The 501,562-nt window shown below is 44.0% G+C and overlaps 9 protein-coding genes and 1 pseudogene across 53 annotated transcripts; 5 read left to right on the top strand and 5 right to left on the bottom strand.

Moving 5' to 3' along the window:
* The first annotated feature begins 23,393 nt into the window (after window positions 1-23,393).
* On the top strand, window positions 23,394-82,689 carry LOC102905682 (solute carrier family 5 member 4-like). The gene is made up of 14 exons (XM_076558029.1): window positions 23,394-23,444; window positions 24,953-25,057; window positions 27,785-27,844; window positions 30,930-31,034; window positions 46,453-46,558; window positions 47,609-47,689; window positions 49,268-49,488; window positions 52,775-52,910; window positions 66,533-66,640; window positions 67,781-67,931; window positions 75,417-75,585; window positions 76,475-76,690; window positions 80,405-80,507; window positions 82,461-82,689. Exons 1-14 carry the CDS (start codon window positions 23,430-23,432, stop codon window positions 82,673-82,675), a joined length of 1,791 nt encoding a protein of 596 aa, XP_076414144.1. The 5' UTR covers window positions 23,394-23,429; the 3' UTR covers window positions 82,676-82,689.
* A 21,654-nt stretch (window positions 82,690-104,343) lies between these two features.
* LOC102910089 (solute carrier family 5 member 4) lies at window positions 104,344-152,443 on the top strand. The gene is made up of 15 exons (XM_076558620.1): window positions 104,344-104,567; window positions 105,296-105,367; window positions 106,882-106,986; window positions 109,509-109,568; window positions 111,599-111,703; window positions 118,845-118,950; window positions 120,022-120,102; window positions 121,754-121,974; window positions 126,734-126,869; window positions 131,897-132,004; window positions 133,108-133,258; window positions 139,254-139,422; window positions 140,299-140,514; window positions 147,671-147,773; window positions 150,276-152,443. Exons 1-15 carry the CDS (start codon window positions 104,400-104,402, stop codon window positions 150,488-150,490), a joined length of 2,016 nt encoding a protein of 671 aa, XP_076414735.1. The 5' UTR covers window positions 104,344-104,399; the 3' UTR covers window positions 150,491-152,443.
* A 10,530-nt stretch (window positions 152,444-162,973) lies between these two features.
* Prmt2 (protein arginine methyltransferase 2) lies at window positions 162,974-189,849 on the bottom strand. 3 transcript variants are annotated; one of them, XM_042265634.2, is made up of 11 exons: window positions 189,710-189,849; window positions 188,506-188,618; window positions 179,970-180,095; window positions 178,728-178,910; window positions 175,458-175,619; window positions 174,423-174,587; window positions 171,970-172,145; window positions 166,006-166,135; window positions 165,322-165,458; window positions 164,154-164,325; window positions 162,974-163,543 (listed from the first exon to the last, which is right to left on the bottom strand). In XM_042265634.2, the coding sequence occupies exons 2-11, from the start codon at window positions 188,557-188,559 to the stop codon at window positions 163,511-163,513; spliced, it is 1,338 nt and encodes a 445-aa protein (XP_042121568.2). In that variant the 5' UTR covers window positions 188,560-188,618; window positions 189,710-189,849; the 3' UTR covers window positions 162,974-163,510. The 3 variants fall into 3 exon arrangements, with proteins under 3 accessions (XP_042121568.2, XP_042121567.2, XP_076414734.1); XM_042265633.2 differs by having other exon boundaries at window positions 188,506-188,621; window positions 189,710-189,846; XM_076558619.1 differs by lacking the exon at window positions 178,728-178,910.
* Window positions 189,850-203,243: 13,394 nt separating this feature from the next.
* Window positions 203,244-212,231, top strand: S100b (S100 calcium binding protein B). Its single transcript, XM_006992553.4, has 3 exons — window positions 203,244-204,649; window positions 207,898-208,043; window positions 211,102-212,231. Exons 2-3 carry the CDS (start codon window positions 207,906-207,908, stop codon window positions 211,240-211,242), a joined length of 279 nt encoding a protein of 92 aa, XP_006992615.1. The 5' UTR covers window positions 203,244-204,649; window positions 207,898-207,905; the 3' UTR covers window positions 211,243-212,231.
* A 2,163-nt stretch (window positions 212,232-214,394) lies between these two features.
* Dip2a (disco interacting protein 2 homolog A) lies at window positions 214,395-303,108 on the bottom strand. 7 transcript variants are annotated; one of them, XM_042266267.2, is made up of 39 exons: window positions 302,884-303,095; window positions 281,812-281,883; window positions 275,538-275,654; window positions 273,038-273,157; window positions 270,922-271,149; window positions 265,888-266,016; window positions 263,267-263,386; window positions 261,113-261,310; window positions 257,867-257,958; window positions 254,601-254,711; window positions 252,465-252,588; window positions 252,032-252,141; window positions 251,527-251,629; window positions 250,089-250,153; window positions 249,846-249,939; window positions 247,687-247,806; window positions 245,762-245,876; window positions 244,390-244,529; window positions 241,057-241,193; window positions 240,079-240,159; window positions 239,292-239,419; window positions 235,615-235,729; window positions 233,775-233,976; window positions 233,047-233,156; window positions 232,882-232,962; window positions 231,219-231,342; window positions 229,006-229,127; window positions 228,755-228,866; window positions 227,249-227,358; window positions 226,409-226,539; window positions 225,251-225,419; window positions 224,739-224,909; window positions 223,526-223,555; window positions 222,499-222,560; window positions 222,217-222,274; window positions 220,567-220,641; window positions 217,647-217,821; window positions 216,854-216,977; window positions 214,395-216,222 (listed from the first exon to the last, which is right to left on the bottom strand). In XM_042266267.2, the coding sequence occupies exons 1-39, from the start codon at window positions 302,972-302,974 to the stop codon at window positions 215,970-215,972; spliced, it is 4,719 nt and encodes a 1,572-aa protein (XP_042122201.2). In that variant the 5' UTR covers window positions 302,975-303,095; the 3' UTR covers window positions 214,395-215,969. The 7 variants fall into 7 exon arrangements, 6 of the variants coding, with proteins under 6 accessions (XP_042122201.2, XP_042122203.2, XP_006992614.3 ...); XR_013046913.1 differs by lacking the exon at window positions 223,526-223,555 and having other exon boundaries at window positions 226,409-226,570; window positions 302,884-303,087; XM_042266269.2 differs by lacking the exon at window positions 270,922-271,149 and having other exon boundaries at window positions 302,884-303,088.
* An 8,247-nt stretch (window positions 303,109-311,355) lies between these two features.
* Pcnt (pericentrin) lies at window positions 311,356-415,276 on the bottom strand. 31 transcript variants are annotated; one of them, XM_015986204.3, is made up of 47 exons: window positions 415,046-415,245; window positions 412,791-413,003; window positions 408,927-409,022; window positions 408,200-408,458; window positions 406,168-406,223; window positions 405,613-405,787; window positions 404,899-405,035; window positions 400,687-400,798; window positions 397,952-398,192; window positions 396,880-396,967; window positions 393,065-393,242; window positions 391,190-391,407; window positions 387,679-388,136; window positions 384,792-385,356; window positions 383,154-383,360; window positions 370,430-370,581; window positions 369,804-369,955; window positions 369,313-369,545; window positions 366,978-367,140; window positions 366,177-366,389; window positions 363,764-363,796; window positions 362,051-362,280; window positions 361,433-361,549; window positions 361,302-361,325; window positions 358,530-358,733; window positions 357,021-357,191; window positions 353,408-354,271; window positions 351,310-351,489; window positions 349,138-349,821; window positions 347,857-347,953; window positions 347,398-347,558; window positions 345,844-346,008; window positions 343,197-343,364; window positions 341,396-341,588; window positions 340,290-340,512; window positions 339,975-340,125; window positions 335,064-335,513; window positions 334,833-334,961; window positions 329,770-330,014; window positions 328,526-328,628; window positions 328,070-328,243; window positions 317,057-317,176; window positions 316,111-316,343; window positions 315,124-315,200; window positions 314,227-314,368; window positions 313,162-313,289; window positions 311,356-311,769 (listed from the first exon to the last, which is right to left on the bottom strand). In XM_015986204.3, the coding sequence occupies exons 1-47, from the start codon at window positions 415,100-415,102 to the stop codon at window positions 311,729-311,731; spliced, it is 9,480 nt and encodes a 3,159-aa protein (XP_015841690.3). In that variant the 5' UTR covers window positions 415,103-415,245; the 3' UTR covers window positions 311,356-311,728. The 31 variants fall into 31 exon arrangements, with proteins under 31 accessions (XP_015841690.3, XP_042121947.2, XP_042121952.2 ...); XM_042266013.2 differs by having other exon boundaries at window positions 334,833-335,513; XM_042266018.2 differs by lacking the exon at window positions 334,833-334,961.
* A 214-nt stretch (window positions 415,277-415,490) lies between these two features.
* C21H21orf58 (chromosome 21 C21orf58 homolog) lies at window positions 415,491-435,834 on the top strand. Of its 2 annotated transcripts, none has more exons than XM_042266022.2 (9): window positions 415,491-415,611; window positions 424,391-424,555; window positions 425,397-425,433; window positions 426,523-426,596; window positions 427,448-427,615; window positions 429,932-430,043; window positions 432,419-432,534; window positions 432,796-433,075; window positions 435,702-435,834. In XM_042266022.2, exons 2-8 carry the CDS (start codon window positions 424,496-424,498, stop codon window positions 433,033-433,035), a joined length of 807 nt encoding a protein of 268 aa, XP_042121956.2. In that variant the 5' UTR covers window positions 415,491-415,611; window positions 424,391-424,495; the 3' UTR covers window positions 433,036-433,075; window positions 435,702-435,834. The 2 variants fall into 2 exon arrangements, with proteins under 2 accessions (XP_042121956.2, XP_076414730.1); XM_076558615.1 differs by lacking the exon at window positions 415,491-415,611 and adding an exon at window positions 423,811-423,851.
* A 2,380-nt stretch (window positions 435,835-438,214) lies between these two features.
* On the bottom strand, window positions 438,215-444,029 carry Ybey (ybeY metalloendoribonuclease). 4 transcript variants are annotated; one of them, XR_006066842.2, is made up of 6 exons: window positions 443,956-444,029; window positions 443,150-443,426; window positions 441,127-441,255; window positions 440,158-440,226; window positions 438,579-438,779; window positions 438,215-438,348 (listed from the first exon to the last, which is right to left on the bottom strand). XR_006066842.2 is itself a non-coding variant. In XM_006992547.4 (5 exons), the coding sequence occupies exons 2-5, from the start codon at window positions 443,357-443,359 to the stop codon at window positions 438,693-438,695; spliced, it is 495 nt and encodes a 164-aa protein (XP_006992609.2). In that variant the 5' UTR covers window positions 443,360-443,426; window positions 443,956-444,029; the 3' UTR covers window positions 438,543-438,692. The 4 variants fall into 4 exon arrangements, 2 of the variants coding, with proteins under 2 accessions (XP_006992609.2, XP_076414731.1); XR_013046912.1 differs by lacking the exon at window positions 438,215-438,348 and adding an exon at window positions 439,158-439,268 and having other exon boundaries at window positions 438,640-438,779; XM_006992547.4 differs by lacking the exon at window positions 438,215-438,348 and having other exon boundaries at window positions 438,543-438,779.
* An 11-nt stretch (window positions 444,030-444,040) lies between these two features.
* On the top strand, window positions 444,041-495,358 carry Mcm3ap (minichromosome maintenance complex component 3 associated protein). 3 transcript variants are annotated; one of them, XM_076558612.1, is made up of 29 exons: window positions 444,041-444,475; window positions 445,029-446,347; window positions 446,574-446,797; window positions 449,511-449,589; window positions 449,741-449,885; window positions 452,868-453,061; window positions 454,319-454,458; window positions 455,123-455,320; window positions 455,621-455,889; window positions 457,530-457,692; window positions 462,731-462,891; window positions 463,826-464,067; window positions 464,388-464,587; window positions 465,240-465,340; window positions 465,713-465,844; window positions 466,327-466,440; window positions 469,169-469,321; window positions 472,736-472,933; window positions 476,645-476,713; window positions 476,793-476,927; window positions 479,666-479,819; window positions 482,737-482,995; window positions 483,208-483,305; window positions 484,318-484,708; window positions 485,320-485,577; window positions 486,494-486,623; window positions 489,405-489,608; window positions 491,383-491,539; window positions 495,072-495,358. In XM_076558612.1, exons 2-29 carry the CDS (start codon window positions 445,135-445,137, stop codon window positions 495,228-495,230), a joined length of 5,940 nt encoding a protein of 1,979 aa, XP_076414727.1. In that variant the 5' UTR covers window positions 444,041-444,475; window positions 445,029-445,134; the 3' UTR covers window positions 495,231-495,358. The 3 variants fall into 3 exon arrangements, with proteins under 3 accessions (XP_076414727.1, XP_076414728.1, XP_076414726.1); XM_076558613.1 differs by having other exon boundaries at window positions 444,107-444,284; XM_076558611.1 differs by having other exon boundaries at window positions 444,121-444,475; window positions 452,982-453,061.
* On the bottom strand, window positions 461,598-462,008 carry LOC102909289 (small ribosomal subunit protein eS24 pseudogene; annotated as a pseudogene).
* Window positions 495,359-501,562: the final 6,204 nt, after the last annotated feature.

Raw genomic sequence — 501,562 nt, 5'->3', positions numbered from 1 at the left:
TCTCTCTCTCTCTCTCTCTCTCTCTCTCTCTCTCTCTCTCTCTCTCTCTCTCTCTCCCTCTCTCTCTCTCTCCCTCTCTTTCCCTCTCCCTCTCCCTCTCTCCCCCTCCCAATAAAGCTCTAAAAAGATAACCATGACTCGTGATTCTCCTCCAGCACTCTCCTCTGTTGGTGTGGCCAGCCATGAGCAGCGCGCCATTTAACCAACAAGGATACCTTTCCCTTCAGAGGTATAGGTAATCCTCGGCTTCTGATGGCCAGGATACCTTCCCCTAAGAGCTATAACACTTGCAGGTATTCCTTGACTTCCAACTACCAGGATACCTTTCCCTTCACAGGGTGCACCCCAAAACAGCTGCTGAACTTGGCCATGTCATTCATGTGCTGCTGGCTTTAGCATCATGAAGGTGTACAAATGAAGAGGTTGTGCAGTCATCTACTGAATTTTCTGAGAGCCTCTAAGAGCAGACACCATGGAGCAGGGGAATTCCCACGTGAAGGCTGTGAGAGAGCAAGAGGCTGTGAAAAGCTGCTGCAAGCCACAGGAAAATGCAATGGAATCCAGCTATTATCACAAAAGCGACTACTTGGAAAGGTCAAGGACTTTTCTGAAGGTCAAGCCATGGCTTAAGAAGTCTTGGTGATATTTTAGCTTTTATATATATATATATTAGCTGGTTCCTACAATGATTTTCTTGTATGCTATGTGTGCTTCCAAGAACTCCTAACAGTGTATTTATCTAAAATACCTATCAAGCATCTAAGGCCAAATGATCTCCTGAACTAAGGTAATACCGATGTATAAAATGGCACTGATTGGTGGTGCTGGTTACCAGTGGAAAAATCATGGGTCATGGAAGAACCCAGTGATACCTTTTAGAGCTTTATTGGGGGAGAAAGGGGTGGGGGGAGAGAGAGAGGGGAGAGGAGAGGAGCCAGGCCTGGCGGGGGAGGGAGCAGAGAGAAAACACAAAAAGAGTGTGTGTGTGTGTGTGTGTGTTGGGGGGGGGGGTCCACGTCCAGCTTTTTAAAGTGGGAATTGCATAACCACACAGTGCCCACTGATGATGTAAGACACAAGATGCCAGGGCCCAAGCTGCGCATGTACAGAATTCAAACAAATACCCTTATGGAAACAACACCTGTCTCCTAGGTCAGGCTTTATTTCTTGTGCAATTTAAACTGAAACCTGATATGCCCAGATTTTGACCTCAAAGAGACCACTGAAGACCTTGGATGACCAGAATGCAATAGCAAGGTTTATTCTGTAGATACAAGTCTAGACAGGGAACTCATTCCTACACCCAATACAGTCAGGCAGGGAGGAGTTGCTCTTTCTTTGTGTGGCTAGCTTTTTTTTTTTTTTATAGTTCAGAGCTGTTCTATTCCATTTACTATGCAAAGCCATTCTTGGCATTTGCAACTCTCAGCCCTTTTGAGTATTCTTGCAGTGTTCACCTTTTCCTCCACCACTTGTTTTTTCTTCTTTTTTCTGGTTTATTTCTATCTATTACAAATGTATAAAAAATCCTCCATCAATGCTGCTGATAGCAGCAGAACCTTGAGAAATATACCTTTGGTTTGCCTCAGAAAAGGAACATATATTGCACTGTAAAGTTTATAAAATTGGAGCAAAACATTGTGATAATGTTACAATACCAGTTTTAAGAGTTCAGTGACTAATGGGGAGCCGATGGGATACATGCAGAACTGTGAAAGCGATCTCACTTAGCCAGCTGTACACGTAGACTGTAAATCTACATTCAGATCATTTCTGAACTAAGACTATCATCTCAGTTTATCTGTTGAGGTCAACCAGGAAACCCTAGAATATACCTTGATTTTTGCAAAAAAACAAAATAGGGGGAGGGGTTTCTTCAGCATTTCAGTCCACGAGTAACAGTATCCTAACAGGCAAAGTGTTTTCTCACTGTCAACATAGAATGAACTGCAGCTGGAGGTCAACTTGGGCTTTAATTTGCATTAGCACTTACATGCATAGTAGTCCAAGTTGTTGACCTCATGACTTTTAAAAGTAACTCTAAAAAAGTAAAATGGCCCTTCTTGGAAGACTAAAGAAAGACATCCAGCCACAGTTGTAAAAAGTCTCATCAAAACAATATACCCTTTTATGAATTACGCCTCAATTAAAAAAAAAAAGTAGCCCCAAATAAGAAGCAGCTCTGAAAAAGAAAATATAACGTAAGATATTTGAAAAAATCAAGGTGAATACAGGTTCAAAAGTAATTAAGATACATTTTCTTAAGGCTATCTAGAATTAGGCTTTAAAGAATTCTACCATTTCAAGTTTACCACTAGTTACTAAATACCTATTTACAAACAAGATGTTCACCTTTTTTGTTCCTTTATCAAGAGAAAAATCTACCTTCAGACTATGAGGGTGGTGATGGGGAGGGACTAGAAAACAAGATTCAAACAATCCCATGCAAATATCACATTTTTCAAATGGAAGAACTCCAAACTGCACTAGAAGTTCCAATCACTAAGACACTTTCCATTGAAATGATTTAAGTACAACTACATGGCACCAAGGTTTAGGCCTAATATAGGCCTGACAACCAAGTCCTTGTTTTCTGGAAGAAAGGCCTCAAAAGTCCCACTCAATTCCACATAACAATACTTCAAAGATCAATTAGGTTTTCCTTTCCTTAATATTTTTGTTTTTGACTTCTAATCTTAAAGACTAGATTAAAACTTAGCTCATTTCCCAGAAGGCATTGCTTCCCTTTGCTCTATGAAAGAGTCCACCAAGACCTCTTCCTCAAAACCATCTAGCCCGCAGCCTCCAGCCTGTGCTTATGATGCATCTTTCTCAACATCCTGAAAAGGTAATGTAGGTAAAATATGCTCATAAACATTAAAACTAGTTGTTAGAAAGATGTAACTAGCTTTATAAGTTTTAAAGCATAAATACTTGCAGCTTAATCTGCACTGACAATGATTGTCGAAGTCTAGAATTTAACATTTACAAATTCTCATTCACACACACAAAACACACTATTATCACACAACTTGTGTCTTGAGAGAATCTTCTGCTTTTTAAATCTTTGGCCTCCCAGTCAATCCCAAGTTCAACCAATTTTTCCGAGTTCTGAGTTCTGGTAGTTACCTGGACCACTGAGGCATTGCCACAAGACTTCTTCTCTTTTGAAACATCCTTTTTCTCTAGATAGTAGGATAGCTACACCAGCTTGTTTCTTCTGTGGTGTATGTTGGTGTGGGATTATCTATTGCTTGATTTTTCATGGATGTGTTTAGCTTCTTTGGGTTGAATTTTCCCTTCTAGTGCTTTCTGTAGGGCTGGGTTTGTAGACAGGTATTGATTAAATCTGGTTTTATCCTGGAATACTTTGTTTACTCCGTCTATGGTGATTAAGAGTTTTGCTGGGTATAATAGTCTGGGTTGGCATCCGTGGTCTCTTAGTGTCTGCATGAGATTTGTCCATGATCTTCTAGCTTTCATAGTCTCTATTGAGTAGTCTGGTGTTTTTCTGATGGGTTTACCTTTATTTGGTCTTTTTCCTTTGTGGCTCTTAATATTTTTTCTTTGTTCTGTGTGTTTAGTGTTTTGGTTATTATGTGGCGAGGGGACTTTTTTTTTGGATCCAGCCTATTCGGTGTTCTGTAAGCTTCTTGTATCTTCATATGTATTTCTTTCTTTAGGTTAGGAAAGTTTTCTTCTATGATTTTGTTGAATATATTTTCTGTGCCTTTGAGTTGGTATTCTTCTCCTTCTTCTATCCCTATTATTCTTAGGTTTGGTCTTTTCATGGTGTCCCAAATTTCCTGGACATTTTGTGTTAGGACTTTTTTGTCTTTAGTGTTTTCTTTGACTGACGAATCTATTTTCTCTATCGTGTCTTCAGTGTCAGAGATTCTCTGTTTCATCTCTTGCAATTGGTTGGTTATGCTTGTTTCTGTAGTTCCTGTTCGTTTAGTCAGGATTTCTATTTCCAGCATTCCCTCAGCATGTGTTTTCTTTATTGTCTCAAATTCATTTTTCAGATCTTGGAATGTTTCTTTCATCTGTTTAATTGCTTTTTCTTGGCTTGATTTGATTTCTTCCCATTTTTTGTTCGTTTTTTCTTCCATTTCTTTAATGGAGTTTTTCATTTCCTCTTTAAGGGAAGTTTTTATTTCCTCTTTAAGAGAGTTTTTCATTTCCTCTTTAAGGAAAGTTTTTATTTCCTCTTTAAGGAAGTTTTTCATTTCCTCTTTAAGGAAAGTTTTTATTTCCTCATTGAGGGAATGTTTTATTTCTTCTTTAAGGGCCTCTATCATCTTCTTAAAGTCATTTTTAGGGTTGATCTCTTCTGTTTCTTCTGTCATGGTATGTTTAGGTCTTGCAGGTGTAGAATCACTAGGTTCTGATGTTGCCATATAAGTCTTTATGTTGTTGCCTGTATTTTTGCACTGGCATCTACTCATCTTTTCCTCTGTGCGGTGCAGGTGGTGTCTGTGTCTGAGAGTGCCTCTCTTGTTCTAATTTTTAGTCTTGGTTTAGTAGGGGTTCTTGGTTAAATTGGTGCTATTGGGCTGTTTCTTCAGGGACAGCTGATTTCAGTCGGTGAATTATATACTTATGATTCTGGTGATCTGGTTTGGTGACTGGGTAGCGCCTTCTTCTGTGTTCCCAGGTCACGTTTTGTTCATTTGTCAACTCCTCAGCTGATCTTGTTTCTTCAGACTTCAAACTGTAGGCATCTGAATCCTCTCCCGAATGGGTTTCAGCTGAGCAGGGTAGTCTCACCAACACCTCCAAGTTGTTGGGTTTCACAGGATCAGCAGTTGGGCCCTGGGTTGTCCCCAGATGGAGTGTCCAGACTCGCCCTGGTTCCGACTCACGGAGATAGCCTCTTCCCCAGGTGTTGGGGCTAGGGGCATCCCCGTTCCAAGCTGCGTTCGCCCCTCTCCGTCCCCAGGCCTGTCCACCCCTGTGGCCCGCCGCCACAGGCCCACCTGCGTCCACTTGTCTCTGCCGCTGGGCCTGTATGTCCCTGTCAGCTGCCGCTGGGTCTGTCTGCCTCTGCGGGTGGCCAACGGGCCTGTATGTCTCTGCCGGCTGCCGCTGCGGGCCTACCCACCTCTGCCCATCACTGCTGCCGGGCCCATCCACCTCTGCGGGCCGCCACCGGGCTGTATGTCCCTGCCTGTTGCCGCTGGGCCTGTATGTCCCTGTCGGCCGCTGCCACCGGGCCCTTCCACCTCCGCAAGTCGCCGACCTGCGTCCGCCTTTCTCCGACGCGTGGCCTGTCTATTTCTGTGGACCGCCACCGGGCCTGAATGTCTCTGTCGGCCTCCACGGGTCCTGTCCACCTCTGTCTGCTTATCTCTGCCGCAGGGCCTGTCCACCTCTGTGGACCGCCGCTGGGCCTGAATGTCTCCACCAGCTGCCACCAGGCCTAAATGTCCCTGTCGGCCACTGCCGCCGGACCCGTCTACCTCCGCGGGCCGCCGTGTGGCTAGCTTTTTAAAGGCAAAAACCACAAGCCCTTCAGGGGAGTTAGGGGGGTTTGCACGGGTACAATTCGGATTGGTTTATTTTTTATCTCTGTTTTCTTTTAATTGGGTGAGGGTATGTAACCTTTGAATTTACTGGTTGGTGGTTACAATTATCGCTTTGGGGGCAGTCCAGCACAAGTCCCAGGCTTTGTCCTTGAGCTGCCATGGGGGCTGCCTGGCCAAGAATGTACTGACTGTGGGGGCTGGCTCAGTGGTCCATTCTCTGTCCTTGAGCTACCATGGGGGCTGGCTGGCCTAGCACATCATGCACATAACTCTAAGTTGGTGAGGGGGCCCAGACAGTAAACATCTGGCTGAACTTCGAGCAGTCAGAGTACGTGCAGAAAGGGAGCTACTGCAAGGACTATGCTATGTCTTTTGTTCACAGCCCTCCCAGAGACTGCTTGCTCAATCTCAGGAAACTGAATTTGAGGCCTGATCTCTGAGAGAAGACTGAGCAGCCTGTTATGGCATCTGCTTGGTCCTTTCAAGACCCTCTTTCTTATACAGCCTTACTAACATTATAGACTCCTAACTTTTTACCTAACCACTTCTAGGAATGTAGATTGAGCACATAAATTCCCTTTTTGATATACTAACTGATATTAGCTCTCAGTTGACCTCCTCCTTTAACCACTCCCTTTGTGGGTTGTAAAAGAAAGCCTGACAGTCATTGAGGAAAATTCTTACCTGCCTTTTTGACCCTGTAGGAATTCAAGCCTGGTGACCTGGCTGGAGGGGGAGGATTGCTATTGCTTGGGTTTATAATGAATTCCTGAGAGACTTTGGGAGAACTTAGAGGAGGATTTTGACTAGAGAACTTGAGGATGAGATAGAAGATGAAGAAGAGCCAGATGGGGAGGTACTAGATAGGTAAGAATGAGATGAGAAGAACCTAGATGAAGCAGAATTAAGATGAGGGAATTAAGATAGAACTTAAAGGGGACAGCAGATACAGGTAGGGAGAAATTGGGCAAGAAAGGAGCTAGACATGAGAACAGAACTGAAGCTGTGCAGATAGGATTTTATCCCAGAGGAATAAAGTAGACGGACAAAGAGCTCGGTGTACTTAGATCCATTTCCCAAAAATAATTCTTGCTGTTCGTAGCTTCTCTTCTGGGCCCCTGGGAAGAATAAGGCTGGTACTTAGTAATATTCAAGAAAAAGCCATTGTGTGAAGCTGTGAAAGTGAAGCCAGGTTGCAATGGAGACCACAGGATGCTGGAGATGCCAGAGCCATGGGACATCTGGCAAGGAGAGCTGAGAGTGGAACCCACCCCACATTGAGATCTATGCTGCAGGCAACTGTGAACAAAAATTCCTGAAAGAAGATGTGCCTGGCTGTGAACATGAAACTTCTGCAAGGAGCTTCTGTGTCAGCAGAGATTGATGGACAGATAAGAATCTCAGTACTGTGGAGAGATTGGAAATTTGTAGGTTCAGAAGCTAATTACTTTATTTTTTTAAAAGATTTATTTATTTATTATGTATACAGTGTTCTGTCTGCACATATGCCTGCAGGCCAGGAGAGGGCACCAGATCTCACTACAGATGGTTGTGAGCCACCATGTCGTTTCTGGGAATTGAACTCAGGACCTTCGGAAGAGCAAGCAGTGCTCTTAACCTCTGAGCCATCTCTCCAGCCCCACTAATTACTTTATTTTGAGCTAGTGTTAGCCTTCTGAAACAGCCAGTCCTTGCCCCACTCTGTATCAGAACCAACACCTTGTGATAATAAATAAAAATCTCATAGAAGATACCAAACTAACACTAACACCTCGTGTTAATAAAGAAAAACCTCTTAGAAGCTATCAACTTAGCAGAACACTAGCTTCTATCAATCCAAGACCTAAGAATGTCATGAGATAGCATCTCGGGTCTATAAAATAGCTCCCCCATCTCCATGTGTATAGTGAGCCTGTCAGGTTCAAAGGAAACTCCACCCACCCACACACAAATGGTTTCCTCTACCAAAGGAGCCATTCCTCATCATGGTCAGATGGCTGTCTGTGGTGCCTATTACCATAGCAAAGCTTATTCTGGCCTCTGTAATCACTCAGTACATGTGACTCTTCTCAGCTCTTCTCACCTTGCCTACCCTAGACTTCTCCAGCTCATGGTCTTCCCTTCCCCCAGCTTCCCATTCCCACATAGCCCTGCCATTTTGGCCATGCACTCTCATTTCGTCTTCCCCTCTTGGCCTCCTCTCTTTTGCCCCTCTCTTGGTTTGATCTTCTCTTCTGCTCTTCTCCCCATCTCTCAAGGCCAAGTCCAGTCTGCTGGCCATGGTCAATCTACTACTTCCTCTCCATTCTGGACACTTCCAGATGCCTCTGGCTGTTCTCTCCTTCCTATCTACAATAAAAACCTTTTCCTCAACCACAGCTTGGATCAATCACATCACCACTTTATACATCCAGTTGCCGAATCCTTTATGTGGGGCATCCTCCTCTTCTAACCAAACCAAGCTGCTGGTTTGGGTCTCCTAAGGTATGTATGGATCAGTTGGTTCGGCTGGTTTCTGCCACCCACCATATTTGACTCCAAATTCTGGAGTCTGCCTCTTCAGCAGCTTCTCCCCTCTACCTCCTACACTTCCCTAGGCCTCTCTGGCTGCTGGAGCCTGCTAGACCTCCTGGGCACCCATCACACAGAAAAGCTCTGACCTGCCCTCGGCCTGCTCTCTCCTCTTCTGCTAGGTAAGTGCCACTCTGAAGCTGCCTGCTTTCTCTTTATTGGCTCTCTGGAGCCTACCAGTACTATAAAAGCCACAGCAGTGTGCCAGGACACTCCTGAGCCCTCCTGAGCCCCGCCCCACGGAAAGGGAAGCCTGTCCTCTATGATTTGGGACGTTTCTCTCTGATAAGTGTCTCAGTCCACTTGAGGACACCCAGGATTGAATTCTTGTCACCAGGATGCTATCCTTCTCTCCCCCACCCCTATCCCTCCAGTCTGTTCTCTCCAGGAGTTTATTGGAACCCTCCCTCTGGCAGAGTTTGTTTGGCAACACTTTCTCTCCCTCTCTGAGCTCCTTTCCCCGTGGACTCAGAGATTTCATTAAAACCTTACTGTCTTACTGAAAACGGCTTGACCTCATACAACTCAATCAATGGTCAAAAATGGCATGCTTGATTTTCAAATCCTCACAGCCTGTAACAACTTCTGCCCATTAGCCAAGCAAATGATCCCCAAAAGGTCTTATCTCTAAGTCTTTTTTACTTTCCACTTTTGAAAATCTTTTATCTCTATGCTCTCTTTGCTATCAAAAAAAAAAAAAAAAAAAAAAAAAAAAAAAAAAAAAAAACTCTTACAACTGTTGTATAAACTGGGTAGTGGTGGCACATGCTTTTGATCCCAGCACCCAGGAGGCAGAGGCAGATGGATCTCTGATTTCAAGGCCAGCCTGGTGTACAGAGCGAGTTCTAGGACAGCCAGGGCTACACAAGAAACTCTGTCTTGAAAAACAAACAAACAAACAAAGTAAGACTAAGTTTACCTAGGCATGTTGATGCACACCTTTTATACCAACTCTTGGGAGGCAGAGGCAGATGGATCTCTGTGAGTTCAAAGCCAGCCTGCTCTACAAAGTGGGTTCCACGATAGCCAGGGCTGTTACACATAGAAACCCTGTCTCAAAACTAAGTAACTAACTAAATAATTAAATATATATATAAATAAATAAATAAATCTATTGTGTAAATTTTTTTATTTAAAAAATTATTTTATTCATTTGATATACCAACCACAGATCCTTTTCTCATTCCTCCTCCCGCTCCCCTACAGCTTCCCCTCCAGACCTACCTTCTGTCCCCTCCTCCAAAAGAGTAAGGCCTCCCATGAGGAGTCAACAAAGCCTGATACATTCAGTTGAGGCAGGACCAAGCCCCTCCCCCCTGCATCAAGGCTGAGCAAGGTAATGGGAACTGTTGTGTAAATTCTTTATCCCGGGGTTTGTAAATTTATTGTGTCTGGTTAAAAATCTGTAAAAATCTGTTGCAAAATGTTAGCTTAAAGCTTGTAATAAAGGATTGATAGTTAAAAAAGAAATCCATGCATAGGCAACCAATTTGCTTCAGCATGTTATATATGCAATTTAACTCTTATTTAGAAAAATAGATCTGCTGTATCATGCTGTATATATGACACAGATTCAACTCTCACTGAGGAAACCATGTGGCTTGCCTCCAACTTGGCTGATGACCTCATCAGGATAGACGAACCCATGGAACTGGCAGCCATCTTTACTAAGGTTAAAAGAAGAGTACATGCCATGTAACTTCAAAACCACCTTGATAGAATGACTGAGTGGTATAAAGCAACCAAGACAGCATTCATAAAACTTCTCACTCCTACTAAGCCCTCTGCTTACCTTTGTATCCCCTTGTTAGACTAAGGAGACAACAACAGATCTCCAAGATATTTTGGATTAGGATGGATTTTTGTGTAATGATTTTTGTCCTGAGAGTAAAAATTTTAGGTAAGGAACAACATATGTTTGAATAAAGTATTTTTGATAAATAAGGTTGATAAATTCCTCAGGTTATAAAGGTCTGCTTAGATTCACAAAAGCTGACTTAGAGATGCATATCTAAGCATTTATGTCTTAACTAACTGTGTTCAACACCAGGCTTCTAGGAAATCTAAGATAAGGAACAACATATGTTTGACTAATGAGATATGTTTGATAACTAAGTACTATAAATCCCTCAGGTTATAAAGATCTATTCAGATTAACAAAAGCTGACTTAGAGATGTATGCTGGCACAGCCATATCCGATGGGAATGGCAAAAGTCATAAAGCCAGCACAGCTGCTTGACAAAGATCTAGCAAAGTTGAGCTGCATGATGGCTCCTGCCATGCCACCTTCGGTTTTCATCTCTTTTTGTTACATACTTGGGGGACTTTTAATATTTGTACAATTTGGGGATATTGGATTGATAGAAAATTTGTTATGAATCATTTATACCTTCTCCTAGGAGTATTGCTTCTAAGCGTCCCCAGGAAAGTCCTGAACATACTACCCCTCCTGCTTTTAGGGAAGATATCCTTATCTACTTGAAGGTCTTTTTGCCTTGGAGGTTTTGATACATAAAGAAGCCAGAGGTCTCTTTCTGAGGCTATGAGACATTCTTGAAACCTCTGTTTCTGTACTTACTCAGGAATAAGATATTCAAAACAAAGTAAACTTAAAAAGGTCGACAAGATTTAGTGAGCTAGAGAAGTTGCCCACAGATCAGATGGCAAGCCCATCTGTACACTCAGGCACTCACATGACATATACAGCAATAAAGTTAGATTAGCTGAAGTTACCTCTGTCCTACACAGAGACTTATATTGAGCAAAAAATGGAGCAGAAAGATGATAAAAGCATGATCTGTCAGAACCTCCCTTTCTTAGAAAAGTTAGTACATGCAGAGCCACTGTAGTGTCATATGGTCAAGGAACAACAGAATGTCAGGATTAGATATGTAAATAAATTCTATAAAGATATAAAATGTAAAACATTGTATTATTTCAGAATTCGAATAATAACTACAGCAGCTTTGGCCTAAGGACTTTTCTTGGGCACTCTGACCATTAAGAATTAATAATACACTGTTTGGAATATGGCAATCTGCCCAGGCTGGCTTGGAAACTCTGTTTTGGTGTAGCATCCTTGAAGCAACCAGCTCTACCAGCCTGAGAACAGACTGTCATATGCCCCTAGATCCTTAAAAATTGGGTTATGGGGTTAATGAGTAAAAAATGATAACTCTGTTTTTCAATGATGTCAAATCTTGAGGGTAAATGATTGGAAAAGATAACTGTTCTATCATAATTTACCAATGAGGACTAAACCAAGAGCAAGAGGAAGTGAAACACATGTCCAAAAACAAAAATGATATGATCTGTTTTGGAACATCATGAATGTATCCCTGCTAACTAAATTCTGTATAAATAAACACTCTGGCTGCTAGTCAGTCAGGTTGCAAGATTCTCCTGATCATCATGCCTGGCTCATCTTTCCCTTGCTGATTCTTTACCTCCTCTTTGGGACCTGGCCACCACCGGGGATGGCTCCTGGAAGTATGTCTAAACACCTATATGTCTTTATTAACTGTGTTCAACACCAGGCTTCTAGATAATCTTAGATAAGGAACAATTTATGTTTGAATAAGGGATTTTTGATAAATAAGGTTGATAAATTCCTAAAGATTATAAAGGTCTATTCAGATGAACAAAAGCTGACTTAGAGATGTATGTCTAACCACTTATATTTTTTTCTAACTGTGTTAAACACCAGGCTTCTAGGAAATCTTAGATAAGGAACAACATACGTTTGATTAGTGAAGTGTGTTTTATAACTAAGGACTATAAATTCCTAAGGTTTTAAAGGTCTACTCAGATTAACAAAAGCTGACTTAGAGATGTATGTCTAAGCACTTATGGCTTTATTAACTGTGTTCAACACCAGGCTTCTAGGAAATCTTAGATAAGGAACAACATATGTTTGATTAATGAGGTGTGTTTGATAACTAAGGACTATAAATTCCTAAGGTTATAAAAGTCTATTCAGATGAACAAAACCTTACTTAGAGATGTATGTCTAACCACTTACGTTTTTTCTAACTGTGTTAAATACCAGGCTTCTAGAAAATCTTAGATAAGGAACAACAAATGTTTGATGAATAAAATGTGTTTGATAAAAATTCCTAAGGTCTGCTCAGGTTAACAATAATTGACTTGAAGATGTATGTCTAGCCTTTTTGCCCTTGCTAACTTTGATAAGCTTTAGCTATTTGGATAAACTGAGTCATACAAGAAACTGATATTCTGTAAAGGTTCACTATGGAAGGACCAGTGAAGTTTCCAGTCTCTCTGTGGGCTATATTATGGCTTAAAGATTTATTTTGATGCTAAAGGATCTTAAATTGAATCTTCAATTTTTACTGCTCAAACTTAACAGGGATGAAACTGTAAAATCTTAATCTTATAAAAAGCTACTAACTTCTTATAAACTGTTCAAGATAATTTAGACATGCAAATTAATGGTAAGTTACCTTATAAATGATCAAATTCTTTACTGTGTTCAGAACTATGATTATATTCATGCTAGTTACAACTATAATTCATTTTACAGGGACAAGCTTTATTTAGCCTTCTGTATATATCTTCAAGGCTAAGCCTGAAACAAGTAACTAAACAGAAGAAAACTTTATTTAAAATCAAATATACTTAATAGATGATGGCCCTCAAACTCCTTGAAGATCTGCTGAATATGGCATTCAAAATGTTTAATTAAAAAACTTCCCGTGGTAGACAGAAATTCCAGCTCCTAGCAGCAACCCTAAGGTCGCCTCCAAACCAGACAGTGAGGCACAAACAACTCCATGTGGACTGTGGTAACGTTAACCACTAGGCAAAGAACCACTCAGTGCCTTAGAACCACTCAGAGCCTTGCCCACTGCCGGGATGCTGCCCAAACTGTGGACACTGTGGGGTTGACTGCCCTACTCATCCCCACCACAGCAGGACAGTGTCTAAGTCAGTGAAGAGACACCATGACCATGACAACTCTTATTTTAAAAGTATTTAATTGGGGTTTACTTATAGTTCAGAGGTTTAGTCCATTGTCATCATGGAGGACAGCATGACAGCATGCAGGCACAAATGTTGCTGGAGAAGTAGATGAAAGTTCTACATCCAGATCAGCAGGAAGAGAGAGAGAGAGAGACTGGGCCTGGCATGGGCTTTTGAAATCTCAAAGCTCACCCCCAGTGACACATTTCTACCAACAAGGCCACACCTCCTAATCCTTTCAAACAGTACCACTCCCCAGTGACTAACATTCAAATCATTGAGTTTATGGGGGTCATTCTTGTTCAAACAACTGCAGTCAATGTTCCCAAGTTCCTCCTGTATAAATTGAGAACATGACCGCTCCGAGGTATGGTTGAAGAAGGTTTGTATTCAAGATATGAGCCAGAGTACAGCTAGAGACATCTAGAAGAATCCAGAGAAGAGAAAGTAGTAGACTAATCATGGTGTGGTGGTTTGAATAGGTACGGCCCCCATAGACTCATAGGTTAGAATGCTTGGCACATAGGAAGTGGCACTATTAGGAGGTGTGGCCTTGTTGGAGCAGGTATGGCCTTGTTGAAGGAAATGTGTCACTGTAGAGGTGGGTTCTGAGATCTCAGAAGCTCAGATCTCTTTCTGCTGCCTGCAGGTCAAGGTGTAGAACTCTCAGCTCCTTCTCCAGCACCATGTCTGCCCACATGCTGCCTTGCTCCCTGCCACGATGATAATAGACTAAACCTCTGAAACTGTAAGCTAGCCACAGCATTAAATATTTGCCTTTATAAGAGTTGCTGTGGTCACGGTGTCTCTTCACAGCAATAGAAACCCCAAGACAGATATGAAAACAGAATTCATCAAAGAAACTGAAATACTGAAGAAACATTATAAACTAAAACAATACCAGAAATGAAAAATTCATCCAGAAGGGAAAAAAAAGCCTCAGTGGACCCACTAATAGATGGAAGTGTGTCAGAATGTCACAGCTTGACCATAAGGAATAGGAACTGGGTCATTTGGATCATTCAGGTAAATCAGTGAGAATTTTCCTTAAAAACATATGAATGGGTCACCCACAGGGTCCTTTGAACTGCATCCAGCCTCTTCACCGGCCATATCTCACATGTCCTTTGCCAGACTCTAGCCTAGTGACTGTCCTTGACCTCCACACGCACAACTTCTCCCAACCCACTGTATCTGTCCCAGATTCCACATCCAGTGAGTGAGATGGCATACTCTGGACATCCTCCACCTTCATTGCAACCATGTTCTAGGTTTCTGCAAGGACCTACCATACCTGTTACAGGTCCCTTCTGTGCTGCATCCAACCTCCTTGCCCAGCCAGAGCTCTCACTTCCTTCTCCAGGGTCTAGCCTAGTGAGTCTCTCTGACCTCCCCATCCATACCTTCTCCCTAACTGCCAGATCTAGACTAGATTTCAGATCCAGTGCCCCAGCCTATTCTGGACTCCCCCACCTGTACCAAAACCTATTTCTAGTATCTCTAGGCTTCTGCCAGGTAACTCACTACCTAGCCCCCAACCAACAGACCCTTCCCCTCTAAACATCCAACTTTTTCATCAAGCCAGATTTACCCCCATCATTCCAGGCTTAGACCAAGAGGCACCTCCTGTGCACCAGCCCAGTCTCCTCAGTCCATGTTAGAATTCCTGGCTATCCCCCACCCCCATGACTGCACAGGCACAGTTCAGTAGTAGCCCAGCTTTACGTGTCTTGTGTCATCCGTGGTCACCCAATCTGCGCATGTGTGGTGTACGCAAGCCCACATGCGCATGTGCAGGGAAATTTTTAAAAAGTGGGTCACAGACTCCTCCCCTCTCTTCTGGTCCCCCCCCTCACATGTCTCTACAACAGGCCTGGCCATGCTCTCTTCTGTCCCCCGGCCCCAATAAAGATCTCAGAACCCACCTCTACAGTGACACATTTCCTTCAACAAGGCCATACCTGCTCTGATACTAGGTTTTGTTGTGCCTTGAGGCTTTTCTCACAAGGTGCCGTGATGAAACAGGCTCTCCTAGCGCTCTGCATCCCGGACCCTGTACCAAGGTTTCTTAGATCTATGACTGCCCATCTTTTTCATTTGCCCAGCCACTGGACTGCTACGAACAGCATCTGGTATTCCCAAGCGGTCTCCCATCCAAGTACTAATTAGTCCTGACCCTGCTTAGCTTCTGAGATCAGATGAGCTTGGATGCGTTCAGGATGTGTTCAGGGTGGTATGGCCGTAGCAGTCCAGACAAAATCCCAGCACTGAAAAGGGGAAATAGACACAAAGTCCCATCATCCCTAACTGTGGAGCTATTTGCAATTGTGATACCTGCTGGGAAGGAAAAGGAGTTTCTCCAGTGGACTGTCATTGAGTATGTCAACCACATTGCAGGGCCGGCTCCATGAGTAGGTCAAGAGAAAATGGGTTCTTTTTTATTTTGTTTTTCATCTGTTCTAATTTTGGGTTTTTTCCCTGATTTTTCTTTTCTTTTCTTTCTTTCTTTTTTTTTTTTTTAAGAGAGAAAGACAGAGAGGGGGAGAAAGCATGAAGTTGGATGGGTCGAGAAGTGGGAATGAGTAATGAGGAGATGGGGGAGGGGAAAGAATATGATCATAATATATTGTATGAGAAAAAGTTACTAAATTTTTTAAATGGCACTGAAGAAACTGAATATCCACATTTAGAAGAATGGAATTAGATCCATATCTCCCGTACCCTGCACAAAATCAACTCCAAATGAATCAAAGACCTTAACCTAAGACATGGAAGTCTGAAACTGCTGGAGCAAAATAGAAGAGAGACACTTTAAGATACAAGCCCAGGTGTTGGGGGGATTCCCGCAGAGCTGCAGCTGGTTTGATTCTGGAGTGTTAGCACCCAGCTTTAATCTGCCTTTTGTGATTGGTACCTTTTGTGTCCAGTACCTTCTGTGTGGATCTTGTCTGAGAGTTTTCTGAAGGAGCAAAGCCTATGCAAAACTTAGACCGGGACCGACCCAGAAAACTGTGGTTTTCCTTAGGTGAGAATTTGCATTTGGCATTGTCCCTCTGGGGAGCTTAGATAAGAGGTTTGGGGATATGGAAATTAACTTGCTACAGTGTAAATTGGATAACAATAAAAAAAGCCCTTTGCTAAGGGACAGAGTCAGTCCAGAGAGGCGGATCCCCCTGCAGCTGGAAAGGCAAATTTCATCCTTAAAGTGCCCCTGTGCTTCTTTCCAAGGACCCATGGGAACCCACACCCAACATACAACATTTGCCTCACTAACGACAGGCTTGAAAAAAAAACAGAGGATCTGGACATTTTAAGGACTGGAGGACAACTCGCTCTCAGGGTAAGAGAACTCCAGGATTGGCAGGGTTATGGGAAATTTCCCATCTCAGGAGCAATGGTATGTGCAGTTATTAAAATGCCTGTTAAAAGAAAATGGAATGAAAGTGAAGGAAACATGGCTTACAGAGCTTTTGGTATTAATTAAATGGCATCGTCATTGGTTTCAGGCAACTCCTCATGTCTAGTCAAGAATTAAGTAACTGTTTCAAAGTTTACAAGGTGACTCAGATTTAAACAGTCCAAGACAATTAACAGCTGATGCTGAAAGGTAGAAAGCCAAAGTAGAACAAAAATTACAAAATGTCTATGTGGATAGATTAGATCTCACAACCAAATATATTTTCATAATTTTACCTTCCAATCATTCCCCTACTGGACTCATTATACAGGGGGAGAATAACATTTTAGAATGGATTTTCCTAGTTCACAGAGTAAAAAGTTAAAGGCCTATGTAGAAAAGGTTTCTGAATTAACCATAAGGGAAGAATAAGACTTCGTCAATTGTCAGGAATGGATCCAGCTGAGATTGTAGTACCCTATACCAGTGCTGAAATTGTGCAATTATGGGTGATGAATGATGATTGGCAGAGAGCTTGTAATAATTTCTTAGAAGAAATTAACAACAAATATCCAAAATGTAAGTGATTTCAATTTATAAAAAGAGCTGAATAGATTCTTCCCTACATAGTGAAAAAAGCACCTATTTCTGGGGCTCTTACATTTTACACTGATGCAAATACATTAGGAATAGCTGGTTATAAAACAGGAAACATCAGTAAAGTAATTCAAAGTCCATATAATTCTGTTAAAAAAATCAAGAGCTGTATGCCATTCTGATGGTGTTATTAGACTTTAATAATTCTTTTAATATAATTAATGATTCCCAATATGCAGAAAGTGTTATTACATATAGAAATTGATGAACTTATTCCTGATAATTCAGAATTAACTTTATTATTTGTACGACTACAACAGGCAATCCGAGAAATGAATTGCCTACTTTATATTACCCATAATCGATCTCATACTAGGTTGCCTGGACCACTAGCAAAAGGAAATGAAGAAATTGATCAATTACAGATAGGAGAAGTATTGGAAGCTTCAGAATTTCATAAGAAACAACATATTAATAGTAATAAAAATTTTCCATTACTTGGCAATAAGCTAAGGAAATTAAAAACTGTGCTGCTTGTTCTTTGTATAATCAAGTTCCTTTACCCACAGGAACTAATCTTAAAGGTACACAAGGAAATGGAATTTGGCAAATGGATGTATTTCATTTATCAGAATTTGGAAAATTAAAATATATTCATCATACCATTGAAACATACTCTCGATTTCAATGGGCATCTGCCTTAAGCTCTGAAAAGGCTGATTCTATAATTATACATTTATTAGAAACAATGGCTGTAATGGGCATACCAGTACAAATTAAAACTGACAATGCCCGAGCTTATGTTTCCAGTAAGATAAAACAATTTTTTTTGCATGTTACAACATAAAACACATTATAGGGATACTGTTGGACCCCAAATCTGGGGGTCTCGAGTGGGCGCCCCAAGAACCCAGACTCCAGTCCAATTGATGCAATAGCAAGAGGTTTTTATTAAAGCTTCTATATAGAAGGGCAAACTCTGCTCCTAAGAGCAAGAGCCGCATCTTACTGCAGCCCCATAAGGCCTTATAAAGGAAAAACCCACAAAACCCACAAGATTACAATTCCCATACAGTTTTGTGTCACAAGATCATGGTCTGGTTACAGAGTGATCACAGAGGGGGTACAGTTACGTCAACAGGTACATTCTTCCTGAAACCTCAAGGGGGGTTATCAAGGCAGGAGTGGAGTTTACACACAGGTCACAGTGGTCCTTTCTGGAACACCTGCAACTATCCCAGTCACAGTTGAGTACATCTCTTAACAGAAATCTCTTTACATTGTTATATGGTTGCAGGGGAGATTGAACAATGGCTAAGTCAGGTTGTCCTTGGAACTAGATTTTTAGTTTCTCATTTCCTGGTGCTTGAAGTTTCTCTTTTCCTGAGGCTTGGGGGTGTAAGCCTGAAGGGCTAGGGTCTTTCAATACCATATAGTCCTACAGGACAAGCAATTATTGAAAGACCTAATCATACTCTAAAGGAGATGCTTGCTAAACAGAAGGGGAATATGAGGACCCCCAGGGACAGACTGCATAATGCATTACTAACCTTAAAATTTTAAATGCTAATGAAACAGGGACAACAGCTGCTGAAATACATTGAATTATGGAGAAAACTGCTGAATTGAGCCATCCAATATATTATAAAGATGTTTTAACATCTCTATGAAGTCCAGGAAAAATGTTGAGCTGGAGTCAAGGGTATGCTTATGTTTCTACAGGAGATAAAAATTGTGGATCCCCTTAAAAACTGATAAAAAAAAGTCTGTGTAGCATAAATCTTAAAGGTACTTATTAATAAAATCAAACCTGAGGCCAGTTATTGGGGTGAATGATGGAAGATCAGAGAAACAGAACAAGCCACAGCTACCTCACCTCGCCAGTTCCTCAGCTGCTCCTGTTTCTTCAGACTGGAAGCCTCTGAGTCCTCATCCAGATGAATCTCAGCTGAACTGTAGCTCAAAAGCCTGAATGCTTAACCAGCCAAAATGCTTCTAGCTCCTGGTTTTCATGCTTTATATACCTTTCTGCTTTCTGCCCTCACTTCCTGGGATTAAAGGCATGTATGTGTCACCATGCCTGGCTGTTTCCAATGTGGCCTTGAACTCACAGAGATCCAGATGGATTTCTGCCTCTGGAATGCTAGGATTAGAGGCATGAGTGCCACCATTTTCTAGCCTCTGTATCTAGTGGCTGTTCTGTTCTCTGACCCCAGATAAGTTTATTAGGGTGCACAACATTTTGGGAAACACAATACCACCACAAATCTGGCATGAGCAAGAGGAGTCTCTTGAATGAATGCTTCAGCTGCTGAGATGCCTCTGATAAAAAAATATACAGAAGGCCTTTGGAGCAGACAGCTAATTGTCCCACCTGGGGACAGCTTAGGAATTTGTGTGACAAAGGGGAGGCCATAATTCAAATGACTCAGAAACCTTTGAATGCTACAAATCAGTTCCTTGCTATGCTGTCTATGGTAACTGTACAGGTAACGGGGACTGATCATACTTACTGGACCTTTATTCCTAATCCTCTAATTAATTTAGCAGTAAGTTGGGGATATATGGCTATTCCTGTGTTGGTTAATGAATCTTGACTACCTCGTCCTTATGGCAACCAAGGTCCTGCTCAGCCAATGGACAAGGGTAAAGAGATTAAAAATTATACTGTGTGAGTACAAGGAATTCCTATTTGTATGGGAAGTGGGATTCAACATCTAAATATAACCTTTGAAGTATGGCTATCCACAGTCAATACTATCCAATATTATCATAATAAGTTTTAAATGCTTCATATATCTGGTTTTAAGGGGCAGGAGATTAATGCTATTAGTTTCCTAAGTCTACTGAGATGAGTGTTGCCAATAAGGAATCTGACTGGGTGCATTGGCAACAATATAAGAGTGAGAAACATTGAGTGCTAATTAATATCTCCCATGGAGACATCATTGATTGGAGCCCTTATGGCTCCCCTCAAGAAAAATATTCTCATTTAGAGTTAAGATGGTGGGTGTATAGTTTGAATGGAACTGTAGAAATTAGTTCTTCTGTTAATGAACCTATCCAATGGCATGGAGTTAGAATGTCAAGTTCTCTCCTGCAATTTGGCAATTCAATTCAGACTAACTTGTGGAAATTAGCAAGTGCTTTCCACCCTCTTAAAGTGTGGGAAGGAAAGTTAAACATTAAGGATGATAAGTATACTTTGTCTTTTAGACTAAATCAAAGCCATCCTTTTATGGCATGTGTACCATGATTTACTTGCTACTAAAGAGGCCTGTAGAATGGCACCCTAATGATTACAGCATCACTTGTGAATGCTGTCCCCTCATACCTCTGTTAAGTCTAGTATGTCTTTAAACTTAACCTCTGAAAGTTTATACATTCTTAGAGCAAGGCCAGCAACCTGCATACCGGTGAACTTGTCAAGGCCATGGCAAGATTCACCTACAGTGATCCTGGTACAGAAGCTCGCTGAAAGAATATCAAGAAGAACACATTGAAGGGTTGGACTGATTATTGCAGTTATTATGGGAATTATTGCACTGACTGATACCGCTGGAACAGCCCAAGTGGCCCTTCATGAAGAAATTCCAACTGCCGAGTTTGTTAGAGACTGGCATAAACATTCTACAGAACTTTGGACTGAACAAAATAAAACAGATAATGAGATAGTTAATAATGAATTACCTGATTTGAGGCAAGCTGTCATATTGAAGGAGCAGATAAAATTAAAATGTGACTGGAATGTTACATCTTATTGCATTACACTTTTAAAGTTTAGTGAAAGCAAGGATTATTGGGAAAGGGTTAAGATGCATTTGATGGGTCACCCCAATTCTTCTCAAATGGTTTATGATTTACAGCAAGAAATTAAGGAAACATGCAAAAAAGTTACCTGATATAACAGGAATGGATGTTATTGAAGGCCTTGCAGATCCTATAGCCTCATTCAATCCTGTGAATCACTTTAACAGAGTTCTTGTTTTAGCAAGTGTGAACTCTTGTGCTAGCAATAACAACCATATTGGCTTTAAAATGTGTTTTGGCTTACTGGCATAAGATTGTAAAACAGAAGGGAGAGGAAAAAACTGTATATGCATTAATTAATTGTTGCATATAAAAAAGGGGGGGTATGTTGGGGGAAATCTTGCAGAGCTGCAGCTGGTTTGACTCCGGAGTGTTAGCACCCAGCTTTGATCTGCCTTTTGTGATTGATACCTATTGTCTCCGGTACCTTCTATGTGGATCTTGTCGGAGAGTTTTCTGAAGGTGCAAAGCCTATGCAAAACTTGATTGGGGAACGACCCAGAAAACTGTGGTCTTCCTTAAGTGAGAATTTGCATTTGGCATTGTCCCTCTGGGGAGCTTAGATAAGAGGTTTAGGGATATGGAAATTAACTTGCTACAGTGTAAATTGGATAACAATAAAAAAGCCCTTCGCTAAGGGACAGAGTCAGTCCAGGGAGTCTGATCCCCCTGCAGCTGGAGAGGTAAAATTTCATCCTTAAAGTTCCTTTGTCCTTCTTTCCAAGGACCCATGTGAACCCACACCCCATACAACACCCAGGTAAAGACTTTCTGAACAGGACTCCCCTCAGTCAGCAAATAGTGAGGCAACAGGCAATTGGAAGTTCAAGAAATTAAAGAACACCTGCATGAGAAGACAAAGTGAATTGAAGAGGCAGCCTATAGAACAGGGGAGAAATCTTTGCCAGCTTCTACACTGGACAGAGGGAAGTTTTATGTCATGCATTTTAAATGTACAACCATGGAGAAGAGTGCTCCGAGACGGTACTTCTAATGCCAAGCAGGTGTCTTCAGAGTATCCAGGATGCTGGGCCATGAGGATCACCAGCACATGGCTGTAGGTTCATTCCCTTTTCAACACCTCTGACTCACCCACCTTGCCCACACACTTCTGCATAGGTAAGGGTGGAGCAACTTTCCCTTTCCACACAGGCTGCTGGGGTCTTGATATAGCCTATGGCGTCCACTTAGACCACCTGTTATGGGTAATTTCCATTTCAAAGGACAATTTTTGCCAGGAATTTCGTGTCTGCTAAGGATACCATGTATCCCATCTAACATTATCCTGTTCTCCTTATGTCTTTTTTCCTTTGTCTTCCTTTAATCTCTCCTTTGTATTCCTTGTCCTAGTCAATTGTCTTAAATATCCTCTTCTTTCTCAAATACTTCTCACATCATTTTCCATCTCCAATTCCCATTCTCATCTCTGGCTTCTCTCCTTGATTTCCAAATTCCACTGAAGCCAGAACTAGTCACTGTAAGGTGAGAGCCTGAACATACAGGAGAGGTTTAAAGGTCTCCTGTGGACAGAAGCTGCCTCTGATATCCTTCCCCACCTACCCGAGGCTGATCATTAACATAGTACTTCTATATAAAGAAGTGCCAATGCTTGCAATGGGGAGAGCATTGCCTACAGCCATGGCCAGCACAGTAAGCTCCAATACCAGCACTGCCAGCTCAGAACTGTCTTCACTGTCAAAGAACATCAATAATGCTGCTGACATCTCTGTCATTGTCATCTATTTCGTGGTGGTGATAGCTATTGGAGTGTGGGTATGTGGAAGTCCAGTGAGATTTCTGGGAGGGCACAAAAATTGCATAGGAAAACGTGTCATGGTAGACATGTAGAATGATGAGTTGAGGCAATGATTTTCCAAGTATCATTGTCTTTCTGTCTGAATAATTTGCTTGTGTGTGGCATGAATAATGGTAGCACTGAATGAATTCATTCCTCCAGCAAGTCCATTATTTGAACAGAACTAGGGTCAGGTGCTTGCTCTGCTTGGCATGCCCAGCACCTGGCATCAAAAACACAAATGTCATTTCTCTTGTCTCATTTTAACGACTTCCCTTTGCTGTTTATTCACTTTCTCACTTATTGAGTAAGAAGTTTAGATCATTTGTATTCTGTTCATTCCTTCTTTTCAGTATCCAGTTTGAAGCTCAAAATCTTCTTCCAAAGACAGCTTTAGAGATGCTTAACACTGTTTTCATAAATAAATAAATAAATAAATAAATATCAGATTTCATAAATAAATAAAATAAATATCAGATTTTCAAATATAGTTTCTTGAAGTCCTCTAAGTCATTACTAAATCATGACTTTCATGTCCATTAAAAACCGATGCTGTGTTACTCTATCTAGAAAAGCATGTCTCTCTGTGATATCAATGTCAGCATGCTGTGTGGAGCAGCTGGGTAGTCTCTTTGATCTTGGGGGTGTACCTATTGTTTCTAACCCTCTAATGATTTCCTTTCTGCTCAGGCAATGTTGAAGACAAACAGAAGCACTATTGGAGGCTTCTTCTTGGCAGGTCGAGCTATGACCTGGTGGCCGGTAAGTGGGTCAGAAGTTTCTGGAGATATACGTTGTTTAAAAAGTTGGGGTGGCAGCAGGGGTACTTTTTTCCCCTATAATAAATCCTCCACTTCAAGACTGTGACCTAGGATTGCAGAAAGATTATAACATATAATCAATTGAGAGCTGCTTTAGTCTAGCTGCAGGAGACCTACCTCAGTTCTGTTTCATGTGCCTCTTTTTGGTTCTCATGAAAAAGCTTCTTAGCTTCTATTAGCTCCCTGAATTCCTTTTCTGCTTCCAATCCTGAGCTAACCCTGCTCATCTCTGGGAAATTATCTTCTCTTTCCAGTGTCAGCTTGCTCCCTGATCACTCCAGTCCTACCTAGAACATCATGTTCTTCTTTTCTACACACTTAATGATTGCAGGCCATGTTCATTGTGGTGATGATGACAGTGATTCTCTTGGACAGTTGCCCACCAGATATTGTTTCTGAATTTTGGTATAAGGCTCCTTCAGACAGATTTTTCATTGTAGTAGAGGCAACATGTTCCTCTGTGAGTCTACAGTGGCAGCATTGGGTTGGGCATAGAGTGAGTGCTCAGAACATGTTCCCTTCAGTAGATCATCTGCCTTGTCTGAATACCATAAAAGGAAGTCAAATTAACCAATCTGGTGGGGATAGTAGGAACAGATTTACTCAGGGCACACAATCAACCAGACATAGCCTTTCTGCTGCCCTTTTTGTGAATCATGCAATTCTCAACTAATCCTAGAGCCGCAATCCAGCTCCATCCCTCCCTAACCCCAGACACCTTCATACAAGAAGTGATTGCAAAGAGAGATATAGAACAAAGGCCCTGCAGGATCTCACATTCTCATTCTGTTCTTAAGACTGGCACTAGTCTCTGCCCATTGAAGAGCCCTTTTCATCTTTGATTTTATTGACAGAAATCAGTGTGGTGGAAAATGTAACTAATGGGAACATGGTGCTATGGCTGGGAACAGAGAATTCTCTATGGTGCAACTTTGGAGTCTGTCACTCCTTAAGAGTCAAGCACTGGTAGGAGACCTGGAAGTTTGAGCCTCCACTCAGAATGCATAGAGGGATACACTGATGGTTCCATAAGGCGGGGTTCATTGGGGTTTTCTGTAAAAGGCCTAATTGTAAGTATCTTGTGCTTTAAAGGCCAGCGTCTGTTGTGACCTCAGGGAAATGTCACTGTAACACAAAGCATGTGAGAGTCATGGCTGTGTTCCAGCACAAGTATGCGGGACACTGAAGTTTAAATTTCACCTAATTGCAAATTTGTACATCTCACTCTTCAGATGTTTAAAAACCATTTTAAACTATTCACAGTGTGAGAGGTGTTCCTGGCTCATGGGTCACAGAATAACTGGTAACAGAAAGTTTTTGTCCATGCACAGTCAGTTTGCTGCATTTGCTCTAAGAAGTAGTGACTGACCCATCTCAACACCCACCTGTTTCCAAGGGGAAGAATTCAATCCTTTGACTCTAACCTTAGTCTAATTGCTTGCCTTGCAGATGGCTGCCTCTCTGTTTGCAAGCAACATTGGCAGTGGCCATTTTGTGGGCCTGGCTGGGACAGGTGCAGCTTCAGGAATTGCTGTTACCGCATTTGAATCACATGTAAGTGAAAGCAAATTTATATAATGTATATATATTAAAAGAACACACACACACACACACACACACACACACACACACACACACACACACACACACACACGAAGTCCTGTAGGTTTGGTATGTCATCTTTCAAAGCTTTCATTCCTTACCTCCGTGCCACTTCCTCCCAAGGCCTCACTTGGGTTTCTTCATCCTTCTGGCACAATCATCCGTAAACCCTCATGATATATATCCTTTTAATATATATATTCTTTTAAGTCAAATCCATGTCTGGGTATTTCAATTGGGTATATACCTCCGGTTTTCCTGGAAGTCTGTATCAAATGTACTCTCTTTGTTCTAGTTTTTATTTTCCCCTCAACTAGTCTACTCTTTGTTTGTCCTTGAGCACTTCTGTAGCTTCATTCTTTTCCTAAGTAGTTATTGCTACCAAGGATTTCATTTTTGTACAGTTTAAGCCACACTTTCACTTGGTCCCTGTGACTATTAGAGCTCTTACGTCTCTTTGCTGATGCCACACTCTATGTTCATTCCTGAAGCAGAAGTGAAGATTAAGTCAAAGAAAACTCGCTGTGGAGAGGCTCCAGGCTGAATACACTTGCCACACAAGCAAGGGGACGGAAGTTCAGATTCCTAGAACACTGAGGAGACACGGCAGCCCACCTGCATTTCCAGCCTCAGTGGTGGAGACAAGGGATTTGACAATTTGGGTAGCGGGAAGAGCTGTATCTGGAGCTTTTGGTTTGATTAAGAGCCTCTGCCTCAAAGAACAAGGTGTAAGAGCAGTTGAAGAGGATTTCCAATGTCAGTCTTGGGCCTCTGCACCTATGTGTGCACCATAGACACACTGAAAGGTTAATAAGTAGCTCAGGCATTTGGGCTGTAATTCCAGCACTGGATGGCAGGGGCAGGGGCAGAGGCAGGGGCCGGGACAGGGGCAGCAGCAGGCAGATTTCTGTGAGTTGGAGACCAATCTGGTGTACCTAGTCAGTTCCAGGCCAGCCAGGCTATATAATGAGACCCTGTCTCAAAATAAGTAAACAGGTAAATAACAGGCAGAGAGCAATGCCCCCTTCTTGACACAGCTTGTCATCAAGTGGAGCAGACAAGATCTAACTACGGTGTGGAAAGCACAGAGACAGAAGCATTTGCCACATTGAGAGGTCACACCATGTAAATGTTTCCCTGTGCCTTTTTTCCTGGTAGGTTGAACAGTCCCAAGTGGTCAGCATTAAACACATATACATTCCAGCAATTCTAAATGGACTGAGCAGATACACACACACACACACACACACACACACACACACACACACCAATAATAAAATAGATCATGAGTGGGAGTGAGGAGCACAGGAAAAGACAGAGAGGGAAGAGGAACTGACTGGGCTGCATAGGCAATTCTTGAAAATCATTTTACCACAGAGATCACACAGGAGGTATATATCCACTGTAGACAATAAGGGTTGTTGGCACATACCATAAGGGTTTGCAGATGCTTGTGCCAGAAGGATGAGTAGAAACCCAAGTTAGGCCTGAGAGGACATTGGCACTATAGTAAGGAATGAATGTTTTGAAAGATGACATACCAAACCTACAGGACTTCATGACCGACCTGTTACCATTCTACAGACGCTGCATCCCTTAACTAGAGCCTAAGTTCTTCAGAACAGAGAACATGGCTTTCCTCCACCCACATCACTCTATCACACAGCCGGGCAGGTGGTGAGAGCATCACACACAGCTCATGAAGAGCCTGTGTTTTCTCTGTTCTCCACAGTGCACGTCAGAGCACGCATTTCAGGAGTCTGTTCTTTTTCCCCCAACATGGGCTCCGGAGATTAAACTCTGGTTGTGAGGCTTGATCAGCTGGTTCTTTGTCCAACGAAGCATCCCACAGGCCTCATCTTACCCTTTCCAGTGTTCTTGTATATGTTCATATTGGTAGAATAGACAAAGTTGGACTCCAGTGCAATTTTAAACAAACTGCCCTAGATGAACACTGAAAGTGACCTTGCGTTACTCATAAATGTTTCTGCCTTTCCAATGCTGTAGGTCGTCTTGTTTTGTTTTTGCCTATTTTTACTTCCGAAATATCAGGCACATACCCAGGCTTTGGCCTGATATGCCTTGTGGCCTGGGATTTGATCGGATAGTGCCATGCCTCCATAGGCATGAAGAAAACAACCTATAACCCAATGTATATCACTATCGTGTTGCAGACATCTATTTTTTATAGTTTTGAACTTGAATTTCTTTAATTTTAATAAAGCTCACATCCTTTCTATATAGGACCTTGATAACTCTGCTCATGAGACCTGCTTCACTAGTTGTGGCAAGAACAGCGGTGTTGTGTGTGGAGATGTCATAAAATCTGCATTTTAATACCAGATTATATCAATAGCTATATTTGGTAAGACTTAAAGGGACCTGAGGATGTTCTTTTCTTTCCTCAGTTTTTTCTCAATGCTTTGACACTCATGGATAATTCTCCCATCTAAGATCATTGATTTTGACAAAGGTTGTATAATCTTATCTTAGGTGAATTAAAAACAATTTATCTTTTGCTTGTTTTGACATATAGTAGATATTAAATTGTATAATACTACATTACACAGGAGCTAAGGAAAGTGATGGGGTTGGTTTGTCTCGAGCTTCAGAGGTCATGACATTATAAAGTCACAAACCAAACTCCTTTAACTTGATGCTGCCCTTGGTTTGTTACAGTCGTTTCTCTTGTTGCTGGTTCTGGGGTGGTTTTTTGTCCCCATCTACATCAAGGCAGGGGTAAGTATCTAATGTATTTATTTATTTATTTACCCATTTAGTCTTTCTGTTAAATCATGAAACCTGGGTACTTGTTCTTCATTGGTCCCATTGCTAATAATATACAGAAAAAAATATCAAATTGTTTGGCCATAGGGTCCCCCAATACACAATGTGTCGGTCACCAGGTGAAAAGTCAGTGGTGCCTCTACCCAGTGATCACTGTGGTAGAGGTGGGAGGAAAGTTGGAGTCACAGGCATGTCTTGGGAGAAGTGCTTCAGTGGTGATCCAGTCTTGGGGGGATAAGGCTGAATTCTTCAGGTAGAAAAATTGGATGATGGAATCAATATATGGAAGCTGAAAATCTTTCTTTCCTGGAATATTTGGAGCTCAGTTAAAATTAAGGCTAATTAGAGAGTTGTGTGGGAGAAGAGTGATGAGAGGCAGAGGAGGCAGTAGGCACCGTGGGGGTGGGGTTCGGTGGTGAAAGTTCCATGTGTTTCCCTACGTGGTGGGGAGGGATGCGAGCAGTGGAAGAGGGGATTGTGCAGGAGGAAGTAATAGAGGGGAGACAAAGTCTGCTTGCACGCGTGTGAAAATATTACAGTGAAGCCCATTGTTTTATATAATTAAAGTGTGCTAAAAATACAAGGATATAGGAGCTGGAGAGATGGCTCAATGGTTAAGAGCACTGGCTGCTCTGGCAGAGGCTCCAGATTCAATTCCCAGCATCCATCTGTAACTCTGTAACATCTGTCTGTAACTCCAATCCTAGTGACGCCAACACGGTTTTCTGACCTCCTCAGGCACTGCACACATATAGTACACAGACATGTATGTAGGCAAGCACTCATACCCATAAAATAAAAATTACAATGATATAAAGTTATTATATACTTAGTATAATGGCTAAAATTTTAAAACTATGATACCATTTAAAAAAGAGTGTCTTAGGACAAGAGAGCTGTCTCAGTAGGTAAAGGCACTTGCTGTCATGCTTGATCACCTGAGTTCAGTACCAAGGATTCACATGTCAAAAAGAGAAAATCAGTTCTTGCAAGTGTTCCTCTGATCCCCACATGCACACCTTGCTGTGTGTGTGTCTCTGTGTGTATGCATGTACACACAAAAATGAATAAACAAATTTAATAAAACCTTGAAGTATTCTATATCCTCTTGGAAATGGGAGGTGCAGGGCTTTCAAGGATTCAAGAGTCATGAGTAGATTTCCATTTTATGAAGTTTCACTTGGGCGTCTGAGTGCAAAATGGACTTGAACAAAAGTTCATGTGATCTGGGGCTGGGACAATAGCTCAGCCAGTGAAGTGCTTGCCCTGCAAACATGAGGTGATGAGTTTGACCCACAGCACCTCTGTAAAAATGCTGGGCAAGACAGCAGGTGCTTGTAATCCAGCACCGAGGAAGCAGAGATGAGCAGGTCCCTAGGGCTTCCTAGACAGGCAGTCTAGCCCAATCACCAAGTTCTACCTGTCTCAAAAAGACAAGGTGGATGGTACCATTGAGACAATACCAATGGGTGTGCTCCAGTCTCCACATACATACATACATACATACATACATACATACATACATACGAACACAAATATTCATGAAATCTTGTGACTGAGTGGTAGGACTTGCCTGTAAAACCAGAATTTAGGAGGCACAGGCAGAAAGACCAGGAGTTTAACATCATGTTTGGCTATACATCAAGTTGGAGGCTAGCCTGGGCTACATGAGACCATATCTCAAAAATAATAATTTAAAAGTTCATACCAGCCAAAGTGAGGCTCAAGGAAGGAAATAGCAAGGAAGAGAAACCACTTCTTGGTTCCTTGTGACATGTTTGTTAACAGATTCGGGATAAAGGCAGTATGAGTAATTTGGAGGCTTGACGTTTGGGGATCAGGATCCATAAGTGCTCCATAGATGGAGCAAGAATTACAGAGAAAGGCCAGAGATGGAGAATAGGACAGTAATGAATTAACAATGTAACTGTGTGTGTGTGTTGGTGCCTATAGGACACACATGCAGAGATGTGCAGTTTGATCAGGAGGGAGAGCTGTGTGGGAACCAATATGGGCATCCTGCTCTTTGGAAACATTGCTTCAGACCCTCGTATAGCTTTGAGGATGCCTCCGTGAGCAAACACCAGGTCTTCAAATGGCCTTTCTTCAGGATGATTGTCTGAAAACCTACCCTGGATGAGGAGCTCCTCCTTTGCACTCCTGCAGAAGGTGCAAAGTTATCATTCCTGATTTTCCTGTTGAAAGATGCTATCCTTGGTTCTAGAGTGCATGCCCCAGTAGACACATGCCCCAGAAGACACATGCCCCAGAAGATGCATGCTCCAGAAGACACATGTCTGTAGCTGGCCATTTCTCCAGGGCTGTTCTCCATTGGTGGTCTGTTAGGAACCTTTCTTCTTGATTTTTGACAAAAAGGATGTATGTGTTTATTAACATATTTTTGTATCTGAAGAGATTAAATAATGAGCCCAATCACTCTGAAAGACACAGAAAGCTACATTACTTATTCTAGATGTCCCGTGAGCAATCTCTTACTTCAGTAATGAAAATTAAGATTTTTCTCTAAGTTCATACTTGTAAATCTTATTTTCAGTAAAGGGAATCATATAAATACATAATCTAATGTATCTTACAATGTACTCAATAATCAATTTGTTACGATTATATTACAATTTATTATTTACAAGTATTGTTTTTGCTGTACTTCAGCATTACTAGTAATAATAATAAAAATATTTGTTGAGTGTCATACAGATATTTGGTAATGTTGTAGGTACTTTATTTATACTTTTGCACTAAACTCCTACTTTAAGAAAAAGGAAGTTCAGAGACTGTAATTCGACAAAAGTGTCATAATATGTAGTAAACATCAGAGCCAGGAAGTGATTGTTATTCTGCCTCTGGTGCTTGAGTTTATTCCATAATCATCACTCTACTGAGGAATTGTGTCTTTCTTGCCTCTGTATCCCCAAGATGTCTTGCATAGTGCTTAGCTATCTGAAGTCATTAAGCAAATGTAAAATCATCTGAATGCACTAGGCTCGAGGTGAATTCCTATTGATGTCTGTCTTTGCAGGTGATGACCATGCCAGAATACCTCAGGAAGCGGTTTGGTGGGAAGAGGCTTCAGATCTACCTATCAGTCCTCTACCTCTTCATCTGTGTGGCTTTGAGGATCTCAGTGAGTTCTCTGCCTCCTGGCATTGGAGATTCCACAGTTGGCCTGTTGGGGCCAGCTGCTGAAATCAGACACTGGTGTGAATAGACTGTGAATAGCACTCACAGGGTCAAAAGGAGATGCCTCAAACTTCCTGGGATTTCTCTCTTAGGTCTTCCTGGGTGGGAAAATGCTTAGCATATGCATATGCCTAGAGCAGCAGACTTTCAGATCATGAGAACCACAAGAGTTTAGATCGACTCTCTGAAAGCATTCCATGTGTTAAAAAGCAGGTGTGGCCAGAGCAAATGTCAGTCACACAAGGAATATCAGCTGCTTTCTACAGGTGCCTCTTGGCTTCTGCCTTGCCCGATACACAGTAACTTTCTCTGATCCAGCTCTGACTTACATTATTCTTTTCAGTGTAATGATAAAATAAGAAGGGAAGTACTTTGTATCATTAAACCTACTTAACTTTGCCTTATGGAAGATGGCCCTTGTAAAACCTGTATCATAAAAGAGTGGCTAAAATGATTATTCCTTGGAAATTATCTCTGATGGAAGATGACAGGCCTTTGAACTTTGAGCAGCACATGAAAACAGAAAGGGTAGCTTACTTATCCATGTGTATCAATGCCTAATAAGATATCTGAGCTCATAGCCAGGGCATGTGTATCAGTGGTTAGGACAGAAAAGTTGCCTTTGCTGTTGCTCTTCTGTTGGGCTGAGTTACTGTTACAAGTAAACCAGCTGCTGGGCCCAGATGCTATGGGCTGTCCTAAAGCCATGTGAGCATTTTTACCTTGTATTGAGCTGTGCTTAATGTTAGCAAAGATTCCCAAGCAACAGGTGTTACCAGAGACCAAGAAGATGAGGATTTACACGTTAATACTTGGCTACTTGTGAGTACATTAGCAGAAGGTGTACCCTGCACAATCAGGAGATGTGTTAGTTCCTGCCAGGTGCAGTTGGTAATGGCATTTTGATTAAACAGTCCTTGTGGTGGGAAGGTTAGGAGAAGCAGAAGACCCCCTGGGTGCCAGAGACTTTATGTCCTTATGTTCTAAAAGTGGGTAGGACTTGCTAACCTCTGAGGTCCTCTCAGACATCTACAGCTTTATTCCAAAGATCATGAGTGTGTGCTGAAACTGAAGGGCATCAGTTAAAGGAACCCTTGAGGGATGTGGCCTTTTGGAGTACATGGTTCTGGGTGGTAAATAAGGAATGGAATATAGGTAAGCTGGGTGGGGTGCAAGAAATTCATGTGCACATGAGTGTTTTCCACGTGTGTCTGTAATCAGCTGATAGTGTCTCAGCAGTCCTTTTGTGCCTACAAGGTTATGTCTGAGTAATATTAATGATAATAATTAACCTTAGACATGTTCATTTATACATGCATACCCATTGATAGACAATTCTATCCTGGCTACTTATTAAACTAATCATTATAAGACCTTAAGATTTCTATCTTAAGTTTTCAGAATCTCCCCTGCCAGGATTGAGAAAAGATCCATCCCAGGTTTTAACCTCCAGGAGCATAGATATTGAGACTCATTAGTGGCCATGATGTCCCATAATCCCCAAATATTTCAGTTCACACTTCCAAGAAGTACTGCTGCTCTTCTGGAAAACAGTAACACTGGGAAATGAACACAGCTACAAACTACTAATTTACTGAGCTATTAGCAATTGTTCCAAAATGGTCTCTTTTAGTAAAAGAACATCCCATATCATTAAAATTCCTCTTTATTAGAAAGTTTCTTTTTCATTGTTTTCCCTTTCTCTCAAGACTTTTCATGACTTTATTTTTAACTAGTTAGTTAATTTTCCCACACGTAATTTTATTATTTCTAATGAAAATAGATTTTTTTTTCACACACAATGTATTCTTATAGTTTCCACTCCCCCAGCTCTTCCCCAAAGGTCCCACTTTCCCACTCATACCCTTTATTTTCTCTCTCACTGGAATAAAACAGGCATCTAAAATAATAAGAATAATAATAATAAGAAAATAAGAAAAAATAAAATAAAAACAAACAAATCAGAATAGGACAAAATAGAAAATAGAAAAAAGGAAACACACAAGAAACACATACAGATGCTGATGCACACACATTTGCACACACAGAAAACCCATTAAAACAAAATTGGGAATCATAATATATAAAGAAAAGATCTGTAAGGGAAAAAGGAAATAAATAATGCTCTGATGAAGCATTGTAAGACAAAACAGAAAAAAGAAAAAAGCCCTCCAACAATACCATTGAGTTTGTATCCTTTCGGCCATCTGCCACTGGGCATGGGACCTGCCCGTAAGTGTGGTTTGTATACCCTGTGAGACTCCGTTGGTGAAGACTAATTTTTCCTTCGTTAGTGGTTACCAATTGGAGGTAGCTTATGGGTTAGGGGTGGGTTCATGTGTCTAGTTCCCCCATCAGGACTGGGACCCTCTCTGTGTAGGTCCTGTGCATGTAGCCTCTGTCTCTGTGAGTTCATATATGTGTCAGTCCTGCTGTGTCTAGAAGACCTGTTTCCTCAGTGTCCTCCAACCCATCTGACTCTACAATCTTTCCTCCTCCTCTTCTTCAGAGTTCTCTGAGGCCTGAGGGGAAGAATTTGATGGACACCTCCCATTTAGGATGGAGTGTTCCAAAGTCTCCAGTTCTCTTTTTTCTTTTCAAGTTCTCTCAACATTGTCCAGTTTTGGGTCTCTGTATTATTCCCATCTACTACAGGAGAAAGCTTCTCTGAGGATGCCTGAGCAGGGCACTGATCTATGAGTATAGCATAATGTTGTTATGAGTCATTTTATTGGTATGTTTCATTAGGAGAATTTAGTATTTGGTTTCCCCCTATGACCTGGAAATATGTAGTCTCGGGTTCTTGACCAACCGAGCAGTATCAGGTATGGGTTCCATCTTACAGAGTGGCCCTTAATTACAATCAGACAGTGGTTGGTTACTCACACAACTGCTGGGGACCACCAGTTCTGTGGTGGCCAGGTCCCAGAGAGAGGTAGGCAGTTGGTGAGGGAGGATTAAGTCAGGCTATGGGTTGTCAAATTATTTCACAGTCTGACTGATTAGCAGACAGAGTGCTTCTTTATTTGTACAGACCTCAGAGAGCAGGGATAAGTTCATATTGTTCCAAAACATAGATCATGTCATTTTTGGTTTTGAACATATATTTAACTTATTTCATTTGTACATCTGGGGTCACAAGTTTAGTCATCATTGATAAACTATGACAGAACTGAGTTATCTTTTACATTTTCCCTTAAGTTTAGTCATCATTGATAAACAGAGTAATGTTTTACAATCATTTTCACTCATAAACCCATAACGTAATTTTTAAGAATCTAGAGGCATATGACAGCCCATTCTCAGGCTGCCAGCTTTTGTGGCTTCAAGGACACTATACAGAAAGGATATCTCCAAGCCAGCCCTGGGAGATTGCCATGTTCTGAGCAGTGTATTAACTCTTAATGGTCAGAGCACCCAAGAAAAAACTCAGGCCAAAGCTGCTGCAGTTATTATTCCATTTCTTGAATAATACAATGTTTATATTTTATATCTTTATAGAATTCACTTATAAGTCTTATCCTAGCATTCTTTTGCTCCTGGTTCATAAGACACCACAGTGGCTCTGCATGAGTTAACTTTTCAAACCTCATTCTTTTATTATCCTTCCACATCATTCTTTGCCCATCAAGATAAGTCCCTATGTAGGGCAGATGTAACTTCAGCTAATCTAACATTGTTGCTGTATATGCCACATAATCACTTGAGTGTCTAGTAGGAAGAGGCTTGTAATCTGATCCTCCAACTCCTATAGCCACTGAATCTTGTTGACCTTTTACATTTGCTTTGTTCTGTTATCTTGTTCCTGAGGAAGTATGGAGCAGATATTTCAAGAATATCTCAGAACTTCATAAAGAGCCTTCTGGTTTCTTTATGTGTCTCACAACCTCCAAGGTATAAGGAAAACCTTCAAGTAGATGAGGATATCTGTTGTTGTTTATTTTACTCTTTTGCTCTTTAGGGGGCCCACCACCCAGCTCCCAAATAAATACACATGGAGGCTTATTCTTTTTTTTTTCATTTTTCTTTATTAAGACATTTTCTATTCACTCCACACACCACCCACAGATACCACCTCCTCCCTCCTCCCACCCCCAGCCCTCTCTCCTTAGCCACCCCCATATCCCTCAAATCAAGGTTTCCCATGGGGAGTCAGCAGAGCCTGGCACACTGAGCCTAGGCAAGTCCAAGTCCCTTCCCACTGCACCAACGCTGTGCAAGGCATCACACCACAGGCACTAGATTCCCAGAAACCTGCCCATGCACCAGGTATGGATCCTGATCCCCCTTCCTGGGTGCCCCCCAAACAGTCTGAGCCAAACAATCACCTTCCATATCCAGAGGACCTAGTCCAGTCCCATGGGGGCTCCACAGCCACCAGTCCACAGTTCATAGTGTGGCCTGTCATCTCTGCATGTTCTCCCATCATGATCTCGATGTCCCCCGCCTGCAGAATCCCTCCCCTCTCTCATCAGTTGGATTCCCAGAGCTCAGCCTGGTGCCTGGCCGTGGATCTCTGCATCTGCTTCCATCAGTCACTGGACAAAGGCTCTATGATGACAGTTAGGTTATTCCCTAGACTGGTCACCAGAGTAGACCAGTCCAGGCACCCTCTGGACCAACCACTGCCAGCAGTTCAAGGTGGGGTCATCCTTGTGGATTGGAGGCTTATTCTTAATTATGAATTCCCAGCCTTAGCTTAGCTTAGTTTCTAGCCAGATTTTCTTAACTTATCCCATCTATCTTTTATCTCTGAGCATTTTCCCATTCTCTTGCTTCTGTAAATCTTACTCTTACTCTGTGGCTCACTGTGTAGCTGGGTGGCTGGTTCCTGGAGTCCTTCTCCTTCTTTGGCTCCTAGCTTGCTCTTCTCACTCCAGTTTTCTCATTCTATATCTACTCTGTGCCTGCCAGCCCTACCTATCTTTTCTCCTGCCTCACTATTGGCTGTTCAGCTCTTTATTAGACTATCAAGTGTTTTAGACAGGCATGGTAACACAGCTTCACAGAGTTAAACAAATGCAACATAAAGTAATACACATTAAAATAATATTCTGCTACAGATATCTCCCTGTAAGTGGGAGGGGTAGTATGTTAAGGACTTTCCTGGGGAAGCTTAGAAGCAGTATTCCTGGGAGAAGGCATAAATGATTTGATCTTCTCATCCCATTCTCCCTTAATCATACATAGAAATCTGTTCTATTTCCCCTTCCTAGGGATATCCATCCTTCCTTCCTGGTCTCCTAACTCTATACCTAACCTCTGTGATTATAGTGATTATAGTCTGCTTATCAAAGACTTAATGGCTAATATCTACATATAAGTGAATACATACCATTTTTGGGTTTTTTTTTTGGGGGGGGGGGCGTCTGGGTTACCTCATTCAGGATGATTTTTTTTTCTAGCTCCATCCACTTACCTACAAATTTCATGATTTTATTTTTTAAATGGCTGAGTAATATTCCATTGCTTAAATATCTCATATTTTATTTATCTAGCCATCTGTTGATGGTCATCTAGTTTGTTTCCAATCTCCAGCTACTATGAATAGAGCATCAACAAGCATGGTTTGTCTCTGTAGTAGAATAGAGTCTTTTGGGGGTATGCCCATGAGTGGTGTAGCTGGGTCTTGAAGTAGATCTATCTATTCCTAGTTTCCCAGGGGCCCCACACACTGATTCCCATCATGGTTGTACGAGTTTACAGTCCCACCAGCAATGGATGAGTATTACCCTTATACCACATTCCTGCCAGCATTAGCTATCCTTGTTTTATTGATCTTGGTCATTCTGACTGGTGTGAGATGAAATCTCAGAGTAGTTTTGATTTGCATTTCCCTGATGACTAAGGATGTTAAACATTTCTTCAAGTGTTTCTCAGCCATTTGTGCTTCATCTGCTGATTACTCTCTGTTATGATCTGCACCCTATTTTTAATTAGGTTATTTATTTTTTTAATGTTCAATATTTTGAGTTCCATATATATTTTAGAGATTAGCCCTCTATCAGGTGTGTAGAATCTTTTCCCATTGTGTAGGCTGATGCTTTGTCTGAAAGACAGTGTCCTTTGTCATACAGAAGCTTTTCAGTTGTCTGAGGTCTCATTTATTAGTTGTTGTTCTTAGTGCCTGGTGCTATCAGTGTTCTGTTCAGAAAGTCTGTTCCTGTGCCACTGAGTTCAAGGGTGTTCTCCACTTTCTGTTCTATAAAATTCAGTGTATCTGGTCTTATCTAGAGGTTCTGGATCCAGTTGGAGTTGAATTTTGTGCAGGCTGATAATTTAGGGCAGGACCTATTTTCATTCTTCTACATTCAGACATCCAAATTGATTGCATTGTAGTCAGAGAGGCCACAAGGAGTTATTTCAACCTCTTTGAATTTGTAAAGATTTGTTAAGTGTTCCAGGATGTGGTCTATTTTAGAAAACTTTCTGTGTGCTGCTGAGTGGAGTGTGATTTTTTTGGTGTTTGTGTGGAGCATTCTGTAGATACCTTTCAAGTCCATTTGATGTATGATGTTGACTTATTCTTTTTTTTTTTTTTAATTTTATTTTTTGCCGAATGCCATTTATTGAGGGAGGGAGGAGGCCTTAAATACAGGCTTACAGCACAATGGGAGAACCTCAGAGGGCAGAAGCTTACTACCGATGTTTTACAATCTTGTATCTAAGCTGTTAATGCCCATTATGCAGGATACACAGACAAGGAACTTCCCTTGAGCATTCAGGAGGGTGGAAACCGGCAGGGAATTAGCATAGGGAGGATATCAAGGTCAAGGTCAGCAGGCAAGGCAACAGTTACCCAAAATGGGAGGCCAGGGACCTACAGGTCCCCCTTTTACTAGAAAATGAGCTTTTGACTTAGGTTGCATGGGATGTCAGCAGGTCACCTTACCCATCATGGAGACTCCTGCCCAGGCCACACAGGCGCTCTGTCTTAGGTTGGTGAGCGCCCCCCAGGCATTACCCTTCTCATTATCATACAGGCTCAATCATGTGTGAGCTGCATGGTTAATTGCTGCCAAAGATCTCAAAGTGGCGCTGGGCTTGCAATCTGTGTGTTCGACACAGAAAAGACCAACAGAAGTCCTAAACCACCCATAGCCAGTAGGCTAAAGGCAACTGAGCCATTCCCTTCCTTAACGAGCCTTACTGCAAATTGGAGTCCTTGTAAGATGGTATCCCAAAAGCAAATGGAACTTGAGTTTATAAATTTATAATTTTCAAAGCCAATCGAGATGTATATAACTACTGAATTAAATTTATCATGCCCAATAGAATGAAAGATTAACTAACTGTGGTAGATACTTTTGCTGCTAGGGTCTCCACTGTGCTAGCTGTAGTAAGCAATTATGAAATGATAATCCCAGAAACAGTAGCAGCAGTGGCCACCACTGCTATAACAGCAACAATGGCAGCAGCGATGTCAAATTCTCTTCTGGAGCGTATGGGCATCCACTGGCATGGATACAACTCCAGGAACACGAACCACCAAGGCCCATTTTTCTTGATCCCAGCACGACTTAAGCTGGTAGCTCTGCAAAAGAACAACTAAGAACCATAAAGAAGAAATAGGTAGCTCACAAGGAACATAGCTAATGGTCTCATAATGGCTACATTCAGGCTCATAAATTTTAAGGTATCTTCAAATGGAGCTAAATGAATTTTAGGAGGCCAATAAATGTTGCACAGAGTGTGCCCAGTCTTTAAAAACGTAGTTTTTGGTAATGGTTGTCCACAGTAGGAATGTATTGTAATGGTTAACACAGTTAGAATAAGAGACATGTAGAAGATCAGTGAAGCACCTATAAGCATGGATGTGATGGTACCACGCCCAGCTAAAACTTTTTATGTGTATGGGTATTTTTTTTTTGTGATATATATTTTTTATTTTACGATACCATTCAGTTCTACATATCAGCCATGGGTTCCCCTATTCTCCCCCCTCCCACGCCCTCCCCTTACCCCCAACCCACCCTCCATTCCCACCTCCTCCAGGACAAGTCCTCCCCCGAGGACTGTGATCAACTTGGTAGACTCAGTCCAGGGAGGTCCAGTCCCTTCCTCCCAGACTAAGCCAAGTGTCCCTGCATAAGTTCCTGGTTTCAAACAGCCAACTCATGCAATGAGCACAGGACTTGGTCCCACTGCCTAGATGCCTCCCAAACTGATCAAGCCAATCAACTGTCCCACCTATTCAGAGGGCCTGATCCAGCTGGGAGCCCCTCAGCCTTTGGTTCATAGTTCATGTGTTTCCATTCATTTGGCTATTTTTTTTCAATAATTGAGTAAAACTGAAATTTATTATATGCCACAGTCGTCCTGGTGTTTGTGTGGAGCATTCTGTAGATACCTTTCAAGTCCATTTGATGTATGATGTTGACTTATTCTTTTTTGATCTTTTTTTTCATATAAATTGCGTATTGGAGAAAAATGTGTTAGTGAAATTATATACTATTAATGAGTTGGTGTTAATCTGTATCTTTAAATCAAGTAGTGCATTTTTATGGAATTGGGGGCACTAGAATATGTTTATAGTGGTATGTCTTCTTGGTTAACTCTTCACTTGATTAGAATGAGGTGTCCCTCTTTACCTCTTGATTAGTTTAGGTTAGAGTCTATTTTGTCAGATATTAGGATATTGATGCCTGCTTGCTTTCTGGCTCCATTTGATTGGAATAATTTTATCCAACCTTTCATTATAGGGTAGGGCAATCACTATCTTTAAAGCTATGTTTCTTGTATACAACAGATAGGTGGATTTTGCTTCTTGATCCATTCGGTCAGCCTGTGTCTTTTGATTGGAGAATTGAAACCATTGATACTTAAAATTATTACTGAAAAGTGTGTTAACAGTAGTCATTGTAGTGTTGGGTTTTTGTGTTGTTTGTTTCCTCAATGGTCCTGTGTATTTTAGTAATTATGGCTTCATATTTTCTGCACAGCCTCTCTGCTATGCTCGTTTCTTTCTTCAGTCCAAATGATTGCTTCCCACATCTCCCTTAGTTTTTATTTTATTTTTTTTGGATACAAATTGTTTTAGACTGTTTTTATCATGGAAAGCTTTTCTTTATCCTTCAACCATGGCATATAGTTTTACTGGAAATGTTATCTTAGGTTGCTGCTGTAGTCCCTTAGGACTTGGAATGCATTGCTCCAGGCTCTTCCAGCTTTCAAAGTTTTTCATTGAGAAATCAACTTATTCTGACGGGTTTTCCTTTATTTGCTACTTTCTGTAGTTGAACTTTACTTTGGGCTGCCGGCTCACAAATAACAACATGGAGACTTATTAATTATGAAAGCCTGGTCTTATCGTAGGCTTGTCCCACTAGCTCTTATAACTTAAATTAACCCATTTATTTTAATCTATATTCTGTCATATGGCTTGTCACCTCATCTCTCTGTACTGCCTATGGTGTTTCTTCCACATCTGGTTAGTGATTATGCCTTCTTCCCAGAGATCTCTTTCTGCCCGGAAGTCCCACCTACACCTCCTTCCTAGCTAATGGCCATTCAGCTTTTTATTACACCGATCACAGCAATACATTTCCAGGCATTTTCAAATATTCCATAACAACTTTCTTTCTGTCTTTTCCATTTGCAGCTTTCACATACTTCTTCAACAAATAAACCTCCCCCAAATTAGGATTTATTCACAATTCTTCTCCTCTACCACAACCCTATCACAGACAACCAAATGTGGTAATCCCTCATTTTACTAAATTTGGAGTTTACTTCTAGAAGTTTATCCTCTGTATGGGAACCTTTTCTGAAAGTTAATTTTGTCAATCAACTCTAGAAATCATTCAGTTTCTATTCTATCTCCTTTCAGAACCTACCAAGAGGGACAAGAGTGAGGCTCAGTGAGCAAACTGCTTGTTGCCAAGACTGGCCACATGATGGAAGGAGAGAATGAACTCTTACAAGTTATTTATACACATGCCATGGCAAACACAAGTGTGCACATCCCACATGCACACGCACACACATGGGCACACACACACATATATATGTGCATAAATAAATGTAATATTGAAGAGGCCCCAGTGATGGTGCATACCTATATTTCTGGCTTCCATTTGTGGGGATAAGGAAAGAGGATGATGTCATCCCAGGAGTTTAAGGCTAGCCTGGGCAAGACAGATTGTCCAAGGAAAGAGAGGAGGTAGAAGAACCCAGAAATGCTTACTTTCACCCAGTATCTATTAGCTCAAAACTTCCACCAGTTTCAGCTGCAGATCTAAAACTGACCCAAGTCCTCATAAATGAATGCCTGCTGGGTTTTGGTGCTATATAATTCAAAGGGCCTCAGCTAAGTTTTCATTTTTCTTTGCTTCCTCTCTGATCTTCATGCCATACAGATCTTCTAGCTGAGGTTGATTCCCACCTCCCCCGCCCCATGTCTTCTATTAAAGACCACATACACTAACATTATATCTTGTCTGGTACATACTTGCTCTGTTTAACATAAAGATTCATAGAGATTCACAAACTATCCTGCCAACCCTCCCATCTTCCAGAAGGATTTCTCTACATTCCCATGTAATCCAGATCTATAACAAAGTAAAGTCCTATGACAGCTGTGCAACAAAGTATCTAATAATATGACCTTCAGACACACTGAACAAATGAGTCAAAAGACTACCACTTGGTACCTGTATGATGTCAAACCAATCTCCTAAGCCTCTTCCTCTCTCAACATTTGACATGATTATAGTAACACTACCTAAAAAGTCATACATTCCTCAAAAGTTTGAAAATACAGTTAACTCTTTGGCAGTTAAAGGATTTTCAGAATGAAGGAAAAATACTACTTGTAGCTAGAGTTTTCCTGCCTTGCCCACAGTCAGGACAAATCCTTGTCACCCGCCAGTCCCCCAGCCGCTCAGATCCAACCAAGTAAACACAGAGACTTATATTGCTTACAAATTGTATGGCCATGGCAGGCTTCTTGCTAACTGTTCTTATAGCTTAAATTAATCCATTTCCATAAATCTATACTTTGCCACGTGGCTCATGACTTACCGGTGTCTTCACATGCTGCTTGTCCTGGCAGCAGCTGGCAGTGACTCCTTCTGCCTTCTTTTCTTTCTTTTCTCCTCTCTGTTAGTCCCGCCTATACTTCCTGCCTAGCCACTGGCCAATCAGTGTTTTATTTATTGACCAATCAGAGCAACACATTTGCCATACAGACCATCCCACAGCAACTACTTCATTCATCTCTTGAAAAGAGACCAATCACATATAAAACTATAAGAAAGGTGTGTGTGTGTGTGTGTGTGTGTGTGTGTGTGTGTGTGTGTGTGTAAAAGTTCTCATTGGTAAACAAGAATACTAATACTAATTTTAAGCCAGGATACGGAGGCGCGTGCCTTTAATTCCATCACTTAGGAGGCAGAAGCAGGTGGATCTCTGAGTTGGAGGTCAGCCAGGGCTATACATAGTGAGGAAAGCATTCTAATTTTAAAAATACATATTGAGATCTGGGAAAATGGTTCCATGGATAATAATGGTTCTTGTGCCAAAATAAGGACCTGAGTCTCAATGGCTAACACCCAAGTGACAATCCAGACATGGTCATGTGTGTAGGTAGACTTTCTCTGTCTCTCCAGTCAGTTCTGTCCTGCCAGCCCACTCCCAAATAACCACACAGAGACTTATTATTAGTTATAAATGCTTGGCCAATAGCTTAGGCTTGTTCCTAACTAGCTCTTACATCTTTAATTGACCCATATTTAATATCTATAATTCACCATGTTTCAGCATGGTAAGTTCATCTCCTGCTTCCTCTGTGTCTCCTCATAATTCCTGTGACCCCTCCCTTCTTCTTCCCATTGTCCTCTCAGTTTGGCTCTCCACCTAACTTCTTCCTGCCTAGCTATTGACCAGTTAGCCCTTTACTAAACCAGTGAGAACGATAAATATTCACAGTGTACAAAAATATTGTTTACAGCATTTCCCCCTTTTTGTCTAATTAAAAATGAAGGTTTTACTTTAACAGTGAAATTATATATAACAAAAACAGTTATCAAATAAGAATTAGAGTTATAATATTCAATCCATTTGTATTTGGCAAATTTAGAGAAAATACTCTATCATGAGTCTAAAGTTTTATACCAAATTCACCTTTTATCATAACTAAGAAAAACATTAAGTCTAATTATTTAGTCTTTAACTCCATCAAAGACCCAGAAGGGTGTAATCTTACCTAATGACAGGGACATCTGGCTGCCTGGACAGTCACCCAAAGTTCTTCTGTAACACTGGGGCATCCATCTTTGGCCTATAGGCCTAGTATATCTGACAGACATTTATGAGAAACAGGGGATTTTAAAGGACTGTCCTACCTTGTCTTGGCAAAGTTTGGCAGTCTCTCTCTTTTTTTTTTTTTTTTTTTTTGTATGTCCTACTGGTCCAGTTTGGACAGTATACTGTCAGCAATTGAGGCAAGGGAAGTTTTTTTGCCCAAAGGGCTAGCTTGTGCTATAAAGAAAGCAAACTCCATACAGAGTTTCTTTGATGCCCCTCATCTTCTCTGAAGTAAATTGGTGCTGCCAGAAACAGACATGTTTCACTGTCATAAAAAGCTTTTTGTTATTAAAACATTTAAAATGCCATATTCTATAGATTTTTGAAGTGTTTGAAGATCATCTATCTATCTAAATATATCTGTTTAATCTTGAAAACATACCTAATATGACTACAAGTTTGATTATTATAGATGAATACCTACAAACCTGTATTTTTATATTATACATTACACTTTCAAATGAGCTGCATAAACATACCCCAAACAAAAGTAGAAACATGCATAGAGTATAACACAAATAACTTTAAACATGTATCAATAAATCAAAATCCATACCAATGTAAAATATTTTGAGATTAATAGTTGCTTTTTGGATTAAAGTAGATTCAATAATCTCAGCTTTTATCACATCATTTCTATATTATATCCCCATTTTTTCCTTTAAAAGAGATCTTTGAATGTAAGTCCTTTGTGTAGCTTTTTTTCTGACTATGACAAAAAAACAGCTTGGAACAAACCCCCTAAACAATGACAAACATTCATAATCCATTGAATAACCAAAACCCACACACATCCCATCTCTTGGGAATGTGGTCACTGGTATCTTTGGAGGACCATCAGAAAATTCAGGATAATTGTTAAGCCTGGATTGGAGTAGTATGTGAGGCTGGATCATTTCAGCCAGCAGCCTTGAAACCATTCTGGATGTAGAACTCTGAGGAAACTGTAACAGAGGTACTCTGAGATGTTGGATCACCTGGTGCATCCATTTTCATTGGTGTCTGGTTCCCTTGTTCTGAAAATACATAAACTTTTAAATGTAACATGTAAACCTGTATTAATACAAGTATAGACTGTGCATTGTACACAAGTTAGTAAAAGATAATAGTTTGGTTTTATGTTTGACAGGTAAAATATACCTTATGTGTCTTGTAGTTTTTCTAGGTTTATTTCTTTATGTTTATAGCCAGAATTTTCAGGGGGTCTTCCTTGATAAAATTTGGTCTCTATTAATTTAGAAGGAATCCACAGCCTTTCATTTTCTATGGAAATAAAAACATAACCTCTTCTCCAAAGCATTTTTTACTTCCATTTTGAAGTTAAGACGTTTTCAAAATATGCAGGTTGGCTTAATCCAACAGCTTCCATAATGCAATGTGTCTTAGCAGTTATCACTCATTCATCTAATCTAAATTTAGAGACAACACAATAACATACAGGATTCAGACTCCCCATGTATTTTCCATCTTTACATGACTTTTTTATTTTATATCACTTTATGACTTTTTAAAGGACTTTGCTTTATTATTATTATTATTTAAAAATTTATTTATTTATTATTATACAGTATTCTGCCTGAATGTCATAAGAGGGTGACAGACCTCATTATAGATTGTTGTGAGCCACCATGTGGTTGCTGGGAATTGAACTCAGGACCTTTGGAAGAACAACCAGTGCTCTTAACCTCTGAGCCATCTCTCCAGCCCCAATTTTGTTTTATTTTATTTTAAACCATTTTTTATTCAACGACTGTATATATCCTTTCTCTTTTCCTTCTCAAGCCTATGTATATTTTTAAACACACTGCTACCTGTTTAGGGGTTTCTTTCATCTGGATTTGTCTTTATTGATCATTGTAGTGTTCTTTGATTGCATGACACTATTCTTAAACTGGTATGTCAGTCACCTGTCCTGCCCAGCTTAATGCATGATGCTAGCACATGGAGGCTGGTGGCTGACTCCATCCCACAGGCAGCTTCTGGGAGATGAGTCTCTTTATTGAGACTGGCATGAGATTGTGAGACTAGGAAGACTGTTTGGCTCTGTTTTTTGTGTGTTTGGAACCTTTTCTTAAGCTTTCTCAGGTCCTATGTGGATGCAGGTGCCAGACGCTGGGCAACAATTGTAAGCAGACATTCTCTGTTCCACCGATCAATTCTGTCCTGCCAGCTGGCTCCCAAATAACCACACAGAGACTTATTATTAGTTATAAATGCTCAGCCAATAGCTTAGGCTTGTTAGTAACTAGCTCTTACATCTTAAATTAACCCATATTTAATATCTATGTTCTACCATGTGGTGGTAGCTTTTTTTTTAGCACAGCAAGTTCATCTCCTACTTCCTTTGCATCTTCTTGCAACTCCCATGATCCATCCTTCTTCTTCCCGTCACTCTCTGTTTGCCTCTCCCATTTAACCTCTTCCTGTCTAGCCATTAGCCAGTTAGCCCTTTATTAAGCCAATGAGAACAATGAATATTCATGGTGTACAAAATGATTGTTCCAAAGCACATATTCTCACCTACAACTCCAGGGCTGAGGGACAAGGCAGGAGAAAACAGGAATCAGTGGACTTATGCATCACCTGCCTACCTGTAACTTTCTGAAAGACTCTGTCTCAAGGAAATAAGGTGAAGAATGATAGAGCAGGATATCTGATATCTCCTCTGCCCTCTACATACATGCAGATACCCATACTCACACACAGCACCAAAACACCCTAAACATATTTTTTAAAAAGAATATTTATTTTGCTTCATGAGAACTCAGAGATTCCCATTGGTAACTAATGAGCATCCCTAATCCTCATGGTAAAGAGAATTCTCAAGCCATGGCACCTCACTTAATAAATGCCTCAAGGGAGCAATGAACTAATTACTTAGAAGCTAAGTAGTGAGTGAAACTGCTGTTTGAACATCTTCTGTTAGGAATATGTATGTAGTATCTTCAGGGGTGAATAGGAATTCACCAGGGAAAGAATGGGGCATTGAGCCTTGAAAAAAGAAGCCAGAGGCCTGAAGTACATGATTTTCCCCATCTTTGCTGTTCCCTTTCTAGTCAAACATATTTTCTGGAGCCATATTCATAAAGCTGGCATTTGGACTGGACCTTTACCTGTCGATCTTCATCCTTTTGGCTATCACTGCTGTTTTCACAATCACTGGTGAGTCCTCTGTGTCCTTGGTTGAGATGTGCTACCTGCTGCTGATCCCACTCATGTGTGTGCACATGTGTTTGTGCCTGTATCATAGTGAGAAAACAGAGCCACTAAATAAGACACTCCGTTAAGGAACCAATGATATAATCCCACAGTAGAGCAAACATGATTTTGATGGATGGCTTTGCACAAGGACAGCTAAATAGAAAAACCAAAGTGATATTAAACTTCTGCCCTTTCTCCTACTTTGTATTTACAATTAAGCATAACAGTGAAACTACACTGTAAGAGAAACTTTGAGCAGATACAAGATACAAGACAAGGGCTCTTCATGGTATCATATCCCATTATTCTAGAGCTAAGGAAGCTGAGGCAGGAGAATTGAGAGTCAAGGCCAACCTAGGCTACAGAACAAGACCCTGTCAGGAAAAAGAGAAAGTTAGAGGGAGAAGGGCCAGGGAAGTGAGGGGAAGAGAGGGAATGGGAGGAGAAGGGAAGAGAAAACAGAACAAAAGAAAGAATAAGGCTAGAGAGAGAGTAGAACTAGTGAAAGACACACTGGGGAGATAATGCTGTGGAAACAGGCTGATTTAGGTATGGTAGCTCACACTTGTAATCCCAGGAACTAGAAACTAAAGCAGAAGGACTGCCAGGAGTTCAAGACCAGCCCGGCCAACACAGAGACTCAAGGCCAGCCTTAGCTACAGAACAAGACTCTATCTCAAATACAGATGAACTAAGAATCAAGCTTGTGACTCAGCCAGGTGCTTCTCTATTTTCTTGCTTTGGTTTTTGGTTTCAAAGTCTAAGTTACCCAGTCTGTCCTTGGACTGAGTCTGGACCTCAGAGGACCTTGAGGCTTACACTCTTTTGACCTCAACCTCCCAGGTAGCTGGACTAACAGGCTCACTCCTGGCAGCCAGGGGCTTTGGATGTTTCTTCCTGCCATTTTTAATGTTTTTTTAAATGCATCTGGGGTAGAGGAGAAGCCAGTTCTGAGGGCAAACACATAACTGCATGTGGATAAAAGACTGGTTCCTCTCTTTATCTCCACAGGGGGCTTGGCATCCGTGATTTACACAGATACTATCCAGGCCATTATCATGTTGATTGGATCTTTCATCCTCATGGTGTTTGGTAAGCCAGGACTACATCTATAAATCCCTAGATTCTGTTTTCTCTCTCCATGATTGCTTCCTTCACTTCTCCTGAGTCATATTTTCCTGTCATTATTATAATTCCCATCATGGAAATGTTTGCCTAGCATCTTTCTTGTTTTATATTATTGAAAAGAAGAAATGAATGAGTTTTATTTCCTTTAAAAATATTGCTTTGGTCATTTATGTTATTTAACCTCCATTTCTTTGTCTTCAGAATGGATGACACCCCTTGGTTGATAACTTCAGAGGCGTATTGGTGCATTGGAGTGAAAGTATAAAACCTTTTGATTTCTGTTGTAGTTGTATCAGTAGGGCAACAATAACTATTAAAGTAAAGGAGGCCATTGTGAGTGAGGCAAAACCCCTAACTGGACCACACCATGGGTAGAAAAACAGATTATTGGGGAGCAAACTGCCAGGTTATCTCACAGGAAGAGAGAGCAGCTGCTCAGCAGGAAAGCAAGTGGATTTCATGGTAATCAGCAAGATGTTTGGTCCTTTGGCTGATGTGGACTGCTCTGGCTAATCAGGAATAGATGCTCTTTGCTCCTCAGTTGACCATTAGGTCAGAGAAGAGAAGTAGTGGCTTTCCTGACAAACAGACGCCTGACATAAAGTCTTCTGGGGAATGCTGAGTTTAGGTTTCTGCTTACCTGGGACAAATCCTTATGTTTGCCCAGGAAAAACCAGACTGGGTTGGGCTTGGGCCCTCATCTTATGACACTGTCAGCATGGCCATTTGGGGCCTGCTTCGTTATCGAGAGAGAGAGAGAGAGAGAGAGAGAGAGAGAGAGAGAGAGAGAGAGAGAGAGAGAATAATGATGAGTACAGGGGAGGGACTGGAGTAGAAAAAAGAGAAGAACGAAAATGAAGTTTCAATTTAAAAAAAAAAATAGCTGTGCAATGGTGGCGCACGCCTTGAATCCCAGCACTGTACTCTGGCGGCAGAGGCAACAGATCTCTGAGTTCAAGGCTAGCCTGGTCTACAGAGTGAGTTCTAGAATAGCCAGGACTACACAGAGAAACCCTGTCCCCAAAAAACAAAAATAGACCAAAATAATCAATTCAAAAAACAAAAACTTACTAAAACAAAACCCTTTTTGATTTATCTAGAACTTTCACTAAATAGAGAATTAAGTATTAGAAAATTTCAGGTAACTATTAACCAGTTGTACTATTTTATATAACAATCTATTAAAAGGGGGTACTCTCTGAATCTCTTGCCTGTTCATAGAACCCTTTTCCTCCTACTGAGTTGCCCTCATCTAGTCTTGATATGAGGATTTGTGCCTGGTCTTATTGTATCTTGTCATGCCATGTTTGGTTGATATCCCTGGGAGGCCTACTCTTTTCTTAAGGGAAATGGAGGAGCAGTGGATCTAGGGGAGAGGAGAGGTATGGGGGTGAAGAGTGGAGGGAGGGGAAGCTGTGGTTGGGATGTATATCAGGAGAGAAGGTCACTGAGGTTAGCATGGACTCCACATCAGGAGATAATCATAAGCAGCAGCCCTCTGCAATGTGCGGGAGACGTTTTATTTCTCTAATGCTTTTGCAGCATTTATTGAAGTCGGAGGCTATGAAAATTTTACAGAGAAGTACATGAATGCCATCCCATCTGTAATTGAGGGGGACAACCTGACAATCAGCCCCAAGTGCTACACTCCTCAGCCGGACTCCTTCCACATCTTCCGAGATGCTGTCACTGGAGACATTCCATGGCCAGGAACTGCATTTGGAATGATTATTACAGCTTTGTGGTACTGGTGCACAGACCAGGTAAGTGATAAGAATGTGTGTTTTTGTGTGTTGCTTCTTCTCATCTCATACAAAAGCATCTAGATTCTGGTTTCTACACACGAACATCATTTTTAAAATCCAAACATTTCCACAAGACCAGTGAAAAAAAGCTTCCTGGTGCCACATGTCCCTCCAAAGCAAACAGAGCAGGCTCCTTCGACTAAGTGTTTTTCTATTTATCATCATTCTTCTTGTATAGAAAGAGTGGTCTGTAAACCATAAGCACAGACAGGACTCTATCACAGCCATTCAATATTTTGAGTTTAGCCTAATTAATTTGAAACCTTTGCTTTACTGGGACAATGGATGCTGGTCAGCTGGGGCTTTGAAATCAGCCATGATTAAGAAGCATCCAGTATCATTGATGTGAAGTATTTCCTTAGGGCTGACACACAGAAACTGTGGCCCAGAAGCAAGGCTGTACCTAGCGCTGGCAGCCAAACTTAGTAATGTGTAATAGTTTTCCAGGTGGTACTGGTTTTGAAGTCATGAAGGGGCTGTGGGGAGCCACTGAGGCTTGACACTGTGAGAGTTCGGGAGAAGGTATTAATAAAGGTACAGGCTTCGTTGCAGTAGAAGCCTCAGGATTGACTGGGCCATGGAAAGAAGTGGAGGCTTGGTATGATGTGGCAAAGTCAGAGTCACCCAAGAGAGGCCAGAGCACGATACTGGTGAAGGTGCAGTTCAGTTGCAGTAGAAACTCCAGCATTTTGAAGATGCAAGGATCACAAGATGACCACCAAGGGTAGAAGCAGGAGTCGGGTGGAACCTGCCTGAGCCTAGGAGACAAGCTGCATGTGCTTCTGTCTTAGGATTTCTATTTGCTGGGATGAAACACCATGACCAAACAGCAAGTTGAAGAGGAAAGGGTTTATTTGGCTTACACTTCCACATCACTGTTCATTATCAAGGGAAATTAGGGTAGGAACTTAAGCAGGGCAGAACCTGGAGGCAGGAGGTGATGCAGAGACCATGGAGGGATACTCCTTACTGGCTTGCTTCCCATGCCTAGCTCAGCCTGATTTCTTATAGAACTCAGGACCACCAGCCCAGGGATGGAACCACCCCCATCAATCACTAATTAAGAATATGCCTTACAGATGGATCTCATGGAGGCAATTCCTAAACTGAGTCTGCTTCCCTCTGATGACTCTAGCTTGTGTCAAGTTGGCATAAAGATCAGCTAATACAGATCCAGATGGCAGGTCCAGTGAAGAGCTGCTGCCCAAGCCACTTGGAACTCAGAGGATGATGAATGGGTTCCAGGCATCAAGCACTGAGCTTATAACACTCTTGAGTCTTAGTTTTGCTTTGATCTGATTGTGACTGTGATTCTTCCTGCTTTGGATAAGAACTACATACTTCTGATTTTTGGAGATCCCACAGTCAAGAGACTTTGGAATTTTAGTGAGACTTTGGCTATTTTAGAGAAACTTTATACTTTAAAAGAAACTTTGGGGATGATTTGGGAGGAATTGTGGGAAGAAAAAGACATAATTAGAATATATTATATGGAAAAATCTGTTTTCAATTAAAAATTATGAGAAAAAAGAATACTTTGAATTTTTTAAGAAACCAAACTGTTAAAATGTCTGAAATTTTAAAGACTGTGGGACTTTCAAAACTTAAAACATTTTATAGTATGATATTAATATTAATATAAAATGTCTAAGATAAACAAGAAAGAAAATATTGTAGTCTGTCAGTGATGTGTTAAAGTTGAAAAAAGGTCAATTTTGCTACATAGTTTTGTGTCAACTTAACACAAGCTAGAGTCATTTTAGAAGTGTGAATCTCAGTTGAGAAAATGCCCCACCAGACTGGCCTGTGGAAAGGCCTGTGGTGCATTTTCTTAACTGATGATTGATGTGGGAAGTTCTACTGCACTGTGGGCAGTGCTGCCTCTGGGCTGAGGGTCCTGGATGCTCTAAGAAAGCAGGGTGAGCAAGCCATGAGGAGCAAGTCATGAGCAGCACTCCTTCATGGCCTCTGCTCTACTTCTTGTCTCCAGGATCCTGGCTTCCTTCCCTGGCTTCCTTCAGTGATGGACTTATAAACTGTAAGGTGTAATAAATAATTTTCTCTCCAAATTGCCTTTGGTTGTGGTGTTTTATCACAACAGTAGAAACCCCAACTAAAGGCAATAGTCAGAAGAAAAGATCCCTATTTTTGACAATGTTTTAGAAGAAAATACCAAGAAGTTGTAGTTTTATGAGGAGCTTGGGATACACAGCAGTCGAGCACCTGCCTGGTGTATTCAAGACCCTGGGTTTGAACCCCCAGCACTGCAAGAGGTGGGAGGAGAAAAGAGAAGTACACAAGACATTATGGAATTGTTTTTATCCATCATGCTTTTCTACAGAACTCAAGAGATTTGCATAAGTTCAGTAGAATATAATTTATTTATATTCATTCTTCTCTGAGGATCATCATAACTAAATATGATTCATAGCTAGGTGTTCTCAGAACATTCTAAAAATAATCTACATGGATGTCTCAGTGATCTACTTACTGCCTGATTATTGTGTTCCCATAGCAACAGGTATGACTAGTCAAAGAAGCAATTACCTCATAACAGTAGGGAGATCCTGATGATGCCTACAATATTTATTCACAGCTTAAAACACAACATAGGGCAGCATTACTGCTAATAGGGACTATCTAATGCAGCCTGGACACCCTATGCATTCTCATGAACGTAGGCTCACACTTGTCACAGTACACCCAACAGAGGTCAGAGGACAAGCACAGATGTCAGTCTTCACATTCCACCTGGGTCTCTAGGTCACTGCTTCATATACCAGGCTAGCTGACCAGCAAGTTCCTGAGGGTTTTCCCATCTCTGTCCCCCATTATTCATAAAAGCACTAGGATTACAGATAGATGCCACTCTGTCCAGGTTTGCGTGGGTTCTATGGACCCAAACATGAATCCTTGTGCTTTCATAGCAAATGCTTTACCCACTGCGACATCACCCAATGAGTGTCTAAACACACGTTAACTATAGCTAACATGTATTGACTTCCATATACCGAGAGTCTTACACACATTGCTCATATTCAGAATGATATGAGAGGGGTACGACTGCTTGAGGAATGAAGCCACATAGTATATTAATTAAATAGTACTTCAAATCATAATATCCCATCAGAGCTCATTAGTTTCCACCAACACCATCACTTCTTATTGCCATTTTAAACTCTGAAAGACAGCTTGGACATCATTTTCTGGTTGTCTCACTCACTGTATTGTGTTTTCCTGGCAGGTCATTGTACAGCGCTGCTTATGTGGCAAGAACATGTCCCATGTGAAGGCTGCCTGCATAGTGTGTGGGTACCTGAAGCTGCTGCCCATATTTTTCATGGTAATGCCAGGGATGATCAGCCGCATTCTATACACAGGCAAGCCACAGACACACTTAATCTCAATTTTATGTTTAAATTCTTATAAGTGTTTTAAATTTTTTTTAGATTTATTTTCTGTGTATGAGTGTTTTGTCTACATGTATGCCCATGTATTACATGCATGCCTGGTACCCACAGGGGTCAGAATATGGCATCAAATCCTTTGGAACTTGAGTTATGGGTGCTTATGAGCTGCCATGTGGATATTGGGAACCAAACCCAAGTCCTCTGCAAGAACAGCAAGTGCTCTTCACTGCTGAGCATCTCTCCAACTCCAAGTATTTTTAAGATACAGCAAAACCTTAATAGAACAGGAAACCTGTAGAAATTAAAGGAGAACTCAAGGATGAGAAAATAGCTTGTACCAGTGTGTCAGAGACAGGAAAATCAGTTTAGTATATTTGACACTTTTTTCTTTATACTCTGCTTGTTTGCTTTGAGATATTTGAAACAGTAAGTCCTGTTTTCAGAAGTTTAGGGAATGCAGTAGGAGGGACTGTAGGATTTGTCAGGTAGGGTTTGTCAAGGATGAATTGGTGAGCTGCTGGTGTTGAGTGTGGGAAGGTACACAAGATGGACCTATTTCTTGGATCCCTGAAACAGGTGGATTTGAATAGCTTTCCTCTGCTATGGAATTGAGTGTTGGTAAATAGATTTATTTCTGAAAAACTGAGGGTAACTACACATTTGAATTTTTCTTATTTATTTAATTTAATTTAATTCCTTTTATTTGAAATAGATTTTTTTCATCAGTATATTGTAATTATGTTTTCTCCTCCCCACAACTCCTCCCAGTCACTCCCCACCTTCTATCTGAATCCACACCATTTTATGTCTCCTGTTAGAAAACAGGCATCTAAGGAAACAAATGGAAATAGGATAAAACAAAGGAAACAGGGAAGAGCAAGATAAAAAGCACAAGAAACACATATAGACAAAGAGACACAGAAGACTGCACCCATGGAATCCCATAAACACACACACACACACACACACACACACACACACACACACACACACACACACACACACAATGGAAGCCATAATACCCAAAGGACCTCTAAAGTATAAATTATCCTTTCAAGTTCAGTGAAAAACTGTGCTGGTATTTTAATGGGGATTGTATTGAATCTGTAGATTGCTTTTGGTAGGATGAACATTTTTACTATATTAATCCTACTGAGCCAAGAGCATGGGAGATCTTTCCATCTTCTCATAGCTTCTTCATTTTTTTTTTTTCTTCAGTGTCTTCAAGTTTCTATCATTCACTGGGTGGTGGCAGTGCATGCCTTTAATTCCAGCACTCCGGAGGCAGAGCCAGGTGGATCTCTGTGAGTTCAAGGCCAGCCTGATCTACAGAGCAAGATCCAGAACGGGCACCAAAAACTACAGAGAAAAACCCTGTCTTGGAAAAAAAAAAAGTTTCCATCATTCAAGTCTTTCACTTGCTTGGTTAGAATTACTCCAAGATATTTTATATATTTCAAGTCTATCATGAAAGGTTTTGTTTCTTTGCTTTCTTTCTCAGTCTATTTGTCTGTTGTGTCTAGGAAGGCTCAAAGTTTGTGAGCTAATTTTGTATCCAGCAATAGTTTGCTGAAAGTGTTTAGCTGATGTAGGAGTTTCCTGGTGGAATTTTTAGGGTTACTTATGTATCATACCATTTGCAAATAAAGATCCTTTGACTTCTTCCCTTCTGATTTGTAGCCCTTGATCTCCTTCACTTGCCTTATTGCTCTAGCTAAAACTTCAAGAACTATCTTGAGTAGATATGGAGAAAGAATAACCTTGTCTTGTTCATAATTTTAGTGGAAATGCTTTGAGTTTCCCTCCATTTAAGTTGATGTCTACTATGGGCTTGCTGTAAATTGTCATTGTTATGTTGAGGTATATCATTTGTACTCTAATCTTTCTAAGGCAGTGGTTCTCTACCTGTGAGTATTGACCTCTCTTGGTGCCAAATGACCCTTTCACAAGGGTTGCCTAAGACTATTAGAGAACACAGAGATTTATATTACAATTCATAACAGGAGCAAAATGAAAGCTATAAAGTAGCAACAAAAATAGTTTTATGGTTGGGGGTCACCACAACATGAAGAACTGTATTAAAGGGTCACAGCATTAGGAAGGTTGAGGACCACTGCTTTAGGGTTATTAGATTTTGTCAAACACCTTTAGAGATGCTCATGTTTCAGAATGTTTATATGTGGATTGATTTTTTTAATTTATATATGTTGAACCATCTCTGCAACTCAGGGATAAAGTCTACTTGATTATGGTGGGTGATAATTTTGTGTGTTCTTTGGTTTGCAAATATTTCATTGAGAATTTTTGTATCTACATTCATAATGGAAATTGGTCTGTAGTTCTCTTTCTTTGTTGGATCTTTATGTGGTTGGGGTATCAGTGTAACTCTGGCCTCATAAAAAGAATTGGGTAATGGCCTTCTCTTTTCTATTTTGTAGAATATTTTGAAGAGTATTTGTATTAATTCTTCTTTGTAGTTAGGGTAGAATTCTGCACTGAAACCATCTGGTCCTGGAACACACACACACACACACAAACACACACACACACACACACACACCACAGAGGCTTAATGACTGCTTCTATTGTACTAGGAGTTATAAATCTATTTAAATTGCTTATCTGATTTTCATTTAACTTTAATAGTTGTTATATATTGAGAAATAGTTTTTAAAGTATCTCCTATGATTCTGATTTCCTCCATGTCTGTTGTTACGTTCCCCCTTTCATCTCTAAATTTGTTAATTTGCATCTTCTCTCTCTGCCTTTATGTTATTTTTGTATCTTCAGCACAGTGGCTACACCTAATCTTATGGAACCTCAGCTGCTGACTGCACCTCCAGAGCTGTCACCTGGTCATCTCCAAGTAGGGAGACAAATGTGGCTTTGAACAAAATCTCTATCCTTTTATCAATAAGGATTCAGGAGCCTAATGCTGGGGTGAAAACCTGCTAGCTCAGAGGGGCAGAGAAAGCAGAAAGCTGACCTTCCTCCTGTCCCAAAAAAGAGAGCTTCTTTTCCACTGTCCTAAACTAAAAAAGACCACCAAATTCAAAGTACCCTCCTACTATTCCCTGTGCGCCTATCTGTCTTCCTGATGCCTCTTACTCTCTATAGCTACTTCCTATTAGCTAGCTGCTTGCTCTGCCTCTTGACCTAAATTGTTGATTTTATTTAATCCTGTTTATAATAAACAGAAAGCTCTTAGATTAAGACTGTATACTAGGGCTGGGCCACACCACAGCCAGAGGCAGATTTTTCCAGTAAATAATGCAATCTCTGGGTTCACAGTGTGACAAATATCCTGCAACATTTCTCCCTTTTTGTCTAAATAAATAGGAAAGGTTTTAACTCTAACACAGTAAAACCATTTACAACAATGAAGCTATTTCTGCCAAGCTTTCTACAATGTCCAGCTTTGTTGTGGTTGGCAGTTTTAGGATTAAGTATTTCTGAGTTCAAAGTTCTGTAAAATGACCATGTTGGTCTCATATGAACTTAGAGGTTTGAATATCCTGAGCAGCTTGTAGTCTGAAACTGATCTTTGGGTGGTGTTTGTCAGCTTAGTGGCAGTACCACAATATGAGTGGATTCCTCATTGCAGGGCTCCATCATCGTCTTGGACACCTCACAGGTCACTGCTAGAAATGGTCATGGTTCACTGCAGAAAACTTAAATATTTCAAATGCCATATTCAGTAGATCTCTGAAAGGTTAGAGGGACATAATCTATTAAATACATTCGGGCTACACAAACTTAGTTCCTAGTTACCTGCTTCAGACTCAAGCCCTAGAACATGTACAGGAAGCTAGATAAAGTTTATTTCTATAATTAGTACTCTGTATGACCACCAACATCATGTCAGAAAGTTTATATATATACATAATAATCTTACAGATTTTGAGATAATATTTATACCTTAAGAAGTTTGAAAGAGTCAAATGAAAACCAGAGATTAGTGGCAATAGAATAGTACTTTATTTTTTTCTTTCTTCCCAAACCATATAGCTCTTCTGATGTGAGACAGAGATTTTTGATTTTCCTTTAACAAGCATATGTGGTTTTAGAGAAGGAGAGAGCCATGCTCCAACCCCAAAGCCAGCAATTAATTCTTAATTAAATTGGGATCACATAAAGGCCATTTCTCATTTATGTCTGTAGAGGGCAGCAGAGACAAGCAAAAGTCTACCCTGTTGGAGGTGGGCAATAAATACCATTTGGCCAATTACTCTTTTTCTTGGGAAATTTTCTCTTGATGATCAATCCTTTTTTTTTCTTCAGATCTTTCACTTGTACAGTTGTCTTTAGATTCCTTAGTTAAATGCTTTTATTCTCCTGGAAAGATAAAAGCAAAACCCTGCCCCAACCCTAACTTGGTTGTGGGGGTTGAGGGGGAGATCCTTTCTTTGGCAGGCTATATCTTTCTTAGGGAAAAATGTTTTTGGGTGACAGAAAAAGTATTATTCTTCAATTAAAAATTCTTTTGAAATTTTGAAACTAAATATTCCTTAGTATGTGTGGATAAATATATTCCCCTTTCTCTTTATATATAAATTCAAATTTAAAGTGTTTGTTTTTGGATCACAAGGGACATTCACTATGAATTTTTGTCTGCCTTTTGCAAGCAGCTATAATTTAAATCACTTTATATTTAATTCTTATGAGCCTGCCTCTGCCTCCCAGGTGTTAGGATTAAAGCCCCGCCCCACTCTAGTGCTGGGATTAAAGGTGTGAGCCACTGCCTGGCTATAGATTCCTTATAAAGTTATTCTCATAACATTGTCCTGGTTTGATTTGGTTCTCCATTTCCCCTTACTTTTTAATGTTAGGGGTAAACTTTCAAGTTTTTTCGGTGTGTAATCTATCATTCTTTCTGATTTATTCTGAATTTGTCCCCTGGCAAATTTTAATATTCTAGTCTTAATTAAACATGATGCCAATTTGTACCCACTGTTTTATTGACTTCAGACTTTCGTCTGTCTTGCCTGTATGAGCTATATAAAATTTTATGTTTTTGCTGAGTTTTACCAGGTTTTGCCATTTCTTTCCATTCATGCCTCCCATGACCAGACATCTTCGCCATTTGTCTGCCAGTGAGTGGTTTTCCATTTAGATGACCATATAGCTAGCTGTACCATTGCACACGCACCATGAATTGGAGAAGATAGAGATCCTCTTTTGGCCTTCCTTATGTTTGTCTTAGAGCTAACAGTGCTGCTATTACTTCAGTGTGTTGTGCTGATTTGATAGCTGCTTCCTTAGTAATAGCCATTCTATCACCCAGTCCACAGGCTGCCACTTTCCATATAGCTTTGGTTCTTTGGTGGCTGATGAACCGTCAGTAAAGCACGCATTAGCCAAATGTGACTAGTCTTTTGGTCCCCACTGTGCAATGGTGCCTCTTGTAGGGGAGGGGTGAGTGGTTTAGGGATGGAGTTTATAGACAACTGAGCTATTTTCTCAGTGCAAGAAGGCGCAGATCCCCTTTGCTACCACATCCTGGTCATGAAGGAATTCCGATACATACCAGTTCTCACTGTATTACCTTTCCTTCCAGGCTAAGCCTGCAAATGACTCTGCCTTCAAATGGATCCAATCCATCACTGAAAGGGGCGTTCTTATGACCATTGGGCAGTTGGCAATAACTGAGTATAAGTTCCCCATGTCTTGTAAAATGTCCAGATTTTTTTCTCAGAGAGAGACTGTGTATTCTCCATATATGGAAAGTATTCAAAATAGAAGCCAACAGCCAAATGTTGGTAGACTCCTTTTTGTTTTATAAAGAGTCCCCAGTTGCCAATTCACCAATAAATATGATATCTATAATTAGGATATCATCTGGTTCAATATTGGTTAGTGTGGCATGCTTGGAAAAGAGCTTAGCAGCAGTTGCAAAAGGTGCTCTTTGTTCTTGTCTCCATGGGAAATTAGTTGCCTTTCTAGTCAACATACAGAGAATATTTTATAATAATCTGTAAATATGGTATGTGATTTCTCTAGTGTGTAAACATATCAATTAGGAGCTGTATCTGAGTTTTGTCCTTGGGTGGTGGGATTAAAGGTGTGGACACCGCCACCTTGTTTACTATAACTGTTTTTTAGTAAATAACTAATTTAGAGAGATCCTCCTGTCTCTGTTGGGATTAATGGTGTGGGCTACCATCACGCTGTTCAAATATTTTATCTTAGCTTCAAATCACTCCAACTCTTAGAGATTTAATAAACAAGTTTGAGCTGTAGTAATCCCTTGAACTAACTTAAAACATTTTAAATCTCTTACTGTGTTTTCAATACCAAACAATAAAAATATCCTCTTTATTTAGGAAGAAAATCAAAAGCTGATGTCCAAGATGGTGTGGGCTACATGGCAATCTATAGTCAAACATTCTAACATGGAATTAAGATGAGTGGTTTAAGAAAACCCATTTTTCCTTTCATGCCAGTAAGGCAAGTGTACCTTTGGTGAATTATCATTTGAAAATACCATTGTTTTTATTTTTATTTTTTCAGGCCTGATCAAATGAAAGGCATTCGTTAGTCTTTATAAATTCAGGAGGTCTCTCCTGTTTGATTCTAATCTTGATCAATCTTGATAGCATCCACAGATTTTCTTCTCCTGAGGAAACAAAAGCAAAACCTGTTCCCCAACATAACAGATATCCTAGTTTCCATTCTGAGGTCAACACATCTTTAAAATATACAGGCTGATTTAATTCAGTAGGGTTATTTTTGTTTTTGTTTTTGTTTTCCTATTAGCCAATGTCTCTCAGAAGCTGTTGTTCCTTTCTCATTAACATTTAAAAATTTTAAAGTTAATAAAGCACTGTGTAATCTATCTCTGGGGGGTCTTTATTACCCCTTTCTGTTTATTAAGCATATCTTTTAAAATGCAATTTAGATCTTTCTATAACTGCTTTACTATAGGATTGTGTGATATACCTGTATATGCTTTATGTTATAATAGGCAAAAACCTGTTTCATTTTACTAGAGACATATACTGGAACATTGTCAGTCTTAATTGGTACAGGTGTCCCCATAATAGACATAACTTCTAATAAATGTATAATTACAAAACCAGCCTTCTCAGAGTTTAAAGCAGTTGCCCATTGAAATCCTGAATATGTATCTATGATATGGTATGCATACTTTAATTTTCCAAACTCTGCAAAATGAAACATATCCATTTTACCAAATTTTATTTATTTGAGTACTTTTTGGGTTACTTCCTGCAGGTAATGGAGTTTGGTTATACAAAGAACAAGTAGGACACTTTCTTATAATTTCCTTGGCTTGTTACCAAGGAAAATTTTTCTTCAAACATTTCTTCAAACATTTGCTGTTAGTATGGTGTTTCTTATGAAATTCTGAGGCTTTTATAGCATATTTCCTATTAATAGCTGATCAATTTCATCATTACCTTGTGCTAGAGGGCCTGGTATGCCCATATGAGGTCTGATAAGTGCTATATACAGTGGATGATTTCTATTTCTGATTACTTATTGTAGTTGAATAAATATCAAAGTTAATTCTGAAAAATCCAGAATAAGTTCAGTGATCTCAATATGTAAAACAACTCTTTCTGCATATTGGCAGTCAGGAACTATATTAAGAGCTTCTGAAAAATCTAGTAATACCATGAGAATAGCATATAATTCTGATTTTTGAACTGAATAATAAGGGCTTTGAGCCACTTTACTTATATTTCCTGACTTATAACCTGTCTTTCCTGATTTATTTGCATTAGTATAGAATGTAGGGGCTCCAGAAATTAAGCCCCTTTCACTATATGAGGGAGAATCCAATTAGGTCTTGTTATAAAGTGAAGTCTCTTGCTTTGGGATATTTGTTTCTAATCTCTCCAAAAAAATTACTGCAAGCTCTTTGCCAACATTCATTTTCTAACCAGGATGAGGCAACTTCAGAATTAGTAAAAGGCACTACAATTTCTGCTGGGTCTGTTACTGCTAACTGATGAAGTCTCATTTTTCCTTTCAGAGTCAATTCAGAAACTTTTCTACATAGGTCTTTAATTTTTTTGCTCTGTTTTGGTGCTAAAATTATCCATTCTAAGATATTATTTTCTCTCTGCCTAAGAATTCCTGTGGGAGAATGAGTAGAAGGTAAAATAACCAGAATACAATCAGGCTCTGGATCTAAGTGATCCACATGTACATCCTGCAATTTCTTTTCTCCCAGATACAATACTCTCTTACCTTCAGCTGATAATTTTCTTGGACTATATAAGTCCTTATCACCTTGTAAGGTTTGAAGTAAATTACTTAGCTCTTGAGTAGTTTAGTCCAATTGTGGGCCATATCCAGTTAATATCTAGTAGCAATTTTTGAAAATCACTAAGAGTTTATAATTGATCTCTCCTGCTTTGTATTTTCTGTGGTTGAATTTTCTGTAAGTCTATCTTATATCCTAGATAATTAATAGACTCTCCTCTTTGTATATTTTCAGGAGTAATTTGTAATCCCCAACAAAGCAAAATTCTCTTTACATCATCAAATACTGCAGATTGAAAGATTAGCTCCCATGTCTGCACCCAGGGTTGAAAAGAAAATGCCTTCATAGTAGCGGGAGTTAGGGATAATTCTTATTTATCTGAGGGAATAAGACTCACACATGTAGTGTCCAGATCATTTGCTTTATTTTCTCTCAAGTTATCCTTCTTCTTCCCCTTTTCTTTGTTCTGCCACACCTCATATATCATCACAATGAAAAGCAATAAAAAGCTATGTTTGAGGGTCATAGTCCATTCCTTGAGCAAATGATAAGGAGCGGAGCCATTTACCATGGCAATGCATAGGCAGGGACATGGTGTTTGGCACTTTCCTGGGCAGTGGCATTGAAAGCCTCCCAAACCTAAAAAACTATATTTTTTTATCCTGCTTGCAAGGAAAGGAATTTGTAACTCTTACTTCAAGGCTGTGAGGTCAGACTATCCTCTGTAGCCCTGGCTAATTGTAAAACTTTTAGCCAGGACATAAAACTATTTCTCTCTGGACTTTGTTAATTGATTAATTATTATTTGGGACCTAAACAATAAACAGTTTGTTAGTTGACACTTGAATCTTGTATTAAAAATCTGAAGTTAGAAGTGCGTGCAGAGAGTTAACTGCTTGAGGAATTTGTGTAGGGCATTAGGTCTTTATCAGCCAGACCTTGCAATGGAGAACTAGCACCAAAGTTGCTTTTTGTCTGACCTTGGTTCTACAATTAGACATTTGGGAATTTGTCCTTGTGCATTATTTGTGAAGGTTTAACTTGTAAGGCATTTAGTCTTGTTTGAATTTGTTTTGAGGCCTAAAATCAACTAATTGTTTGTAGCTTGTCTAAAACTAAAAAGAAATTGCTGTTTTCTTTATGTCAGTCTGAGCTAGTTATAAAAAACAGGGCCCGTCTTACAGTCTTTGTGGAATAATAGATCTAATTAAGAAGCATATCCTAGTATATTTCTAGTCATCAAAATTATACAGTTTAAGAAGAAATCATCTTCCTGACTATCCACAAATATATGTGCCCCAAACCACACCACCAATGGGCTATGGAAAGAACCCAACAGCTGTTTTTAGGGAAGAAATAGTAGTGGCCAAAGAGAAAAATTAGATGGAAGAAACTGGTTTTCAGAGTCTGTGGTCCTGTAAGCCTTGCTTGCATGGGGTTCCTCTATCAGAGAATTATTCATCTGTTGGGTTGACACCTGAATTATCAATTGCCATCTGCTGTATATTCTTGTGGCCTCTGGTAAAGACATTGCTACCTGCAGCTTTCAGCAATCAAACACTTTTTTCCTAAGATATCTGCATCTGAATCAGTAAATATCTGATATTTACTAATATTTAATAAAAATATTGCATCTGCCAGTAAATATCATCCATAAAATGGTAATTTGTAGATTGAGTAAATTGTTTACAAACTATTTCTAATGGCTGTTGTACAAAATATTGGCACAAGATGGGTTGTTTAGTATTCCTTATGGAAGAATTTTCCACTTATTTTTTTAAGTAGGTTGAGTATTATTATAAGTAAGCACTATGAAGGCAAAATTTTCTTTTTTCTGTTCTTATAAAGGTATAGTAAAAAGCAGTCTTTTAAATCAGTCACTATAATACATCATTCCTTAGGTAGTAAAGAAGGAAAGGGAATTCCAGGCTGTAACGAACCCATTGCCTGAATCACCTGATTTACAGCTCTCAAATCTGTTACTGATCTCCATTTTCCAGATTTATTTTTAATGACAAATACAATAGAATTCCAAGGACTGGTCAGCTCTTCAATATGTTGAGCATTAAGCTTCTCCTGTACCAGCTGTACTAGCACCTGTAAATTTTCTGATTTCAATGGCCATTGTTCTACCCACCCAGGTCTGTCAGTTAACCATTTTAAAGGTAGGGAGACTGGTAACTTTGAAAGACCAACAACTGTTGTACTCTGCTTAAGTCTTAATAATACTTTTTAATATTTTTCTTAGAAGAATTCTTTATTTTTTATATTGGAGGAATGTTAATCTGTGTTTTCCATTGTTGCAACAAATCACATCCCCATAAATTCTTGACTATATTAGCCACATATGGCTTTAATTTTTCTATCTGTCCTTCTGGCCCTATACACTCAACCCATCTTATACTTTGTTTTGTCTGAGACAAAGTTCCAGTCCCTAGAAGCTGAATACTTACCTCCTGGAGAAGCAAGTCTGGATGCCAAGATTTTGGTGATAGTATTGTCACATCTGCCCCTGTGTCTAGTAATTCTTCAATTTCAGTTCCATTTATTTGTATTTTTAGCTTTGCTCTCTTATCATTTATTTGGCAGGTTGCCAAAATACTTGTTTTATAGCTTTTCCTGAATTTTTGTTTTATCTACTGAAACTGTTCTGTCCTTGATTACATGCAGAGCACTGTTGTTTTTAACAACAGGCATTACGTCTTTTCGTTGTCTGTGGATGAGTTTCTCTGGTGCTGACAAGGAATAGTTGATATAGGGGCCTGTAGGAGACCCCCTAGAGTGTTGCCCAATGGCAAAGGGCTACCTTGCCTGTCCCTTGTTGATTTCTATTCATTAGCTCAATGCTGGCCCTTGCTGCACCTTCTGCATACTCCTGGAGCCTTCTATTTTCATTATCTGTAGAAAAAACAATGTTGTTCCTAGGAACACCTTCCCTATAATCCCTTTTCAAATCATCCTGATTTCCAAAATTAAAACATCAGACATTTTGATTTCTCTTAAAACTTTTAGAAACTATTTCTCCTTATCATAGTAGTATCATAAGCCTGAGATCTAATATCAGCCATATCCATTCATCTATTGGTGCTGATCTTGCCTTTAAAGGCATAATCACCCCTTTTTTTGCATTCTGAATTAGCGTTTTCAAAAGCCAAAGATTCAATTAGTAGTTGTCTGACTTCTGGATCTGGTACTATCATATTTACACCTAAAGTCAATTTTTGTAATAATAATAATAATAATAATAATAATAATAATAATAATGTAAGTTTCTTTCCTTATATAATTTTAGTAAATGATTCAGACCTCTTCCCTAACTCTTAAACCTTATCCCAAGCATTTAAAGCTGCTAAGTGACATAGTGCTAAGGTATGGTCATTCAATTCAATCTGCCTTTGCAATTCAGGAGATTGGTCTTCACCTAGAACTGACCTTGGGAAGTATTAATGCCTCTAGCCCTATTTCATTGCTCTATAGCCCTAGCTTCCTCTTTCCACCATTTTTGCCATTGTAACTAAGAACCCGCTTCCAGTATTGCTGTAGCTAAATCTTTCCAGTCTTGGGGGGTAATTCTGTCCTGAGTTTACCAGGAATTTAACATCTGCTTCACATGGGCTGAATGTATACCATATAGGAACTGCTTTCTAAAATCTCCCCAAATCTAGTATATCTGTCAGATGCCATTTAACTTCCTGATAACCTTGTGGGTGTCTATCATCTCCTAGTAGTTCCTGTATAGTTACTGGATAAACTGAGGTTGGCTTTCTAATAACCTTGGGTCACCCACCCTTCTTCAGTTTCATCATGCAGTGGTTCTGTAGGTTCTTGTCTCAATTCCCCTGTCTGTGTCTGAGTATTTTTCTTATTTTCATTTATACATCTTTCTAAGGCTTGTATCATCTCAATCCACTTTTCATATTTGGCACAATAATTCACTATGGCTATTAAGGATAGATTATCCTACCTGTTTTGAGTTCCTGTCCCGACTTCCTTCAGTGATGAACAGCAATGCTGAGGTACAAGCCAAATAAACCCTTTCTTCCTTAGCTTGCTCTTTGGTCATTCTTTGTTTTAGCAATAGAAACCATAACTAAGACAACTGGTGAGGCTTGCCTCTGAGGTTCCTGTTAAAGTTCCTAAATTTTTTATTTCCAGATTTCCCTCAGTTTGTGTTTTCTCATTGGTTCTATTTCCACTACAATATTTTGAACTGTTTCCTTTGTTTCATGCCAATGCTTTGTGTGTGTGGCTTCATAGATTTCATTAATAGATTTATTCATATCTTCTTTAAGAACTTCTAACATATTCACAAAGGCTATTTTGAAGTCTTTTTCTTGTGCTTTGGCTCTATTGCACACTTTAGTAGAATTTCTGGTCTCTAGTGGAGACATATTGCCCTGGCTGTTATTGGTTGTGTTTTTATGCTGGTATCTAGGCATCTGGGTTTGAGAAGACTGTAATTCTTGATGTTAATATCTGTTCTTGTCTTTGGTGAGTGTTTTGTCCCTTAGTTTCTGTGCTTTCTCTGGTTCTTGGGGGAGTGTGGTGGCTGTTGGTTGCCTGGGAAGAAGTGTTTCCAAGATCCTGCCTAGTGTGGACACTGGGGTCCTGGGTGGAATGTCTTTCTAGGTTTTGGGAGATGACAGAATGGTAATGAGATAGAAAGGTAAGTGAGGAGGTCTACCGGAGGGAAGAAAGAAGCATGTGCCACCAGGATCTTTGTAGTCCCCTGAGAATGAAGGTAGAGAAGGAGAGGCTAGAACAGTCAGTCTGCTTCAGAGATGGGGATGGGGAAATTAGATTTGGAGCAGAGGAGGGAGAGTGAAAATTGTCTCCCTGATTCACTGGTCTTTGTGACGGGCAGGATTCTAGAGAATGCCTCCAGATATTGTGGCTGAGACAAAGGGATGGGGTAGTGAGGAAGGCTGCAAGATCCACTAAAGATGGGAGCAGAGAGAAAAGGGAGGTGATATGCTACAGAGCTGGCGGTGAGACTAGGGGATTGGATTTGGAGGCGAGGAAGGAGAGTAAAGAGCATCAGCTGCTTCCCTAGCAGTGGGTTTCCATGGAATTCTGGAGGGTGATCAGCTCCTCCCACATGCTTTCAAGTTTTAGCTGGGCCACACCTAAGGGACAGACCTGCCTGTTGGGTCCATTGAGATCTATGAAAATGAGAAAATGACAACATTGTGGTCTAGGGAAAGAGGTACCAGGCCTTTGACATAAAATTTTAACAAAATGAATCTCCATTTCCAGGCAAGGGTCTTTTCTCCCACCTATGAGTTTACCTCTTTGTCTAATGGTTACAAACTATGCCTTCTGGAGTCTAGCTCACTGACCTCACCTCTGAATATCTCCTCAGATATGGTGGCCTGTGTTGTGCCTTCTGAGTGTGTAAAGCAGTGTGGTGTTGACATTGGTTGCACTAACTATGCCTACCCAATGATGGTGCTGAAACTGATGCCCATGGGTAAGTAAAAGCCTGAACTCACATAGCCTTAGATGCTTGGTCTGTAGATGAGCATAGAAAGGGTTGTAGTGTAATCCTCAGCAATTATTAATTGAATTCCATTAGTTCAGCTCTATTCATGGACATTTCTTGGGCACCTTTTACATGTTACCAACTTTATGTTGAGCGTAGACATCCCAGAGATACTCCAGGTTTCTTCTGTTAGAAGAATCTTGACTCTTTAGTCTCAAGACTCTTTGAAGAAAATTAAGAATATTTTAATTTTCTTTTTGCTAGTAAAAAGCATTTTTTAACCACAGCCCTATATTTCCAGAGAAATCAGGGTTAATTATGGACCACTGACACTCAGGTATTAGATCGTAATCTATTCAATTTATAATTGCTTATTGAATGTATTCTGTCCCAGGCAATAGCTTGGGTTTCCAGAAACATTGGTGAAGTTTCAAAAATAAGTTCCCCTACCATTTAAAATCCATATTTCAGTTTCCTGGGATATAAAATAAGCTGTATATAGAAGTAAATAAGCTATTAGGATGCTGGAGAGTGACTGTGGTGAATTGAAGCAGAACAAGATAGAGAACTCAGGTGTGACCAGTTGAAAACTTGGGTTAACACTTCCATGGCCCTTTCTCCATCCTGATACACATGAACATTTTCAGAATGAAGGGAACATAGCCCACAGATCTGACACCACATTCCCGAATCCTCTGTTCTAGAAGATGTGGGGCCAGAGGGAGCAAGAGCATAAGTTTCCTATAATGATTCCAAATTCTTGGATTTTCCTCTCCAAAGACAGCAGAACTATTAACTACATTTTTCCACTAACTCTTTGTGTGGTCAAGAGATCACTGAAAAGAAAGATGGCATCACAGAGCTTATTCTGTTCTAAGAGTAGGTTTCAGTAGATGGTATCTGAGTTTGTATTGGGGACTAAATTCCCCACTGTGATATTGAGATCACCAGGAATTATGCAAGAAGTGCCACATGCATTTCTATTATATGCATATTTTGATATCTGCTCAAATAGTCAATGTTCCAGACAAATCCATTGTCTTGAAGCAATGCCCTATTTTTAGCCTGGCATTCACAGAAAAGGATATGCAGCCACTAACCAGAGCTTGCACCTTCTCTTGACCCCAGGACTTCGAGGCCTGATGCTGTCAGTCATGTTGGCCTCTCTCATGAGTAGCCTGACCTCCATCTTCAACAGCGCCAGCGCCCTCTTCACCATGGATCTCTACACCAAGATGAGGAAGAAGGCATCAGAGAGAGAGCTCCTGATCGCTGGACGGTGAGGAAACCTGGTCTCTGCCTAGAACCCCTCTCAGGAAGGGACAATGGAGTAATGAACTAGAGGTTGCATATCCTTGGCCTTAGTGAAAATAATCATCATTCTACAGGGGAAGAAGGAACACTGTGAACAATTAAATTCTACCTATCTCTTTACACATATAAAAATTGAGGCCATTTGAATGAGATGGTTGCCTTTTCACATTTTAAGTGCTTAAGGTGTTTTTGTTTGTTTGTTTGCTTTGACTTTTCACAAATTACCACCTACTCTTAGTCCTTCATCCAAGTGTATCACATGTAAGGGATAATGAATTAAGTTACTGCCACAAATGAGATTATCAACTTGATATCCTTTAAGGATTTGATATTAGAAAGGGACCGACTTGGGTAAGGGACTAGTTCAAGAAGTTGCTTAGAGGGTTATGTCAACCAAACAATCCCTAAGTAGTCTGGGGTTCCAGAAGACAAATGGAGTAGAAACAAACTACCAGGGGGAATAGTTAAGAAAGACCCCATTTTACTCTTCATTACTATCAAGTAGACACAACACTTCATAGCATTTTGTAAAATGAGTTGAAGATTAAAGTATGACATACATACAGGGGACATGGAGAACATAATTATACAGTTCTGTGATGTATCTCAAAAAGATCACACATGTAGTTACTGTACACATTAGTATTAATTACTAATATTAATACATAATATAATAATACTCAATAATAATTATGATCACCCTGAAATCCCTCAGTTCCTGTCTTTCCAAAGTTAAACTAGAACTTCTAATGCTATTAATTGAGTCTTCCTGTTTTAGGTGATCATAAATACAGAACATTGGCACACATCGTAACACAAATTCTAGGTCTTTTAATAAAAAACCCTGAGCCAGATATTGGGGTGAATGCTGAAAGATCAGAGAGACAAAGGAACAAGTCACAGTCACCACCTCTTAACTCACCAACTCTTCATCCTGAATAGGCTTTCTAGCCAAAAGGCCTCTAGCTAAAAGGGAGTCCTCAGCTGAAAAGCCTTTAGTTTCTGTCTCCTCATGCCTTATATACCTTTCTCCACCCAGCCATCATTTCTTGGAATTAAAGGTGTGTGCCACCACTGTCTGGCTCTGTTTTCTCTCTTAGACTGAGACATTCTCATATAATTCATGGTGGCTTTGAACTCACAGAGGTCCAGACATATCTCTGCCTCCCAAGTGCTAGGATTAAAGGTGTGTGCCACCACTGCGTGGCCTCTATGTTTAATCTAGTGGTTTGTTCTGTTCTTGAATATTCAGGCAAATTTTATTAGAGTACACAATATATCACCACATTTCCCCTTTTCTGTCTAAAATAATAAAAGGTTATAACCTTTTGGTGAATCCAAAGTGTTGTACCTAATTTACTTTCTATCCTAACTTGTATTACCAACTGAATATTATCTTTTGATGTCTTTCAAACTTATACACTTTAAACCTCTTTAGGGAGTTTCCTTTCTGAATTTGTTAACAAGGAAAACTATAACTAAAGCTATCTAGTATACATTTCATGCTATATGGCTTTTTTTGCTCATCTTATTATTGTGGCATTCAGCCATATTTCCATGTACAATTTGTTTCAGTTCCTTGCTGTATGGTACTCCATTATCTTAATGCCTCAGCATTATCTGCTCTATTGTTCATGCCATGTTACTTTGGTTTTACTCCCTCAGTGATTATGACTTAGATAAAAATAGATTGGTAAAATTGGTGGTAAGATAATAGATCAATCATTTTTCTTTTATACTTACCAATATTGAATAATATACTTAGAGTATGTCTTTCAATATGAAAACAAGTTAACATTCACCTGTGGAGTACCACTTCAAGTTCATTTCTGGACTTCTCAGCTATTTAGAAGAGAAACTGGAGTCCTAGTCTCTTCCCTTATGTGGATTCTGCCTGTTCCCCATGGTTTTCTCATTGTGGTTTGGGGCTAGTAGCACAGAGTACTGAGAAGTGCAGTCTATAAAGACGAGTCTTGGAAGGACACCGCCTCCTTTCTTGTCAAATTGGTATCAATGGAAACTCACCACCCATTTACATATTCTTCTTTGCTTTTGACAGTAACAATAGCTTTACCAAATTAAACACTGGGAGATGAAAATCTGAAGGACCTCACTAGGCCCAGATCTTGACAGATAAAGATTATAGGAGCAGAGAATGGAGTGGCATAATTTTGTTTGTTTGTTTGTTCGTTCATTTTTCTGAGCTGATAGTCAAGATATAGTAATCCCACTAGTCAATATATCATCTTGGACACAAATTCTCTTCAATTCTCAATGACAAAGTAATATTTGTTTCATCTTTATTTTTTTTCTTTTTTTTAATTATTGAGAACTTTTCTATTCATTTACATAACAACCACAGATCTCTGCTCCTCCCTCTCCCCACACGCCCCGGGCATTCTGCCCCACCAAGCCACCCCCCATGCCCACATCCTCCAAGTCAAGATCTCCCATGGGGAGTCAACAGAGCCTGGTACATTCAGTTGAGGCAGGTCCAACTCCCCCCACCCCACCCCACCTCCCTTACCAAGGCTGTGTAAGGTGTCACACATTAGGTACTAGGCTCCAAAATGCCTTCTCATGCACCAGGGATGGAACTTGATACCCCTGCTTGTGGGCTCCCCAAACAGTTCAAGCTAAACAACTCTCTCGAGTATCCAGAGGGCCTAGTCCAGTCCCATGGGGGCTCCATAGCTATTGGTCCACAGTTCATGAGTTTCCACTAGTTTGGCTGGCCATCTCTGTACGTTTTCCCATTATGATCTCAACATCCTTGCTTATAGACTCCCTCCTCTCTCTCATTGATTGGACTCCTGGAGCTTGGCCTGGCTCCTGGCTGTGGATCTCTGCATCTGCTTCCATCAGTAACTGGATGTAGGCTCTGTGATGACAATTTGGGTATTCACTAATCTGGTTACCAGAGTAGACCAGTGCAGGCACCCTCTCGAGTATTGCTAGTAGTCTAAGGTGGGGTCATTCTTGTGGATTCCTAGGAACCTAGCACCCTGTTTCTCCCTATTACCATGATGTCTTCATTTATCATGATATCTCTCTCCTTGCTCTCCCACTCTGTCCCTGTTCCAGCTCAAACCTCCAGTTTCCTTATGTTCTCATCCCCCATTCCTTGCCCTCTATTACCCACCCCCACTCCCAGTTTGCTCATGTAGATCTCATTTCTCCTTCACTGGGCTTTCTATGCGTCCCCTTAGGATCATCCTTGTTAGTTAGCTTCTCTGGAGCTATGGGTTGCAGTCTGGTTATCTTTTGCTTTACATCTAGTATCCACTTATGAGTGAATACATACCATATTTGTCCTTTTGGGTTTGGGTTACCTCACTCAGGATGATATTTTCTAGTTCCATCCATTTGACTGCAAATTTTATGATGTCATTGTTTTTTGCTGCTGAGTAGTACTCCATTGTGTATATGTACCACATTTTCTTTATCCACGGAATAAGGTTGTCCACAGGGAGCAAGTAAGAAAATGAAGAGAACACAGCTTAACAAGGCATCCAGAAGCCAGGTCACACTGGTCCACTTGAGTGTGGGACAGAGAGCAATCCAAGTGGGCTGGGAAACATGTGGTTTTCTTTTCAATGAGGACAATGACAATGGTAATTGTGTACTTTATTGAAACTTTACTGTGTTCTGGGCTTTATAATTGTGACATTTAAGTTTTATTGCAAGGTGACAGATATTTTGTAAAGTTTAAGTGGACGTTGGTATCTTGGTCTTCTGTCCAAAGACTTGTTCATCCAATCACCCACCACCATGTCCATATATAAGGTAAATATGGAGATGATAAGCTTTCATGAAGAAGAATCTTGTTAATTATGTTTGCTCATTTATTCATGAGCAAAGCATAGAAGTCCCCATGTTTAGAAAACCATATAGTTCTGTAGATGTAACCAACCGTCTTATTAAATAAGAAACACAGAAACAATGTAAAAGAGAAAGCCGAGAGGTCAGAGCTCAGAGCTAAAAGCTCACCCTTCCGCCTGCTGTCCCAGCTTCCCGAAAAAGAGAGCTATATCCTGTCTGTACGTCTTTTTTATAGTATTATTGTTCTGCCTTCTCATTGGTTGTAAACCCAAACACGTGACTGCCTCGTCACTGTCTGAATGTACAGCCCCCTAGGTCTTAAAGGCATATGTCTCCAATGCTGGCTGTATCCCTGAACACACAGAGATCTATGGGATTAAAGGCGTGTGCCACCACCGCCACACTCTGTCTATGGCTCTAATAGCTCTGACCCCCGGGCAACTTTTTATTAACATACAATCAAAATCACATTTCAGTACAATTAGAATACCACCACATTTCCCCTTTTCTATTTTAATAAAAAGAAAAAGAAAGCAAAAGGTTATAACTAACAAAAGAAAAACTATATACAAAAGTACAATAACTATATACAATATATACAAGTAATAAATACCTAAACAGGTATTTGACAAATCAGAGAAAATAATTCCATTATCTATCCTATTTTGGTAAATCCAAGATGTATCTAATGCACTTTCTATCCTAATTAATTTTCAACTATAACTAACTAATTTTCATCCATAACTAACTAATCTTCAACTCCCTCAGAGACCCAAGAAGGAAATAATATTAGCTAACAAAAATAAAAAACAGGAAGTGCAGTCAAGCAACTTCCAAAAAATTTGTGAGTTGACAGAAACAGCCAGCTGCCTGGGCAGTCACCTGAGATTTCTCCGCAGTGTTGGGGCATCATCTTCAGCCTATAGGCTTAGTGTATCTGACAGACTCATTTGTGAAGTAGGATGTACACAAGGTCAACAGTTCAACCTCCCATTGGGTGAGAGCAGTCCATGTACCAGAAACACCTGAATTCCACTAGTGTCCTGTCATGATTCAGGATTTTAAATTCTGGAAATTGTTGACAGTTTTTTAATTCAGCTGTCCATTCTTCTTGGCTGTGTATATATGGCTTCATCTCAGCATCCCCTTCTTCTCCACATCCCTCTATTAAATGCCAGTCTACTTTCGAGAGGCATGAGCTTTCAGCTGCTGTTCCATTGTACAACAGAAGCCATCGGCCCTCTGCCTGTTAAGCTGCCTTCGAAGAAAAGGGCACCGTACCTTTTCCGGATGCGAAAGCCACTTCAGGGATGGGGCCATATTGTCCTGGCCTCAGAAGATGCCTTTTAATAAAGCCATAACCACACTTGTTTTGGCAAGAATCAGTAGTCCTTTGTTTCGTGTTCTGTCTGTCCATTTTGTCCTGTTGATTCGAGGATACTTTGTTGTCCAGTGGCTAACTTTTGCCACAATGAAAGTTGACTCCATATGCAGTTTCTTCAATGCCCATATTTTCTCTGAAGTAGATTGGTACTGCCAGGAGCTGACATGTCTCAAAAAAGAAAAATTTTCTAAGTTGTTAAAACATTTTAAATGCCATATTCTGTAGATCTCTGAAGGGTTTGAAGATGCCCTGTCTAAAACGTCTCTGCTCAATTTTTAAAACATATCTAATATGACTACACGTTCTATTGTAATGTCTAAATACTAACTTTCATTTCTTTATATCCTAATAGTTGGTAATAATAACATTCAAGGATCAGAAAATTGCATTACATTGTTAAATGAATGGTATAAATACAATTAGAAATATACATATAGCATTTTCTAACAATATCAGTTTCAAATTGGTATACAATATAAAACAATCCAATCCAATGTAAAGTATTTAAAACTAGTAATTGTCTTTTTCTTTTCTTTCTTTCTTTTCTTTTCTTTTTTTTAAAACAAGAACCTTAAATCTAATCTCCTTTGCTTAGCCTTTTTCCTAACCCTTGACAATAACTTGTAACCAACCCCCCTAAATACTGAAAATTATCCCAGACCCAAAACCCATTAAAAAGACCAAAAAAACACCCGCCCCACACCACCTCTTTGGGAATGTGGGCGTCGTATTCTTAAAATTGCTTCCTGCTGGGTATGGGCGAAGTTTTCTTTATCCTGAAAGAAAAATTTTAGGTTAATTGTCAAATTCTAGGAAAGGTAACTATATTCTTCATTATCCAGTCTGTGTATAATGCCAAAGTTCAGGGTTTATCTCAAGTCCTTATTCAAGTAGTCTTTGAGACTGAATCATCTCAGCTAGTCATCTCAAAATTGCTCTGAGCACCTTGTAGTTCAAAGCTGATCTGTGGATGATGTTTGTCAGCTTAATGATATTATTATTGTCCACGTGGAATTGTTGTTGTTGTGGGGCCCCATCTTCTTCCTGGAGACATCAGTTGATGTTAGGCCTGGCCGTGATTTCCTGCAGAAAACTGATAAGAGACTCGAACACAAAGACATATATATGTAGGTAATTGAAGCCTTTTTTTTTCTTTCTAGAATTAGTTAGTACTCTATATGACCATTCATATCTTAACAAAGTTTAAAATGTATATATATCTATATATATTAATCTTGTAAATTTTGATATAAAATTCATACTTTAAGAAAAGTTTAAAGAATCAGAATAGGATCAAAGAGTTGAGATTAGTAATAGAATAGTCCCTTAATTAATTTTGCTTTTGTCCTGTACCATAGCAGAAGATGGCTCTTTTATTCTGGCATGATACAGTGAGTTTGCATTTTCCTTTTAACAACATGCTTGAGTTTAAAGAAGGAGAGAGCCATTCTCCAACTCTAAAGTCAGCTTTAAATTTTAATTGAACTGGGACTATTAGAAGACCAATAGTGTTAAATCTTTAGAGAAAAGCAGAAACAAACATTTAGGAAGACATAAAATTTTTTAGATAACATATACCCATACACCGTTTCACTCTGTTTCTTGGGATAGATGATCTGTCCCTTTTCTTCAGTTGTCTCATTTGTCCAGTGTTCTTCAGATTCCTTAACCTTCATTCTCCTAAAAGACAAAAACAAAAACCTTTCCCCAAGTAGTTCTTCTTTGTGGATCCCAGGATCTTCCAGTCAACATTTTAACCAACACTTTGACAGGAGAACACATGAACTACTATTTTTTGTCAATTCATCTAGCATTCTGAGAAAGATAGAGGCTGTTTTAATCCTTACTAATGAAAACTCATTTAGTTTTCTCTAGCTAAGAAAAAGATAAAAATTGGATTCTACTTTATTATACAAGTAACTACCAATTAATAAAACTAAATAGTATTATTTTAATACACACACACATACACACACACACACACACACACACATTGAATTAAAGAATGAATAAACAACATCTGACATTTGACGTATTAGGAAGTGTTAATCTTAAGTAAAGCCTTTATGACAGGTTTAGATAAGTATTGTTGACATTGAATTAACAGATGATTACAGTATGGGTTCATATCAAGTCAAGAAACTTAGTTGTGTTTTGAAAATGAGTGAATGAATGGCACAAGGATACATTTTTAAAAATCAACAAATACGGTGCTCTTGTTTAATGTCTGGATTATTTTTATAGGCTGTTTGTCACTGTATTAATTGTCACCAGCATCTTGTGGGTCCCAATAGTAGAAGTATCTCAAGGTGGACAACTGATCCACTATACAGAATCAATTTCTAGCTACCTTGGGCCTCCTATTGCAGCTGTCTTCCTGCTTGGCATCTTCTGTAAAAGGGTCAATGAACAAGTAAGTGAAAAATGGGATTTTCCCTGTGAGTATAAGAAAAATTTGTTTGTCTCCCTGGTGTCACAAGATGCATTCTTGCTCTTCCATGTGTACACCCAAGGCCTGTTTCAATTTCTACTGTGGTCACTGCAATGTCTGGTTGTTCCTAAAGTGTGATTTGACACTTGTTCTGCCCATTCATAGTACATACAGTCTTTACATCATTTATAAAACATCAATTGCATGGTACAGTGCTGGGGAGCATGAGCTGAGGAGATGAACTGTCAGTGTCCCATCAGGACACTAATATACTGATGTGAAGCAAATAACTCCACTCTGTCCAATGAAGATGATAATAGTGACTACTTTATAGGAGTTGTTAAGAGGATCAAATGAGATAGTATAGCAAATACTTTTTAAAAGCTAGTAAAAAATTAAAATATGTTCATTGTTATTGTGGTGGAAATAGTTCATCTTTTTACTTTATATGTCTAATCCTTTATGTGTCTCTAGTTGTTTACTATATTATGTGATTTTCAGGCAAGTGACAGATTCATAGCACTTAGTGTCTAGTGATTTCTTAGCTTTTCAAATTGTGTAGCATGAATATCATAATTCTACTTATTCTCCAAAATAAAGCACAAGCTTTTATTCTATATATAAAAGACATATCAGGAAATTTTTCATTTTGGGTCAGTGTGGGCAGTAGAGTCCTATGGTTGGACAGTCGACAGTGTGATGGTATTTCAAGACCACAGAGGACAACTTTCACTGATAGTTTGTATTTGCAATTATCCCAGTTTGTTGGTCCTTACCTAATAAAATTGTAGTAATTAATAATGACTTACCTGAATGAGTGTCTCATTTTTCCTAAGCACTCTTGGTTGTGTTCCTGTTTTGTTTTTAACAGGGTGCATTCTGGGGTCTGATGGTTGGACTTGTGATGGGCCTTATCCGTATGATTGCAGAGTTTTCTTATGGGACAGGGAGTTGCCTGGTCACCACTAACTGTCCCAAGATCATCTGTGGAGTGCACTATCTATATTATGCCATCATTCTCTTTTCCGTGTCTGTGTTGGCTACTCTGGGAGTTTCTTTGTTAACAAAACCCATTCCTGATGTACATGTGAGTAATGCACAAACTAGTAGTTCTTTGCTTTCATAATTTGCATAATGGCAACTTCAGTTAATGCCAGGCTAATGGGATTGTTGATTTAGGAGGAACCTGAAATAACCAATCAGTTATTCAACTGAAGAATTTGATCGAGTATGTATGAAGCAATAGTAGGTTGCTAAGAGGCTAGGAAATGGATGTACCATTTTTAGTGACAGTGTGATGTCTCCACAGTTAAAAGGGCTTTCTGAGCAAGCCCAGGAACAACCTGAGTTGTCCCTGGAACCCACAAAAAGCCTGAAGGAGGGCACTGACTCCACAAAATCATCCTCTAACTGCCATGCATGTCTATGAGTATACTCACAAACACATCACACACAAATAATAAAAAACAGTGAGCATACTATTTCAAACACTTCCTGATGCAGGGGGAGAGCATATCTGTGCCATTGTGACAGACACTGGGAAGGGAATAATCACTATTGTTTAATAGATGGAGAATGATCTTACGAGAGACCTGGCTATCTGGACTGGGCCTCTCTAGTGTGTAGTTGGTTTTTTTTTTATTATTTGCTCTTTGGGGGCCTGACACTCAGCCCCCAAATAAATACATGGAGGCTTATTCTTAATTATGAATATGCAGCCTTAGCTTGGCTTGTTTCTTGCTAGTTTTTCTTAACTTAAATTATCCCATCTACCCTTTCCTCTGGGCTTTTGCCTTTCTCTATTCTTATACGCCTTCCTTTCCTTCTTACTCATGACTGGCTCTGTTGCTGATTGGCCCATGGCATCCTCCTCTCCTCCTTTTCTTGCTCCCATCTTCTCTAGATTTCTCCTATTATTTATTCTTTCTGCCCACCAGCCCCACCTATTTCTTTTTTCTTGCCTAGCTATGGGCTATTCAGCTCTTTAGTAGACCAATCACATGTTTATGCAGGCAAAGTAACATACCTCTACATAGTTAAGCAAATGCAACATAAAAGAATGCAATATATCTTTGCATCGTTAAACAAATATTCCATAGCATGAATGAATGTAATACATCTTAAATTAATATTCCACAACAATTCACCCTTTTGTCTAAATAAAAATGAAAGGTTTAACTCTAACATAGGAAAACTATACACAACAAAGAGAGTTATCAAATAAGAATTATATTTAGAATATCCAGTACATTAATTAGCATTTAGCAAATTCAGAGGAAATACTCCATTGTCCATCTTATCTTAGTGATTCCAAAGTTTTATACCTAATTTACTTTCTATTATAAATAAGGAAACTATAACTCCTATCTAGTCTTTTACTCCATCAAAGACCTCAGAAGGATGTAATATTATATTACCTCATAACAAAGACATCTGGCTGCCTGAACAGTCACCCAAAGTTCCTTTGCAGTGTTGGGATATCCATCTTCAGCCTACAAGCCTAGAATATCTGGTAGGCTTGTTTCAGTGAAGCAGGAAATTTGAAGGGCTGTCTTACCTTGTATTATCAAAGTTCTTCAGATGCTTTCCTCGGTGCCTTGCAGAATATCTGGCAGATTCTTCTGTAAAGCAGGAATCTTGAAGGACTGTCTGCCTTGTTTTGACGAAGTTCAACAGTCTTTTCCTGTGTCCTTGTTACATTGAAAGCAAACTCTACATGGAGTTTCTTCGATGCCCATTATCCTTCTATGAAGTTCATTGGTTCTGCCAGGAGCAGATGTGTCTTATTGTCATGAAAAAGCTTAGGTTAAACATTTTAAATGCCATGTCCTGTATGTCTTTGATGTGTTTGAAAATCATCTATCTATCTAAAATATACCTGTTTAACCTTGAAAACATACTTAATGTGACTACAAGTTTGATTATTATAGGTTAACTACTAACCTCATTTTTAAAAAAATTATACATTGCATTTTTAATGAGCTGCATAACAATACCCCAAATATGAGTAGGATCATATATACAGTATAACAAAAATAACTTTAAATTTGTATCAATATATTAAAATCCATGCTAATCAAAATATATGAGATTAATAGTTGTTTTTTAATCTTTATCTTCTTACATATATGGTAAAAAATACACGATAACACATGTTCCATATATTTTCAAAAATTTTAATATACAAAGCAAGAGAAACTTGACCATATAATGGACAAATGATAGTCAAAATTCCATAAAACTTAGAAGTTTAAAATAAAAACAGTGGACAAAGTTCAAAGGTGGGATGGGAGAGGGATGTGTGATTACATTTGAAATTCAGGAATTGAACACAGATAGCTGTCTAAATAGAATGGATGTAGAAACAGAACTTACAATATGTCGAGTGACAATGACAACCCCCAGTCATCACAGAATAGGAAGTGGAACAGGAGGGAGGAAGGTCAGATAACAGTTTCCAACATAGACTGTGCTGGAGAAATAACTCCTGGCATTCTACAGAACAGAGAGGTGATGATACTTCACAGAAATCTGTTCTGTAGCTTATAAGGAAATGGAGGAAAGAGGATTGAAGGCTTTCAACACACTCACAAAAGGAATGTTGAAAGAAATGGAAATGATAATTTCCTTGATTTGATCAATACATGTTGCATATATGTGTCAAATTAGTGCTCTCTGCCACATAAATATGTATAATTATTATGTGCTAAGTGAAACCTTTAAGCTAGGAATGATGGTGCACCAGCACCTGGGAGGTGGAGGCAGGAAGATCAGAAGTTCAAGGACATCCTCAGCTATATGGCAAGTAGAAGGTCCATGGGAGCCCACAGAAGTTTCCTATTGAGATCTGAGCTTGCTTTGCCCAGCAGGGCTGCATAGGGGATGAAATGACCACGTGGTTACCAGGTGTTTGGGAGGGTCTGCACTTGGCTGTGCTAGGAGGAAATTTTTGCTCCACTCCTTGGCATTTCTATAAATAGCTCTTTAGAAGAGATAGAAGGGGCTGATGGCTTTTGACCCAGGTCCTCCCGAGGCTATCCTATGTTTCTATCTGTCTCTCTCCTCTCTATATTTCTATCTAAATATTTCTTACTTCTCCCTACTCAAGAGTACCCTGGGGGGAAAAGTGGGAGCAGGTCTCCCACAAAGGTCAACCTAGGCTACACGAGAACCTGTGTAACAAACAAACAGACAAACAAGCAACAACAACAAATAAATTAAATGCAAAAAGTAATCTCTAGCCAGGCTGAAGATAACAATGAAGTTACTATTAACAATTAGACAATAAGGACAATGAAATAACAATGAAGTTACTATTGACAGTTAAACAATAAGGACAATGAAGTTATTATTGAAAAACAGAAGGACAATAACAATGAGTTATTCTTCACAGTTAAACAGTAAGGACAATGGAATAACCATGAAATTACTATTGACAGACAATAAGGACAATGAAATAACAATGAAGTTACTACTAACCGTAGACAATAAGGACAATGAGTGAAGCCAAGGTGTAATAGTCTAGGTCAATGTCCTACTTTTCTGAACATATAAAAGCCCAAAGTAAGAGTTTTAGAAATTTTGAATTTTTAAATGTTTCCTTCCCAAATAATTAAAAACAGAAATGACTTTAAATGGTTCATGTGTTTTGGAGAGTGTGATATGGCAGGAGCACCTTTCATTAGAATCCATTATTCTTTTTCATGCAGTCTGATTTTTTTTAATTGTACAAAACTGAGACTGTTGTTCAGTGTTTGCAAACATGCACCTTTTGCTAATGCTCTCTGTGGTCTCCTCTCAGCTGTATCGCCTGTGCTGGACTCTTCGGAACAGTGAGGAGGAAAGAATCGATTTAGATGCAGAAGATAAAAGGGAGGAAGGAGCTGATAATGAGACTGAAGAGGGTAACGTCTCACTTATATTGGTTTTCACAGTGTGGCTTATTGGGGATTTTTATATACACTTTTAATTAAAATGTAATTACATCCCTTACTCTTTCCCTTTCCTCCTCCTTGCCCCTCCCAATTCCTCTCTCCCTCCAACTCCTCCCATAAATTAGAGCTTCTTTTTCTTTAACAAATATTGTTACATACATACATATGTGTAATCACAAATACAGCCTGCTGAGTCTGTTTCTGTTGTGTGTATATGGCTTTAGGGCTGACAGCTTTGTGCTGCATAACCAGTTACAGGGATAATCCCCAGGAGAGGTTAATTCTCCCATTCTTGGCAGTCATTAGTTGCCTGTAGTTTTTTGCCTAGGAGTGGAACCATGGTGAGATACCCCTCCCCTTCTATGTTAGCAATCTATTAATATTGTCACCATTCTTGTCTTGTTTACACATCCTGTGCTGGCTAGTTTAATGTCAACTTGATGCAAGTTGGAGTTATCTGAAAGAAGGGAACCTCAATTGAGAAAATGTGTCCATAAGATTCAGCTCTAAGGCATTTTCTTAATTAGTGATCAGTTATGGAAGGTCCAGCACACGGTGAGTGGTGCCATTCCTGGGCTGGTGGTCCTGGGTTCTCTAAGAAAGCAAGCTGAGCAAGCCATATGGAGCAAGCCAGTAAGCAGCACCCCTCCATGGCCTCTGCATCAGCTCCTGCCTCCAGGGCCCTCCCTGCTTGAGTTCCTGTCCTGACTTCCTTCAATCATGGACTGTTACCTGGAAGTATAATGAAATGTAAACCTTTTCCTCCCCAACTTGCTTTTTGGTCATGCTGTTTTATCATAGCCATAGAAACTCTCACTAAGACACAGCTATTTCTGTGAAAGAATGTTTCACAGCAGGTTTCCTGGTGTTCTGGCTCTTACAATCTTTGTGACTCTTCTTCACATATATATCACTCTTCTTCTCATATATATCACAGCTACTGCATCTATGGCTCAGCAAACATTTATATATATATATTTATATTATATATGTCATATATATATATATATATATATCATATATATCCACTGGAACTTGGCTTGACCTCTGCATTGTGTCAGGTTGTGCTTTTCTGTAATGACTTCATTACTGTGGAGATAAGTTTCTTTGATAAGGGATAACATCTACACTTAATCTGGCTTCTGCAGTTATCCAATTCTCAAGAAGTTGTTGTTTTTATAACAAACTAAAACATTCAAATCTCGCTGGCCCAATAATAAAGATAACTTGCTAGATATGACATCTATGCATCCCCTCACCTACATGTGCATCTTTCTGTCCATCCATGGTACTTACTACTTGTCAGGTGCTGAGATGACATACAGTTACTTGCTAAGTTCTCTATTTTGTATCTTGTGATTAAGTACCTCATTTCAACCTCATTTCTTAGTATTCTCTCGAGTACACCCATAGCAGAAGGGATGCCTTAGCTTTCTTTACATCCACCAGCTCCTAGGATATTATCACCAAGACTCCCTAGGATATTTTCATGAAGTGCACTATTGGAATTTTTGCTAATTGTGACAACTGGTATTGTTATATAATTTTAATTTTTAAAGTGAGCTTAAGATAATTTTTTCTTCTCTTAAGTTGTTTATCAACTCTATAGTATGTTTAAATGGATCTGTAAATGGCCTTGCCTTTCTTTTTTTTTTTTTTAATTTCAAAAACCCATTGTATATCGAGGCAAAAAAAGCCTCTATGGTATTGTATGCAAATCCCTCACCATGTTACCGCCATTTTGCCACTCAAATTTACTTTTAAGGTTATTTTTCAGCTTTTATATAGTCAAATTTATAATACTTTCTCAGAATTCTATTGGTTCTTATAAAAACTGTGATCACTGTTTACAGACATCTCTATAGCATTGGCGAGATGTTCTACTCATCTTTGGTGATGCTTTATTTTTCTTTCTTCTTCCAGACCAAACTGAGAAACCTCGGGGATGTCTCAAGAAGACTTATGACTTATTCTGTGGTTTGCAAAAAACAGGACCCAAGGTGACTAAAGAAGAGGAAGAAGTCCTGAAGAAGAAACTCACAGACACATCAGAGGAGCCCTTCTGGAGGACTGTTGTCAATGTCAATGCCATTGTCCTCCTGACTGTGGCAGTTTTTTTCTATGGCTATTTTGCCTGAATTCTATCTCAGTCACAACACTGGCTAAGCAAAGGACCATTTTATGCATTTTCCTTTTAAAGTTTGCTATCCTGCAAAGGAACATGAGCAATTTGGTAATTTTATCTATTAAGGCTACATCAGAGTTGAATTTTTGTTGTCCCTTCATGTAAATAGTTTATAACTTATAAAACTACTAAAGTGACTTCATGAAAGTATGTGAAGTAGGCAGAGAGCCCAAAATCCTTTTTTGTACTTTTATGAAGTATTATCATCCACTGAAATTTTATAGATTTAAGACATATAGTGTGATGATTTCATACATAAGTTATGAAAGTATTAGCAGAACCAAGTCAACTGGCACATCCATATCCTAACATAGTTGCTCTTTTGTATTATACACAGAGAAAACACTTATCTGCTCTCTCAGCACATTTGAAATGTACAGTACATTATTACCCATAGGCACATGCTGTCCTTTTATTAAATTGTTGCTGCCTTTTAAGCCACAGCTGCCTAAATGAGCAACTGCAACTCCACCACTACCAGCAGCAGTTAGGCTGCAAGGGCCGTAGCTACAGGGAATTCTGTTTCCTTCGGCTCCAACTCTTCCAAAGCTACAAAGGGAGCTTCACTAAATCTCTGTCCCTCTAAAGAACTCAAAATTCAAAGGTTGAGGTGGAATTTGCTCCCCAGAGAGGCTGACTAGCAAGTAGCTCACCCCCTCTCCTTCCTAGCATCCTCCCCAAAAGCCCTTGTGTGCCTCCTTGCTTTTCCTTAAAGACCCTTCTCCATCTGGCTCCTCCCTACCACTTCCTGTCAGCTAGTTGCGGACGCAGCCTCCTGACCACAGGTGAATTGTGTTTAAACAAACACATCTTTGCATCATTAAACAAATGTTCCAAAGCATAAACAAAAGTAACACACCTTAAAATAATATTCTACAATAGGCACAATGCTGTGTATTATTAGACCTCTGTAACTTAGTCATCTTACAGCCAAACCTTTGTACTCTTAACCATCATCTCTCCTCTTCATCCCGTCCCTGAGCCCCTGGAAACACCACTGCTGCAGAGCATCTTGTGCTGCTGTAACAAATAAGAACATTAGAAATTATGAAGTGTGGGGATTTGTTGGTTTTCTGGTTTTGTTTTGTTGTTTGTTGTTTGTTTTTTTTAGTTCTCCAGATATGGAAGGACACTACTTACGAGCCAGAATCTGGAGAGGACATTTTTGCTACATCATTCCTTGGTACAAAGTGAGTGGTCAAGAAAATCTGTGATGAAAAGGGAAAAGAACCAAATTTGTCTTTTTATCAGAAACCTACTCCTGTAGTAATACTGATTTGTTCCTGAGAGAAGAGCCCTCATGTGCTGGTCACTCCCCAGAGGTCCCTCCCCTCTGAACCGATGTTAGGAATTGGGTTTTTAACATATGACCTCTGGTAGGTCTTTTAAATTATAGAATTCTCTAAAACCTCTTATATTCATATTATATCCATTTCATTCTGGTAACACCAGAGGTATTAATTTGTTTGCAGAACAGCCCAGAAGTAAAAAAAACTCATGTAAATCAGATATGAATGAGGCTCAAGGCATAATTAATTTTAGAACACCTCCCTCCTGTCTTCTTGGGAAAACAAACTTGTTACTTCCAGAGCACACTGGTGGGGTAGTCTTGGGATAGAAATTCTCATTCCAAAAGGGAGACAAAGACAAGAAAAAATGAGTCACTGGTCCCCAGTTGGCCTTAAGCCCATGAGGTGATTGCCTTTGACTTTATGCCCTGCTTCTCTGGCACATGGGGGCAGAGGCTAGGCCCCCAGTGTCTCTAGCAATGTTGACCCAATGACTCAACTATGTCTGTCTTCTTTAGAAAAACAATCATCCATGTGGAATCTATGTATAAAGATGGTTGTTGCAGTGTTATTCATGGTGTCATAAGATACTTCCCATTGTCTTCCCTTTGGAAACAAATTCCTTAGTCTAACCCCCATTAAGCGAAGGGATTATATTTGTCCATATAGAAAAAGGAGAGCAGACTATTGGGACCTTTCTTAGAGATGTGAGTCACAGCAGCAATACTCTAAATATCCCACCATGAAAACAGAAAAGAACTAAACAGTTCTCAGCAACCGGTTGAATAAACAGAGTATGACATACCTGGAAGGTAATAAAACAAACAAGTATGGATGGGTTACAAGCCTTATGTAAAAGAAAAAATATGTATCTATTTCTACTAGGTTATAGGTGGGTCAAAACTAACCTATAATGACAGTGATTGAAGACCTGTCCTTGGGGACATTGACAAAAAGGCAGTATGAAGATTTTCTGGGGTTGGAGACAGGGAGTGCTATAAATATTGATTGGGCTGCAGGCCATGGGAGAACATGCCTTTGAAAAAATTAATTGTACTGTAAGGTTAAGGTATGTTAATTCTACTGCTTATATTGTTTCAATAAAATTCCACTGTTTATATTGTTTAAATAAAATGAAAAAGGAGAACACAAAATTGATGTTGTTCCTACAAACAGCAGCAGCAACAACAAAAAACTCAGATTTATCTACCAGGGTCCTGGTATAACAGCAACAGTAAAGACTGGTCTTTGAGAAGGTTAAAAAAATGTCTATCAGTAAGCCATCTGCAAGAAATACATAGTGAAGAAAGTAGAAAATTGTAGGTATATATATAAATTAATAGATAAAATAAGAATGACAACAATGTCTGCTGATGTTTAAATAATGCACTATGAGCTCTGGAGATAGCTCAGTAGTTTAAACTCTTTCTGCCATGCAGACAATCTGAGTTTGATACCTAGCACCCACCAAAGGTTGCTCATCCATGTCCAGGGAATGTGACACACATTTGCATATACTCATACTCACAAGTCAGTTTTATACACATAAAAATGAACCTTTAAATCATGCATATATACATATGGTGATATTTGTGTGTATACATGCGAACATGTATGGAACATGCAAGCAAATCATTTTGAGCAAATAGTTACAGTTGAAGATAAAAGTACAAAAACTTTTGAATGGGTTCACTAGTTCCTTGAGCAGAAGAAAATGTGTAGGAGAGATATTATGTAGCAAGTGAGAAACCAGGCATGATTCCACATGGCTGGCAGGAAATATGTTGAACAGGCAGGAGGGATGTTGCACAGGTAGGAAGGATGTCACACAGGCATGAAGTATGTTGCCCAGGTAGGAAGCATCTTGCTCTGTCAGGAAGAATGTTGCACAGGCAGACAGGCAGAATGCTAGAGAACATAACTGGAGAAATAAACAAGAATGTGACCTACAAATCTCCATGAGCCAAGCCAGCCTAAGAGCAATGAAAGTTCTTTGAGAAGCTGAGGCAGAAAAAGACCCACCACACAACTGGATGTAATTTTCTTCTGTGCATTCTATTGAGACTTTGTTTTTTATATAACATTGCTTCTGAAACTTTTTTCAAACATTACCACTTTTCACAGAGGAAACTTTTTATATAAACATAGAATTTTATATAGATAAGAGCATATGTTCATGTCTTTAACTGATATTTTATGGACTTTTTTTACTTTAATAGGATCATTAACTATTTTAATAACTATCACATATTATGCATTATAATTTATTTAATAAGCATCATATTATCAGTTTTTCCAAGTTTTCTTTTATAAAGAACACTATGGTCATTGACTATACATGTATTTATTTATTTAATTTATTTATTCTTCTCTGGTGTAGTACATCCCGACTACAATTTTCCCTCCCTAAACTCCACCCAATTTCCCCACTCCTCTTTCCCCCACATCCACTCTTCCTTGATTCCCTTCAGAAAAGAGCAGGCCTCCAAGGGATATCAACCAAATTGGCATAACAAGATACAGTAAGACAAGAAACAAACACTCATATCAAGGCTGGGTTAGGCAACCCAATAGGAGGAAGAGGGTCCCAAGAGTGGGCAAAAGAGTCACAGACACCCCTATTCCCACTGTTGGAGCCCAATAAAAACATCAAGCTAATAACCATAACATATATGAAGACATAGTGCAGAAGACATAGTGCAGACCCTGGCAGGCTCCATGATTGCTGCTTCAGTCTCTGTGTGACCCTATGAGCCTTGCTTAGTTGATGTTTATGGACCATGTTCTTATGGTGTCCTCAATACTTTTGGCTCCTACAATTCTTGATCTTATTAATAAGAACTTTTTAAGATTCCTGCTACACTCCCTCTCTTTCTCAGGGTTTCCTGAGCTCCCAGTTAAATTGCCTCATTTTTTCTTCAGAATGTTTTTTCAGACACTATAGTTTGATTATATTCCTTCCTTTCCTCAATTCCCTCCATATCTTCCACACATCCCTACCCACCCAACTTCATTCTCTCTCTCTCTCTCTCTCTCTCTCTCTCTCTCTCTCTCTCTCTCTCTCTCTCAACCAAACAAATGAAAATCAAAAGCAACAAGCAAACACAAAATGAACAGGACAAAACAGAAAAACACACACAAAATACTATACTTTGAATTTGCTTTGTGTTGGCCAACTATTCCTGGCCTCCCCTAGAGTGTGGTTAATATACATGGAGATGCTCCACTGGAGAACACTCATATTCCCATTTCTAGCCAGTAACAATTGAAAATAGCTTCTTGATTAGGACTAACTTTGTGTCCACTTCCCCTTCTCAGTGTTGAGATCATGTCTAGTTTGAACCTGTACAGATCTTGTGCATGCTGTCACAGTCTGTGAATTCACATGTGCATCAGTTCTGTTAGGTCTGGAGGTGCTGTTTTCTAGGACTCATCATCACCTCTGGCACTTACAATCTTTCCACCTCCTCTTCCACATAGATCCCTGAGCTCTGAGGAAAAGGGGTTCATAAAGACATCCCCCATTCAGGGATGAATGCTTCAAAATCTCTCAATCTCTGCCCATTGACCAGTTGTGGGTCTCTGTGTTAATTATAATCTACTGCAAGAAGAAGGTTCTCTGATGGAGGTTGAGTGATACTCTGATATATGAGTATGACAATATGTCATTAGCAATCATTTTATTGCTACATTCCTTTGGCAGAATATTAGTAATATGTTTTCCCCTAGGCCCATGATGTATCTAGTCTCAAGTTCTTGGCCACTTTAGCAGTGTTAGGTATGGGTTCAGACTCATGGACCTGGCCTTAAATCCAACCAAAAAGGGGCTGGTTACCTTCAAAATATTTGTATCACTTTTGCACCACTATTTCTTGCAGGCAGGTCCTTGGTGTGGGTCATATGACTTGTAGCTTAATAATAATAATAATAATAATTACTTTTCTCAACCAACAGTGTACAAAGAACCTTCACACCATGAATACTAATCAGTAGGAGTGATGCTTCTAGTTGGGTACCAGATCATTTTCTCCATGTTCAGTGACATAAATAAGTTGTGTTTTCAACATTAGGGCTTGACCATCAGCCTACAGAAAGTAACCAATAGCATTAGCAATCGTCTGAGATATCTGGGGAGGTCTATGACACTCCTGTGGCTGACTCCTCAACAAGATTGTAACCTATGTCTGGCACTGAAGATTTACTTGTTGGCATAACAGGTCTAGGTGGTGCATTGTCTCCTCTATTATTGGATGACTCTATGTGAATTCCTTTCATATGTGTACTTATTTTAGGAAATTTCTACAGTAATGTTTCCATGCAGCTTTTCAAACAGCCTTTAATGTTAATTATCCTTCCCCACATTCCCTCTTTACCCTTCCCTTTCATACTCCTCCTTAGTTAACCCCCTATTCCAGTTTCTCCTTTGTCTGTCCATACCATTACATTCTATTTCCTCTTCCTGTAGAGACTCGATTTCCCCTGGTCCCTTACTAGCTACCTAACTTTTGTGGTTACTTGGATCGCAAGACACATATCTAAAGCTTGAAAGAGAAAAACATACAATACATGTCTTCTGGAGTTTGGTGTACCTCCCTCAGGATGCTTTTTCTAGCTCCATCCATTTACCGGCAAACTTCATAGTTTCATTTTTAACAGCTGACTAATATTCCATTGTGTGAATTTATTACATTTTCATTATCCACTCACTCATCAGCTGATGGACATCTAGACTCTTTCCAAAGCCTGAGGTAATGCTCTTTTCTAACAATCACTTCCCTCCTCTGCAGCACCTGTACGGGAGTCAACTAACAAGAGCATGTTTGAGTGAAAATTTAAGATGTCAGCAAAGTCATGCATCTCCCTTGAAGCTATTTGACTAGTCAAGAGATCTTTGCTCCAGATATCCATGTGTAATATCATCTATAATTCAAGGGTCTGAGTGGAAATCAGTGCATTTCTCTTAAGTTACAGAAGTTTTCACATTTGGATCTGGATGTCCCTCAGAGTCATTGTGATAAAAGCTGCCTCTTCAGGGTGCTAATTTGGATGGCAGTAAGACTTTCAAAATTGAGGTTAAGTCTTTAGGTCATTAACAGTGTGTCCACGAGGAGCGATATGGGACCCTGATCCCTTTCTTTTTCTATTTTGTATCCTGGCCCTGAGATAAACATCAGTCTTGTTCTACCATACATTGGTCACCACAGACTGAAACCAACAAGGCCAGCCTATCATGAAATGGAATCTCCAAAACTATGAGCCAAAGCAGTTGATCACATCATGGACATTTTGTTATGATGACTAATACACGAGACCTTCCTCCTTCCAATGCAACCAAGGAAAGAGCTATTTGTAAAATTGAATAAACACACATGTCCTTTGATGCTAATGGTAGAAAAGAGACAAGTTTACTCAAAATCTATTGCTTCATGTAGATTACAAAAGAAAACAGATGCCAAATATCACATGTAGTGATCACTGCCACTAAGATCTAGAGAGAGAGTAGGGCTTGGTGAGTTGGGAACTGACAGATCAAATGATTTCCATCCCATCAATCAATATTCATTAATCCCCTTATTAAGTAACAAACTTCCTCAAAAGGGATGACAGACCTGAGATTCTGTCCTTCACCCAAAGCACATGATGAATATTCAAAGTATTTCTGACTGTCTTAAGCATGTCTGGATGACAAGCAATAACATTTAACCACTCAAAAGGGTTTTCATTCGTCACAATCCATAAATAAAGCCTCACCTTAATTCAAAGAAGAGAGTGAAAACTGATAGTCTGAAATATTGAAATGCTTAGGAATAACAGCACTGGATTATTCTATAAGCATTCAAGCCACTTTGCACACTTAATGGGAAGAGATCTGTGTAGTAAAATTTGTGTTAGTGGCTCCCATTCTTGGAAATTAAGTCAAAAGAAAAAAATTGTTCAGTCAAAACACTCACTTTGGTCAATAAAAGATAAGCTTGAAGGGCTGCCAGGGATGAAGAATGTCATCACTGTCAAAAGCCCAGAGCAAAGGCAAAGCCCTTGAAATGAGTGGTGAGAGTGCCCCCTTGTGGTGATGACTAATTAGGGAGGCAATTAGAGCATTTGATTATTCTTGCAACATCTACATTAGTCTGTTCAATTCTGCAGAAGTTGCTGAGAAAGACAAAGTGTATTTCAGTCCAGATTTATGTCTCAGCCTATCTAAGATATCAGTTTTCAAAAGCACATGATTTCTTATTGTGCATGCTAATAAACTTATCTGGGGTCAGAGACAGAACAGCCACAATATTAAACATAAAGGATAGGCAGTGGTAGCACACGCCTTTAATCCTAGCATTCCAGAGGCAGAAATCCATGTGTTCAAGGATACAGACAGGCATGGTAACTCATCACGCCTTTAATCCCAGAAAGCAAGCCTTTAATCCCAGGGAGTGGTGGTAGAAAGCAGAAAGGTATATAAGGCGTGAGGACCAGAAACTAGAAGCATTTGGCCTGGTTAAGCATTTGGCTGGTTAAGCTTTCAGGCTTCTAGCAGCACAGTTCAGCTGAGAGCCACTGGGATGGGGACACAGAAGCTTCAGTCTGAGGAAACAGGACCAGCTGAGGAATTGGCAAGGTGAGATAGCTGTGGCTTGTTCTGTCTCTCTGATCTACCAGCTAATTTTGAGTATATATATGCATATATGCAAACATACATGTTTTGAAATGTTGCAGTTACACCCGCACTACCACCACCTGTTTACCATGTCCGAGCAAGGGGCTGTGGATCAAGAAACAGAGACAAGAGACAGCAGGTCATTTGCCTCAGCAGAATGCCGAATGTCGTTTATTGAAAGAGGGAGAAAATCTTAAATACAGGTTTATAGCACAATGAGAGAACCCCGGAGGGCAGAAGTTCACTACTGATGTTCTACATTCTTGCATCTAAGCTGTTAATGCCCGATATGCAGGATACACAAACAAGGAACTTCCCTTAAGCATTCAGAAGGGTGGAAACTGGCAGGGAATCAGCATAGGGAAGACATCAAGGTCAAGGTCAGCAAGCAAGGCAACAGCTACCCAAAACGGGGGCCAGGACCCTACATTGAAACATCACACAGTGTACCCTCGTAAATTTGTACAATTTGGTTTGTTTGTTTTTTTAAATTGGAAAAACAGAATGGGAGCAATTCATGATGTACTCCTTCACAGAACTTGCACTGGCATTAGGACTACAGTGGATGGTGTCAACTGTCAATTTGACAGAATCTAGAATCCTCCAGGAGATAAACCTGTGGGCATACTTGCATATCTAGATTAAGGTTAGCCTCTGAGAAGGTCTGTGAGGGATTATCTTGATTAGGTGATCTATGTGGGAAAACTTTTCAACTGTAGGCAAGGCCATTCATTATGTGATCTTGACCTGCATAAAATGGAAACAGGGAGCCAAGTGCTCACACTTTACACTCCCTGCTCCTCCACTGTGGATGTGATGGAGGCAGCTGCTTCAGGCTCCCGCCACTTTTCCTCCCCACTATGATAGGCTGTATGACTGAACTGTGTTCCCAGACGATCTATGTTCCCAAGCAAAGAACAAAGGTTCCTTAATTTGCCTGTCAGGTGTTTTATCCCAGCAACAAAGATAGACAAAGGATCATCCAGCTCCCGGGATCAAGCTGGCCAGCATCCATGTAAGCAGGTCTAGGTCCCAGGGACTTTGCCATGTGAAGCAGGCATGTAGCACATAGCGAGCACCTAGGGCTGGGGAACAACTGTCCCCTGTGGAACCCGGGCATTGAGGCATGGGTTGCAGGGGCAGTGTGTGTAGCTATAGGAGCAGATTGGTAAGACTGGAAATTTCCAGGACTGGAGAACAAAGGAGACTTTCCTTGCAGAGAAAAAGACTGTTAACAACAATATAGAGGGTGCCACCTACTGGCAGAATCCAGAAGAGGAAAAAAAAAAAAAAAAACAGTGGAATTTCAGCTTCCCTTTGTAGGAGGAGAAGACAAATAGAAATATCTGCAACAAAATCAAGACATCAAATAACTCCCTGGGCCAAACTTGCCTGCCATACATCCAATCATTCACACAGTTGGCCAGCCATTCATTCATTCAAGTGAAACCAACACCATGTCTCTCATGAGAGGCAGAACCAGGATACAGGGTCCCCCACTATTGGCACCCCAACTTAGTGTGAGAGGACTAGGAAAAGAGTTTCTCTCAGAATTTTTTTCCCAAACCAGGAAGCGGGCTTCCCCAAAATGGACCTCTCTAATCTCAAAAATGATTCTCTCCATCCTACACTCCTCTCCTACCCTCCCCTCATTCAGATTTTTTAAATGGGCCATAAACTGAATATTAAAAGTATATCTGCCTGTGGTCATCAAACTATATATTTCCTACCCTCTTGGGAAGATTGGGAGTTAGAAATTTGGAGAGATGGCTCAGAGGTTAAGAGCACTGACTGGTCTTCCAGAGGTCCTGAGTTCAATTCCCAGCAACCACATGGTGGCTCACAACCATCTGTAACGAGATCTGGTGCCCTCTTCTGGTCTGCAGTCATACATGCTGCATACACAATAAATAAATAAATCTTTAAAAAAAAAAAAAAAAACAAGTGTGTGGTTATTCTCCTGAATAGATGTATAATTCCCCCACTTTCTCCTGTATAGCACCCATTTAGTATATAGTATTTTACAAATCCTAGCACTGTGAGGCTTACAAAGCTGAACGTGGCATGGGACCCCGCCCTGTGGGAGCTTTTTTTTGAGCTGGTGGCAAAGTGTCAGCTAACACCAAGGATCAAGGACTGGTGAGTGTCACCACGGCTAACTTCCAGAGTCTGCATGGAACCGCTGGTACTAGCCTTAGAGTTCTTCTGGAAGTGGGAACAGTAATGATTTAAGGTTGCTTTGTAAGAGTTGGTACGAAATGGTGTGTGTGTGTGTGTGTGTGTGTGTGTGTGTGTGTGTGTGTGTGTAATAAACATGTATATGTAGTAAAGGTATTGGGGAAATAGAATTCCCATGCTGCTTGTCCTTACTCCTGGGTATGTGATTGTTTAAATATTGAAATAATATTTTGTCTGGCCATGTGTGGTGGCTCAGACTCTCAGCAATAGGGAGACCGAGGTAGAATCCTTGTGGGGATGACAAGGGTGACACCTCTGATAAAAGCATACCCCTCTTTTGTCTGCAGGACTCAGGGCCATGCATCTGAACACCCCATCTAACTGAGGGGTGAAGAGGCACTCCTGGGTGCAGAGAGAGAGAGAGAGAGAGAGAGAGAGAGAGAGAGAGAGAGAGAGAGAGAGAGAGCAATGCATCTGAACACTCCATCTAACCACGGGGTGAAGAGGTACCCCTGGGAACGTGCAAGCACACACACACACACACACACACACACACACACGACAGTGCATCCATCCTAATACCCCATATAACTGCAGGGTGAAGAAGCACTTCTGGATACACACACACACACACACACACACACACGACAGTGCATCCATCCTAACTAATACCCCATATAACTGCAGGGTGAAGAAGCACTTCTGGATACACATACACACACACACACACACACACACACACACACACACACACACACACACACACAGAGCAATGCATCCGAACACTCCATCTAACTACGAGGTGAAGAGGTACCCCTGGGCACGCACACACACCAGACCCTGTTTTGCATTTATTCTGCTTCTGGATAATTCCAGCTCTAGATGTAAGAGATGCTTCCTGAGTTGTTTTACCTTTTATGACCCAACTTTTGGGTAATGACCTTTTTTTTAACATTTTATTTTATTTAAATTTTTTCATTTTACATACCAACCACAGTTCCCCCTCGATCCCCTTCTCTCACTCTCCTCCACCTCATCCTCACCTCACCACCACATCCATTCCTCATAAGGGGTAAGGCTTCCCTTGAGTAGTCAACACAGGCTGGAATACCAGTTTGAGGCAGGACCAAGGCCCTCCTCCCAGATCAAGGCTGAGCAAGGCATCCCACCATAGGGAATGGGCTCTAAAAAGCCAGTTCATGTACCCAGGATAAATCCTGGTCCCTCTGCCAGGGGCCTTCTGAGTGAGGTAACCCAGACCCAGAAAGACAAACATGGTATATACTCACTCATAAGTGGATATTAGATGCAAAGCAAAGGATAACCAGGCTACAATCCACAACCCCAGAGAAGTTAGGTAAAGAGGAGGACCCTAAGAGGGACACACATGGATTGCCCCAGGAAAGGGAAATGGCTAAGTCCTCCTGGGTAAACTGGGAAGGGTGGTAGAGGGGAGGGGAGGGGGGCTGGGAATATGAGGGATGGAGATGGCCGAGTTGGAGGAGGGACAGAAAGGGATAGCAATGAAAGAAATATCTTGACAGAGGGAGCTGTGGGAGCCTACAACTGACTCCGTTTCCCAGTTTGAATCTGAAGCCTATTCTGAGGCAATAGAGTTCAGGCTTGCATGCTCCAGGGCTGTGAGAAAGTCCTGATTAGCCCATAGAGTCTCCTTGAAGGGCTGTAAGAAAGTCCTGATTAGTCCACAGGAAGGAACACACTATCTAGCTAGATGCAGGCTGCTGACGCCAGCTAGAGGTACATTGAGATAGAAAACGAAACTGCCTGCTCCTTGATGAAAAGCAGGATAGATAGTGGCCGAATGCCTGTGCTGTGCATTGTTTTACTTCTGTCCTTCAAGACTTTTTATAAGCTGGCTGTGAAATAAACTCAGGACTGTCCAGCACTGACTGGCAGACCTCTCAACTCTGTTCTGCCTTCTTCATTGTCTCTACAATCCACGTGCCTCCACCCAGCTACCCAGTTGACTGGTGGGCAGGCTCTGATAGGGAGCTATTATGAGGTTTAGGAAGAACCTCATGCTAGGGAAATCCCCAGGAACCCACAAGGATGACCCCAGAGGGCACCTGAACTAGCTTTCCTCCGTAGTCAGATTGGTGACTACCCTAATTATCATTATAGAACCTACATTCAGTGATTGACATAAGCAAATGCAGAGACCCACAGCTGAGCACTTGGCTGAGCTCCTGGAGTTCAACTGAAGAGAAGGAGGAGAGATTATAGGAGCAAGGGGTGGAGTCAAGATCATCATGGGTAATGACCTTTAATGCCTGCAGTTCTAATTGCCACATGCAGGTTCTCTGTCAGCTAGCAGGATACATTTTTCTGAAGGCTTCCTCCACAAAGATACCAAAATGATTCAGGAAAAGGGATGATAGGTATGAACTTGGAAAGACCACTTCAATGTTCTTCAATGAAACAAGAACAGCTGGTCTATGAAAGTAAGAGGTCTCTACCAGAAACACTCACTGAGAAACTTCCTAAGTAGACCAGAAAAATCCAAGGCTGTTGTCCTCCAATAGAAAATTGGGTGTCTACTACCAGTCTCCGATACACCTTTAAGAATCAGGAACATTCAGGACCCTTGGAAGGAAATCCTCATAAGGAGAAAGCTAATTTTCTTTTCTAAAATTGCTTGGCAACACAATGAGCTAGCAAATGGAGAAAAATGACCAAAAGATGTCACCCTCCTCCACGACATGTGATTCCACTGATATGCCTAAGGGGTGTTGGCGGACACAAAGCCTCTGCAGGTGGTTGTGTCTCAACCTGGGTGAATGTCCTGTGGGCACTTGTGTGCTTTTTGTTTTATTTTGAGGCAGGGTCTCACTCTGCAGCCCTGGCTGGCCTGAAACTCAGGAAGCTGTGCCACATGAGCATTTGACACTTACCTTCTTAAACCCCCCACCTCCTACTACATGAAAGGAGAAACGTGATTTAGATTTTATAGACATCTAAAAATAGCACGTTTGTCCTGTGTGAAGATTATAATGATACAAGACAGGCTGGGCTAACCATGGCAGAGGACACACATTTGTCACAGTTCTTAATAACAACCCAGAGTGGTCTCCCTGAGATCCAGCACCTATAACACATGATTTTACAAAAAAAAAAAAAAATCTTATTCTTTAAGATATTGAGTCAAGTATAGAAGTGGCATCCCAGCTCAGAGAGATAGACAAGTACCTTTTGTGTTGGTGGCCAAGTCATAGGAGCAGGAGGTGGTGACTGAGGTTCAGGGTATCAGCCCACCAGGAGGCAACCCCCTGATGGGTAATTCTCCGTTAGGCAAGGCCCCCAAGACCACAGACCCTGCAATGTCTTTTGCTTCTGCTGTGCCTTTACATGTTTGCTGTTGCTATCTTTCTCTGATATCTGACATGGCTGAATTATGTGTGTGGTGATTCCCCACTGCCTATAATATGATGTGTTTAATCTCATGGAAACATCACATTCTACTGGGCATTTTTACCTGTGGATTTCTATGAAGATGATTTCTTCTTAAGCTATACTGTCTAATTGATGATAATAATGTTAGCTTATATAGAGCTTTGATGAATAAAAGTAAATATAAGGAAATGTTACATGGTTAGAGCCCATGAGTTTCACTTAAGGAGCTGCCTAGCTTGTAGCTCAAGTTAGTGATTAAGAAAAACAGTTGAGTCCCAGGAGCCTACTGGCTCAAATGCCTTTAATCTTAATGCTGAAATATGCTAACGCTGAAAGATGCAGTCACAGGTTTCAATGTGCATCATTCCTGAAACAAAGCATTTTTACTGTAGGAATTTAGCAGAATCAGTGTATGGGATAGATATGAACAGATGTTTTTTGAGAAGTGCCTTGACCCTGAAGAATTCTTGTGGAAAACAGTGATTGTTTTGCTGAAGGGGCCTTGTGGTCATCCCATGACTTTGGTCACAAGATACCTCAGACACTCCTGGGGCTCTTGTATTACTGTGTATTGCACACAATGCATAATAAAGGACTAGAGTAATGGAGGCATGTGATGCTTCCATTCAGTAAAACATCTAAATTAAGGTTAAGGAACTTTGGTATGAGGAAATACTTTGTGTAACAATCAATAAATATTCCTTTGAGTGGCTGTCAAAAAAAAAGAAGGAAGTCCAATCCAAGTCAAATCAAATCCAGTCAGTCCATCATAAGAGACTGGACCTTTCTGCTGTTACATAGGCCTTAAAGAATACATAAGTATGGAGAATAAAGAAGGTAACCATCAAGAGAGCATGTGAGTATCTTTTTCCCTAACCCCTCAGATAAAAAAAAGTCAAGTTTGCATCAAAACTGTGGATTTTCCCTTTGAGCCCTGTGCTGTCTGGAGGCTGCCCCCCCCCCCCGACCCGGTTGCAATAGCAGAGTACAGCTAGAAACATCTGGAAGAATCCAGAGTGGAGTGACAAAGTAGAAGACTAATCACGGTGTGGTGGTTTGAATAGGTACGGCCCCCATAGACTCATAGGTTGGAATGGTTGGTACATAGGGAGTAGCACTATTAGGAGGTGTGGCCTTGTTGGGGCAGGTATGGCCTTCATGAAGGAAGTGTGTCACTGTTGGGGTGAGTTTTGAGGTCTCAGAAGCTCACCAGTTCTCCTCCTGCTGCCTGCAGGTCAAGATGTAGAACTCTCAGCTCCTTCTCCAGCACCATGTCTGCCTGCATGCAGTCTTGGTCCCCAGCATGACAATAATGGACTAAACCTCTGAAACTGTAAGCAAGCCACACCATTAAATATTTGCCTTCATAAAAGTTGCTTTGGTCATAGTATCACTTCACAGCAACAGAAAGCTTAAGACAGATACAAAAACAAAATTCAACAAAGAAACTGAAATACTGAAGAAAAATCAAACTGAAACAATAAGAGAAATGAAAAATTCATTCATTCAGAAGAAAAAAGCCTCAGTGGACCCACTAATAGATGAAGTGTGTCAGAATGTCACAGCTTGACCATAAGGAGTAGGAACTGAATCATTTAGATTATTCAGGTAAATCAATGAGAATTTTCCCTAAAAACATATGAATGGGTCATGCACAGGGCCCTTTGAACTGCATCAAGCCTCTTCACCGGCCATATCTCACATGTCCTTTGCCAGACTCTAGCCTAGTAACTCTCCTTGACCTCCCCATCGCCAACTTCTCCCCGACACAGATCTCACATCCAGTGAGTAACATGGCATACTCTGGACATCCTCCACCTTCATTGCAACCAAATTCTAGGCTTCTGCAAGGACCTACCCTACCTGTTACAGGTCCCTTCTGCACTGCATTCAACATCTTTGCCCAGCCAGAGAGCTCTCACTTCCTTCTCAGGGTCTAGTCTAGTGAGTCACTGTGACCTCCCCATCCACATCTACTCCCTAACTGCCAAATCTAGACTAGATCTTATATCCAGTGTCCCAGCCCACTCTGGACTCCCCTACCTGCACCAAAACCTATCTCTAGTATCTCTAAACTTCTCCCAGGAAACTCACTATCTAGCCCTCATCCAACAGACCCTTCCCCTCTTACATCCAGCCTTTCCATCAAGCAAGATTTATCCCCATCATTCCAAGCTTAGATCAAGAGGCACATCCTGTACACCAGCCCAATCTCCTCTGTCCACCTGACTTCACTTCACCCATGCCATTTCCAATCTCTAGGCAAGACTATCTTACACAATCTTTATTCCCAAACTGTTGTGCCCATATCAGATCTGGAACTAACAAAAGAAGTCCATATGATCAGATCTCATTACAAAAATACCAACAATGTGAAAGATCACACCTGCATCTTCTCTCAAAAACCTATCAGTTAGCTGGATGATGGTGGCACACGACTTTAATCCCAGCATTTGGGAGGCAGAGCCAGGTGGATCTCTGTGAGTTCAATGCCAGCCTGGTCTTCAGAGCGAGATCCAGGACAGGCACCAAAACTACACAGAGATCTGGAAAAACCAAAACAACAAACAAACAAACAAACAAACAAAAAAACCCTATCAGTTCTGTAAAAGTATTTGCCAATGAGAATGATCTAGATAAACCCCAGGGCAAAAATTTAAAAGAACAATCATAAACTCCATCAAAGAATTCAAGGAGTTTAATGAAGACACAAAGAAACAGATAAATGAAATTAAGCAGAAAGCACTTAAGAAGAATATATGCCCAAGTGATGCCCAGGAAAACACAAACATGAGGTTGATGGAAATGATGAAGACATTAAGACACTCCAGCTCTTGAGAACAAAACTCAATAAGAAGACAGAAACACTGAATGGGACTCAAACTGAAATGAAGATGGAATTGAAAACCCAAACAACTTAACTGTAAAACTAAAATGAAAGCCCTGGAAGTAAGTGACTGAAGCAAAAGATAGACTTTATCAGAAAAGATAAAGTAGGCAAGATCTAGACCCAATAGGCAGGAAATACGAAAAATTAATTTAAAAACACACAGGAAAGAAACATACAGCAAATGTGGGAAAACACGGAAAAAAAAAAAACACCTTTGATTTGTAGGTGTAGATGAGGGAGAAGAATGCCAAATCGATGGCACTCTTCAGAGACTGACAGATCTTCAGAGACTGACGACATGCACAAGACCTGCATGGGTCAAAGCAAACCAAATCCCAGCACTGAAAAGGGGAAAGAGACACAAGTCCCCTTCCTAACTGTGAAGCTATTTGCAATTGATACCTGCTGGGAAGGAAAAGGAGTTTCTCCAATGGACTGCACTGAGTGTGTCAACCACATTGCAGGGCCGGCTCATGCCCATGAGTAGAGTTGGTCAAGGAAAAATGGGTTCTGTTTGATTTTGTTTTTTATCTGTTTTGATTTTTGGTTTTTAGTGGTTTTCCTGATTTTTTTTTTTTTTTTTAGAGAGAGATGGAGAGACAGAGAGAGGGAGAAAAAATGAAGTTGGATGGGTAGAGAGGTGGGAATGAGCAGTGAGGGAGAATATGACCATAAACATATTGTATTGAAAGAAAGTTACTAATTTTCTAAAAGGTTGCTGGGTAGGTGTAGGGAGCCGCTATTCAAAGATGGTGCTGGCTTCCTGGTAGCCTAGCTGTAAACAACTCCATATTTGGCTATGATGCACGAGTATGGTAATTGGCCTTATGTCCTCAGCCTATCCCGTGGCTCCCCGTGCTAGCATTCTGGCGGGACCCAATCACAGTACGGCACGTTTGCCTGATTCCCTATATAAGCAGCTGCAGTTTAGTCCTTGGGGCCCCTCACCTCCCGCTCTCCCTTAACCAAGAGGTGCTCCAATAAAGTGTGTTCTGAGAAGGATCCTCGCATGGTGGTCGTTCTTCCTCGCTGGCCGAGGAGCGCGCCGCAACTGGTGCCGAAACCCGGGACGGAAACTTCGGACACCAACTGGTGCCGAAACCCGGGACGGGACGGGACGGAAACTTTGGACACCAGGTGAGGGGTCGAGGAGGATTCAGAACTCAGAACACGGAGCGGTGACGTCGGTGAGTTCGCCAGGAACGGCGATGACGTCGGTAAGTTCTCCAGGTATGTTGATTGTTGGGATAAATCCGTTTGTGCTTGCTTTTGTGTTCATTCCTATGACAATTGTTGTTCTTCTTTGCTGTTTTGTATATGCATGTCTCAAGGAAGAACGCAATGTGGAAATCATTAGAAAGGGACGCAAGGCATTAATTAAGCACCAGGATAGTCTATCAGAATTAGACTTTAAAGGGGAGAACTTAAGTAGGCCTAAAAAGGCTGACAATGAATTAGATCCAGATGAGGAGGAAAATTTAGAGGAAGCTGCCGCTGAATATAAAAAAGAGAGATATGGGCGGCAGCGACCTCCTCCTTATAATGTTTCTGCTGGGGTGAATGTGGAACCAACGGCGCCTTCGGGACCACATCCACCCTCAGCAACACCTTCGTGCCTGCAAACAGGTGGAGGTTGTCATTTTATCAGGAGAGACACCTGGACACAGCTAGCGTCCGCGTTCCCAGTTTTTGAAGATCCACAATCAAACAACAGATATCATGAACCTGTGCCTTATAAACAATTAAAAGACCTGGTAGAGGCTGCTTGAGCCTACGGAGTAACGGCCAGTTATACCTTAACATTATTGACTAGGCTCACTACTCAGGCTATGACTCCAACAGATTGGTTTGAAATAGCTAGAGCATGTTTAACTACAGGACAGTATTTGGATTTTAAATCTATAGTTACAGATAGAGCCCAGGCACAAGCTAGAATTAACCTCCAGAATAATCGACCACAGTGGACGGCTGACATGCTACTGGGTCAAGGACAATGGACTGTGAATCAGACGGCATATCCTATTGAGGTTTATCAACAAATAAATGAGATTTATTCTAAGGCTTGGAAATCATTACCAAATAAAGGAGAAGTTTCAGGAAATTTGACTAAGATCATTCAGGGCCCGAATGAACCTTTTTCAGATTTTGTAGCTAGAATGATGGAGGCAGCAGGAAAGATATTTGGTGATGTAGAAACAGCTATGCCTCTGGTTCAACAACTAGTGTATGAGCAAAGCACTAAAGAATGTCGTAGAGCTATTACCCCGTGGAAAGGAAAGGGATTAGAAGCTTGGCCATTTCAGCCTCTTCAGGTGGAAGGAGTTGATGGCTCCAAACCATCCTTCATACCTCTACTTCCCTAAATGCACAGTTGCAAGGTGGCCTTATGGTGCTTAACCAGTGCATTGACTTGGTACAAGAACAAGTTGACATCCTTTGGCAGCTGGCCCAATTGGGCTGTGAGTGGAGAATGCCTGGTTTGTGTCACTAGTGTGCAATTCCAAAATGGTTCCCGAGCAGCGAATTTGTCTAAACAACTGTCCAGTTATCTTATAGGAAATTGGTCCGGAGAATTTTAAGAGACCTTGGAGAAACAGAGTGGCGGTGGTGACCATCAACTCCACACGAATGGACCTCAGCATGGCAGAGGGACTGTCCTCCTGGATTGCTTCTACCTTTTCCCTGTTTAGAATGGGTGGGGGTAGGGTATATTTTTGGCATGCTGCCTTGGAGGATGCGTGTTTTGTCTGTGGTTGGTCTGCCGTTTGCGAGCACGTACAAAAAAGGACAAGGTCATTATCACTCAAGCATTAGCCGCTTTGGAGTGTGGCTCCTCCCCCCAGATCTGGCTTTACTTAATATCCACACAGCCTTTGCACCCCAGGACTCGTTAGTCCATTGCACTCGGGAAGGTGTGTGGACAATTGTTGCACACATAGCCTTTGCACCCCCAGGACTGGTTAGTCCATTGCACTCGGGAAGGTGTGTGGACAATTGTTGCACGCATAGCCTTTGCACCCCCAGGACTGGTTAGTCCATTGCACTCGGGGAGGTATGTGGACAGCTTTCACATAATACTTGTATTGAGCACAGGATGCCAGGCTCGTGCACTGCACTTGAAGTGTAGGACATTTTCCTTCCTTCAAGGAGAGCAAGTCTGACTGCATATGGGTTCACATAGCCTTTGCACCCTTAGGACTGGTTAGTCCATTGCACTTGGGAAGGTATGTGGATAATTGTTACATGCATAGCCTTTGCACCCCAGGGACTGGTTGGTCCATTGCACTCGGGAAGGTATGCAGGCAATTATGCACAGTTAACTCATCCTCGATCGGTCAACACATCATGAGGTGGGGACCTGATTGGATGAAATACTTGTGTTGCAGAAATCAGACCTATACTCTCTCCTGCTGCTTAATTAATAAAGAGGGGGGAGATGTAGGGAGCCGCTATTCAAAGATGGTGCTGGCTTCCTGGTAGCCTAGCTGTAAACAACTCCATATTTGGCTATGATGCATGAGTATGGTAATTGGCCTTATGTCCTCAGCCTATCCCGTGGCTCCCCATGCTTGCATTCTGGCGGGACCCAATCACAGTACGGCACGTTTGCCTGAGTCCCTATATAAGCAGCTGCAGTTTAGTCCTTGGGGCCCCTCACCTCCCGCTCTCCCTTAACCAAGAGGTGCTCCAATAAAGTGTGTTCTGAGAAGGATCCTCGCATGGTGGTCGTTCTTCCTCGCTGGCCGAGGAGCGCGCCGCAGGTAGGCTAATATCTACGTGTAGAAGAAGAGAACTAGATCCATATCTCACTTACCCTTTTTGCAAAAATCCTAAATGGTCTTATAATAAAAACCCTACACAAAGTCAACTCCAAATGGATCAAAAACCTTAACCTAAGACATAGAAGTCTGAAACTGCTGGAGGAAAACGGAGGAGAGGCACATTAAGATACAAGCCCAGGTAAAGACTTTCTGAACAGGACTCCCCTCAGACAGCAAATAGTGTGGCAACAGGCAAATGGGAATTCAAGAAATTAAAGAACACCTGCATGAGAAGAGAAAATGAATTGAAGAGATGGCCTATAGAACAGGGGAGAAATCTTTGCCAGCTTCTACATTGGACAGAGGGAAGTTTTATGCCATGCATTTTAAATGTACAACCATGGAGAAGAGTGCTCCGAGACGGTACTTCTAATGCCAAGCAGGTGTCTTCAGAGTATCCAGGATGCTGGGCATGAGGATCACCAGCACATGGCTGTAGGTTCATTCCCTCTTCAACACCTCTGACTCACCCACCTCCCAGCCTTGTCCACACCCTTCTGCTTATGGTAAGGGTGGGGTCTTGATATGACCTATGATGTCCACTTAGACCACCTGTTCTGGGTAATTTCAGTATCAAGGGACAAATTTAGCCAGGAATTTCATGTCTGATAAAGAAACTGTGCCATGTGTCCCACCTGACTTTATCCTGTTTTCTTTATGTCTCTATTCCCTTATCTTCCTTTTTATCTCCACTTTGTGTTCCCTTGTACTGGTCAACTGTCTTAAATACTTAAGATGAATTGCTAAATGGTCTTATTAATAAAAAAAAAACAGAGCCAGATGTTGGGTGAAAAACTGAGAGATCAGAGGAATAGAACAAGCCACAGCCAACCTCACCTCACCAACTCCTCAGCTTCCAAAGAGACCTACTTCCAGTATACCCATGCCTATATGCCTTTCTGTTCTGCATCTCGCTTCCTCTCTCTGGCCTGCTACATCACTTTCTGTCTGTCTGTACAAATTTCCAGACATCTAGGATTAGTGCTGGGATTAAAGGCATGTGCCACCATGCCTGGCTCTGTTCCCAGTGTGGCCTTGAACTCACAGAGATGCAGATCTCTGTCTCTCGAATGCTAGTGTGCTACCATTGCCTGACTTCTATGATTAATATAGTGGCTGGTTTGCTCCTCTGATCCTCAGATAAGCTTTATTAGGGTGCACAATATATTGGGGGACACAATATATTACCACAAAATACACTTTTCTTTCTTAAATACTTCTCACATCATTTTCCATCTCCAGTCCTCATTCTCATCTCTGGATTCTCACCTTAATTTCCAAATTACACTGAAGCCAGAACTAGTCACTGTAAGGTGAGAGCCTGAACATACAGGAGAGGTTTAAAGGTCTCCTGTGGACAGAAGCTGGCTCTGATATCCTTCCCCACCTACCCGAGGCTGATCATTAACATAGTACTTCTATATAAACAAGTGCCAATGCTTGCAATGGGGAGAGCATTGCCTACAGCCATGGCCAGCACAGTAAGCTCCAGTACCAGCACTGCCAGTTCAGAACTGTCTTCACTGTCAGAGAACATCAATAATGCTGCTGACATCTCTGTCATTGTCATCTATTTCGTGGTGGTGATAGCTGTTGGAGTGTGGGTATGTGGAAGTCCAGTGAGATTTCTGGGAGGGCACGAAAATTGCAAGGAAAGACATCTTGTACTGGGAGTATGTGGGAGCCAGCAGGATTTCTGGGTGGGCACTAAGATTGCAGGGGAAAACGTGACATGGTGGACATGTAGAATAATGAGTTGAGGCAATGTATCATTGTCTTTCAGTCTGAATAATTTGCTTGTGTGTGGCATGAATAATGGTAGCACTGAATGAATTTATTCTCCCAGCAAGTCCATTATTTGGACAGAACCAGAGTCAGGTGCTTGCTCTGCTTGGCATGCCCAGCACCTGGCATCAAAAACACAAATGCCATTTCTCTTTCTCATTTTAACGACTTCCCTTTGCTGTTTATTTTCTCACTTATTGAGTGAGAAGTTTAGATCATTTGTATTCTGTTCATTCCTTCTTTTCAGTATCCAGTTTGAAGCTCAAAATCTTCTTCCAAAGACAGCTTTAGAGATGCCTAACATTGTTTTCATAAACTAAAATAAGTATCAGGTTTTCAAATATAGTTTCTTGAAGTCATTACTAAATCATAACTTTTATGTCCATTAAAACTAATGCTGAGTTACTCTATCTAGAAAAGCATGTCTCTCTGTGGGAAACATTGAAATATCAACGTTAGCATGCTGTGTGGAGCAGCTGGGGAGTCTCTTCGATCTTGGGGGTACACCTATTGTTTCTAACCTTCCAGTGATTTCCTTTCTGCTCAGGCAATGTTGAAGACAAACAGAAGCACTGTTGGAGGCTTCTTCCTGGCAGGTCGAGCTATGACCTGGTGGCCGGTAAGTGGGTCAGAAATTTCTGGAGATATACGTTGATTGAAAAGTCGGGGTGGCAGCAGGGGTACCTGCCAACTTGCTTTTTTTTCTATAATAATCCTCCACGTCAGGACTGTGACTTGGGATTGCAGAAAGATTATAACATATAATCAATTGAGAGCTGCTTTAGTCTAGCTGCAGGAGACCTACCTCAGTTCTGTTTCATGTGCCTCTCCTTGGTTCTCATGAAAAAGCTTCTTAGCTTCTATTAGCTCCCTGAATTCCTTTTCTGCTCCCAATCCTGAGCTAACCCTGCTCATCTCTGGGAAATTATCTTCTCTTTCCAGTGTCAGCTTGCTCCCTGATCACTCCAGTTCTGCCTAGAACATCGTGTTCTTTTCTACACATTTACTGATTGCAGGCCATGTTCCCTGTGGTGATGTTGACAGTGATTCTCTTGGACAGTTGCCCACCAGATATTGTTTCTGAATTTTGGTATATGGCTCCCTCAGACAGATTTTTCATTGTAGTAGAGGCAACTTGTTCCTCTGTGAATCTACAGCGGCAGTGTTGGGTTAGACACACAGTGAGTGCTCAGAAAATGTTCCCTTCAACAGATTGTCTACCTTGTCTAAATACTGTAAACGGAAATGGAATTAACCAATCTGGTGGGGATAGTAGGAACAGATTTACTCCGGGCACACAATCAACCAGACATAACATTCCTTCTGCTCTTTCTGTGAAACATGCAATTCTCAACTAATCCTAGAGCCACAATCCAGCTCCATCCCTCCCTGACTCCAGACACCTTCATGCAAGGAGTGATTGCAAAGAGAGATATAGAACAAAGGCCCTGCAGGATCTCACATTCTCATTCTGTCCTTCAGACTGGCACTGGTCTCTGCCCATTGAAGAGCTCTTTTCATCTTTGACTTTATTGACAGAAATCAGTGTGGTGGAAAATGTAACTAATGGGAACATGGTGCTATGGCTGGGAACAGAGAATTCTCTATGGTGCAACTTTGGAGTCTGTCACTACTTAAGAGTCAAGCACTGGTAGGAGACCTGGAAGTTTGAGCCTCCAAACAGAATGCATAGAGGGATACACTGATGGTTCCACAAGGCGGGGTTCATTGGGGTTTTCTGTAAAAGGCCTAATTGTAAGTATCTTGTGCTTTAAAGGCAAGAGTCTGTTGTGACCTCACGGAAATGTCACTGTAACACAAAGCATGTGAGAGTCACGGCTGTGTTCCAGCACAAGTATGCAGGACACTGAAGTTTAAATTTCACCTAATTGCAAATTTGCACATCTCTCTCTTCAGATGTTTAAAAACCATTTTAAACTATTCTCAGTGTGAGAGGTGTTCCTGGCTCATAGGTCACAGAATAACTGGTAACAGAAAGTTTTTGTCCATGCACAATCGTTTGCTGCTTTTGCTCCAAGAAGTAGCGACTGACCCATCTCAACACCCACCTGTTTCCATGGGGAGGAATTCAATCCTTTGACTCTAACCTTAGTCTAATTGCTTGTCTTGCAGATGGGCGCCTCTCTGTTTGCAAGCAACATTGGCAGTGGCCACTTTGTGGGCCTGGCTGGGACAGGTGCAGCTTCAGGAATTGCCGTTACCGCATTTGAATCACATGTAAGTGATAGCAAATACATTTTTTTTTCTTTTAAGTCAAATCCATGTCTGGATATTTTCATCCCCAGTTTTCCTGGAAGTCTGTATCAGATTGTACTCTTTTTCTTCTGTTTTTTATTTCAGCTAGTCCACTCTTTGTCCTTGAACTCTTCTGTAACTTCATTCTTTTCCTAAGTAGTTATTCCTACCAGGGACTTCATTTTTGTCCAGTTTAAGCCACACTTTCACTTGGTCCCTGTGACTATTAGAGCTCTTACGTCTCTTTGCTGATGCCACACTCTATGTTCATTCCTGAAGCAGAAGTAAAGATTAAGTCAAAGAAAACATGCTGTGGAGAGGCTCCAGGGTGAATACACTTGCCACACAAGCAAGGGGACAGAAGTTCAGATTCCTAGAACACTGAGGAGACACGGCAGCCCACCTGCATTTCCAGTCTCGGTGGTGGAGACAAGGAATTTGACAATTTGGGTAGCGGGAAGAGCTGTATCTGGAGCTTAGGTTTAATTAAGAGCCTCTGCCTCAAAGAACAAGGTGTAGGAGCAGTTGAAGAGGATTCCCAACGTCAGTCTTGGGCCTCTGCACCTATGTGTGCACCATAGACACACTGAAAGGTTAATAAGTAGCTCAGGCATTTGGGCTGTAATCCCAGCACTGGATGGCAGGGGTAGGGGCAGGGGCAGGGCAAAATAAGGCAGATTTCTGTGAGTTGGAGACCAATCTGGTGTACCTAGTGAGTTCCAGGCCAGCCAGGCTATATAATGAGACCCTGTCTCAAAATAAGTAAACAGGTAAATAACAGGCAGATGAATGCCCTCTTCTTGACACAGCTTGTCATCAAGTGGAGCAGACAAGCATGCTCCAATTACAGTGTGGAAAGCACAGAGACAGAAGCATTTGCCGCATTGAGAGGTCACACCATGTAAATGTTTCCCTGTGCCTTTTTTCCTGGTAGGTTGAACAGTCTCAAGTGGTCAGCATTAAACACATGGACTGAGCAGATCTCTCTCTCTCTCTCTCTCTCTCTCTCTCTCTCTCTCTCTCTCTCTCTCTCTCTCTCTCTCACACACACACACACACACACACACCAATAATTAAAGAAAATAGGTCATGAGAGGGAGTGAGGGGCACAGGAAAAGATGGAGAGGGAAGAGGAATTGACTGGGCTACAGTATACATAAACTATTCTCAAAAATCATTTTAAAATAGATATCACAAGGAAGTATATCCATTGTAGACAATAAGGGTTGTTGGCACATACCATGAGGGTTTATGGATGCTTGTGCCAGAAGGATGAGTAGAAACCCGTTAGGCCTGAGGGGACATTGGCACTATAGTAAGGAATGAATGTTTTGAAAGATGACATACCAAGATGACTTCGTGACCGACCTATTACCATTCTACAGACGCTGCATCCCTTAACTAGAGCCTAAGTTCTTCAGAACAGAGAACATGGCTTCCCTCCACCCACATCACTCTATCACACAGCCGGGCAGCTGGTGAGAGCATCACACTCAGCTCATGAGGAACCTGTGTTTTCACTGTTCTCCACAGCGCACGTCAGAGCACGCATTTCAGGAGTCTGTTCTTTTTTCTCCAACACGGGCTCCGGAGATTAAACTCTGGTTGTGAGGCTTGATCAGCTGGTACTTTGTCCAACTAAGCATCCCACGGGCCCCATCTTACCCTTTCCAATGTTCTTGTATATGTTCATATTGGTAGAATAGACAAAGTTGGACTCCAGTGCAATTTTAAACAAACTGTCCTAGATGGACTCAGGAAGTGACCCTGGGGTCCCTCACAAATGGCTCTGCCCTTCCAATGCTGGAGTTTGACTTGTTTTTGTTTTTGCCTATTTTTACTTCAGAAATATCAGGAACATACCCAGACTTTGGCCTGATATGCCTTGTGGTCTGGGATTTAATCTGATAGTGCCATGAACTGTACAATGAAGCTGCCTCCATAGGCATGAAGAAAAGACCTATAAACCAATGTATATCACTATCATGTTGCAGACATCTATATTTTTGTAGCTTTTAACCTTGAATTTCTTTAATCTTAACGAAGCTCACATCCTTCCTATATATGACCCTGATAACTCTGCTCTTTAGACCTGTTTCACTAGTTGTGGCAAGAACAGCAGTATTATGTAAGGATATGTCATAAAAATCTGCATTTTAATACCAAATTATATTGATATCTGTATTTGGCAAGACTTAAAGGGGCCTAAGGATATTTTTTTTCTTTCCTAAGTTTTTTTCTCAATGCTTTGACACTCATGTATAATTCTCCCATCTAAGACCATTATTTTGACAAAGGTTGTATAATCTTATCTTAGGTGAATTAAAAAACAATTTATCTTTTGCTTGTTTTGCCACATAGTAGGTATTATATGATATAATACTACATTAGACAGGAGCTAAGGAAAGTGATGGGGTTGGTTTGTCTCGAGCTTCAGAGGTCATGACATCATAAAGTCACAAGCCAAACTCCTTTAACTTCACGCTGCCCTTGGTTTGTTACAGTCGTTTCTCTTGTTGCTGGTTCTGGGGTGGTTCTTTGTCCCCATCTACATCAAGGCAGGGGTAAGTATCTAATGTATTTATTTATTTACTTATTTGTTCTTTGTGTTAAATCATGAAACCTGGGTACTTGGCCACAATAATATACAGAAAAAAAATCAAACTGTTTGGCCATAGTTTCTCCCAGTAGAGAATGTGTCTGTTGCCAGGTTAATGGTGGTCTTGTCTAATGATCACCATGGTAGATGTAAGCAGAGTCTATCACTGAATTGGGAACAAAGCTGGAGTCACAGGCGTGTCTTGGGAGAAGTGCTTCAGTGGTGATCTGGGGCTGGGACAATAGCTCAGCCAGTGAAGTGCTTGCCCTGCAAACATGAGGTCATGAGTTTGACCCACAGCACCTCTGCAAAAATGCTGGGCATGACAGCAGGTGCTTGTAATCCAGCACTGAGGAAGCAGAGATGGGCATGTCCCTAGGGCTTCCTAGACAGGCAGTCTAGCCCAATCACCAAATTCCACCTGTCTCAAAAAGACAAGGTGGACTTAGGGACAACACCCATGGATGTTCTCTGGCCTCCACATGCATACATACAGACACAAATGTTCATGAAATCTTGGCTATGAAGTATAGAATGTGCTTGTAATACCAGAATTTAGGAGGCAAGAACAAAAAGATTAGGAGTTCAATATCATGTTTGGCAATATAATAAATTTGAGGCTAGCCTGGGCTACCTGAGACTGTCTCTCAAAAATAGTAAAAGTTCATACAATTCAAAGTGAGGCTCAAGGAAGGGAAACAGAGAGGAAGGGAAGCCACTTCTTGGTTAATTATGACACGTTTGTTAGCAGATTTGGGGTAAAGGCAGATATGAGTAATTTGGAGCTTGAAGTTCTGAGGATCAGGATCCATGAGTCCCCATAAATGGAGCAAGAACTACAGGGAAAAGGCAGAGATGGAGAATAGGACAGTAATGAATTAACAGAGTAACTGTGTGTGTGTGTGTTTGTGTGTGTGTGTGTGTGTGTGTGTGTAGGACACACATGCAGAGATGTGCAGGTTTATCAGGAGGGAGAGCTGTGTGGGAACCAATATGGGCATCCTGCTCTTTGGAAACATTGCTTCAGACCCTCGTATAGCTTTGAGGATGCCTCCGTGAGCAAACACCAGGTCTTCAAATGGCCTTTCTTCAGGATGATTGTCTGAAAACCTACCCTGGATGAGGAGCTCCTCCTTTGCACTCCTGCAGAAGGTGCAAAGTTATTCATTCCTGATTTTCCTGTTGAAAGATGCTATCCTTGGTTCTAGAGTGCATGCCCCAGTAGACACATGCCCCAGAAGACGCATGTCTGTAGCTGGCCATTTCTCCAGGGCTGCTCTCCATTGGTGGTCTGTTAGGAACCTTTCTTCTTGATTTTTGACAAAAAGGATGTATGTGTGTATGTGTGTTTGTATGTGTGTGTGTTCATTAACATACTTTATGTCAGAAGAGATTAAATAATGAGCCCAATCACTCTGAAAAACAGAAAACTACATTATTTATTCTAGACGTCCAAAGAGCAATCTCTTACTTCAGAAATAAAAGTTAAGATTTTTTTTCTAAGTTCATACTTGTAAATCTTATTTTCAGTAAAGGGATTCATATAAATACATGCTCTAATATATTCTTACAATATACTCAATAATCAATTTGTTATATGACTATATTACAATTTATTATTTACAAATATTATTTTTGCTGTACTGTGTCATTACTAGTAAAAATCACAAAAATATTAGTTGAGTGTCATCCAGGTACTTTATTTACACTTTGCACTAACCCCCTACTTTAAGGAAGGGAAATTCAGAAAATGTCATTTGCCAAAAGTGTCATAATATGTAGTAAACATCAGAGCCAGGAAGAGATTGTTATTCTGCCTCTGGTGCTTGAGTTTATTCCATAATCATCACTCTACTGAGGAATTGTGTCTTTCTTGCCTCTGTATTCCCAAGATGTCTTGCATAATGCTTAGCTACCTGTAGTCATTGAGCAAATGTAAAATCATCTGAATGCACTAGGCTCGAGGTGAATTCCTGTTGATGTCTGTCTTTGCAGGTGATGACCATGCCAGAATACCTCAGGAAGCGGTTTGGTGGGAAAAGGCTTCAGATCTACCTATCAGTCCTCTCCCTCTTCATCTGCGTGGCTTTGACAATCTCAGTGAGTTTCCTGCCTCCTGGCATTGGAGATTTCATAGTTGGCCTGTTGGGGCCAGCTGCTGAAATCAGACACTAGTGTGAACAGCACTCACAGGGTCAAAAGGAGATGCCTCAAACTTCCTGGGATTTCTCTCTTATGTCTTCCTGGGTGGGAAAATGCTTAGGATATGCACATGCCTAGAGCAGCAAATTTTAACATCATGGAAACTACAAGACTATAGATCGACTCTCTGAAAGCATTCCATGTGTTATAAAACAGATGTGGCCGGAGCAAATGTGAGTCACACAAGGAATATTGACTGCTTCCTACAGGTGCCTCTTGGCTTCTGCCTTGCCTGCTGAACAGTAACTTTCTCTGAACCAGCTGACTTACATTTTTCTTTTCAGTTTAATGATCAAATAAAAAGGAAAGTACTTTGTATCATTAAGCCTACTTAACTTTGCCTTATCGAAGACTGCCCTTGTAAAACCTGTATCACAAATGAGTGGCTAAAATAATTTATTCCTTGGAAATTATCTCTGATGAAAGATAACAGGCTTTTGAACTTTGAGCAGCACGTGAAGACAGAAAGAATAGTTTATTTATCCATGTGTATCAATGCCTAATAAGACATCTGAGTTCATAGCCAGGGCATGTGTATCAGTGGTTAGGACAGAAAAGTTACCTTTGCTGTTGCTCTTCTGTTGGGCTGAGTTACTGTTACAAGTAAACCAGCTGCTGGCCCCAGATGCTATGGGCTGTCCTAAAGCCATGTGAGCATTTTTACCCTGTATTGAGCTGTGCTTAATGTTAGCAAAGATTCCCAAGTAACAGGTGATGAGGACTTACATATTAATACTTGGCTACTTGTGAATATATGAGCAAAAGGTATGCCCTGCACAATCAGGAAATGTGTTAGTTCCTGCCAGGGGGAGTTGGAAATGGTGTTTTGATTAAACAGTCCTTGAGGTGGGAAGGTTAGAAGAAACAGAAGACCTCCTTGGTGCCAGAGACTTTGTATTCACGTGTTCTAAAAGTGGGTAGGACTTGCTAATCTTTGAGGTCCTCTCAGACATCTACAGCTTTATGGTTCCAAAGATCATGAGTGTGTGCTGAAACTGAAGGGCAACAGTTAAAGGAACCCTTGAGGGATGTGGCCTTTTGGAGTACATGGGTTTGGGTGGTAAATAAGGAATGGAATATAGGTAAGCTGGGTGGAGTGCACGAAATCCATGTGCACGTGAGTGTTTTCCACATGTGTCTGTAATCAGCTAATGGTGCCCCAGCAGTCCTTTTGTGCCTACAAGGTTATGTCTTGAATAATATTAATGATAATAATTAACCTTAGACATGTTTGCTTATATATACATATGCAATGATAGCCAATTCTATCCTGGCTACATATTAAACTAATCATTACCAGACCTCAAGATAGAAGAGTTTTCAGAATCTCCCCTGCCAGGATTGAGAAAAGATCCATCCCAGGTTTCAACCTCCAGGAACATAGACATTGAGATTCATTAGTGGCCATGATGTCCCAAATTTCCAAGTATTTCAGTTCATACTTCTAAGAAGTACTGCTGCTCTTCTGGAAAACAGTAACACTGGGAAATGAACATAGCTACAAACTACTAATTTACTGAGTTATTAGCAATTGTTCCAAAATAGTCTCTTTAGGCAAAAGAAAATCCCATGTCATTATAATTCCTTCTTATTAGAAATGTTTCTTTTTCATTGTTTTCCCTTTCTCTCAAGACTTTTCATGACTTTTTTAACTAGTTAGATAATTTTTCCACTCATAAATTTATTATTTTTATGAAAATAGATTTTTATATACAGTGTATTCTTATGGTTTCCACTCCCCCAGCTCTTCCCCAATGCTCCCACTTTCCCACCCACACCTTTCATTTTCTCTCTCATTGGAATAAAACAGGCATCTAAAATAATAATAATAGGAAGAAGAAGAAAAAATAAGAAAAAATAAAATAAAAATAAACAAATCAGAATAGGACAAAACAGAAAATAAAGAAAAGAAACTACACAAGAAACACATACAGATGCTAACGCACACACATTTGCACACACAGAACACCCATTAAAACAAAATTGGGGGCTGGAGAGATGGCTCAGAAGTTAAGAGCACTGACTGCTCTTCCAGAGGTCCTGAGTTCGATTCCCAGCAACCACGTGGTGGCTCACAACCATCTGTAATGAGATCGGGTGCCCTCTTCTGGCCTGCAGTCATACATGCTGTAGACAAATAAATACATTTAAAAAAAATAATAGCCAGGCGGTGGTGGCGCACGCCTTTAATCCCAGCACTCGGGAGGCAGAGCCAGGCGGATCTCTGTGAGTTCGAGGCCAGCCTGGGCTACCAAGTGAGTCCCAGGAAAGGCGCAAAGCTACACAGAGAAACCCTGTCTCGAAAAACCAAAAAAAAAAAAAAAAAAAAAAAAAAAAAAAAAAAAAAACAAAATTGGGAATCATAATATATAAAGAAAAGATCTGTAATGGAAAAAGGAAATAAATAATGCTCTGATGAAGCATTGTAAGACAAAACAGAAAAAAGAAAAAAGCCCTCCAACAATACATTGAGTTTGTATTCTTTCAGCCATCTACCACTGGGCATGGGACCTGCCCTTAAGTGTTTTTTGTATACCCTGTGAGACTCCGTTGGTGAAGACTAATTTTCCTTCGTTAGTGGTTACCAATTGGTGGTGGTTTATGGGTTAGGGGTGGGGTCGAGTGTCCAGTTCCCCCATCAGCACTGGCACCCTCTCTGGTCAAGGCCTGTGTATGTCCTGTGCATGTAGCCTCTGTCTCTGTGAGTTCATATATGTGTCAGTCCTGCTGTGTCTAGAAGACCTGTTTCCTCTGTGTCCTCCATCCCCTCTGACTCTACAATCTTTCCTTCTCCTCTTCTTCAGAGTTCTCTGAGGCCTGAGGGGAAGAATTTGATGGACACCACCCATTTAGGATGGAGTGTTCCAAAGTCTCCAGTTCTCTTTTTTCTTTTCAAGTTCAGTTTTGGGTCTCTGTATTATTCCCATCTACTACAGGAGAAAGTTTCTCTGATGATGCCTGAGCAGGGCACTGATCTATGAGTATAGCATAATGTTGTTAGGAGTCATTTTATTGGTATGTTTCATTTGGAGAATTTAGTATTTGGTTTTCCTCTATGACATAGAAATATGTAGTCTCAGGTTCTTGACCAACCGAGCAGTATCAGGTATGGGTTCTATCTTACAGAACAATCAGACAGTGGTTGGTTACTCACACAACTGCTGGGGGGCCACCCCCTGTGGTGGTCAGGTCCTAGAGTGAGGTAAGGAGTTAGTGAGGGAGGATTAAGTCAGGCTATGGGTTGTCAAATTATCTCACAGTCTGACTGGGTGTAGGTGGACTTTCTCTGTCTCTCCAGTCAGTTCTGTTCTGCCAGCCCACTCCCAAATAACCACACAGAGACTTACAATTCATTATAAATGCTTGGCCAACAGCGTAGGCTTATTTGTAACTACCTCTTACATCTTTAATTGACCGATACTTAATATCTATAATCTATCATGTGGCAGTACCTTTTGTCAGCATGGTAAATTCGTCCCCTGCTTTCTCTGTGTCTCCTCACAATTCCTGTGGCCCTGCCTTTCTTCTTCCCATTGTCCTCTCAGTTTGGCTCTCCCACCTAACCTCTTTCTGCATATCTATTTGACCAGTTAGCCCTTTAGAAAACCAATAAGAACAACAAATATTCACAGTGTACAAAAATATTGTTTACAGCATTTTCCCCTTTTGGTTTAATTAAAAATGAAGGTTTTACTTTAACAGTGAAATTATATATAACAAAACAGTTCTCAAGTAAGAATTAAAGATATAATATTCAGTCCATTTGTATTTGGCCAATTTAGAGAAAATACTCTATTATCTACCTTATCTTTGTGAGTATAAACTTTTATACCTAATTTACCTTTTAAGTAAGAAAAACTTTATCTAATTATTTAGTCCTTAACTCCATCAAAGATCCCAGAAGCGTGTAATGTTACCTAATAACAGAGACATCTGGCTGCCTGGACAGTCACCCAAAGTTCTTCTGTAATATTGGTGCATCCATCTTTGGCCTATAGGCCTAGTACATTTGACAGACATTTATGAGAAGCAGAGGATTTTTAAAGGACTGTCCTACCTTGTCTTGGCAAAGTTTGGCAGTCTCTTTTTTATGGGTGTCCTGATGGTCCATTTTGGACAGTATACTGTCTGCAATTGAGACAAGAGCAGTATTTTGCCCAAATGGCTAGCTTTTGCTATAAAGATGGCAAACTCCATACAGAGTTTCCGTGATGCCCATCATCTTCTCTGAAGTAAATTGGTGCTACCAGGAACAAACGTGTCTCACTGTTATGAAAAGCTTTATGTTATTAAAACATTTAAAATGCCATATTCTGTAGGTCTTTGAAGTGTTTGAAGATTACCTATCTATCTAAATATATCTGTTTAAACTTGAAAATATACCTAATATGACTATAAGTTTGATTATTATAGATGACTAACTACTAGCCTGTATTTTTATATTATATATTATATTTTTAAATGAGCTGCATAAGTATAATACTCCAAACAAAAGTAGAGACATACATACAGTATAACACAAATAACTTTAAATGTATATCAATAAACCAAAAACCATACCAATGTAAAATATTTTGAGATTAATAGTTGCTTTTTTGAATAAAGTAGATTCAATAACCTCTGCATTTATCTCATCATTTCTATATCATATCCCCCTTTTTTCCTTTAGAAAGAAATCTTTGAATTTAACTCCTTTGTTAGCTCTTTTCTGACTAGGACCAATAACAGCTTGGAAGCAACCACCCTAAATAATGACAAACATCCGTAATCCATTTTATAACCAAAACTCACCCACACCCCATCTTTTGGGATTGTGGGCATTGTTCTCTAGACTACTCCTTGTTGTCTGGGGTCACTGGTACCTTTTTGGACCCTCAGAAAATTTGGGGTAATTGTTAAGTCTTGATTGGAATAGTATATGAGACTGGATCATTTCAGCCAGTAGCCTTGAAGCTGTTCTAGGTGTAGAACTCTGAGAAAACTGCAACAGAGGTGCTCTGAGATGTTGGATCACCTGGCTCATCCATTTTCATTGGTGTCTGGTTCCCTTGTTCTGAAAATACATAAACTTTTAAATGTAACATGTATATCTGTATTAATACAAGTGTAGACTGTGCATTGTACACAAGTTGGTCAAAGATGATGTTTTTTGTTTTGTTTGAGCAGGTAAAATGTACCTTATGTATCTTGTAGTTTTTCTAGGTTTATTTCTTTATGTTTGTAGCCAGGATTTTCAGAGGGTCTTCTCCAGCCAAATCTGATCACTATTAAATTGGGAGGAATCCACAGCCTTTCATTTTCTATGGAAATAAAAATATAACCTTTTCTCCAAAGCATTTTTTACTTCCATTTTGAAGTCAAGACATTTTCAAAATATATAGGTTGGCTTAATCCAACAGCTTCCCTAGTCCAATGTGTCTTATGCATCTAATCAAAAAAATTAGAGACAACACAATAACATACAGGATTGAGACTCCCTGTGTATTTTCCATCTTTATATTGATTTTTTTCTTTTATATTACTTTACTACTTCTTTAAGGACTTTACTTTATAATTATTTTTTAAGATTTATTTATTATGTATACAATGTTCTGCCTGAATGTCATAAGAGGGCAACAGGTTTCATTATAGATTGTTGTGAGCCACCATGTGGTTGCTGGGAATTGAACTCACGACCTCTGGAAGAACAGCCAGTGCTCTTAACCTCTGAGCCATCTCTGTAGCCCTGCTTAATTATTTTTAAATTATTTTTTATTCCTTGACTGTATATATCCTTTCTCCTTTCCTTCTCAAGCCCATGTATATTTTTAAACACACTGCTACCTATTTAGGGGTTTCTTTCATCTGTATCTGTCTTTATTGATCATTGTAGCGTTCTTTGATTGAATGAGACTTTTCTTAAACTGCTACATCCGTCACCTGTGCTGCTCAGCTTATGCATGGTGCTAGCAAATGCAGGCTGGTGGCCTACTCCATCCTTCAGGCAGCTGCTGGGAGATGTGTCTCTTTATTGAGACTGGCATGAGATTGTGAGACTAGGAAGCCATGTTTGGCTCTGTTTTTGTGTGTTTGGAACATTATCTTAAGCTTACTCAGGTCCTATGTGGATGCAGGTACTGGATGTCAGGCAAGAATTGTAAGCAGACATTCTCTGTTCCACCAGTCGGTTCTGTCCTGCCAGCTAACCACACAGAGACTTATTATTTATAAATGCTTTGCCAATAACTTAGACTAGCTCTTACATCTTAAATTGACCCATATTTAATATCTATGTTCTACCATGTTGTGGTAGCTTTTTTCAGCACAGCAAGTTCATCTCCTGCTTCCTCTGCATCTCCTTGCAACTCCCATGACCCATCTTTCATCTTCCCATCATCCTCTCAGTTTGGCTCTGCCACTTAACCTCTTCCTGTCTAGCCATTGGCCAGTTAGTCCTTTGTTAAACCAATGAGAGCAATGAATATTCATGGTGTACAAAATGATTGTTCCACAGCACACGTACTCACCTACAACTCCAGAGCTGGCCGACAAGGCAGGAGAAAACAGGAATCAGTGGGCTTGTGCACCACCTACCTACCTGTAACTCTCTGAAAGACCCTGTCTCAAGGAAATAAGGTGGAGAATGATAGATCAGGATATCTGATATCTCCTCTGCCCTCTACACACATGCAGATGCACACACCCACACACACCACTCATACACAAAACACATTAAAAAAAAGAATATATACTATGGTCCATCAGAAGTCAGAGATTCCCATCAGTAACTAATGAGCATCTGTAATCCTCAAGGCAAAGAGAATTCTCAGGCAATGGCACCTCATTTGGTAAGTTCCTCAAGGGAGCAATGAACTAATTGCTTAGAAGCTAAGTAGTGAGTGAAACTGCTGTTTGAACATCTTCTGTTAGGAATATGTATGTAGTGTCTTCAGGGGTGAATAGGAATTCACCAGGGAAAGAATGGGGCATTGAGCCTTGAAAAAAGAAACCAGAGGCCTGAAGTACATGATTTTCTCCATCTTCGCTGTTCCCTTTCTAGTCAAACATATTTTCTGGAGCCATATTCATAAAGCTGGCATTTGGACTGGACCTTTACCTGTCGATCTTCATCCTTTTGGCTATCACTGCTGTTTTCACAATCACTGGTGAGTCCTCTGTGTCCTTGGTTGAGATGTGCCACCTGCTGCTGATCCCACCCATGTGTGTGCACATGTGTTTGTGCCTGTATCATAGTGCAGAAGACAGAGCCACTAAATAAGACACTAAATAAGTGTGGGAATATATCATTAAGGAACCAATGATATATTCCTACACTAGAGCAAAAATGGTTTTGATGGATGGCTTTGCATAAGGACAGCTAAAAAAGAAAACTAAAGTGATATTAAACTTCTGCCCTTTCTCCTACTTTGTATTTATAATTAAGCCTAACAGTGAAACTACACTGTAAGAGAAACTTTGAGCAGATACAAGATACAAGACAAGGGCTCTTCATGGTATCATATCCCATTATTCTAGAGCTAAGGAAGCTGAGACAGGAGAACTGAGAGTCAAGGCCAACCTGGGCTTCACAACAAGACCCTGTCAGGAAAAAGACAAAGTTAGAAGGAGAAGGGCCAGGGAAGTGGGGGGAAGAGAGGGGATGGGAGGAGAGGGGAGAAGAGAAGAGAAAACAAAAGAAAGAATAGGCTAGAGAGAGAGTAGAACTAATGAAAGACACACTGGGGAGATAATGCTGTGGAAACAGGCTTATTTAGGTATGGTAGCTCACACTTGTAATCCCAGGAACTAGAAACTAAAGCAGAAGGATTGCCAGGAGTTCAAGACCAGCCTGGCCAACACAGAGACTCAAGAGCAGCCTTGACTACAGAATAAGACTCTATCTCAAATACAGATGAACTAAGAATCAAGGTTGTGACTCAGCCTGTAGCTTCTCTATTTTCTTGCTTTGGTTTTTGGTTACTAAGTCTAAGCTACCCAGTCCATTCTTGGACTGAGTCTGGACCTCTGAGGACCTTGAGGCTTACACTCTTTTGGCCTCAACCCCAGGTAGCTGGACTAACAGGCTCACTCCTGGCAGCCAGGGGCTTTGGATGTTTCTTCCTGCCATTTTTAATGTTTATTTTTAAATGCATCTGGGGTGGAGGAGAAGCCATTTCTGAAGGCAAATACATAACTGCATGTGGATAAAAGGCTGGTTCCTCTCTTTATCTCCACAGGGGGCTTGGCATCTGTGATTTACACAGATACCCTCCAGGCCATTATCATGCTGATTGGATCTTTCATCCTCATGGTGTTTGGTAAGCCAGGACTACTATAGATCCCTAGATTCTTGTTTCTGTCTATCTGTTATTGCTTCCTTCACTTCTCCTGAGTCATATTTTCCTGTCATTATTATAATTCCCATCATGGAAATGTTTGCCTAGCATCTTTCTTGCTTTATTTTATCAAAAAGAAGAAAATGAGGGGTTTTTTTTCCTTTAAAAATATTGCTTTGGTTAATTTTGTTATTTAACCTCCATTTCTTTGTGCTCAGAATAGATGAAAGCCCTTGGCTGATAACTTCAGAGGAGTGTCGGTTGAAAGTATAAAAGCCACTGGTTTCTGTTGTAGTTGTGTCAGTAAGGTAATAACTGTTAAAGTAGGAGGGGCCATTCCACGGTGAATGGAACAAATCCCCTAACTAGACCACTCCACGGAGGGAAAACCAGTTTATAGTGGAGGGACCTGCCTGGTTATCTCACAGGCACAGAGAGCAGCAGTTCAGCAGGAAAGCTAGTGGACTTTATGTGGCAGTCAGCAGGCTGCCGGCCCTTGAACTGATGGGGACTGTTCTGGTTAATCAGGAACCAGGTGCACTTTGCACATCAGTTGCCCATTAGGGGAAAAGAAGGGAAGTAGTGGCTTTCTTGACAAACAGAAACCTGAATTGTGAAGTTTCTTGAGGAATGCTGAGTTTAGGTTTCCTTACACCTGGTATGAATTCTTATGTTTATCTAGTCAGAACCAGGCTGGGTTGGGCTTGGGCCCTAATCTTAGAACGTTGTCAGCACTGCCCTTTGGGGGCCTGCTTTGTGACCTGAAAGCTTTGAATTTGAGAGAGAGAGAGAGAGAGAGAGAGAGAGAGAGAGAGAGAGAGAGAGAGAGAGAGAGAGAGAGAGAATGATGATGATGATGGTGGTGGTGGTGATGGTGATGGTGGTGGTGGTGGTGGGTGCAGTAGAGGGATTGGAGAGAAAAGAAGAAGAGTGAAAATGATGTTTCAATTTCAAAAAGCAACCAAGCAATGGTGACTCACGCCTTTAATCCCAGCACTCTGGAGGCAAAGGCAGACAGATTTCTAAGTTTGAGGCAAGCCTGGTCTACAGAGTGAGTTCCAGAATAGCCAGGACTACACAGAGAAACCCATCTCAAAAAAATCAAACAACAACAACAACAATAATAATAATAAATTTCCCAAACCAAACACTTACTAAAATAAAAAACCTTTTGATTTAACTAGAACTTTCACTAAATACAGAATTAAGTATTAGAAAATTTCAGGTAACTATTAACCAGTTGTACTATTTTATATAACAATCTATTAAAAGGGGGTGTTCTCTGAATCTCTTGCCTGTTCATAGAACCCTTTTCCTCCTACTGAATTGCCCTTATCCAGTCTTGATATGAGGATTTGTGCCTGGTCTTATTGTATCTTGTCATGCCATGTTTGGTTGATATCCCTGGGAGACCTACTCTTTTCTTAAGGGAAATGGAGGAGCAGTGGATCTAGGGGAGAGGAGAGGTATGGGGGTGAACTGAGAAGAATGGAGAGAGAGGAAGCTGTGGTTGGGATGTATATCAGGAGAGAAGGTCACTGAGGTTAGCATGGACTCCACATCAGGAGATAATCATAAGCAGCAGCCCTCTGCAGTGTGCAGGAGACATTTTATTTCTCTAATGCTTTTGCAGCATTTATTGAAGTCGGAGGCTATGAAAATTTTACAGAGAAGTACATGAACGCCATCCCATCTGTAATTGAGGGGGACAACCTGACAATCAGCCCCAAGTGCTACACTCCTCAGCCGGACTCCTTCCACATCTTCCGAGATGCTGTCACTGGAGACATTCCATGGCCAGGAACTGCATTTGGAATGGTTATTACAGCTATGTGGTACTGGTGCACAGACCAAGTAAGTGAATAAGTGTGTGGGGGGGGAAGCATCTAGGTTCTGGTTTCTACACACAAACATAATTTTTAAATCCAAACATTTCCACAAGACCAGTGAAAAAAAGCTTCCTGGTGCCACCCCCTTGTTGTATCATGTCCCTCTGAAGCAAACAGAGCAGGCCCCTTCAACTAAATGTTTTCCTATTTATCATCATTCTTCTTGTACTGAGAGTGTGTCTGTGAACCATAAGCATAGACATGACCTTAGACCTCATTAGAAGTAAATGCTCTCAGACACTACCCTATCCTTTATTCAGTCCAATTTTAGAAAGAAAGCAGGCTGAGCAACCCAGTCAGCAAAATTCTTCCATAGCTTCTGCTTCAGTTCCTGCTTCCATGTTCCTGCCTTGAGTTTCTTCTCTGGTTTCCCTCAATGATGGATCTATATGCTATAAGGTAAAATAAACCCTTTCTTTCCCAAGTCGTTTTTGGTCATTGTGTTTTGTCTCGGCAATACAGACCCTAACTAAGAAACCCTAACAGAAATTTGTACCAGGTCATGGAATAGTGCTCTGATGGACCTGACTGTGTATTTTGGGAAGGACTGTGGTAGCATTTGAACTTTGGGCTAGTAAATACATTGAGTGCTCAGAGCAGTGGGCTGTTCCGTGGGAGTTTGGAAAATAAGGCTATGGAGAGAAGGGCAGACAATGAGGGCTACCTTATAAAGTTCCAGAGGGAAGCTTGAGAGTCCTTTAAGAATTCCATCAGAGCCATTTGATATTTTGAATTTAGCATCATTGAAATGAGACCTTTGCTTTACTAGGACAGTGGATGCTGGTCAGCCGGGGCTTTGAAATGAGCCATGATTAAGAAGTATCCAGCATCACTGATGTGAAGTGTTCTGGGAAGTGTTTCCTTAGGGCTGACACACAGAAGCTGTGGCCCAGAAGCAAGGCTGTACCTAGCGCTGGCAGCCAAACTTAGTAATGTGTAATAGTTTTCCAGGTGGTACTGGTTTTGAAGTCATGAAGGGGCTGTGGGGAGCCACTGAGGCTTGGCACTGGGAGAGTTCAGGAGAAGGTATTAATAAAGGTGCAGGCTTCGTTGCAGTAGAAGCCTCGGGATTGAGCGGGCCATGGAAAGAAGTTGGAGGCTTGGTATGATGTGACAAAGTCAGAGTCACCCAAGAGAGGCCAGAGCATGATACTGGTGAAGATGCAGTTCAGTTGCAGTAGAAACTCCAGCATTTTGAAGATGCAAAGATCACAAGATGACTACCAAGGGTAGAAGCAGGAGTCGGGTGGAACCTGCCCGAGCCTAGGAGACAAGCTGCATGTGCTTCTGTCTTAGGATTCATATTTGCTGAGATGAAACACCATGACCAAACAGCAAGTTGAAGAGGAAAGGGTTTATTTGGCTTACACTTCCACATCACTGTTCATCATCAAGGAAAATCATGGTAGGAACTTAAGCAGGGCAGAACCTGGAGGCAGGAGGTGATGCAGAGACCATGGAGGGCTACTGCTTACTGGTTTGCTTCCCATGCCTAGCTCAGCCTGATTTCTTATAGAACTCAGGACCACCAGCCCAGGGATGGAACCACCCACAGTGGGCTGGGCCCTCCCCCATCAATCACTAATTAAGAAAATGCCTTACAGATGGATCTCATGAGACAGTTCTTCAAATGAGTCTCCTTCCCCTCTGATGACTCTAGCTTGTGTCAAATTGACGTAAAAATCAGCTAATACAGATCCAGATGGCAGGTCCAGTGAAGAGCTGCTGCCCAAGCCACTTGGAACTCAGAGGCTGATGAATGGGTTCCAGGCATCAAGCACTGAGCTTATAATACTCTTGAGTCTTAGTTTTGCTTTGATCTGATTGTGACTGTGATTCTTCCTGCTTTGGATAAGAACTACATACTTCTGATTTTTTGGGATCCCATAGTCAAAAGAGACTTTGGAATTTTAGAGAGACTTTGGCTATTTTAGAGAAACTTTATACTTTTTTTTTTTTTTTGGTTTTTCGAGACAGGGTTTCTCTGTGTAGCTTTGCGCCTTTCCTGGAAGAAACTTTGGGGATGATCTTGGAGGAAATGGAGAGGGGGAACCATAATCACAATATACAATATGGAAAAATCCATTTTTAATAAAAAAAAATAAGAAAAAGGAATACTTTGAATTTTTTAAGAAACCAAACTGTTAAAATGTTTGAAATTTTAAACACGGTGGGACTTTTAAAAATTAGAATGTTTTATATTGTGATATTAATATAAATATGAGATCTTGGGGATAAACAAGGAAGAAAAGGTTATAGTTTCACAGTGATGTGCTTGTGTGTCAAGTTGAAAAGGGGTCAATTTTGCTACATAGTTTTGTGTCAACTTAACACAAGCTAGAGTCATTTTGGAAGTGTGAACCTCAGTTGAGAAAATGCCCCACCGGACTGGCCTGTGGAAAGGCCTGTGGTGCATTTTCTTAACTGATGATTGATGTGGGAAGTTCTACTTCACTGTGGGCAGTGCTGCCTCTGGGCTGAGGGTCCTGGATGCTCCAAGAAAGCAGGGTGAGCAAGCCATGAGGAGCAAGCCAGTGAGCAGCACTCCTTCATGGCCTCTGCTCTACTTCTTGTCTCCAGGTTCCCGGATTCCTTCCCTGGCTTCCTTCAGTGATGGACTTATAAACTGTAAGGTGTAATAAATAATTTTCTCTCCAAATTGCTTTTGGTTGTGGTGTTTTATCACAATAGTAGAAACCCTAACTAAAGGCAATTATCAAGTGAAAGAATCCCTATTTTTGACAATGTTTTAGAAGAAAATACCAAGAAGTTGTAGTTTTATGAGAAGCTTGGGATATACAACAGTAGAACATCTGCCTGGCAAATACAAGACCCTGGGTTTGAACACTCAGCACTGCAAGAGGTGGGAGGAGAAAAGAGAAGTATCCAAGACATTATGGAATCGTTTTATAAACCATGCTTTTCTACAGAACTCTTGAGAGATTTGCATAAGTTCAGTAGGAATTTAAAATTATATGTATTCTTCTTTGAGGATCATCATAACTAAATATGATTCATAGCTAGGTGTTCTCAGAACATTCTGAAATAATCTACATGGATGTCTCATTGGTCTACTTACTGCCTGATTATTGTGTTCCCATAGAAACAGGCAGGTAGTTCAAATCTTAAATGGTCTTATAATTAAAACCCAGTACCAGATATTGGGGTGAAAGCTGAAAGATCAGAAAATCAGATCAAGCCATAGGCCAACCTCCCCTCACCAACTCCTCAGCCAATCCTGTTTCCATGAATCCTCAGACTGAAAGCCTCTGGGTCTTCACAAAAAAGGTTCAGCCAAAAAGAGCCTTTAGTTCCTGTCTCCTCAAGCCTTATATAACTTTCTCCACCCTGCCATATTACTTCCTGGGATTAAAGGCATGTGTGCTTCCCAAGCAAAGGCATGAGATCTCAAGTGCTGGTATTAAAGATGTGTGCCACCACTACCTGGCTCTGTTTTCTCTCCTAGACTGAGTCAATCTCATGTATTCCAGGGTTGCCTTGAACTTACAGAGATCCAGACAGATCTTTGCCTAGTCAAAGAGGCAATTAACTCATAACCGCACAAAGATCCTGGTGATGCCAACAATATTTATTCACTGCTTAAAACACAACATAAGGCAGTATTACTACTATAGGGTGCTGTTGATTTTTTTCTGCTGTTTTGAGGGGCTTACCACCCAGCTCCCAAATAAATCACACATGGAGGCTTATCCTTAATTATAAATGCCTGGCCTTAGCTTGGCTTGTTGATATCCAGCTTTACTTAACTTAAATTATCCTTTCTAGCTTTTGCCTTCAGGTTTTTACCTCTCTCTATTTCTGTATACATTTCATTGTTTCTTACTCCATGACTTGCTGTGTAGCTAGGTGGCTGGCCTTTGATGTCCTCCTCCTTCTCTAGCTCCTTCCTTCTTTCTCCCAGATTTCTACTTCTATATATTCTCTCTGCCTGCTAGTCTTGCCTATCTTTACCTTCTGCCTTGCTATTAGCTGTTCAGTTCTTTATTAGATCATTAGGTGTTTTAGATGGTCACTGTAACACAGCTTCACAGAGTCAAACATATGCAACATAAAAAAAAAAAGCAACAAATCTTAAAATAGTACTCCACAACAATAGGCATTATCCAATGCAGCCTGGACACCCTATGCATTCTCATGAACATAGGCACATACTTGTCACAGTACACCCATAGAGATCAGAGGACAAGTACAGATGTCAGTCTTTACATTCCACCTGGATCTTTTGGCCACTGATTCATATGCCAGGCTAGCTGGCCAGAAAGTTTCCAAGGATTTTCCAATCTCTGTACTCCATTAGCCATAAGAGCACTGGAATTAGAGACACATGCCACCCTGTCCAGGTTTGCATGGGCTCTATGGACCCAAATCTGGGTTCTTGTGCTTTTATAGAAAGTGAATCCATCTGAGACATCTCCCTGGGAGCTTCTAAACATATTTTAACTATAGCTAATATGTATTGACTTACCTATGCCAAGGGTCTTACATATATTGCTCATATTCAGAATGTTATGAGAGGGGTAAGTTTGCTTGAGGAACGAAGCCACATAATATACAAATTAAATGGTATTTCAAGTCATAGTTTCCTGCAAAGCCCATTAGTTTCCACCAACACCATCACTTCTCATTGCCATTTTAAACTCTGAAAGACAGCTTGGACACCATTTTCTGGTTGTTTCACTCACTGTATTGTGTTTTCCTGGCAGGTCATTGTACAGCGCTGTTTATGTGGCAAGAACATGTCCCATGTGAAGGCTGCCTGCATAGTGTGTGGGTACCTGAAGCTGCTGCCCATATTTTTCATGGTAATGCCAGGGATGATCAGCCGAATTCTGTATACAGGCAAGCCACAGACACAATCTTGATTTTATACTTAAATTCTTATAAGTGTTTTTAAGTTCTTTTAGATTTATTTTCTGTATATGTGTATTTTGCCTACATGTATGCCTGTGTGTTATGTGCATGCCTGGTACCAACAGAGGCCAGAAAATGTCATCAAATTCTCTGGAATTTGAGTTATGGATGGTTGTAAGCTGCCGTGTGGATATTGAGAACCAAACCCAAATTCTCTGCAAGAGCAGCAAGTGCTCTTGACTGTTGAACCATCTCTCCAACGCCAAGTATTTTTAAGATATAGCAAAAACCTTAATAAATAGAAGACCTGTTCTAGGTAGAAATAAAAGGTGAACTCAAGGATGAGAAAATAGCTTGTACCAGTGTGTCAGAGGCAGGAAAATCAGTTTGGTGTATTTGACACTGTTTCTCTCTGTACTTCGCTTATGTCCTTTGAGACATTTGAAACAGTGAGTGTAGATGAGAGTTTTCCTGTCACTTGGGAAAGAGGGAAGGGGGTGGGAAGAGGGAGGAGGGGGGTCTGTGGATAGCATGAGGAGTGAGTAGAAAATTTATTAATAAAGAAAAATAAAATAAAATAAAAGCTTTTTTAGGGTATATGTGGGTGTATATGCATCACATTGGTGCCAAATGTAGATGGAAGTTTTCCTGTGTCCTACAGCCATTCAGTCCCAAATAAACACACAGTGGCTTATACTAATTGCAAGCTATTTGGTCTACAGCCCAGGCTTATTACTAACTAGCTCATTCATCTTAAATTAACCCATTTCAATTAATCTATATATTACCATGTGGCTCTGATGTTACAGGTATGCTGGAATATTGTTTCTTGGGCAGATGGATGGCATCTCCCCTGACCCTGCCTTTCTTCTTCCTGTATCTCTCTTGAATTTCCTGACTGGCTGTCTCCTTTCTTACCATAGGTCAAAGCAGCTTCTTTATTAACCAATGGTAGCAACATACATTCACAGTATAAAGAAATTCCATAGCAAGTGAGTCCTTTTTTAGAAGTTTAAGGAATATGGTAAAAGGGCACTGTAGGATGTGGTAGGGTTTGTCAAGGATGAATTGGTGAGCTTCTGGTGTTGAGTGTGGGAAGGTACACAAGATGGACCTATTTCTTGGATCCCTGAAACAGATGAGTTTGAATAGGTTTCCTCTGCTATGAAATCAAATATTGGTGAATAGATTAATTTCTAAAAAGCTGAGGATAACTACACATTTTAATTTTTCTTTTAATTCCTTTTATTTGAAATAGATTTTTTCATTTAGTATATTGTAATTATGCTTTCTCCTCCCCACAACTCCTCCCAGTCACATCCCATCTCTCCTCCTATCTGAATCCACACCATTTTATGTCTCCTGTTAGAAAACAGGCATCTAAGGAATAAAATAAAATAAGATAAAACAAAAACAAACAAATTGAAATAGGATAAAACAAAGGAACAGAGAAGAGCAAAATTAAAAAAAAATAAGAAACACATATAGACAGAGAGACACATAAGATTGCAACCATTGAACCCCATAAACACACACACACACACACACACACACACACACACACACACACACACACACACACACACAAATGGAAGGCTAATCTGTGTTTTCCATTGCTATAACAAATCACCTCCCCATAAATTCTTGGCTATGTTAGCCACAATGACTTTAATTTTTCTATCGGTCCTTCTGGCCCTATACACTCAACCCATCTTGTACTTTGTTTTACCTGAGATAAAGTTCCAATTACAAAAACCTGAATATTTACTTCGTGAAGAAGCCAATCTGGATGCCAAGATTTTGGTGATATTATTGTCACATCTGCCCCTGCATCTACTAATCCCTTGATTTCAATTCCATTTATTTGCATTTTTAGCATTGGTCTCTGGCCATTTATAACAGGTTGCCAAAATACTTGTTTCTAGTTTCTCATGCATTTTTTTGTTTTATCTACTGAAGCTATTTTGTCCTTGAGTATATCCAGAGCAGTATTGTTTCTAACAACAGTCATTTTATCTTTTAATTGCTCTGTGGATGAGTTTCTCTGATTCTGACAGGGAATAGTTGAATTTAATTTCATATAGGGGCCTGTGGGAGGCCCCCGAAGTGCTTCTCAATAGCAAAGGGTTACCTTGCCTTTCCCTTGTGGATCTGCATTAATTAATCCAATGCTGGCCTTTGCAGCAACCTCTGCATACTCCAGAAGGCTGGAAACTTCTGTTCAGATTTTCTCTAGAAAAAAAACAACATTGTTCTTAGGAACATATTGCCTATAATTCCTTTTCAAATGACCTTGATTACTACAATTAAAACATTAGACATTTTGGGTTCTCTTCTAGTATTCTCTGTAGGGCTGAATTTCTAGATAGATACTGCTTAAATTTCATTTCATAATGGAATGTTATTCTTTATCTACTGTGGTTGAAGGTTTTACTGGGTATAGTAGTGTGAGCTGGAATCTACATTCTCCTACAGCTTGTAGAAGATTCATGTAAGCCCTTCTGGCTTTTAGATTCTCCATTGAACATTTAGGTATTGTTCTAATAGGTCTGCCTTTATACATTATTTGGTCTTCTCCTCTTGCAGCTTTTAATATTCTTTCTTTGTTCTTTACATGTCATTATTATATGCCATGGGGAATCACTTTTCTGCTTGCCATGGGGAATCACTTTTCTGCTCCAATCGATTTGTTGTTCTGTATTCTTCTTGTACTTTGATACATGCCACCTCTTTGGGTTTGGGAAATTTTCTTCTACAATTTTGTTGAAAATATTTTATGTGCCTTTGACCTGTGTTTCTTCTCCTTTCTCTATTCATATTATTAGTAGATTTGATCTTTTCATAGTGTCCTAATTAGGGTTATTATTACTATGATGAAACAAGATTACCAAAGCAACTTGGGTAGGAAAGGGTTTATTCAGATTAGACTTACTGGCTTGCTTCTCCTGACTTTCTCATCTTTCTTTCTTATATAACCAGGATCACCAGCCCAGGAGTGGCACTACTAAAATGAGCTAGGCCCGCCTCCATCAATCATTAATTAAGGAAATACCTTTACAGGCTTGCCTACAGCTTAATCTTATGGAAGCATTTTCTTAATTGAGGCTCCCTCCTCTGTAATGACTCTAGCTTTTGTCAAGTTGCATAGAAGTAGCCAGTACACATAGTGTTCCAGATTTCCTGTATGTTTTGTGCCTGAATTTTTTTAGGAGTTAACATTATCCCTTACCAAAATATCATTTCTTCTATCTTGTCTTCAATGCCTGAAATTCTCTCTTCCATCTCTTGTATTCTAGTGGTGTACGGGCTGGTTGTGTGTCAGCTTGACACAGGCTAGAGTTATCAGAGAGGAAGGAGTCTCAGCTGAGAAAATTCCTCCTTGAGATCCAGCTCTAAGGCATTTGCTCATTTAGGGATCAATGGGGGAGGACCTGGCACAAGGTGGGTTGTGCCATCTCTGGACTGCTGTTCTTGGGTGCTATAAGAAGGAATTGGAGAGCAAGCCAGTACGCAGTTCCCCTACATGGCCTCTGCATCAGCTCCTGACACCAGGATCCTGCCTGTGAGTTCCTATCCTGACTTCCTTCAGTGATGAACAGCAATGCTGAAGTACAAGCCAAATAAGCCCTTTCTTCCTTAACTTGCTCTTTGGTCATGGTGTTTTGTTTTAGTAATAGAAACCCTAACTAAGACAGTTGGGGAGGCTTGCCTCTGAGGTTCCTGTTAAAGTTCCTAAATTTTTTATTTCCAGATTTCCCTCAGTTTGTGTTTTCTCATTGGTTCTATTTCCACTACAGTGTTTTGAATTGTTTCCTTTGTTTCATGCCAATGCTCTGTGTGTGTGTGTGTGTGTGTGTGTGTGTGTGTGTGTGTGTGTGTGAGAGAGAGAGAGAGAGAGAGAGAGAGAGTATATTTATTCATATCCTCTTTAAGAACCTCTAACATATTCATAAAGGCTATTTTGAAGTCCTTTTCTTGTGCATCAACTATATTGCATACTTTAGTAGAATTTCTGGTCTCTAGTGGAGACATATTGCCTTGGCTGTTACTGGTTGTCTTTTTATGCCGGTATCTAGGCATCTGGGTTTGAGAAGATTGTAAATCTTGATGTGAATATCTGTTGTTGTCTCTGGTGAGTGTTTTGTCTCTTCGTTTCTGTGCTCTCTCTGGTTCTTGGGGGAGTGTGGTGGCTGTGGGTTGCCTAGTAAAGAGTGCTTCTGAGAGCCTGCCAGGTGTGGACACTGGGGTCCTGGTTAGAATGTTTTTCTAGGTTTTGGGAGATGAGAGGATGGTAATGAGGTAGAAGGGAAGGCAAAGAAGATCCACAGGTGGGAAAAAGCAGCATGTGCCACCAGGATCTTTGTAGTCCCCTGAGAATGAAGGTAGAGAAGGAGAGGCTAGAACAGTTGGTTTGCTACAGAGGTGGGGATGGGGGAATTAGATTTGGAGCAGAGGAGGGAGAGTGAAAATTGTCTCCCTGATTCACTGGTCTTTGTGACTGGCAGGATTCTAGAGAATGACTCCAGATATTGTGACTGAGACAAAGGGATGGGGTAGTGAGGAAGGCTGCAAGATCCACTAAAGATGGGAGCAGAGAGAAAAGGGAGGCCATGACAGGTGATATGCTACAGAGTTGGGAGTGGGACTAGGGGATTGGATTTGGAGGAGAGGAAGGGGAGTGAAGAGCATCAGCTGCTTCCCTGGCAGTGGGTTTCCATGGAATTCTGGAGAGTGATCAGCTCCTCCCACATGCTTTCAAGTTCTAGCTGGGTCATATCTAAGGGACAGTCCTGCCTGTTGGGTCAGTTCATTGAGATCTATGAAAACGAGACAATGACAATGTCATGGTGGAGGTAAACAGGTACCAAATCTTTGACATAAAATTAAAAAATTGAATCTCTTTTTCCAAGCAAGGGTCTTTTCTCCCACTCATGTCCTTACCTCTTTGTCCAATGGTTACAAAATATGCCTGCTTGAGTTCAGCATACTAAACTCACCTCTGAATATCTCCTCAGATATGGTGGCCTGTGTTGTGCCTTCTGAGTGTGTAAAGCAGTGTGGTGTTGACATTGGTTGCACTAATTATGCCTACCCAACAATGGTGCTGAAACTGATGCCCATGGGTAAGTAAAAGCCTGAACTCACATAGCCTCAGATGCTTGGTCTGTAGATGAGCATAGGATGGATTGTGGTATAATCCTCAGCAATTACTGCTTTGCTTTCATTATTCAGCTCTGTTCATAGACATTTCTTGGGCACCTTTTACATGTTGCCAACCATATGTTGAGCCTAGACATTCCAGAGATGCTCCATATTTCTTGTTAGGAGAATCTTGACTCTGTAGACTCAAGACTCTTTGAAGAAAAATAAGCATTTTTAACCACAAGCCTCTATTTCCAGAGGAGTCAAGGTTAATTATGGGCCAATGACACTAAGACTTTAGATCTCAATCTATTCAATTTATAATCACTTATTGAATGTATTCTGTCCCAGCCACTAGCTTGGGTGTATAGAAACATTGGTGAAGTTTCAAAAATAAGTTCCCCTACCATTTAGAATTCACATTTCAGTTTCCTGGGATATAAAATAAGCTGTATATAGAAGTAAATAAAATATTAAGATGCTGGAGAGTGACTGTGGTGAATTGAAGCAGATCAAGGTAGAGAACTCGGGTGTGACCAGTTGAAAACTTGGGTTAACACTTCCATGGCCCTTTCTCCATCCTGATACACACGAATATTTTCAGAATGAAGGGAACATAGCCCACAGATCTGACACCACATTCCCCCATCCTCTGTCTTAGAAGATGTGGGGCCAGAGGAAGCAAGAGCATAAGTTTCCTATAATGATTCCAAATTCTTAGCTTTTCTTCTCCAAAGACAGCAGAACCATTAACTATATTTTTCCACTAACTCTTTGTGTGGTCAAGAGATCACTGAAAAGAAAGATGGCATCACAGAGCTTATTCTGTTCTAAGAGTAGGTTTCAATAGATGGTATCTGAGTTTGTATTGGGGACTAAATTCCCATTGTGATATTGAGATCACCAGGAATTATGCATGAAGTGCCACATGCATTTCTATTATATGCATATTTTGATATCTGCTCAAATAGTCAATGTTCCAGACAAATCCATTGTCTTGAAGCAATGCCCTATTCTTAGCCTGGCATTCACAGAAAAGGATATGCAGCCACTAACCAGAGCTTGCACCTTCTCTTGACCCCAGGACTTCGAGGCCTGATGCTGTCAGTCATGGTGGCCTCTCTCATGAGTTCCCTGACCTCCATCTTCAACAGCGCCAGCACCCTCTTCACCATCGACCTCTACACCAAGATTCGGAAGAAGGCATCTGAGAGAGAGCTCCTGATCGCTGGACGGTGAGGAAACCTGGTCTCTGCCTAGAATTTCTCTCAGGAAGGGAAGATGGAGTGATGAATTAAAGTTTGTGTATTCTTAGCTTTAGTGAAAATAGTGATCATTCTATAGTGGAAGAAGAAACAGTAGAAACAATTTAATTCAACTTAAATTTTTACACATACAAAAATTGAGGCCATTTAAATGAAATGTTTGTTCTTCATATTTTAAGTGCTTCAGGTAAGTTTTTTGTTGTTGTTTTAACTTTTCCTCTGACAACCTCCTCCAATCACATCTTCACAAATTATCACCTACTCTTGGTGCTTCATCTTTAGATTCATCCAAGTATATCAAATGCTTGTGATAATGAATTTACTACCACAAATGTGATTATCAACTTCACATTCATTATGAACTAGATATTAGAAAGGCACAGACTTGGGTAAAGAACTAGTTCAAGAAGTTGCTTAGAGGGTTATGTCAACCAAACAGTCCCTAAGTAATCTGGAAGTCCAGAAGACAAATGGAGTAAAAACAATCAGGGAGCATAGATAAGACCGACCCAATTTTCCTCTTCATTGCTAACAAGTAGACCCAACACCATCATAGCATTTTGTAAAATGAGTTGAAGATTAAAGTATGACATACATTCCCTCAATGAGGAAATAAAAACTTTCCTTAAAGAGGAAATGAAAAACTACCTTAAAGAGGAAATAAAAACTTTCCTTAAAGAGGAAATGAAACACTCTCTTAAAGAGGAAATAAGAACTTCCCTTAAAGAGGAAATGAAAAACTCCATTAAAGAGGAAATAAAAAACTCCCTTAAAGAAATGGAAGAAAAAACGAACAAAAAATGGGAAGAAATCAAATCAAGCCAAGAAAAAGCAATTAAACAGATGAAAGAAACATTCCAAGATCTGAAAAATGAATTTGAGACAATAAAGAAAACACATGCTGAGGGAATGCTGGAAATAGAAATCCTGACAAAACGAACAGGAACTATAGAAACAAACATAACCAACCGATTGCAAGAGATGGAACAGAGAATCTCTGACACTGAAGACATGATAGAGAAAATAGATTCGTCAGTCAAAGAAAATAATAAAGACAAAAAAGTTGTAACACAAAACGTCCAGGAAATTTGGGACACCATGAAAAGACCAAACCTAAGAATAATAGGGATAGAAGAAGGAGAAGAATACCAACTCAAAGGCACAGAAAATATATTCAACAAAATCATAGAAGAAAACTTTCCTAACCTAAAGAAAGAAATACCAGCCGGGCGTTGGTGGCGCACGCCTTTAATCCCAGCACTCGGGAGGCAGAGCCAGGCGGATCTCTGTGAGTTCGAGGCCAGCCTGGACTACCAAGTGAGCTCCAGGAAAGGCGCAAAGCTACACAGAGAAACCCTGTCTCGAAAAACCAAAAAAAAAAAAAAAAAGAAAGAAAGAAATACCTATGAAGATACAAGAAGCTTACAGAACACCGAATAGGCTGGATCCAAAAAAAAAAGTCCCCTCGCCACATAATAATCAAAACACTAAACACACAGAACAAAGAAAAACTATTAAGAGCCGCAAAGGAAAAAGACCAAGTAACATATAAAGGTAAACCCATCAGAATAACACCAGACTACTCAATAGAGACTATGAAAGCGAGAAGATCATGGACAAATCTCATGCAGACACTAAGAGACCACGGATGCCAACCCAGACTATTATACCCAGCAAAACTCTTAATCACCATAGGCGGAATAAACAAAATATTCCAGGATAAAACCAGATTTAATCAATACCTGTCTACAAACCCAGCCCTACAGAAAGCACTAGAAGGGAAAATTCAACCCAAAGAAGCTAAACACATCCATGAAAAATCAAGCAATAGATAATCCCACACCAACACACACCACAGAAGAAACAAGCTGGCGTAGCTATCCTAATATCTAGAGAAAAAGGATGTTTCAAAAGAGAAGAAGTCTTGTGGCAATGCCTCAGTGGTCCAGGTAACTACCAGAACTTGGAAAAGTTGGTTGAACTTGGGATTGACTGGGAGGCCAAAGATTTAAAAAGCAAAAGATTTTCTCAAGACATAAGTTGTGTGATAATAGTGTGGTTTGTGTGTGTGAATGAGAATTTGTAAATGTTGAATTCTAGGCTTCGACAATCATTGTCAGTGCAGATTAAGCTGCAAGTATTTATGTTCTAAAACTTAAATTATAAAGCTAGTTACGTCTTTCTAACAACTAGTTTTAACGTTCATGAGCATATTGTACCTACATTACTTTTTCAGGATGTTGAGAAAGCACAAGCTGGAGGCTGGGGGCTAGATGGTTTTGAGGAAGAGGTCTTGGTGGACTCTTTCATAGAGCAAAGGGAAGCAATGCCTTCTGGGAAATGAGCTAAGTTTTAATCTAGTCTTTAAGATTAGAAGTCAAAAACAAAAATATTAAGGAAAGGAAAACTTAATTGATCTTTGAAGTATTGTTATGTGGAATTGAGTGGGACTTTTGAGGCCTTTCTTCCAGAAAACAAGGACTTGGTTGTCAGGCCTGTATTAGGCCTAAACCTTGGTGCCATGTAGTTGTACTTAAATCATTTCAATGGAAAGTGTCTTAGTGATTGGATCTTCTAGTGCAGTTTGGAGTTCTTCCATTTGAAAAATGTGATATTTACATGGGATTGTTTGAATCTTGTTTTCTAGTCCCTCCCCACCCTCATAATCTGAAGGTGGATTTTTCTCTTGATAAAGGAACAAAAAAGGTGAACATCTTGTTTGTAAATAGGTATCTAGTAACTAGTGGTAAACTTGAAATGGTAGAATTCTTTAAAGCCTAATTCTAGGTAACCTTAAGAAAATGTATCTTAATTATTTTTGAACCTGTATTCACCTTGTTTTTTTTCAAATATCTTAAGTTATATTTTCTTTTTCAGAGCTGCTTCTTATTTGGGGCTACTTTTTTTTTTTTTTTAATTGGGGCGTAATTCATAAAAGGGTATATTGTTTTGATGAGACTTTTTACAACTATGGCTGGATGTCTTTCTTTAGTCTTCCAAGAAGGGCCATTTTACTTTTTTAGAGTTACTTTTTAAAGTCATGAGGTCAACAACTTGGACTACTATGCATGTAAGCGCTAATGCAAATTAAAGCCCAAGTTGACCTCCAGCAGCAGTTCATTCTATGTTGACAGTGAGAGAACACTTTGCCTGTTAGGATACTGTTACTTGTGGACTGAAATGCTGAAAAAACCCCTCCCCCTATTTTGTTTTTTGCAAAAATCAAGGTATATTCTAGGGTTTCCTGGTTGACCTCAACAGATAAACTGAGATGATAGTCTTAGATCAGAAATGATCTGAATGTAGATTTACAGTCTACGTGTACAGCTGGCTAAGTGAGATCACTTTCACAGTTCTGCATGTATCCCATCGGCTCCCCATTAGTCACTGAACTCTTAAAACTGGTATTGTAACATTATCACAATGTTTTGCGCCAATTTTATAAACTTTACAGTACAATATGTGTTCCTTTTCTGAGGCAAACCAAAGGTATATTTCTCAAGGTTCTGCTGCTATCAGCAGCGTTGATGGAGGATTTTTTATACATTTGTAATAGATAGGAATAAACCAGAAAAAAAGAAGAAAAAAAAGTGGTGGAGGAAAAGGTGAACACTGCAAGAATACTCAAAAGGGCTGAGAGTTGCAAACGCCAAGAATGGCTTTGCATAGTAAATGGAATAGAACAGCTCTGAACTATAGCTTACTTTTCCTGGTTTGGTCTGACAGAATGATTGAATGCTTTTGTACAAAAATCAGAGCCTTAAAAACAAGGATTTGGTGAGATTGTAAAATGGTGTGCCACTTTGGCAAAATAGTTTGGTGGTTGGTCAAAATGCAAAACATTGTTACTCTGTTACTCAACAATTCTACCCTTAGGAATATAACCTCAAACTACTGAAAATGTGCACCTATGAAACATGTACATGAAGGTTTACAGCAGTGTGTTGCTAATAGTAAAAAAGTTAAAACAACTCAAATAGCTATCAAATACTGGAGAGAAATAAAATGTGGCTTATTCATACAATAGAATATTATTAAGACATAAAAATGAATGAGAAACTGACAGATTAAATGACTGGTGAACCTTCATAATTTCATTTGTAGATCTTTCCATTTCTAATTTATAAATACATTTGGGGTTATAAATTATAAATGTACTGCCTCCTGTCAACATTGTATACTTCTACTTGATGATTTCTGTGTCAAACATTATATGGAAATGTTTCCAAGTATTTTCTGTATTAACTGTGAATGAATAGAACAAAATAAATTGCCTGTGATGGAAAAAAAAAAAAAGAAAAAAAAAATGAGTCGCCTAAGTGAGAAAAGGTAAAAACTTCGAATGTATATACCATATACATTTCTTTACAAATCACACAATCCAATCATATATGTAATAAAGGTGAGCAAAAAGTTTTTGAAAATAAAATAAAAAAAAAAAAGTATGACATACATACAGGGGACATGGAGAACATAACTATACATTTCAATGGTATATCTCAAAAGAAGCATACGTGCAGCTACTGTACATATTAGTATTTAATTACTAATGTTAATACACACAGTATAATAACATTCAATAATAATTGTGATAATCCATGTTTCCATATACAATTTGTTTCAGTTCCTTGCTGTATAGTACTCCATTATCTTAATGCCTCAGCATTATCTGCTCTATTGTGCATGGCCATGTTGATTTGGTTTAACTCTCTTACTGATTATGACTTATTATGGCTTAGAAAAAAGATTGGTAAAATAAGTGTCAAGAATAGAGATCATTTACCTTTTATACTTACTAATATTGAATAATATACTTAATTCTTTGCTTTTGGCAGTAATAATAGCTTTACTAGGTTAAACACTTGGAGATGGAAACCTGGAGGAGCTCACTTGGCCCAGATCTTGACTGGATAAAGGCTGTAAGAGAAGAGAATGGAGTGGCATAATTTTGCTTCTTTGTTTGCTTTTCTGGACTGATATTCAAGATACAGTGATTGCACTAGCCAATACATCTTCTTGGACATAAATCCTTTTTAAGTCTCAATGACAAAGTAATATTTGTTTCATCTTTCTTACCAAATATCAATCTCCCAAAATACAAATATGGAAAAAACACACATTACAAAAATTCTTGCTCTGTGTAAGCGAGCTATGCCAGATCATGCTGGCCCACTTGAGTGTGTGAGGAAGCAATCGAAGTGGACTGGGAAGCATCTGGTTTTCTTTCCAAGGGAACAATGACAATAGTAATGGTGTAATTTATTGAATCTTTACTGTCTTCTGGGGTTCATGATTGTCACATTAAAGTTTTGTTTCAAGGTAGCAGAGACTTCATAAAGTTTAAGTGGACATTGGTATCTCAGTCTTCTGCCCAAGGATTTGTTCATCCATTTACCCACCATGTCCATATTTCAGATGAATATGAAGATAATGAGCTTTCATGCAGAATCTTGTTAATTATATTTGCTCATTTACTCATATACAAAGCATAGAAGTCCCTAGGTTTAGAAAATACATAACAGGAAAATGCATGAACTAGTATTTCTTGTCAATTAATCTAGCTTTCTGGGAAAGATAGAGGCTGTTTTAATCCTTACTTATAAAAACTCATTTACTTTTCTCTAGCTAAGAAAAACATAAAAATTGGATTCTACTTTATTACAAAAATAACTACCAATTAACAATACTAACATGTTATTAATTTCTGAGATATATACATTGAATTAAAGAATGATTAAACAACATCTGACATTTGACTTATTAGGAAGCATTAATCTTAGAAGAAGCCTTTATGACAGGTATAGATAAATATTGTTGACATTGAATTAACAGATAATTAGCACAGCATGAGTTCATATCAGGTCAAGAAACTTAGTTGTGTTTTGAAAATGAATGAATGAATGGTACATTTTTAAAAATTAACAAATACGGTGCTCTTGTTTAATGTCTGGATTATTTTTTATAGGCTGTTTGTCACTGTATTAATTGTCACCAGCATCTTGTGGGTCCCAATAGTAGAAGTATCTCAAGGTGGACAACTGATCCACTATACAGAATCAATTTCTAGCTACCTTGGGCCTCCTATTGCAGCTGTCTTCCTGCTTGGCATCTTCTGTAAAAGGGTCAATGAACAAGTAAGTGAAAAATGGGATTTTCCCTGTGAGTGTAAGAAAAATTTGTTTCTCTCCCTGGTGTTACAAGATGCATTCTTGCTCTTCCATGTGTACACCCAAGGCCTGTTTCAATTTCTACTGTGGTCACTGCAATGTCTGGTTGTTCCTAAAGTGCGATTTGACACTTGTTCTGCCCATTCATAGTACATACAGTCTTTACATCATTTATAAAATACCAAGTGCATGGTACAGTGCTAGGGAGCATGAGCTGAGGAGATGAACTGTCAGTGTCCCATCAGGGATGTGAAGCAAATAACTCCACTCTGTCCAATGAAGATGATAATAGTGACTACTTTATAGGAGGTGCTATGAGGAGCAAATGAGATAGTATAGCAAATATTTTTTAAAAGCTAGTAAAAATTAAAACATGTTCATTGTTATTGTGATAGGAATAGTTGATCTTTTTACTTGTATGTCTAATCCCTTCTGTGTTTCTAGCTGTTTACTACATTATGTGATTTTCAGGCAAGTGACAGATTCATATAGCACTTAGTGTCTAGTGATTCCTTAGCTTTTCAAATTGTGTAGCACAAATATTATAATCCCATTTGTTCTCCAAAATAAAGCACAAGCTTTTATTCTATATATAAAAGACATATCAGGAAATTTTTCATTTTGGGTCAGTGTGGGCAGTAGAGTCCTATGGTTGGACAGTAGACAGTGTGATAGTATTTCAAGACCACACACGACAACTTTCATTGATAGCTTGTATTTGCAATTATCCCAGTTTGTTGGTCTTTACCTAATAAAATTGTAGTAATTAATTATGACTTACCTGAATGAGTGTCTCATATTTCTTAAGCACTCTTGGTTGTGTTCTTGTTTTGTTTTTAACAGGGTGCATTCTGGGGTCTGATGGTTGGACTTGTGATGGGCCTTATCCGTATGATTCCCGAGTTTTCTTATGGGACAGGGAGTTGCCTGGTCACCACTAACTGTCCCAAGATCATCTGTGGAGTGCACTATCTATATTATGCCATCATTCTCTTTTTCGTGTCTGTGTTGGTTATCCTGGGAGTTTCTTTGTTAACAAAACCCATTCCTGATGTACATGTGAGTAATGCACAAACTAGTAGTTCTTTGCTTTCATAATTTGCATAATGACAACTTCAGTTAATGCCAGGCTAATGGGATTGTTGAACTGTTAGATTTAGGAGGAACCTAAATGATAACCAATCAGTTATTCAACTGAACAATTTGATTGAGTATGTATGAAGCAACAGTATATTGCTAAGAGGCTAAGAAATGGGCAGAAAGTTTTTTAGTGCCATTAAAATGCCTCCACAGTTAAAACGGCTTTCTGAGCAAGCCCAGGAATAACCTGAGTTCAATCCCTGAAACCCACCCACATAATGGCTGAAGGAGGGCACTGACTCCACAAAATCATCCTCTAACTGCCATACATGCCTGTGAATGCACCCACAAACACATATCACAAACAAACAATAAAAAAACAGTGAGCATACCATTTCAAAAGCTTCATGATGCAGCTAGAGAGTAATTCTATGCCATTGTTATAGACACTGGGAAGGGAAGAATCTCTATTGTCCAATACATAGAGGATGATCTTACAAGATATCTTACACCTCTCTAGGTTACAGCTGGTTTTTTATTCTTTGCTCTTTGGGGTTCTGCCACCCAGCCCCTAAATAAGTACACAGAGACTTATTCTTACTTATGAATATGCAGCCTTATCTAGCTTGTTTCTAGCTTTTCTTAATTTAAATTATCCCATCTACCCATTGCCTCTGGGCTTTTATCTTTCTCTATTTCTTATATACCTTTCTTTCCTTTTTACTCCATGGCTGGCTGTGTTGCTGGGTAGCTGGCCTCAGGCATCCTTCTCCTTTTTCGATCCTCTCTTCTCTAGATTTCTATTATTTATTCTTTCTGACTGCCAGCACTGCCTAATTTTTTCTCTTGCCTAGATATTGGCTATTGAGTTCTTTATTAGACCAATCCCATTTTAGGCAGGCAAATAACACAGCTCCACAGAGTTAAACAAATGCAGCATAAAAGAATGCAATACATCTTTACATCATTAAGCAAAGATTCCACATCATAAATGATGTAATATATCTTAAGCTAATATTCCACTTTTCCCCTTTTGTCTAAATAAAAATGAAAGGTTTTAACTTTAACACAGTAAAACTATATACAACAGACAGTTATCAAGTAATAGTTACATTTACAATATTCACTCCATTTGTATTTAGCAAGTTCAGAGGAAATACTTCATTATCTATCTTATCTTAGTGATTCCAAAGTTTTATAGCTAATTTACTTTCTATAATAAATTAGAAAAACTATAACTACTACTTAGTCTTCAACTCCATCAAAGACCCCAGAAGGATGTATTATTACCTCATAACAGAGACATCTGGCTTCCTGAACAGTCACCCAAAGTTCCTCTGCAATGTTGGGGTACCCATGTTCAGCCTACAGGCCTAGAATATCTAGTAGACTTTTCAGTGAAGCAGGAAATTTGAAGGACTGTCCTGCCATGTATTATCAAAGTTCTTCAGATGCTTTCCTCTGTGTCCTGCAGAATATCTGGCAGACTCTTCGGTGAAACAGGAATCTTGAAGGAAGGAATCTGTCTGCCTTGTTTTGGCAAAGTTTTCCTGTGTCCTTGCCACACTGAAAGCAAACTCCATATGTAGTTTCTTTGATGCCTATCATCCTTCTAATAAGTAAATTGGTTCTGTCAGGAACAGATGTGCCTCATTGTCATGAAAAAGCTTAGGTTAAACATCTTAAATGCCATGTTCTATATGTCTTTGAAGTGTTAAAAATCATCTATCCAAAATAGAGATAACCTGTTTAACCTTGAAAACATACCTAATATGACTACAAGTTTATTATATGTTAACTACTAACCTCATTTTTTAATTATACATTTCATTTTTAATGAGCTACATAAGCACAATACACCAAACATGAGTAGAATCTCATATATATATAGTATAACAAAAATAACTTTTAATTTGTGTCAACATACCAAAATCCATGCCAATGCAAAATATCTGAGATTAATAGTTGTTTTCTTATCCTATATTGCTATATTCCCCTGAAAGATAACAAACATCCATAACCCACCAAATAAACAACAACCACCATCCCACCTCTTGTTAATGTGGGTGTCATCTTCTCTAGACAGCTTATTGTTGTCTGTGGGTGAAGGAATCTTTAGTGGTCCCTGAGAAAATTGAGATAATGGCCAAGTCCCGGGAAGACCAGCTATAACCTTCATTGATAGGTATTACCTGTTGAGATTCAGAAGGTATTTCCCCATCAAACCTGATTCATATCAACCCTGAAGGAATCCACAACCTCTCTTTTCTCATGAACATAAAAGCAAAACCTCTTCTCAAAAGCAATGTATTTTTTGAGTTCCATTTTAAAGTTAAGGCATTCTTAAAATATCTAGGCTGATTTATTTCAGCAGTTTCTCTTTCAGTCTCATGTCTGTCAGCAGCTGTCATTTGCTTACCAGCAATCAAAAACTTCAGAATCCAGACTCACTGTGTATTTCCCATCTCTATGTGGTTTATTCTTTTTTATTACTCTACTTTCTCTTTAAAGACTTTACTTTATTATTTTTCTATGATGGTCTATATTCTTTCTCTTTTTTCTTAAGCCTACATACATTGTTAAACACACTGTAACCTGTTTAGATTTTTTTCCCCCAATATGGATTTGTCTTTACTGTGTATCTCTATGGTTTTGGTTTTGTTTGTTTGTTTGTTTGTGTTTTTATGTTTTGTTTTTTGGTTTTGGGCTGCATGAGAAAAAAAACTGCTAACTGGTGCTGCTAGGACCTCTGCTGCAGCTTTGGTGGCTGACTCTGTCCACTTTTTGGAATGTGAAAGCCAAGCCTAAAACTTGAAGCCAGGTCAGAGGGAGGTAACCAGGAACCACATTCTCTTAACTCCCCAGATCTGGAATGCCCAGCCTTAATTTGATTTATTTCTAGCCAGCTTTTCTTAACTTAAATTATCCCATCTACCTTTTGCCTTTGGGTTTTTATTTTTCTCTATTTGATATAACTTTCTTTCCTTCTTACCATGTTGCTGGTTATATGGCTGGGTGGCTAGCCCCTGGCATCCTCCTCTCCTCTTTTTTTCTCTTGTTCTTTTTCTATTTCTTTTCTTCCCTAGATTTCTCCTCCCATTTATTCTCTCTGCATGGCAGCCCTACCTAATCCTCTCTCCTGCCTAGCTATTGGCCATTCAGCTTTTTATTGCACCTATCAGATGTTTTAGGCATGCCAAGTAACAGAGCTTCACCGAGTTAAACAAATGCAACATAAAAGAATGCAGCACATCGTTGCACCATTAAACAAATATTGCACAGCATAAATGAGTGTAATCTATCTTAAATTAATATTTCACAACACTGGGGTTGAGCAGAAACTAAGATCCATGATGAAGTTTGATATTGATATGTTTTCTAAAAGCAGAGTAACAGTGATTTTAAAGAAGGCAAAACAGAACAATGGGGTACATCTTTGTCTTTAAAGCTGATAAAAATACTTATCACTACTAATATAAAATGTTGGTGAAGGTTTAGGAAGTTTTCAGCATCCAGACTTATTGGTAAATGTGGGAATTTGATGCTTGTCAGTATGAATGTGACTGGGTACTATTTATTAACCTTTAATTCTCACAATTTATGATCATTAATCTTGGTTTCAAGAGCATGTGTAGAGATACTTGTACAAGTAGGAAAAATATATGTATTATGGTTTCCCCTGTAAATGTTATTGAATAGAAAACTAGAAAATTTGAAGTACAACTCCAATTGCCATCACTAAGAAAATAACTATAATAATAGTGTGCTAAATGATATGTAGGTGTTTGAAGGCAACTCTATTACTTGCTTTGAGAATATCCATAAAGTTGTTCAGTGGGAAAAATACATACAGAATAATATGGGACCTAATATCACTTCTGTAACATAATTTAAATAGTGTGTGTGTGTGTGTGTGTGTGTGTGTGTGTGTGTGTGTGTGTTTGTCTACATGTAGACAAAAACATACAGATAGGCAACTGAAAATTTCAGCACCATTAACTCTGGGACAGTATCAGACACTGTGAGGGCAATCCAATATTTATCATTTTGCAGTTTATGTAATAAACAATATTAGTATGTAGATATATGTTACATAGTATATTTTTACATTATAAATATATTGTATGTTATATAGTTGTAATTATATTTTATTTTTATAAATATTATAAATATTTTAACCAATATTTATTGATTATTGTAAATTTCTTATAATACTCCCTGATCACATTCACTTCCCAGTCTTTCCATGTCCACCCCACACCTTTGTGACCTCACTCAAAACAAAAGAAGAAGAAAAAACTAATAAATCCAGTTTGTATTGTTCATATACCCACTAGAGCATGGTCAAACTCCCATTGGCCAGCCCCTTAAAGAAAACTGAGTCTTTCCCTACCCCTACCCCCACCCCCTCCAGAAATCATTTACTGTGAAGAGCTACCTTTAGCATATTTATCACAATTTTTAAGAGTTCCCTTCAATTGCTTCTAGTCTAGACTGTTTCTTTTTTGGGGGAGTGGAGGTAGTGGAAAGAGGTTGTCATATATTACATATTATATTTTCATACTAATATACTATAATATCATATATTATATTTATTATATATAATATACTTAGTATATTATATATTTCTATTTTATATTTATATATTGTATGTTACATTTGTATACTAGTACTATTTATTACATATACCACATTATATAATATATTTACATACTAATATTGTTTATTACTACCATATTTATGCATTATATAACCTTTTATGTATTTTTTTATTTTTTTAAATTTAATTTTATTTTATTTTACAATACCATTCAGTTCATCACTCAATCTTGAAGCAACACTTGTTTGTATTTTTAAAGAGGGGACAGCAGATGATGTATGAAGGGGAAATTCGATGCCTTAGATGTGAAATTACTTAACAATGACATGTCACCAGAATTCATAATGAAATATTAATGAAATATTTACACTGAATATTGGCTATTGACTGAATGAGCACCAGGAAACATGTCATAGTTTCCAAACAAATATACAACATTGAATTCCTTTCTGCTAACATAAATAATCATAATTTATTATTGATTTTTTAAATGAAATTTTTGTCTAGAGTTCCAGTGAGACTATTTAATTTATGTTTTGTTTTATGTATATACCACAAGAGTTGACCTTTGAAAGTAGGTTCGTAAGTGGCAACAGATATTTCATAGTCAGTCATGTAAAATGTTGTGGGCCTCACCTAGCAACGCAATAATGATATATCCTGTGACAGAAGATGAGGCAAGTCTGTGGTAGCCCAAATTAGGGCAGGATTCAAAAAGTCTCAAGAAGATAGCTTTAATGAAAGGAGGGCATGATGATGTCTTAATCCTAGCATTTGGGAGGCAGAGACAGATGGGTCTCTGTGAGTTCAAGTCCAGCCTGATCTAAATAGTGAGTTTCTGACAAACTAGAGACACAGAGAAACTCTGTCTCAGAAAAGAACAATGAAAAGGGTGGATTTAATAACAAAAGATGGCTTAAGCTTCTGGGGGTTTAGTAAGGCATCCCAGTACTGAGGTGAAAGCATGTAAGTAAGTAACTAAGTAACTAAGTAAGTAAGTATTGGCTATAAGTAAGAAGCCAATAGCAAAATTCAGCAGAGCTGTGTCAAATTCCTGGAAAAACTAAAGCAAAGTGTGACTTTGAGAATATGATGGGTTATAAATCCATCAACATTTGGACCAGTTTCCTCAATATAACTTTGGTGTGTGTCTTATTTATCCATTGTCTCCAATAACACTTCTTACATATATGGTAAAAAAAATTACATGACAACACATAGTCCATATATTTTCAAAAGTTTTAATCAATACACAAAGCAGAGAACCTTGATCATATAATGGACAAATGATGGTCAAAATTTCATAAAACTTAGAAGTTTAAAGTAACAGCAGACAATGTTCAGAGGTGGATTGGGAAAGGGATGTGTGATTACATTTGAAATTCAAGAACTGAACACAGATAGCTGTCTAAATAGAATGGATGTAGAAACAGAACTTACAATATGTCGAGTGACAATGGCAACCCCCAGTCATCACAGAATAGGAAGCGTAACAGGAGGGAGGAAGGTCAGATAACAGTTTCCAACATAGACTGTGCTGGAGAAATAACTCCTGGCATTCTACAGAACAGAGAGGTGATGATACTTCACAGAAATCTGTTCTGTAGCTTATAAAGAAATGGAGGAAAGGGGGTTGATGGCTTTCAACACATTCACAAAAGGAATGTGAAGGAAATGGAAATGATGATTTCCTTGATTTGATAAACACATATTGCATATATATATGTCAAATTAGTGCTCTCTGCCACATAAATATGTATAATTATTATGTGTTGAGCTACATCATTCCTGTAAGCTAGAAATGATGGTGCACCAGCACCTGGGAGGTGGAGGCAGAAAGATCAGAAGTTCAAGGACAGCCTCAGCTGCATAGCAAGTACAAGTTCAACCTGGGCTACAATGAGAACATATATAACAACAACAAGAACAAATACCAACAACAACAAAAAATTAAATGCAAAGAGCAATCTCTAGCTAGACTGAAAAACGACAATGAAGTTATTATTAATAATTAGACAATAAGGACAATGAAATAACAATGAAGTTACTGTTCACAGTTAAACAATAAGGACAATGAAGTTATTATTGAAAAACAGAAGGACAATAACAATGAAGTTATTCTTCACAGTTAAACAGTAAGGACAATGGAATAACCATGAAGTTACTATTGACAGACAATAAGGACAATGAAATAACAATGAAGTTACTACTAACAGTAGACAATAAGGACAATGAGTGAAGCCAAGGTGTAATAGTCCAGGTCAATGTCCTACTTTTCTGAAAGTATAAAAGCCCAAAGTAAGAGTTTTAGAAATTTTGAATTTTTAAATGTTTCCTTCCCAAATAATTAAAAACAGAAATGACTTTAAATGGTTCATGTGTTTTGGAGAGTGTGATAGGGCAGGAGCACCTTTCATTAGAATCCATTATTCTTTTTCATGCAGTCTGATTTTTTTAATTGTACAAAACTGAGACTGTTGTTCAGTGTTTGCAAACATGCGCCTTTTGCTAACGCTCTCTGTGGTCTCCTCTCAGCTGTATCGCCTGTGCTGGACTCTTCGGAACAGTGAGGAGGAAAGAATCGATTTAGATGCAGAAGATAAAGGGGAGGAAGGAGCTGATGATGTGACTGAAGAGGGTAACGTCTCACTTATGCATTGGTTTTCATGGTGTGGCTTACTGGGGATTTTATTTATTTATTTATTTATTTATTTATTTATTTATTTATTTATTTATTTGGTTTTACGAGACAGGGTTTATCTGTGTAGCTTTGTGCCTTTCCTGGAACTCATGTTGGAGACCAGGCTGGCCTCGAACTCACAGAGATCCGCCTGCCTCTGCCTCCCGAGTGCTGGGATTAAAGGCGTGCACCACCACCGCCCGGCGGGGATTTTTATGTATATTTTTAATCAAAATATAATTACATCACTTCCCTCATACTCTTGCTCATCCTTACCCCTCCAAACCCCCCTCCCTCTAACTTCTCCCAAGAATTATAGCTTCTTATTCTTTAATTAATATTGTTACATATATGTATGTGTATTCACAACTATATAAATACAGCCTGCTGATTCTGTGTCTCTTGTATGTATATGGTTTCAGGGCTGACAGCTTTGTGTTGCATAACCAGTTACAGGGCTCTCATGCCTAGGAGAAGTTAATTCTCCCATTCTTGGCAGTCATTAGTTGCCTGTAGGTTTTTGTTTGTTTGTTTTTGTTTTGTTTTGTTTTGTTTTGTTTTGCCTAGGAGAAAATTTCCCCCTTTCTATGTTAACAAGTCTATTAATATTGTCATTGTTCTTGTCTTGTTTATAAAGCCTGTGCTGGCTAGTTTTATGTCAACTTGATACATGCTGAAGTTATCTGAAAGGATGGAACCTTGATTGAGAAAATGCTTCCATAAGATTCAGCTCTAAGGCATTTTCTTAATTAGTGATTGACTGGGGAGGACCCAGCCTATGGTGGGTGGGGCCATCCCTGAGCTGGTGGTCCTGGATTTTATAAGAAAGCAGGCTGAGCAAGCCAGAGAGAGCAAGCCAGTAAGTAGCACCCCTCCAGGACCTCTGCATCAGCTCCTGCCTCCAGGTCCCTTCTCTGCTTGAGTTCCTGTCTTGACTTCCTTCAATGGTGGGCTATTACCTGGAAGTATAATGAAATATAAACCCTTTCCTCCCCAACTTCCTTTTTGGTCATAGTGTTTCATCACAGCAATAGAAACCCTAACTAAGACAGATCCATTTCTGTGAAAGTATGTTTCATAGCAGGTTTTCTGGTGTTCTGGCTCTTACAATCTTTGTGACTCCTCTTCCAAGATGTTCCCTGAGTCATAGATGCAGTAGCTGTGATGTAGATATATCCACTGGAACTTGGCTTTACCTCTGCATTGTGTCAGGTTGTACTTTTCTGTTATGACTTCACATACTGTGGAGACATGCTTCTTTGATGAGGGATGATATCTACACTTAATCTGGCTTCTGCAGTTATCCAATTCTCAAGAAGTTGTTGTTTTTATAACAAACTAAAACATTCAAATCTCACTGGCACAATAAGGAAGGTAACATGCTAGATATGACATCTATGCATCCCCACACCTACATGTGCATCTTTCTGTCCATCCATGGTACTTACTACCTGCCAAGTGCTGAGATGACATTAAGTTACTTGCTAACTTCTCCATCTTCATATCTTGTGATTAAGTATCTAGCCTCAACCTCATTTCTTAGTATTCACGCCAGTACACCTGTAGCTAGAGTTTTCCTGCCTTGCCCACAGTCAGGACAAATCTCTCTCACCCACCAGTCCCACAGCCGCTCAGACCCAACCAAGTAAACACAGAGACTTATATTGCTTACAAACTGTATGGCTGTGGCAGGCTTCTTGCTAACTGTTCTTATAGCTTACATTAATCCATTTCCATAAATCTATACCTTGCCACGTGGCTTGTGGCTTACCAGCATCTTCATATGCTGCTTGTCCTGGCAGGGGCTGGCAGTGACTCCTTCTGCCTTCCTGTTCTTTCTTTTCTCCTATACTTTCTGCCTAGCCACTGGCCAATCAGTGTTTTATTTATTGACCAATCAGAGCAACACATTTGCCATACAGAACATCCCACAGCATACACCCATAGCAGAAGAGATGCCTCAGCTTTCTTTACATCCACCAGCTCCTAGGATATTGTCACAAAGACTCCCTAGGATATTTTCATGAAGCATGTTATTGGAATGTTTGCCAATTGTGACAACTGGTATTGTAATATAATTTTAATTTTTACAGTGAGCTTAAGATAATTTTTCTTCTTCTAAGTTGTTTATCAACTCTATAGTATGTTTAAATGGATCTCTAAATGGCTTTGCCTTTCTCTTTTTTTTTAATTTCAGAAACCCATTGTATATTGAGGCAAAAAAAAAAGCCTCTATGGTATTGTATGCAAATCCCTCCCTATATTACCCCCATTTTGCCACATTTTACATTTAATTTTGGGGATATTTTTCAGTTTTTATATAGTCAAATTTATAAATATTTTCTCAGGATTCTTCTGGCTCTTATAAAAACTGTAATCACTGTTTACAGACCTCTCTACACATTGATGAGATGTTCTACCCACCTGTGGTGATAGTATATTTTTCTTTCTTTGTTCCAGACCAAACTGAGAAACCTCGTGGATGTCTCAAGAAGACTTATGACTTATTCTGTGGTTTGCAAAAAACAGGACCCAAGCTGACTAAAGAAGAGGAAGAAGTCCTGAAGAAGAAACTCACAGACACATCAGAGGAGCCCTTCTGGAGGACTGTTGTCAATGTCAATGCCATTGTCCTCCTGACTGTGGCAGTTTTTTTCTATGGCTATTTTGCCTGAATTCTATCTCAGTCACAACAACACTGGCTAAGCAAAGGATCATTTTATGCATTTTCCTTTTAAAGTTTGCTATCCTGCAAAGGAACATGAGCAATTTGGTAATTTTATCTACTAAGGCTACATCAGAGTTGAATTTTTGTTGTCCCTTCATGTAAATAGTTTATAATTTATAAAACTACTAAAGTGACTTCATGAAAGTATGTGAAGTAGGCAAAGAGACCAAAATCCTTTTTTTACTTTTATGAAGTATCATTATCAAGTGAAATTTTATAGATTTAAGAAATAAAATGTGATGATTTCATATGTAAGTTATGAAGTATTACCAGAACCAAGTCAACTGGCACATCCACATCATAACATAGTTGCCCTTTTGTATTATACACTTATCTGCTCTCAGCAAATTTGAAATACACAGTACATTATCATTCATAGGCACAGTGCTGTGCATTATTAGACCTCCATAACATATTCACCTTATAGCCAAACATTATCACCCTTTGACCATCAACTTTCCCATCCCCAAGCCCCTAGAAAAACACTCCTGCTACAGAGTATCTTTGTGCTGCTGTAACAAATATGAAATATTAGGAATTATGAATAGTGGGGATTGTTGGTTTCCTGGTTTTATTTTGGTTTTTTATTGTTTGATTTTTTTAGTTCTCCAGATATGGAAGGACACTATTTAAGAGGCGGAATCTGGAGAGGACATTTTTGCTACATCATTCTGTGGTAGAAGTTGGTTGGTCAAGAGAATATGTGATAGAAAGAGAAGGGGACCACATTTGTCTTTTTATGGGTAATCTACTCCTGTAATAACACTAATTAATTCCTGAGGGAAGAACCCTCATGAATTGGTCACTCCCTAGAGGTCCCTCCTCTCTGCATTGATGTTAGGAATTAGATTTCAACATATGAACTCTGGAGGATCTATTCAACTATAGAATTCTCTTCAACACCTTATCTTCAAATTATATCCATTTCATTATTGTGACACCAAAGGTATTAATATGTTTGCAGAAAAACTCAGGAGTCAAAAAACTCTTGTAAATCAGATATGAATGAGACTCAAGGCATAATTCATTCTAGAACATCTCCTGCTGTCATCCTGGGAAACCAAACATGCTACTTCCAGAGCACACTGGTGGGGTAGGCATGGGATAGACACTCATTCCTAAAGGGAGACAAAGACAAGAAGAAGGGAGGCACTGGTCACTAAACCCATGAGGTAATTGCCTTTGACTTCATGCCCTGCTTCTCAGACACACTGGAGCAGAGGCTGGGCCCCCAGGCAACCTTGCCCCAGTGATTCAAACATGTCTGTCTCCTCTATGAAAACAACCATCCATGGGGATCTATATATAAAGACTATTGTTGCAGTGTTATTTGTGGTATCTTAAGATACTTCCCTTTGGAAAAAATCCCTTAGTCTGACCCACATTAAGAGAAGGGATTACACTTGGCCATAAAGAAAAAGGAGAGCAGACTATTAGGACCTTTCTTAGAGATGTGAGTCACAGCAGCAACACTCTAAATAGCCCACCAAGAAAGCAGAACAGAACTAAACAGTTCTCAGCAAGTGGCTGAGTCAACAGAGTGTGACATACCTGGAAGGTAATAAAAATAACCAGTATGGTTGGATTACAACCCTTATCTTAAAGAAAAAATGCATCTATTTCTATTATGTTATATGGGGGTTAAAACTAACCTAAAATGACAGCAGTTGAAGGTCTGTCCTCAGGAACATTGACAAAAAGCAGTATGAAGATTTTCTGGGGTTGGGGGCAGGGAGTGCTATAAGTGTTGATTGGGCTGCACACCATGGGAGAACATGCCTTTGTAAAAATTAACGTAACTGTATGATTAAGGTATGTTAATACTACTGTTTGTATTGTTTCAATAAAATTACACTATTAATATTGTTTAAATAAAATTTTTTAAAAAGCCAGAACACAAGATTGATGTTGTTCCTACAAACAATGCCAAAAAATAACCCAGATTTTTCTACCAGTGTCCTGGTATAACAGGAATAGTAAAGACTGGTTTTGAGAAGGTAAAATATTGTCTATCAGTAAGCCATCAGCAAAAAATACATAGTGAAGAAAATAGGGAATTGTGGGTACATATGTAAATTAATAGATAAAATAAGATGACAACAAAGATACACAAAGAAATAAACCTCTAAATAATGCATGTATACATATGGTAATGCTTGTACATACATGTGAACACATGTAATGTGTAAGCAAATCAATTGAGCAAATAGTTACTGTTGAAATTAAAAGTACAAAAGCTTTTAATGGCTTCACTAATTCTTTGAGCAGAAGAAAATGTGAAGAAAAGATATGGCATGTAGCATGTGAGGAACTAGGCATGATTCAACATGGCTGGCAGGAAGGATGTTGCATGGGCAGGAAGGATGCTGCACTGGCAGAAAGGAGGCTACACAGGCAGGAAGAATACTGCACAGACAGGAAGAATGTTGCATGGATAGAAAGGATGCCGCACAGGCAGGAAAGAGATTGGACATACAGGAAAGATGCTTAATGTGCAGGAAGGATGTTACATGGGCAGAAAGGATATTTCACAGGCAGGAAGGATGCTGCAGTGGCAGGAATGATGTTGTACAGGCAGGAAGGATGCTGTACTGGCAGGAAGGATGTTACACAGGCAGGAAGGATGCTGCAGTGGCAGGAAGGATGCTGTACTGGCAGGAAGGATGTTACACAGGCAGGAAGGATGTTCAACAGGTCAGAAGCCTGTTGCCTGGGCAGGAAGGATGTTGCACATCTAAGAAAGATGTTGCACAGGCAGGAAGGATGTTGCATAGGCAAGAAGGGTTATGAAGGAGTCTCCACAGGCACGAAGGATGCTGCACAGGTTGGAAGGATGTTGCAGAGGTAGAAAGGATGTTGCATAGGCAAAAAAGGATGTTGCACAGGTAGGAAAGATGTTGTATCGGCAGGTATGATGTTGACCAGGAAGGACAGATGTTGCACAGACAGGAAGGATGTTGTACAGGTATAGATGGAAGTTTCTCCAGTCCTGTCTTGCCCAGCAATCTGGATGAATCTCTCCCACCCACAATCCTACAGCCATTTATAAAGTAATCTCTCAGAGGCTTATATTAATTGCAAACTATATGGCCTATGGCTTCAGCTTTTAGCTAGCTAGCTCATCTTAAACTAACCATTCCTATTAATCTATATGTTGCCATGTGACTGTGGCATTACCAGTCTAATAGCATCTTGTTGCTCCTTTGGCAGCAGCTGGCATCTCTGCCAACTCCACCCTTCTCTATTTCTTCTTGGATTTCCCGCCTGGCTGTAAGCTTTTTTGCCATAAGCCAAAACAGCTTTATTTATTATCCAGTGGAAGCCATATATTCATAGCATACAGAAAGATATCCCACAGCATACAGAAAGATATCCCACAGCACACAGTCAGGAAGGATGCCACACAGGCAGGAAGGATATTGCACTGGCAGGAAGATTGATGCTTGGGAAGGAAGGACATCACACAGGCAGGAAGGATGCTGCCCGGGCAGGAATGATGTTGCTTAGGCAGTAAGGAAGTTGTACAGGTGAAGGATGTTGCACAGGTATTAAGGATGTTGCACAGGTAGAGATGATGTTGTTTCAAGGGCAGGATGTTGCACAAGCAAAAAGAATGTTGCATAGATATGAAGGATGTTGAACAGGTAGAAAGGATGTTGCATGGGCAGGAAGGATGTTTCACAGTCAGGAAGGATGTTGAAAAGGCAGGAAAGATGTTGCTTGGGGAGAAAGGACGTCACACAGGCAAGTAGGATGTTGCATGGGTAGACAGGATTCTACACAGGCAGGTAGGATGTTGCACAAGTTGGAAGGATATTGCACAGGTATGAAAGATGTTGCACAAGTAGGGACGATGTTGCAATGGCAGGAAGGATTTTACAAAGGTGGGAAGGATGTTGCATAGGTAGGAAGAATGCTTCACAGGCAGGGAAGATGTTGCACAGGCAGGAAGGATGTTGCAAAGGCCAGAGGGATGTTGCTCAAGAAGGAAGGATGTTGCTCAAGAAGGAAGGAATTGCACAGGCAGGAAGGATGCTGCATGGGCAGGAAGGATATTGCATAGGCAGGAAGGATGTTGCACAAGTAGGAAGGATGTTGCATATGTATGAAGGATGTTTCACAGGTAGGGACAATGTTGTTTAGGCAGGAAGGTTGTTGTAGGGGCAGGAAGGATGGTGCATAGGCAGGAAAGATGTTGCACAGGCAGGATAAATGTTGCACAGGCTGGAGGGATGTTGCACAGGCTGAAGGGATGTTGCACAGGTAGGAAGGATGTTGCACAGGCTGGAGGGATGTTCAACAGGCAGGAAAGATGGTGCACAGGCAGGATGGATGTTGCACAGGCTGGAGGGATGTTGCACAGGCTGGAGGGATGTTCAATAGGCAGGAAAGATGGTGCACAGGCAGGAAGAATGTTGCACAGGTATGAAGGATTTTGCACAGCTAGGGACGATGTTGTATAGGCAGAAGGATGTTGCACAGCTAGAAAGGATGTTGTATAGGTAGGAAATATCTTGCACAGACAGGAAGGATGTCACACTGGCAGAAAGGATGCTGCACATTCAGGAAGAATGTTACAATTAGGAAGGATGTTGCATAGGTGTAGTGGTATTTGCTCTGCCCATGACCTTTGGCTAGATTGTCCAAAGAAAGTGGTGCTTCTTGCTATTGTATATTACTCTTAAAAAGAATGGGAGATGGGTCACGAGGCCCCTGCTTTCTGCTTCCTGGTGTGATCAGACTGCCAGGTGGATTCACTGCCAGATGGATTCACTCCCAGTCAGAACAGAGGACGACTTCAGCTGCTTACTCGGTTCTGTATTCATGAGTGCATTTCCTCAATTTACATCCTAATAAATTCCCTAATACTTCTTAAACAGACTCTCATGGATTTCTCACATTATCGGGTACTCAACCACCTGAATCTGAGCCCCATGAGCCCCTACATGCTCCTTGCATGACCAAACACTATACCAGTGGGGTGGGCGGCTGCTGGTGAGTTTCTCTGCCCTGCAGAGGCTGCAGCACAGCTCAAAACCCTCCCCCAGGAGCTGCCTGACCCCTGCTCAGGTGACCATCTGCATACAGCAGCCATGCAGAGACCCTTAGGCCAGGCAGCTCATGCGGCCAGGCGGCACATGTGGCAGTGGTTCTTGTAACCACTGCCAGAAGCACGCATGTTCAGCAGCAGGTAGAGCACTGTGTCAGAGAGAAAGATGTCCATGCTAAGAGACTTTCTAGTTCTGTGGCTGTAGCAGCCAGATCAGATCACAGCCTTCTACCTGATACGAGCTGCGCTGATCCCTCAGCAAAGCACACCTGCTCTGCAGTCTGAGCACATCAGCAGCATTCCTCCTGCTGGCCCTTGCCTGCTCTGAGCGGGCTCCAGTGGCTGCTGTGAGACTGCTGTGGGAGTCGCTGGTACATTCCGCTTGCCCGCCAAGGACCATGCTGCATGTGGGAGGAGCTGCTAACAGGCTGCTCCTTTTTTTCAAATCTCTCGGGTGTGGTTGCTTAAGCTCACAGGTCAAACAACTTTAGAACTTGAGCCAGAAAGAAGTATAGTGCTTCAGGACCTGTCTTGGCACTACACCTGTGACACCTGCTGGCCAAATATTGTTACTACATCCAAAAATTATGGCACAAACCAGACCTGCTTTGGTGCCACACTTGCAACCTACTGGCCAAATACCACTACTACATCCAAAAATCATCACACAAACCAGCCATTCTCCCTACCTGTTCAATAAGAACTTAGGACACTTGGAACACCTAGGACATTTAGCACCATCTCTCAAGGATATTATCTGAGGTTAATTACTTGATAATTTTACACTTAAACTGATTAATAAATTTCTTTTCTTTCCTTTGCAAATTTTAAGTATTTCTTAGATCATGGCAGATAATATAACCATTCAGAAATTTTAAAACTCCTTTGTTTATACTATGAATGAAATTTTACAAGACATATACAACCTTCCTGGGATGTATACAATTTTTGCCATAATGGCGATTAGCATAGTAATTCATATCATATCATTAAAAAAACTGGTTTAATAACAGCACCAAATATGAGACATTAATAGGACTCATACAGACTTTGCAAAATGGTAAAGAGAACTTAAATCAAAGGATTTATTCTTTGGAATCTGCTAATTTACCACATGAACTTCAAACCATTAATACTATATGGATAACCAGATTTAATTCTATTGAAAATAAATGTGAAAAATTATTGGATAAAATGTTAAGTCTGCAAGGCATTCTTAATACCATATAGATAATTTCAAAGGAGGAATGGTCATCATTAATCAATAGAATAAAATCTTTGGAATCATATATTTGTGATAAACATAAAAATTTTTTTTGATTCCATGAAGTCACTGCAATCATTTTTAGTACAGGAGGTACAGAATTTAGAAAAAGCTGTGGTTAATCGATTTCAAGCTCTACAGTACTCGGTTAGAACTGATAATAAAAGTGTTAACACTCAGAAGGAAGAGGTTAGAGGGTTTATAACATTCCCAGTGCCTTACAGAGTTAGAGATGGCTTACCAAAAGTCACAAGTCTTGCCACATATCCTGTTACTGTTTATGAAAAGCCAGCAACTGATAAATATCCTGAAGAATATGTAGAATAAAATGGGAGCCTATATTTATGAGAGATTTAAAGAATATCGAGGAAGCTGTAGTTGTCTATGGTATACATTCAACATATGTGAAACAGATGTTAAATACGTGGTCTTCTAGAAATAGGATCACACCAAATGACTGGAATCAGTTAATATCAGTGGTATTAGATTATAGCCTGCAATTACAATGAAAAAGCTGATAGAAAGAAGCTAAGGCCCTTGAGCAGCAAGGTAAGATTAGAGGTTTTCAGATCTCCCAAGATCAAATTCTTGGTAAGGGCTGCTTTGCTGATACAGATGCACAATCAATTGGGAAACCAACTGAGCTATATACCACGGTCATACAGAGGTCAAAAGAACTGATTTTTTACAAAGATTGACCAAAGTTGCAAACAAGGCAATATCAGATCAAGAAGTTAGATGAATACTAATTCAATCTTTGACTTTTGAAAATGCTAATATAGAATGCAAATAGATACATCTTTAAAGATCAGATCAGTACCCATAGAAAAATGAATCCAACACACAATCAATGTTGAGTCTCTTAACTATGGTGATAAGGCTTGGATAGGAGAGGTGATTTCCAAAGGTATAAAGAGGCATCAAAGTGCCAAATGTTTTAACTGTGGTAAACCAGGCCATATTAGAAAAAATTGTACACAGGGCACTCCTAAAAGCAATGTTTCTTCTAAAAATGACCCAAAGAGGAAACCCCAACCTTCTTGATTATGCAGAAGATGTGGCAAAGCTGACATTGGACCAATGAATGCAGATCAACAAGAGACATACAAGGCAACCATTTACCATTGGGAAAGTGCCTTGTGGGGCCTTGCACAAGCCCCAAAACTGAACATGGTCCAGTAATTTTCAGTCACCGTGAAGGAAACTCCTCCCAGGACAATTGAATAATCTAGTGCCTAATGTAAAAAAAAAAAACATACTGCACTGCATAACAGAACAGCTTTGATAGATGGATCAAAAATTTTAAAAAACAACATAAAATGAATATTTTAGCAGACTTCCATAAATGAAGGCTTAGTGGACACAGATGCAGATGCGACTATAATCATGCCAAAATCATGCATGGTGGATTTAACTTTTGCTAGTACAGTTTAAATAAATAAAATGAAATAAAGTTTCTGGGCTACACCCTGCTTGATGGAAGCATAGACCCACTGCATGGCTCCCAGAGCTGGCAGTAAATGTACCTCAGCTATGTTGGGAAACTGAACAGGGCAGAGCCAGCAGCCATAGCCACAGATATGGTCCTAGACTCTCAGCTTCACAGTTGAAAAACTCTCCTGGTCAGAAAAGGATTACAGATACACAATAGAACAGATTCAGATGGAAGAAGCCTCTAAACAACAGTTTACAGTATGCATAAAAATATATGTAGGCTTGAAAGAGAGAGGGGAAAAAGGATAAGCAGTTATATAAAATAAAGACTTTAAAGAGACAGTAAAAGTAATATAAAAGAAATAAGCCATGTAAAGTTGGAAAATACACAGAGACTCTCAATTATGTATATTATTGCTTTCTTTGAATTTTTTGACTGCTAATGAGCTAACTGCAGAAAGACTTTTGATTGTAAAAGCTGCTAAAGTAAACCAACATATATATTTTAAAGGTATCGTGACTTCAAAATTTGGGTCTAAGGATATGTTGCTTTGGAAAAGAGGTTCTGCTTTTATTTCTTCAGGAAATAAGAGGCTGTGGATTCATTCTGTATTAAGAAAAATCAGATTTGATTGAGGAAGAACCCCTGAACAATTCTCCAATGGGAATAAATGGCCCATTTGATCCAACATTTCAGAGCACCTCTGTTGTAATTTCCTCTGAGTTCTGCATCCAGAAAGATTTCAGGGCTGCTGGCTGAGATGATCCTACCTTATAGACTACTCCAGTCAGGACTTGATCATAATCCTAAATTTTCTCAGAGTCCCCATAAGATTAACAGTGCTCCCAATCAGCAGGAAGTAGTCTAGAGAACTAAGCCCACATTTCCAAAAATAAATTATGGATATTTGTCATTTGTTTAAGGGAGTTGGTTACAAGTTGCTGTGGATTATGGTCAGAAAAAAAGCTGAACAAAGGAAATTAGATTCAGGGATCTCATTCTAAAAAGAAAGGAAGATACAGAAATGATATAGATAGATATAGAAATGATTGAATCATACCACAAGAGCACTTGCTCAGCTATGTTCATATCAGCATTGTTTGTAATAGCCAAAACCTGGAAACAACCTAGATGCCCTTCAGATGAAGAATGGATAAATAAATTGTGGCACATATACACAATGGAATTCTACTCAGCAGAGAAAAACAATGACATCATGAGGTTTGCAGGCAAATGGATGGATCTAGAAAAAATCATCCTGAGTGAGGTAACCCAGACTCAGAAAGACAAATATGGTATGTACTCACTCATAGGAAGATGCTAGATGTGGAATAAGGATGACTGGACTGCTACTCACATCACCAGTGAGGCTACCTGGAAAACGGGACCCCAAAAAAGACACGGAGAAATGGACGAGATCTACATGAACAGCCTGGACATGAGTGGGAGCAATGAAGGGCGAGGGTCGAGGGAAAGAGAGCGGGAAATCCTAGCTGGATTCAAGAAAAGAGAGGGAGAACAAGGAATAGGAGACCATGGTAAATGAAGACCACATGAGAAAAGGAAGAAACAAAGAGCTAAAGAGGCCCACAGAAATCCACAAAGATACCCCCACAAAAGACTGCTGGCAATGGTCGAGAGACAGCCGAAACTGACCTACTCTGGTGATGGGATGGCCAAACACCCTAATAGTTGTGCCATAAACCCCATCCAAGGACTGAGGAATCTGGATGCAGACATCCACGGCTAGGCCCCTGGTGGAGCACTGGGAGTCTAATTAGTGAGAAAGAGGAGGGTTTATATGAGTGAGAATTGTTGAAACCAAGGTTGGATAAAGCACAGGGACAAATAACCAAATGAATGGAAACACATGAACTATAAACCAAAGGCTGAGGGGCCCCCAACTGGATCAGGCCCTCTGAATAGGTGAGACAGTCGATTGGCTTGATCTGTTTGGGAGGCATCTAGGCAGTGGTACCAGCTCCCGGGCTCGTTGCATGAGTTAGCTGTCTGAAACCTGGGACTTATGCAGGGACGCTTGGCTCAATCTGGGAGGAGGGGACTGGACTTGCCTGGACTGAGTCTATCAGGTCGATCCCAGTCCTCGGGGGAGACCTTGATCTGGAGGAGGTGGGAATGGGGGGTGTGCTGGGGGGAAGGGGAGGGGGCAGGAAGGGAGAGAACAAGGGAATCTGTGGCTATTATGTAGAACTGAATAGTATTGTAAAATAAAAAAAAAAGAAATGATTGAATCTACTTTAATCCAAAAAACAACTATTAATCTTACCTATTTTTACATTAGTATGGATTTTGGTTTATTGATTTAAAGTTAATTTTGTTATACTGTATGTATATTTCTACTCTTGTTTAAGGTACTATGTTTATGCAACTCATTTTAAATTGTACTGTATCATTAAGAAATCCGGGTGGTGGTGGTGCACGCCTTTAATCCCAGCACTCGGGAGGCAGAGTCAGGCGGATCTCTATGAGTTTGAGGCCAGCCTGGTCTACAGAGTGAGATCCAGGAAAGTTGCAAAGCTACACAGAGAAACCCTGTCTCGAAAAAAAAAAAAAATTAATTAGTCATCTATGATAATCAAATTTATAGTCATGCTAGTTAAGTTTTCTAGGTATACATAGATATATTTCACTTAGGTAAGTAATCTTCGAACACTTCAAAGATCTACAGAATATGGCATTTAAAATGTTTTAAGAACCTGAACTTTTCTGGACATTGAGACATGTCTGCTCCTGGCAGCACCAATCTACTTCAGAGAAGATGAGGGGCATCAAAGAACCTCCATATGGAGTTTGCTTTGTGGCAAAAGTTAGTCATTTGGGCAAGAAACCACTTTTGCCTGGACTGCTTGACAGTATATTATATAAACTGGACATACAGAACCCATAGGAAAGTGACCACTGAACTTTGCCAGAACAAGGCAAGATGGTTCTTCAGGCTCTTGCTTCACAGAAGATACTGTCAGACATTCTGCAGGGCACAGAAGAAAATAAATGATGAACTTTGTCAATAGGCAAGACAGTCCTTCAAATTTCCTGCTTCACTGAAAAGTATGCCAGAGATTGTAGGCCTGTAGGCTGAAGATGGATGCCCCAATGTTGCGGAGGAACTTTGGGTGACTGTCCAGGCAGCCAGATGTCTCTGTCATTTCTAGAACTTTGGAAGTTGCTTATAATGCACTTCCTATTTACTTAGGTAATATTATACCCTTCCGGGGTCTTTGATGGAGCTGAAGACTAGGTAGTTATAATTATAGTTTCCTTAATCATGATAAAAGGTAAATTAGATATAAAACTTTAGATTCACAAAGATAAATGATAGAATATTTTAATTTTGACAATTACAAATAGACTAAATATTGTAATCATAATTCTTGCTTGAAAACTGTTTTGTTATATGTAATTTTACTACATTAAAATGAAAACCTTCCTTTTTGATTAGACAAAAAGTAAGAAGTGCTGTGAAATGGTCCTCCTTTACACTGTGAATATATGTTGCTACCATGGTTAATAAAGAAGTTGCTATGGCCTATGGCAATGCAGAATAGAGCCAGGCAAGGAATTCAAGCAGAGAGACAAGGAGAAGAAGGCAGAGTCAGGGGAGACACTGAGTGCTGCTGGGGGAGCAAGATGTAATAGAACACCATGAAGCCACATGGCAAAACATAGATTAATAGAAATAGGTTGAATTAAGTTGTAAGAGCTAGTTAATGATAAGTCTGAGTTACAGGCCAAACAGTTTGTAATTGATATAAGCCTCTGTGAGTTTATCTGGGACTGAATGGCTGTGGGATTGGAAAAACTTCCAGCTACAGATGGCATCCTCCTCCATGACATGTGGTTCCACTGATATTCCTGAGGGGTGCTGGAGGACATTAAGTCTTTGCAGATGGTTGTGTCTCAACCTGAGTGCATGTCCTATGTGCATTTGAGTGCTTTTTGTTTTTGTTTTATTTTTGAGACAGGGTCTCACTATGCAGCTCTGGCTGGCCTGAAACTCGGAAAGTAGACCAGGCTTGCCTCAAACTCAGTGAGAGCCACTTGCCTCTGCCTCCTGAGTGTTGAGAGTAAAGGTGTGCACCCCATGCCTGGCATGAGGTGCCACCTGTATACACAGATTCACTGTACTTTCAGTAGTATACTTTATAACAAAATTTTACTCAACATCAAAACAATAAAAAATGTAAATTTATAGGTAATTTTGAGAAAGGTTATGAGGCAATAGGTAGTGTGTAATCCTATGTGTCTTAGTAAGGATTTTATTGTTGGGATGAGACACCATGACCACGGGAACTCTTATAAAGGAAACATTTACTTGAGGCTGGCTTACAGTTCTGAGGTTTAGTCCATTGTCAGCATGACAGGAAGCATGGTGGCAGGCAGGCAGACATGGTGCTGGACAGGTATCTGAGAGGTCTATATCTGGATCAGCCGGCAGCAGAAGAGAGAGTGACCCTAGGCCTCACTTGAGCATCTGAAACCTCAAAGTCCACCCCCAGTGACACACTTCCTCCAACAAGGCCACACCTGCTCCAACAAGGCCACACTTCCCAATAGGACCACTACGTATGGGCCTATGGGGGTCTATGGGAGTTTTTCACTCAAACCACCACACCGTACTTATGAGAAACAGTGTATCTGCATAGAGACAGGACATGGAACATCTGTTCATTAAAAAATATTTATTGAGCATGTACTGTGTCTCACATATAATTTACCCATACGATGTTACACGCTGCACTACCCGTGCGGAGCCCGTGGCACCCACTGCCACCACTGGTCCTTACACTGGGACACAGGGGTTCAGCTATCAAGAGCACAGCTCTGCAAGCCGCAGTCCACAGGTGGAGCAGCTGGGCGAGGACCTTGGGGACCACTGACACAACATGTGGACATCACAGTCGCAGACACACAGGCTAAAATGTGTGTCTGAGGAATCTACGACTACTCCCAGCTGGGAACACTGTCACGACTGGCAGGTGATGGGCACCATAGGATGAACACCTACATACACAGCCTACAAGAGAAACGCTAGGAGTGAGCCCATAGGCTTATCTGTGAAGGGCCCTGGTGTCACCTGCTAGGTGGGAAGGGGTTCAGCATGGGACAGGTGCGGATGGATGTCACAGCTGGTGGCCAGGTGCATCTGCTTCCACCAAGATGCATACCATGACCATGGCTCCCAAGCAGGGCTTAACTGTCACCTCCAGATTGGAAAGACTTTTTCCCCAACCTGTAAATTCAGAAGAAAAAAAAGAAGTCAATCGAATAATTCACCATAATTTAACACTGGATGGAATGACATTCTGAGCACACCCTTAAATGACAAACACTTTTAACACTGAATACAAAATCACCACAAAAGAAAACCATTTGATTGTTTTTCTTTTCTCTCCCACATTAACCCTGTATCCAAAAACAGAGCTCCAATTTCCAGTGGCCCTTGATACTTGAGGCCTGACACCCCACCCAACTCTGTACACCCCATGTCATTCCACGTGTGAAAACTTAGTCCTCCACACCTCACACATGTCTCTTCCAGGAAAAGTACAAGCAGCGGCCCCAGGCAGGTGCAGGACTCTGACCAGCTGTGCCATGCGAGCATTTGACACTTACCTTCTTAAACCTCCCACCTCCTATTACATGAGAGGAGAAACGTGATTTAGATTTTATAGACATCTAAAAATAGCACATTTGTCCTGTGTGAAGATTATAATGATACAAGACAGGCAGCGCCAACCATGGCAGGGGACGCCGATTTGTCACGGTTCTTAGTAACCACCAGAGTGGTCTCCCTGAGATCCAGCGCCTACAACGCATGATTTTACAAATAAATATCTTACTCTTTGAGATGTGGGGTCAAGTGTAGACGTGACAGCCCAGCTCAGAGAGACGGACATGTGCCTTCTCCACACCGGATTTCTTTGTAACACGACAGAACCCGTGACCACATCTCCTGTGTGGACTGGGACAGGGTCGTCCATCATAAACAAGGTCTGCTTCCAGTGTGTGGTGCTGTAAGAAAGGGACGGTCACCTATAAGCCTCACCTGGCAGCCCCAATGAGGTCCCCTGCGCTGACAGACTGTCCTGCCCAGGAACCCAGGAATATGGAGCTTAACCCCATGTTCAACAAGGCACAGTGCCGCCCTCCCACAGCTGACCCAAGTCTTTACGGGGTCTAAACCACCACACAAAGGGGCTGACACCCGGCTCCAGGTGCAGCAGAGAAGACAGTAGAGAGATAGCTCAGGATGCAGAAGGCGAGCAAGGTTCACCCTGGGTGGCCTGCTGGATGGAAGCACAGGGTCAAACGTCTGTATTGGCCCAGAGGACAGGAGTCCACTCTGTCACTGTGCCCTTTTCTAGGCTGCTGATGCCGGGCTGGGTCACCAGAGTTAATCAGCAGCACATACAACCAAGCCAGGCCAAACAATCATTTCTGGAAGAGATGCGTTTCATGGGAGCCAGTCAACTGTAACAGTACAGGCAGGCAGTCACGGGCTCCAGGGCGCTCACTTCTTTGCTTTGGTGCTCTATCTAGCTCTTGTGGTCTCGCGTCAGCCCATGAGCCAATAACATATAGCGCCCCAGCCAGTGCTGCTCTTCGGTTCTACTCGCTCCTCCAGTGTTCCTGTTCGTTCTCCCCACTCCCTGATCGGGGCCACGGGGGTGAGGGCAGGGCACACCCAACTGGTCCAACCTACCACCATTACAGAAGAGTAAGAGGCTGGACGGCATCAGGCCAGGCACAGCACTGATCCATGCTTGGGAGAAGAGGAGCTAGGAGAGGTCAGGGCAAAGCCCCAAGTCTACGACGCACTTGTACACTAGGGACACTTTTCAGTAAGTCTAATATTCTGACAGAGGATAACCAGAGCAGAGGCAAGAGTCACCCCACATGGCAGGCCAAGGGCACCTGGAACACAGTGAACTAACCTGTTTCCATCCACTCCTTATCCCCCTGCCCTACCCCACCTCCTCCCCCAGTCCCTCCAGGAGGGTCACTTACGGGTGCAGGGGACCTGTGCTGAGCACTTGCTGAGGCTGGCCCTCCTCTAGGCTCTGGAAGTGCACGCTGAACCAAGCTGTGAAGCCATGCAGGGTACCAGCTTTTTGAATGTCAAATCGCAGCTCACCACGCATGGTCTGCACCCAAACATAGGATAATATGTTGGTGCCATAGGCCAATGCCAGTCCCAACCCCAACCCTAACCTCAACCCAGCAAGCCACTCTGGATTGCGCAGATAATGTTACATAGCTTGGGTTCCACTGACCACATCCATCCCAAACTCCTACGCCCACACACTGGACCTAACTCTAACCATGGGAAATATGTCAAGAATCTTGTCATTGATAGTGGCTGTAAACAGCTGATAGAATTTGTTACTCAATTACTGTACTACAATAAATGGAATATAATTTGTATGGTTTTTAGGATGCCAAGAACACTAAATATAATGTAAAAATAACTAAAGACAATAAAGAGATTAAATACAAATATAAAACACTGAAAGACAAAGGCAAAACAGAACATATGAAGGAAAAATAGTATCAAATGAAGTATAATGGTTCATTTATTAATGTACCAGTCATCACTCAGACACCACCCCAAACACACACACACACACACACACACACACACACACACACACACACTCACACACACACACTTGCTGCATGTCAGTTGCTCACCTCCAGGTCGGAGATCTGCACAGTTCTCATGTCCAACTGCAATATAGTGCATGGTTCAGAGAGACAGTCTTCTGGCTTCAAGATATGATTAGACTTAGGCTTCGAAAAAAACTCTTTGATTGCCAAAGACCTGGGGGACGTTAAAGGAAAGGCTCAAGGCATTGGCAAGGACTCAGCCTAAATATACTGGGGGTAATAAATGCTCACTGAAGGCCCGGCCTGGAAGGTCACCCCCTGCTGGCAAAGCTCATGGCTGTCCAGCCTTTCTGAGCCTCACTAGTTGGCCCTCAGAGCCTGCCAGTCAATGCCTCTTCCTTATCACATCAAATATAGGGACCTGAACAGTCGGAAGCCAATCATGACTAGTCAGAGGACTCGCGTGCAGTGTGGCTACCTGTACCTCAGAATACTTTCTGTGGACCTCCTACTATGCAGAGAACTCAGCAGATATTCCAATCTCTAGCTATTCTCCCTGCACACTGGCGGGACTGGAGCAGGTGCTCATGCCTCAATCTCAGGACGAAAAAACAAAAAACAAAACAAATAAGAAACCCTGTGTGTTGTAGCTAAGGAAGTGCAGCAAGAGGCAAAGAGCAGGATCCACAGGTGCATGCACTTCTCCACATCAACACTCCTCTCACCCATGCTCGCCACCCACCACACCCGCACTGGCCCGCCACCCCCACCACACCCGCACTGGCCCGCCACCCCCACCACACCTGCACTGGCCCGCCACCCACCACACCTGCATTGGCCCGCCACCCCACACACACACCCGCACTGGCCCGCCACCCCCACCACACCCACACTGGCCCACTGTAATATCAGAATAGCACCTGTGGTGTTTTTAAATTATGCACAGCCGTAACTCCCTAAAACAGCAAACAAGCAAATCTTTTTAATAAAGATTACAGTTTTAATGGCTGGCGCCAAGGAGAAAGGAAAGATACTCCTCCAAAGGGCTAATCAATGAGGAATGTGAAGACTTGGTCCTCACCCCTTCTAACTCAGATCCTCCTTCATCATCCTAAGCTGTCTGCACTCTGCTTGCTTGGAGTCCTACTCATCTACCTGAGTCCTACTCATCGGCTTTTCTTCTTCTGGGGCAGCACTGTTTAGTTATTACAGTTCCACCATGGCTGTTTGCTTGTTTGTTTTTCTGAGACAGGGTCTAGACTTTGCTATGTAGACCAGGCTAGCCCCTAACTAACAGAGATCAGAGATCTGCCTGCCTCTGCCTCCAGGGTGCTAGGTGTGTGCCACCATGCCCAGCTCTCCACCATGGCTTTTAAAAGTCTTTACCTTCCGAAGATAGGTAAGGGGAATGCACTTCTCTCTGGGGCACTGGGTAGGTTAACATTGTTAAAATCTGTCAATTTACTTCTGTTATTCACTTTCCTAGACAGACACTGGGGACAGGGCTATTGGACCCCCTAACCAGTATCTACTGGACTCTGTCTTTCTCTTCTGGCTTCCTTGAGCAAAAGCACTATCAATTTTAACAACCAAAAGACTACACTTCTGCCAGCATCAGCCATCTGGACCTGTGGAGAAAACAACAGGAAGCTGAGAGCTGACTGGGCCAGCTAGAGCTACGGGTTCCATCCTGCAGCAGACTTGAAGCTAATACAAGCACAGATGAACGCTAAATGATCTGCGAACGTTTCTACCAGAGCTGGAGCAGGAACACTTCCCCTGGTTGGCTCACAGAGAGACAACCTGTGTTTAAAAGAAAATGGAGTAGTCTAAAACAGTGGTTCTCAACCTGTGGGTGGCAACCCCTTGGGGGTCCATTGACTCTTTCACAGGGGTTGCATTTCAGATCTCCTGCCTATCAGATATTTACATTACAATTCATAACAGTAGCAAAAGTACAGTTATGAAGTAGCAACAAAATAATTTTATGGTTGGGGGTCGCCACACATGAGGAACTGTATTAAAGGGTCACAGCGTTAGGAAGGTTGAGAACCACTGTTCTAAACAAACCTCAATGACTACATTGATTGGTGATAAGGGGTAGCATTGTGATTGGTTCAAACAAATGGTTGATTGGCCTAAACACTCTCCTGCACTTGACTTTGCTGGTGTGGATGCAGCATTAAAAGGCTGCATTTGAGTGGGTTTTTTTTTTTTTCTCTCTCTCTCTCTCTCTAGCTTTCAGTAACACAAACAAGCAACAGAGACAGCAGAGAGTGGCCAAGACAGTAGGGGGGTGGAGACAGCTGAGCGGCCAGCAGGCCAAACTGTGTGGGAAGCAAGGCAGCCAACCGCTCAAGAGCTGAGGAGACAGCCGTGGAAGAAGACACCAGACCCACAGAGGTGCTGGCAGGTGTCCCACCTCCCAAACATCCTCAACAGGCCTCCCCCCAGGGTATACAGCAGCCAGGCCCTCCAGGTGGTCCCGGCATCAGCCATGCTACACAAGGGGCCAGGGAGCAGAAGCAGCAGAGGGACAGTTGAAGTGCAGCCAGGACAGGAAGAGGCAGGGGGAGAAGGGAATCGGGAAAGAGAGTGGAAGGCTGAGAATAAAGAACGCTGTAAGGATCCACAGGAGAGAGGTTTCGGGCCCTGACCACCGGGAAAACGCCACTGACTATCAAGTCTTCCAAGGCTCCGGCTGAGAGCTGCAGCAATGGCTGCCGCCGCCGCCGAGCTCTAAGGGTCCCTATGCAGGAGGCCTGCGTGAGGACTACAAATAGGGGCACCACTTTCTGCTGCTTCCATCTGTCTCCTGTCACCATTCGCCGCTCCGAAACACCGAGGGAAAGGAAGCTGCCAGAGGCCGGCACCGGAAGAGCTCTCCCTCGCCTATCTACCCATGACTCCTGCCTGGGTGCAGCAAAAGAACTCTCAACCAGGTGGTTAATAGAATTTTACCATGTTTTTCCAGATGAACTGTAGAACCACAATATACAGGACCCTCTCTATTCCCTTTGGGATGTTGGATGAGGGAATAGTGACTCCATATATTAGTTAGGGAAGACATCATACTTTTATATTGCTTTTTCTATTATTTTGACCTTTTTTTTTTTTTTTTAAGTGCCTGCAGCACCGTGCTTTACCACCAGTACCCCACCCTCCAAAAGTGTGAGCAGAGGCCTGGGCTGATCTGGCCCTCCCTGAAGAAACAGGTAGTTTCTTGTACTTGGTAAAGGGGTTTTTCCCTGACCTTCTTCTTGTTCTCGAAGGGAAGGAACTAGACCCTTCTATCAGAGGCAGCTATAATAGGCCAAAGGCCTCATCAGGCAATCATCTGGATCAGCATCCAAGGCTCAAGTGCACTGGTGTCCACCTGGCAGGGAATTATCAACCATGTTGAGGCACTTCCATGAACAGCATGGGAAATCTGCTAAGGCTCATTACAAATTCAGAGCGCTCACTGGGAATTAGCATGTGTTTCAACATCCCACGCACCATTAAAGACTTCACCATTACAAATGAACTTCCTCTATTATATCTAGAAACTTAAGATTGTGAGACATGTCAATCCCATCTTTAAAGACACCTACGGTTATGAGGCAGGCACTGTATTACTTTTCTGTTGCTATGACAATACACCATGACCAAGCATGACTTGGAGCCAATTTGAGCTTATGGTTCCAGAGGAGTGGAGAGTCTGCCATGGTGGGGAAGCATGTGGCGTGCGTGGCAGACAGAGCAGGAAACTGGGAGCCCACATTTTCAAACGTAAGTGGAGGTGGAGCAAGGCTATAATCTTCCAAAGCCCATTCCCAATGAGACATATTCCTCTGATGAGACCACACCTCCTAAACCTCCCCAACTCCAGTGCTGCCAACTGGAGAGCAAGTGTGCAAATACCAGAGCCTGTGAGGGACATTTCTCATTCAAACAACCACATTCCACTCCTGGCCTCCATAGGCTCATGGCCATATCATAACACAAAACGCATGTAGTCCAACTTCGGAAGTCCTGGCAGTCTTTCAGTGTACCAATACTATTTGTAGGCCAAGTCCCTTCCGAGCCTCAACATAACCTCTCAATTGCAAACCCCTGCAAAATCAAAAAGCAACTACATGCTTCCAAAATAATGGCAAGGAATATCCATTACTGTTCCAAATGGGAAGAAAAGGAGCATGGTGAAGAAATACTGGACCAAAGCAACACCAGAACTCAGCAGGGCAAATGCCAAAACCCTGTCACTCCATGTCCATGTATGGGTAGTCCCCATGTCTGAGACTTGAACTTAAAAGGGATTAAATGGCTCCATCCCTCTAGTTTGCTGCCTGCAATATATATAAATATCTCAGGCTGGTTCCACTCCCTAAACGCAGCTCTCTCAGGCAGACATCTCACTGTTCTGGCACTTCCAACATCTTGGGGTCTCCCCTGCAATCCAAGCTTCACATTCACAGCTTCACGCAATGGCCTTCAAGGCCTTCATGTAGGGACTCCCCTGCCACCCACTGCCTGGCTTCAGTGGCTCTCTCAAACTGTGGAGGAAGAATCCACAACCTCTTCATTCTTGCATCCTTCATGCCTGTAAAGCCGGTAGATCTCATGGATGATGCTTTAGTTACTCTTCTATTGCCATGAAGAAACGCCATGACCAAGGCAATCATATAATTGGGGACTCGCCTACAGTTCCAGAAGGTTAGTCCATGATCATCACCGCAGGGAGCCTGGCAGCTGGTAGGCATGGCAATGGAGTGGTAGCTAACAGTTGACATCCTGGTCAGCAGGCAGCAGACAAAGAGAGGGTGAGACAATCTAGTGTGGGCTTCTGAGACCTCAAAACTTACCCCAATGACACACCTCCTTCAACAAGGCCACAGCCACTCCAACAAGGTCACAGCTCCTAGTCCTCTCCAAACAGTTCCACTAACTGGGGACCAAACATTCAAATATATGAGCCCATGGGGGCCGTTCTCATTTAAACCACCGAGGCAGCGATGCCAAGTTTAGCTGCCAGCTTGGGACTGGTCCTGGCTCCTGTGAATCACATTAGCAGCATGTTGTTCCCTCTAGGCAGAGGACCCTTGCAGCTGAGTATGATAGCCAAGCTGACCAGGAAAGAAGAACAGGATTATGGGGGAAACAGAGTCATTGCCAGCATGCTGTGACGAGCACATGCAATGGCGCCATTGCCCTTTCCTCTAGTAAACTGCTCAACTTTATGGGAAGTTACACCCTCCTACATACTCTGTGGGGGACGAGGGGGGTGCAGTCTCATTGTGTTGCTTTGGCGAGTAGCCTGGAACTTGCTATGTAGAGCAGGCTGGCCTCATACTCCTAAAGATCCACCTGTTTCCTGAGTGCTGAGACTAAAGGCATGCGCCACCACACCCGGCCTCTTTTCTCCTGTTCTTGCATTTAATGCATCTAATTATAACAGATAACACTGTGGGTAAGAAATCCCACATCTCCTAAGAAATCCTCCATCTATTCTAGGAAAAAGACCACCTCAGTCCACCCCACGGGTGGGCAATCCAGATACTAGAGGAGCCTGTTACTCTTGCCAGTTGGCTAAATCCATCCTCTACCCAGGAGGGTATACTTACTGCCCACTTTTATTTATGCATAGGCTAAAATAACCCTTGACTGCTCGCTTGCTCTGTGTCCTGATGTGAATCCCCCTCCAGGAATACAAGAACTGAGGTTGCGGCCAGAGCTGAGACCGGAGGGAAGGCAAGAGGCATAACTCCCCACCTATAACAGGTTCCCACACACACAACCATCTCAGGGGTCAGGAGGGTGCGCAAGGGAAGGCAAAGGAGACGGAAACAGGACAAATCTCAATGTTTCCGGGTCCATTCTGGGTCACTGGAGGATGCATAAGGTGCAACGTTCATGAAGGAGGAAAGACTGTCTCCCACAGATTAGCGAGACTGTCTCTCAGAAGCAGAGGTGGCACCCTCATCAACTGGCTGCCCACCCGGCTCCTCTCCTCTTGCCAGGAGCCTAGCTACACGGTGGTCAGCCCTGCACGCGGTCACGCACACCTACTTGAGCGCACTGAGGTTGAACTCGTAGGCGTTGTCCCAGAAGAGAACCTTGCTGTGGTAGTCTTTGTCCGCACTGCAGGGCACCAAGTGCAATGCGGCTGTGGTCGGCCAGATGACGCCATCTTCCTTTAACCAGGCATCCCGGGCGTAGAGGATGGACTCGATCATGAACTCAAACTGCACGGGAGGAAAGGACGTGGGCACATCACTGAGGGCTCACACCCCACAGCCAGGATGCTACACTGTGGAATTTCAGTTTTACCCCCAAAGTCTCTCAGTCAGGTCAGTGAACCACACTTGAGAAGTTGGGGTTTATTCCACACTCTCATGAATATGTTACATATGTATCACAGCCTGGGTTGGAATCATGTCACTTCCCACTGACCTGGGATTCAAGGGGAGCTAACAGTCAATAGAAATCCTTGTACTTGCCCCAGACCAGCACTGGGAGCCACGCCACTAGATTTTGAAGTGCCCCTCAGGGCTGCACGGCTCGACCTAACAAACAAAATGAGTTCGTCTGGAGTATTCCCAGCATTTTCACAACCCTCTGGTCAAGCACATAACCATGGTCACCTTAGGAAAACAGGTGTTTCAGCTTCTCCCACCCTACCTCACCCCCAGCCCTCAGGAAGTTCATCAAGGAAGCCTGTCATCTTTATGAATCTGTAGGACCAACACACACACACACACACACACACACACACACACACACACACACACACACGGCTTCCATTTGTACCTACACTCAATTCAAAGTCATGAATGAGAGTCAGGGCAGGGGCTGAACACTACAGCCAGAGGTCCCTCCACCTTCTGAAGTCACGGATGGGAAACAACAGAAGGCCTGGCTTTTCTTAGAAATTTCCTCAAGTTTTACAACAAAATAAAGACACACACACACACACACACACACACACACACACACACACACACATTTTACAACTTGACATATCCTGGCTTATTCACTTTAAAGAATTATACCAGTCTACATTACACCACTGAGCGGCACACAGTCTGACTCCTTAGAGATCCCCCCAATACTCCCTGAGGCGTGGCTGCTGCCCACAGCTGACAAACCCACTGGCCCCCTCCAGCCGCAACCTGGCTGCCCTGAGAAAAGCATTCTCCGTTCTCCACCCAAACTGTAAAAATGCCCCACCTCCTGCACAAGCTGACCCCAGCATGCCCTCCTCTCTCCAGTCAGCTGCAAGGCATGGCCTCCTCATCACATCCCATTGAAATCCCTGACTCCGCATACCCCTCATCAAGAAATCAACATTTCCTGGACCCTGACTGTACAGCAGGTTCCCAACATAGCCTCCATGCAGGTACATGAGACATAGTTTCCAGGTCTTTGGATCACGCATTGGTAGGGAACTGGGCTCCACGTCTCTGGACCTCTGAGATGCCTCCTCTCCCACCCCTGCCTCCCAAACCCAATGAAAGCTAGACTGCAGCAGGAACCTTCCTGCCACAGGCCTACTTTACCTTCTTCCTGCCCCCACACCTGAGGCAAGTGGTAAACAAGCATTTACTGGATTAACACGGATCTTAGGGTGAAGGCTGATGCCCATTTCATGGGTTAACAGCACCATCCATCTTTTTCTCCACCATCCTATGAATCTACAGATGTTTTTAATAGGTCAGCACACATCATAGACATCAAGTCTCCAAATACTACCATCTTCTGACAAAATAACTCCAACAGGCCCAAAGTCCAACGCCATCCCTCAATGCCTGCACCGTGAGCAGCGGGGCAGCACTCACCAACCACTCTCTATCCATGGGGATCTTGCTAGAGGCATAAATTACCGTCCAGAGATTAATTTTCTGAGCTTCAATACCAAGGCTAAATTTCAGGCTGAGATACAGCACAAAACGCCTTGGGTTTTACAAAGCCAAGCCCAGCAGGACAGGGCTAAACACATAACCACTGCTGATCCTGCCTAATATACAAGACGTAACAACACCGTAGCACTTGGCTGGTGGTGTGAGTGATGAGGGACCTGAACGATATGTGAACAGGTAACCAGGTCCGTCTAAGTCCTTCCATGAAGTCCTGGGGACATGACAGCCTCAGTGAGAGTCTCACAGACAGTGCCAGGGCTAGCCTACAGCAAATGGAGCCAGGAAGATGGAAACACTGGTGGCTGAGGAAACAGTCCTGGACTTCTGAAGAGTCCCCAGGAAAGAGCAGGTGATTCAGAGAGCCCAGAAGAGAGTCACATTCGTTTCGGACATAAGTCTCGTGGTGTTTGTGTGTTTGTTTTTGTTTTTAAGATTTCAGACACAGAGCCAATATCACTCAATAAATTAACACCACCTCACTTCAGAAAAGAAAAAAGAACAATTAATTATGATTTTTAAAGATTCCTCAGATGGGCCCAGCGTGCTAGGTCCAGAAGAAATGAGATGCCCACCACCCACAGACCACCACATGCCAGGTATTACCAGCAGGCAGGTCCCCATCCACTCAGACACCAGCACGTCCACCTTCTCGGGCAGCACCACATCTTCCACCTTCTGCTGGAACACAGTGATGGTGTCAGCAAAGCCGTTCTGCAGGACCAGCTGGCCTGTGTGCTGTGCCATCTCACTGGCCTCCACAGCATAGACCTGCGGCGGTAAGGGTGCCTGTCAGCACGTGTCCTGACCCCACACACAGGTACGTGACAGAGATGACAGAGAACGCTGCATGGGGAACGGAGGCCTAGGGTGCGCCAAGCCGTACAGCGTCCCTGTGGCCTGGACAGTACACTGGAAAGTGCAGCACTGCTGAGTCCTGCCTCCTGCCTGAGCCTCCTCCATGAAACGCAAACACAACTGCAGGCGGGCAGAAGCTCAGCTCCACCGGGTTGGTTCCCCCACACAATACATACACCCCGTGACCACCAAACAAGTGCCCAGAACAATAACGAACAGTGAGTATGTTAGAATCTATGGCCAGGGACAACCACATCTGGTGCTCAAGGGAGAACTGGAAGAGAATCTGGATGTTGCTCCCAGATTGGCAGTGTCTAGGTGCAGTCATCACTGCCCTGTAAACTGGCTTCTTGACCACCTTGTCAGGCTGTCATGAGGCCATAGCACAGCTCAGCTCAAATAGGCCCTAAAAGGTGGGAGAAAAAGGTCTACACCAGAGAGCCAAAGGCCTGGACTGGAACGGGTCCATCATAGTCATATGCACCCACCATTTTCTATAGTGAACTAAAGTAACATCTCGCAAGTGTCCCACTAACAGAATCACTGTCACTTCTGTTCTGTCTAGCTCCACTTACATTGCTCGTGGCCAGTACAGTATGTCACAGTCTCAGCCACAGATGGACCAGCTGCCTACTTCCCTCCCACAAGCCTAAATCGCACAGGTACATAAAGGCCAAAAACATCAAATCATCCTGAGAGCGAACCACATGCTGGCCGCCTGTCAAGCCCACCACCACGATGGCCCACAGCTGGGCACAGGTGGAGGCAGACAGACACACTTACTGCCTTGGGCCGTGCGTGGTGGGCACAGAAGAGGCTGATGATCCCAGTGCCACAGCCCACGTCCAGGATGACCTTGTCCTTCAGGGACTCCTTGTTCTGCAGGATGACACTGTGGTATTTCGTCGTGCGAGGCTGGTCAGCCAACATCTCCAGGTGAAGTTTCTAAAAACAACACATCAGGAGTCATTGCAAGGGCCAGGCAGTGGTGGCGCACGCCTTTAATCCCAGCACTCGGGAGACAGAGGCAGGTGGGTCTTTGTGTGTTCAAGGCCAGCCTGGGCTACAGAGTGAGTTCCAGGATAGCGAGGGCTGTTAAACAGAGAAACTCTGTTTCGAAAAAGAAAAGAAAAGAAAAGAAAAGAAAAGAAAAGAAAAGAAAAGAAAAGAAAAGAAAAGAAAAGAAAAGAAAGAGTCATTGCAAGGGCCTGGGCCTGAACCACAGATAAACAGGGACATGGCACACGCACCCACCCCTATTCCTAGAAGTATTAGCAACAAATGGGCTTTACAATTAAAACATCAAACATGCCAAGAGATAATAAAAAGTAACAATGGATAGAGAAAGGAAGCGAAGTTTCTGGAATTGTCCTGGATCAGAACAGAACCACCTCTCGGCCTCCAATGTACTCTTCCTCAAGTTAGTCAGACAAGCAGAAAATGAATGTAGACCACATAGAAGAGAAGAGCAAACATCCCCACACATAATTCCCAAGGCCAGAAGGACTTTGCATCCTCACCAGGTATCCATCAAGAGAAAACACTGGACATATTGCAGCAAAAATCTTTCCTAAAGCTTAGCACTTAATTCCTTGCAAGAACTAAAACAAAGTGGCGGGGGTCAACAATGCTCTGGCCCCCCCTACTACACTCTGAGGTGGGAAAACATCTGATCCCGAAGAAGCAGAGGAGGCCCCTTCGAAGGCTAGCTAGAACGGGGGCTGCAGGCAAGGCGGAGCCACTGCAGCACCCCCAGACTGTAAAACCAACCTTGAAGTACCACTGGAGGGGGACAAGCAGCAGGGGGAGCACAGAACTGGGGCTGCTGCCCCCCAGGGGTCACCCAGACAACGCCCAGGTGGCACCAACACAAGCAGTAGCCCCCACGGCTCCTCCCAATGGCATGACCATAAAATGAATACAAAGGGATGGAGCTCAGGCTATCCTCCATCAGGAAGATGTCTGCATGGATTCAAAAGCCAAAACCCATTCTCCTGCCTACAAGCAACTCGCTTTAAATATAAAGACCAAAAGATGGAGAATGTGACATCCTAAAATAAAGCAGGTGGAGCCGCAGTGGCGGCAATGACATCAGACAAGACACTTCAGGCTGAAGAATGTCCCAAGAAGACAGAGTTGATTCATCAAACGGGCATCGGATTCTAAATACTTTTAGAGACAATAACAGAACTTCAAAACGCACAGAACGACCAAAGGAAACAGAAGAGTATGTACAGCTGGAGATGCAGGGCCCTCCTTTCACCAGCTGGCTCAGATGGACAGGACAGCAGGCGGTCATGAAGACCGCCACCCAACAGTAACAATGAACCAAGTGTGTCCAGAGATGAACTTAGTAAGAAAGTATACACCTGTACAATAAGCGCCTTAAAACTCTGCCACACAAAACAAGACCTACACACCAAGAGAGGTGAGGTCAATATAAGAGCCATTGCTTCTTTTTAATTACGTGCCCACCTCCATGGTACCAGGTTTGCCATGGAGAAAAGCACAAAATGATAATAACTGCAAAGCCATAAATACCCAAGACTATAAGGAAAATGCAAAAGATGGGAGCTCGGACCTTACAGAGCTGTGTTGGTGGTTGGAGCTATGAAAAAGCATGAACAGGGAGTCCAGAAAGAGACCCCAGAAATGTGATGCGAGATAAACTCAGCACTGGTCCATAACTGGAGCTGGACACAGGTTATTTATAGGAAAAACTAAGGCAAAATACCTTATTCTTAACAACGGATGAATTGCATTAAGTACACACCGCTGCTGAAAGGGAATTGAGCAGCTGCTGTGGGCTGGGGCCCAAAGGCCAGAAGTGCCTTTGTCTCTTTTGGCACATACCTTTCCTAAAGGGACTAAAAGCTCTCTTGTTTTGTTTGTGTGTGGTGTGTGTGGGGGAGATTCATTTGTATTATTTTATGTGTATGGATGTTTTGTCTGCATGTATGTCTGTGCCTGGTACCCAAGGAGGCCAGAAGAAGGTGTCAGAGTCCCTGGAACTGAAATTACAGGTGGTTGTGAGCCACCATGTAGAGACTGAGAATCAAACCCGGGTCCTCTGGAAGAGCAGCCAGTGCTCTTGCCTGCTGAGCCATCTCTCCAGCCCATGGACGAAAAGCTTTAATCATATACATACACAGTGGTTTTAAGATTTAGCCTTGAAACATAGCATGTCTAGGCAAGCCCCCAATTAAATGCTTTCTTTCATGAGTTACCTCAGTCGTGGTGTCCCTTCACAGCAACAGAAAAGTGACTAAGGCCATAGTCTGGCTCTTCCTTTTTCCACTCAGCATCCAATCTGTAACACTCACCTTACAAGTGGCTAGTTTTTAACCTCATTTTAAGCAAGATTGCACCTTGGCCATGGGGTTACTGACCTTCACCGTGGGAATAAAAAGACTTTACATAGTATTGCTGGTGGCTGACTTATATAGTTTTTCTATTTCAGTTTTAAAGTGAAACTTTTTTTAAACACTGAGAGAAGGGAAGTTCAGAATTTCTTGCTCTAATAATTGTTTTAGCCAGAGTCAGAAGATGACAGTTCACAGGTCAATTAGGCCATCAAAAGAAAGGATTTTACCTTTTTTAATGTTTTTACTTTTAATGAAAAGAAAAATATATGGAGATATGTGAGAGGCACATGAATTTCAGATGTCTATGTCCATACGTAGTGTTCTGTCCATCCATAAGCGCTCACATCAAGTGTCATTCATACACAGCTGCATTCATTCCATGGTGACAGAGCCAAATGTTTTTTTTTTGTTTTTTTGGGGTTTTTTTTGGTTTTTCGAGACAGGGTTTCTCTGTGTAGCTTTGCGCCTTTTCCTGGAACTCACTTGGTAGCCCAGGCTGGCCTCGAACTCACAGAGATCCGCCCGCCTCTGCCTCCCGAGTGCTGGGATTAAAGGCGTGCGCCACCACCGCCCGGCACCAAATGTTTTAATAAGGCCCTGGTGCCTCTCAATGGACAGCAAGATCTGCATCTCTGCTCTAAACACTAGGAGGACCCACCAGCTCCACAGAGAATTTGGAAAGCAATACCAGAGTTCCATAGCTGTCAAAGTACTCCTCATCTTGCCAAGTGTCCTCCGGGTCATACTCCTCCACCTGTTTCCCAAGATGGTTGGCAGGGATGTAACCACAGCAGCCCGCACGCTCACCCCACCACCAATCAGCTGTGGTTTGTCTCAGGATGAGGATTTTTTCTCCTCTCAAAAAACTGAGCTGGAAAACAGTCACCGAGACAGACAACAGTTACAGTTGGAGAGGGAATCCAGTTGATTGGCATCTCACCAATAACCAGGTAATTGGGGACCCAATCACAATGACCTCAGTGATTACCGACAACCTACAAAAAAAACAATAGCAAGATAAAAATGTTGTATGGGGCCTCCACCAGAAAGAATACAGTTTAACCAACATTCTTTTCTTAACATGTACTCAGGGTGTGTGTGTGTGTGTGTGTGTGTGTGTGTGTGTGTGTGTGTGTGTGTGTGTGTGTGTGCGCGCGTGTGCGCTAGTTTTCCCTCTTCCAGGTAAGCTCCAGGGGCCCAGCTCAGGCTGTTAGCTTTGCAGCCAGCACCTTTACCCATTGAGCTATCTTGCCAGCCCTTACCTAACACTTTTAAAAATAAAGGCAGGCAGCTACCTGTGGCTGATTCAGTTAGGAGACTCCACAGATGTGCTCCTACGATTCAAGAACATACAATGGTTGATAGCCTTGCTCTCGTGTGACCAAGAAGGTTTTTTACCATGTTCCCTGCTGTGGGATGTCCTTCTGTACACTGTGAGTGTGTGTTGCTCATTGTTAATAATAAAGCTGAGTGGCCGATATCTGGGCAGGAAGAGATTGAGTGTGAGAGTCAGACTAGGAGAATTCTGGGAAGAGGAAGGGCAGAGTCAGAGTCACCAGCCAGATACAGAGGAAGCAAGATGAAAATGCCATACTAAGAAAAGGTACCAAGCCATGTGGCTATACATAGATAAGAATTATGGATTAATGTAAGTGTAAGAGCTAGTTAGAAATAAGCCTGAGCTACCAGCCAAGCATTGATAATTAATATAAGCCTCTGAGTAGTTATTCAGGAATTGGCAGGCAGGAGAGAGTCATCTGTTTACACTTCTCCATCCTTTCTGCAAGCATCTCTGTATCCTACTGGGGTGGTTTGTTATGCCAAGAAGTGAACAGTCATACACAGATCTCATTTAATTGTGGGAACATGAATTTCACCATGAAGTATGCTGAGATTCATAAGTCACGGTAAGGTGAGTAATGACAGATACCTGAGTCTCGTCGGTGGCAGTATAGTCTGCAATGGCCACGAACTCCTCTGGCTGCAGCTGGAGCTGCAACTGTCCCCCGTCCTGCAGGAGCTGCATCTCACAGCCATAATCCACAGGGTCTTCCTCCTGCCACCGCCAAAGAGAGACCCAAGTATGGGATTGTGAGCTTTGTTGTCTGTGTATGCCTTTCTCTCTCTATCACATGATTCGGGTTGTATCAAATCAAGAGTCATGTGATTCAAATCGTCTGAGTCACCCTCACCGGCACACTTGAGTGCTGTCACCTTCAGTCCACCTTTGTATCATAAGACGGGGTGACTTCCATCCTACTGAGAATGTCAACAGAAGCAGCAAGAAAGGGGAGCTGGTCTTTAGGTTGACTAGTTCTGCTCTCCAAGAGCGATACTCCATTAGGGAGGGTGATACCATTGCATGCTAGACACCAGGGACCTTTTCAGACCTACAGGCAACGACACTAGACAGACATAGAAAGAGCCTATGGAAGGTGCTGGAAACAAGTATAAACCTTCACCTCACCAACAAACAGCCCAGCTAAGACCCATGCTGCTGAAACGTAGGAAGTCTCTGTCCTGTGCCCAATAGTCACCTTCTATCATAATAAACATGCCTTAAAGACAAAGACTAGGGCTGGAAAGATGGCTCAGCAGTTAAGAGCACAGACTTCTCTTCCAGAGGTCCCAAGTTCAATTCTCAGCAACCACATGGAGGCTCACAACCATCCATAACTGTAGTCCCATGGGATCTGATGCCCTCTTCTGGTGTGCACACAAAATACCAATACACATAAGCAAAAAAAAAAAAAAAAAAAAAAAACCTAGAGAGAGTCTGAGACTGAAGGTGACAGGGTCTAAAACAAACATTGTAGCCTAATGATGTAACCTTGTCCCGATATGTATATTCTAGCCTAATCAAAGGAGTAATCTACTTAAGCAATGTATAAAAATACAAAACACAGAATAAAAGGCATCTTGTAACCTCATTCCATGTGAGAGATAACAATGAATACATTGCTATTTATCCTTCCTGATTCAGAAGCACCCAGCACCACGTCCCACATAGAACATGCTGAAATTAACACTACTGAGGCCATACACAATGTTTCCCATTGAAGCAGGCCTGGAAAATGGGAAATTAGGGAGATGTGGGAAGGAAAAGAAGCCCCTCACACCAAAATCTGGCTGAGAGTCAGAAACTTCAATACAGGACTGGGGAGATGGCTCAGTGGTTAAGAGCACTGGCTGCTCTTTCAAAGGATCCAAGTTCAATTCCCAGCACCCACATGATGGCTCACAACCATCTGTAACTCCAGCCCCAGGAGATCTGAGACCTTCTAGCCTCTGTAAACACTGCATGTATGTGGTACACGCATATTCATGTACATAAAACACCCATATACATGAAATAAAAATAAAGGAACTTTTTTAAAAAAGACAAAGTCACTTGAATACAACCAACAAAATCAAAACTACCTAGCAGATTAACAGATAATGTTTATCTTCTCAAATACCCCTCAAATGATGATGTTAAAAACAGCAAGCTATGCTTATTTGGGACCTGAATGTTCATGGCCTTTAAGTTAAACGATATCAGTACATTTCCATCAACCATAATTATAAACAGTGTGCCTCATAAAGCCACCTTATAGGGGGCTGGAAAGATGGCTCAGTGGTTAAGAGCACTGCCTCCTCTTCCAGAGGACCTGGGTTCAATTCTCAGCACCCACATGGCAGCTCACAACTGTCTATAACTCTTGTTCCAGGAGATCCGACACTCTTACACAGATGCATGTGCAAGCAAAACACCAATGTACATAAAATACAAATAAAAAAAATTGTTAAAAAATTTAAGAAGCCACCGTATGGTTCCAGTCACAAACAAAAACTCTTCTAAGAAAAATAATTTTTATACTCCTTAAACTTCCTCATAAATTATAGCCTTTAAACAATGTGACTCTAAAAGCCCAAATGATCACCTGCTCCTCTCTCAAAGTGCCAGTGCTTATTCTAAAATATGCACTTTCCCTTACGTGTGTTTAGTAAACTCACTCACTTTGTTTCACTCTGACTCATGCGGAAATTCTTTCCTGTATCAGTCAAGGATCTAGATTTACCTGTGTGGATGGACCTAATGACCTAATGGAGAACAAAACCGTCACATTTCTGGTAACTGTGTAATACTCCAACCTATGAATTATCAGAACTTACTTATCCAATCTCCTACATTTGAATATTCAGACTCCTTTCAGTTTCTTCTATCAATTTTTAATTTTCTTAAACACAAATCATCCTGCATGTACCTGAGGAATTCCTGAGAATAAATTCCAGAACTGTAAAACTGGTCAAGACCATCATTTTTCCTTGTCTTTTTTTTTTTTAAACATTATTATCACTCTGTACTTTTTTTTTTTAAGATTTTTTTATTTATTATGTATACAGCATGTATGACTGCAGGCCAGAAGAGGGCACCAGATCTCATTACAGATGGTTGTGAGCCACCATGTGGTTGCTGGGAATTGATCTTAGGACCTCTGGAAGAGCAGTCAGTGCTCCTAACCCCTGAGCCATCTCTCCAGCCCTCATTTTTCCTTGTTGTCTGGGTTTTTTTTTTTGTTGTTGTTGTTGTTGTTTGCTTCTTGTTATTTTGAGACAGGCGCTCACTGTGTAGACCAGGCTGGCCTGGAAATCACTGTGTAGAACAGGCTGGCCTCAAGTGTCTTCCTCTGCCTCCAATGTGCCAGGATTAGAGGTGTGTACCACCATACCCTGCCCAAGACTTTCACCACATCACCAAATGCTGCCAGGGCTATACAAAGACTCAGTGAGACTTGCTCCACCAAGCATAAGGATTCATTCCCCTCATTAACAATAGAAACCGACCACTTTATCTCTGCCAATTTGATGGGTGACAGTTAGCATTTTGCATTTCCACTCACCTACGTTAGTGTGGCCATTCATGACTTTCAATGCATTTATTGGCCATTTTAATTTTGCTAATTGCTATTTGTACTCCTGGCATTTCCCTATTGCAGCACCATGACTTGCCTTTGTCTAGTATGTTTTCTGCTGGCTTGCCCTCCACCCATCACATCACTCTTTCTAATAATCCCTATTAAATAACCCTTGGGACCTGCTCCAGGCTCAGTCACAAGTGCATGTGAGCCTCCTTCCCTTCATCCCTCCCTCCTTCCCACCTCTTCCCTCTTTTTCTCTCTCCTTCTATCCTTACCTCTCTCCTTTCCTTCTCTAAGTAGATTTTTACCCCTTTCAACATAGCTTTTTTTTGTGTGTGTGAATACCTTACATTCTCCCCACTTTTTTTTTTTTTTTTTTGCAGTTTACTTTTCCTATACAATGTCTTGTAGAAAACTCTAATGCTTTCATAAAATCCTGAATTCTGCTTGACTCTTTAGCCATCTTCTGATTTTTTTTTTTTCTTGGTATCATTTTCTACTACCACAAAAAAAAAAAAAAAAAAAAATGCCCAGCACTCGGGAGGCAGAGCCGGGTGGATCTCTGTGAGTTCGAGGCCAGCCTGGGCTACCAAGTGAGCTCCAGGAAAGGCGCAAAGCTACACAGAGAAACCCTGTCTCGAAAAACCAAAAAAAAAAAAAACAAAAAAAAAATGCCACAAAAAGTTTGTTCATGTATATCCTTTCCCTGGGGACAGACCACCAGGGTCAATGGGTAAACCTTTTTCAAGATGTCATACTCTTCCAATTGAGGGCCCACCATTGCCTACTTTGAGAAGTGGGGTGCCCTCTGCCTCAACACTTGGCAAACAGTCATCACCAATGTTTCAATTCATGCCAGAGACTGACGCAAAGGGATTCTCAGCTATTGACTTTCGATTCTTTTTCCATCACATTCTCAGGGCTTTTGTCTTCTGGCTTTTGTGTATATATTCTGATTGCTGCCTGAGTCTGATCTTCTATAAAATGTATACTGACTTATTCTATCCTTTAGAAATTTTGTTTCCCTATCAAACCCCCGTGAGATTGAATGAACTCCTTTTATAATACAGATCTTGGGGATCCTGAGCAAATGTTTTTCCAAATAGATTTCTCTTCTACTTACTTTGTTTAGAATTTGTAAACTCAAGAGTTAGGCCAAGAGCAAGAGAAATGGCCGCGTGAGCAAGACCTCTGGTAGACACATGAGGACCTGAGCTTGGAAACCAACAACCACATAAGAAGCCAGGTGTGGGCACAGGCACCTGGAACCCCAGACCTGCAGGGAGGGAAGAGGGCGGATCACTACGGCTTGCTGGCTGCCACCTAACCCCCCAGTTCAGTGACAGGCCTTGTCTTAAAGGAATAAGGCAGAGGACAATAGAGCACCACACCCAACATAACGGGCAGAAGACAAGGAAACACGGTCCTCAATGAGGAAGAATATACACGACCTTCAAAAATGAAGGCGAGAGCTAGGCATTGTGGTGGACAAATGTAATCCCAGCACTCGGGAGGCAGAGGCAGGCAGAGCTATGTGAACTCAAGGTCAGCCTGGTCTACATAGTGAGTTCCAGGCCCTGTGTGAGTCCCTGTGTCAAAGAAATTAAAGCAAAACATGTTTTCATTCAAACCAAGGTTGTCATAATGAATCACAATAAACTCACTCTGCTAACCACCAAAAGAGGCTGTTGAGGCTGAAGGGAATGAGCCTGCGTGGAAACCAAGAATGCAGGAAACCACCTCTCATACCTCACTACAAACCTTTTCTCAGTGTCACGCCAGAAGTGATCATCTCTTCTGGGGTTCACAGCACATGTGAACTAATGTATGTTACCCTGGATTGGAAACTGGAAAATACAACTAGCGTGTAAGTTTTGTATACTGTAAAGTAGAAAGTCTAGAATGGGTTAAGAATGTGCAGGGCAACTCTCTGGAGAATGACTACGGCAATATTTAAAAGGTATAGTTAGCAAACCAATAAATACAATACATAAAGTTATATCAATTGTCTTATTAACCCAAAATGATACAGAAATGGGAAAAAAATATAAATAAGAAATGTAACAAACAGAAAACAAATAGCTATATGATAAAATTAATTGTACCACTCATTACATTCAATGTTAACTAACTAAAATACTCCATAAGAAGGCAGACACTCAGACAGAGCAGGATCCCAGAAGCAGAGGCTGATGCAGAGACCATGGAGAGGAGCTGCTTAATGGCTTGCTTCCCATGGTTTGCTCAGCCAGCTTTTTTTCTCATATTTTTTTTTATTAAGAGGTTTTCTATTCATTTTACATACCAACCATAGATTCCCCTGTCCTCCGTCCTCCCACCCCCCGAGCCTTCCCCCCCAACCCATCCCCCATTCCCACCTCCTCCAAGGCAAGGTCTCCCATGAGGAGTCAGCAGAGCCTGGTACATTTAGTTGAGGCAGGTCCAAGCCCCTCCTCCCTGCACCAAGGCTGCACAAAGTGTCTCAGCATAGTCACTAGTTTCCAAAAAGCCGGCTCATGCACTAAGGACAGGTCCTGATCTCACTGCCTGGGGGCCCCCTAAACAGTCCAAGCTAAACAACTGTCCTGCTTATCCAGAGAGAGTAGTCCAGTCCATGGGGGCTCCTCAGCTATTGGTCCACAGTTCATGCGTTTCCACTAATTTGGCTAGTTGTCTCTGTACTTTTTCCAATCATGGTCTCGATATCTCTTGCTTATAGAATCCCTCTTCCATGGCCTATGCATCAGCCTCTGCTTCTGGGATCCTGCTCTGTTTGAGTTCCTGTCTTGACTTCCTTCAGTGATGAGCAAAAAAAATATTGAGAAAAAATTGCTATCGTTTAGTGATTTAGAGAAATTTTTATCAAATGAGTAAAAGTCATCTGTCAGTTACAAACGTATGGTAAAATAAAAAATGCCATGTCTATGTGAGATATTCAGAATTTTAAAAAAAAGGCAGACACTAAAAAAAAAAAGATGTCACAAACAACATAAAAAATGCCAGTCGCAGTAGTATTTACATGTAATCCCAGTGTTCAGGGCACAGGATTCCTGGAGTTCTCTGGAAGAAGCAGGCCAGGCTTAACCGTTGAGCTCCAGGCCAATGAGAAACCCTGCATCAAAGTGGTAGCTGGTATACCTGAGGATGACACCCAAGCTTGTCCCTCTGGCCTCCACACACACATATGTGCACACACACATATATGCATATATACACAGACACTCAAAAAAAGATTTATGATGAAAAACCATCTGACCTTATTGACAATGAAAGAATACTATACCAACTGCAGAATACATGGTCTTTGAAAGGGCATACACATCACTCATGAAAAACAGCTAGGCCCACAAAGCAGGCTGGAATAAATTTCAAATGCTACAATTACAGAGATTTGGGAGATTCTACTCCCAAATGTGGGGCCAGTAAGATGGCTCAGCAGATAAGGGGCTCCCCACACCAGTCAGACAACCTGAGTTCAACCCCCAGATCCTGTGAAAAGGTAGGAAGAATAAACTATTTGAAAGTTGTCCTCTGACCTGCACATATACACCACGGCATTTGTGTGCCCATACATGCATGTGCACAAATCAATAACAATAAAGATAAAATAATTCCCTAATATTTAGAAATCAAGTAAGATACTCCAATAGTCTAGAATTTCTAATTTCCATTGTGGCACATTAAGAATATTTTAACAATAATGAAAACACAGAACATCTAAATGGGTGAGGTTCAGATAAAGGAACGTTTCAAGGCAAAGTTCATCTTTCAAGCTCAAGATTAAGAAGTATTTAAAGTCAGTGATACAGCCTTCCACCTCAAGATGTCACAAAATGAGAAGACTGGATTCTAAAAGAAGAATAAAATAAAGATAAAAGCAGCAATCAAATAAAAAACAAAAGAGAAATTCAACAAAACTGACTCTTTAACAAGAGAAAACTGATTAGCTCTGATGTGTGTGGGGGGCGGGGGGGGGGGGGGGGACGGGACGACGACAAATTCTTCGCTAGGGGGCAGGATTGACAGGCTTGTCGCAATACCACTAAGACTCCCAAGTCACGGGGGCAGGTAGAAGAAGCCACTTCTAATCCACCCAACTGACCACAATTCAAGTATTATCTAGGACACCATCACGGGCTACTCAAGATCTGTGAACTTGTGGAGTCACCTGGAAACTCGGAGTATGTGGTCCTTCCACCCTCAAAGCTCCACAACGCTACCACTGGGAAGCTAGCCTGAAGCACCAGATATGGGGACAGGTCCTCACTGCAGCACCGTGGGGAGGTGAATGTGAACACATCTTGAGTGTCCAATGGAAGGGACATCAAGAGATGTAAACCCACTGCACCGTGGCAGGACCACAGCTGACCTACACAAACGTGGGATATACAGACAGAGCATGTGCAGGAGGCCCAGCAGCAGCAGCAGCAGGGCCCAAGTGCCAAAATGCTATGACGTAGATGCAGAAACAGCAATACCACCTACACAAGCCTGAGAAAACACAATTTGTTCAGGGATCCTTTGTTCTGATTGTTTTATTGATAAAGGTCCTCGGTGTTTATTTCTGGCTGGCCTGGGCACCCTTAGAAGTTCATAAAGGTACAGATGGTGCAGAAGCATACATAAAGCAGTTGTTTGCCTCTCGAAGTAGAAGGAACGGGTCTGGGTTTAACTACAGTGTTAATCTTACTTGTGTGTGTGCTCTGAGACAACTATGATGAAATGTTTTTTATCTCTGCGCAACACATACTCAATGTCTACAACATTATCTTGTAATTGTCTTAATATTTACATTTATCAAAAGATAAACTGGGCACTCATAATTAAAACATTTTGCGGCTGAAAAGGAAAAATGATTAACAAAATAAGCCAACTATAAATAAAATTCCTACACATAAAAATACCCAATACATACATACCCAATAGCTGGGCACAGAGACAACTTTAATTCCAGTATTCAAGAGCCAGAGGCAGGCATAACTCCGTGAGTTAAGATCATACCAGTTCCAGACCAGCCAGGGATACACAGTAAGACCTTGTCTCAATAAGCTAAGTAATTAAATAAATTAAAACCCAAGGAATGGAAAAATCATTAGAATAAAAGAAAATGCTGAAGCTGACATCACAGACATGAAAAATCTTTGATTTGCAAAAGCATTTTTATTTGAATATTCATTTTGTTAATTGTACATAATCAATATTCCTAAAAATTGAAGGAGACCTTTCCTCTGGTAACATGAATCAAACTGTATATGTACTCAAGGCAGAAAACAGCATGCAAACACGGATCTTCTGGAGTACTAAGCATTTTCCTGGTCCTATGCCTAAGACCAACTAAACACGGTATACACTGGAGGAGTGTGGTATTTGAGGCATCCTAAAAAGTTCCCTGAAGTGTTCATAACAGCACTCAGCATGGCACCTAGGGATTAGGCTCATCCCCCTGCCTCAGTGCTCTCTAAATTCAAGCATCCTCCTGTTGGCCACTACCTTGAGAGACAAGGAAAACTACATCACACCTGTAACTGGTACTCGCTTCTCTGGACACACATGGCTCTTACGTACCAGGACGGGGACGGCCTGGGACTCATTTCCGGGATGGTCACCTGGTGTCTCCATAGTTCAGTAAGATTCTGCCTCATAACTGCTGCTTTGTTATTGCATTTTCCCCTCCATGTCTACTTGAAAAAGAGAGAGAGAAACACAAAGTGATTGTTATACTTGATAATTAAATTCATTTCAGCTCTACAGTTCCATGTACGTGTAAAGAACAGCACAGAAATGGAGTTTATCATCACAATTCTTTAGAGCAATGGTTCTCAACCTTCCTAAGGCTGTGACCCTTTAATACAGTTAGTTCCTCGTGTTGTGGTGACCTCCAACCATAATTTATTTGTTAGTTCACAACTGTAATTTTGCTACTGTTATGAATCGTAATGTAAGTATCTGATCTGCAACCCTCAGATTGAGAACCGCTGCTTTAGGGGGTTTTAAAAATTAAAAAATTCAAATACTGTATGCTTCCTTCTTTAATCTGCTAGGCCTTAATTTTATTCCCTGGAAGCCTGTTTTTACTTACAATACATCACTATCGTTTTTTTTAAGGAACTCTCAACAGCTTAAACTCCAATTTAAATCCCTTGCCTAGTACTTGACCTGTTCCACTGGCAGCATTGAAATCTGCATGCCCAGACACCCTCCTACTCTTTAATTCTCCTTTTTCAGGGGCGGTGTCATCCTACTGGCTCTGGGATTAACTTCCATTTATATAAGCAATTCTTTGTTTAAATGCATGCCGTGCTTCTAGATCAGGACTTCATACTGCGTAATAATTACAATTACGAATACTTCACAATTACATCTTCAGTGAAAAGCTTGGTAACAGGATGAGGTGGGTGCCTAGAGGAAGGAAAACAATGAGTTGGAGGGTCCAGGCCAAGTAGATGAGGCAAAAGGTGTCTAGAGGCTTGGGGGGGGCGTGGCTCAGGAAGACAGAAGGTAGGTGGGCGTGGTCCTGGGAGGGCGTGGCTCTGGGAGCCAGTGGAGAGGCAATGGGGATGTGCGGAGTACCACCAAAGGAGAGGGGAGAGGAGGGCGCTGCTGAGAAGGGGTGAGGCTGGAATAGAACCTTCGAGAGGACACTCTCAGTCTCCACAAGGGGGCGGAGGCCTCAGGACCACAGATACACACATGCATGGCAGACCCTTTGCCGAGCACGTCCGGGCTCACCTGTGGTCCAGCTCTCTAAGCTGTCCATTAAGAAACCTACCTCGGCCGTGTTTCTCCGCTGAATTCGAGGCTACACCAGGGAGGAACGGCTGATGCCCACCCGAAGCCTGAGCCGCCGCCCTCGACCTGCGCAAGCGCGGAGGCGCTCAGGCTGGCCGAAGAGCACGCCCCGCCCAGGCCTGGGTGTCCCGCGCAGGCGCAGTCCGTATGAACTCGGTGAGCTGCGTGTACACATCCTAGAGGCAAGGGTTGTCCCTGAGAGCCTGCCGCTTAACGCAGGCGCGTTTTATGTCCCTGCGTCTGGCCTCAAACCTGCACAGGGGAGCAGGTGAAGGAGTGTAGGGATGGGCTCATCGGGAGGGACGGTGGGAAGGCTGGACGTGGGGTGGGAGGCCACAGGTGGTGTAGACCGCGCCCCCAGCGGATTCCAGCCAGGACAGAGGTCGGGAAAGCAGGAAGGCAGAAGCAGGATTGCATACCAGCGCTGTCCTGAGTGCACCTGGAGCTGCTGGTGTGTTTGGTGCCTTCTGCCTGTCAAATAACCCAGTTTGGGTCTGAATCAGTATCTGCTGAATGGGGCCTCCTACAGGATCTCAACCAAGTTTGACCTGAGGCCTGAGGTGGTGCGCTGTGCGTCCCCGGCCCTCGGTGACAGCACAGTCACTGAGTGAGGCACAAGACATACCAGAGCCCCCAGGTTCTGAAGATTCTGTGCTCAAGGGGGCACTGATACTAGGTGACCCTGAGCAAGGCTTTTTCCACTGGCAATCCCTTTCTATGCAAGAAGTTTTTAATGTGACTCCAAGTATCTAAAATAGCCACAGAAATCGAACATTTACTGGCAATAAATCGGAAAATAATTCATTTTAAAACACCTTTGGTATACACATAATTTTTACCATTTATTAGAGACAAAAAGCAGATTTGCATACTAATTAGTTGGGTGTGTTTGTCCAGTATAATTCAGATACCATAAGGTGATACATGCTGAGGAATGATGGGAAAATATTAAAATTCTTTGTTTTCTGTAATTAAACTATTACAGTAAAAACACTGCAGCTCATAACACAATGGTTTCAGGCCTGGTATGAGGCATCTCGGGCAGCATTCAGTGGTTTGCATGGCATAGGCTGTGTACACTGTACCCGTTGTGCATTCAAAACCAAGGCTGCAGTGAAGCTGCACAATGCACCATGCGTGAGTGCTGCCAGGGACACCTTGGAATCATTACACATCTGAGTTTGAGGTAATTTCCAGTCATTGTGCGTTTGGAAGCCTTTTAACCACTGCTCAGTTTTTGTGACTCCTACATTCAGTTTGCAGAACAGTGTTACGTACCACAATTCAAGAAGTTTGTGGTTACAGCATCATGGGGTGAATGAGGAGCCCCCAAAGGAGGCCAAGTTCTGGCTGGTTCTAGGGTGGGTAAGGTTGAGCCTAAACAGCGAGTTCACAGCCATTTGCCAAGGAGGTGGTTCTGTGTGAGCACGTGGTAACTTCCCTCAAGACTGACCAATGTTCAGTTCCACCAGAGGAGGACTGAAGACTGGCTTCCAACAGTTTTTTAGGGCTGAGGAAACAGTCCTCAGAAGCCCCAGGCTGTGGCAGGCTGGGCATGGAGATGAATGGACCTAATCTTGGGAGCCTTGCTGGCACCACCCAGCTCAGTCCCCCAGCACTGGGGTCCACCCCTGACACCCTAACATAGGAAAGGGTACCTGTGGTGGTTGAATGAAGAGTGTGGCCTTGCAAGAACTCCGAAGAAGTGGATACTAGGGGCTGGAGAGGGTTCAGCAGTTAAGAGCACTTACTGCTCTTGCAGAGGACTCAGGTTTGGTTCCCAGCACCCATGTCAGGTGGCTCACAAACCACCTGTAACCCCAGCTCCAGGGGGATCCACTGCCTCTGGCCTCCATGGGTAGCTGCACTCACTTGCACATTCTCACACGCAAACACACACACACACATACCTACACATAATTTTTAAAAATAAAAATAAATCCTTTTTTTTTAAAGTGGATTCTAGTGGCTGGAGAGATGTCTCAGTGGCTAAGAGCACTTGCTACTCTTACTGTGGTCTTGAACTGAATTCCCAGCATCCATACTAGGCAACTCACAAGCACCTGTAACTCCAGTTCCAGGGAACCTGATGCCCTCTTCTGACCTCCATGGGCACCTAAATGCTTGTAGCACACATATAGACAAGCAGGCGCACACCTATACTTTGTTTTGTTTTGTTTTTTGAGACAGGGTTTCACTGTGTAGCCCTGGCTGTCCTGGAACTCTGTAGACCAGGCTAGCTTCAAATTCAGAGATCATTCTGTCTCTGCCTCTTGAGTGCTGGGATTAAAGGCATGTACCACCACCACCTGTCTCCGGCAACATTTTTTTTTTTTTAAAGGAAGGAAGGGTTTATTTTGCCTCACAATTTTGGACTACAGTCCATCCCTGAGAGGAAGTGAAGACAGGAGGAACTTGAAACAGCAGTCACATGATCCCCACGGTCAAGAGTAGATAGCAATGAATTCACGCATGCTAATATGTAGCTTGTTTTCTCCACTCTTACACAGTCCAAAATCCCCTACCTAGAGGATAGTGCCACCCACAGTGGGCAGATCTTCTTACCTCAACTAACGTAATAAAAATAATCTCCCACAGACATATCCACAGGCCAATCTAATCTAGATAACCCATTATTAAAACTGTCTTTCCACGTAATTCTAGATTGTGTCGAGCTGACAAAGTAACTCCAACCGTCACTATCCCCACAGTTAGGATATTTGATTATTATGTAATTACAGCAAATTTGCCGGCAACATTTTTTAAAAGTGGATTCTAATGCAACTCTCCTTATTTTAATCCCTGGTTGGCCTTACAACCCTGCCTGTTAACTAAGACACTGTAACAAAACTTGTAACCATATGTAATGAGTGTACATCTTGGTTAATACAAAGTTACAAAGTACAACCAAAAGATAAAAGAGTGATTGAGGAAAGATGTATTAGTCGCAGCAAGTAAGGGGAGCCCTGGGGTTATTTCCAAACCAATGCCCTCCCCCAAACAACAGAACTGTGGGGATTTTACTCAAGAAGCCTATAAACTTTTTATATAGGAAAGCCCTTTAAAGATAGAGGGCACATTTCTGAGAGTTCAGTTTAAGGCCACAGTCCAAGGAAAGACAGTGATGACATTTCTGGATACACTTAGCCGGAGGTCATGGACCATCCGTGTATTTTAAGGTTAAGATGGTGGGCAGGAACACTTCTGAAAAGGTCTGTTTTTTCCACAGAGTTTACCATGAAAAGGACACCATGAAAAAGCATGAATGTAAGAGCTTGCCATTAAAGGTGTCTTCCTTGCATGGTGGCTAACAATCTAAACTCAGCATGGTTTCTGGAGCTTAATTACAAGAGCTTATAAAACTTGTACCTGGTTTTCTCCAGGTACATCCTATATGGGGCAGCTTCATGTAAAATGTCCTACCACGCTGAGACCACATTCCAGTCTTCCAATTGTGTATCCTTCAGACCAACTCAAATCCCAGCTTAAGTACCAATGACCTCTATTGACACTGTGTGGAAGAAGGAGCAAGCCAACCCAAATCCTAACTCCCTGAATTCATGAGGTTTAATAAAACATGATAGGGATTTTTTTCTCTCTCTCTTTATTTATCCATACATTATGGAATAGCAACTGTTATGTGAATGTATCTTTCCTATGCGTGTGGAACTGGACAGTGTAAGTCACTGATGACAGTGTTCTGGAAAGTTCCTAAGGTCTTTAATCGTTCCTGAGAGCTCTGAGTAGAACTACATGAAACTTATTAAATGGAAGATTTGATTGTTATTTATGAGGGATCTGACAGAAGTTCAGTGATTCATATTATCATGCAAAAGCCGTCCTGCTAAATTGTAGAAATGCTCTTCCCAAAGTAAGGACTGAGGATTCAAACACAGGCTCGCTGTTTCAGGAACTCAGAAGTGAGCGCCGTTTATCTGGCTTGTGGTTCTGAGGTGGGAAAAGCCAGCACCAAGGGCTCCATGCAACAGCTTCCCTGTTGTGTCACAGCAGCGGGGGAGAAAGCTAGAGAAGGCCGAATCCGCTTTCATAACAAACTCACTCTGGCAACACAAACACATCAGTGATAAGGGCTTTAGTCCCTTCAGGGGAGAGAGCATCCAAGGACAGCCACTCTTCCAAGTCCACCAGGGCGCACACCTTCTTTTTTATTTTGCCCATCATCTTTCTTACAAGACTTGCTTTAAATATACGCAGAGGTAAGGGCTGCAAATGTAGTTCATTTGGTAGAGTGTTTGTCTATCGAACATGAAACCCTAGTTTGATCCCCCAGCAACTGCATAAAACCACGTGTATAGTGGTGTATACCTTAATCCAGAGTAGGTAGATTCAAAAGAACTAAAATTTCAAGGGCATCTTGGCTACATAAGACCCTGCCTAAAAATTAAGTAAATAAGTAAATACAGAAAGCAAGTCAACAACTATACATACACATAATTTACAAAAAGAACTATGATCAAAAAGTTATAACTTAAAAAAAAAATCAGGCATGATTGTGCATGGTTTTATATTCCAACACTCAGGAGGCAGAGGCAGGAGGAGGATCTCTGAGTTTGAGGCCAGCCTGGTCTACATAGTGAATTCCAGGACAGCCAGGGCTCTGTAGGGAAATCCTGCCTCAAAAACGCACACAGTTTTTATATGTGCTGCTGTGACTGGACCTAGGGCCACATACATGCTAGAAAATGGCTGAGCCCTGCCAAGGATTTTCTGTTAACTTGGTACAAGCAAGAGTTGTCTGGGAAGAGGACCATCAATTGAGAAAATCCTTCCATCAGATTGCTTGCTGGCATTTTCTCGATTAGCAATTGATATGGGAGGGCCCAGTGCTACTCCTGGGCAGGTGGTCCTGAGTTCTAGAAGAGTGTAAGAACCAGAAGATCGGGGAGTTCTCGGTGAGACTGTCTCCTAGTGATGTTAGAGGTCACACCCATAAAGCCTCACCAATATGGCTGCCCAAATGTGAGCTGAACAAGAGTGACACCAATGGACATGCCGTGGAGGATGGGGAAAAAGCCCAGGAGACTGCAACCCTACACAAAGAACTATAGACAACTGAGGAGAGCTAGGAATGGGTGAGGTGGTCTTCCTCAGGAGGATCACACAAATTGGTCGTCTAGTGCCAAATGCTCAGCCCTGAAAACATACAAGAAGCATCATAGGGACTGGCTAGGTTATATTTAGAATATATATGTATACACATACATGCAAGCAATAACAGCTAGTGAAAAAAGAGGCCATGAATTTAAAGGAGAGATGGGAAGGGCATGTGGGAGAGTTTGGAAGAAGGAAAGGGAAGGGAGGAGAAATGTAATTATGTTGTAATCTCAAAAATAAAAGGGGAAATGAGTTGAAGGATGCTATCTAAAAAGAACTTGTAGTGTTTGATTAGCTGGAGATGAAGAATCAGCTGGGATTAACAAGCGACCAGAACCAATGCAGTGACATTTTTGCTTTACTGGCACAATTAATGCTGGTTTGCTGCAGCTGAAAAATTGGCTGTGATTAAGAGACCTGAATCATTAAAGTGAAAATCTTCTGGGGCTATTTCCCCAGGGTCAGCACACAGAAGCTCTGTGGTCCAGAGTGGGTAAGGCTACATACATCTCCTCATGCTGGTAGCAGAACGTGGCAATGTGTAAGTCACTCAGGTGGTGCTGGTTTTGAAGGCATGAAGGGACCATGGAAAGCAGCTGAGGCTTGACACTATGTGTCAGGCCTTGAGGTCCTGAAGAGGGCCAGGAAAGATCAATGGTAAGGGTGCAGCGTCAGTTACAGGGGGCTGTACCATATTGGAGATACCAGTACCATGGGATGAATACCAAGGACAGCAGCAGCCACAGAGTAGAAATTAACCTGAGCCTGTGAGCTGGTATGTGTGCTGTGGAGAGCAGAGCTGGGCAAGAAGAGCCCCAGGCCCTTTGGAGCCCAGGAGATGTGTGTAGGTTCCAGACACCAAGCACTGAATTTTTTTATCCTGTTGAGCTTTGGCTTTGCTTCATGATTATACCTTGTTTCTTTCTTCTTGAAGAAAGAAAGTATTTAACTTGCTTTTTATTTTATAGGAGCCCACAGTTGAAAGACTTTAGACTTTTAAAAAGATATTGGGTTTTTAAAGAGAACTTGGACTTTTAAGAGTGTTGAAAATTTTAAAACTTTTAAAGTTGTTTATGTTTTATATTGTGATATTAATATGAGGTTGTGGGGATAAACAAAAAAGGAAAGGTTATGGTTTGACATAACCTTGTGTTGGTGTGTCCTGGTTAGATTTTTTTCTGACACAAAACAGTCATCATGATTGACTGAGAAAAGATGGCTCCATCAACTTAATTGTGTGTAAGTTATTAATTTCAAAAAATTATCACTATTTTTATGGGTATGGGTGTTTTGACTGCATATATGTCTGTGCACCACATGAATGCAATGCCTGCAGAGGCCAGAAGAGAGTGTCATATCCCAGCCACCATGTGGGTACTGGAAATCAAATCCAGATCATCCAGAAGAGCAGCCAGTGCTCTTAACCACCCTGAGGTATTTTATTAATGATGGATGTAGGAGGACCTACTCCACCCCTGGGCTGGTGGTCCTGAATTGTATAAGAAAGCAGGCTGAGCAAGCTATGAGGAACAAGCCAGTAAAGAGTATTCCTCCATGGCTTCTGTTTCAGTCCCTGCCTCCAGGTTCTTGCCTTGAGTTCCTGCCCTCAGTACCTGAGTTCCTGAGTACCTGGAAGTAAGATGAAATAAACTATTTCCTCCCCAAGTTGCTTTTGGTCACAGTGTTTATTACAGGAATAGAAACTTAACTAGGACACATTATTAGTTATATCTGAGTTCTCTTTTTGCTATTGTTGTGTGTTCATGTGTGTGCTCATGAATGTAGAGGTCAGTAGATAATCTTAGGTACTTACACCTTTTTTTTTCTTTTGAGACAAAGTTTCTCATTGGCCAGAATTTGCCATATAGGCTAGGCTCTCCAGCACATTTTTATTTGGAAATTGGCTCTTTGTTATTTGACTGGACCAGCCTTGATTTCATGATCCTCCTGCTTCATATTTCTGAGTAGCTGGGGATTATAAGCCTGTGCCTAAAGACCCAGCATAAAAATAATTTCTGTTCCTATAAAGAGCGGACCATTTCCTGTGCTGCAGCGTGCAGAGGTAGCATTGCATCACAGTTGGAACTTGGACTCTACAGGAAGCCCCAAGCTCATACCATAGCTTTTGACACTTACCAGTGATACCACTAAGTCATCTGCCTCTGAACCTCAAGTTCCCTCACGACAATGAAGAGATGCTTTTCCCTGGACAGGCCAAACCTAAGAATGACTGACCTTCTTCCCCTGGCCAGGAAATTTCATTTCCATTGATATGTTTTACTGGGAGTGCTTTGTAGCTCCAAGGATAATCCCTGTCCATCAAGCATTCAAAGCTCCCATGAGCAGCTTCAAGCACGGGGATGTGCTCATCAGTCACCATTTCTACCTCTCGGACCTAGAGCTCTGTACTCTTGATCAGCTCTGCTACCATTGGAGCAGTCAGGCCTGATTGCCGAGCACATGGTCCCTGCAGGAGTTCCCTGCCTGGGATGTACACATAGTCATCATGCTAGGTGCAAAACACCGGTCACATATGTCACCATGCTGAGGGGGTGGGGGTCACTGCCACTTACGTTGCAAAGTCTGGCTTGAAAGACACTTCACCCCTTACTGGGTTCAGTGCCTGACTTGTATCCCCATTGCACTGCCTAGTGACAGAACGGATGGGGACACACACACACACACACACACACACACACACACACACACACACACCACCTATGACCCAGCACACAGACTGAAAGTGAAGCTATTAATGCAGGGGCTAAGCAAGCATGTGAACTATGTTGTTATTAAGGCAGCAGGTGGCCTCTCTCTGGGAGAGTCAACAGCATCGGTGATTCTGATCCTTGCAGGCTGAGCTTTTGTTTTAAAAGCTCGGATTACATAAATACTGTCTTTGTCTGCCTTTGTGCTCTATGGCCCAGCTAGAGGAAGCCCTGCACAGACAGGAAGCAGGTGGGCAGTGCTGGAGGCAGAGCCTCATGCCCTCCAATGGGGAACAGTGCCAGCCAAGGCCATGCCAGGGCCTACCCATAGGCTGAATTCATAAATTTGTTGCAAAAATCCTGCTCAAGAAATCTTGAAGAGGTCTTCAACAGGTAAAGAGTATATTAGTTAAATAAGTGACATAAAATATTACATGAATATAATCAAAATACATTATATGCATGTACAAAATGCCACAATGAAACCTATTGCATACAATTAATATATGCTAATATGAATTCTAAAATATCACATAAGATACATTTAGAAGCATGATAATAATTAGTTTTAAATGCTATGCATGTTAACACATCACAAAATATATCAACTTACTCAATTTTATTCCTTTACATTTTATTTTACCTTAGTTTTTGGAGACAGGGTCTCACTAAATAGCTCTGGCTGGCCTAGAACTCACTTTATAGACTAGGCTGGCCCTGAACTCATAGAGCTCTGCCTGCCTCTGACTCCCAAGTGCTGGGATTTAAAGCATACACCACCACACCCAGCTGGCTACTTTAAATTTTAATTCCAATAAATAGTTTATCCTTCCTATAATTTAAATTTTTTCATTTTTTGTTTATATTAACACTCAGTTGCACTTTTAGATTCTAATTATTCTTTATTTAAATCTCTAAAATAAGTTAACTTATTCCCACTTCCTAGCCCTTCTTATTGGAGCTATGCCAAAATTAGCTGTAGAATTCTCAGTTTTCATAAATCCTAGCAATCAATTGTTCACTTGGAAGGATGTAGCTGAAGTTGTGAGATGTTCTGGGCTCACAGCATCCTAAAAAATGGACAAAGCTACAACACTGTATGAAGAATAATGTTTCTCACTGAGTTAAAAAACAAATAGGTGAGACTGAGTTTTTTTCAACCTTAAACTTGCCATGATTTGATGGATCACCCAGACTCTTTAAAAGTAGAATTAAAACAAATGCTTGCAGGAGAGTTCCACAAGGGCAGAACAGTTTTCCTTACATCTTTTCCAGCATTAGCTCAAATGTTTCTCTGACATTTAGTAACTTTTGGAGTACCAAGTGCATGCGATACAGCAATGGTTCACAAGGCAGCCTCGCTGGATGCGCCTCACACTCCCGCCTCCAGCTCCCCCCAAACTTAGAGGGTTCAAACACAAACACAAAACAGCAGTCCTGTTGTTTCTGCACTGGGCCCCTTTGTTTCCCAGGCTCTGTGGATCCAGAGCAAAGAAATGGCAGGGCCCTGCTTTCTGCTCCAAGCTCCTCACTGGGCTTATTCTTCTGGAAGGTTTTACTGACTTCCGAATGAAAACAAATGTTTGGATGGCATTTGATGTGGTACAAAAATAAAATTAAAAAAAAAAAATGTGATACATGTGAAACACTTCATTCTATAACAATTTGCCAAACAGGGATTCCTGGACTCAAGACACTCAAATGGGCTGATGGTTTGGCCTGAATGAGGGATCCTAGTGTCCCTGGCTCAGAAGATCATTGCTGTTATTTGTAGTTCTTTGCTTTCTCCGATTGAGGAGTTTGCTTGGTTCTGGAACCAAGTCCCAGGTTCTTCCGATAGACATGAACAGTAACTTTCATAACGTTAATGACCATCAACTGAGTGCACCAGACACTTCATGCTACACGTGTATTTGTGCTGCTCACTACATATGCATGTGTAGATTCATGTACTCCCCAAACAAACCCAAGTGGTGGCATGAGAAATTTGAGCCTGACTCTGAGATGCAATGGCTCCCAGACTGAGCAGTGGCATCCTGCTGGGTAGGAAGGCAGTTGATTTTTGTTGTGTTGACTGCTCTGCACACAGGACCTTTTGTCTTTTCACCTACTTCCTCCAGAACACAGATCCTCATTCTCCTCCATGGTCATTAGGCATTGTAACCGGCCTCTTGAGCAGCTTGGTGGTGGGTCCTTTGTATGAGAAACAATGCGGCCTTTCCTCCTGCAAATATCAAGCCTGGGCTACCTCTTCCTCCAACAGATGGGAGCCAGTGGCTTAATGAATGCAGGAGGGAGGGCCGCTTTGAGGCACCGGAAGTGAGGATGGCAAAGGTGGCAAGGGCTCTGAATAGCCAAAGAAAGCTGCCTGCTGACCCAAGTCAATCACCGGGATGGAAAAATGCTGGCCCAGGAGAAAAAGTCCCTTTTCCAACCTGATAGTCTTGGACCCTATAGTCTGGGTACCTGAGAGCCAACTCCTCTAATTCCCTGGGTCAACGTGGCCTCACTACTCAATCAGAGGCCACATGGGTTCCTTTGGCATCCAGACATGTTGTAAAACAAAGTGGGATTTGAACCTTCATCACTGGCTCTCAAATATCCCCAGATGCCGCAGACTGAACACGAGTCCGTTCTCAACAGTCCAGAGCACTAGTCATGGGATGACTCTGCTTGAGACAGCAGTACTCTCCAGTCACTCCATGCCCATCCCTTCTCACCTCTTGGCCAACACCCACGGTGAGTTTGGTGGGACCAAACTCCTAGTTGGCACTTGGATTCTTCGGCATTTTATTCGGGTGACAGCAAAAAATTTCCTTCATGAATGGGCTCTTTGTGTTTGCAACATTTTATTATACACATTTGGGGATTTTATATATTCAACAAGCAACTTCATTCCTGGCTTCGGGCCTGCCACACAGGAACCACAGAGGATTTCCTCTATCCACATAACTGAGAAGCAGAACAACCAGAAACCACAGCTCCTCCAGAGCCACCAGGAAGTGAGGCTCTGGAACATGTTGTTGTCCCCAAACTGGAAGGCATTGCTGAAAATGACAATTTATCTCTGCAAACGCTCCCTGGTTTGAGGTTAGGGAGCCAGGACAAGGAAGCCTGAACTGCCACTGATGACTCACTGTGGAAAAGCCTGTAAGGTAAAAACTCAGAGGGACCATTGTAAGAGCACAATACCCAGAAACATACATGTGCTTGTCTGTTAGATGTGGGGCTAGTCTCTTTCTGTCTGTGAATCTCTGACTCTTGGATAGACTCCCCAGTTCCCCAGATTCTAGGAGACAGACAGGTGCCATAACTCTCCTTTCCAAGGACGTGTACAGGTTACCAGATTTTAAAACATCAGAAGAGCTACCAGTGGTGTGGCAGCATACCCCCCCCCCCCCCCCCGCATAGCATGGGTACTCCACTAACTGTGCCTCCTCCCCCACATCCTCAGAGCTATACATTTCCTTCTCCCGAACTCAGAACGCGCACACACACTCATCCCCACCACCTGGGAACCTGTCTACACGCCTGTCTACACGCTTGGCTACTCATCAACTATATGGTATGAAACCCCCATTCCTCTGAAACCTATAAGGAACCCCCACTCTGCCTTATAGACTTGACCTCTCTTCAGAGGCTCTGTTATGCTGTTGTCTGTCTATAGATAGGATCAATAACTATTCTAATTGCTTGCCTACAATACTTGTAACTATTCTAATAAATCTCCCATCTATAGCATTAATAACTATTCTAATAAATCTCTTGTCTATAGTATTAGTAACTATTCTAATAAGTCTTTTACCTCTTACTCAAAAAGAGAATCTACCTCAGTGTCCCATGTACCCCAAACCTAAGACCTTTCAGTGCCTTCCCACAATTTCAAATTTTCATTGGCAGCAACTTGCCAGAAATTCTTGCTTTCCTTAATAGCCTTGGATGAGGCAAACACACAGGTTCTTTTATTTCAGTCTTAATTACTAATTACTTACTATTAACTGTCAGATCACATATTCCATATCATATATTTCATATAAACATGTTTGCATATACATACATACATTTATATAAATATAATTGTATCATGTATACTCATATATGATACAGAATGGTTACAAAGGGTTAAAGAAGTTTCAAAGAGGCCTAAGAAACTAAAAGGCTAAAGCTGGGAAACTGAAAAATGAAATTCTCTAAGGGGATAAGAGAGCATAATGCTGGAGATCCGCAGAGAAGCACAGGCACCGCTGTGTACAGTCTTGAGTCCAGGCAAAAGGGCAGGACCAGGTCCAGATAAACCAAGAGACGGATGGATGGATGGATGGATGGATGGATGGATGGATGGATGGATGGATGGATGGACAGACAGACAGACAGACGGCAGGTCTAGATGGATGAACAGGAAAGGAACAATTTGAGTGAGTCATGTCAAAAGCAGGGGCCAGGCCAAGCCGAAGACTCTGGGATAGAGGGAAGCCACCTGATACGTCAGTAGCCCATACTCAAGGTGTGATGGGAAGGCCTACATAAGACCTGAATTCTCGTATTTTTTAAAGGAGTGTGTGTGTGTGTACATTGCCTGTGGAGCTGGATGTCCTGGAACTGGAGTTACGATTGATTGTGAGCCGCCCAATGCGGGTGCTGGGAACCGAAATCAGGTCCTCTATAAGCAGTATGAAGCCTTATTCACTGAGCTATCTTTCCAAAGCATTTGTATTTTTTTAAGCCCCATTTAATTGTTTGTTGTTTTATATTATCATCAGTCACTTTAATATTTGGTTATACTTTTCTTCTGGGTGCTGTAGACCATGCAGGTGTCCAAAAATTAACTTTAAAAAATGTTAAGGCCAGTTCCATGGTGAACTATACAGCTTGTAACCTGCTTTCACAGTCAGCTGCCCTCACGATAGGCAACTGGTATTTTCTGCCAGGGACCCTCAGGATCTCGACGGTCTCTTCAGTGGTAGCCATTTTGGTGTCTGTCTGGGGCCCTTAGGGCCTCTGCTACTTTCTTTGTGGGTGAAGGGACTATTTTCATGTCTCCTGCCTCAGGCCTCTGGCTGCCATACTATCAGTGGTTAATCTTGCTCTCCTGAGTGGGTCTTCTTTCCAGGATGTAGAATTCTTTGTCCATTCCATGGTACCCATAGATGACCACCCCTCACCCAAGACTCCTGTAACATTTGTGGGGCTTGTCTGGGATTTGAACACAATACAGAGAGAGAGAGAGAGAGAGAGAGAGAGAGAGAGAGAGAGAGAGAGAGAGAGAGAGAGAGAGGGAGAGAATTTGAAGATCTCTATTTAAAGCCAGTATAAGTGACTGAAAATGGCCATAGAGAGCTTAGAGGTACCTTGATCATCTGGTTCCCTGAGCAACGTCATGGAATGAAGGAATTTTCCCAGCCATGATTATTGTAGCCAACACCCTTAGTTAGCTCCATTTTAGTTTCTGTTGGGGACTAAGAAGAGGAGGGGACCTAATCTTTGGGGACCAGTGGCTTTGATTTCATATAGATAAGTGGCAATGTGCCCCCTGTAATAGGGAGGAACCAGAGCAGGGGCTTATACCTCTATGCCAAAGCTGAGGCATTGCCTGCTGTCTTAGTTTGGGTTTCAATTGCTGTGAAGAGACATCATGTCCATGGCAACTTTTATAAGGGAAAACATTTAACTGGGGCTGGCTTACAGTTTCAGAAGTTTAGTCCATTATCATCATGGTGGGATTTGGCGGCATGCAGGCAGACATGGTGCTGGAGAAGGAGCTGAGAGTTCTGCATCTGGCTCCACAGGCAACAGGAAGTGAACTGTGTCCCACATTGCATGAAGCTTAAACATATGAGGCCTCAAAGCCCACCTCCACAGTGACACACTTCCTCCAACAAGGCCACACCTCCTAATAGTGCCACTCATTTTGGGGGCCTTTGTTTTTAAACTACCATGCCTGCTTTTCTCAAGGAAAGGTTATACTCCTTGTTGGGAAAACTTTATTGGACCCTTAACATGTCTGGTCAACCTCTTGGTGTCTATGATGTTTGGGTGACTTTTGTCATGTAGCTCCTCCCACAGCCACTCTGAACATGAGGAACAAAGGGACATGCTCTGGCTCGGCTATCCTCTGCTTGGTCAGGAAGCTTGGACAAATGCTTCTGCATGATTTGTCAAAAGGACTACTCACTTCAGGGCAAGAAAGAGCCCACACTGGATTCCATTTGAAGCTCAAAAGTGATGTTGCTGAAGATGCTCAAAGCGAGCATAGACTGCTTTCTGGGTTCATTCCATGCTGTGATGAGGGGCACAGCAGCAGTACCACCACCCTGCCTGCATGTTCAAAAAACGTTGAACAGGCTATTTTTAAAGCATGTCTGGCTCAGACAACTCATAACCTTTTCCCAGAGTAAATGGAGAGACCTAAGACAAACTGGGCATGTCTTCACTCTTAACAGGATTTTCCCCAAGGTTCAATGGTAACTGATTTACTGCATGCTGATCCCTGAATACACTGGGCTCAGAGGAGCCCAGGGATAACCATGCCCAGCACCAACATCCACCACATGTCATACCTCTGGGGGAGGAGGGGCGGGAAGCTGGCAGGCAGACAAGATGCTCAAGTCTCCTTGGAAGACAGCCATAGCCACCCAGTGCCCTGCACCCCGCACTAGAAGCTTCCAGGTCCTGGCTGCATTTCTGCTTTCTTAAAAAATCAATTCGCCCCATGCCTCACTCCTCTTTCCACACCCCCACCTAGCCTTTGGAGCCTCATCAATATTCATGTAATAATTCTTTTAAAAGGCACAAAAGAAGCTGACTCCACACTTCCTGCGCAACAGGCCCATTTTCTTTCTAGATCCTATCATTGTGGCTGCCCAGTGAATCCCCAGGGTACGCAGTCAATGGGGCCCTGTATGCAGGCCTGGCTGTCCAGCACCTCCCTACCCTTGGCCCTCATTGGCAGCCTCAGCCTGCAGTGGACTGCGCCAAGCCCACACCCAGTCCTCTCTGGAGGAGGAATAAGAGGAGCAAGAAGAAGCTGCTCTGTCTAGACTCCTGCCATTCGGACACTGAAGCCAGAGAGGACACCAGCAGCAAAAGGTGACCAGGAGGTGAGAAACAACCACTGACGGAGGACTCAAGGGAAACTGCTCTTTTTCTTCTTCCTTGGAGGGTGAGGGGTAGGGAGGACAGGACGGGAATTGACCTTTACAAAAAAAGGGGGGTGGCCTTTGGGGACATTTGGCAGCATTTCAAAACTGCCGATGACATTCTGTGATGTAAGCCTGCCTTTACTGTTTTCTTATGACTGTTGTTGACATTGACATTGTCCCTGGTTTATTTTCATTAAGACAGGGAGACCTTAGGTCATTTTGAATGACTCAGAATAACTACCGGTGTTTTCAGGGGTGGCTCATACACTGCTTCTTTTCTAACTCCGAAGGGGAGGTGTTTCTTTCCGGGAGCGCAGTTACCCCCAATCCTCAACCAGAGCTCTCCCTTCCTCACAGCAGCTCTTCCCGGGGCCCTGAAGCACCCCTGCAGATGTTTCCAGTTTCTCTATTTGAAATGCCAAGAGCCTACATCTCCAGGCACCACTAAAGAAGCTGCAGAAGAGTTTAATCTTTTCAGATAATTATGAATCAGGATAAAGAAATGGGTTAGGAACGGGTGCTGATTTCCGTTGTCCCCTCCTGGGGAGGGCCAGTCTCTGTGAGGACCTCTTAGCTTACAGGCAGCATCTCTGCCAGAAACCCAAGTCCTATGTTTTCTTTACAAAAGACTAATGCAGAATGTCCACATGGGCGTTCGTTCCATTCGTCTGAGAAGACAGACTACAAACCAATGCTTCTTTAGGAGAAAGGAAGAATGGGGGGAAATTGGAATTTGTAATGTGGTTATGGAAAAAAATCAAATTTTTTGGAGTTTTCTAGTATATGGGATTTTCTTTTCAAGTCCTCGTCCCCATCCACAAAAAGACCCTTTAACCATTCCTTCCCCCAGCCAGGACTTTTGAGAAGTGTCAAGCATGATATAGAGTTTCTCAGGATTTTTTTTTTTAATCAATAACTGTGCTGGGTATGGGCCAATAATTGGGAGCAGAGGCAAGAAGATCATGACTTAGAAGAGAGCCCAGAGTCTACGAAACTTTATCTCAATCTTAAAGAAAAAAAAAAAAAAAGCAATTCTGTTCCTGCCCTCCCCGCTGTTCTTTACATGGCACTAAACTTATTTTCTTTCATTAAAAACAAACAAAACAACAACAAACAACAGTAACTGGGGCTGAAGAGACGGCCCAGCATCCATATGCAGCTCACACTGCCTATAATTCTAGTCCCAGGGGATAGGACTCCCTCTTCTGGCTTCTGCAGGCACCAGGCATGCATACATTAGAGACATACATGCAGGCAAAACACCCATACATATAAGATTTTTTTTTTTTTAACTAAAAAAACAACCGAAAACTCAAGTGAAGAAACTAAAAGAGAATAAAATATTACACTTTAGTCCATCTGGATAGTTCTACTTACATGAGGTACTCAGGTGTTCTTGGAATATATGAGCAAAACAAAGTTACTTTACTTTGTAGAACTTTAGCAAACCAAAGAGCAAAGTAAAGTAAAAACCTTCAATCGTTTTCCCTTGGGAGATCATTAATAAAAAAAAAATTTTTTTAAAGTTACTGAAGTTTTATTCCAAACTATTCTAAGATGTAATATACTCAACACGGGAATGAGTTTTCAACCTGTTGTTGTTGTTGTTTTTATTATGACAGTGCAGTTTCTGACTTGAGGACCAGAACTCAAGGCCAAGAGCTGTCAAATGTTTCTGCTTAAGTGGCTGTTTTCTGAAATGAGCCACAAGCCGCCTTTGTTAATGGAATCACTCCGAGAACGGAGTAGCCCTCCCAGCATGCATGCCCAGTCTCCTCAGGCCGTGGCTGGGCATCAGGTGCTTACTGCGAAGGCTGTTTGCTTCTCGATGGCATTCTTGCTCACAAAGAAGCCGCTGTGCTGAGGCCAGACTAATGAATACGCATGGACCGCCTGGCTGTGCCTTGGTCTCCCGGTGTCAGGACACCAGCAGAATCAGATGATCTTGGAGTAATGTTTCTAAGGTCATTTCACTATCAGCTATCTTTCAAAAAGCTGGTGCAGTGTTACCTTATTATCCAGATGAATTTTACAGTTTTTATGTTTGGCACCTATCCAAAAAAAAATCTCACTCACATTTTTTATTTATTATGTATTCAGTGTTCTGCTTGCATGTGTCCCTGCAGGCCAGAAGAGGGCACCAGATCTCATGACAGATGGTTGTGAGCCACCATGTGGTTGCTGGGAATTGAACTCAGGACCTTTGGAAGAGCAGTCAGTGCTCTTAACCTCTGAGCCATCTCTCCAGCCCCAGCTTAGGGTTTCTATTGCTGTGATGAAACACCATCACCAAAAAGCAACTTGGGGAGAAAAGGGTTTATTCAGCTTCTGCATCACAGTTCATCGTTACAGAAAGTCAGGCCAGGAACTCAAGCAGGGCAGGAACCTGGAGGCAGGAGCTGATGCAAAGGCCATGGAGGACTGCTGCTTACTGGTTTGCTTCCCCAGCTTGCTCAGCCTTTCTTATAGAACCTAGGACCACTAGCCAGGGATGGAACCACCCACAGTGGGCTGGACCCTCCCCAATCAATCACTACTTAAGACAAATGTTCCACTGCTAGTTCTTATGGAGGCATTTTCTTAATTGAGGTTCCCTCCTCTCAGATGGCTTTAGCTTGTATCAAGTTGATTAAAAAAAAAAAAAAAAGAAAAGAAAAAAGAAAAGAAAGAAAAAGAAAAAAAAAAAAACAACTAGCCAGGACGCTCCTGTTCTTGTTCTTTAGAATCTTTTAGAAGTACCTGCATTTTGCTTTCTAACCCCTGACATTATTGCTATATGAGGATACTGTTTACAGCATTTAAAAAAATGTTCGTTGATGTTGACTTTATATTGACTAGCTACTAGTCATCTTAGTGTCCTTCTTAAATCCACCAGCTGATGTACATCCTGGAGACCTCCAGGATTGGAGGTGGCCACCAGGGAGCTGGAATCATTCCCTGGTGCTCTGCTCAGCACCTTTGCTAGTTCCTCATTGACCAAATCCAACCAGAAGTCAATCATCTTGGAGACTTAACCCTGTGGCCCACGGGGACTTAGAAGGGAGGTGGTGTGCCTAGAAGGCACAGGATGACCTGTGGTGAGTGTGGAGTCACAGGATGCCTCTCCTAGCCTCTCTACCTCTTATCTGGGCTGAGGTCTGCAAGCAGCGTACTAAACTCTTCACAGAAGAGGGCGGAAACTATGAAAAGGTGTCTTTCTTCTGCAGCCTCCAGGATGTCTGAGCTGGAGAAGGCCATGGTTGCCCTCATTGATATCTTCCATCAGTATTCAGGGCGAGAGGGCGACAAGCACAAGCTGAAGAAATCAGAACTCAAGGAGCTCATCAACAATGAGCTCTCCCACTTCCTGGAGGTAAGCCTTACGAGAGCATCACTGAGCTGCACTAGACATGGTTCTCAGTCTGTTTCTGTCTCTGGGTGCCCTGGATGGCTTGTTCAAACAGCTAAGCCCTCAAAGTATAAGCGTAGTATCCACAGGTGATGGCAGCAGAATGCAATAGTACACCACTCATGACTAACACTTAAGAACTGTCATCTGAGCCGGGCGTTGGTGGCGCACGCCTTTAATCCCAGCACTCGGGAGGCAGAGCCAGGCGGATCTCTGTGAGTTCGAGGCCAGCTTGGGCTACCAAGTGAGCTCCAGGAAAGGCGCAAAGCTACACAGAGAAACCCTGTCTCGAAAAACAAAAAAAAACAAAAAACAAAAAACAAACAAAAAAAAAAAACAAAGAACTGTCATCTGGTCATGGCGGCACACATCTGTACTCCTAGTGCTTCACAGGTGGAAACAGGAGACCAGCCTGGGCTGTACAGGGATAACATCTCTCAACACAAAAACAAGACAGGGCCAGTGAGATGGCAGGTAAACACACTTGCCACCAAGTCTGATGATCTGAGTTTGATCCCTGGGATCCACATGATAGAAGGAGAGAACTCCACATGTATAGCATAGCATGGGCGTATGTATTTATGTACACACGTGTATACACACACACACACACACACACACACACACACACACACAATTTTTTCTTTAAGAATGAGACATTTTGGGAAAAAGAAATCTTTTGGCTTTGTCCAGCTTTCTGGTATTTACTACAGAGGTAAGAAATTCCAGACATGAAACATTTACTGATCACTCAGCTCAATACTTGAGAGACACAGGCCCACAAAGCACCCAACCTAGCATATCCATGAGTGAACACTTGGCTGAGGGAGGAGGGGGCTCCCCAGAATCTATGACATTGACTGGGCATGAGTTTAGTTTGGAGTCCCAGCAAGCCTGTTCTTCCATGGGTAATTAATATTCTGGTGGTGGAGGCGTTCACTTCCCTCTGCCCTTGAATCAGGTGCTAGTGTTTCTACTGGCCATAAACCAAGTGCTCCCATGGAAGTGAACTGTAATCCACCTGCCGCCCAAGGCTCCCTTGGTCCCCTAAACCAAGGCTGACTCACGGCACACATCGAATGAGATGGAAATACCGGTGGTATACAACATCTCCTGCCACGGGGAGCTTCCTGGGTCATGGAAGCAGCAAACCACACATTCGGAGGAAAACTAATCGGTGTTTGATCAAGAGCCAAGCCTGGGCAAAACTCTAGGGCACAGCCCCGTCAGATGGTTAACAGGAAGCCACACTCCAAGTTAACTGGGTACATGTTGCTACTTAGTGACTGGATGTTTGGATGATGTTTCCCTTCCTCCAGTTCAGCTGATTACTTCACTGCTGTGGAGGTAGCAGGCCTGAGGGTTTGCTGGAGAAGTCTCCAGATCTGCTTTGGGGGACTAATTTCTCAAGCATTCAGATCCCCTGGGTGACAGCTACTTCACATGCATAGTCAGTTGTAATCCCACCCACTCTACCTTCCGATACAAAGGAAGAGTCTTACCTTCTCATCTTTAAAGGGAATACGGAGGGATGAGATGAGCATGCTGGGCCCTTCACATAGAATGAAAGCTCTATAGATAGCAGTTTAAAATACTCGCTACTACCATGATTTTAGAACAGAAAAATGGGCACGTGATGTCACATTTATTAACGACAACTCATGTGAAGATATCAAGGTATCATACATGTTTGCTGGCCTGGTTGAACAAATACAAAACAAAAAAATTTTGGTTTTACTAGAGAAAACCAAGTCGAATGAGGGAAGGTTTATTTCAGCTCAGGGTTTGGGCCATGGTTGTCAGGCTCCTGCTGTTTGGGGTCTTTGATGAGGCCAGCTGCCTGGTGAGGAGCCAAGCTGCTCACCCGGGAAGGGAAACAAAGGGAGGGCACGGCCCAGTGACCTCCTTCCTCCCACCAGGCCTACCTCCCAAAGGTTCTACCGTCTCCCAGTGGTGCCACTGGTTAGCACCAAGCCTCCTACACATGAGCCTCTGGATCAAAGTCACAGCACCTGTAGTGTGGTTGAAGGAACTACACTGTGCCACCTATGCTTTGGAAGATATTTAAAAGTCCTCAGGAGCCCCTGGGAATCACCATCTTTTACATCGGAATCTTCTGTATTTCGGAAAGCACTTGACTTCTCCACAGAGCTCTCCTGCCGGGGAGGGGATGGGGAGAGGATGGGAAGGGGACAGGGAGGGGATGGGGAGGTGTTAATGGAAACAGTCAGAACTGAGGCTCTTCAGTGCACAGAGCCTGCCTTCTTCCCACCTGTCTTCAGGCCTGGGCTCTTGGCAAGTCAGCAGCCTTACCGTGCCTCGGGTTTGGGCATCAGTTAGCAGCAGCCTTACCGTTCCTCTGGTTTGGGCATTAGTTAGTTAGCAGCAGCCTTACCGTTCCTCTGGTTTAAGCATCAGTTAGTTAGCAGCAGCCTTACCGTTCTTCTGGTTTAGGCATCAGTTAGTTAGCAGCAGCCTTACCGTTCTTCTGGTTTAGGCATCAGTTAGCAGCAGCCTTCCTGTTCTTCCGGCTTTAGCATCAGAACTGACAGGAAGAAGCCTACAACACCGAGGAAAGGACTCACGGAGACAACAGATCAAAACAAGCAGCAGCTCTGACACATTCCCAAGTGTCATTTCAGTGAATGCTGAAACCCACATGGCTCCTGAGCACACGTGTGCTCAGGAGCACTGAGTTCCTTTCTTCTCTAAGTCATGGGCTCAGGTTGAGAAAGGCGTCACACCTGTTCCAGGTGCCGTCTGTTACCTCTTGATTGTTTCCCTATTTTAAAGTGACCCCGGTCCCACTAAACCAAAGGGAAGAGGAGAGGCACAGACTCGTCCCCACCCCTCTGTGGCTGACTGTCCCCGGCTCACAGAGGATTTTTCATTTCCCATACTGGGATTGTTTCTCATGTAAATTATCAGCCTACTATTTTTAATAACATTTTGATAAACCTATATCCCATCTAAAAAGGGCTTAATCAACTTTCCTATTTTTTTTTCTCTCTCTCTCTCTCAGGAAATCAAAGAGCAGGAAGTCGTGGACAAAGTCATGGAAACACTGGATGAAGATGGCGATGGAGAGTGTGACTTCCAAGAATTTATGGCCTTCGTCTCCATGGTGACTACAGCCTGCCATGAATTCTTTGAACATGAGTGAGACAAAAACAAGGAGCCAAGCTGTTCCTGTGGCAGACACGAAGGTCACAAGTGGCAGCAGAGCAAAGGCTTGCAAGGCTCAAAGGAGCCGAGCTCTCCAGTCACATATAACTAATTAGGAAGCTTGATTTGCTTTGGGAATGAAAAACTGATGAAAGCCTTCCCAAGGGCTGCTTGAAATTAGCACATCATTATTTCTGCTACATTAGGCATTCCTGTGAGCTGTCTGGTCCCAGGAAGTATGGGTAAGAATCACTTAGGGGACAAAATCAATGCTCGGCAGTAAAGCATGTGTTGCAGACCACCATGCCCCTGTAGAAGCATCACCCAGAAGAATTATAGGACAGCATTCTTAATGCTTCCAGCAGACCCAAAACTCCACAGCTGGATCCACTGTCACTGAAAGAGGCTGCTTTTCCTTGCATCTTTCTTACAATGTTTGTGCAAATGATGCCCAAGAAAGCAGATAGTCTGATTACAACACCCTCCCCCCAGCCCAAATGAGCAGGGCACTTAAGTCTCTGCTTCCGGTGAGCAGCCATTACTGAGTAAATAGTCAATGCCAACAGTTCTAACTGCAAACAAATAGATCTCACAAACTAAGCATTAACATTCTAACCTGGGCCTGAGAATCAAAATTCTATTCAGTAGACTTCTTTTAGGATGGCACTGCTGTTCCTGTAGGACATGTACAAAGGAGAAGACTGGATACAATGTAGTGTACACTGTGAAGATGTGTCACTCTGATGGGTTTAATAAAAAGCTGAACGGCCAATAGCTAGGCAGGATTTTCAAGGGCAGAGGGAATGCTGGGAAGAAGTGGGGAGTCGCCAGACAGACGGAGAGGAAGCAGGATGAGAGTACAGAGTAAAGGTAACCAAGCTACATAAAAGAATGTAGATTAAAAGATATGGGTTAATTTAAGTTATAAAAACTAGTTAGTTAAGAACAAGCGTAAGCTATCGGCCAAGCTTTCATAATTAATAATAAGTCTCTGTGTCATTTTTTGTGAGCTGGTAGCCCGAAGAAAATTCTGTCTACAGTGTAAAGCTTTTTCTAGCTTTACTGTCTATAAAGCAAGTGACCATGAGATTGATGTCTGCAGGGTGAGTTGCTGGGGGAATGAAGGGCGCCTCAGATATGCCCTTCAGTGGCTGGAAGTCACATCTGGCCTGCTGTGCCTAGGGCCTGCTTACCACTTGGTGAGGCTGAGAGTCAAGAGTGGTGGGAAACTGAACTTAATGCTTTTTAACCTATATATTCAAATAATGAAGGTTCAAACAATTCAAGTTGCAAATAAATAAAAATCACATCATAAATATTAAAAAGCCATTCTAGGGAACTTCTAATTATTCTTACCCACCTACCTTTTTGGGTCTTAAAAATTCATTAAGTCAACTGAACAACGCACTTGCATAAGATAAGAAGAACATTGTAAAAATTTTCCACCACTGAACAAGAAATAAAAATAAAACACTCGCTAGAGCAGGACAAAGACTAAAAGTCCCTAAAGTGGGACTGTCCAGACCTCTCTCCATCCCTCAGGCACAGCCCAGTTAGGTGGAAGGCAGCCGGGGCTGCAGGAAGCTCTGGAATGTTCCAAGGCTGCACAGAATCAGGCTCTCCCTGACTAGAGGATATCATGTGGCTCTTGTAGTTTTCCAGACTGGCTGGGCCATGTGTTAGCTTTCTTGCCACTGTGACAGAATGTCTGGTATAACTAAAAAGGGATAAAGATTTATTTAGCTCGTGTTTTCAGAGGTTTCATTGTGGGAGGAAGTGCATGGCGGAGGAGCTCACACCATGGCAGATAGGAAGGGAATGGAAAGAATAGGAGACCAGGTGTACCTTCCAAGGTATGCCCCAGAAACCCACTCCGTCTAGTTAGCCTCACCTCCTGGAGACCACGTGTTCCAACACATGAACTTGTGGAGAAAGTTGAGCGCACTGGAGACCAGAGCCAGAGAACTGGCAATGAATTGAGCTGGACTGCAAGGGGCACATAGTAAGTACTTTGGGGCACCTGAGCTACCAAGACAGAAGACAGGAGCTCTCAGCAGGGATTCCTGATGTCCTTTTGCCCCAGTCATATGGTACAGTCTTCACATACAATTTCCATATGGTCAGGGGCATCTGCTTACCCAAGCCTCCTGAACTCCTCTAGAAAGGCAGATGTGGTGAGTGCTTTCTCTTCAAGAACCTTCTAGGAGACTATTGCCCATGTGACTAGAGCTGGGCATGAATTTTATGCCAATGCAAGCTCCCACACCGTGTATCACCTACCCATAAATGACACTTTTATTTGCTGGGGGTGGGGAAATTCTGTCCTCCGGTGAGCAGTGGTCCACACTCACAGAGGCACCTGAGCTAACCCTGCTGAGAAGCTGTACCCTCCAGCTTGGCCCTGTCTGGGGAGATGCTCTAAGGTGACCAGATCTCTGCAGGGGTCCTGAGATCCTCTCCAAGCAGCCTGAGGCAAGGGGACTAGAGAGGGAGGAAACTCTAGCAGGAGAGAAGAGTGAGCTGAGACCACTCCCCAGGACAGTGACAGTGTTAAAGGAGTAACTAGTACTGCGAAGTGGCTGGGACCAGACCATGACCTCTCCTATATGGCCCTTCTGGGGGTAATGGGTATCCAGGCACCACACGCACCACACACTGACCTACCCATGCTACCAGTAGAACTGAAGCCAGGCGGGAATGCCTCTGCGGAGATGAAGCAGGCATCAGGGAGGTAACCCAATGCGCAATGGTGGGTGGTGCTGGTACAGCAGCCCAGGAAGTGCTGTGCGCAGTCATGCACACCACACGATGCTGTCATTAAGACGTGTAAAGAATGTATGTGACAGATTCAAAAGTCTGCAATTTATTAGGTACAAAAGCAGATTATAAAATATGGTCCTAATTTTGCAAGAAAAAAAATTTTTTAAAGGTTAAAAATCCCTGAGATTCATGGCAATACTAAGACTGCCATTACTCATAAGTAGGACTGTAAAAGATTTTAAATTTCCTTTCTTACACTTCAATGTGTTTTCTAGATTTTATACTGTAAGCCTAATTGTTCTTGTATTTCTGAAAGAAATAATGCATTAATAAAATACATCCTATTTGGGGAATTTTTAAAAACCCTTTCACACATTTCAAAATGCAGAATTACAAAGTCAATAGCTTTTATTAACATGATATAAAAAATTAGTGTGATATACAGAATTCCCAGAGAGTAACTTTAAAACATTTTAATACAATTCTTAAAATCTTAACTTACCAGATACGTTCTTACTGCCACTGAGTTTTTAATACAAAAAGTTTACAAGCGCTGTTTACTATAAAACTACAACATTGAGACTGTGGCTAGGTAGTCTGTTCGCTTCTCAGTCATTTACTGCGAACCTTCTTCAGTCTGTTGCTAAACCTCTGATGCCAAGTAATAAGTTACATGGATTCTGTACACAATTTTAACAGGATTATTAAAATTCCAGTATGTTTGCACATACTACACCACAGTTTGATACCATGAGGAAAAAGGGCTATTGCACACAGTGCTTTCCAAGAGTGAGATGCGAGAGGAGGACCAGTTAGCTGGACTCATTGAAGCACAAATCCAGGCTAACTCGAGAAAAACCTAGCTGTCTCAGTGAAGCAGGTATGATTCATAAACTTCTCTACCCTTGAAAGTCCCTAAACCCCAACAACTCGATAACATTAATCTTTGATTAGTCATATAAAAATAATCTTAGACTCATGCTGGACTTCAAATTCTTAGATGTATCTAAAGGATTTTACATTCTCTTTTCTGACGTAAGTACAATATTAGATCACTTGGATTTCAAGTTTGAATAAAATAACTAAAAATGGTTTGGCCAAATTTTTATAGGCACATAACTCAAATGCAAAGCCAAGAGGCTGCAGCTGTGTCCATCCCAGACAGCCAGGTTCCCATGGCAACTCAAGTGTGTAAGAGACCCAGCTAGCACATGGGTACAACCTTAGGTTGCCACTTAGGCTTCCAGATCTGTTCATAAAAATAATTCAGTATAATTCATGAGAAGAATTAATATTGTGGCGTCATGAGAACTTAGTTTAGGCTAGGAAAGTGATTTTAAATGAAAGGCTGGCTTATGTTTCTGAAGTAGATCTAACTAAACAGTCCGAATGGCACTTACTGGGCATCAGTGACAACACACGCAGACAGCCAGGCACATCTGCTCCAATAATCACACTGGCAAAGGAAGCTGTGCGGCTCAGAGGCGTCTGGGGATGCGGAGAGCGGGGCTGCTCCTTATATCAGCCTTCCTAGGCAGGCTTGGCTCAAAAGTTCTCTCCAGCATAGACTTTACATATATGCTTGTTATTACAAATGGGAATAAATAATCAGGAAATTATATATTTAGAAATCAGGAATATTTTTTAGAGTAAGAAAGTGCAAGCTCGCAGTATAGCGGAGAACAGCCATGGTGTTGGCAATGTCCACAGCATAACACCAGGCCTTTCCTTCCCTTCCCAGTCACCCACGTTTTGGTAAATATACTTGGCAGCCCCAGAACATTTCTTTAGTTGATTCAGATATGTTCTAACATGACAGTCAGGACGCTGTTGAGAGGATCAGAAAAGCACACACGAGAGTGAACTGATGAAGCCTGAAATCCCTTCTCCCAGGGCATCAACAGTGCAGCTCATCTTGGCCTTACACCTCTGCTGGGTCACACTCCCAGCTCCGTCCAGCCACACTCACATATTGTAGGCCACATAGATGGGGTCCAGCTGGTCAGCCAGGAAGCCATCACGCAGGTGCATGCGTTGCTTCTCACCCCGAGAGTTGATGGGGATCACTCCAGGATCTACGATGACCACCACACCCACCACAAGGTAGTGTTCCTCCAGCACGACATTGGTCACCAGCGCTACTAGGTCCAGGGCATCCTGCTCCAGACCGTCCAGCTCCACCACTACCACCAGCAGATTGGTCCAGGTAAACACAGCACTGAAGGAGAGCAGACAGTCACAGACATGAACAGCACTGGGAGCAAGCAGATGCTTGGAAAGTATGCCAGAGTTAGCAGAGATACCTGCTTCCATTCATGGGCCGAGCACTGCCACTCAACACCATTTATAATCTTAAAGCTGGACTAACTGTGTCTTACAGGAATATCTACTCCAACTTTCTTGATAAAAATCAAAAACTATCTTGATAAGAATCAAGAACAAAGCTGTGCTTGTCCCAGGCGAAGCTCCCTGCAGAATAAAGAGATATGGCTCACCACCGTTTTAAAAAGTAAATCACATTTAAACTAGAAAGACTTCAGAATGAGAACAGCGGCAGTCTCACATTTTGCCTGTATGCCGAATCATACAGCTGTGTGATTTAAACCTGATCAGGAAAAGCAGAAGACATGGAGGCCTTCTCTGGTGCTGTGTTGTAGAAATGTGTCTAGAATAGGTAAGAGGTGCAGGTCCACTGGGGGAAGGTGAAGGCAATCCAGTTCACCAGGAACTGTACGTGTGTGGGGACTGTGGTCATGGCAGAAGAGTGCCTGGTGCTGCCCTGTGTGCAGTGCTCATGCCCAAGGAGAGGCTGGAAGAACAGCACAGGAAGTCCCTCCATCAGCTCTTACCATTCTGCAATGCTCCTGTGTGCGCGGATCACAGAGGTTTCTATGTCGATGGGGTGGTACCGCATGCCTCTCAGTTCTAGCGTTTCATCCAGAGACCCAACAACATACAGTGCATCATGTCGCTCTGTGAACATGAGTATGTGCATGCTTAGGAAGCAAGTTACACAGTGAGTCTGCCTACCCTCTGTGTATGAACCCTGCCAGATGCCCTGTGCCACATGGAGGCCACGACACCATCATCTCTCGGTTCTTGTGCTTCAAGCCAAGAGGACTGGTGGAGATGTCAACAGTTTAAGTTTTACCTGTGCAGTGGTCAACAATCTCAGTAGTTAAAGCAGTGTAGGTTAGTATGTTTTAAATCATTTTAGCTACAGAATGGTGTGGCAACCACAGGCTACAAAGCTCTGACTCCAGATGTTAGGCCTGCAAGGCCCAGCCCTTTGGGGCAACCATCACAGCTTGGCCTCATCAGGGTGGAAAGGGCACCACATATGACTGAAGAGCCGTGCGATTAAGAATGAAGTTTCTGGGATGGCTATGTCACTTGGGGGGAACCTCACAGCGTATGGCCAACAGCTGTCACAGTCTGAGACTGTGAGGGGCAGAAACAGGAGGAGGAACAGAGCAAAGTGTATGGGCGCCTATTCTCTACCCCACACTGAACAACACAAATTATGGCCAGTGGTGTATGTGGGGTGGGGGGCATTTCAGGTAATTCAGGGCTCCCAAGCTACAGCAACAGAACCCCAATCCCTGTAGTGCTAGGGCAAGCCCTTCACCCAAGAGCTCTTACCTCCACTGGCGTCAGTCAGCTCTGTCCTGCGAAGAAAGCCAAGGTAGCCAGTCCTCGCCCAAATCGTCTGGGTATCTCCAAAGCTCAGCCGGGCACTGAAGTGGTCAGCATGAAGTGTCTCCTCCCCATAGACCGTGTAATACCCAGTGGCATTGTGGGGACTGCTCACCCAGATCTAGTGGACAGGGGTAGGCAAGAGGACAAGCAAATCACTGAGTACTGATTCTGTCCTGCAGAGTCTATGGCCCAAGATGACCTCTTGATAACACCAGAAAGGCAAGGGGAGCATTTCCAATGTCTTATTTTGTGAACTGAATATAACCACAAGCATAGAGAGCAAACACAAATATGATTAATTACTATTATTCTTTTTCTTCCTTCCTCCCCCCACCCAATCCTCCTCCTCCTTTTAGACAGGGTTGATGGGGGAACGTCTTTCTGTACGCTGTGATTTGTGTTGCTCTGATTGGTTGATTAATAAAACCATTTGGCCTATGGCAAGGCAGCTTAGAGGCAGGTGGGAAATTCAAAGAGAGAGACAGGAAGAAGGTGAGGGAGACACCAGCAAGCTGCCCAAGGAGCAACATGTAATGGGACACAGGTAAAGTCATGGAACATGTGGCCATACATAGATTAATAGTTATGGGCTAATTTAAGATATAGAGCTAGCTAGATAAATGCCTGAGCCATGACCATGCAGTTATAATTAATATAAGCCTCTGCGTTTACTTGGGGGACTTGAGTGGGAGAGATTTGTCCTGACCACCGGCAGGCCGGGACACAAGAAATCTTCTGGCCACACATGGTCTTGCTATGTAGCTCAGGCTGGCATCCAATTCATAATCCTCCTACTTCAGCTTCCTGATTACTAGAACCGTGTGTGTGTGTGTGCGCGTGTGCGTGTGCGTGTGTATGTGTGTGCGTGCACACACACACACACACACACACACACACACACACACGTGTGCACCCAGCATAACCTCTTCTAGAATAAATTGTTCCTTTGTTCCGGGAATGGTATCTGTATGGCTCTGTCCTATCTGGATATGTTTCCACTTTCATATATCAAACGACAGTGAAGTGAGAGAGAATGGGGGTAGTGTGTTGTTCACGTGCACTGTGTGTGGAGAACACACAGCTGCTCTCTCACTCATGACTAAACCATGTGAATGGCACACTGGTGTCCACAACACCCCTGTGCACCTGTTGTCAAGTGCATTCATGCAGGATAATCAGGTGTGAGTTGATACGCATCCATGAATAGACCAAAGTCTATAGGTGTGTGCCTATAGTCCTCAGAAGTGCCGAGGGGCCTCCGAGACAGAGCCCACCCAGACCCCACGAAGCTGCCCACACTAACAATGTCATACAGCAACTTCCAAAAAGACAAGCACAAAGGAGGGCAGCCCCCTGGAGGAGCAGGTCCCCCATTCAGCTCGGACTCCCATGTCTTGTGGGTACTCCCTTGCAGGCTCTCCTTGCCCTTACCTAGTGCCCGTGAACTGGGGACCTACTTGGCCCCTGCCCATAAGTGAGGGGCCCTATCTTCCCACTGAACACAACTGAGGGAACCCCGCAACCTGCTCACTACTGTGAGTAAAGAGCCTTTTTTGCCATTGCCTCTGAGTGAGGACCCCACATGCCCACTCCCTGAGTTGTAGTGGGTGGCTGTTCCAGCTTTGACCTTGAAGCACTGCCCCTAGTGAGGCATCCAGTACCTGCCCCTGGGGTGTGGATGAGACGGGAGCCCTTAAGACCCAAGATGTGTACATGCCAGCTCTCTTGGCTCCTCATGATCCTGGATGCTGGATGGCAGACCAAGTCAGGGTTCTTCAGAGAATCACGTTGGACTGCACCTCACCTCTCCTGGATACTGTAACTGACCCCTTTACTGGTTGTATAAACCTCTTTTAACTACCAGATAAACTACGTGGAGTTGCCTTGTTAGTTCCCCGCTTTAGTGAGTGAAGTACTCTACCTACCCAGTACCCATGAATGATGGACCCCACTTTCCCACTGTCTGTGACAGGCTCCACTGGCCTACTCTTCATGACCGAGGAAGAACACCTGTTCACTGCCCTTGTGTGAATGGTATACCTACCTATTACCTGGAAGTGAGGGACTCTCCTGCCCCTGTGAGCAAGATAACCTATCTACCTAAAACCTATGATAGCCTCTGTGTGCCATAATTGCCTCATACATGGCTGAGTCTTTGGGACACCAAGGATCCTGAGCCTGGAATAACGTCCTGTGTGGCCTTGAACCTGGCCAGTGTTTGATTGCTACTGGGTCTGTGACCTTGGCTCTGATGCAATACCAAGTTTTAAGGAGTGGCTGACCAGTTCTGCCCAAAGCAGCTATTCCTGTTCCCTGGGCTGCTGATGGTCCCATGTGACTCTCCTGGTACCCCAGTACCCTCATAACTTGATTGGTGGGGAAACCCAGTGAGAGGAGAGGCATCTTTCCCCATATGCTGTGAGGCCCTATATACCAGCAGAGTCTAAGAGTGCAGGAGAGGTAAGAAAGAGACGACTTCTAGATTCTCAAAGGACAAGTTGGAAAGTTGGAAGTTGGAAAGCAGCTGAGAACACTTGCTGCTCTTCCAGAGGACCTGAGTTTGGCTTCAAGCACCCACCTCCGGTGGCTCACAACCACCTGTGGCTCCAGCTCCAGGAAAGATCCCAGCCTCTGGCATCTACAGACACCTGCACTTGTGTGCACACCCACAGAACACACACACACACACACACACACACACACACACACACACACACACACACAGGAATAATAAAAACAGATCTTTTCAAAAAGACATATGGAGTCCCAAAAGGTTTAGAATTCCTGAATTCTAAGGGAATTCTGAATGGAGGGGAGGGAAGGCTGTTACACTGGTCCACACCCAGCCCCCGGCAGCACTTACCTCACCTAGATGTGAATCTCCGAGGGGCCCTTTGGTCTCAGTATGTGCAATGATGACCTTCACTCCTGGGAGGATCTGCAGGAGGAAAGCTGTTAAAGAAACCTCCTAGACTTCCGACTCAGCCGCAGCGGCAAGTCCCACTCCTCACACAGCCTTCCCTTTCTGCCACGGAAGCTGAGGAAGCTGGTCAGCAGGACTGACTACAGATCAGGGAGTTTAGTAGCATTTTAAAAGACGAGGCACTAACGGAAATACACTGTGACTCTGAACAAAATGGCCCTGGTCCTGAAAACGGGCCCTGTCTTCTTTACTGGGAGAGCATCCTGGGGATCCTCTACCCATCCCACAGGTGCTTCTCCCTGCAGAAAGCCAACTATAATCCTTCCCAGCCTGTCTCACTAGGCATCTGTCGGCGGGGAAGTCCTGAACCTGGGAGCTACTCTGTGCTGGCAGCCCCTGAGCGGCCAAGTGCCCTGCTGAGCTTACTACACTCAGTTCTGAGTCCTCTGTACATGGATCAGGTCACCCTGCTTTGGAAGTCCAGCCACCTGCTTTGTGTCCCCAGTCTCCTCATGAATGAAACAGAGGGTGACAATGTGGCCCTCAGAAAAGTGGAGGAGGGGCTGCGGGAATGCGTGGACTAATAATAGACAGCAGAAATCTCCTTGTTCTACACTGCTGAGTAGTTCTGTCTCCCGATGCGCTGATGCAGAGTCTATACTCTGCTCTCTCTGTGGTCCACCTGAATCCTGAAACCAAAGGACTCAGAATACAAATCTACCAGGCCCATGTTACTCCTGAAAAGCAGTGTGTAAAATAATTATGGAGCAGCCATACATGGACAAGGTGGGGACAGGTATAAAGAGGATTCCTAAAGGTAGTGAGGAGGGGAAAACATGTCAAATAGTTCTCTCTGATCACCTGCCTTCCCTCCTAAAAGACAGCCGTGGCCAGGGCAGTAGCTATGGAGGTTTGGGGTGGCCAAGTTCCAGTTCCTGCCTCTGGGGCTAACGTACATGTAGAAGCAGCCCTGGGAACCTCAGATGATCCTGGCTACAAAGAGGCTGCTGTGCAGTTGGGCAGGCAGCATGTGCCCACTCCGCTGGCCTGTCTGACTCTCTCCCTGCCTAGTCGTCCTTCCTTGACCTCTCTTGCTTCTGAGGACGCCCGTCTTCCAGGGTTTGCTCTACTGACCCCACAGTGGCTCATATTCCTATGTGTGCATTCTCAGGCAGATTCAGCCCCTCCCAACCCTGGAGGTTTCTGGGGGCCTCACTAGGCCAAGACTGGCTTAGATGGCACACCTCCTCTGGTTGTGCCCTGGTGGGGCCTCTTCTCTACTGTCACCATGGAAGAGCACATGTTCCTGTCACGTCCAGTCCTGGATCAGGGCTGCCCTTTGTGACTGGAAGCACGAGGGAGGGCCCTTGACCCGCAGCCTACCCGCCTCATGTCCTGCCACTGTCTGCGAAGGGGCAGGTCCCTTCTCTGCGCCTGTTCCTGGTGCTCCAACCATGGGCTCTAAGCTCTGAGCATCCAAATCTCTAATTTCACATTTCTAGGCTCTTCAGTGGCCAATCCCACCCCCCAGATGATATCATATTCACTAGGAACATGCATCCCAGGACCGTCCACACCAACTTCTACTACCTTTCCAGACTCCATCAATGGCAGGCTATGCGGAGAACCCCGTTCCACCAAACGAACCCTAAAAATTGACAAAGAAAAAAATTCACAATAAAATTTTCTAAAAGGGCAAATCACATGTGCCCGAGTGAGCCCCCAATGTCACCTCACGGGTGCAAGTGTCCCCGCCTTGGCCAGCATCATCACCACACAGGACACTGGAGATACCCAATTCGGACAAACCCAGCCTGCGGCACTTAGTCAGCATATGGACAATGAGGCCATGCAGAGGGGGAGGGGCAGTACCTGTCGTGACGCAGTGCCCGCATGTCCACATAGACAGTCGTGGGATCTGGGCCTGTGGTGCCCTGGAAGGAGAAGAACAGAGGAATTTCCTTCAGAATTCTTGTGTTCCGCCCAGTTTCACAAGCGGGGCCATGTGGCAGCTCCTCCCAGGCTGTTTAGGACACCCAGAAGAGAAGCCGTGCATCTTGCAACCAGTCTGCACAAGGGCTCACGGTCCCCAGGGCAGAACTGATGCTGCCCAGCCAAACAGCTACTTGGCTAGATGATACTGAGCAAAACACTCAGGCACTGTGAATGAAAACATCCAACCCTGGAATTGTGACGTCAGTTCTGATTAGTTTCATCCCCCTGCTAGCCTCTGCTGTGCCGAGACAATACTGCAGGCTGGGGACATTTCCACCCAGCGTCAAGTCAGGGTCTGGAGTGTCACTTACTCTACTCAGGACCAAGTGCAGCGGATGCTTGGGTGGGCCAGACAACTTGAGTGTCACACTGGCAGGATGCGCCGGACAGTACCGTCACTTAACGAGGTTTATTGTTACATTTATTTAACTGCAGGCACACCCATATGCCTACAGCATGCATGTGGAGGTCAGAGGACAACCTGGGGAGTCAATTCTCTTCTTCCACCTTGTAGGTCCCAGGGACTGAACCCAGGACATCAGGCTTGGTAGCAAGCACCTCTACCTGCTGGGCCACCCCACCCCATTGGCCTAGTATTGCTATTTTATTGACAAGAAACATCAAATTAAATGGATACCTTGGTCCACATCATTCCCTGAAGAGTCTAGACAGACTAACCCCTCCGTAACCTCTGAGAACTTTCCTTTACGTTCGGCTACAAAGGAGCTCTTGTAAAGTCAAATAATTCTCATTGTGAATAAACCAAGACAGTAAAAGAAACATGTATTCTGGAATCCACCAGAAGATCACATGAACTCAGAAGCGGGGTGGGGGTAAGGAGCAGGAAGTGGGGGTGACAGACATGGAGACACTAGCAAGGTCGAGGGCTCGGGCAAGGTCCTACCTGCTCAGCTAGTTTTCCCAGCCTGTTGGGCTGACAGAGGCCAGGGCGGCCAGCAGAGGGAGACAGGGAGGAAATAGCACAGGAAACAAACAGAAGGCCCCAGGCCACATGAGAAACACCGTGAGAGAGAAGAGCACATCACTGTATCTTAAAGAGCAAACACAGATCTATGTTACAAGTTCTGCCACTGCGCGTGGCGCTCACATGCTGACAGTGGTACCCCTAGTCTCTTCTGGCCACGCCGTCATCTGGAACTTACGACAGTCAGAGCAGAGCCTTTTCATGGTTGAGGGGGCATCCCCAAAAGGAGGTGGGAATCGGGGTGACACCTTCTAGACAGGTGTAGACTCTGGAGCCAAGACCTGCCCTGCACATGAGCCACCAAGAGAATAGGGTACATGCCGAGCACATGCTTCGGGAACCCAGAAAGGGTACTTTGTGGAGATTTCAGCATTTGATATGTAGATAGCTGATAAGTACTTGGCTTTAAGAAATTCTTAGAAAGAAGTGAAATAGAGACTAGTATAAAAATCAGAAAACAGGGATAGCTACTGAAAAAGCCTTGTGATACTCCTGTCAATTCTGAAACTTCTTAGGTTACTACTTCAGTGACAGTCCTAAACTAAAGTGGACAATACAAATGATCACCCTTATTAGTGCTCCAATTTAAACTTTGTACATGTATAACATGTATGTATGTGTATACATACATATATATATACATATATATATATATATATATATATATATATATATATATATATATATATATATATATATATACATGTATGTTTGTTTTTTAAAAGCAAGTCTCTCTATGTAGCCATGGCTATTTGGAATTTACTGTGTAGACCAGGCTAGGCTCAAACTCACAAAAGATTCACAATTTACTATGGATTTCTTAGGAACGCAAGTTCAATCTTGCTTTTAAAGATTATCTTCATATAATATTTAACTTAGAAATGTTCATAGATACAATAGTCACTGCTCAAAAACAACCTTTTTTTGCTATCTAAACAGTCCTGTTCATCATAAAGAATAGTGTGTCTTTCTAAACAAACTCCTCATAGTTCTCAAAGCTGAACAGTTATGTGGAAATGTAACATCCACAACTCCAAGGTGGAGAGAGAGATAAAGCTATGTTCTAGTGTCAGTCTAGGAACACGTTATTCTCTGGTGCAGGTGTCAGTGATCCTAGGTGTAACCAGCTTACCTGGAGACAGATGGCCACATTGACCCTGCACCCAAAGGTGGTGCTCACAGCGCGTGCAGGGAGGCCCAGGTCTTTGAACAGCTTGGAAAAGGACTGTGTCAATGAGATCCGGGGCCGCTCCTCAGCCACGACCATGCAGGTGCGCACACAGGACAGGTTTACCCCCTTCATCTGGAGAAGAGCAAGAAGTCATTCGACAACACACACAGTCTGGGGCCCTCAGCACTGACTGTCCAAAGGAATTTCTGTGGGATACCCATGGGGTCTGGCTGCAGATCTGGGCACATAAAGGCAGGTTGGAACACAAACCCACTTCCTCTAGTTCTGCCTTCGTCTAGGGAATTCTAAGCACAGAAGCACTGGTGAGGACCCTGAAAGCCTATGACCAACCCCTGTCCCGCCTCCTCACACTCCCTCCTCTCCCCTGGGTGTGCAGCTGGGGAAGAGACCTTGGCAGATGGATGTGTGCTTGGAAGAACCACCGTGGCTGTGTAGCCCAGCGTGGCACTCACCCTAAGGGCACCTGTCTGTGCACCCAGACCCTTGGTGCACATCTCCATCACTGAGTAGGAACAGAAGGTCACACGGGCCTTGTACTGGCTGACAGCAGACAGCCAGAGGGACACGTTGCTCTCCAGCTCCAGGGGGGGGACGAGCACTGACTGGTGTCCGGAATAGACACTGTGAGGAGAAAGACAGTCGGACGGAGCCAGTGCACTGAGCCCCAGGCTCCTTCCTCACATAGGCCATTTCTCCAGCCTGAATGGGCACAAGTCTGTTCTGAGTTCAGTGGGAGTTTCGCAGAAACACACTGTGCAGTGTGGCCCTGCACTCCACCCATCAATCAAAAACATCGGGAACAATGTATGGAAGAGGCTGCCTGCGTACTGAGGGGGTCACCACTACTTTTTAGCATTTGAATGACCAGAAGATTCTTCCCAATCACTATTTTTTTTTTCCTTCGAGACAGGGTTTCTCTGTGTAGACCTGAAACTCACTCTGTGGACTAGGCTGGCCTCCAATTCACAGAGATCCTCCTGCCTCTGCCTCCCGAGTGCTGGGATTAAAGGAGTGCACTACCACTGCCTCTTACCAATCACTAATGATGGGCAGTGTTTGTATTTAATGAAAAACACTTTTAGTCTTTTCCTTTTTTTTAAATGATTGTGTGTGTGTGAGGCATATATGTAGGTGCATATTCCATGGTGCATTAGTACAGGTCAGGGGCAACTTCACAGTCTTTTCTCCTCTCACTTTGAGGTGGGTTCAGGGATTGAACTCGGGTTGGCACAGCAAGTGTCTTCACTTTCTGAGCCACCATGCTGGCCTTCATTTCTTTTTCTTCTCTTCTCTTTTCTTTCTTTCTTTTTTGAGACAGGGTCTTACTATACAGGCCTAGCTGGCCTGGAACTTGCTATGTAGACTAGTCTAGCCTCAAATTTAGAAGTCCACCTACTTCTGAATACCAAGTGCTGTGATAAAGGCGTATTTCACCATGCCTGACTATTTTTACTCTTTTATTAAGTTGTAAACCCAGATTCTAACCAGCAAACAAACCCATTCACACTTCTTAAGATTGCTAGACACTCAAAAAACCATTTAAGGGTCTTAAGTTCTGAAGAATCACACAAGCCACACAGGCCCCAGGAGCAATGGGTGCATGCCCTCACCTGCACAGACACCACAGTGCAAAGCCGAGACCACAGTAAGGGTCCAGGCAGATGGCAATCTGCCGTGAGGGGTACAGCTCACACTGAAGCTTTATGGAGCGGCACAAGGCACTTGTGGCTGCATGTGACATCTGCAGGAGTGAAGAAAAGGCCTGCTCAGGGCTGTGAAGGAAGAAAGGGTTAGAGGCCATGTCTGCTATGTACCGTGGTTGGCTGGGCATGCAGCTCCATATCACTTCCTAAGAAGATGGGTGGCTCATACCCCCATAGAACCTGGATAATACCCACAAAAACTGCACATAGAAATCTCTGCAACAAGATCCTATGCCAGTAAATAACATTCTATCTGCACTATTGTAAAATGATTTATTTGTTTTATTTATGTGTACGGTTTATGTACACCATGTGCATGGCTGGTGTCCGTGGAGGCCAGAAGAGGCGGTCAAATCCCCTGGAACTGGAATTACATGTGGCTGCAAGCCGCCTGAAATAGGTGCCAGGAACCTGGCTCCTCTGCAAGAGCAGCCAGTGCTCTTAATGCTGAGCTCTCATACCAGTTGCTTTAAGTGTACTTTTGATTCACATGAAATAAACTCAGCAAAGTCACCTCAATCTGGAGTCCAGACAGCAGCAAAATGTGCAATATTCTCAGGTGCCTGATTTTGGCTTTCACCAATGTTTAAGATAAATTTTAAGACACAATATTGCTGCTTTGTACTTTGAATAAGAAACATCTGCCTAAAGCGACAACGCACACCCTTCCTATTTGTAGCCTCACCCCTGCCCATCCCCTCAGTGTTCCCATGAGGTTGAAGCCAACAGGCACCCGTGAGGTCCTACCTTTACTCCAGCTAAGATCCCTGTAGTCGACACACTGAAGTCCAGGTACGCAAGCACATCTGGGGAGGGGGGTCTGAAAATGCTAGCCACCTTCTTTTTTGGAATGTCATCTGTTAAATAGAAGACACCAGTGACTAACGTCACAGCCTACACAAGTAAAAGCTTCAACTTCCCCCGAGACAGATCTGTCACCAAAGACAGGCTACCAGAGAGCCGGGGGTGTATTGTGTTGGCATGTGGGGAAGCTCACTCTTTCAGGGGCGATCACTGGTGCAGGCTCACCATGCCTGTTCTGTGGGTGTGGAGTCTGGATGCTGACGGGAACAGGAGAAAGCACTTCACTGCTAAATGGGGGAGGCCGGGGTGCTGAGGATACACCAATATTGCAGAGGCTGTGCCAGAGCTACAAGACTAGCCAGGCAGATAGACTCTTGGGGTCTGTGTGCTTCAAGTTCATGAGGTAAACACTGCTACTGTCTGCTGTACCAACGGGCACAGGTTCAAGAAGGGCAAGGCTGAGCTCTTGAGACTGAAGGATTCTGGCCAGCTGGAGCACAGAGCCTGACCCCTGGCCCGTATCAGCTGCCCCCGTACTAGTTCCTCATGCCTGCCACAGTATCAGGCACACAGCTACATTAGTCTCTGGCTTCCATATGAAGCAGAACTTCAGAATGCACGGGTATGGTGGAAAAGGAGGTTCCTGCCACTCAGAAGCCAGTACTCGGTCCCTAGTGGTGCTGGGGGTCTGCTAGGCCGAGCGGTCTCCATCTGCAAAGCACAGCTGCCCTTAGCCCGTCCTGGTGACTCAACCATAAGACACAGCTTCTTCCCAGCTGGTGTGACGGTATCTCAAGGGGCATGAGGGCATTCACCAGTGATAATGACAGGGATTCTAGGGGGTACACAGGGAAAACTGTGCCCCCAAGGAGTCAGCAAAAACATGTAGACAACTGCCAGCTAACTATGTCGGCAGGAGGCAGTGGGGAACAGGATCTCAGTCCTAACATGAGCATGGGGACTGCTCACAGTAGGCCCAGAGTGGAGAAGACCTCAGGTCCTAGACAGGAAGCCAGGCCATGTGTGCAACAGTGGCATCCAGTGCCCCCCGAACACTGTGTCCGCTCTACCAGGTAAACCCAAGAAGGCATCTAGTCATTAACAAAGCCGATCTGTTTATCTGAACTATATGTTTTCAATGTGTTATTTTATGTGTATATATGTATTTCTGAGTGTGTGTGCATACACACACACGCACACGCACACGCACACGCACACGCACACACACATGCACTACTGGATCCCTTGGTACTAGAGTTACAGGCATGGGTGCTGACAACCACATCCCAGTCCTCTGCAGGAGCAACGAGTGCTCTTAACCACTGAGTCCTCTCTCCAGCTCCCTCGTGCTTTTGTCTTCATGTCACCAGTGTTAACACCATCGACAGAAAGCCTTCAGGGAAGAAAGCAACAGTCTGTCTCTGCGGGGCAGCTGCTGGAGACACATACCTGTATCTAGGATGGTGGGCCAGGTCCTGACATCTACAGCGGCAGCCGCTTCTTTGGACCTGAGCAGCCGTGTAATGGCCTGCGTGCTAAGGACACACGCAGATTTGCTGACCTGTGTCACATGGAGGCAAGAACCCAAGTAAGCTGTAAGCCTAGCCACTCATCTGCACACCACTCTGCAGAGAAGAGCATGCACGACCAGCACAGTGACCCCGCCCAGAGGACATGGCCCGCCAGCAGGGAGCGCGTACCTCTACAATCATCTTCACAGTGGGCAATGTGGTGCCAAGGTTCTGGGGGTGTGGGGGTCGCACAGTGACAGGCACACAGCCACAGTACAGGCAGCCATAGAACGCAGCGATGAGATCAACCCCTGGGGAGACAGGGTGCATGGTCAACACTGGGATCAAGAGTGTAGGCATACAATTTCAGGTCTGATGAGGACAAGCAGGCATGATTTCCTTTTGATACAGCCATGGTTAACTCCAAATGATAAGGTTGGAGTTCACCAAACCTAGCACTGATAGTATGTACAGAGAGGAGGGCACCCCTGAGAGACCCTGGGAGGGGGTCTCGGGAAGGGCCATGAAGATGTGGGGCGGGGGTACACCAGGTGCTCACATACGTAGTAGGAAGATCCTTGTCCCGCACAGCAGTAGCAGACCTTTGGTCCACCAGACCCAGGTGCTACAAGGGCTGGACAAGTCTGCATACACAGACCTCAGAGGACAACCTTTGAGACACACTGCTTGCAGTGGCGTTTCCCCAGCCACCACATCAAGAGGAGCCATTCCTTCAGACAGCTATGAAAACTTAACAGTCTATCGCAAAACATATTAAAATGCATTGGAGAATAATATTAATAGAAACCAGAATTTTTTAAAAAAATCAGACATGAATAGAAATTTTAAAAATTCATTTCAAGATAAAGATGCAGCTTGAAGGAACACAAGACAACAAAGTCTTAAGATAAAAGATAAGGATGACATTTAAAACTTTGAGTGGGAAGGAGATAAGAGAAGAGGAAATGTCAGTTACTAAAGGCAGATAAAGCCCCACAGATGGAAGGAACAGAAGGAGAGAAGCAAGGGATCAGAGGGCACAGTGGGAAGATGACGTTTAAGAAACGTTCTTCGATTAAAAGACATGAAGAGTCACATTCGGAAAGACCCTGGACATGAGAGTACTGAGCATGAACAATCAACGTTAACTCGATGACATTAGACAGGGAAAGGTCTACATTTGTCACAAAGGCAAACTCAGTAAAAGATTTCGCCCACTAGAGCAACGGGGCTGTTTCGGGTGGAGAGGGCACTGCCTTTGTTATGCCAGGAACAATGGAGCAATGGCTGAAGACAGCAGTGGTTGATCACATACACCAGGGGTTTTCATGGAGCATAAAGTGAGTGCTGATCCCACATGGCTCCCTAAGGAGTCCTCCAGGAAAGGAGATCTAGAAAATCACTTCCCAGGGGCTGAGACAGATGTGCTAAGGGGACATACACAGCTGGTACAGAACTGTAGACACGGGACAGTATGAAGGGAGAATGAAGCTGTGGCAGCCACTGTCTGAGAATAGTATCTGCCATCTGCCGCAGCCCTAGTAAGAGGGTGAGACAGAGCACCTGCCCAGCGTGTGCAAGGTCCTGGCTTCACTTCTCCATGAAAAAAGTGGGTGGAGTACAAGTGAACACATGCCAAAAAGTTCAACTTGTTCTTTAAAAAAAAAAAATCACCAAGGTGCCTGAGGAACTGTCATAATTATTTTGAGAATGTGGCATGTAGTGAAGGATATCAAAAAAATGTGTAATAATAGGGCATTCCAATCTTGCTATGTCCTAAAGCAGTGGTTCTTGGGCTCTTTGGGGGTTGAATGACCTTCTCATAGGGGTCACATATCAGATCTCCTGGAGATCAGATATTTGTATCATGATTCATAACAGTAGCAAAATTACAGTTATGAATGAATTAACAATGAGAATAACTTTATGGCTGGTGGTCACCACCACCACACGAGGGACTAAAGGTCTGCAGCCTTAGGAGAACAACTGTCCTAAAGAAGCAGGGGCTTTAGAGTGGGGAAGCGATCTTAGGGAAGAGGTTTAGTAAAACCCTGTAGTTTGAACTTGAGTAGGAAGAGACAGTATGAACCAGGAACTCTCTAAGAAACACAACTATGCATTCAAGTCTAGCTCTGCTCACAGCAGCCAGCAGCAATAGCTGCCCCCTCCCTCACCCCCATCCCTTGTTCTGAGATGTTGTGCCTGGACGGGTGAAGAGTCTAGCTCTAGTGAGACACACAGGACAAGCCTGAGAACCTGTCACCCTGACAGCAGAAAAGCTACCAAGACCACTAGGGGCAGAGGTCCCACCCAAAGGGTCCACGGAGGCACTGGCATCACAAGAGTGAGGAGGGGCCGAGCTCAGGTTCCAAAGGCCAGGAGAGGGTCTTGGGCGCCTGTACCTGGGGGATAGACCAAGGCCACGTGGTCCCCAGCATCCAGCCGCCCCTTTTCCATCAGCGCCGCGGCCACTCTCTCAGCCCTTTTGTGCAGCTGGATACAGGTTGCAGTGCTGGTGACGGTACCCTGGAGAAGAAATCAAGTTCATTGGGAGGCTGGCATGTTCAGACCGAAGAGCGTCTGCTCTGGTACCTGTGCATCCTCCTGCACACTGGGCTCCCGTAGTTAGCCATCCAACTATGTCAATGCTAGGCAATACCAGGCTCCGTAGTACAGATGCTTGGAGCCGAGGGCTGGGCATCTCTGTGTGGCCCAACCTGAGCCTAGAAAGGTAAATACTTCACTCATACCTGACAGAGCCAAAGAGTGTAAAAAGCCAGAATACCCATCCCTGGGACCCATCTGAATCCCCGAATCCTTTCCCTGAGACCTGTCTCACTGGCTTCCCCACTTCCAGCCCACAGGACATTGCCCTCTGGTCTCTGTCCAGTGTTCATTCACATTTCCACTTCTCTCCACTCATCTGGAGGCTCTCCCCCACAAGCTGACTACGTCTTCACTGACAATCACTATCTGTCAGCATAACTTAGAATTCAACTATCAGATGGACGTTTATGGAGACACACCAGGAAGCAAGACAGCCTCTCACATAAGAAACTTCAGTTTTTGTTTTGTTTTGTGTCCCCCCCCCCCCCCCCCCCCCCGAGACAGGGTTTCTCTGTGTAGCTTTGCGCCTTTCCTGGAACTCACTTTGGAGACCAGGCTGGCCTCCAACTCACAGAGATCCGCCTGCCTCTGCCTCCAGAGTGCTGGGATTAAAGGCGTGCGCCACCACCGCCCAGCAAAACTTCAGTTTTTAACGAAGAAGATTTTCTGTTGTTTAATCACAGTGGGCATCAATAAACACTCTGAACGACTTGAGCATGGAGGCAGAGGCCTGTGCTACACTTGAGGCTGAGAAAGGAAGATAGAGAGTTGAAAGCCAGCCTGGGATATACAACAAGATCCTGTCAGATAAAACTAAATAAAAAAGCAAATCTCTGGATGAGCAAAGAGTACCAGGGTCTAACTTCTTGCATTTTCTGATATCATGGTACCTGCCCTTTGTGACAAAAATCAAGGTCTCTTAAAGCATGGTTGATGAAGCTGGCTGGGGAGTCACACAAGGTCTCCACAATGCTTGTTTCTGTAATCTTGCAATGTGGGGGATATAGACTCTCCTTTAGAGTCCAGGCATTCTGAGTGTGGTGCAGAGCATTAACAGGTATTCAGACCACACGACAGTGAATTCTCAGCCTCAGAGGAGAAGCAGGGTGGAGCAGCAAACAGTGTTTGCCATTTCAAAGATCTACGCAAATGTACCGAGTCTGCATGCCTAAGGTGATCACATAAACATTCCCTTTCAGCTCATAAGCCCAAGTATTTACACAGACACAGTTCCTAGCAAGAAAACGGAGCTGACAAAAATTTTCCAGATAACTACAAAGTCAAACAGAAAGACTTTTTGTCAACTGCACAAAGCACAGGTCTCTACAAGAAAAGCAACAGGCAGAGAGAACCCTGCCACAGAAGGGATCAGAACCCAATAGCTTTCTATTGTCCTAACAAAAATAAGGAGGACTTGGAAATGACGAAGTGGAAAGACCTCCAAAGCCGTGCACTTACCTTGGCATTCAGCAACAAGAAGAGTGGGTGGTCGGGGGTGGTGTGAGCTCGCCACTGCAGCACATCCGCCAGGAACAGGAACTGCACAGAGAAAGGAGGCTTGGCATGCACACGGTGTCTTGGATGCCACACACACCCCTCCGCCCCCCAGGAGCCGCCCAGTACCTTCCGTGCCTGGTCGCTGTCCTCCAGGTGGGCCAGCTCTCTCCCAGAGGCCTGCGCAATCCTTTTTCCAGCAACTAGGTTCCCAACAATCATTGAGGCTGGTCCAACTTCTATAAACATATTCCAAATGACAAGTTGGGAACTTCTGATCCATAAATGTCACTTATATATAAAACACTTGATACTTTTGAAACATACCTGAATTGGGTATTTGACTCTTTTCTTAAAATAAAAATATTCAGAATCACTCTTAAATACAATCAGTAAAATAAAGTTAGCTTTTCCTACTTATATAACCAAAGCAATGACAAACTGAATACAATAGTTAAACTGGTCTTTACACTTAGTTTTGTGTTAAATCAGACACAGGAAATTGGCCCTTGAGAAACTTCCATTCTGGCAACCTAATGGCCACCAGAGGCTCCTTGGATTCCAGAGCCCACATCTGCTTATAGACATCATTTCTACCTCCAAGGAGCTACCCTTGAATTTACCATTAAAACTGGTTCCTAACAAGCAGATAGAAACCAACAGGCAGGCAGATGCACCAGCAACGCCCCCTTTTGTGAACTAGGAGCTGGTGCATACACACTCTGATCCTTAACCCCAGGACCAGAGGTGGGTACTTACTATTGCAAGACCCAGTGCAGCTGTATCCCCAGCCAGGACTGCAGTCAACATCAATTTTAAAGCCAGACTTATTAAGTCTTTTATTGGGCACAACTAACCTGGCTGCTTCTGGCGAGGCTTGGGAAGGTTGGTAACACAGGTGTGAGGGCACATCAACACATTGCATGGGTGTAGCATCCCTTCCAGAAAGCGCTGCTTGGTTTCGGAAATGTGAATTCCTCCAAGAGGAGCCTTGGGCAAGGTGTTGGCAGGAACGAGGGCCAAACAGTACACACCCACCTGGTGGATGCTGTCGATGGCCTGCAAGGCAAGAACTCTGCTGAGCGTGTGCTGCCAGCCCACAGGGGCAAGAACTGGAAGGGGGCAGCACACAGAACAGAAAACTGAAGTGCAGAGGTCCAGGAGGCCGAGCGACCTCTGAAACATCTCGTTACGCAAAGAAGGTGGAGAGCGTGCCTCTTTCTACCATAAGACACAGAGTTTACAGACACAAACACATAAACCTATGTAACTGCTTTTATTAAAAAACATAAAGCTCAGTAGCCACAAAATCATAGTGAGGCCTCTAGCTGGGATGAGGTGAACCAAAAATGACAGAAGTTGGACATCCTGAACTTGGAATTATGTTTATATTTCAAACACAACCACTGAAGTGTAAAAAGCAGCCCCTAATAACTGAAAGTAAAAAGAATGTACTCAATCAGAATTTAGCTAGCGGCATGGTTCAGAGGCTCAGTTTAATGTGGCTTTAAACAGTCTTGATAGTTGATCCTCAGGGAGAAGTGCTCAAAGGAAGAGAATTGCAAAATCATGTGAGCTGTTCACAGCTCTCCTGTCTGGGTCAGCACGGAGACCACACTGTGGGACACTGGAGCCCAGTGGCCAGAAGTCACTGGGTGATACTGCCTAGCTGTTGGCCACTACATTGACAGGAGGACACTGATGTAAGAGGAAATTGTATGGTCTTGAGTTTGAATAAGAACTCTCAGCATAAATTCAGAATACATAGAATCTTACAAACATTTTCTATTCTGTCTTCTGAAAAGGGCCCAAGGTCATGACTAAGCAATAACCAGTAATGACTAAGTGATACCTGGAGTAAGGTCAAGTTCACAGACAGTGGCCCCCAATATCCTACTCAAGACTGCACAGGACAGGCACCCTTGTGTCTGGCCTACCTGTTCCTACTGTGGCCTCAGAGACCTCAGGCTGTGTGTCAAGAGACTCCCATTGACCTCTGAATGGTAACGGTCATAGCTACAACACATTGAAACACAGACATAGTTCATGAGGAAACAGGCCAACTCAGGGATCACCCCGAAGGAGTCAGACTCTGAAATCCATTCGCTATCTTTCCTTCCTGTATGTTCCAGTTAATGAGGAAGGATGGATGAAAAAGTCACAGTGTGACTGCCACAAAATCAATAGATCACAAGCACAGGACATACGAGTACCAACAAAGGGGGGCCCCAGGCTCCCTGAACCACCTTCAACAGGGGTCTGGCCAGAAAACTGGCCTATTCCAGCCAAGCCTCCAGATCCACTGAACAGGGCAGACACGTCAGGTCAGACTGAGGAAATGCCACTCCACAACCTGCTTTCCTCAAAACTGCCACCAAAATGACAGGGGCATCTACAGACTGAAAAGAACTTGTCCCTACCTATGTCGTGACAGTGTCATACCAAATAACCACTAGACAGTTAAGGAAATTTGAACTGTTAATTTTAAGATATGTTAATGGTATTTATGGAGGTACACATGAAGCAGTGTGATGGAAATGGGGGGCTACTATGTTTTGTTTACACTTGACAAGCCTGAAATGCTCTATAACAAAGCGTGGCCTCTCTGACCCTCGTGGCGCAGACGTCTGTTTCCCCTCTAACTGTCTGTCATCTATAGACATGTGCTGGGGACAGTGACCATCCCCGTATGCCCACCTGCAGCACACAGCTCATCCACTGGAAGCTGTCTTCCTCTGAGGCGTCAGGCCGCTGTTCAGCCACCAAGACAATCCGGTCATCGTGCAGCACAGTCACGGAGAACACAGCGATCCTGGGGGAAGGCAAAGGCGAAGTGGCTATACAGAAGTGTGCTGTTCCCCCTCTCAACCAGGGCTACACGAAAGATGCCAAGTTCTGGGTAGTCAACACATGACTTTTTGTAAACGCACGAAGTAACCTGTCATTCTAATCTCGAGTATTACAGCCGAAACAGTTTCAACTCACAAAATGGGAAGATTGTAGTACTAAGCACAACTGTTTAAAAGCTTTCTTCGTATTTATTTTTCCTTGTTTTTAAATCCCAACTGCAGTTCTCCCTCCCTCCCTCCTCCCCTCCCAGTCTCTCCCCCACCCACCCCTCCCACTCTACTCTTCCTCCTCCGTTTCCCTTCAAAAAGGGCAAGTCTCCCATGGATGTATCAACTGCCATGGTATATCAAGTTGCAATGAGACTAGGCACCTCCTCTCATATTAAGGCTGGACTAGGACACATGAATCTCACTGTGAAGGGGAAAATGTCTTCATTCTAATGTTAAGGTAACATTTCCTTGTGAATAACTCTTTAAAAGTTTTACTTTGTAAACAAAAGATCAAATCCTTCAATAATGAGTTGATTAATATTAATTGTGACTGATTTATTTGGACTTGTTTCTACTACCCAACTTTACAGATTTTCAGCAAGTCCTCTTCCATTTACATTTCTCTCCCTAAGGACTGAAGAGATGGCCCAGAGGTTAAGAGCACTGGCTGCTCTTCGGGAAGACCTAGGTTTGATTCCAAGCAACTACATGGTAGCTAGTGATCTGTAACTCCAGTCCCAGGGACTCTGATGCCCTTTTCCGGACTCCGTGGGCACCAGGCACACATATGGTACACAGGTATATAGGCAAAATACCCATGCACATAACATAAGAATAAACCAACTTAATGTTTCATGTTTTCCTACAGCATGTGCACCTGGCAGCTCCTGTGTGGTCAGAGGAAACCCTCCAGGAGTCAGTTCTCACTGTCCACAATGTGGGTTCCAGGGCTGAACTCCCTTCCTTCCCCCCTTCCTTCCTTCCTTTCTTGTGTTCGTGTGCCTGCTCTTGTTTGTGTATGTATTTGCCTGTGTGTGCATAAGCACCTTTCTTACTGTTTTGGACTAGCAAGGTTATCTCTGTCTTCTTCCATCAAAGTTAAAAAGTCGGGTTTCCCCACCAAACCCCTTATGTGAGAATGTCTACCCCTCTAATTCTGTGTCATCACAGACAGATGTTTTCTTACCTTCTCCTTTAGCTAGTATGCCCACGTGTTCTGTAACACAGCATCTACACCCCACTCACACACTGTTTTATCCGGCAAGCTTTCCTCAGTGCTGGCTTCCTGTCGTTCTTCTTGCAGCATTCCTAAATTTACTTCCCTAATACGTTGTCTAAGTTTTTCAATACGGAATTTATTGTGACAAAATTCCCGAAATCCATATGCCTGAGATTCCACAAGTTAAGGGACAATATAGATAGGCACTGTGCTGTTTAGTTTTTTGTCAGCTTGTTACAGGCTAGGGTTATCTGGGAAGAGGAAACCTTTTAATTAAGAAAAGGTCTCTACCACTACACTGGCTTGAAGGCAAGTCTGTTGAACATTTTCTTGACTAATGATTGATGTGAGAAGGTCCAGCCCACTGTGGGTGATACCAAGCCTAGGCATGCGGTCCTAGGTTATATAAGAAAGCAAGCTGAGCAAGACACAGACAGCAAGCCCATCAGCAGTGGTCCTCTGTGGTCTCTGCTCCGGTTGCTGCCTCCAGGTCCCTTCCTTGAGCTCTCGCCCTGACTTCCCTCTGTGATGAACTGTAAGGTGTAAGATGAAATAAACCATTTGCTCCCCAAGTTGTTTTCGGTCATGGTGTTTATCACGAAAACAACGAGGACAGGCAGAAAATTTAGGTTAGAACCTGAAAACATTCCTCTGCCATCTCAGGAAATCAGTTCCACTGTGGCTGGAAGTCTGTCACATTCTGTTCAGCATCCCCACAGCTTTCCAAGTAAGAACAGCTGGCCCTGAGTCGAGTGTGCCAGCTTCCCGAACCTGCAGACAGCTTTTCAGCTTCATGCACACCCTCCTCCCGAGTTCCTAACTGGATTCCCTTTCTCTCTCCTACCCCTTTTCCTAATTCCTTTCAACTTTCTATTTCTTTATTCTGGAGTAGTTTCTTAATCTGATTTTCTACATTATCCAGAATGTCCACTCACTGAGATGCCTGTATTCCTCAGGTCCCAGGAAGAAGCAGGCAGGCTACCCTGTTTACAGAACAAAATCACCCCACATCAGTAAGTCACTTGGGCTGGCCTGACTTTATCAAGGTACTTGCTCAGGTCCAGTAGGATGTGAAGAAGCAGTCTCCCCAACTCATTCAAAACCAGGAAGTATATATCCCTAATGAGCATCTCCATGGACATCTCTACCTATAACATCTGAGTTTCTGCTTCAGGGGACAAACCATTGGCAAGGTATTTGTGCCCCAGACCACTACCACCTTTTGCCCACTTGCTATGACTCCCTAATTATTTCTTTAGTGCATGTTCAAAGGCAGGGCCTAGCCTGGCTCACAGGTACAATAACTGAAGTTAAAAAAAAAAAAAAAAAAAGGCACTTACACATCCTTTTGAGAAGAAGAAAATGTAAAGGCAGTGGCTGGACAGACCAAAGGACAAAGAACTCAGGAGCGGGAGGAGCTAGACAAAATCCCTTCTCAAACCCTTCCCCACTGTGTCAAGGCCCAGAGGCACAGTCATCTGCTCGAGAGACATGAGAGTCTCTAACGCCTTTGCTTGATAAATACAGCAAAGCTGAGGACATTTTATTCCAGGAGCAACGAATACGTTGTGTCTTCCAAAATCCTACTAGAAAGAAGAGTCTGCCCTCAGTAGTCACAGAGTGGCACTGCTCACGAGACAACGAGGGAGCTGGTATCTCCTCACTTCTCAGCAGCCGACAGCCCTTCGTTCGGCCTTTCACCCAATCATGTATTGGGATCTTACTCTCCTTCTGCATTGTTTGTGTTTTGTTTTTGTTTTTTGAGACAGGGTTTCTCTGTGTAGCCCTGACTGTCCTGGATCTCACTCTGCAGACCAGGCTGGCCTCAAACTCACAGAGATCCACCTGCCTCTGCCCCACCCCCGGGTGTGGGATTAGAGGCGTGTGCTGCCGCCACCACCCAGCTTCCTTTTGAAATTTTAATTAACTTGTTTGTTGGTTGAATATGGATGTTTTACCTGCATATACACCTATGTTCCATGTGTGTGCCTAGTGCCTGAGGAGGCTAGAATAGGGTGTCAGATACCTGGAACTGGAATTACACCTTCCTAGTGGTGCTGGAATCGAACACAGTGCTCTTAATCTCTGAGACACCTCTCCAGTCCCAGACTTTACTCTCTTAAGGAACTGAACAAAATGGAAAATGAAGACATTTAGCTCTGCTATCACTAATGCAAACAGTTTTCTCTCTCTTTGGGTAACTTTTCTGATATATTTGCAAACTCGGGTTTACTGGCTTTTCTCTGCTACAAGGACTTCCCAGACTTTAGTACAGACGAGATCTGAACCCAGGAGCAGGGTCCGCAGCGCTTCACCTGCCTCTGTAGACAAACTTCATGGGCTCCACGGCCAGGGCAGTAGCTACAATGTCATCTGCATTATGTCTGCGTACTCCTACAACCATCAGCCCGTCCAGCTTGCCCACGACGAAGACCAGGTTGTCCTGAGAAAAGGGTGTGGTCAGGCCTCATGAGAAGAATTTGACAGGACAGAGAACCCAGCACCTCACACAGGGTCAAAAAAGTGATTGCCCTTCAGTACTCAGTCGGGTGGGACAGACTAGGTGGGTTAAGGGTGGCACTGAAGGGTGGGGAAGGGTGTCACGACAAATGGGCTAGAACGCTGTGGGTGAGTAGGTGAAGGCCTCTGAGGCGGCAGCAAGACAAGGCTCCTGGTGTGTCGTGTGGCCCGTGAGCTAGCCCATGAGCTAGCTGCAGCTACAGACAGGGCCACAGTATGCTGCCCATACTAAGCAGTCCTGGACTGCAGACACCCACCGGGGAAGCACTCCCCTCCCTGAGCTGAGACAACCACTGTTGCTGGAAAAGGATAAATAATTTCATCTACCTGAGAAAAGGTGGGCCAAGACGCTACAGAATGTATTCGTTTTAACGTATTTTAAACATCAAATGTTAAAAATGAAAACGCCTGTGGCTGGATAGGCATTACATGCAGGTAAAGAACAGGTCAGGGTGGCCAGCGTGAAGGACCAAGGCTGCACAGAAAACCAAGGGCACCAGGGACGAGAGCACATCTGCCATGAAGTGTTCCTTTTCTCCACCAACACCTCTGCCCATGGACGGGTACGGGGGTCATACTCACAGGCCCAATAAATCCCAGAAGGCCCGTCCTGGTGAAAGGCCGGTCAGACACAGGGACTCCATCCGCAGTGACTGGGACAGTCTGCCAGGACAGGGAAGAGGACGTCAGCAGCAGACAACTCAAGGACTACTAGAAAGGGAAGGTGGGCAAGCAGTGGAACCCAACAACAGCCAGACCAGGAGTGGCGCATGATTCAAACGTCTCTTGGTGATGAAGCTCAGGGGAGCAGGGTTTTAAAGACAAAACCCACAATTCTATCAGTACTCAAGGGGGAAGGCATGAGCAAGGGAGCTAGAGCAGCCTGGTAGCGTCTGTCTTCTTGCAGAGCTTGGCAGTATTTTCCAAACACTGCACGGCAACTGCTTTTATTTATACTTCCTCTTAGTTACTTCAGTTTTGTAGCTTGCACAAACATTAATTGTTTTGGTTAATACATTTGGACCACAGCCTGGGTCATGGACACTTCCAAAAGCACTGCCAAGGTAGATGTGGCTATTGGAAGGCTGAGAACTGCCCAAGCAGATACAAAATAGAGGTAGGAGAAGATGGCACTACCTTAATCATTTCATTAGTCATTTCAAATACCGCAAACCACCTGCAGCCCAGGGTTTAGTGTTCCATAGAAAAAAGGACTCCCAGGGCACCGTACCCTTCAGAGCCCATTCTCTCCTCTTGACTGCTCTGCTGAGTGGATATACCACCTAAGCAGGACCTGAACAACCCTCATGTATTTGTATGCCTAGTTCCTGGCAGCACCTGTCCTTACAAGACTCATGAATAACAAGGATCATAACGTGAACCCAGCTGAGGTCCTGGGATAAGACCTTCTTGATGGCCATAGCCATCTAGGCCTATGGAGCACATGAATCGCTCGGGTCCCAGCAGCGTCTCACAGGCCTCCACTCCACCCTTACCTTTGGGCCCATCAACACTTATGGGATTTGATTTCAAGGTGAAGATCAGGAAAAGGATACAAACCTCAAAGACATTCTTTGTGATTCCAAGCAGTCCATAATATGCTGTCCCAGTTGCAATAGAATTGACACAGATTTCTCCAATTTCGTCAGTTTTACAAAGGTACGGGGCACCATCTACCTTCACAACACATACACTAGCTGAACAGAGAAAATGATTCAAAGTCATCAAGGTATATTTAAATAGACCACTCACAAAAGTTTACTTGCTCATATATTTGTGGGGTGTTTTTTTTTTGTTTGTTCGCTTTGTCGTTTTTGAGACTGGATCTCACTATGTACCTCTGGCTGGCCCAGAACTCTCTGGGTAGACCAACACACACACACACACACACACACACACACACACACACACACACACACACGCAGGAATGGGGGGGGGTCAGAGGTGATTAAACAATAAACAACATCTATGTAATAGGCTCTTGACCAACAGAATCTCATCTTCTCAAGTGCGAGAAGATGAGTATTATTTCTCAGCCCCACAGTAACAGTCTCAGGTGTGCACAAAGAAAGATTAAAAGTCACAAAACAGCACAAATCACTACACATCCACTTGATGCTGCGGTAGGTGCTAATGCTTGGAGGCCAACACAGGGCAGCATCAGTGCTGGTGTAAGTCACTGTTGGGTTTGACTACGCCCATAAGTCCATTCAACTAAGCAGCAGCCAAATGCTGCAGAAGGGCTCAAACCCCAGGGAGAATGCCAGGAAGAGCATGCACTCATTGTGAGGTAATTTTGTCGGAGGTAAAAAAAAAAAAAAACATCTAAAAAAGCATGTTTTGGACTGAAGCTTGTCAAGACACAACATGTTTTAAAGGGAAGTGAAGCATTCCATCCTGCAAGGAAACTATTAAATCCAGGAAGTAAACAATTCAAAAGCTTCAGAAAATCCCTGAAACTCACCAGATTCACTAGGCCCTCTTTTCCCAAAGCATATACATAATCTGCAGGGACTCAGAAATACACTCTCAGACAAGACAAGCTGCCTAGAAGAGGCTCGGACCACCTGAGCTGCCTGGAGAAGTGAGTAGCCCTCCAAGCTGTCAAACTGCCTGCAGTGTGCAGTGTGCTTCCGGTCTCCAGCTCTCCAAGCTGTCAAACTGCCTACAGTGTGCAGTGTGCTTCCGGTCTCCAGCTCTCCAAGCTGTCAAACTGCCTGCAGTGTGCAGTGTGCAGTGTGCTTCCGGTCTCCAGCTCTCCAAGCTGTCAAACTGCCTGCAGTGTGCAGTGTGCTTCCGGTCTCCAGCTCTTGCCAACAGTCACCTAGGGCCTTTGGTGGCACAACTGTCTCTGCACCGTTTCTGCTCCTGTAACTAGCCCCAGGAAAGCTCACCGGTCCAAAGTTGGACTTTGGTGGTATCCCTACTTTAGTCTGTTATGGTTCCCTATCTGAGGTGAGTAGGTGTGTGTTCATGCTCCCCCAGGATAGTGTCACATAGACACACCTGACAAACACCTGGTAGCACATGTATAGATGCATAGAAGTATGTGTATAGATATATGACTGGGGAATGAACAGACACGAGACAGGTTTGCATGGATGATAAAGAAAAATGAGCGAAACTCCGAATACTCTTATGTATTCAACATAAACAGCGAGGATGGGGAGATGGCTGCTAGTACAGTGCATGTCACATAAGCAGGGTGTCCTGAGTTAAATCCCCAGAACCCATGTTAAAAGGCCGTGCGAGATGACATTTTATGTTCTAGTGTTGGGGAGACAGGGACAGGCGGGTCCTTGAGGTTTGTCCAATCGGGTACTGCAGGCTAATGAGACCCTTTCTCTAAATAAGGTTTAGAGTCCCTAAGAAACACCACTGGAGGTTGTCCTCAGGCCCCATGTACACACGCACATACATGTATACAAGTCAGCATACACATGTATCCTCCTCCACACATAAAAGTATATACAAAGTAAGTACCACTCACAATTTGCCCCACAATTTACAACCAACTTGTACTTTGTTATAACAAGTAAAAATCCTTATTACATTATTTGTTTTGATTTTATTGCTTTGTTGCTGTTGAGACAAGGTGGCCTAGGCAGGCCTCAAACACAAGATTCCTCTGCTTCAGCCTCCTAAACGCTGAGATTACCAATGTCGGCTACCCTGTTTTTGAAAGCATTTAACCACAAATCCAAGCATTCTACAAGACTAATGTTTCTATGAAGGAGCAGAATTACAGAAAGAAATACAACTCACATGAATTAAAAGATGGAGCTAGAAACTATAATTTAAACTTCTATGTTCATTCCCATCAGGACTCTGCCTACACCCAGGGGCCAGTCTACCTGGAGCATTTCTGTCAGGAATTTAGCACCTGCCACCTATGAGACAGGTCGAAGCTCAAATCCAGGATGCCAGGCAGCCAGCAGGACACGCACCTCTTGCAAGAAGAGGAAAACACTGATGTTGGGGGTGACTGGGTATGAGACAGAGCACCCTACCTCTGAAAGTCACCAACAGGGTGCCCTGATTATCCTGAATTACCAACTTGACGAAGCCTACAGTCCCCTCAGAGGAGGAGGCTCAACTGAGGAGTCGCCTCTATCAGACCGGTCTGTGGGCATGCCTATGATAAACTGTCTTACTAGTCAATGTAGGAGGGCAGAGCACTGTGGGCGGTACCAATCCTTCAGCGGGTGGTCCTGGGCTGCATAAACAAACTAGCTAAACATGAGCCAGCAAGCAGAGTTCCTCCACAGTTTCTGCTTCAGGCTCCTGCTAGGTTCCTGCCTTGACTTCCCTCGCTGATAGACAGTAGCCTGAAAGCATAAGCTAAATGGATCCTTTCCTCCTCTAAGCTGCCTTTGGTCAGAATGTGCCATCACGGCATGGGCAAGGAAAGGACAGAGGAGCAGGACACCGCCCGTGGTAGGAAAAGGGACAGCAAAGCAGCTACCAGGAACTGCAAAGAGAAGTATCTAAGAGCAGTATGATCTACAGCATCCCCTGCTTCCAAGGGTCACTGAAAGCTCATGAGCCAGGCTCTGCCCCTATTCCTCAGTGACACTTTGTTTCTTTGAGAGGGCCATCCCAACACCCCTTCTCACTGCCCTGCCTCAAACCAGGAGGGCCAACTTTTACAGGAGGAAGATGCGCCTGGGTTGTTTTTGAACCCATGGGTATTTCTGGGAAGTCTCTGCATGTCCGGTCACAAATGCCTGTAACCACCTCCTTGGGGACCTCATCCTCCAGGCACTGAGAGCATCGCTGTTTCTGAGGCGTCTCTACGGAGTGCAGTGAGCACTCTAACCCATCCGGTGCGCCTGTGCTCTCGGTGGCCTGCCAGTCAGCGCAGGATGTGGAAGCACTCCGATTGTTTCTTACCTCCAGGCATCACCTGGCCGACATCCTGAACAGTGAGGACCGACAGCTTCTCCTCGGTGTCCACTCTGATCACACCGTAGCTCAGGCCATTCATTGACAGGACAGCTTTTCTCGGAGGAGGTCCTCCCAGATCTGGGGGCCTAGAGCACAAGAGCGCCAGCATGCCTGTTGACAGGGGCTATCACTCCGAGAAAGAGGGCACTGAGGGCCAGCCTCACCCGAGGCATGGCTCCTCGCTAGAGCACCTGCTCTGTGTATGGACCTGTCGGGACAGTGTGTTCGAAAGTTCAAGTGCCTCTCTTCAGTACGTCCCCAACATTCTTCTCACTAGAGGCAGGCCCATGACCACAGGGCGAGCGACACTGTGACTTCGGAGACAGGTCATCGGGGGTGACTCAATGTCTATCTGATCATCTTGTGACCTTCACGTGGAACCCTAGGGTAGCCAGGGGGCTGGTCCTGGCCACTGTGCCACAATGGGCTGTGGTACTGCGCCTGTGCAGGGCTGGCTTAGACCCAGCATTGTTTTTAATGCTATTATTAAAACACAGATGCTTAAAACTTACACAATTGTGAGCACATACTACCTTTAAGTTATGAGCACAATGCACACAGGACCAGAGCTGAGGCAATCCTATTACAATGAATTGAGGGGGGAAACTAACAAAAGGGTCCACAGGCCGTGAGCCTGTGACCTGAGGCCCCACAGAATTGTGCTCAAGGGCAGCGAGAGCAGGTGATTCGTCATTGGGGAAGGAAAGTGCCTTTGTGCCTAGCTGTGGTCTGGCAGCAACATGGCGTGTGCAGGAAATGCAGGAAGGAACCTGAGGCCCAGATCCTAGGGTCCTAGTTATAGATGGGGGTGGGAGGCCCTCAAGGGAACCCCAACCCCCTCCCCACCCCAAGTTGTAAGAAGTGCTACATGGGAAATAGCCATGAAAGCAGCTTGGGCCTTCAGAGGTCAGGATGGCTGGATGCCTCTCTTGGCAAGTGAAAGGTCCTTTTCGTCAGACCTCCACAGCCGGAAGAACCTCTCTCAGAGTAAGACTGTGGTTCAGTTATAACTTTTACTTATGATCAGGCATGAAACAGCAAGATCTTGACTGGGAAGAAGTGTAAGGAAAAGAACACTGAGAGAATCTAGTACTCCAGGCACCTACTACCCAACTCCCAGCAAGGACCTAGCCTGGTGAGGGGCACGGTACCGCAGCTACACCTTTGCTATCAGAGGGAGACTGGAACGCGGGTGTACCTCCTTCTTCAGGATGCCCAACAGTTAGAAACGGACCACAAACTTGGGGCCGCAGGTAACTCTGTCATATGTAGAGGACTCGAATGTGAGCTCAGAGGAGACAGCCCGCACTTCAGTTACCTGCGGATGGCTACTGTTAGCGCCTCGGGAGAACTGGCACAGGGGCAGATGACCTCTGGCCTCAGACCCCTGGACTGGAAGACGTTGAGGAAGGCATCACAGGAAGATATTGACCCTGCGTGAAGCAAAGGAAGTGGAGTGTGAGAGGGAACTGGGGGACCAGTGAGGCGGAGCACAAGGTCTACAAGGCACCATGCTGGCCTGGCAGCCATGCTGAGTCCTGCTCCACATAGGCCTGTTTCAACAAGACCATTGCTACGATTTGACAAAGCAATGCCTTTTAGGGCAGGAGTGATTACCATAAAACACGTAAGATCATTTCCAGCTCACCAACAAGACAGCGTCCGGAAATCTCTGAGGAGGCCTGTTTTTAGCGCTGTGTTTGTTACTGAGGTCCTGCCCTCCTGTACCTTTCCTGGACCAGTGGTGAGAACAACTCCCCTGTGCTTCAGGTTCAGGACCAGCATGGAGCCTGCCAAGTAACTGAGCAGCATCTACAGCCCGACAAGGCGGGGCCTGGCACTAGAGGCCCATCGCACAGCAAGTGCAGCTCCTAGCAGTGGTCTTAGAGATGTGTGAACTACAGTATACTTCCCTGAGGAGGTCCTGCCTCTCCCGAGGTCCTCTCCTTTGGGTAGACGCCTGTCATTCAGGGGTGGTGGGCCTTAACAGAGGGTGTTGGAGAGGTGAAAACTTGGCAACAAGGAGGCTCTACCTCAGGGCTCAAATAACTAGAGCCATGGTGACCCTAGGGTTTCGTGATAAACCTCTCTCCACAGGGTACATATAAGGGAAGGGGGCATCCCTATCCTTAACCCTAACCACCCAGGCTTCACTTCTTCAGGGAGAGAGGTGTCTCCTAAGGAAAGAAGACAACAGATTGTTCTGTGTTCCCGAGACTGGATACAGCATCATGACAACCCAACAGAAGAGCTGCAAGCTAAGGCCTGTGACGGGAAAGCTAGCTCTGTGGCACCTGGAGGAACGTGGATGGAGTGAGGAGACAGGACGAAGCTATTAGGGCTAACGTTTATCCCCAGAACAAAAATACTGGAGGGAGTGATGTGATCCCTGACTGCAGCTGAGTGCACGGACAGAGAGAGCCAGGGCAGCTGTGGGCTTGAGCAGGAATGAGCAGCCATGGATGTGGGAGGAGGTGCCTTGCTTGTCTCAGGTGTGCACCAAGAGAATGAGAGGCTTTGAGGGGTGCTGTGTGCCTGCTCTGCTCTCCTGAAAGATGGAGTACACAGAAGAATGGGGTAACAGATTGGTGCTGCAAAAGAAATCCCTTGTTCAACACGAGTCACTTGAGGCTCCCTTAGAGAACACCAGACCTGGGCTTGAGACAGCCCTGGGCCTAAGAAGCTCACACAGCCACTACAAAAGCAGCTACAGGCAGACTGTTATACACGGGGGGGGGGGGGGGGGGGGGGGGGTCCTCAGTGCTTAGGCAGCAGCCATGAGGCATTCCTCCAGGACTCAGGGTTGTCCAGAGACATATGGAGGAAGAATAATTGGGTCCCTATGAAGGAAGTTGGGGCTAAGTGTCAAATAAGTGAGGGCTTAACACTAAAAGGCAGGAGGATCATAGCAAATCAGGGACCCTATTTATAGCATAATCCAGTGATCTCTTAAAAAATGATGACTCTCATTAAAGGTTTTGTCAACTGCATTAAAATTGCTTGTAAATTCAGTGTCTTAATAAATATGTATGAGACCCATCAACATTCATCAACAAGAAACAGCATGTCACAGAACATTATAGGACACTTACGTTTCATTATAAGATCACTTATCAAAGTAGTGATAAAGCTTTAATTTTGGACAACAGGTTCTATTTCAACAGGTTGTTCAGTCCTCCTTGCAAGTCAAGAATCATGGGAGCAAACACCATAAATCCACCCTTGGTCCCACAGTCTACTCACATGGGTTAGCGCCATCAGCCACAATCAACATGCGCAGAGAGCTCAGACAGACATCCCTCTGACCTCGCTGTGCCAAGAGAGACCAGTGCATATCTCGGGACTTCACCAGGGCAGCCCGGGCTACAAAGAGAAGGGAGTACAGACGTCTCTGTGTCACAAGGGCAGCACCCTCACACTCCAAAATACTGTTGTACTTCATTCTAGGCAGAGGCACACACACAGAGGACAAAGGACCCGTTATATGGATCACACTCTTGGCTATTATCTATAACTATTATCAGTTATCTCATCCATCCCTTATGCCATCCCTTTTCTCCTTAAAACATGATTTAGAGGTAATATACTCAGATCCATTTTCCAGCCTTTCATTTGTTAAATTTTTATTTTACATGTATGGGTATTTTGCCTGCATGTATGTCTATGTACCATGTATATGCAGTGCCCACGGAGGCCAGACAAGAGCATAAGATTCCCTGCAACTAAAGTTACAGATAGCTGTGAGCTGCCACCTGGGTGCTGGGAACCAAACCTGGATCCTCTGGAGAAGCAGTTGGTGCTCTTAACCTGAGACGTCTCTCCAGCCTCAGCCTTTTAAAACATTAATTTTTATTATTTTGTTACTTTATAAGTATGGGTGTTTTGCCTGCATATGTGTCTGTGTACCACATGTGTGCCTGGTACCCTTGGAGACCAGAAGAGGACATAGGATGCTCTGGAACTGGAGTTACATACAGCTGTGAGCCACCAAGGAGTGGAACCCAAGTCCTGGAAAGAGAAGGCAGTGTACTCAACTCTTGAGTCATCTCTCTGTTCCCCAGATGTTTTTAAATTAAAGGTTTCATCTTACTCTTTGAATATTGCCTGTTTTACCTCATGCTGCAGGCTGTCCCTCCCCAAGGTGCTGCCCCAATGCCAGAGCCATCGTGCCACTTAGTCTGCAGGGCTCGGGCAGCCTCCAGGTCAAAAGGGGAAATGAATCTGGATTTGTTTTTAAATTAATTAACTTATTCATTCTTCCCTCATGTATTACATCCTGCAGTTTGCCCTCCCTCCTTTCCTCCCAGGCCCCCACCACCTCTGCTCTCCCGAAGATCCATTTGCCTTCAGAAAAGAGCAGGCCTCCCAGGGATATCAACCAAATATGACATTAACAAGTTACAACAAGACCAGGCACATACACTCATATCAAAGCTGGATGATGCAACCCAGTAGGAGGAAAGGGGTCTCAAAAGCAGGCAAAAGAGTCAGAGACAGACCTCACTCCCACCATTAAGAGTCCCACAAGAACAGCAAGCTACAGAACTATAACATATGTAGATGACCTAGGTCAGATCCATACAGACTCCCAGATTGTTACTCCAGGCTGTGTGAGCGCCTATGAGCCCTGGTTGGTTGATTCTGTGGGCAGTCCTTGACCCCTCTGGGTCCTAAAATCCTTCCTTCCTCTCTTCCATGGAATTCCACGAGTTCCACCTAATGTTTGGCTGTGGGTCTCTGCATCTGTTCCTATCAATTGCTGGATAAAGACTCTCTGGTGACAATTATGCTAGGCTTTGATGAGCCCGGATTTGAATGGACTGAATCAACCTCCATGAGTGTGCAGAGCCCAGTGAATCCCACTCCCTTCAACCAGGCTTTGTTTTCCTCCATGGAACAGGAATGCTGATTTGGAGACATGCCTGCAAAGTATATATTGTCACTGGTGCTGGCCGGGTACAGAAGGTCAGAATCTTGGCACCTGCTAAGCTCTACTGGACAGGGACAAAGGGTGCTGGAGTTGTGTAGTCACCATTGGGCAGGAATTCCTGTTTGGTGCTGGGAGACACTTCAACCACTGGGAAGTGAGAACAGGGCCCAGGCCTCACAGGTGGCCTTCCTCATCCATTCCATCCAAGTGCTGGGATTAAACGCATGTGCCACCATCACCTGGCTGAGTTCCTGTTTTTTTCAGTGATGATCCCAGCTACTTCAGTGCAAGTAGCTGTCCAGGCCCTGAGCAGATATGGCCCAGGATGGCCTACAGAGACATCCCAGGATGGCTCTCCAGCCCACACCTGCAGTTCTGTATGCTGCCTTCATGTTCTCTTAATTACTAAAGAGCAGCTCAGAGAGAATTCTTTAAAAAAAAGGTGAGGCAAGTAATGGCAGTTTTCTGCTACCTTTATAGGAGCACACTTTCTGAATCCAGGAGAGTGGGTTGACCTTCATCAGTGCATATGGGATGCTGACAACATGCATCCTATTCATGACACTCTGCAAAAAAGAAACGGACCAGCTCAGAGGAAGGCAGGATTAATCTATGCCAGAACAAGCAAACCAAACCCAACAAACTGGCATGCCAGTATGTCACGGGTTTGGCTCATGTCCTGTTCCCACCCCAGTCACTAGCAAACAACACTCACTGTTAAGACTCCATGCCACAAACCAGCATCCCTTTTGAAGTCCAGCACATTCGTTAATGTTTCAGCTGAAAGCGGACACAGAAAGTTAAACTGATGAACAGCACTTTTTAAGTTCTGCACACTTCTAGAGCAGTCCCGAGATGAGTACATAACCAGCACATCGGAGCTGAAGGAAACAGACACAGCACTTCCAAACACCATGCACCAGGTAACATCAAGCTACAGTCTGTTCAGATGACTGGAAACACACAGTTCTGGACGGAGTAGAGAACCATGCCAATCTTGAATTCAAAAGCACAAGGAGCACTTCATACAGGAGAAGCTACAGAAAGGTCATTTCACAATTTCACCATTTTGAGTGGCCACCTCTCAGAGTCAAGAGGCAGGATGAGAAACTGCCCTGGACACTCTTATTTCTCAGCTTCCCACCCAGATTCCCCCAACTCTCACCCCACAGCCTACAGTCTTGCATCTTACTTGCACAAAGCAGTGACATGCATGCCAGAAAGACTGTTGCACTATGAATGACAATCTCCCTGTCCTTGTCAGCTGCAGAGCCAAATCAAAGGGGCCATGAATTCAATGACTAGCACTAGAGCTAAAGAACTCATAGGACTTGGTTTTAGAGCTCTGACTTTTAAATGTCATTAAAGTCCTTGAAGCTCTCCTCCAAATCTCTATAAAGTCTTTATAATTATATCCACAAGCTAACCTTTGAGACTAAACATCCATATTTTATGTATTTACGTATGCTATTCAATTTTTCTTTCAATTTCAATTTTGTAATGTAAGAAAATGACAATGAGTCCAATTTTAGTTTTTAAAATAATGTATTTCATACTGATTCCCTAAATATATGCAATTATTACCTTCCAATATAAAATAATATTAATTTAAAATGTTAACAGTAAATTGGGGGCTGCTTCTACTTTAACATAGATGATCTAAGATCATAAAGATTATACATAAGCATTTACATGCATGATTGCTCAAGCCACAAATACATTTACTAAAAAAGGGAAACATTAGCAGGAAAGGATATTCCAGAGCAAGTGTTTTCTACTTTTTATAATGCAAAATGCACTGCCCTTCGTGCATCAACAACTGATCCGGCTCATTCTGCAGAAATGAATCGCTGGTGCACAAGACTCACGCTCCATAAAATCAGTGTAAGTATGACTTTATTGAAACTGTCCTAAATGGGGCAGCCTGGGCTCTGTAGAGGGGCACTCACACCCCCCAGCTCTGCAGAAGCCCAGACCTTCTCCCAAGGATGCCAGCAGAAGCTGCATCCCCTCCCTGAGGCAGCTGCATTAAAGTTAACATGCTATGGCCAGGGCGGATGTGCTATGCGCAGCAACAGATTCTGGGGTGAGCCCAGGTATGTCAGCTATCCACGCAGGCAGCGAGAGCTGCCATCCTGAATGGGTGGCCTTACCTTCCATGTAGCCGCAGGCCTGGGTGAGAGCCCGGCACTGTGCCAGCAGGGACGAATGGGACACGGTGACCCCCACCGTGCTGCCTTCTTTGCTGGTTTTATACTGCAGAATTCCAAGGAAGAAGAAACAGTGATGTCTATTTCTGTGGCCACAGCACACAGAGGCAGCTGAGGACTCTGAAGCAGCAGCAGCTGAAGTCATCCCTCCCCTATTACCACCCAAAGCCCTTCCTAGCCTAGCTCTGAAGGGACCTGAACAGTGCTGGAGGACAACAGTGCACACAGCTGCATCGTAACTGCCTGCATCCTAGGAAGGACAATGAGGGATGAATTGGATCAGGGTGAACCTGAAATGACCCAAGTCAGGTTCTGTGTGACACTTTATATACCTGGGGTAGAGGTAAAATAAGAACACTTAGTCTAAAAGGTATTAAGTAGTTATCTTTATAAAAACCAGGCCCAAGCCTGTGAGGGCTATATCTGCACCAAATGAGCATGTCATTACTTCAATGTAGGCAGTCCCGGACCCCGTGTCCTGGGCCAGCGGGTACCAGTCCTTGGGAGGCTTGGTCAGATGCTTCCCATCAATTACCAGCCAGGCGAGGGGGGGCCAACCTATGAGAGCAAACAGGAAGGGGTGAAAGGTGGTCAGAAGGCCTTGCTCCACACATCTGGAACCTGTGCCCAGCATGCACTCACCAGCCCCTCCCCCCCCGGGGGGGGGTCAAGGTTTATTTTCATTTCCCTTTACTTAAATAGATAAGCACAGAGCTTAACAGGTGAAGATACTGAATCAGGCAAAAGCCTTGAATGAAGCAGCACCTTTGCTAAAGGCCCGCCAGGCTCTGTGGGGTTAGTTTGGGCACAGCGTGCCTAGAAGCCAAGTCAAGTACCAGCCGTAGCCAGAACACAGTCCTCCTGAGACCCGGGAGCCTCACCTTTGAAAGTTGCCACCTCTCCTGTTGGTGCCTTGGGCAGGCCCTTCTGGCAAGCGTCTGTGGTCAGGGCCAGGGTCACCCCACAGCTGCCCAGGAGAAACCCAACCTGCTGGCTGCCTGCGTCCTGTAAGAGACAGAGCAAGGACAGCAGAAGTGGAGAGCTTGGGGGAGGGAGCAGGAGCCACGGCCCGACCACCAGACCTCAGACTCTCTCTCTTTCACCCTTCATAAAACTCACACGACAATCCAGTCTTATTATCGGCAGGTTATTCTACTTTCAGGAAAAGAAGACAATTATTTTGAAATTTAGAAGGCCTTCTTTGTTTTATTTATAGTGATAAATGAAGGTCTAGATAGTGGACTAATTTCTTAAAGTTTATTCTTTTGTTATTGTTGTTGTTGCTGTTTTTCGAGACAGGGTTTTTCTGTGTAGCTTTGGAGCCTGTCCTGGAACTCGCTCTGTAGCCCAGGCTGGCCTCGAACTCACAGAGGTCTGCCTGCCTCTGCCTCCCGAGTGCTGGGATTAAAGGCGTGTGCCACCACCGCCCGGCTAAAGTTTATTCTTAGAAGTGAAACTTGAACGCATCTTCATTAACTCTAAACACAACAGCAGTTTGTAATGAATCACGTTGGGCACTTACAAACGAGGTCTGCCCTCACCATCATCACTCTACACAGAAACACTTGCCTTCACTCAGATCTCCTATGCACGTCCCTTAGCAATTCCCATCATTTCCTTCAAGCTTAACAAATCTAGAGGCTTTTTCTCTAAGAACCCCCGCATTCAAGTGCATGGTTATCACATTAGAGTCCTGGAGATAAACTGGTCTGTCTTACGTATTTTACTTTTGGGATTCTTTTTTTTTTTTTTTTTTTGGTTTTTCGAGACAGGGTTTCTCTGCGTAGCTTTGCGCCTTTCCTGGAGCTCACTTGGTAGCCCAGGCTGGCCTCGAACTCACAGAGATCCGCCTGGCTCTGCCTCCCGAGTGCTGGGATTAAAGGCGTGCACCACCACCGCCCGGCACTTTTGGGATTCTTGAGCGTTTGTTTTTCACGCTGTTCGCGTTGACAACTGCATGGACACAGAAGTAAGCGGATAGAAAAGCTGTTCTGATTTTCTAGAACACATGCCTATTCTGCTCAGCACTTTTCAATAATCCGACTAATAATAATTCATATCTGAAATGGTGTAGCCATCTAGAGCAACCAAGTCCCTCACATTAACAACCTAGGAGTGAGAGAGAAACTGCCTGCCATGCAAGTGAACAAGAAACGCATGAGAACTTCTGTCCCGTTTATTTGACATTATAATTAATTCAATAAATAAAACCCCAGAAAAGTTTGTTGAGTCACAAATTCTGTTCACTGGAGGACAAAACATGCTGTGGATATCGTTCTGTATAAATAAAACATTGATTGGCCAGTGACCGGGCAGGAATTATAGGCAGGACAAGGAGAGAGGAGAATTCTGGGAAGTGGAAGGCTGAGTGAGGGAGACACTGCCAGCCACAGCATGTAAAGACACCGGTAAGCCACGAGCCACATGGCAAGGTACACATTTATAGAAATGGGTTAATTTAAGATATAAGAACAGGCCGGGCGTTGGTGGCGCACGCCTTTAATCCCAGCATTCGGGAGGCAGAGCCAGGCGGATCTCTGTGAGTTCGAGGCCAGCCTGGGCTACCAAGTGAGCTCCAGGAAAGGCGCAAAGCTACACAGAGAAACCCTGTCTCAAAAAACCAAAAAAAAAAAAAAAAAAAAAAAAAAAAAAAAAAAAAAAGATATAAGAACAGTTAGCAAGAAGCCTGCCATGGCCATACAGTTTGTAAATAGTATAAGCATCTGTGTGTTTATTTTAAAAGTGGCCTATTGGACTGCCGGGGCTCAGCAGGACCCGGAGAGAAAACTCCAGCTACAAAAACATTCATGATTTCTTTTGGGAAATTCAGACAGATGATCCCAGCAGAGTGTAGCCGTGTCTGTGGGCAAGCTCCATCTAGCTGCTCTGTAGGGTCCTGGGAGGCCTCATAGATACTTCCTCCTCCATCCCCCCCAGTGTAAAGAGGAAGCTAGTCACACTGCACCTACAGAGAACTGCAGGGGCACTACATCCTGGGCCTGACCCACATCTGTTACCTTTCTGGTCAGTGGTACTTCTATAGGGACAGGAACCAGCTCCGCCAGGAGACACCCATAAAATGCAACCATGAACATTACAGGATCACTATTTGGAAACACAAGTGCCACCTACAAGAGGAAACAACAAAAACTGTGAGATCTCAGGAATGACTGAGACTTCTCATCTTTTAGAATTTCTGCTAATTAGATAATTTATGTTTTGTTTTTCACATTTAGTTCAGAAAGTCTAATTTTGATCAAGGATACATAGAGATAACCTGTCCCAAAAAAATCTAATGTTAGAATTCATTCTTGTCCCTCAAGTTTCCTTATTCATGTAACTGAATAAACAGTTGTAGGTGACAGCTTTTACCACACATGGAACATTCAGAGCTGTAGGTTCAGGCCTTCCAATGCATGCAGACTGAGAGCCAGCTCTAACATCCATCCATACTGACTGCCGCTGTCAATGAACGGTCCCATCATCAGGTTTGGTGGCAAGTGCCTTAACCTACTGAGCCACCTTGCTCGCCCAATTCTTATATTTTACAATACTGATTTCCTTGCATTTTATTTTTAAAAATATTTAGGTGTCTATTTTATTTCCTATAATGATATGAATATTTATTTGGGTCCACCATAATCTCAACTGTCATTAAAAACATACTATCTGGCCAAATTCATACCTACTTATGGAATAAAATATAAAATTTTGTGCAGAGCAGTGGTGGCGCACGCCTTTAATCCCAGCACTTTAGAGGCCGAGGCAGGGGGATCTCTTTGAGTTCAAGACCAGCATTATCTACAGAGCAAGTTGCCAGGAGAGCCAGTGCTACAACCCCCCAAAACACAGACACACAGACACAGACACAGACACAGACACAGACACAGACACAGACACAGACACAGACACACACACACACACACACACACACACACACACACACACACAGAGCAAGGCCCAAATAAGGTAACTGGTCTTGTAATCCTAAGTAATAAGCCAGAATAGTACTTAACTGAGAGCCTTTGAGAAGATAAGCAGTGACTTACCTTAACCCTCAACTTCTAAGACAAAATTTAAGCTATGTCTATTTACCTTCATTCCATACTTCCAGCTTACAAGCTGCCTATCTAACAGGTTTGTTGAAAAGAAAACCCTCTCCTTCTAAAGATGATTTAATAGTGATTGCCTCAGCTATAATTGTGAGACAAGTTATTTGGTACAGAAAAAGGTGTTTTATAGAATCTACTATGCAGAGATGTTTTTATGCACTTCATAAGGTTCATATCACAGGAGCTTGACTTTACCAGCTGAATGGTAATGGCCACCATGACCTTGAACTTTTCATTATAACCCTCTCTGTACAGACTCTCTTGCAAGTCAAGAGAGTATCTGGAAGCTTTTGTCCCTGTAAGAATAGATAAATAAACTGGGGGCTGGGGAGATGCCCCCATTGGTAAAGTGTATGCCACACAAGAATGAGGACCTGAGCTTGATCACCAGAGCCCACCTCTTAAAAAGCCAGGTTCAGTGGTGTGTGCCTGTAATCCCAGCAGTTGGAGGTGGAGAGAGTGGATCCCTGGGGCTCGGTGGCCAGTGAGAGACCCTGCCTAGAAATACAAGGTAAAGAGCTCCTGGGGAATAACGCCTGAGGCTGTACTCTGTCCTCTACATGAATGTGCACACACGTTCTGCAAATCTTCAAAGCTGTTTGGAAATGGAAGTGCAGGCTAAGAGTCCTATCTCCTGGGGACTGCTGAAGCACTTCCTCCAGTGTCACCACTGAGAAGTCCCAAAGCCACCGGGAGGACTAGTTCTGGACACACGTTATTCTCTATTCCCGCCCCAAACTCTGAGATTCTTCTCCGTGTCCCTGAGGTTACACAGCTCTGGTGAAGGCTCTGGAGTGGGTCTGCACATGCACCAGGGGCCGGATGCAGGGCTTATTCTGCCACCGCTGCAGTCAAGTGGCTCTGCTTTCTGCTCCGTCTCTTTTCCGGATTCATAGTGTCTGTCAGGTGCTGCGCCTTGAATGAGTCTAGACTTCTGTCCTGTTTCTCTTTCTATTCTTCCTGTGAATGTTTCTCTCTCCTGCTCCCACCTCTCTTGTCCCCTCTCCCTGTCTCCCTCGGTCATTCGTTAAAAGATTATTTATTTTTATTCTATGTGTATGAATGTTTTGCCTGCATATGTGTATAAGTGCACCAGACCCCTGGAACTGGAGTTACAAACCATTATGAGCCACCACGTGGGTGCCGGGAACTAAACCCAGGTCCTCTGGAAGAGCAAGTGCTCTTTACCACTGAGCTGTCATTTCTCGAGCCCTTCATTTGGTTCCTAAGACAGAGCATCACTCTGTAAACCAGGCCAACCTGGAGTTCAAAGTCTCCCACCTCTTTAGTGCTGGGACAGCAGGCATGTCCCATGCCCAGCTCTCTTTCCGCTTCTTCGTCTTTCTTTCTTTTTTCTTTTTTCTTTTTTGGTTTTTCGAGACAGGGTTTCTCTGTGTAGCTTTGCACCTTTCCTGGATCTCACTCTGTAGACCAGGCTGGCCTTGAACTCACAAAGATTCACCTGCCTCTGCCTCCCAAGTGCTGGGATTAAAGGCATGCACCATCACCACCTGGCGTTCTTCGTCTTTCTAAGAGGAATCCTTTTTCTAAGTTATGAAACATTTTCATTTCGTCATATCTCAGGGGTCATTAATGTTTAGAACCTTGTTTTCTGGGCCCGTTTCTCTACTTTCCTCCTTCCTTTCACATTCACCCTACCCTCTCTTTGTCTCTGAGCTGTTTTATACAGAAGCTTCATCCAAGCTTCACGTGGGATGGAATCACACAAAAGACTGAAACACTGAAAGCGCCTTGGAATCCGCAGTGATCTTGTGAAGCCGACACTTTCCTGTTGGACAGCTTGTTGGGAGGACACCCCACCTTCATCATCTTCTCTCACCTTCCATCCTGACCTCCTAGTAACTCAGGGGTCAGCCCTGTTCAGCCTGCCTGGAGCAGTTCAGTGCACCAGAGCTCCCTACAATAACAGCAATCCTCCGTCTTGGCTCCACAGTTCAGCCACGTGTGCCTGGCCGCCGAGTCCTTGGTGTGTCGTCACTTAACTTTTATCACAATTTTTTTCATATCAAGCATTTTCCCCATTTCTAACGTTAAACCTCCTGTGTTAAAACTGTAATTCTAAACAACTGATAGAACATCAATTTCAATAAGATACACATTTAGTTCTCTATTTTGACTCAATCCAATAAAGTTGCATTCTAGCTACTTACTCTGTCTCCAGGTTTAAGTAGAGGTTCATTCTTACTAGTCAGCTTATTAAGTAGAGTATAAGCTAATTTTAAACTCCGACTCCAAAGTTTGCCTAAAATAAAACAAAAGTAACAAGTAATGTTAGGTTGTAAGATACTAACAGTTAACATGTAATGTTGTGAGCACATGTCCTATAACATACCATTTCTCTATTGGCAGATTCAGTCTCCACCTATTAACTATTCAGTACAATATTGCCAGGAACATCACAGCTTTCTCTCAAACAACAACCTCAATTTATTTTTATTTATACAAATGGGATTTTATTACAAAAATCAGTCAACAAAAAGGCCACTATATATATATGTGTATATATATATATATATATATATATATATATATATATATATGTGTGTGTGTGTGTGTGTGTGTGTGTGTGTGCATATGTGCACACATGTAGAGTATGTATAATTTCTAAGGAACAAGATCATATATCTATCACATTGCTTTTTCCAACTAACGCTACACTGTGGATGCAATCTTACAATTTTTTTTTTTTTTTTTTTTTTTTTTTTTGGTTTTTCGAGACAGGGTTTCTCTGTGTAGCTTTGCGCCTTTCCTGGAGCTCACTTGGTAGCCCAGGCTGGCCTCGAACTCACAGAGATCCGCCTGGCTCTGCCTCCCGAGTGCTGGGATTAAAGGCGTGTGCCACCAACGCCCGGCTGCAATCTTACAATTTTAAATGCTCATTAATGAATGACATCATGCAAGTGGATTACATTCAAGAGATGAGTTATATTGTCTTCTCTACAGTTTGCTTAGGAGAACCCTTGATACTAGAATAGGACATCTGCCCAGGACCACAGTGCCCATCATGGTAGGCAGTTGCCATGTTCAGCACCCAACCCTGATGAGTTCTCAAAAATAAAAAGCTTCACTGAGAAAGAAGAGAGAGACAGACAGACAGACAGACAGACAGAGACAGAGGTGAAGCGAGCAGGGTGTGTCTGTGTAGAAAGGCAGGAGTAATAATGGGTAGAAATCTCAGGGTCCATTGCTAACACCCACAGTAGCTTCAACTTCACTGTATGCATTATATCAAAGAAGAAATGCAGACACCATGTTCTCTTTCTGAATGAATGTTCATATGTAAATAACACTAAAGTAGGTGCTCTGCTGACATGTATGAACTGTGAGACCTGAGAAATCAATAAGAAAAAAACTAAACTCCAAACATGGTTTTAGCCTGCTTTAAAAGATCAATTCAGAATGTTAGCAATACATACACGTTTCCCAGCTGAATCTAGCTGTCATAAATAATGCCTCATGATCAAGTCAGTTTTACCCCAAGAATATAGTCTGAGACTATCAGCATAATCTGCCATGTTAACAGAACAAAAATAAAAAATGAAGTAATAATCTCAAAAGGTGGATGAAAATTAATAGTCATTCACAATTTTAAATGACTATAAAAGCTTTAAGTCCTTCTTAAAGGAGGAATGAAAGGAAACAAACTTCCTTAATGTGGTAAGGGTATCACTAAAACCAGACGGGAGCTAGCACAGTCAGGGTAGATACTAACGACCTTCCTCTGAAAGCAGAGGCAGGGCAGGGGCATCTGCCTTCAACAGCAGACTGAAAACTTCAGCCAGAGCAGTGAGGAGGGAGAAAAGGTAAGATAATTGGAAACGAAACTGTTGTTTGTGATGCTGTGGCTATGTACTTCATGGATCTTGCATAATTCAGCAAGGCTGCCAGATTTATCAACACACAAACACCACTCAATTTTTAAAGACAGAACGAAAGTTACAGTACTATTTAAATATTTAAGACTTACGTGTCACAAGAAACATAAAAGACTCTCTATGGAAAATTATAAATCAGGGGATAGCAAAATAGTTCAGTGGGTAAAGGCACTTGTCGCCCAATCTGACAACCCAAGTCCAATCCCTACAACCCGCATGGTGGAAAGAAATGACTTCCACAAGTGGCCCTCAGTCCTCCATGTGGATGCCATGAGAAGCATCTGCATGCTTGTACACACATTAAAAAAAAAGAAAGAAAAATTATAACACATTATTGATGACAAAGTCTCAAAAATGCAAAGGTGTTAATTCTCAAAAAGATGGAAAACAATGCCCATCAAGGTCTCAGATTCAGAGATGCCCAACAAGCTACTTCTATAATGGACTCTGAAATACAGAGTGTAAACAGCTAAGACACCCTCTAAGAAAAGAGAGGAAGACTCTAAGGTGTCAAAACTTGCTATAGAAAGCTATGACATCAAGAGTGTGGACAGGTTGGGCCGTAGTGGCACACGCCTTTAATCCCAGCACTCGGGAGGCAGAGGCAGGCGGATCTCTGTGAGTTCCAGGCCAGCCTGGTCTACAAAGCGAGTTCCAGGAAAGGTGCAAAGCTACACAGAGAAACCCTGTCTCGAAAAACTAAGAGTGTGGTCAAGCCAGGTGTGGGTGGCGCACATCTTTAATCCCAGCACTCAAGAGGCAGAGGCAGGTGGATCACATGAGTTCAAGGCTAGCCTGGTTTACAGAGAGTTCCAGGTCAGCTTGAGCTACATAGTATGGCTCCATCTGAAAAGCAAAGACAAACAAAAAAGAAAGTCTGTCATCTGGACGGATTTTTCTGCTTTATAACGTGCACCAAGTATCATGTCTATTATGGCACATACATGTGGTGATATTTTATTTGTGCTCTAACAAATAAAACTTATCTGGGGATCAGAGGACAGAACAGCCACTAGATTAGACATAGAGGCCAGACAGTGATGGCACACACCCTTAATCCTATCACTTGGGAGGCCGAGATCCATCTGCATCTCTGAGTTCAAGGCCACACTGGAAACAGAGCTAGGTGTGGTGGCACACACCTTTAATCCCAGCATTTGAGATCTCATGTCTTTGCTTAGGAAAGACAGGGCCTTTAATCCCAGGAGTGATGGCAGGAAGCAGAAAGGTATATAAGGCGTGAGGACCAGGAACTAGAGGCTTTTAGCAGCAGTTCAAGGGAGACCCTCAGGGGTGAGGATTCAGAGGCTTTCAGTCTGAGGATTCGTGGAAACAGGGATCAGCTGAGGAGTTCATGGGGTGAGGTTGGCTTCGGCTTGTTCTACTCCTCTGATCTCTCAGCTTTCACCCCAGTATCTGGCACCAGGTTTTTCCCATTAGTAAGACCTTTTCAGATTCGTGTTACACATGCACAACGGTGCGAGGCAAACAGGACCCCCGATGCTTTCCGCTGATACTTGCCATAGGTGAGGGTGCAGGTGGCTTTCCCCGCTGTATCCAAGGCCGTCAGACAGGGGGCTTTGGACTGTGTGGTGCCCCAGAGCTGCAGTGCAGCCAGCAGAGATGGCGGCCCAGAAGTGCCCACCGACAGGGGCTCTCCCTTCAGCACAGCCATCTGATCTCCCTCGGGCTTGGGCTGATTTGGATCTGGTTGCTGAACTATAAAGCAACATCAAGATTTTAAACCCGACACTTCAGAGTACTGTGTGCACATCTGTTTACTAACGACTGTACTTTGTGATTTCACTTTGTGATCAAATTTATTAAAAAAAAGTGGCAAGAATCTGCTCAGATTTTGTTTTCCATCATTGTAGTCACAGACAAATTAATCAAAGGACTAAAGGAAAGTCGGTTACAGACAATAATTTGGAGACAGAAACTACTCACCATTCTATTAACCACAACCTCTTATGATAAAGCTGACCGCAGGATAGCATGTCTGCTTTCCTCCCTTGGGGTTACACTGTGGCATGGTGGCCCCCCTCAGCTCCAAAGCAGGGGCAGGCAGGCCTTAGAGCCTCAGAAACAGGTCCTAGAGACTGGCTCACTTAGGATCAAGTGAACATAACCACTTCCGCAGTCCGATATCAAAACCACCAGCATTGGGGGCTAGAGAGACCACTAGACGGTTAAGAATATTGTTGCTCTTAAGTCTCAGAATCCATTAACTCCAGTTCCAGGGAATCAGGTGCCCTCTACTAACCTCCACAGGCACCAACCACACACATGGTACATATACATACATGCAGGCAAAACATTCACACATAACATAAAACGAATAAGCTTAATAATCAATAATTAAAAAAACATTAGCATAATTTGAGAGAACATGGAAGTTTATTTATAAGGGTTATGCAAACAAGTCTGCCCTAGTGTTCAATAAAACTGTTCTTGGGCACAGCTTAGTGGTAGAGTATTTAGCTACATGTGTGAGGCCCTGGGTTCAATTTCCAAGCCCAGATTGGGGGTAGGGGAGGACTTCTCTCTTCCAATAGCTCTGAGGTAAGAGAAAAAGAAAAACTGCAGGCTGAGCATGGTGGCACCCACCCGCAACTCCAGCTCTGGGAAGGCTGGGGTAGGCAGGAAGATTGTAACGTTAAAGCCAGCTCAGGCGGGGGGCGAGCCCTCTGCCCCCAAAGACGGAAATATTGCTTTAGGAAGCATACACACTGTGAACTCTGAACTTAAAAGGCACTGTCTAGTTTTAAAGGATAACTAGATCCTAAAAAACAGAGTTCATCTTCAGGTGTGGAAGAGATGCCCATAGTGACAATACTGCACAGAGCAAGGTAGCGAGGGTCAGTTGTACAGTGACTGCTGCCTGCAGCACACACACAGACACACAGACACACACACACATACATATATATATATATACACACACACATACATATACACACACATACATATATACACACACACATACATATATATATACACACACACATACATATATATACACACACAGAGACAGACACACACACATACATATATACACACACACAGACACACACACATACACATACATATATATACACCCACACAGACACTGAGAGAAAGAGACAGATACACACACACACACAGGCACACACACATACATACACACACAGGCTTATTTCTGTGCTCTATAGGCTTTTCTCTTTTGCTAGTTTTCTTTTTGAGAAAATAAATCTATATTCTTTCTTTTCTAAATATGTACTCATTTATAAATGAGGGGATAACATTTGGAAAGGAAATCAAAGGTAAGTTAAAAATCAAATGCTTTAAAGCCACAGGATAACAAGTAGTTCGGATTTAAAGTTTAAATCAAAGTTTAAATCATCTGAAGGAGAAGTTAAAGTAATCTAAATTCAATGAAACACTGGCAGTATTTTTATGAGGCGCTAACCACTGGACTGGACGCACAGAGGAACGCTAAGTCACTTTACTATGAGTCAGAAGTTTCCTACCTGCTTGTGTACAGGAAGTAGTCAGTGTGGCTCCACACTCACATGGTGACCAGTATTTTACTCTATCACAACATGGAGTGACTCCCATGAAATGCACAGCTGCCTGTTTCCAGACTTGTTGGCCACAATATCCGAAAACACGGAAGACCAAGTCAGAGAACTCTACCTTCCAATAACTCCTCAAAATCATCCACAAAGAACTCCTTCAGGGGAGGGCGCTTGGGCCTCTTCAGGGTGTTCAGCAGCTGCTGGATTTTGGAGGACACTCTGCTGTTCACGGGCACGCCTGTCAAGGGAAGAGCAGAGAGGGACTGAAGCTGTGGCCTGGCACACCCACGGGAGCATGCACTGGGTATAAGTGCAGCAGACCTGAAATCCAGCCGGGTGCTGGCCGACCAGTCACTGCCGACTGTACTAACCCATCTGACAAGCATACACTGACTGCCTCTCAGGAAACAGGATCTGTTTGGAGCTAGCAGTTTACAAAGTAATCCAGAAATCCTGGGGGGAGGAAGGTAACTCTAGGATCCTTTCAGAGCACACGAGGTCAAACTCGTTGCATGTTCTTATTAGAATATAATCTATAGATACTAGAGAAATGGCTGCTCTTCCAGAGGACCCAGGTTCAAGTCCCAGGACCCACATGGCAACTTAAAACCAATCCCGGAGGATCCAATACCCTCTTCTGGCCTCTGTGGGTACTGCATGCACGTGGTGCACAGACATACATTAAAAAAAATAAAGAAATAGAATCTCAAAAAAAATTCTTTAAAAGAGAATATAATCTATTTTTCCTGCTCTTCTGTGGAGGTCACAGGTGTGACAGCAATAGATACATATAAGTCAAATATGGGAACTTAGAAGCTTCTGCCAGCCAGACACATGCACAAGACACAATGAATGTCTACTGTGGCAGAGATCCATCCTTTATAAGTATATGTGATTTATGTCAACATGCAATGAATTTAGTATTTTTTAACTTTTTCAAATTAAGCTCAGCATGGTGACACATGCCTTTTAATCCCAGCACTTGGGAGGCAGAGGCAGGTGGATCTCTGTGAATTTAAGGTCGGCCTGATCTTCATAGGGAGTTCCAGGCCAGCCATGGCCTCATAGTAAAACACTATCTCAGAAGAAAAGGAGGTATGTAGGTAGGAAGGGAGGGAGGGATAAAAGGAGGGGTGGAGGGATGGAGGGACAAAGAAAAGGAAAGAAGAGAACAGAGAAGAGAGGAAAAAAAAGAAGATTTCAACTTAATTTTATGTTTTTAAAAAGTAGATTACTGGGGCTGAAGAGGTGGCTCCACAGTTAAGGCTGTTTTCCATAGGACCCAGGTTCAATTCCCAGCACCTACATGGCAGTTCATAACCATCTGCAATTCCAGTCTCAGGGGATCTGAGGCCCCTTTCTGGCCTCTGTGTGTACCAGGCACACATATGGTGCACACATATAAGTACATATCAAATCTATCCTATTTCCCTCCAATATCTTCCCTAACTCTCCATCACTGCTTTTTCTTCCCAACTTCATAAGCTTTTTTCTTTTTTAAAAACTCACTGAGTCACTGGATGGTGGTGGCACACGCCTTTAATCCCAGCACTTGGGAGGCAGAGCCACGCGGATCTCTGTGAGTTCAAGGCCAGCCTGGTCTACAGAGTGAGATCCAGGACAGCCAGGACTACACAGAGAAATCCTGTCTCAAAAAACAACCAAAAACCCCAGCAACAACAACAGCCATCCGATCATATCTGTGAGGGCTTATTTCTGAGTTTTCTGTTCTACTCCATGGATGTACAGATTTGTCTTCATGCCAGTTTACACAGCTGACCGCTCCTGCCCCGTAATACATTTTAGAAACATGAGCATCTTCAGCTTCATTCTTCCTTTTCAAGATCATTATGACCATCTAAGGTCCCTATGAATTTATAGATTGCTTTGAGTAATCTTAATTTAACTTAATATAATTTGAACCCGATCTGCCTGTGATGGCTGTGTGTCTTGCTACTTCATTGAAGTCATTTATTAATTTTATTTCTGTGAATGTGTTTATCTTTTGGTTTTGCACATACACGATCATATCGTCTACAAACAGAGATAATTTTATTTCTTCCTTCGCAGTCTGGATGACTTTTATTTGTTTATTTTCCTTTGCTTGATTTCTCTGACTAGAGTCTACACTCCTTTGCTGACTAGAAGCCCAGGTGAAGTAGGCATCCTTGCTGTGCCTCACTGATCCACACAATGAGAAGCTATAAAACTGTCCTGGCCTTTCAAAGAGCTAGCTTTCAGATTGTCTTGCCTTGTGTGGGGGTGTTAAGCTGTGGTCTTAAATATATTATTTCTTTCCTTCTATTTTAGATTTATTTCATTCTTTTTCTGCTTAAGAAAACTCTTGGGAGACTGAGCTCAGACATTTTTATTTTCTAATCTTATTATTTGAAGCTCTAAATCCCCTCCTAACATCATTCACTGATTCTGCACCAACCTCCAAGGCTGCCACGGATATGAGGCATGGTACCCAGCTTGCCACGCTGACTGAGTATAGGAACTTTCCATAGCTGCTTATTTCCCTTCTCCAAAACTGGAAGGGGGAGCCGTTTCCTAGCTATTTCCAGTTATTCTTCTATGGTAACATTCACTGCACACCGGTTTCTGTTTATTTGCACAGAAGAATCATAGCTGATGTCTGGCTTAATTAGGGAAAGGGAATACACAAAGGCCATGTTAAATATCATAGTGAGAACCTGTACTCTGTTGTTTCAGAAACGAAACAGAAGCATTTCTTACCATCTGCAGTTTCCAGCACGTTCCTGCCATGCCCTCGAGGAATACCTCTCACAGATGCCACCTGGGGACGCTCATAGTGTGAGTGCTCCGCAAGTCCAGTGGTAACGTCGGGTGGGGCAGAGTGCAGATCTGATTTTTGAAAAACATACCCAAATAACAGTGATTAATTCAACAAGCATTAAGTGTTTATTCCAACCTGTCCATCTAAAGTTTGTTGTCTGAGCTCTAAGCAAGGGATAATTATGGTATCCCGAAAGTTCTGTTTTCCTGACTAAACAAAGGCATGCAGGGCCCTGCACACCCCCACATGTGTTATGGAGAAATATGTGCATGTGTTGGAGGTGTCTCAATTCAACTCCTTAAAAGATAGACCTAGAACCACCAAGTATATCACAAAGTGCACGGAAAACTTGCCTTTTAACATAACAGCCTAACAAGATCTTAGTTGAAAAGTTTCCTTAAGGAAACAAAAAATTAATGTGAAATAAAATGCTACTAAATGCTTTTCATTACATTACAAAAAAACAACCAGCCTTGTAACTTTCCTAAAAGTAGGCTGGATGTTATGAAGACATCATCTTTGTTGATCTAAGAATAAAAATACAAAAGCCAGGGGACAGAGTGGTGGCTCAGCAGTTAAGAGCACTTGTTGCTCTTGCAGAGGACCCAGGTTCGGTTCCCAGCACCCATATGGCAACTGTCTGTAACTCCTCCAGTTTGAGAGAATCCAGCGCCCTCTTCTGGCCTTCTTGGGCAATGCATCCTCATACGGCATATATGCAGGCAAAACACTTATACACTTAAAATAAAAATAAATCTTCAAAAAAATTAAAAAAAAACAGCTAGGCATTAAATAAACCTCTAATAACAGTACCTCAGGAGACAGGGGCAGGAAGATCTCTCTAAATTTAAAAACTCACTATACATAGCAAATTCCAGGCCAGCCAGAGTCACATGATGAGACCCTGTGTCTGGAGAATTTTTAAAAATTAAGTGCAAAAAAAAGTGCCCCATATGCTAGTTAAAATTTTCTGCAATGAGCCTGACACACCAATAAGTGATTTACACCTACAAGTCCAACTACTTGGGAGGCAGAGACAGAAGTTCAAGGCCAGCCTGAATTGTATGGTACAATCCCATCTCAAATGAACAAAATATTTAAAAAATTAAGAGACTACCATCAACTTAATGTATAATCAATTAATGCTACATTTAAGAGAGTGTACATAAGATACAGTTATTGCTTTCATTCTTTCAACATCAAAGTTTTTTTTAATTTTCATGGAGCAGGACTTTGATCTGTTCCAAACACTGACTCTGAGTCGCTAGAGGAATTTTCATTACTATTGGCCTAACGCTGAGAGGATCAACAGTGGGGCGGCTGTTGGATAGGGCATCGTACCACACACTGACGTCGACCAGTTCGTGCAGTGGGCCTATGTGTGATGAAGGCTGGTCATCTGCAATATTTAAATTAATATGCTGTTCACTATGGTACTCTTAACACTCTGACGGTTCAATTCTGACCATCTATCATTTCATTAACTTGGATAAAATTCAAAGTAAGACCTGAGTGTGTAGGAAGAAAGAAAATACATAGGAGCGAAACATAAACTTACTATTTATAAAACAGAATATACTTTTTGGAAAAAAAAATCTAAAACTTCAATGACAGTTTTCAGAAGCCTTGAAATAGCCTGGTGATGAGCACACTAGCATTTTAAAGTCTGTCTATCAGGAAGATCTTTCAGTTTATAAAGAAACATCTCTGTGCTTCCAAACCTAGCAAAAAGAAGAATGATTTTAAAAGCATATGTAGAAAGAAGGTAATAATATATACCATGAAGTAGTTTTTTAAACAGCTACATAAACTAAACTTTGTGAGGGGTGGTGCTGGTGCACACCTTTAATCCCAGCACTCAGGAGGCAGAGGCAGGTGGATCTCTGAGTTCAAAGCCAGCCTGGTCTACAGAGTGAGCTCCAGGTTAGCCAACCATAGGCAGAGAAACTGTCTTTAAAAAACAAAACAAAAGAAAACTCTGCTTTCAAAACCATCCCTAAAAGCATTGCTTTTGAGTGAAGTTTATATCTATGTCAAAATGTTTAATGTATTTTATTTCCTTAATCCAAAAACTGAAACTAATGCTTAAAAAAGTACCCTTACCTAATAAGTTCCATTTCCACGTTTTTACTTAATATATTATTCTTATGTATTTTTCCTTAGTTCATCTGAAGTTCATCTATCTGGGGTTAGAAGCAAAATGATGGTTTTGTAATGAGGACAGGGAAGGTGCATATAACCTGAGTATCCCCTGTGCCAATGACCTCGGAGTTTTATGTTTCAGAAATCAGAACAGTACAAATTTGGGACATTTTATGCTTCACTAGTTAAGCACTCCAAACTGAAACCCTGAAATGTGCTGCTCTAAATTTCAGATTTGAAATTAAGAAAGATAAACTTGCGTTTGGAAGTCAAGTTAAGAGCCAATGAGATGGCTCCATGGACAGAAGTACTGGCCACGCAAGCCTTCTGAGTGGAGTTCAATTCCTGGAGCACACAATCGAAGGAGGGAACACATCGTGGCACATGCACACATGCCTGTGACCACACACACACAAACTAACAAAGCCCTGGTGGGCGGAGTCCACAGGCAAAGGCAATTACCACCAAGCCTTACAACCCCAGAACCCATATGGTGGAAGGAGAGAACCAGCTCCTAAAAGAGCCCCCCACTATGGCGCCCCCACACGCATGTGCACAAAATAAAGAACTTCAAATGTATTTAGAATTAAAAGAATAAATAAATAAAATTTAGAAATCAAGTTGACTGTGCTCTTCCATTACTCAAAAGCTTATCAAAACTACATTTGCAGTAAGGTAATAGAAATCACGTTGAGATTTTTTTGAAACTGAGTAGAATCAATCACAAAACATCTATGCTAGGCCAAGCAAGTAGGAAGGGAAAAGGGGCCTCCCAGCACAGCTGCAGGAGACAGGATGGATCATCTGCCAACACAGGCAGCAGGGCCACCTTATAAACACCGGAGAGTGAACACACCTAACTCCAACATGCACCAGAGAATTCCTGTTAAGACATCCATAAGCCACAACCACTGGATCCCTGAGGGCTGTTTGACCAAACGCTGTGAGCTATGGCTAGCCTGGCATGCTGAATGTGACCAAGAAGTAACAGCTCAGCGGTGACAAGCCTCCAATGCAGGGTGCTCCTGAGTCCTGTCCCCTTAGAAAGAGCTTCACATATCAGAGACAAGGTGACTGAACACGACTCAGTGGGAAAGAGAGCATGCTGGGCAAGCGTGAGGGCCTGAGTCCAGATCCCAGGACCCATGGAAAAAGCAGGGATGTGCATGACTGTGATCCTGGCACTGAGTGAGCTGGGGCTGGCTGGCACCCAGCCTAATTCCGGGTTAGTGAGATCCAGTCTTAAGGGAAAAGGGCAGATGGAGCAGGAGAGTCAGTGTTCCTGTCTGGCTGCCCCACGTGCCTACAGAGGTATGCATGTGGGGTGTGTGTGTGTGTGTGTGTCTGTGTGTGTGTCTGTGTGTGTGTGTCTGTGTGTGTATACACACAGGTACATACACACACACACACACACACACACACACACACAGCTGAATAAATAAATAAGTGTAAAACAAAAGCAAAATAAAGGCCTGCAGATAAACAGGAAAGCACAGCCCTGGCTGCCTTCCTGCTCCGGACTGTCACATTCCTTGAGGAAAGGTAGGCCACAGCCTCCAGCCACACAGAAAAGGAGCAGCCAGAGACACCCTGGAGGTAACTGTCTTATAATGGCTATCTACTCTTGCCACTGCTATTCATGGGGCTGCTCTGTGAGCAAGAAGCATGGTGTGGCAGAGGAACCCCAAGTTTCCACCCGACCCACATCGCAGTGGGAAACAGATGCCCGGCAATATACAGGAATTGTATAGGGTCTCAAACAAACAAAAATCAAGAGCTGTACTGACAGGCTCCACGGGACAAACCACAGGCTACCAGAAGAAACGTCTGACCTGAAAAGAACTCGGAACATGGTCCCAGCACCATCTACAGTGGCTTGCAGAAACCACCAACCCAGCCTGATGCACGGCAAGCGCCCTTCACCCCAGCTCTAGCAGGAAAGAGAAGAAAAGGAAGAGGCCGCAACAACACTGGTACCAGGACTCTTCCCCACCAAGCAGTGCATGATCTCACCAAGCTGCCTCACTCATTTTATTATTGCTTTTTCTGTCTTCTTTCTTCATCTAGGAAAATGAGGGATGAGAGAAGTCTTTAACACGGACTACATTTTAAGGTACTAGGACACGAATGTCTGCGGGCTTCACATACAGCTAATCACACAACTACTGCTTGTAGGCAGGGTTTCAGATGGCTCGAGACATCACTTCTTTGTAAGACTACTGTCATCCAAGAACTCGTGGCTGAGAAGACTCCTGTATCTTTAAGACTGGCTTTGATTGACATCTTGATTTTAGGAAGAGGACTATCTGTAGGAAGAAAGGCCAGACCTTAGCCCCCATCTCAGGACAACCCCCAGCCCGTACAGCCACATATGCAAAGAGCCACAGGAAAGACAGTGACTAGAGAGCCAGGCCCAGGGCGGCCGTCACAAGCACCTGGAAAACAGGAAAAGACAACAGGACGTCAAGAGAACAGCGTGTTCCTGAGGACTGGGGCACACCCCACCAGCCTGGAACTGCCAGGCCACGGAATCACAGGACTGCTTCTGTCCCCAAAAGACACATTTCAGATAAGAAAGAGGTGGATCTGGATGGAGACAAAAAAATTTACCAACAGAGCCATTTTGTTCAACTAAATCTGGATGCCAAGCTATCCAAGTGTGGCCCCATTGTGACAAATGTGATTATTAAAAGCTAAAAACCAGCTGATATCTCAAGCAGACAAGGCATCATGTGACATCTGGCTCATGACCTCAGTCACTTGACAGTAGTCCTCTGTCCCGGACACTCCTGACCCTTCCCAGTGGGCGGGGCTAGGCATCTGTTACTGACCTATGTGGGCGTGGGCCGTGAGGCCCGCAAGCGCTGTGGTGGTACTAGGAGCAGCGGCAGGTCTCCCTCCCGGGTGGGATGAGGTGGAGGATGCAGAGGATGAAGTGGACGAGCCCTGAATGACCCTGTCGAGCCAGGGCTCGATGCTGGAATGGCTCTGGAGCAGAGCGGAGGTGAGTCGCCCAGGTCGCCGTAAAGAGCCCTCATCTTCTGAGGCAGATGACGTGTCTGTGATCAAAATAACGGTGACAAGCATGATGTAGAGATGGGTCAAGAGAGGGAGAGGGCCTCTCACTCGTCTCCAGGCCTGAAGCACAGCTCTGCCCTGTATGACAAGTGGCCACTGTCTAAGGTGGAAGCTCCGTTCCAGCCTCACTCTCCCCCATTGCAAACCTGGCCCCCTCTCAGAAAGCCCACCAAGCGGCAGCTCCTCACCCGGAGCTCCTCAAGACTGCACCTACAGCATATTGGAGTTCCAGTCCATAGACCTGCCACGTGATCTCCCTCCCCCCCCCCAAGATCACCCAGGAATGCTTTGCTCAGATTAAACCTAGTCCTTTACTTTTTTTTTTTTTTTTTTTTTTTTTTTGGTTTTTCGAGACAGGGTTTCTCTGTGTAGCTTTGCGCCTTTCCTGGAGCTCACTTGGTAGCCCAGGCTGGCCTCGAACTCACAGAGATCCGCCTGCCTCCGCCTCCCGAGTGCTGGGATTAAAGGCGTGCGCCACCAACGCCCGGCACTAGTCCTTTACTTTTTAATTTGGCTCGATTTGGCTTATTGCATCAGTGAGAAATCCACTTAGGGGGTGGCGTCCAAAAATACTTATCAGGCACCTCAAAGGTCACCTTCAGAAGGGCACATAAGAAGTCCTACTTTGGGGAAGTGATCCCATGAGTGCCAAGGTCCTGACAGAGGCCTTGGCCACAGGTTTTCAAACACTAGGAATGAAAACAGCTTTCTGTCCCCTAAACCTAGGAAATCCCAACTGTGATGTGCTCTGAGTGTCCAGTCCTCACTGCTCTCCATCTACACAGCCTGACACCACATCCACACATCAGCAGGGCGCAGCCTGTACCTCATATCCTAGCCTGTGCGTGAATGCCTCAGCACTGCGGTTGTTACGGGAGACTACGGCCCTGGCTACATCCATGTTCATAGGGAAAGTGGGAAAAGTACCTCTGGAAAGGATTCCTTCCTCAACATAATTGCTTCAACTCATGAAATTATTTGTGAACTAAGGTTCCATGAAGTCAGCATACCTGTATTTTATTACAGTTATTAAAACATTTTCTTACTGTTGGATAGTGCCTACAGTGTGTTATTAGCAGAAACAGTAATGTGGCAATAATTTCTGAAGACTTCTTCCAACAATAAGCTTTTCTTAAAAGGGGAGAAGCACCTACCAAGCTACCAGGTCACCCTGCAAATCTTGTATGATTCCAAATGCATCAAGCCTAAATGATTTTTTTGACTTGGAACTTGAGAGGCATCTGTGGCAATGCACCTCAGTCTGGCTTAACAGGACGTTAGAGAGAAACCTGTCTGTATACTTTCATTTCCAGAGGTAACAATAGATGATAAAATATATCCACACCCTCCAAATAAGCATCTTAAATGGCCCCACTGGAGACATGGCTAGGAGGTCAGCAGCACAACAGACAGAGGGCACGGGTTAGAGTAGGTTTAAAAGTCAGCCCAGAAGTTTGTACTTCATTACGTGCCTGTCTTAGGTTCATCACTTTATTAACAGCTATAAATAGCATCTTAGTTTTTTTTTGGGGGGGGGGGCGGGGCTGAGGACTGAACCCAGGGCCTGTGCTTGCTAGGCAAGCGCTCTACCACTGAGCTAAATCACCAACCCCGCATCTTAGTTTTTTAAAAAGTAAAATCCATACAAAAATCCTACTACAATACAAATATTCACTTGGATAAGAAAAATACCAAAGATACGATAGATTCTTAGGTAAGGAATATGCACATATGTAAACATTTTTAATTTCTAAATTTCTCAAACCTGTATTAAAGTTTACAAGGATATTCCTATTCAGTAAAATAAATATTAACCGCCAGGCCTACGACATACTCATAAAAATCCATCCTGAAACCATTTATCAATACCTGGAGGAGTATAGGTTTCCACAGAGGAATGCACAAGGACAGACCGTCTTTTTGAAGGCATGGGCATCTTCCTCTCTTTGTATTTGGCCAAAGCTGCTTGCACGGCTTCTGTGTGGACATCTGCACAGGAACAACAGTAGCAGTAGATGTTTTACTACATAGGTAACAATCTACTTTTACATTTACTCTGAGAAGAAAAAAAAAATGCTCTGCCTTCCCACTCACCCCATTCTCAGATTCTCTCCACATATTGCTCTACTTGAGGACTCAACTCTTGAACTTCATAAATACTTCCAGTTATAAAAAATTACAAAATAAAAAGCTATGGACCCCCCAGAGATTCACTGGCCAGCCAACTTAGCGAACAGTAGATACACAAAACAAACAGAAAAATCAAGTGGACACATTTTGAAGACAGCAGCCAGGATATCAATGTCAGCATCTCAGATTTCAGTAAGTTCCCACTGGAGATGTTTCAATGTTTATGCAGCATATGCAGTAATCAATTCATCTGTTTTTTTTTTTTAAATTAAGTGTACTGTGATTATGGAAGACGGCCAACATCAACCTCTGGCCTCCACATGCATGCACACCTGAACACACACATGTACAGGTCAGTTGGCATACATGTATAGCTCAGTTGGTAGAATGCTTGCACAGCATGTATGAATCCCTGGGTTCCAACCCCAGTACCACATAAACCAGGCATTTTGGTACGTGACCATGTTCTTAGTCCCCAAGACGGAAATGAAAGGATCAGGAGTTAAAGGCCGTACTCCACTACATGGTAAGTTCCAGGCCAGCTTGGGCTATGTGAGATTGTCTCAAAATAATGGGGGAGGAGGGCAAATTTATGACCACCAATTCTGACAACCTAAGTTTGATCCCTAGAGCCTACAAAGTAGAAGAAAAACCAACTGCTGCAAATTCTCTGGCCTCCATGTGCGAACCATGGCACACATGCATGCACACACACACACACACACACACACACACACACACACACACACACAATAAATAAATAAGCAGAATTGTTTTTAAAAGTAAAATAAAAAATTTAAATATTATTTAAGTATTTATTTAAAAAAAAATGCCAAATAGTGGGAAAATCTAAGTGAAAGGAAATTTAAAGTTACACCAGTTATACAGCAACTTCCATATACACAGACATTACTGAGTCGTCCCAGAGCTCCTGCTGGAGAAGCAGATACAGACAGCAAGCACGCTGTCCGGGCAGGCAGGAGAGGGAGGGTTCTCTACAGACTAAAGAGACGCTTAGTCAGTGAAGGGCTTGCACTGTGCACACAAGGACCCGAGTTTGACCCCCAGAACTCACAGTTTAAAAATACCTAAGTGCAGGCTGGGCGGTGGTGGCGCACACCTTTAATCCCAGCACGTGGGAGGCAGAGCCAGGCGGATCTCTGTGAGTTCGAGGCCAGCCTGGTCTATAGAGCAAGATCCAGGACAGGCACCAAAACTACACAGAGAAACCCTGTCTCGAAAAACCAAAAAAAAAAAAAAAAAAAAATCTAGGTGCACTTTTAATCCCAATGCTAGGGAGGCAGAAACAAGAGGCTCACTGGCCAGCCAGGATAGCCTACTCTAAGTTCAAAGCTTAAATAAAAAAAAGAGTAGATGGCACCTGCATGTACATGCATACATGCACGCGCACACATGAGCACACACACAATTGTTGCAAGCAAGCAACCTCTAAGGCAATCAACATATAAAAGAGAGACATTAAAACAAACTATCTGAACCAGGTGCAATGCAACACTTTGTAACACAAAGGTGTTATCAAACACGCCTTTGATGCCAGCACTCGGGAGGCAGAGGCAGGCGGATCTCTGTGAGTTTGAGGCCAGTCTGGTCTACAGAGTGAGTTCCAGGACAGCCAGGACTACACAGAGAAAAATAGTTTTTGAAAAACCAAAACTATTAAACAAAAACAAAGAAACCCAAAACTATATGAAAGTTCCACTTTCTTTCTTTCTTTTTTCTTTTCTTTTTCTAGTTTCTCAAGACAGGGTTTTTCTGCGTAACAGCCTAGCTTTGTAGACTAGGCTGGCCCCAAACTCATGGAGATCCACTTGCCTCTGCCTCCTGAGAGAGCTGGGATTAAAGGTGTGTGCCACCACTGCTCTATAGGGTTCTGCTTTCTTGAACAGTAAGATGAAAATTATCACTCAAGTGAAAAATAACTACTTTTTTTGTTTTGTTTGTTTTTCAAGACACGGTTCCTCTGTGTAGCTCTGGCTATCCTGGAACCTGCTCTGTAGACCAGGATGGCCTGGAACTCTCAGAGATCTGCCTGCCTCTGCCTCTGCCTCCGCATGCTGTGATTAAAGATGTGTGCACCATGCTAGCTGAAAACGAACTAGTTCTCTGGTGGACATTCTAGCAAAGAGAAGCCAACCAAAAGCCTCGGCAGCCAGACCAGAGCGTCTCGCCTGATGCGACCCCACCTCCTACTCCCGCACTTCCAGAGCTATGGACCTACCTGACCGGAAGCGCTCATCCCTTGAGTTGGTAGCCCGAGACTTCTGTGGTTTAGATGTGGCTGCAGTCATCAAGGGCCCAGGAATTCTATTCTCAGTTTGCAGACATGGGTCTACTCCTGAAACACAGTTTTATACCTTGTGTAAACAATTTTCTTTTCCAGTGATAAAAAGCTCCATTTACAACAATGTGCATTCCTCTTATATGGCCATGGAGCACATGCTGCACACCCCTGGTATTGGCTCTGAAAGCACAAAAGAGCCTCTGGCTTTGGATTTAGTGCCATAAACATGGGCCAGGGCAATGTCCACGTCCAGGCTGCCTTCTCCTCATACCACTAGACCTAGTTCATAATCATAATGACGACGACACCCTCAGGGTGGCCTTGGCAACATGGCACCATCAGTTCAGGTCACATGTGAGTCACAGATATCTAACAGCTAGTTCCTGAATGTATGGCTGCTCCATAAATCTAAAATGGCCTGTACTGCTTGTGACCGTTACAGTCTACAGTGTCATCAAATATTAACTGAGAAACAGCCCATCGGCCATCACTAGGTGTCCCTTAAATACAAAGAAAAGGTTGAGAGGTAGAGAATGAAACACCAAGAACAGAACTGAACAACTTCAGTGCACAGAGTGTTCAGAGGCCGGAAAACTGGTCTAGTCAGCAGCACCTCTATTGGCTCTGCTTCACATCTGGGATGGACAGAGAACATGTCACCTGTTCTCCACACATCCTCAGCTAGCCCCTGGCTCACAGTGACAGCATCCTGACCAGAGCCACCCATGGGATACAAGACAGTGAGAAATAGCAGGGTACAAACAGCATGGCCACTAGACAACGTCTCTGGTATCATTCCAATCCTAATCTGCTAACATCTGCGAATAGCGCAGCAAAACCTTTAGCTGAGACTCAGTAAGAATGAGCCTGACGTTGTCAGCCTTTGCTTGAAAAAGCCTTATAAGACTAGCCGGCGGAGATTCCAGTCTCACTGGCTCCTCCAGTCTTGACCACACCCCCAGTACAAGCAGAGTCCATCCTGACTTCAACTGGGCCAGTGTCCCTCACAGGAACAGAGACAGCAGTGGCGCCGCCTGACTTCTAAGGCTGGGTACACAAAGCAACACAACTCTCTCGACCTGACTCAGCTGTGCCTGTGAAGTCCAGTGTGCTGATCCCCATGTCAAAAGAGCCAGGTGAGAAAACAGGAGAGGGAGGCAGGTGAGGGGGACCTCCCAGCCCAAACGCCAATGATGGGGCCCTCACAGGTCACCTACTCAGATACCTACTCAGACTCCTAGCTTGACTTTGACAGCATTCACAAGTACTAGTCTCTGAGCTGGTCCAAACTGCAGGTCCATGAGCATGATAGATTTGTGGTGCTGTCTAGCGTGGCTGGTTATATAGCACTGGAGAATGAGAAGGGTGACTCCAGAAATCTATGCTTAATTCGACAAAATATGAGCGCACGCGCGTACACACACACACACACACACACACACACACACACACACACACACACACACTGCATGCATACACACACACACAGATATATGACAATACTGAACAGTGGCCCTACTGGGCTAAAGAACCACTTAAAGTTTCACTGAAGAAAATGTAGTATCAGGCATTAAGGATGATGAAGTGGTACATTGCACAATATATTCCAAAACATGGGTGCCTTTATCCTATAGATAGATGAAATATTCAATAAAGACAACAAAAACTGATCTGAAATTACTGGATAAAGGGGAAGGTGTTTTTTTTGTTTTTTTTTTTTTTTGTATGATTGATTTTTTTTTTTTTTTCCGAGACATGGTTTCTCTGTGTAATAGCTCTGGCTGTCCTGGAACTCACTCTATAGACCTCAAACTCAAAAAGATCTGCCTGCCTCTGCCTCTTGAGTGCTGGGATTAAAGGCGTACGCCACCATGCCTGGTTTGCTTTTGTTGTTGCTGTTTTGGTTTGGTTGTTTTTGCGAAAGGGTTTCATTGGGCATCCCTAGCCAGTCTGGAACTTGCTATGTAGACCAGGCTGGTCTTGAACTCACAAAGGTCCACCTGCCTCTGCCTCCTAAGTAGTAGGACTAAAGACCCTAAAGACCATACCAGCCTTAAGTTTGTTTTGTTTTAATTTTATGTATATGCGGTGGTGGTGGTGGTGGTGGTGGTGGTGGTGGTGGTGGTGGTGGTGGTGCATGTGAGTGCAGGTGCCCATGGAGGCCAGAAGAGGGCGCCCCTGGAGCTGCAGTTACAGGTGGTTCTAGAACAGAGCTCTAGTCCTCTGCAACAGCAGGACACGCTCATATTTGCTGAGCCGTCTCTCCAGCCCTAACATGATATACTTTTAATTTTAGCAGGTATCAAGAGATAACTTCCAGGAAGGTTACAATGATTCACACTCCCACAAGCAACATGTGTAAGTGCTATATCCTCACACATTTCTCAGCACTGAGTTAGAGAAAGCTTAAGAATTCTTCCAACCTAAGAGGATAGTTCACTTTAATTTGCATTTCCATATCTACTAGTAAAGTTGAACATGATTTAGTGTTTATTACCTACCTATGTTTCTTATTCTTTGAATTTCTTTCTTCCACTTAAGAAATTTATGTTTTTTCATATGTTTAGATATTGGTTATTTCTTCTAAATATATTTTGTGATCCCAATATAGGTTCTGTATTTTTCTTGATAAGTGTATTAGTAATTATTTTACAATGTATTTTTATTTTAAATGAATTTTTCATATTTCAAAATAGAACTATTGAAAAATAAAAGCTACATATTCTCTAAAGCTACAATAGCAATAACACCAACATCTCCTACTAACTCTTAGATAAACAAGCAGCCTTCCAAGCACACACAACGTCCCTGTACACAGAAATAGCTGCCTTTTATCTTCTAGTATTTACCCTGTTTTGTTTCCACATCTCATGACGTCAATCTAGAACTCTCTATACCTTTGCTAGGACTGGAAATAGCTAAGATACGCAATTGTTCTGCTTAATGGTTGTTTGTGATTTTTGGAAAAATAGGCTTTAAAATGTTTTAACAGTTTCCTTCAATCGCAATTTTAGTGTGGCTTTTGTTTGTTTGTTTGTTTTTGAGACAGGGTCTCTCCATTATGTAGATGTGGCTGTCCTGGAACTCACTATATATATCAGACTGGTCTCAAACTCACAAAGCTCTACCTCCCAAATGCTGGGATTAAAGGTGTCCACCATCACACCCACAATTTTAGTTTTTGTTTTGAATGAACAAATACCAATACGTAACCAGGATCTTCAACATTCTTTTTCAGTTATTTATAAATATACCCATACAGGTAGTATAAAGCACATGCAATTTCAGAAGCATACACAGGGGGAAATGTAGCCACTATACAGCTTAAGAAATAAAGCATGGAGTTGGAGAGATGGCTCAGTGGTTACCAGTACTTGCTGTTCCTACAGAGGACCGGAATTTAGTTTCCAGAACCCATGTGACATCTCACAAGCCATCTCTAGCTCCAGTTCTAGGAGATATGACACTCGCTTCTGACCTCCATGGGCATGCACGTGGTGCACAGGCAGACACAATACATAAGCAAAACACACACATGAAAAAGTCAATCTTGTGAAGAAGCAGCAGCAGGAATAATAGTAATATTTAAGCATGGGCTAACAAGATGGACCAGCAAGTAAGAGTGCTTACTGTGCCACCATAACGAGCTGAAATTGATCCTCAGAACCCATATGAAAGAGTCGGGGGTGGCGGCACACATCTGTAATCCCAGCACTCCCATGGAAAGACAGGGAGCAAAACACGGGAAAATCATCTAGAAGCTCACTGGCCAGCTACTGGAGTACCCAGCACAGCAGAAACAAGAGACCCTGCTTCAACAAAACGGAAGGGGAGAAGCAACTCCCAGGAGTTTTCCTCTAACTAGCACATGCACACCATGCTTGAGCACACTCAGAACGCGCTCTCGCTCTCTCTCTCTCTCTCTCTCTCTCTCTCTCTCTCTCTCTCTCTCTCTCAAGTTTAAAGAAAAAGAAATAAAGCTTTCAGGTAGCTGAAACTCACAGAGATCCACCTGCCTCTGCCTCCCCAGTGTCCGGTATGTTTTTAAAGCTCATGCTGGCCACATTGCTTTGTGATGTCCTTCCAAACCATCATCTCACTGCGGTTCATCACTGATGATGTCTAGATGCTCTGGCATCCCATGGTCTGGGTTGGAGATCTTGGTAGTTCAGGGTCATAATGGATATTCTTGTGTACCTAACGGAGAACTGTGGCACCATGTGGCACAGATGCATCCACACTGGCTCCAATATGGATGTCAGGCTCTGGTTAATCTGCACTTCTCTGATCATCTGAGAGGTTAGGGTTTATTATTATTATTGTTACTGTGTACTCTTCTCCCATTTTCTCATCTCATTAGGAAACCTGGGCTCTTGGTGGCATAGGCTAGACTCCTGGTGCTCAGTTGTCCCCCAGGCCTCATGCTAGCCCCTTAGCCATGCAGATGGAGAGCATGTCTTCTCCTGCAGGAAGAGCCACTAGGCAGAGCTGTCTGGACATTCTGGGGCCATTTCTTAAATCATTGTGTTACAACCATCCTCCTTCAGTCTGTAGTTAGACTTTGCAATCCCTTTGTGGGATCTTTTGAATTTAAAAACAGAAGCCGCCGGGCGGTGGTGGCGCACGCCTTTAATCCCGGCACTCGGGAGGCAGAGCCAGGCGGATCTCTGTGAGTTCGAGGCCAGCCTGGACTACCAAGTGAGTCCCAGGAAAGGCGCAAAGCTACACAGAGGAAACCCTGTCTCGGAAAAAAAAAAAAAAAAAAAAACAGAAGCCATGAAGTTTAATGTATCCCGACTTATAAGTCTTTTCTTTTATGTTGTAGTAGTGGCATATCTGGCAATCAAGAAACCCTTCCTCTCTTGAGACGGCAACACTTCCCTGTGAGGTCTCCCAAGGGCTCTCCAGTTTCTGGCCCCTCTCACACTTGGGCCTAACACACCTGCAGTTAACTCTGGTGTCTAGGTTCATGGATCTTACACAGGTACTAGTACCTACGCCAGCACCCTAGCCACATGCCATCTCTCCATACCAAGTCTGTATGTGTGTACGTGTGCATCTCAGCTGGCCTTTCTGTCCCAGGAGTCCAGCTGCCTTCCCTTGCAAAGTAATCTATTCTCGGTGGTGACAGCCTCAGAATAACTCAGTAACTCGCCAGACAACCCCTCCCATCACATTTTGGATCTCCTGATCTTTTGTACTTAAGACATAAATTTAAGAATTAGGTTGTGAAATGCCATTAAAAATATTCAAAATAGGGAGTTGGAGAGATGGCTCAGAGGTTAAGAGCATTGGCTGTTCTTCTGGAGGTCATGAGTTCAATTCCCAGCAACCACATGGTGGCTCACAACCATCTATGAGATCTAGTGCCCTCTTCTGGTGTGCAGACAGAACACTGTATACATAATAAATAAATAAATATATCTTTAAAAAAATATTCAAAATAGCAGCTGGATGTGATGGCGCATGCCTAATCCCAGCACTTTGGGAGAGGCAAGTGAATCTCTGTAAGTTCAAGGCTAGCCTAGTCTACAAAGTGAGTTCCAGGACAGCCAGTGGTACTACACAGAGAAACCCTGTCTCAATAAACCAAAAGAACAAACAAACAAAAACAAAATCAAAATAATGAATATGCCAAATCTACAAATTAATGTGCAAAGAATTAAAAAATTTACAATTTGTGTCCTTATCTAGTAAGGAACTATATCGGGTCACTCTATGACCACGAAAATAGAGTAAGTTGCTGGGGCAGTGGCACACACCTTTAATCCTAGAACTCGGGGGGGCAGAGGCAGATGGATCTCTGTGAGTTAGAGGTGAGCCTAGTCTACAGAGCGAGATCCAGGATAGCCAGAGCTGTTTGCACAGAGAAACCCTGTCTCAAAAAAAAAAGTCCTATTTGGGAGTGAGATCTGTATCAAGCCAAAGCTGTAAATTATAATATATGCCCTTGGATTTTTATCATCTAATAACAGACATATTATTCAGTCCTTAATAAAATATGAAACAGATACCAATTTTTAAAATCCAAAATCAGCACTTATTTACTATTAGTAGTTTGCAGTGCTGGGAATTGTACCCAAGATCTATCACATGCTAGGCAAGTGTTCTACCACCAAGCCACACCCCCAGCCCACTAAAATCAGTTCTTATATCATGTTTTATAGGACAGTCTATTTGTGACTGCAGCAGACGCAGGTGCCGGCCTTACCTTGAATGAGGGGAATGTAACGAGCCAACAGCTTTGCCCTTTTCTTCTCGTAGCCTTTCTGAGTGATGTCACCTAAAACAAGAATGGGAAACGAGAACTTCATTATTGTAAAGTTCCAGAACTATTTATGTGTGCACACGTGTGTGTGTGTGTGTGTGTGTGTGTGTGTGTGTGCATGTTTACACATGCATGCACACATGGAGGCCAAAGGTCCACCTTAGGTGCCTCTAACCATCACCTTGATTTTTGAGACAGGGCCTGTCTCTCAGTAGCCTGGAACTAACCAAGAAGGCTAGGCTGGTTGACTGGCCATTGAGCCCAGGGGACCCCAGGGGATATTCTCTGCCCCCCCCAGCACTGGAACTTTAAGCATGTACTATACCTGTCTCTTTAATGTGTGTTCTAGGGATCAAACTCAGTTACTCAGGCTTGTGCAACAAGCATCTTACCAATTAGAGTATCTCTCTAGCCAGTTCTAAGATTTTTAATTAAAAAAAAAAAAAGGATCTTGGTCTGGAGAGACAGCTCAGTGAGTAAAACTCTTTCTGAACATGGACAAGAACCTGACTTTGGATCCCCAGAACCCACCTGATGTAGTGGTGCACATCTGCGAGCCCAGCATTCCTCTGATGAAATGGGAATGGGAGACAGGACGGTCCCTGCAAGCTCACACGCTAGCTAGTCTGGTGTGTACAGCAGCAAGCAACAAGAGGCCCTGTCTCAAAGAAGACACGTGGGAGCTGATTCACGGGATTGACCTCTGACCTCTACACATGCACTGTGCCCTACTCCCAGACACACAAAGATTTTTTTGAGTTATAATATAAAAACTATACACTAATGCCTCTCAAGAGGGTCACTAGGTAAGTAAGCCAGGATGAACCCATACCATGGAAGGTGGTAAAAGGAGCAGACTACTGACATGTAGCGCTTCAGGCAGATCTCATGTAAAAGCTGTTGAGCGAAGGAAGCCTGACTCAAAGGCCATACACTATATATACATTATTCTCTATGATGACACGCTAGAAAAGACAAAACCACAGAAGCCAGCTAGACGGTAGGTGCCAGGAGACAGGGAGGGAACTGCCAGAGGGGACAAGGAATTCAGTGTAAGACTGGCATGACTTGGCTCTCGCAGTAATGACATGACTGTGTCACCTGTCAAAGGCTTACAGAACACACACTGCGAAACAATCTTACTGTATGTAAATAATACTTTAACTTTTTGAAAAAGGTGATCAACATCTCCTGGAAACTTGTCTGAGGAGACTCTGAGGCTGGAGAGACGTCTCAGCAGTTAAGAGTGCTTCCCGCTCTTCCAGAGGACCCTAGATTGGTTCCCAGAAACCATGTTACGCAGCTCAGAACTGCCTGCAACTCCTGCTCCACGGGATCCAATACCCTCTTTTAGCCTCCACAGGTACACACGTGTGGCACACACTCATGGCACACACGTGTGGCACACACTCATACAGATAAATACACATAATTTTGTATTAAATCTTAACAAAAGGCAGACTCCGAGCCCACACCTCAATTCAGCAGACTCCACACTGTATTTACAAGACCCTTAGGTATATCTACACGGGTTCAAGTGTCAGAACAACAGTAAAAGGGACCATAGCCCCAGCCCTCCACAGCCAGAGTGCCTTAGATGAGGACTCAGGAAAAGGCCTGCTGTCCCGCCAAATTACCATAAAGACAGCCAAGCATAGGTGAAATTCACCTGGCAATGAAGTAGGAAACGTACTTCACATCTTGGTCTTCAGGTGCTACCTGGTTCCCACACAAAAACAGGAGTACCAACAGTGGATCTTCAGTGTTTTTATGAAGATTTTAGACCAGAAACGTATACTGCAACAATCCTTATGACTAGATTTTAGTTCAAATACATGTTAATACAGTTTTCACTATACCATCTGGGGGGGGGGGGGTTCCTAAGCCCTCCTCCTTCATCTTCCCCTTTCTTCCAGACAAAAAAGTAGAAGGCTGCTGAGTATCAAAAAATACTGCTGCTGAGTGCCCAGCCAAGTATTTCCTCCAGAAGAATTCATCTTGACTAGGGTTTGTCAGGTGTGGAAATAGACATTTTGGAGTGGCTGTCATTACACACACACACACAGACACACACACACACACACACACATACACACACACACACACATTAAGCCTCACTAAAGTTCTAGTGTACGTTAATATATTCTCCTGTACAAGAAAGGCCTATAGCCAGGGAAGGTCAGTCCTATGGGACAGACAGGCAGTTGCTAGAGCACAAGCTGGGCTACCACAAAGCCCTTCCCAATAGCCTGCCCTTTGTCTACAGCCTACTGGACAACAGCCTGGGCATCCAGACAGTCCTGTGTCCATATATGTCCCTTTACCCATCTCGCTGTCCTCATGAGGTTCTGCCCTGACCCTCACAAGCAACTGCTCTGTAGCACTTAAGTGTGTGCATAATAGAATATCACCTGTCAGGCGTGTGCACACACGTGCGCACGTGTGCACACACGTGCACACGTGTGCACATGTATTTCTTTGTGTTTATATGTTTTCACTTGACCTGAGTTGGCATTGTCCCACAAATAATGTTTCTCCCATTGTTTATTGCACTAAGTGCTCCATTTTTAACACCAGCCCATCCTCAATGGATGAGCAAATCTGATTCACTGCTCTGACCTTAGGATGCTTGGAGAGACGCCATCCTCATCTCACCCGTCAGTGGACGGCACTGGAACCTGAACACATCCACAGTACCTTCTAGACAGGTACTATCAGCTCACTGGCTACTCAAACCCCGATCCCCATGACCAGCCCCATCACAGCACACATAGGGTCATGGGGACTATTCTCATTGGGTTCAAGGTAATACTGCATGATTTCACTTATTAAAATTCCAACTTATGTACAGAGTTAAAGCCTGAATATTTTTAAACATATTAAAATTATATTTACTCTAGGATATATTCAAATGTGACTAATTTAATCAAAATTTTAAAAAATTAAGATAGGGTTTCACTATGCAGCCCTGGAACTCACTATGCAGATGAGGTTGGCCTTGAACCATGTGCCTCTGCCTCCTGAATACTGGATTAAAGGCATACATCATCATGCCCAGGGGCCTGTCTTAAATGAAGGTTATGATGGTGAAGGTACCAAATGGCACAGAGACATTAAAAATGTCGGATGTTAAGATCAATCCACATGAGTCTAATTAATGGGTAATAGGGATTTATTAAGATATAAATTGAGGCCGGGCGGTGGTGGCGCACGCCTTTAATCCCAGCACTCGGGAGGCAGAGCCAGGCGGATCTCTGTGAGTTCGAGGCCAGCCTGGGCTACCAAGTGAGCTCCAGGAAAGGCGCAAAGCTACGCAGAGAAACCCTGTCTCGAAAAACCAAAAAAAAAAAAAAAAAAAAAAAAAAAAGATATAAATTGAGGATATACACTCATGAATACAGAACCGAGTAAACAGCTGAAGTCATCCTCTGTTCTGACCAGGAGCAAATCCACCTCACCGTTCGATCAGACCAGAAAGCAGGCATCAGGAGGGAGGGGATTGTGACCTTTTAAGAGGTCATGTGCAACAGCAAGAAGCACAGGGCAGAGCAAATCCCACTACAGTCTGGCACCCACGTGATGCTCACCATAAGATAAAAGCAATCTCATTTAACCATGCACGGTGCTCTCACGTTACAGTGGGGATACATCCCACGAACCCACTCTGTTACTTGATCCTGATTCCAAAATTCATTTAATACAGAGACTTCCAAGCATTATACCTTAGCCTGGGCTTCCAGCACAGTAGCTTTCAACAGGATACTCTAAATGCTGATCATTAGCATGGGAAAAAGATCAAGCTGCAAAATTTGAGGTCTGGTTGCTACTGAATACGTTATCACTTTCAAACCAACATAAGGCTGAAATAGGCTAAGTCAAACCATTATGTCAGCGATCATCTGTATTCTGTTTTCATGTGTTACCAGAGGCGATTGATTATTTTCACATGCCAAACGTGATGGACATCAGTCCCATGCACACACCATGGCTCAGCCACAGAGAGCAAGGTAGGATTTTAGTGGAATATAATGGAATCCTGGCACAAAGCTGATACACTAGGGAAGAAGGGACTCAAATACAAGTTTTCTAAACCCAAGTCCAATTCTCTTTCGCAGAGAACAATAAAACACAAACAAGGAGACAAACAACAGAGCCTTGTTCCCCAACCACTGCACAAAACTGGCGAGGCCCTGTCAGGAGGCAGATGGGGCGGTTTATGCCGGAACATCCAGGCATCTGTGGGCTTTGCAAAGAATCCCGGCCTACCACTGGACAGACTTCTCTGGTAGTTGCAGGGCAGGTGGCTGCTCTTCCAGACTTCCAGGTAGGGACAGCATGAAACTTCAGCTGGTCGCCACTTCTACAGAAATATTGGTAGGATCCCAAAGCCCGTTAAGGCACTAACTCACCAACATATTTCGAGGAAGTTATCATCAAAAGCATTGAATTACTTTACAAAGGTAGGTAGTAAATGCTGTGGGTAATAGCAAATAACTGGACAGCCTAACTGTCTATCAGAAAAAGAAATCAATATCCTGTCGTACATCTTTACTACAGAATCTGTTGGTTATGAAAAACTCCTGGTACTTGCCATACTGAGGATGGATATCGCATGATTCATGACTGCCTATCAAGTAAAAGAGCAAGCTGAATAACAATATAGAATGGTCCTGCTCTAAAAAAAAAGTAAGCATATATGTATGTGTTTACATACATATACATATTATGGAGTCCTACCTGTTCTACGTGGCTGTGCCATGGTGTGTGCATGGAACCAATGTCCATCATGTTAGGCATATGAAAATAATGGCAGCCGGTTACATATGAAAACAGAATACAGATGATCACTGACATTACACACACACACACACACACACACACACACACACACACACACACGTCAATGTGAATTATGTGCCATGTGTAGAGAATACTGCAGAGAAGAACAACATTAATCCTGCCTATTTGGCTTCAGACAGAGTGTGAGACAGATTTCTATTTTTATTTCATACACTTCTGAACTCCTTAGTTCTTCTGAACTCCTTAGTTTTTATCATATATCCTCATGCCCTTTTGTATGCAAGAATGTATGGCAGATGATTTGGCAATGCTTTGGTTACACAGATGTTATTGAAGAAAACTAGATAAATTCTATGTATTATTTCTTAGAAGTTTCTTATGAACCTAAATTTCTTTCAAAATAAAAAGTTAAAAATTATTTGTGGAAAACTGTATGGAAATATCATTCTTTCTTTTTAAAATTTACTTTGACTTTATGCGTATGAATGCTTGCCTGCATGTGTGTATATGAGCTATATGTGTGCTTGATGCCTGCAGAAGCCAGAGTAGGGCACTGTATCCCCTGGAACTAGTTAAGGACATTCATGAGTCACCATGTGGGTGCTGGGAAGCAAATCCAGACCTTCCGCAACAGCAGCCAGCAAGTGTGCTTAACCACTGAACCACCCACCCAGCCCCACGTTTCTTCTTTCTTTTTAAAACTATGCTTCCCTTGTGGTATAGAAGATTTATTTTCCAGAAGATGCTTGAATTATAAATGCAACTTCTTTAATAGCTATGGGACTAGTCAAGTTATGCGCTTCATTTCACGGAGTCTGAGCAGTTATTGGTTATCAGAAATTGATTCATTTTACCAAAGCTATTGAACGTACACGGAGTTCTTTAGCATAAAGAACCTCCGAGGCAACATGGCCTCTTTCATTCCTGATTTTGGTAAATGGTGTATTTGGTATATACACCATAGAAAACGACTCATCAATAAAAAGGAATGAATTACAGACAGCTAAAAAAAAATAGATGGATAAATCTCTAAGATATTATACCAAATGAAAGAAGCCATTTTCAAAAAGACGACTATCTTTGTGACACTAAAAAAAATGATAAGGAGAAAACATTCATAGTGGCAGGTTTTTGGGGTTGGGGGATGGGTTTGTAAAAGGGTGGCCTGAGGGCTGTTTCTAAATATAATGTTCTAAATATAAAATTATAGGACACAGAAACAGAAACCACCTTACCGCACAGTTTAAGTTATTTATGGTCAACACTAAAAAGTGAATATTAAGTATGCTTCTGAAGTGCTTGCAGGTCTTGCTCATCCATTTTTAATGGAAAGACTTTGTACATGTTAAATTTAACAAGCATCTTTTATCTCAAAGTTTTTAAAGACATAAAAAACATATTCACCAAATGAATATTCACACAGGGGATTCTACTTATGGTAATAGCAGAATTATTGCCATCCGCGCCCCCCCCCAAAAAAAATCCTCCCTCATCTAAACAACTAGGAAGATTGCATTTCTGCATTTTTTAAAAATCTGACGACATAAAACTAGAAAAGAAGTGAAGAGTCAGAGGCTAATTTTCTGCTGTAAGAGTCTGTCACAGAAAAGTAGAAAGCAGGTCACTGGGCCAGGCAGAACTGTAACAGAGGCACACAATGCTCTGAGCTCACCAAAGAAAAGGAGCCCTGGGAAGTACACAGATCATCTGTGAAGTAACGTATACTTCAGACATGAATGGAAAACAGAGGATCCAAGCCAGCAAAATGGTTCAGTGGGGGAAGGCACTTGCCATCAAGCCTGGTGACCTGAATTTGATCCCTGGAACTCACACAGTGGATGAAGACCTCTACAAGTTATCCCCCTGAGCCACACACACATGCAACACATTCACACACACACACACAGAGAGAGAGAGAGAGAGAGAGAGAGAGAGAGAGAGAGAGAGAGAGAGAGAGAGAGAGAGAACAAATATAACTTTTTGAAAAAAAGAAAACAAAGGCGCTTCCACAGGTCCAGTGCCAGCTTTACCCCACTTTATCCATGAGCAGATAATGAGATCTTGGCCCGCATGTGCTCACCCACCTACCATGGCAAAAGTAAACCTGCTATGGAGAGAACATGACATTGACTAGTAGTAAAAATTCGTACCACAGCTACAAGGTCTAGCATTTGCCTAGAAATGACTAGGCATATGCGGCAGTATGAAACTGCAGCTAAAACACATGGAATTTAGAAATAACCATGATCAGCATGTTTTATGAATTAATTAAAAAGCAAGATAATGAATGTAAATACCTAAACCTGGAGCTGAAAGACATCACTTTAAATCCAAGAATGAATTTAATGACTGGTGTATGTAAAACCATAAATCAAAAACATCACTAAGATAAATTAAAGATGATCAAGGAAGCATACAGATACGCCATCAAAACTGCAAAGATGGGTGATGTTTTTAGTACCAGCTATTTGAGAAGCCGAAGTAAGAGGACCACAAGTTCAATGCCTGCCTAAGCTACGTGGTGAGTTCAAGGCTAACCTGGGCAACTTAGTGAGCCTCTACCTCAGAAGAAAAATTGAGAAGAGCTGGAGCTATAACTCAGTGGTAGAGCTCTTGCCTGTGTAGTATATGCAAAGTCCTAAGCTTAATCCTGTACCACCCCCAAAACAACAAGGCTCTAAGTAGGTCTTTAGAGTCATTCCAAGTAATTCTATCAAAATTCTTGAGGGCGTTTTCCGTGAAAACTGACAAGCTGATTCTAAACTGTTACATGGAAACACAAAGGGCCCAGATTGGTTGTATCGACTTAAAAATCAACGTAAAACAGAAGGACAGATTTAATGTTCTGAATATGGTATACGCTACAGTATAGACAGAGTACAGTAGCTACGAATATAGACAAGTCGGGGCAAGAGAAGAAGTGGTCTCAGCAAAGGGAAATGTGGCCATTTCAATGAGTGTCCAACGACTGGAAACCCATGTGGGGGCAGAAATTAAATCCTTTCATACCATACACAGAACTCACTTCCATTCACAGTGAAATGTGAAAGGTAAGACATCAGAGCTTCTTAAAAAAAAAATCACATAGGAATTACCTTCACAGCCATGAAACAGGGAAAGAACTCTAAGCCTGGACACAAAGGACACTAATCATACTGGAAAAAAATAAAATCTTTCAGACCTCTAATATAGTGAATAATCTAAGAGGTGAAAAGACACAACATTTCTCCAAAATGTCAAAGTGAGGTGACTGGATTAGTTTCCTGTGACTACTGTAACAAATTACCATGAAGCTGGAGACAAATAACAAAGGAAATTTATTGTCATCTCATGGTTCTAGACATCTGAGATCCAAAATTAGTTATAATGAGCCAAAAGCAGGTGCAGAAAGGCTTCCCTCCCTCTGAAGACTCTGGGGGAAATTGTCTCTCTGACTCCCCCACCTTCAGTGGATGCTGATGTTCTCTGGCTTGTGCCTGCATCACTGCAACCTATCTTGGCACTTAAATGGCCTCCTCCATGCTTTGTGTGTGTCTAACCTTCCCTCTGTCTCTTTCTTCCAAAGATACTTGTAATGGGATTCAGCACCCACCAGAAACCCTGCATGACTCAAGTCAGGACCCTTATCCATATCCACAAGGTTACTTCTCCAAATAACATAACACTGATTCCAGATTCCAGTGATTAAAGACCCAATAACTGAATCCAGGGACAGGTCTTAAGTATACCAAAGTGGGCACCCAATTTAAACACAGACATAGACTCAGAGGTAAGTGTGGACATACAGATGCAGACAGGTGAAGTTTTAGTTTCCCTGTGCTCTTAGAAAGGGGGCACGTCCTTCCTTGACATGCCTCAGGCAAACTTCTCTAGACTAATGCTATTATATTCACTCTACCAAACCTTTTTAAAATCATACTTTAAAAAAGATTTATTTTTATGTTATATGTATGATTATTTTGCCTACATGTATGTGAGTGCACTGTTGTATGTGCCTGGTTCCCACAGAGACCAGAAGGGGGCACAAGATCTCCTGGAACTGAAGTTATTGATGGTTGTAAGCAGTCATATGAATGCTGGGAACTGAACCTGGGTCTTCTGCAAACACAGCAAAGTGCTCTTAACCTCTGAGCCATCTCTCCACCTAAAATCATACTTCAAACATTTATTTATTTATTAGGTATGTGTGTACATGACATGCACATGCAGGTCAATTCTCTGACCTTTCCTTCCACATGTGAACTCAAGACATCAGGTGGCAAGCACCTCTATCCAATAAACTACCTTGCCGACCCCTAAGCAACTCTATAATTAATGGTTTATATCATCTTCACATTTCTATCATCGACTTATAAAGTAAGAGTGAGGCTTTGAGGAAAACCCAGGGTGCCACAGTCCTTCTTCCCCCAATGATGTGTCCACACAGTTGACGTCTCTACTTCATGCCAACAGCGGTCACCTGGGCCTGGCCCATGAGTGTAAGTTCAGTTCCCTCTCTTCCTGAGCCCATCTGTCTCAGGATGTCTGTGCTGCTGGGTGCTCTCTCTAGCCCACTGTGAGTGGACTGTGGGAAGATGCTGGGGCCAGCTCAGCAGACCGTTCACCTTCTACACTCGGGGAGCTAGATGTCGGAGGGTGTACCTGCAAGTCCCAGCTACACTGTAGGATGAAGCGCTGTCCTGATGAGAGGAGGAAACACAGCAATGACGCATGGCCACTGCTCACTGAGGATACGCTGCAGGAACGGGGTGCCAGGCAACAGGCACAAGGGGATCTAGTCCCTCATGCGGTTTCCAGGAGGACGCTTCTTTTGGCTCGACCCCCCAGTAGATCAGCACCCTACCCCTGAGTCTCTTTTCAAGCTTCTAAGATCTAGGTGAGGTTCACCGCTCTCTACAGAACCGAAGTTTGACCTTCAGGATAAAGAGGAGCCTAAGAGTCAACAGAAGCCTTCAGAGTGCACAGCCCGATGCACGCTCTACCACCTGGGCTGATGGCCTGGCCTGGACAGACAACAGGGTTCTCCTGAAAGAGAGGGGCCCCTGAAACAAGGCATTCCTTCCTCTCTGCCAGCAAGGGCCAGATGCGAGAAACCAAGGCCATCGGCAGGCCTGGCCAACACCATCAGAACAGTACTACAAGTCTCTTCCAAGTCCAAGTGCTGCTATGTGGGGAAGATAAACATGGGTGCTCCTAAAGGAAAGGGAGAAAAGAGGGTGCTACAAGTCACACAGGGAGACTCGGCCAGCTGAATGATAGCTAGACGATCCCTCAATCCTACTAGTCACTCTTCAGTAGAAAGTTTTGTAACTAGCATACGGGAGCCAGTCTAGATACAAACACCTTCAAAACTACCAACCACAGTGACATAACACAGGAGGATGGCAAAGTCTTAACCTTACTGGCATGTTGTACACAATGGATATTCAACTAACATATACTGGAGACAGTAACAGACGTACTCTCAAAACAGCAGAACCATCGAGTTGACCAGGTGTGTCAGCCTTGATCTAACCCTGACTCTTGACCTCCAGCCTCTTCCTGCTTGGCCAGTCTCATCATGGGAATAGGGTTTCTTCTACAGAAGCACTTACTAAAGGAAAAACATCCTCTGCCACTCCCCTCCTCTTAAAGTAAATGCCATCCCTGAGAAGGGTAGAGGGACTGTAGAGAGCTTCCCCCCCCACCCCACCCCCACCCGCCGTCTTCCTGTGCTCCATGAACATGATCCTCCTATGGAATAAGCCTCGCCTACACAGGGACTCCCCATCTGCAGAGTCCTAAACGAAAACTCCTCATGGTTTCTCATTTTCGTTTAAACATCACTCTTAAATGCCTTTCTTGTTTAGCCTCAAGGAAACTGAGACCTGCTGATCCTAAACAGACACATTCACCCTCACCCAACTGTTCTCCAATTATCTCTCTTAACACTTATCAGGACCTACAACCTCCATTCCCTTTTACTAATATCACTGTCCCTCAAAAGGCACATCCATGTCAGGGCCCATCCCTCAGCACATAGTTCACAGCAACAGTGAATGAAACACCCGTCTGCGGCTCAAACCTCTCCTTAGAATTCCGACGGGCACATTATAATTCAAACATTTCCCCCAGGGTTCTGTTCAGACAGGTCCTTTCTTGAAACGCTCACGTCTTCACATACATTTACCCTCAAATTCTGCCATCTGCGACTCTCCCCATCCATCTCATGATTATATATGCAGCATTGCAAGTCAAAAAGCCTAGGCCCTGAGTCTTCATTTCTCACTCTCCGACTCTGCACCCCCAACTCCACCATAGGAAGTCACTGAAGGTCCGAATCTGCCTGCCTCCTCTGCAGCCACTACTCAATCTAAGCAGCCACCCTCATCTGGGAACACCACTTCCCAGCTGGTTTTTCTCGTTTTAACTTTTGCAAATGAGGCCAGGTGTGGTGATACACACCTTTAATCCCAGAGGCAGAGACAGGTCAATCTCCCTGAACTGGAGGCCAGTCTGTTCTAGATAGTGAATTTCAGGCCAGCCAGGGCTACCTGGTGAGACCTATCCTGTCTAAAATTAATTAATTAATTAATAATAAATAAAAGAGGAAAAGGAAGAAGGTAATTATATGAAATTACTGGATGGGTGTTCAACAGTTGTCACTGGTTTTCAGACAAATTTTTTTTTTATTTTTCTTATTTCTTGAGGATCATACATGTATACAATGAAACATAATCATACTCCCCCCAATCTCCACTCCAACTTCATTTTTTTTTTAATAACCCAATAAGTTCAATTGCTGTTGCCTTGGTGTGCACTGGTTTGGAGTTACCAACGGGATCATAGGAATCCTATCAGTACACACCTTCAAAAAGAATGATGTTCCTCCCCTAGAAACTGCCAACTGCCAACAGCCTTCAGTAGGGGGTGTGGCCCAGAAATCATCTATCCCCTCTATGCCAGAATTTTGACTGGCAGGACTTGCACGGTTAATGAGTGCCATAGCCATATCCAGAGGTCAGCATGCAAAGCACTCCCCCTCATCTTTCAGTTCCTAAACTCTTTCTGCCTCCTCAAGCCTTATGGGAGAAGGTGGGGGTGGGGGTTGTGATGTGGATGTCCCGTTTAGGGCTGAGCAACTCAGTCTTTCATTCTCAGTACTCTGACCAGCTATGCATCTCTCCACTGACTGCTCCCCACTACAAAAAGGAGCTTCTCTGACCAGCTAAGAGCAGTGGATATATGGCTATAAACATAAATATTGAGAGGACTTTAAGAATATGACCACTTAGCAAATTAACAATAACAGGTTGGTTCTACCCCAGGACCTGTGACATCATCAGCCATGGGCTTTTGATCAGGATTACGGTACCAAGCAAGAAATTTCCTCCTGTGGAATACACTCCAAATCCAACTGTTACTCTATACCAGTTGTGCCACTATTACACCAACGGACACGTCTTGAGTGGCCAGTTGGTGTTGCAAGGCCCAGCACTGGGTAAGACCAGTGGTGTCTCTTTCCTCCTCGGCAGGCTGCATAGGACCTTCTGGAACTATGAAAGCCAGCCAGTAGGGAGAAAGTTCCCTGCTCAGTTTGAAATTGACTTCTCTATGTCCTACAACCAAAGTATACAGTGTCTTCAGCAATGTGGTCTTACCATGTAGTTACAATGGGCAACCAAGGACAATGGAAATAACCTGTGCCATTTTGGAGACCTCTGGGACGTTCCTGATCAATAACTAGTAGGGAGGTATCCGATGCCTTAAACCATGATTTCATTTAATAATCCACGTATTTGGGGATTAATGCTGTCCACACATGTAGGGAAATTCTATTCAAACTTTTTTAAGAGCTGTATTTTGAAATTAGCTTACTAACTAATGGGTTCCCAGAGGGTTTTTCAGACATCGTTAGTTTTGGTTAACCCACCCACTGCTCCTCTCCTTCATCCACCCACCCTGATCCCCACTTCATCTTTTAACCTCCAGGGTTCTCTCCTCCTCTTTCACTGCATGGATTCTACTAGCTTTCCAACTATTCTTCCAATTGAAGTATTAGACAGTAGGCTTCCACATGGACTTTTGTACACACTTCCTCTGGATTAGCCCTCCCTTCTACTCCCTGGTTTCCCCCATATCCCCCCACCCATCCTTGCTTACGCCTTCCCACACCCAGTACTCCACCTCTCTACTTTAATTTTACCTACAACCTATCATCCTCCCTTCCTTAAAGCGTACCTTCTGCAGAAGACGCTCTCTAGTCTCTTGGCTTCCAATCGGGCACCAAGTTAAAGATTTGAAGCTAGGACCATATATGAGAGAAAACACACGGCATTTGTTTTTCTGGACCCGAGTTACCACCTCACTCTGCGTAATTCTTTTCAAGTTTCATCCATTTATCTGCAAATTGTGTTATTTCGCTTGTTCTTACACCTGAGCAATATGCCATTGGGTGGTATGCACCACATTTTTCTGGAATTGAACATTTACGTTGGTCCCACTTCCTAACTGTTGTGAACAGAGCAGCAGTGAACATGGAGGAGCACGTATCTCTGGAGCAGGCATAAAACCTACCGGGGTGCATGCCCAGAAGTGGTACAGCTGGGTTATATGGAAATAAACCTACACGTTGATCTTCAAAATGGCTGCACTAGTTTACATCCCATCACAATCGTGTAAGGGTGTCGGCCCCCACCCCGCCCCGCCCCACCCACATTGGCATTGACTGTCACTTGTGTTTCTGATGATGGCCATTCTGACTGGGGTGAGACGATGGGAACTTAACGTAGTTTTAATTTTCATTTCCAAATGTCTAAAGATGCTGAATGCTTTTAAGTGTCACTTAGACATTTACATTTCTTCTTGTGAAAATCCTCTGTTCAGTTCCTTAGCCCATTTTTTAAATTGGGTTGCTTATATTCTTAATGTTTAGCTTTTTAATTCTTTTTAAATTCTAGACACAAATCCTCTGTGGAATGGATAGCTGGCAAAGGTTTCCTTCCACTCTGTGGGCTGTCTCTTCTTTCGTTTCACAGTTGTTTTATCTGTGCTTTATGAGGTCCCATTTTGCTGATTGTTGGTCTTATTTTCTGTGCTACTGGAGTAGCCCAGTAGCTTTTACTCAGAGAGCCCCAACCTGTGCCTCTAAGTTAAAATGTACTCTCTATTCCCCCACAACAGTTTTGCAGTATCAGATTTTTTAAAAACCTTTTTTATTTGTATTTTATGTACATTGGTATTTTGCCTGCATCTATGTCTGTGTGAGGGTGTTGGATCCCCTGGAACTGGAGTTACAGACAGTTGTGAGCTGCCATGTGGGTGCTGGGAATTGAACCTAGGCCCTCTGGAAGAGCAGCCAGTGCTCTTAACCACTAAGCCATCTCTCCAGCCTCGACAGTATCAGAACTTATGTTGAGGTCCTTGATCCATTTTGGAGTTCAGTTTTGTGTAGGATAAGGATCTAGTTTCATTTGTCTGCATTTTGAAATCCAGACTTCCTATAGCATTTTTTTTTCACTCAGGGTTGCTTTGGCTATCTTTGTTCTTTTGTGCCTTCATATAAATGCTGGAACTTTTTTCTATGTCTGTGAAGAATAGTGTAGGAATTTTGATTAGAATTGCATTGAGGTTGTAGATTACTTTTGGTAGGATAGTCATTTTCACAATATTCCTTCTTCCAATCCATAAGCATAGGCTGTCTTCCCATTTTCTACTGTCTTTCTCACTTTTTTTCTTTAGTATCTCCAATTTTTCATTGTAGAGCTCTTCTGTTTCATTGGCCAGATTTATTCCTGGGTACCTCATTGTGTGTGTGAGTGTATGTGAGTGTGTGTGTGTGTGTGTGTGTGTGTCTACTGTGAATAGGTTTGCTCCCCTAATCCCAGTCTTTCATTGGTTTATGGGAAGGCTACTGATGTTCGTGTGTTGATTTTGCACTCTGACACTTTATGTCTTTATGAGCTCTTAAGGGTTTCTTGGTGGAATCCTTTTGGGTTTCTTACATAAAGAACCATTTCTTCTGAAAAAGGAGGGTACATTAACTTCTTCTTTTCCTACTTGTATCCCTTATAATATTGTCCTAACTGGACTTCAAGCACTATATTGAGTAGAAGTGGAGGGAGGGGACACCCTTGCCTTGTTCTTGATCTTAGCAGGAATGCTTTGAGTTTTTGTCCATTTAGTGTGATGTTTGCTGTAGATTTGCTGCATACAAACTTCATTACACTGAAGCAGGATCCCTCCATCCATAGGCTCTCCCTGACTTTCATCAGGAAGAATTTTTGGATTTTTGTTTTAAGTTTTTTTTTTTCTGCATCTATGGAGATGATTATGTGATATCTGTCTTTTAGTCCATTAATGTGTTGAATTACATTTATTGATTCATGTACACTGAACTATCTCTACAATGCTAGAATAAAGCAAATTTAGTCACAATAAATGATCTTTTTGATGTGAAGTTGAATTTCATTTTTGAGAATTTTATTGAAGATTTTGCATCTTTTTGCATCAGGGAGGTGGATCTGTAATTTTCTTGATTGGGTGATGGCTTTACATGGTTTTGTATCAAGGTAATACTAACTTTATAAGAGTTTGGAAGCAGGTTGGAGAGATGGCTCAGCAGTTAAGAGCACTGGCTGCTCTTCTAGAGGACCCGTGTTCAATTCCCAGCACCCATATCATATGGCAGCTCACAACTGTCTACAACTCCTGTTCCAGAGGATCTGATGCCCTCATACAGACATCCCTGCAGGCAAAACATCAACGTACATAAAATACAAATAATTTTTAAAAAAGAGTTTGAACGCTTCCCTTCCTTTTCTACTTTATAGAATAACTTGAGTAGTATTGGTATCAGTTCTTTAAAGTTCTGGTAGAGTTCTGCAGCGAATCCATCTGGTCTTGGGCTTTATTCAGTTGGGAGACCTTTTATTACTTTTTCAACCTCATTGGTAGCTAAGCATCTGCTCACTGTAAGGCTCCATTTACTCCATTCCTCTTGTGACCAGGACCTAACTAACCCACCTACTTGGGATGCCCCTCTTGTCACCCAAGCTGTCTACCAGTTTACAGTCACTTCCCATAGCCCCTTCTGCTCTCTACCAAATAAGAGAAGGCAAAAAACAAACAAACAAACAAACAAACCAAACCATGCCTTTCCTTAGGACAGTGGCTAAAGTGTATATAATTGTTTTAGGGGAAATTTTCCACTTTTTGTTCCACTGTTTCTTGGTTACTCTTTTTTAATTCATGAGTGTCTTGCCTGCATGTACGTAGGTGCACCACACGTGTGCCTGGTGCTTGTGGAGGTCAGAAGAGAGTGTTAGATCCCCTGGAACTGGGGTTACGGATAGTTGTGAGACACCGGGTAGGTGCTGGAAAATGAACCAGGGTCCTCTGCAGGGGCCACAAATGCTCTTAACTGCTGCTGACCCATTTTTGCTGTGGCTGCTGTAACAAATACCTAAAGCAACTTAAAAGGAGTTAAAATTTATTATAACAAGTTCAAGTTTCAGGGCTGACAAGATGGCTCAGTAGGTAAAAGTGCTTTCCAACCAAGCCTGAGGACTTGAGTTCAGCCCCTGAAACCCATGGAGGCATGAGAGAACTGTTTCCCAAGTGCAGCGCATGGTATGTGTATATTCATCCCCAACCCCCAACCCCCCCCACACACACACACAACATTCACAAACATATACGCACATAACAATAATCTTGAATGCAGAAGGGAAACTTTTGCAGGAGAAGGGGGAGGAGCAAGAAAATCGATGTGCCTTATTACATTTTGGGGACTCCAAAGCAGCAATTCAGTATACCTGCCCTGTAAGAGGAATTCGACATAGTTTAAGACCAGAACCTTCTCTGAGGGCCAACCCCAAGCAGAACGGTAGATGATAAGAACAGTGATAATGTTGGAGAATGAGGCCATGGTTTATGAATAAAGACAGAGAATTGCTTCTATCTAGTCACTGATGCTATACAGTTGAGGAGAGACACACAGGATTTTTCAGATTATCCAGGTGACACTATTCCCTGTTTGTGTGTGGCTGAGGAGAAAAACAGGCTTTACGGACTGTCCAGGTACTGCTTCTCACTACTGCTTCCCACCAAGGCAGCACTGTGTCTGTATTGAGTTCTTCCCATCCCCTCCAATGTACCCAGCAATGACACATGCAAGTCTTAAGGAGTTTCTCACTTAGACAAATGTGAGTATTATGAAATTGACATTACTCCATTCAAAACCAAAAGTCTATCTCTCTGCCCTGAATACGGGGGAAAGGCGCTCCAGGACAGATAGATTCCCATTCCTACAACCTCTGGTTGAGCAAAATGTGAAAATAATGGCAAATGTGAAATACATATGTACACACATGTGTACACACACACACACACACACACACACACACACGAGATATGAAAGGAGAAGGGGACTAAGTGAAGAAAACAAGTTAGGAGCAGGAATAAGAGAGGCCACAAAGAAAAACAAGTGTTGTTTAAGTTTTCTTTTCTATGTGGACTCCAGATCTAATTCTCTACATATACATATTTATGTGGCACTGGATGCAGAAGGGGGAGAGAAAAGGAAACAGAAGCTGGGGGAGAAAAGAGAATAACGGGGTGAATATAAGCAAAGTATATCAAATGTGTATGAAAAGGTCACAATCAAACTATTTCATATGCCAAAAAGTTAAAGTTAGAAAAATAATGAAATACACTAGTTTTTGGACTATGACTCATTAATAACACATTCCTTTAAATAAATAAAACACCTTTGAAACATCAGTTTCAAAATACTTTCATACGTTGAGTAAATCTTTACAAGAACCTTGAAATGTCAATAAAACGTTCACCTCCTTTTTACAGCTGGCCAAACCCAAGTTCAGACATGTTATAAATCACTGACTCGCCAGATGCCACCAGCTTCTATGTGAAAACCCCCAAAGTCTGCTTAAAACAGTCTCTATCAACAACCACCACCAACTATACAATCCAATATTACGGTGTGGAAGGGAGCTCTCTCTGTGAGCAGGGCAAGTGTGACTCGGCCAAGATAATCACTAACCTATCTGGCAAAATGAAATGTGCCAGTGTAGGACCAGGTGGGGGTGGGGGTGGGGGAGCTGTGACTATACCAACTCCGGGGCTGCCAGTGCACTTTGCAGTCTCCTTCTATGAACACTCCATTGTCTGCCTCCTATTTCCTTTTTCAGATTCTCTCCAGGGCACACAACCTTATACCCTTAATTTACATATATACCCTTATATATGTCTAAAATAGCAATAATATAAGTAGATTGAATTGACTTAATAGATATTTCCTCAGCTGATATAATCGGGTTCTGTCACAAGTTATGAAGTTTTTACTTTGAGGAAATAATTTAGTTCACTGTCAACTCCTAGCAAGCACTCAAACACATAACCCCATGGAATTGAAATAACAGATATTCTGGAGCAGAAATTAGGAGCGATCTGCAAAAACACATTTGACATGTGAAAGCCAAACTACAACTATGTGATTTTCCCAGAGGAGCCATATCAAATCCAGTACAATAGATTTTTTTTTTTTTTCAGAAACATTCCTAACCACACCTCCAAGGAGAATCAAGAATTCTCAGGAAGGGAAAGGATTATTTCAGTTTGCAATTCCAGGTAAAAGTCCATCAGCAAGAAAGTCACAGTGGCAGAAGCCCGAGGCTAGTGGTCACAGCCAAGAGCTGAGAGGAATGAGTGGGTGTGTCACTTACTCCTGCCCAGCCCCCTTCTGCATTTACACAGTCCAGGATCCCTGGCTTGGGGAACACTGAGCCCATATCAGGCTGCATCTTCTCACATCAATTAACATTAATAATCAAGACAACCCCCAACAGACATTCTCACAGGTCAACCCTGATCTAGAACTTCCCTCACTGAGCCTATTTTCTGGTGATCCTAGGTTGTATTAAGATGACAATTAAAGCTGACCATCACACAGTTTTTTTTCCTTAAGTCTTTAGACTATACCATAGCAATGGCCTCTACACTAAAAATTTCTGAGTTTGGTCTTTTAATTAGGTTCCAGAGATTTTCCATGTTCTGTCCATAATAATAACTATTATTGCTGCTATTTTTAATGAGCCATTGACCTGTATGCATGAGTTGTATGCATGTGTATGTGTTCATGTGTGCATGTCTGTCTGTATGTGTACTTGTCCACAGAGAGGTCAGAGGTGGATGTTGGTTATCTTCCTCTATTATGCTTCATATTATTTTATTATTATTTTTTTTTTGAGACAAGGTCTCTCACTGAACCTGGAGCTCACCTGTTGTCTAGGCTGGCTACCAACAGGCTCTGGTGATCTGACTATTTCCCATGCCCAGCACAGTGGTTACAGGCATACACCTCTACACTCTGAGTTTTATGTGGATGTTCTGCATGCAAGCTCAAGTCTCATGCTTGGGTGAGCACTTTATCCACTGATACCTGCCTGACCCCACCTTCTTTTCTTTCCTCCCTTCCTTTCATCCCTCCATCCTTCCTTCCTTCTTTCCTTCCTTCCTTCCATCCTTCCTTCTTTTCTTCCTTCCTTCCTTCCTTCCTTCCTTCCTTCCTTCCTTCCTTCCTTCCTTCCTTCCTTCCTTCCTTCCTTCCTTCCAACTTTATTACTGTCTGGATGCTCTGATTTATCAGCCTTGCCTTCTAGCCCAGGAATTCTCTCTTATGCTATTCTAGATTACTGCCAAGGCTTTTCACTATTTTTTTTTTAAATTGACTTACTGAACTGTTCATCTAATAACTTCTCTTTGATTTTTTTCCCCAAAACTTCTGTCTTTTTATTGAACTTCTCACTCACGTTCTGTATTGTCTTCCTTAATTCATTTGGTTGTTTTTTAAAAATATTTTCTTTAGCCAGGCAGTGGTGGCACACACCTTTAATCCCAGCACTCAGGAGGCAGAGGCAGGTGGATAAAAAAAAGTAAAAAAAAGAAAAAAAAAAAAAAAAAAAGAATTCTCAAAGTGGGGCTGGAGAGATGGCTCGGTGGTTAAGGGCACTGGCCGTTCTTCCAGAGGATCTGGGTTCAGTTCCTAGCACCCACACGGATCTGACGCCCTCTTCTAGCCTCACCAGGCATGCATGTGATGTCCAGACAAACATGCAGAAAAAATACCCATAGAAAGATGGGAGGGGGGAGGAAAGGCAGGAGGGAGAGGGAGAAGGTAGGTCAAAAATTCACTAAACCAACTTCAGCAAAGCAGACCAATCTAAAGTTAAAGAACAATATTATGGAAAAACAGATTCTAAAAGGTCAAAATGCATTTAAGTCTCAAAAGCAGAGTTAAGAATCATGCATTTCCTCCATGGCTTGGGGTGGGGGGAGGCAGTTTATGGAGAACTTAACTCTTCTTCCCAGGCCTCCTGAGAGGTATAGCATCCAAATCGAGGGTGCCACTCACCATCTCTGAAGCTGTCTTATCGTCCTATTCCGTGTTTATCAACCACTTATTTGACTTATTAACTTTTAAATTTTTCATGTAGAGGGCTGATGAGGTGGCTCGGCGGGCACTTCCCCTCTTAACCTGACAACCTGACTTTGTTCCCGGAACCCATACGGTGGGAAGAGAGAACCAGCTCTGTGCAAACTGACCTCGGACCTCCCTACACACCATGCACTGTGGCCCTTGCTTGCCCCCTAAAGTGTAAAACAAATGTATCAAAATTCCATAAAGGAACGAACCTCCTCTTCAGTGTTAACGCGTTTTACATCTGCTATACTAACGCACTTCAGCCTCATAATCCACAGAGCGAGTGTTCTTACAGCCTCGTTTTATAGATGAAGAAACTGAGGCTCACGAGGCAGTCTGGAGTTCTAGGGGTGGGGCTGGGCTCCTGCATCCCCGGCTTCCTGCCTGCCCACAGGCTGCAAGGAAGACTCGGGAAGCACAGACCATGGCCTTGCCGCTTCGAAAGCACAGACCACAGCTTGGGCAGTAAGATGGCCTTTCGGAAGAGTCCGCCTAGGCCCACCTCCCAGTCCGTCCCTCCGGGTGTCCTTCGGAGGCCGGGCACCCGCCAGTCTGCAGAAGCTGGCGGGGTGTCCAGCGAGCGGCCCACCGGCGCGAGTTCCCCCAGGCATGGGATGCCGAGGGAAGGCCGGCAGGGATCCCGTGTGGAGGGTACCCTGCAGGTTCCCGGGGTGACGCTCCCGAAGAGGGGGGTCCCTGGGCGGGGTCTCGGGCGAGGGTCCCGCTGCTCTCACCTTCCGACAGCTCCAGCTCCAGCTCCGCCAGGCTCTCGAGCACCTCGGCGGGCAGCGGCGCCGCCTCCAGAGGGCATCCGCGGTCGGCCATGGCCGGTGGCTGAGACGTTCCCACCCCCCGGGGCCTGCAGACCCGCAGCGGCTGCCCGCAGCCGGCAGCAGGCGGGGCGCGGCCGGGGCTGCCTCTCGCAGACGCGGGCACGAGCGCGGGCGGCTCCGGCTCTGGAGCGCGCCGGAGACGCGCGTGCGCGGCTGAGGGGCGGGGCAACGCTTGCGCGGGTACGTCGGGCCGGGCCCCGCCCAGCAACTCTTAAAAACTCGCTTCCATTGGCCAATAAGCCACGTCGGAGAAGTAGCGAGCTTTACTCCTCTAGGGGGCGCCAGAGGAGCGGTGGGCGGGGGAGAGGGACAGAAGCGGCTCCGGATACGCGCGATCCCTACAGTAAACTGACTTCAATGTCGCCCAGGTGACCCCTCCTGCGGGTTCCCCAGCCTCTTCCTAAGGAATCCTGCTGGCACGCTTAACTCTATCGGCGTTCCTGCTATATGATGTCAGCAAACTCCTTCTGGCATTTTTCTCCTGTCTTAAAGTGTGTTGGTTTATGGCTTTTCACAATAACCCTGGAAGCACTCTGACATTGACCAAGAAGGATCTCCAGCAGTGTCTCAGACCTTGAGATGACCTTGGGACGTGGAAGCATAGACGTGACATGTTGGAACCTTAGTGGAATTTTTGAAAGAGCTGTGCCCAGAGCTGAGGGCATATATAAATGGTGCAAGGGCAGACCGGTGACCTGCAGTGGGTATCATTCCAGTTCTTTGCCAGAGTTCCTACCCTGGTGCAGACCTCATCGCCTAAATGAGTAGGGTAGGAGAACAAAAGTCTGGTCTTTGAGTCCAAACTAAACGTCTCAAGAGCTGTACTTTTGTTACAAAGATCTAGCCAGCTCCTTTAGTTCTCCTCCGGTGGCAATTGCAAGTAGGTGAGTAGGCTCTCTCTCCTCTCGTGGTAGCAGCGGGCCCTACAGTGTTGAAGATTTATGAGCCAGGCTGACAGACTTGGGGCTTCAAGCCCTGAGAACTGGAAACTTAAAAGCTCAAGGCTTCAGAGCCTGAGACGTGACTCTAGGTGCCCCAGTTAGAGGTTAGATGCTCTGGGTTCCAATCGCCAGTGGCCAGCAGCTAATGAAATCATCACAGCTACAACAGAGGTCAGCACCAGCTGGTGTTAGAACTCTCTAAACCTTGGGCTTTAGGACCCTTGGCCTTTACAGCTACTCGTGTTGTTTTACCAAGCCTTGAGTATGAAGACTCTTTGTCTTCATGTCTTGGCAGCTCCCAGAAACTCGCCCAGTCAAAGATGCCTGCTTTCTCTCACTGCTTCCCTCAATCCTGCCCCTCTCCCACCGCATAGACACTTCTTTCTAGCATTCTTTAGCCATCCTCTTGCCACTGTCTACCGTATCATCCAGTCCTCTACAGACATTAAAAATCTCAGGTAGGCAACAAAAAGCCCATTTTGGAGGCTTTTACTGGACCTAATATTACATCATCAGGAAATGGCATAGGAAGGTATGGCCTGCTGACTAATCTGGTTATACAGCCGCCAGGATGTGTGGTATGCAAACGATAGACTATTTATGTACACCGATCACTGGCTCCTATAGGAACCAGCCACAAGCTTTGCATGAAAATTGGTCAATAGTTTCACATTTCTCCAATCACCGGTTTCTTCCTAAGGAAGTGCTCCTCTGTCGTCTTGAGTGAGGATAGCTGCTGAAGTTCATTGAAGCTTGTGAAAAGCAAGGGATTTGGCCTCTCAGAGCTGGTGCAGACTGTCCGGAGTGGCTGTGATTAAGGTGGCTGGAGCAAGGCTTCCTAGATCAGGTATCCTGGAGTCAATTGCTCTAGGTCATCTCACCACTGGAGTATTTTCCTAGCGATTGTAATGCACGCAAAACAGCCAGACTTGAAGTCATTCCAGCAGGTTGCTAGGAAGGGGGGCTGCCCAGCTGACAGTCCCTCACTCCAGGCTGCCAGACATGAGGGAAAGATCTACTTGTCCTTCAATGAGCTCAATGTTTACTCATTCATATAGAAACAAAAACTGTTTACAATAAAGACTTAAAAGTTCAACACAGAGATGGACATTGCAAACAGCATTTAACAATGTTTAAAGCATTTAACAATGATTTTTTTTAAGGCTTACTTTATGGGCAAGTGTTTTGCCTGCATGCATGTCTGTGCGCCACATGCATGCAGTGCCCAAGGAGACCAGCGAGGGCGTGTGATGCTTTTCAACTGTAAGGCTGTTCTTAGCCTTCATGTGGGTGTTAGGAACCAAACCTGGGGCTTCTTCAAGAGCAGCAAGCACTCTTAACTGCTGAGCCATCTCTCCAGCCCCCCATTTATCCTATTTTTTAGTGTTTAGCCACTGCTTTAAGGCTCTACGGAGAGCTGGGTCCCTCTATCAGTCTTTCTCCACAGCTCCTCAACAGGCTGAACAAAATTTTGCCTAGAAAACATGTACTTGATTTACCCCTTCCTCTCTCGAACCTGTCTTCTTCTTTTCACAGGTGTTGATACCAGATAAATATCATATATCCCAAACTCTATCTCAGCATCCCTTTCTGGAGAGATCATGCCACTTCAGTTAAAGCCAGCAATGACATGGGTTTGAGGTGGACTCAGTCATCGGGATAGACAGATGTAAGGTGAACCAGTGAAACTGGAGACACAGCAGGCGAAATGTCAGGCATATGTAGTGACTATAAGGAAGGTAATGGGATGCGTCAGTACCACTGGACCTCTTAATAAAAACAATGGCCAGCTGATAGCAAGCAACAGGCAATTAAGAGCCAAACCCCTATGAAATGGCATGCCCAAAACAAAAAACCAACCAAACAAAACAGTCTTTTGCAGCAGGATGATTAAAGGCCAAGAAGGAAATCCCTGAGTAACTCTAAACACAGACTGAAAAGCTGAAATGAAACAATTCTCTAAAACCAAGTTTGGAACCTTGGTTGGGAAAAGCCGAGCCTGTGACACACGGAAAATACCCGTGGATATATTTTCAAAGATTTTGACCCCTTAAACTGCCTGGATACCTTTGTAGCCTGTCTTGCAGACTCGTTTCCTAATTAAGCCTAGTACTCCTCCTCTTGCCTTTAGCCACGGTGATGATTCATTTTGATTATCAACTTGGCAGGATCTGGAATCAACTGAGAGACACACCCCAAAGGGCATTTTCAGGAGAGCAAAATCTTGCTCCGGAGTGGGCTCCGCCTTACAGTGGTGGCCCAGACATGCTGCTGTTGCTGCTGCAGCTCTTCTCATCCATCACTGACATCAGAACTAGGTCCTTCTTCCAAAATGGACTAATGACCAGTGACCATCCTGGAACCCTCCAGGCCTTTGGCACCAGATCAGAACGCTGAGGCATCTAGCTTCATGGACTGAGCATCTATTGGGTCTTGGTCTCTCCAGCATGCAGACAGCCAGTTTGGTTGCCCAAATAAGTGTATTGTATTGTATAAGCCATTCTAGTAAATCCTCTTCCAATATACCTTCTACTGGTTCTGTTCCTCTAGATAAACCTTACTAATACACCCACCTACTAGATACTAGTCACAGAATTATGATTACTTCTGAGCATAATTCAGATAAATATAATGAGATTAAAAAGGACTCTGTAGTCCCACCTCTCTCTCCAAAAAGCTGTGCATTCAATCACTAGCTACTGGAAACTGAGCCAGCTCAACACAGTTTACCATACCAGAATTCTGGAGGTCAGAAGTCTTAAGATCAAGGTGTTGGAAAGGGTTGGTTCCATCTGAGCCTGCAAAGGACAATCTGTTCCATAGCTGTCTCCCAGCTTATAGTGGCTACTATTAATATTTTATGTTTCTTGCCTTGTAGATGTTTTACCCCAATCTCTGCCCCCATGTCCACATGGTGATCTTATGTGGCAGTGTGTCCAATTGTCAGTAGACACCATTCATACCTAAATGAGAACACTCTAATTAGTTCATGTTAACTTGGTCATTTGCAAAGACCCAATTTCAAATAAGGTCATATTCATAGTCGTTTGAAATTAGGATTTAAATATCCCTTTGGTTGGGGTAGGGGTACAGTTCAACCCACAAATCGTAATACACAGCCAACATGTGTATACTGGTAGAATCTGAGGACTGTATGAGGTTGGATAATGAGAATGTTTAATGAAGCAAGCTAGAATGTAAAACTGAGCAGTAGAGTTCACTGTCATGTAAGGAATCTTCCAAGATGAACCGCAATACCCTGGCAATGAAATCCTTCACTTGTGAAGAAGACATTACCCAGTCAGATGGGTAACATGGAGAAGGTGCTGGAAGCTAATGATACACAGTTGTTTCAGAGATAAACCCTGCAAGAACTGAAAGGCTTGCTGTATCCTAACTGATCTTAGGGCTAGTAATCAGGGGTGTTCCAGGGCACCCCAAAGTAACAAATTTACCACACCTTGCACTCCCTATCATCAGAAGAAGCAGGAGACACAGTTTGGCGCTGCCAGCTGAACAGCCTGAGGACTTAGAAACCTCCACTCAGGTGTAGCCATGATCTTGACATGCCACCGACAAGAACTTAAGGACAACTGGATAAGAGATGAATATAGAGGTGCTAGCTTGCTCTTTATGGCTGGGATACCAAAAGGGAGACAGCACAAATTATATCTGTGTTAGAGAGCAACTACTGGGATCCAAACATTCGGAACTCGCAGGAAAAGTCAGGTAGTGAAGAGAAGAAAAACGAGGCTAAAGCAAGAGAAGATGCTCTCCAGTTTGACCTTTAATACAGAGGAAAAATCCACGATTCAGCAAAGCTCAGTGTATGAAACTCTGATAGGGAGTAGACTATCTGTGCTGCTTGAGTTGGGAGACATTTTCAGCAGGAAGTTAAAGACCATATCACAGCCCAGCTTGCAAAACAAGGGGGCCGATGAGATTCGTCTGAGTGATGTGAAAGTAAAGGAATTGAGTGCTATAACTACAGATCCCTCCTAAAGACAGATTATGAGAAAATAGAAATCCTGCTGGTTTGGCTCACATAGGCCATTAGGGACACTTGGTTATCACTGGCTGAGGTCTGCATGAATGCCGGGTGTTGTGAGATATTTAATTACACTGTGTTAATGATATGTCATTTTGATTGGTTTCAATAAAAAGCTAAATGGCCAATAGCTAGACAGGAGATATTGCAGTGACTTCTGGACAGAGAGATGCCAGCCAGACGCAGAGGGAGCAAGACATGCAGGAGGAGAGGTAAAAGCCACAACTCACGTGGCAACACGTAGATGAATAGAAATGGGTTATTTTGTTGTAAGAGCTAGTGGGACAAGCCTAAGCTATAGGCCAGGATTTTATAATAATAATAAGTGTCACTTTTTGTGTGAGGTGGTGGCTCAAAGAAAAATCCACCTACAATCAGGGACTGGAAGACAGTGGAGAGGGGACAGGTATTCAAAGGGAATGGAGAATGGGAGTGTTTGATGCCCAGCTAGCTCCCTGGGCCTGAGGGGACAGTGTGATGGTATTGTGTTCCCCAAAATATTGTGCACCCTAATAAACTTATCTGGGGTCAGAGAACAGAACAGCCACTAGATACAGAGGCTAGAAAATGGTGGCACTCACACCTTTAATCCTAGCCTTCTGGAGGCATGGATCTCTTTGAGTTCAAGGCCACATGGGAAACAGCCAGGCAGGGTGACACACGCCTTTAATCCCAGGGACTGACGGCAGAAAGCAGAAAGGTATATAAGGCGTGAAAACCAGGAACTAGAAGCATTTGGCTAGTTAAGCTTCAGGCTTTGGAGCAGCAGTTCAACTGAGAGCCACTGAGATGAGGACACAGAAGCTTCCAGTCTGAGGAAACAGGATCAGCTGGGGAACTGTGGAGGTGAGGAAGCTGTGGCTTATTCTGCTTCTCTGATCTTCCAGCATTCACCCCCAATAACTGGCTTCAGATTTGTTCACAGGAGAGGGGGAAGTTGATTCAGTAGGCACCCCTGGACTGGTAAGGTACCTTAGTGGCCTCTTCACACCCCAGGGTAGGCATGACCTCTATGAAGAAGATGCTCTGGTGGATCTGAGTGACTGAAACCAGCATATAAGTCAATTTACAGAGAGCTAAAGCATCCAACAGAAGAACAGAAGCCAAGGGTTCTTATCTGGGTCACTCAAAGTCAAATATGACAAGATTTGTGTTGAGCTGGAATTTTTTGTTTGGTTTTTGTTTTTAAGACAGGGTCTATGTAGTTTTAGAACTCACTCTGTAGACCAGTCAAACCTTGAACTCAGAGAGATCTGCCTGCCTCTGTCACCCAAATGCTGGGGTTAAAGGCATATGCTGCCATGCCTGGCAAGCTGGAATTACTGTAGCAAGGACAGAGATGCAACTTTCTGATTGGACTAAAGCCTTCTCCAAAGGAGGGGATTCACATCTGGCATCATAAGGCTCGACAGAAATCTGTGACCAAGGAGGTCACAGGCCCCAGTGGCAAAGCAATTGCTCTTCTTTAATTAAATGAGTGTAACATGCCTATCGAATTGCCTTGGGGGACTGTTACTGTCTGTCCTGATAGTGGAAGAAAACTCCTTTTGGTGTGGTATTTACTCAAGAGACTTAGGACTGGTTAAAATGCCAAGAATGACTGACTCATGGTGGTGTGGTGGCCACTTGGTCCTGTGGATGGTGAAAAAGCAGAGGTGAAGATGGCACCCTATTGGTGTGGAGTGCTGAAATAATGGCAGGTAGTCTATGCTATGAGTGAACAACTCATGCTGCCCTTGCTCCCACAGGAACACACACCTGGGAACCTGGAGACTAAAGATAGGAATAATGCTGGAGGAACTTTTGCTTCCCACTGTTCACCTCCTTGCTGTGGAACAATCTTTTGGTATTACTCTCATCGGCTAATAGGGAGCTGACTAGCAAATAGCTAGGCAGAAAAAAGTTAGGTGGGACTTGTAGACAAAAAGAGCATGGGGTAGGAGGAGGTGGAGTCACCAGGAGATGCAGAGAGATGAACATGCCATGTTGAAAAAGGGTACCGCCACGTGATAGAGCGTAGGTAAGAAATATGGGTTAATTTAAGATGTAAGAGCTAGTTAGTAACAAGCCTAAGCTATCAGCTGAGCATTTATAATTAATAGCAGGTCTTTGTGTGGTTGTTTGGGAGCAGCTGGTGGGACAGAGCTGACTGGTGGTCCTGATAAAAAACTCTGCCTACATCTCTTCTTCTATGTGTTGGTAGCACACTGGCCTTAAAAATTAGTCAGTCACTGCCAGATCTCAGAGCTGGCCCCAGTCCTGAAAAGATCTGTGTAACACCTGGGCACCCAAGATTGCTGAACACAAACCTCACCAGCCTCTCAGATGATGAAGCATCTTCTAGTGGAAAATACCTCACATCAGGCAATCACATTAAATTATATTCCATTGATTAAACGAGGGAGGAAAATGAGAACAAATCCTGAGTGGCCAGAGGGTAGGCTCTATCTGCTTCAGTGCCCAGGCACTCAAGTGGAGGATAGGAGGGAAAAGATGAAAAAAACTGTTCATTCACAGGTGTGTGTGTATGTGTGTGTGTGTGTGTGTGTGTGTGTGTGTGTGTGTGTGTGTGTGTGACAGCTGATGTGCTGTCTTTTTCCGGAATCGAGAAAGAGCTACCAATCTGTCACTCCTGTCCATGTCTGGGCCGGGTGAGGTTTCCCATGTGTCTTTTACCATAGGGGCCTTAAGAGTCCTAGGAACAGTGTTACTGTTCCTCGAGCTTCAGGATGGTGGCTCATCTCTGGGTTGCTTTACCTTGTCCATTTGTCGTAGCTCCTCTAATATATGAGTAACTTACCTTAAATTGCCTTTGAAAAACAGAGCTGCTTTGTTTTCTAGCCTAGGATCTGACTGATAAAACATCACATATTTGATTAAAGTATTTCTGGGCAAACTTTAATTGATCATGATGAATTTTGCCCCTCTTATATTATGAAAAAGTTTTAAACAATATTATCCGTTAACTATATTTACTGTTTTGAAAGACTTTGCCATGTGACTGAATCCATATATATGTGGATGTCTGTGTGACACACTTACACATACACTTGACCTTATATCCAATTCTGGGTGAAGGTTCTAAGCCAGAATCACTGCATGTTATAAATATGAATGAATGCCGGGCGGTGGTGGCGCACGCCTTTAATCCCAGCACTCGGGAGGCAGAGGCAGGTAGATCTCTGTGAGTTCGAGGCCAGCCTGGTCTCCAAAGCGAGTTCCAGGAAAGGCGCAAAGCTACACAGAGAAACCCTGTCTTGAAAAACCAAAAAAAAAAAAAATATATATGAATGAGTTATATAATAGCTACAGCCACGAGAAACAAGCTTGACATAAAAAAGAATTAACTGAATGGACTAAAAAAACACAACACAAGACCATCCATAAGAGAACAGTATTTAAAATTTATTCTTTCCTTCCAAAATTTATTCTTTCCTTCCTATTTGTCCGTTTACAAATGAACTTCCCGTCCTCACATGTTAAGAAAATAAACAACTGGAACCACTCTCCACTTCTGACCTGGAGGCAGAGGCTCTACCCCAGGCACAGAGCACAGCACAGCCTCTGCTCACTGGAGGAGGGAGGAGGGAGGAGCGAAGTGCTCCATACAGCAGTGTGGAGATTTGGAAATGCTCGGCGCTCCCAGGGGCTGGTAGCATGACTCCTGCAGTGTCCCAGACCACACCATGAGCTTTCCTTAGAAAAGCCACCTTTCCTCAGAGACAACTGTCACAGGTTAAGAGCCACAAGACTTTATTCATTGTTTACTCTTCTGATGGCAGGATTTCTGAGTAGAATCTAAAATTAAAGCAGAATAGAAATTTGTTACAAAACCTGTTAAGAATTTTTAATTTTTACTAACTTCAAAACACCACCACCTCAGAGCTTTGGTAAAAATACTGAGTTATAATAAAATTGGAAGGTTAGGTTTAAGAAACTATTACATAAATTACATACAGGCCAAATAGTAATTGGTAATGATTGGAATGTAAAATATCTTTCACAAGACCATGTGTTTTAACACTCAGTCTTCAGGTGGTGACAGTGTGAGGCGGTGCACCATTTAGGATCTGAAGCCTTGCTGAAGGAAGTAGTTTACTGGAAGCAGGAAGTGAGCTCTGACAGTCTGTCTTCACTTCCTGTCCTTTCTCTGCTTCCTAATCTGCACAAACCTGCGAGTAGAGCAGCCACACACTCCTGCTTCCACCTCAAGCTGCTCCAGCCAGCAGGCACACCTGCTGGGACGGACTATTTTCTTAAAGAGCCAAAACAAATCGTTCCTGAGTTGCCTCTTGTCAAGATATTTGGTCAGTGATCAATTTCCTAACACAGAAAATTGGTGCTTGAGAGTGGGGCCCCTGCTGTGATAACCATGGCCATGTGGTTGGTAAGGCCTTTGGTCAAATTCTTTGCCTGAACAATTTGGAAGAGTATGGAGCCATGGGCTAGAGAAGTCCAGAGTGCTGGAAGCAGAGCTTAATGGACAAGCCCAGTAAGAGGGTTTGGACTTTTCAAACTCTTAGGACCATGGACACTTTTGAGGTTGGACGTCACTTTGCATTATGAGATGACTGGCCAGGAGCCGGGTCATGTGTTTGTTACGGTTTCAGTATGAAAAGTCTCCCTCAGGAGCACGTGTTGAAACACTTGGTTCTCAGTTGGTGGTGCTGGTTTGGGAGTCTGGAATCTAGAGGTTGAGCTGTGCTGGAGGAGGAAGTGGGTCACTGGGGCAGGCCTTGAGGTGTTAGAGCCCACCAGCTGCCGCCATGCCTTCCCTGCCGACTGCTTCTCAATGGACACAGTGATGAGAAAGTAATTAACACAATTATCCTCACATTCCCTGTCCATGTAAGCGGACAGAAAGACCCAGCTAGTGACTGGACCAGACTTATCCACCACATACTGCTAAGTGCATGTGAAATGAGTCTATTCACTCCAACTAAAAACGCCTCAGCTGACACTAACAGACTTTTGTTTAGAGGCAGCATGTAACTCTGTAGCCCTGGGTAGCAGCCCAGTACTCACTGTGTAGACCAGTCTGGTTTCACACTGTTGGCAACCCTCTTGACAGAGCCTATCTAGTGCTGGGATGGCTCAGGAGTACTACTCTTATCAATTGACTAGCAGTTTTTGTCTATGTTGTTATGCTTCTAAGGTACAGGAATACTATTTTTAACAAGTACTTTTTACCTGGTGGTAACCCCCCAAGTCTTTGCTGGATCATTTCTAAATGATGAATATATTCTGTCAAGGAATGTTCTGGATCTTGAGAAGCAGTCAGAGATCTTTCTAACCTTGAATTTGGTGATGAAGGTGATCTGCAAACAAAGAACCATATCAAGGAGAAAAGAAAGGAAAAAACAAAACAAAAACATTAAATTAACAGGTGGTGTCACAGTCAGAAGTGCACAGATGAGGGCCTAGGATCAGCTGACCAGATCTGGGATGGGTCTCCTCTAGGGCTAGTCTCTTCATGCCCATTATTTACCACAAAGAAAACATGTTTTTATTTGCCTAGACTCCAGAGGCTCATAAATGCTAGGCAAGCTCTGTACCAACTGAAATCTATTCTTGCCCTGCGTAGTACTTAAATAAACAAACAAACAACTTTCAAGGCTGAGTACAGCGGTACACTCCTGCAACCCCAGGATTTGGGATACAAAAGTAAGAGGGCAGAACATCTGAGTTCAAGGCTGGTCAATACAGTAAGTTCCAGGACAGTTAGGGTTACATAAAGAGACTGTGTCTCAAAATAAAACAAGCACCAAAATGAAACCAAACAAATCAACTTCTACATCTCACTTTGCAGTCAGAATAAGTGGCAACAATTGTGTATTATTTCATTCAATAAATTTTGAGATTATACCCATTACCCCAATTGTATTACGCCTCAGCATCCCTCACAGGGTGACCCAGATGGTCTACCTATGGGCCTACACTTCCTTGAGCAAACCCCCCCTAGTCTAACTCTCATCTGATCATCCTTTCTCCCAGGCCCCAGTGTCCCCAGGGACACTGTGTCCCTTTCCCTTTCCATGAGACAAGTTCCCAAAGTTCTTCCTGAACACAGGTGACCTTAGTCCTTCTTGAACAGAACAAGGTCCCCAGGCTCTTCAAGACTCCCTGCTGTGTCCCCTGCCTTCCTGAGCCAGCCAAAGACAGTACTTCCAAACGACACTTTTCTGGGCAGCCATATGGGGTTCTGGATCTTATTGGCATGATGTCTAGGTAAAAACCTGGAGCATCCCAACTGACCTTTCCACTTTGCTCAGCGAGATTGCTGCCGAGGATCTGGGGCTGTGTCTAGAGTCCTTGATATGACCTGAGGAAACTTCTCTGGTTGGCAGAGACGCTCTGTTTTCTGATGGAGAATGCTGTCTCCGGGACATTCGATGTCCTTCTCAAGAATGATCAAACAACAAATTGTTAGGGAAAGAAATGCACATTTTAGGAGGAGCCATCCACTAAAATCTAAGCTTATACAAACAACTTTAAGACTCTGCATGGTGATTTCAAAACATACCAAGTTGTGATATTTTAAGTTTTGGTGACCTACATTAACTTGGATAACACTGGCCCTGACTGCCAGCACTGCATGTCAGCCCACAGCTCCGGAAAAATAGAGGCAAGCATGCCTGCTGACCTGAACTGAAGCCACTGTCAGGATGGCAGCCAGTGGTGACTTAGTGGCCCAGAGGGTAGAGAGCCTACACCCTCCATGTCCTCCAAGTAGGAAGGCCATTCACAATCTGCCACCGCTAGAGACTAGACAAAGAGCCAGCAAAGCATCTTGCTGTCACTGACCCGAGAGTCCAGGAAGCCACTGTTACATTTCCTATGAGTAGGCAGCAGCAGCAGTTCCAGATGTGGCTAAAACAACCACGGGTGCTCACACAGGTAGGCACAGCTCCATAAAGCAGAACTCCAGGCGACTCTGGAGCAACAAGGACCGGTGTGTTCTGCACTCTCCAGAATCACTGCTCAGCTCGCGCTCCCTGGCCGACCTTGGCCGCCAGGGCTGTTCTCAGTGCTCTAGGGTGGCTGCACTGCTGTATTTCCTGGCTTTCTTACTGTGCTTTATCACACCCCCAAACCAAAACGCTCAAGAAAATGCCACCAGCAGCAGGAAGGGCGGTGACACCCAAGGCCCACCTTGGCGGGTGCTTCTGCCATGTAGCAGCGCTCCTTTCCGATCCACTTCTTGCCATTTCTTAACCAAAAATCGCAACCTATATAAAAAGGTGACAAGATACATTTAAACAAGAGACGACAGGAATGCAGGAAGCAGTGGCACTCCTGATGTCACCCAACCACCAGAACTTGCCCTCTGCCCACCGCTGAGTCAGCTGAGAGCTAGCTGTCCTTTCCTATCATGCAGGAACTGCTACGCTCCATCACCATCTAAAGAAGTCCCCCACAACCCCACTCTTGACAACCAGCTGGTTCTGCAAGCACCCACCACAGCTTACCTGCAGCCTAACACACTAAAAAACTGCAAGCCTGGGTGCATCACCAGAAACTGGGAAAACACTGCTTCTGCCTGGTTGGGCCATCAACAGACCAGCACTAATAGTGTAGGGAAGGCACAGGCAGGGTGACAGTACATGGGTGCTTCACACTCCTTTTAGCATGGCTCTCCCAACAAGTGGTGTGACTGGAACTTTCTTCTTTGTGGTGTGGCAAACCATAGATTATTCCAAAAAAGACCACCAGGCCCTAGAAATTTTTTCTCAGGCATTCTGATGCTGGGTCTCATCGATAGTTCAGGCTAGCCTAGGACTTTTGATCCCTGTCTCTGCCACCTGAGTGCTGGGATGACAGGCCTGTGGCACCATACACAGGCACAGCATGAATTCGCTTATTTGTATGTATATTTTGCCTGCATATATGTATGTGCACCATATGCATGCCTGATGCCATGGAGGTCAGAAGAAAGCATGGGATCCCGTGAACTAGGGTGACAAATGGTTGGAGCCATCTCTCCAGCCCCTACAGCAGGACTTCTTAAAGCAAATGTGATATTTAAGGCCACGAGTGCCACTGATTTTGAAAGAGAAAACACTGTAGTTTCAAGGAATAAGGCCACTAGAGAAGCAAGCATATATTCATTGCTACCTGGCTTAGAGACAGGGCATTTACCTCAATACTGCGATGACTACCCTCACAGCAGTGCGGAACTTTGTAAAAGGACGTGATGTAGTAATTTTCTTATCTACTTTGGAAGGAAATACCCCCAAATGAGCAATCATAGAGAGCGTTTCCTGTTCAGAGTCCTGGAATCCGCCAATCAGCAGCAGGAGATACTTCTTTTGATAAATCAGAGCTTTTCTAAAGCTCTCTGCTCTCAGATAGTGCAGGTACAGTTTTTCCATCTAAAATGAAGACAGATTAGAATCAGAAGAAACAAAGACACAGTCCTGATAGACCCTGCTCGGTATACTGGTACAGTTAGATGTTCATCACAAAAAGAAATCAAACCGGCTTATAATTCACAAACTATCAGTCACCCATGCACATCTGTAACCTCCTCTTGAAGAGCCCCAGACAAAATCTAGAAAGAAGTATCTTCTCCAGAACACTCTCAAATGAGCCCCCATGAAGACCACTATCTAGTACAAGTACAGTCTATACTAGCTATGTGGGGGGGTGGGGGGGGATATCACAATGGGTTCCACAGATGATATGGGTGATGGGGAAAACCGTGAAACTACAGAGCTTGGATCCAAACCCTGACAAGCACTTTGCCCTCAGGAGCAAACCACAGGAAAGTTTCTTAACCTATAGAAATCACCTCCTGATGACTTGAGCATTACACATTCGTTCGGCCATTAGAGAAAACATGGTATCTGCACACAAGCAAACCAAGCTTTAGATCCACTTTGTGCTAACTTCCTTTCTCACAGTGATCTGACAACTAGGGCAGCGGGTCTTCTCCTGTGTGAAGTATGTTTGATGTATGTATCAACAGATGCACCAAGCAAACAACAAGCACCCTGTGGTTAAGACGACCCTTCTCCTGCAGTTAGTTAATGAGCCCTGGTTTAAGACATGGCTGGCACTCTGAACCCAACCCTGCAAGGCTTACCTTCGTATTGCAGGTGTTTGTTTCCACACTTGTAGTTGATGTGTGCCACTCGGGATCTGAGTGCCTTAGAGAACTCTGCAAAACCGTCCCATCTTGCTTCCATGAAGACTTGCTTTGCCTCTGTAGAAAAAAAACAAACAAACCATACAGCTGGCAATATAGAGCTTTTCTTCTCAGGGGTTGTAGGTCAGAAGTAAACCTTCAGTGTTGTTCCTCAGGAGCTGTCAGCTATTTTTAAAGGACAGGGTCTCTCACTGGGGTCTGGGCTAGTTACACATTAGGCTAGGCTAGTTGGCCAGGGAGCCCCAGAGATCCACCAGTTTCTGTTTCCCTGGCACACGGATTACAAGTGCATGTGCCACTATAATCTGTCTTTTGGTTTGCTAGTTTTGAGATATGGTCTCACTCTGCAGCTCTTGCTAGCCTGGAACATGTATGTAGAATGGCTGGCCTCAAAACCGCCTGCCTCTGCCTCCTGAGTGCTGGGATTAAAGGCGTGCCACCATGCCCAGCTCACATCTGGCTGGGGACAGAGCTCAGGACCTCACGCTTGTGAAGCAAGCGCCTCTCCTGGGCCACCTCCCCAGCCGTCTACCGACTTGTTCTTAAATAGCATCCTGGGGGAGATTCTCCGAGGAGGATAACGGAGGAGACGGCAGCAGCTGCTCCCCCCGATCTGAAAGAAACAGGTCACACCCGAGCACCCCATTCTACCATAGCCAGCACTACTGTGGGGTGGCCTATCGCAGATGAGCGTAGGCTGGGAAAAATGTCTCGGGGCCAGGATCCAATGAGGCTTCGCCAGCCGATGACCACATGCTCTATGCTGTCCCTTGTCACACGGGGCATCATTTTCAGTAGTGTTCAAGTCACGTTACAATGTTAACACTTGTGCGGTAATTACCATTCATTTACTGAAATATCATTGCACAAAAGGTGCATGTTAATAAGAACAAGCCAGAAATATTTGCAAAATATCTACTAATTCAAAGCTTTAAATCTTAAATCATCTTAATGGTTCCTCATTCTAGAAATGCCGATTGCTAACAAAAACAAATACACAGTTCTGTTCTAGCTCCTCAAACCACACAAGAAAAGCCTAACTGAATGGAACAATGTGAGAAATTTTATTTGGTTGCTTTTTTCTATCAAAAGTAGTTAGCCCAACAAGGGCCCTCCCCTTCCACTTTGCATATCAATCAGCCAATTGTGAGATTGTGAAGATGCACTCCCACCAATGGGATGAGACACAGTTACCACCTACATCAGGAATAGAAGACAGAGACCATTTTGGCTAAAGTGTTTGCTAGCCCAGTTTGGATTCTGGCACACACATCCTTTTTACAAAAAGAGGAGTCACCTTGCCAAATTACTTTTGCTTTGTTCTTTGAGCAATGGGGGAACCTGTATAGCCACCATATGCCAAGGGCCTCCAAGTTTCTACTGTGGGAGCACAGACTTGGAAGGTGACTCCAAGGTGATGGGACTGAGGTGCCCCCAAAGTTGATGTCTGGGACCTGCCCAGGTGTCAAGGGACAGGAATCAAAGGCAGCTAGTCATCATCATGCCAACACATGGCTCTCCAGGGGGAGAAGCAGAGGCCACGGCAGGCCTGGATGAGGAAAAGGAAAAGACAGAAAGATCTGTATGAAATGTCACAGTCACTACTAGAAGCCCCTCTTCAGTTTACTCGGTAAAGATACCATTTCCAAATCTCTGTGCTAACCTCCACGACCACGACCAGGTGTTAGCACTAACTGTGGCCAGAACCCACAAAAGCTCAGTGGGTTTCATCACTGTCCAATGGATGTAACTTTTGGGAGTAACAAAAGTTCAGGGGGGCACTTGAAACAAGGAGCCTTAGAACACACACTGCGGAGAAGCGAGAGGCTCTGGACTGCTGCTCTCTCTCAGCTCCCAGGCACTTCCCAGTTCCTCACATCCACCAGGACTGGGTCTGGGGCGGTCAGGCACAAAGGAGAACAGACTTTCCTTTACCTCCATCTACCAACAAAACCCGAGAGCAGCAACTGAAAGAAGAAACAGGATTATCCACGGCTCTACTACTGACAGAACAGAGCAGGAATAAATTCAGTATGGCTGTGGACAAATTAAGCAACACTACCTGTGTTTGTTGGAGGGACAGTGTGGAGCACTCCTCCATCCCAAGCTGGCTACTTGCCTGAGACACTCAGCAAGAAAGAACAAACACTGGGTCAGCTTAAAGGAGTTTAAATTCCTCAAAACATGTCTCTGACAACAGTGGACTCGAGACCTAACACAAAGTTGTGGATTCTAAGAATTAATATTGTTGCTAGGTCTCAAACCCAGGACAAGTCTTGCTCTCTACCTGTGGCTCCTCCCAGCACTCCTCCCCCCGCCCTCACCCTAGACACCCCCACCCCCCACCTGATCCATGTATAACTCGGCCCTTTTGGCTACACCACTCTCTTGGGCAGCAGCTCCTCTCCTGCTCTTCCTCCCTTTCTCTTCTCTCATGGTCCAGTTTAGTCTGCTGGCCAGGTTCAGCCTGGACTCCTCCATCTGCCTGTTTTCCCCTTATATCTACAATAAAAAGCTTTCTTCTCCACACTTTGGGACTAGTCACATCCTCCTTCTTTCATTTCATTTTTCATTCTGCTGTGAAACTGGCCTTTCTACCAAAAGCAATCTGGAGTCAATGCAGCTGCAATCACAATCCCAGTGTCACTCGTCACAGATTCAGGAGAGAACAATTTCAACCTTGAACAACAAGAAGACAGCAGGAACTATCACCACACCTGACTTCCAATTACATTACAGAATCACAGCAATAAAAATAACAGTGATGTGGAAGAGTATAAAGCCTTGACTAATAAACTTGCTTAGGAGACATGAAGTGATTCAAAGTACAATTTTGCAACAGAATGCTGCTTTCAAAATCCCCCAAAGATAAGTAGTATTCTAACCAGGCCTGTTAGCAATAAGAGAAGTTTAGGATGCTAGGATGTAAATGTTTATTCACCAGGATTAACCAGCTATTAGGCTCCACTCCTGTAACAACGGAAACAGCCCTGACATACAACCAGCTATTAGGCCCTGTTCCCATAACTAAAGACATACCTCTAAAGGGTAGCTCAAGGGCAGCACAACTAAGTCCTGGTCTACAATTAAATCCTATGAGCTCTTATCAGAAAAAACATAATTCTGCCATGTGGTCAAGATGACCGGATAACAACTATTCGAAAAAACCAACACTGGTGTACTTAATTATGCTGTGTAAATCTCCTATCTGCTAAAGCAGCCCAACTCTATTTACATCTTTCAAAGTATAACCTGGGCCTAGACCTGAAAGAGGCTTAAGGATGGTGTGTTGATATTTGTGGACTGCATAAACCTAAAATGTATCTAACTTAGTAAAATCTTGTATCCAGGGCCAGCTTCTCTTTGAGCCTTAGCCCCAGCAGGACAAGCACTAATAAAGAGCTTTTCCTCCATCTCTGATTCCTCACTGGGAAGCCATATTATTTCTGTAACAGTAGCACTGGGACAAAACCAGATGCTCAGATTGATGGAACAGAACGGAGGACCCAGATACAAGGCCATGCAATTACAGCTATGACAGCTCCTTGGCTTGTTTTGTTTTGTTTACAAAGATTCCAAAAGTGTACAATGGAGAAACGACAGCATCTTCAACAAATGGTACTGGTTAATCTGGAATAATATCAGCATGCAGAAGAATAAAACTAGGTCACTATCTCTCACTTTGCCTGAAACTTAACTCCAAACGCATCAAAGTCCTCCACGTAAGACCTGATACTCTAAAGCTGCTAGAGGAACAAGTAGGCGCACACTTCAACACACAGGTATAGGTAGGTAATGCTGTTCTCACTGGCACCCGGTAGCACAGGAAAAAGAACAAAACAAAACGAACAACAGACAAAGAGGATCTCGTGAAATCAACGTTTCTGTATTACAACGGGAACTGTCAATCAAGAGAAGAGAAAGCAGAATCTCTGCCAGCTGCAGATCCAAGAAGATCAGAGTCCATAAGAGACACAGAACCCCAAAAGCTAAACACCAAGAAAACAAAACACTGATTGGCTAGGAACTAAACAAAAAATTCTCAAAAAAGAACTAGAAATGGCTAGGAAACACTTTTAAAACTGTTCCACATCCTTAGCCTCAGGGAAATGCAGATAAAAACCATTTAAGATTCCATCTCACCCCAATCCGAGTGACTACCATCAAGAATACCAAAACAACAAGTACTGGATGTGGGAAAACGGGACCCTACACGATGGTGGCGGGAGTGTGCACCAGTACAGCTACTTTGAACATCAGTGTGGAGGGGTTTGTTGTTTGGTTCGGTTTATTTGAGACAGGGTTTCTCTGTGTAGCTCTGGCTGTCCCAGAACTCACTCAGTAGACCAGGCTGGCCTTGAATTCGGAGATCCACCTGCCTCAGCCTCTGCAGGCTGAGATCAAAGGTGTGACCACCACCACCTGGCTAGTGTGGAGGTTTATTAAAAAACAAAACATACCATTTGCCCCAGCTCTACACTCCTGGGCATCATGTACTACAGATACCTGCACATCCACATTCACTGCTGCTCTAGTCACAACAGCTGGCAAACGGCCAGGTGGCCATCCGCTGAGGAGCAGATAACAAAAGTGGGGGACATATATACACACAATGGAGTTTTATTCGGCTTTAAAGAAAAGTGAAATTATGAAGTTTGCGGGGAAATGGCTGGAACTGGAAAAAACTGTACTGAGTGAGGTAACCCAGGGCAGAGGACAAGCACAGTCTATTGTCTCGTGGTGGATTCTAGCTCCAACTCTTTAGTTCTATTTGTTTAACAGAGAGTACCTGTGGAAGCCAGGAAATCAGGAAGGAACACAGGGGGACCTTGCCTTAAACAAGGGAAGAGACAGAATGGAGGTGAAAAGCCAGTAAAGGGGGTGCTGTGGGAAGGAAGGTTTAAGCTAGGAGGGAAGCGGGATGAAGGGAAGACAGGTGGGAGATGAGGGTGTTGGAGAAGGTCGGGAGGAGCAGCCAAAGAGAACACAACACAGCCATACGAAAACCTGCTGTCACGTACCCTAAATAAAAAATAAAACAGAGGGGAAATACTTTCTTAAAGGAAGAAACAAACAAAAAGGATCACTGTTAAGTCAATAAAGGGCATTCAAAAAACCATCCACAGCTAACGTTCTTTTTAACAGAGAAAGACTGACTAGGGACCAAGACAGGACAGACCAGGGCCATTACTACTTGGCAACGCACTTGAAATCCCAGGCACCGCAACAAGAGGCACAGAGGTCTGGAGTTCAGAGCTAAATAAGGTAGAGCCTGCCCTCAGCGTTGCTATGCCAAACATGGCTTTTTTTTTTTTTTTTAAATATAAATAACTGATACAAGTGATGGAATCTTCCCAGGCTGTATCAGACCTTGCTAATGGTTGTCTTTTAATATCCCCTTTGCCCTCAAAAATAATTGGCATTTATTTAATCTGGCATAGATAGCCACAGGCCTTCAGAGATCCTGCCTCTTGTTAAAAAGTTTCATTGTATAATGCTAACTTTTACTATTATGCAGTTTTGGAAAAATATTTAGAAGGACAGAAAAATAGCAGTAAGTTATAAGTTGGACAAGGAACTACCATAAGCCAAAAGTTGTTGAATGAAAATCCCAGCATTAGTGGTGGGCTATTTCCCTATGAGTTGTTGGCCTAGAAGGCAAAAACCCATATAGGCTACTGCCATTACATCTGGTTGCATGCCAGAACCAGATGGTAAGACCCTGTTCATGAAGACACCCTCTACTCTGGTTGTAGGCCATGGAAATACTAGGCTGGCACTGAACTGCCTCTTCCTGCTGGCTAGCTTCTCAAGTGCCAGAGATGCTATAAAGGACGCTGGGGGAGAATTGGTGCTTAGTCCCACCCAGTAACAGATCTTGCATGCTACCAACATGCCAAGCAAGATGTGCTTGTTAGTGCAAAAGTGACATGACTGTTGTGTGTACAGCCAATTGCTTTCCAGTTGGATTTAAAGCCTGTTCCACGGGAAGGCACGCATATCTAGTTAGGGCGAAAATCTGTGGCTGAAGTCAAAGGCCCCACTGGGAAGGAAGGTCACTGCCATTATTTTGTTAAACAGACACGATGTGCCTGTCAACTTGCCTTCAACGTTTATGTAAATGCCCACAGATCATTGTTGCCAGCCTCAGTCATGAAGGAAAAAATTATTTTGCAGTGGGTGGGAACTGCAGAGATTCATAACTGGTCAAGCTCCCAAGAACAAGTGGCTGCTGATGTGGCATAGTGGCCCCAAAACACAGCAATGAATGAAAAGAAAATTCACACATCTGTATTACTCCCGCCAATGAGAAGAAAAGACATAAGAATGTAAGAATAGGAAGAAGGGGTAGAATATACTGTGCAGCCATTTCTTCCGAATTCTAGCATTCCCTCCCAGTTAGAGAAAGGGTTGGTTATGCAACTTAGAAGACTCAGGAAGTTCAGAAAGTTACAAGACTCACAAGTCCCTTCCCAAGGTCATAACAATCAGCAGACAACGGCCGGGGAGAGGAGCTCACACTGTCAGTAAGTGGCGCTGTCTCTAAGTGTGCAAGGAGTTCCAGGGCCACAGCTTTGGTGGGGAGCTTCCTGGAGAGGCAGCTGCTTTTGAGTCACCAGCCAGGCTCCCATAACTAACCCCAATAAACTCACTGGTCACCAAGCTAGACTTGTTCAGAACTCTTTCTTTGATCTGTCAAAATCTCTTCCCTATCTAGGATGGAGCAGATATTTGTTGACATCTCTCCAGGAAAAGTCATGCAATACAGGACCTCGTATTTGATAGGCAAACTATCACTGAGTTATAACTTTAGCTCTGATAAATCTTTATCTGTTCATCAGCTGATGGACATTTGAATTACTTCTACCCTTTGGATAAAGAATGATACTGTAAAGCTTTATATACAGTTTTAATATACTCATTTTTCAGTTTTTTTCTCATGGGTAAATACCTGAAAGTGGAATTATTGAGAGACCTTGAGAAAATGTCAGACTGCTTTACAAAATAATTGTATCTTACAGTCTCACACAATTCTTTACACACTCATCTATAGATCTAATGTAATCTAAATTAAAAAAGAAAACCAGCAAGACTCTAGTTTTATATAGAAGTTTATACTGAACTAGAACTGCCAAACAACTTGAAGAACAGAACTGGAAAAAGAGCAGAAGGCCTTGGAGGCTGGAGTCACAGGTCTCAGGACAATGAATCCTGGAGAGCGGAAACAGCATCAGGAATTTATTTCAGTCTGTAGCTGAAACTTGGGGTCTTGGAGGCTAAGTCTCAGGCTGAGTATTGGGGCTGGAGAAGTGAGTTCCCTACCTAAGGCAGAAGCTCACACATAGTGAACCACTAACAAGTACATTTCCTGCAAATCCCGAGGGCAATCTTCTCGCACTTCCTCTTTCACTGTGCAATCCAACAAGTCTATCTGTCTGTCTGTCTGTCCAGAGCTCTGCACACTTGTGGCAGCCTTTCACTGGCCCTGTGTGCACACAAATAACATAAAGCTACTTCAGCAGGCACAACAGGACAGTTTGTACCCAAGAGTTCCCATCAGTTCTGGTTGCTATGATAAAACTCCCATGACCTGTGCTGCTGCCATACTCTCTGCCAGGAGCCAGTTCCAGCCTGGACACAGTTAGGAGAGTCTGAACTTGTGAACCCAGCCTGCTCCAGGCCTGACTGCAAGCAGGGGGCGTTGTTACGTTCCATTCACTGACAGCTAACTCGGTGAGTCAGACCTAAAACTAAAATTTTCCAGAAAAAACAAATTAATATATTGGGCTCAAAATTCAGAAACTTTTGCCTTACAAAGGAAATCATTCAAAGAAGCACACAGCACAGACCAGGAGAACATTTCACACATCTGAGAAAGGAGTTGACACAGTACCTAGCTCTCCGTGGGTCGTAAGGTAAAGGGGCCCATGGTAAAATGTTGAAATGAGAACAGGCTATAAGAAAGATTAGAGTTCTTTATGTTACAGCAAAGCCTAAAACACTGGGGGAGGGGGTGGGGGGATGATGAAAAAGAAGGCTTATGGCAGCGCATGAGATAACCAGATTCAACAGGTAGAGGAAGGGAAGGGCTCTGGGTAAGGCATGCAGGCCAGCTGGTCTTCCCAAACTCCCTTCTCTGAGGAACCAATGCACAATATTGCTACATCTAATGCAGCTAACTGTGATAGATTAAACTGTAGGCAAGGGGAGCTGGAGCAATGGCTCAGCAGTTAAAAACACTGGATTCCCAGCACCCATGTGGTAGCTTACAACTGTCTGTAATTCCAGCTGCAGGGGATCTAATGACCTCTTCTGGCCTCAAGGTCACCAAGCATAAAAGTGGTACACGGACACAGAGGCAGGCAAAACACCCAAACACATAAAAATAATAAAAAAACTGTAAGTAAAGGTGGCATCTGCCTCCATCTACTTCAAGAAAGAGATCCCAGACCATTACATCATCAAAGTTAACTATGAAAAACTGCACCTACTTCTTAGTAGTTCTAAGAATGAGGAGGGTTTAGCATATTAATGGCCTTGAGACATCTCCAAGGTTGGAGGAAGGAACAAACAGCTAGCAGACAGCCAAGGTCAACAACCAGCAAGAGCCAAAGATGGACAAGGAGAAGGGCAGGCAGCTCATAAACAGGGCATGAGATGGACATGGAGAAGGGCAGGCAGCTCATGAACAGGACATGAGACGGACAAGGGGAAGGGCAGGCAGCTCATGAGCAGGCCATGAGACGGACAAGGGGGAGGGCAGGCAGCTCATGAGCAGGGCATGATCATCTCCCTAGTTAGGCCAAGGAGACAAGCACAGAGCATCTGGGCCTTCCATTGTCTCAGCCCATGATAGTACAAAAGATTAACTAATTTCTTGTCTATTTTCAGCTACTGCTACATAAAAACATCTAGACAAAAAAGTTTAAAGGCCTTCTCCTCTCTAGGGAACCCCTCACACTTTCAGGAGTTTCTTTCAATTTCCTTAATTTCTCACTGTTCCTTTTTCCCTTAATAAAGCTTGCTAGCACTTTGTTTCCTCCCGCAACTGTGTCCTAATCTTCACTGGCGTTGGACAACAAACTGGACAGCACTGCCTTGGGTTCACTTTTGATAGTTAACTGAGTTTCCAGAACAAGCACAACTGGGCTGAGAATGCTCTTACCACACCCAAAATTCTTGCATCAAAGTCATATCTAAAATAAAACTCTCAAGACTCAGGAAGAAAACAAAAATCCAACTCAAAAATTAGGCAAAAGCCCTTAGGAGTCATTTCACCAAAAAGATACACACAAGACAGAAAAGATGCAGATTACATTAAGTCATCAAGGACAGGGACATTGAAACTCCAGTGAGATACCATGTCACACATGTTGGTCCAGACAGGAAACCCAGACAACAATCCATGTGAAACTCACATCACTAGACCCTTCACTTCCTTGGAAGGTGAGCAACACAGTGTCATTGAGGAAAAGCGAGTTCACTCCTGGGTATTTTTACCAGAGAAATGAAACCTATGTCTACATAAAACTACATAAGTACTTATAACACTCAGAACTGGAAACAGTTCACATGCCCATCAGTGGACCATCCATTACACATACTCTCAGCAATTAAATAAAAAAACAACAATTTTTGGTACATCAACAGTCTGGGCAAGTATCAGACCCACAAGAGAGATGTGAGAGAGACCCAATCAGAAGGTGACACATTCTGGTCCTGACATGTTTAAGAAGGTCGCAGGTCAGTACTTTCTGGCTCCAGAGGAGCCCAGGTAGCCTTGTTCCTTTGAGGGCTGGCCTTGGCCTACATTTTGCAAATGTGGTTATCGGAAAGATAATAAGAATTCCATGCATGTGTGAAAACTTACATGATACCATACCAAAACAGCAAACTTTACTGCAAGAAATTTTTAAAATTTAAGTTTTCATTATAAAAAGTTAAGTAAATCACCAGCTAGAAAACCTCAAATAGGAAACAACTGTATCTGCACCATTAGTAAAGAACCAATGAAACCCTAAGCTGATCAGGTTACTGCAGTCTCAGTCTACGTTTCCTTTCACGGACACTGCACGCCTGTGCCGGAAGTGGAAAATCTGACCTACGATATCAAATCAAACACCGAAGTGCTGGGTAGACGACTCAGCTGGGTGAAGTGCTTACCATACAGACAGGAGGACCTGAGTGTGGATTCCCAGCCCTGAGTGGAAACCAGCACCGCAGTGCACATCTGTAATCCCAGCGCTGGGGAGGTAGAGACAGGAGAGTTTCTGGGGCTTGCTGGCCAGCCAGTCTAACTGAAACTGTGGCTCCAAATCCGATTAGAGGTTTCGTTTCAACAGGTAAGGTGGAGAGCCAATGAGACACCTAGTGTTGACTTCTGGTCTCAACTGAACTGGTCGCACAAGTACACAGGCATGTGTGCACAGGCGCACATACACACACCCTAAAACACTGAACACTGGGCATGATGGCACATCACTGTATTCCCAGCAATTGGAATGTTGAGGCAGAAGGATCAGAAGTTCAAGGTCATTTGCAGTTATATTGGGAGTCTGAAGCTAGCCTGGGTTACCTGGGATTCTGTCTCAAGCCCCTGCCTCCCCTCAAAAAAAAAAAAAAAAAAAAAAAAAAAATCAAACAAAACAAAATGAAACCCATCAAGCCAGGTGTGGCAGTGTGTACCTGGGGAACTGAGTGAGGAGGAATACTTAAGCCTAGGAGTGTGAGACAAGCCTGGGCAGCATAGCAAGATCCTGGAATTCTGAGTCAGGTTGCATACTAGAAGAGATGAAGCTCATAGGCCAACCACCAGAAAAAACGGCACAGAGGCCCCGGGTCTAGGAAGAAGCCCAGTTCCCTGAGGAGCAGAATGGACAGATCTGACCCAGCACTATGGTATAGAGACAGTGGGCAGACGCGACGCTGGGAAGAGATAGAACTCCCTACACTGAGAAGGCAGCCCTTCTGGGTGTGGTGCTTCAGGGTCTTCTCGAGCCGGGAGATGGTCCTGCACAGCTCTGCTTTCTCTCGGGTTGCTGCGCTGACGGCTTTTGAAAGCGCATCGTTGTCTCTCAGCAGCTCATTCACCAGCTGGACTTGTAGCTCTGCCGCCATCTTTTTCTTGGAAAGGAGTGAACAAATGGTACAGCTGAGACCCAAGATGTCAGGATTAGAGGTTAAGATACAGAATACAGTACACAGTACACCCACAAGGACACACAGGGCAGATGGCCACTCACTTGTCCACACAACAAGGGAGTAAGGGATCGCTGGTTAGCAAACAAGCTCCAAAGAAGCCATGACATCCTCTACCAACTCCCCAAAGACTCCACGTGCTGGGAGCTTATTTTAGCCCACTATCTAGACAGAGCAAACTGTGCAGCATGGAGAAGCCCACTGTACCTTGGAGGAGGTAGGCATGCTCAGTTCAGACTTCAGTTCCTCAAGAGTATGCATTAAGGATGACACTGCCTTCTCATTTGATGATGTCCAATCTTTAATTGTCCTAAGAAATCAAGCAGGTGTTTAAAAGGTTTATGTATACCCAAATGATTACACTCCTAAGCTGTTCAAGAATTCTCTGCTAATGGCACAAAGAAGATGCATTTGTGCAGCATTTCCTCTGAGAAAGCAAGGGATCCAGCTTTACACTTCAATGTGGTCAATTTGTCATGCTGGTGAGTCACTTCATTCAGAATCTTTGTCTGTAACAGTGGCGTAGGAGGCACTCTTCTGACAAGAGTGGTGTGGTGGAAGACTCACTATACCAGCAAGAGACACATCTGTAAAATTCAGAAACCCTCAAACTTGAGCTGGCAGGAGCAGTCAACTGCCCATATCCCAACATCCCACTGCTTCCTGCTGGGTTGATCACTAACGACAGTGTACTCCTGGGTAGCGAGATGTCTCAACATATAAAAGCACTTGCTGCCAGGCCTGACCATCAGAGCTTGCTCATCCACTTGGTGGAAGGAGACAAGAGACTTCAACAAGCTGTCCTTTCACCCCTATGCGCTCACCCACACAGATACACATGCACAAAATAAATAAATATAATAATAAAAAAATCGAAGTGATGTCTAAATGAAACTGCCTGGAAATCATGGTGTCCACTGAATCAAATCCAGGTCCAGACAGGAGCTATCCCAGCTGATAACAGCACCCCACCTTGGTGGGAATGGACGCGGTAAGGGGACAAGCTGAGGGAGCGTCCAGGCCTGGACTCTACACATCTAGGTGCATGTGAAAAACCAATCTCAGCACAACTTGAAGACTATGAATAACAAGATTTTTTGTAACATTACAATGTGAAAATATGGTTTTATTTGCATTCCTTAGAAGATCTTGCCCATTAATTCAACAAAACTCATGGAATAAGAAATTGTGCAGGGAACCATTAAGACATGGTCCTGAAATCAAAGCTGCCAAACTCTTCATTTTTTTTCCACTTAAATAGTTTTGCTATACAGGCCTTGTTGGCTTGGAACTGTGCAGACGAGGTCAGTCTTAAACTTGTGGTGGTACTCTTGTCTCTACCTCCCTAGTGTGGGAATTACAGGCACATGCCATTATAAACTTGAGAATCTTCTTGATAATATCAAGGGGCGGGTACCGGTGGCCACTGACCGCCGTGCATGCGTGCATACCTGTCCACAGTGCGGTTGGTGAAGCTTGTGAGCAGCCCAGCTGCACACAGGAGCTGCTGCCGTATGTTCTCCAGCTCCTGTTGCTGCTCCTGAACGTGGTCCAGCTCCAGAGAACCCAGGCGGGGGCAGCTCCGGCAAGGGCCATCCCCCTCAGCCACCTTCTCCTTCCACCTCAGCTCTCTCACCAGCTCCTGAAGCTGCTCGATTTTATGCTCATCACGCTGGCGCTGTAACTCCAATTCTCGCTGTCACGATGGCAAGAACAACGGGAAAGACCGTTACAGTTTTCCAAAAGAAACTGTTGGCTGTTGGGCTTAGTGGGGCACGCCTATAGCCAGCACTTGGGAGGCAGAAGCAGGGGGGTCAGGAGGTGGTGGCTGGCCTGGATGGACACAGTAAGTCTAACTAAAGCCAACTAGAGCAACACAGCAAGACCTCATCTCAAAACAAAACGGGTCCTCAACAATTAGCTGGCCAAAGACCAGCAGTGTCATGTAGTACCTCAAAGGAAAAGCCCACCACAGACCAACCACAGCACCTTTAAAGAAGGTGTCTACACTCTGTTTATTGGCCCTCTACCCAGATTCCGACAATGAATCCACTCACCACCGTCAACACAGTCAGGCAACCGGCACAACATACTCTACACCGCAGTCTCAGCTTAGGTTTGGGCCAAGTCCAAGGGAAGCCCTTGGGTAATCAGAGAGGAGCCTGCTGACACGGAGGCTGACACAGGCTGAGCCTCAGCTATGTCTATGCACGCCCCAACACACACATCAGCAGAGGAGGACAACATCATGCATATGACAAATCATGCCTGCCAGGGGCGGCCCTGTGGCCCAGCCTGACCTAACCGGTCATCAACCTAGACTCATAAAACGGAAGTGACGAGGGCCACAGTATTGTAGAGGTGCTAGCTCTCTGACTGGGTACAGGATGAAGGGCAACCAATTCCTGGACCCTCCCTGATGAGGTAGAGTCGAGTTACCAAGTAGGGTAAGAGGTGCCTCAGGGAAGGCCAAAAAGGCCTCAGAAAAGCCACAGCAGTGAAGTGTTTTTTATCTAATATATCATACAGCATGGCAGATTCTCAGGGGTACCAGAGGACCTTTTGTGCAAAAGGTGTGAGTGGAATTGCAAGATCCCAAGACAGAAACACAGAGATGAGCCTGCTTTGCTGGAGAGTGAGTTCAGGGTCAGACCTGAGCCCACAGACGGCTTCGGGGAGGAGGGCTGCAGCGTCACACCCAGCACAGCTCACAGGAGACCAGCTTTCTGACATTACTTCAGTGTTCCTGCCGCATTAGCAAGCAGAGATCCATCATTCTTAATCTCCCAGGTGAGCAAAGCGAAGTAGACATTGTTTAGAAAAGAGGGTCCTGGCCTGTAATGCCGGGGCCAGGCTCTGGCAGTCAGGCTAGGAAACGGGGCTATGATCCAACCACACTGATCCTGTGCAAGGTAGATACCTCCAGCAGGAGGCACATGAGATGTGCCGCCATGAAATGCTGCTACTACATCAGGAAACGTCCTCTTTGTTTTAATTACTTTCAAGCAACTGAGACATCCTTCATTTTTACAGGGAAAAAAAAAAAAAAAAGATCAAAATGAAACAAAAAGTTTGCTGGAGAATGGAAATGGCTTGGGGGGCTGGTTCTTGAATGTGAAGACCTTTCAGGAACTGCGCTGGTTGGAGATGCTTGTTGGGGGGGAGGGGCAGGGGAAGCAAAGGCAGCATACAGTCCTGGCTCCCGCCAAATGCTGCCTCCTTCAGGGCACCCCAGTCTAGCCTGACTACTTCACAATGGTCCACCCGCCTACACCTCTGAGCCAAACCTCTAAGACCATTTGTGTTTTCTATGATGTTCAGTGACAAAAATACTATAACTATTTTGGAGGGCGGTATTTGTTGCTGAAGTTGGACTTTCTACTAAGAAAAGTTTTCATAAAAATTTTTAGTTTGAGTATTAAAGTATGTACCTGGAGAATTTTTTTTAATGCCTTTATTAGCTCTTTTTTAACTTTATTCTATGTGAATTGGTGTGAAGGTGTCAGATCCTCTGGAACTGGAGTTACAGACAATTGTGAGCTGCCATGTGGGTGCTAGGAAATGAACCCAGGTCCTCTGGAAGAGCAACCAGTGCTCTTAACCACTGAGCCATCTCTCCAGCCCCCTGGAGAATTTTTTTTAAGCATCAAAAAAAGGACCAGTGAAATGGATTAGAGTAGTGGCTCTCAACCCGTGGGTCACGACTCCTTGGTGGGGAGGATGAACAACCCTTTCACAGGGGTCGCCTATCAGAGATAACCTGCATACCAGACACTAACACTACAATTCATAACAGCAGCAAAATTACAGTTAGGAAGTAGCAGCATAATCGTTTTATGGTTGGGGGGGTCAACAGCATGAGGAACTGTATTAAAGGGTCTTAGTGTTAGGAAGGTTGAGGAACTGGCTCAGAGGGTAAAGGTGCTTGCCAACAAGCCTGACACCCTGAGTTCAATCCTCAGAACCCACAGAAAGGTGGAGGTGAGAACCAAATCCTTGAATTTATTCTTTGACTTCCACGTGCTCAGCACAGCCTGAATGTACATGCATGCACACACCCACACTGAGAAAATAAACTTTAATGTGCTATATGTTCACTGGAAACCTTAAAGTCACCCGGACACACAGGCCAGTCACAAGAGCGTACATACTGGGAGGTTCCACTAACACAAAGTGTCTCAAAGACTCATAGAGACAGACAGCTCAGGGATTCCCTGGGCTAGGCATGGGAAACAGCAAATGACTTCTCAACAAACACGGAGCCCCACTGGAGTGTCATCACTTTTCATAGGTTTCCTAAATTGTTCTGACAGAATGCATCTCTACATCACAGATGGCCCAATTTAGATCAGGGGACTTGATATATGGGAACCCTCTCATAGTAAAATATTAAGCACATCCCTGATGGGCATTTACAAAGCTAATGTTGTTAGTCTGATTTATTCTTCTGAACATTTAGAAACGTGCAGCTTTGTTTTTAGAAACAAATGTTCCTTCCATAACTGCTAAAGACAAAGCTACTGGTTCTGGTCTAAATAGCAAGTTCCAGGATAGCCAGGACTACACAGAGAGACTCTATTTCAGGGAAAATAAATAAAATAAAATAAAAGGGAGAATACTTCCCAGCGCAGCCCAGAAAGGCATTGCTACTCTGATCTAAACCCAGAGATAACATAAAACTACGGGCTAATATCCCTTCTGAACACAGATGTAAACATTCTAACAAGAGAACAACAAACTGAATACAGCAGATGAACGGAATTGTTCACCACAACCAGGTGGAACTCTATCTAACAGGAATGAACAGCTGGTCATCCGGTGTAAACCAATCATTGTAATATTCTATCAGAGAGTAAAAGACAAACCTGCAGACATGAAACACTGGCAGGATACAAAAAATAAAAAACAAAACAAAACAGGGCTGGAGAGATGGCTCAGTAGTTAAGAACACTGGCTACTCTTCCAGAGGACCCAGGTTCAATGCCCAGCAACCACATGACAGCTCCCAACTGTCTACTAACTTTAGTTACAAGGGATCAGACACACTCACAGACATACAAGCAAAGCACCAATGCAATCAAAATAAAAATGTAAGTCATTAAAAAAAAACAAAACAAACAAACACAAAACTCAGTAACTTTTCTATCAATAAAGAACTCGCCAAAAAAGAAATGGAGGGGGTGATACCCTCAAAAATGCAAAACAACCCCTCCCAAAACAAACAAAAACACAACAACCTAGAAATAAACATAAAGAAGGAAGTTAAAGACCTCTACAATAAAAACCTTAAGACAATGAAGAAAGACAGTAAGTGGACGTTATAAGACGGAAGAACTCTTCATGCTCATGGACTAATAGAATTGCCATTGTGGACAGTGGTCTACAGATTCAATATAATCCCCATCAAAAACCCAACGACATTCTTTACACAACTAAAAAGAAAAAAAAAAAAAATCCTAAAATTCATATGGAAGCACAAATAGTCCCGGCGACCCTTAGCAGAAAGGAAAGTGCCGGAGGGGTCGTAATCCCTGACCTCAGACTACACCGCAGAGCCACGGTTACAAACCAGACAGTGTGATCACTTGAAAGGAGTCTCTGCGGTCAGAGGCTGTAACAGAGCACAGAACACAGCTAGAGAACGGAGGGAAGACCTGCTAACCACACACAGGCAGGGATTAACATCTAGAACTAATAAAGAACTGCAAAAATTATACAGTGAAAAATACTTCACTCTTCACAAGCACAGAAATGGAACCAGCCTAGACATACATCAACAGAGGAATGGATACATAAAATGTGTTCCACATACACAACAGAACTGTACAGTCATGAAGAAAAATGAAATGCAGGAAACTGAAATGGATGAAACTGGATTTCATTATATTAAGTGAAATAAGCCACACTGAGAAAAATTTAAGTTTTATAGACATGGCTGTGTGTGTATATACATGTATGTATGTATGTATGTATGTATGTATGTATGTATGTATGTATATGTAAGTGTCTAAGAAACTAAAAGTGGGACCACAAAAGGAGAGGAAGAGATATTAAAGGATGCATGTGCTATGAAAGCAGACTGTGTATGGGGGGGGACAACCTTAGGGGGTTAAAGAACCAACCAGAGCGGCAGAGCTGTGAAGGACAATGAACAAGAACAAAATATAATGAATGACCCACGTGATAAAAATAGCAGGATGACACTCATTATTTTGTACGCTAACCTAAAAATTTGATGAAAATGAAAAAACAAAATAAATAAAAACAGAACAAGAGAGACCATTTTCAAATTCAAGACTTGCAGGGCTCCCAAAGAGCCCAGCACTACTTAGAACAACAGAGCAATCACACTTCTAACTCCAAAGCCTGTCACAAAGCTAGAGTGAGCCACACGGCGTGGTGTCAGCATAAAGAGGAACGGAGGGAGGCCAGGAGTAAGTCCCAGTGACCTGTCAGGACCTCCCGTCGTTTAGGACCTGTAAAGACTTATGATCTGCTGGAGGACTGCTCTCACCAGCTTCTCCTTGTCTTTCTGCAACTTCTTCTTTTCCACGTCTGCTCGGCTTGACCTCCTCTCCATCCTCCTTGCATCCTTGCGTCCTTCTTGCTCCTTCACTCTTGTGGATAACTGTTCTAATTCTGCCTGTAACCAAGTTGATTTCTCCCTCTCTCTCTCCAGACAGTATCCCAGCTCCTGTTTGTGTGTCTGCAAGGCATCCATGGCTGATCTCAGGTCGCCACTTACCTCCTTCTCTTTCCTGAGTTCTACACAGCGCTCCTGGGCCTGAGATTCCAGTTGCTGCTGTATGTGTGCAGCCTGTTTCTGCACCTTCTCAAGCATGGTTTCCAGCTCCAGTGCACGAGCCTTCTCTGCTTTGAGCTTCCGCAACAAGGCATGCTGCACTTGTGTCTCCTGGCGGGCACAGGCCTCCTGCGCGTTGCGGCTCAGCTGCTCCGTCAAGAGCCGCTCATGCTGTAAGGCCTCTGAAAGCTCTAGCGAGCGGCTCCTCTCAGCCTCTAGGCTCTTCTGCAGCTCACAAAGCTGGCCCTTCTCCTGGGCCAGCAAGGCTTCGCAGCGGGAGGACTCGATCTGCAGCTCCTTCTGCAGGTTGTCCTTGGCCGCACGCTCGTGTTTTAAAGCAACACACAGCTGGTTATTTTGAGCACGCTGCTTCTCCAAAGACATTTTTAACTCCTATGTTGATGGAGAAAACAAGATTGTGACAATAAATACCAAGAGGAAAAGGATCTAGATGGTTTTCTTATTTATACTTTCATTCAGAAATCAGAACTTTCGAGCCGGGCGTTGGTGGCGCACGCCTTTAATCCTAGCACTCGGGAGGCAGAGGCAGGTGGATCTCTGTGAGTTCGAGGCCAGCCTGGGCTACCAAGTGAGCTCCAGGAAAGGCGCAAAGCTACACAGAGAAACCCCGTCTCGAAAAACCAAAAAAAAAAAAAAAAAAAAAAAAGAAATCAGAACTTTCCAAAGTTATCCTATGGGTAAATCCGTACACAGGACTGCATAAATGAAATACTGTGTGGGAGAAGTACTGAGTAAGTAAGCATGTGCACACATCTCGATCAAGAGGGGCGCCTTTCTCCCTTTCTTAGAAATCCCCAAACACCAGGATGCTCAAAGACACACCTGCCATGTGTTGTTTAAAGTCATACACCGTAGCAGAAGACTGAGCTATGGGGCACCTGCTGAACCTGTGGCTCACAGACCCCACATGCTTAACACTTATCTGCTCTGTGGACCTTAGACACTGTGCATCACCCAGATAGCCACAAGGAGGTTGTGTGACACTGGATACATCAGCCACACTCCAGAGCTGGCATCATTCTCAGAAGTAGCGGACCAAAACAAATTGGACTCCATTTTTTTATGTGCATGTGCTTTTGTTTTAAGAGAAAGAACATGATGATGGGTAAGGGAGAAAAATCTAATCAAAACATTGTATGAAATTCTCAAAAATTAAATTAAAACACTTTAAAAACTAAGTAAAAATCAATGGAAATGCTCAAAGACCATAGCTAGGAGCAATCAACAATTAACAAGGTATCACAGATATCCACCTCTGCCACTGCCAGGTGCTATTTTACTTCAAATACAGCCTTGGTCCTACTTCCAGTGTCCTGGCCTAATCTGGCCACCCCTGCCTGAGCAGCAAGCTATTTCTAGGATTCTACCCGGAGCTGCCTTACCTGCCACCACTCAGAGGTCCCTTCTACACCACCTCCTCTCCACCAGGAAGGTCTCACACATCCTTCTCTAGGGTCTAGCCCAGCGAGTCTCTTTCAGCCTCTCTACAAACTATTTCTCTCCAGCCTGCCAGGGATAACCCAGGTCCCACCTACAATGCCCTGAACTAGTCTGACTACCCTGCATGGTCACCAACCTCTAGGCTTCTGATAGGGCCCCATTCCCAAACCCCTTCCATACCACATCCAACCTTTCTACCCTGCTAGATCTACCCCATACTCCAAGGTTAGACCAGGAGACGCATCCTGTACACCAGCCCAGTCCGACTCTACTCAAGCCATCTCCAACCTCTAGGCCCAGTGCTCACACGTCCTCCCTTCTGCCCCAACCTGCTTTGTCCACATCAGACTTAGAGCTGACAAGTCCACAGGCCCAGATCTCATCACAGCAATAACAACATGAAAGATCAAGCCAACATCTCCTCTCCAAACCCACCAGAAATGGAGAGATGAGAACCCCAGAACACAGACTTTAAAAGACAAGCATTAACTTCTTAAAAGAATTCCAAGAGTTTAGAGAAGACACAACTCAGTGAAATGAAGAAGAACTTGATAAGAAATGCCTGAGCAACACCCAGGAAAACACAAACCTAAGGCTGGTGGAAATGTAGACAATCCAGGACTTGAGAAAAGAATTCAATGAGGGGACACAAACACTGAAGAGGACCCAAGCCGAAATAAAGATGGAATTAGAAAACCCAATAAATTCAACTTGAAAACTGGTCCAGCCACTATGAAAAACAGTGTGGCAAAGTCTCAAAAGGCTAAAAATAATCCTAGCACATGACCCAGCTACCCCACTCTGTGACATATGCCCACAGGACTCAACATCCCACTCCACATATACTCTTCAGGCACATTCACTGCTGCTATATTAACAATAGCCAAGAAACGGGAACAACCTAAATGTCCTTCAATTGACTAACAGATAATGAAAATGTGGTATATCTACACTATGAAATACTATGCAGCTGTAAAGAAGGATGAAATCCACTTTGTAGGTATAGATGGACCCAGAAAAGACCATACATATTGAGGTAACAAGAACCACAACTCACAGGTTCTTTCTCATCTGAAACTCCTAGTTCCAAATAGCCAGAGGTGAGCACACACCCAGGAGTAACTTCAGAAACCAGCAAAGGAAAGGGGATCACGCTGGGGGGTGGAGGGGGAGAGTGGAACAGGAGGCTATAAGGATCTGACAGGGAAATGGGGGGGGGGGCTCTGATTATGAAGGGGAAGGGAGAAAGTACAGAAGGAAGGTGAAACACAGAAATGATGTCTAGAAAGTTATAAGGAATCAAACTACTGTCTACCAAAAAACCCAAACAAACAAATGAAAAACCTCTTATACATGTACATCTGTATGTAAACATCCATAGACAGTTTAAACAAAATTTTCTCACTTGGGTTGACAATACTCCCTTCAATAGCCAATGACTAGCTCACAAAAAACCCAACATCAGGCATGACAAGCCCTTTTCTGAGTTGTTGGTCAGAGTGCTAGCTAGTTTATGTCAACTTGACACAAGCTAAAGCCATCTGAGAGAGGAGGGAATCTCAACTGGGAAAACGCCTCCTTAAGATTAGGCCTGTAGACAAGCCCATAGGGCATTTTCTTAGTGATTGATGTGGGAGGGCCCAGGCCACTGTGGGTGGTGTCACCCCGGGCTAGTGGTCCCAGGTGCTATAAGAAAGCAGGCTGAGCCGGGCTGTTGGTGGCACACACCTTTAATCCCAGCACTTGGGAGGCAGAGGCAGGCGGATCTCTGTGAGTTCGAGGCCAGCCTGGGCTACCAAGTGAGCTCCAGGAAAGGCGCAAAGCTACACAGAGAAACCCTGTCTCGAAAAGCCAAAAAAAAAGAAAGAAAGCAGGCTGAGCAAGTCACGAGAAGCAGGCTAACAGAAGCACTCCTCCATGGCCTCTACCTCCTACCTCCAGGTGCCTGCCATGGCTTTGAGTTTCTGCTATGGCTTCCTTCGATGATGAATATGGATGTGTACGCCAAACAAACCATTTCCTCCCCCAAGTTGCTTTTTGGTCATGGTGTTTCACCACAGCAATAGTAACCCTAACTAAGACAGTCAGGGTTGTCCAAGAGACTCCCAAAACATTACAGGCTAATGCTATAGCCTTTGGTTGTCCCCAAAGGGACAAAGGGAAGTTCCTATTGCTAAAACACCATGCACTGCAGACACATGGCCCAGGGGCCACTGATTGGAACTGACCTGAATGTCTCCTCCTCGAGGACTGGCCTTCACCATTCAGAAGGTACCATGCCAGCCTCCAAAGGAGGGAAGCAACAGATAGCCCTAGCCAGCTATGGTGACTATGAACCACAATGATAACCAGTTTGGCACAATAACTCCAACGGTGCAGTAGTAGTAATCAAAAGTTTTCTTCTAATTGGACTTAGACCCACTCACAAAGGGAAATCATGCCTGGTACTGGAAACCGAGCCAATAACCCAGGACTGGTGAAGTCATGGATCTTGGAGGAGAATCTATATGCACTACTTTATTAATCAGCATAACCCTCAACTACGCTCTAAATATGTCCTTCTACCCACAGGTAAGTGTAGCCTTCACCTCTCAAGGAAACTTCCACTTGCAACGGATGGAGACCATTGCAGAAAACAATCACAATGCAGAGCTGTGGAATCCAGTCTCAATGGATACATCTATAAGACAACTCCCACATCTAAGGCTCAGGAAACATCGGGTAAGAGGGGGCAGAAAGATTGTAAGAGCCAGAGATCAGAGTTTACTGTGAGACGGTGTCTCCAAGTAATCTCAGAAGCTACCAGCATGACTGAAGAAGTCTCACCAACATGATTACCTGAACGTGAGCTGAGCAAGGACAACAACAGATGTGCCAAAGTGGATAGATAGGGAAAGACCCTGAGGCCCCAACCCTACATAAAGAACTACAGGCAACTAAGGAATGCCGAGAGGCGGAAAAAGCTTTCCCCATGGAACTTAACTGGTTTTCCAAAATAAAATGGCCAGCCCTAAAAACATCCATACAAGTAACAGTACACAGACTGAACAGGTTGAATTCAGACCACAGATTTGAAAGAGAGAAAACTGGGCTATATGGGAGGGTTTCAATGGAAGGGAACAGGGAAATGACATAAATTTTATCATAATCTCAAAAAAAAAAAAACAAGGGCAGTGGTGGCACACACCTTTAATCCCAGCACTCGGGAGGCAGAGGCAGGCGGATCTCTGTGAGTTCGAAGCCAGCCTGGTCTACAGAGCAAGATCCAGGACAGATACCAAAACTACACAGAGAAACTGTCCTGAAAAACCAAAAATAAATAACAATACAGCCTTATTTTGTCTTAAATTCCTTTCAGCTGTGGCGCCATAAAGACAGTCAGGAAGCAGTCACCTCCAGGGCCCTGGAGCTCTGGCCCTCCCTCTGCAGGTGCCGCAGCTGCTGCTCCTCCTGCTGAGCCTGCAGGGCTCGCTCCTTTCCTCGCTCACACTCCAGCTCCTCGAGTACAACCTTCAGCTCATTCTCCTTCCCGTCCAGCATGGCTCTGGAAGGGAAACAACGGGTAGCAACCAGCCCTGTGTAAGGGGAACCTTCTGGCAGGGACCCCTCTCCTTAGTCTCTAACCCCACAGCTCCCACAGCACTGGCCAGCCGAAGCAGACGAAGTTCCACTGTGTGACTTCTACCTAGTTACACCACGTGGCCATACCTGAGCCGCAGGACCTCCTGCTGCACCTGGTCCAGGGACTCCAACAGCCTTGTGTTCTCCTGCTTGCACGCATGCAGCTCCGATTTCAGATCCTGTACCGCACTCTGTTCCACCATCAGGAGTTTGCGGACATCACTCGCCTTCTCTTGTTCTTGGTTCAAGGTTTTCTGTAAGTCATGGGCTATGCACTTTTCCTGCTCAACTTTGTATGCCAATAGTTCAACTGAGAAAGATGAAAACATTAGACAGCATTAGACAGAAGTCCATAATGCACCACATGAACCACGTTAAACTATACATGGTGGTGATATGGTGGAGATGGGTTCCTGGGAGGGAGAAATGGTATTTCTGTGAACTGGAAGCCACTGTGTCTAAGGGAGCCAGAGCCACTCAGAGACACACCCCTTTGTCTTCTGAGCCCATTTTTTCTTAGGTACTAATCTCCTGGTCAGGACATGTCCCTGAGACCTACAGCACCAGCCAACCTCACACACACACCTACAACAGAGACAAGTCAAGGCCCACATGGCTTCACTGTAAACTTCTCCCAGAACTCAGGAAGAAACTAGCCTGGTTCTGCAGAGTCCTCTGAAACACAGAAGGGAACACAGGTTCTTACAGGGCCAGGGCTTTGCCAACACGAGAATCAAAGGAGTCCAAGACTGCAGACCAGGACGCTTGTAAACAGACAAAACATTGAGTACAGCCCAGACATGCACATGCACACGACCCAGCACCAGGATGATTACTTGAAAGAAGCCAAACAAAATCAGAGATACTGACCCACACAAAAGGGTAAACAACTGAAAGTCAGGAAGGTTGTCAGGCTAAGGCCTGAGCAATACAATGGCTAGAGAGGAGATGTTTCGTTTGTTCGCAGATGCTGTTTATAAAAAATTCCTTAACAACATATATTAACTGTGAAAACCTACATACACCAGCACCCAGAATTCCACTGAGAGATCTCAAGTCTCAAACACTTGCACCCACTCAGGGCCACTGGGCCTTTGCGTCTGAGGGCCTGGCAATCCCCTCGCCTAAAGCACCCCTAAGTAGAGTGGAAGGGCAGGTGAGGGTGAGCTGCACGAGGTGACAGCGGCCCCCACCTTGTCTTCGTAGCTGGTGCTCCCGCTGGCTCCCACGGGCCTCTGTGCTCGTCAGCGCTGCACACAACTGCTGCAGCTTCTCTTGGTTCTGCAGGTGTGTCATGCGGAGCTGAGCGCGCAGAGCCTGAATCTCAGACAGCAGGCTGCTCCTGTCCGGCAGACAGAGCTCTCCCTGGACCTTCTGCAGGCCTCCCTAGACCACGGGGAAGAACAGATGAGGTGTAAATGTCGGATGACAAGCACCCAGGCTAGGAGGAAGCCAGGCACGTCTCATCCTGCACGGCTCCATCCTTTCAAACCCAAGCTTCCAGCGCTGTTGTTAACAAATCTGATGACCATGTAAGGGTGTAACAGGTGCACAGTGGCCCGGGGCCTCACCTCCAAGCCCCTTTCCTGACCATCCTGGACCCAGTGGAGTGCTGCATCAGCACCTCAACTTCAAGTCTAGACTTCTCATCTGGAGGCAGTGACACAAACAGGATGTCTAGCGTCCTACCATGCTAATGTCCTCTGGCCCATGAGCAGCGTGCTTAGCAATGCAGGCGAGCCCAGAGAGCCTGTTTTATTTTTATTTTATTTTATTAATATTATTTATCTTATGGTCAGTTATGTCCAGGGGAGAAAGACCAAGGGAAAAATCCACCAAGCACATTAGTGCCAACTATTATAGGATATTTGATCATACTGTGAATCCTGAAATTGTGTTATTTATTTGAAAAACCTCCTAGCTATGGTGTGGCCCAGCCCCAGCACACACTTTTGAATCCAAGAATTTTCTGCTTGAATATTGTAAAGAGGATCAACCACAGGTCAAGAGGTGGAGCAAACAACCAGTTGACAGGAAGTGAAGAAGGAAAAAGCAATAGCGAGTAAGAGGGAGTCAGGAGGACGGACACTGAGTTGGAGGAGTCTTTTCCTGGGATGTTGGGGAAGAGGAAGGTGCTTTCCCCACCTCAGCTAGCAGGATTCCACCCCAGCATCAGGCTCCCAAGTCTTTATTGGTAAAACTATTGAGGTTTTTGTCAAGAACCAACTTACACGTGAAAGCATATTACACAGGGTTTGTTTCCGCAGCCAGTGGTCACCACATTCCAAAGGTTAGAAAAACATGGAAACCAAAGTTTTTTAAAGAAAAATTTGGGCACCTCCCCTGCCACCTTATACCCTCTAGAAGGTGGTCAATTGTGGTTGATATATTGATATATATTTATTAGGATACACAATATATCAATATATTGATATATATTATCTGAGGGTATTGATATATACTTATCTGAGGGTCAGAGAACAGAGCAGCCACTAGACAGACATAGAGGTCAGAAAATGGTGGCACACACGCCTTTAATCCTATCACTTGGGAGGCAGAGATCTCTGGATTTCTGTGAGTTCAAGGCCACACTAGGAACAGAACCAGGTGAGGTGGCACACACCTTTAATCCCAGCACCTGGGATCTCGTGTCTTTGCTTGGGAAAGACACACGCTTTTAATCCCAGAAGTGATGGCAGGAAGCAGAAAGGTATATAAGGTGGGAGGACCAGGAACTTGAGGCTTTTTAAGCTTTTGGGCTTTTGAGCAGCAGTTCAGCTGAGATCCATTCGGGTAAGGACTTAGAGGCTTCCAGGTTGAGGAAACAAGACAGGCTGAGAAGTTGGCAAGGTAAGGTTAGCTGTGGCTTGTTCTGTTTCTCTGATCTTTCAGCGTTCACCCCAATACCTGGCTCCAGGTTTGTTTTTGATTAATACAACCTTTTAAGATCCGTGCTGCAGTAAATCAAAGCCTAGATTCAAGGCTGCTGCTCACCTGCTCTTGAACAACCCTCTCCAGCTTCTTAAATAGGGCGTTATAATCCCCTAGGCCTAAGTCATAGGCTCTCGGCTGCAGCTCAGCATTCTCCTGCTCCCTGGCAAACACTTCTTGTATGGCCCGCAAAAGCTCCTCATTCCACGGAAGTTGTGCTTCCGAAGACTCCTGTCAGTGAGAAACAAGAGACTCAGTGCTGGGCTGGGGTGCAGGCTCCATGGCAGAGGCTTGCCCACGTGCAAGGCGCCTGCTTTAAACTCTCATCCCGCCACACACACGGTCCCTGTGCTCTCACCAGTGTGCACAGCAAGTGCTAAGAACTGACTGTGTCCCACCAATTCACAAGTTCAGTCCTAATCCCCAAAGTGAGGAACAGCACACGATGACTAACCGTGACCACAACGTGGGGCTTCATCTGACAACACTGTGCTTGCTGTGGATTCTTTCTGTATGCTGTGAATATGTGTTACTCTGACTGGCTGATAAATAAAATGCTGATTGGCCAGTGGCCAGGCAGGAAGTATAGGTGGGATAAGCAGACAAAAAGAATTCTGGGAAGAGGAAGGCTGAGTCGGGAGATGCCAGCCCACTGTTCAGGGAGCAGCATGTAATGGCACACAGGTAAAGCCACGGAACACATGGCGACATATAGATTAACAAAAGTGGGCTGAGTTTACATGTAAAAGCTAGTCAGTAGTTAGCCTGAACTAATGGCCGAGCAGTTTTAATTAATATAAGCCTCTGTGTGTTCACTTGGGTCTGAGTGGCTGCAGACTGGGCAGGACACAGGAAAACTTCAGCTACATGTGGTCATCTCTACATCCTCTCTCTGCTGCGGAGGAGGAAGCAACTGCAAACTGAGTCCTGAATTCTCACCAGAGTCAGCCTGGAGCCTCCACACAGGTCAGAAACTTTGAACTGTTCAGTCTGTGGTGTTTACCATGGCAGCTGAGTAGATGGAGAGTAGCAGAAACCAGACTGCCCAGCATAACTCAGGGTGTGAGAGGCAACACTTTCCCCAAATCCGGACACCAGCTCTCTAAGAGCACAGCCCCTGGTAAGATGACAACTCACCAGCGGAGACCACTGTGGTCTCTGAATGAAAAGGGACCCCAGAGGCCTCTTAGGGAGTGGCGTTATTTGAAAGGATTAGGGTATTCGGCCCTGTTGGAGGAGGCATGGCCTTGGTGAGGAAGAATGGGGGCTTGGCTTTGAGGTTCCAAATGTCCAAGTCAGACCCAGTGGCTCTTTCTCTTCCTGCCTGCTGGTCTAGATGTAGAATCCTAGGCTCCTTCTCCAGCACCACGCCTGCCTGTGTGTCACCAACTTCCCACCATGACAATGATGGACTGAACCTCTGAAGCGGTAAGCCAGCCCCATATAAGTGTTTTCCTTTATAAGAGTTTCTGTGGTCATGATCTCTCTTCACAGGAATAGAAACCCTAACTAAAACAACCATACACCCAAGAATATTTAGGCGGAGAAAATTTGTCTTGAAGGATAAACACACACACACACACAGAGAGAGAGAGAGAGAGAGAGAGAGAGAGAGAGAGAGAGAGAGAGAGAGAGAGAGAGAGAGAGAGGTAGGTATGTAGAAAAGAAAGGTAGGCTGAATCTGAAAAAGAGTTGGGATGGGGTGAAAATGATCAAAACGTATAAAATTCCCAAATAATAACAATAAAATCTTAACACTGGTGTTGGTGACTGGAGGGATGGCTCAGGGGTAAAGTGCAGCGGACACTTGCTCTTCCACGGGACTCACATGGCAGCTCCTAACTGTCTAACCCCAGCACCACTGGATCCAACACCTTTTCTGGCCTCTGTGGGCACGAGGCACACATGCAGTGTACAGACATACATGTAGACAAAATATTCATGTGTGCAAAATAAATTAATTTAAAAATACTGATAATTAGGGGGCAAGCAAGATGGCTCCACAGGCAAAGGCTCTTGTGGCCAGTCCTGATGACGTAAGTTCAATCCTCAGGAAACACACGGGAGAAGGAGAAAATCGACTCCTGCATACACTCTGACCTCCATACAGATAATGTGGCACCCCTCCCCACATAATAAATGGGTTTTTTTTTGTCTTGTTTTGAATACTGGCAGAAGTAGTGAAGTGAGATAGAGCAAAGCCTGGGTGGAGTGGTTTGAATGTGGCGTTGTTTGGGGAGGTGCAGGTGTGGCGGCCTTGCTGGGGACAGGCTTCGAGTAAAAAGCTCTACCCACCTACAGTTTACTTCCTGCTCCATGCCTGTGGTTGAGACCTGAGCTCTCAGCTGCCTGCTCCTGCCACCCCCTGCTGCTTCCTGCAGCGCCTCCCTCCATAAAGGACTCTTATCCCTCTGGAACCTTCCTCTGGAGCGTGCCTTGCTTGCTGTACTTGATCACAGCTACAGACACATGACTCACATGACGGGCACTCTTTCCTTGTCTTCCTGCTGCTGCACCTGCGGGGCCCTGGTCTGGAAAGGCCCAAAGCTACATGGGGCTGCCCTGCTGGGTTATTTTGTGCTTCCTGGGGCTATGGCCAGGAGCAGGTATCTGATCAAAGACATGCGGCCCAACCACGCTCTGAGCAGGTCCGAGGCCTGTATGTAGTTCTGCCGCTAGACTTCTCACTTCTGAACCAGCAATTCCTTACCTTCTCTCCTCTGTTAGCTGTCACCTCCAGAAGGGCTTGCCTGTCCCTTGGAAGGCCGTCCAGGGGGTCATGTGGTTCACCCTTGCTCAGCGAATTCGGGAGGTCCTGGCTCTCTGACAAGGCCAATATCTGATGGCTCTCATCAAACACCAACTGCAGCAAAGCCTACAGCAGGAAATACACATTGAGAAGAGGGGACACGTCAGCCAAACCCGTCATCCACACACGGAACCACCACCACCTCAACTCGTGAACCTAAGTTAAAAAATTATTTTGTTGTTAGGTTGCTTAAACAGAAAACACTAAAAACCTCTCACAAATAAATAGAACACAGATCAGTTATTCCAATTTCCGTGTGTGTGTGTGTGTGTGTGTGTGTGTGTGTGTGTGTGTGTCCCCGTCCCACATATGTGTATAGAGACCAGAGGTTGATGTCAAGTGTGTTCTCAATCACTCCTCCCCTTACTATTCAGAAAAGAACCTCTGAACCTCTCCCGGAACCTGGAGCTCAGCAGGAATGTCAGCTACACTGGCTGGCCTGCGAACCCCAGGGACCTCCTGTCACTGACTACCCACTGCTGAGATGACAGGAACAAGGTGCCCTGCCCTGGTTTAAGTGAGTGTGAGGGTCACCTTCAGACCCTCCTGCCCACTGTGGAATTTCTGAATAATGCCCCCAGTCCCTTGGTTTCCATTCTGAAAGCAATTGTTTTATTATAATATAATTCCAGAATTCTTAATAACATTAAAATGGTGGCATTTACTGGTGGGACTAGAGAGCTGGCTCAGCCGTTGCAAGTGCTGGTTGATCCACTGGAAGACACAGGTTCAATTCCCAGGACCCACAGGGCACCTCACAACCCTCTGCAACTTTAACTCCAGGGGGGTCTGACACCCTCTTTTGGCCACCATGGACAAGAGGCACACAGGTGGCGTACAAACAACATGCAGGCAGCTTACAGTCGTCTAGAATAGGACATGATGCCCTCTTCGGGCATGCAAAACACCACCACAAAAACAACTGAATCAGATAGGTGTGATGGCTCAATGTACAATCTCAGCATTAGACAGGTTAAGTTAGAGGCCAGACTAGACTCTGCAGAGACCATGTTACAAAAACCAAAACCAAAACCATTGTTTTGGGATACTATTATTTGACTACGACACCGTACTAGCATGATACCACTTACTGACCTAGCCATGTTGACCGAAATGGCAAACCTGTTCAATGGTAACAAGCAGCATCTCTCTCTAAAGAAAACAGTACTCTTCCCAGAGTACAGACACAAGGACAAGCCAGTTCTGAGACACTCCAAGTAAGACGCTCCAAGGCCCCTACCTCGGGGGACACCACCACCTAAGGGACTGGCATAGGCCCACAGAAGATGGCCTTCAGGTGGGACTACTGGTACCGTGGTGCCTCAGGCTGAGTATGCCCACCAGAGGGCTAAGGCTGACCTGGATAGGTCTAGGTGTAGGCTAGCCTAAGAAGGGCAGGTTTTCCATCTCGCTGTGGGCTGACAGTGCTCTGGGACAGCAGCTCTTGGCCCTTACCTTCATGTGCTTTGCATGGATTTCCTTCTCCTTCATTGCTCCTGGTGACTGGATAAGCCTTCTAGAGAAAGGAAGAGCAGCAGCAGCCGCAAGATCGGTGGTGGGAGTCTCGGCTCCTTCTGAGGCCAAAGTCAGCATCAGAGCACTGTTTGGGCCATGGTCTAGGAGCACACAGGGTCAGGAGCTGAAGCCACAACATCCATTTCCAAATACAGTTACAGCACTCACACCACATAAAACACCTATGCGCACCAGACAAAGGCACTAAACAACTTTCATAAAGCACAAGGGGGGGAAGAGGAGGAAGAAAACCTTATTTTGCACATTTGATGTGTTGTCTGTGACTTAAACTTGAACCTCAGGGTTATCTCAGCTCCTTACACACACACACACACACACACACACACACACACACACACACGTACACACAATAAGAAAAGAAAAAGACGACTGACTCACTTTTTCCACTCCCATCACTTCTTGCTGATTCATGAGAGGATGTTAACAATTCTTGAGAATCAAAAGATGTTACGATAAAGTCTTCGACATCCTTCTCCTATTCAGACAGGCAGATTTTTAGATGGTCACAAAACAGTAAATAACAACAGATGGAAACTTCCTAAAGTCAGTACATATCAGCTTGCCACAAAGAACCCAGCTCAAAACATTCAAACATGTTGGACATGCTGGAACACGTGCTGCCAGCAACTCAATCAGCACTGGAACGTTTTTAAGGGATGAAGAATTGGCTCAGTGAGTAAAGGTCACACTTGCAGCCTGAGTGTGAACCGTGGGCCCACATGGTAAAAAGAGAAAACATTTCTCACAAGATGTTCTCTGACCTCTATGTGCCACACACAACCACACACACATAAACACAATAAATAAAATGTAATTTAAAAAAACTTTAAAAAATAATCTTTATAAGCAGCCACTAGCAAATACCCCAAATTCTTAAAATTTGAGCATAAATGATAGCATATGGGTATCTTAGATAAAATGTATCCCCCCAAAATATTTTCATCCAAAAATATCCCAAAATGGAAAAATGTAATCAAACTAAAAAATAATAAATTGAAGTGTTCTTAAAATGAATCAGTATCACATGTATAGCCATGCATTAAGCACCTGGAATATTACTATAAATAAATAAATCTAGAGCTGTGGCTATGGAGTAGTGTGTGTGAGTTCCCATCTCCAGCATCCACATGAAAACCCAGGTAGGGTAGAATAGATCTATAATCTCAGCATTTGGAAGTAGAGACAGGAAGATTCCTGCGGCTTGCTGGCCAGCCAGCCTAGCCCAAACAGAATGTTCTGGTTCGGTGAGAGACACCGTATCAAAATAAGGTAGAAAGCAAATGTGGTGAGGAAACCATGACATGGACCTCTGGGCTCCACATTCACGCATACACACAAAACCTAAAACATTTCAGATAATGAGTCCTTTTGTAAATTACACCAGAACGTGTATGACTGTGCTACTCAGAATCAACATGAGTTAGGACACACCCTGTAAATTTCTGAGCATAACAACCCTCATGTTTCAGATATGACTAAAATGATCTAAATGTCCCTACAAACAGTCAGATGTAGGACTGGTTTCTTCTGGAAAACCAGGCTCCTCAGCAACTATGAGGCACCTACAGCCAGATGAGCCAATAATAGACTTGCTGTGATGCATGGCTACGAAAACAGACCACCCACAAAGCTACAACAGGAGTGTGGGGAGACACCTACCGTAGCCGGCCTCTCCACATGGTGGTTCTCAGCCGAAGGAGCCAGCCCCCACAGCGGGGCCTGTCCTGTGGCTGACTTGCCCGGGTAACAAAGCAGCCCTGACGCATCGACCAGCACCAGTGAGTCTGTCCAGTCTTGGGAGGAGGTGTCCACACTGTGCAGGCTCACTGGACCAGTGCGGGGGGTCAGAGGGAGGCTGTGCTGGGGCTCGAGGCTTGAGTCCTTCCGGAGGACCTCAGGGGAGCTCCAGGAAGACAGGTCCAGGGCCCTCACTGGGTCCTTCTGGGGCTCAGCCTCCTCTGTGTTGAGGGAGTCACTGTGCACACTGATTTGTGAAGAAAGAGGTCCGCCTTGTGGTGTTAACGTTTCTTGAGTGGGAAAACTTGGCATTTCAATTTGGGCCAACAAATCCTGATTTTTAATAGCATCAATGACATCCCACGTGGTTCTAGCAGTATTAAATACATCAACGGGAGGTGATACATTGCTTCCTTCATCATTATGACAATTATTACTTAAACCATTTTCTGACAGGTTTGGCTGATGTAACTTAGGATTTTCTAAGCTGGTGTCCCTGGAGGCCATGGAATGCACCAAGTGGTTCAGTTTCTCCTGCAGCTGTTTCATCTGGACTATGAGGTTGGCACTGCCCAGCTGACCATCTTCCAGCTGCTTTTCCTTAGCCTAGGAGTGAAGAGAACATGCAAAGTGAAGCGACCGAGTTACAACACCATTATTTCTCTGGTGTTTCTGAACTATTTTCAATGAGCACCTATGGGTAGGATCCATGGTGAACCCTCCAGACACTTAAGATGTCAAGTTTATTTAATGTCATGAAAAACAGAATTAAAATTTAATTTTTTTGTTTTGTTTTTGCCTAAAAGACAAGCATCATAACCAAGGACTGTGATGATTTACTAAGGACTCCAGGTTTCGTCCTTTTTTCTTTTTCTTTCGTTTTGACTGGAGGAAAAGGGACTGAACGTGGAGCTTCCTTGTCAGCACGCACCTGGCACTGTCTGTGGTGACACAGAGCTGAACCACCTTACAGTCACACAGACGAGGCACCGTAAGCGCACAGGGAGAGTCTGCTGTAGCAAGCTGGTGAGTTTCTGCACAGTGTTCCCTGAGTGTTCCCAGGACTCTTGAGGTGGATACAAACATCTCTCAGAATCACAGCCCAGGCCCAGGTCCTGCTCTTAGCCTGGGTCCAGCCAACTGTGGACCTGTAAACCTTTCATGCTCTAGGACACAATGTGCACATAACACAGGCAGGAGTGGTCAAGAGTTCTGGGCTCCGGCTTCCAGCAACGTACACAGCACTCCCGCCAGAGGCACCGTCACAGTCTTCAAGGTTTCCAGGGCCACATATGAGAACAACCAACTTTAGGAGTCACTTGAGTCCCACCAGTGGCTAAGGAGTCATGGCCTGTTTTGTCAGCATCCGTGAGTAGGCCTCGGGTACCACTCACCAGGAAGACCTTGTTCTAAGAGAGGGATTGATGGTGACATACACTACATGTCTAGGACAGGGAGCAGCCCCTCTACCTGAAGGCAGATCCGAGGCGAGGGCTGCTGGACACACGGGGCCTGGCAAGCACTGCCACCTGCTTCCTCATTAAACCCTGAAACAATCCCAGGTTCCCCCAAGGGACCCTTCTTTCCCAAAGTAGAAACTGACCTTTCATAGAGTAAAAAAGATATTTTATACTCATGTATAAAATAAGTAAATCTTAAAAAAAAAAAAAAAAAGCAGGGGGAGGAACAAGGCTCAAAATCAAATTTCAAGACTTTCAAAGTTGGAGAGACACTGGCAGGGACAATGGAAATGGATCATGGTAAAAATCTCAAGGATGAAGGTGGGGCAATGTGATCTTCACAGGGACAAAACATACCTGCCCAGACTGCAGGAAACGTGTGTCTTTAAATAAAGCTTGTAAGAGACTCAGAATGAACAAGGAGTATTAGCATTAATAGGACGTATGGACTCAGAGGAGGTTCCACACTAGACGGATGTAGTCCATGGGATGGATACTCTTACTTCGACCAGGCAACCCTCTGTGGTGAGGCACCCCCATGTGCTGAGCCTAGCCCAACAGAGGGCGGGCGGGCAGGCCCAGCGCACCTTGCCCCAAGCCAGCATTCACCAATACCTCCAATAAGCCCACGCACCTGCGTCCCTTCAAGCACCTCGCTGTCATCCTCCATGCTCAAGTGCGTTGCGTTTTTCACTAAAAGCATCTCTGCCTCCAGCCGCCTCTGGCAGACGGCGAGCACTGCCATCACACTTTCGGCCTTGGGGAGACGGGCATCCTTTAGTGTCACAAGGACTTTGGCAGACTGTAGATCATCCTTGACCAGAGGAAACACAGAGAGCCTCCTAAGCGAGGGCTGGGTTAGTCAGGGACTGTTCCTCAGACCCCGAGCACCACTGCCACACAGCAACAGCGGAGGCACCAAAGGCAAAATGCTGCTGCTGCTGCTGCTCACTACCCACAGCTGGGCAGCAGGCACATCAGACTGAGGACTCAGCTAGGAGGACGTCTGTGGTAGGAGCCACAGAGTAGAGTGGGGGGTGGGGGGATGCAGATGGAAGCAGTCAGGCAGCTAATCCAGAAAGTTCTACTCAAAGTCAAACTGGACATTTTTTTTTCTCTCCTTTTTTTTTTTTTTTTTTTTTTTGAGACAGGGCTTCTCAGTGTAGACCTGGTGATCCTGGAACTCACTCTGTAGACCAGGCTGGCCTCGAATGTGGAGATCTGCCTGCCTCTGCCTCCCAAGTGCTGGGACTAAAGGCATGCACCACCATTTAAAAGGTAGCTTGGGAGGCTGAAGAGATGGCTCAGCAGTTGAGAGCACTGGCTGATCTTCCAGAGGTCCTGAGTTCAATTCCCAGCAACCACATGGTGGCTCATAATCATCTCTAGTGCGATCTGTTGCCCTCTTCTGGCATACAGGCATACATGCATATAGAGCACTCATGTATAAAATAAGTAAATCTTAAAAAAGAGAGAAAGAAAGAAAGAGAGAGAGAGAGAGAGAGAGAGAGAGAGAAAACGAAAGAAAAAAGAGATAAAGGAAGGAAGGAAGGAAGGGAGGAAGGAAGGAAGGAAGGAAGGAAGGAAGGAAGGAAAAGAAAGAGAGAAAGGACAGAAAGAGAAAGAAACAAAAAAGAAGAAAGGAAAAGAAAAGAACAAAGAGGATGTCAATGGTATGGGCAGAGCAATAGCCAAGGTCCTCGGACTGGCCTTGGTTCCTTCTACCAGTGTCCTGAGCACTCTGTGTGTTGAACTATTCATTTAAAAAAAATAATAGCCGGGCGGTGGTGGCACGTGCCTTTAATCCCAGCACTCAGGAGGCAGAGACAGGCAGATCTCTATGAGTTCGAGGCCAGCCTGGTCTCCAAAGCGAGTTCCAGGAAAGGCGTAAAGCTACACAGAGAAACCCTATCTCGAAAATAAATAAATAAATAAAATAAATAAAAATAATAAATAGGGCTAGAGAGAGGCTCAAAGGTTAAGAGCACCGACTGCTCTTCCAGAGGTCCTGAGTTCAATTCCCAGCACCCACATGGTGGCTCACAACCATCTGTAATGAGATCTGGTGCCCTCTTCTGGCGTGCAGGGACACATGTGGACAGAACACTGTATACATAATAAATAAATCTTTAAAAATAGATAGGGGTGTGTGTGTGTGTGTGTGTGTGTGTGTGTGTGTGTGTGAGAGAGAGAGAGAGAGAGAGAGAGAGAGAGAGAGAGAGAGAGAGAGAGAGGAGAGGCAGACAGACAGACAAAAGGTGGCTTGGGTAGGGCATTCTGTTCCAAAATAAATGAGCTTAAAATGGTGTTCATGGGGTAGGAGTATTAAAAACGAACCATTTGATTGGAGCACAAAAAAAACCCCATGAAATTAATACTAAGAGACCTCTGTATCACTATACACAGCACCCAAAACTTTAAAAGAACTGCTTTAAAAAGATTAAGTGACTTAAAGTGCTAACAATTTTAAAGCTTCACAAAATGATGGCCCCAGTATGACTCACTAGGGGAACCGATGGGCCCAAACTCCAGGCTCTCCTCTGCTCTGTCAGGAGCCACTAATGGCAGCAGCAGCCTGGTGTCCAGAATAGAAAGGAGTCGTCATTCAAAAGACTGAAGCACTGGGGGATGAGGACGGCAACCCAGCATCCCCGCCTGACTCAGGGCACCCCCCAACCTCCAGCTCAGAAACAGAAGGCTACCTACTGTAGCCCCCAATGACCGAGGCCTACCTGTGGAGCTGAGCTGTGGGGTGCCAAGGCCAGCCCTATGCTGACATCGTCCTGTTCCAACTGACCACCATGTTCAGCCTGTGCGTCCGCACAAGGGTATGAGCAGCCGACAGATGCTACCTGAGCCTGCTGCTGGTCCAACTCCACCTGGCACCTCAGGAAACGCCGGTGCAGCACTTGTAGCTGGTGGCTGAGGCCAGCACACTGCCTTCGCAGCTGCTGTAGCTCAGGAGGCTCATCTGGGGTGGCAAAGGTCTGCTGTTCCAGAGCATGACAGAACTGTGTCAAAGCCAAAAGGATGTTCTCCAGCTCAAGGGAATGGCTGACTTTCCACTTGTTCATGGTGTCGATTTCTAAATCTCTCTGCACAATGATTGCTTCCTTTGCCTTCAGGGTAGCTTCAAACTCTTGGATCCGAGAGGCCATGTCTTCAAGCTCAGCCTCTCTGAGGGCCACACAGCGTTCCAGTTCAGCCAGGCGTATTGCAGCAGCCTCCTCTGCATCTTGTAGACGCTGTTGCAGCGCCTCCAGGGCTTGGCTGTGTCCATGGGCCTGGTCTGCCAGAAGCTGGCCAAAGACCTCCTTGGCTGCCTGTGCAGCTTCCAGCTCGTTTCGTAGTGCCTGTCCACGCTGGCCTTCTGCATGGAGGCAGGACAGCTCATTGTGGAGATTGCTAGCCTGGTGATCACTGAGTTCGTGTACCTTGGGCCCCATGAGGGTCAGCTCACTCTGCAGCTTCTCAATGACTTCATGGAGCTGCTCAATTTCTTCCGCTTTATCCTTCTGCAATTGTTCTTGATTTTCCTGCAAATTTTCGATGATGGCTTTCAGCTCTTCAATCTCAGAGTTTCTCCTGTGCACACCCTAAAGAAGAAGCACATGTCATAGGTAGAAGCACAGAGACAGGAGTAAACCAGCACCAGCCTCAGGTAGCTTTGCAGTCTGACCACACTACACCACTCTGCAGGTACAGAGAAAGGATGCCCACCAACCTCAGCACAGCTCAACAGGTTCCCTACCTTAACGCTCTGGGTTTGAACTCAGAAACTCTAACTCTGGTTTCTCTTCAGCTAAGGGAAGCTTTTTACACTTCTGTGCCTACTTCTGAGACTGACACACCTCCTACTACACTCACGTGACACCTTACCCACCCTGTTAAGCGTGAACTCACTTGTAGGCGTTTCCTGAAACTGCATTTAGACTCTGGGTGTCTTGCTAACAACCGAGGTGAGAACACAGGCCAGAGGTTTTGCAGTGATGAGCTGAATGAAGCACACCCCTCCCTCCCCGGCCCGAGTGAGCACTGCGTACACGGCAGCCGGCTCTAACGCTGCTGACTGTATGGCATGAAAGAGAGCACTCCCACTGTGCTGGTCAACTTATCCCCATAACTTGAAAAGAACTTAGATATGAAACAGCTTCTTAAACCCTCAAAAACAGTGAATGGCTCAACTCTATTCTCTGAAGATACCATAACATGCAATGACCAAAACCACAAAAATCCTAACCAATTTGTGTTCTAACAATTTTCAAACAACGTCTCATATTTTGCTTCCAAAATGTCAAGGATCCAATAACAATATATGGCCTCATGAGCTCTCCTTCATAGTTCAAACACAAATACAAACCAGGCCTATAAAACAAATGAAACAAAGAAAAGCCAATGGGAATAGCAGTGCACACCTCTAATTCTAGGACTTGGGAGGCAGAGGACAGCATGGTTGACATAGTGAGATCTAAAAAAAACCCCCAAAACAAAAAAACCCAAAACCAACCAAGCAAAAAACAATGGCTCCTCCACCATTCCTTCCAACCCACTCCCCCACCAAAAAAAGCCTACTGATTTTGGTTTTGGTTTGGATGGGGTCAGTCGTACACCGCATACACAGTGCAACATGAATGTCATGCTATACAGTTAGCAAGCAAATCCTGCAAAAGAAAAGACCCTCTGTGGTGGTCTGAATGAGAATGGCCCCCACAGACTCACGTTTCAATGTCTGGTGCCAATTAGTAGAATTATTTGGGAAGGATCAGGAGGTATGACCTTGTTGGAGGAAGGATGTCACTGGGGGCAGGCTTGGAGCTTTCAAGTCCATGCCATTCCCAGCTGGCTCTCTCTGCCGCTGCTTGTGCATCAAAGCGAAAGCTCTCAGCTACTGCTCCAGCACCATGCCTGCCTGCCTGCCGCCACGCTCCTGCCATAATGGTCATGGACTCTGACCCGCTGATACTGTGAGCCCCAAATAAATGCTTTCTTCTAAAAGTCGCTTTAGTCATGATGCCTTATCACAGCAATAGAAAAGTAACTAAGACATCCTCTCATGCACATAAAGCTCTATCCTGCTTGCCTTTTCTGTGTGCTGCACACAGACATAGACCAATGAAAGATTTTTAAGGATGATTCTGAGCATGCCCCCCCCAAAAAAGCAAAGCCATATGCATGGCTTAAATTATCCACATCATGAAAAATATACAGTGTATTTGTAATTAGAACACTAGGCAAAGAGAAAATAGGGCAGACCAAAAAAAAAAAAAAAAAAAAAAAAAACCCTTAAGGAAGAATGGCCCTAAATTTCTCAATAGGAAATTAATTTTACTTGTTCTATAACTAAAAATTCCACTTCACATTTAAGGATTAATACCACCAATCATGGACTATCTTTTCCAGAAAATAGAAAAGGAGGAAAAAATTCAAAGAGGTCAAAAGAAGGCTAATATCCCTGGTGGAGACAGATGAATAACTTCAGAAAATGTCTGCACATAGAGGCATGCACCATAAGCAGATGAGTATACTCTTGGGATGTAAGCCTGATTCCATGCTTGAAAATGTCACCATGCAGTCCACTATATTAACAGGCTAACGGAGAAAAATGACATGATTGTATCGACTCAAAGAAATATTGAAAAGATATCATTTCTGAAACTCTCTTACACACAAAAACCTGGTGACAATCACATTTGGAACTGACCTACTACTAAAACCATGTTGGAACTATGGAAATGTGTGTGCAAGCTGGGAGTCTCTTCCATGCCTGAGCAGTACTCTTAGTGCAGAAGAACTCATGAGTATCAACTCCTATGCAGAAAGTCCAAAAGTAAGGACAATTACAATGTTCTCCTTTTATACATTAAAAGAGACTGAAACAAGAGTTATTAACGCAGATTTACAGGTATGCAGTAATAAAGGGTTTCTCTGGGTAGCCCTAGCTGGCCTAGAACTCACTCTATAGACCAGGGTGGCCTTGAACTCAAAAGATCTGCCTGCCTCCTGGGTGCTGGGATTAAAGGCATGCCACCACACCAGCTATTGAGTCATCTTTGATCTTTTCTAGCTGTTCTTTCAAGTCCAAACCCTTTCATCTAAGTGAAGAAGTGTTGGAAATTATCTAATAGTGTAACTGATTCAATAATTATTAAAGTAGTTTTGAAAGATCTCAAAGAGAAGGTATTATTATCCTATAATGACATAAATTTCATGAGGTTACAAAGCATATACTTTGGTCACAATGCTGCTACCTGCTTTTAGATGGCCAACCTTTATGCAGGAGTGCTCAGGGCCATGATGGGACATGGGGATGCAGTTGGGCAGTCCCATACAGCTCATGCTACTTACCTCATTCTCATGCTGCAGGAGTGTCCTCTCTGTTACTCCTGCTGGGCTTTCGGGATCCCTAGAAGAGCCGCCCTGAGGAAGTATAGGACACCCGGCTTCATCCAGCCTACACTGTGGTACAGGTGGTAGCAGTAAGTCACTCGCGTGCTCTTGCTTTAGTACCTCTTTATCCTATTGGGGGTGCAAAGAGAATGGATATTTAATTTAGGAAACAATTAAGGAATCAGGGGCTTAAAGAATCAATTGTCATAAAAATCTAAGCCATACTGCGAAATCCTGCAGAAGTGGGTCCGTCTGTACATCCCTGCACTCAGTGATCTCCAGACCACGTTTGCTGGACAGAACCTCCCCAAGCTCATGCTAGATCCACCAGGTGAGGAAAGCCAGAGGAGTGCCTCTGACTCTACTGTGAGAGGTTCCTAGTAATCACCGAACAGAGTGCTAAGTGTCCGCCAGGCTAGTACCAATCTTAAATATGCTAGGAAAGTGACAAAAATAGGACATGCTAGACAACATATCCAAATGCTGACCACTAATGCATGCAAGTTTCCAAGGGGTAAGAGATGGCTCAGCGGGTTCGATTCCCACCATCCATATGGCAGCTCACAACTGTCTATAATTCCAGTTCCAGGGGATCCAAGCATTGGCTCTCTTCTGGCCCTCGAGAACACTACATGCATGTGGCGTACAGACGTACATGTAGGCAAAACACCCATACACATAAAACACCACAGTAATATTTTTTAGAGGAAGAGTTTGAGAGAAATTTACTGTGGTATAAATGCTCACAAAATATTAGGGATTAAAGAATCTGGCATACAATGTCAAGAAAGTAGTCCAGTATGGGAAGAACAATGGGAATTTTCTATCCCTTAAGAGCTAATAAGCCCAGTGAATGTCAAGTCAAAGACCAGGCTGCAACAGCCCTGAAGTGAGCTGCAGGAAGTGAGGGAGCAGGGCAGGAATCCTGTGGGAACAGCTTAAACAGAAGAACCAAGGAAACAAGGAGAGGTGACAGGCAGGTGCCAGTGTCCCTGGGAATTCAAGCTCCCACCAGTGCTTTTGAAGACCAGACAAACTGCTAAGAACTCCACTGCCACCCTTCAATGAGGATTCGTGTCTCACTCAAGCTACTGACTGCTGAATAATATTTCTCGTTGAGTCTCACTTTTCAAGCAGCTTTTTAACTTCTGATGACAGGAAAAAAAAAATGAAAACTACTAAATTAAAGTCCTGAACTAGAGGCTTAAAAAAAGACACAACTGATTTTAGACAATGAGACAACTCTATCTTGACAAAGCTTGCCTATGGCCCTGAAGCCACCAGGGGCATTTGTCTGGGCCTACTAGAGGGTCCCCAAAATACAAGTCCCATCTTGAGTCTCATGCCACATGCCCAAGAGACCCTGCACTTCTCTTCCCTACGACCTGACCCCACAGCTGCACCACCCACCCACAGTTCTCCACACCCAGCTCAGCGTTGCCCCAACTAGGACGCACAAAACTTTACTTTTAATTCTTCCATGTTTTTTTTCTGTTTTTCCAGTTCTTCCTGGAGCTGGGCCATTTGTCTTTGTATGTTGACATTTGTCTCCTCAAGACGTTTAATTTCTTGTTCTTGGATTAGCAATTGTTGATCTGCAAAATCTTTCTTTATGACCAATTCATTAAATCCATCTAATTTTTCTCTCAATTTTTCTTGTAACAATTCCACCTAAACACAAAAGCAAATGTAGGAGGAACATAACATACAGTTAAAAAGACTTTTTTTTTCCAAATAAAACAGTCTATAACAAACCAACTAAGGAGTGCTCTGTTGTTTCAAATCTCAGTGTGCTGTGCAACCTGCAGGCAGATCTACAGTTGTTTAAGGAGGACAAAAAAGACACCCACAGTGAACAGACTATAACCCCAAAGACATCAGTAAAACAGAACTTATTTAGACAGAAAAGAACGGAATACTGCAGGGGCTGGAGAGATGGCTCAGCAGTTAAGAGCATTGGCAGCTCTTCCAGAGGTCCTGAGTTCAATTACCAGCAACTACATGGTGGCTCACAACCATCTGTAATGAGATCTGGTGCCCTCTTCTGGGATGCAGGTGTATCTGCAGATAGAATACTATTTACATAAAATAATGAAATCTTTAAAAAAAAAAAAAAAAAAAAAAAAAAAAAAAAAAAAAACCCTGTATTTAAAAAAAAAAAAATGGAATACTGCTGTAGCAGTTAAAATAAAAAAAGGTGCAACAACTTGAAACGAACTAAGAGAAGAGTGAAGAACCAGTCTTAAGAGGTGACCCACAATTTCAGTTACATAATGCTAGACCAGGAGCCTGAACCTTCTAGCTTCATTCCATAGCCTGCATCAGGTTCCCTCTTCATCCCTACAGCTCTCTCTGGAGGTCAGAAAGTAGTCAGTGCTATAACCTGGCAGCTCTCCAGTTATAAAACATGGTTCTTCTATGCTTTTTGTCCTACGTACCACGTCGAACTGCATCATGTGATGAAAAATTTGTGCCACCCCTACAAAGCTGTGAAGAACCAATTGTTTCCTTTGTTCAAGAGGCTCTAGAGACTCTTCAGCGAGGCTGTTCAGCCTAAGAGGCTTTTCTGCCCACCTCATCCCTCTCAGGAAGGTTCCCCACCTGCTTATTCTTGATCTCTCTCTTTTTTTTTAAATATTTATTTATTACGTATACAGTGTTCTGCTTGCATGTGTCCCTGCAGGCCAGAAGAGGGAGCCAGATCTCATTACAGATGGTTGTGAGCTACCATATGGTTGCTGGGAATTGAACTCAGGACCTCTGGAAGAACAGCCAGTGTTCTTAACCTCTAAGCCATCTCTCCAGCCCCTTTTTCTTAAGTTTTTCAGATTTTAAAAAATGTATATATGCATGTTTTGTCCATGTGCATGTAAGTACACCACAGGTGTGCCAGTGTCAGAAGAGGGTGTTGGCCCTCTGGAACTGGAGTTACAGAATAAGAGCCACCATGTACAAGTGCTCTTAACCACTGAGGCATCTTTCCAACTCCTAATTTCACTCTCCAAAAAAAGGGGGGATGATAGATAGGGGGATGAGAGATAGCTCATCAGTTAAGAGCACTGACTGCTCTTCCAGAGGACCCAGACTCAATTCCCAGCATCCACATGAGAGCTCACAACTGTTCGCAACTCCAGTTCCAGGAAATCCAGTGCCCTCACAAAGACACACATGCAGGCAAAACACCAATGCACATAAAGATAAAAATCAATTTTAAAAAAAGAAAAAGTTAAAAAAAAATAGAAAGAAAGAAAAGCCAGGCAGTGGTGGCTCATGCTTTTAATCTCAGGAGGCAGAGGCAGAGGGATCTCTGTGAGTTTGAAACAAGCCTAGTCTACAGAATAAGTTCCAGGACAGCCAGGGCTGTTTCACAAAAAAAAAAAAAAAAAAGAAAAGGGAATTTTAAATTTATTTATTTTATGGATGTTTTGCCTGCCTATGTATGTCTGTGTACCACATGCACACAGTGCCCAGAGGCCAGAAGAGGGCATCAGATACTTGGAGCTGTAAGAACGGTTAGTTGTGAGCCACCTTATGGATGCTGGGAATAGAACCTGTGTCCTCTGGAGAAGCAGCCAGTGCTTGACTGCTGAATCATTTTTCCAGCCCTTCATTCTCACTCCTACTGAAGGTCCTCTCCATGCTTTAAAGGAAAGCTTCTCCTCCTGTCTGAGGTTCCATCATGCTTAGTCTCCATATAGTATCTCCATATATTTCTGTCTAATGCTCTTTACCCCACTTGGCGACCCAATCATGGCCTTGAAGCCTGCTCAGTCTAATAAACTTCATTCCTAAAGGGAACTATATATTATGCCAGCCCCTTTTCTGGACCTTCTACTGCAGTTCTTGCTTTATAGTTAACATACAACGCTAGGGAAGGTATCAGGAGGCACGCGGTACCCAAGGCTGCACGGTCTCACTGCATGTATCTCACTCAATACAAGGCTGGAAAGCAGGACTCTAGCTCAACAGAGATCTAGGTCTTACTCCTCCCAACATCATGGGAAGCCACTCTTTCCTTACAATCAGTTTCCTTTTAACAGAGCATAAGCAAATCAGCTGCAGCTCCCTCAGTCTCGGGGTTGCAGACCTCCACAGCCCCAAGTGAAAGCACAAAGGGTAAGCAACAGAGCGGTGCACAGAGCCCCAGAGCGCCATGCAGGGTGAGGGGGAAGCTGTGCTGGAAGCCGCAAGCCATCAGGGGACAGAGGGACCAAAGCAAAGGAGATGCGGTCATCCTACCTCCTCATCTAGCTGTGCACACTGCTGTTTCCATATCCACGGGAGGCAAAATGGAAAGGAAAACAACACTTTAAAATGTTGCAGTTATCGGTCACCCACAGACATCGACCGGACACCACAGGCTGACCTACCTGGCTGTCATGGGGCCCAGGAGGCCGTGGCCGGGCTGCCTGGCGGAGCTGCCCCTCCAGCCTCTGGATCTCCTGCTGGAACTCTTCACGCTCGTGCTCACGTTCAGCAGCCTGCTCCTGGAACAAGAAGCCACATGTAAGAACCGTACTTTGGCGAAACGTGACAAAGCCAAGGGCTGAGGCTCCAACCACACACACATCGGATGTGTCTGCCGACCCCGTAACATCCCCTTTTCTATGGTCAGTTTTTCAAAATGGAGCTAAGAGAAGACAGCTAATGATAAATTGCAAAGGAAATCTCTGACAAAATCATGGCATTTTGAAGCTGGTGGGTAGGAAGCCACAGTGAAGCACAGACAGCTTTGCTCTCTGTAGAAAAACAGATTATAGACACCTCCGAGGATGCGAGAATACAGCTGGACTGCCAGAGATTTCTCCCAAGTCCAAGGGAAGAAGATGCCAGAATACTTCACAAAATGCAGGCAAGATGCAAACACCCACCGTGGTCAAGGCACCAAGGCCATTCAGGAGTATTACACACCAGCCTGCAGCAGGACGGCATAGAAGCAACCCGTGCTCGCGTAAGTTTTAGTGATGTAAACCAAATAAAATTCTTACATCCATGAACTGACGCTGGCTACGTAAATGCTTGTCTAGCGCAGCTAGCTGCTGCTTCAGGGTGGCCACTTCTTCCGTCAGCTGGGCACAGCCCCGCTGCTGCACAAGCTGGTCCTCCAACTCAGACTCCAAGACTCGCATCTGAGAGAGCAGGGTGGCACGGTCCTTCTCAGACTGCTTCCTGGCCTCCCACTGGTCTCTGGTTAGAGATTCCACTTCCTTCCGCAGAGCTAAGGGTGCCAAGAAAACAGACATGGAGTCCCACCTCAGAGCGTGGACTGCGCCAGGCAGGGCTCATGAAACAGGAATGGTGACTGTCAGCACCCGACCTTGGCAGACTGCTCAGAGGAACCGGAAGGAGGGGAATGGCAGAGACAACTTAGGAAAGAGCAGTCCCCACATCTGGCTGTCCTGAGAGTGAGATTCAAGCATGGCCCCCATGGAAAAAGCCAAGCATCACCCATCTCCAAAACCTTCCCCTCTGCAGAGCTGTGACAAAGGAACTGAGCCAGCCTGTCTCCTGTCAGACTGTAAGCCCACATCCTAACATACCCACAACTCTGTAAGACAGTCTCTGAAAATTACAAATTGCTTCTGAAAACAAAAATCACATCTTTTAAGTGAAAACTGGCTAAAATTTAGAAGCGTAACATGAGTGTGTCCTGAAGTCAGGGGTGGTGGCGCACACCTTTAATCCCAGCACTTGGGAGACAGAGGCAGGTGGATCTCTGTGAGTTCAAGGCCAGCCTAGGCTACAGAATGAGTTGCAGGACAGCCAGGGCTACATAGACAGACCCCTGTCTCAACCACCCCTGTTTAAAAAAAAAAAGTATGTGTCCTGGTAAATCAGTGGTATATCATAATATTCTGAAAATCGGTCTGTATTTGCATTCTCCAACATGAATTCAGCATGAGGTAAAGCCTCCACCCTACTGACAGACTAGTGGGGAGGGGAAACAGTGGCTCTGGAGAATTTGTCACAGTGCTAGTGACAAATCCTGAGTGATCAAAAGGCAGAAACATGACTTTCATAAAGTCTTACTTTCATTTCACCAGCACTCAAAACTGTCGCTCTTTTCTGATAAACTAGCACCATGAATGTAACATTCTCAACAAATTTCCATGCTGGGAAGGTAGCAGGGAGCAGTTACAGTACACTGTCCTTAAACATGCAGTTATAACAATGCCGTTTACAAACTTGAATTAAGGAAGGGGGTCTAAGCTTGGGTCAGAGCTAGCACTGCCTCATCGTGAAGAAATACACAGGCCCCTTTAAAGTCTGATGACACCACCTTCCATCACTTCACTGGGGGTGGGGCGCATGGCTGTGGAGCGGTGGAGATGGGGACCTGATGGGAAGTCAAACAAGGCATAAAGCCACAGGCAGGACCAGATCCTCCCAGGTCACCTGCCAGGACCCCTGCCCAGGGACCTGACCCAACAAACGCCCTAATAATGGTCACAAAGCATCAGTTCTTGCAAAACAGCACAAACAGGACTTAAAATTGCAGAAGTCTTCTGCAATAGAGAAAAGAGTAAATATCAATGGAACATCAAAATGGGACAATGCTGCCATTTTTAATGAATGATTATTAAGACTATAATATCATTCAGCAATCTGTCACAAAAGCTCTTTTTTCCTCTTAGTAAGTAATTGGAAAAATCTGATGCAAGCATACAGTAGATCATGCAGAGCTCACACTCTTTACAAACCTGTGTCCTTGTGTGTTGCAGAGATGGGAGTGCCTACAACAGGAAACAAACCATCACAGGGAAGGAAAGAACCCAGACCAAGAACCCAGACCTAGAACCCGGACCAAGCAAAAGCCAGCAGCACTCCAGGCAGCATTGAGGCCCTGCACATCCGTGACACTACTGACTGCCCTCAAGTGGACATAGAGCCCAGTACCCAGGGGGTTCAGGAGTTCATTCAGGAAAACAGACAGTAAAGATGACACTATTCCCAAAGTAGCCACAACATACACATAAAGAAATGAAGTAATACCCAAGAAAAGTGAGGCAGAATGGAATTCTCAAGGTTCCTGGGAAGTTGTTCCATATTTGCAGGACCCCAGGTGGCTTGAGGTCATCCCAGGAAGCCTGAGGCCAAGGAAGCCACAGATGCAATGTTGGCTCAGGGCAAGAGAGGCCAACTGGATATGAACAATTCAGAACAACAGCCCCAGGGTGGAAGGGTAAAGAGACAAGAGTGAAAACTAAGGCTGTGTAAACAATCACAAGGGAATCCCAGCCAAGACGACTACAGAGACTTGCAGTGACAAAGCCAATGGAGAAGAGGTTTCCTGGGACCAGAAGGCCAAAGACATGCTCTTGTACTGGTCCAGCCTCATCCTGGGTCCCTGCCTGGAACCCACAGGCACTACCCAGCCACAGTGCTGCCCAGAACATCAGGACACACTGTGGTGATTGCTGGAGACAAAAATTAGGGGAAGGGCAGTGACAGCCCCCAAAGATTGCCAAAGCGGCTCAGGATAGGCATGTGGGTTACATCAGTAGGCTGAGGATAAATAGTTCATGGTCTCTGAGACGCTATCTACGACATCAAGGTGTCCAGGGACAGGATTCAGGCACAGAGCATGCACAAGAAGGGGCCAGCCCTTGAAAACTGTTCCAGAATAGAAAAGGAGCTCTCTCTAAAGAAAGTAAGACATTTAACTGAATGGGCTGAGAGCAGAGAACTCATCTTATACACACGATGGGGACAGAGGGCAGCACCAGAGGAGTTAGCGAAAACCTGTGGAGAGGACAGAGTGATGCTTATGACCGCAAGTATCAAGGAGGAGGACGGGCCCAACGGTCACGCTTGCCCGCTATGTCCCACAGAAGGAAAATGAAAATAAAGGTATGGGAAAAAACATACAGGAAAAGAAAATATAGAGGGCAAGGCACACACAGAAGTGGAAATGTTGCTGACAAGTCAAAAATAACCTGCTAATGCAGCAGAGTATGTTTCCTGTTTAATCCATTTTCATTTTAAACATTTACAGCTAAATATATAAAAATTGGATGGACATGGCGGCATGCTATAATCCCAGCACTCAGGACACTGAGGCAGGAGGGTGGCTGAAGGACTAGCCACAGCACAGTAAGACCCTGTGCCTCCAGAAAGTGAAGATCTGATTGGAAAGTATATTGTGGTTTGAAAATCTCCGATGTTTCCTTAAAAGCACCCATGTTAAAAGGCATGGTCCCAAATAAAGCTGTGTTCTGAACTGGGGCCTCTGGGAGGGGCTGTCATTAGGTTCTGACATCACCAGTGGATGAATCCTTTGCTACAGTCACAGCCTCACAGACTGGGGTAAGAGCTTTGTTACAAACACGAGAGCTCTCCCTTTCCCCCCTGACTGCAGTGAGATGAGTAGCTTTCCTGTTATTCATTTCTACCATGACACGCACGCTGCCTCTCTGCAGGCCTAAAGCCAAGTAGTCATGTCTGAAACCTCCAAGACCGTGAGCAAAGGAAACTCCTCCCTGAAGCTGTTTATCTAGGCAACTCCACTATAATGGCTGCAGGCCAGCTAGCGCACAGAACTGATACCAGACACTTTACTTCAGTACGATTTTAGGACAGTTCGTTTTCTAGAGCTTGATAGTTAACCTGCTGCCCTAAGGGTATTTCCTTCCCCGGAGGCACAACGCTCATCAGCAATGTCAGCCTTTAAGACCATCTCCCTCTGGACCACTGCAGAGCAACTGGATGCTGCATCCTACCAGTTGTCCCTCCTGTGGCCTGTCCTTCCCATAAAACATCCCACACAACCATGGAATCCCACAGACATGCCTCCTAGCTTTTCATATTCCCACATCTGGTAAGACCAAGTTTACATGGACACTAGGATCAGCTACTGCATCCCATCCCCCATCCCACCCCCCTCAGTCTTCCATCAGCCGCTGCACCCCATCCTGCTCAGCCTTCCATCAGCCACTGCACCCCATCCCCCTCAGCCTTCCATCAGCTGCTGCACCCCATCCTGCTCAGCCTTCCATCAGCCACTGCACCCCATCCCGCTCAGCCTTCCATCAGCTGCTGCACCCCATCCCGCTCAGCCTTCCATCAGCTGCTGCACCCCATCCCGCTCCAACATCCACCATCACCACCTCTCACCAGCTTCTCTTTCTTTTGCTTCATTAGTGAAAGTTTCCTTCTGGCTCCACAAGGCAGAGTTTTCTTCCCTCAGAGTGACCAGCTCCTGGGCTGCTTGCTGCAGCTGCTTCCGCAGGTTCTCGAGCTCCAGGATCAGCTGCTGTTCCGACTCCTCCTTTTTGCCCAGTGCCTCCTGCAGCTCTGCTTTCTCTACCTTGAATCCTTCCAGAAGACCTAAAAGACAGGCCAAGTGCAGAGATATGCCAACCTATGGGGACAGATGAGAGACTGCTGGGACCTGTACATAATGTTGATGTGGCCTGAGCACTAGAAGATCAGAGCAGGTCACTCCTGGTGAGGAGGCACAGGGTTAATAACCCTCAGTGAAGGGGGCTGGTTCTTCAGACAAGGCCAGAGCCCTGAAGAGAACTTCACACCAGCGAGCCCATTCATCTGTGCAGACACCAAACGCTCTGTGACAGGATGGTCATAGGCAAAGCAGGGCGCCATCTGATGGCTGAAAGACACTGATCCACAGAACAGAAAAGCCCAGGGCCAAGTGACAGCAGGCATTCCAGGGCCCTCTAAGCCCACAAACAGACTTATCACCAACACAGGTTCCCTGAGCCAGATACTTACCAAATAAAACTTTGACGGAGGGACGAAGCTGGTGCCTCGCTCGCTCGCCCTGACAAGGTCTGTTCAGACAACCTGCTGTTAACGACCCTGCTCCCGTGCTTCCCGCAGGACAGACATATCTACTCCCAGGCCAGCATGGGTGAAGCAGGACGTCTCACTCTAGTCACACAGTGTGCCACTCACCCTCCGCTGTGTGCAACTCCAGTGCCAGCCCATCCTTGGCCGCACTCTCCTGCCTCAGGCGTTCCAACAGCTCCTGCTGCTTCTGCACAGCCTGGGCTATCTCCTCATTCCTGTGACGGAACTCCTTCTCAACACAACAGTGGAGCTGGCGGGCTTCCTCTAGCTGTTGAAATACGTTTGAACGTCATAACTACATATCAAAAATCCAGAGGGTATGAAGAGGAGGAGAGAGGAGCAGAGTGGGTGGGTAGGGGAACTTAAGTTAATATCAGTCGAATTCTAGTACACCAAGACCGCAGGGTCATCACCAGCAGAGCCAGTGCTGAGTGACATTGCCATGGCAACAGTCTCGACCTGGTTAACAGCTCCTTGTCAGCTGCCTTTACCATCCCCTCCCAGCATTTGTGTCTCAGCTGGAACTTCCAGGCCATCCACAGGACTAAATGGGCCTCTAAACACAAAACACCTACACACCACTGCCCCCAGCAGAAAACAGAGTGTCCAGGCCCAGGTCTCCCTTAGCTCCTCACTAATAGCACCACTCTGGCCTTTCTTGGGGCTCAAGATGTCCACTGGCCTCTAAGGTCCTTTGCTTCTTCCTTGAAAATGGTCCAGAAGCCATATGTAATGTGTCTATCCTCCCATCCTCCAACAGGCTGCTTCCTCCTGGTTCTGCCCCTTCCTGCAGCCAAGGTCAAACTCTCTTGGTTCTGCAAGAGAGGCCTGTTTGACTACAACCCCACCCATGGCCTTCAGCTACCGACCTTGCATCAGCTTCAGAGAGCTCCTGTACCTCCCACAAGGCTCTGTTCCCATGACAAGGAGTGATAGATCCTTTAAGATCTCCTAAAAATCCTTCCCCAAAGACACATGCTCCACAAGGCAAGACTTTTTTGGTTTTTATTTTGTTTTTAGAGACAGGGTCTCTCTGTAGCTCTGGCTGTCCTTGAACTCAGAGATGCAACAAACAAGACTTAATGAAACACTAGGTCCTTAGCAGCCCTGTGGTGCTTGCTAGGATACTCCCACTGCAAAGTGTGGTCCTCTGGGCCGATAGATGCTCTCAGAATGGGTGGCTTCCTTACAGATGCACACAGAGGCCATCCAAAGCACCTGATTATACTTAGATTCCAGACATGTTGGTTCTTGAGACAGGATAGTAGGTCCCAGTAAAGAACCTAAGATTTGGTGGGTGAGGAAGAAGCAAGAACTGGAAACTCTAGTTTTCAACACCTGGGAGGAAACATTCCCTCTACAGCAACATTTCACACAAAAATACTTATTTTGTTAACTGCTAAATTCAGAAAAAGAATCTCATTCATTGTTATCTGCATATTTATTTATTTATCTATCTATTTATTTATTTATTTGGGGGGGGGGGTTTCAAGATAGGGTTTCTCTGTGTAACAGCTCTGGCTGTCCTAAAACTCACTTTGTAGACCAGGATGGCCTCAAATTCACAGAGATCTGCCTGCTTCTGTCACCCAAGTGCTGGGATTAAAGGCATGTGCCACTGCCCAGCTCATGTTTCTAGTTAATATCTTTTCCAATTACCTAAAAACATTCTAAGAATTTTTTTTAAAAGTCCATTTCTTAGTGATAATCTCCAAATATAAAACATTAGTATTCAGTAAAGCCTAAAAAGTAGATTTGCAAGCTTCTTTTTTCTTTTAACAGACAGGGTTTCACTACAGCCCTGACTGGCCTGGAACCTACTGTTAGCCCAGGCTGGCCCCCTAAGTGCTGAGGTTAAAAGTATGTGCTGCCCCGCCTGGCCCTGTGCTATATGAGACAGGATCTCATATAGCCTAGGCTGGCCTCAAACTCTCTTAAACAGAAGATGACTTTGAACTCCTAATCCCTAAGTCCCACCCCCTCCATGCTAGGATTACAGGCATGCACCACCATGCCCAGTTCACACAGTGCTGAGGATCAACCCAGCCTTTACCAACTGAACCACACCCCCAGGAGAGATCTGTTTTAACTCAACTATATAAACCAAGATTCTAGCTGTCATTCTCACTGATACATCCAGAAGCATGGATGAGCTCACTCTCAGTAGTAACAAACAGCACAATCAACAAGGGAAAGCAAACAGCACCCGGAAGAGGTCAGGGCTTTCTGCCTCTAAACACCTCAGTGTTAGAAAGGGTAGCGGGAGCAGCCATGGATTCAGATCTACGCGAAAGATAAAGATTCTCTTCGCAGCCTGCAGGTTGGAGGGAGAATCAGAAACACCACAGTGACAGTGGTAACAACTATCTCGTCAGCTCAGTCGGGGTGTCACCTGTCTACCCACCTCTCTGCTGGCCTCTGGTATGGGCTTGGGCCTCACCTGTTTGGAGGAGTCCAGGGCCATCTCCAGGAGGCCATCCACAGCCGTGCTGAGGCTCTGGTAGACTTTCCTGATCGGCTGCTCACATTCCAGTGTATTCTCGGGGCTCATAAAAAAGCTTTCACATACGTGACTGCTAATTTCAGACACTGAAGATGTCTCTGCCCCTTCAGGCAAAGTTCTGTCTACCTCTAGTAGACCTTCGTCAGACCACATATCGCCAAGGGCTGCAGCTGCAAGACAAACAAAGAGATACCCACATCTTCCCTCAGCGAGCTCATCATCCACTTGAAGAATTTAGGGAGAGGTAGCGGGTGACTCAATTCCTTAGCAAAATAGCAACCAACCCTGAGAACCAGGTAATTTTACCTAGGCCTGACCCTTGCCCTCCCAGAGCATGGAAACTGAGAGCGAACGCAGCTCCTGGGGACATGCTAGGACCCCTCTCCAGCACACACGTCCCGAACAGGAGACCCATCTTGGGCATGTACCTGCTAACCGGGCATCACTTGTCTCTGCAGCATCTGCATGGTCCAGGAGGAGCCCTGCGCGCTCACTGATCCGGCTCTTGAGGGTGACAGCTGCCTTCAGTGTTTCTCCAAACAAATCAAGCAGTCTCCTCAGAGCATCTCGGAGTACTTTCCTAAGATGGAAAACAATGGTTATCGAAGCTGTTCTTGGCCCTGGGAATCCTCCAGACCCTTCACAAATGCTAACCACCCATCTACAAATGTCAAGTAGGGTCCAAAGTCCTAAGACAATGTCTCAAAGGTCACCATTCTCTGACCTTGACACTAAGCTAACATAGGAAAGGCTTACACAAGGAAACTACCTTTTTCTTGAGGGGAGGAGGGGATTGGTTACAGGGAGCAAAACAGGACCTCGGTAAAATAATGGATTTCCCTACTGTTTGGTAAAATGTGAAGAGCTGGCAAAGTGTCAGGTATCCAGGTAGTTAATGTTAAGTCTTTAAGACTCAAGAACGACATGGCTGGTGTCTCTCTCTCTAAACCCCAGATGTGAGTCTGTTCAGAAACCCCACAGCAAGCACAGCGGGCTGGGAGACGGCAGCGGCGATGTGACCAGCTAAGCAGCCACGTGACAGCGAAGCACCGACCCTTCGCTCCGAGCCAGGTCTGCATCAGCCCTGAGCATGCAGATGAGAGTGGCGCCCTCCTGGTTCTCCCGCTCCCTCCTCTGCTGCAGCCTCTCCAGCTCAGCTCGGCACTCTTCTATCTCCCGACTCAGCGAGAAGACCTGGCCTTTCAGCTGTGGAGAAAAAGTGCTAAAGCTCAGTTAAAACAAGTAACTGCAGAAAGTGCCATCACAGTTTTTATATGACATTTAACAAACAATGACGAATGAGGACCGCGAGGCTGAGTGAAGGCGAAAGGATTGGTTTTTCCTTCATCATTTATTACTTAGCAAAGAAGTGTATGCAAAGAACTTCTACTTGTTCCTGATGCTAGAGAAATGAATGGGCAGATTCATAGAATTCATCTCACAAATAATTATTCAAAAAACAGAGGCGAGCTAGGGCTGGTGGCGCACACCTTTGATCCCAGAGCTCAAGAGGCAGAGGCAGAAGTATCTCTGAATCTCGGGCCAGCATGGTCTACATAATGAGTTCTAGGAGAACTAGGGCTATGTGAAGAGATGCTGTCTCAAAAAAATAACCAAACCAAAAACAAACGAACAAAACAGAGGCTCAGGATCTCAGCAGTTCAGTGCTGCTGGCTACATGGGCTTCCCATGCTGTCTTAAGCAGGAGCCAGATCCCAGTAATCTGATGTAGCTTGGCTTCCATGGGAAAGACACCAGCCAGAGCACCCTTAATTAATTCAAAGGTTTTTGGCCTGGGCCAGCTGTGAGTGACAGAGACTTTCTAAGACTCCACGGTTCTGTGTAGCTGACTGAAGGTTTTTCTGTGAGTCAGGGGATGCCACCCTGCTATCCAGGGAGCAGCATGTAATGGCACACAGGTAAAGCCACGGAACACGTGGCAACATACAGATTAACAGAAATGGGCTGAGTTTAAGTATAAGAGCTAGTCAGTGGTAAGCCTGAGCTAATGGCCGAGCAGTTTTAATTAATATAAGCCTCTGTGTGTTTACTTGGAGAACTCGAGTGGGAGAGATCTGTCCCAACCGCCAGCAGGCCGGGACATAGGAAAACTACCAACTACGGGTCTGCTGACATGAACACAGGTACCCTCAAATGAAAGAGAAAAGTATAAAGAAGACCACAACTGTCATCCATGCCTGTGGAGACACCAGGCAGAACATAGCAGATATGCCCTCTGGTCAAACGGAAGCATCTCTCCACCCCCAATGCACATCCACATCTGTGTCAGGGCAGAGATCAGCTGACACACTCAGGTCAGGAAGAGGCAAGGAGCCAAAGACAAGGGGCCTCCCGGTAGAGAAGCTGTGCACTGCACAGCACCAAGCTGGGAGCATACCTACCCACGACACAAGAGAGCTACAGCAGGTCACAGCTGGGCCAATGGAAAGAACAAAAATTACACAGCTATGCTGGAGAGGATGGCTCCGCAGTTAAGAGCATTTGGGCAATCATGTAACAAGCCAGCTCCGAGAGAGTCAGGCAACAGGATCACAGGGACTTGGTGGCTTCCAGTCTAGCTCAGAAAACATGAGTCCCAGGTTCAAGCAAATATCCTTCCTCAAAAGAACAGGTAGAGAGTGATAGAAGAGAACATTTCACACACACACACACACACACACACACACACACACACACACTTAAAAAGAAAGGAAGGAAGGACAGCAGGACAGAGAGCAGAGGAGTAAGGAGTGTAATTCTGTGATCAGCTCACGACACAGAAGCTGACTGTAAGCAGTGTCAGTGCAGAGACCACAAAATATCCAGACTCCACAAAACCACTGGCTGAGTCAGGCTAATATACAGCTAGCTGAAATTAAAATAACAGGAATGTTAAGTTTCAAGATAGAAAACAACAATCAAGGGACAGAAAATGAACAGCACACACCAAATGCTACCAGCACATGAAACTATGTGCTGGACAGTTTAAGGCAGGACTGTGGCTCTCCAACTTCGGGTGTGCAACAGACACCTGGCACAGCCATGTTTGACCCTACAAGTCACCCTGGAGGTGGCTATACCCACGACTAATGGCTGACATACTCACGGAGCTTTGTCTACCTACTAATCTCATTCTGTTCACTCACATTTGGGTTATGGGGGCTAAGAGCCTTCTAGCAACATTAGTCAAGAAAAGAAGTACAAGCAAATATCTTAGAAAAACTGGATTTTAAGAAGAAAGGCCAAGCACTGAGGGGGTTATGGGAGTTCTGGGACAGTCTGGACTATGTGATATGATTCTGTCCAAAAAAAAAAAAAATGCAAGAGCTAAACAACTGAAAAGGATTGAAGGAATGAACAGGCTCTGCAGGGAGAGGGGAATCATGATAATATTATTAAGAAAATTAAATCTAACCACATGAAAGAAGCATGTTCTGACTCAGGAGTGAGCAACTTCTAGGGTTGGAAATGGCAGTTTGTTGGTGCCTACTGACAGGTATTATAAGTTAGCATTTATCACCCAGGTAGAGCACCCCTAATATGAAAATTCAAAACCCAAAGTGCTGCAAACTCAGATATCTGTGTTCAGACATGATGCCGAAGCGGGAAATGCTACACCTGACCTGTGAGGGGGTTACAGTCAGAATATAAGTGCTCTAAAAATATTATAGATTACCTTCAAGCTATGAGAAATATAAAGGAACTCTGTGTTTAGACTTGGATCCCATCCTGAAGATAATGTATAAATACTCTAAAATCTGAAAAAAAAATTAAAATGTCACTAGTCCCAAGCATGTTTGTACCTCAACCTGAAGTAAAAATTATTTTAAACTAACAGTAATTTGCCATTCTGGAGCTTTATTTACTCAAGTGAAAAGATCACGTGGAAAAAAAGTCTTTAGATTACAAATCCTATTCAAATGGTGGTTTAAGATGGGGTTTACTTCTGGATACGGAATATTAGGAATGTAAAAGAATTACCTTTTGCCGGGCGGTGGTGGCGCACACCTTTAATCCCAGCACTCAGGAGGCAGAGGCAGGCGGATCTCTGTGAGTTCGAGGCCAGCCTGGTCTCCAAAGCGAGTTCCAGGAAAGATGCAAAGCTACACAGAGAAACCCTGTCTCGAAAAACCAAAAAAAAAAAATTACCTTTTGAGGTGAAAAGTTTACTTTGGCTTAAAAGAGAAACAGTAGATGAGTATGTCTCTCCAATTTGAGCCTTTGAGACCAATGGCAATTATCAACACACTCCGCATGTTTAAAGCCTAATTTCATGAAGGCTTCTCATTATCTCGAACTGTACAACAGCACCCACCGGATAGAATGAGTTCTGGTCTTTGTACTTCAACACTGACGGTTTCTTAAAGGAGTTGCTAAGGAGAATGTGATTTATAGCTGGCAGTGAAAACGCCAAGTGCTGCTTTTTGTTTTTGTTTTCTTAAATTTGGTTTCTGTGTAACATTCCTGGCTGTCCTAGAACTCACTCTGTAGACCAGGCTGGCCTCGAACTCATAGCTCCTCCTGCCTCTGCCTCATGAGTGCTGGGATTAAAGGTGTGCCACCACTGCCTGGTGCCAAGTACTGTTAATACCTTGGATTCAGGTTTTACTTGTTTTGTTTTGTTTTTTTAATTCTTTTTGGTGCTCACTACAACTTCTAAATAGTTAAAATGTCTTATCAGATTATTTCTGATGACATAAATACTGCTCTGTTTTTATCCCATCTATTTTTAACTGGTATGTCATAGTGTCCTGTACTTTTTACTCATACAGGGTCAAAGTGAAAATTACAATTTCAAATTTATTGTTATACTTCGTAACTGATAACCTTTGTTAGTGGTAACTGTGAGAACTGGGTAAAATGGCAGAAGTACAGAGTTTCTTCAATAGTAAACAGACATTAAACTACAAACATGGCTTTTCTACACGCATGGTCCAGTAACTTTACTCAATTCAGTATTTAATCATTTATTAATGTTTTCAGCACCTCTGGTAATGAATTTAAGTTACAGAAATTGTCAAATAGTCTTAATATAAAAAATAAAACTGGATGTTGAAATAAGTTTGATACTTTCTATAAAGAGTTATGTGGCAACTTAAAAAATCAAACTGAGGGTTGAGGAGATGGCTCAGTAAGTAAAGGTGCTTGTTGCACACTACAAGGACCTGAGTTCAAATCCCAAGCACCCAAGTAAAAAGCCTGGTATGCCTACATGCTCAGGTAATGTCAGTAATGTTAGGGGCAGAGATAGGAGGGTCAGATTCCCGGTTAGGCTAGACTACAAAGTAAGATCCTATTTCAAACAAAGAAACAGAACACCTAAACCTCTAGTCCACATTTCTAAGCACAAATCTAGCTAGTAAAAGATGGGCAGGAATTCTACAAACTCAGAAAGGGACATTACTACAAACAGCATTCCAAAGTCTTGGTGCCTCCATCCCACAAAGAAACCAGGCGTCAAAGTCAATTCAATCACACCCATCAGGGCCTTCTGGGATAGTCCTAGCCCAAACCAGAGGGGCCGAGCACCATGACTAGGGATGGAGCCCCAAGACTCCAGAGGCTCCCAAGGGGAGGGGGATGGGAGAGGTCAGAAGCCAGCATTCATGAGAACTCAGACCTTGGCTGCCTGGCAAACAGCCCCCCCAATCTCATGCCCTCCCATATGGAGGGAGAATGTCTATATAAAATAGGGGAAGGTCCATCAGGCAAGATGAGCCTCAGCACTGTGCCCACTTCCCCAAAAAGTCCAGCATGGTATCACATGCCTGTAATCTCAGCACTTGGAGACAGAGGAACATAGAGGATTATGGATTCAAAGCCAGTATGGACAATAAAACCAGATCCTGGCTCAAAACAAAACAATCATAAATCTAAAATAATCCACAAAAGTACCTGGTGGTGGTGGTGCACGCCTTTAATCCCGGCACTTGGGAGGCAGAGGCAGGTGGATCTCTGTGAGTTCAAGGCCAGCCTGGGCTATAGAGCAAGTACTAGAGCAGCCAGGACTACACACTGAGAAATCCTGTCTTCCAAAAAAAAAAAAAAAAAAAAAAATCCACAAAAGTGTGTAAGAAGGAAAAAAAACTTTTCAAAAATAGAAAAAAATACCAAAAGATACAAGCAGGTATTTCACATATGGAAAACACAAACTTACCATAAACATCTGAAGAGATGCTCATCTTATTGGCAAATAAGGAAATACAAATTAAGGCCCATGACATCATTTCATAGCCACAAAACCAGCAGGACAAGTAGGGCTGAACAGACAAGTGGGGTGAAGTGTGGGAAGAGAACAGGCACTTTCAGTAGTGAGTCTAGAATGACCTAATCGTGTGGGATACGTGCAGAGCGCTCTAACTCTGTCTCTAACACTGTCACATCTTGAGAAGTTTCGAACCCTTATGACGGGAGACACAAAGGAAACATCCTAGTAACTTAACTGATTAGAGTAGGAAAGGGAAACGCCAATGGCCCTACGTTGATAACGTCACAAAATGAAGCACTACATTTCACAGACCATGCTGGTCCTCAGCTGCACAACAGAGGCCACTAGGCAGGCAAAATGGCTCGGTGGCTAACGGCACTTGCTGGCAAGCCTGACCACCTGAGTTCAAGACCTGATTCCCACATGGCAGAGAAACAACTTTCACATGTTGTCCCCTGACCTCCACATACATGATGTGACACATGCATGCCCACCTACCCAAGAGTAAATAAACGGGGGGGGGGGGGGGGGGGGGGGGAGGCAATAAAAACGTCCCTTGTACAAAATTCAAAAAGAAAGTTACACAAGTGGATTATTCAGAAGTGCATTAAGAAAAAAAGAAATGCATTAAGAAGTGTAAAACAAACAAACAAACAAAACAAACCTACAGGATGGTGGCTTCCAAGGAAAGGAAAGAGGTATGAGCTCATAGAGAACACTGTGGAGGTATAAGCTATAAGCTACTTAATCTGAGTAATAGGACATAATTACTTTCCACAATGTTATTTTAACTGAACACGTACAGTTTTAAAGATGCTAGTAATACCATTTCACAGTGAAAAAAATTTTCCGAGTGTGGTTTACCTAAAGAAACATCTGTCCTCTCTTAGCTAGGGAAACCACTGAGCTACATGTGTAACTCAAGTGCATGTGGTAATGAGGTGGCCCTGAGTACATGCGGAGCTGTGCAGTGCGGAAGAGCAGATGCACCTGCCATGGGGCTCTCAGCCATCTGCAGGTACTCACACACAGCCCTTCCCACTTAGCCTTAACACACACACACACACACACACACACACACACACACACACACACACAAGCTATGATCCTCACTTACCAAGGTGGACCACTACACATTGCCTTTACAATGTCTTAGTTTAGAATTAATGATTTCGAACTCTGCTAACTGCCCCTCCTCTCCTCTTTTTGAGACAGGATCTCACTATACAGCCTATAGGCTAGCCTTGAACTTGAGATCCTCCTGCCTCAGCCTTTTACACACAAAGCAGCTCTTTTTACTGAATTTGTGTGTGTGCGTGTTGTGTGTACATGTACAGATCTTAAGTGGCATATCTCTAACTTATGGGCTCTATTTCACTATTTTTGACCAAATGAGATTTTTCAGCAATATTTAAATTATGCCTCTGCAGACTACTCTGAAAGGCTGTTGCTCCCTCATATCGCCCTATGGGTTGGGACCCGACTGTCCCCAGAGGAGCACCCTAGGCTTTGATTGCCCTGTTGGCCCCTCATCTTCCTGTGCGGTCACTGTCATGTCAGTCTAGTCCCAGCACAAGTCAGGTCTCATAGTTGGGACAATGTCCCTTTGACCTGTCACTGCCGACAGACCCCTGCTCTGATCCCATCAATCACTCCAACAGAATGGTGGCTCTAACATTTAGTAGCCACAGGAGTTCAAAAACCACAGAACTCCCATTGGTCCCAGTGCCCACCGTACAAGCAAAGGGCAAGAGATACAGCAATGAGAACATGCTGTCACACACAACACACTAGCTGGCCTACACATACCAGCACACTGACCCTGCCATAGTACCACCAAGTTCAAGCCTGCATGACAGCTATCAGAAGAGAGATGTGATGCACTCAGTTTTGAAAGATCAGTTGTATGAAAAGACATTTATAGTTTTACGGACTATAAAGATAGTCAATTAAAAAGTGGCAAGATGGCTTAGGAGATAAAGGAGTGTGTAACATTATACAAACTGAGCAGGTTGTAAATTACATATTTATACAGACAATATAAATAAAAATAAATCTTCAAAAAGGAAAAGAAATGATGCTTTTAAAGTTGTTTTTAGATTTCTTTAGCAAGAGAACAGAAGAGCCAGCAGACTGTGTCCCCTGTATTCAGTTTGTGGCTCTTTGTCTTGTCACTGACCATGAACAGAGAAATTAAGGGGTTCACATGGGATCCTATTAGGAAAGGCCAACAACGGAGCATGGGGCCCTACTGAAGCCAGATCACCAAAGGCCGACATTGGGCCTTTGAGCTGAGCTGCAGGAACCTCTTGGCTAGAGGATGGCTCATTGCAGTCTTCACTTTCCCTCTGTCTCAGGAAGGACTTGAAGGCAGTTTAGAGACATACGTAGTACCTTCTCGTACACAGGACATTGATTTCTAGGGAAGCCAGCACAAAGCAGGCAGCCCAAGCTCCCACCATCCCACCAGGAACAGAACCATCATGCTGTCTGTCCTAGGGAAGCCTGCAGCAGGACAAGCTGGGAGAACTGCGCATGTGCAGAAGAGGTGGGCAGTTTCTCAGGTCTGTGGCTGGAATCTCAGGGTTTCATGACAGTTAATCTGACCAGGTAACGTACCAAAAGTTCCACCCCTGCAACTTCTCCCTACCTCGAGCTGCCTTGGCCTTCTTTACAACCATTTTTATTTTCAGCCTGGGGAAAAAAACCACTGTACTTGCTGGTATAGTCAGTGTAAAGAATGATGTGTCAGGAGCAGGAGAGACGACTCAGCACTTGCTGTACTGCCAGAAGACCTGAGTTCGGTTCCCGGTACCCATCCATCCCCTAGCAACCACTCATAACTCCAGTTCCTGAGGCTCCAACACCCTCTTCTGCTCCACAGGCAACACACACATGTGGCATACACATACATACACACACACACACACACACACACACACACACACACACACACACACAAATAAAACTTTCAAGAAATGTTTTTTTTTTAAATTACTCTTAGATTTCTCTAAACACCTAAAAAAAAAAACACACACAGAAAAGTATTGGATATTAAAAACTAGAACAAACACTCTTTGGAAAGACCAAAAGGGAGAGACAGTGCACAAAGAATGAAGATAAACATTGCTAATAGTGAAATACAGACATCCAAACCACATAAAACTGAATACAGCTCTTTCCACATCCTAAGATTAGCCTATAAACAGGTTTGGTTTTGATACAAGAAAATATGAAACAGCCCTATACAATCACCACTGGTCACTCTGCAGCTACTTCTGGATCACAGTCCTTGCTTAGTGTCAACAGCCAGGGAGACATCTTCATGGGATACACAGCTCTAGCAAAAAGAAATCAAGCTGGGCAGTGGTGGTGCACACCATTAATCCCAGCACTCGGGAGGCAGAGGCAGGCAGATCTCTGTGAGATGGAGGCCAGCCTGGTCTACAGAGTGAGTTCCAGGACAGCAGGGCTACACAGAAACCCTGCCTCAAAAAACAAAAACAAAAACAAAAACAAAAACAAAAACAAAAAAACAACAAGAAAGGAAGGAAGGAGGGAGGAAGGGAAGGAGGGAGAAAGGGAGGAAAAGAAAAGAAAAGAGAAGGAACAAACTTAAGCTTACATTTTCAGAGACTATTTTTCACAAGCAAACTCCCAAGGGTGGTGATCTGGAAAGCACCCGCCTAGCTCCAAAGGGCAGCAATCTGGAAAGCTCCAGCCTCACTAACAGGCATTCTAGTCAATGAGCCTGCAGAGAAGAGACTGCTCTCCAGACAGGTGCAAGATATTTGTGGCTCAGCAGAGCATGAAGGACAGCAAGAACAGCACGTCCATCCCTGCTATTTTGGGACACTGGCCCTGGCATCCTGGGGAGAACTCTGAGAGGCTCTCTGAAATGTCTGTCAGAGCTGGAGAAGACACCGGAGGAAACGTCTCACAGCCAAGGCAAGTCTGACCACCTGACAAGACTGGTTCTGCTTATAGCCCTGCCCACGAGGATCCAGGGCAAAGGGTAAAGAGCCGATCACCCTCACGGGAATGAAAATGAAAAAGCCTTGCTGCACACCAGGCCCTGTGCAGACCCCAATTTACCCAAGCAGAGCCAGAAAGGCAGAAGTTCAAGCTAGAAGTGGGATGGGATGGAGGAACTCCTGTTGCTCTATCCAGCTAGTAAAACATGGAAAAGCTACCCTGGGGTCGCTGATACACCAAGGCCAGCATGCAGCCTGCTGCACAGCAGGATCAGGTGTTTACTGGACTGTTAGTGAATTGTTCAATGTTGTGTATGTTGAAATCCCCCTCCAAAACAAACAAACAAACAACAACAAAGTTAACACAAGGGCTTACAAACGGGCTCGGTGGACTAGGGTGCTTTATAAAGCCTGACAATTGAGTCAAGCCTTGAAACCCAGAGTGGAAGCAAAGCACAGGCTTCTGGACTTTGTGCTCTGACCTCCACACCCAAACTACTGTACACACACATACACAGATCAACTAAAATGTAATAATAATTTTTAAACCAGCCTTGGTTGCCCTGGAACTTTCTTTGTAGACCAGGCTAGCCTCCAACTCACAGAGATCCGCCTGCCTCTGCCTCTCGAGTGCTGGGATCAAAGGCATGTGCCACCACTGCCCAGAAAACGTAATAATTTTTAAGTTAACATAAAAAGGTAAAGGAGCACCTCTACCTCACCACAGCCCAACTGCTCCTTTCTTTGAAATCAGCTGTACACAAGCATCCTCATGAACAGGCATCAACTATGCACATCCCTAGACAAGGGGACAGGTGCAAAGCCACACCATATCCAGACCTCATCAGACACCTCGAGCACCTAACAGCATCACTGTAGATATTGCCTAGCACTCAAGTGCTGCCACAGATGGCCCCAAGCACTTGACAGTTCCACCACAAATGCCTCCAGCACTCAACAGCATTCTCACCCAAGACAAGCATGGAAAACCGGAAAACAAACTCCATACATCGCTTTGAAAGCCAGTTCCATGTGTTGCAAGAGGGGATGGGTAAGAGCTACCTATTGGCAACCGGAGAGCAAATCAGTACACAGACACTGGCTTAGCACACTGGCAGCTCAGGAGAGCACCTCAAGACAGGACAGAAACCACAGCATGTGGGCAGACTGGAGCCTCTGGATGAAGACAAGGCTGCCCTCCAAACCCGATCCAATCTCTCTGGGTCTCAAACCACAGTACGACCCTGCCGCAGATCTTGGTCTTCTGGAGACCACTTGCCACTTCAGCCAATCCTTCAGGGCTGCGCCGTGAGTGGGATATGGAGATCAGCGCCTAGGTTTTTAAATAAGCAATGGGAGTGTATCTCACTTCTAGTCTTCTTTTTACTTTTATGTTCTCTTCTGATTACCTGTCAGGGAATGTTCATGTAAATAAACAATCACAAATTCTAATTGCAGAAATCAAGCCACATGTCACAGCAACTGTGAGCTATTAATCTAGCAAACCCAGGCAAACTTGAGGGCTTTATCTGACAGTTAAAAAAATACATTATTGTTGCCTTGTTTTGGTCTTTTCATAATAATTTTTTGTTTGTTTTTGAAGCAGGGTCTCTCTATGGCTGGCTGGCCTGGAACTCATTAGGTGGATCAGGCTGGCCTCAAACTCAAGAGATCTGCCTGTGTCTGTCCACTGACTGCTGGAATTAAAGGCATGTGCCACTATGCCTGGATCATAATAACATTTTTTTAAAGTTTTTCAAAAATTACTTCTTTTATTTTTTGAGATTATAATATATTACATCACTGGACCCTTCAAACTCATTCATATTCCCCTCCTTGTTCTCTTTCAAATGCATGGCCTCTTTTTTCACTCATTATTACATACATATATGTATGTGTAGACACACACATGCGCGCACGCGCGCGCGCACACACACACACACACACACACACACACACACACACACACACATCCCTAAATGCATAAATATAACCTAATCAGTCTGCATAATATTAGCTGTACGTCAGGGTTCTGGGCTGACCATTTGGTACTGGGTAACCAATTGGTCTATCTTCTGTGTGGAAGACTATTTCTCCCATTCTCACCATTCCTTAGGCTTTTATTTTTAAATAAATTTTATTTTCTATGTAATAAGAGTTTTGCCTGCATATAAGTCTGTGCATCAGTTGTGTGCCTGATGCCTATGGAGGCCAAAATAGGGTGTTGGGTTCCTCTGGGACTGGAGCTACAGACCACTGTGAATTGCCATGTGCATGCTAGGAATCGAACTCAGGTCTTCTGAAAGAGCAGCCAGTGGCCCTTAACCACTGACCTATCTCCCTAGCCTTCACCCTTGTTTTTAAAAAGCATCTCAAGAGAAAGTATTTATAAAAAGAAATCATCTCAATAAACTGGCACATTTAACAGAAACATCCAATCACTTCTGAGGCAATGCAGACTCTTCTCTTTCCAAGCCCTGAAGATCCTGAAACAATAGCCTTTCAAATCTAAGAACACACAGGCAGGTGAGCTTCAAAAGTCCTCGGGTGACTCCATGGGGGTTTCAAGCCTGCAGGTACAGAATGCAGAATATGTGCATACACTGTGTTCTATGTATTATACACAAACATGTATGCACTGTGTACACATGTGTGTTTATACGTGGACCTGTGTTACAGGCCCAGCAGGTAGGACTGGACTTGCCGGGGTCAAGACCTCTCTCTTAGCACATTACACACTGGGAGACCATGGTGATGAACGTTTTTTCACAAAGATCACAGGGACCTCAACCAGGCCCCTCCTGTCAGCTTCACAAGTCCAAGAAGGGTCCTACTGCTTTGTTAGAGTTCATCTCAAAATCGTCATGTGATATGACAAGACACATAAGATACATTCTGAAGAAGAAACCATACTGTGTGTACAGATTTCCAAGAGTGTTCAGGTGTACTGTGTCGACAGTAATAACCATGCATATCAGCTTGCTCCATCACATTCTCTCCTCTTTCCACATGGAATCAGTTCAACTGATGCCTACTGTGTCCTGTCTTTGTGGGCAGGCATTTAAACACTGCTTTTAAGAAGGGGAGGTGGTTCAGCAGGTCAAGTACTTGCCCTAACTGAGTTCAGATCCCCAGTACCATATAAAAGCAAGAGGGCTTGCCTATAATCCCAGGATGCAGAAGGCAAAGACAGGATCTTCAGAGCCACCTGGCCATCTAGACTAGCTGAACCAGTGAGTTCTGGATTCAAACAAGAGACTCAACTTCAATAAATAAAAGGGAGTGATCGAGAAAGACATTCGACAATCAACCTCTGGCCTCCCCACATGTACACATGTATACACACACACACAAACACACACACACACACACACATTCTTCAAGTGCATCCACATGAATGCAAACAAACATTTACACATGCATATACAAATACATACAAATCAAAACCAAAACATTACTCCCCACTGAGGTGAGCTGAGCTCAACCAGAGACCCCTGCACCCACAACCAGTGTGGCTCCACGGTGGTCATCAACTACTTGTGAGTGCAGCATCACTGAAAAGTGTCACCTCCGGGACTATACATGGGAATGCTTACCTGGGCAGCCTGTTCCTGAGATGCCTGTAGCTCTTGAGGTTTGGCCAACTCTGCTTGTGGCTTCTGCATTTCAACAGTGTGTGTGTCTCGCAGCTCCTGAGGCACAGCTTGGTGCAGCGAGACCTCAGCACCCACACTACCCAAGGCTGCACTGCCATCCTTCTCCAGCGGGTACCTTTGATTGTGCAGAGTCATAGCCAGTTCCTCCTGCCCAGAGAGAGTTTGTCAAGGTGTCAAGCCATGGCATACCCCAGGTTTCCCCATCATCCCAAGGAGTATAAGATTTGCAGGAAGTGGTAAACATTCCAAATGCTTCCTATAATTAAATTCTGCCACCAATAAAGTTCAGTCATAGTTTCAAGTAAGTATTTGTGTGAGATTTGTATGTTTCTACTTTTAAAATATTATCTTAGAATTTAATTTTATTTAAGATGTATTTCTACCATTCTTAATTATGTATGGTGAGTGTATATAGGTATACACTGCATGTGGGTATAGGTATATGAGAGCAGGTATCAACAGAGGCCAGAGGGGTTGAATCTCCTGGAGCTGGAGTTGGGTGCTGGGAACCAAACTTGGATCCTCTGGAAGAGCAGCAAGTACTAACCACTCTCCAGCCCAGAACTCAATTTTCTTTAAACCAAATGAATCACTATGGCCTACAGGTTCAGATCCATGGACTGGGAACAAGGTCTAGTCCCTTAACTTGTACTGGCAAGGGAGAACAGAATCTATTGAAACCAAAGTCGCAGTTCCAGAGTATGGGACTGAGGTGAAAACCTCCCAGCAGCCTTAACCAGCTCTCCAAAGCAGTCCAGAGAAGTAGAATGGCTGCAGTCCCTAGGTCAACCTAGACACTAGGATGATACACCACCTACAGCAGGCATTCCCAGCTGCTCCATGCATTAATTACCACAGCCTAATCCATTTCAGGAAGACAGAACCTACCATCTAGAGAGGGCAAAGGAAGTATGAAGCACACTAAATGGGTTTTAAATTGGTAGGTATGGCTTATTCATGATCACAGACTCCTGTGTCCTGCAAATACACATAAGCCAACTGTGAGTTTCCCAGAAATTCCTTCTTCACATAGAAAACTTGAAGTACCAGCCAAAAGGACTATCACATCCTTGCTCTTCACAAAAAAAAAAAAAACCACCCCAAACCATTGAATTTCATAAAATAAAGAGAACCAAGGCTTTGCATGTACAACACAAAAATCAGATCATTCTACTGTGGTCTCAAAACTAAGATTCTTAGGAGGGACTCAGGTCGACTTCAGGGAGCTCCTGAGACCTCTGGAGATCAATCAATGTGAATATGAACTGAGCTCCAAACAATCCTAACTGACTGTTACCTACCATCTACAGTGAGACCATAAATCACCACTGCTATCAACCAACTATGAGGTACAGATACACACACAAACATGTATGTGCCAACAGAGATGTACCCATATACACAAAGACACAGACAAAGGCACAAGAGACATAGGTACGTGATTCACAAACACATTCAGATGTGTAAACAAGACACGGAGATGCGTGTCCACCAATGCCCAATAACATATAACATGTGGCCAATCTGTGAGTGTTAGGGAGACTTGCCCCGAGTCAAGGAAGGGCCCTGGCATCTCACCTGTTGTGGAGCTTGCACGTCAGTGGCCAGGCCTTTCACTTTCTCTGTGTGTCTGGCATGCATTTCCATTCTCAAGCTATCTTTTGCAGACTGAAGCTCCTCATCATGTTTCAATTTCAGTTTTTCCAACTCACGTGTCAAAATCTCTTTGTGCGAAGAGTCCTTTTTCTGTAGCTGTTCCTCAAGCTCTGCTCGCAAAAGCTCCAAAGCCCTTCTGTGCTCATCCCGAATAGTCTGAACGTCGGCCAAGTAACAGGATTCCAACGCATCCAAATTTGACAAATGTCTCATCTCCAAGGCGCGAATTTCAGCGCTGTGTTTTACCTGCAGTTCAGCCACGTGAGTCTCAAGAAGTACCTGCTGCTTGCTCTCCAGGGAGGCGAGCTGTTGGGCGAGCTCAGAGTGGTGCTTGCTCTCAAGCTCCATCCTCAGGGCCTGAAGCTGCTGCTGGTGTCCCTGCTGCAGGAGCTGGAGCTCATGGATGTGCTTCTCCTGGGCATCTCGAAGGAAAGCATCTTGTTCCTTGGCAAACTTCTCCATTATCTCTTTGCGCTCTTCCAAAAACCTGAGGCAACACTCAAGGAGAACACAGCCAATAGGGTACATGGCCACACCGTACATAGCCCCTCGGAGCCACAAGATACACTTCCCACAGAGAGACGCCTGGGTTCTGGATTTGAACCTTCCCTAGGATAAACCCAGGGGCCATATGAAGCGTGAGTAACTCCAAGGCCAAGGGCCATGGAGTCAGCAGTTCTTAAGACTCTGGGAAGATGCAGCATCCATAGGGAAACTACACACATCCCTGCAGGAAGGATCTCAAACAGCAGGCTCAAACACGGCTCACCTGTGACAGACAGCAGTTAACCCCAGACTTCTCTGTACCTAACAGGACCACAAGGCAGGGCCAGGGGAAGGAGGGCAGAAAGCCCAAGAAGGAAGCTGTAACTGAAGGAGAGGAACTGATCGCACCTGTAAAATAGTGACCAACCCGACAGAGCCGAGGTCCCTGGCAGGAAAAGGCTGTTTCATGGTAAGCTTGTCAAGTTTACCTACACGAGCAGTGACTTTCGAGAGAGCGTGTGCACATGCACGTGTGTTGTGTGTGTGTGTCTATCCACATTATGTACCACAAACACACATGCAGAGGCCAGAGGAGGGTACTGGGTATCTTTATTGATCTGTCTCATTCCCTTGAACCAGAGTATCCCACTGAACCTGAACCAGCCCACTCTTAGCTAAGATGGCTGACCAGTGAGCCTCAGGGATTTATCCGTCTTCACTCCCAAGCAGTGGAGTTACAGGCATGTGCAGCCATGCCTAGCTTTTACACTGAGTGCTAGGGAGTCAAGTTCACAGTCTTTAATGCTTTCACAACAATCTCTCTTCCCTGCTGAGCCATCTCCCAGGCCCAAGGGCCTTGACTTTCTCAGCCATGGGTCTTCCACAGGGTAGTTTGCTGCAGGATTCTACGAGACAGGAACCTTGAAGGTCCTGTGGAGGTGGAGAGCTGACCCAGACAAGAATGGGTCACCTGAACTCGAATCTCAAACTCTTTAGCAGCCCTGATGCTGAGAGCTGGGGAAGGTGGAGAACAAAATGGGGCCAAACCACCAGCAGATTCGACAGTCCCCTAAGTACACATCAGACTGGGGGCTGCAGAGGAGCTGGCACATCGAGGTGAACAGTCTGTTTATGTTCTAAATCTGCAACTTCAGGAAGTATGTGATTGAGAAGGAAAGGTTTCCTTTAAAAACAACATGCTTAAGTTGAAAAGACACACAAAACACTTATCTCAATGAAGAACATGTCCACATAAGACCTCATAAGTGAGGTTTAAGATTCTGTTACTGAATGCTAGGTATGGTGGCAATGCCTTTAATCCCAGAACTTGGGAGGCAGAGGTAGGCAGATCTTAGTGTATTTGAGGCCAGCCTGGTCTAAATAGTGAGTTCCAGGACAGCCAGGGCTACAGAGAAACCCTGTCTCAAAAAACCAACCAAACAAAAAGAGTCTGTCACTGAGAGAATGGAGAGATGGCTGAGGAGTTAAGGGCACCGGCTGCTCTTCTAGGACACAGGTTCAATTCCCTGCACCCACATGACAGCTCAAAAAGGTCTGTAACTCCAGTTCCTGAGGATCTGATGCCCTCTTCTGGCCTCCAGAGGTAATAGTGCACAGACATACATATAGGCAGAATACCACCCATACACAGAAAACAATTTTTAAGAATTTAAATACATGAAAACATTAAAAATAATAAAAAACAAAATTCAGTTTATTGTAACAAAAATCTGTCACTGAAATTTTAAAACATGAAAACAAAGAATAAAAGCATAAACGGGCACAATGCATCTATCTATAACCACAGCAGGCAGAAGACTCTGGTGGAAGGATTAGGAGTCAGAGGCCAGCCTGGGCTACACAAAGTATGAGGCCTTCAAAGCCTACAAAGAAGGCTGTGTCTCAAAATAAAAGCTAGATATGATGAGATGTACCTATATTACAGCATTTAGGAGGCTGAGGCTAGAGGACTATAGTGTACCTTTAAGACAAGCTTGGACAATAAAAGGAGACCACTTCTCAAAAACAAAGAAGCAAACAAGAATGAAGACACACAGGATGCATGCATACTCATGTCCATGCAAGGCACTCAAGCTCCACAGAGAACATGACCATGCTACTCCCAGCATACCTACTATGGAGCACAAGCCTTCTCTTCTGGTTTAGTAGTAAAAATGGGGTATACTACACCTTGTTCCACCTCCTTCCGGGTTTTCTACCCAACCAAGATCTACTCTACACCCTCCTGGGTCCCTCTGAGCCTCTGCCAGCACTTTGGGCAAATGGCTCCACACCAAACCCACCACTCCACAACATTACCCACCTATTCTGGGCCATCATCAGCTGGAGGGCACAGTCTTCCTTCTCACGGAGGAGCATGACGTGCTCCTCATCCTGGGCCACAAGGGGCTCCTGGCCACAGTGGCTACAGGGCAGAACTTCATCTCTAGTGAGTTCTTGTTCCAACTGCCTCAGACGGCCCTGCTGCTCCATCAGAGATTTCTCCAGGTCCAAGATCTGGGCCGCCTGCTGGTCCTGCAGGTGCCTCATGCTAGACTCCCGAAGTTCAAATCTGTTTACTATGGACTGTTTCTCAGACTCAGCCTTTTCTCTTAGCTCAAGAAACATGGAGGTTAATCTCTCTTCAGCTTCTCTCTTTAGGTCCTCGTGTGAATGCTCCCACTCTGCTTCCTTTTTTTGGAACTCCTGCTTCAGTAGTTGAATCTTCTCCTCAGCTGTCTTTAGTTTTACCTGATGGTCTTCAACTAGACTATGTCTGACCTATAAGACGACATGGTTTTATGTAAGAGGAAAGAAATGAGAGAATGCGATGACTCCCAGTGGACCCTTGAACATGGAGATTTTACAATTTATTTTAAAACACAGCAGTGGGAATACATCTTAGGTTGATGGGAATGGAAATACTCTAAAATAAACAAAAGTAAAACTGTGCTTTCCTCCACAAAATCCAACTCCTGAAACCATGCACACAAGCACACAGGCAGGAAGTCACACGCACCTAGAGCAAAGATGGACCTATAGGTCCTTTGCAAGGGGGACCCAAGAGAGGCAAGTTTAAGTCACTTGATCGATAATAAATGAAATAATTCTAAAGGTCACTTAAATAGGAAGATAAATGAAAAAGCTGAGGATAGGCAGATACCTTAAATTTCACTAAAGAAGAAAATATGGAATAAACTCTACCATTAATAAGAAGCAAATTAATGTCAAAAAAAGAATGTGAGGGAGATCATGATTCTCCATCAAACTAGAGCCTATGTTCCTTTTTTCTGGTAATGAGTAAACAAATCTAATCAGACCAACTTCTGAGTAGAACACCAGACATGGCCCAAACTCAGGCTGACCCCAATTAGTGCAGACGTAGAACAGGCTCTGAAAGCAGGCAGACTAAAGCTAAAAGAACTGTCAAAACGCTCATCCCAAATAGAGATGGCATGTGGACTCTGTTCATCAAGATAACTGCCTGCTGAAACAAAACTGCAAAACCCTATAGAGTCCAGTCTCACAAGATATCCCCTACAATATCCAGATGTAACACAAACTAGAGGATATAAAACAAGCAAACAAAACCAGAAAGTGGGACCCGTGCTAAAGAGATAATGCAATCAATGGCAAACAGTCCCGAGCTGGCAGATAATAGAATCATCAGAACAGGGTTCAAACCAATACTTTAAACCCTGACCACTTGTCACCAAAGACATTCTACTGCAGCAAGGATATTAAGAATAAAGATGGAAAAAAAGACTTTAAATAAAAGAAAACTTGTGCAAAAGACCCCCCCCCCAAAAAAAAAAAAACAGGAAATGCTAAAGAAAATCCTAAAAATAAGGAAAAACGATGCACATATGGACTCAGATCCTCAGGAGGAAATGAAGGGCACCAGAAATGCTAAGAAAGCCCAAGACTATTATTTCCCATAATAGCTTTCAGTTTTCTCAATTTATTTTTTTGGGTTTTGTTGTTGTTCTATTTTTAGGTTTACTTTGAGATAGGGTCTCATAATTTAAGCCAGGCTGGCATCAAACTTACTATATAGTCAACAATGGCTTTGAACTCCTGATCACAGGCCTGCCTCGGCCTCTGGAGTACTAGATACTGGGATTAAAGGTATATACTACCATACTCAGCTCTCTTGATTTCTTTCAAATACCTGCCTTTTCAGAGCAAATCTCATACCATTGTTATTGCTGAGGTAACAATATACACGGACGTTAACACCTAGGAAACTGAGGCACAAAAGGTGAGAAAAGAGGAGCAGAGGAACATACAGAAAATTAATAATAAAATGGCAGACCTAAATCTAACCACATCAATAACTGCATTCAATGTTCGTAAACTCAGAACTATAATTAAAAGGCAGAGATTATCAAAATAAGTTAATATTTAACAATACAATCTACATGAAATACACTTTACATTCACTAACCTAAATGAAAGATATAAAACAAGAAGCTAAGAAAAGCACATGATGCTCAACATAGTGGCAGACACCTGCAATCCTAGCATTCCATATTTTAGCAAGACTGTTATGTCAGAACCTTTTTTTAATGAACATCAAGGTTGGCATGACTATACCAATAAAGAGAGAAAATTGATTTTAAGGCAAAGAGAATCAGGAAGTATTTCTTCAATAATAAAAAGGTAAATCTTCCAGGAAGCTATAATCACAAACAAGTAAGTGTATAACAGAACTTCAAAATGTTTAAAGCAAAAATTTAACAAAATTAGTATAGGAGAATTCCACGCCCACTTGTTGTTGTTTTTTGTTTTTTTTTGAGACAGGGTTTCTCTGTGAACCCTGACCTAGAACTCACTCTGTAGACCAGGCTGGCCTTAAACTCAATGATCTGCCTCTCTGCCTCAGGAGTACTGGGATTAAGGGCGTGTGCCACCATGCCTGGCCACATTCCTTTCTTGAACTGATTCTTCAGATAAAAACATGAACAGGGAAACAAACATCTCTTGTTTAAGAACCTGTCTTGAGTCCAGTGTCTGGAAAGATCACAGGCCACAGACTACAGAATGCCAGCACGTGAACAGCTGCTGGCCTGGGTGGTTCACACAGCTTTCCACAAGGCTCTATTAGTTTTATCTTGTCTATTGTCTAAGTCCTTACCAGTTCCTTAATATTAAAGGCAACTTGGTGATCACACTTGAAGGCAAAAAGACTCCTCTAAAGTTCTTTTCTGATGAAGAATGAAAATCCAAAGTCATTCACAAAGAACAGAGGCGTGAGGAGGGCAGAAGGTCTGGGGGCAGACACGTTCTCAGACATGTTAAAAGTATGATGAAGAGAGCACGGCTTAGTTAACATACAAGCAGCAAAAGACAAAGAAATGCCAGTTCCCACTCCCTGAGCTGCACTGGCTGCATAGGGAAGCCCTTTTGTAGCTTCGAAGAGGCTGACACTTTCCATTCTGTCCATGCCCATAATGGTACGACAATGACTGTCTCAAACTCACAAATACCTAGGGGGAGGCTCAGTATCTGAACAATCACCATGAAGGATGTGAAGAATCTGGACATACTTTGAAGACAGTGGCATGAAGATCAGAAGATTGCCAGTGCCTTTCCTAGGATCCATGAGGATGTCTGACCATTTCCTTTAGGAGCCAAACTGGCTCTGCCCTTGGGTACCAGACCTTAACGAAGCTTTCTGGAAAACCCACTTGCATTTCTTTCCTCAAGCATCTGGTGCACACACTCCAATAGCAATGCCATACATAGTTCAGGGTGTCCTGAGGACCGCCTTGTGCACACAGACTACAAGCCTTCCGAAAGAATACAGAACCTTGCTGAGGGTCACTACTCACGCTCTCCAGGTCCTCTTTCAGGTGGGTCTCGTGCTGAAGTTTCTCCTGTAAGTTTCTGTTTTCTATTTTTAAGAGTTCAATTTCTTCCTTGAGCTCAGTCTGAAGAAGTGAAAGTTTAACCTTGTGTTCAGCTTCCAAAGTCAGGATTCTTGCAGCCACCTGAGCATCGACCTCCAAAGCCATGTCCTGTACATACTGGAGACGAACTTGTGCAAGCTCTTGAGGAACAAGGGAGAGAGAAGAGCATCATCGACTGTGTCATCCACAGGCAGGCACCAACAGAATGGCAGCAACCTTCAAAATTTGATCTAACAGGACACCTCAGCAGAGCCGGGCGGTGGTGGCGCACGCCTTTAATCCCAGCACTCGGGAGGCAGAGCCAGGCAGATCTCTGCGAGTTCAAGGCCAGCCTAGGCTACCAAGTGAGTTCTGGAAAGACACAAAGCTACACAGAGAAACCCTGTCTCGAAAAACCAAAAAAAAAAAAAAAAAAAAAAACCAAAACAAAACAAAAAAAATGCGGTACAGACTTGAGACAGGAGAGGAACCAGGTCTTCAGTGTCCCCTTTGCAGAGTACAACCCTGGCCTACCCTTAGTTGTGGCATTCCCTGGGGTCGACACAGCATACACCTAGGTAGCCCAAGGTATGTCTTAAGGTCAGGCATGCTGTGCAACCTGCTGCTGTCACCCAGAATGAGCCCTATGCTAGCATCAGACACACAGGGACAGGCACAGGTTATTCAAGGTTTCAGCATCGAGCCTGAGCCTGAGCTGAGGCACCTTGGAGGGGAGTGTGTGAGGTGGGCACACTGCCTCCTCTAAATCAGGCCTGGATCTTCCTCTACGGAAGATGCACACAAAGGCACAAGCCCTGGGTTTGGAGCAAGAACAAGTTATCAAGTCGTGCTACAGGGACCGCATGGACACAAGCAGCACAAGTGACAGAACGTGTCACAGCAGCTGTGGAGGTCCCTGGTACATCAAGGACAAGAGCAGTGAGGGACTGATGTGCATGTTGGTCCCTGGCTCTTAAGTGGGACTGTGCCCCCTCCCCCTGCCCTGTCCAACGATGAATGGAGCTCCAGGGCAAGGCAGGCTTTCATGTCACACAACAGCGGTGTAGACACTGATCCCAGCACTGCCTGAGCCCAGGCCCTCAGCCTGGCTTCCTCACCTCCCCTGAAGGCAGACCACAGCCCCAGGAGGCTAACAGCAATGGAGACACTGTCACCGTGTTTCACACCAGCTGGCCTCGTCACTGGGAGTGACGGCTATCCATCCAGACCTGTGGACCACACTCTCAAATAACCGGAGTCTTCCTATGCTACTGCCAGGCCGCCCCACAGGAGCGCCTTCCCTCATGCTCCCTGGGCGACCCACAGCCTTGGTCTGACCAGCTGGGCCATCGTGCTGGGCCAGAAGCAGCAGAGCAGAGGCTGAGATCAGCTCCCTAGGTGAGCAGTCAGCTCCAGTGCTGCACACTGCTCCTGCAGGTCTCTCCTTGACAGTGAGACATCAATTCCTATGCCTGTGCGCAGCTCCAGCAGACCTGGCCCTGGCTGGAGAAAACCATCTCTGTGGACAGAGCAAGCCCACAGCAGGCCGGGATCCTCCGCCAAGGCCAGCCCTCTCCTGACTCAGCCCTGTCTAACAGCACTCGCTCAGGGATGAATCCTCACAGCAAGGGTCTACACTACACTGTGGCAGGCTCACGGTCTTCATATGGATACCACTAATTCCCGCCGAAGCAGCCACATGTCCGGGTGCTCAGTGGGCATAAAACACAAGGAAGGCAGCAGCCTTCTCCCGAGACACTCCCCAGGAACTGGCATTGGCAGGAAAACAAGGAGCCTGGAGGGGCAGACGGGACACACCCTGGCTGTGCTGGTCGGAGAGTACAGGTGGGAGTCTCTCCTGTTCGGCTTCCTCGGGCCTCAGGTGGAAGCTGTGCGACTTGTCCTCCTCGAGTTGGAAATCGAGGGAAGAATTCAACACACCTGCTTCAGGCCTGGGGTCTTCTTCCAGTCCTGCTTGTAAACTTGTCGAGTTCTCCTAGAGGAGCACACAGGACAGGTGAGTCAGAGAGCCCCACCACCCTGTTCTCTTACTACCCTTGAGACACTTCCTGCTGTGTTCAAAGGAGAGCATAAACCTAGCTGGATCCACTAGACCACACAACTGATCCTGGCACAGACATGCCACAGTACTCCTTCCCATCCACCACTGTCTAGACCAGATTCTAGAACCCACAGAAGCAGTGGCGACAGCCTGAGGACAGCACGCACAAGAGGCCATGGCAGCAAGTAGAAGCCACCCTACCCATGGGTCTTCCCTCAGTTAGGTGCCTACAGGATCTAAAGGGCTCCCTTTACTGATGTCCACTCTACTGCCGTTGTTGGCACCTCCCTCCACCCTTAGAGTTCAATTGTCTCCCTGTCCTCAGTATCTCTCCTGTGTCCAGTCTCATATCTTAAGCCTAGGTCTCTCTCGAACTCTGTACTTCTGTGATGTGTCCCCCAATAATGACCATTCCGATGCCTATCATTCTGAGCACTGGCCCAGGTCAGCTCAAGGTAGCACGGAGGGCCACGTTAGCAGTCCCTCCAGAGCCTGGTCAGAGCTCCCCTAAAGTCTATTCTCTCTTGCTTACCTCCCAGGATTAGCCTGCCTGTCCGGAAGTTCAGCTCACCACTTCAATCACTTTTTGCCCTCACGGGCATTTCTCCTACAACCCCAGACATCAGGTCCCACTCCTGTGTCAGCCTCAGCCTCAAATCAGTACCTTCCTGCAGCCGCCCCCCATGTCTCTCAGGAGGACCTGCTCTGGCCTGAGAGCTCTGATGACTGCCCCTGGGAGCCATAACTGTCACTTCTCTGTTTCAAACATACCATGAGCCACATGGAGGTAGGATAGGCCTCCACACTTCCTGATTCCAACTTCTATGGCATCCTCTCTGCCTCTGAACATCCCTCTCAGAGCCCGATTCTGGACTTGTTCAGATGTGGGGCAAGGATACAGTCCCTACAAAAAGGAAGAGGCAACCCAAGTGGATCTCTAGTTGCTGCCAAGTCCCCAGCCCTAAGAACAGGCTCTGCCCCTGCAGGTTCGGAGCACTCTTGCATCATGATAGAATGGATGGGTCAGCACACACTGAAAATGGAGCCATTGAACCCAATTTCCTCAAAACTTAAAAAAGTCATCACCCTGAATTTCTACTGAGCCCAAATTACCTTTTAAAATAAGACTTACATTCTCGTTGTTAGAGAATGAGTATCATGAAATTGATGAGATAGAGTTGGCCCTGTGACAATAAGTAGACGTGGGACAGTGTTGTCCACTGAGGGTAAACAAGGGGATAAGTGAGCAGGATGAAGTCACGGAGGATCCCTTGGCCCACTCTGAGAAAAGAGATGTCAGGCCCAATAAGCAAAAGAATGAAAAACACCCCATCAGAGGACAAAGGTGAAGAGTGCTAGAAATATTCAAACCAGAAGAAGGAGCAAAGAGATGGAATACAGTCACAACAAGTGGAATAATAGTTGATACACAAGTGAGAAGACTCTCAGCTTCAAGAATAACCGAAGAAATGCGCACACAAGAGACAGTCACTCAGACAAGGAGTATCACACTTTGGTGATGTCCACTACCCAGTTATGGTGGGACCAGTCAAGAAAACTGCAGAGAACTGTGGCCTGTCAACATTTTACATTATACTTACATGCATTTATTTATTAATTAAACACAGAACCCATCATTTGTATCTCTACACCTTCCTGACACTTAATTTTAAGAAAAATGTTATTGATAGACGTATGAAAAGCAAAAGCAGAGAAGAGCGGTGAATCAATGTCAAGTCACACTGGCAGATGGAGACCCTGCAGCTGGGGCTCCCAGGAAAGAGAAGGACCAAGGCCAGGATGGACGCTCATGGCAGACAGGAAGGCCTCAGACTAGGAAAGGCAGGCTCAGGGCAGAGTCCACCGAGTGCACAGCACACTCTTTCCTTGCACACACCAGGGTCCCCAGGCACAGAAGCAGAGAGGTGTGTGTGCGTCAGGGGGTGGTTTCCTCCTGCTCCTCTCCCCGGGTAACAAAGGTAGCAGAAGCCCCCACTGGGGGGCAGATGAACCTTCAATGGAGGAGTCCAACGACCCAGGAATGACACCCATGCCGCCAGTCCCCTTAGTGCACCGCTGAGCTAGTCCACGGAGCTCACTCGGACACATGGGATGCACAGTACACATGAAGGAAGTGGTCACAGTCACCAACACGCACAGGGAACACCCGCCTTCGACACCAAACGGAGACCCGGACAGACCGAAAATAGAAACAACGCAGGATGCAGACATCTTTAAGCACTAAAGAGAGGCCAGAGATGGCTCAGCAGGTAAATGCATTTACCACCTTGCCCTGAACCCACATGGTGAAGAGAGATCTGACCCTCACAAACAGACCTCTGACTTCCACACATAAGATCAAAATGGTAATAAGTTTACCTAAAATCTGGCAAAGTGAAAACAAACAAACAAACAAACAAAAACACCTACCCAGAAAACAGAATCCACACAGCTATGGGATGAATGAGAAAACGTAAGAATGCTGGGCTTTGTTCCAAAGTCAGTCATGAAGCTCCCAAGAGCTACAGATGACAGAAAACACAGAGGCCAAAGAACAGTCCAACCAGGCAGAATACCCATGAGAGGAGAACCTGACATTCAGAGGCCTCACCTTCCATCTAGCATGAAAAAGAGTCCATGCAGGGTGTGAGGTTCTCATACCACAGAAAGTTAACAAGAGCCACCGGATGCAGCCACACCAATGGGGTATAGGATGGAACACAGGGGAGCTCTGTCACATTTACCAGAGCGAGAAACCAGCAAAAATGGTATCAAGGGCTGGAAAAAACCTGTTATATGTTGAGCTGTGTCTCCCTCCCAAGTTTATAAGCTATATCGAGTCCTAATCCCCAGGACCTCAGGATAAGACTGTTTAAGACGGAGTGTGTAAAGGGTGACAAAAGTAGAAGGACATTAGAGCAGGCCATAATTCTCTGACTACATCTTTATAAGGACATGAGACGAAGGGCCTGGAGATGTAACCCAGTTTATATTGGGAAATGTCTAACATATATAACTAACAAATATAAGATTTGATCCCCAGAACTGCATAAAACCAAGTATGACAATGCATACCTGTAATCCTAACACTTGGGAGATAAAGGCAAGAAAATCAAAAGATGAGGAGATGATGATCAATGAGATCAGGACAGACGGATGGACAGACACACATATACATACATACACACACACACACACACACACACACACACGTTTAATAAAAACCCAACAAGCTAGCTCCACACCTGTCAGAATGTCAATGCTGAGGCTGACAGGTGTGCAGGGTGGCAGAGGAAGCCCCGTGACAGCTGGGAAGCGAGCAGGACCAAAGCCAGAAGGACTGCGGAGGAAGGACAGAGCAGCCTCAGACTCTGTCCTCCCCCTCAGACAAGCCAGGATGCACACGTGAGGTGAGAGTGATGTTGTGAAGACGGAAAATCGAGTTCTCCTCTGTGTGAGGAGGCAACAAGGACAGAACAAGAGGTTTCACGAGGCGAAAGACAGCCGATTTCTAAGGTAAAGATGAAGGACTCTCCACCTTCTCTCAGATTCAAAACACATAGCCTGTCACCTGCGGCTGCTCAAGCTGACGATCAAGCGGGTCAGGCTGCTCCTTTGTTTCTCTGCCAGATGTCTCCTCTGGAAACACACAGGATGAACTAAAGAGAGAAGACATGTATAAAAGCTTTAGTGTGCTGGGCTTGGTGGCACATACCTTGAGTTCCAGCACTCAGGAGGCAGAGGCAGGCGAGTCTCTGTGAGTGCAAGGCCAGCCTGGTCTACACAGTGACCTCCAGGACAGCCAGGGCTACACAATGAGACCCTTTCTCAAAAACAACAAAAATAAATAACAATTAAGGCTTTGGGGGCTAGAGGGATGGCTCAGTGGTTAAAAGCATTGGTTGCTCTTGCAAAGAACCTGAGTTTAATTCCCAGCACCCACATGGTGGCTCACAACCGTCTGTAGCTCCAGTTCCAAAGGAGCCAACCCCTTCTTCTGACTTCCATGGGTATGTGGTACACATATATACATGCAGGCAGAACATTCATACACATAAATAAACATTAAAATTTTTATAAATAAGCCAGGCGGTGGTGGCACATGCCTTTAATCCCAGCACTTGGGAGGCAGAGCCAGGTGGATCTCTGTGAGTTTGAGGCCAGCCTGGTCTACGGAATGAGATCCAGGAGAGACACCAAAACTACACAGAGAAACCATGTCTCGGAAAAAAAAAAAAAAAAAGAGAGAGGGAGAGAGAGAGAAATTTTTTTTAAATAAAAGCTTTAGTGCACCCTTCCCTTGCCCATCCTGTCCCTGGGCCCAACCACACAGAGGCAGCTAGTTAAGGACCAGATGGTGCTAGGTCTAAAGGCTGCTTAGCCAGGACCGTAACACAGGAGGGTGAGACTGAACCACAGGCTCACACCTTGGCTCTACTGGGCCTGACGTGGTGGTGCACACCTTTAATTCCAGTCCTAGGGAAGCACAGGCCAGCCAAGGCAACAACAAACCAAAACAACAACAACAACCCAGCTCTGCTGCACTCCATTAGTATGAGATCACAACCAGAAGAGGTGCAAACGTAGCCCAAGGCCCCTCCACATTTCAGAAAGCCACTAAACATGAACAATGTTTCCTTTACCTGATTTCTGCAGACTCCAGAGAATCCTCCCTGGCTTCCTGCAGCCGCTGCTGGAACAAGGTCAGGTCTTCTTGGTATGTCTTCTCAGCATCCCTCAACTTCTTCTCAAAATAGACCCTCAGGTGCTCCAGTTCCGACTCGTGCTGGGCTCTCTCTTGCTGCTGCTGCTGAGCGAAGTCTGACCGCAGATGCTCCAGCTCCTCCAGGTGAGAGTCTCGGGCCAGCAGCGGCTCCCATGACCCTTCAACAGGAGGAATGCATAATCACCCCAGAGTGAAACACACAAAGCAGGAAACGGCAACGTCCCGAGCAGACTCTGAGAAGGGCCTACCCCTCATGAGTAGGTAGAAGCCTCCTGCCTCACGGCTCGTTCAGCATTTCAGGAACCCCTTAAAAAGCCAAGCAACTGGGAATCAGAGCAACTGGCTGTGGCAAGAAACATGGTCCTAGCAACAAAGAACTGTATCTTGTTACTATCTCAGTGACTCTACAAACAGGTTTGGAGCAAGGCACAGCTGCTGACATCTGGATGTGAGCACAGACAGAGCATCCCACACTTTCTTGGAGCTCATATTTTGAGGCTATCAAAGTGATCATTTTTTGCACAGCAGCAAAGACCACATGTAAGCTTGCGACCTAGCAAATGCTACCAACTGGTGTTGTGGAATATTAACCATGTAAAGGTGTGTTACATTTGTTTATGCTGCATTTGTTTAAATTATGTAAAGGTGTACTGCTTTTGTTTATGTTATATTTGTTTAACTATGTAAAGCTGTGTTGCTGTTTCATCTTGCCTGTCTAAGGCACCTGACTGGTCATATAAAAGCTGAACAGCCAATAGCTGGGCAGTAGAGGAACAGTGGGGCTGGCGGGCAAAGAAAATAAGTAGAATCTAGGCTGGGAGAAGAAAGAGAAGAGAATGGGGAGGAAGAGAGGGAGAAGCCCAGGGCCAACCAGCAGACACGGAGTAGAAAATACAAAAACAAAGAAAGGTAAAAAGCTCGGATGAAGAGGAACAGATTAAGTTATAAGGGCTAGCAAGACACAAGAATAATATAAAGGTGAGCATTCATAACTAATAATAAGTCTCTGTGTCACTATTTGGGAGCTGGTTGGTAGCCCAAAAGAAAGCCTGCTACAAACTCATCTATGGAAACCACTAACAAACAATGTAGAGTGACTAGTTATAACCCCAAAGGTTTTTACATCCAAGTTCCCTGAAGGATGAAGTCCCATGGAAGAACATGCTAGACCTATCAGCTCACCTCTTCTCTAGTCTCTAGTAACAGAAGGACCCTACGGGAATGACATGCTGGCTACAATATCTGGCCATGAACAGAGCTCAAGGATAGAAAGTGGAGATCAGGCCTCACTTGCCATCACACAACAAATGTCCCTGTTTCTAGTCCTTTCTCATAATTGTTCCTTGATCCAAACAACATTTATCCTCGAGGGCAATGTGCAGTCTTAAAGGTTGTTTGCAGATGAACACCAAGAAAAGAGTGTCAGTTGGGACAAGGCTGCTGGCCCTGAACTGGACCTAGCCACCTCTACCCTTAGACACAGGTGACTCTGCCTGCTCTCTGAGTAGCCATGTCCACCTGGCTACACAGAGATGTTCCTGACACAAAAGGAGAGAACTGAGACCGGGGTCTGCAAGGGAGCTTGACTCTGTGGAAGGATGAGACTGGAGGAGCCTCCAGCAAAAGCAGAAACAGATGCTGGGCCCTGGAGACTCAGTTGTTCCCTCACCAAACTGGAGCCAGAGCCACAGGACTCTGACAGCAGCTGCCCTGGGGAAGCTCACAGGATCCACGCATTAGTGAGCAGAAAGACCCTGTTACGGAGTCTGGAAGGCTGCTAAAAGTCACCCTGCTGTCGTATCACCCAGTAACACTGCCAGGTAAGGCTGACACATGAGGAACACTTTACCAGAAGAACCTGTACCATCAGGGGCACAGTCATGTGATCACCACTCAGCTGATGTGCTGGGGGGCAAAAAACAAAAACAAAAACAAAAAAAAAACCTATGAAACTTTTCTTTCTTTCTTTCTTTTCTTTTTTTCCGAGACAGGGTTTCTCTTGTGTAGCTTTGCGCCTTTCCTGGAACTCACTTGGTAGACCAGGCTGGCCTCGAACTCACAGAGATCCGCCTGCCTCTGCCTCCCGAGTGCTGGGATTAAAGGCGTGTGCCACCACCGCCCGGCTGAAACCTTTCTCTATATACAAATCTCCTTTCCTTTTTTAAGGATTTATTCTTATTTTATGTATATGAGTGTTTGTCTGCATGTATGTATGTGTATGCAGTGTCCACAAAGGCCAGAAGAGGACATCAGATTCCCTAGAACTGGAGTCACATACGGTTGTGAACTGCCATGAAGGTGCTGGGAACGAAGGATGTGTTCTCTGCAAGAGCAGCACACACATTCCAGTGTCCAAATCTCCATTTGTATACAAAGCATATATCATCTTCAAGATGTACAAGCAAGTTCACAAGTCTGTGTTCTTCCTCCCTATTCCCCTCCCCGCTCCTCTCTCTCATTGGGAAACTCTATGGCTCAAGAATCAAAAGTCACAGTTTCAGGGCTGGGATCTGACCAGTGCTAAGAATGTGCAAGGCCCTAGGTTCTAATACATCACCTCAAAAATAAATGAATGAATGAATAGACAAAGAAAGAATGGAAATCTGCACAGCTTAGCTTGGAAGGATCTAAACATCCCACAAAATTCCTCACCATTCAGTTCCTCTCTGTTGGTTTTCACAGACTCGAGCTGGGACCACAGGCACCTGATTTCTTCTTGGGACTGAGCCTTCAGGTCTTCATAGGATGTCTGAAGAGTCTCTAACTGTGAAGAAGAAAACCGTTCACAGGGAAGCAAAGGAGATGAACAGGCTCTGTACTACTGTTGCTGTCTCTGAAAATGGCACCTCAGGGTTTCACCGCTCACAAGGAAGCAAGAAATACAGAGAGTGAGAGCTCGGATCCTGAACCTACGGTATGGCTCAAAAGGCAGCAAGAGCAACAACCACAACAAAGCCGTGTGAACAGCTTCCACCAAACAAGGCCAAGCTTGCAGACAAAAGCGCTGCCTGCACACACTGTCATCCCAGCTACTAAAGAAAATGAAGCAGAAAAATCGTGTGAGCTCAGCACTTCAGGGCCAGCCTGGTCAACAAAGCAACACTGTTTCAAAAATAAAAATTAAAAATAAGTAAGTCTGTTCACAGTGCAACTTCAACCCGGGCCATGCCCTAGGAACAGCATGCCTACCTACCTATTGACGTGGACTATGGTTGTAAACTTCTAAATCACACAGCCCATGTGTCCACACTGTGAAATCACAGGTACCCACTTAGAGCACGGCAGGGTCGCTCTGAAACTACTCGTGGAACTCCAAGGCAAAGATTTCAATGGGTTCCACTCCATATTTATCTGGAGGCGCTTCAGAAAACAGCATGAACCACATACCTATCCTACACAAAATAAGGAGGTGTCCCCATTTCACATTAATGATACATTTTGATACTAAACATGGGTACAAACCACTGCAGAGTTCACACATCTACACAGCACAATTATTTCCTAATTGTGGAATTAATCTTCAGGTGTTGGGAACAAAGAAGCTGTCACCAGGACCAAGGCCAGAGTGAAGCCCTGGTCCAGGCTGATATGCACCTCCAGTTTCCACACAAAGGCCTCCACCAGCTGATGGCTGCACCCAGCAGGAGCCCGAGTGGCTGGCCACCTCTAGCAGCCTCACCAGCATTTGGACTTGACAATACACCAGAGAAAGAAAGAAAATAATGATTGAGACTACTGTTTGACACCATGTGCTTTGGACCCATGACTCAGAACGTTCCAACTAGATCTGACCTGAAAGCCTCCTTCCCGAGAACTAGCTTTCATAGTTGCAGAAGACGCCACACAAGCTCCCAACGTGGGGAAGCAATCAACAATCCTACCCAGCTGTGACACCTATGAATCACAATGGCCAGCCCCGCAAGGTACTCCTAAAGGTACAATAGTGGTGCTCATACCTTGGCGGTAACCAACAGCTCTCTAATTGAACGAATGTAAGACCATCTCAACAGGAGGGAAAACATGCCTGGTACTAGAAACCTAGTCAACTACCCGGGCTAGTGAGGTCATGGACTCTAGAGGAAAGCCTACCACTACCACCACTTTACAAGGCCGGCGTGATTCCTAACCGTATCCTAAAGACTCATCCGTACATTCCCAGGTGAGTGTCTCCCTCATACCCCATTCAAAGAAGCTGCTCCTTCCCGCAGAGACCATCACAGGAAACCACAACTGGTCCAAACACAGATGACTGATTTGCAGGGTACCCAGCACCAGTAGATACGTCTACAACACAATGCCTACACCTGAGGGAGGCTCCGAGACCACGCAGAAGAGGGGCAGAAAGACCGGAAGGGCCGGGAAGAGCAGGAATCTGCTGTGAACCTGTGTCTCCCAGAAATGACAGGGAAGCTTCCCTTTCAGGGTCTCGTGAATGACTGCCTAAACAAAACCCAACAATGACAACCCTGACAGACATGGAAGGCCACACTACCAGACAAACAACTATAGGCAACTAATGACTAATGAGAGCTTTAGAATTCTGAGACTCTTAATTATTCAATATCACGTTGTCAGCCCCGAAATATAAGCAACGCTAAACAGACTCAGTAGGTCATACTTATATGTGTGTGTGTGTATGTGTATATATATATATATATATATATATATATATATATATATATATATATAAATTTATATTTTTATTTGTATATAAAATATATATAAAATAAAAATATACATAAATATAATTTATATATATAAATATATATAAAATATAGGAGATAGGGTTTCTCTGTGTAGCTTTGTGCCTTTCCTGGAACTCACTCTGTTGACCAGGCTGGCCTTGAACTCACAGAGATCCGCCTGCCTCTGCCTCCTGAGTACTGGGATTAAAGGTATGCGCCACTACCGCCCAGCAATTCTATTTTTTAAAAATGAGTATTATCTGCACATAGTCTGGTTTTTTGCCTTCCTTTCAGGGACATGTGCTCCTGTTCCTGCCCAGGTCAGTTTTTCTCTCTAAGCCAGGATATATACTTCCAATAATCAGTGAGGAGGCCCCAGGCCAGGGCTAAATAGCTGGTCAGGAAGGCTGGGTTGAAGGACGACCTTCATGTGTCCACGGCCCCATGGTCAAATATGGAAAGACAAGGCCTTTGCAGGCTCTGGGTTACAGTAACATGGGCACTGACTGTGAGGCCCTGGAGCACCAGGGGGCCAGACAGGCCTCCTAAAGCCCTTAGGGCTCAACACTTCATCTCCTCAGGTCCGTAAATCTCTGCACAAACTTCAGCTTCTGGCTTATTTTCCCTAATTGCTTGAACTGACAGTTTGAGTCTTGGGTTGGGTAAATGAAAACACTTGAGGCCTGAGTAGGACCTTCCCAAATTCATGTGTGACTTGTAATATTTCTCTAGGGAAAAGAGCTTGAGAAATGTTTTTGGTTATCCTGTTTTTAGAAACTTCTTGCTTACTGTAGTCAGAGAATGTGGCTTTATGTTCCTTGTGTTCAGAATTTTTATCTCAGGAACCTGTGTACAGAGTAATGTATTTTCTGAATTCAAGACTGAACATTATTTCATAGGCCTGGCAGACTCTACGCCTTATGTCTCATTAAGTCCATCCAAATTCAGGACTTAAGTTTCAGTGACATCAAATATTAAGTGGCCTAACTTCAAGCCCTTCTAGAACTTCTCTAATAAACCAAATAGCCAGGGGTAGGAAAATGGCTTGTATATAAAAGGTCAGCTACTCAAGCATGGGAACCTGAGTTCAGGTCCGCAGCATCCATGTAAAAAGTTGGGTGTACTCTCGACTTAGCGCCATCCTCCTTGGAACTCCTGCGCCATGGAGCACAGTGGAGGAAGAAGAGAATGCGCAGGCTGAAGCGCAAGAGAAGGAAGATGAGGGAGAGAGAGGTCCAAGTGAACCAGCTCATGCACCCACGGAGGCTGAAGGAGCAGAAGCAAGGGATGCTGAAGGCCAGGGCTCTGGCACAAGTTGCTGGACTGTGGGCTGCTGTCCGTATAAGTCTCAATGGACCTGGAACGTCACCATCTGCCTGCACAGACCACCTGAGAGCTGACTGCCTTTATTACAACCAAAACAGTCCCGCTGGCCCTCTGCCCTGGACCTATGGCATTCTGGACTAGTTCTCTTCTCACTTGTGGCCAAGTGTAATTCGTGTAAAATAAATCATCTTTCTCACTGTCTCAGCTGAAGAATCAAAAAAAAAAGAGCCGAGTGTAATACAAGTATTTGTGGCAGACCAGCCGCCACTTTTATGACCCAGGGCACTCTTGAGTAGAGAGAAGTGAGAAATATTAGCTAAAAGGAGTTACCTAGACGACGAGAGGACAGACAGAAAACACAGGACAGCCTCGGGAGGGCCTGGGTCTCAACCCACCAGCCCTCAACTTTATTCCAAAGGGCTTTTTATGGCAATGCCAAGGGGAGGAGCAAAGGACCTCCCCCTTGCTGGGTACAGCCAAGTGTAGACCCTTCCAAACACCTGCACTCAGCCTGTGGTCCAATCATCCTCTTTATGCAGTCCTGCTGGGCAAAGTCACCAGGAAACCCAGATGGGCTCCAACAAGTACTGTGTCACCAGTGCCGGGGTAACAGAGGCAGGAAGACTCTAACGGTTTGCCAGCCAGCCAGTTTAGCCAATCAGTGAGCTCAAGGGTCAGTGAGAGATCCTGTCTCAGAAAGTAAGATAGAGTGCAATGGAGACACCTGACATCAACCTCTGTGCACACGTGAATAGCCACACGTACCCATGTTTGCACCTACAAACGCCCAAACACACGTACCCCATGCCCACATACAATCAAACAACCAAGAAGAAGTTACGTTTTTGCCTACCTCCAACTCTTTTTCTTTTTCCTTCTCTCTGAATTTCGACTCGAGGTCTTGTAAATACTGGCAATGCTCTGACTGCAGGTCCTCCTGTAACTTCTTGACAGCTGCCTGGTGCTGAGTCTCCAGGTTCTTCAGGGAAACTAGAAAGCAGCATAGAGGTCACCTAGCTTATTATGACAAGACGATGCTTCCTTCTTCAGCAGCAGTTCTGATCAGCATTTCAAACCCACAGTTCACACACTACTGTGCCCACCACATTCCATCCTGGACACCCCAGAAGGTCTGAACAGGGGGGTACAGCGATGGTACAACAGAGGCAAAGCTGAGCAGGCTCCATCCGCACACCACCGCAGGAACCAGCTTGTTCTTCCCATGGAGGGACGGGAGATGCACACAGGCCCAGACAAGAAGATACCATCTCAACTCACAAGAATCACTATGTTACATAACATCTGGAGTATCAAAAGTGAGCAGCTACCATTCTACTGCTTCAGTAATAACTTAGTGATTGAATATGTAAGAGGGATCTATGAAACAGAGGCTGGGCAGTGGCTAGCAGCCGTAACACCTCCTGGGTACTCGCGACATCACATGTCCTCAGCAGCTTGCACTGGAAAGCAAGGGTGGGAAAGGCAAGTCCCATCGCAAGGGTGTTCACTCTAGCATCACAGCAGACACTCAGCCCCGCAGACATGCTCGCTGTAATCAGGGGCTCACCTTCAGCCTCTTGTTTGGCTTGAAAAATCTTCTCCAACTCAGCCCTCTGTTGCGATAATTCTTTCTGAAACTGGTTTTGCAAACTCTCCATTTCCGACTGGTGCTTTGCAGACAATTCTTTGCGGAGATTTTCCAAACATAACTCCCTTTCAGATTCCCAATCTTGCTTCAGAGTCTAATTTAAAAGAAAAAGTAGATTGTGGTACAACCAATCTCTGAATGTTAACTATCTCATAAAATCACACTCAAAGGTTCCCAAAGCGGCCAATGGCAACTATACCTCCCCACCGCCACCACCCCACCCCACCCCACCCCCGCTGCCCCCAGATATAAGTCCATGAGGAGGGGAAGGGGTCCAGAACACTATGTAAAAGGAATCAGCACAGACAGAAAAATAAGCCTGCTAAAAAACACAGTTAACAAAGAATTCACTTTCTACCAGCACATTCCAATTCCCCTGGACTGATTTTATCTGCATCAAGGTGAGAGGCAGTTAAGTGGAATGTAAAAGTAAAATAGTGTACACATGAACTGTATTTCCAATCAACTACACACCTCTATCATCTGGACGTTTTTCTCCATTTCTGAACGTAACTTCTCCTTCAGCTCAGCTGCAAGACAAACGTAACAAGTTGCTCAGACCACAGAGTCTCAACCTTCTCCATGACCTTATCTCCCAGGAGACATGGGGATCTAGTACCTGCTATTTACTCATGTTGCACACTGGACAACAAGACGTCCAGATGATAGTTTATGTAAGAAATGTATTCACGGGCTGGAGAGATGGCTCAGAGGTTAAGAGCACTGACTGCTCTTCCAGAAGTTCTGAGTTCAATTCCCAGCAACCACATAGTGGCTCACAACCATCTGTAATGATATCTGGTGCCCTCTTCTGGTCTGCAGTCATACATGCTGTATACATAATAAATAAATCTTAAAAAAAAAAATGTATTCACATCAAAATAAAGAATATTGAAATTCCCAGTCACTCAGGTTCTCCTGCGAGTACAGCTGAAGATCAGCTTCTGGGGTCCCATCACTGACACCTCCAAACCCATGCCAACCGCCCAACAAGAGAACTGCGGGGTGTTTTAGTTCATGTGCCCACTGTGCCAGGGTCAAAGTAAGGAACTGGATATTAAGACATGAGAAACTGTCCTATGATCCAACAGCTCCCAACTCAAGCAGGAGAAGCACAGCCGACAGGTTCCAGCAGAGCCTCAGGAGCTGATGAGGCTCCCAGGGAGAGCCAGATGTAAAGACCAGGGAGGGTAGGACCGAGAAGCAGAGCAGGGACAGGAGGCATGGGACGGGACAAGGTGGCAGTAGACAACTCTAAGGGTGAGTGAAGGGCTGGGATCCATCCTCCGAGAGCAAGGTGCTACACCCCAGAGCACCACTGAGTCCTCTGTTTTCCTCCCCTAAGGACAGCAGGCCTAACCAGGGGACCACAGAGAAGAGCGGCCTCTGCAACTGGAATGAAAAGCACGAAAGATCTTATATTGAAAGAGAGAAGAAAACCCAAACATGCATTCATTTTGTTCCAAAGTGTCTAAAGAAACATAGAAGGCATAGGGAAGAGAAAACTGGTCCTTCACGCTGAGGGGAGGGTCAGGGAGGGCAGGCTTTCTCCAGCAGAGCCACAGCTAGAAATGATGCTTCTGTTTGTCACAAGGAAGATGGAGCAGCAAGCAGAAAAGTCAGCTCACCCAGGAGGCAGTAAGCCCTCTTTCCAAGTAATGAATGCTCTCAACTTCCGCTATGGAGATGTCTACAGAACTTAGCAGGTACACCAAAGGTTACCAGACCGTGCCGCTTACACACACAGACTGTGACATGGGATTAATTCTCAATAAATCTGGTATTTTTTTTTTTTAAATGTGGGGCTAAAGAGAAAGCTTAACAGTTAAGACCATTGGCTGCTCTTCCAGAGGACCTGGGTTCAACTCCCAGGACACACATGGTAGCTCAGAACCACCTCTAATTCCAATTCCAGAGGAACAATTGCTGACCTCTTCTGACCTCCACAGGCACCAGGCATACATGTGGTTCACAGACATACATGCAGGCAAAACACTCATACACACAAAATATAATTAACTAACTAAAAGGAAAAAGTCCACTGCGGGCTGGCCTATGGGCAGTAGACAGCAGACTAAGACAGCAGTGTATTTGACCCAGCATGCAGACCTGCAACATCATCACATCTAAGGCGAATAGCCATGCCAAACCCAAGCACTGCCCAGCCAGCAACACAGACCCAGTCAGGTTTCCTTGTGCTCAAAGGGGGCCTGGGTCCCAACACTATCAAGGAGTGGCCGACACAGAGGAACCGGTGGATGGCTCACCTCCCTCCCGAGCGATAAAAACAGGGGCATGAACTTAAGTAAAAGTGATTTGGAAATTCAGCAGGCTGCTTCACGTGTGTGTGTGTGTGTGTGTGTGTGTGTGTGTGTGTGTGTGTGTGTGTGTGTGTGTGTTGGGGGCGGGGTCGTCTGGAAAGATGACTCATCTGGTAAAGGCTAGACTACAACCAGAAAAACCAAGAGAGTGGGGCCCCATGGTCCGCCCTGTCCTTGCGCAGTACCTGTCTCCTGCCCGCAGCGGAGTACCACTGCTTCCTTCTCCCGGGCATGCTGCTCTCGCATCAGCTCCAGTTCACACTGCTGCCTGCTCTGCAGCAGCGCCAGCTCCTGTGCCCGCCGGCCGTTGAGCATCTCCCGCAGCTCCTTCAGGGCCGTCTCCTTCTCCTTCTGCAGGTTGGCCTGCGTCAGCTCTAGCTGTGCTGTGTGCATGTTATTCAGGCTCAGGCGCAGAGCTTCGAGCTCAAGGTTGTGGGCTGTCGTCTGCAGGCAGAGAGGAACCAGGCCTGATGAGATCCAGGTCAGAAACCAGGGAGGTTAAGGGCCACACCAAGCAGAAATTGCAAGAAAAAAAAACAAAAAAAAGACAAAGAAGAAAAGGGAGCATGTAACACAAGAAGGATGCCATCCCATCTCCGTGCTAAAACACTATGACTGACAGCAAGCCCAGAAAATGCATCTCTCCCACATCACAGCCGGGACAGACTCCCAGCCCCCGGGGTCTACACATGACCCTCCATTTGCTGGGGAAATGGACTCAGAAAGACAACGTGGAAATAACAAAACAAGGAGACAGCTAGCCACAGCCCCACCTGTCTAGTCTGGAAAAAAAGTCTCTCCCACCTGCGACCATGCCCAGCAACCAGGACCCACTGTGCCCTGTTAAGAACAGCAGAACACAGGCTACGACCCTGTGAAGGCTGAGGGCCAGAGGCAAGCGGAGCAGATCACCTGGGGTGGCTGGGGCTGCAGCTCCTGCTGCTGCTCCTGCTGCTGTAGCTGCTGTGCCTGCAGGTCAGTCTCATCCAGTTCACAGTCTTCTTGTTCCTAGAGAAGCAAAGCAAAAAATGTAGCCTAGAGAATTCACACAAGAAAGCAGTTATCTAAGAAATGATTAATAATACACCAGAGAACTGAAAAAAGACAGTACATAAATAATCACAGCAGCATTATTCATGACAGATGAAGTATAGAAACAGCCTGTGATACATGAATACACCAACAAAATAGCCTACAGTTGTCTCTAGGCATCTTCAGGAATGGGCAAAACAGTTCAGTATTGTCACGTGACGTACCTATATCCTCCAAAAGACAAATCTTTTCCAGGTGCCTCTCTAGGTTACTTGTGACACCTAACAATATCAGGGCTATGTAAACAGTTTTGTTGTGTTGTTTGGAAAAGAAAAAAAAATGTGCACCCATTCAATACAAATGCAATTTTTCCCAATATTTCAATCTACATTTGGTTGAATCTGTTGATATGGAAAGCTGATTTTACTACAATAAAATATTACAGAGCTACAGAGAAATGAGTATTTATATCTAGTATTACTCTCTGTGATGGAAGCCAGATCACCATTAAAAATGACCACAGGGGATGCTGGGCGGTGGTGGCACACGCCTTTAATCCTAGCACTCCACTCTGGAGGCAGAGGCAGGTGGATCTCTGTAAGTTCGAGGTTAGCCTGGTCTCCAAAGCGAGTTCCAGGAAAGGTTCAAATCTACACAGAGAAACCCTGTCTCGAAAAACAAAAAACAAACAAACAAACAAAAAATGGAGCGCATCATATTAAATATTATGTGAAATAAATCAGACCCAGAAGGAAAAATATGCATGTTTTCTATATGGACTTTATATTAAACTTTAAAAGTACAGGAGAAGGAAGGAGGAAAAGAAGAAGGATAGAAAAACTCTTCAGTAGCCAGATTCAACAACAGACTATGTATCTGGAAACACAGTTTAGAAGCTCCAAGCATTCCAGCAGCAACAATCAAGAATGGTGCATCCAGCCAGGCATGGTGGCGCATGCCTTTAATCCCAGCACTCGGGAGGCAGAGGCAGGCAGATCTCAGTGAGTTTGAGGCCAGCCTGGTCTACAGAGCGAGTTCTAAGACATCGGGGGCTACACAAGGAAACCTGTCTCAAAAAGAAAGAAGAAGAAGAAGAGGAGGAAGAAGAAGGAAGAAGGAAGAAGGAAGGAAGGGGGAGAGAGAGAGAGAGAGAGAGAGAGAGAAGCAAAGAAGAATGGCTCATCCATAGTCTATGAAACTCAAAACCTAGACAGAGTTAAAGGGATCATGAAAAGACAGGGGAAACAAACACCACCATGTGCATGGCACCAAAGACGAAAGGCTTCAAGGAACCACGGCACGGAACTACAACAGGCAGCAAATACCGGCAATCCCAGAGTAGGAAACGCCAACCTGCAGTCTAATAACATACCTGTAACTGCCTTCCAGGAACACAGGGAAATAAAAGCAGCATGTTTAAGGGGAAGGCGGCGGGGGGGGGGGGGGGGGGGGGGGGGGGGGGGGGGGGGGGCGGGCTGGTATGACAGGCACAAGAGCACTGTTTTTGTTTTGTTTTGTTTGTACCTCAGGTTTGATCCCCAGCATTCACATAGTGGCTCACGACTACCTACCTATAACTCCAGTTTCAGGGGATGAGATGCCCTCTTCTGGTCTCCAAGGGCACTGCATACATGTGGCAAACAGACATTCCAAGCAAAAACACCCATGACACACAAAATGATAAAATAAAATCTCTTTAAATAGTAGCAGATGGGTGTAGAGTTAAGTACCCACAGTCCCTGAAAAGATACACACTTCCAGGAATGCTCTTGACAGAAACGCTGGCTGAACTTAATCATGAGGACAGATCCAAACTGACATTTCATAGGCATTCTCCAAAATAACCTGCTGGCGCTCCTTGTCTCATGAGACTAGATTACCACAGATGGGAAGAGACCAGGGAGTCAATACAAGAACGCCAAACAGTTCTGGACAGAAAAAGGAGTTAGGAAGACAGAGGGCAGACTTGAGCACAGTTCCTTCGTTAGCTCACAGCATTCTTTCAGCACTACTAACACAACTTGTTAACTTGTTGTTGCTGTTGGCTTGGGTTGAGACGGTGGCGTCTTAATTATGTGTCTCAGCCTGGCCTTAAACGCAACTGCTACTGAGTATCCTGTGCTTAGATGGGGGGGGGGGGTTGTTTTTCTTTATTGGGTTGTGGTGTTTTGTTTTGAGATAGGGGCTCTTTCTTATGTAGCTCTGACTATTCTGGAACTCGCTATGTAGATCAGGCTGGCCTCGAATTTACAGAGATCCACCTGTCTCTGCCTCCTAAGTGATGGAATTAAAGGAGTATGCTATGTTTTTTAAGTTTCTCTGTTTAAAGGGTTTTTGTTTTGTTTTGTTTTTAATTTTTAGATTTCTTTATTTTATGTTGCAAACATTTTCCCTACATGTATGTACATAAACCACGTATGTGTCTGGTGCCTGTGAAGATTAGAAAAGGGTGCCATATCCCTTGGAACTTGACTTAAGGATGGTTGTGAGCCACCACATAGGTGCTAGGATCCTGTGTCCTCTACAAGAGCAGCAAGTACTCCAAACCACTAAGTGATCTCTCCAGCCCTGATTTAAACATTTTAACAACTAGAAAATGTTAGCTATACATTGGGAGCTTCTTCTCCAAGAGCCCGAACAGGAGACACACAAAACAGTAGTTCCACAGGTAGTAAGTAATCAGGAGCCAGTCAACACAGCTTCTAGTTTCTCCACCATTGAGAAAGGCTAGGGAAAAACTACAATGAATGGCAGCTAATAGCCAAGCCAGGCCCACAGAACACACAATGCAGAGAAGGTAACCCAGGCACAAGCAGGAACCCCTAGAGAGCTCCCGCTTGCCAGAGCACGAGGGTACACCAAAGTTCTTACAGCGCTCAAAAGAAATAAAGTTCCAAATCTGTAGGTAGAGCACACATCTGATATGCTGGCAATGATCAAATACGGCAGTCAAAACATATTGTTACTCGATTAAGAGAAAGTTGAGCTTACTAGCCTGAGCAGCACATATCGGGGACCCTCAAGATTTCAAGGCCTCGTTTACAATCTGCTCAGGAGTTCCAAGGAAAGCCCACCTCGGAGTAGTCTGGAGGTCGACAGGGATGAAGGAGTCACGGGGTGTGCCCCCCACAACTCAGAGACCTAAGCAGCCAGAGGCCAGCTCCTTCGGCCACACCCCATCTCTGCCACACCCCTCCCTTTCTCCTCACCCTACCTTCAGGAAGTTAGTAAAGTAGAAAGACAACGGGTGTTGCATCCAAAAGTAGGTAAAGGAATGTCACACGCAGAGAACTCACACAAAACCACACCACACACACACAAACGACTGTCCCCTGTAAAGGTCCCTTAGCAAAGCACCAAACTGACACTTGTCTTTAAACGGTTGTCCAAAACTCTTCAAAATCATATTAAAGGTGAGTCACTGGGCTGTGAGTTAAAGCCACTGTTGGGTAAAGCCACTGCCGTACGAACCAAGCCACTTACATTCAATCCCCCAAACTCAGAGAGGCGGAAGGAGAGGACCTACTCCACGAGGTCATTCTCACGCACGGCAGCACGGCATGGGTGTCCGTACACACACCATAATCAATAAAGTAAACTTTAAAGATAAGCCATTCATTTACGTTATCATCTTTTATGAACAACAATACCTCTTTTAGTTCACTTTAGGCCACTTTTCGTAAATTAACTACAGCGATAACTACGAGATGGACAACACATTAACATAACGAGAAGTAAATCTACCTGAGCTGCAAAGGCCCCTCTGGCCCCCTCCAGGGCGTTGCTGCATGACCTGCTCCCACAAGCAGCCCCTCCGTCGGGGAGCTCACTGTCTGGAGTGGCTACCGGACCCTCCTCCTGGACAGGCGCATTGACAGCCGGACCCTTCCTCTTCGCCGTCTTTTTCTTCGAATTCGGACCGTCACCTTTTGTTTTTCTCTGTCGGAAGCTAGCAAGCTGCGGAAAAATTTAGAGAAGTAGTAGAAACAGAGGTAGACGAGAAAAAAGTAACAAAGCCACAGAGTCAGCACGCTCGTGGGGAGCATGGGGTCTGAGCTAGCTCAGTCCACTCAGCCACACGAGGCCAAGGGACCGCTTTCCCAGAAAACACTGCCTTCATTGACATCTATGACCTTGGCATTAAGCTCCAAATTATACTGAGTCCACTAATGACTATTAATTATGCCTAGATGCAGACAAAAGAAAAAAATATGGCTGGTTAGGAGAATAGCTGCTCTAATACTTGGCAGTTTATAGAAAATTTAAAAGTGCATCCATTTAATACACTGAGAGCTTAATTAAGGCATATGTAAACCTTCAAACTATTACATAAAGCTCCCTCCTGCCCCCATTCCCTCTTTGCCCCCATTCTTCTCTAATCGAAGAAATGTATCGCCCAGCCAAAACTTCCTTGCCATAGATTCTGAGACAAGGTACAGAAATAGCAAAAACTTAATCAAGCCAGGTCACTCTAGCATCTTCCTTTATGGAATCAGATGTTCTATTTTTCATGACACAGCTCAGCAAAGCACTAGGGACCATCAGGGAATGTTGCCTGCCAGTCAGAGGCACAGCCTCGCTTCTTTCAGTGTCTCAAATACAAGATTTTCGACTGCATTCACACACCATCTCCCACTCAAACCCCACTCAAAAAGCAAGCACCAAAGCTTGAGCTTTTTCACAGGGGAACACCTAAGTCCCTCAAGAAACAGCCATGACCATACAAGCAAATGTGCCCCGTCAATGAACACGGAAACACATGATTTCATCAGCAGAGAAAATAAACAAGGCCATTTATCTGTGTGAAAAGAAATCTGAAGGACCACACAGCCTACAGTACCAACTCTGTTCTCATCCATTGCCTTCTTCCATCAAATGCAACTATCTGTTACAAAGCTCTCCTCTGCAGCACAGACCTGCTCTCTGGCTATGGTCATTGAACGGTGGCCTCTTGGTTCTTCTCCTCGGTCTCCCTCTCCCTGAAGTCCATCTACTGGTGTTCACAAACCACTCAAGCGCAGACACCAGTTCCCCAAGTTGAAATGCTGAACTCGGTACTCCCTCATTTCTCACGCGTCTGGCTTATAAAAAGAAGAGGGGATCTCTACATCCCTCTTCGCACCTACCGCCTATCAAAGGGGAAAAGACCACTATGTCTTTCTGGCTGTCACCTGCTGACACTGCTGTACTATCATTTCCACTGTGTATGTATTTTGTATGTTAGCGCGCGCGGGGGGGGGGGGGGGGGCAGGTTGATTCAAATGAAGGATTGCTCCTACTAGGTAACTAGGCTAATCCACAAAATCAACACAGCCGTTTCATGGTGGTTATACCTAGTCCTAGGCTGACAAAATGGGGAACTATCCTCTGGTGCCACAGCCATGGCTGGTGCCAGGGATCTACTTCCAAAACGTTCGCACCTTCTCTTCCTCTAGGAACCCATCACTTTTCAAACAACTATCTTAACGGCCACAAATACCCCCAGGATAGAGTATCAAACAAAATCGAAATCTGGAGCAGAGGGAGATTAAAAAAGAGCACCATCAGAAGTATCGCAGCTGCACGGCCCTGCCAGAGAGCGAACAACCAAACACAGAGCCAGAGCACCACACGGGAGCAGAAGCTCGTGGTTCCCGGGAAAACGAAGTCTGAAGGCAGTTTTTAAAAAGCCTTGGACAGGTCCACCCCGGCCACCGGAAGCACAACAACCAGGAATGCTAGGCGATCAGGACACGCCCACAGCGCTCGGCCCGCCTACGAGGCACGTGCGTCTCAGACGCTGATTGGCCGGGGCTGCAGCGGGGCGGGGCGAGGCCGAGGGCGGTGGATTCAAGATGGCGGCGGCTAGGAAGTGAATTCCGGAGAAGCGGCGGGAAGGGCGAGCGCTCGCTCGGCAGCTTCCACCGCTCCGCCACCACCGCTTCGGTCAAGCGGCAGTGTGAGCACCGGAACCCCCATAGGATTTCCCTCCACGGCAAAAGCGGAGAGGAGGACGCTACCTTGGCTCTCCCAGCTTCCACTTTCCTGCGGCGCTGCTCCTGTTCGTCTTCTTCCATCTCCAACCGGGGCTCCTCGAGAGTGGCTCGGAGGGGGGCAGGACCGCCGCGAACCCTCCTGTCGCTCTATTTACACTCCCTCCCTTCACCCACTCGCGTCCCCACCCCCCACGCACGCAACTGTCAGCACCGCCCCGCGGCACCGCCAATCCGGAGCCGTGCGCGGACTTGCGCACGCGCGCTCCCGTGCCGCCGCGGGGGCGGGGCGCCCTCTCTCCGGCCTCCCATTGGTGCATTGACGCTCCCCACCCTTTGCAGCAACACCAATAAGCGGGAGGCAGTGTGCCCGGGACTCGCGGCTGTTCGTCAACCGTCCGGCGGGAAGGTTCGCGCAAACCGTTTCCCGGCGGCGGCGGCACTGCCTAGCGCCCCCTCCCGACAGGAGGAGGACTCACACGCGAGCGGCCGTCCAAGCTTCGGGCTCGCTCCTTCCAACTCTCATCGCGAAACTTGCAAAAGTCGTTTTTCGAATCCCCTGTCGCCTTAAGCCCCACAGTTCCTCCGCATTGGTAGGACGCTAGCCTCCCTGTTAATCCTCCTAGGGAGGATGCTGTGAATTTTTTTGGTCCACTGGTGCAGTCAGCCTGTCGGTTCACTTAGATTCTTCCTACCTCCCTGGCCCTCCCTTGACCTTTTCTGCCCCTCCTAAATACTGACCTCTGTCTTCAACCTAGACCCAAAGAGCCGAAAACTTGGACTGGTGTCCCCAGTGGGCCCGGAGTTGCCACTGAGGGCCGTTGTGTATTCATGCACACTCTTCTATGCACAGCATCACTGTGTTCAGGCTCCTCATTGCGACTCTACCTGGAAACAGTCTCCCTGGTGTAAGAAAATAAATCAATTATGGTCCACTTTAAATAAAAGGCACGTTTAGAACTCATCAATGAATCACATATAACCAGGAAGGATTAGGGCCCTGTCTTCCCTAGCCAACAGCTAGTGCCTGCTTGCTGAACACTTTTTATCTTTAGGTTGAAAAGTTACAGGCTGTTATGGGACTAAGCCAATGTATTTGAAAAAGGAGGGGATCTTGAGCTCCAGGATATATGTTCGATAAGGCTTTGCGTCCTGCATCAATTGGATGGGGAATCTGGAGAGAGGATAACACTTGGAAGATTGTACCTCCCCAAAGGATTCAGCATTGAGGAATTCGGACACAGGGAAATGCATTTAGGGCTATAAAAACTACTTTATACCTAATCTGCGTGCAGCCATTTTTGCCTTCTCACTTAATATAATTGCTTCACTTTCTTTACTCAGAGTTTCCAGGAGTCTTATGAAGGGTTTCTCACACTGATGAAAATGCTGGTAGGGTGGGGTGTTCCCTCTGGGCTGACCTGTCCTTCAGGATATGTTGGTCTCTTTGAGCAATGCAATTTTTTTTTTTTAACCGAGGCCAGTTGGCCTGGAACTCAGAGATCCACCTGACTCTGCCTCCCCAGTGCTGGGATTAAAGGGGTGCACACCACTGCCACGCAGAGCAATACAATATTTTTAAAATGTCTGGGGATCATATTTTATGTATTAAAAAATTGGGGGACTAGAGAGAGAGCTCAGCAATTAAGAGCACTAGCTGCTCTTCCAGAGGACCCTGGCTCGACTCCCAGCATGGGATGGTAGCTCACAATCGTCTGTAACTCCAGTTCAGGGTATCTGATGCTCAGCTCTAGCTTCTGAGGGCACTAAGCACACATGTGGTGCACGTATATACATGTAGGCAAAACACTCATACACATAAGTTTAAAATCTTAAAAAAAAAAACCTAAAATGAATGTGTCTCAGTGGAAATGGCAGATACCCTCAGAGGCCAGAGGAAGGTACTGGATCCCCTTAAGCTGGAGTTACAGGCAGTTCTGAGTTGCCAGGTGTGGGTTCTGGGACCTAAATTCAGCTCCTCTGCCAAAGCAGTAGGCTCTTAACCACCGAGCCATCTCTAGTTCCTGGGGTGAGTGTAAGTGGGGTGTAGCCTGGAGCTGGGTGTGGTCACTCAGGCTTATAGCCTCAGCACTTGAGAGACTGAGGCAGGTGGATCTCTGTTAGTTTCAAGCCACTCTGATCTACATAGAGAATTCCAGGCTAGCCAGGGCTACATAGACCCTGTCTCAAAAATGCATAAAGAATAAGACATAAAAATATTGGAAGCTGGAAAAATGATTTAGAGTATGTCTTAGTGTTAATGTTGCTATGATGAAATACCATGACCAAAAGCAAGTTGGTGGAGAAAGGGTTTATTTACCTTACACATCCTGAATCACACACAGTTGATTAACTATCAATGCCTGGAGGACCAGCCTCCAGCAGCACAGGTCTCAAAAAGGAATCCATGGCATCAGTGTGTATTAAGAAGTCTATCTGAGGGGGTAGGAAAAAAGACATTCACACTCTTCTTGATGGTTTCCTTCTTCTTTATTCTTTTGTGTTCTTTCCTTGTTCTTTCATTGTTGGTTGAAGAAAAAAGGCACTCCAAGATGAAATTTCAAGGCCTTTGTGACAGCAGGAAGGTCCAGCCTCTCTGATGGACTGAACCCCAAACAGCCATACAATGGTGTATTTATTGATTGTTACACAAAGTATTTCCTCATACCAAGATTCCTAATCTTAATTTACATGTCTTACCGACGAGAGCATCACATGCCTCCATGACTTTAGTCCTTTATTATGTATCGTGTGCAATACACAGTAATACAAGAGCCTCAGGTGTGCTTGAGGCATATTGTGACCAAAGCCATGGGATGGCTGCAAAGCCCCTTCAGCAAAACAACTATGTTCTCCATAAGGATTCCTCAAGGTCAAAGCACCTCTAAAAAAAAACAAAAAAACAAAAACAAAAAAAAAACAAAAAAACAGCTGTTCATTCTAATATCTACCCCATACAGTCTTAAAGGAATCACAAACCTAAACTTTTATACATTAAAAAAAAACAGTCAGCTGTACTTTAGATCTTTAGGGTGCATACACATTCATCAATATTTTTTTTTCTATATCAGGAGATTGAGGGCAAGAATGAGTACAAAGAATTAATCATCACCTTTGATCATCAACCAACCCTAGCAAGAAAATATGTCAGCTAGTAACAGTTGGGCTGTTTTGTATTTTTGACCTCGGCTATGTGTCCTTGTGAACTTTAAATTGTTTTCTGAGGCTTTTCATCTTAAGGTTATTATCAAAACATCTGATTTAACCTGAAGTTAGTATAAGGCTTTGTTTCAGCTAATGATGCACACGGAAACCTCTGACTGTGTCTTTCAACATTAAGATTAAAGGAATTTGAGCCAGCCTGGCTCCTGGGACTCAACTGTTTCTCTTAATCATCAGCTTGAGCCACAGTCCATACAGCTCCCTAAGTGAAACTCATAGGCCCCAGTTGTGTGATACAGGGATACACCTCCCTGTATCCACCTTCACTCATCAAAACTCTGCATAAGCCAACACCACCACTGTCAATCAGATGGTACAAGCCATCCCCACAATAACAATCCACAGGTCAAAAGACATCCCAGGGTCTGTGGTTGGACCCAACTGAGATTGGGGTGGGGTGGGGCACCTTCTGGTGGGCTGACATCTCCTAAACTCAACTGCCACCCACTGTTCCTCTGATGTGGCCACTGGCAACTAACAGAAGCCAAGGCAACAACTGAAACTGGATCCTTGGAGCAAGAGTTGATGCAGAGGTCATGGAGAAGTGCTGCTTACTGGCTTGCTCAACCTGCTATAGAACGCAGGGGAATCCCTACCCACCCACAATGGGTGGGCCTTCCCCCCCCTTCACTCACTTAAGAAAATCCCTCCTGGGTGTAGTGGCACATGTCTTTAATCCCAACAGTGGGGAGGCAAAGGCAGGTGACCTGAGTTTGAGGTCAGCCAGGCTCCATAGAGAGACCCTATCTAAATAAAAAAATAAAGACCTTCCTGCTTACAGCCTAATCTTAGGGAGATATTTTCTCAACTGGGGTTCCCTTCTCTCAGAAGACCCTAGCTTGTACCAAGTTGACATGAAACCAGGAGCCAGGACCGATTACTTACTGCTCTTGCAAAGGACCAGTTTGGTTCCCAGCACCCAGGTTAGGCGGCTCACAACTGCATACATATGATGCCAGCTTCAGGAGGAATTAGATGCCTCTGATCCTGACAGCACAAACTCATGCACAGACACATACATACACATAATTTGAAATGATAAAAATAAATCTTTAAAATATAACTAAAAATACAGCCGGGCGTTGGTGGCGCACGCCTTTAATCCCAGCACTCGGGAGGCAGAGTCAGGCGGATCTCTGTGAGTTCGAGGCCAGCCTGGGCTACCAAGTGAGCTCCAGGAAAGGCGCAAAGCTACACAGAGAAACCCTGTCTCGAAAAAACCAAAAAAATATATATATATATATATATATATATATATATATATATATATATAACTAAAAATAAAATATTCAAGGCTGAGCAATGCCCGGGGGTTGGGACACTTGCTGTTCTTTCAGAATGTTATAGGGGTCTGGGGTAAGGGGCACCTTCAAGGAGTACCACTCAGTTCAATCCATAGGATGGACAAAGAATTGAATGTCCTGGGAAGAAGACCAATGTGGAGAAAACGAAAGTGTCAGGCTTAAGAATGGGGCAGCATTCGAAGCCAGGAAAGTGAGAATAACATACTGGAGAATGGAAGTGGCTAGCTTCTTCCTCCAAGGGGTGAGGGGAAGAAGTAACCCCAAAGTCAAGCAGCAGCCACTCTGTTTTTGTTTTGTCTGACATTCTTTTGTTATATATGCAGAGCTTTTATTAAATACACAGGATTACCCTGTCAAACAATCAGAACAAGGCATTCTACAGGCAATCTTCCCCACAAACAGATTTAGGTAAAACTGCATGTAGCACTGCACAGGCTATCAAAACTTAAGACTTCAGTATTGATTTCAGTTCTGAGGCCACACACAAATAATTCAAAACACTAAATGCATTAAGGTGACAAGTGAGCAGAAAGACTAAATAGATGTGTATTTGCCTGCATAGAGTAACAATGTGGATGGTGGATACTGTGCATTTCTTATAGTTCTTCGATATGGTGTGAGGGCAGCTGGATGTTCAGGCGAATGCATGTTAAGGAAGCAGCTGCTGTGACTAGCTGGAGCTTCACCAAGGACTCACTGCTTCTCTGTCTCTTGTAGGTGGAGTTTTCCTTTCCTGACCACCTGTTCCCAAATAACTGGCAGCCACTTCCCAAATAACTGACTAAGAAGAGACTTAATATAAATTATAAATGCTCGGCCGATAGCTCAGGCTTGTTTCTAGCTACTGCTTACATTTAAATTAACACATTTCTTACCTATGCTTTGCCATGTGGCTTGGTACCTTTTCTCAGTATGGCATGCTCATCTTGCTTCTCTGTGTCTCCTCATGACTCTCTTGACTCCACTCTTCTTCATCTCAGCATCCTCAGTTTGGTCACCCCGCCTATACTTCCTGCCTGGCTATCAGCAAATCAGCTTTTTATTAAACCAATTTGAGTGACAAATCTTCACAGTGTATAAAAGGATTATTCCATAGCAGCCTCTCCTTTCTTAGAGCCTTATTTCAGTGTGTAATCAGCCAGGGAGGCCTTGATGGTATCCCCTGATATTGAGCACTGTAGTTTCATGGGTGGAAGGCAGAGCTCCTGGGCAGTATCTGTGTTTTTAATGATCAAATCTTCCTCCATTGACTTCATTCTCACCCATTTGGAGGCTACAGAGCTGGAGGCAATTGCAGAAAGGCAACCAAATGTTTTAAACCTAGCATCCAAGATCTTCTTTTGGGGGTTGGGGATTTAGCTCAGTGGTAGAGCGCTTGCCTAGCTAAGCGCAAGGCCCTGGGTTCGATCCTCAGCTCCAAAAACAAAACAAACAAACAAGATCTTCTTTTCATACATTTGAATCTCCAATCTCATGACATCAGTGTTAGAGCCAAAGTCAACCCCCAAAATGGCAGTGCCATTCACAGTCTCATAAATGACAGTCCAGGCTCAGCTCAGGCTGGACTCTGACCAGGTAAATAGAAGGATTGCTAGCAGTTAAAGAAAAAGCCTAGCGAGGCAGTGGTGGCATATGTCTTAATCCCAGCACTCGGGAGGCAGAGCCAGGTGGATCTCTGTGAGTTCGAGGCCAGCTTGGTCTACAGAGTGAGATCCAGGACAGACACCAAAACTACACTGAGAAACCCTGATTTGGGAAAAAAAAAATCATTTTGCATAAACTTGTGAATCAGGTTTGTTTGTCAGAAAGAGCTGTTACTTACTTCCCTTGTCGTCCCCCCCCCCAGTACAGCCATACCTCCAGCAATGGGGTATCAAGTTCCCTGTTAACACATACCTGTAACCCATATCACAAGCTCCCAGGCTCTTCTGGCTTACAAAACACCCCAGACCCTCCTTCCTACCCACCACCATTCTAACTTACGGGCTGTTCCCACTTACATGCTTCCTCCCACCGCAAACACACCCCTTTAAAACTGGCAAAGCTTTCTCCACCTTTCGCTATTTTCTGTCTCTCAAGAGATAGCCATAGCAGTGTGAATTTCCCAATAAACCTTTCTCTGCAGCAACAGTGCCTAGTTCAGTGATTTCACTGTACCCTCCCTTACAATCAACACAGAAAAAGGCCCTCTTTTTTTCCTCCTTTTTTTTTTTTTTTTTGGTTTTTTGAGACAGGGTTTCTCTGTGTAGTTTTGGTGCGTGTCCTGGATCTCACTCTGTAGACCAGGCTGGCCTCGAACTCATAGAGATCTGCCTGGCTCTGCCTCCCTAGTGCTGGGATTAAAGGCATGTGCTGTTGCTGCCGGGCTGAGGGTATGGTTTTTAAAGTCAAAAGTCTATAATCACATCACACCTGGTGCAGCTGAGGGGGTCTTTACCAGTAACCTTTGATACTGTAAACATCAATCACATGAAGCCATACCTCCAGACTGTTTTTACGTATCAGGACCCTTTCTCAGCAGGGAAGGAGGGTCCTTTTGGTGTTGCCAAACACTTTATGAAGAGGAATGGGCAAGTGTAGTTCCTAGGGCAGGAGGGATGGAGTCTGGGCACCTAACCTTTTTTAAGCTGTTTCGGTACCTTCTGATGGTTTCCCGGTAAGGAAAACGGTGAACATCCACAAAACGCAACCATGCTGCAGCCCTGGCTGGTAAAGCGAGCAGGATATCACACCCCCCCTATACGTCTGTAGTTAGATGACCTCAAAAGAAAGATGGGGGCAGAGGAGGGCAGTCCTGAGCTTTTTCCTCTCTTATTTCTTCAGATAACCCCCACTATCTTAATGCATTGAATGCCTTCTTGACAGTAGATCAGTGGGCTTGGGGAACTTTGTGCTCAGTTTACCCACACCTCCGGCTGAACACGTTTTGTTGTGCAGGTCTGCATGACTGGGTTTGCCCCCTCCTCTCAGACAAAAGCAGAAACGATTCCTGCCCTTAACGCACAGGAATAACACTCCACCAACAGCCTTGTCAGGCGGCCTCAGCAGAAACCACGCACCTAAGTGACCACAAAACTTGAGCAGGTTTTGGAAACGAAGCCACAAAGAGGTCTTCCTCTCGGGGCCGAATCCTCTCGGGGCCAAATCTCAGTCCTCTTTGGCGAGTGGAATCCTCTCGATTCCCAGATTCAGAATTGGCAGTTGTGTGCAATGAGAGGGTAGGCTCGTTAGAAGAAGGGGCCAGAAAGACTGCGAGATCAGATTTCCCAAGAACCACCGAAGCCCCCAGTAATACCAGAGTCTCGAGTTTTAATGTTATTTTTATCCATTTACTGCTGGCAATGGGGGAGCATGTGCCCAGTTCACCTGAGCCAACGGCCACATAAAGCCGTTATAAATGAAAGCCGCTCTGCAAGCATAGCACTTGGATCTGATTTCAATTTATTTTTAGTATTAAAAGCTATTGAAGTGAGTTACACAGATGCTCTCACAGGCACTGGACATGGCTCCCTACCCTGTAAACATTTACTGTGCCTAGCAACTTCCTACCAGAGAGGCCAGCACAGAAAGAGGGTGGGCATTTTACAAGAGAAACAGGTTAGCTGCTTCTAGGATCAGCACGGCAGGGGTAAGTTGTGTTGATAGGTTATGACTTCAGTACAATGTCATAAGAAAGGCGCTAACTCCCAGAGAGCCACAAGTCAAGTCAAACAGAGGGAAAACATCACAGATGTCCCACCTGAGGATAGCCCTGCTTTCCCTTATCGGTCCTGTTGATGATACCCGCTCCCATGCCTCGCTGTTTCTCCTAGCAATGTCTTCTGAGAAAAGAAGCCACCCTCTCAGGGAGCCTGCTTTTGCTTTCCTTGTCTATGTCTGCCCCTCTAACTCTCCTTCCATCGGATGCAGTTTCCAGAGTTAGCTGGGTTCCGGGGATGCTGACCCTACCCTGACTGTCTCTTAGGTTCACAGGGCTTAGTTAGACCGGGCTATGGTCTAGCTTCATCTCCTCCCTCAAGAGGAGGCACTGACTTACATCCCATTTGGTTTAGAGCCTCCACCCCCATATGTGACCTCCTTTTCTTTACTCTTGTCTGTACCCTCTGGCCAGGTGCCCCCCTTAGGAGGTACAATTCTCTGGCCAAAGTCTCTGCTACAAGAAAATGTCCTAAAACCCCCAGGACACTCCTTCCTCATGGTCCTCCAGGTGTCCAGCCACACTGCCTTTTTTCTTTGAAGGTTCCAAGTAAGGACAAAGTGTCACAGAGGCAGCCTTATAGGGCTGTGCATCAGAAGTACACTTGCTGGTAGGTACAGCCTGCCTCCCAACTTTGGAAACGGCTAGAACATAGTTGGTTCTACACTGCAGAAAAAAACAAACAAGAAGTCATAGCTCCTCCTTGTGAAGCCAGAGTGGGGAGGGGGGGGGTAGGGGGAAAGCTTGCTCTGGAAGCAGGAACTTCTGCCAGTTTGCAGCGGCAGGAGATTAGAGCAATGGGGGTTGACTGTAACAACAGTGGGTGTGAATCTCGGGGAGATGGGGAGTCCTTCACTCATTCTTTGGCACTACTTCCCTGGGTAAGTGGTGCTGGAGGAATCTGAAGTATGTCCCTCTGGCCTTTTACCTCCCCGCTGATATGTGCCTGGCCACGCCTGTGGATCAGTGTTTACAGGCAACCCATTTACTGGACACGGAGCCCAGGAAGGACTCTCAGAGGCATCCTGGCAACCAACCCAAGACCTCCCTTCCACAGAGTGGCAACTGTCACAGACTCCAGGGCGGGCTCTGGCACTGGAGTCCAGGGAGGGACAGTCAATCTCTTACTTACTCTTCTCTTGTCTTGAGGCACCATGACCCCTGAGGGGGCTCTTTGCTGCATGTAACCAAGGGCCAAGGCAGAGTGGGACTTCAACCTCGCACTTCTCGGTGGCCTCTTATACAGTTGTTAGGATGCTAGACTCCTCCGTGGCAGATCAGATGACCCGGCTGACATTGCAAGTCCTGGAACAGGTAAGACAGAGCCTACCCACTGCTGTCGTCAAGCCCTGTTGCTCGCTCTCATCTCCCGCCTCAAAGTCAGGAGGCAGGCTGTCCCTCCAGCAAGCGTACTTCTGGGGCATATCCCTATAAAGTTCCTGTACCTCCAGGCTCGTGTTTAAAGAAATACTCCTCACTGTGGAGATAGAGCCCAATATCCCCAGGGAAAAACCCAGTCATGCCTAGTCTTCTCCACCTTTTTGACCATCTATGAAATTCTGAGTGATCAATGAGCAACATGCCTGCCCTGGTAAGCAATGAAGCACAGGGCCCATGGGGACCCATGCTGGCCATGGTCAACTTCTCGGCATGCTCTGCCTGCATTGTTCCTCTTCTACTTCCTACCTATTACCAACCCTGGAAACCTTAGTTCAGGGCCCCGCTGGCCCTGGATACCAACTGAGGGTTGTCTGTGCAAGGGTTGCTACTCAGAAATCTGTCCGGAGCATCCTTCTTCGAGCCCATCAGGATGTCTCATTTGGGTTCCAGCAGGGAAACCCTTTGGTGTCCATCAGTGTACATTAAGATGTCCTACTGTGTCTCAACAGATCATCACCTTGGGGCCCCTTAAACCACTTTGGGTTTAAGATGGATGGCATGCATTATGTTTGAGAACATGACCAGAATAATCCTTAATAGAATGGTGACCCTTGCCCCATCTACTCACCTGGAAAGTGCCTCTTGCCCTCCATACTTCCTTTGGGGTGCTGACCACTCCTACAGCTTTTGGAATGTCAGCTACACAGGCAGGTGGGCAGCACAGACTCCACTCCCCAACTGGAGCCAAGTCACCATCACAGTTTCCTCCTCACAGATGCTGGAACAGGAACGTGAAAGCATGGACAGAGCAGGTAAGAGCTTTAAGATGCTTGGGCACATACAAGTAGGAAGGAGAATAGATCAGAGGTGTGGCAGGTGGAGCACAGAGCAAGCCTTGGCTTTTGTTTTCACCTGTAAACCAACACACACACACACACACACACACACACACACACACACACACACACACACACTGGCATGCATACATGCATGCACACATGCTGTACCCTTAGCCAGAAGACTCTTAGGGGGAAAGGGAATACATCTCGTAAATGAGAAAATATAGGCACAGAGAGGTCATGTGACAGATTGCTTGGTGCAAAAATTGTCCCAATCAATTCAGATTCATATTGCTCTGACTCCAGGGATGGGCAGGAGCTCAGTCTTCTCCTTCTCAGTACCTGGGGCCAGAAGATGGGTTTATGGACATCTGAATGAGGATCCAAGGCCAGAGGAACATGTCTTATTCTTTAAAACATGGAGTATTCATACTGTCGGTAACTCTGGGAACACTGACTGCAGCTGGCCAGACCTGGGAGCCTCAAATCTAGATGGAAATTGGCAAACCAGGTCACATGATCCAGGGCACCTCTACACAACCCAATGGCCACAAATGTGCCAAAGGGTGTCCCAGGCAAGGCTTCCAGAGAAGACTGTCTAGGCATCATCAAAATCCCAGCTCCAATAGGATGCCAGGGCAAGCACGCTCTTTCCAGAGCTTTCTCTGGAGTAAGACCTTCTCCCTCCAGTTGGTGAGCATGCCTGTCTTTTCCAGACAGCTTGAGGCCAGGACTATGGAGGCATGACTGGGCCTGTGGAGGCCTCCTGCAGTACAGAATGCTGGAGCACTAGGAGAGATCTATTCTACTGACTTTCAGTGCCTTTCAGGACCAAGAAAGTGCACTGGGCTGACTCTAACCAAGTCCTCCCCTCTCTGCCATAGCCCCCTCTCTCCCTGCCCCAGCCCTGGTCCCTCCTTCTTTGGAATGGATGTTTTTGACAGACATGAGCTCAGCAGGCTCCAGACTACTCTGAATCCCAGGGTGCAGGGAAGTTGGGGCAGTCCGCCAGAGCTACCAGCCAGGATATATTCCTCAGTGATGTGAGCCTTCTCCATCCAGGACAGCAGGAAAAGCCAGACACTGCCCTGCAGAGTGCTTTGAGGAGAAGGAGAGACCTTCTGCAGAAACTCTGGGTAGGACTGTCCACCTGCCTAACTCTGGGCCTAACTCTCCATGGGCTTAATACACTGGCTAGGAGACTCCAACAAATGCTTGTCTGTACTCCTGGGGTCAATTAGCTAATGCTTGCGAATTGGGGGCTGGTAACTGAACTGTGAGCATTTAAGAGACTAATACTCCCAACCCATCACTTCGCTGAGGAAATTAGAGAAGGTAAAATGTCGGGTATAGGCAGTATGTGAGCTTAGAAACTGCTTAGGTCACTGTCACAGAACAGGCAATGAGTCAAGGCCCATTCCCACAGGACGCGGAGCTCACATAAACTAAACTGGCCAGCAGCAAGAAGTGGCCCTGCGTAGAGGCATCTGTATGGGTGTCATCCCCACAGTCCCCTGGGACAAGAAGTTTGCTCTTTTTACAGTGGGGTTGATGCCAACATGCATGAAAAACCATTTTATCGTTGGCTGGGAAACAAAGACAACCAAAAACTCATTACAAGTATTTGGTACATGTTAAGAGAAACAGAATTTCCAAGTGTTTCCTAAGGAGTATTATTGAACTGGGGGTCATAACCTTTGTCCCAAGTCCAGTTTGCCCCCCCCATTCTCAATAAGCCAATTAGAAGTTAAATTAACAGCTGAGAGCAGGAAAAATGATTTATTCGACATGGTCACATTGGGAAGAGGGACAAAGAGATCCCTAGTTCCAGGGACTCCGCCCTGAACATTTGGGTGCCATAGCCCCCGGCAGGGGTGAGGCATGGGGAAACTGTGCTGGTGAGAGCCTGCTCACCCAGTGAGGTCCATAGGTTGAATCAGGGTCCTCTGCTGATGGCTTTATAACCAACAGGCTGTCAACCTTTCAGGAACAGCAGCTGATGAATGAGCACTCCCCGGCCCATGCCTGGAGGAGGACACAGGAGAGAACCACGGTGCCAACCCTGAACCCAGAGGTGCCTCCCGTGAATGCCTTCCCTGCTGCCTCCCCACCTTTGCCCCGGCCACCAGAGCCACCAAGGATCATCCAGGCCCCGGTAGGGCTCTTGGGTAACAGCAGCTTCTAGCGGGGTAGGAGGGTCAGAAGTGAGACTTCATTGCCATGCAGAAGTGCGCCATATTGCCAGCGGGCCATCCAATCAGGGAGGCCAGAGGTGTCTCTCTCTTCCCTCCTACTTCCAGGAAGGGAGGCCAAGGACAGACACTCTCATTTCTTTTCCAGGAGGTCCCCCGCAGGATGCCAGTGCTCTGGAAAGGTTCCATCTGTTGAGAGCCGACAGCAGCTTCATTTGCTGCCCATGGCACCATGGGTCATCTGGGGAAAGACATGGAGGACTGGCTTAGGGATGGCCACCTCTCAGGACAGACTCACCTCCTGCTAGACCCACCCAACAGCTGCATTGGAAGGATTAGGGGAGTTTAGCACCAGTGGGCCCTGAATTCCGAGAAGCACAACCCTTTAATACACATCCCTCACAGTGACCAGGGATGCTTAAGCCCTTGGCTGAAGGACAGAGTTACAAACAGCGGGGTCTACCATTCCGAGAGCTTTATGTGGTGTGGCCTACACACGCAGCACTCTGAGTCACAAGCAACAGAAATCAACTGACGTCTTGGGCAAATGATATATACTTTTTAAATTGTATGTACTGTTAGTGTGTGTGTGTGTGTGTGTGTGTGTGTGTGTGTGTGTATGTGTATGTGTGTGTGCATGGAATGCATATTTGGGACACATGCACCACAGTGCATATGTGGAAGTCAGAGAACAATAGGACTAGGTTCTCTCTTTCCACTATCATATGGGTTCTGGGGATCAAAGTCAAGTTGCCAAGTCTCTTGGGGAATACCTTTACCTGCTAAGCATCTCGCTGGCTCAGAAAGAATGTCCTTAAGCAGAGGACTTAGGAGGCCCAGGTGAGACCTTTGTTTGGGACTCAGTGTGAGGGAATGCAAGAATAAGGAGAACAGGCACAAGAGAAAAAGTTCTGGACATGTTGGTGACCTGGAAGACATCTGTCCTGTGGGCAGGAAAACAGGCAGCAGCACTTAGTGGAGGGAATGGGTCCCACAGAACCCCCTTTGCTGGTGAGCTATCTGTATCCAGGTTCCAGATGTTTCTACCTGTTGTCAGGACCATCGTGTTTGTTTTTAAGTCAGAGTCGGCCTCACTATGTATCCCTGGCTGGCCAGGACTCACTCAGGCTTACCTCACTATATGGATCCTGCCTCCTATCTCTACCTCCCAAGTGCTGAGATTAAAAACCATGCACCACAACCTGGCCAGTTTCATGTTCTTACATGTTTGCAGAGAAAAAGAAGAGAAATACCTTGTAACACAGGAGGATGCATTTTGATTTTCATGAAATGGTTACTGATAAGGATGCATGTTGACATCTGTCTCTGGCTGTTCTCATTTTTAACAACTGAGCCCACGTGGCCCATGAGCCCCCCAATTCACTACATCTCTGTGGAGAAAGCTCCCAAGTCTGGTCTAGGCCACTGACTCCATGAATAGAAAGAAGGGGCAAGTTCATTCTAGACTTTTAAGGAGGATTAAACAAGTCTCGCTGGTGTTTGCTTGAAGCTGCTGCACATTTACTTTCCTCAGAAGAGAAACCAGAGGTTATCTGTGCACAACAAGGTCCACATATGCCCTGCCATGTATGTGAGAGCTGTAGTAATTAGCAGAGTTGGTAATGGTGCTACAATAGCCAAGACCCTGGAAGATTTGTCACCGGACTTGCACCAAGCAGGTCTACCCCTAGACTCCCTACACCATGAAATTCCACTACACTCCTGTCTAAATGCATAGAAGTTAAAAGACACAATAAATCTATTAAATCAAAGTTAACCAGGCATTAACTACATTCCTGAAGGTAGGAAACATGAGAAACATTAAAAATATCATGTACACGCTGGATGCAGTGGTATATACTTACATCCTATACTCTGGAGGCAGAGGCAGAAGGACCACCACAAGCACAAGGCCAGTCTGGTCGACATAGTGAGTTCTATGCCAGTCAGAGCTACGTAGGGAGACCTTGTCTCAAAAACAACAACACAAAAACAAGACCAAGTCCTAATGATAACCAGATGTAAAAAATTTTCTATTCACAATTGTTTATTTAACTTACAGTGTTAATAATTTAAATTTCTCTTCAGGAGGATGATAGATGGAGGGATGGGTGGATGGATGGGTAGGATAGGAAGGAGGGCAGATAGATGGATGAGATATGTAGATGGATAAATGATTGGGTGGATGGATGGATGGATGGTTAAGTGTGCAGATGGATGGATGGAGGATACTGGTGAAGACTGTACATTCAGATAACTAATCAACTGGCCTTTCTTAGGTCCCCCAGCCTCCTGCCACCATCATTCAGCAGCTACCCCAGCAGCCACTGATTGCACAGATTCCTCCTCCTCAGGCCTTTCCCACTCAAAGATCAGGAAATATCAAGGAAGGTGCGTATGTGTTCTAGATCGCTATTACCTTAGGTTTGTGAAATTATATACTGAAAGGGAAATTATTTTTGCAAGTAGGTGTTGTGTGACACCTGGTGAGATGTAACATAAACACCTATTCATCCCAGATAGAGAACCAGTAACAGACAAGGGTAGCAATACCACTGAAGTCCAACTTGGTGAATCAATGAGTTTATTAGGGTTACTTAGAGAAACAAGGACAACAGGCAGCCAGATCACCAAAGTCCACCCCAGGGTGGATAATGACTCATGAAAGCTGGGATCCCAGAGCTCTGCAAATCAACAGGCCAACTCTTCCAGGCAGCTTGGCTGGTCTGAACTCCTCAGTAGTCCTTACTGCTTATATAACTGTGGAAGGAGGTACTTTGTCTATCTGGTAGGTTTCAAAGACTTCCTGAGACTTGGGAGTTGTTTATTTTCTGCCTCTGTGGGGCTTTGATCGGCTGGAGGCTCGTTTGAATTAACAAAGAACTAGATGCCCTTTCCAGAGACTGAGGGCTGTAAGAGCAAATAAGAAATGGCTTTTCAGGCTTAGTGGCACACACCTTTAGTCCCAGTGCTGGGGAGGCAGAGCAGGTAGATCTCTAGCAGTTCCAGGATAGCCAGGGCTACATGGAGAGACCCTGTCTCAAAACAAACAACAAAGCACACACAATCTATTTGTTAGATGTTGTCTTAGCTGGTGTTTCTATTGCTGTGAAGAGATACCATGACCACAGCAACTCTTATAAAGGAAAATATTTAATGGGGTGCCTTACAGTCTCAAAGGTTTAGCCCATTATCATCATGGCAAGACATGGCCCCATGCAGGCAGACGTGGTGATGGAGGAGCTGAGAATGGAGAAGTAGCTAATTCTTGATCCCATAGACAACAGGAAGTGGTCTGAACTAGGGGTAGCTTGAGCATAGGAGACCCCAAAGCCACCCCTCATAGTGACATACTTCCTCCAACAAGGCCACATGTACTTCAACACGCCCACACCTCCTAATAGTGCCATTCCCTGTGAGCTTATGATAGCCAATTACATTCAAACCACCACAGATGTACATTTCAGTGGTGTGAATTAAATGGTATTGTTGTACTACAACACATAATTAAGAGAGTTTGGTTTTTTTTTGTTTTTGTTTTTTTTTTTGGTTTTGGTTTTTCAAGACAGGGTTTCTCTGCATAGCTTTGCGCCTTTCCTGGAGCTAACTTGGTAGCCCAGGCTGGCCTCGAACTCACAGAGATCCGCCTGGCTCTGCCTCCCGAGTGCTGGGATTAAAGGTGTGCGCCACCACCGCCTGGCGAGAGTTTTTATTTTTCAAGACAGGGTTTCTCTGGTAACTCTTGCTGTCCTGGAACTAGCTCTGTAGACCAGTCTAGAGATCTGCCTGCCTCTGTCTCCCAACTGCCGGGAGGTTTTTTAAAAACTGCACAGCAGGTTTTTTAAATACTTGATCTTACAGCTTTTAAAATATTGTGTACCTTGAAATTCTCCCCCACCCCCAGTCTCTGTAGCCACCATTTTGCTTGGTTTTTCTGAATTTGACATGTTGGAGCATGTAACTGGAGTCAGGTAATTTTTGTCTGTGACTGGCTTCGTGTAGTTAGTATACTGTACCTAAGGTGTATCCACACTGTAGCCAGTGATGGACTGAATGACATCACAGAGCATGGGTGATGACATCTAGCCCTGCTAAACTCTAACAAGGGCGTCCAAACAGCGTGACTTAGGCGACCCTCCCTTCCAGAGCACCTCCCACTGCCACTGCTGGGCGGGGCCTCACCCAAAGCTCCCAGAGTCTTTGCTCTTGACTTGTCTTTGTCTTGCAGGGGAAGTCACAGCAGAGGTCTGGCTTCCTACCTTGCGCCTGTGGCCTGGGCTGGGCTGTCCAGGTCCTGGTGCTTCTGTTTGAGCCCCACCCTGAGACTCTGGGCTTGGTTGTTCCTTTGGTTGAGAAGGTGGCCCTGGGGGATGTTCCTTTAGAGAGGCTGACAGAGTCCCAACACTCTGTTTACAGAGTCTAGTTGCTGTGGGGGGAAACTAATGTTTGTCCATTACGCTGTCAAAAGTCAGAATGTTGCTAGGTACATGTGTCGTTGAGTGATACGGATGCTGTGCTGTAGTAACAAATCACTTCAGGGCTGGGCAGGGCTACCCTCCCTCTGGAGACTGGGAAATCTTTTCAGCTTCTTCCTATTCCACCTGACCTCCCTTGTCTTCTCTGTCTCTAACCTTCCCTTTCCTCTTTAATAAAAACACAGACCCATTAGCCCAAACACTCTGCAGTGCCATAAAGGGCAGCTAGTTTCGGAGTAGAGCCTGTCATCAGGTGCCAACCTAGGAATGAGGACCTGACTCTCCTTTTAGACATGGTGGAGATGATGCTAATGCAGAATGCACAGATGCACCAGATCCTCATGCAGAACATGATGCTCAAAGCTCTGCCACCTGGGCCCACAGGGCCACGTGCCACGACCCTCCAGGTAGGTTTGGGTGCTGAGATTTAGTCATCGGTTGAGGGATGCTCTTGGGTACCGGTGCAAGGGTTTCTCTGGCTTGTGGGTACGTGGTGAAGGCAATGTCCCCAGTCCCTCTGCATAAGGAATAAGTAATGGAGCCGGGGCACGGAGAACTCTATGCCCAGGCTGTAGTCCCATGATATTCTGCGGCCCTTCCCAACAGTTTGGGCCCAGGTCTAGGGAAAGGATGCTGCAGTCCTGACCTGGCTGTGTACTCTCTGCCAGGACCAACGATGGGTGCACCATGGAGTCTTGCGAGCTGAAAAGCAGAAGCCACCCCCAGTGCACCACCACCACCACTATGCACCCCCCGCCCAGCTGCAGGCTGCCTCCACAGGCGCCCCTTCGGGATATTCGGGGTGGCCTCCAGTGGTTGCAGCCACTGCCCTCCCACATGCAGCCAGCTTCTTGCCCACTGTGAGCCACCTGACTGAGCCGACTACCTCCCATGCCAGCTACCCCTAGCACGGAGGTCTAGAGGGAGGAAGCTAGTGTCTTGCAGCAGGTAAGTGGAAAGATGGGCCTGGTCACCAGTCCTCAATGTGTGCTAAAGAGCACATGCACCCTGTGGTTAGGCCAATGAACTGTGGCTAATTAGAAGGAGCCAGAAAAAAAATTCAGTTGCAGGTCTCAGCCCCAGTTGCCCGTCAATGTGGAGGAGCCACGTCACCCTCTGGGAAAGCTGTGTCTTAGATCTTTTGACAGCCCAGCAGGACTGGTCCCATAGAGTGACTTTCACCTCAGCCCAGGTCCCGGGGCACCCCTCATTTGACACCCTGGATTTTCCCCTGGAGCTGCACTGAAAACCGTACTGCCTTTCCAGGTGGGTCGGGCCATTCGCCTATCTCAGGAAGCATTGTGGTCTTCCAGCCTTGATTACTCCCCAGGGCCACCTGGGAAAGCTAGGCGACCAAGGCCTCACCCAGGTGAAAACATTTTGTTATGGAAGACTTGTAAGGAAAACAGTTCCAGATCAGAATAAGTCATTAGAGCTACATCCACACTTTAACATTCCTATGGAAGGCTGGCTGGCATGAGAGTCAAATTGAGGCCGGAGACAGAGCTCAGTAGCAGACAGTCTGCTGAACAGGTGTGAGGCCCTGATGTGCTACACACGCCCCCACACAAATCAGGAGAAAGTCAAATATAGCAACTGGGGGAGGCCTGATTGTCGTTCCGGGAACGGCCACTTCATCCTAAAGTGAAAGCAGCAAGCTCAAGAACGTGTGATGTGGTTTCAGTTCAAACATGCAGGGCCATCATGTCTGCTCAGCAGCTAAAGGTGCTTGCTGTCAAGTCTGATAATGGAGTTTTATCCCCAGGACACTGCGGGGTGGTGGTGGGAAGGACCAACTTCTGCAGGTTGTCCCTCTGGCCTCCACGACTGTACTGTGGTGTGCACACACCCCACCTCCACGGCTGATTGATTACATGTAATTACAAATCAAATCAGGAGCTGGGCATGGTGGCACACACCTTTTAGTCCTAGTACTAGACAGGCAGAGGCAGGCAGATGACTAAGTTCGAGGCCAGCCTGGTCTACATAGTTGTTAGTTCCAGGACAGCCAGAGTTGCTCAGAAAGACTCTGTCACAAAAAACAAACAGGAAAGGGCTGGAGAGATGGCTCAATGGTTAAGACTTAAGACCGTTTGTTGTTCTTGCAGAAAACCCAGGTTCAGTTCCCAGTACATGGCAACTCAGTACCGTCTGTGACTCCAGTTCCAGGGGATTCAATGTCCTTTCTGATTTCCATGGGCATCAGGCAAACACATGGTACACATACACACGTGCAGGTAAAACACGAATACACATATAAAAACCACAAGAATGCCTTTAATCCCAGCACTGGGGAGGCAAAGGCAGGCGGATCTCTGTGAATTCAAAGCCAGCCTGGGCTACAGAATGAGTTCCAGGAAAGGCTCCGAAGCTACACAGAGAAACCCTGTCTCAAAAACACCAAAAAACAACCAACCAACCAAACAAAAAACAAAAAACAACCCCCCCAAACAAAAACAACCCAAAAAACCCAAAAAAAAACAAACCAAACCAACCAACCAACCACACACACACACACACACACACACACACACACACACACACACACAACAACCAAGAAACAAACATGTATGAGGTGTGAACACATGTGTGGCCTGCAGTATATATAAATATGGATGCATGCACACACAGTTTACCAGGCATTTTCCCAGAAGCCACACACAGACTGAACCCTGGCTCCTAGAGGGAGGATGATGGCTTTCCCTGTCCCACCTGTCCATCCCCCTGGTCCTCTCAGGTTTCTTTTCATGCGTGTGTGCATGCTTCCTTGACTTCCTGGTGTTTTTCTGTTGTTTTGGTAAAATCGGTTCCCTTTTGGTTTCAGTTTTGTTGTTGCTTGGTTTTCCAGCCCAGGCTGACAACAAACTTACAGCCCTCCTGTTTCAGTCTGAGTGCTGCTAGGATTTCAGGCATGTACAATCACGCCTGTCTCCTTTTTCTGTTTGTTGAGACAGGGTCTTGCCGCGTAGTCTTGGCTGACCTTGAACTCAAATTCCATGAGCTCCACCTGCCTCTGACTTCGGAGTGCTGAGACTAAGGGTATGGCCAAGCATGTCTAACTTCTTTGTTGTTCTAATGGCTTTTGTTCTTTTGTTTTTGTTTTTTGAGAGGTCTATTATGTAGCTCTGGCTGTCCTGGAACTCACTATGTAGACTGACCAGGCAGGCCTACACTCACAAGGCCTTTCTGTGTCTCCTGAGCGCTGGCTGGGAGTGCGCCACCACATCTGGCTTAATGTTTTATTTTTAAAGATTTGTTATTTTGTGATACTTGATTGAACCCAGGGTTTTGAGCACACTAGCCAAGTACTCTTCCATTACGTTAACACCCATGACCCTTTTACCACTTTGAGACATCATTTCACTGAGTTGCTCAGGCTGGCCTCAAACTTGTAATTCTCCTGTCTCAGCCTCTCTAGTAGTTGGGATCACTGGAGTGCCACATTCCACCTGCCTCTGCAGGTGCTATTTTCAAGTATTATAGTAACTTTCACTGCTTGAGGTTAAGCTTTTTCATTTGCTACATTCCCAACCAAAAAGCTGGTCTCTGCTTTTGAATCCTTGGAACCCCACAGGTCAGAGGCAAGACGGTTCCGAGTTGCCAGTTAGCCCTGCGTGGACCTTCCCTGTGGCTGACCTGACTTCCACACAGTGAAGACAGTGATGAGATGTCCACGTGGATGAAGAAGACAAGGCAACACCCTCCCCAGGGAGCTTCAGGGTGGTGACATGCCCTTCCTACAGAACCACCTTTCAGTGTGCCTTAGGGTATGAGTTCAGAGAATCTAGTTTTTGTTAAAAGCATCAATTAAAGACCTCGCACAATTTCCTTTTTTTCATGATGATTTCTAACATGATTTTTTTCTCTCATAAAATTATTAATTCATTGATAGAGGGAAGACATCTGACAGATGTTGTTTGTCCTGGACGGCCTGGCGTTGCTGGGCTAACAAGGAGGAAGGATGCCAGCACTCCGAGTACCCTGGCTGGACGAGCTCCCTGGGCTTGGGGAAGCAATGGGGAAGTGTGCACGGACACACCCTCACAGTCAGTCTTCCTAGTCCCCGTCAGGCCAGTTGCTTGAGGCCCATGTGTGGGAGACTGGAGAGTCTGGGCAGCCTCTTTGTAGTGGGCTTAGGACTCCCTAGTGACTGGGGGGGAGAAGCTTTTCCTGGCCATGCCCCTTAGCTGTGGTGATGGGGACTGAGGGCACGCTGTGCACACCTGTAGCCTGAGAAGATGTACAGCCCTCCCCAGAGATTTTAGAGATGGCCCAGGGATGTGAGCAACCAGGTCCACGCATGGGCCGGAACTTACACATTAGCAACCGATCCATAGATTGCATGTAACTCCGATCAGAATCCTAGATCCTTGGCAGAAGTGGGGCATTGATTCTGGAACAAACACAGACTAACAAAGTAACACAGAGGACCTCCTGGAGCAGCAAGACAGAACCTTCCCCCACAGGCTGGGGGCCGGGCCAGAGTGGCTGGGCTCAGGAACAGCTGCTGAGCAAATCACAGATTTAGGTCAGCAGAGCAACGGGCTGGGGATGTGGTGGGGCACTTGCTAAGCATGACAAGGCCTTAGATTCTATCCCTGGCACTGCGAAACCAAACCAAACCAAACCAAACCAAACCAAACCAAACCAAACCAAACCAAACCAAACCAAACCAAACCAAACAACACCCACCAAGCCAGATCAGAAACATCAAACAGAAGAAAAAGGAACACAGAAGCAGTCATTGTCCAAAGATGATAAACCAGGCCGGGCGGTGGTGGCGCATGCCTTTAATCCCATCACTCAGGAGGCAGAGGCAGGAGGATCTCTGTGAGTTCGAGGCTAGCCTGGTCTCCAAAGCGAGTTCCAGGTGCAAAAATACACAGAGAAACCCTGTCTCGAAAAACCAAAACCAAACAAACAAACAACAACAACAAAAAACCAAAGATGATAAACCAGTTAGATGACTGTGAAGGAGAAAATGGGCCGGCACAGGTAGATGAGGGTAGACACGGCAGAGGGGTCAGAAGACCCTATCTAGATGCAAGGTCATTGGCTACATGCTGGGAAGACAAGTGGTCCAGACTTGCATAGGTATTCAGCATGTCCAGGAAAGCTGAACTTCAACTGGACCAGAATTCTGCACTCCAGGGCTTGAGCAGATATCATGCCTCTCACAGCCAATAGGAGAAGCCCTAGCAGCAGGGCCACAAGGGCCAACGAGATGTCAGTGGGATGGCTCAGATAGTAAAAACTTTCTGTCAAGCCTGACAACCTGAGTTCAACCTCTTGGACTCACATCACAGAAGGAGAGAGCCATCTTCTCCCAGTTGTCCTCTAACCTACACGTGCATGCTGTAGATGTAACAGTCTTATTAAATAAGAAACAGAGCCAAATGCAGAGTTAAAAGCCCAAGAGGTCAGAGCAGTAGCTGAGAGCTAAGACTTAAAACCACCTTTCTTTCTTTCTTTGTTTTTTTTTTTTTTTTTGAGACAGGGTTTCTCTGTGTAGCCTTGCGCCTTTCCTGGATCTCGCTCTGTAGCCCAGGCTGGCCTCCAACTCACAGAGATCTGCCTGCTTCTGCCTCCCTGAGTGCTGGGATTAAAGGTGTGCACCACCTCCGCCTTTCTTACCCTTAGCTGCCTTCTCATTGGTTGTAAACCCAACCACATGACCTCCTCATCACTGCCTGTCTGTACAGACCTCCAGGTCTTCTAAGGTTGGTATTGAGATTAAAGGCGTGTGTCTCCATGCTGGCTGTATCCTTGAACACACAGATCTGCCTAGCTCTGCCTCTCAAGTGCTGGGATTAAAGACGTGTGCCACCACCGCCGCCCAGCTTCTACTATGGCTTGCTATTATCTCTGACCCCCAGGCAACTTTATTTATTAACATACAAATAAAATCACATTTCAGTACAAATAAAATATCACCATGGAATGCTGTGGAATATGTGCACCCATACACATACATCAAATTAAAATAACAACAACCATAAGGGGATTGGAGATGGGCCTGACTGAATCTCTGGCCCCTGGGTGATGGGCTTTGTAGGTCACTGGGCTTTCTTATGGTGTTTGTAGCCGATGGCTTAAGAAAAGTGAGGGCATACAGTAGCTCTTAGGAGTGGCGCAAACAAGGTTCAGGTCACAGAGTTCCTGAGGGCTGGAGTGGGAGCCTTGCCCTTTTGAGTCTGCTTCTTTTGCAGGTGCCTGGTCTCCTAGGAAGAACAGATTTCAGTGTTCTGAGACGAGAGTTCCACTTCAGGGAGACAGGGCAGTCCACCCAAACTCTACCACTAGAAACCCAGAGAAGCATACAGAACTTACATGTTTCTTCTCTTAGAAATGGCTTAGAACTACTGTTTACAATAATCACGACAGTCTTCTAAACAGAGCAAGAACCAGCCAGACACCTCTTCGGTACTTTCTGAAGCCAATTTCCACTCACGGGACTAAGCTTTAGTGTGGGCTGATGTCATCCAGGACGGCATGACCAGCAGAGAGCCACCCTGAAGGGGCAGGACTCTGTCCATCAGCTTCGCTATCTCAGGGCATCCAAGCATTAGTAGAGGCCCCTGCTCAGGGGCTGGAGTCTGCTTCCGGTGTAGCGATTTAGTTCCTCCAGCACCAGCTTCTCCTGGTTGTACATCTGGAACAAAGCAGCACACAAGCTGACAAGAGGGCACTCCTGGGACCCTTGTGCCAAGCCAGACTCCACCCAGATTTCACCTCCTGCCCAAGCCCCCATCTCAGCTCTGCACAAGTCTAAGGGTAGCCCCTGAACAGAGATGGAAAGAGCTATGGGTGGACAGGAGGGACAAAGGAGTAAGGACAGCAGAGAGTGGGCCCTCAAAGGGTGGGGGAGAAGCTGGGACACCCAGGGGACCAGGGAAGTGTGGAAGTGAGAGAGTGGGCATAGAAAGGGCTGGGTGGTAGCAGAGCCAGAGGGGATCTACTTCTAATTGAAGAAAAAAAAAAGTTTATTCATGGGGGCTGGAGAGACAGCTTAGTAGTTAAGAGCACTTACTGCTCTTACAGATCGCCTGGGTTTGGCTCCCAGCATCCACATCAGGCAGCTCACAACCACTGCAACTCCATTTCCAGGAAATCAACTCCCTCTTCTGGCCTCTGCAGGTACCTGCGCACACATGGTGCACATAAACTCATGAAGGTTCACACACATAAACAGAAAATCTTTTTTTTTTTTTTTAAGTTCATTCTGAGCAATAGAATATTTGCCTACAAATATAACCTAAGCCTATTAGACACCGTAGAGGACTTTATAAATGTGGTACCCATTGGCCTTTAGAAAAAAAGAACCACTGCTTCACATTACCTGTAGCCAACTGACAGGTAAGTTTTTTTGTTTGTTGGTTTGTTTTTTGTATGTGTGAGGTTCTTCTAAACATTAAGCATCTCCTGACCCCCATCAATAACTGCTAGCATTTCAGGGAATTTAGCTTTTTTTTTTTTTTGGTTTTTCCAGACAGGGTTTCTCTGTGTAGCTTTGCGCCTTTCCTGGAACTCACTTGGTAGCCCAGGCTGGCCTTGAACTCACAGAGATCCACCTGCCTCTGCCTCCCGAGTGCTGGGATTAAAGGAGTGCTGGGATTAAAGGCGTGCGCCACCACCGCCCGGCGGGAATTTAGCTTTTAATCTGTCTGTCCAGGTGCCTTTCAGCAGGGAACTATACAAGTATCATAAGGAGTCAGGTACTTAAAAATACTACCTCAGCTTTTTGAGACAGGATTTCTCTTTGTAGCCCTGGCTATCCTGGAACTCACTTTGTAGACCAGACTGGCCTTGAACTCACAGAGATCCTCCTGCCTCTGCCTCCCCTCCCCTAGTGCTATGATTAAAGGTGTGGACCACCACTGCCCAGCTACTACCTCATCCTTTTAGGCCACACAGATTGGAGGCCATAGTTCCTGTCTCTTGCGATGAGGTGCATGGGCCTGGGCAATAGCCTAGGGGTTAGGGTTACATTGTGGGTAGCACGAAGTCCCTTGCATGGGTATTGCTCTTACCTTTTGCCACTCAGCCTCGGAGTTGTGGGTGAAGCCCAGAAGGTGACAGAGTCCATGGGTGGCTGTCACCTGTTAGAGTAAATGAGAAGTCAGCTCAGGGGATAATCGACCAAGAAGCTGCCCCTTCAGGGTCACACACTACCCCTGTAAGACTGAGTTGTCCTATGCCAGGACCCTGGAGTAGGACATATGGTTGCTTTACTGTGCAGAAGTTAAAATACCTCAGTTTCCTCCTGTCTAGGCAAGTGCTCACCATTGAGCTACATTCTAACCTCAGTTCCTTCCTATCTTAAAATGGAACATTTCCCACAGTTCACTTAAGTAGTGGGGAGCGACACTGTTTGAGCTGGGGCATAGGTAACGAGAGCTGACTATCCCTGTTGAGGCAATACTGGGAATCTAATTAGAATTACGAAGGAAAGAAGACTGGCTCGTGGTTGTAGTCCCAGATCTAGCAGGATGAGGGGAAGTATTAATTGGACCAGAGAGTTCAAGACCAGCCTAGGCGATGTAGTGACTGCATATTTTCATTTATTTATTGTTTTAAAATTGTGTGCCTGTGTCTGTGGATGTGCATATGAGTACAGATGCCCTGGGAGGCCAGAAGAGGACAATGGATTCCCTGGAGCTGGAGTTACAGGCAGCTGTGAAACACCCCATGGGTGTTGGGACTACAACTCAGGTTCTCTGAAGAACAGTGCGTCCTATTAACCACTGAACCTCTGAGTCATCCCTCTAGCCTGAGCCTACATCTCTTTAAAAAAAAAAAAAAATATATATATATATATATATATGTATATATATATATATATATATATATATATATGGTTAACCAGCAAGGAGAGGCTAAATACAGGAAAGGGGAGGGAGTAATACAACGATACCTGTGGATACTAGTGTGCACACAGGAGTCTCCTCTATGGCTTGAGTTTTGTTAGCAAGCACATGTAATGTTGCATCCTCGCTTACCGTTAGGATGTCATAGTAATCTTCATTTTCTTTGCACTGCTGGAAGATATATTCCACTCCTAGGAAAACATCTCCCAAATTATAATCATCTGGTGAGCATGGCTGAGGAAATTCACCTGCTTTCAGATTCTGAAAATGAGGAAACAAAGTTGGAGGCCTTTCAAACAGCAGCCCAAATACAAGGACTTGGCTCACTTGTCCAGCAGAGGACACAGGGCTCTTGACCACAGGATGCTCAAACCACACGATTGAAGCTAAGTACCATCAAAGAGTCCCAGGGGGTGAAATACGTAGTTATTACACACAATGGCCCTCACATGCTGTGATCTCATCAAATTATTTACTTTCCATTTCTATTATCGCTACCAAAGTAAGTTGAATGCTATATAGTTAAGTTGGCATATGGACACAATCACATTTTTTTTTTTTTTTTTTTTTTTTTTTTTGGTTTTTGGAGACAGGGTTTCTCTGTGTAGCTTTGCGCCTTTCCTGGAACTCACTTGGTAGCCCAGGCTGGCCTTGAACTCACAGAGATTCGCCTGGCTCTGCCTCCCGAGTGCTGGGATTAAAGGCGTGCGCCACCACCGCCCGGCTTCACAATCACATTTTTTACCTGCTTGCCTGCTTCCATTTTTCTCCTGTTAAGGAAACAAATAAGGCGAACACTTACACATGTACCTTCTTTATTCTTTGGATTTACTTCTGTAGGTGTGATACTGGTAGTTATGACATATACACATTTTAAGTCTATTTTTTTTTTGGTTTTTCAAGACAGGGTTTTCTCTGTTGTAGCCTTTCCTGGATCTCGCTCTGTAGACCAGGCTGGCCTTGAACTCACAGAGATCCGCCTGCCTTTGTCTCCCAAGTGCTGGGATTAAAGGCGTGCGCCATCACCGCCCGGCTCAAAAGGATTATTATAATTTATGGTGCTAACAGTGGGTGAAGGTATGTAGTTACTTATAGCTATCACAAGGTAACTTGTTGAAAATGTTTACCAGTTTTTACTTTTCATTTTTCTATCCAAGCATTCACTAGTGAGGTACAGTTAAAATTGCAGATGCCCTTATTTGGATTCCCTGATGGCACAGAGGGAGGGAGAGTGGTCCCTGCAGAGAGGAACTGTGATGTTTAGGGATAGACAGACTTAATGGGCATGGGTCATAGGCCATAGTGCTTCACTGCTTTTGTGTCTCATTTGCTTGTTTCTGAGGCAGGGGCTTGCGATGGCTATTCTTAGTTGTCAACTTGACTCTATCTGGATTGAACTACAACCCAGAAATGGAGGGCACACCTGTGATCCGGACCTTGAGGTGGGAAGACACATACCTGTGATCCGGATCTTGAGGCGGGAAGACACACCTTTAATTTGGGCCACGCCTCTACAAGGACTAGGAATTGGAAGGTTTTGTTCTTGGCCTGCTTGCCCTCACCTTGTCAGTACATCCAGTCCTTCGCTGTCATTGGAGCCTACTGTTTAGAGATTCCAGCATGTACAGAAGACCATCGCAGATACTTAGCCTTGTGGGCAACTACTAGACTCTTGGACTTTCCACTCACGGCTAGTCACTGTTGGATTAGTTGGACTGCAGCCTGTGAATCATTCCAATAAATTCCCTTTATATATATATTCATTCTATCTGTGACTCTAGAGAACCCTGATTAATACAGGTTTTTGTTATTAGGTTTTTTAGGTCTGGCTGTCCTGGAACTTACTCTGTAGACCAGGCTGGGCTCGAACTCAGAGATCCACCTACCTCTGCCTCCTGAGCGCTGGGATTAAAGGCATGGGTCACCACTGCCTGGCAGATAGGGGCTTATTATGTGGCCCTGTCTGGCCTTGAACTCACAAAGACCTGATTGCCGCTGCCTCCTGAATAGATGGGAATAAAGGCATGTACACCAGGCCAGATGTCAATGCATTTTCGATAAATTCCAAAATCCAAGATGATCATATCTGTAATATAACTAATAGGAACCCTTCTGGAAGAAAGGTAGGCTACATGTGAGGAACACATTCTTTTACCTCATGAAATGGGAAAGAAAGCACATCAGTTGGGACGTTTTTCTTCCTGTAGATCCTATTAATGTGCTGAATACTCTTATTGTCAATACAGATGATCCCCAGGTCAAAATTCTTCACTCCTAAAATACTCCGGACCATATCCATCTTCCTGCGAAGTGGCACTCTTCTGATGGGGACCACCCGCTGCAGATTTTTAATCACCAAACTCATTTTGGGAAGAACATCCAGCCCTGGGTTCAGTCCTCAGCTCCAGGGGAAAAAAATGGTTGGAAGGAACCTGCAGTCAGAGTACAAGAAAAGTACATCAGTAGTAGAAAGTGATAAATTATGTAAAAATACATACGTACTCACAATAAATCAACGTTATTGCTGGGCTGTGGTGGCACACGCCTTTGATCCCAGCACTCAGGAGGCAGAAGCAGCAAGATCTCTGAGTTCAAGGCCAGCCTGGTCTACAGAGCTAGTTCCAGGACAGCCAGGGCCACACAAAGAAACTGTCTCGAGAAACCAATAAAAAAAAAAAATAAACAAATATACATACAAAAGCTTTATTTGATGGATTTTATCGGCAATTCTAAGGGAATTTACATTTACCATAGGAAACTATGAAACACGGTAGACTGGGCACAGTGTGCAGAATAAGGTGGTTTGGAGCGGTTGCTATGGTGTAGAACCAGGTAAGGGTGAGCGTGGGTGAAAAGATGGGGTCTCTGTGGGTCCAGGGTCTCTCGGACACTCGGTTGGGTAGATCCAAGCACGAACATGGTGCATCTACGCCACACAACAAGAAATCAGCACACACTTACCGAAGCAGGTAGCGTGGGAAGCCGGGGACCAGGCGGATCGCCTGCCGGAAGATTAATAGCAGCACACCCCAGAGAGCGGAAGCCGGATGCTGAGGACCGGAAGCCGGTCCGACGGGTTTGCTGTCCGCCGCACTCTTCTAAGGGCTGGCCCGCAGCAGCCGGTTTGAGATAGTGGGTTGGGCCTGGTGGCGACCGGATGTTGACTGTGAATAAATACAACCGGCGCTCGCGACAGGGCGATATCTGGCGGAACCGCTCCCGCGGCGGTCTCCGCGAACTGCGTTCCTGCCGAGTTGCTGAAGGCCTGGCTTCGCCATCTTCGCCCGAAGGTTTCTGTCGACCCTACGGCTTGTTTCCTAAGTATTGCAAGCGTAGGGAACAAAACTTAGATCTAGGCCAGGGCAAGGCATCTCACGTTCGAGTTACTGGGAGGAAAATGAGATGGTAGGAAACCAAACCAGTGACAGTTTAACAGTATTACATTGTAATTCTCTGGCCCTGGAGATCGCAAGAATCTGGCGTAAGTGATGTTTTTTCCGTCTAATTACTGAGATTTTTAGCTGTAGCTAGACCCGGTGGGGCATGCCTGTTGTCCCAGCGACAGGGAGGCTAAGGCAGGAGAAAGAATCGTAATGCCGTGCTTGACTGTATAGTAAGTTTGAGGCAAGCCTGGGCAAAGGGAGACATTGTCTTAACAAAACAAACCTTTAAACCTCCATTACACAGTAATAGATTTGTACTCTCTTACTGTGTCCAAAACAGGAAGAACCTGTCGGTTCTGTGAGTGGTCGGCCCATTGTGCGTTTGCCTTTTAAATTATTCTTAGAAAGATGGGTGGTGGTGGAGCACACCTTTAATCCCAGCACTCGGGAGGCAGAGGCAGGTAGATCTCTGTGAGTTCAAGGCCAGCATGGTCTACAGAGCAAGTTCCAGGGCAGGCTTCAAAGCTATAAAGAGAAACCCTGTCTTGAAGGGAAAAAAAAAAAAAAAAAAAAAAGAAGTGTTCTTAGAGTATCTGTGATTTAAGACTTGTAGCAAAATATGCTGGCATATTCTGAACTTTTGTTTTTCAGGTTATCCTGAGGATGAAGGAGAGCTTCCCCAAGCAACAGATAGTTTAAGGAAGTGGATTAATTGTGTACAGAGTGTATTTATTGACTTCAGATAATTGGGTTGAAGATGAACCCGGTGAACCCCTTCAGTGGGCAGCAGTCCAGTGCTTTTGCCCTGTCTTCTAGTACCACAGGAACATTTCAGACCAAGTCACCATTCCGATTTGGTCAACCTTCTCTTTTTGGACAAAACACACTGGGAAAGAGCCTTGGATTTTCACAGGTATCAAACTTTGCATCACCCTCTGGAGTAAGTCATTCTTCCTCATTGCCAACATTTGGACTCACCCAAACCTCCAGTGCTGGACTGTTCACTAGTCTTGAATCCACACCTTCTTTTGCAGCTACCTCTGGGTCTTCAAATCCATCTGTGCCGGGAAATACAGGATTTAGTTTTAAATCGCCCTCTGGTGTTGGAGTTTTCTCAAGTGGCTCTGCTTTTGGGCCAGAAACTGGAGAAGTAGCAAGCTCTGGTTTTAGGAAAACAGAATTCAAGTTTAAACCTCTGGAAAATGCAGTATTCAGACCAATACTGGGGGCCGCCGAGTCAGAGCCAGAGAAAACCCAGAGCCAAGTTGCTTCTGGATTTTTCACATTTTCCCATCCCATTAGTAGTGGGTCTGGAGGCCTGAACCCTTTTTCTTTTCCCCAGGTGACAAATAGTTCAGTGACTAGTTCAAATTTTGTCTTTTCAAAACCAGCTAATAGTAATACGACATCTGTCCTCACCCCTGCTTTGTCCAACCAAAATGTAGAGGAAGAGAAGAGGGGACCTAAGTCAGTCTTTGGAAGTTCCAATAGTAGTTTCTCCACTTTCCCCATGTCATCTGGATCTTTGGGGGAGCCCTTCCCAGGCAACAAAACAGGCAACCGTCAAGGATGTGAGGAAGCTGTCTCTCTGGTGGAGCCAATTCCTACCCCCTTGAAAGGACTAAAAAGGAAAGAGGACCAGGATCGCTCCCCAAGGAGACACTGCCACGAGGCAGCAGAAGACTCAGACCCTCTGTCCCGGGGAGACCATCCTCCAGATAAACGACCTGTCCGCCTAAATAGACCCCGGGGAGGCACTTTGTTTGGTCGGACGATACAGGACGTCTTCAAAAGCAATAAAGAATCGGGTCGCCTGGGCAGCAAGGAATCTAAGAAGGAAAGCGGCTTTGTGGAGTCTGGGGAAAGTGACCACATGGCCATCTCAGGAGGAAGTCAGTCTACCCTGGCACCTTCTCGGCTTCCTGCTGTGAATAAAGAGGAAGAAACAGAAGGTCGAGATGAAAAAGAAGGTGAGTTCTAGATGTGCACAACACAGGATACCCTGCTGCCAAGCTCTTGTGTGTTTCCTGGTGTTAGCTTGATTTAAAGCCCCACCAAATATTAGAGATCCTACCGTAGAGCCTTGAGGCCGCCTTCCATTCATGGACACTTGCTTTGCTTATACGCAGTTGTGACTCCTTTTGCTCGGAAGTGTTCTACCCAGGGAACTTATGTGTCTGCTTTCTGAATTCCTAGATTCTCTCAGGGGAACATCTGTGCGCCAAAGCAAAAGAAGCGAGAGCACCGACAGCCTGGGGGGCTTGTCTTCCTTAGAACTGACAGCCATCCAGTGCAAGAACATCCCTGACTATCTCAACGACAGGGCCACCCTGGAGAAGCACTTCGGCAAAATCGCCAAAGTGCAGCGGGTCTTCACCAGGCGCAGCAAAAAGCTCGCCGTGGTGCATTTTTTCGACCATGTGAGTACTCCCAGCTTGCCTCTTGTTGCTCCAGATTTGAACTTTGTGACTTTTTTTTTCTTTCTGGTTTTTCGAGACAGGGTTTCTCTGTGTAGCTTTGCGCCTTTCCTGGATCTCGCTTTGTAGACCAGGCTGGCCTCGAACTCACAGAGATCCGCCTGGCTCTGCCTCCCGAGTGCTGGGATTAAAGGCGTGCGCCACCACCGCCAGGCTTTTGTGACATGTTTTCCCCTCGTGCAGAGGATGTTATACAAACACTTGACCACTGAGCTGTGTTCTGAGTCCTTGGTAACTTGAAAATTTTTTAAAATTATTTTTATGTATAAAAATAATTTGCCTGAGCACCACTCGAATGCCTGGTGCCCTGGAGGCCAGACGAGGAGGGCATTAGATCCCCTGGAACCGGAGTTACAGATGATTGTGAGCTGCCATGTGGGTGCTGGGAACCAAACCCAGTCCTCTGGAAGAGCAGCCGGTGCTCTTTAGCTGCTGACTCTCTGCAGTTTCAGCTTTGTCACTTTTAAACTCCCCTCCTTGTGACCTATAAGTTGTTTGCTTGATGGACTATAGGGGAAACACTCGAGTATCTCAGTCTTTTCTCTTTAAATATCTCATTGTAGGTTTAAAATTATATATATATGGGGGGGCCATGAAATTAGAAAAGGGATCCTAAAAGAAGAGGAAAATATCTTAAGAGGGGGAGGAGGTAATAAAGAGGGTAATGAACATGTGATGTTAATGAAATGGCATAATGAATATTATATATAATATATAATACACATATATATATATATAATTTATATATACTATATATACAACCCATACTAGAAATGCTTACTGAAATAATGTTTTAAGTATCTCATTCTTCACTTGAGGTTGAGATGGTGGTGTTCATTTTCCTGACTTTGGGTGTGCATGTCTGAGGATCTCTGAGTTTGAGGCCAGCCTGGTGTACACAGTGAGTTCCAGGATAGCCAGGACTACACAGAAAAAATTATTATTTGTGTATAATTATTTTGCCTTTATGTATGTCTGTGCACTACATTCATGCTTGGTCCCTGTGGAGGACAGAAGAGGATGTTGATCCCTTAGAGCTAGAGTTACAGATGGTTGTAAACTGCCATATGGGTGCTGGGAATTGATTCTGGAAGAGCAGCCAGTGCTTAGAACCACTGATCCATTGCTCCAGGCAAAAACTAACAATAACAGCCTCTTCTAGGTATTTCATGTATGTGGAATCATACAACTTTTCTTTTTTATAGCTTATTTCACTTGGCATGTTCATCCATATTGTAGTATGGATGAGAACTTGATTCCTTTTGATGGGTGAATACTGTTCTGTTGCCCACATTTTGTTAATATATTCTTTTGTTGTTAAAAATGGGCTGCTGTTGGCCGGGCGGTGGTGGCGCACGCCTTTAATCCCAGCACTCGGGAGGCAGAGCCAGGCGGATCTCTGTGAGTTCGAGGCCAGCCTGGACTACCAAGTGAGTCCCAGGAGAGGCGCAAAGCTACACAGAGAAACCCTGTCTCGAAAAACCAAAAAAAAAAAAAAAATGGGCTGCTGTGAATGATTGGTGTATTGGCATCTGTTTGCATCCCTGCTGTAATTTTTTTGGGGGGGTGGGGGTGGGGTATAGTTTTTACCCCCTTGGGCACAGAGTTGCTATATCTTATGATCCACATTTTGAAAAGTGGTATATTTGAGGCCAGACAACTGGCTCAGTGGTTAAGAGCACTTGCTGCTCTTATAGTGGCCGGGGTTCAGTTGACACCACCCAAATGGTGGCTCACAACTCCAGTTCTAGTAGATCCAGTGCCCTCTTCTGGCCTCCTCAGGTACTGCATACAAACTATTCACCTGTATACATGCAGGCAAAACATTCGTGTTCATAAAATAAAAATAACACCTTAAAATAATAAAATGTTATGTGTATCTGTGCATATATTTTAATTACTGTTGTTTTTGAGACAATCTCATGTACATGTAGTCAAGGCTGGCCTCAAAATTGCTGAGGGTGACCTTAAACCTTTTTTTTTTTTTAAAGACAGGGTTTCTCTGTGTATCCTTGGCTATCCTGGAACTCACTCTGTACACCAGGCTGGCCTCACATAGAGATCCACCTGCCTCTGCTTTGAGTGCTGGAATGAAGGTGTGCGCCACCACACCTAGCCTTTTTTTTTTTTTTTTTTTTTTTAAATTTTGTGTTTATGTGTCTGTGAGTATGCCCAAGGAAGCCAGAAGAGGGAGGGGGTTGGATCTCTTGGGAGCTGGAATTACAGGTAGTTATGAGCCATCTGATAGTGTTGGGAACCCAACTTGGGCCCTCCAGAAGAGCGGAGCAGCAGGCACTCTGAACCCTGGGCCATCTCTCTAGCCCTTAACATTTACATTCTCTCTTCTGTGTGTGTATGGGGGTGGGGCAGGGGGCATTAGTGTGCTATGGCGAGTGCATGTGGAGGTCAGGGAACCAGTTTTCGGAGGTCCATTCTTTCCACTATGTGGGTCCAGGAGATTGAATTCCAGTCTTGTGGCATGGAGGCAAGTAAGTACCTTTACCTGCTCAGCCATCTTGCTGACCCTCCTTCGGCCTTTTTTTTTTTTTTTTTTTTTTTAAAGTAGTCTGTTCTCTTTGCAGCATTTGAGTTTTCACTTACATTTTCTCTGGTCTCCACGTGACCTCATATTTGGTGATTGTAAACTGTTTTTCAGGCATCTGCAGCCCTGGCTAGGAAGAAGGGGAAAGGTCTGCATAAGGACGTAGTTATCTTTTGGCACAAGAAGAAAATAAGTGAGTTTTCAGTTATTGTTTCCATGGTCCGATGCTCTGTGCAGGCCCTTGATGTTCAAGTGTGTGTTCTCCAGCGCAGTGGCTAGCTCCAACTGCATCCCACATCTCATAGTTGTTTCTCTAAACCTTGTTCTGACCCTTGTGTCTTCAGGCCCCAGCAAAAAACCGTTTTCCCTGAAGGAGAAGAAGCTTGGTGACGGTGAAGCCAGCCAAGGCATAGAGGACCCCCCCTTTCAGCATTCCCCTCTTGGCAAGCCCATAGTGAGGCCTGCAACCGGCAGCCTGCTGAATAAAAGGTGGGACTTACCTTTCTTAATGACTCGTGAAAGAGAAGAGAAGTCGGGGAGAGCTTTGACATTCAAGTAGGCACCGAGGGGCCATGGGCAGGGACAGGAAGAGCTGCTTTTGAATCCCATCCCCGACAGTGAGCATGGTCAGAGGGATGGTTCGGGGATAGCCAAGCTGAGCAGTTGCCAGCTTCAGGGGCGATTCTGTTTTATTCTGATATTCCCCAGGAGCTAGGATTTTGAGAAAGCCCTCTTTGGTGCAGGCCTAACTTCAAACAGATTTTCTCAGGGAAAGCCTTATCACAAAGCTACTATTTCTGTCTTAGTCCTTTACTTAAAAAAAATATCTAGCTGGGTGGAATCAGTGCATGCCTTTAGTCCCAGCATTCAGGAGGCTGAGGCAGGTGGATTTTGGAGTTCAAGGCCAGCCTGGTGTACAGAGTGAGTTCCAGGATAGGCAGGACTACAAAGAGAAACCCTGTCTCAAAAAACAAGCAGAAATTACTTCTTTTTATTTTATGCCTGTGTCTACGTGTGTATATACACCACTTAGCACAACAGAGACTCTGTCTGTACAGGGCCACCCACTCCATGGGGAGCATAGAATGTGGTGCCCTATTCAAGTTATCCTCATGTCTCCTCTCCTGTCTCTTTCAGTCCCACACCCCTGGCATGTAAATGCACACGTGATAACTTTCCCTTTTATATGTCCAATTGAACTGGTTGTGGTAGTGTGTATTTGTTTGTTTGTTTGGTTGGTTGGCTGGTTTTTTTTTTTTGAGACAGGGTTTCTCTGTGTAGCCCTGCCTGTCCTGGAACTCACTCTGTACTCCAGTCTGGCCTCGAACTCACAGAGACCCGCCTGCCTCTGCCTCCCGAGTGCTGGGATTGAAGGCGTGCGCCACCACCGCTGGCTGTATATTTGTAGTTCTAGCACTTAGGAGGTTGAGTCTGGAGGTTGATGGCCAGCCTGGGTTATGTGAGATTGTGTTTCAAAAAAAAAAAAAGTCTAACTGGCTGTAAAAGTACGCATCCCTACTAATCACTTGTGATGGTTTCTGCATGAGTTCAGGTAGCCCAGCTTATCTCAGGAGATGGTTTCCTTTGGACTGTGGTGCCCTGGCACTTGGTACAGGCTTGGTTGTTTCTCAGTCAGCATAGCCTTTTTGTTTGTCTAAGGAACTCTTTCCCTGAAGCATATCCCCTAGGTGGTCTGAGATACAGGACACCCTCTTTCACACGGACCTGCTTTGACAGGTCTCTTTTAATCCTCTTAGTCTTTTGGCCAGTACCTTTTTTTTTTTTTTTTTTTTTTCTCACATTCTGGTTTGTAGTCCACAGCTTAGTTGTTGGCCTGCTTTTGCTCATTACTTTGTCTACCTTTCTTTCTTTTTTTTTTCTGAGACAGGGTTTCTCTGTGTAGCTTTGCGCCTTTCCTGGAACTCACTTGGTAGCCCAGGCTGGCCTCGAACTCACAGAGATCTGCCTTGCTACCACCCGGCCTACCTTTCTTATTTTTATGGGTTTGAAGTTTATTTACCATGTCCATGCCTGGAGCCTGTAGAGGTCAGAAGAGGGCGTCAAATTCCATAGAATAGAAGCTGCTATTGGGAACTTGGTGCTGAGTGAGCATGCAGGTTTGACCCCATTTACAGCCACTTAGTTCTTAGCAGGTCCTTGTCTAGAATCACCCTGCCCCTCATGGCTGTTAGTGACCAGAATAAAATGCATTAGTTAACTGTGAATGGGTGACAGAGCAGATGGGGTCAGAGCCATTTTTCAGAGCATGGGAGTGTACTGCCAGTGGGTTCTCCGTCACCTAAAGGGCAGTATCTGAAAAGTGCAATAAAAGCCTCCTAACTTCACCACAGGAAGAAATGCTCGATCTGGGCAGGGCTCTGCACCACCCATTTAAAATCCACAAAATAGACATCTCTAGCTTTAGTTTTTAATTGCTTGTATACATGTGTACATGTTTTATCTGTGTTTATGACACATGTATTCAGTGCTGGAGGTGGCCAGAAGAGGGTATCAGACCCTCTGGAATTTAGAGTTACCAGACAATTGTTAGCCACTGTGTGAGTGCTGGGAACCAAACTTGGGTCCCCTGTAAGAGCGGCAAATGCTCTTAACCACTGAGCCATCTCTCGGCACCCTTCCCCTCTTTTTTTTGAGACACGGTCTTATCTCTTTCAGACTAGCCTGGGTCCCCTGTTGCATTTTTCCTGTCCCACCTACCCCCTTTTTGATACAGGGTCTCACCTACACCAGACTGTCCTATTATTCATTGTATAGTGGAAGATGACTTTGGACTCCCCTTATCTCCTGCTTCCACTTACTCAGTAATGGGACTATAGGCATGTACCGTCACACCCAATACATAAGTGCTGAGGCTTGAACCCAGGGCTCTGCATGCTGGGCAAGCACTCTCCCAACCTGAGTTACATTTCTAATCCCTTGTCTCATTTTTTTTAAGTATGAAATACTTCAGAATTATAAAGAGCCAATAAATCTAACATCTTTGTTCACAGCACTGCCCCCCCCCCCCTTTCTTAGAGTCTGGCTAGTTGCTCAGCCTAACCTCAGATTACCGGCTCAAGCAATCCTGTGTCAGCTTAAGTTGTTGGAGCAACAGCTTTATTTTTTTATTTTAATTAAAAATGAAAGAAATCTCATCACCAACTTTGTTTAGGTTTTGTTTCCTTGTTTTGTTTATTTTGTTTTATTTGAGGGAAGGAGAGTTGAGACAGGGTCTTACCTGCAGCTTTGATTGTCCTAGAACTCATTATATAGACAGGGTGGCATCAAACTCCTAGAAATCCCCCTTGAATCTGCCTCCCTAGTACTGGGATTAAAGTCATGTGCCACTGTGCCTGGCTGGCTTCTTTGGTTTTGATGCTGTATTTTCTTAGCTTTAGAGGACCAAAAAGTCTTGAAAGATTCAGAAGTGGAAATGATACAGGGGCCATGAATGTGTTGCTTTCTCTGTAGCTCTCCAGTGAAGAAACCAAGCCTTCTAAAGATCCACCAGTTTGAGGCAGACCCTTTTGACTCTGGATCTGAGGGCCCCGAGGGCCTTGGTTCTTCATGTGTGTCATCTCTTAGCATCCTGATAGGGACTGTGGCTGAGACGTCTGAGGAGAAGTACCGCCTTCTGGACCAGAGAGACCGAATCATGCGGCAAGGTATGGAGCTGATGCAGAGGCCATGGAGGAGTGCTGTTTACTGGCTTATTCCCGATGGCTTATTCAGCCTGCTTTTTAATAGAACCCAGGACCACCAGCCCAGGGTTGGCACTGCCCACAATGGGCTGGACCCTCCCCCATTAATCACTAATTAAGAAAATGTTCTACAGTCTTGCCTAGAGCCTGATTTTTGTGGAGGCATTTTCTTAATTGAGGTTCCCTCCTTTCAATGACTTTTGTTTGTGTCAAGTTGACATAAAAATATCTAGCACACTTATTACAAGGAAAGCCTGGCTGTGTCGCACATATCTGCCTTCCCAGAACCTGGGATGATTGTACTGTTCTGCAACTCCAGCCCTCTGGAGGCAGAGGCAGGACATTCTGGTCTGCACAGTGAGTTCCAAGGTAGCCTGAGCTGTGTAGTGGTGCCCTGTCACAAAAGCAAAAACAAAAAAAATCAAATAAACTTATACTAATTATTGCAGTTTTTAAAAGCATAACTAAAATGTGTATATGGTATGTTGTCCAGTTTCCTTCAAAACTTTTCATTCTGTTGGTAAAAATAATGGTATACTTACTCAGGTGGGCACCCAGCTAACTTACATTATATAATTCTGAATACTGAGACAATCTTAGAATACTGGTATATTTTGAATATTTGTATTTGACAGTTCTTTTAATTTTTAAATTTTATATATTTATTTTGAGATATAGTCTTACTATGTAGCCCCTGGCTGTCCTCAAACTCATGGAGATCCATCTGCCTTTGCTTCCCAAATGCTGGGATTAAAGATGTGTGCCACTGATGTCCAGCCCACAAATTTATTCTTTGATTAATTTCCTGTTTTACTACTGAGGCCGCGATAAGAATTACAGAATGCTGGCAGAGCACATACCTTTAAGTGAAAGTGATGGCATGCCCAGTCTGTTTTTAAAATTTTTTAAATTAGTTTTTATTTTATGTGTATGAGTGCTTTGCCTACATGTATGGCTATATATCACTTGTGTGCCTCATGCCCAAGAAGGCCAGGTCCCCTTGAACTGGAGTCACAGACAGTTGTGAGGTGCCATGTGGGTGCTATTCTGAACTCACGTGGTCCAGGCTGGCCGCAGAATCTCTTGCCTCAGCCTCCTGAGTGCTGGGTTATAGGCAGTGTGTGTGTTTGTTTTCTTTTTTCCTTTTATGGAACTACACTTTGGTGAATTCTTAGTACTCATATGGTACATATACTGTTGCCTTTGGCTTGCTATCTTTAGCTCGGGTGAAGAGGACTGATCTGGACAAAGCAAGGGCATTTGTTGGAACGTGCCCTGATATGTGTCCTGAGAAGGAGCGGTACTTGCGGGAGACCCGGAGCCAGCTAAGCGTGTTTGAAGTGGTCCCAGGGACTGACCAGGTAGGGCTGTGTCCTAATGAGCTTTGTCATTTTTTTTCATTGTTTTGATTTTTAAAAATATATGTATTACTCTGTAAATGGTATGTGTGCGCTTGTGCATGTGTGCCACAATGTGTATAAGAGGATAACTTAGAGGAATTGGTTCTCTCACTATGTGGGGTCTGAAGATTGAACTCAGGTCATCAAGTGCCCTTACCCATACTGAGCTATCTCGCTGGGTCTCTTATTTTCTGCTTGTTTCTGATTTTGTTTTTTGAGACAGGTCCCTCTATATGGTCTTGGTTGTCCTGGAACTCATTCTGTGACCAGGCTTCCAAGTGCTGGGATTGAAGGCATGTGCCACTGCCAAGAGGCACTATTTTTGTTTTTAATGTGGACCTTGAGATGTGTTCTGTTCCTTGAAGCCCCTTTACCTGCTATGTCTGTGCTTTGGGGTAGGCAGATGGGTCTTCACACATTCCTGCTCCTGTGATACTCTGGACTCCTTGTTATATTTGCCTGGATTTATATTATCCTTAAAATTTGTCACCTTTAACAGAGCATTTTCATTTAAAAACTATATTCCCAAGCATTGATCTCATGTGGGTGTGTATGTGATTTCCTCCTGCATTTTAAGGTCAAAAAACCTGCCATGAACCAGTTTGTCCCCACTCCTTGCCCCCAGGTGGACCATGCAGCAGCCGTGAAGGAGTACAGTCGGTCCTCTGCAGATCAGGAGGAGCCCCTGCCGCATGAGCTGAGGCCCTCAGCAGTTCTCAGCAGGACCATGGACTACCTGGTGACCCAGATCATGGACCAAAAGGAAGGCAGCCTTCGGGACTGGTATGACTTCGTGTGGAACCGCACTCGGGGTATACGGAAGGTATGGTCTCCCTCCAGTCAAATGACTGGGAAATCCATGTATATTCACAAGTTGAATTTTTAACTTTTTGTTTTACACAGTTATTTTTGTCTGAAACAATATAATTTTATTTGAGCCATTACAAACTGTATTTGATTGTGTTACATGGGTTAGTCTCAAGTTGAAATGTTGAATTACTCATCAGCATAATTTTTTAACAAAGTTGACTTGTTAAAAACTTTTGGTTTGTGTGTGTATGTGGCTTGTGTGTAGTGATCAGTGCATGTATGCATATGTAATCCTCCCCTCTAATCTGAACAGGACATCACACAGCAGCACCTCTGTGATCCCCTGACGGTGTCTCTGATCGAGAAGTGTACACGGTTTCATATCCATTGTGCCCACTTCATGTGTGAGGAGCCCATGTCCTCCTTCGATGCCAAGATCAACAATGAGAACATGACCAAGTGTCTACAGAGTCTGAAGGAGATGTACCAGGACCTGAGGAACAAGGGTGTTTTCTGTGCCAGTGAAGCTGAGTTCCAGGGCTACAATGTCCTGCTCAATCTCAACAAAGGAGACATTTTGAGGTGCGTTTTCAGATTCAGAAGTTGGGCTTTGATGTATTAGAAAGTCCATGGTGCAGTTGCCACACTGAGCCAGGGGTAAATGAGTGCCAGCATGGACTGAGACCAGCATGCCGTGTGTAATCAATCCCTTCACGTTCATTCTGAGAGGGACCCTCTCGGTGACACAGCTGGGAGACTAGGACATGGAGGTAGGAAGTCCCCTTAGTGTCCTTAGCAGTTCAGTTAGAAGGGAAGTTAAATGAAATCAAACTGGATAAGTTCCAGGAGTGAGAGAATTTGAAATGCTGGGTTGATATTTCAGTAGACCTTTAGATAAGAAAGAAAAACTGTAGATTTGTCTGCACCCATGTTTGGTAAGCTAAACTCTGGTAACCACTGCCTTCTTTTAGTTGCAAAAATCCCTTTTTTATATTGAAATCAGTTGTTTTGTGTTTTTCCCCTCTCTCCCCTCTTCCTCCTGCCCTCCTTTATTTCCTCTCTCTTCCTTTTGACATAATCTCACTGTGGGGTGTGACCCAAATTGGCCTCAAATTTGAGATTTCTTGCCTCTGCCTTCTGAGTGCTGGGATTATATCTGTGCACTGCCATGCTTAACTGCAATTTTTTTTTTTTTTGGTTAATATTTTCTCCAGGAACCTGTTGTTATAGGCCTATATATATGGTTGATTTAAGCTTTACAGCAGATAACAAGTTATAGAAATTGCCTGGTAGTCTCTTCATATATGACAAACATTTGTACCCAGTTTGAATAATGCAGTTAAAAAAATTGATCGGGGAGGGCAGCTGTTTTTTGAGACTGGGTTTCTCTCTATTTCTGGCTGTCTTGGAACTCACTCTGTAGCCCAGGCTGGCCTCTAACTCACAAGAGATCCGCCTGCCTCTGCCTCCCGAGTGCTGGGATTAAAGGCGTGTGCCGCCACCGCCACCCGGCTTTTTTTTTTTTTTTTTTTCATTATTTCAAGACAGGGTTTCTCTGTAGTGCTGGCTGTCCAGGAACTCGCTCCGTATACCAGGCTTGAACTCAGATCTGCCTCCTAAGTGCTGGGATTAAAGGTGCATCCACCATACCCAGCTGTTTATCATCTTTTTAAGATCTTTGTTTATTATTATTTTTAATTGTGTATAGTGTGTGTCTATGTGTAAGCATATGCATGTGAATGCAGGTTCCTGTAGAGACTAGAGGAGGATGTCAAATATCCTGGAGCTGAAGTTACAGGCAGTTGAGAGCCACCTGACTTGGGTGCTGGGAACCAAACTTGGGTCCTTTGCAAGAATAGCAAGTGATTTTAACCTCTGAGCCATCTCTCCAGCCTCACAGTTTATTATCTTTTTAAAGAAAAGCTCTTAAAACCACACCTGTAATCCTATCTGAAGTTTAAGGTCATCTTTGGCTGCAGAGTGAATTTGGAGCCCATCTGGGATACATAAGATTCTATCTCAAAAAGAAAAGAGGAAGAAAGATAGAGGAAGGAGGACCCGGGTGTGTCAGTTGAGTGTATGAGTGGCAGCTCTGATTATGGGACTTAGATTTCGGTGGTTGTCACCATTCAGACTCCCCGTCTCGGTATTGCTGAAATCTAGCTGTTTGATCAGAGCGACTTAAATCACCATTCTAACGCTTGTGCCTCCTTAACTTACAGGGAAGTTCAGCAGTTCCACCCTGATGTTAGGAACTCCCCCGAGGTGAAGTTTGCTGTCCAGGCTTTTGCTGCATTGAACAGTAATAATTTCGTGAGATTTTTCAAACTGGTCCAGTCTGCATCTTACCTGAACGCGTGCCTGTTACACTGTTACTTTAATCAGGTGAGTGGAACCACTGCTAGCAACATAGGAACAAAAGCAGTAACTGTTGAGGTGTTGACATGCTTCTCTTTTCCTGTACTCTTCCAAATGGGCAGGCAGCAGTCAACTCATGGAGCCTGTCACAGCCCAGCAGGGTGTTTCTGGTTTAACCATGGATGATGGGCTACCATAGATCTCCACTAAGAGCGACCATGCAATGGGAATAGTTCTCTGGCTCACAGAGATCTTTTAATGACAGGTTGAGTTCAACACTATCGTCTTCATGAAAACCAACCCCAAACCACAAATCCTATAGTGTACAAAATCCTTAACTTTGAAATTGTTGGTATTAATAAAAATTTTGAGAGAAAGCCAGGATAACCCAGGGAGATTGTTTGGAAAACACAAAACCACCCAACCGTTTTTGAGTGTTAGGCTGCTGATGCTGAGTTCATTTCAGTAAATATCCGAGTCCTGTTTTTCCACTCTGTTCTGTGCTTTGCCTTGGGACTACAAAGGCATTCAGAAGACCGCTTTATTTTATTTTTTAAATTAAGGAGTTTCTTATAAGTTCTTGGTCTTAGTTCCAGTCAGTTTGTTAGCTCCAGCTCTTTGAATTGGCTTGAAGATTCTGGTAGAGGGCCAGCTTAGTCTTCTACAGGTATTGGCACAGTGAGAAATAATGGGTACTGCGACTCTTCCCCAGTGTGCCCTGCCCATGAACATACTGTTTCAGTTGGCCATGGAGTGATTCTGCTTGGCCTCTGCTGATAGGAGAGGGCCTGTCTGGAGGCTATTGTCTAGACACACACACACTCCTAAATATAAGGACAGCCTGCTCAGTCTGGGTAATCTTACTTGTCTATACGTTTTTTAGGACTGATCATTGGTATTAGATAATCAGTTGGTGTGCTCTTCTTGAGGAAGACGATTTCTTCCCACTCTCAGCATTCTTTAGTTGCCTGTAGTTCTTTGTGTAGGGTTGAGGCCTCCTTGGCTTTTCCCTGTTCACATTAGTGTATCTATTGTCCTTGTTCAGCTCATGTATAATAGTCATGTTGGGGAGACTTCATGGATGTAGCTTCTGCTGTCTGTAGTATACACAATCTTGTGACGAACTCCCCATTCCTTTGGCTTTTACAATCTTTCTGCCCCTTCTTCCACAATGTTCCCTGAGTGTGGGAGTGGTATTGTAGATGACCCCTTGGGACTGGACTCAACAACTTTGCATTTTGATTGGTTGTGGTTTTCTATAATTGTCTCTGTCTGCTGCAAAGAGAAGTGTCCTCGATGAGGGGTAAGGACTACACAGGACAAATTTTAGTAAGGCAGCAGTTACGGGTTCTCCTCCAAGACCCATGACTACTAGCCCTAGGTAGTTGGCTAGGTTTCCTGTACCAGGCATGATTTCTCTCTGACTGAGCCGGCCTTAGGTCAAATTAGAGAGCTGTTGGTTACCACCAAGGTGTGTGTGCCACTGCTGCCCTAGGGTTATTGGTTCATATGTGTCATAGCTGAGTAGGACTGTTGGTTGCTTTTGGAAGCTTGCAGGGCGCCTTCTGGTACTATGAAAGCTAGTTCTCAGGGAAGAAGCATTCAGGTCAGTTTCAGCTCAGGCCTCTGGGCCCTGTGTCTAAACTGCATGGTGTTTTCAGCAGTAGGGAATTAACCTTCCACCTCTGGAGAGCAACCAAGGGCAATAGCAATAACTTGTAATGTTTTGGGAGTCTCTTGGAAAACCCTGACCAACAACTCCCAGAAGGGCTTTTCATGCCTGGTGCTGACATTTCTATTGTGCTCTTTGGTTCTTGGAGGGAACATTGTAAGCTCAGATGGGAAATTTTTACTTAAGCTATATATGTTTGTTTATATACTAACTTAAGTGTATTATAGGTATTTCTACTTTTGTTAAATAAATATTTATTTATTTATCTATTTATTTATTGAAGTAGGGTCTCTATGTAGCTCTGGCTGTCCTGGACCTCTCTATGTAGACCAGGCTGGCCTTGAACTCACAGAGATCCATCTGCCACTGCCTTCTAAGTGCTGGGATTAAAGATGTTCACCTCTCTGCCAAGTTTTTGTTTTTTTGTTTTTTTAAAGATTTACTTCTTTTTGTATTTTAAGTGTGTGAGTATTTGCATACATGTATGTCTGTGTACCATGGGCATGTAGTGCTCATGGAGGGCAGAATGGGGTCAGATCCCCTGGAACTGGAGTTTGTGAGTTGCAACATGAGTACTGGGAACCAAACCTGGGTACTCTGGAAGAGCAGCCAATGCTCTAAACTGCTGAGCCATCTCTCCAGCTGCTGTTACAGGTATTTTTAGGTAGATAGTTGATAGTTGGATTCCTTACAACTTTTCCAGACATTTTTATTGTTATTTGCTCTTTCTTCCCTCCTCACTAAGTAGAGTTCCCATTCTCCTCCTTTTCTCCCATCTATACCTGTACCCGGCCATTCCCCTCCCTATTGCTCCTGCACACCCTACTCCTGCAATGCTCTCGTTTGCTTTGCTGGTTTCTGTGGTTACTATGGGCTGTGTACTCACACCTGAAGATTTGGAGCCAGGCTCCTCAGATGAGAGAAAACATGCAATGCTTGTCTTTCTGAGTCTGGGTTACCTCACTCAGTATGATCTTTTCTAGTTTCCTCCATTTGCCTGCAGAGTTCTTAATTTCATTTTCCTTTATAGCTTAATGGTATTCTGTAGTGTATATATATCACATTTTCATTATCCATTTGCAAGTTGAAGGAAATTTAGGTTGTTTCTTTTTCTTAGCTATTGTGAATAGGTTAGTAATGAACGTGGCTGAATAAGTATCTGTGGAGTAGAATGTCAAGTCTTTGGGCATATGGTAGGTTTATTTTTGAGACTTCTCCACACTGATTTCCATAGTGTCTGGACCAACCCGCAACCTCACCAACAGTGAATGACAGTTCCTCCCCTCCACATTTCCTCCAGTATTTATTGTTAGTTACTTTGTTGATCTTGGCCATTCTGACTAGGGAAAGATGAAATCTCAAAGTTGTTTCGATTTGCATTTCCCTAATTGCTAGGAATGATGAACATTTCTTGAGATATTTCTTAGCCATATTTTTTTTTTTTTTTCGCTTGAGAACTCTCTGTTCATGTTCCAGGCCCATTTTTTTAATGGGTCATTTTTTTGTTGTTGCTTTTGATTCTTTGTTTCTGAGTTCTTTGTGTATTCTGGATATTCATCCTCTGTCAGATGTATGACTGTCGAAGATGCCCTCCCATTCTGTGGCTTCCTCTCCATCCTGTTGATTGTTTTTTTAGCTTTTAGTTTGATGAAGTTCCACTTGTCAGTTGTTGGCCTTAATTCTTGGGCAGATGGAGTCCTGTTCAGAATGTCCTTTCCTACATCACTGTCACGTAGGGTACTGCCTATGTTTTATTCTAGCCGTTTCAGGTTTCACATTTAGGTCTTTGATCAAGCTGGAGCTAGGTTTTTTGTTTTTTTTTTTTTTTTGTTGTTGTTGTTTTTTTTGTGTGTGTGTGTGTAAGGTGATAGTGACAAGTCTAATTTCATTCTTTTGCACATGGACATGCAGTTTCCTCAACACCATTTGTTAAAGATGCTTTCTTTTCTCCAGTGTGTGCTTTTGGTATCTCTGTTAAACATCCAGTGGCTGAAGTCACAAGCACTTGATCTTGTTCCATTGTCTACATGTCTACACTCTAGCTCCAGCAGGGAGTCTTGGACCAGTTTGCTTGCTGTTGTTAGATCTGACTGTCACCAACACAGCCGAAATTCTGGGACAAATGAAAACATTACTAATGACCTACCTCTTAGGGAATTCTGTGCATTTGTCAAGTGGAACTTACAGTTACTATTTTTTTTTTAACTGAATTTTTTCTTTTCAAATTTTTTGCAGTTTATTTGTCCTCTCCTTAGAAATTTGCACCGTCACAGCAGATCAAGTCATTGCAGAATCTCCACTTCTGTTGCTGAGTCTAGGTCACTTTTTGCCAGCACCACCATTGGCCTTTGCAGCCCCCCTGACCTTCCTCATCTTCTTGGGTTCCTCCCTGTTTTCTGGAGGTCCTTTTCTTCTCATAAGGGCCGTGTCTCTCAAGTCTGTGTATAGGCTCAAGCTTCTTTACATAATTCAGAGAATCATATATCAAGCCAAAGTCTTTCCACTGCCCACATGTTTTGAATCCAAATGTGGTGGTGATATCTGGTGTCGTTTTGTACACTTTGGCTAGCTCTTCCTTCCCCCTGGGAAGGACATCAGTGACCGTTTGTTTCCTCTGAAGCAGTTGGTTCGCCATTAACTTCCTGGTCCTGATCATTACTGTGTCATTCATGGTGGTGGTCCTCGAGCAGCCAAGGAGGCAGAGAGTAGTTATTATTTTTTATTTTATTTTGTTTTTTTCTAGACAGGGTTTCTCTGTGTAGCTTTGGTGCCCGTCCTGGATCTCGTTCTGTAGACTGGCGGGCCTCTAACAGAGATCCACCTGGCTCTGCCTCCTGAGTTCTGGGATTAAAGGCGTGCACCACCACTGCCTGGCTGTTATTATTTTTTAAATGAGTAATGTTACTATAATGTTGACTGCTGTAGGCAACTTTAAATAATGGTGTTTCGAGACAGGGTTTCTTTGTGTGTAGCTGTGGCTGCCTTGGAACTCGATCTGTAGACCAGGTTGGCATTGAACTCACAGAAATCCACCTGCTTCTGCCTCCCAAGTGTTGGTACTAAAGGTGTGCACCACCAGTGTCTGGCCCTTCTGCCTGACTGTATTCTTAATGTTCAGAGTACAATGGGAACAAAACCAACAAAATTCCTATTTCTGCACTACTGATGTGCTAGGGAAGAAACCAGAGCTAAAGATGGTAATGCATAAAGTATATTTAGTAGTAATTATGTACAGTAGGGAAGAAAGGCCGTCTGAGGGAATATGAGTACTGAGAGATGAGGGTGAGCTCTAGGTGCCTAGATAGGGAAATAGGACTGAGCTGTAGCAGGAGCTCGTGACTGTGCGGCCTGCTGGGTTTCCCTCTGAGCTTACATTGCCATGGCTTCTTTCAGATCCGTAAGGACGCCCTCCGAGCACTCAATGTTGCATACACTGTGAGCACACAACGCTCTACTGTCTTCCCCCTGGATGGTGTTGTACGCATGCTGTTGTTCAGAGATTGTGAAGAGGCAACCAACTTCCTCAATTACCATGGCCTCACTGTAGCTGATGGGTAAGAGCTGAGACTGCACCTGTGCACATGTCTCTTCTGCCCCGCCCCCATCACACACACACACACACACACACACACACACACACACACACACACACACACACACGCTACTTTTTTAAAATTCTGTTAAAGGACTACTTGTTGGGCCTTTGAGAAGGCCTATTTTGTGTACTGCTTCCCTACTGTGAACCTAGGGAATATTCCCGAGGCACACATGGGTCCAGACCAAGTTCATTCTTTTGTTTTTGTTTTGTTTTGTTTGAGATAGGGTCTTGCTATGTAGTCCTGGCTGGCCTGAAACTTGCTATGTAGACCAGGCTGGCCTCAGACTCACAGAGATCTGCCTCCCAAGTGGTATGATTAAATGTGTACGCAGCCAGGGATTTGAGAATAAAATGAACCAGACCAAGTTCTTTTTTATTCCCAAATCATTGCTTTTCATCAGTTAGCAGAGAACCTAAAGATAAAGGTTGGGACTTTCTCCTCTGCTCTTTGAAGATTGCCTTTGCCCACCCCTGTTCGACCCCTGCACCCCTGGCAGCAGAGCTGGGAGTCCAGTAGGCTGTGTCAAGGTACTCTGTACCTGTAATCAGGGCTTGGATGCCCTTGATGCTCACAAACTGTTTTCCAAATAATGGCACCATTGCACTGGACATTTGGTTGTGTTTCCTCTTTCTAGTTCTGTCCTCAGGGAAGTCGTGTGACTTTGACTGAGTGGGCTGCCATCACTGAAAGAGGAGCACACTGGTTTGTGTCATTCCACACATAGCTGTTAATGTCCTGGGTCCGGTGATTCCCCAAGGCTGGAAGCTTTCTCTTCTCATATCTGTCCAGTCTTGCTCTAATCAGGGGATCCAGTAGCTGGGTTTGGGGAGGCATAGCTGTCTTCTTTCCCTGCTGACTTCTCCCTGTGGGCTCTTCCTGGTCTGGGTAGCTGTGTTGAGCTGAATCGGTCGGCATTCTTGGAACCAGAGGGATTATCCAAGTCCTGGAAGTCAGTGTTTATTGCCCAAAAGCTGACTGTGTCAGTTGGAGAAGTTGTGAATGGAGGGCCACTGCCTCCTGTACCTCGCCATACACCTGTGTGCAGCTTTAACTCCCAGAATAAATACGTTGGAGAGAGCCTGGCTACGGAGCTGCCCATCAGCACTCAGAGATCCGGTGCAGACACAGCAGGTGAGTGAACTCTAGTGCATTTTCCCTCTTGAAGTCTCCCTGTTACCAGAAGATTCTGTTAAGGGTTTGGAGTCCTGGCTCTTGGCCAGATGCTTAGATAGCTCTCACTTTGCCTGGGTTCGGAGTTTTGACGCCCTTGTTAGTGTTTATGACACCATGATACAGTTTCCACACAAAGCATGTATCATCCTCTGCCATATACCCTTAGGATGGTTGTCAAGAGGGCAGTGCCCTCCTTAGGGTTTGGATAGCTCTGGCCCTTTCGTAGAGATTGTAGTTCTGTGGTTCTGGTAACAAGCACCGGCGTGTTTTCTTTCTAGGTGGCGGGAGAAGAGAGGAGTATGAAGCCGAGGTAGATGTGCCACCGTTGACTCTCCTCCCACAGCCTCCTCCTGCACCCTCATCCACACCAGTGCTTCACGGCCCACCACTGGCCCCAGTTGTGGCACCCGGCCTTTTCCAGTCCTCCATGCAGCCTGAGCTGCTGCCTCCAAAGCCTGCACCTGTGTACTCTGAATCGGTAGGGTCTTCTGCAGTAACGCGCCGTGAAGTCTAGACATTTGTGTGAGGGGGCTGTGTTACCTGGCCTCACTGGATAGGAGCCAGAATCCGGCAGGTGCGGGGAGGTGGCAGACGTACGGCCATTCCTTCGGGGTGGCTGCAGAGACCCTGTCCTCATCATAGCGGTCAGAACTGCACCCAGTGCCTCCTGCCACAATGCCGGGCTGAACCCGGCATGTCTCTGCTGGTTGCTGAGTACTTGCTCGTGTGTGACACCAGTGGCTGAGCTGACCAGGGCCTGTGGGGTCACAGCACTGCTTTGTGCCTGTGGACAGAGGGTGCTGCACAAGTGACTAGACCTACTGGAGGACCGGGGAGTCTTGAGGGAAAGCCTAAAGGTCACAGAAATTGAGGATTTTGATGTGACCTGGAAATGATGTCTAACGGTGCTATTGTGGCACCCACAGGGCAGTCATGAGTAGGCTTGCCCTAGCCCCTCTGGAAGGCGCCTTTCTGTTGTTCGGAGGTCTTCCTGAAGACCCCGCACTAAGGTCCCCGTGCTTTACCAGGAAAACTGAAAAACTTTCACAAATGTCCACTAAGAAGGCTTCTCCCAAGATGTCTGCCTTGGCAGACAACCTGGTCCAACTCCTGTGCTGGCCTCTCCTTAGGACCTGGTGCAGGTGGTGGACGAGCTCATCCAGGAGGCTCTTCAGGTGGACTGTGAGGAAGTCGGCTCTGCTGGGGCGGCCTATGTAGCCGCAGCTCTGGGGTGAGTGGACCCGACATGCAGCTGTCTCGCTCGGCTGTTGTTTGATCTCTGGGGACAGCCTTGCCCTTCCTTATAAGCTGTTCTCATTCATCAGCAAGACCCAGTTCTGTGTGCTTAAGATCCACAGTGCCAAGTGCAAGGGCTTCGCACCTCTCCAAGACCTAAATGTTTCCTGTATTCTCCAGGCGGATGTAGTTTCTCTTGCTCCCTCACCCACCTTCCTTCCTTCCTTCCTTCCTTCCTTCCTTCCTTCCTTCCTTCCTTCCTTCCTTCCTTCCTTCCTTCCTTCCTTCCTTCCTTCCTTCCTTCCTTCCTTCTGGCGGTGGCTTACTTTTTTCTGAGTTTGAATGCCTTCTGCTTTGTTTTGTTAAGTGTTTCTAATGCTGCCGTGGAGGATCTGATAACAGCTGCAACCACAGGCATTTTGAGACATGTTGCTGCTGAAGAAGTATCCATGGAAAGGCAGAGAAGAGAGGAAGAAAAGCGACAGGCTGAAGAGGAAAGGTGGGTGTGTCCTGTTCCTGTAGCTGGGCACGGAGGTCAGTTTGTACCAGCCCTCACCTGTGATACCCCTCTTGCTATTCACTGTGTGACTGGCCATTCACTATCTGACCCATGAGCCATTCAGCACCCTCATGATTTGATTTGACTAAGAGAAAGCTAGTGTGTGTGTGTGTGTGTGTGTGTGTGTGTGTGTGTGTGTGTGTGTGTGTGTGTGTGTGTCTGTCTGTCTGTCTGTGTGTCTGTCTGTCGGGAGGTGGATGGCATATGTATGTGAATGCGGGTTCCTGAGGAGGGCAGAAGATGGTGTCAGGTACCTGGAGCTGTAGTTACAGGCAGTTGTGAACAGTTCCATGTGGGTGTTGGGACATGAACTCAGGTCCTCTGCAAGAGCACTGTGCCTTCTTAACCATGACCATCTCTCGGGCCCTCATTTATTTTTATTCTTAAGTATTACCTTTGTGCTTTTTTTCTTTTGCCCATAGGTTGAAGCAAGAGAGAGAACTGGTGTTAACTCAGCTGAGCGAGGGCCTGGCTGCAGAGCTGACAGAGCTCATGGTGACGGAGTGTGTGTGGGAGACCTGCTCTCAGGAGTTAAAGTGAGTGACGTGCTGGGGTCCTCCTGAGTGCCAGGAGTGGGGTAGGAGGAAGGAGGCACCATGGCCAAGCCGGTTGTGGTGTGTGTATATATATCAGGGTTACTTTTCGTAGCCCTGTCTGTCCTGTAGACAGGCTGGCCTTGGCCTCAGACTTGCAGAGCTCCATCTGTCTGGCCTCCCAAGTGCTGGCATTAAATGCATGCACTACCATGCCCCATGAGAAGCTTATCTTTTAGATAGCCAAATGTAATATGCTGTTCTAATAGAGAGGCCCTCTGTTTCAGTCTCCTTATCGTGGACCCTGCATAAGGCATGGGCTGTGTCCGTTAGTAAATTTACTAGTAGAATCCCTTCTATACCAGGCTGTATGCTATTATTTTCCAAGTAAGAGAACCTTTCTACTTGTATATGTTAAGATTTCTTTGGACTTTTCACCTAAGAGTTTTAATCATTTTACTGTTGAGCTTCAGGAAGGAAAGGATGCCGGTTGTAAAGGAAAAGCTTTCCCTGTGCTTATGTTTCCCTGAGATAGCATGAAGGTGGTGGACCACAGCGTACATTACAGCTCCCAGGAGGTGGGAGCCCACCCAGAGGTGGTGTATTTTCAGCTGATGGCTCTTTCTATTCTTGTTAGTTGGGATCCTGTTTCTCTAGTTACTAGAAGGAAGAGATTTCACGAAATGATGGCAAGTATGTCTGTTCTTTGAGGCAGGGTCACACTTAGTAGCCCAGAATAGTCTGGCACTCACTGTGTAGCCCATGTTGGCCTTGAACTTGTGGTTATTCTTCTACATCACCCTCCCATGTACTGGGATTAATTTAGTATGTTGGGTTGTTTTGTTTGTTTGTTTTTGTTTTGAGACAGGGTCTCACTATGTTGTCCTGGTTGGCCTAGAACTCATTTTGTAGACCAAGGTAGCCTCAAACTTGGAGAAAGTCACCTGCCTCTGCCTCCCAAGTGCTGTAATTAACGGTGTGTGCCACCATGCCCAGCGAGGAGGTTCATTTTCAATCCCAGGAAGAAATGTTAGGATAGATAAAAACCAAGGGCTTGATGACAGTGAGGGAAGTGCCCACGGTTTCCGCTGTCTTAGAGTTTAGGTTAGTCCTCAACTGTCTCTAGCACCACAGGGATGAGTTACTGAAAGTGAGTCTTCTCTATTTAAGCTTACTTCAATTTTGTGACGTATGGGCTTGATAGTTTTTGTGTTGTCTTGCTAGATTGAATTTTTTTAATTAAAAATTGCTTTTTGGGGCCAGAGAGATGTCTCAGTGGTTAAGATTGCTTGCTGTTCTTCCAGAGGACCCATGTTTAGTTCCCTGTATCTACATCAGATGCTCACAGTCACTCGTAACTCCAGCTCCAGGGACTTGACACCCTTTTCTGGCCTCTGCAGGTACCCACATACATGTGGCATACACACATGCATCATTTAACATTGTCTTCTTTTTATGTCTCACTACAGTGGTACATGCTTGTCATCCCAGTACTTGTGAGGCTGAGGTAGGAGAATCATAGGTTTGAGGGCAGCTTGGGCTACACAGCAGATTCTAGGTCAGCTGGGGTTAGCTAGTGAGACTCTGTCTTTAAAAAAGAGAAACGTCTGAGGGAGTGATTTATCTGAGGGAATCTATTCCTAGAGCCACTAGTGTTTAGGGTGTCTGTAAGGTACATCTAATTGTAGACACCTTATATTGCTGATGAGACTTTGGATGGTCTCAGTGGTCATTTAAAATTCAAAGGCACTTGTTGCCAAGCTTGGTGACCTGAATTCAATCTCCAGAACCTACATAGTGGAATAAGAGAAGTGACTTCCAGAAGTTGTCCTGTAACCTCCACTTGTACCTGTGGCACACTGGAATCCCCCTCCCTACTGAATTAAATAGAGTATGTGTGTAGGCTTGGAGTGTAAGCTCTTGCTTTGTTACTAATGCTAGTTCAACTACTGGGTTCAGGTGGTGCTCTCACCTCAGGTTCCTGGGCATTAGGAACTTTTGTGTAGGCTACCATACCTTGATGGGTTAAAGGTTTATTTCCCAATTGTAACAGTGGCCTATTTGAACTTGATCCGACACCCTGTATGATAGTTTTCTTTTTACTTTCCTTTTCAGATGTCTACTTTTATGTAAAAATAAAAGTCTTAAACTTCCTCTTATAGTGGACATGCTAATTATATTTCCATATAAAAATAGACTCCAGCTCTTTTGGAGTGGGTACATCAGTCAAAACAAGGGTCTTGCACATGCTAGGCAGATGCTGCCTTAGTTGGGTTTCTGTGAGTGAAAGCAGTCTGGGCAGGAAAGGGTTTATTTGGCTTCCACTGCTACATCACAGTTCATTACTGAGGAAGTCAGGACAGGAACTCAAGGCAGGAACCTATAGGCAGGAATTGACACAGAAGCCATGGAGGAGTGCTGCTTATTGGCTTGTTCTCCTTGTTTGATCAGCCTATTTTCTTATACACTCTAGGAATATGTGTCCCACATGTCCCAGCCAAATGGCACCAACTCCATTTGGCTGGGCTCTCAACATCAATCATTAACCAAGGGAATGTTCTACACACTTGCCTATGGGCAATCTGATGGAGGCATTTTCTCAATTGAGAAACTAACCAGGAGAGATGCTCTACCACATTCCCAGCCTAGACACTTGCATTTTTAAAGCAAGCCCTTAAGTTTCAGTAAGCCTTGGTGCAGCAGCGTCTATGATAATTGCTCTGTATTCCAGGAGTGCAGTAGAGACAGACCAAAAGGTCCGCGCAGCCCGCTGTTGTGAAGCCATCTGTGCCCACCTGGTGGATTTGTTTCTTGCTGAGGAAATTTTCCAGGCTGCAAAAGAGACTCTCCAGGAACTTCAGTGCTTCTGCAAGTACCTGCAACGGTGAGTTCTTTGTTCTTACAGAAGTTAGCTACCCACATCCATGGAAGTCTTGTATCAGGGTCAGTATCTGTGAGCCGTCAATTCCATTAACCTGTGATGAAAGGCTCACAGCGTATTCTGTAAAGAATGAGTATCTGGGGCTGGAGAGATGGCTCAGAGGTTAAGAGCACTGCCTGCTCTTCCAGAGATCCTGAGTTCAACTCCCAGCAACCACATGGTGGCTCACAACCATCTATAATGAGATCTGGTGCCCTCTTCTGGCCTGCAGTCATACATGCTGTACTAAACAAACAAACAAACAAACAATAAATAAATAAATCTTTAAAAAAAAAGAATGAGTATCTGAAGTAGGCTTAGACTTTCAGAAACAGTTGGTCATAGGTGCGTGTCTTATGTTCTCAAGGCATTTGATTAGGGTAAGGGTGACTGTCGTATTTGAACGGATATTTATACAATACTTGATGTTGATTGCCTGTACTAGACACAGGAAAATGTCTGTGAATATGTTAAACAAATAAATCATGGATGCATCTCCCAAACCTAAGTACTGATACTCTCTTTAAAAAAAACCAAAAAACAAAAAACACTTGCCAGGCAATAGTGGAGCACACCTTTAAATCCCAGCACCCTTAAGTAAAAGGCAGGTGGATCTCTGAGTTTGAGGTCAGTCTGGTCTACAGAGCGAGTTTCAGGACAGCCAAGGCTACACAGAAAAACCCTGTCTAGGAAAAAACAAAAAACGAAACACTTAGGTTTTAGATTTATTATTTTTTATGTATATGAGTGTTTTGTCTGCGTGTATGTCTGTGCACCACATGCATGCCTGGTACCCAAGGAGGTCAGAAGAGGTGTCACATCTTCTGGAACTAGAGTTACAGACAGTTGGGAACTGTCATGGTGCTAGGAATGGAACCTGAGTCCTCTGCAAGAGCAACAAGTACTCTTAACCATAGCACTAACTCTCCAGCCCCCAGCACTGATATTTGTTATGATGGGTTACCGCATGATAAATTCACGGTAAATTGAAAATGCATTTACAGGGGTGGGGAGAGGTGGGAGAAGGAACTGGAAAGAGAGGGGGGAGGGGAAACTGGTTGGGATGTCAGAACAAAAGCGCATTTACTATTCAGCAATGTAACACACGCTACAGTGTTGGGTGTTTGCTTTCGGCTAACTGGGCAGTAGCTAGTTGTACAGGATTTTCTAATGATGCTGAGAAAGCATTGTAAAGCTGTCACTAGTCTAGGGCAAACTTCTTAAGTATGGGGTTGTATACCTGACCATGAGGGCTGCAAAAAATAAAATAATGGCAGTAGTCAAAAGGTTTCTGAATGGGCCATGACAAAAACATTTGAACCAAATGTGTAATAAATCTGAGGTGAATTGGGCAGCACGCCCCTTTGCCTGGGACACCTCACTGCAGGTTCGGTTTTGAGCACAGAGCGTGTATTTGCACTGCCATGCTCTCGGGCCAGTGAGACTGTCTGAGACTCAGGACTGTTACATGTTAGGCCTTGCAGTGCCTTTACTGTACAGAGCTTTCTGTTACAGAGAGAAAACAGTTTAAAGATTATTTCTTCTTTTCTGGGTGTGGGTCTTTGGCCTGCGTGTGTCTGTGTGTGTGTGTCTGTGTGTGTCTGTGTGTGTGCATGTGTGTGTGTGTGTGTGTGTGTGTGTGTGTGTAGGTGCGCGCGCGCGCACGTCACGTCTGCATGAACAGTCTGGAAAAGGTCAAAGGAAGGCCTTGGTTCTCTTGAAACTGAGTCACTTGCAGACAGTTGGGAGCTGCCATGTGGGTGCTGGGAATTGAACCTGGATCTTCTGAAGAGCAGCTGGTGCTCTTAACTGCCGAGCCATCTCTCCAGCCCATAAAAAAGCTCCAGAGTCTTAATATATTCTTATCATTATCCTGCAGCTTTTATCGAGTTGGTATAACTTTGGGTTGTATTGTGTTAGACAGACAAGCATATCTGTGTCCTTAGTATGAAAATTTGCTTTCATGGTAGAAATATATATAATAAAGAGTTGTTTAAAGTAAATTTCTTTATAATTTATTATCAGTAAATGGTTGATTTGTATAACCATTTCATTTACCTATTATGTACAAGGGATTACATAAAAATTTCTTGGGTGAAAAAGGATTAAAAATAGAAAAAGTTTAAGAAATAGGAAATTAAATCTGAACTTCCTTTTTTTTTTTTACTGAACTCATACCATTTTTGAAGTGTCATAAAGTAAAAAAAAATTAAGTCTAGCTATTAACTTTGAGTCTCTTGATAGCAGAAAATCATCAGTTTATGAAGACATATATACAAATAGACTATATTCAAACTAAGCAGAGTATAGTACCCCAGATCTGTTGTAGTGACCCCAACGAGAAGAATGAGCTTTGGTGGGGACAGAAGAGGTCGTCATTTAAGGCTGTGGCCCAGCAGCACAGAAGCACCTGTGTGTTTGTTACTTAACCTCATCATTTAGGTGTTACGTATGTTGCCGGGTGACTCATTGTACAGTGAAATTTAAAGTAAATGCTAGTGTCCTTGACGGCAACAGCATAAAGAGGACCACATGAGGAGAAGAGCTCCCAGGCCAGAGCCTGTCCCTTCCCCAGAAGTAACCGCCACTCACCCGGCTGGAGACTTCTTGGCAGCCAGCAACGATCCAAGTCTTTATTCTGCCTGATAAAAGGTGGAGGCCCAACCTTGGTAGCATGTCAAGCTCCCCCAGTCACTGTTGGTAGTGGTGCATTGTGCAGGTGGGAGTATTGGTGTCGTAAGTGACTGGTCCTCTGTTGACTCTCACATGGCTCTCTGCGGCTGTGATGGGGCTCTAGTGACTTCCTTTGTATCAACATTTTACACGTCTGTTCACATGCATGTTGTTGGTAGATACATTCCTGTTTGCTGGGCTAAGGGGTCACTATATATTAAATTTGTATCCAAATTAGCTTTTAGAGATAAGTCAGTATCTTAATTCTGGCAGTTTCAGTGCTCACGGCTTTTTTTTTTTTTTTTTTTTTTTTTTTTTTTTTTTTTTTTTTTTATCGTGCCTACATTTTAATTGAAATTAATTTTCATTTTAAGCACTCTTGCTGAAAAAAAAAAAATAGATTGTTAAACTACATTTCCAGGCTGGAGAGATGGCTTGGTGCTTAAGAACATTTGCTGTTCTTGCAGAAGATCTGGATTCCATTCCCAGCCCCCACATGGTGGCTCCCAACTGTCCACAGTCATACACAAGGAGCACATACATGTACACAGGCAAAATGCTCGTACACATGAAAATTAAATCAATGTAAAAAAATATAACAGACAAAAACCACGTTTCCATGTTATTATAACGGACTTTGCATTTTCCCCCATGGAATGAGCCTTACACACCCCATCCAGTAACTCTGTGCTGGTTTGTCTATAGGTGGAGGGAAGCTGTTGCAGCCCGGAAGAAACTCCGGCGTCAGATGCGGGCCTTCCCAGCAGCACCATGCTGTGTGGACATGAATGACCGACTGCAGGCACTAGTGCCCAGTGCAGAGTGCCCCATTGCTGAGGAGAACCTGGCCAAGGGCCTCTTGGACCTGGGCCATGCAGGGAAAGTAGGCATCTCCTGTACCAGGTCAGTGCTCAGCGTCATGTCCTTGGGACTCTGCACCCCATTAGTTTCAGCATGAGTTAGACTGATGTATTTGTGGATGAAGATGGATGGAACCAGAAAGGAAGGACAGACATAGGAAGGCATCTTGAGGGTTGTGTTTCCCACAGTTGGGAATGTGTGACTTGTCCACCAATAGGAAAGGAGGCTCAAGTCTGGCATGACCTTGAAAGACTCAGGTTCCATTGGTATACTCAGATCAAATCAGTGATTTCTTTCTTTTTTTTCCGAGACAGGGTTTCTCTGTGTAGCTTTGCACCTTTCCTGGAACTTACTCTGTATGTAGTCCAGCCTGGCCTCGAACTCACAGAGATGTGCCTCTCGAGTGCTGGGATTAAAGGTGTGCGCCACCACCGCCCAGCTCAAATCAGTGATTTCTAGGTCTACCCTAACTTTCTGCTTCTAGACACTGTTCTCGCTGTGCTTCCTTCATAGTCCACCTTCTGTATTCTTCTGTGGCAGTGTCCTTTTTTCTTTGTCTCCCTCAGCCAGGCCCTCCCTGCCGCTCCTCCCAGTTCCTGAGCAGTCCAGTTCCTCAGCTCCAAATTAATTGTCCAGTCATAGCTATCTTGGGCTTGGTGTTCCTCTTCAGACCCAGTGTCGATGTCACCTTTTGCTAGGGGCTGTCAAAGCCGTCCTGCCTCCCAGTGGGCAGGCCCTAGGGAGACAGTGTGGAGGTGCCATAGGCACTGTCTGGATGGGATCTGGTTCTTCTTCCTCTGGTCACCACAGGATGTTCTTTCTCTCTGAGCATCATTTCCTTCTAAGGTTTCATCTGGTTCATCAGGTTCCATGGTCATCTCTGTGTGCTGTATGTAAATGGGGAAGATAGTCAGGCACATACTCTGAACAGTCAGGGATTAGGGTCTTTACTCTGACCCATGGCTGCTCTGACACATGGTCTGGCTTCCTGAAGTCATTGTTTCTTGTGAATTCCTTCCCAATCCTGGTTTTTCTTCTCAGCTTCAGTCTTCATTGGTATTACCAGCCTTCTTAACTTTGCCCTCTGTTCTTTTGTTTTAGTTTTTCAAGACAAGGTCTCTCTGTGTAGCCCTGGCTGTCCTAGAACTCACTCTGTAGACCAGGCTGGCCTCAAACTCATAGAGACCCACCTACCTCTGCCTCCTGAGTACTAAGATTAAAAGCAAGCCTGGTACCCACCTTTGCTGGTCATAATCCTAAGCTTGATTTTGTTTCTCAGGTCCACCCTCCTGTAGTTCCGTCCTTGGAATGTACCTCGGGTCAAACCAGGTCTCTCTTTCTGCCATAGCCTTTCCCTAGATTATGGCTAGAAGCCAGCTTCCTCCACCCATAATAAAGGGGTCCTCTGATATACCCCATTGATTGTATCACCTCTTGTTAATGTTCCATGATGCTTTCTAAGTCTCTGTACCTTGAGCTAGACCCTACCCCCACTTTGAAGATTTTTTAAAAAAATATTACTTCTATTGTTTTCAATTATGTGTATGTCTCTGTGTGTGTACTTGAATGCAAGTGTGCACAGAGGCCAAACGTGTCAGAGCCCCTTGGAGCTGGAGTTGCAGATGGTTGTGAGCCGCCTTTGAAATTAGGTCCTTTGCAAGAGCAGTATATGCTCTTAACCACTGAGGCAGCATTCTAGCCCCCTAAACACTGCCTCTTAGCCACCCTCCACTGCTCTTTCCAAACTTGCCAGGCTTGGCGGAGCTGTATCATGGCTATCCCCACTTTCTGCTGCCCCCCAGAAGTTGTTATGCCTTCAGTTCTTCAAATCTTTGCTCATGTTATATTTTCTGTGGCCACTGGAATGAGACAGCAGCTCCAGTCATGGTTCTTCCTCATGTGCTATGTTGCCCACTGTGTTGGCATGTTCTGTGTTTTGATTTGGTTTGGTTTGGTTTTTTGAGATAAGGTCTCACTGTGTATGTAGTCCTGGCTGGCCTCCAACTCAAAGATCCACCTGCTCTGCCTCTCAAGTGCTAGGATTAAAGGAGTGCACCACCATTCCCAGCCTATAGGCATGTTCTGTGAACTACACTAGCCATCACAGAGGCTCTTCTCTCCCATGAGAGCATGTTCTAGAATAGTAGGACTTTTGTCTGTTTCCCATAGCCAGCTCACTGTGAATAGTTCATCAGATATTTGGTGGGTTTGTATGACCTGTTAGTTTATCAGAGTCTAAATGCTCTCCACCAGGAAACATTGACAGTTACTTTTCACTCAGAAACATCAGTAAATACTATTTATTTTTAATTTTTTGTACAGTAGATTTTGATTGTATTCTTTCCCCTCTCCTCACTTCTCCCTGATTCCACCCACCCAACTTCATGTTCTTTCTTTTTCTTAAAAACAAAACAAAAGGCCGGGCGGTGGTGGCGCACGCCTTTAATCCCAGCACTTGGGAGGCAGAGCCAGGCGGATCTCTGTGAGTTCGAGGCCAACTTGGGCTACCAAGTGAGTTCCAGGAAAGGCACAAAGCTACACAGAGAAACCCTGTCTCGAAAAACCAAAAAAAACAAAAAAAAAAAAAACAAAAAACAAAAACAAAACAAAAGATAACAATAACAAAGTAAAACCCATGAAGTCTGTTTTCTATGGTCAACTACTCCTGACCATGAGGCCTGCCCTGGAGTATGGTTGATTTACAGTGTCACTCCATTGGAGAAAACCGATTTTCCCTCTCCCACTAGCTATAAATTACAAATAGCCTCTTGATTTTTTTGCTCACTTCCATTTCTCCATGCTGGCATTTTATCTGGCTTCAACTTGTGTAGGTCCTGTGCATGCTGTTACAGTCTATAAGAGTTTATATTTGCAATCAGTCCTGTTCATGCCTGAGAATTGCTGTTTTCTCAGAGTTATTCATGACCTCTGGTCTCTTAACAGTCTTCTCACCTCCTGTTGCATATAGATTCTTGAGCCTTGAGGGGAGGAAATTGATGGAGACATCCCATTTAGAGCTGAGGGTTCCAGTCTCTCACTCTCTGCTTATTGTCCAGTTGTGGGTCTCTATGAATTACTACCTACTGCTAGAAGAAAGCTTCTCTGATGAGGACCAATTGATGGACTGATCTATGGGGATAGCAGTATGTCATTAGTAATCACTTTATTCCTATATTCATTTTATAGAATAATAATAGTAGATGTTCCCCAAGGGCCTATGACCTCTGTAGTCTCAGATTCTTAGCCTCATTAATTGTGCCAGCTATGGGTTCCATCTCATGGAGCAGGCTTTAAATCCAAGCAGAAAGTATTGGTTACAGCCACTACATTTGCACCACTATTGTGCCCTGGGTGTATCTTACAGGCAGGTTGCCCTTGGAGCCACAGAGTTCATAGCTTGTTAAGATTGGTGATTGCTTTTTCTCCCCCTGTAGTTTATATAGTACCTTCCAGCACTATTTTACTAATCAGTAGGGGTGAAGTTTCAAGTTGAGCACCAGCTCCGTTTCTCCATGTTTGAAAAGTATGTGGTGTCTTTAGCAGTAGGGTCTTACCATCAGGTTTGTGGGGGCAACCAATAGCATTGGCAGTATCCTATAATGTTTGAGGGAGGCCTATGGGATCCCTTTGGCCAATGACTCAAAAAGATGTAATCTATTCCTGGTATTGGGAGAAGTAAACACTACTGATTTCTTCCTGTGGGTTGAAATAGCCTGTCTTGTCCTGGTATCTTTGTTTTTTTATTCTTTGTAGGTTGAGGCGGCTTAGAAACAAGACAACTCACCAAATGAAGGTTCAGCACTTCCACCAGCAGCTTCTGAGGTCTGTTGTTCTCACTGTTTGTATTGTTCCTGCTTGAGGACTGTGTAGTAGCTTACTCACTGTGATCTGTTTCTTCCAGTAATGCTGCATGGGCACCTCTGGACCTATCGTCCTTTGTGGCTGAGCACCTCCCTGTGAAACATGATCGAATATTTTGGAAACTGGTGCTGGTGTTGCCTGATGGAGAAGAGCAGACAGCAGAGAGTCCTGGCAGGTCAGGAAGTTTTCTAAGTGGAGAGTTTGGATGCTAGTATGGAGAAGGACTTCTCTATTGAGAGTTGTAGACAGGCAGAATTGTGGTTCTTGGTGGGGCTGTTTGTCTCATTGTATGTATGGACACTAAAGGTTTATGTTTTAGTCTGTTTTGCTCATGATATTTAGGTTTTTGTCATTATTCCATATATAGACTTAGTCCCAAAGCTTTAAGAGTTGAGGATTATTTAAATCCATGGCATGGTATCCTGATTCTTATCTACTTTATTTAAGATTTTGGAAGGAATTAGTCTGTACTTTGTCTGTCATACTTTATCTGTTTCATCTTAGGAAAAAATGTTTGACATTTTAAGAAATTGAAAAATGATATATATTTTCTTTTTTCTTTTTCTTTTTGGATTTTCGAGACAGAGTTTCTCTGTGTAGTTCTGGCTGTCTTGGAACTTGCTTTGTAGACCAGGCTGGCCTCGCTACCACTGCCCAGACATGATACTATTTTCTATAATCAAATAACTTCCAGAAATTATAATCTTAAGGCATCTATGATGCTGGTATAGAGTGGCTTATACCTGTAATCCCACCACTTTGAAGGCTGACAGAAGAGAATTGCCATGAGTTTGAAGTTAGCCTGGGTGAGAGTTAAGAGACCTGTCTCTGAAAAATACCAAATAGAGGCTGTGGAGAAACCTGAACTGAAATGTGAGGGCATGAGTACCTGAGTTTGGGCACCAGACCTCATGTAAAAAAGTGTAGTAGCCACACTCTTATAATCCCAGCACTGAAAGGTGGCGACAGGCAGTTTCCTGGGGCTCACTAGCCGGTTACCCCAGCCCATGTTGAAAAACCCTGTCTCAAACAAGGTCCAAGGTCATGTGGGAAGACCCTGAGGAGTGATAGCCAAGGTTGACTTTGGCTCTTCACATGCATGTATACACGATATATATGTCAGTGTGGACATACTCACATACACAGTTCCCAAACAGAACAGAAACCCTCCAGCTACAGGTTAAGTTATTTTTATTCTAATAGCTATATTGAAATGTAACTCACATGTTATAAACTTTATTCACAGTGATTTTTATTCATGGGGCTTTACAACTATCATCTTTATCTTATTCTAGAACATTTTTTTTCTCTAACTATAAAACCTATGTTAAAAGTAATTGAATGATACATTTTTTAAAATAACAATCACCCTGTTTGCTGAGTTCCTGAGGAAATATGTATCATGTAGCAATTCTTTTTTTTTTGTTTTTTTTGTTTTTTTTGTTTTTCGAGACAGGGTTTCTCTGTGTAGCTTTGCGCCTTTCCTGGAACTCACTTGGTAGCCCAGGCTGGCCTCGAACTCACAGAGATCCGCCTGGCTCTGCCTCCCGAGTGCTGGGATTAAAGGCGTGCACCACCACCACCCGGCTAGCAATTCTTTTTTTTTTTTTTTTTTTTTTAAAGATTTATTTATTTATTATGTATACAGAAGAGGGTGCCAGATCTCATTACAGATGGTTGTGAGCCACCATGTGGGTGCTGGGAATTGAACTCAGGACCTCTGGAAGAGCAGTCGGTGCTCTTAACCTCTGAGCCATCTCTCCAGCCCCCCGGCTAGCAATTCTTAAAGACTCAGGCATGAGACTTTTTTTTAACTATGTGTGTGTAGGTATTCTGCCAGCATGTGTGTATGTGCACCGTGTGCTTGCCGTGCCCACAGGGACCAGAAGAAGGCGGCACTGGGTTCCCTGGAACTGGAGTGAGCTGCCTTGTGTTTGCTGGGAATTGAACTCAGGACCTCTGGAAGAGCAGCCGTCTCTTAACCGCTGAGCCGTCTCTCTGGCCCTGAAGAATATTTTGTTCGTTTGTTTTGTTTGTGCACCTGTGTGCCACAGGGCACATGTGGACATCAGAGGACAAACTTGCAGGAACCTGGTCTCTCCTTACACAGTGGTTCTCAACCTTTTTAACTCTGTAATCCTTTAACACACTTCCTCATGTTGTGACCCCCCTCCAACCATAAAATTATTTCTGTTGCTACTTCATAACTGTAATTTTGCTACTGTTATGAATCGTAATGTAAATATCTGATACGCAGATGGTCTTAGATGACCCCTATGAAAGGGTCATTTGGTTCCAAAGAGGTTGTGACCCACAGGTTGAGAAACACTACCTTACAACATTTAGGTTCTAGGGATTGAACTCAGGTTGACAAGGTTTGGCAGCAAGTGACTTTATCTACTGAGCTGTATCGCAGGCCCATTGTGAGAAGTCTGATTCTGTACAATAGTTTTTCATTGTTGTTGTTGGTCTTTTGAGGCAAGTTCTCGCTATGTATGTACCCTGACTGGCCTAGAACTCACTCTGTAGACAAGGCTGGCCCCAAACTCACAGAGATCTGCCTGCCTCTGCCTCCAAAGTGCTGGGATTAAAGGCTGCACCACCACACTTGGCTGCAGTGGGTACTTAACTCCAGGGGTGGTTTCAATTGCTCAGGTCCTTTCCCTTTTGGTTCACCATTTTAAATCACCCTAGAACAAGCTAGTTGCATGGTGTCTTTCCACTTACTCAGACAACTCAGTAGAGGTCCTAACTCCATTTTAAAGTAAAACCTGTTTTTTCCAGGTCAGCTTCACTGCAAGATTTGATGTCTCACTCTGTATCCATATAGTATTTTTCTTGTTTCCCTGAAGATTTCTGTAGTTTATTTTAGAATTACACTTTCATTCAAATGGTATTTTCTTTTATCTACAGAATACTGGAAAATTGGTTAAAGGTCAAGTTCACAGGAGATGACAGCCTGGTGGATAATACACATGATAATGCTGGTGATATCCAGACACTCACAGTTTTTAATGCATTCAGTAGTAAAGGGGACCAAACAGTTTCTGTCAATGTGTGTATAAAGGTGAGTGACTGTCACTTCATGTACTTATCATCATGATTTCATTCCTTTACTCAGACAGTACAGAATTATAAATTACTGTTTTTTTCTCAAAAGTGGTTTTAAATGACTTTGAGAAGATCGAGCAAATGCCATTATCTGTTTTCCTTTACACTTGATAATATTCCATAGCCATCCATTTGTGTAAGGTTTTAGTTTATATTCTAAGAGAGCAGAATATTCATTTTCTGTCACTTAGAAATATCTGAGATGGCCAGTTTTTTAAGAGAGGAAGTTGGCTTTTGCTGGTAGTATTGAAGGTCTCAGTCTCTGACTGATCTTGTTGCTCTTTTGAGGAAGCACATCATGGTAGCAGGGTGGATGGGGGCACACAGCAGAAGCAAGACCGTATACTTGACAGCCAAGAAACAGAAGAGAAGAGAGGGAGGCTGACATGTGTCCAGTGACCTAGAATCTCCACCAGACCCCAATTCTTCAGGACTCCATCATCCCCCACTAGTGCTAGGCTGGAGACCAAAGCTTTAAATTCATGGGCTTCTGAGGGGCATCAAGATTCAGACTACAGCATGGAGCCCTGGCTACCACAGACCTCCTTGAGAACATGATACAAGCTATATTATAACTTTGTATTTTATTTTTTGCTTGACTCAAGGTGTCACCTCTGTCCAAATAGCATGCCTTAGAGCCATTTTCTTGAGTGAGCACTTATCCCTGTTACTCTGCTTCTGGCTCTTTCATCTCGAGAAGCGTCTTAGTATCCCTATGCCACTTAGACACAGTATTCTCACTGTGCTGTTTTACCGAGAGAAATAGTTAAATTTCCCAGCACTGTGTACTTCCTCTGCTGTGGCTCTGCTCATCAGGCCCTTGAGTTTGAAGTAACTCTGTGCATATAGCGTGCTTAGAGCAACGCCTGGCAGACACCTGGGGCCTGTCTGCTGTTGGTGTTGGCAGCAGTAGCAATACCGTTTCTTGGTTTAGTCCCTTGCCTGACAGTATGTGTCCTCTAGCTGCTTCTGAGGAAAGGGTATGTAGGAGGGAAGTTTTCTGATTCCTTTCCTCTCTGAAAATACACTTAGTTTATCCTCTCCTTTTCTATTGTTGCTCAGCTAGGTTTGTAGAATTGTAAGTAGAAAATTATTTCACTTCTTGTTAGTATCCACCCCTGATGTTGTGATTGTCCTTGGGAACCTTTTCTTTCTGTCCCCGGGGTTCTGAAAACTGGCTCTGAAGTGCCAAGTGTGCCAGATTCCCTCATTCATTGTGTGAGCTTAGCAGGTCCTTGAGGTTGGAGACTTCATTTTTGGGCAGTGGTGGAAATGAACCCGGAGCCGCATGCATGCTAGGAAAGTGCTCTGCCTCTGAGCTGCACACGCAGGCCTTTCTAAGGAGTTTGTAGGTCTTAGGGGTCTTAGTGAGTTTTCGGAGCTGCCGTGAACTTGTGGTCTCATTGCCTCAGCTCCCCTGAGTAGCAGCTCTGATTATAGCCAGTTTTAGGCATGTAGTCTCCTGACGTGGAGACTCATTTTACTTCTGGGCCAATTTTGTGGGGTTTTGTGTTTGTTTTGCTTTTTAAGTTGCAGTAAAAAATGATAGGTGTCATTTTAACGTTCTGTATGTAGATATCATTGTACTATTTATATTTGCCCCATTTGACTCCCTTCCTCTTCCCTAATAGTCCCTCATGATGCCTGCTCTTCTTTCCTTTACCTTTTTATTAGACAGATGTTGAACGACATGAATTGATCCTCTGAACATCTTTTTATAAAAAAAAAAAACTTATTTATTTTTATTTTATGTGCATTGGTGTTTTGCCTGCATGTATGTCTGTATGAGGATGTCAGATTTCCTGGAAATGGAGTTACAGACGGTTGTGAGCTGCCATGTGGGTGCTGGGGATTGAACCTGGGTCCTCTGGAAGTGTAGCCAGTGTTCTTAACTACTGAGCCATCTCCCCAGCCCAATCCTCTGAACATCTTATTCTTTCTACCCTGTGTCTGTCTTGTGTCTATATACTGTATTCTGAAAGATAGTCTTGGTAAGGCACATTCACCAGATGTATCCCCTTATTTCTGGAGGGGTCTAGTGCTTTTGAGTCTAAGGATCTAGATGTTAAGAGCTTCAGCTGTCTGCTCTGGGTCTCTTTTATATTGGAAGCTTTCTTCAGACATCTTAGCTGAAGCTGGCTGGCTGAACCTGAACAGGGCCCTTAAAAGTTGCCAGAAGCTCTGTTTGTGTAGGAGTAGATGGTCACTGAATGGCAAGCAGACCTTCATAGGGGGATTCCCAGATGTCTGGATCTGGGTATCTATTCTGTGAGCTATTCAGTTTCTAGAAAAACCTCATTCCATTCCTCCCCAATGAAGGTGCTAGTACTCAGCTAGCAGTGTCAGGGTCAGAGGTGACCAGTACCCCTGTAGCCTTGTCGTGGCTTCCTCTGCATCATTTATCCAGAGATTGGTCCCATTTCCTCAGTGCTGTTAAGACATATGCCTGAATTTCTTGTCTGCTGCAGGCTTGTTTCATTACGGATTGAACCTCTTTATACTTGTTCAGACTTGTTAAGATTACAGTTAGGTGGTCAAACATAAATGTAGCTGGAGGCTTTTCTATCTGTTGACTAGGCAGTTTCGTGGTCTCATGGGGGGCTGGCCCAGCTGTGTCTTTTTTTTTTTTTTTTTGAGGCAGGGTTTCTTTATGTAGAATTCACTGTGTAGATCAGGCTGACCTCGAACTCACAGGGATCCTGCCTGCCTCTGCCTCCTGAGTGCTGGGATTAAAGGCCACCATCCCTGGCCCAGCTTTGTCTTTGAAGGATTCTCAGGGCGCAGTGAATGCATGGTGAATGGAACACTTTAGTTGTTCTTGCTATGTCTTGTTCTCTGGTACAGTCATCCTGATGTCTTTGATTCCGTTGCAGGTGGCCCATGGCACCCTTAGTGACAGTGTCCTTGATGCTGTGAAGAAACGGAAGGACCTGTTGGGAGCCAGTGGGCTCATGCTGCTGCTTCCTCCCAGAGTGAAGAGTGAGGACGTAGCAGAGGAGGATCTGTACTGGCTGTCGGCTCTGCTGCAGCTCAAGCAGCTCCTCCAGGCCAAGCCCTTCCAGCCTGCACTTCCACTGGTGGTTCTCGTGCCCAGCTCCAAAGGAGACTCCATGGGGAAGGAAGTAGAGGATGGTTTGTGAAAGAAGTCTCATTCATGGTGTTCATTTTCAATAAGTGGGTGGAGCTTGAGTTTGATGGATGGCAGGCAGTACAGGGCTGGGAACCTTTGAGACTAGAACCTAATTTGGTCTGTCCACTGCGTGGTGGGCCAAGACTAGCCCTGGGATGTGTCACAGATGCAAGTGAGTGTTATTACATGGGACCTTCCTCTTTTTCTCTTAAAGGTCTGATGTTACAGGATCTGGTTTCAGCTAAGCTGATTTCAGATTATATTGTTGTTGAGATTCCTGACTCTGTTAATGATTTACAAGGCACAGTGAAGGTAAAGTTCCATCATTTTAAAGGTCTATTGGCTTACTTACTTTTCCCTCTTCTGATCTATCTTGAATTTTATATAGGTGGTTTGGTTGGTTGGTTTTTGAGACAGTATCATGTAGGGCAGACTAGCCCCAAATTTACTAGGTAGCCAGGGTCATCTAGAGCTGATCATTCTGCCTGTTCTTCTGTTGGGATTATAGGCATGTACCATCATATCCAGCTTATATTAGGAATTTCTATTTTAATTGCATATTTTATACATACATATACCTTTCTAAAGATACAGGCAGGAATAAAAATAAAATTTAAAAAATGCCCATAGTTATGCTTTCAAATAATATATTAAATTGCTCACATAAGTTTTTTGACTTTGCTTTTATGAATTTAAAATGTCTTATATCTGAATGTCATATTTATCTAATTTTTTTTAGAGTGATTGCTCTTAGAAAATATAAAGAAATAATATTACTTGAGATTTCCTAAAAAGGTCTGCGGAAAATTATTTAGGAAAAGAAGTATAGGGATTAGTAAAACTAACTATATGGCCTGAGGATGTAGCTCAGTGGTACAACACCCACTTGCCATCTAAAAGGTCCAAGGTTTTATCTCCAGCACTATATGAAAACAAAACCAAACCAAGTACTACAGGAAGAGCTAACTGCAAGTTGTGAAGCATCCTGGAATTCAGAGAAGCTGCTAATTCTAGGAATAAGGCAGTGTGGCTCTGCTTCAGTGGGTGAAGGAAGACCTGGTGAGGTCCTAGGTCCTTCCAGGAGGGCTCTGCAGCCTCTACTTACCAGCTGGATACTACTCATGGGACTCCTCTTTGGTACCTCTGTGAGGCGTATCTCCAGGGCTCTAGAAATCCAAACTCAAGTGCAGAGAGGGCTTGTGCCCCTTCTCTGCAGTGGCTGAGATTTTGCTCTTGTGATACTTTTCTTCTACAGCCATGGGAAGAAGGCTAAGCCCCTTTAGAAAACTGTTTGACTATCTCCCCCGATTGTCTTGTTCCTCAGGTTTCTGGAGCAGTCCAGTGGTTGGTCTCCCGATGCCCTCAAGCCCTAGACCTTTGCTGCCAGACCCTTACTCAGTATGTTGAGGATGGCATCAGCCGTGAGTTCAGTGGTCGCTTTTTCCACGACAGAAGAGAGAGGCGCCTGGGTGGCCTGGCCTCCCAAGAGCCTAGCACCATCATTGATCTGTTCAATAGTGTGCTGCAGTTCCTGGCCTCTGTGGTGTCCTCTGAGCAGCTCTGTGACATCTCCTGGCCTGTCACGGAGTTTGCCGAGGTGGGGGGCAGCCAGCTGCTTCCTCATCTGCACTGGAACTCACCAGAGCATCTAGCTTGGCTGAGGCAAACCGTGCTTGGGTTCCAGCTTCCACAGATGGATCTTCCACCTGCAGGGGGTATGTACCCACTCTGCGGGAGGAGTGGAGGGCTACCCTTGGTGTTTTAGTGACACTCTACCAGGTGGTGGGTTCCAGTGGGAAATTCACAGTCCACCTCTACTGCACACCCACCTACACCAGCCTTTGGGTTCTGGGTTAGAAGAGAACAGGGTTTTATGGAGTGGGAGCTGTTGGCCTTTCTCCACGACAGTCCTGAGACTATCCTACCTGTCCCACAGGTCCCACTCACCAGAAGAGATGGGCTAGCTGAGATGCATGAGGCTTGTGTGACTGGCTCTGAGCTGCTGATGCTGCTAGGGCCACAGCACTTAGGTGCTGGCTTATGTCAATGTTCCTTTAAAGCCTGACTGTGCCAGGGGATGAGGCCTGTGGTCTGTTTGATGCAGACTCCACAGGTAGCCCAGGCTGGCTCAAACCTGTGTTCTTTCCTATTTTAATGGCACTGGGAAAGAGGGAGCCTGCTTACTATTTAGCTGGCAGAGCTTGGATCCTTACGTACATATTCTCCATATTTCTTAACTACACAGTAGCCCTCTAGTAAGGAAACTGAGCATTAATAATAGTTCATGTTCACTGATTCTTGGTCAAACCTGTAACTTTCTCTGCAGCGCCCTGGCTCCCTGTGTGTTCCATGGTCATTCAGTATACCTCCCAGATTCCCAGCTCATGCCAGACGCAGCCTGTCCTCCAGTCCCAGGTGGAGAACCTGCTGTGCAGAACATACCAAAAGTGGAAGAGCAAGAGCCTCTGTCCAGGCCAGGAGTCGGGGCCTTCAGTTGCTGAGATCCCATGGGATGACATCATCACCTTATGCATCAATCACAAGCTGAGTGACTGGACACCTCCCAGGCTCCCCATCACAGCAGGTAGTTGTCACTCAGTGTCATAGGGGCTGGGTCTTCATGAGACTTTCCTGCTCTGATTTTAACAGAAGAGGGAGTTGAGTTTGTGTTTGCTTTTTTTCTAAATACGGTCTCACTCAGTAGCTCTGACAAGCTAGGAACTCACTAAGTAGATAGGCTGGGCTGGCTTTGAACTTAGATCCACTTGCTTCTGCCTCCTGTGTAGCGAGATTAAAGGGCATGCATTACCATCTCTGGCTGAAAGTTGTTTTCTTGATACTCTTTCTCTTTCCTGTGTCCCATCTTCCCTTTCCTCAGCACTTCTCTTTAAGGGCAGTGATTGCCAGGGGACTTAACTTAGGGAAGAGCTAAGGTTTGACTGGGCATGGTGGTCCGTGTCTTTAATCCCAACATTCAGGAGGATCTCTGTGAGTTTGAGGCTAGCCTGGTGTACATAGCAAGTTATAGGACATCCAGGACTACATAGAGACACCCATTCTCAAAAAACAAAAACAATGCCAGGCATGGTAGTACATATCTTAATTCTAGCACCTCGGAGGCAGAGGGAGTCAGATCTCTTGAGTTTAAGGCCAGCCTGGTCTATAGAGTGAGTTCTAGGACAGCCAGAGCTACACAGAGAAACCCTGTCTTGAAAAAAACAAAACAAACAAAAAACAATAGATTTAAATTAGTTAATTTAAATCTAATTAATTAATTTAAAATAATTAAAAAACAATAAATTTGAAAAGGTTCTAGGAGAGCATAAACTCCATTCCCTGAAATAGGCATCCTAGGTTATTACTTAGAGGGGTTCCCTGGCTCTGAGAGTTCTTCCTAGCCCTTCCATAGTCTGCATGAATGAATAATGAAGCATGCATGAATATACATATATATGGATATTTACATACATTTTAAATCTGTTTTTGTGCTGTTTTCTCAGAGGCGCTGAGTGAAGATGGTCAGATATGTGTATATTTTTTCAAAAATTGTTTAAGAAAATATAATGTTCCGCTGTCATGGGAACAAGCCAGAATGCAGACACAGAGGGAACTACAGCTGAGTCCAAGACGGTGAGGTCCATGTTCAGTGTGTGTTTCTGTCACTGTTGTAAGCCATACTGTACCACATCAAGAACACTAAACCTATCCTGTTATGGACCAGTTCTGATAACTCTGCAGGGCACAAGGCATTCCCACAGCATAGACACATTTTAGAGCAGTTACAGGTACCTCCCTCCATTTATCAGATGAACTCAGGTCAATCTTAATTGGAGAAGGCAGAAAAAAAAGGCTAGTTTCTCATCTCATAAACCTAGTTCACAGACACCAAATGCATTCCCAAGTAGCCTTTGCCCCAGGATAAACAGTTTCAGCAGTAGAAATCTGTTAATAAAATTTGCTGCTACAAGAGAAAAGCAGGTGGTCATTTCAGAAAGGGATGAAATCATTTTTTAAATTTTGTATTTATTTTGTATATATGGATGTTTTGCCTACATGTATGGCAATGTATCACTTGCATGCCACTGTTGTATTCCCTAGAACTGAAGCTACAGACGGTTGTAAGCTACATGCAGGTGCTGGGAATAGAACCTGGGTTCTTTGGAAGAGCATCCCGTGCTGTCAACTGCTAGCTCATCTCGGGGCCCCCCAAAGTGAACTTCATAACTTAAACTCAGGGTCAGATAGATGCTCAGCAGGTGAAGGTACTTGCTGTTTGTACCTGGCACCCTGAGTTTGAACCCTGGTGTCCACTTCAAGTTGTAAGGAGAGGACTGACTCCACAAAATTGTTCTCTGACGTCTTCATGTGTACCGTGATACTTGCTAGGCTGCTGACTTACTTTCATTTCTATTGCTGTGGTAAAATACTCAAAGAAACTTGAAGAAAGAGGTCATCTTAACTTCCTATTCCAGATTATAGTTTATCACTTGGGGAAGTCAAAGCAGGAGCTTGAAGCAGCCATTCACAGTTAGGAGCAAAGAATGAATGCATGCATGTTGATTCCTTCAGTAGAGTGGTGCTGCACATGGTGGGTTGAGTCTTCCCATAGCTTCTGATGGAATCAAGACAGTCCCCCACAGACATGTCTACAGACCAACTTGTTCTAGACAGTCCTTCTTGAGACTCTCTTCCCAGAGGAGTCTGCATTGGTTCAAGCTGACAGTTCAAACTAACCACCACAGCTACCTACCATAAAGCTGACAAAACAAACACCCCAGTAAAATAAAAGCAACAACAACAACAGAATCGTGTTCTTCAGTACATTAGACACGAAAGCCAGAACCAGCCTGTGCTGTCCATGTGGTCACTAACAGTGGCTAAGAACACTTGCTCTTGCAGAGGACCCAGGTTCGATTCCCAGCCCCCATACGGTGGCTCACAACCACCCATAACTTCAGTTCCAGGGACCTGATGCTCTCTTCCGAACTCCTTGGGCACCAGGCACATATATAGTGTACACACACACACACACACACACACACACACACATACATACAGATATACATACGTACGTACGTATGTACATAGGCCAAACTTGAGTGTTTGAGTACAGATAAAATAAATCTTAAAAAAAAAAAATCTGCTTATAGCCTTAGTATATGGAGCTGGAGAGGCGGCTCAGTAGTTAAGAGCATTTGTTGCTCTTCTGGAGAACTCAAGTTTGATTTCCAGCACCCATGACGGTCCTCTGTAGTTGTTGTTTTACTCTTTGAGGGGCCCAGCTCCCAAATAAATACACACAGAGACGTATTATTACTTATGAATGCCTGGTCTTAGCTTGGTTTATTTCTAGCCAGCTTTTCTTAAATTATCCCATCTATCTTTGCCTCTGGACTTTTACCTTTCTCTATTTCTGTAATATCTTTCTTTTTTCTTACTTTGTTGCTGTCTGTGTAGCTGGGCGGCTGACCCCTGATGTTCTCCTCTCCTCCTTTCCTTGCTCCTTGATCTTTTTCTCCCAGATTTCTCCTTCTATTTATTCTCTCTGCCTGCCAGCCCCACCTATCCTTTCTCCTGCCTTGCTATTGGCTGTTCAACTCTTTATTAGACCAATCAGGTGTTTCAGACAGGCACTGTAACACAGCTTCAGAGTTAAACAAATGCAACATCAAAGAATGCAATGCACCTTTGCATCTTAAACAACTGTTTTACAACATAAACAAATGTAACGCATCTTAAAATAATATTCAACAATCTGCAATCACCTGGAATTCCAGTTCTTGGGGATTTGATGCTCTATTCTGGCCTCCATGGGCTCCTGCATGCTTGTGGTATACATAAACTCAACACAGGCCAATATACATAGACATAAAATAAATCTTAAAACATGAACACACGAGAGAGACAGACAGACAGGTATAAGAAACAAAGCTCTAGATTGAAACAGCTCTAAGAGCCCAGTGCCTCTAGGTAGTGCAGCTTGTGAAACCAATAGTCTCTGTCTTTCTTTCTTTTGACTGTTTTTTTTTTTTTTTTTTTGGAGACAGAGTCTTACTATGTAACCCTGGCTGGCCTGGAATTCATTATGTAGACCAGGCTGGCTTTGAACACAGAGAACTGTCTGTGCTTCCCAAGTGTTGGGATTGAAGGCACACGCCACCGTGCCTGGCCAGCAGTGTCTCTTGGTGTGTGAGAATCCCTGTGTAGCACATAGCATCAGAGATGCCATCTTGTTGCTGTACTCTCTGACTTGAGGGAGGTCCAGGGCGGGCACAGGGCTGACATGGGCATAGACCACCCAGTAGAGTACATGCATCTTGAGCTTTTGCCCATAGAGGGAACACGTGTCCAGCTGTGTCTGTGTGCTTTGCATCTGTCTTGACCAGAAGGACTCCACACTTGTGCTTTCAGTTCGGGGATGAAGTCTTTTCATCCTTCTACAAGCAGTTTTTCTACTCCACTGCCTCACGTGCTCCATAAACGGAAGAAAAATGAAGAGAGTGGCCGAGAGGGGGCGCTGAGCACAGAGGATCTGATGCGCGGAGCTTCTGCAGAAGAGCTGCTGGCACAGTGTCTGTCCAGCACTCTGCTGGAGGAGAAGGAAGAGAACAAGAGGTGAGTGTCCCCTTCCTGTGCATGTGTGCCCTTCCTTCCGCTTCTCGAAGGACAGGGCGACTGACTGCTGTTGGTGAAGTCAAGACAGCCAGGGGTAGAGAGGAGCAGCTGGGCCAGCTAGTGTTATTGTAATGATGAGACTTTAGTTCAGAAAAGAAAAGGAAGGAAAGAAGACATTTATAAAGTAAAAGCTTGGAACTAAAGGAATGGCTCAGAGGTTAAGAGCACTTTGCTGCAGCCGGGCGGTGGTGGCGCACGCCTTTAATCCCAGCACTCGGGAGGCAGAGCCGGGCGGATCTCTGTGAGTTCCAGGCCAGGCACCAAAACACCACAGAGAAACCCTGTCTCGAAGAAGACCCAGTTTTGGTATCCACACCCACATCAAATGGCTCATAACTATCTGTAACTCCAGCTCCATGGGATCTGACTCCACTGAGCACTCATGCATACTCACAGATGTACACACACACACACACACACACACACACACACACCTTTACATAATTAGAAATAATTTTGTTTTTGATTCCCCCCCCCCCCAGGATTGTTTGTATAGCTCTGGCTGCCCTGGAACTAGCTCTGTAGACCAGGCTGGCCTCGAACTCACAGAGATCCACGTACCTCTTCCTCCCAGGTGTTGGGATCAAAGGCGTGCGTCACCACTACCCAGCTCTGAAAATAATTTAGCTTCATATCCTATGGCTTCCCTTGGCTGGTGGCTTAGCTCGCCTCTGCTTCTTCCAGGCTTTCAATAAACTCTTAAAAGATGACTATGCTCTAGATAGAATAGAATAGAATGTTTCTAGGTTTTATCACTTGAAATTGGCTTCTTTGTTTATCATTTTAAAAGTCTGTGTTAAGTTTTCTAGAGGGAAATATGTGTAGCTAGGTCTACTTAGCTTAGTCTACCATGGCTGGCCACTGCCTTTTGGCCCTTGGGGAGCCTGAGGCTTTAGTGGATCTTTTCATACTAGGTGGGCAGGAGCTGGTCCAGACCCTCCTCTGCATAACTGACTCCCTTCCTCTTGTCCCTCCCTCCTCTGTCCTCACTGGATGCTCAGTTTTACTGAGAAACAGAAGTTGGTAAGGGCTGTCTTCCCACCACCACTGCCTGCCACACCTTCCAGCAGAGGAGTACTTAGGTGTCCTGCTGTGCCTCTCCCCTGGGTTGCGATTCACCTCCAGCCCACTCCCAGCACTCAACCCACAGGACTCTTGAGACATCTCCCCCCCCCCCCCCCCCCCCCAGTCATGCATGTCAGCTCACGAACCTGCAGGCATACTGACCCATCTCTCTGATGTGGCCTCCTTGTCTCTAGTCACCCCTGCGGGCTTCTCCTTTAACAGTGAGACTCGATCAGAACAGCTGTGTTAGTCACTGTTCGGCCCCTTTTGTCTTTTGTAGCCTGCACACTTGAACCCCTGTCAGTGATCACATCCTATCTTCTCATCCTTGTTTCGAGCCCCCTTCAGGGATTTTCCTGTTTTTCTTTAGCAGTCAGACCTACTCTCTGGACTTCATCTTTGCTCCTTATTTGCCTACCCACTCCTCCATAATTTCATCCAGTTTCACGAGTATTTGAATACTGTCAATCTTGTAATAAACCCCAGAATTCCACACCGTTGTCCTCTGACCTCCATGTGGGCCTCCACATCCACATCTATACATGGACACACAGAGCAGTAAGTTTAATAAAGGTAAAATGAGCGGTAGTTACGGTTTTGCTTTTCTGTGCTCTGATGTTTCTCAGTTTGAGATCTCGTACTGTTTCAGGTTTGAAGATCAACTTCAACAGTGGTTGTCTCAAGACTCTCAGGCCTTCACAGAGTCAACTCGCCTTCCTCTCTACCTTCCTCAGACACTCATATCTTCCCCTGACGCTATCAAAACTCCGACTGCGGTGAAAACATCTCCAACAAGAAGTCCTCAGGTGAGAACGGGGTGCACTTGGCATGTACAGAATTAAAGACTGAGAGGGGTGCCAGCCTCAGTGGACCATACCTTTAATCCCAGAACTCCAGGAGTCTGAGGCCAGCCTGGTCTACACAGTGAGTTCCAGGCCAGTCAGGGCTACACAGTAAGACTGAGAGACTGTGTTAGATTCATCATGTGATGCATTAACACATGGAAGTTAGACCTTTAAAACTTGATATGCCAGTGTTACTGAGAGCCAATTATTTCTGAGTTCCTGCCTGTGAAATAAATGGAGAGTAGACCTAAACACAATAAACTGAATGTAGCTCAGTTGGGAGTGCTTACCAAACATGTAGAAAGCCTTGGGTTCATTCCCTAGTGCTGAATAAACTGCTTACCTAAAAGCCAGTGTTGAAGGCAGGAGGATCAGAAGTTCAGGCTCAAACTTGGCCACATAATTCACTGAAACAAAGAACGAAACACAAAAGAAAGAACCGAGCAAAACCGTACTAATGATGTGCATTAAACAGAGAGTAACCAAGGCGGGTCTTAGCTACTTTGCTATAGCTGGTAAGACACCATGGCCAAAAGTAACTTGGGGAGGAAAGGCCTGATCTCACTTCCACATCACAGTTCATCAACAGAGGCAGTCAGGGCAGCAGCCTGGAAATAGGAATTGGTGCACAGGCCGTGTACAAATGATGCTCACCAGCTTGTTCCTCCTGGTTTGCTCAGCTTGCTTATAGTACCCAGGACTGCCAGCCCAGGGATGGCACCACCCACAGTGAGCTGGGCCTTCCCCCATCAATCAAGAAAATATACATCGGGCCAATGTGATGGAGGCATTTTCTCAATTTGGAGGGGGTTCCTTCCTCCAAAATTGGCTAGATTATGCTAAGTTGACATAAAGCCAGCACAATTGACACTTGTCAGCTTGACACAAACCTACTGCTATTCAAGTAGGACCTTTGCTCTTTGATTTCCCCAACCAAGATTTCATGTTAATATTAATATCACAGACTGTAACATGTCAACATTCAAAAGTCTCACCGTCTTTAACGATTTAAACACTTGCCGGGTGGTGGTAGCATACACCTTTAATCCCAGAACTCAGGAGGCAGAGGCAGGTAGATTTCTGGTCTACAGAGTGAGTCCCAGGACAGCCAGGACCACCCAGAGAAACCCTGTGTCAAAACAAACAAACAAACAAAAAATATTTTAACATTTTTAAAACCTTTAAAAGTTCTGTCTCTAAACTATCTAAAGACTCTCTAAAATACCCAGAATCTCTGTAAAATATATAAAGTTTCTGTAAATATCCAGTCTTCAAAATTCCAGTCTCTGAAAGTTACGAGTCTCTGAACTATGGGCACTCATAAAATAGGAAATAAGTTATGTACTCCTTATTCCAAGAAGGAAGAATAAGGGCACAGTCAAAATTGTCAGGTGAACCCAGAGTCCCGACAGTGAAAGGTTGCTGTCAGACTTCTGGCGTTCACTCACAATCTTCTGAGCTCCTTGGAAGTGCTTAGACAGCTGTCTACAGCACATGCAGCTTGTCTCGGAGGCTCAGGCTGGCTCCACTCCACAGCTGCTGCTGACCCTGGTGGTCATCTCCACAGTGGTTGGGTCTCCACTGGAGCCGGGCTGCTCCTTCACCAACAACTTCTCTTGGGCTCTCTTCAGGGGCTCTAGCCCTGCCACATGGTACCAAGCCTTATCTCACCATAACCCCTTCAATCCTGGGCCTTCTACTGTGGTTGAGAGCACCAGTGGCCTGCCCTGGCCTCTCACTGTGCCAAGCCTCAGCTGCTCTTCACGACCCCTTCATGCCTTTAAACAGTACGACCTAGGAGAGTCTTACACTACCAAGTTCAGCTGCCAACATGAGATTGCAGCCTCAACTCCCTCTGGACCACAGCTTCTGTGTGCTGATCCTGAGTAAACACTTCCCAGAAGATTTCATCTCAATGAAGCTGGTCTCTTCTTAATCACAGCTGATTCTTCAGCCCCAGCTGACCAGCATCCATTGTCCAGCAAAGCAGAGGTTTCACTCTATCATACAGGCAACCCTAATAGAGTATTTGAGGGACTCACGAACTTCCCTCTCCAGCTTCACAAGCTAGGCTTTCATCTGCACTACTCTCAGGGTTATTTTCCAAGTTCCCAAAGCAGTTCATTAAACTCCGGACACAAAGGCTTTTCTAGTCCAAGTCCCAGAGTATTTCCATAATCCTCCAAAAATTATAAGGTCACATCTGTCACAGCAATATCCCCAGGCCTGGTAACTAATTTCTTAATTAGGGTTTCTGTTGCAGTTTTATAGTCATAAAACACCATGACCATAAGCAATGTAGGGGAGGAAAGGATTTATTTCCACTTCAGTTTGTAGTCCATCATCCAAGGAAATCAGTGTAAGAACTCACCCAGGGCAGGAACCTGGAACCTGATACAGAGGCCATGGAGGAAGCAAGCTGCTTCCTGGCTGCTTCCATGGCTTGCTCAGCCTGCTTTCTTATAGAACTCAGGACCCACAATGAGCTGGGTCCACCCCCATCAATCACTAAATAAGAAAATATCCTACAGGCTTGCCTGTAGACCAGTCTTGAAGGGACATTTTCTCAGTTGAGGTCCCGTCTTCCATAATAACATTAGCTTAAAACCAACCAGCACAGAAAGGAACAATAATAACTCCTGTCTGTGGGACCACAAAACGCTGAACGTTGGCATTGACCAGACTCAATTCTGCTCTTAACTCTTCATAGGGAAAATTAATAAATGGAGAAGGTAAGCTCACAGAAGTCAATTACACCTTAGAATAGTTTTTCAAAGCCAGTTCTTCTGGGCTCCGAAGTCTCTCCATGTTTTTTTGGGGGGCTAAGAAAGCAGAAGCAGCTTAATGGAAGATACATGCTGCGGGACAGGTGAGGTGTTTCTGGAGTGGGTTAGGAAGCTTCTTGATAAGGAAGGCTGGTAAATTAAGACAACATACTGCTTCCACTTATAAGTTTGGTTAATACTTTAAAGTAGTCTTCGTTTTGACTTACTGTGAGACATGGTGATGTATACTTGTACTTTGGAGATGGAAGCAGGAAAATCATGAGTTCAAGGCCAGCCTCTACTACATAGCAAGTGTGAGGCTATTCCAAACTACATTCAAGCCTTTTTCACCACCACCACCACCACCACCACCACCACCACACACACACACACACACACACACACACACACACACACACACACTATTTATACTTTTTGACTAATTCTCTCTAAAGAAATGGACAAATCATTACAAAATTTAATGTACAAATGTTTCACTGTGGTATTGATTATATGTATAATCAACAAATGTCCCAAGGTGGGAGCCTGGTTCACCAATCAGTCCATAGAATACTGGCTCTTTATGTGTAGTAGATGAAGCTAGAAAAATGTAAGATAGATATCAAGGGGGGGTTCTGTGGAGTCCAACAGGCTCCAGTGATGTAAACATGAATCAGATGTAATGTCTTCACAGATAACTGCTTTTGGCTTCTTTTTTATTCATCTAGAATGCAGGTGCAGGAGAGCAATTACAGTTCTCGGAGGCATCGGACATGTCTCTAACTGGAAGGCTGAAGTACCTGGAAAGGCTGATCCAAAGTTCAAGGGAAGAGGAAGTTGCCTCTGAGCTCCATCTTTCTGCACTGCTGGACATGGTGGACATTTAACAATCGGAAACAAGAAGTGTTGTTTTCTTCATATCATTTGTTTTTATTCAAATTATGTTATGCTCAGATGCTTCATGTCCTGTTGGAAATGAGATTATTAATTATGCAAATAAACCATTTGAATCATCTGAGGTCCTTCTTAGTTTTTGAATGAAAGGCTGTGTGATGTCTTTAATAGTATTTGGTTTTTTTTTAATCTTATTAGACTGTCACTCCCCAGGAAATACTCTAAGGAAGTTTTTATAACTTTCTGGTTTTCTATACAAACACATTTTGAGAATTTCATGTATAAGTATACTGTATTTACATCATTTCTACTCCTCCCCCCTGCACACTCTGGAATTCATGACCTATTCTACTATAATTGTTTTATACACACACACACACACACACACACACACACGCATAGTGTCTCTTCAAAGCAATAGAACCCCTAACTAAGATACATACATACATACATACATACATACATACATCTTGGAAGATGTGTATAGGTACACATAATGTAGGCAGATTGTTTTTTGAGAGTGTAGTATACATGAGGGCATGATGAAAGTCTAGAGGAACTAGTTGGAACAGGGCAGCAGGCTCAAACTATATTCAGAGGGCCATGAGACTCAGTTGTGGAAGAATATTAGGCAGAAGTGACCTGCTCTTATTTACTCTTAAAAATAGCATATGGAAGCCAGCAGTGGTGGGGCACACCTTTAATCCCAGCACTCAGGAGGCAAAGGCAGGTGGATCTCAAAGTTCAAGGCTAGCCTGGTTTACAGAGCAAGTTCCCAGAACAGCTGTTACACAGAGAAACCCTGTCTCAAAAAAACCAAAACATGTAGAAAAGGTTGAAGAGATGGTAGTTAAGAACACTTGTGAGAGAAGAAGGAAAAAAAAAAAAAAGGAACAGTTGTTCTTGCAGAAGACCTGGTTTTGGTTTCCAGCACCCAACCATCTGGAACTCCAGTTCCAGGAGATCTGACACCCTCTGTTGACCTCTGCAGGCACCATGCATGTGGTGCACTACATAAATGCAAAACATCCATTCACATAAAATGGCATTTTCAAGGAAGGAAAGGAAGTATTAATAAACTTGGTGAAGTTCACCTTTCTTAAATTGTGCACTAGACATTTTCAGATGATCACCCTATAGCTCCCAATATTATACTCAAGAAGAGTACTTAATATCTCTGGTTCTCTTCAAACCTCTGGCACAGATGATGACCCTGCCACCACACCTGGTTCTTGTTTAGTTCACTGAGGAAGAAAGCTCTAAGAAGGAAGCTTTTCTCACCATCATCAAAACCACCAGCAAGTCTCTCTCTTCCCCAAGCACACACTACATCTTTCAGCTTTAAAACTTTTATTGTTGCCCGGTGGTGATGGCGCACGCCTTTAATCCCAGCACTCGGGAGGCAGAGGCACAGATCTCTGTGAGTACAAGGCCAGCCTGGTCTACACAGTGAGTTCTAGGATAGGATCCAAAAGCTACACAGAGAAACTCTGTCTCAAAAAACCAACCAAACAACCAAACAAAAAAAAAAAACCCCTAAAACTTGTATGTATTTTAATAACTTTATACTTTGTCTGTACATGTATGGGTAAGTGTGTGCTACAGTGCATGTGTGAAGATCAAGTCCCTCTGACTTCCATACATGTGTGGTATACATCATAGGACAGTTCTCAGGATCAATTCTCCTTCCACCATATGGGATCTGGGAATTGAACTCTGATTATCAGGCTTGGAGGCAAGCACCTTACCCACTGCTGAGCCACCTTGCTGGCACAAATATATCTGTATGTGTGTGCACATGTGTGTGGGCACTTAAGGCCATGAAGGGCTCGGAGAACAACTTTTAGGAGCCAGTTCTCACCTTCCATCCTTGTTGAGGCAGGGGCTCTCATCTGTGGGACTGTACAGTGTATCCTAGGCTAGCTGACCCTTGAGCTACCAGGCAATTCTTTTTTATTTTTATATTTATTTCATTTTATGTCTGTGTATTTTGCCTGCATGTATGCCTGTGTACCATGTGCATGCCTAGTGTCCATAGAGACCAGAGAGGGTGTGGGATCCCCTGGAGCTGGAGTTATATATGGTTGTAAGCTACCACCTGTGGGTTGGGACTCAAATCCAGGTCCTCTGGAAGAGCAGCTAGTGCTCTTAACCTCTCCAGTCCCTTCCAGGAAATTCTCTCATTTCCAATCTCATGATAGGAGTGCCAGGATTACAGATGCGCACCACTGCTTCCTGCCTCACGTGGGGTTGAGGGATCACACACTCAAGCTGTAAGTTTGTGTATCAAGTGCTTTTCCCTGCTGAGCCATCTCATCAAGTTTTCCCCCTCCCCCCGTCAGTGATTCGTTGTTTATCAATAAAGACTTGCTGTTATTTTTTAAATGCTCATTTAATGTGTATGTGTCACTTTTCTATTGCTGTAATAAGGCACCATGACACAGGCAACTTATAAAAAAAATCATTTATTTGGGGCCTTTAGAGGGTTGGAGTCCATGACACCATAGCAGGGAGTGTAGCACAGCAGTAGGCAGGCAGGCATGGCGCTGGAGCGGTAGCTGAGAGTTTACATCTTGATCCACAAGCAGGAGTCAGAGAGAGCTAACTGGGAATGGCCTGGTCTTGGAAACCTCAAAGCTCACCTGCAGTGTTATACCTCCTCCAACAAGGCCACACCTCCTGATCCTTCCCTAACAATCACACCAACAGGGGACCAAGTACTCAAATGCACACCAGGGGAAACTTGCTGTTTTCTCTTTCCAGGTGGGTTCTGAATCAACCTAAGGCTTTTATGGTTGGTGGCAAGCATCCTATCTGTGAGCCATCCTGTAGACTCCTTAATGTTACTCCTTAACTTTAATCATGACATTTTTTCCTACAATAAAAGAAGACCATCATATCTTCCCTATAATATATATCATAATACAGATACCTATATTTGCTTTACTAGTTGCCTCCTTGAACAGTTTAATAATGGCTGAGTTCAAAGTTCAGCATAACTAGATGTTTACCGTTAGCTGCTGGATCTATACTGATTTATGACTTTACTTCATTTTGGTACAATTTTGGCTTTTCCTGTATAGTTTTATTTGCTTGTTTTTCTGTGTTCTTGTCACTACTTCACCCAAAACTCTCACTCCATCTAGCACAGTCTTGTTTGTAAGGTAAAGTTCCACTTCCACTTTCTCTTGAAGATGACCCTCTGGGAACCCTGTCTCTCTGTAATGGCTTGAACATTTCCTGGGTTTTGAGTAATATTCTCTTCTTCCCTAGTTTGTTTTCTCATTTTATGAAACTCATGCTCTAGGAGCTTGCTGAGCTTTTACATCTAAAATGGTTTTATTTCTATCCTTATATTTGATTCAATATTTCAGTGAGAATAACATTTTAGATGGGAAATCATTACCTTGTATTCTTGTTTGTTTTGTTTCTTGAAAAAAAAAAAGGTTTGAAACTTTAAAGTTGTGTGTGTGTGTGTGTGTGTGTGTGTGTGTGTGTGTGTGTGTGTGTTGTGCATAATGTTTGAGGCATGCATGCAACCGAGTGCACATGGAGATCAGTGGACCACTTTGTGTAGCTGGTTCTTTCCTCTACCCAAGCTTGCACATCAAGTACTTGTCACCCACTGAGTCATCTTGCAGGCCCTTTCTTGACATTTTTTTTTTTTTTTTATTTATTTATTTATTTTTTTTGTGATATATATTTTTTATTTTACAATACCATTCAGTTCTACATATCAGCCATGGGTTCCCCTATTCTCCCCCCTCCCACGCCCTCCCCTTACCCCCAGCCCACCCTCCATTCCCACCTCCTCCAGGACAAGTCCTCCCCCGAGGACTGTGATCGACTTGGTAGACTCAGTCCAGGGAGGTCCAGTCCCTTCCTCCCAGACTGAGCCAGGTGTCCCTGCATAAGCTCCAGGTTTCAAACAGCCAGCTCATGGAATGAGCACAGGACTTGGTCCCACTGCCTAAATGCCTCCCAAACTGATCAAGCCAATCAACTGTCTCACCTATTCAGAGGGCCTGATCCAGCTGGGAGCCCCTCAGTCTTTGGTTCATAGTTCATGTGTTTCCATTCATTTGGCTATTTTTTTTTTCAATAATTGAGTAAAACTGAAATTTATTATATGCCACAGTCGTCCTACGGACCTCCATGCTATATATATATAGCCTCTATGGTTCTATGGGTTGTGGTCTGATTGTTCATTTTATATCTAGAATCCACCAATGAGTGAGTACATACCATAACTGTCTTTCTGGGTTTGGGTTACCTCACTCAGGATGATATTTTCTAGTTCCATCCATTTGCCTGCAAATTTCATGCTTTCATTGTTTTTCTCTGCTGAGTAGTACTCCATTGTGTATATGTACCACATTTTTTTCATCCATTCTTCCGTTGATGGGCATCTAGGTTGTTTCCAGGTTCTGGCTATTACAAATAGTGCTGCTATGAACATAGCTGAGCATGTATCTTTATGGTATGTATCAGCATTCTTTGGGTATATGCCCAAGAGTGGGATGGCTGGGTCTTGAGGTAGTTTGATTCCTAATTTTCTGAGAACCTTTCTTGACATTTTTAAGATCACTTCAGGCGGTGGTGGGTAGACTTGGAGAAGTTGGGGGAATAGTGTGAGGGGTGATTATGATCAAAATACACTGTATACAATTATGAAATTAAAATTTAAAATATTTTATTACACCTTTATCCACGATATTCTCAAATCCTTGCCCTTTATTAGTTTTTTTTTCTAATTTGTACTACTATTAAGCAAATATATTCTAAACATAATAGCTTAAAAATGTGGAATCACCCGAGCAGCTTTTTCTTCACATTCCTCACGGCGTTTAGTCAGGTAGTGGCTGAGGTGCAGCCGCTGATGGTTGTTGGGCTTCATGTGCATACATGGGTAGAGGTGTTCTTGCACTGTTCTTCTGCTCCTGCTGACAAAGGAGCACTGTGTCAGTGAGCAAAGTCTGCCTGCTGACGGTTTTCTCCTAGATCCCAGTTACCAATGCTTGTAGGTCTTTTTTCTTTCTCCTTTTTGTGTATGTATGTGTTCATGCGGTTATATGCATGTGGATATGTGGATACATGTGGGCATCCATATGTGTATGAGGATCAGAGGCGGACATTGGGGCCTTCCTTGATTTTTTTTTTTTTTTTTGAGATAGTGTTTTTCACTGAACCCAGAGCTAGCCAGTTCTTTTAGGCTGGCTGTCTAGTGAGCTCAAGGGTTTTGTTTCTGCCTCTCCAGCATTGGGTTTACAGACTGGTGCCACTCTGCTTGGCTTCTGCGTGCATGCTAGGGATCTAAGCACTTTACTGACTGAGCTATCTCATCAGCTCTTGCCTCCCTCTCTCCCCGGTCCTTCTCTCCGCCCCCCATATTCCCCCCTTCTCTCAGGTGGTCCTGCTATGTAGCTCTGGGTGGTCAAAAGGACAATTCTCCCACCTCAGTCTCTGAAGTGCTGGAAGTACCACCATGCCCAGTTGCCTCAGAGAAATTTTTACTCCTGTCTCAAGCTATCTGTTGGAATGTGAGAGGTAGGACCGGATTTCCCCTACAAGTGTTGACTTCCAACCCCTCTGCTTTTGGTGACACTTAGCTATGCTTCATGCCCAGTTCTTATCTGCTCTTTACTTGGCTGTTCAGGCTGCCACCCTGGCAGGAGAATGAAACTAATAATGTTCCTCCAAGTTTTTCACCTCGCCTCCCAGTTTCTGTACTTCCAGGCTTCATTGGCAAGAACTGTCATTTTCTTGTTGGCTTTACCTATGTATATGGTTTGCTGAATCCGTCACTCCTCCATCTGTCTCTGGCCTTTATACGTCTTCTCTTTGACTTTATAATCTTTTCTAAAATCGAGAACTTCATACATGCATATACCGAGTTTGGATTAAACCCACCCCTCATTCGCTCCCCTCCAGCTCCTTGCCTGTCTCGCCTGTCCCTTTCCACTTTTGTTGTGGGTTTTTATGTCTTTGTCTTTTGACGAGGATGTGGATAGGAAATAGAGGTCAACATCTACGTCCAGCCTGGTGTTTTTAACTAGAAATTTCTTTTCCCTGTCATTAGATTTTTCTCTCTGTCTCCTAAGACAGCTCTTCAGTCACTGATTATTTTCCCACAGCCCATCAACAATTCCCATCATATTCATTTTATAATCCCTTCAGAACTTCAATACAATCAGGTGTTCACTTGGCTTCCTTGCCTCATTCCCTCAGTTTTCTTCCTCGACAGACTAGAAAAGATCGGTACCTCAGGGTTCTCCCTAGGGCATCTATAGTGGGTTTCTAGTTGATCCCATCTCACGATTCCAAG

The sequence above is a fragment of the Peromyscus maniculatus genome, chromosome 21 (assembly GCF_049852395.1).
Source record: "Peromyscus maniculatus bairdii isolate BWxNUB_F1_BW_parent chromosome 21, HU_Pman_BW_mat_3.1, whole genome shotgun sequence".
NCBI classification, from domain to species: Eukaryota; Metazoa; Chordata; class Mammalia; order Rodentia; family Cricetidae; genus Peromyscus; species Peromyscus maniculatus.
Note: the sequence above shows the minus strand (reverse complement) of the source record. Positions and strands in the feature narration are given on the sequence as shown.

Bases quoted from the DNA above. Each gene is read 5' to 3' on its own strand.
- Dip2a (XM_042266267.2), bottom strand. From the start codon at position 302,974: ATGGCCGACCGCGGATGCCCTCTGGAGGCGGCGCCGCTGCCCGCCGAG. The intron at 273,158-275,537 runs GTAGGTCCATAG...GTTCCTGTGCAG, and splicing joins GGATGAGCGCTTCCGGTCAG to ATGTCCACACAGAAGCCGTG. The intron at 222,275-222,498 runs GTACTGCCCCTC...GTCAATTTTTAG, and splicing joins CGGGCACTGCGTCACGACAG to GGTTCGTTTGGTGGAACGGG.
- LOC102910089 (XM_076558620.1), top strand. From the start codon at position 104,400: ATGCTTGCAATGGGGAGAGCATTGCCTACAGCCATGGCCAGCACAGTA. The intron at 105,368-106,881 runs GTAAGTGGGTCA...CTTGTCTTGCAG, and splicing joins GAGCTATGACCTGGTGGCCG to ATGGGCGCCTCTCTGTTTGC. The intron at 133,259-139,253 runs GTGAGGAAACCT...TATTTTTTATAG, and splicing joins GAGCTCCTGATCGCTGGACG to GCTGTTTGTCACTGTATTAA.
- Ybey (XM_006992547.4), bottom strand. From the start codon at position 443,359: ATGAGTTTGGTGATTAAAAATCTGCAGCGGGTGGTCCCCATCAGAAGA. The intron at 441,256-443,149 runs GTAAAAGAATGT...CCTCATTTTCAG, and splicing joins TTTCTTTCCCATTTCATGAG to AATCTGAAAGCAGGTGAATT. The intron at 438,780-440,157 runs GTAAGAGCAATA...GCTTTGTTCCAG, and splicing joins CCGAGGCTGAGTGGCAAAAG to ATGTACAACCAGGAGAAGCT.
- S100b (XM_006992553.4), top strand. From the start codon at position 207,906: ATGTCTGAGCTGGAGAAGGCCATGGTTGCCCTCATTGATATCTTCCAT. The intron at 208,044-211,101 runs GTAAGCCTTACG...TCTCTCTCTCAG, and splicing joins AGCTCTCCCACTTCCTGGAG to GAAATCAAAGAGCAGGAAGT.
- LOC102905682 (XM_076558029.1), top strand. The intron at 25,058-27,784 runs GTAAGTGAAAGC...GGTTTGTTACAG, and splicing joins TTACCGCATTTGAATCACAT to TCGTTTCTCTTGTTGCTGGT. The intron at 67,932-75,416 runs GTGAGGAAACCT...TTATTTTTATAG, and splicing joins GAGCTCCTGATCGCTGGACG to GCTGTTTGTCACTGTATTAA.
- Mcm3ap (XM_076558612.1), top strand. From the start codon at position 445,135: ATGAACCCGGTGAACCCCTTCAGTGGGCAGCAGTCCAGTGCTTTTGCC. The intron at 453,062-454,318 runs GTATGGAGCTGA...TGCTATCTTTAG, and splicing joins AGACCGAATCATGCGGCAAG to CTCGGGTGAAGAGGACTGAT. The intron at 462,892-463,825 runs GTAAGAGCTGAG...TGGTCTGGGTAG, and splicing joins GGCCTCACTGTAGCTGATGG to CTGTGTTGAGCTGAATCGGT.
- C21H21orf58 (XM_042266022.2), top strand. From the start codon at position 424,496: ATGCTAGACTCCTCCGTGGCAGATCAGATGACCCGGCTGACATTGCAA. The intron at 427,616-429,931 runs GTAGGGCTCTTG...GGCCTTTCTTAG, and splicing joins CAAGGATCATCCAGGCCCCG to GTCCCCCAGCCTCCTGCCAC. The intron at 432,535-432,795 runs GTAGGTTTGGGT...ACTCTCTGCCAG, and splicing joins CACGTGCCACGACCCTCCAG to GACCAACGATGGGTGCACCA.
- Pcnt (XM_042266013.2), bottom strand. From the start codon at position 415,102: ATGGAAGAAGACGAACAGGAGCAGCGCCGCAGGAAAGTGGAAGCTGGG. The intron at 405,036-405,612 runs GTGAGCCCCTGA...GCTGCTTTCTAG, and splicing joins AGCCAAACAAGAGGCTGAAG to TTTCCCTGAAGAACCTGGAG. The intron at 362,281-363,763 runs GTTTGTAAAGAG...TGGCACCCTTAG, and splicing joins TGCAACACACAAGGACACAG to CTCTGCGGAAGGAAGTGGAA.
- Prmt2 (XM_042265634.2), bottom strand. From the start codon at position 188,559: ATGGAGACACCAGGTGACCATCCCGGAAATGAGTCCCAGGCCGTCCCC. The intron at 180,096-188,505 runs GTACGTAAGAGC...TGGCGGTGGCAG, and splicing joins CCCAGGCCGTCCCCGTCCTG to GAGGAAGACCCTGTGGATTA. The intron at 174,588-175,457 runs GTAAGTGTGTCT...TTACCGCCGCAG, and splicing joins ACCACGCACGGCCCAAGGCA to GTCTATGCTGTGGAGGCCAG.